Source organism: Poecile atricapillus, chromosome 1 (genome assembly GCF_030490865.1).
Source record: "Poecile atricapillus isolate bPoeAtr1 chromosome 1, bPoeAtr1.hap1, whole genome shotgun sequence".
Lineage (NCBI taxonomy): Eukaryota > Metazoa > Chordata > Aves > Passeriformes > Paridae > Poecile > Poecile atricapillus.
This window is the reverse complement of record NC_081249.1, coordinates 18,623,344-19,200,059: the sequence shown is the minus strand read 5'-3', so window position 1 is coordinate 19,200,059 and position 576,716 is coordinate 18,623,344. Positions and strand designations below refer to the sequence as shown.

The window sequence follows — 576,716 nt, the reverse complement described above, 5'->3', positions numbered from 1 at the left end:
GTAATAAGGAAGTATGGAAGAAGTTGACAATGTGCCTTCTAAATTGACGGTGATGCCATGAAAGATTGATGTCTTCTAAAAAAATTCTATTTCTCACTACTTTTTCTAGAATTAGTAGGTTGTAACTAGTTATTCCTCCAGTTTAGCACTTGTTTAATGCCTGTGTTCAAGTGCAAGGATTGGGGGTGTGTGAGAAAAATCAATCCTTTTTAATTTTTCTGCAATTTTGTATTATCACCATTTTCTATGAGCTCTGAGCAATTAATATATTTCTTATTACATTTAAAGTGCTTTATTTAGAGGATCTTGCCAGTATTCTTTGATGCTTTGGCTCTGTTTAATTCAAAGGACATGCTTAGTTCAGGCAGTGCAGCAGTGGGTGAGGATGGAGAAGGCCTGCAGTTTTTATGGCATTCACTGGAACTTTTCATTTTTTTTTAATTTGGAGTTTCTATGTCCACAGTATTGGCTATGCAAAACTGATACTTTCAGCTTCCATTAGGGAAGTCATCACCCCAGCCACTGCTTCTTGAGAGAACACAGATTCTGTAAATGACACTGTTTTCTGTTGTTTCTTTTGCTTCCTACTTTTAAAATGTGTTGCTAGCATTTTGCCATGTTTATTGATGCTGATCTTTTATATCCAGGTATTTCTGAAGGTCTGTGTTCTTTTCTGAAGTACAACTTGATTGTAATCTTGAGTTTAATAACCATTTTGCCCTTTTGCCCCATTTATACACCCGGTGTCTTTGAAATCAAAGGAAGGAGCAGAGAGCTTAAAGTAATTTTAACTGTTACTGGTGTTTGTAGCAGCACTGTTTATTTTCATTTTCAGTCCTAAACCAAAGAAACAGTTGTGTGTTAGCAGAGCAGGAAAACATAAAATACTTGGTGCTTGGCAGTTTGAATAGTATTTGAAGACCATCTTGCAGAAATATGAAATTAAGGAACTGAATTTGTGAAGGATGTGTTTTGTCGTTGAAACCCATGTTTATATCAGGTACTCCTAAAAGATGGAGACACTAAATGCACAGGCACATGAAACATGAAAAATCATAGCTTTGCTTGCCTTAAAAAATATAGATGGACTTAATGGCTCATGGCTATTTGTATAAGATACTGGCACAGTGATAACTGAAAATACTGGTTTGGATGTAAATGAAAATAGTGTGCTGAGCAGGTAATTTACAGAAGTTGCAGAAAGAGCTCAACTTTTTTTTCCTTCTGTGTTAGTTTTTTGAATTCTTTTTTGGTGTAGCTTTAACTTTTGAATTTTTGTTTGTTTGTTTGTTTTTGAGCTTGAGGAATTTTTTTTAATGCTCGTTAGATTTTAGAATGATAAGAGAAGGCTGTTTCTCACTATGTGGAACTTGTAAAAAATAGGGCAAATCCTTTGTATGCCAAATTTCAAAGAGTAATAATTCTTAATTCCCAGGCTGTGTTTTTGCTGAGCTTAAAAATTAATTTGAAAATAGCTTTTCTCTTAAATGTTTCATATTCTGTTCTTTTTCTTTTGGTGTGCTTTCTTCTCAGGTTTTTAGCAGAATACCATGATGATTTCTTCCCAGAATCTGCTTATGTAGCTGCATGTGAAGCCTACTACAGTACTAAAAATCCTCGGGCAATCTACTGAAGCTATTAATAAGGATTAAATCCTACTATACATAGCCCATGACAATGCCATTCTGCTACATGGCTACAAGATGAAAAAAGAATTAAAACAGCTTCTGGAGTTGAGGACATTGGAAAATATCTTTGTGCTGGTTGGATTACTTAGGAATGGAGAACTACTTTTCAGATGTGTGTAGACAGTAGTGTGAGTCAATCAGAGGATTGGATATAAATCTGACTCCAGATGAATGAAGAAGCCTTGTTCTGGCTTTACTGCACAGGACTACACGGAGTAATAAAAAGCAAAGGAGGCAAAAGCAGATGCATTGGCAACAGGACATTTTCATGAAGATAAATCACCATGGTGTGTTTCACTGTAGCTCAGGCTCTCTTGCCTGAGAAATAAGACTTGACTAAACAGTTATATGAAGAGAATTTGTAACTGGTATCCTATGGATTGTTTTCCTCACAAATTACATGTCATTTGTGGAACAGTCATGATAGAAAGGATTGCTTAATGTAAAGGTGGCTTTGCTATTTGGCTAGTGTGACATCTGCCTCAAAAATGACTTTGTTGCTTGAATGAAAGATGTGTTGCTGACTTTGCATTTTGCAAAGGTGTATATAGACCTTTCATGGTAAAGTTGAAAGGGTTCCAAGCAGACCATACACTGCCAGGGATTTGGCATTTGCCTGGCGATAAATGATTTCCAGAGCCGTTATGAGAGAACTGATTTTCTACAACTAAATGGGAAAGTCAGTGAAGTCATTGCAGTTTAATTGGCAAACACTTCTTTTCTTAATAAAGTTCACAGTGGCTGCTGTGTGGATGTGTGATTTTGACTGTCTAAAACATCTTGTTTGTGCTTAATTAGTATTTTTGAGGGTGCTAAGTGTGCGTATAATGAGAGGTGGGTGCACTGACAACATATGGAGAGGAGCCCTTTCTGTATCATTGGGTGTTCTTCTGCAGACTTGAAGGATGTCTCTTTAGACTGTTTTAGACACTTTGGCTCTGGAAATAGCAGTTCAGTGAGAACTGAGTTCCTACAAATGTGACAACACATTCAGTAGAAATTAATTGAAACATAATTCTTGTCATTGAAACCACATGCGGGACTTAGAACACTGGCCTTCACAATCCTTGGCTGTATCAAGATAGACACAGATTTTAAAAGCACTGAGAGAAAATAGGCCTCTGGTTTACAGACTGCATTAATCACTCTGTAATCCTTCTTGGTTCAGAAAACTTCCACCTGTAATGCAGAACTCAAGTTTCCTTACGCATTTGCAGAAACTAGTAATTTGGAGGCATCATCTTTCAAACATAAATGGCAAGCTTAGGCTAAGAGGCCAAAAGAAATGTAAAAATCTGCTGTTGATATTCATTGTCACTTTTCAGAGTTCTGTGGCGTGCTCAAGCTTTTGAACTCAAAAGACAAGGATTACCCAGGTTTGAGTAATGTAGATTCTCATTTTAGAAAAACTTCTATGAAGAGTCTGTTGAACTTAGTTGTTAAACCAGTGTTTGGCATGGATGCATGCAGATTTGCTGATTAATTCTAAAAATTGCCATTTAGCAGCACTACTGTTTTTTTAAACTGTTTCTCTTGTACAAAGGAAACCCTATATTTGTAAGCTTTCATCATTCTCAAATGAAGTTTTGACTCTAGCAGAATCCATGTACATCAAAATTTTGGCAACATGTTTCATTATAGGTTTAATTGTTGTTTTTCTAAAAGACAATTCAACAAAATACGAACAAACTGTCTTATATGAGATTAGTCTAGGAATGCTGCCTGAAACTTCAACATTCTTCCTTTCTATTGTAAGAATGCTCATAATAGGGCAGATCTGCTTTTGTTCCATTTTTTGCACGTGTGAGTATAAGACAAGTTACGAATGGAGTTTAAACCCCATTGTGTGACTATGTTTAACTGTTCAGATGAAAATTTCTGCATTAAGGGGTCAGGAGTACTGTTGGTATTGCCTTGTGGAAATGCTCAAAAGATGTGAGGGGGGAAAATTCTGATGGTTCAGTTACAGTATAGTCCTTATGTGAACAGAATTTTTCATAACATTCTCTTAAGGCTGTCTTACTCTTACAACAACCAAAAACTTTTCTTCGAAGTTGCACCTCTTTGTGCTTCTTGACACTTCTAATTGATGTAATTTTAATGTTTGAATATATATATTTGAATTTTAAAAGTTTAGGTTTATATATTCAATTACAGTAATGTGCAACTTTGACATCCCCCTTTACTGTCACTCTTCATTTGCAGCATTCAAAATTTTATACCTGATTTAAAAAAAAAAAAATTAAGATGCAATAGTGGGAGACACTTGCAAAAACTTGAAACAGGTTGCTCAAGAGGGGCAGTTCTTACTAGCCTTCAAATATATCTTGCCAGAGTGGGCCCCAAAATTCACTTGGAATGTAATGTTCAAGTGTTCTTGTGGCTAGGGGAGCTTAATAGTGTAGCCATACAGCCAGTGTGAATCTGGAGGAACTCTTCGATGTCCGTGACTGATCAGGTACTTGATGGGATCCACATCCATCTGAAGCAATGAAAGATGCACTTAACTATTTGTCATTATTTAGTTGCTCTTTGTAGAGTTTTTTTTACTGGTTTCTAACCTGACTGAGTCAAAATGGCATGGATTAGCTGGAGGAATACAAAACCCTGACTGAAGCAGGCTACAGGAGCCTTCAGAGGAGCAAGTCTGCCAGCAGACTTCACAGTCCCTGCAGCAGAGGAGCTGAGCTGAGGAGGCAGGTTAGTGGGCAGTGATAGTTTATACCAACATACCTGTTTGTACAAGTCACATGTGCTCTGTTGCCTAGGGAAGGCAGTTTTGTTTGTGTATTTCAGGAAATTATCCCAGTATAATTACAGTGCATACTTACACTGGTAAGTCTCTGTGCTGAAGATGAGTCCTGCACTTCCCTTCTAGAGTGGGGTGCTCCTACAGTGGGTGTGATGTTGGATTTTGGATATGACTGTTCTTGGGAAAAGGCAGAGGAGAACAGTTGCAGCCTACGTTTAGAAGTAGGTGATGCAGCTCATGGGTGGGAAGAGAATTGCCACCTGTGTGCCCAAGGTGCTTGAGCTGCACTCGTAGGACTCATTTCAGTACCTGCTCTGATTTTGGCACAGGAAGGTGCCTGAGGAACTTTACATGGTGCTACAGGACTATGAAACTGACCTTATGTTAAGTGCTTTACATAGACAGTAAAGTTTACCAAAGAAAAATAAACAGAATATAACTTTAATATTCTTCTGTTTTGTTCCTGATTTTTAAGCTTGATTGCGTACCTATCATCCTTCCATACTGTTCTTTCAAGGGCACTGTCCAGAATTGCCATTTTGCCTTTCATTTTGCTATTGTGTTTTTCAAGCTCCTGTTTCAAAGCTCAAGCTTTCATGGAGGATCCTTTTCTACTGAGATGACAAACGCAAATATGACCAAGTGCTAAATAATATGTTCCATGTCCTATTCTGAAAGCAAGCTTATGCACATGTTAGGGTTTCCTTTGGCACTTGGTGTGGGCTAACAGCAAATGTGTCGTCACCAATTATGTCAGGAATGTTTGATGGGAACTTGTCAAACACTAGTGTAGGATAACCTTGCTCTGGTTTATACGGAGAGAAGTGTCTGCAGTCAAGGAAGAAATAAAAAGCTGATTGGAAATAAAAAGCTGTTACTGCTTTTCATGTTTATATCATCAAAAGTGTTATCAACACATTTGGGAAGAATGCTGAGGAGATTGTTATTGGAGTTAAAATGTATATGCGTATATTAAATCCTTCATTTTGTGAAAATTATACATTTTCTCCACTGGCATCTTTAGCATGTCTTCCAAAAATATGTGTACTGGGGTGGAAATAAGCTGCTCAAGGCTGGGGGAAGGAAGGAACATTTATTATCTTTCAACAAGTCTCAAGTCAAGCCTTTATTGTGGTATTTGGCTGTAGGAGAGTGCAATGCTGTCAGCTCTTGCACTGACAAGAGACCCTTGTCTTAACTTTGGGCTGGTGCATGTCTGATGACTTAACTTCTCGACCAATAACAGAGGCAGAAAGCAGGATTGCACTTAAGGGCACACAAAGGCTAGTCTAAATTTCAAGGATAAAATGCCAAATAGCCACTGCACAAGCATGCTTTGGCTAAATGTGTTGTTTTCATCCTGTGTACTGTAGAATTGTTGTGATTGCCCTTAATCACAAGTGCACTTAACAAGTCAAGATACATGTTTCATTTTATAGCTTAATACATCTCAGTGTCTCAAGGTTCCCAAGAACAACAGTTCTAGGTGGTGTGTTACATTTGTTGTGCATTTGACCATAACATAACCTTGATGTGTTTGCATAGTCAACTTTTTCACTTATGAAGCAATGGATTTGGAGGGATTTTCTGCTTTTTGTATAGCTGCATGCTTTTTCTGTATGAAATTGGTGAATACAGGTACTACACTGCTAGCATCAGGGGTAGAAGCACTACAGTATTTCTGTCTCAATTTTTGGTGGTTTTTACTTCAATAGCAACACCCCCTCCCCTCAACTTCTAAGCCAAAGTTTGGGATATATATGGCTTCAGGAAAATGTTATCAGCAATGGCTGAGTGTGGCAGATGTAGATGCTTACTAAGATCTAACTCAGTGCATTCTCCCTATTGCATGCATTATGTATTTTCCCCATCTAACTCACATAGCAGATGACTTTTTTGCATTAAGGGTAAAGATTATAGCAAGCTGAATAAAATCAGTGAAGTGTAAACTTGTGCTCAGAGATGAAAAGAAGTCTGTCTTAAAAAAAAAAAAAAAGAGTGGGAAAATGAAGTAAATGCACATTGCTCCTGCTGTCAGTTGGGAGTGGCTGCTTAGATCATGTGAGCAGGGCAACAGCATGAAGAGAACAAACAATGCTCAGATGCAAACTGATAAATCCTACCTCTAATACAGACCTTTAAAACACATTCCATGGAATGGAGTAATTTCTCTGCCATTTTGTTTCTAGAAATCATGGGAAGATTTGATTAAAAATTACTTTCTTAACCAGTACAAGATATTGGATCTAATTCTGGGGAAATCAACCCAAGTATTAAAGCATTGAATCATACAAATATGTTCTTGGGGATATTTCGTTGTGACGCCAGAAAACAAAGTGTGTTTATATAGCAAGAAATGTAGAGATCAATGTGTTTAGTTCCTGGCAAAATGAGCAACATTTCCATTACAGCAGTAGTGTGCAGGCTGGGCTTTTAACAGATAATGTCAAGTAGATGTTCAATTTATTAAACATTTTTTAGTCTTTAATTACAAGCTATTAATAATTGCCAATCTTATAATTAAGTTGATAATCTTTAAAGTCCTTGAAACAAAAATATCTCCCAAGTATTTTCTTACTTTACTCCCTTCTTTGCTTGCTTATATTTTTTCCATTAGTCTAGAAAGTTGTGAAAAGCATGTTTATGAGGTTCATGGAGAGAAGAATGGTTCTGACTCAGACTAAGCAAGTCTGAGCACATAGATTGCTTAACCATTTACATGTTTCTGATTCATTCTGAGGTACAATCATCACATATGTACAACATACACTAGGTTTTTATTTGTAGGCTTGAAAGTAGAGCCAAAATCAAAGGTGATCTGAATGGTGTAAATATCTAATTGATGGATAATTTACATATGCCTAAAATTAGTTCCATTGCATGTATTTATATGGTGGGGGTCTTTTTGTTTTATGTATGGCTTTCTGATTCTGGTTACTTGATGCCAAGCATTATAAATGAGGATTTCTCTAAAGTGTAAAACTGATTAAATCTTAACATGAGTAATCAAAACATCAAACATATATATATATATGTACAACATTCCATGTTTTAAACAAGCATGCTGCCCTTCTTTTTGCAGAAGCTTCTTAGAAGTGGAGTATATGACAAATCTGCTTATCTGCCAGCTGGCTGGCCTGGTGAAGGTGTCACTCTCAGCAGCAGGACTGCATCTCTCCCCAAAATGCCTCCAGCCACCACAGGGTTCTTCCTCTGATGGCCTGGGGGCACTGGTAAGCACACAATGACAGAGTCCTTGGATGGAACAAACCTTCACAAGTTGTCTTTTACATTTATATTTCAGTGACAGCAGTACAGTAAATGCTTGTATAGGTGATATTTAGTAAGAGTTTTCATGGCTCACCTGTTTTGTAGGCTGCTGAGTTAAGAAATCGAAAGTAGTTTTGTTTAGGTTTCACATGCATGTTTGAGTAGGAGGTAGATTTTACTAATTGTTTTTAATCAGGTTAATTAGGTATTTATTTTCTGTTGCTGTGACTACTGCAGTGATATAACTTCTTTGGCACCAGAGATTTGAACATTATTTTTAAAAATCATTTATTATAAACAGGGTGAGTAGTAACTAATTGGATATTTCATAAAGATTTTGTTTACTGGCATATGGATAATATGACACATGTAATGTATATGCAGTATTGCCAACTGTAGGCATTAGAAATCATGAGTCAGACCCTTAAAAGTCTTGAAAGTGGTTAAGAAAATGTGACAATTAACTTCTGTTCTTTGGGCCCCTAGGGTAACATGAGTCAAGCTTGCGACAAGGCTTGCTTGAGACTTTAGGAAGGAAAACTGAGGGTTTTGACTAAGCATGTGTCTTTTAGAGTTGGAGCTTTAGAAAAAAAAACCAAACACAAAACCTTGCAAGACTGGCAATAAAAGGATGATTTGGCAATGCTCTAATAGAGCAGGATGTCATTAATCTGAAAATAATCATAGACTGAATTTGTTTGTGAACATCTGTGTGAGCATAACACAAGCCTTGGATAGTGAGGTTTTCCGGGTAGGACAGTTATATCTGCTGATCTACAAAACAGGCTGCCTTTGCCAAAGGCATAAACCTAAATTTGTAGATTCAATTTTTTAATTGTTTGGAATGACTATTAATAAAATGAGAGAGATAATTTGTTTACCATAGTAACAAAATTATGCTGTGCATGATAATGAAGTTGATGAAATGAAGTCATGCATCAGAAGAAAATAAGAAATTAGATGAGAACTCTGCTGTTTCTATGTGGTATGTGCAAACTTCATATGTTGTTTATGTTGTTAGACCCACTCACTGAATTATTTGTCTCTCTCTTGTTGTGACAAGATAACAAGTTGTTGCTGTTACCTTAGGACCAGCTCGGTCAAGAGTAGTAGGTATCTAAAGAAAAATATAGGCTGAGATCAGATCAGCTAAAGAGAGCAATCCACAAATCCTTTCTTTTTCTAAATCTAGTGCAGCAATCTGTATTGCTGTAGTTGCCTAAGTTTTCTCCAGTAAAGTTATTTAGATATTAAAGAGACAAACTGAGCTTTTAGTACCCCTGGCAGGCTGGTAACGCCATGTGGGACGTACAGATTGAGTACCAGTTTTGCACTTGCATCTGCTGGAGGACACGTGCCTCTTGGCAAATGGCAATGCAACCCATGTTACAGCAAGAGCAACTGCTCTGGCAGGAGGAGCAGGCTGGAAATGCTGTGGCAAGTCCTTCAGATGCAGTGGTTTAAAGGTGGTTAAGACAATGGGAGGTCTGAGTTTGGTGCTTACTCCACCTCAGAAGTTGAGCTGTGCACTCTACAGACCCTGTTGCATGACACTTCCTTTTAGACTTCTCCTAACAATGTGTCACTGCACAGAAAGGGCTGCGAGAACCAAGGGATGAAGAATTTTCTTGCTCATTGAGCTCGAGTGATATTTCTACTTGCATGTTCTGATCTCCCCATACAGCACTCAATTTCCTTTTTATTTTTTGCACACCTTGAGGACAGTCTTGCTACCAGCCTGCTTGGAGATATGAAAGTAATTTAGCTGAGATATACCAGGCCTCAGTTGTGAGCATTTGGAGTGGGCCAAAGTCCCACTACAAATCTGAAATTTGGGTTCTTACGGTAAAGAGCCAAAAAAAGCCCTCAACCTACCTATGCCCCCAAACTTGTTTTTTCTGTTGCTGCTCAAGCATGTAAGGTAGGGTTCAGCCCAGCAAATAGGGATGATGGATCTGAGATACCCTTGTCTGAACAACTTCTGTAGTCCTTGGAAAGAAGTAGTACTTGAGGGTGTGGCTGATCTTGTCCTGAAGTGGGTGTGGAACACAGGCTCTTGAGCCGCACCATGTGCTCTCTGCTTAGAGAATCTAGAGTTGAGAGCTCAACACAGATGCTTAGGCATACATTTACACGAGAGGGCCCCTGCTAATTATAAATTTAAACCAATTTGACTGTTCTAGAGCTTTTACTTCATGGTTTTGCTCTCCTTTATTTAGGGTACTTTTGTAAATATAAATCACTCTCGCTCCAAGCCCAGGAGAGGTTGGCTGTTATTCTATCTAGTTATTACAAGGGCATTCAGAGGTTTGTGGCATGCAAGGAAAGATAGAAACTTGGAAAAAATAAAGCACGGAACACATGAAGAATAGCTGTTAGTTGTGAAGGAGGAAGAGAGCTGACTGGCATGTGTGCACATGTTGAAAGCAGGCAAACAGCAAGCTCAGAGTAGGCAGGATCAACACGATGGTTTTACCTGCCTCTGCTGCAATGTTTAGCCCATGGCTGCTGGTGTCATGCTGGCAGGTGCCAGCAGCCAGTGAAACCTGTGCTTTTTAAGTTCCTGCAACAGAGACCCTATGCAGAACACCCCTATAGCAATTCTTGCTAAAGCATTGTGAAAGATAGTGCTGCTGAGGGAGAAATAAACCCCAGCTCAAACATCCTTCTTGTCATAGGACTGCATTCTTCAGTCCCATACCAATCACAATTTTTAATTGCTCACACCAGTCACTGCTTTTCTGCTCAGGAGCCTGTGATGCAAGACCAGTAGAGGGAGCAACCTGGGTTCAGTTTTGTCACTTTTCTTGCCTAGTCTATTGCATCAGTGTGAGAGCAGTCGTGCTTTTTGTGCTTCACAGATTGAAGCCACGTGTGGGGATTTAAGTAGTCAATGACATCTTAGGGATAGGTAGCAACACACAGACAACTGCCTTGTTGTGAGGCTGCCCTTGCCTATCTCCACCTGGCTTGGAGGGAAATTGCCTCTTGGTTAGTGGTTAGACGAGATTTACAGTAAGGCAGTGTTTAGATTTGGGAGAATAGCTGGTGAATGAGGTGGGTGTGTGGTCCATATGGTGCTGTGAAAGGGATTGAATACAGGTAAGATCTGGGTCATCATGTGGAATTAAGGACTGGATGCAGCATTGGGTTTTATGTGACTTTCCTTAGGATTAGTAGGTTGGTTTTTAAGACATTTAAGAAACTCTGATTAAAGAGACTGCAGGGCATTGAAAGGAGTTCTTTCTGAATATATTTTGTAAATACTTTTATTTCTGTCCCTAAGCTTAGGGCCACACAAATTCTAGTCACACAAACTGTTTGACACTGTTTGTCATAGGCACAGACATTTGGGTGAAGAACATAATGCTACATTTTGCAGTAGTGTTTTGATTCTCCCTGTTATGTGCTTTTTTTTAATATGTAAACAGTTTTGAAGTCAACTTATCCTTAGGCTATGTTAAAAAAAAATAAAATAAAAAGATGCAGTAACACTTTTATTTGGAATCAGTTGAACCCTAATTTAGCTGTTCAGTTGTTCAGTTACTTTAAGAAATAGACTTGTGAGTAATCATCAGAGATAAAAACATCTCAAAACCCCAAGTGTGTTTCCTTAAGCCTATATGGGTCACCTGTGTACTGAGCATAGATTAAAGGAAATGATAAGAAATTTGGTTTCCTACACTGATGAGGTTTGATGGAGACTTGCTTGTCCAGAGTAGAGCAGTTGATGCCTTGGCAAACAAGTGTTGAGGGTTTCATTGTAGGGGTGATGATGGAAGTCAGTGTTACAGGCCAAGGTAAAGAAATGCAGAGGAACTGCTCAGAAATAGGGTGAACAAGTGGAGTTTGTGCACATGTAGTACATGCTTTCCAAACTCTGATGGATGTAGGCTTCTCTCTCACTAAAGATGAAATAATGAAAAATTCATAAGGACAAGAAACTCATTTTCTGGGACAGTAGAGGTGCAATTAGATTAATATTCAGAAGACTGTAGTCCCCACCTGGGATTTGAACTCTGGATTAGAAGATTAAAACTGGATCACCATATGCTGCTCAATCTCTGTGTGTAATTTGGTAGTTGTTCCTCTAAATAATTAATTAGATAATGCTCTCTGTCAAGCAATCAGTTTGGAGTTCACTTGAGGAGAAGTAATATAAAGTCCATCAAACCAGAGAGGATTTTATTAGGACAACCATGATTAAAGTTTCAAACTCTAAATGAGGACTTCTTAATTATGCTGTTCAACTGCAGAGGGAGAAACATTTAATGTATTGAAAGATTACAGAAGTCACCTCCATTTTCTTTGGTTTCATCTCAGAGCAGAGCAAGAAGAAAATTCACATCTTCCTCTTGGAAAAGTAAGTTTGACAAGCTTTGTGGAGTTATAAGTGGTAAACCTGAAAGCACAAGAGGCAAATCAGTCAAAATATTTTTTAAAAAACCTCTCTCCTAGTTTTGATGACACCATTTCATTGAATGCAGGGTTGTGTTAGGTGTTTTTCCAGTCATCTTAAAACATTTATTGTGCTTCAGCTGAAATGATACAGAGAAAAGTGAAATCAGTACCTTTGCCTCTGATAAATAACTTGAAAATTGTAAGTACAGGTGGCTGTAAGGACAGGGAGATGCACATACTTTCCATCCCTGAATCCACTGCGATTAGCAGTGGTCATCCACTTGCCAGAGTGGAATGTTTTCTGTACTGTCATCTCCTGGTGGCACTGAACAAGGCACAAGGTAATGTGAACTGCAAGGAAGGGTCTGGTTGATTTGGCTATCAGAAATTTTCAGTGCTCTCTGCTTCATGGTGGAAACTGTCATTTTAAGAGTGTTATTCTAGAAGAGAGAGATGTATATTACCAGCATTAAACTCCTTTTATGGTTTTTAATTAATTAATGCTTAGTGTTTGGCTGGAAATATTAAAAAAAAAAATTAGTTTGCATTTTTTTCTAGAAGAACAGGAAGTTGCCCCTTATTTTTGAAATTTTATACCAAGAAAGCATTTATAAGGAAACATAAATATTGAGCTAGTTCTCTTCCCATTTCACCTGAAGGAGGAAGAAGAGATAAGGAATAGGAATTCCACATTCTCTTCTGATAGTAAAATTCCATATCTTCAAATAAGCAAGAGTAAGCAGCTGTCATTATAATGAGTGAAAAATAAACATTTATTATGTCGTGAATAAGTCCTATAAATCTAAATTTCCATGCAGTATTTATGGAAGTATGCTATGTATAGAAGTGTATATACTGCCTTTACAGTACAGCAAATACAGAACTCTTTGTTATGCAAGCAGTCATATATAACCAGATGTACTATGGGCCACATGGGTTGAAGAGAAGCCAAACAAACTTTGTTCCTTTCTTTTATTCATTTGTACTTTAGCTAGGTAAAGGAAAAAACTTTCTGCAAAAATCTGAGACTTTCAGCAAAGGAAATCCAACCTAAACAATTTCTTTAACAATTAATAATAATTAGTGATAATTGCAGTTTTAATTGAAAAATGACTGAAAAATCAGAAACACAAGCAACTGTGAGGGGTAAAATAGAAAACTGGAGCGCACTAGGGGTTAATGCTGAGCCTAATATTCACTTCTGTGTAAATGACCTAAAATAATAAGAGAACTTAAAAATCAATCAAATTCACAGATGGTATCCAGAGGCTTCAAAGAAAGCAGAGACAACAGATAAACCACCAAATAAACTAGAGAGTTTATAGAAAAAAGGAACATTCAAGGACAGGATAAAACTTTGATACATGTAAGGTTCTTTTGTGTATTAAAAGAAGGCTAAAAATGCAAATGTGTTCACAGGAGAACATGGACACTGATTTCATCAGGAGTCAGGGACAGTTTTATATAACTGCACCTCACATCCTGTAACCAGAGGCAATTAGTTTAAATTCTATTTAACAGCAGTTTTTGGTCTTACAAGCTCTGTGCCTGAAGTCTGGGGAGAAGCTGTTTTGTTTTCAGATGCTGCTGGATTAAGAGAGCAAAACTTTTGCATCTGTTGTTCCCAGTTTTTTCAGTACTTGGATTTTTAAAGGATGAGGTTTGGCTGATGTTACATTTTGACACTGGTGGGAGACTCGTCTTTTACCAAAGGCTTAAACAAAATCAATTTGCCAGTGAAACTTGTTCAATTTGCATCCATATTTGATGTGGTGGGTCTGTGTGTGGCTAAATGTATCTTTATCCACCTGTGTCTGATGTTTGCTTCCATATCTGAAACATAACCTTCTTGTTTTGATTGGCACACATAGGGCTGATTGGAAAAGGAGTTGTATTTAACACAGGGCTGTAAAACTGCATGAGTTTGTTGTCCTTGCATATAGGACAAGTAAATAATATTCTGCCACATGAGCAGGTAGCCAAGAAACAGATGACCAAACTGATTTCTGGGTAGCAAAGGACAAAAAAGTAAGTGTAAGTGTTTATAAGTACTAGTGCCGGAAAAAGGGCACTAGTTCTTATAAAAGGAAAAATATTATTTTACAAGCAGCCTTTCTTTGATTACCAGAGAAAGACAGATGTAACTTGACTGCAGGGACCAGAAGAGATGGGGCTTCAGCAAAACCCTGGAGTCTCTGTGACCACCAATCATATCAAAAACGTGATGGAAAGACCGAGGCAGTGATTCAGATGTCGCTATTTGTTAAATTTAATTTTCTGTATAACTTTGTTTCATGCACTGACTGAATAATGTGAATTTTTTGTTTTTAGACAGAAGTTGCCAAAATTTTATGTGCTTCTATTTCTGTGGACCCCTGAAAAATGAAATAAACCAGTTCAACTGTAAAGATAACTGCATGTATCAGAAACTTGGGAAGTATTTTAGTGGGAAAATGGAAGAAATCAGGCTGTGAAATGAAGCTGCTTGTGAGCTGAGATTATTGTTATCCTCCCGGGGGAAGGCTGTGGGCAGCCACTGCAGAGGCCATGTGAAGTTGGGTAGATATTTAGGAAATAAACAAATAGGGTCATTATTATTAGCAGTAGTAGTAGCAGCAGCAGCAGCAATAGTATTATTATTAGTAGTATTACTTTAATTATTTAATCTTAGTATAGTTTTTTATAGTTTGACAGACAAAGAGTCAAAGCACTGTTGCTGCAGGAATGTATACACCTTTACATTTAACATGGTTATCTGCAGGGATGGTGGCGGGGGAGGCAACTCTGGTAATCGTCTAAAGGGCCTGTGGTGCAGGTCTGCCATTATTAGCCCAAATTCATAAAAGCTTAAAATGGGACTGAGTAATTTCACATATTAAACCCTAAATTTTGATCCTTACTCACCATTCCTTAGGCTAGGTCTTTAGACATACAGATTTTCATACTTCTGTTCACCAAGTATTGAATATTTTCTTTCTGTGCGCACAAATAGCTGTTAGAGCAATGGTTAGAAACCAAGCCTCTATATTTCTGATCAAGTTTCCCAGTCATTGGTTAAAAGATTAGGCAGCTTCTCTCTAGTCCACTGATTTTTTAAATCACTTTTTATCCAGGAATATGACTCCAACAGGAAGGGAGAGGAACATCCTGAGTATAAAGCCTGCAGCAGGATAGATGAGATAGCAAGTGAGACCTGTACAGTTTAGTAATTTGGCTAAAATGGAAGCCTCTTGCTTCCCTTTCACACAGGCAATGACTTTTCTCTGTGTTACACAGGCCTGAGCACAATGCACAGCTGCAGTGCAGGAGAGGACTCCAGGCTAGAAGTTCCAACCTGATGCTAATCACAAAATCCTTGAGGTTAGAAAAGACCTTTAAGATCAAGGCAAGCTGTAAGCCTAACACTGCCAAGTCCACCATAAACCCTGTCCCTGAGTGCCATATCTACATATTTTTTCAATATCTTCAGGGCTGGTGACTCAACCACTTCCCTGGGCAGACTGTTCCAGGGCTTGACAAACCTTTTAGTGAAGCAATTTTTCCTAATACCCAACCTAGACATCCCCTGGCATGATTTTAAGCTAATTTGACTGTGACTTGTGGCCACACAAGTGGTGGGCTCTCAGGCGTGTTCCTCTCTGAGGTGTGTCTCAGCAAGCCCTGGAGCATCCTTGCTCCCAGCTCTACCTGTTACAAATCTGGTGGAGGTGGCACTCAGCACCCAGGCACCAGGAGGGCAGACACTGCAATGGCTGCTGCTGCAAAACCTGAATCCCTTAACACATCTAGCCCATGGGTCTCTGACTTACAGTGCAGATAGTAGTGTAGAAGGGATGCAAAAAAATCAGTAGGTTACTTAGGCAATGCAGTAGCAGAGAGAAGGTGAGGATAGCAGACCTCTCTACAAATGCATTTTGTTTACTTTTCATTCTTCACAACAATGGGACATCTGTACAGTGGGATGGAAATTTTCCCCATTTCCAGGGTGCCACCTTTTCCAATGCAGTTTTTGTTATTTTCCTCCTTGAAACCCTTCTCTTGTGCCATGTCTTCTGGGTGCTCTGTGGACCATGCAGATTTGCCTGTGGGATGTCCATGCTCACCTCCCTCCTGCTGGCGAGAAAGGAGCATAGGCTGCAGAGGAGCCGCAGAGGAGTGGGGCTGGTAGGATGGATGTGGCCCAACAAACCTTATTCTCTGTCAGCATCCTGCATTTTTGAAGCAGAGGTCATGAACACTGGTCTTTGGTGTGTTCTCTGGAAATGGCTGGTGTGAGACTCCCAGTTCATCACAGCGTGAGCCGGTCACAAGCGTAGACTTGGTGCACAGCATGAGCTCCTGCGCGATGAACCTCATTTCTGCAAACCCCTGTAAATGTGTGGTTATGCATTTTGAAATGTACTTAATTTTGTAATAACTATAATTCTATAACTTCATTCCATAATATGTTATAGAAGGAGTTTGACCACAGCTAGCTGTTTGAAGTACAGCTTTAATGGCTGAATTGTTGTTGAAATTATAGTTTCACCTTTAGTGATAAAGGACCTCTGAATCTGCCAGCCTGAGTGATGTCATGTGCCTTTTTGGCCTACACCTGTTAATAGATTTCAAAATCACCATTTTGATAAAATGTCTCAAGGAAGATTTTTTTTGCAGATTTGTTTTTCATGTTTTGTTTTTCTCTGGTGATTGTAGCAAATCTAACTGGTTTCAATTTAATTAAAGTATCTTAACTTGGCAGGGCAACGTAATCATAAGATATAGGAGTTTTCAAATATAAAAAAAAATGCAAATGCTTATTGTGAAAAAAAATCTTATTTATTTCAATTGAAATTACAAGCTTTTCTCATATATTTAAACTAAGTTTTAAATCAGTAAGGGCTAACTATATTGCATAATTAAGCAAATCCTAGAAGGTTCCAGTTATTTTACTGGAACTTGAAATGTATTTCATGCTTTCTAAAATGTTTTCTCAATATATTGGCTTCTTCTTCTAAAATAGCAGCTGGGAATAGAGAGCAGTGAACCCATATTAAATCTGAGTTGAACTATATTCTTCAGAGATGTACTGTATTATTTTTAACTGATGCATTCATGGCAACACTATAATCTCACCAGAACTACTGGATCGTGTTGTTCTAGGGCTTTCTGTGTTTTATGAAGTCACTGCCTCTCAGTCTAAGTGCATCACTCTTTTGATTGACCTCCATATAAAAGCTGTCCATACTTTTAGAGTTACAGCCATAAGCGCCCTGACATAGAAGCATATACTTGGCTCGTTTCAGAAAAATTACCTCCTTTTTGGAATATTTTGACAGATCCTCTTTGGAAGAGTGAACATGGAGTCAGCAGAAACTCCATCAAGTGATGATGTCTTTGCCCTCTCAATGGGTGATGTGCTTGGGAGTGAGAAGATTTTCAAAAGGTTTCATGCTATCTCAGTGTCTGAAAGTTCAGGTTCACAGAAGCATTTTTCATTGGTCTAGAAATCTCAGACAATCTCTTTGTTTTATCTGCTAGATGATCTCCAGCCCTGCTGAAACATCCTGAACATAAGGTAGTTAGATATTTCTGGTTCTGAACTCTAAAGATGAGGTCTCCAAGAAGTATCAGATAATGAAAGAGAAATAATTTCATCTTTGGAAAAGAAGAGGTTTTTTTGGGTTTCTTACAAAGTTCAAGTATTTTTCAAGCTTTGAGTATCAAGTGCTGTATTTTATATATCTCTATATATATCACACTTCTTTACTGTGCATGTGACCAAGCGCTGGCACAGATTGCCCAGAGAGGTTGTGGAATCTCCCTCACTAGAGATATTCCAGACCTGTCCAGATGCCTTCTGCACTCTGGGATGATCCTGCTTGAGCAGGGAGATTGGCCCTGATGACCCACTGTGGTACCTTCTGACCTGACCAATTCTGTGATTTGTGACTTATAATGCTTGCTCGGTGTCATAAACATATTGAGCACCTCAGCTGAACAAGGCAGAGCCTCCTCAGAAAGGTTCCTAAAATAATGACATAAAAACAATTTTATGCATTGGATATTTTGAGGGGATTGTTTGGTTAGTTTGATGTAAGACAGGTTCAAAGATTACAAAGAATAAGTGGTCAAACTTCAGCAGGAATTTAAATGTAACAGAAATCTGTCTGTGCTGCCTCAGTGACACTCCAGCTGGGACACTGCAGCTGCATGCAAATATCAAATTGCTTCTTAGAGTGAGTTATGAAAAACTGGACAGAAAAACCAGCAGACTGGCACTCGTAGGCTTGATCTTTAAATTCTTGCTTTTCAAAATACTGCTGAATCTAGATGGCCATGAGAAAGGGTCGTCATTGCTGAATTGTCATCTTTACACTAAATTTCAATTTTATTCCAGAGGATGGTGTGGAAAAAATTTTGCCATAATGACAATTACAGAGTTCTAGTTTTCAATAGTAATATTAAATGCAGAACACAAAGAGAAGCTCAAGTCATACTTGAAAGTGCTTTATCAGCACAAGACAAGAAAATATTGATTTGAAAAATGGGAATTGATTTACCTGTTCAGTAAAAAGTCTTGGAAAACACCAAAACTACAGCTCATAGAGAAAGAGAAAGCAGCTATTCAGTGCCCTCTGTGCCTTTTCTTAACAAAGGGTTTGGGGCACCCTTCCTCCCACTACAGTAGTGCTTGGTGCTATGTGGCGTTTTTGAGCTTTGTTTTGGGTTTGGTGGGGGGTTTTCAGTTGTTTATTTGGGGGTTTCTTTGGTGTTTTTTTGGTAATGTACTGCATGGAGATGCCTAAGCAATATTCCTGTCTTGAGATATCTGGGCTTATATATTTGCATGCCTGGAATATTGTCTTGGCATCCTTGCCTTTATGCAAAGTGAAGTGAAGCATTGCCTCAAATTTAACTTAGCTGCAAGAAAGGCAGTTTTATTTGTAAGTGAAATTAAATTAATATATGCACTCTGACATGTCTCAAGGCAAGTGAAATTCTTTGTTTTAGACATATTTACATAATTTTCTATGCCTTTTGCATTTTGTTGTCATTCCACCTTATATTTCTACATTTCCTGTATCTCAGAGAACACACAAATAGAAAATGAAGCTAAAAAAGCTTTGAAGAAAAGCTTTAAAAATCTTCTGTTTGGATTCTGGAAAATGGCTCATTAATTGCAGCTGGAAATATGAAATATGAAAGGCTGCCAGCAGAGTCAGCTCAGGTTTGTGACAATGATCATTTTATGACTTGCATCATGTCAGTCTCCCAGTAGATTCCCTCCTGCTCACAGAATAAGTGAATAGTGAGTAAATGACTTCTTACAGTTGCCAGGTAGCTTGGAGCACAGTGTGGTGTACTAAAATGATGTTTATTTCCATATTCTTGGATCTAGTTTTAGTTTGTCTGCCTGGCATCAAAACTGCGAGATGAATGACCCCACGTTCCTACTCCTTGTTTTGTATTTGAGGATGATGATACAGCTGAAGCAGGTTGAAATTACATCTCCCATCTATCACATGGTAAGTACCATCTTAACAAGTCTTATTTGGGCAGACTGAGGGCACACAGTTTGGAGGTTTGGAAAGGTAAAGTTCCCATAAATGCTGACAACATTCCTGCCATTCTTAATGTAGGCAGGAACCTATTAGAATGGGAGACAAACCAACCCTATTTCATGAGGAAGGTGGCCAAGTGGCAGGATCAAAATGAGAGGGTAAGACAGACCCCAAACCCCTGAAGACCACATATTCTGGGCTTAGGAAGATAGTGAGTATTGAGGGCCAAAAAAGTAGTAGAGGAAAAAATTAATGATGTTTCATCTAGCAGAAATAAATAATTGCATCAATAAAAGATAAATCTTTAAATCCAGCTTATACAGGTTGTCAATAACAACATATTCTTTCATTTTTATTGTTACTATTTAATAACTCTTAAGTAGGAGTAGCTGCAGATGAGAGCTGTTGTTCCTTCTATGGCTGCATTTTGTTATTTTGATCTTCTTCAGTTAAAAATGTGAAATGTGAGTAGATCTGACACTATAATACATTGCTACATCATGCTAGTAACTCTATCATGGCAGGGCTGGGACCTGCAGAGTGCGCAGAAGTGTAAAGTCTCGATTTAGATAAATGAAGTACTTATGTGCAACAGTGCTTGCAACAATAATGTTATCTGAGAACGATAGCTAATGCATATGGTACAATTTTTATGAAATGTATGAATCATCTGTCTTTTGGGGAACTCATTGTAGCTTCCTTCTCCTGATTCTGTGTTAATGTAGCAATATAATTTCTGTTTCTCATGCTTTTTTCTCAATGGAAGAAGAGCAGCAATCACCAGCATTTAATAATCACAGCCTTCAGAATGCAACACGAGCTACAAAAGCATACAAATAGGCTGGGAGCATGCAGAGTTATGGAGGAAAGAACAGCATGTTCCTCAAAATTTGCAAGCACCCTTTTGGAGGACTGCTGTGAAGGAGAACTGCCATGGAGGTTGGCACCAGTCCTTGTGCCAAGGCTTGCTGTGGATTATTCTGGACCAATGGCTTCCCCAGCAGTAGATGCTATTGAGATTTCTCACACAGCTTTCATGCTTCATCCTTTGGAAAATCCTTGGAACGTGTTCTGGCTATCAGGGAGTGAAATTTTTGGGTGGGCTGCTTGCCTGGTGTATAACAATCTGGGCAGAATGGATACCTTCGGATTTCTACAGTTCAACTAGCAATTGATTTTCTCTGGAGACAGAATTAGGGTTGCCAAGACAGTTTCTTGGCCCAGTTACCATTTACACTGTGGGCTCACCCTGGAAAACCATGCAGGCATATCTGGGGATGTCTTCAGTCAGCATAGGGTGGGTTGACTGTATGGTCTGACCAGGTTTTGTGTGTCTCTTTCATTTGTTTATGCCTGCAAATAGACCATATTGCCAGTTCCAGATTAAAACCTTATTGAAAAACATGATTGCTTGTTTTCCAGGAAAACTATGAAAATTGTGAATAACCCCTGTTATATTTTCTTTTTCTGAAGGATATTTATTAATGTTTTGTCCAGATTGAACAAGGAAAACCTACTCTTTTTAATTTCCTATTCCACATCTACTAAGGTAATGGCTACCAAAGTAGAACAAGAGTGGCATAACACAGGAATGTTTGGCATTGCAAAATCCCAAGATGGTTGAAATCTCAGCAACCTTTTCCCATAAGATAAACAGCTAAATTTCAAATTAAATGAAGCATATTGGAACAAAGAGTAAGTATGGGTAGAAAGAATTGATACTGCTTACGGTGGTGTAACATTTTCTAGATTGAACTGATTCGTACTTCAGAAAACTCTGAATGTAATTTGGGCATTTATATTATGAACTGCAAAGCCCGTGAAGTCAGTGCAGTCCTTCTGTTGTCCCAGTGGTCTGTGAATTAGGGACTTGCTGGAGATCTGGATTAGCCTGGCTACGTGCAGAAAACATTCTTGCATGTTCAAGTTCCATTTCACCTTTCTCATGTCTCATTCTCCCCTAAGCACCATTGCCTGTTTAAGGATCATAATAACAAGAACTGCAAATAAGCCGTGTTTTTCATGTTGTTAAATTTTTTATATATGGAAAGCATATGGATGACTGAAAGGGCAGATACTAAAGTCTTGGCCTGAAATGTAACCAAGTCTCCCTGATCTCTAGTTAGACTAATCAGAGGGACTTCTTTTTTTTTTTTTTTTTGACACTTTTTATTGCTTGACTTTAGTGATATCTCAAAACATACATTTGAGACAGTCTCTGCCATGCCACTACTTCTTGAGAGCAGATTTAATTTCACTTTAGCGAGGAGATTCAGTGTGCCTAACATTGGTGCTGAAATCTCTCATGCTGTCACAGACTGGAAAATAATCTCTTCCCTATACCTTCTGCCACATACACAGATGTAGAAACATATCCTGGGGCAAAATCCTGAGCATGCTAAATCCAGCAGTGCCATTAAGGTTGGGATGGAATAGCATAAACATGTATCCTCCAAATCTGTATCTATATCTCCAGTACAGGTAGGATTTATTGTAAGAAAAAAAACAAAGTAAAAACACAGCTGATAATTTGATGAATTTATGTTTTTTGAATGAAGGAGAACTAGTTATCACCAAAGTTATCTGGATGATAAGCTGAATGTCCTGCTTACCGCTTTGATATATTTGATTTCTTCAAACTGAATTGGTTCTAGTTTTGTCATAAATAATATCTCTTTTTTAATAAAGATTTTTTTCAAAGCTTCCAAGTGAGATGAAATTCATTAGACATATCCAAGGATGTTGATTCTCACTGGTCAGGACTTGAAATAGGTGGGTATGTTAACCCTAGAGCTGATTCCTGTCCCAGCCACTGCCCCATGGCAGAAGGTGACACGCACTTTCTACTTCTTCCAAATACCATACATGCACACAATGAATCTGTGGTGCTTTTATTTGGGATGGAGACAATATTCTTCACACAAGCAGATATGGGTTACCTTTTGGACCTGTGCTGGTGAGAGAGGTGTTGGTAACACACCAACATCTCAGTTATTGCTGAACAGCACTTAACACAGAGCCAAGGCCTTTTCTGCTCCGCACCCCACCCCACCAGTGAGGAGGCTGGGGGTGAACAAGGAGTTGGAGGGGATACAGCCAGGACAGCTGACCCCAATGGACCCAGGGGATATCCCACACATCGTATGGTGTCATGCTCAGCCTACAGGGCTGGGGGAAGAAGGGAGCAGGTGATGTTTGGGGTGATGGTGTTTGTCTCACCAAGTCACCATGTGGTGGAGTGTGACTTTGCTGGAAATGGCTGAACACCTGTCTGCCCGTGGTAAGTGGTGAATTATTTTCTTTGCTTTATCTGTTCAGCTGTCTTTATATCAACCTGTGAGGTTTGGTGCATTTACCCTTCTGATTCTTCTCCCCATGCTGCTAATGGGAGACTGAGTGAATGGCTGTGTGAGTCTGAGCTGCCTGCTGGGCTTATACCACCACAGAATCAATTTCACACACTTTTACAAGAATAGATGACATGAGGTTATTAGCTCAAGGTTGCAAAATGAGGCAGTAATGGGTGCTGCTGCCCGTTGGGATCTCAGCTAATCTATTGAGCTATCACAGTCATGATTCTTGGCCTGAGTAGTTGGCAGAACCATGCAACAGAACATGGCAGGAAAGGCTACTGTCAACTTAAAGGAAACATCAGATTCCATCAGTTGAATCTTATCACAAAGAAAAACTGGAACCCCAACTCTTGTCAGCTACTTATTAAAAATCAAGTATTCAAGGTTGTTTATTAAAATGCAATTACAAGGTATTGCCTTCTGTTCTATGCCTCCACACTACTAAGCAAGATATTTAGTAAATCAACTGCTTTCAATGAACAAGAGCCAGCTAATTAATAGAAAACCTCTTTTGCAGCACTATAAAAGATTATCCAAAACAGTGAATGCATCTAGAGAACAACAGAACATAGCTGTTTATTGTAGCATTTCATTTACACAGCTGCAGTTGGCAATTATTTAGAAATTGTTGAAGTTTTAAGAATATTTATGGTATAGTATACTGAAGATTATATATTTATTTTTTGAAGTGCATGATTAGGCCATCTTTATGATTTTCCTTTTTGTGGTATCTTGCAGAACAGACTGTGATTCATAAAACCTGCTTGGTGGAATACAGCCCAGAGAAGAAGCAAAAGGAGGTGTGCTTCTGGCCTGCATTCTTGTCATCTACCCTAAGACTGCTGTTACCTGGCAGCTTTCCTCTAGGATCAATTAAACATCAGACATCTGCTTCTGGAGATCTTAATATTGGGTATTTTCAAAAGTTACTGGTAGTCAAGCTGGGACCCTCATCCATCCAAGAGTGTAAGTAAGAAGCTTTACCCTCTTGAGAGGGAAGAGAGGCTTAGATAGGTATGCCATGTGACTGGTTAAATATAAAATAAAATTTCCCATTTGGTTGTGATAGAGGCACACTAAAGCACTTCAGACATGAAGAGTCAGGTCGTGAGCACATGTTCAGGGGTGTCAGGGGTCCAGGTCAAACTGGTCACCTGGAATAACAAGATGACTGCAGTAAAGGCAGCCCTAGCCTGCAGTGAGGTCAATAAGCTCAGGGGTGAGTGCCAGAGAGGCAGGAAACACTGTCCAGCTGCAAGACCCACAGGCTTTCACACAGTGCGACATGGATGGCAGCTCCCCACCCGTTTTACACAGAAACCTGATGCAGCAAAGGGCAAAATCTGTATGGAGGGACCTTCTGCCTGGTCAGGTTTCACCCAGTGACCTGCTGCAAGGCTGTTGTACATATGGCACAGGACTCAGGCAAAGGGCTCCCTCTGAACGCCAAGCACAAGGCTGCCTGCACCAGTGTCATGGGTTGTGTGGGAACAAGCCTTCTCTGACCAAACTCCAGGGTTTCCCAGGAACTCCTGCCTGACTTGCAATGCAATTGGATAAATACTGAAGCTTTATACACTGTGAATGTCCACCTTTAAGCTAAAGCTGCTGTGGGTGGCATTATATTATTATTATTAAAATGAATCTTTTCTCTTTTAAGACTTTTTATGGGCAGTGACTCTGTACAATGTCTGCATCTGAGTTATTCATTTGGGGCACCATTGCAGCACCAGGAGATGAAAATGTATGTTGAAATATGATTTATCTTCATCATAAATTGGTGATCCAGAGAATTGCATAGGATGCAGATGGTATTGGGCAACCAACTCAGATTCATAAATTTACAGATTTTGTAAAATCTGAAGTTAGATAAGAGGTAGGAAAGCAATTTTCCATGTGTAGTGACCCGTTTACCTCATTACTTTCTAATGTCCCATATCTATGTACATACCTGCTGCTTGTTCTCCACTTCCCATCTCTCTATGCCAATCACTTGTTTCTCTCCCATACTTTGTGTAATTCAGAGAGCAGAGAAACTGATACTCCAATTCTTGTGCTATACCAAACACACTGGGACTCAGGCCTGTAAGTGACTCCAATGCAAATTACTGTAATAAGCCTCATTAACAACATATTCCCATCAGGATGGCACTTAAACACATTTATAAAACTAAGGATGTGCTTATGTTCCATTGAAGATAATGTTACTGAGGTGTACATTTAGAATTCAATATGAGTTTTTTCACCCAGCCACAGCTTGTAATTCAGTTGTCTGAAGCTGTTGATCTAAAACTCTGCATCAGCCCCAAGGAAAGGGGAGCCTAGATTACATGCTGTAATCAGGAAAATTACTGTTTGACTGCTATTGACATTTTCTTGGCACTTCATCACCAGGCTGTGAGTGCCCACAATCATTCTTTGCCTTTCTACTGCATCTCATTCCAGTCAAGGATCTCAATACGTGATACAAATGGCACCAGATTTGGTGAGAAGCTGAATGTCGGTAATTGATTGATTAGCTGTCTTCTTAATAATATCTTTTTATAAAATCTGGGCTTCCACATTAAGGCTCGAGTTTGATTTGGCAGCAGATTTCAGATTTGTACTCTTCAAGCAGCTGACAGCAACTGTTGTTAGGTTTGGGAAACAGGGTTACATTATTTTAAATACTTATATTTAAAAAGTAACCGTTTGGAGCCCTCTGCATTATGTATGGTTCCCATTTTCACCAGCTTTGACAAAATTGAGCCAGAAAATAGCAAGTCCACCCAATGCCTGTAGGTTTATGATGCAGGACATAAAGCAGCAACGAGGCCTTTAGCACTGTAGTGGTTTAGATTGGTTTTTGTCAGCTGTTACTGGTTCTAAGTGGCTTCCATTTTAAAGCAGGGTTTTAAAATGGAAAAATGGAAGGGTGGGGCTTGTTGAGTGTGCTCTTTTGACAATGCAATGAGATCTTACTGTCCGATTAAACTCTGTTCCCAGCAGCGTCTCTGGGAATTTTTATGCAAACCATTTTGCTTACAATATGAGCACAAGCTGCGTTATTGGGTTTTTCTCAAACTGTCAAAACATTTAGCAATCCTATCCAGGCTGGAGCTGCAATCTTGCCTACTTACAGAAACAAAACATCACATGTGCAGAGGGAACAGAAGTGTGAACAGTCTGTACCAGAGGTCTCCTTCTTCTGCCCTGAGGTGATGAGTGCTGGGATGGAAGAACTACCATGTCTGGGCGAGTCTACTTTCTAAATTACATTCTTTGTATAATTTATTCAGAGTAAAATATGTTTTATATGCTTTTAATATTCCTTGCTGTGCTCCAGGAAAAACAGGTGCATAGAGGATGAGAAACAGTTTGGCAGGTTGTGGGTTAAAACATTGTACCCTTTATCTGCTGATTGTTAGCAGTATCAGAGGCAATGTGTTTTGAGGCTCTTTCAAAGCTTTAATAATAATTTGTCTGCCATTCACACATGTAGACGTTACAAAAAGAGAAAAAGATGTTCAATAATGTTCCTTACATAAAGGGTTTTTTTTTTAAAAAATGTTCTTATGAGAGAAGGTTAAAAATCATATGAATAAAGGGAAAAGTCTAATGATCATGCAACTAGTCTTTGAAAAATTCTTATTAATCTTTCTCTTATTTTAGACTACAGAGAAAGCAGAGCTTTTGATAGACTAATTAGAAGCTGAAATGTGTTTATTACCTTCTTTTTTATATCTTCTCATTTTCTGTTGATCAGACTGACTTGATCCATTCATCTCATCTTTGAGCTCATTTTATCATGAAATGCTGAAGTGCTTGAAAGAACCTGTGATGCCTGATAAAACCATTTTTCTAAAACTTTGTTTAGAACTCCAGCTCCAGATACTTCTTTTTGACTTGGAAGAGGGGAAGGCTTGGATAAGAGAGCTGTTTTCTGCATGCCAAATTTTGCCCCCAAATTCCTGCAGCTTGACTCACCCATCCCCTGAAAAATGCAAAATGTTAAATCAACAAAAGTAGCCAAATCTGTCCTCCCTCTGGATAATTTTATTATTTTCATAGTTTTTGAAAAATTTTGAAATCATTTTGAAAAAATATTTTCATAATTTTTTATGAAAGCAGTTATTCTGTTGTGTAGGAATTCATCTTCTGGTCTCTCACTTTATGTCATCTTTGTCTATGTGACAGAATTATAGTCTCAGGAGCAAAATAGAATATTGTGACAGAAGTAAGCACCTGGTAAACAGTGAAACAACCAGCTAATCACAAGGAAAGTATCACATTTATGAGGCACAAGAAGGTACATAAAATTCAGTGTATTGAAGGGTATCACCAGTCGCTGTCTCATCACTATCCAGGAAGCTCAAAGGGCTCTCTCTATCTTTCAGAGGTATAAAATAAGACAATCTAATGAGATAATGACATTGCAAGAGACCATGGGTTTACAAAATACGCAGAATCATGTTTTCTAGCAATTCTTCAGAGCTAGAATGAGTTGGGCACTTCTGAGAGGCCTGGGTTGAGGGTCACCCTCGTCCCCAGTCCCACCACAACCCATGGACAGAGTGGAGCTCTCCCAGACCAGGCACTGGGCTGGTGGGAGGGCACACATACTGTCCTGCTGCAGGGCCTGCATTTCCATTGATTCTCTTTCCATCAGCTTTACAGGGGAGTCAGAGCCACGCCACAGCATCTGTGTAGTTTTTCTCTCTTTTGGTCTTGTAAAAAGATGGGATTTCTCTGAACAGATCCTCCTCTCCCCCGGCACAGCCACATTATGGTTTCAGTGACCCCATGGAGGATAAATCTGCTTCAAAAGGAAGGGCAAAGCCGCATTTTTGGTGCTGCTCTTTCCCCCAGCCTGGAACCTGTGAGAGACAGCCCACACAGGACTTGGGAGTGGCCCAGAAGTACAGGATGGTGCTGGCTGTCCCCAGAGCTGCAAGCTTTGGCACACCAACACACACGTGCCGGGAGCGCCAAGGCTGAGTTCACTTGTGACACAGACAAGCTATACCTGATGTGCTGTTGTTCTTTTAATGACAGCTGTTGAGTTTTAATGATAAAAGTCAGCTGCATTTTCTCTTTTTTCCTCCCCTGCTAACAAGACTCAAGATAAGGGAAGGATTAAAAAGCAGTAATGAGACTTGATACAATTTTCCCCATATAGTTCAGTGAAAGAAATAAAAGCTCAGCTTCACTTCAGCTGTATGTAAAATTTGTGGGAAGCACAAGTGCAACTATGATTATAATAAAAGCGACAATACAAATGATTTACTCCTTGATTCCTGGCTTTTCTCTATTAGGTTTCTTTTTCCAGAGATAATGAGGAACCCAGAAAGTTTCAAGCTAGAGAACTGCTTGCTTTTATGGAGCTATCATTTGATGCTGGAAGTAAAATGCTATAAATGATAAAAAATTAAGGTATTAAAAGGTAAAATCCAGTTCTGTCTATAGGATATTGACTTGCTCTTTGCTATTGTGTGGCTTCAGGCAATTTGTGTCTCTTTCAGTCTTGTTTCTGTTTCCACCTCCCATCTATCTAGATTGCAGTCTTTTGTGGTTATTGACTAACTCTTACTGTTGTATAGTGCCCAGCACAGGGCAGTCTCAATTCCAGCATTGTGCTTCAAACTCTAAAAGAAAGAAAATTGAGTAAGCAGTGACCAATTTTCTGCTCTCTGACACTGACTGGATTAAAATGGTTAGGACTGTAAAGCTGTAAAAGCTCCTCTGAATCAAAATTAGGATTTGCTATTGCACTGGTGACACTTCCTGGTTAAAAACACTTGTCAGTAGTGTCCTCATCTAAAGGTGACATCCAGTGGAGCCTGTCAGTACCTTCAGGAGGCACTGTGTCCAAGAATCCCTGTAGACACAGCACCCAGGCACTTTCATCCCCTGACAGGGCCTGCATTCATCTTCCAAATTATAGGTTGTGGCTTTGCTGGTGCCCGAGTGAACACCAGAGACTGATGCTGAGCACTAGTATGTGTCATCTCCAAAATACTTTTCCCTTTAATTTCATGAGAACAAAAAAGTTATTGTGTCTTGCCTTCCTCAAAAATGTCAGACACAATACAAGTTCTTAAAGTTCCTAATGTCAATTGAAATGTATTTTTGAAGGCTACCTGTGAATGAAAAGATCATTAAGTTTACTGTGACCTTCTAGATACTGAACATCCTCTGAAAAGCCTTGCAGTAGATGAAGGTAATTTCTTTAGAAATATTCCTCATTTGATTTATGCCCTAGAAAGCAAAAGCACAAAACCAATTTGACTAATTACAAAGAGATTTCCTTTTCCTCTTTATCTGTGAGGAGAGATAAGGTTTCAAAAGAAAAAAATCTCTTGTTTTTGATCTACCTTTTCACACAGTGAAAATTAACCAAGTTATTCTGATATACCTGATACATAACAACTTTTGTTTTCTTTTTCCATTCACAAACTTCATTACTCCTCAAAAGATAACAGGAGGGCTACAGGAATGGCTTTGGTGAGAAGCTGCCAGAAGTTTCTTCCATGTATGGCAGAGCCAGGCAGCTCCAAGCAGTGATAAATCCTATCAGCTCCCTAATGGGGTTTAGGAAGGTTGGACTGGGCTACATGAAAGATGGGAATATAATTTTCTTCATTAATTCTCCTACCTGGACTACATAGGTGGGTTTGCAATCAGAGATGCTCTCTCATAGGAGTATGGTTGAGCAACAGAGACTGTACTATTAGGTATTCTCCAGGGCATTTTATTTTCCCAGGTTCTAGGAAGGGGAGAATGTATCAGGGAATGCTCAGGGCTGGTGAAGCTATTTAAAATGCCTTTGGATTGGATGCTTTTCTTTTTAAAAGGGAAAAGAAAAAATTAATTTGAATTTTCTGATGTATTTTTGTAAAGGCTTTCAACAGCCAAGCTGGCCTGTTTGTCTTTTCCATTTTCCTTCTTTTGTTTAACAATTCTTTCTTTTTTTAACTATCAGCTGAGTTTGAGATAATGAGGTTGTGTACACAATGTCTGGTGAATGGCTGTGCAGCATGGGAATCATTAACACAGAGCCTGCCTGTGTGACTGCACTGTACACCACGCTCCTGCTTGCAAACCCAGCTGCAGAAGGGATTTCCAAAGAAAGAGCACTGATCAGCAAAGATTCAGGTCTGTAAAAGTCACTGGAGTGTAGAGAAGGACAATGCCATGAAAGCTTGCATATCCTGTAACTCTGTTTATATGAGCAGTTCCGTATGTTTCCATGGAATCGCTCTTGGAAGTCAAATTAAGTATATGAAGGCATCTCCCTGAGCTGTATTTAGCTTTCTTTTATTGTTATGGCCAAGTTATGAAAATTACTCCAACACAGTCATGTACCTAAGCAAGAGGATATTTTCTCATGTCTAAGATAAAATAAGGTCAAATTTCTTCCTTTCCCTTCTGAATATCTTCTCCTAAACTGTGAAAGAGATCACTTGCTTTTCTGGGCAAGTGATAGTGAGGGTAACAGCCAACTGATATTATTGGAGTTACTGAGGGACTGTGGCTGTGCCTGAAGCGAGACAAAGCATCCCAGAAGGGGGCCTGTACAGGTAAGGTATTTCCTCTAAATGTCAGTGTAAACTGGGTTTCAGGAATAAAGGCATCATGATACTTCTGGACTGATATTTACTTTTAGAAAATAGGTTTCAAAGGAGAGAAACTGTTGTTGTGTTTTCTCCCCCACTGCTGCAGTCTTACCTGCAGTGAGGTGCTTAAAGCCATAGAGCCCCTGAGAGTGAGTGGTGACTGTGCTAACAATTCTCAGGGAGACAGGAGTCTCTTGCATTTCCTAACTTTGTAATATGTGCAGGCAAGAGCAGATATATTGTCTTAACCCTGAGATTCAAGTCATCTGATAAAGACTCCAAATACTCCTGCAGTGAGCATTTTATGGGATGAAGTGCTCCTAAATCTCCACTGACTGCTGATTTGGATACATGAAAAGTGAAGCAGTAGTAACAAGTCTGGTAGAGTATCTTAACTGGGAGTGGGGGTCCTGCACACTCAGGGCTCAGAGAAGCCATCTGGTCTCCCACTGATCACCTACAAATTCATCTGTGCCCTTGTGGGGCATGAGATATTTGCATTGGTGCCAGCCATGCCAGGATTTTCAGACTAAAATTAAACATGAAGTAAAATGCTTCTAGAGCCATCATTAAGAGAAACAGAGTTGAATATTTTCAGTAATACTTACAAAGTACCTTGCAGATAATACTATCTGCTCCAGGGAAGGTTTTCTCTCCTCCCTGGCAGGATTACCAATGCACCCTCTGCTGCAGCAATGAGTGGAGCAAACAGATCTCAGAGGGCGGGTGTGGAACTCCATGGCATGTTAGGTGTCTCAAAAATAGGCTCAAATATTTTATTCTCTTTCTGCTCCCATTTGATGCTATTTATGTTAAGACAAATCTGGATGTATAATACTGTCGTAAATAATTGAAGAGCCACGGTCCCTTAAAGTGTTTTCTGCATTGCACTCACAGCTGTTTGGAATTTCAATATGAGAATTGTCAAAATGGCTGCAGTGTCCTTATTTTAGATGTGGAAGGAAGAGAGAGCATCAAGCACAGTCCAGCTAAAGAGGGAAATAGACGTGCTGTCAGATTAAAACAATGCTGTCTGAGATCTGCATTGTCAGAATACCTTAGGCACCTCCTTAAGGTAACTTAGGAAAGGAGGCCTTGACAGAGGGAATAAGTAACTATATCATTAATTCATAGCTATTTTCTGTGGCTCAGAATAAGAACTGCTTCCAAGGTACCTTGTAGCAGTCCTGGGGTTGCTGTGTCATACAGCACTGCCATGCTCCCCAAGCCTCTGCAACACCTCTGGTGCAGGGCAGCAGTATCCCAGTCCAAACTCTTCTCGTCCTTCTAATTGCTGTTTGCACTGTGGTTTTACCTAGGAGCCTTGGCTGTGTGTCATAGACTCACAGTACCAAATGGTGGTAAAACTAAAATAGATTGTTCTATTTCCAGGCTTGCAGTTTTTATATACACCAAGAGACAGTCAGGAGGAGGTGGAGAGGCAGAAGTGGGCAATGCCCAGCTGGACTAGCACCATAATTTCTGCCACAGTTTGAGTGCAGTGGGAAGCTCTTGCTCCTGGGCATCTACTTGTGAAGGCTGTGAGAAGAAGAATGTGTGAAGATTCAGCGAGATGGTTTACCCTGAGAAGGCTGACAGTAATTTCCAGCTCAGCTTGCTGGCAATAGATGTGAAAGATATGGTTGCCTTGCAGAAGCAGCAAGCAGGGCACAGATTAACCCCTTTTCTCAGTCTTTGGTTCTCCCAAGGCTGTGGCCAAGAGGTGGATGCTCTTCCTCTCCTGGGATCTCTGCCTCCTTCCTATCCACATTTTCCCCCTCACTCTGCATTTTCTATTGAGTGTGCAATGTAGCCCTCCCTCATTAAGCAGAGTGTACATTAATTACTTGTGCCCAAGCACAAGAACTTGTTGCAGCATCAAGGATTTGTCTAGCATTTTTTTTGCCTGTGTGGTGTGGCTGGTGCACAAGGATTCTGCATATTTTCCCCGTTAGGACCAGAGCACAGCTAAGACCCATGGAGTAGTCTTCAGCTGCAGGAGGTACTGAGGCCACTGCAGATTTTTAAAAAACTTTCCTCTGACAAAAAGTCCCCTTTTTTCTTTTTTTGGTGCCAAATGTTTCCTACATTTTTTTCCAAATTTGAACTTGTTTTCTCAAAGAAAATCTCTAGCTTCTTTAAATTCAATTTGTGCTTACAAGAGAAGTGTGAAACATATTAGGCAATGAGAGAAGCTGAACCAGTGTAGGGATAGACTGTTCAAGGGAGTAAAGTTCTAACTATAAATTATTTAAAACACTGAATTTGAATATACAATATCCCTTTAAATCATCCTCTATATTCCATAATTGAAGGTAAGACTTCCAGAGATTTTCAGCCTGCTGACCTGTGCTCAGCATCTTTCTTTCTTTCCTTTTCTTGCTGGCTAAGTACCTGACAGCTCTCACTTCCTCTCTGATCATGCTGCATTTTAAGTTCCCTTTAGGTGGACTTTAAACGCTTGAAATGTGAGTTCACAATATTCTTCTGTAAGGAAAGACCCTCTTCTGGTTTTTTCCAAGCATTATATGGTTATGCCTATCTAGAAGAAGTTACACAAGGGAAGGTGTGCGCTTTACCCACAGTGTTGTGTAAGACTCTCCTGCCAGCATCCTGGCTTGATTCAATACTGAGTGGAGGACTGCTGCTGTGCTCCTCATTTTTCACTTGAAAGGGGAATGTGGATATGCAGAGAGCCATGTTCAGTGTCATCTTCCTTATCCCTGTAGTAAATTGGGCTGGCTCAGAAAAAGAGGCTATTTTTCCTTATCAAATATGTGTTAGGATGCAAGGCTCTGCTTGCTGCCTTGGAGAGGCTTTCAGTCTGCTACTGAAAGTGCTAAATCCTACACTTCTGCTAACTGGTTGGAGGAAGCACCATCCCCCAGCTGTGTGGGTTTCAAAAGTGATTTAATATATTTTTAAGTGCTTTAACACTTTCCCTTGTATGTGATGGGCAATCTCTAAGCCTGTATGTTGGACAAATTACCAATAAAAGCCACTGCTTCTGTTGGAAAGAAAACCTCATGCGGCTTCTTGTGCAGACATTGTGTTTGTAAATCACTCAGGGCACATGACCTCTCAACCATATCTTGTTTCCAACTTGCAAAATGATGTAAAGTGATTGGACTCCATGCACTCACCACCACTCTCCCCCTTCTCTCCTCTGTGATTTTCCTTCCCCCGAGTTGCTCTGACAGAGTAAGCCCAGCTTGCACCAGCCCTTCCCAGCTGAGGGGCAGCAGGTGCAGAGTGGCTTCATGCGCTCCTTGCTCCCGCCAAGGGCAGGGTCGGTGATATCTTCCTGCCTCCGTCATGGAGAGGGACTTTGGCAGTGGGAAAAAGCAAACCCTTTGCATTCCCTGGGACATCACTGAAGTCATGGATGAAGTGGAAGAGGAGCAGTTTTGCCCGTGAGTAATAACACTTAATTTGATAGCTGCTTTCCGTGCTGGCAGAGGACTGATTCATGGTGCTGAGAACTGCCGCCGCATTACGTGGGGACAGACCGACGTCCGTGTGTCCCTCAGCATGGCAGGGGTGCCTGCAGCAGCTGCCCTCCAGCCCCTCAGAGGGTGACCTGGGCAGGGGACAGCTCCAGGGTGGGTACCCCTTTTGCACTCGCTGTGTCACAGGGGGCTATGAAGTTTTTGGGAGCAACTGAAAGAGGAAAAAATTCAACCTAGATGCATTTCTGAAAGAGAAGACAACTCCAGGCTAGCTCATATGCTAATGCATGTAATTTTTTAAACAGCAGTAGGAAAATGTGTTTCTTTCTTCTCTTAAGAGGTTAAAAGTCCTGCCCAGAGTAAGAGAGCATTCTACCGAGATACTGTGTCTTTTGCCATTGAAGACCTGGATATGCAGCTGCAAAAACTGCAGCAAAGAGAATGGGTTTGGAGAGGTGAGAGAAGGGTTGGCATAAAAAATATATATGTTGACAGGATTTTGGGCTAGCATAGTGACAGTGCCAAAATTTGCTTCAGTATTAATCTTTGATAAGCTGAACAATCCTGGCTGAATTTCAATACTAATTGACAGTATCTCTTTTTGATCATCATACACACACCAGAATTCAGCACAATCCTTAGAACTACTTAACAATGTACAAAGATACTTGGATGTCCTTCACAATCAGTGATATGGACATATAAACAATCAGGTATTTTAGTTGGAAAGGATGTTTTTCTGATACAAAAGCTGTCAGGTGAAAACCTGAATCTCACAACACTTACAGACCTCCAATTCCCTTCTTCCCCCAGCCTTCCCTCATTCCTAGTGGGAGCTGGGGTACAGTAGAAAGCGGTGTTGGATCCACCTGCTCCTTGGTCCCTTAATCTTTGTAGGTTAAAAAGAATTAAATGGGGAGGAAGTTCTGGGTTTGGGAAGGGAAGAGGGAGGGGAAAGTACTTTTTTTGGAAGGCTATGTGTTAGCTGATGTGCTGCTGTACGATCAGGCACAGTGTTGGTCTTTCAGCCATGGCTGTATTAACTGTACTACAATGTTTCAGTTTCTTTCTTTCAAGGGAATGGGGAGAATTAAATCCTTTTTTCTCATCCAAGTTATTCCTCTGAGCCAAGATCATGTACTCAGGTTTGGCATATGCACTTGGACATGTGCCCCTGCCTATTTGTTTGTAAGGCATCCTATGCTTTCCTGGTTTGGGGAATGTGGAGTGTATCTTCGTTCCCCAAGAGTAAGTAATGAGCTGTAAACTATACCAGCATATTCTTAGGGGCTTATTATAAGCAGGTAGCCCAGACATTGCAAGGGCACTGGTCACAACTTTCTTTCCTATCACACAGGGTAGATATATATATAATAATATATAATATATAATATATAATATATATTATTTATATATATATACACATACATATATGAGAATGTATGCCAACTTATATCTGGGATAAATTGCTCCATTAGTCAACCCCTCTGTCGAGGCTTGTGGGGCAAAGCTGTCCCACACTCCAACTGGTGCCAGGGCTTAGGCTTTCCCATGGGCACAGGTGAGAGCTGCCATGGCTGCTGCCATCCCCCTAGTCTGAGCTTAGGGCTTTGCTGATGCACACCAAGAAAAAGCTTCATTTTTGAGAAAAAAAAAATAAAAATTACTACCGTACAGCCTGTTCTTTCATTTACCTTAGGAATCAATGGGAAAAGGAATGAGATAGCACAAACCCCATCAGCTTCTAGGAAGAATAATTACACTTCTGCTATTATAAAGAGCAAAATAAAAACCTGTAAAGAGCACCATATAAAGGAAGAAAATAAATTAGGGGAGTGTGGATACAAATCTTTATGACAGTGAACAGTGTCCATTTCTTATCTTAATAGTGTCTCTTTATTATTGTTATCAGTTTAGTCTCAACTAAAATAAATCTTGAAGTATCATTTATACTTCTATGTGTGGCACACTTCCACCCTCCCTCCATAACACAACATGCAGCATCCATTCAAATGGCTATTAATGGTTAAAAATAGTTGGTCTTAATGAGGTGCATAATAAACCATTGTACAAATGCAATTTTCTTTTGCAATGATGTGGATACCCTACCTGAGGAGATCAGCTCCACTTTGTGAAGCAAGCATGGGGAGTGAAGGTATAGGGGATTAAAATTTGAAAACTCTTTCCGTAGATTTTCTTATGAACACGTATATCATATACCGAAATAACATCAGGCAGAGTTGCTTTTGACTTCTATTCTGCAGTGCCTACATCTTTCAGGATAAAGCATATTAAGATGCTGAAGTGACTTTAATATTCCGCTTCATTCAGTTCATATTTTTTTTTGTTTTTAAGCTGGAGATAAGTATTTTCATACTAATCAGTCTAACCCTTATTGAGGTTACTGTTGATAGGATGAACTTTGGAAATGACTGGCTTGTTCTGTCAGTTCTAGGATAAGTATTATTCATTTAATATGTGAATAGGAACACAGCAGCTGGCTGACCTTCACATTAGGAGGTGTATGATTTGTTAGCGGTCTGTTCAGCCTCTGGTTCACTGGGACTCTTGCTCCACTTGCAGTGAAAGCTTCCAGCAGATGTTTTTGATGGATTTCAGGGCGGTGGAGAAGCAGTTCAGTGAGCAGTGGAACCGGTCTTATGCTTTGGTTCCCTGAAGATTTAAGTCTTGAGGCTGAGCCACCATGCATACTCTGGTTCAGCTTGGGTGGCTGTTCTTTCTCTACCTCACTTCCTCTTTCCATTAATCACTTTCAAACTAAACTCCCTTGATTCTCCTGCTACTCTGTCAAATAACCTTGAAATTGGCCAGCAGCTTCACAAGCTACTAGGAATGACAGGTAGATATATAAATAGCAATATCAGGTAAACATAGTAGAACACAGTAGGTCTGTACAGATATCTCTAAAACAGATAACTTTCAGTTTCAGCATTTTTCATTGGAGGGGAAGAATATGGTATGTCCAGGTGAAGTCCTAAGAAATGCTATGTACCTTCAATTCCTATTAAATTCAACATAAACTTTCAGGATTTGATCAGAGGTTTTTGGATCTGGCTATGACTTCCTCCAGAACTGAGGCAGGTACTCTAATAGCTTGTATTATAATAAGATAAATTACTCTGAGGGAGGAAAAAACAACAGCTTCACTTGATTAAACACCTCAGAACTGTAGTGACTCCAGCTGTATTTTAAATGCTGTGCAGACTTGCACTTGGTAATAAGAATTTCTGGAGCTTATTCAACCGTCTTCTTTCTCACTTTGGGGCAGATGCTATAAAATGCCTAAAGCAAGAAGAGCTTCACCTTGCAATATTCTGTCACAAGTATGACAGACTTGTGATCGCAGCTGCAGGATGAGCACTATTTTATTTGAGGAGGTAGAATGTGCATTCCTGACCCCTCCCAGTAATATTCCCTTACCCATCAGCAGCAATGAGCTACTGCACAGCTAGCTGAAGCAGAGTTTCTTGTGCAATTGTGTAAGGCCCTTGAGTTTGGGGTCAGGTGTCCAGCCACAGCTGATGGGCAACAGGAGGTCAGGAAAGAGGGTGGGAGAGAGGGGGGCTTGTGGTGACATGGTCTGTGCCTGCCCAAGGAAGGGGCTGTGGGGCAGTTTCTGTGCTGGCAGAAGGGGTGCCTGGGGCTCAGGAAGCAGCTTTTGGTGGAAAGAGAGACATTTTTTGGCTCAGCTGTGCCTGGGACTGGAAGGAAGAAGGCTGAGAGGCAGAAAGGAGCATTTTATGTTTTGATGTGCAGTGTGTTGCTCTTCAACTTCTGCTCATCTAGAGCTGAAGGTCACCTTAGATTCAAGCGTGCTTTGGGTTTGGGTCAATACAGGAATTGTCTCATCTTTCCGCAGAGCATTGGTGGTTACATTAACCAGCTGGGGTTTTGTCTGAGAGGCTGCATTTTGCTGCAAGCCCAGCTTGTGCTGCAGAGATATTGAGCCTGGTTTGGAAGCTGCAGGAATGAGAGTTACTCAGAACTTGAGGCATTTGGGTTCTGCTACCACAGTTAGTGTGCTGATGCCCACTTCAATCCCATGCAGTAGTATTTTCTTTTGAAAGAAGAAGAGACTGCTTGTGAGTTTGCTGAGGCAGGCAGGGCACAGTGACAAGATGGTAGAAACAGGACCTGACATCCTTTCCTATGGTCAGGTAGGTTGCTATGGTGTTTAGAACTAAAATGAAACAGAGAAGGAGGAATAGCTCTAAGACTGCAAACTTTTATTGTTTAAGATCACTCAAATAGCATAGACAGCTCTATACAAACCCTGGTATTCATGACTTACTATTTTTCACTAAGTTTGATGTTATTAGCTTTTCAGAAAATAAAGGCCTGAGGTGCTCCTGGTAGCCTCTATACCAAATGTGTACAAGCAAGAGATTATTTTACCCTTTTAGCTGGAAAAATATTCTAAATAATTTTACCTCTCAGTCAATGGCTAATTCAGAATCCACTGAGGAGCTTTTGATTAACTAAAATTTGTCCTTTTATTAAACAAATTAGAGCCATTCAAGATACACATGAGAAATTTGTAAATCCACTATTAGAAGTAACTTTCTGATGATTTTACAATAAGAAGTCAATTTGCCAGGAAGAGGAGACCATTTATGTTTCAGTGGGACCAGGCATATGCAGAGGTGTAGCATCACATCACAACGTACAGTGAAAATAAGCAGATGTACTGCTCAGGATGTTCCCAGTTATTTGTTTCCTGCATGAAAAATCTGCATCTTGTATGTTAAAACTCAGAAATGTTAAAATATGAGTTTATAAGCTGAACTGCACTTAGTCACTGCACCAGTGTTCTCAATAAGAGTTGACCTTAACTCAATTAAGCAGAAATTATTTTCAAAGTGATAGAAACTAAGTGGCACAGTAGAGGCTATTAGGTTGCAAATTATTATGTATGATGTATCGGCAATAATTTTCAGTTGTTCTTAATATATAGCAAAAAGTGAAGCCATTCAAGCCAGAGTGGTGCTAGGGCAGAGAGCACATGCAGACGCTCATGTAGGAGCTGACGTACAATAACATGTTACCTCAAAACTTGTAGTTTAAGCACTAAATTACTCTGAGACTTTTTAAAGTATAAATGAGAGCATCTGCAGGAGACTTTGATGAAGTTTACCTGCACTGCCTTAAAAATGGGCTAGGATTAACGCTGCTGACAGCTGCACATAAGCAGGCTATGGAACGGGAGCAGGATCCTGGAAACAGCCAAGGAAAGCTGAAATCTGTCCTGCAGTTGTCTTAGTGAAGTGCTGAGGTGCAAGGGATTCAGGTCTCCTTTGGGAAGGGAATTGCAGATGTGACTGAGCAGGGAATGCCCCCTGGATGAAGAAACACCATGAAGAAATGGCATAGAAAATGCCTCTACTGTTGAATGCGTTGGTGTGAGGGAGCCAGGGACTTCCAGCACTGTGCAAGCTGGCAGCTCATAATGCCTGTCAGGGTGCAGACCCCAACACCATCCAAATCAGGCTCCAAATGTCTCTGTTCTGCATCTCATTGCAGTGGAAGGTGCCACCATGTCCAGTTCCAGATCTAATCTGGCAGTGCAGCTTTAACTCATGCATTACATCGTCTGTGATCAACTCTAAGGGCCTGGAAAACTTGTCTGAGTCTCCCACTGTCTCCTTCATACACTTCCTCCTTTTCCTGTCTCATTTGGCATTTCTGTACTTTCTCATAATGAGCATTCACAGAACAACAATAAAGAGGAAATTTGGTGCAGAATAAAGGTAAATTTATTAAATCTAGCAAGTGGGGAGAAAGAGGATGTGCACTGCATCTATAATTTTGCCAATAACACTGTGACAGAAATAGTGGTTTAGGGTTTGCATTCAATTTATGCATCTGCATTTCTTCTCTGCTGCTTTGCAATCAGACTAACAGCCACTGCAGAGACCATCAGTGGCAGCGATTACATTATGACCTTTTAAAGCTTACTTTCAGAGTAAAGATTTTTATCCCATATTACCAATAATTGCTGACTGAGTTTAATACAATCCTCCCAGTGCACTGAAACTGCAGCGTTTGTGATTTCCATGATTTAATAGATCAAGTGTCACGGCTTTCGGGGAGACAAACTGTTGTAACAGGATCTCTGCCATTTGGTGATTTCAAATTTCCTACCAAGAGGCTCTGTATTTGCTGTATGACTCTGCTGCCCCAATCTTGCAAACCACATCACCCTGCTGTATAGAAATTTAAGAAGTGTAGCCAGAGATAAACTTTGAGGGTTTGTCAAAGCTTTATGATCCTGAGACTCCTGTTTAGTTTTACCTTCAACCAATCCACAGGAGCAGAAAACAAAAAGGTGGTACCCATACTTCAGCCCACCATGGCATGTCCATCCATCCCTGGCAGCTGTTTACTGCATGTGGCCCAACAGATGCTTCATGTGACACCTGTGAAAGCAAGGCACAGTGATCTGTATCTCTGTGCAAAACCACAATGCTTTTGTGCACATCTTGGTCATTTGTGTGCCTGACTTCAGTCACATGGAGTGTGTTAGCTTGGACTTGTGACACATGTGTATGCCAGACAAAATCTGTCAGGCACAAAATAAAAGCACAATCAGTTCACCAGCTCAGTATAAACCAAGCAATTCCAGCACAGCATTTTGGAACAGTATAGAGGGACTGAATTGAGATGTTACCGTGTCTTACATATTTCTTGCTCCTTATTATAAGGAGCACTATCATTAACAGGGTCCTAATAAACAATTTGTTTATAAACAATTAAAGATGCCACAGCAATTGCTAGATCATTTTCCCTGGAGAAATCCTGCTAACCTGAAAACACTTAGTAAGGTAGGCCTTATACAGCTCCTGGGACATTTTGTTGCTACTTAATCAGACCAATAGGCACTTTGGCTCCTTCAGCAATAGCCTTCCTCTAGGGCTGCAGCTTAAAGAGCCTGTCTTCCAGCATGTACGCACATACACACGTGTGTGCAGGCACACACCTGCATGGACAGGTGTGTGCACACCTACCTGTGAGCATTCCCCCTGCCCCAGCCAGTTCTCCTTTTGGGACAGAGCAAAACTGCAGTATGGTGGAGTGGTCACTCCTGGTGTATAACCCTGGGGCAGGCTCACTTTGCTTTTGCCATGTGTTGAACTCGAACAGGGTAGGAAAACCCTCTATAGCCAGGGGCAGTCCAACCCACCTGGAAAAGGTCCTCTGGTCATGCTAAAACCATCAGAAACTGGGATAAGCCAGTTTGTGTGAACTACAAAACAGACCTTCAGGGAAGACTGAGAATAATCCCAATGATTATTAAATTTAGGTCAAATTTGGAAAAGTTTGTTTTGTTAATTTAGATTTTGTGTCCCCTGAATGTGGGTCAAGATTGGTTGACTGAGAATGTCTGATTTGCAAAGTCAGTGTGAGTGGCTTTTAGTGTCTTTTCAACAAAAGCTGCTCTGAATCCTCACTTTGCTGTTTATCTTTAGGATAAAGATGTCCACGCTTACTTATGGCTGATGGCAATTTGTTTCCCCCATAAAGCAAGTAGCATATCAAACCTGTGCCAGAACTACCACTTCTAGAAGCCTCTTAGAGATGTGCTTTTACACCTACTTAATTCTTGGTATTGGTTGAGGGGACAGCTGATGCATTGCCAAACATGCCAGTGGTTTACAGAGTGAGAACATATTCACTGGGCTCTGGATGAGACTCCTGAGCTGAATCACGGGTTCACTAATAGTAACAACTCCTCTTCACTGCAATTCCTGCTTTTGGCATCAGGACAATGCCTCTGTATCGACAACCTGAAAGAGAAAGCCTTTACAGCCCATTCCTTACTGGTTTGTAAACCAAACAGATTCTACAAATGAAATTAATATCCCCTACAGTGTAATTTCCTCATTAAACAGAGAACCAAATATTTTTCCAGACCTCTGCTTTATAGAATCCTGTATAAACAAGCTGAGAAGGCTCATCTCTTAAATTTTTTAATACAAGAAACCTTTACCATTTTATGATAATGCTTTTATTAAGCAGCTCTGACATCCATCCTTTCCATGTATTGTCTAAAAGAGCATTAACTACATGCATGGGAGTTATGAAACTAGTCAGCTAACATTCGAACAAACATTTTAGCAGTACACCCCCACAGTTTTCAGAGGCTGAACTTTTGTTTCAGCTGTGATGTTATACAATCCCATTTCCATGGCAAACTTACAGATACACACTTGTCAAAATTCATGGTTTATTTAGCAAAACTGTCGAGGCACATATGTGCCATATGCATTCCCCCATTCTTTACAGACATGCTTTTTAAAACAGCATTTTCCTGCTGTGATTAAGTCAGTTGCTTGGACTCAATAGATATGTGTGGCATTGAAAGGGAACCTGGCTTGGACTCATCACTATAAAGAGCACTGGTCAAGAAACCCTGTGTGTCTTTCTACTATTCCATCTCCTGCCTATTGCAGACTTTTAAACATCCAGTTTTATTTTATTTTTATCAGTATTTATCCTGCATTTAGAAAGCACTCTTTCCTTGAATAAAACTGCACTTGCACACACCTTAATACAAGAAATTTTGGGCACTGGCTATCCATGAATCTCAAAGATCAGTGACTGTTATCTGTTGTGGCATCTTCTTCATACAACCCAGGATAAGTACACAGGCAGTCTGAGGACAAAGCTGAGGAGGTGCTCCTTCCAGCACAGATGTGTGTCAGGCAGACAGCCAGAGGCAGGATTTTGTGAGCCCTCACCTTCCCCTGCAGACAGAGGTGTCACCCCCGTGCTATATCTGGAGCAGTGGAAAACAGCAACACACAATGGAAATTGAGTGCTCAGGCCTTGACTTTCAGCTGAGTGGAATCTAAAAATCTGATCAAAATATAGAAAACTTCATGGGACACTGATTTTTTTTTTCTTAACTATATATACATGGTTTGAAAATATTTTCAGTGTGGAGAAAATTCCCCCTTCTGCCTTTGTATCCCTCCTATGTCCTTTTCCTTATTCCCACTAGCTCCTGGCTCTGTGTAGTGTCTGCACCCAGCCACGATGCATCCCTCCCCATCCCCAGTGCCCCAGTCCCTGTTCACTTTGGAACTACCTTTGCTCTCAGTTGTCTCTCTGTGCTCTCCCTCACCACCTTGTGCCTTGCCTTCTCCCATTCTGCTGCTCCAATTTCTGACTTAGTATCAGCCACCCATCCTCTCATTTTGATACCTCTACCCCTCTTTGCCCCAGGGTCTTCACACTCTTCACTATTAATTCCAATCACAGCCATTCCTGGGCTGCAGGCTCAAATGTGTCTTGCTTCCTTAGCACATGATGCCCTGAGACAAGATGATAGCTGCTAAAATAGGGTAAATATAGGCAAAGTTCCCATCCTAGTGCTTGTATCTATGACACTGGGCAGCACTGCACCACGGAGCCCCTTGCAAGTGTCCTTCACACGTACACTGGGGTTCAGCTGCCTAGAAAGACAGCAGTGAGCCAGCTCAAATGGAAACCCAGCTTCAACATGCAAAAGCACATTCTTGTAAAGGATGATGTAAGAATGCTTATTTGGAGATTATCAGACCTGTCTATAACAAGGAAACCCAAGCAGCAAACCAGGAAAAAAAAAGCAGGCAAAGAACTAAGGAGCTCCAGATATAATTTTCCTTGCACTGATCACGAAGATGACATAATGCCAGTGATTGTGTAAAATATAACGGCATGGTGACCCCTTTCTCTCTTTGCTGGTCACTCCTCCACCCCCAACAGAGATGCAGTGCAGGCTGTCAAGCCATGTGCTCAAAGCACAGCCACAAAAGAGCCAAAATAAATTTCAGTGCTTGAAGAAGAGAAGCAAAACCCCTTCCCTGTCCTTGTCCATGGTGTGGGGAGGCAGTTTTGCACAGTGGCAGAGACATTTGTATTGGCATTGGAAGGGGAGAGGGGAATGACTTGAAGAGCTCTGTGTGAGGAATCACTGGCCAGAGCTGGGGGAGGGCAGATGGGAACTTACAGGGAAGATGCACAGGTCACTTTTATTTTTTCCCTAGCACAGCTTTCCTCTTCCCCATTCTAGCTTATTCAGTTGCCTCTTACAGGTGTCAAACTGCCTTTCTTCACAAAAAGTCCTTCTCTATTCATCAAGCACCACTCAGTCCTTAAGCTTCCCAATTTTGCCATGTGAGGGACACCTGGGATGGTGTAAGAGAGGAAGAGGGGCTGGGAAGGAAACACTGGCCAACTGGACTTCCATTTTTTTCTTAAAATGAAAAAAAAAAATACTAATTAGGTGTGGTGATGGAGGGCAGAAGGCCGTGCTTGCAGGGAATGCCCAGAGGGAGCATGTGGAGCCCTATCAGATCAGTCCATATCATTCAATATAAATACCTCACTGCATGTTGTAGCCATGCTTTACCTTTAGTAGTACCTGGCTGCCAGCTCAGAGTACTGAGCTTAGACTACTGGTCTAGGAAGTGAGAGAACAGATGCTTAATTTGCTGGACTGATACACAGAAAATTGGAGAGCCCCGCCTGAGTTAGACAGATTGCAGCTTTTTGCTGTACCACAGGTAATGATCAGGGCATGATATATTTTAAAGTAGCCAGTTTTAGTGCCAGCAGTTCTCTCTGTAGTATCTTTGAACCTTCCGTATGCCATCAGCAACTATGTACATAACAACCTTCAAGCAACCTTAGTTTACTGTCCTTTTCAAGGCTTCAAGGCTTTTTTGTAGTTTGTTTTGCTTTGTTTTTGGATAGAGGAAAGAGACAAAAAGGAACCAAATGTTAGTGAGATCATGTGGAAATGAAAGAAATGTGCAGTTGTGAGGGTTGCCTGTGGCAGAAAGGCTCCTTGAAAGGGCAAGCTGTTTCAGCACTTCAGTAATTTGCCAGTTCTGTGAGGTTGTTAAATAACCAAATCCTTCAGCTGAAATTGCTCTGTCCCCACTCTTGTCTGTACCATGGCACAAACAGATATAGCTGTTGTGGCAGCAGGTAGTTGAAGTTTCTTATTTGACTCAGCTGGAGCTTGATGCACTTACTAGTAACAAAATACTCAAGGATAAGCAGAAGTGCAGCTGGATAGAAGCCAAGTGAAGTTCCTTAGTTTGTCCCAGAATAAATCAAAGGGTCTTCTGAGACAGCTGTCAGAGGCTCAGAATTAGACCTATCCTTCTAGTGAAGTGAACACAGTTGTTTCATAGATTTCCCCTTGCTTTAAAAGGAACTGCAGCAGCATTGAGGACACACAGTCAGTAACAATAGTCCCGTTATCCCATCATGGCTCTCTAGGGGAGCAGGCACATTTATTATTTTGTTTCCAGCTGCACCAGCACCCTCATACTGCATCATGCTCCCTTGTTTCTAGGAGAGCTATGTGTCACCTATGGAAGCATACAGCTCAAACAAGGTTTTATCTCTCTGATTAGCTTTCCTGTATTGTCTGACTAGTTTTAGATGTCCATAAACTTAAAGCTCCATTAACACATAACAAGGCTTAGGCAATTTGCTTGAATAATTCATACAAAATACTGTCTAATTCCTTTTTGAATTGATTTAATTTATTCCTCCCCTTGCTAAATGTAGAAAAAATACATGTTTTCTACAACCACTATTATTAAGTAGCTCAGGCTATTCCCTCTGCTTGTGATTGCCTGAATATCAGATTTTTTATTTGAGAATTAGTAATAAGTTACATGCACTTGGCCTGAGTCTTCACTGCTCTGCCCTACACAAAGGACAAAAAGCTTTATGTAGAGATCATAGCCTTATTCCCTGTTTTAAACACGTGTGATTCTAGTCCCTGGAAGCATGCTTCCAATTTGCGAGCAATCTGTTCATCCATTCTTTCAAATAGAGTACTTTTCTTCCAATGTCAAAATTTGAAATAACAGAACTGTCTCCTCTGCCTCTTACTCTTTTGTGCACATAGCCACCTATACAATTATTAATTAACAAGAACCACTTTCCAGATAACGCATTGTTCTTCCTCACCTAAAAATGAATCAGAATTTCCTTCATTCCTGTCACACGGGGAGTAATTGGAAATACCTGCATAAGTTTTAGCCTGAAACATGTACATGGGCAAGTTTTAATAGTCCTTCTTCATGTCAAATTTGTTGTGAGTGACTGGCATTCTTAACTGCAGCAACTAGCAAATTCACAAGAGCATTGTACCAGATTTTTAATTTACCAAATGAGCCCTTACAGGCCATCAAAACACCAGCAATCACTTCATCAGCCATAAAAAACTTCCCTCCTTGAAGTGCTTACCATGTACAAACCTGAGACCAGGACAGAGAACTGTGGCACAGAAACAGTCATGGAGGAAATCTGAGAGGTGAAGCCAGATTTGTTGCATGACAAAATACATACTAAATAATAACTGAATACATGCTGAAATGAAAGCAGTTATCCTGAACAAGAAATACATACTTTATTCCTTTCATTCCTTTTTCAAAACAGCCATTTATTCATGTTAAAAATGAGTTTGTAGGCAAAGTAACTAAAAGAAAATGATGGAACCATTGAAAAGACATGCTTGCATTTTTGAAATGATGTAAGTAAAAGTACCAGGATGCTGAATCAAATACAGATAACTGAGTTGATAGTTACTGACAGTTACCATGGGTATATTTTGATTTATTAATATTTAACTAGTATATATCCAACAGAAATTTACACCACTCTTAAAATAAAAGATTAAAGTAACTATTGCTATATAAGAAATATATATCTTCACCAGTACTGCTGAATGTGTAAACATACGTGGTGATCAGTTTAATATTGCCATACCCATGTACACCCACAAACAAGAAGCTTAAGATTTGTGGATGTTTATTATATTATTTCAGAAGAAATGTTTGCTTGATGGTATTTTGTTTTAATAAATAAACTGGCTTTCTTTTGTAGGGTATTTTAGGTGGGTTTTTTCCTCTACAGCTTGGAAATTTCTTTTCCCATAAAGTGTTTCAGAAAAGTGTTTTAAACAGGTTTCCTTTGGCTGCTATGGATACAAAAAATGCTTAAGTGCCTCTTAGGAATTTTTTATGTTCTCAAAGGCAAGAAAGTCAGAAGAAGGAGTTAAAAAACAGAAGTGCCATAAGCAGAAATAGATTTTACAGTCCTTCTACTGGAACACAGTATCATCCCAGTGGAAGTCATTAGACGTTTTTTCTCCATATATAATGAAGGACTGCAGTGACTCATTCCTGAGTTGTAAATGAATTTTTAAAACCTTTCAGAGCCATGGTCAGGGACATCATAAAGATGAACAGCTCAGGATATTATTCCAACCTGTACTTTCTTAGCAAGGAGATGATACATGTCAGCTGCTGACTAAACCCTGCTTATGGACATTGAACTTCAGGTCAAGTGTATTACTAGGAAGTATAAGTGCTGATGAATAAAATCAACAGCAATTAAGACCAATTATACCTGTATAAAGCTAAACATGTCTTTTTGCTTTTGCTGGTTTAAAATATTAGTAACTAGAAACCATCAGAGACGAATCAACAAAATCATTCTACAGATTTTTCATCTAAGTGCTTTCTATTTCTGCTTTTCTCTCGTGTCTGTGGAATCAAAAATGATCATGTTACTGACATGGCAACATCATGTCAGTGTTTCTCACATAATTACATTATTGCCTTGCTAGAAGTAGGAAATATTGTTTCAAGACTACTGTCAAACATTGTCCTTTCTAGCCTGTTCTCACCTAGCCTCTACTTTTCAAAGCAATTTTTTTAAATGTGATTTTTTCCCTTTTTCCATTATCTGGCCTAGTAACCTGGAGAACAGTGGGCAGAGGAACTCACATTGGTCAAAGCATGGCATCCCTTCCCCCACATCCTGTTGTAACTTCATTTTCTTTTTGTATGTCACAGGGGTGTATCTCAGGTATCTCACCAGTAGACAGAAAGGTAGGTATCACTGCTGACAGTCAAGTATCTGGTCAGGCTGGAAGTGGTGCAGAGGAATCACAGGAAAATGATATTTTCATTTTTTTCTGTGACTCTTGGAAAATTACTTCAAAGTGGTGTGCCTCAATTTGTGCATCTGTAGGAAGCACATGGTTACTCATCTCAAAGGACTGCTAAAACTTAGTTTATCAATAGCTGCAAAGCACCATGTACTCCCAGATAGAAAATACACATATTTTAGAAGCTTAAATTTAATACTTGTGGAATTCTTCAGCAGTTTTAAAAGTGCTATTTCATCCACTCAGAACATCAACTCCAGCCTACACAAAACAGTCACTAAAATACCCCCCAGTCTTTTAATGAAAACCATGGCAAGTCCAAGCACCTCTGTTTGATATTGTGTTCAGAAAGTATTCAGAGTGAAATCTTATCCCTGCCAAAATGAGTGGCTAGGGTTTTGTTTCCAATCTAGATTTAGAGTCTCCAGACTATTAAAATGCTGCTTATGTCCTCTGGAATCATATTCCAATGGCTTATTGCCCTTATGGCTAAAAGTCTTGGGAGATGGCATTTCCCAAAGGAGTCTACCCCTCCTTATATTTGATTTGAACCATGTCTCCTGCCTTTTAATTGAATATTAAATATATTCAGAAAATAATTTAATAACATCTTGTGGCTGCTGGCCTTTTCAAAAACAATAATGTAACTATTTTCTAATAATCTGAAAGCATATTGCCTTTCCAAGCATCTTGATTTATAAGAAGGAAAGAGCTCGGGCAATGGAAAAAATAGAATATTCTCACTCAAAGAACTATTAAAGTGTTTTTCAAAGGCTGATACTGAGAAAGTAAAGGCAGTGGAAAAATGAAAAAAGAGTTTATTAGGAGATATATATCCCTTCTGTACAATGTAAGTCTTGAGTAGAAGAAAGTACATAGCAAGTGTTTCATTCTTATTAAAAGAAAATGAAGTCTGGATGCACGGTTTCACATCCAATGAGATAACACTGGTATTAGGTCAGCAAGCACTATAGGAATATAATTTTTTCCCTCTCATACAATTGAATTGCAATTTCAGCTACAGGTATGTGGAGACAAGGGAAGGAAAGAAATCTGACAACACTTCAGACATTATCACTTTGATCTACTCAAATGATCCTGGATTTTAATGACACTAGGTGATTGATGTTACAGTGTTTTACATTGTTACACTGCCTGGGTTATTATGCAGTGAGAATTCCTGTCAGCCGTAGCTGCATTGTTGCTGCAAGCCGAGCTGCAGCAAATGTCACTTCCCATTAACAAGGTGAACTAGAAGAACTTATATCTCCATGCTGTAGAACTGAGGTCACAACAATAATGCGGCACTAAAATTTGCTTTAAACCATAGAAATTTTATCTCAACCAGCCTGAACACTAGATCAGATTTCAGGGGATGTTGCTTCTTTTATCTGTTACTCTGTATCTTTTATTCTGTTGCATCTGTGGTGTATGATCCACATCTCCCCACCTGTTTGGGGTTCAGATCCTCAGAGAACTGCAAAGGGACTGAAACTCATGGTGTTCACATTTTTCAGGACGGACACTGCCTGGAGTAAACTCCTTGTTAATCATGCAGCTTGCAAAAGGGACAAAAGGGACTAAAGAAATGAGACTGGCAGCTAGTGAAAAAAGGTCAAGAAGTCACGTAGCTTGCCTCCTGTCCAGAGGAACCATACACAGGATAGACAGGTCTCATGAGGAGAAGGAAGCTCATGGTTATGCAGAAAGGATGTCACTCATGCTGCCAAGAGGCGGTCTCAGCAGGAGAGCTCATCCACCTTCTCTTCTCTGCCTGCACCTCCCTGAGGTGTTCTCAGGCCAAATTCTCAGAGTCGTGTTTTATAGCTCAGTACAATTGTTCAAGTTGGTATGGCTTCATGTTTAACTAGTCATGTTTAGCAAGTCAGGAAATGTTGAATCTCTGGTTACAGTGCTGTACCCGTGTCTCTTAAGCAATGAAAGTAGCATGGACAACTGAATTCAGCAAATGCTAAAACATGCTGGATCCACATGGATCTTACTGCTGTACTTTAAATAATTCAACACAAAATGCAATTCTCCTGTCTAAATGCATGTCTCAGTTCCTTTGAATCCAGTAATAGGTCTCAAGAAAGTTTTGCTGATGCTGTGATTTCAAAGGTGAGTGTGATTCTACCTCCTGCCCCAATTATCATCCAGTTTCTTTAATAATTCAAAATCCTTGCTAAAATCCTGACCTTAGAGATTAATAAAATGATCCTTTATAGCCTTTCCAAGTTAGGCCGATTAAACACAGATTTGGCACAGACAACCTGAGAAACTTCAGTAACGTTATTCATTTAGCTAACAGAATTACCTCCCCTGCTGACGCACTCCCAATTAATGCCAAGAAAGGCATCTGATCCGGTGGAAGGGGACCGCTTGTTCCGTGCTCTCTATTACCTTGGATTTGGTCCCAATTTAATGATAACATCACTCTGTTTTTCTTGAGAATTGTAATTATTTTATGGAAGGGGGTAGGTTCTGTCCAGCTCACAAGCCTTCCCGCGAGGACAGCAGGCCCCAAGCCTGGATGGCACCAGGTGTTTTGGAGGGAAGCATTCATTATCTCCCCCAAAAGCACATGAAGAAAGGCTTGTTTGGCGTGGCAGTGGGTGATTAATTTATACCCTGCAGCACGAAGATACCCGAGCTCAAGTATTTTATAATTATAACTGACGGTCTTACTTGTATCTGTACATCAGCTTTTCCAGACCTAGGCTGTGCTGCAGCCAAGCAGAGCCAGCTTAGCTTAACTCTGCCTGGAAGCAGCTCCGCTTATACTGATGCAACTGTACACACGATGACGGATTTAAAATTAGTTTTCTGTTACACTAGTGTTTATGAATGCCAGCTGAGTCACTGCAGGCTGAATTTAAACCAGTTTACTAGAGTTCATACCCAAAATTATCAGGGTTTAGCCAAACCAGTTTAAAACTCAGCTGCAGGGGTGGGACTGGCTGAGCAAATCGTGCTGTGAGGCTGCCAGGGAGAAGAGCCATACTGAAGGACAGGGGATGCTCTGGCCACAGCCCAGATGCCCATTGCCTCTGACATATCCCCAGGGGTAGAGGTGACAAGAGTGATGTCTGTGCCCATCCCTGGGAGGAGGAGGAGAGCAGGAGGTCTGATCCCAGGAGGAGTTGAAGAAATAGAATTATAGAAACATTTTGGTTGGAGAAGACCTCTTAAGGTCACTGAGTCCAACAGCTAACCCAGCACTGCCAAGTTCGCCACTAAACCTTGTCCTTAAGTGCCACATCCACGTGTCTTTTAAATACCTTCAGGGATAGGGACTCCTACTGGAGTCCTGCCAGTCAACACCAGCTGAGAACTTGTCCCAACACAGAGCTAAGATGTTATTCCCCTTGCCCAAAGATCAGCATAAGCAGAAAAAAGGTGGATCCCTTGGACTATTTCAGACAGTTTTTCCCACCAAACCGTAATAACTCTACCTTCAGGATCCAGCCCACACTGGAGAAGGGAGAGAGATTATCTAACTATGACCAATTTTAGGGTTTCAAGAATATAAGATCATAATGAATGACCATGTAGAATGAAGCCTGGTTGTGTATGTTCTTTCAATGCTGAACCGGAGGCTTTGTGTAAGATCTCACAAGGAGAAGCTGAGGGGCTCCTCCCAAGCCCCGAGCAGAGAGGAGGGTCTAGGTGGGTGCTGTGGGGCACATGGGGTCTCCCATGGCAAGGAAGATTGGAGCTTTCCAGCTCCTGGAAAAGGCAGGGGGCTGTGCCTCCGTTCAGAGGCCTGCAAGGAGCATGAGTGCCCATGGCAGGTGGGGACAGAAAGCTGCCTGGGGAGACATCCCAGACCCATGGCAGCACCAGGAGGAGGCACTGAGGCACAGCAGAGGGAGATCCCCTTCCACAGGGATAGAGGCCCCTGTCTCCTGTCCTGGCCTGGCCTGCTGGTGGGGGCTTGGGCAGGTCCTGGGATGTGCAGACACCTCTGCCAAGACCAGAAGAGCTCCAGGTGCTTTTCTCCTGCCACTTTGGGGAAGGGGCTTTAGCTGTCTGCATAACTGTTATCAGCAAGAGATTTGGCTTTTACAACCACAAGAACTGAGGAGGGCTTTGTGGGCACCTGAGAGACACCTCACAGTACCTACAAGCAGGAGATGGAGTCAGGTTCCTCACTGCAGTGCAGTGCAGGGTGGGAGGACAAGAGGCATCAGCTGTAAGTTGAAATGAGAGTTTCAGGCTGTGGATAAACAGAAATTGCCTTCCTATGAGGGAGGCAGTGGAGCAGGTTGCCCTGAGTACCTGTGCTGTCTCCATCCTCAGAGGGTTTCAAGCCCCAGCTGGTCCAAGCCACAAACAGCCTGCTCTGGCTCCAGCACTGGCCCTGCTTTGGGCCAGGAGGTGGACTGGAGATCTCCCAAGGTGCCTCCCAGCCTGAATTACACCATCATCCTGTGATAACCAATAAATGTTTTTAAACCAAGACAACTTTGCATGTGCAGCATTGTACTTATATATTACTTATTATTACTTATATAACATTATACTTGGCCCTTAGCCTCAGTTAGGTCTTGTGGCAGCAAATTATATAAATTTTATAGATGAATCAGTTAACCATCATTTCAGTCAGAGTTATTTTCACCCTGACTTGGATTTAAGCAAGACATTTTCATTTTTGCAATCCTATGCACTTGAGGGAAACTTTCCAACACACATGCTTAAGTAAGTAACCTCTTTCTGACAGTGATGAGCTCTCATCAGCTGTCTCTTGAAGGGAAATTTTTGCCACTTGAGAACTTTGGAAAACTTGTTTCTTTGTTTACCAGCCCACATAAGACTTTTGGACCCTAATTTTTGGCACATCTTCTAAAGTGTCTCTGCTTCAGTAGCTTCTATGTGTTCTGAAAAGGTAGATTCTATCCTTACAAGAAAGGAGTGTTATTGTCACAGTCATAGAGTATGCTGAGTTGGAAGGGACCCACAAAGATCATCAAGTCCTGGCCCAGCACAGTACAATGTTGAGAGTCACATTGCCTCTTAGAGCATTGTCCAAGCTCTTTCTGAGCTCTGCCAGGCTGCTGCTGAGGCCACCTTGCTGGGGAGCCTGTTCCAGTGCCCAGCCATCATACCTGTGTTGTCACCCTCCAAGATCAGAGAGTGGCTGACCCATCAGAAGTCTCACAGTGAGTGAAAATTGATACTTTAAACATAACCACCCATCTGTTAGTCATAGATTTCATTAGCAGAGAAGCAAGATCCACCATCCTTATCCAATCAGGTGCAAGTTTTGCTAAAACATAAGGGAATTTGTATTAAATATGAGCCTTGTTATGTTTATCTAAAATATCAATTTTTATGTATGTTCTATTTTTAGTCATATCTGTAAAAGAAAAGACATTTTTTGTTTCCAACTTTTATTTATATGTCTGTTTTTTTCTCTTTTTGCAGTAAATTCGTCACTAATTTAATCATCTCTAAGATCCATATGCTCGCCCACACCATCCTTCACATGAGTACAATGAGATAAAAATTCTTATTTGCTCCACTGGGGTATAATTAAACTTTCTAAATTTCAATTATTTCAATTTCCGACCATGAGCAATCACATGGCCTCCTGCAATTAAAGGAGATACTGTTTTCATTTTAAATGTTTCAGAATTTTCTACTCTCATCTTTTATGTAGCTTCCAGTCTTTGATAACAGGGTTTACTTACATCAAATTAGTAATATACTCCACTGACATGGTTTCTTTTGTTTTGGTTTGGGGTTTTTTCCCTCCTATGGCCATATTGGCAAGTCTCACAGCTGAGCAGTATGACAAATACCATATGTTCACCTTCAGGCCACTATGTTATTTGCTGGTAACTGCAATTCCTGCTGCTGTAGCTGCTCTGTGAAATTAAGAGTGACTATGACACTTTCCTTCTATTACCTTAAGTCATCTTATGTATCTAGGCAACTTTCTAGAGTCACTGCTCCATGAAATGAATTGAAATATGTATAGATTCACATTTCACATTGGTAAAAAACAAGCAACATTTGAATTCTGAACAGAAATGGAAAACATTCCAATTGGAAAGCTGCCTGCAAAAAAATTCAATACTTTCCTGCCATTATTCATTTATTTCAGCCCATATTGCTTATGAATCCAATGAAATGCTAGGCTAGAGCTCCATTTTGGTATGAAATGACTCAAGGGAATAGCATAAGTGTCCAACTTCATGAACAATATATGACAAATCTGTAGAGCAAGTCCTTTGATTAGTTTATCTAGTGGCTTATAACTTTTCTTTTGAGTAAACAGGGGTTGTCAGACTGAGTTAGCCAGAGAGTTTGCCGAGAATATTCATGCAAACACACCTGTCTTAAGTCTTGCACAGTTTGATGGAGCTATTCCTCTGCCGTTTTTTGATTAATTGACTTTTTTAATGATGTTTTGCACATTTTTGTTTAAAGTTTCAAAGAAAGAGGGCACAGAGAAACGAGTGACCAAATTGCCATTCCCTGAAAACCAAAACATCTGTCAATAGGAACTAAGAGTTCAGAAGAAGGGCAGGACTGAACCTTGCATTTCCTAGTTTTTTTTGAGTCCTGCTTCCTACAGAAAGCCTGACTAAGTAAGAAATTGCAGGTTTCTTGCTATTTTTAATCTTTCAACAAGAGGTGCAGTCCACCCAGATCAAACTTCTTGACTCATTTCTAGGCTAGTCCTGGGCCAAAGGGTTCAATTTCTTGTTCCACTGCCTCTAGACAAACTCTTGCTAGTCCTTCTCCATGCAGGACACCAGCTCCCAATACTCCTCTGATTGCAGAAATCTTCCTTAGTGCTTTGGGCTGACTCTTCTTCCTCATGCTTATATCCTTCATCAGCTGCAGCCACTCACCTGTGGACATGAAACAAATCTCTAGTTGGCAGCTGCACTGGAAGTTTACAAAACTTTATTAGATATACAGTCTCCCAAGTTAGCAACAGTGCTAATGTAAGGTGAAGAAAGGGGGGGAAGTAGACATCAAATTCCAAGTTAGCAAAAGTGTTATTGCCTGAAAAAAATCATTGGCAGGTTTAGTGTGGGAACTTGCCAGGACTTTGCAGGAGCAAGGGGAGAGAGCTAAAGATACATAGTTGGATGTAATCTATATGCTTAAACAGTAATAAATAGTTCAGTCTGCAGTCATAAGGAGGATTTGCAAGGTGTTCTTTCACCTAGTAAGACTTTCTTTAAGGAGGTGGATCTGCTCTTTCTACAATGTGTGAGGAAAATTAGCACCATAGAACAGAACCTGTAAAGGCGAAAACAAGAGCTGTCTAGGTAGCAACAGAGACCTAAAGAGCTTTAGATCTGCTTCCCTCCAGGCAGAGTTATTTTGGGCTGACTAGAGATGCCTTCAAACCCATGAGCCCCTCCTGGAGTAAGCTCTCAGAGAAGCCAGGACAGCTTGTTCTCAAAACAACAGGCAGGTGTTCTCCTTTCATGGAAGTGTCCAAGAAAAAAGTCAGTCACTCACAAGCAGCGGCGACACCAATTCTTCCTTGTGGCTTTGTTTGCTTCCTCAGCTGCTCCAGATTCCAGTGAGAGGAATGATAATTGCAGATGGGGGGGTTTCAGTTAAAGTGGGAATTCAGATGAAGTCTAGACTCCTAAATTCACAGTTGTCCTGAAAACCTCTGGCTTAACCGTTACATAATTTTAGTAAAAAACTTGATCAAAAACTTGATCTGTTGATAGTATATCAATGTATAGTATATAGAAATTGAGAAAATCAGAAAGGCTTTGCCTACAAACAGTGTTCTTCAATGATGATAATTAAATTTTGGTAATTTTGTTGCTTGATATTGCCAAAATCCAAATACACTTTGATTTGCATATTTTGGGACCATCTAGTCTTTGGCTCAAGGGCACAGATCAGGGATTTCAATCTAGATTTCTCTTTTCCCTCTTTCCCAGGAATACCTATGTCCCTGTAAAGTTGTTAAGGAGGTAGATTAAATATATTTCACATATATATATTTATGTATGTATGTATGTATGTGTATATACGTATGTATATGTGTGTGTATATATATTCATATATATTAAAAAAATTAAATTCTTGTGTTCATTTTGAATGCAGAAAATATTGCTAATAGCTGTTTTCCAGCTAATAAAGCTGAAGCCTTGTGAGACCAAGGTGTCAAAAGAAGAAATGTTAGAACAAGCTGGTACAATTACGCAGCAACTTATTTAAAAGAGAACTTGGCTGCTGTTCCACCAAATATTCTGTGGAAACACAAGAACAAAATGGTTGTGCTGTTAACAAAATGCACAGTGTTATTTTAGAAGCAGACCTTAGGGTAGCAAATTGCAGTCTTATGTCTAACAAAGACTCTTCGGCAACTGTGGAAATGATAAATAAGTTTGTGTAGGGTCACTATTGAGTAAGAGGATGAAACAGTAGTTAAAGGAAAGTTATAAGAAGGCAATAGGAACAGGAAGAGATATAATACAAATCAACATTGATGCTGTAAAAGAAAGTGGCATTTGCAATCTACTGACACTTTATTGTAAATGCTGTATTTACAGTAAAATAATCTGAAACAATTTATTTGGACTTTTAAAAACTACTTTTGTCAAAATTCCTGAAGTGGGGCCTGTTACTGTAATTAGATATCATGAGGTGAGGAAATTATGATTAGGGAACATCAAGCCATAGAAAAGCAAGGACTATAGGTAAATACCAAGGTACCGTGCTGGTGAAAGGCCAGCCACGTGATGACTGCAGAGCTGCACTCTGAATGCTGTCAAATACATTTCAAATGGTGGTAAAGCTCACCTGAAGTGCAATAGAGTGTGAAGAACACCTAACAGTGGGACTTCACAAAGCTAGGTAAAACTGGCAGTGGAATGATAGATGGAATATGTCAACAAAAGGGTACGATGGACAATATTACTAGTTTAAAAATTAAAAAAAATCCCTAATGCTTAGGGATGGAAAGGGCCTTTAAAAAATTCACCAAAGTCCTCTTTATCTGCAGTGATGGTCCAAGTGTGACTGGATGTCTAATGAGAATATAAGCAATAATAAAATTAATCCTACATTGTAGATGCAGCATACTTTATTACACATAAGGTTTCTTAAGGCATAATGTGTGGGCACATGGGTGGGAGTGCATAAGTACATATATGCACTGACATAAAATATTCACCTATCTACAGAGCTGAATTTTTAGAAGCAATAATATTTAATATGATAATCCTATGATTCAGATGTTCTGTGCAGTCTTGTGGTGTCATACCCCTGAAGTGCTAATGCTTCAGTTATTCTGCCTGTACACATATGCTCACAGAAACATGTACATGCAAATTTCTGATATACATATAAAAATATTTTCCCCTGTTTCACTGTCTTTTGTAATATTTTTCCTGCTTATGGACTCTTTACAGAAATGATTAGAAGTATTTAAAATTTGTCATAGGGATATTAATATAGACAGGGACACCTTGTTTCACAGAAGAGTTGAAGAAGTTTATGAAAGATGCGTGAAATTAGCGTACAGAAAAAGGTGATGAGGTGGTGTGTTTAAGGAGTTGATGCACCTAAAATACAAAAAATCTGAAACATACAAAGGTACTCTCATATTTATCACTGGCAGAGTTCTACCATATGTAGAACTTGCTGCCATATAAAAACCACTGAGCCCAAGATTCTCTGGCAGGTGTATCAATGGCAAAAACCTTGAACCATCAGGTAAAAAAGAAATTAATGGAGACTCATGGAGACAACGAGGCTTAAAATTATAATCCCTGTAGCAGCCAGGCTTTCTACAGTGTTTTGGAGTGATTTGAGGCACCTGAAAATACTAGTAAGCATTGGATTGATGGGTAACTGTGATTTAGCAAAGTAATGCCACAGATACCAATTTGTTACATTCCTATAACTTAAGATGACTTCAGCAACTTTGATGACTGCACTTCCATTGCTCTTTGATAGCAACAGGACATGTTATGTCCCAAAGAGTGATCCTTCAGCCTCCAGTAAACCTCAAAACCTATTTTTCCATTAAGAATTACAGCTTTCTTTTGAAGCCTTAAAGCAGAAGATGAGCTCTATGCAAGATAGTGTCTTGCAAGACTGCTAACAGCCAGCAGTGGTGGAGTAAATTCAGGGTAAGTAGGAATCCCAAGTGCTGTTTCTGTTCCCTTAAAACTGAAAATCGTTCAATGTGATCAAAGACAAGTGAACATTCATTTTGGATTCCTGAAATAAGGGTTGAGTTATATGACTTCTTTCAATGCAGTTTTTTATTTAGCTTGTCTATAGTTTAGATCAATTTTAATACTCAAATAGAATCACAGGAAAGTGAAATGTTAAGCATAGAATTTTAGACTGAGGCACAAATCTATGAAGGCCGTTTAAGAATTTGCTATAATGCTATACCAGGAACAGAATTTTTCCCTAAAAATTCCCCCCCTAGATAAAAATAATGTCTGTACTGTGTGTCTCCATAGTCTTTTGTCATACTAGTTTTGAACACAATTGTTACTAAGTTTTCAAATGCTAAAACGTTAAAATTGGGCATTCAGAAGCAAATGCTCTCAACTTATTTATAACACTTGGGTATGAAATAAATAATGTCTCTTTAAGTGTCTAACTTGCTCAGGAACTGCAAGCAACAAAAATGGAGTAAAGTTCTCTGTCCAGACAGACCTTTGTAAGTAATTTTTTTTTCTCTCATTTTGTGTGTTAAAACTGTATCTGGACTGTCTGACTTAGGGGTGATTACCTCTGTTCAGCATGTCTGATTAAGTAACTTGGTGTTCCTCTGCCTGATAAATATGGAGACTGACAGTGCCTGCTTCCTCTTGTGTGAACAGTTCTTAGGACCAGGTAAGCCTGTCAGTGACAACTTTAATTGTGGTGAGGGAAATGCTTGGGAGAGGGCTGGTGGCCTTTGATCTAGTGGTGTATGTGGTGAGGTTGTTGGATTTTCTTCCCTCTTCCACTATTGAACTTGCTGGGCCGTTTTGTCTGTAGCTGCCTAAAGAAATGAGAGACAGAGTTTGCAAGTATCTTCATGTAACCAAAAACCTGGTGTTTCTGGGTTTATTTCAGTTTCATGAGAAAATAGGCAACCCTCTCAGGGAAAACTAAAATTGGAGCTTAAGTTTAGACACTGAAGTCAAACAGCTACACTTCACAGACACCCAAGAAAACAGCCTGCATTTGCTCACTGCTCATGGGACTTCCCTTTCCCTTTCCCTTTCCCTTTCCCTTTCCCTTTCCCTTTCCCTTTCCCTTTCCCTTTCCCTTTCCCTTTCCCTTTCCCTTTCCCTTTCCCTTTCCCTTTCCCTTTCCCTTTCCCTTTCCCTTTCCCTTTCCCTTTCCCTTTCCCTTTCCCTTTCCCTTGCCCTTTCCCTTGCCCTTGCCCTTGCCCTTGCCCTTGCCCTTGCCCTTGCCCTTGCCCTTGCCCTTGCCCTTGCCCTTGCCCTTGCCCTTGCCCTTGCCCTTTCCTTCTTCCATGGTTTGAATAAAAGAGGCTAAGAGCAGCTTTGTCTGATTCTACCCCAAATATTTCGAATAAATTGCTAAGAAAGGGAGGCAGACCTGCTTTGCTTTCTCTATGCCTTGGTGGGTTGTTTTTTTTCTCATCTGGGGTGAAATAATTGGTGTCAGGGGCATTCTCTCTACCTTGCCTCCCTCCTACTGCCCCATTCCAATTGTCCCAGCCCTATCACATGCCTCTTTTAGGCTGCTGCCAAGAAGAGAGGAGAACCAGAACCAACCAGAAGAGAGGCTATGAAGTATGTTGGGCATTATTTGTTCCTGTTCAGGAATTTTCACCTCCTGAACATCCTGTTCAGCATGTTCACCTCTTCCCTACATCTCTGCTCAGGGTCCCTTTCAATGGTAGCACTGATAGTTTTGCATCCTGACCCTGTAATACTAATGCACAAAAATCCAAAGTGATCAGATGATGAAATCATTATATGAGGCCAAGTTCTTGCATACACAAGGCTGGAGGCAGGAGGCTCCATACCCATTCCCATTCCCATTCCATTCCCATCCATTTCCTCCTGGGCACAACCAGCAGGGCTGTTCCTGAGAACAGCTCCTGATTTCAAGAACTGGAAGAGATCAGATCCTAATAACAACCATGCTGTTCATACACACAGTGCTTAGTTTTCCCCCTTAAAGTGAATCAAAGCTACTTTTGCATAGTGCAGGATTTCATTGTAAAACGTTGTTCCTGAATTGTTTCCTCATCTGTTCTGTAACAGCTTTGCTGCAATCCCTGGAGTTTGCCCCAGAGAAGGAGCAGGGTGAGCTCAGTCAGTGCAGTACGTAGAAAACAGCACACAGATTTCTCCTTTTCATCTTAGATACTCTGGGCTATAGAAATAAGATCCAAGAACTTCAAAAAGCATGCCTGTAAAACCTTTTGCCAGATAAATTAAATCAGTCACTCCATGGCTGCTCTCTACAGGTGCATGAGGGCACTGAAGTGAGAACCATGTTAATTTTCTTTGTTTGTTTGAGAACTACTTTATATTTACTAGGGGATCCTTAACATCGTGTTCCTTCATTTTTCTGCATTTGAATATATATCTTAATATTGCCTTAGAATTTTGTTTCTTATTCTGAAAGAGGGCTAATTGGTATGTTATTTGCCTATTTTCATTGTGAATCAGCAGCACATATCTATATTTACAGACTGAAAGTGAGTTTTAAGTGTCTCCATTATTGTAAAATATAGTTTTAACTTCCTTTATTTTCTTTCCTCCCAGCAGCAGTAAGCTCTTTAAAACAGCCCTTCTCTTTCACCATCAAAGTAACACACTGCGTACACTGGAGTTATTAATCACAGCCTATCATTGAAAATATTATTTGACAGGTGAGACAGGTGTTTTATATCATGTAGATATTCAGATTTCCCCCCTCTTCTAAGTAAATACTCAGTTTCATGAAAATTCTCTGAATTGTTAAGATCTGGTGTGGCAGCCTCAGAGAGGTTTTAGCAGCCTCTGAGTTGAGTAAGCTGGGTAAGCAGCAGGAGAGATTTCTCTCCTCCTTACTCTTGGATCAGAATCCATTCCTAAGAGACAGCAGCTTTCTGGCAGCCTGGCTTGTGTGTCCACGGAGAGATGTCCAGAGTGTCTGACCTTTCTTCCAGAAGTGTGCTTACAGGCAAATAAAACAAGGGTTGCCTAGAATCTTTACAGATCTGGGGACATTGATTTCTCCTTCAGTGGTTGTCAGCTCTGCTGGGGTTGATCCCTGGGGCTGCTCCCCTCTGGTGTAAGTGTGGGAAGCAGGGGTGACAGAGCGTTTGCCAAAGGGTGAAAATGCATTTTAGCTCATTTAGGGCTTGCCACTTTGCCCTGTCTTTCTATGTGTGCTAATTACTAATGTATGCTGCAGTAAATATTATTTACTCTTCTCTCAGGTCAATTTGTAATTCATAGAGGGCTGGGAACAGCTGGAAGGCAAAGCAGTGATCCTGAAATTTTCTGTGACTAAAGTCAATGATATTTTTATGGTCATCTAATTTTCCTGGGAGTATTTTGTGTTACATTAAGTGGTTGTTATGCACTGATGAGCATGCCTAATAAATGTAGCCACTTCCCTCTGATAAATTATGGGAACAAATTTGAATGCTCATTAACATGTATATATTAACCCTGTGTGAACATTGTAAGGAGTTCTGCAGGGTACAAAATTATCACTGTGGCTTACTCTACTGTCTGGATCTAGGTTTATCACTTGGCAGGAGATCAGGCTGAATGGAAATAAATAAATTACTTTTAATAAGGGAAATTTTATTAATATAAAATTAATTAAAAAGCCCATACCCGTGGGCAGTTCCTCTCCTTCAGTATTACCATTGAGAAGATATTGAGAGAAATTACTGCACAAGTCAGAATAGCAGTGAGATGAGAGGTAGGGAGGGCCCTCTGTGCCAGCAGCAAACTGAACCAAGTAGATGTGTCACCTTGCTTTATTCAAAGAAGGCTGGGGTCTTTGAGAACAGTAACCTGCTCAGGTCCTTTACAAGACCATCACTGAAGTTTGCTTCTTTAATATAATTCTATTTTTCCACAGCCACATACAGAGCTTTTTATTGTTGCCATAAGCTAAGGTACAGTCTCTTTCGGGCAAAGGAGTATTTTTCTTCCAGGAAAATTCAGCAGGTAAGAGATTTTTAATCATAATATGCAAAATAAGTCAAAAGGAGTAATTTTAAAAAGTAGCTTTTGATCCAGTATAGCTTTTCCCCACGAGCTTAGATCAGATAACTGGTTGCATTAATTGGCACCCAGTATAGTAAGAGATGCTAAATACTTCTGCCTGTCAATTCACCTAGATGTACAGAATAATCCAAAAAAGCACTAACATTAACATGCATTAACAGACAGGAACGAATTCTGAATTCTGAAAGTGCTGACAATCATGAATAATGCAGCAAGGTAAAAAAAAATATTGTGCTCGAGAGGTAGTTCAGAGGCTTCTCTACTAATACCTTCTTTAAATGTATTGTTCATAAATGGAACTTTTCCTATGAGTTTCACTAAATTAGACAGCAAATTATGAAGATAAGCTTACAAAAGAGTGGTATCACATCTGAAATGTTTGAAATATAAAAACCTGGGGCCTGGGAAGGAAGCTCTACTAAAATGACATGTTTGTAATTGTTAAACAAATATTATCTCTTTGCTGTCTGTATGTATAACAGAGACAGATTTCCACTGATAGGGATATAGACACAGTAAAAGAGATGCTCCTGCACAGACTACTTTGTTTAATGAACAACCAGCTGAGGTCCAGTAGAAAGCATCCCAGTTGCTTCAGTGGATACTCATGAGGGAATATTTTTATATTCCTTATCTTAAGCTTGTAATTTGAATACGTAGGTGATGCCAGTATTCCCCAAAGCTTCAATCAGCACATTATTCTCTCTTTGACTGTAGTTTTGGTAGAGTTACTATTTTTGTCTGCATACATTTCCTTTTCACCTTTGTCAGCTTAATACAAGACTGCAAGAATAGAGGTACTGAGCGTTGCCAAATGTTCCCCAACAATGACCACAAGCAGAAAAGTAAGAGTAGAAAATAGGAGTGTTTCAGGAAAATCGTGTTACCTTCCCAGCATGGTCTCTTAGCCTCTGACAACTCCCAGCTCTGAAACTGGGCTCAGAATTGGTGACCCTGTTTCAGATGCACTCAGATGCAGGAATCACTGCCACCCCCTATTGGAATGACCTCCACAGTTTATTGTGAAAACTGTGCTTCACTCTAATACTTTTGACCAGTTTCATGAGTGTGGTGGGGGTTGTTTGTCTGTTTGTTTGTTTGTTTGTTTGCTGGTTGGTTGGTTGGTTGGTTGGTTGGTTGGTTGGTTGGTTGGTTGGTTGATTGGTTGGATTTTTTGTTCCCCAGTCCATGTGGAGATTTATCTGGTGGTTGCTTAGTTTCCCTAAGAACTGTCAATGCCTGGAGATGGCCCAGAGCCAGTTGGAATCCTAGTGAGTGCTACTGGGGCGCTTTCTGTCTTGTTCAGGAGTTTATGAGGCAGGAATTCCTTCACAAAGTCCATGCTGACCCTTTCTTGATGCCCCAAAATTGTCCACGTGTCTCAGGTTCTTTTCTTTAGTGTGAGTAGGTAGGCAATTTCACCAGAAAAGCAGTTTAAGTTTTGCATTTATATTTCCTCTGAGTGCCTTGATGTCCAACAGAATAGTTTTGGTTTGTTTTGTTTTTAAATAGAAGGTATCTTTGCCACCCTCCAGTTCAGAGGGTCATCAAGGATACATGTTGTACTACAAGAAAATACAATAGTCATTTCCCATTATGAAGTCTCCATCGTATGGGAAAAGAAGTGCCAGACTGCAGTGTTCTGCCCACTATAGGAAGAAGATCAGTACGTAGATCAACTTTTAACGAAGAAAGGCAAGCATACAGAAAAGTGAAGCAAGCACAGCAGTGTGTACCAAGGCTCTGTGATACAGCAGCATTCATCAGGAGCTGCCCTCAGGAATGACCTGAGGTTTGGTGTTTACACAGACAGACCGTGTTTAGAATTCTTGCACTGTTTTTCAGAGCTATATCTACCCTGCCAAATAAAAGATGACATGGTTTCAAACCAAGTCCAAGTGACTGAGACAGGGTTTACGTGTATGCTGTGAGGCAGCAGCCTCTTACAGATCATGGCTGTCTTGAAGGCAGCTGTTTGGAGAAATCCATACCGGAACCAAGGGCTTAGGGAACAATTATGCTGTGTGGACAATCAATAATCAAGCTTGGCCTTGTTTTATTTAGGGGTATAGAGGCACTCAGTGTGATCCTTCTAATAGACAGGGACAGCTTGTAAAAGGATAAGAGAAACAGAGTGATTTCTGAGTAAATAATCTGATCTGGGGAATGATGTAAACTGCACTTTCATGCAGCGTGAAATCATTAATGTTATGTAAGAGCTGAAAGCATTCATGTAAGGCTGGTGCACTTGTATCAGGACATGGATCGTGCTCTTACTCATATTTAGCATCCTTTTATTCCTGGATCTGGGGTCACTTGGGAAGACCCATCTACATAAGCTCTATTTAGACTGTAATATTTTGATATTAACTGAGCTGAAAGGGCTCCTGATGAGCTCCTTCATGAAAAAAAACAGATCTGAATTTTGGAAGGAATGACTGCACATGTCTTTTAGACACAATTCATTGTCATGAAGTTGCATCTGAAATGTGACCCAAGTAAAAATGGTATCAAAATGGGTGAGAGTGTTTCTGCTTAGTCCCCTGGTGTAAAAGGAAGATGTTGGTTTCAGTGGCTGAGAGCTCTAAGTAAAAGCAGTGCTAAGGAGGCAGGTAGTATGAGTGCCTTTCAGGTCAGCCCTTCAGATGCTGAAATAAGCTGTATTTATCATTGACTGCTTTTCAGGCTGAGATTTCTTTCCACAGCTGTTTTTTTCTTGAAGGTTAATTAACAATGATGTTTTCATAATAAAGTTCCTATTTCCTGTTACAAAATCTTCACTCTTCCTGGTCTAAATGGGAAGCATAAGTTAATTAATACAAGCAAATTTTCCCATGCAGTATAGCTTTTAAAAGCATAGTAGACTTGTTAATTGAACAATTTAAGAGATGTAAAAGCATATGATTGACACATAATGAGCAGTCAAGGGAAATGGTATCCTGAGGAGCTTTCAGCAATGTGACACCAAAAGCTGCAGTGTGCAAAGTTCATGTAAAAGAACTGATGGGCTCTGCTAGAAGAATCCAGAGCGCACTGATCCATCACTGATGACAACCCAGCTCAAGGCTAGCTAGGGAAATGGTGGGTATTTTGTTTCTTTCCTTTTTGTTGTCTTTTAGGCCTGAGAGTGCAGTCTACACAACCTAAGAGTAAGATGGTTAAAAAAGCTGTGGTTTTCACAGGCCAGGACATCACAGACCCATAGAATCAGACTCATAGAACAGTTGGTGTTGGAAAGGACCTTTAAAGGTCATAAATCAAACTGGGATCTTGCCCTCCATTGCAGCCACCTAAAAGACTTTTTCTCCATGTCACAGTGCACAGTGGCACTCTCTCCCAGCAGGACACAGCTCGCTGCCCTGGAGCAGAGGATCTGGGCAGGGAACTGAGCTAGGGAAAGGTGCTGCCTATTTGATTAGAAACCAACACCCTTTTGATAGTGGTAATCAATATTATTATTTGTGTAGTTTTAAATCCCTCAGCATCTCAATAACTGTCCATGTTTTGACTCTTTCTAGAATTATTTGGGTTGGAAAAAACCTTTAAGATAATTAAGATAATTGAGAGTGTCTGGGATTTTTTTAAAGTTTTTTTTTTATTAATACAGACTTACAGTCTTTCTGAACACACCTGAGTGAAAACCATGTAAGCCAAAGGGAACACAGCCAGATAAGATACACAGAACAGTGTTCATCTCAATGTAATTTTCAATCAGTGGAGCTACACTTTCATTTCAGGAAGACTGAGAAGCTGTTATTTTGGATAACTACAAATTTAGGCAAATGGAAATTGCAAATGCTCTTCTGCAGATTTAGACATTTTCAGGAGACAGGCTAAGATTGTTTTCATGAATACCATTCCTTTTTAAATCAGTTGCAGTAGTTAGCTGCAAAGTACCTCTTGGGTAGTTTGATTTAATTTGTTTTAGAACACAAATCAGGAATATTTAGTTAATCCTCTAAAATTCAGCTGTATTCTCTTCTTTTATTAGCCTCTCTAAAATGCATTTTTTACTGTTATATTTTAAAGAGGATTAATATCCCTGGTATAAATCACAATAGTCTCTTTAGTTATGGTGCATCTTAAGGTTTACAGAGTTTAAATAATTTAAATGTTGTTTTATATTGCCTAATTTATTCTGTTAGAGCTGTTGAGAGACTAAAACTGTCATTAATGTTATTTTACTGTTTGATGCATCAGAGACAGATCTTTTTGAAGAGCTGTTTCTTTCTCAGTTATTGTCCAACATCTCAACCAGCTCTAATATTTTTCTTAAATGTTTGAGAACAACTGTAGACAGATGTAAAATACTAAAAAAAGAAGTCATTATAAAAATTTATTTGATAACAGCCACCAGCAGATGCATTCTCTGTATGCCACTGATAAACTGGAAATGTTAGCAAGCCCTCTTCTGTCTTCTAAGAACCTGAACATGAGTTGTCATGTAAGCATATCTGGAATTCTTAGATATCTTTCCTCCATGCTGTCATTCTGCTACAGATATTTTCCTATTTCTTTTTTTCTCACCTGATGTAAAATGGGACATTCTCATCTCCAGAAAAGACTATTAAGGTGACTCTGCAGAGGTTACCCTCTTTTGTAAAATGCAATTTGGGTTGATCTGTGAAACTCTCAGCAGAGGTCTCCTCTCTCCCACATGTGCCCTGTTTACTCTAAATCACAACTTCCACTCAGAGTGAGCTACAGAGGAGGAAACCACAAGGAGACCAGTGAGCTGGCATTTCCTGGGGCAAAATGAGGACATGCATGTTTTCCTTTAGATGGAGATTTTAAAGCCATTGCAAGTGGCTTACGTATAATTCCTTGGATTTATTAAAAGGGTTGGTTTTAATAGGTGAGTGGGGTTACAACAAGAATGGGGAATCTAGTCAGAGTTTAGCCACTGATCTTCTGGATGATCTCTTAATAGTCACGTGCCAGGACTTTCAGAAAGGGACTGGAATTTGGGTGTCCCAGTTTAGAGTCGCACTTCTGATTTATTTAGGAGGAACATTTAAAAATTTTGCCTGGTTAGTTTAGGTGGAAACACAAAATAATTCCTTTGAAACAAGTTGAGTGCATCTTAGCCCAGGGTTTTGGTGTAGGAAAGTACTTTTACAAATTCCCTTTCTGTTTTCTTATCCATATTATGGATCCAGCAATACTAATCATGTAAGACTTTTGCATCTCTATTAAGGATATTTAGCTCTGCTCCATCTGAAATCACTATAAAGCTGTGAAAGCCAGAAATCAGGTGTTCCTGTCTTTTGAGCCTACAGTCAAGTGTTTGTACATCAATTTGCATTTTGAACCCTTGCATGTTTCAAACTGTTTCACAGTGTGCTGAGAGTGGGGGCAGATATGAGAGTTGTCTTAAGGACAGCTTCTTAGCATGCCAACTGGATGCTCTTCCAGAGAGATTGGTCACAGGCACATTTGACTGCACTTTCCTGGCAGGAAAAGGGGAAGGAGGAACATCACAAACCCTTCATCTCAAGTGTGGGCCAGTGCTGAGCATTCAAGAATGTGACCATGAAGGAGAGAAAGGGGGATGCAATCATTACACCTGTGTCTCTTTGCCAGCCTCACATTCCTACTGTCTCTCTCTCCCAGGGAAATGATTCACTTCTGACCACTCTAGCACAGCCTGGGCAGGGCAGTGCATGTCAGCCTCACCAGGGCATGAACCTCAGAAACAGAAGAGTTCAGCTTCACTGACCTCCTGGGTGCATCCAGATCTTTGTTTGCAAGAAGCTTCAGGAGAAATTCAATCAAACAGGCAGGGACTATATTTTTATTTTAAACTGCAGTAGAGAAAAGGAGAAAACTTCATCAAGATCTTCATGTAGGATTATTTCCTGTAGTTATCTCACATGCACATTATATGTATATATATTCCTTGTAAATAATTGCAGTCTAAAGAAGCAGGGGGTTTCAGAACTCCGTGATGGGTTTGTTAACTCTCAAATTCAGAGACCCCTTAGGTCTGGGTGGGGATTGCCTTTTTGAGAGGGATGGACTTAACCCATAGGATCTGTGAAGGCAGTGCAACAGTGAAAAGTGGAAACCTAAGGCTGGGATTTGCTATTTGAAGTAAGTCTTAGAAAGTATCAAGGAATGTAGGGAATTTGGGATCCTTGCTGGAATGTGGAGGGGAACACAGGCAGCTGAGGGCAAAAGCAGGGTGTCTGAGTGACCTGGCAGATAAGTAGCTCTCCAAGACAGGCTTTTATGTTTCCTTGTACTGTCACCTGCTTCTCACCATCAGAGAGATGCTCCTGATCAGATCAACATCCTGCCTGCAAACAGCTCTGCAGACTGGGCAGGCAAATCTGCCCTGCTCTGACACCTTCCTGCAGCCCCTTCAGTAGGACTGATGTTTGATCCAGATTCCAATTTAATGCAATTTGTGTGTGAATGTGTATGCGTGAGGATATAAAATCAGACACAAATTACTGAGTACACTTGCTCTCTACCATGGAAGAAGATATTTGGAAAGGTGTGAGGAAAAAAGGAGGCGTATTTATAGTACATAATTTCAACATAATATAAAGTAATTAATTAGAACAATTGAGAGATCTTAAAATTTTTGTAAGTTTTTTCTTTTTTAAAGTCACAAGCAGAAATCAGAAAGGAGCTGATGTGAGTTAATTGAATGAAAATGAATTTTACAAAAGGCAGTAACAACCTACTTAGGGGTTACAATAACTTTATATTTAAATATATCATCCTTATCAGACAGCTTTGATTAGCTTCTAAACAAAATTAAATTTTGTTTTAATCAAAGTTATAATGTTAACTGCTTATTTCACAGTTTACTTGGGGTGTATTAGCAGTAATTTTTTATGAAACGCAAAAAAAAATAGATTAAATGCTATCTAGAAGGATGATTATTATTTTAGAATTAGTTACAGTTTTATATAAATTATATATGATGAATAATTGTATTTATTTATAATTATGAAATATTATCTATATTAATATAGATTAATTAAGTATTATGTAATTATCTCCTTTCTTGTAAACTGTAGCTTCAATGGTGCGGTTCACTAATTCAATATTTAAAATGGTTTAATGCAACTTCTGGTATAAGGTGTTTTCTTCCTCTTCTCTTGCTTCCCAGACACATATTTAGTGGAGTTTTAATACATAACTATGTATCTGATACAGCTTTGTCAATGAAGGCAAAATCAAGAATGATTTAGTTATAAAAGCAGTTTGTGGTTATCTGTGGGTGTACGTATGACACTTTGGATTCATCTTTTCTTGTCCTCTGAGAAACTTCTTGGATCTTTATCTTTGCAATGGGTAATTTCTCTAGATTTGAGGGCCAGACAAATAGGTATATTCCTCATAATATAACATTAGCAATGTTAGAGATATTTGCAATTCAAGCCTTGTCGGTAAAGACAGATATCTTGCATCCTGAGCCTTTTTTTTCCTGGGAAGTCAGCACAGAAATTGGAAGATTCGATTTTCATATCATAAGATATGATGTTCCTGGGGTAACCACATTAATTCTCCACGAATTATAAAGAATCATTCATGAAGCACAGAGTTACACAGGGGTACAGACTCAGAGCAGTACATGACAGAGAGTTGTACCAAGGGAGCTCCTAAGACAAGGGCAAAAATAGCCACCAGTAGGGAATGATGAGCATTTTCTCATTTTCCCCACCAGCAGGGAATGGTGTCCCCTACTTTAGGGGACAGAGCATTCTGCCTGCCTGCATCTTTTGACAAGTCAACAGTTACAAATTGTCTACTGGTCTGACCAGTAAGGATTATGCATGTATTTTAAGAATAACAGGATTTACACTCAGCTGAAAACAGTCTATTTTTTTCTTCCCTTGCAACATCAGTGTGTTTACTCAAATGTTGATTGTCTGTTGTCTAAACAAGAGCAAGTTAAGGATCCCCACTAAGGGCTATATGGGAAACCATCACCCCTTTTCCCTTTTCCTTGTTCACTGCATGCTCTTAAATCCATGCCATCATTTAACGGTGTCATTGAGATGTGGAATTCCACCAGGACTTACTTTGCATGCCTGCTTTGCACATGAGGAGCCTGGACCTTGGTGTCATCTCCCACCATGGATCTGTTGTCTTCCTCAGGAACTCTTAAGTAACTGCAATGCATTCCCTGTGTTCCTGTAAACTCTTTTAGTTTGTTATCTCTTCTAACTTGTCAGTCATGGCTAATGATGTAGTAGGTGCTCTGGAAAATGGGTATCAGTCCTTGGAAGACCATTATTAAGCCATTGAGTCAGTGGTGTGTCTCTCCTTTACATTCCATGCCAAATGTATATTAGAAATATAGAAATCTGCTGTAGATGGGTAAGCATGAAAAGAGCTTGTCCAGAGATTGTTATAATTGCACTCAGAATTTAAAAATAAGTTTGCCTTTTTAAGGAAAATCTTGTGGAACAATTTCAGTTTTGAGGTAAAGGGGCAGGGTGAGGGTGAACTATGAATGTGTTTGTGTGTGTGTGTGTGTGTGTGTGTGTTAACATAAATAATTTAATCCTAAACAGATTAGTAGATATAATATGATCATATTACTCTGTAAGTAACCAAAGGGCTGATGGAGTAAACTCTAGGACACCATTTTTAGAACAGTTTTTAGTTCTCAATACCCTGCCAGGGGTGAGTGAGAGGTGAAGCAGGCGTGTGTTGGCTGGATTTGGAGGAATTTGTAATAAAGCTAAGTGACATGATAGGTTAAGTACAATGAAATGACATGACACTCTCCCTTCATTTAATAAATAATCATTAATAAATTAAAAGGTAATTTAAATGTTGTTGCCATACAATAGGAGCTAAGATGGTTCAAGCTATTTGTCATAAGAAGGAAGAATTAATTTCCCATTATTTTTTACTAGTTTACATGCAACTCACATATTTCTGTGATTTCATGCAGTTAAAAGTCAAGCACTTTAAAGGAGTTCCTTTACTGAACAAAGGTTTTGATAATTTTTTTTTAAGGCACCCTTAAAATGACTATTTCAGGTTTTTTCAAAATGTCTCCACTCCACCCCCATTAAATCACTGTTAGATCCTCTATTTATTCTCACAGATTAAAAAGTAATGCTAAATTAAGGTGAAGATGGAGTTATGCTGCACTTGTAAAAATCTGCTGGACTACAATGTAAACAGACATAACAAAATGACTACTTTAGGCTTCCTCATATTTTTTTAGAGTCTTTGATAAGAAACCATAATTGGCTGAGATGATTGCATTTTTTAGCAGTCTGTAGAAAGAAACAGTGATGTTTCAGAAGTGCTGACTGAAAATAATACAGGGTTTCTCTTGTCTACTAATTTGTATCCTTGGCTTTCGTAGTTCTTCTCCATATAATTTGCACAGCATGGTGTGTTTTGAGACAATTACAACACCAACTCTAGAAGAGCTCTCTCTCTCCTTGACTTTACAAAATGCTGGAAAAAGGGTAACAGATTTTTCCGTTAACCTGAAGAAAATTAAGGTCCTTTTTATAAGAAAACAATTAAATATACACAACATATGTTTGTGATTGAGTAATAGCGACGCAGCTCAGACCTGTGAAATATTTAGGCATTTGCATGTATTCACATTTAAATAGGCAAATATTTGTGTGTTACATCAATAAAGGAGAATACATTCCCCTGGATTATCAGTATAGTCTCAACAATGTAAGGTATAGCACAGCAGTAAAACACATGAATGAAACACCTTTGAAGAAAACAGCAAACACCTGACTTTAATTAATGAGTAGGATAAAGAATGAAAGATTTTTACTCTCACTCATGACAACACTTCCCTTTTTAAAAAAAAATTAATCTTTAAAATTAGTGCTGTATTTCCAGCAAGCCCATGAAAGGCATTAATAGAAATTATACAATGAAAGCAAGTTTAACCCTACCTTTCCCCTGAAAATCCAGAGCAAATCCAAACTAATTTTCCCAAGAATAAAACCTAAGCAATAATTTGTTCCTTTTCTGGTGGGCAGTAGAAAATGAATATCTCAGTTGGGTACAACATGGACCATTTCGACAGCAGAGAGTCAGTAATCTGTCATTTTATAATGGCCAGGCAGGCCCTTTTAACATATGTTTTGATCAGCATGTTAGCATTCATAGCAGCCTTTCAGCATTTCTAGGTAGACTACAAGAAAGGTAGGGACAGACACTTCAGTGTGACCTGTTGCAATAGGACAAGGGGAAATGGTTTTAAATTAAAAGATGGTCAATTTAGTTTAGGGAAAGGGAAGAAAAGGAGAGTGGTGAAACACTGGACTAGGTTGCCCACCCTGGAAGTTCTGCATCAATTTAGATTTAAGATAGAACAGCTGCAATGGGCTCTCTTGCAGCACGTCCTTGCATACATAGCACTTAAGCTTGGCTAAAGATAAAAATTATAGTCAGTATCTATGGAGAATTGAAACTGCCATGGTAATTTTTGGCAAGAACAGACTAAGATGGGGACTTTTCATCTACATGGACATGAATGTAGATGACGAAATTGCCAGGAAGAGATTCTGTCTCTGAAATAAGATTAGAACACTTTAAAAAAGCAGTGGAATCTCCTCCTGCATATGTTTACCTCTGTTTTATCTCTACCTGTGTTTCAGAATTTGTAAAGCCCTAAATTAATTGTACTTTACTTCATTTTTTATAAAATGTTTACACATGGTTTACACTTGTTTTAGTTGAGTCAGAATAATCTCAAAATAATTTTTGAGGGCAGAGCATGCCCTACCAGTGTTCACCAAACACTGCCATCTCTTCTTGCCATCTTAATGCAAAGATTGAACTTCACCCAACCTGTCAGACCATCTTTGTTCTCTTTGCTTGGTTAGAGCCAGTACAGCTTTACTGAGTTTTAGGGAATAAAACAATCCAGACTTTCTTCTGGAAGCTGTCAGCTATGCCCAGAAAATTTGCAGGTCCTCCTGGTAAGCTGTGTATAATGCTGCAGCATTGAGGGATGCCATGTCTCAGCACTTCTTCCTCCCGGTTACATCAATATGAGAACTCTGCAAGAAAGAGGCAATCTTGTGGCCATTCTCTACTCCCACATTTCTCAAAATGATTACAAGAAGTCTGTGATACTCAATTATTCCCACATAGTGCCTTTTTTTCATCTCTTCTTTAGACCTTTTGACCTACCTCTCCTGCAGGAAATTTTACAATCAACTTCCTAATGTTCTTGAAAAATCTATTATTAAATAGACACTAATCAAATTGCAAATTACAGAAAGATGATATTATGTTCTATTAGTGGTTTCTAATGGAAATAAAAGCTACAACATAAAGCTAATAAAGGTCAGTTGATGTACGGAGTATGGCAATTAAAACCGTACTCAATCAGCAACTGCTACCATTTGCAGTTTGCAGATCCATTGCAGTGAGCTTTACTCATCTATGCAATATTGCAGATTGATTTTCCTCTTTTTCACACCAAATAGGCCAGTAGAATATTCTATAGACCCCCTGACATTTTGCAGAGCAGTTTCTGCTACCAATTCAATTATATCTTTAACAAGGCATTTGATGTTTTTTTGGAATCTGGAAGACCTGTTTGACCTGTGACATTTCAGTTCAGAGTATGTGCTTGGTTTGCAGCACAATAATCATCCACTCTGTCCTACCCTTGGCCTGAGTGCACCCTCAGTGGGTTTGCAGCTGACCCCAGCTGAATGGGGCAGCTGACATGCCTGAAGGGTGGGACACCATCCTCTGGGACCTCGGCAGGCTTAAGGAGTGCGCCCTTGGGAACTTCATAAACTTTAACAAGGTCAAGTGCAAGATCCTACAACTGAGTTGGGGAATCCATCCATACAGGCTAATGGATTAAAGAATTGATAAAAGCCCCTGGAGAAGGACCTAGGGATACTAGCGAGAGGAGAATTAGACATGAGCTGGCAATGCGTGCTTGCATCCCAGGAAGCCAACCACACCCAGCAGGCTGAGGGAGGTGGCTGTGACCTGGTGCTCTGCCCTTGTGAGACCCCACCTGGAGTGCTGTATCCAGCTCTGGGGTTCCCAGCACAGTAAAGACAGCAATCTGTTGGAGCAGATCCAGAGGAAGGCCATGAAGGTGATCCTCTGTGTAGAAATGCTGAGACAGTTGGGGTTGCCTGGAGAAGATCTGAGGAGATATTTTGTAGAATACTAATATATAAAGAGAAGTTTTAAGAATATAGGGACTTTTTACTAGGGCCTGTATTGTCAGGACAAGGGGACAAAGGTTTTAAACTGAAAAAAAACATGCCCAGAAAAACTGTGGATGTCCCATCACTGGAAGCGTTCCAGGCCAGGAGAATGCAGTCAGAGCAATCTAGCAGAAAAATGTCTGTACCCATGGAAAGAGAGTGGACTAAATGATCTTTATATGTCCTTTCCAACCCAAACTCTTCTCTGTTCACATGATTCTAGACTTTCCACATGTGTTTGTACCTACCACTAAGGAGTAGGCACCATTTTAGTATTAAGGTAGCTGAATTAAAAGCATTCTGGGACTGCTGTACAGCAATAAAAATTATCTGAAAGACATAAAACCCTCTTATTTCCATGAATATTGAATGTTAACATAGGTTAAAGTAAGCAGCACAGCTAAAGACTTTACAGTTTAAAATGTATATAAGGTAACCGTGCCATCATTATAACAAAATTAATTATTAACTAAATTATTGCTATTACTACTACTACTACTACTGCTACTAAAAAAACCTGATATTTTAAAAAGTGTTGTTATGCTAAAAGAAGAAACTTTTTTTCAGAATTTGGAAAATCTTTCTCAGCTATGCATTACTCTGTAATTTGATGCCAACTACATAATTAAGATATAGTCTCCCAGATGTAATGAGGTGGAATAAGTTTCTTTTCCTGTATGGACAGACTCAAGTATGTTTAATTTCAACGAGCTTTGACTATTTCATGCTGCTGCATAAGAGCATGGCAATCTGTTACACCTATGCTTCATAGCTTGATGGAGCTTACAAGAACCATGCACAACTCCTGTATTTTGATGATGACAGTTAAATCCTTTATCCTTTATTTTAGTATAAATTGCACCACATACCTGTTGGAACAGCACAGGGAAATTCTTAAGTAAATCACTGAGAGAGCAATTAATGGCATATGAGCAAAGGTTACACTTGAACTGGAGCTCTAAAACTAATGTAGATCGTGTCTTAAAAAACTGTACACAAAAAATAATCACTTCAACTCAATGCTTTGTTGAAACAGATACTTCTTGTGTTTTAATCAAGTGTGTATGATTCTCTGAATCACAAAGACCTTTCCCATCCTTGAGGATACCTAGAACAGTTTGATCTAAGGCAAGCAGAGAGGGTTATGTTGGTCTGCAATCTCGCTGTAAAATGAACAAAGATAAGTTACAAGGCACTAATTCCTCCTCTGCCTGATGACAGACAGGCTTACTGGAAAATGTGCTTCAATTGGGAGAAGGCACAAAAATATAACCATGGAATAAATATGTAGGTTACTGATGTTTGAGTTCTTTGTAGAGCTCTGTTAACAACTTTGAGTAGTGGCCACCCTGCACATGTGAAGCCCTTACTGTTTGTACTTGATGAACTTGGCACATCCTCCTTTTAAGCAAAACATGAAGCAGAGAGAGGATCTGTGCTGCAGCACATTGCAGCTGCAGCTCACTTCTACTTTGGAGGAAAGCACAGGAAAAAGAAAGAAAAGTAGTGATCAGTTTTCTGTTGTTGGCAGGTCTTTGTGAGAGTTTTGATGGGGAACAGAACTTGGGGCAACCATGTTATTTTGGCCTAAATTCGTCCTTGTGGTTTCAGTCAGCCAGAACTGATATTGTGTACTTTGAAATTGCTGTGTGCTGCTGTTGAAGGGCACAGCTGAGCAGCTGCTCCCTCTCAGCACAAAGGAGGCTGCACTTCAGGACGTGTTCAAGTGATTTCTGATTGTAAAGCATTTTGGGGTTCTTCAGACTAAAAGGCATTTTTAACACTTCTGCAGCTACTGGTGTAGAGGGAACAGACAAAAAGTTCTCTGGAGCTGGTACAGATGAAACTTGAATTTAAATAGAACTTCAATAGCTCTGGAAGTTTTTCATTCTTCTTTTAATCTGTGTTTAATCTATAGTCTATAATGGCCAGGGTTTATACATAATTCTCTTTCGGGCATGCTCCTAGTGTAATTAGTGACAAAACCTGACTTTAATTAATGAGTAGGATAAAGCTTCAGGGATGGCCATGCAGAAGCACTTCTCAGCCTAATGAACTGATTTCCATTGAATTGGCTATAAATATAATATCATTAATAATGAATTGGTTCATTGCAAGGATACCAGAAGACACTAGAAATGAGCAGATGTTACTTTTTTGCCTCAGAAGCAAGTTCAAAGGGTTGTTTCCCCAATATGTTCTCTAACAATGTTGGCAGAATTGATAATGGGCAATACAGCCCTGTCTTGGGCAGTAGTTTTTAGCTGTGATGCCTCCAGGAATAGTTAAAGCAAAACTGATCACTCATGCCACAGAAGAAACAGCTGAAGGATCTTAAGATATTCTTGCAGACACTGCACCTTCCTGAAAATCATCTCTGCAACAGTAGAGAGTATGTAAATGATGAAGAGATCATCAAAAGAAGCAGCATTAAAATTTTTTTGGTGACCAAAAGTATTTATTTGATGAGGTGGCTGGAGCTGGCACCAAGCAGATAATTTCAACACTCCCATTGCCCTGTAGGCTCCACTGCTCTACACTGGAAAAAGGATTCCGAAAGTGCCACACTGCCACCAGTGTGAGAGTTCCCTTTTGGGAAATCAACTTCCTTTGCCACAGCAGTCCAGTAATGCTCTCTCGGTTCCTCTTTCACTGCAAGTCTCAAAACAGATGCCCTTGGAATTGCATGTCTGTATTGCTGATAATATCATCCACATTTTCAAGCCTAAATATTGATCTCTTGTGTGGAAAGGACTACTTCTCTGAACTTCAGAAAAATACACAACCTCAGTGTATTCCACCGGATACAGTAAGTGACTAACATGAAAAGCAGAATGTCATTCAGGTGCTTTAAAAATAACCTAACTACCTAATATCTAAGCATACTTGTTCAAAAATGCTGGTCATTTAAATGTGTGTCTTTGTAGGCATTTTAGAGAAAAAAAAAAAAAAAAGTGAGTTTGATTTTTCAAATACGGTTTCCAAGTGAACCTATCTAAGCTGAGTCTGCAGTTATGTACCAGAAAGAAAATGCACAAAGGTTTAGCAAAGGTGAAAATTTATGCCTTTAAATATGGAAGTCAAATTAAATTCCCTGGGCTCCAGTTGCTTTTAGCAAATGTCCTGGGGTGACTTTATGATGCTTGAATCCCCAGTGAGAAAAATAACGAAGAAAAATAGGTTGATTTTCATGTGTTTGTTTAGATTTGGGGGAGAAAAGAGAGGCATCCATCCAAGGTTCTACATTTCTGCTATCATTAACCACACAATAAACACATTCTCACCACATTAAATAATCACTTCAACAGGAACTAAGCCGGCCAGCTACCTACAGGGAGTCCTGGGGGACAGATGAAGGAAAAATAAATACCTGTGAATATTCTGGGAAAACAGTGCATCTCCACTTTTCAGTAACACAGCACTCCTGCTTCTAGCCAACGTGAAGGGCAAAAAGCTCAGTCAGTCTTATAAACTCATTATGATACAAGATGGAATATTCCCTGCCCTGATTATTTTGCCAAGTTAAGTGGACAGTGTTATTTTGGGTGATGAAGAGAACTTTCTGCCTTGGAAGGAAAAAGAGAGCCTGGCTGATGGTGCTAACAGCCTGATCAAAGGTGGGGGATGTGTGGATTTACTGAGCTGTGGAAAAAAAAAAACCAGCATGCAGAACCAAGGGTGTTTGGTAGACATCTGCTTCAGGACCCAAGAAGAGGATGTTCACAAGGAATGGGTTGCATTTTTTACTCACTTTTTGCATATGCGGGTAGGTTTTCAGGCTTTATATTGTGTACTGAATGTATTCATAATACCATACATAACAATGCAAATTACATGTTTAGCTTACCAAAACATGTTAATGATCTAAGGGTACAATCTAATGTATCTGGAGCTAATTAGTGCTGAACACTGCAGCAGGAAGGCAGAAATGCCAGGCACAGTTAAGTATGCAGCTCTACACTGCGGGGGAAAACTCTACCTCATCACAGAGCATGATCAATACATGTCCAAGGCACCAAGACTGATAATGCTTTGTGCAGCTACAAAATATGTCCTCGCATTCTTCAATTTTTTTGCTACTGAGTTTGGCAAACTGAGATACGTAGTGTCAGGGAAATGCACCTTCAGTCTTCTGCGCAATAAAGACACAAATGTATGGATTTGTTTTTTTCTTTCTGGGCACAGTATTTTGAAACTGAAGACATTTACAAATAAACCTCTTCTTTTAGAAAGGAAATAATTACAGCTGTAGTAATTCTATGCGTTATGAAGGAATTCTTCAAACGTTTTATAGTAACAAAAGAAAAAAACTAAACAATTTCATGTATTTCCCTTTGCATTTGTAAGTTTTATGAGAAACTGATAGGGTTTCATTATGGAAAGCAATTTTTGGATGTTAATTCTCTGCTCATCTGTCTCCCCAAACCCCTCAGACATTAATTAAACTTTCATAGCCATTCAAACTAACATCTAAACATTCCAACTCAGAGCTGCTTAAGTACAGCCTCAGGCTATATCTGGCCCAAATCCACCAGAATGGCTATGTGCCCAATCCTCTGTTCCAGCTATTGACTGTTCTTGACCCCTTTTTCCTTTGCTTTTATCATCTATTATCTTAAGGGGGCTTATTCTGCCCTGGTTCTATTTTGTCCAATGGCATAACAAATTCTAATTTTTTTCCTGTGCCCCTCCTACCTGTGTCCAGCAAGTATTTTTCCCAGTAACACTTTCAGAGACTTCAAATACCTTGACAGTTTGACTTTATTGAAGTTACACAACGGGTGATGGTGGTTATTTGAGCTTGTGCTTCCAGATGGCATGAGATCAATACATGGGATGTGACTCACAGCTAACTGGATATTTGGCCTTTGAAGTGCAGTGTTGCAGCTCCTTAGTAAGTGTTCCAAGCCTTACAGTTATGAAGGGAACTGCTTGCTGATATTTGGTGAGGGAAAGTTACAAACTGTCAGAGCTGAAGAACATTTGGGCTGAGGTTTGCTGTTTGAGCCTTCAGCTCGTCTGTACCTCCCAACGCATCTTATAATTCCAGCATCTAGATGTGCCATGACTTGCACAGATGTCTCAGCTCCCATTAGCATCAGTGGAGTTTTAGAGAGAAAGACAGTGAATTTTAGGTAGGAAAAATGGTTATTCAGACACCACTGATGGCGTCTTAAGTTTTAGCTTTCATATTTTCAGAATTCCGTGCTGCCTTGGTGTGTAACTCTGAACTTCATATTAAGCATTAGTAAGTTCTCTTTACAGGGTGGGTAGACAAAACAATCCTTTTCCAGCTTGAGAACCAAGGACACCATTGCAACCTGGGGCCCAAAACGCATAAAAAGCAAATTGAAGACATCAAACAAGGAAGATGACACTTCATAACCTGAAATTGTAATTGGACAATTAACCCAAATATGTAAATGGACCAACACTTATGAAAGTGTGAAAACTCATGACTCAGAATCCTTCTTGAGTCCATTTTGGGTGCATCTTGGGCAGAGCCCCAGTCAGGCTCTTGTACTGCCCAAGGTGTATCCTTGAAAAGGCCTTTTAATAAATGGCTACTTTATCCTTTTAACTCTGTCTAGCCTCTGTTCCAGATCAGCTTCTCTAGGCACCACTGACCATGGGAACATCTCCATTGCATTTATTTGGACCTTAGGCAAGCAACACCTACCTGGGGACGCCTATGTTGCAGACAGATAAAATTGTCAGCTCTTTTGCACACAGATATGCAAATTTTCTAACACATGACAGTTTCATAAAAAATATTCTTAATTGGAAAACTGAGAATGTTTTCCAATTCACAGAGCCCTCAACTATTTGGGTAGTGTTTTCTAGACATATGGTTAGCCGTCACTTTTTTTTGCCAGTTGAACATTACAGAATTCTTCAGATTTAGTAACTCATTCACAAAGATGTATAGGAGCAAAATATTACTCTCTGGAAGAACCCAGTTTTATTAGTAAATAGTTCAGGTTTGTGAAAGAAAGCATACCACTTCATGTGAAAAGGAGACACTGTCTGGTCACCAGTGGATTCCAACAGGAATAGCAAGACAGTAATGATAGTCCTAGGAATCATTTGTCCAAGAGTCTTTCTGATTTTAGCAAGTATTAATGAAATGCTTTTTCCATTTACATGGCTTTATTTTTGACTAATTTTCTAAATCTTGTTTTGGATGTGGCAGAAATGTTCCTTGTTTAGATGTTTCTCTTACCAAAAAACCCCACTCTGTTCTCCTTTCTTATCAAAGTGTTTCTTAAACTGTAAAGCAATAGATGACTGTGTCCATGATGGTGGATTTCTGAGGAGCACATCAGCTCTTAGCAATATTTGGCAGTGGGATTTCAGTCAGCTGTGCTACGAGGTCTGGCATCCCCCAACAGCACAATGAGGCTGGGCCAGTGAGTGGGAAGCTCAAGGAAGAACAAGGCTTGTTCTTGAAGGTCCACCTGCTTTAACTCTGACAGGAAGACAAGTAAAATCTCACTCCTCATTCTTGCAACTATGTTTAGAGAAATATTTATCATTGCTATATAAATCATACAAAGCAAAGTCTTAGGTATTTAGCAGTTATAAATAATTAGGAATCCTGGCTGAAATTTTGAATCCTGATGGTTCAGTATTTCTTGGCCCTTTTAAATCAGTTCAAATGCCTGCCAGCAGTTAACAAATACCTGGTACTTGGTACCACAGGAATGAAACTCTGTTAAAGTTAACAATGGTAATTTTGATTGCTCTTCCGGTGTGTAACTATGCAATCATTACACTTCATTAATCACATTCAATAGATGTGCAGTTCTATTTACTTGTGCAGGCTGGGAAACTTTCACAGTTCCCCTCTTCAGAGATTATTCCTATCCCCAAAAGCACTATTACCCTTTTTACTCTAGGCTCTTACCAAGCAAGAAATTTCAAGTTTAATATTTTGTATTTACATTACCAGTTACTAGATGTGGCAAGCAAATGCTCCAGCATTTTTTAGTACCCAATATTGCAACCTGTTTATACACAAAGCTAATAGTTATGATGATGTTTATTGCTCATTCTGCATTCAGAAAAATTGAAAGAAATGAGAAGAGAATGCCTTTGTGAGAAACCTACTGTCCAAAGTCTGTGAAACCTATTGCCTATGGGCAGCTCTACTTAAAGGGCTTGTTACTGAATCTTTTTTTCTAATCAAGAAAAGGATATTCAATTTACAGTATAAATGTACTGGAGCATAAAGAACTGATTATTATGATCAGTCTTCTATTTAGAAGGGAAGGGGAGTCAAAAAGTCTATACCTACAAAATGCAACTTTTATGAGAGCTGAGCATTAATTCCGGATCCTGCCACTTTGCAGTTTTGATATATTAAAAAAGGTGCTAGATAAATCTAGTAGTTCTCAAAGGAAGTCAATTAAGAAAGAAAATTTTAATATTCTACTTGTTTCTGGTAAAGATGCATGAAGTTATAAAGAGAATGCTGAAAGAATTTCCCCTCCCTCCTAATCCTTATTCCTTTTTCTTAAGATTAATTATGAAAAACCTGCCAGAGACTCATTAGGTGCCAAAAGAAATGGCATATATGTTAATATCCCTCTAGGTGCCATGACTGTGACTCCAGGAAATTAATTCATAATTCATGCTAATATAGTTAAGATTCTTTGGTGTTTGTTCCTGGATGTTACAGGACAGGCTCTAAATATCAGAACTTGCAAAAACTATGCAATAAATAAGATCAAGCTGTTCCTTGCACCAGAGAACTTGTATAGAAATTGGGTTTTTTTCTCTGCTTTCTTCTGTCATCTTCATCTTGCTTAAAATACACAGTAAGAGCTCTGCCAATTGGGATGTAAAATGCCTTCTTGATTGTAGCATATAATTAAATCTTCCCTTTCAGCTTTTTCTCCACATCAGTTTATAAAGGATCTACTTGAATTTGAGGCAAAAAAAGACATCTGGCTTCATGGTTTTGTGTGGGCTGATCTAGTTATATTCTTTTTTTAAATATATATATTTGTACTGAGTCAAGCCTAAAATAATGAACTCTCCTTACCCACTGGAATATATTCCTACATACTGAGAGGTGAAATAAATTCTGCCATGATCACTGAAAATATACCAGAACCATTATTGCACATTTCTCTACTTTGGCCCATTACCAAAGAGATTTAAGTCCTACAAAAACCATCCCCCCCACCAAACCCCAAACCAAATATCAGATCTTCACAAAGAAATTCATCCACTCCAAAACCTTCTATTCCAGGTCCATTTTGTGACTTTAGTTTAAAAATTAAAATAGGTTAACACTATTGCTACAGCATGTTGTATGAGAGAGAGTTTGAAAAAAAAAAAAAAAAAAGCCTTCCTATTTTCCTAGAGAATGCCAGAACTACAAGTTTCAAAGTACGGAAAGCATTTTTTCTGGGTCAACATCATCACAGCCATGCATTTACAGAGTGTCCTTGATAAGAGTCACAAGGCTGCTTTACAATGAAGCTCATTAAAAATGATCAATATTTAAAATTTTTGAAAGAAGAGGCAAACATATTTCTTTGATTTAGTCTTACATGCTAGAAAAGACTGCAGTTTTAAAATAGTGGTGGAAAGTTTAAATCTCAAAGATATAATTAGAAAAATGCATGAGTTTTTAATGTCTAAGGAGGGCAAACAAAACAGCAAATTCTGGTGGTAAAAGAAATCCATAAAACACGGGTGGCAGAGCTGATGGGGTGGGCTGGATGGAGTGGGCTCCCTCGCTGACCTTTGAGTTGCACCACTAACAGAACAGCACTTGGGACTCAGTACTTCAGGACTCAGACTCAGACTCAGTACTTGAGAGGGATATGGCTTATTCTAAATCCATTTCCCAGAGTGAAATAAAAAGAAATGAGAAGATTTTACAGTGCATTTCAAAGATGGCTGCGCTTTACGTCTGCCAAACCTTGGTGAGCATCAGCCTGGACTGTGTGAATTTTGTTGCTTGGCAAACCCTGGATGTTTTGCCAAGTGATAAACTGGATCTTTCAACAGCCTTCTAAACTGTTGGGATTGGGCTTACAGTCTCTCCAAATATCGAGGCTGGCTCCTCTGTCTCCACTGTGCTGTACTCACAACCTCTGCCACCTCTGTGGAGCAGCATCAGTTTAATTCCATGGGGGATCTGCTAGGGCTGAGACACCTGAGAGATTCAGATTCACTGGTGAGTACCTCGTAGCTGTGAGTATAGCCTTTGAACTGCTTTGGAAAGTTATGAGGAAGAAAGGTCTGTTGGGCAGCATCATGTGTGGTTCTTGATGATAGAGAAACATGTCAAACCCCAAAATAGCTCTGAAAACAGCTTTGATGGGACCTGTTCATCACTCCAGCACATGGCAGCTGGAAGTGTTCCTGAGGCACGACACACCCGAGAGTGAGCCCAGGAGCTCCCCTGACACCCCACTGGTGCAGCAGTTTGTAGTGGGAGAGAGATTTAGGAATTGGATATAACAAACCCCATACACACTTCAATAGATCCTTTTGCCCAGGGACAGATTTTTTTTTTTTTTTGAAGGGAAAGGCTAAAATTTATGCTCCTTTACCAAGTTTTTACCCTTATGTAGTTGTTGGCACCAGGAGTGTTGCTAGCTGCTAAACAGGCACATGTAAAAGAGGCAGATTGATGGTCTCTTTTAAACTGGAGCACTTGCAACAGCTACACGTCGTTGCCAGGCAGCTGCTGGGTGTGGGGCCATTCAAGGACAGCAGCCTCTGGTGAGCCACATGGCTTCACTTCTAGCCACCCTGTGCATTTTGGTCACTGGAAATGCCAAATGGCACCCCAGCTATGGCCAGAGCTTTGCCCCCTCAGTGATGGAGCTCTCCCAGCCTGGCAACACACAGAGCTTAAGCCACATCCACAACCCCAGACTCGTGGCAACAGGAATTCCACAGTTTCTGAGTGAAACTACAGCTAAAAGAAAAAACTACTGTTTGCCATGTGGAGAGGTGAAGAATAAAGGATGAAGAGAGAGAAAAATAATTTACTCTATTGCCAAGCAGCAAGGTAAAATAAATGACAGCAGATGAATGTTACTAGAGCAGTGCCATTCAGATGGGACTGCAGCTGGACTTCCCTGCTGTGTCTCTGCCGTGCAGTGCCACTCCATGCCATGCCGTGCTATTCCTCCATCAGCCAAACAGTGAGCAGGCTGCAGCGTGAGCTTCTGGGCCACAGGGACAGATTTCCCTTGCATGGGGAGGGGATAAGGGATAGGGGATAGGGCTTGGGCAGGTTTGCACCTCTTTCTAAGATGTGGAGCCAGGAGACATCCAGGGCATTTTGTAGGAAATTCTCCCTAAATGACATGTTGATAGCAAATTAACGCAAATGAATTGCATGCACACAGCTTAAAAAAATCTGGGACTGAGGTGAAAACAAACACATCAGTTTTTATTTCAGTCTGTGCAAGGAGGAGAGCAACATAAGGCATACTGAATGATTGTAAATGTAAGTACCTCCTGAATTTTTTAAAACTCCTCTGTCTCCTATCTTGAAGGACATGTTAAGTGGAAAGCATATCTGATCTCTTTATAGATTGCCACACACAGTAAACCTTTAAATAACCAAGTGTCTTGAGCACATGGAATGACTGTATTTTGCAGAGTCTTGGACCTTTACCAAATGTATTCCTCAATCAGGTTGGGGGGCAGTTTATAAAGGCTAACACACTTTTAAGAAAGATTTGAAGTGACAGCTTTTTGCATGCCCATTATCTGAGAGGTCTGAGCCCTCTCTCGTGCAGTGAGGCTGACAGACTGCGTGCAGCAGGGAGGAGAATGGGCAGGGAAAACCCATGAGAGCTGTATTGCCAGTTTCATTCTGTCTATGCATACCTGGCTCTCCTCTGCAAAGAAGGGATGATTTCCTTTTAATCTATCACCACATATTCAAAGGGCTTCTTTTCCGCTTGAAATATGACTGTGAAAAAATGTCAAGTTTTGCGAAACAAATTCACTCCCTGTGTGGATCCAGTCACATCTGCTAACCACAGTGATGAAGCATTAGCTAGTTCTCAGCTGAAATGTTCTGGCCATTGTCCAAAGAATTTTGGTTTTTAGCCTAAAAACAATAATGTTCAGTTCTAGTGTGTAGTTTTTAAATAAAAAGAGGACACGTCCCCCATTTTTTTATTTTGGTAATGAAAGCAAATGCTTTTGGCCCTCAACTTCTGTTCAGTGACAAATGCAATTTTTGTCAGAAGGTGGTTTCTGTAGAAAATTTAACCAAGCGTATCATGCATCAGCTCTACCTACAGCCAATGAAGCAATGCAAGCTATCAAAGCTATTAAAAGAATTTTTTTTTCTGTTGTGAGCTTTGGCATTAGTTACTAGTAAGTAATCTTTAGTTGAGTAGCATGTGGGATGGGAAGGAGTCAGAAGCTGAGAAGCAGAGTTGGCCAATGTCACTATGACACTGTTCTAACAGAGGACTGCCACTTTGGACACCGGGATGATCTTGTGAGGAGGCAGCATTTGTATTGCAGATGATGTTGTATGTCTCACTACTTATCTAGAATAAATTAAAGCCTACAAGGAATGGGAAAAGTGAAGTCCAACAGCTAATTCTTGTTTGTTGTCCACATGTCTGGCTGTCTTTCAGGGTGTTACAGCCACTGATCAGTTGTCTCTGCACATTCATCCTGTCTCAGGTAGCAAGGTTTTCCTGTAGGAATGATAGGAAGCCTTGAATATTTCCTGTAGAATTCACAATTTCTCCCTTGGCATTTCAGTATGACTAATAAGATTTTTGTCATCAACTCTGATGAGCATAAGTTTCAGTGTAAGCATTTCCTGTGGACGCATCTCCACTTAATCACCACACTAGACAAGCGTGAAGCAAGCAGAAGAGTTCCTCACACAACAACAGATCTTGGCACCGATGCTGAGGGGAAGATTTATATCTCCTCACAGGACCTCTTAACAACCTGCAGATTTGAAGAAAAGGAACAGAAGTCACGATAGTATCTTTTGTAAAGAAAGAAATATCCCTCTCTGTGGAAGAATGATCTCAGGAGAAGCAGCCAACATGGCATGTTCTTCTTCCAGCCCATATCTTATCAGCTCAGCAGATTGCAGATTGCCTGCAGACATCCTGTCTGGATGCCTCAGGGAGCATGGTAATTGTCTTATTGCATTCAAGCATGCAGCTTCCTGAAGTATGTGCCTCTGACCATGCTGGAGGTCAGGCTCAGAGGCTTGCTGGCCAAACAGCTCTACAGCTGCTGGATATACATACACAGTATGGGTGCACCTGGCAGATTAGGAGATACTGCGTTCTCACACAGAATCTTGGGAGGGCTAACATGTTCGTCTGCTACTTATAAGGAAGGAGGAGAAATAAAATTCAAATACAATGACACCAAAATAAACAAAGGGTACCAGAAAAAGAAAATAGGTGTTAGTAGGAAAAAAGGAATACAGAATTACCATGTGCTGGCTTGCAGTGGGGATGGAACTATGGTTAGGCAAAGAAGATACATAGGCTGTGTACAATTTCATTTAGAGGTATCCTATGTTGGAAACTACTTTCCTGACACAGCAGATCTGCAACAAGTAGCAGATCAAGGAGGAGCATTCAAACACATTCTTTTTCAGCTGCTGCCCATGATGAGGACTCATGGCATTAACACCCTGCCTTGGGGAGAAACCTGGATTGTCAAAGTGCAGGGCAGAAACAGAGCTGGATTTGGGTGTACTTCATTTCTGAACCATCTCTGGAAAGCTAAGGAGAAGTAGGTTGGATTATCTGAAAATATTTCTAATACAGTTTAACAATTTGAAATTTTAAGATAACTGATGATGTAGACATAAAATTTTAGAAGTCGTTTTCTGTCAGTTTTTAAGCAATTCTGTGTCATTAGAATAATAGACTAGCAATTTATATAGTTTTCTCTAGCAAACAAGACTCAAGAAAAGATTCCACAGAGTCAATTGTAAAATTGTCATTAGGAAACTAGAGAACAATTTCATTCTTCCATCCAACATTTCTATCACACCACAAAAGCAGTTCATGTTCTTTTGCATACTAGAGACATCACATTGCACAAGGATACTTTTTTTAAAATATGAATAAATCTCTAACTTCTGAAGTGTTCTCAGCTCTGGGATTTCAGCTTCTGCCAAATTTCTAGCCATCTAATGGTTTTGATTCATTGTCTTTGCAAGCAAATGAGACCCCAAGTTTGCCACTGGTATCAGTAGGAGCAGAGTCAGTCAAAACTTGGATTATTATAGAATGGAATACTAATTTGTATACTGGTGCTGACTGACTTTGATTTGACTTTGGACCAGAACTCTGTAGAAAAATATATACAAAGTGAAAGAAATTAAACATTATAGCAAAGTTATTTGTTCACCAGCTGTTAAAAATAAATAGCTATAAAAATGATGTACCATAAAATAAGATTAATGTTATTCATAAGAGAGTGTCTCTTCCTTTGATGATTGCTCTTTGTTCTGTGATAAGGTGGTGAATATCCACATCCTTAGCAAAGCTTTATTATTGTTGGTGACATTTGTTAATCATGTTTTTATGCAATAAATATGCCACAAAAAATCCTTTCAGGTCTCCAGTAAAGAGTGGCTGTCGTTCTTCTTCCTGTTATACTCACAACTAGAAGAAGCAGCATGTAGTTTTATGCAGCACTCTCACCACCTCCCAGGGAAACAAAAGTTTATCACCAAGGCAGCATACAAACTCTATCCAAAGCACACAAAACTTAATGGAAAATGTGAAATATGTTGAATGACATGTAAATGAAAAGTTGCATTGTCTTGTTTTGATATGGAGAATTTAAAGTGGGATAAAAATAATGGTGCTGATCATTAACTTGATGTCTTTTGATGAAATTCCTTGTAAGAAATCTTTACATATTCTACCTGTGTGAGATACGGCAGATGAGTCTGTGATTCCATTTTGTGGAGAAACAGATTCAAATACACTAAATTTGGGAGTTAGTCACCCAGCTATGTATTGAAACACTTGTGCAGATGTGCAAGTGAATACCAAGACTCTTTGCTTTGATTCAGTAAGCAGTATTCTCCTTCAGCTTGTTTGATTTCCAATACAAAATTGTTCAGTAAAGTGACTTTAATAAAGAGCCTTCTGTTTGAATTATTTGACAGTCATCTTTGATATTTAAGCTGTGGTATGTAACTCTTCGTGATTTTTATTCGTATGCAAAATACAAAGTAGCACAGCTGAAAAAGAAATTTTAAAAATAAAAACATCCCACTTTGTAACATTCAAGTACATGCTGATTTTTCCTTATCTGACTGCAAAAACTCTTCTATATCAAGAGCTGAAGGAAGATAGAAGAGGAGGCATTCATCACTGAGCTTTATATACAGACCCAAACTTCTACTAGGCCTTTGAAAAATGTAATTTGATTGCAGGTTTCTGCCTACCTTACTCTATGGGCCAGATCCATACAAGAAGCTGTGCCATACTGAATAGAAATATTAAGTGGAGTCCCATAGATTGTTGGTCAGCCCTTGAGCCTCTGAGGCATGTAATAGATATGTGTGTTCCAAGGGAAAGTGTGAACTGTGAACTGGTTCATCCTGAGAACAACATAGAAATGAGAAAATAATGAGTTGCAGGTGAAATGTGAATGGATTTCAATCAGATGTATAACTGCTTTGACACAAGGCTACTGTCATTTCACTCTGACATATTGGAAGTAATAAAAATGTACTAGTGCAATCTGTGAGGAGTGCAAACAGAAGCAAAGTGTTGTGTGGAAAAACCTGAAAATAGTGTACATAGCATTTCTGCTTGGGGAAAAACATACAGAAACTCAGATTTCTTCTCTCTCCTGTTCAAAGCACTCGTTGCTTGTGAAGCTGAAACAGAATCTTGGCTTCACAGGCGTTTGAGCTGATGCCAGGCTGTAATGATCTATACTTGCTGTATGTACACACAGCATTAAGAGAAGGCAATGTTATTCAAATGAGCCTGTGGTTTACTAGATGAATTTAATTATTTCTGGTTTGTTTTTGCCCCTAGGGGCTAGTTTTTGATGGAATAAATTCAATATTAGTACTTACATGACTTGCAGTATACGAGCAACACTGTTGAGAGCATACCAAAAGCAGTGTTCAATTATAGCTCAGTGAAGTCAGTAAGGACAATGAGGTTACATCTGTTATTCACAACCTTCAGTGGAGAAAACTAGGTTGCACACAAACTGAATATATAGGGAGTAAAAGAACATGCTGAGATCAAGCATGGATACAATTTTGACTGGAGACCTATATTCTCAGATTAGTTTCTCCCTACAACAATTAATTATATTTTCTCCCAGTAATAGACAAAGTTTACATAATTGGCAAAGTCTGTAATTCCAAACTTGTCACATCCAAGGTGGTCACAGCCAGCCATTTCAGGGGGAATGATTTTTGGATGAAACCACTGCAAAAGCTTTTTAAAGGAGCCTTCTTTCTTGCATCCCACATCAGTGTTCCTCAAAATGCTAACTGCTTTTGAAAAATCATCTATATCAGCAGAAAACAGAGGGATATACTTTGGGGTTTAGCAGAGTGATTGGCAGTGATTCAGATAAGTCCTTGTAAAGTCATGAATCTCCAGTTAAAAAGAGCTAAAATGCTGTCATGCTTGGGGGAAGGTAAAATCAGTATTTATATAGATGAGGTCTGCAAGTGAGCTCTGCTTAGGCTAAAGAGCATTGAGGTCAGTGTTCACGTCGGTTTATAGTCATATATCTCAACTGGCATGCACAGTTGCTAGTAATTAAAAAATATTATGTTTCAGCTGCTGCTTTGCCTGAATAGCTTCCCAGGCAAATGCAGGAATGAGTGGGAGAAGGAGGTGTGCAGCAGTGGGCTTTTAATGCTGGTGGGAGATAGCAAAGCAACTGTGTGCATGCTTGTGTGGTTACCAGAAATAGTAGACAATCCAACTGAGCTAATATGAAAATTCTCTGCTGAAGGGTTAGAGCATTAGGGAGGACAAATGAGCTGAGAAAGGTCCCCTTCTTCCTCCACAGAAGGTGCTGCCACATACAGATGCATGACAGAAACTGCTGACACTGTCTCTTGGTTGCTGTGGGATGCAAAAGAGATGAAAGAGATAAAGTGAGAAATGCATTTATAATTCTCCACCATGTTTTGTTATCATGAAGCATCCTCACATTTGGAGCACCATTTGTGACTGAGGCAGTGACCAAAAGGCCATGTGGAAGAAGAAGAAGAAGAACTGACCAGTTAAAACCAGCCATTATGTGTCCTCTGCACCACATTCAGTGCCTTGATGAAGGAGTGCTTGTTTCTTTCTCAGTCACCTTGATGGCTCTGGGAATGGTCAGTGAGCCCATCACTCCTACTCAGGACCACCTTCCTCACAAAAACTGGGTGGCAATTCCAACACTGCCTTTACACTAGAAAACATATAATCTAAAAGTTAAAATTAAGGACTTGAGAAATTGGCTACTCCATTAAAAGGCATACATAGATAAGTTAAATACTTGTCTAAGATATGTTTTGCTAATTATGACTTAAATCTGACTTTGAATTATATTCTGGTTTGTAGATTGACCTGTCAAACTGGCTGCCAAGATATCCTACACAGCCCTCCAACACAGTAAATATCTCCATTAACAAATCTGTTACTGAAATTTGCCTTCCTTGGAGTGGAGACTGACTTGGAAGTGAAATTTCTCTTTCCCTTTACTCAATTTTTTGGTTGCAAGTGAATTTGCCCAAGGAACTTTTCAAAAAACCCTTACACGTAATTTAATTAATGCAATTGTTTTACTCATTACAGCCTTTCCTCTTTCTCAAGTATGGTTTTCCTTTTGTTGCTTAATATTGCTTGTGGAATCTGCCATCCTGCTGCAAGGATACCATTTGTGTGAATAACTTAATTGCTATGAGCTCCATCTTGTTTATTAAATAGAAATATGCCTTTTCCTGGAAGATAGGAGGGTAGTGCTGAGTTACATCACTCTAAACATGCATAAGTTCTGAAAATAATTTTTAATGCTATATAACTTCCACAGGAGTCAATTTAGCAACATTTAAACAAGAATGATGCATGGCTCATCAGAAATCCTTGACAGAAATTAGGTACAATAATAAATAAATAGATAAGCATGGATCCGGTGATCTTTAATTATGGCTTGTTGAAACTCCAAAGTATAATTTCTATGTGTGCCACCTTTAGCCTGATTGCATTTTGTATGAAGTGGTTATAGTTTATCTGGGTTGTTTATTAGCCATTTTCAAAAGAGGAATGTTGTTTGTCACTGCTGATGTAATGTGGCCATTCTCAGGCTCCATGCACAGCTATCAGCAAGGTGTGAGCCTATGTGACATGGATCTGGGTACGACTGATCCAGTTCAGTCACTGGAAAGAGCCAGAAACCACTGAAAAGACAGATTGTGACCAGTCCTAGCTTTATTTTGAACAGACCTGACTTGTCAGTCATTGAAAACCATCTGTGAGCTGCTTAACCTTGAGTATAATTTGTTTCTCCCAGTTTCTGAGGCAACTTTGTGCCAAAATATGTTGGGGTGGATATAAATCTTCTGATGGGACGTGACTTCTTGGGTCACAATCCCAGCTTGCTTACGATAGGGTGTCAGTTTCTGTTTGCTCAAGGCACTAAGGAATGTGTCTAAGTTAATTATTACCTGGGACTTCTGTAGATCCAAGTTTCTAAAACAGAAAAATATTGTTAAATACTTCCAGCAGCCTGAGACTTCTCTTTTTCTCTTACATATCCTGGATTGATTCCACCATGCATATTCACAATGAGTTGTATCTACTTCTGCACATGGGATTACATCATAGGATCTTATCTGGCAGGCGCAAGGTTGGAAAAATGTGATTTAAATTTTTCTCCTGATTTTATATTTCCCATTAACTAAGGAACATGTACAGCAATAGAGCTTTTTGCATCTCTGTAACACACCTGAAAATCAGCTTGCTTGTTTTACCAATCTGTTCACTGGTTTTAAGATGATAAATAATAGCATATGAAGAATTTTCCTAAGGATGTCAAATGCTTTATATAGCTTTGTTGATATAACATGAGTGCAGAAAAATTACTTGATTTATTGCAAACATCAATACATAAAAGTCAAACATAAGCTGAATGTTAAACAAACACATTGCAATTCCAAACAAATCATAGATACAAGATTAGCACTACCACTTCTCTCCTCCATCTCTGCCCACTCTTTTCAGTAAGCCTGGGACTCAAAGCTGGAGCTCAAAGCTCCAGCACCATCAGTCTGCCCCCAGTTACTCATCCCTGTCTTTTCCACACCTTGGTTCCTTTCACTAATGGCCAGCACTGGAGATGAGCTTGGAGGGAGAGGAGGAGGCCATTTTGCAAGTGAAAAACACTGTATGAAAAGTTCTGACAGGGGGATGCAATAGTGGTAAACAATGGGAAAAGCACTCTTGCTGAATACATTCAACATCATGGTCTACCTGAATTGTGCCCAAAGACAGTGTGTGGATCTTAATGTGTTGGGCTTTGGGGGGATGGAGGAGTGTGGAGCTTTTAAGAAAAGAGCCTGAACATTGCCAGAGCATGTTTTTCACATGATTGCTGGCAAGACTATACTTTCCAACATGTAAAAGGTTTTCTTCAAAAAACTTTTTTCCAAACCTCTGGAAGGCCAGATTCAGTCACACCAGCAAATATAATTTTATGGAATATCACATGAGGGGAGCAGGTTTGGATACTGGCAGCTTGGTAGACCAGTGTAACACCAAAGTCCAGTTTATATCTTGCTTTCATGTCTCTGTAATATAGAGCCTCAAGGGAGGCTCTGGGACACAGACCTTTACTTGAAGTCTTAAGTTCGGGGCTCCTCCACTAGCTCCTATTCTTCTTTGTTCTACACGAAGTAGCACCAGTCTGCGGTACCGCACACCAAACAACTCGGACAGACAGACAGCAAATGGAAAGAAACAGACACTTCTAGGCATTATTCATCTCAACTGTAAAGCAGCCAGCTGAATTAGGTCAGATGAATCACATCCTAGAAGCCGCTGTGGCAGCAAGCAGTGGGTGACCAGCAGAGACAGCCAACTGCACCATAGGCCTCTGGTGTCAGACGATGCAAGTCCTGTTTATGACGATTCTTGCCAAGACCAAATGAAGCTAGAACATGTCTAGATTAGCTGTTTTGTAGATAAAAAAGTCACCCCTTTCCTGCCCTTAAATAGGGTTCATAATATTTTGAATTTTTCCAAACTGAATTTGACTAACATGCTATTTAATAGCTGCCCTATGGTATTGCCACCATACTTGACCTACTGATTACTTAGAGACTTCTCTGTGTTGAAATGCCATCAGACCTGAGGCACTGACACGATTTGCAAAATTTTAATTTTTAATAATTCCTGTGAAGCAGTAGTTAATCTCCTGTCTAGCAGCACAGTCAAATTGGCAACTTATCAGCACTGTTCTGTGTATTCATTTATTTAGTAAAGCCTGCCTTTGGCTTTACAAAATATTATTGACACCTTAACCTTAGAAACCATGTTGCAGCCAGTGGACTGAAACTGATGTTGAGTAAAAATAGGTGCTGGCCCCACTGCAACCTAGAGCAGCCATGGGAATCTGGACGAGGCTTCACCTTGCCTCAGTTTAGTGGCTATCCTGTCTCTTATGATGGGACTCAAACACATCTCTAAATATGAGATGCACTACAGGTGCCTCATTCTTTAGTGATTTTGGAGTCTTGGGTGAGGGGATTAAAAGTCTGCACTTTGTAAGATAGGTCCCATTCTTCCACTTTGAAGGGAACAATGTTGAACATAACAGTGAGGGAAGAATTAGTTTTGTTGTGAGTTCTAGGAGCACTGTTATTGTGGGTTTAGTTGATTTTTGTCCCTTTTTTTTTTAGTAGCATGACATCTTTTCTAAGGTTATAGTCATGTTCATCTCAACAAAGTCAATCGTATTAAAAATAAATCCTGTACCGGAATTACCAGTTACATAACTTATGAAACCTTTTATTAAGGCCCAGTTGTTGTAGCTTCTAGTGTATATATATTATCATTGCTCTACTGGTTTCAATGTGCGTGCATCAAATCATGCCAGATGAGCATCTGGCCCCAAATGTTCAGTACATGATTCTCAAGATGTTATTAAGAGTGTAGTGGGAGGAAAGGATCATGTTAAAGGCTAGTTTATTTCATCACTGCTTTGTTCACAAGGGATGGTCTAAGAAAAGCAAATAAAATATGTTACTTTTCCCCTCTCTGATTCTTTCAGTGCCCCCCTTGCTGGAATTTCAGAACAAAGAAGTCCAGAAAGGGGAAAACTTCTGGTGCTGAAGGTTGGCTTCTGGGACCTATCTCATTTTGTATCGTGTCATCACTAAAATGATCTCATTAATTTCTTCTGAGTAGTGAGTTTGACCTCAGTGTCTAAGGGTACATGAATAACTTCTGCCATGTCTTTTGTAGTGTGGGGGAGATAGCAAGATTTCTCTGCAAAATGTTAGAGAATCTGAAAAATGAGGAATTAAAGATCCAGATAAATCACGTGCAACTGGGAGAAAACACAAGAGTGAAAGTAAGTGATCAGATTATCTACTCAACTGCACGTGAGGAAGTCATATGGGGTAAACTTCCTACATCATCCCTCAAACTATCCCACAAATATTGCCTGAATAATCTCTTAGATATGTACATCTTTGCTCCTCTTTTGGAGATGTGGAAACTAATACAGTCTGAGTAGCTGTGGAGCCTGTTGACTTAGTGGGACATCTCCAAAAACACTTGCAAGGCTTGAGATGAAAATTTGTGTTTTTAAAAAGTGGCTTCTGATTAATGAAGTCAAATTAGTGGTATCCTGTATCTAGATGATTTTAAAGAAGATTATCATCTGTGGCTAACCCTTCATGATGACACTCACTTTGAAAATACAGCCCCACATGTCTCAGGCTAAATACTGAATATCAGTAGCTCTGTCTCAACAAATGTTTCTACAAGTTGTCTGTTAACGATTTGCCCACTGCCAGAAATAAAATTAGTTTCAGAGCTAGGATCTGAATTCAGAAATGTTGCCTAACCCCATATTTATACCACACTGCACTTAGAGTTTTTCAGTACCCTGGAGATTTTTAACTCCTTGTTCATGTATTCAAACCACCCTTGAGGAAACAGCAATTACACTTGTTACAGGCCTGCTTAGCTGGAATCAAAGCTTACCTTAGGAAAAAATCTTGTCTGCTCTTTGCACAAGTGGAGATGTTTTCCGTACCTTGTGACCCCAAAAGAAGGGCCCAGCCACAAATTTGTTAATAGACCAAGAGTGTCCATCTGTCATATAATAGACCCTGTGGACACCAGCATTTCAACAAGGTTGGTGATGGAATGTGCTCAGCCTCTGTTCTGAAAATTAAGACTCTGGACTTTCCATTGGCATTTTTTTAATGGAAAGATACATAATGGTCTTCATTTTGTTCCTCCACTGTGTGAAAATTTGAGTGGCACAGTACAGTAAAAACCCACCAAGTTGTCAGCTTTGCTTTTGCAGGGAGGCTCTGGAGCTTTGGTGTGGATTTCCCAAGTGTGTCTCAATCCATTGCAGCCACCGCACAGGAGCGCTTCTGTTTTCCTCTTGTCTTGCTCTGCTTGGGGCCTGCAATGAAAGGTCCTTAGCCTTGGTCACTAGCCTTTAGCTGAAATGATCTTTGTAAACTGTGGTCCCCTCCAACCTTATAGTGATTCTGTAATCATTGCTGGCAGCAATGCCAGCAGTGTTTGTGATCCAGCTGCCTGTACTTCTGTTCTGGAGTTTTTCACCTCACTAGGAGAGATTGCATTTCTTTGTAATTTTGTCAGCCAAGGTGAGAGCTGTGGGGAGAGCAGGGGGGTCTGGCTTGTTAGAAATGGGGATACCATTTAACTAACTGCTTTCAGACATCCATTTCCATGGTGGCTGCCTCTGATGGTGAAGACTCACCCATCTGGTATCAGCTTAATGACTGGAGCCATCACTTTTCCCTCTTGTTTTGCTTCTCTTCATCTACTTGGACACAGCAGTTCCTGTTACTCACTGTAGTCTGGGGGTAAGGGCTGGAGGACCTTCCCACAGCTTCCCACATGCCTGTCACCCCAGCCTCACTGTACAATCTATGCTTTCTCCTTCCCTGAAAGAAGCTGTGTCCTACACTCCTGGAATGAGGGCACTGGGTATCTGAAGAGAGGAAGGAGTGCTCCCTTGGAAGTGCCCAGCTGTCACCAGACTTTTTCAGCTGAAGGATTTCTTCATGCAGGATCACTGGGGGAATAGGTGATTCCTTCAGCAACTGTCTCAGCACCACTGTGTTTAAATTGCAGTGTAGATTGGTAAGGAAATATTGCTTCTTTACATGAAGAAATTGTGTTTCTTACAGGTGTTTGTAAGATGCCTAAGTTCTGGAGGTGTAAGATCCTTTTGAAGATATTTAAAAAATTAGAAGCATCCTCCTTTGAAAATCAGAGGTCTTCAGCTGGGCAGAAGAAGACTCTCATACACTCATTGGTTTTAGTGGACTGGTCTGTACTGTTTGTCCTGCAATATTTAACTGACAAAGAGTCTTTCCCTTGCTGTCACTTCTCTTTTTTTGCATAAGCAGAAGAAAGTTTTATTTCATTACAACCCCCAAAGTTATATTCTATTCTAAGAATCCCAGCCAAGGCAAAGAAAAAAAGCACAACTGTTCCTATCCCTCCTTATACCAGCAGACACTGACACATCGTTAACATTAGGCTGGTATCACACATGATCCAGTCTGCATGAACATACTATTCTGTATTTGTTGAGTTTAATCTCTAGGCTTGTTTCAAGGTGAAGCTACTCAACTGTTTTAAAAATTGTCACTAAATCATTACAGCCCAGACCACGGGACTGCAATTTTCCCATTGATCCTCCCGTGTCAGCAGCATCGACATGGATGTGGGAGCATCACTGCCATAGAACACCCCCTCCCCGTGCCCCCCCGTTGCCTCTGGTATCTCTCAGCCAGCAGCAGTGTTTGTGGCTCCATAGCCAATCTGACAGAGCAGAGGGGCTGGCACACACAGGAGGGCTCTGCAGGTGAGGTGTGAAGGGTGCAGAAACAGAGACACAGACTCCCTGACCCAGACCGCCGTGTCCCAGGGCTCTGCCACCTGCTTCCATCGGCTTCAAACACAATGGACGTTTATGATAATCCGTTGGGAATCTTCACCGTGATTCAGTGAGTAAGCTAATACATCTGTTCTTCCCATTTTAAGCTAATGGGAATATAAATATTTAAATATATGCATACTTTGCAAGGGCAATATGGCTTTGAATACACACCTCTGTGCCCTTAATGGTAAGGCATGCTTTGAAATGACTTAGTTAAACACTGAAAATAGTTTGACCTTTGAATTAAACTAATCTAAGTAGCATTTCAACAAGCGGTAACACAGACATTCTAGATAATTTATTGAAAATGCCATGGAGCTGCAGTGAACTTCAGAAAGTGAAGAAAGGAATCAGGCATTTTCTTTCTAAAAGAATGCTGACTCTCTCAGAAGTTTTAAGAATGTTTTAGTAAGCATGTATTTGTGTCACAAATGGATTTGAAAGATCCTGAAAGCAATGAAGCAAATTCCCATTAAACTGCATGGTATGCTTGTCTTTGAATAATGAACTCATACTGTAGATAAATTATTCAAGATTTCACTGTATTGTATGTATCTTGGGTCATAGCATAGGATATGAGGTTTGTTTAAAGAGTGCCTCTCTGCATTTATTTGCTAAAAGAGGTTGTCCAATACTTAGGAGGGCTGGGAGCTGGTATGCCTGGATTCTGCTCCCAGTTCCACCAAAGGCAATTCTTCAGCTCCAACCCAGGTTGGAGGTTTTTTTGTTTGGTTGGTTTTGATTTTGGTTTTCTTATGTTGTTGTTGTTATTATTTGTTTTCTCATTTTGAATCTTTGGTATTTTATCATCTTTTTGGATGTAAAACTAGTACTTAATGAATAACTATGCCAGGAGAGTTAAGTTTTGCATAATCCAAATCTTCAAGAATCGTAAAGCTTTGGACTCATCTGGTCCCTTTCTACTTGAATAGAATTGTCTCTTCCTATTGAACTGGACTGCAGCTGAAACAACTTTCTCTGGATCTTTCAGTGATGTAGGTTTTTTGTGAATTATTTAACTTGTTTTGCCTCTATTTAATTTTCCACAAATGTGACAAAATAAAATAAGTCCAAAGACATCTGTAAATTTTCATTAACCATATGATTGTCAGATTTGTTCATCTATTCCTTCTGCATTGTTTGCTTTTTGTTACTCTTTTTTAAAGTTTAAAATCCATGCTAGAAATTTTTTGAATAGGGATCTTGTCTTTACCAATGAAAAAGCTGGAGTATATTAAAATAAATTCCAGAATTCTGAGTAGTTTCTTTATCAAAAAAACTCTGTCCTTCCTCCCCTCCATGAATCCCAAGGCAGATGGGCCACTGCTTTGGGGCCAGCTTGCTCCCTTGTTCTGGATGCAGCAGCTGAATGCAGGAACTGAGCAGGCTTCAAAAGGAAAGAACAGAGAGACAAAAAATATAGCAAATAAAGAACCACATTTACAAATATTTCCCTTTTCCAACCTTCCCTCCTCCAAAGACAAGAAAACAAACAGCAAACCTGGAATGGGAAATGCAGATGGAATACAAACTGACACAGTCTTGGGAGCAGCAGAGCTCCATGTACACAGGACCTGCTTGGGGTTACGCTGTTGCTCCTGGTCTTCCAGAGCCTCTGGATACTTTGCCTTTGAGGACTGCTGGACTTGCTATGTAAAGCAAGGCAACCACTGCCAGTTTAATGGGGCACAGCAACCCAACCCCTGCAGGATTTGCTGAATAAATTGATAGATAGGTTCATCTTTCCATATGCTCCTTCACATTTCAGGGGAGCTTCAGGAAGTGTGTTTGGAAATTCAGACTTTTCAGCAAGGGTACCCTAACCCCAAAGACTGTACAATGGGTGTTGTTTTTAAAGTTCATATGTGCTGGAGTTATGCTCAGCAGGCTTAGAACTGATCATTAATGTTGTTTTTTTTTTCCCAAGCGGAATTCTTTGAACATATTACATCAGAACAAAAGATGCTTGGAATGAGTGGGCAGAGCTTGTGCAAGCTCTACCATAGAGCCATGAGAAAGAGGCAGAACTCTCGATTATGCACATTCCCCTTATAACATGAAGAAAGCTGGCAAGTCCTGAACAAGCATAAGGAATTTGAAAGCTTAAAAAGAAAGGAAATATTCAGACACAGTCATTACAGTCTCAGTTCTTTGATTATTTGGACAAGGAGTGCCAGCGATACAGAGTGAATTAAATAAGGATTCTTGTATAGTCATCAAGCCGCTGTATTATCTGCTGCAGAATTCAGTCTGATGTAGGCTGGTTTTTTTCCAGAGAACTGAGCAATCCCCCAAAGTCAGTAATACAGCTCCCTATCTGCTTGTGGTGTACCCACAAAATTTGATCTGGCATATGCTCCTTCATATATATATATCTGAGTTTTCATCTCTGTGAAAGCCATTTATCTCTATAAACAACTGTGCTTCATTGCATTCAGAATGAAGAGAAGCAAGAAAAATCCAAACCAAACCAACAGAAAACCTCAAAGAAAGCAATATATCATCATCTTATAAGAGCTGAGCAGGGAGGGTTATGCCTTTATTGGGGTGCTCTTCTGGTTCTGTTTCTGACACACTCTTCTCTGAATGCCCATCAAGCTCACTATGAAATGAACTTGAGGGAGTTTAACCTGAGGAATCTGCTTGCTGGAATACAGTGTTTGTGGATTCAGTGTCACTGAATACAGCTTCTGTGATTTGGCAGCAACAAACATCTCCCCTATGCAGCTGCACAGTGCCGTCCCCAGAGCACCACTCCTGACTCACAAAGCATCATAACAACAGGTGTCCCACCATGGACATGCCTGGAAGATGACAACGTCTGGCAGTCGTGGCCTGGGACAAATAAATGCACTTTTGGAGCCAATTCATATCAAAACTTGACAGAGTAGGTTAATAATGTAAAGGATTCCAAAACCAGTGATTTGTACTGCTCATTGTTAAACTTTCAAACTACAAAAAAAGACAGGTATTTCCTGATTTGAATCTCTTTGTCTTTGTAACATTAAAGTCATACCTTTTTCATTAAAGAGGGAAAAATAATTTACTAGCTATCATAGTAGTTCATCAGACTTAACAGTTTTGTATTCATCTGTGTACATACAATGTGAGCAGCTAATAATGCTTATTAACTCCACAGTCAGAATCTCTTCCTACACAAAGAATTTCCCTAGACAAAGACCCCTACTAAGTGATTCCAAGATGTGTTTTTCTTAGAAGTTTAGTTCAGATCAGAAATGTATTCAGGAAGCAAATATTCTGTTCTGTTTACTGTACTTGCATTCTCAGTGTGAATGGAGCGGTGCTGGAGCACACAAACTGCATGTCCTTCTGCTGAACCAAGTAGATGGGGTCCAGAAAGGTATTTGCTACACATCACTCAGCACTCAGCATCCTGTGTAGGGCCCAAACGAGAGATAGCTCAAAGTAATATCCCTAAAATGTGTCCAGGTTGGCCCTCAGCTGCTCTGTACCCACCATGTCACCCTGGAGATCCACTCCAATTACACTGTGCTATTTGCCAATGCAGAGATGCCCTAGACTTCTAAAGGGGACAGTCAAAATCAGACTGGCACTGAGCCAGATCAGCTATTAGCTTGTTGGCCTTTGCAGCAGTTTGCATTGAGATTATGGAGAGGTGCCGAGCAGGAAATCTATGACTGCAGTGTGGGTGGTGTTTCAAGTAGGTTTTAGCTTTAGGTTAGATGAGGGTTTCTGAAAGGGTGGTCTTAGTGACTTTTTTCTTGCTTCTAGAAAAGATGTGTTGTTCCCCCTTGTTTTGTTTTTTTTTTTCAAGCTATGCTCATCATCATTATGTGAAAGGTTGTGTCAGGATAGAGAAAGTTCTAGCCAATGCCAACAAAAACTGTCACTAAAACCCACTGTCACAAGCCATCCACTTTGAAACAAAGGCAAAGTAGAGCAAATGTTACAAATACTCTGTCAAAGAGATCATCTGGGTGATATAACTGGATCTGTGACCTTCCTTAACTCACAGGGGATCTTTTCTGCTCAATAGGCCACTGAAATAGCTGACTTCTGGCTAGATTTAAATAAGCCACTTGTAAATAATTTTGTCATGTGTACTGGGAGGGAAAAAATCTGGCTACAATTGATTTTGTTCCTGTACTTTCACAGCATTTTGCCACAAGCCCTCAGTATTGACAGTCTTCCCAGACCTACAGTGAATTCACAGTGGCTGCCCTAAATATCTCATGCCTGCTATTTTCTCTTTCCCTACATGTTCATGTTGAATAAACATTGAAACCATTTCTGTCCTTCAAATATTTGCATACTGTGCTAAAGTGCCCAAAAAGGCAAATGGGTAAAATTGTTCTTTGATCAAGTATGTAAGTGATACTTTACTGGGAAGGTACAGATGGGAATGGCCAGCAGCTCACTGTTAATCTGAGTTATGCTATGTTTGAATGTACTGTAAAGCTTACATTCATTTTAAAGGATGGGATATTGGGATAATGAAATCCTTTGCTTCAGTCAGCTGTTCCAGCTTAGCTAAGAGTAGTGTAAGTGATTATGGCTATCATCTCACACTAGACCATTTTCAAGTTTTGTGGAAGGATGGGTGCCCTCAGACATGGGACACTGAGCTCTTGTTGGACAGGAAAACAGTGGTGGTCTTTGAGATGGTGACCCATGGCTCAAAGTAAATCATTGTGACAAATGGTACTCTTTTGAAAAAGGCCAGGGACTGACAGCCTTGGCAGAAGGTCACCTGGCAATGAGTTCAGTGTTGGTCCTGCTTTGAGCAGAAGGTTGGAAGAGAGACTTCCAGAAGTCCCTCCCACTCTGAATGGCTCTGTGATGATGTTAACAAGATGGTGGAGAGGAAATATGCTAGAAGTAGCTTATGAAAAATAAGTTAATGTGCCTCTCAGAGGTCCCAGACCTTAAACATAAGCAAAATACTGATGTTGATGAAATCAAGAGAGCTGCAGGCAATTACAGCACAAGCATGGAAGATTGTATTAGGGAATCAGATGCATGGTTAAATTGGCAATAACACATTTGTCTCCCTCCTCTTTGATGTCCTTCCTTCCTTCCACCTTAATACCCAAACTTGCCAGTGGCACAGTTTGTAGTGGCAACTTCAGTTTCCACAAAGTTAATAAACTGAAATGACATTTTTTATTCTGTCCTGAGACTGGCCAGCTATTTGTTGGACTTTCAAATTGGGAGACCAAACTGAAACACAGCTTTCGTCAGTCCTGACAATTTAAATGTGCTTAGCTGGTGGAGTTGCAGAAGAGCATCCCCAGGTTGTTCAGTTTCAGTTTGCAATAAAGTCTCAGTGTCAAAATAGCTCAGGCTTGCATGGGTCTGCATGTGGCAGAGCAGAGCTTAATGTGGGCTGAGACATCCTGGTCTTCATCATGACAAACTAGAGCTCTCTCAGAACTTGGGGTAACTCTCCTCTGCAATCCACCATGAAAACATGTTCTTGCACACCTCAATTTAATAGCAGGTACAATTTTTTTTTTAAATGGTTGTCTGGCACCTGCCTGCATCATGAGTCACCTTTGATAATGTGCCTCTTTGAGCACTGTTTTCAGAGGTATTTGTGTGTGTTTCTACTGAGAGTGAGTCTGGAACAGAGGGCCCTTACCTGCAGCTTTACTAATCAAGCATCAGTTTCTGGTGTTTGACAGCAGAATTGGTGGTCATTTCAGAGAATTCTTCAGTATATTTCTGTGATTTCACGATGGGTTTTACTGCAGAGCTGCTGAGAAAGGAAAATACTCATTTGCATGCTGCAAAGCATAGGCAAGGAGCCAGATCTGTGCCATTACAATATCTGATCTCTGTAAGGCAAACATCCTTTTGAAAGGAGCTAATGTTTCTGTCTATTCTATTCTGATTCACAGTTCAGCACTTTCCTCATTCAAACACCCTGGGGAAGAGTTAACTGTATTTTTCTCTTCTCCTTTTATCTTTATTCCTGGATTAAGTGAAGAAATTATTGGTTCATGTTACAGCCCTTTTTCCCATTGCAGTAAATCATGTGCAATATTTCTTGCTATTGGTATGCTTCATGTCACATATACCCTGTTCATGTCACACTGAAATAGTTATTTGCATGACAAACATTCAGGTTGTATCCTATGAGTTACCCCATAGGTACATGCTGTTAACTAATGCATACATACACATATCTTAGAATGAGCTTTCTATCAAAAGCAAAAAATTGCTATAAATCCTTTAATAACAAATGTTCTTGATTATTTTTTGCTTCTGTTTATGAAGAAAAATCATAATATTTAATATAGTCATTAGTAGAATCTCAGCACTAATTTTTTATCTGCTGTTCACTTGCTGCCTATGCTTTGCAAACACTTTCCAAGAATCAAATTATAAGAGTCACGAGCTGGAGTTTCTTCTTTCTGAGGGGATATGACTGACTATTAAAAGGACCTTTAATTCTGTGAATACAAACATTAAAATTATTTTTCTATAAATACCATGCAAAATGAAATTAATATTTATTACTTGTATTCCTGCCAGGAAATTTAATTGCTGTTCACAGAGAGCAAGTATGGAGAAAAAAAATCATTTAAATATTTAAACATTTCCTATATATGCTTTATCTGTGAAAAAACAATCCAAACAAAACAAGCCTAGACCAAACCCACAGAACTCTTATAACAGGAAGCACTGTGCCTCAGCACAAAGACTGGTCATGTCTTCCCCATCAGTCAGTCTGCTTACGCTTTCTCTAACACAGCAGCTGCCCTCTACCTACACCTGCAGTGTCCGTATGGCCCCCTTGCCTTTCCAGATGAACAGGCACAGGAGCTAATTACTCTTGAGATGATCCCCCATGTAAAGTCTGGGGAGCATTTCAGAAGCACAGCACAAGTCTCTCCCTGCTGAACCAACATTCCCAGCATGCTGAAATGCTGAATAAATACCTTCTCTCCAAAATCAGTGCATGCTGTATACTGCTCCTTCATTTAAATAACATTTTTGTATCCCAGGGCTTCGGGGTTAGAGCGCTGTAATGTGAAGGCAAGTTATCCCTGCATGGTTTCTGGCTCCAATTGTAGCCCAGGCTATTCAGGAATCTTTTTCTTCCAAATACTTCTGCTTGGTCCCACGGTGGCTCTACTGACAAATTCTGTGCTCTGTGAGTGACAGCCCACAGCAGCATTGGGTATGAACATAAGGCTTTTCCAGACAGTCCTTCCTTCCCAGGAGAGGCCCAAGGCCCTGCTGGTGCCCCAGAGCCTTCCTGCTTCAAACCCCTCCTGCAGCGGTCCCTGCTGAGGGACCACCACCTGGGGAGGATGGGGTTAAGGAGGATCTGAGCTCCTGGTCTGGGGTTGCCCCAGCAAAGGTGTCCCAGCCTGTGTGGGTTTGTCTGCTCCTACCCCACTCTCAGCCACATTTTTCAGCACTGCTGGAGGGGGCTGTACAACAGCTGTGCCTCACAAGCTCAGCTTCCCAGGGTAGGAGCTTCCAGATTAAAAGCTTCAACTGTTCTTTTATGATGCTACAGCAACAGCCTTTTGCAGGAGGTACAGCTGCTTCTAAACACCTGTGGTTCCACATACACAGGTTAGCAAAGACGTCAGAGTTTCACAGCTTGCCTGGGGTTTTACCTAAGATCCTGCCATCAGTCCCTGGGATCTGAAGTGGGGGTAACAGGCTGCATTTCATTACATGTTTGTCTTTCAAATGAGACTTAGTTTTCTTTTACCTCAAGAGTACAGCAATGTTTTGTTAACGTTGATATATTGAAGCTGGAACAGCACAGCTCAATGGATGCTAATGAGCTTTAAACAAATGGAAAAGACATATGAATGCTTGCCTAGTTCCAACCTTGGCCAGCTGTACCAGGTAGCAGGGGAGGTTGCTTGTGGGGAACAAGTAAGTAGCATCAGTCCTCTCCAGAGAAATTGCTCAACGTCCTTGCCCATGCTGACGCAGGAAAATATCTCTCCAGCTGTCAATCCTTCAGTCTCCTACAAGAGGAAAAAATTGCTGTGGTTTGTTGTGACTACTTCTCAGTTTAACTGGTTTTTATAACCAAATATTTTAGCCACACAGAAAATAAATTTCAACAGTCAAATACAACAAAGATTTGAAAAAATACTTGTGGCACTAGGAAAACTGTATCCTTTTCTATAAAATCATAAGCAAAAGCAGGGAGAAATATCTCCCACTTTTTTAATTCTGAAATTTGCTATTTACTTATTTCTAAATAGCTACAGTTGATTTGAAAGGATACCTTAAAAAGTAAGGAAGGAAAGGCATTTTTTTCCAGGACTTGCAATTTCATTCCTTGCTGGAGGTTATGAATTTTTTTTCTGTGCAACACATTAACCTAGTCAGAAAGAGAATTTAAAAAAAAGTAAGCAGTATTGAGCAGTTGGTGTATTCCTGAACATCTCTATAGGAGGAAAGGTTTCTTATAAATTAGTATTCCTCAACTCTAAGAAGCTTTCTCTCTAATTCATATGGGTCAAAACAGTTCCTCTCACGAAAACAATTTAGAAAATTCAAAGGTAATCCAATTCTAGGCTCTCTGCCATCCAGATGCTTGTATCCAGAAGGAAAAAAAAATCACCTTAATCCTTTTCTGTTTTTATAATTACTTGTTTTTCCTATTCCCAGAAGTTCTTCTGTTGAACACAAAAGTTACCATATCCAATTATACCTTTTTGTCCTTGCTTATAAAATCTTCATGTTTCCTCAGTTATATATTAACACAAGATTAATCACTTGATCAATCTCAGGGTTTTTTTCCATCTGGCAGAGTGACAGCCACCAGCCATTTGGTGGCATGTTCTTGTCGCTGCCCGAATCGGCCTCTTTTGCCTCGGCTAGCTGTGGCCGATGTCAGCGGCAGGAGTGGGGAACCAGGCAAGCACTGCGAGGCTCAACCTGGAACCTCCAGAGCTCCTCTGCGCTCTGGCGTTGTGGCTCACAGGGCGACACAGGATGCGGCGAAGGGAGAAAGAGTGCTCAAACTCCTCCGATTTCCCAGGAACAAGTTTATTCCAACAGGTGCGGGGCTGGGATCACAGGGGAGAGGTCTGAGCCGAGACCCTGGGCACCCCCATGCGCCAGGTTTTAAGGACCGTGGGCGGCTCGTATGGTGACCAATGGGACAACAGCAACGGAGGGGTTAAGGGTGGGGATTACAATATGCAGGACCAATGGTAGGGACCTGGGGGGGGGGGAAAGCAACTGTACAATCAATAGGGCGTCGAGGAAGGGATGATAGGCAGGGAAAGAACTGGAACAAAAGGTGGGGGTTCACATAGATTGACAGGGCTTAGGGGCAGGATTAGGGTGATGGATGGGGAACAATCTGGAAAAATGGGAAGGGTTTACCATGATGGGCACCTGGGGACAAGCCATTCTTTATGACCGGGGAGCAACTGGGGTAAACTACCTCTGAACTTAATAAAACCAAGCAATATGGGCGGCAACACTCAGAGTTTTTGTGCAGTCAATGTATGTGTGTGACTGTATGGAGGAAAAAAGAGGGGTAATAAGAGAGAAAGAAAGAGCAAGAACACCAGTATCCCATTTAGCATGGTAAATGCCATGGCATTTTGGAGAAACCAGCTTCCACGTGTGATCATCTAATAGCTTCTGATCCATGTTGTGTATTTCACTGTTTATGTAAGAGAGGCTGACAGGAAGGGCACTTCTTGGCAGTTAATGATCACTGTCATTGACCAAGCCAATCAGTCAGTAACTGGAAATATCTGACCTTTATGACTTCCTTCCTTTGATGATTCTCTTTAATCATATATTTTTTTAACCTTTCCTGTTGGATCTGAAACTGTGTGCTTTGATATTAATGTAATGTACCATACTAGAATGAAGACATTTTTCTTTCTCAGACTTATTCTGACAGTTACTGTAACCAAAGAGAAAGCAAGATTTGCTTCTGAAAGCTCCATCATATTTACATTGTCTTCTAATGTTTTCCTTTACCTCCCTTACCTTTACTGGAGCTGCTATCACTTTGTACTGCCCGCTGGATATTATATTCAGAGTTAATTTCAGAAAAAGCCCTGAATATATCAGTGATTGTTTGCTTAAGGTCTGCTACAATATGAGTATTTTAACCTAGGGGATTGAAAGGTTTCCAAAATTGACTTTCTCTGACAAAAATACACTGTTTGATGAAGAGTGTAGCCTTTCTTTGGGAGAAGGCTATTAACAAAATTTTAATTTTCAGATTATTTGAGGTTTATTTGGTAAGTCATTGTAAGTTCAAATGCTGTCATAAACAGAAGTCAATTTACTAGAATGTATCATATTCACAATGTTCTTAAAAGAACTTTATTTTCCAAGCCATCTTGTGAATAGTTGCATTTATTACAGTAAATACTTATATACTTCTGGCCAGGGAGAAACATTCTGATTTATTTAGGCACATGTGAATTCAAAGCAGAACCTCAGATTTACAAAGTGTGTTATCATCTAATAATTTTCTTAAAACCCATGGCTAGTCAGTAAAGTGCTGAAGGCCATGTTTGACTTGGTGGCCCCCAGTGAGCAGAGAGCTGAAATCAAGCATGGGTGCTGCTCTGACCTGCTGGAGCCTTGGAGACATGGCTTTGCTCCCCATGACTGAGGCTTGGGAACACTTTGGCTGTGCAGCCAGGTACAGCACACATGGAGCAAGTTCAGCTCAGTGGCCAAACTGATTTCCATGGTCATATTTTGTTTTGACTTCTGGTTAAGCCTATTTCATGCATAGCATAACAGACACTGCAATACACAAGAAAAAGGGACCAGTCCAAGGGCACCAAAGCAGATACCTTGCAAAGCGAAAGTAGCACAACTCCAATGATTTCAGCAGTGATTCCCATTAACATAGTGCCTCTAGCTGGAAAGATGCAAGAAGGTTAATGTTTGTTAATGAATTCCGGCCTTCTTTTGGTGAAGCTCAGAGACACTCTGTCCTGCCCAGTGTGAAATCTCTGTATTTGACTTGTGTCATGGAAAAGATTAGAGTTAATTATGAACCGTACCTTTAACCAATAGACTTTCTGTATTACAGCATTCAGGTAAGTTTGGACAATATTTCTAAAATTATATGAAAATTATTTCTTGATGTTTTTTGAATTATTGTTTGTGAAGCGTTTGTTGAAATCACTATGCTTCAGTGAATTGGTGAAAAATTACTTATCCCTGAGCACCTGAGATATTACAGTAATTTCCTACATCTAGAAAAATGTAATATTGGTATAGTACTCTATGAGCACGGTCTCCATGACAGTGAGCTCTCATTTCTGGCACAAAGCAGCCAATGCGAAAAATGAACTGATGTTCAAAATGCCAGGCCTCACCTCCAGAAATTCACAAAACAGAGACCTGTATTTTGTCACCACACTGATCCCTGCTTTGTTTTGCTTGATAACTCTATGCAACCCCTGACTTCAGTGGTGACAATTATGACATTGTGAAGTGCCCTGAGACAAGCTGCTGAAAATTGCCACCCCTGAGATGCTTCTAAATAACCCCACCAAAGCCAGCCTCCCTCCTCGTGTAAGAGAGTAATTCGTGCTGTGCCTGGGTAAGGGGACGCTGGGGATTCAGCTCTGGTTTGCAACTCAGCTAATTAAACATTAATGAAGTCCTTTCAAAAGAGGGAGCTTTGCTTCACACTTCTGAACGCCTAAATCCAATCTGTAAATGTTTGTTTTCCCCATTTTAGCTTTTTAATTTATTCCTCAATTTTGTAACCTCTGAAATGACAATAAAATACACTAGATTTGAAATAGAAGTCTCCAAACAGTATTTTGGCAATCTGTTAGGAGCTGGAATGCATATGGATTGCTCAGTAAATCTAAATTATTGGCACTCAGGAGATAGTATTTCCATTTATTTTGTTTTATTGTATAATACTTTGCAGCTATGGCTGCAGTGTTGTTATTAACTTGTGATAGTTCTAAACCCGGGTAGGTGATTAGATCATTTACTGTGTAAAATTCAGTCCTCCAAAGTAAGATGGTGCTAATCAGTTGAGCCATAGGAGTCCCAGCTGCTCACCCCCTCTAAAGATTTGACCCCTACTGTATTGGATAAGTAAGTCTCAACAGAATTTTAGTTTGTACTCAGAAACAGTTGGTAGAATATGTATTTTTATTAACTTGCTATAATAGAGATAAGATACAGAAAACATTGTCACAGTACAGGATGATTTTAATTTGTACAAAGAAGTTCATAACAAGAAAACAGTCTTTCCAGATACAAAGATGGTTTTGCATATTGCAAACATGCTTTCAACCATTTGGAAAGAAGTATTTTTCTCCATTGAAGTTAATACCATTTCATATTAGCATGAATTACTTATGTATCTTTAAAAATAAGGTAGCTCTCTATGTTAAATGACAGCTGGCCTTGGTGAAAGATAATTTCGCAACTTGGGCATTCAGGAGATATGGTATTGCCACAAAGCCACTGTTGATCCTCAGGCAAGTGATTCTATTGGATTTCTTGCCTGTAAAGTGAGATAAGTCATCCCCCATAGCTAAAGTAGGATTTTCCTTCCTTTTTTTCTTTCTCTCCACATCCTTGCACTTTAGATGGATTTGAAATTATTCACTTAGGGGAAAAAACCAAAAAAACCCCTATGCTTGCTCAAGAAGCACACAAACAGACTTAATCAAAAAATCTTGAGAATTGCAAAGTCTAGCACTAGTTTCCAGAGGGAGGAGGACAGATAGTGTCAATCCCAGATAGTCACTCACTGAAAGTGAAGATTGTTCCCTGGGCAGCTGGAACCTGGCTGAGAGATGTCTTTCACCAGAGCCTTTCTGAGCCCAGCTGCAGCCACCATTGATGCAGGTGGTACTTTGGGTTTGCACAGCTTCCCCAGCTGATTGGGGCTGGGAGTGGCTTCAGTTATGAAGGGTTATGTCATTTCAGAGTTTATTTATAGATTGCCACTGTGGCCACATACACAACAAACACCAGATTTCTTAGGTAAGTCAGTGACCAAGATGGAAGAAGACGTGCCGGTACCAAGTCCAGCATTTAACATGCAATAAAACCTCTTCCCCCAAAAACTCACAGTATTTGATTTGAAAGTATAAAAACGTATTACTCTTGCTGTATTATGTCTATTGGGGGCTTATTTAATGCACATGTACTGTCCTAGCCCAATTGGTTCAGACATAACTGAAAAATAAATGTTATCTAGAGAAGCATGTGAATGTTATGCAAAACCAGAAGAATGCCATTCAGAACTTAAGTTCTTACTAACCTACACAAAAATGCTGAAGGGATTGTTCAGCTTATTTTCTCAAGCTATCACTTATGGCTTAGGTTTCAGACCTTAAGTCAATGACAGCAGTTAATCCAAATAGCAATTAGAACAGCCATTTAGAGGTAAAGTGATTTTAACTTCTCACCATTAATACAACCTATGTTAGCAAACATGCAATGGAGGAACTTCTCTCTTCAACCAATAAGAATTTGTATTTGTTTGATATGTTTACAGACTGATATTAGTAGTTTTCTTTGTAAGAAAAATAATAAAAAGTATATATATATATATATATACATATATATATATATATAAAACAGGAATGGCAGGTGAAGAGCAAGTGGCCTTAGAAAAAAATACAGGAAGACAGCACAGGGACACTTTCACATACTTAAAGCAACAAAGAATGACTTGTCCAAGCATTCTGTCAGCTTTTCAAAATGAAATTCATGTGATCAGACATCTATGCACACGATCAGACATCCATGCATGCTGTGGTATGTGTTCTTTGCACATTTTTGTCAGTTTCATCCACTGAGCAGCTTTCTCAATAAAGACCAAAAAGAAAGAATCAATCCAAAACATAAATTTTCCTTATGCTTTTGATAAAGGTGTTACACTATCTACATTATCAAAATTTGCAGCAACATCGCACCAGTTTGAGTTCTTGTCAGAGCTCACAAAAGTAGCTGAGCCAGGTCTTACTGGCAGGGAGGTGGCAATCTTCCAGCAGCTCCCAGGTGCTGCAGAGCTCAGCAGCAATTAAAGATGTGCCACTCTCTGCCTCCCAGCCAAGACCATGATAGCTTGTAAAAACTCAGAACAAAGCTATGAATATCCTGTCAGCTTTTGGAAACACTGTAAAACTGAAGTTCTGGCTACATGTGGTCATTAAAAACCGCTTCAAGCGGTTGGAAAATATAGTGCAGTAACTCCTTTATCCTGGACAGGTGCCACTCAGGTTTACTCTCTCATCTGGCAGCTGATGCTCCCTCTGTGGCCTCCTGTGAGTGTGGTGATCTTGCTTTATGAACAAGGCTGGTGGATGGGAGCTCTGCATGGCTTTCATTCTCTGCATGCCCACTGTGACTGTGCTCTTCAGCTTTCAGCTTGCCTGAGAATTCCATCAATGAGAGCATGTGGTTAAAGTTACCATGAGGAAAATGGGTAACCTCATTACTTGAGAAGCATTGTCACATGGGAGCTTCGGGGAGTATTCTAAACATTTACGTGTAAAACTTTCCACTCAACCACTTCCTCTGAAGTGGTTCTGACTGACAACCTGTTACATTTAAGACCTCAGTGCTTTCCAGAGATCTTATAGAGTATTTGGAGTTTACCATGCTCTGAGCATGCTAACGTTCCTGTCCCCTGCAGATTGGACTGAAAGTCAAACAAAATCATCTTAGTTGGAAAAGATCAAGTCAAATGACAAACATCAAGTCCAACCCTTAATCCAGCACTGCCATGTCCACCACTAAATCATGTCCCTAAGTGCCACATCTACACATCTTTCTAATACCTCCAGGGGTGTGACCCAACCTCTTCCCTGGGCAGTCTATTCCAATGCCTGACTACCATTTCTGTGGAGAAAATTCTCCCAATACCCAACCTGAACATCCCCTACTGCAGCTTGAGACCATTCCCTCTCATCCTGTCACTTGTAATCTGGGAGAAGAGACTGACCCCTGCCTTGCTACAACCTCTTTTCAGGTAGTTGTGGAGGTCGCTCCTGAGGCTCCTTTTCTCCAGGCTAAGCTTCCTCAGCCTCACCTGATGGGACTTGTGCTCCAGACCTGTCATCAGCTCCTTTGCCCTACTTTGGACATGCTCCAGCACATCAGAGTCTTGTAGTGAGGGGCCCAAAACTGAATACTGGCTCCAAGGTGTGGCCTCACCAGTGCTGAGAGCAGCGGGATGATCACTGTCCTGCTGGCCACACTACTCCTGACACAAGCCATGATGGTAGAACATCATGCACAGTTTGCATCGACATAAATAACTACTCAGTATCCACTGTCACAGAAATGAAGTATTTTTTATCTCCTGACTGCCAAACTAGATAACTGAATATTGTAGCTCTGTAGCTACAGCATGGGAAGTGAAAGATGTGAATGGTAAATGCCCTGAGGTCTCTAAATTACCTAAAGCATTCTTTCAGTAACTGTAAGATAGTTATGGTCTCACCAACTGCATTACAACTTACACTGTGGATCCAGTTGAAAAACTGGGGTTTGGCATTTCCCAGTGCAATATAGCCCCAGTTTTGTTCCCCTCCTGGATTTTGCATAATAAACAAAGCTGTCACTGGTGTCTGAATGTATGTGTATATATATATATATATATATATATATATAGTGCCAATTCAGAGCTCAAGGTCAGTCTGTTAGAGAGAAAAGAAGAGACATTTATGGCTACACTGTTGGAGAAAAATATTTAAAAGAGCATCTCTTCAAAGCTATACAACTATTTTAAGCATGTGGTGTGATTCTTGGGGTTGCCCTGTGCAGGACCAGGAGTTAGACTTCAATGATCCTTTTGGGTCACTTCCAGCTCATGGTATTCTGAGATTCTATGATTTTAGAAGTTACAAAAAATTGAGGTCAAGCAGTCAGCAAAGTGATTCTGAAATGGTCAAGGGTAAAAAAAAATACTAAAATATATCACCATGATCTATTTGCACTTCATCATCTGGGTATCACCACTGAATTCACAGATTCAGACAGCTAGAAGTCCAGAAATAATGGGATAAGATAAAAAAGGGAACAAAGATTTGGATTGGAATACAAATTGTTTTTTTCTAAGCTATTTTGAAACTGATGTGGAACAAATTGCTATCTGCATTCTTTTCAGTCATACCTATAATAAACCCATAAATAAATACAAAACTTAAGTGAAGCAGAGCACTGCTTTCCACAGCTCCTGCCCTTGATCCCTGCAAATACCAGGAATCACTCTGGTTGTCTTCCACATGGTCTGATAAAAAGTTTTTTGAAATTCTATTTCACAGCATTAGTGTTTTGAAAATGTTGTTATCCTCAGTTCTTTTCAATAGACAGAAACAGAGGTCTCCAGAGAGCCATTCATCTCATCCTAAGAAAGGCATCTAAGACAGGTCAGAAAATGGTGTTCTGAAGATTATTCCATTAACTATAAAGGGAGAGTAGACTCAGATTTCCAACTTTTAGAAGTCCGTAATTAGACAAGATGATTTTCACTCATCAAGCTACTTTTAGACAACTTTTTTTCCTCTTAAGATATAAAATCTCAACTTTTTAAACTAGAAAAGTACACTACACGCTTACTAAATTTAAAATCCTGCATATAGTAAGATGGACTTTATTCTTCTGCACCCTAGACAAACCTTCAAGCCTTTCCTTTTTCCCCAACTTGAAATGCCAGAATACTAGAGGGACATTGCCTTCTCTGTACTTCTAGGTGTAACTCAAATCAAGTGTTTGAAAACGCATGAAAAACATTGTATTTATCACATTTTCAGCTCAGGTTCAGAGACTTCCAGTTCATGTATGATTCAAAGGATCATTTAAATATTAGGATGCCTGTCCAAAATAAAATGAAATTCCAGATGCTTGAGATTCACCTGTCATTGAAGATAATGTTGCCATGAAGAAAGCTCCAATTATTCCACTAGCGATACAATACTGAGAATAACCGTAGTAAAAATGGCACTTACTGAATTTATGGTGATGCAAAGCTATGAGCTACCAGGAAGATGAACAAGGAATGTGGGAGACATTTTCCATGATTGATACCAGGAGCTACACTGCTCCTTGCTGAGAACATACCCATCCCGTACAGTTTGCACAGAGTTAGATACTGTCCACCCCAAACAATTGAATGTGTCAGTTCAAATTGCTCATTGAACGGTGACACCTCACTCATTTCATGCTCCTCATCCTTTTCTCTGTATCATTCCTTTGTTATGACCCTTTCTGTCAGAGATGCTAAAGCCAGCATGAGATTAGCTGCATAATGCTCCCCTTGCAAGCCTGCCTTTGCTTTATCTCCATCCAGCTGAGCTGGGCACCAGGATGCACCGAGCCCCCCCGGGAACGGCCGCAGTCCCTGCAGCCTGTTTGCATAACAGCTCACTCCTCTTTCTAACATGACCACAATAAGAAGAGGGGACACATTGTTTCCAGAAATAAAACAGATTACTTTAATTCTAAACCTACTGCAGAGCCAGGATAATACTTTTTTTTTTTTTAAACCATGTATTTAACCATTTCTGAGGAGTCTAAAATAGCTAGACATTTGTGTGTATGCTATTCTTGTTTAAGAAACAATCTTCATCTGTGTTTACTAGGGGTTTAGGCTTTCTCCCACCACTTTAACAAAATATATTCAGAAAAAAAAATCAAAATCAGAAGACTGCATCGCTATTTGTTAGTCTCCTTAAAATAAACATATTTAGAATTTTCTCTCAGTCCCCACACTGTTTCTCCAGCCATTACTTAAAGATATGTTTACCTTCTTTCAAGGAACAGTTATTACTACATTCTTCTATGAAAGCCTATATCTGCTCTCTTTTCTGATATTAATCAGCTAATTGACACCTTTTATGAGGAGGGTTTTTTTTCATGTTTTTCCTCTTCATGTTTATACTCTGCAGAAGGCATTGATTTTCTTGTGTTTCTGCTATCCCAGGCAGTTCTGACTTCCTCCCTTCAAGCTACACTATAATAAAACAGGACAAATGCTGGAGTATTCTCTCCTTAAAAAATAATAAGATTTTAACATGGATGGTATTTACAAATAAAATTCACCCCTCTTAACTTTACGCTTCTATAAACTAAGTTTCTAGTAATTTAAGACATTGCAACCTGACTACTTACATTCCCTAGAGTCAACATGGACAGAAACATCCAGAGGGTAATTTATCCCCTGCTAAGATGAGTGCTCAAGGCAGCACCTGCAGGAGATACTGGCTCCTATCTCATCCATTAAATAAATACAGGACCTTGATGACCTGGCAAAAACAAGACATGTATGGCCTGGCAGGGTCAAGTTACAGGAGATGAGATTTACCTTTAGGAACTTCTAGTCTTAAAAAAAACTCAAACCAGCTGTTTTCATATAATCTGAAACAACCTTCAAGTGAAATAAGTGGTGCTGGATCACTTATCAGAGTTTAACATGAAATTTAAAGCAATCACAGAGGAATGAGTTCTGAGTGATTACAAACTCCCCCCACACCCCATTTCTGTGCCCTTTTGGAAGGATGTAATAGCTTTGATTGTGCATTACCCAATGATATCCTGCCTATATACCTAAGACAGATATATTTATTACGGTGATATGATGTTGCTAAGTACTGCTCAAGATCCATGTCTTGCTGGGGAGGAAGAAAAGGACAAGTTATTTTATCTCACTCTTAAATCTACTTCAATATATACATTTTAAATATATACTTCAATATATAAATTTTATCCTTCCTTGAATAAATTTAAATATGTCAACTTTCCCAAAGTTTGAAACTGCAAGCATTCTAAAGAAATGTTTCACATGATATACACAGAGGTATCAAAACTAATGTATCAACCCACCTACAAATAGTGTTCCGCTGAACCTATGTTGAACAAGAAAGTATCAGTAGATTTGAGAATTAAAGCTCCTAATGAATCTTGTAAGCTTATCCTAAAGTTTATTTCTACTTTTGCATAATAATATAAACTTGCCCAGATGAGAAGTATATGAGGTAGGTTGAGTGATTTTTATTTGCCATATGCATTTACTGCACTGGGTCTTTTTGATGGCGTCTTTCTTCTGCCCCTCAATGCAGACCTAAAGCAGGTGCTGCAAACCTAAAATCCTCCTGAAACACCAGGATCCCACTTATCCCATGCCTGTCTATGACATCGTCAAAGCATTTCCTAATCTCTATCCCTGTTGCCTTTTGACAAGTGTATGCAAGATTAAGCTAAGAGAAGGAACATATATTCTCAGTAATATTAGTGGGTGGAACTTTCGCACTGTTTAACTAAAGGGAACTCTTAACTTTTAGGCTGGCAAGCAAGGAATAGAGTAGTTTCAGGATGTAGAGTTTTCAAAAGTTTCATTTGCTTTTAATAATTGAATTGTAGCACAGTATGGAAATATTGAGGGAACTCTTGGTCTTTCACTGAAATAAGTTGGGGCTCTTGATGTGATCTGTATATAGATTATGGCATGAGAAAAACTATTTGGAATTAATCTGATCAGATTAATTAATCAGATGGGACTCAACAAGACAAGAGATGCCCCAGTTGTCTCTCCAAAATGGCTTCTGCATTTTTAACTAGTGGTAAGCTCTTTAATAAGTTAGTGCTTTATTCCCAGGAAAACGAAATTGCCAAGAAACCTGAATTTATGATGAGCCAATTTAAAACTCATGTAGTCTCAGCCCACTGGAACCACGTTTGTTATCCCTATGTAGCAATGCAAGCTTTCTCCTATTCAGAAATAAATGAGCATTTTTATCTGCTTGTGTGCAGAATTTATGAAGCATACAGGAAAACTCCCAGGTCACAACATTATTTACTTAGTGCTGCAAGGGGAGTTCCCTGGCAGCAAAGAAGAACTGTGATACAACATGTCCTTAATATTCCTCTCTCCCCATCCTTGTACCCTGCAATACTATGAGAGAAGCTCTCATTCCCATTCTGGGGAATAAGCACATCTGGGTGCTTCCCTAGAGTGCCTGTAGATATCCTGTACATTAATGCCCATGGCATGGGGAACATACAGGAGGAATTAGGGCTATGATCTCACTGGAATCACAGAAATGTGGTGAGATTCTTCACACAACTGGAGAATTATGATGGATGGAGACAGACTTTTTGGTAAGGGTGGCAAGAAGGGTGAATTATGCTGTTTGTGAGGGAGCAGCTGAGATGGATGGAGCTCTGCTGTGGGATAGGTAAAAAGGGCTGAGAGCCTGTGTGTCAGGACAGGGGACAAACCAACACAGGTGATGTTGTGGGTGTCTGCTACAAACTGCCTGGTCAGAAAGAAGTGGATAAGGTCCTCTTCAGACAACTGGAAAAAGCCTCATGTTCACTGGCCCTGGTCCTTATGGAAAGTGGAATCATGGTGATATCTTCTGGTATGAGTTGACTGAATAGATAATGATGGGAGCTGCTTTGCTCATGTCATACTTAGAAACAAGGAAGGGCCATTTGGGGATCTGAGGCTGTGAGCACCCTTAGCTGCAGTGATTACAATGACTGGAGTTAAGAAGATGGAGTAGAGAGAACAAGGCTAAATTAGGATTATAAACCTGGACTACAGCAGAGGAGGCTTTTGGCCTTTTTCAGAGATCTGCTTGGAAGAACGCCATGCAATATGTCCCTGGAGAAAAGAGGGGTCAGGGAGAGCTGGTTCATTATCAAGGATCACTTTCTCCATCCTCAAGGGTGGTCCAAACTAATGAGCAGGAAATCAAGCAGAAGCAGTAGGAGGCCTGCATGGATAAACAAGGAGCTCCTGACTCAACTCAGACATTAAAAGGAAATATACAGGAAGGGGAAGCAAGGATTTCAATGACATTTATAAGAAAACTCATCAAACATTAACAATCTTAGTTTCCTAAAGAAAACCTGGTAGGGGACAGGACAAGGAATTTTAGTTACAGAGAGCAGAAAAAACAATGCAGTCTATGCATTTCATATCACATTACCTATGGGTCTGAGCAGGCTTAATTCTAACTTGGGACTTATCTGACAGAGAGTAACTTTTACAAAATAAGAGACTTATCATCCACTGGGACAAAAAATGATCTGTGTTGTTGGTATTTTAGATGATGTCTCATAATTTTTTCCCAGTGCCTTTATATGGATATTGAAAGAGTGATTGATGTAGAACTGGAGGGTCTTCATATCTTTGGCAAGTAAGACAAAGCAGGCCATCAGTCCTCTGATTGCATTTTGTACAGTGGATATTTTCCAGCTCAGTGCTTAACCATTAACTTCTCAAGGTAAAATGACTACTCAGCGCAGTGAATATATGGAACACTGTAGAAAGACATAGGAACCTTTAAATGGCAAGAGTGGGTCATCCATCACTCCAGCCAATGGTGTGTCTATTCCAAATTCTATTCAGCTGGAAGGAGTCCATGAGCCAGGTGGTAAATAAGTTGGCTGTGCACAAACACAAATCAAAAGTGGTGTGAGGGCAGAGATGATGGAATAATGGTAAAGAGCATCTAAAAAAGTTTTAAAAATTTGCATTACTAAGTCTGCATTCTCAAAGTGCTCATTTTTCTCCCCACTTTTATTTTAATATAGAACTTAATGACTACTACTTCACTGATGCCTGGGGCCAAAAATCTACGGAGAGAATCTGGTACTCAAAATACAAAAACACATCTTCATTTTGCAAAGTTTCTGACCAGACACAGGGAAAAATAGCAAATACATTCAATAAAAAAATACATACACTTTAGCACTTCCTTGATCTGCAAGGAAAATTTATGGGCTTCAGTACAATTCTGATGGTGTAGAAGACTTTCTTAGACTATAAAACTTTAAAAGAGGATTTTTATATGTTTGTTGAAGACATAACCACTTCTGTTTCATATAAATATATATATTTATATATACTTATATACACACACAACAATTTATGAAGGTGATACAGTTAAGTAGCATTACAGTAAGCAGCAGTAATCAATGGTGATCAATGCACCACAAAGACAAAGTTATGTGATAATGTTTTTTTGATGTTGTTGGAAAAAAACCCAGGAGTGATAACATTAGCCAGATGATTCAAAACATGTATTAAAAATAACACTAACGAAAGGTCAAAACTTTGTGAAAGGAACATTACAAAGCTCTTGGAAGGAGTACTGGGACTCTCAAGGCCTCAGCTGACTCTTGGGGATTATCAAGAATGTTCAGTCTTACCCATCCTTGAGTATCTGAAATGGGTAAAATAGCTTTGCTGTCCACATTCACAGTATATTTTTTAAGGTCAAGTAGAATCAGAAAATGTTAGAGGACCAAAGAAACATAACCTTCAAAACAAACTTAAGAGCTTCCCATCTTCAAAATTGTTACTAGCAGCAACATTCACCATGCTGCAAATCACAATTCCATCCACTCTATTCCTTACTTTCAGACTTAGTGTGTCCAGAGCTAGTAGATAAATTCCTCTCATAGCCATAGATATTTAGACTTCCAAAAACTAATAAACTGAGGTCTGCAACGTACATCTAATGTGCTCAATGCTCTTAGGAATGTTTTTCAGCAGAAAATTCACATAAACCCTCATACCTTTCAACCACTCTGATTTATCTGACACTACCATGAAATTATTAAGTCTGTAGAGATCAACATGTGACACAAACTAATGCCAGAATTTTTCAGACTTTAAAACAATGAAGGAACTAATTGAAATTGCTGAATTTACACTAAAAATAATCCAAACCCTAGCTAAACAGCACAATCTTAGAATAATATAAAACTATTTTGTAGTGAGTATGCTCTTATCCCTGTTACAGCAGTTTTATTACAGTCTTCCTTTAGGTGGCATTTGTTTGAATTATTTGACAGTAAATATGAAGAGGGATAAGGGGCTGAAAGTATTCATAAAGGATTTTCTTGCAATATTACTCACAATATTATTCCCCTCTGATGTCTGTCTTTATCTGGTGAATTTAAATTTTCACTTTTTTTATTATTTTAATTAATTTATAGAAAAAATTTCGATACACTACAATATAACAAAAATTCTCACAATGTTACAATACTAAGCTTAATTTTAAAGGATATTGTATTTTTAGTGTTTTTCAATCACATTGGTCTAAAACAAATATGCAATGAGACATCTGTCTAATCATCTTCTTACAGTTACACAGAGAAAAATAAAAGTAATCCCAGTGACTTCAACTGCTTTTCTAACAAACCATCCTATAATTTGAAGAAAAATAATGAAACTAGACATAAAGCTGGTTTTAATGGGATTTTGGAATTTTTTTTGTTCTTATTGAGGCAATTGACTATCAAGGCCAACCCCAGAAAATGTGCATTGTTCAGTAAATTTGTATTTTATTCACAGTAGGATGGTGTGGAAAATATCAGCCATGGAAAATAACAGTCAGAGTCTACAGAGATCTTACTAGAATGTCAAAACGAAACATCTTTCATGTAAGTTATGCTAGCAACAAAATATAAATTATGACCATAGAAGTGAATGGAAAAACTCATAATCAATTAATATAGAATATAAATTTGTTTTGTATCCATTTATTCTTACTTTAATAAAGGCTATTTATAGCTTTCAATGGGCATGCAGTTACCAGTCCACTGCTTCTGGAACAAATAAACTCCAGAAGATTACCTGTGATGTTTGAAATTCAGTCTGGGTATTTCAGGAGGCAAACTGACTTGGATCCTTCACATCAAAACTCTTATATTTATTCTTGCAAGTTGCAGAACAATTCAAAGTAGTAAGGGTGATAAAAGCAGTGAAATTTCATTTTCCTGAAAGCCTTTACTGTTCTTGCAGTGTGCTAGTCTGGTGTTCTTAGTCCAGTGTGTTTTGAAGTTAAATTGTAAGCTGGAAGGTTTTCAGGCAGATGCTAAGGATGTCAGCATAGGGCCATAACAGCATATACCCTTTTTGGTGAACCTTTTAAACACCAGATATGCAATTAATGCATACAAACTCATAAAAGCTGCAGACTAAATGAATGAAGTCCCAAAATCAATTAGAGAATAATAGCATTTTTTTTTCCTTTTAAAAAACTTATGGCCTTCTGTCACCCTCTCCATTTAATTCTTATACCAACCTCCTTAGCACCTCAAAGCTATCATGACTAATAAAACAAATTTGAAAAATTTGTTTCATATTGCTTCCTCAAGCTGCTGAGTTCCTGTCCTCCTCAGTGACCCAAAATTTCTGACTGAAAGATTCCAAACCCTGCATAGTGATCACTTTTGATTTCATACGAATAACTTAGAACTAGAAACAGGTATTTTACCTCAAATAGGGTGTAAAATTCTGTAAAATGTTTGTGTCTAGTTCTGGCAACGTGTAAGATACAATGGCTATATGCCTGCAGTCCTCTGATGGAGAGACAAAATATTTTTTGTATTTTGGAGGGCTTTATACTTGTATAAATACTATTTTCCCTGTCATTCTAAGGACTGTATTTTGTAACTAGGCAACCATGATATAGAGCATTATAGTATAATTTTTTTAATTCCCTAAAAATGATTTAGTTATTTGTCAACATTGTTCTCTAAATTTTTTTATAATGCTGCACAAACAGACAAATCATAGGCTTGTATCTTTGCACTATATTGCCTTTATTGTTTATATTTACCTATATTGTGGGTGATCTTCAGAGATTATTTCTGCCTTCATTCCTTGTTAGCAATTACCAGTCACTCCTTTTTCCACTTTGTGGGAGTGGATCCAAACCAAAAATATGATCAATTGTTCCTCTGACTCAATGATTCTTTTGTGCAGGACTGTGTGGTGCTTGGCTTGGCCATTACTCCTTTTCATCTGCAAGGTCATGACTGTTTTAAGCTGTCTTGGCACCAGTGGGCACCACAAGTCTTAACTTGGTGATTTCTCATCTAAGCAAAGGGCTTTGAGTTTTCCCACAAAAAAAAGGGGGACAAAATTGAGATTTAAGTGAGAATTTCTGAACCACATTTATTGCAAAAGATAAAGATACTGTCAGCCTTCTAATAACAGAATTTGTACCTTTTCCTCTATCTTATGAATTTCATTATCAGTCAACTAAAAATTGTACAGGATTAATCAGTAGCAGAGGACAGCATGGTTTTGCAGATAACATCTTTAGTGGGAAGTGCAGAATTGGATGAACCTGGATGTATGGAATTAACATGGTATGAATGTAATATTATAGTTACCTCTGGTATTGCTGTCTCTTCCTTGTCTTGGACCAGTATGAATCCCTGAAAGCTCAAAGCCTCAAAGACCAAGAAGCCTCCACAGAGAAGTATGGCTGCCTACTTATTTTTGTAGATGGTCTTGGGATGTGTGTGACTTCAACTTTGCACTGTGCACTCTTATGCAAAAAGTCTGTCCCTAGATTAAATTAAAAGTGTTATTTTTGACATTTAAAAATCACTTAATGGGCAATCATTTAAACCCTGGTTACATGACTCTTAATTACAAGAGAATCAAGATTATACTGAATTACACTGAAATGCAAAACAGAGTTTGTGGTGGATATTTAGCTTTGTGCTTCAGAGTTCATACACATGTCTGGGCAGAGGGATGAGATTGTGTGCCACAATATAAGAAAGATAAAGAGTGTCCAGAGGAGGATGACAAGGATGGTGAAGGGCCTTGAGGAGGAGCTGTATGAGAAGCAGCTGGGGGCACTCGGTCTGTTCAGTCTGGAGAAGAGGAGACTGAGGGGAGGCCTCATCGCAGTTACAGCTTCGGTGTGAGGGGAAGAGGATGGGCACTGACCTCTTCTCTGTGGGGACCAGGGACAGTTGTCCCAAAGGAATGGCCTGAAGCCGTATCAGAGGAGGTTTAAGTTGGATATCAGGAAAGGTTCTTCACCCAGTGGGTGGCTGGGCACTGGAACAGGCTCCCCAGGGAAGTGGTCATGGCCTCAAGCCTGACAGAGTTCAAGAAGTGATTGGACAATACTGCTGGACACATGTGACTCTTGGAGATGGGCCTGCACAGGGCCAGGAGTTGGACTTGATGATCCTTGGGGGTCCTTTCCAACACAGCATATCTTTTGATTTAGTACAGCTACTTCTTTTAACACAGCTGACTGGAGCACAGACCTCTGTTCCTTCCTGTTTACTCTGGTGAATGGTGCAAGCTTACCCTCACACAGACACTACCTGAGATATCCAATTCAGGAGTACAAGCAATGGTGCAGAGATGACACCCTGCCTTTAAACTCTCCCACTCCTCCCCCTAAAAAACCAAAACACAAGCCTAACAACCAACCAGTCAGACCTCAGATGGACAGAACTGCCCTCAGAAAGTGCTTGCAGTCAGGCTCCACTGATTTCACAGGGACCTGGGAGAATTACTCAGAAGTTGTAAGGTGACTTTCAGGTAAGCAGAATTTCTTCCTCTCAGATGCAAATGTCTTAAGCAGGAAGTTGATGGGTGTAGTCATGACCCCTACAGTGTGATTCTATTCATCTCCTACTTCAATGGTTTTTGGACAGTTTGGCCGTTCATCTGGTGGAAATATAGGAGAAATGGGCCCTGGAGGACAGCCAGAATTATGGAGTTGGCCTGATGGATAAGCAGAATAATTATTCAAGTGGATGGTCTAATACAGCTAAATGTGTATTTTTAATTTTATGTGTTTCAAAACCTCTGATATCCTGACATGTTTTCAAACTGTGCTAAGCTAAAAGAGTCTTAAAGAATTGTTAAACCAGATGTTGTACATCTCTCTCTCTCAGATGTATTCCTTGAGGCAGTCTGAGAACACTGGGTTCTCAATGACTGGGGCAGACTTGACTTGCAATTTCATGGGCATCTGATTTATTTCCCCTAAATGAATGCTCTGCTCTTTTTAAGAGGGACCTCTTGGAAGAAGGGGTGCTTGCTCTTTCCCCAAGGGCACTGAGTGTGTTCAAAGAGAGAAGGTTCAGGAGACTGTAGGATGCTTATATAAAGGGGTGTGGACGTCATGCATGGTTTGTTTAGAAGACAAAAACAAAGATGACAGAGCAGGCCAGCAGGCTTTGGAGGTGAAGGAAGGAATTTCTAGATGACTAGAGAAGACAAAGCAGAATTTGCAGCCAATGAGAAATCTGTAAAGTTAGGAGCAATCATGGACTACCCCTCTAAACACACTGGACTTGAAAGGACTCTCTAGAAAATTCAATTTCTCTTTATGTCTTCTTTTGTCTTCTCTCTAAAAAGCTAAAATTTTAGGTTTCAGTTTTCATTCAGACAAAACTTTTGTTTCTCAGTAATGTAATGCAGACATGCAATAACCTAACTTTGAAAGAATCATCCAGGGGAAAAAAGTGCTTTGGCATATTGTAAACAAATAATTGTACTAATCTCAGCAGAGAAATACAAGAAGCTCTTAATAGGACATTTAGATCATCTTTAAACCACTCATCAGGTACTCACTGGACTGAATGAAATCTACAGTCACAAAAGTATTTCATGGAACATAAAGTGAGCAGCCCCTTTCCTCACCTCTTCCTTACTGCTCCACTGCAAGTAAAAGGAAAAATCTCATATAGCTCTGTGCTCCCTGCTGCATGAAACCAGCAAGCTTCTTGACAGTTTCACTGATATTATTCTGGCTGCTAAGCTCCAACATAGCTCTGAACCCCAGCCATTTTATGAGGCCAGAAGTGATTTGAAAATACCAATGCCTTACATTTACATGGAACAAGTCCTGATTTCTTGAATTTAACAAAAATTCTTTTCACCTTCAGCTACAGAAACTAAAGCGATAGGTTGGGCAGTGGGAACAATTTTCCCACCAGCTTTGTGAAAATTGTGCTATGTTTCATTTTTGCAAGAGCTAGGAATATCTGCTAAGCATGTTACTGCTCTATCATGAAATGGAATCACTTTGAATTCCTTTATTATTATTGCATTTGGATGTAAAATGCTTATCTGTAGAAGATCTTGGTGCACATTACAAAATTTAGATCAGAATTAGGCAACCATTTCTGTGACAACCCCCACATAGCACCAAAATAGCTGCTCTGAAAAGAAGTGATACGAGGCACATGATTAAATGTCAGTGAATTCTAAAGACTGTTTCTACTGGGGAGCACAAAGAAAGTGATCTTGCATTGTGCTCTAAAATGTCTCTACCCTGTAAGCTGATCTGCACAGACTGCTGGTTCTTATGCTGTGTGTTGGCTCTTTGACTCCCTTTTGACTCCAGAAGGTGTGCATGTCCATTTGTATGATCAAGGTGCATGATCTAGGCTGAAACAGCCTGCCCTGGGGAATGCTCTGCAGCCCATCTCTTTGCTTTTAACTTCAGGGTGCAGCAAAGGGAAGGGTAACACAGGTCTGAGATAATGAGCACAGAGACAAAACAGGTTATAAATTTCACCCAGACTAGAACTGGTTGCTGAAGAAGCGAGTACAGGTGTGAAGCTCTCGCTCTCGTGTCAATGTTTCTTAATGATCTGGGCAAACAGATTTCTGTTAGCAGAAAACACAGCACAAGAGCCTTTGCATGCAGGTTACTCAGGCACATCACAGGCCACTTGCTGATGGGGACTGGAAGGCTGGTTTTCTATTTCCTCCCAACTGAAAGCATTAGGCTAATGCATTGTAGTAGGTAAATAGTTTTCTAAATGTGCTGTGTTTACAGGATATCTTTCATCAGCTGCAGTACATTTCTAAAAATTGCACGTGCTTTCCTAAGAAAATTATGTGAACTTTATGGCATGTTTTTTTAGCTTTGCAGTCCTCACTGGTCTTTCCACATACCATATTCCCAAGATAGTTACTATCCAGTATTTATTGTTAGGACACATTAGAGACTCATTTTCTTTTCTAGAAGCACTACAGAGCCTGAACAAAAATCAAAATCCTTAGTGACAGTCACCAGCAGTCACTTGAATAAATGGAAGTGTCTTGAGCATCCAAAACTCCTTATCATGTTACTCGGTATGCTGAGCAAGTAACTATCTTACTGTACTTTAGACTACAGACAGATTTGCAGTCTTCTCTTCTGCCTGGAAAAAACCTTTTTAATGCAAGCCACATGAAATAGTTGCCTGTACACACCTTGCAAACACAGATTTACACTGAGAACAACCCCTGATGCACAGACTGGCTGTTCTGCTGATGCTACGGTCAGGAAGAGCAGCTGCAGTGTGCTGGAACTTACTTTAGCTAAGAGTAATTCCTCACTGCCTGAGATATATATATAATATTTATATATATATAATATTATATATAATATATATATAATTCACAGGCCTAGTTTTATTAAACCTGCAATTAAGATCAAAAGAACACATTGTAGTGGATAAAATATGGGGGGTGTGATCTTTTAAACCACAGGCTGGAAATTTTAAGACTATATGCTGAAGTTTGTTTCTTCAGATACTCAGGCAACTTTGTATAAAGTGCTTGGTTTTAAAAAGTACTTAAACTTTTAAAATCACCTCTTTTTCATTTGTGAATGTTTAGTATTACTGACAAGTAGGCCACCTATGTGCAAGTGCCTAAATATGGACTGAGAAAACTAGGTTTTGGCACCCAGATACAAATGCTGTGTCTGTGAAGTTTCTGTTCATTGTGAAAATCTCTTTTTTTTGCTTCTTTTTATTTTCTCTCTCTCTCTCTCCTCTGACTGTAAGCTATTTTGCACCTGAAATGGATTTTTCCCTCTTTGCTCCGATGCTTGCATATACTTCCCAGAAAATACACACAGAACAAAAGTTTGCAGTATTTCTTGAGTTTCACCATGATGTCTCATTCTAGTATGGAAAACAAAACAAATACTTTGTGTTCATAAACAGATGAGCTGGCAAATTTTTAATACATAACTAATATAAGAATCTGCTACTGGGAATAATGATAAGTATTTTAAACTTCAGAGTACACACAAAGGCTTCCTACCCCAATATGATTCTACCATAACAATCTTATCCTTGGTTTTGATGATACCTTAATAAAACATTGAATATGCCTCTGATTTTTAAAATTCAACACATATTTGATCATTTTAATCACAGATAATACTAGAAAACTTCAGTGGTAGTCCTACTTTTAAACGTTTTAGTAATTTAGAAATGCATACTTTGATCAGTTTCTCTGAAGTTGGCACAAAATTTTCATTCTGCAGTCAGTTTTGGTTATAGTATGAAAAAGGCCTTGATGGCAGAATCACGATTGACTTTGAGAAAGAGGGTGGATGAGGTTTTACTTTTCCACAATTTTCCTTTTATTCTAAATAAATTTTAAGCACAGGTACTTGCACATTAGCATTTCAAATTTCTTTTTTCTGATTCAGGTCTATATATTTTCTTATGATTTTTGAAGTAATATTTATTCAACCAACACTTAAACATGTGCTTAGCTTTGTGATTGCTTCAAGTTACAGTTTAGACTAAGTGAAGCCACACATAGGGCTGATTATAATAATGTCTAAGATTTTCTTGAATTGAGTCCATTTGTCAGTAAAAGAGCAACTATAGATAACAGTTCTTTCCATATTCTGATTTGACTATTTCATACATACCCATTCCAGAAAAGTGAATCCTTTTTAATAAAGATAATTTCATTTTAAAATAACTAATGCATTAGCATTGTCTTATTAATTGAAGTAGGAAGTGTTACTCTCTTCATGTTGTCTAAGGTCCTCTTCCTTATCTGATCTCTTCTGCGCATTGCAGCACTGGCAAATATTCTATTTAATGATGTTTTTTTAATGCTACAGGTTCAATATACTGCAGAAGTTTTCAGTTCATAATAGCAACCAGTAGTTTTGGTTAACTGTCTTGATAACAGCTTATGTAGGTTTGACTACATATGCGTGGCTTCAGCAGAATTGTTACATCACTTGAAATATTCTTGCTTGTATTGTTCTATGCAATTCAGTATCCTTTAGGCTTCTAGATTTGTTTCTTAATTGGCGAGAAAGAAAATCTTATCTGCTATCTAAATTTTTGATCTATGAATTAATTTTGTACTTTATGTGACATACCATGTCCACCACACTAAATTATTCAGCAAAATTTAAAACATGCAGGGCTTAACAGTCTGTATGGGTCAATTATAAAACTGAAAAAACTCCATTTGACACAGATGCTAAAAATGACATGTAGAAGCTGGTGCATAGATTCAATGTAAGCAGAGGGACTTCTTGATAATGCTGTAAATGTAGACATGGAGAAAATCTTCAATGATTACAATTCTTTTATATAGAATTGTATAGTGTTGGTGAGCACCACGATATAGAAATGGATTCTAAAAAACATGTGTTTCAAAGGCTTAAGACTGAAAGAAAAGAATGTCACAGTTTAAAATACAAGTACCCAGAGTATTACAGGGCTTACTACATGACAGAATCATAACCAACTATCTTTAGAAATAACATTCAGTAAGTAGCAGATCACAATGACAAAATAGCTTCCTTTAAAACTTTACATCACCAGCTATGTATTAACACCTCCTTTCTCAATGGATTTTATTATCACATTTCTCTACACATTGTTGCCATTTGGATATGAGTAACATCAAGCACTGCAGAAAAGTCAGAGAAACTTTAGCTCTTATCAAAAAAAATCATTCCAACTTGATGAATTTTAAACCATTTTGAAGATGAGACACAGCACTTTAAAGTATCTTTTAAAAGATTCCAAATCATTAAAAACCCTACTTGACTAGTCTTAAAAAAATTACGGTGATGAGTTTTTAATTCACTGAGAGAAAAACTTGTGAGACCTACAGAAGTATTAAAATATGACGTGTTTGGTTTAGGATTCTACCTGTCTTCATTTAAATTATCTGGGATCAAATCTGATGCATCTTTAAAATGATAAGAGATACTACTGGTCCAGCTGCAGGGCTAAGAGTCTGTGCAGTCTGGCATCCAGGAAATCCCAAAGAATCTTTTTCTGGGGATTAGAAAAAGATGCCTCAAAAGAAAAGAATAAAAACCTTAGAACTCAGGAACAAAAAAATAAGTGTTTCTTCATGTCAGTTGTAAAGATATGTACAATGCATCTTCATAGCAGATTCTCTAGGACCAAAACAACAGGGTTTTCAAAAACATTAAGTCTTTACAGTGAATGGTTTTTCAGATTACTTGGTTTTAAAATTTAGATAGTATAACATTCCTGTCTGCATTACATATGTCAGCCATTTCCTTCAGAACAGGGAGCATCATAAAATGACACAGATTCCCTTATCTAAAAATGTCTATGAAACTGCCACACTATATGAAGTAAAGGCTTTTACTGATCCACAGTCTACACAAGGATATCTATGATTACACAAAGCATTAGTATTAAGTGTCCTAATTTGATTACTCTGGCCAGGGATAATAAAAAGGCAATAGTACATGGTGACAAAGCATCCTCTGAAAGCTATATTTACTGTGCTGTTCTAAAGGAAAAAAAAAAAAAAAAAAACAAAGCAAAAAGCCAGGTAAAAATTCAGCCAGGAATTGATGTCAGATTCCTACTTTAAGATTAGGAACGTTCATGTTCAATTATTATTTGTTACTGGGATGCTGAGTACATGTTGGTTTGCTGTCTCTGGCTGTCTGTTCTCATTCAGTGCTTACATGTACCTTTGTCACATTCAAATGGGTTTTACTTCACCTGACTTTAGTCATCTGGAACACAGTCCTCTAGTCAAAGGTAGGTATCAGTGCTTCCTCTCACTGGAATTAACAAAGAAAATGAAGATATAAATAAATGAAATACATAATAAATAAATTAATTAAATAAATAAATAAAAATAAATTTATGTCACTTTTCCTAGAAAGAGATGGTTTGGAGTGATAGGTACCTGTGCACCACAGAGGTAGGGTATGACGAGCTGAGGCTGGAACCTGAACTTTTGGTAGTTATTGAGAAGAATCCCACTGTAGTAACTGAAAGGTATGAATGTATGTGCAAGAGTGCAGTCATGACACAGTCTAATTGATATTCCTGCAAATGAAGATAAAATACCAAAATATTATCTCAATGTACAGTTGATGGCTTCAAAGCCCGTCCAAACCACACACATCAACACTCACTCTTGAAACAGAACAACGCCCACCACTTTGCTTCTTTGGGTAGGCAAATTTTAATCTTTTACTATGAGACTGACAGTTTTGTATCCAGTTGCTATGACAGCAGAAGCCAAAGAATCATGAACCAAAGTTCATTCTCATACCCCAGCCTCCTTCCCCATGCATGATTATCACATTGCACACCTCCGAAAGGTTATTAGAATTTAGCACGGTAGGAAGGACACTTGCCCAGGTTCTCTTTTCATGTCTCACATCTGGGAGTAAGACCCCTGTGATACTGCTATTAATGGACCTCTAGCATGTTGACTAGTCCAAGAGTATCTCCACAGGCACTCTGGAAAATTTCCAGTGTTGCAATAGCTTCTGCCTAGGAAAACAAAAATATAAAAGTAACTATAAACACAGCAATATGACATGTATCTATTTGGAACACCAAAGAAAGAGGAGATAATTTCAGCTTCATGTCAAATTTTAATGACTTTCATAAAGGCTTATCATTTTGGCTACACACCCTGTGTTTACCATACTAATGTTTATAAACAACAACCTTTTTTATCTCTTAGTCATTGTTTTGCTAGGCAAAACTCTTTCTTTTCATAAGACTGACTCTTCATTACCTTTAACACTCCTGCACCTGCTCTCATTTTTCATAAATGTACTTTCTGAATAAGCTGAGTATGACATTTCTGATCAGATCTTACGCTTTCTGCTTTTCTATATATCTCCACTGGAAATCCTTCAGCCGGTATATCCTAGGATCACATTTGGCTTTCCTACTGAAAGACCCTGAAACCACAGAAATTCCAGTGACCCCTTAGAATTTCTTCCTTTCTCTAGAAATCACCACTATGCTTTAAGGCACCTTTATGTCAGAAGCCTGGGAGCATGAAGTGCTCAAGACAAGAACTTTGTTTGATATGGAACATATGTGCTTAATTTTATATATGGTGTATCATTTCATCAGCTGCAGTTAGCTTTGTAGGATCTTGGCCTATCTCCTCAGTCTATAAATAAATAATGACAGATTTATAAATAAATCAGTTTCTAACCAGCTGAAACTGTGTTATCTTTGTAGCTTTTACCAATCAATAGAGCAGAGTGAATGACAGGCACGGGTTCTGCAGTTTAAAAAAAATCTAGTATAACAATAAATAGAGTACACGTAAGTATCACATAAATATTTTGATGCACTAGCACAAACTATGTCATATGGGGTTTTAGAATACACTCAAGCTGTTTACATCTGGGCTGGGCCAGCAAGTGCTTTTTAGCTGGCAGTTCAATGTTCTCCCAATATAAATAGATGATCAATCATTCTTTGCTGCTATTGTTTTAAAGAATAGTTTGAAACCAAATTCACACTGAGTGTTAGTACAGCCTGTTCTTTTTGTTCCCTTATCAATACAAGTTTTAATATTAAAAAAGTGCATTGTTTTCATCTGGCTGCAGGAGTATATGTGTTGAGCTCTACTGTAATTTTCTAAGCTCTTGGTTGGTGGAAAAGCGCAAGTTGAAGCCTGCAGAAGAGACTGAAACTGTGAAGGCATGAAGTAAAGAACATATAAATCTATTCAGAGAACAAACACAGAAATGAAAACACTTAAGTAGAGAAAATCCATTTCCATTCTGAGAATTATTGTATTACAGTGCAGAGTTTGTGTGGAGATTAATTTGAATTTCACCTCCCTTCCTGTTCTGCTCACTCAGAGGAAACTTATGGAGACCTAAACTCCAGTGCCTCATTTAAAGCCTGATGCAGGACATAAGGCAATGCATCTATATTGTTCTTGTGTCAGGAGCCCTGGATTTATAATTTTTCCACAAGATGTGGCATGAAGAATGCTTGACTTTATGTTACCACAGACTGGCCTTGTCACATTCCTGTCACAACGAAGACTCCCCTCGTTCAGGTCTCTTTCCTGGCATGTACAGAGAGGTCACAGGATGGTGCCAGCAGCCCTGCGGTGGATTTCAGCACGGTGCGTGTCCTCGGTCCATTAATAAGCATTCAGTGCGAGGGCTGAAAGCCAAAAGACCCTTTCCCACCCTGGGGAGCTGCACGGGGCAGTGTGATCGTCGAAGCAAAGACGGCTCTCTGCTTTCGCAAGTTTTTGCTTTGCAAGGCCCAGGATGCTGCTCCCGCACTAGGGATGTGTCGCCTCCTACTTACCAGGGCTCCCCTTCCGCTCCCGCTCAGCGGTCCCTGCCCAGGGGAACCGCAGCCGTGCCCCTCACACCCCGATCTCTTGCCCTCCTTCCCCGGCACCGCGGCTCCCGGAGGCCCTGGAGGGAGCCCTGGGCTCGGCCCGGCGGCCGCAGCGCCGCCTCGGGCTGGAGCGGCGGATCGGCGCTCGCCCGGGCCACGGCCCGCGCCCTCCGCTCGCCCACCGGGGCGGCCACACCGCCGGCGAGAGGAGCAGGCACCCCGATACACCTGCGCTCTCCTCAGCACCCGCGCCGCCTCCCTGCTCTGGGTACTGCAGAGGGGCGGCGGAGCGCTGCCGCCTCCCCCTCCGGCTCCCGGGGCGCGGGCTGCGGGCAGCGCTCCTGCCGGGCAGCCCCGCCGCCCGCTCCGCTCCGCTCCGCTCCGGACTTACCCCGGGAGAGCGCACGGCAGGCGGGGAGCGGAGCGGGGCGGGGGGGAGCGGAGGGGGAGGGCTGCGCGCAGATGAGCGCTGGTCCTGCGAGATGCTGCACGCCCAGCTCCCCGCCGGAGGGGGGTAGCAGCCGCTGTCTCCGCCGGCTCCTGCTTTTTTGCAAGGGCTGTTGCTGCCGCTGGACGCAACCTTCTCCCGACATGGAGCTGCTGCTGCCGTCGCCGCTGCCGCTGCTTCTGCTGGAGTGAGTGAGTGTGACGGGCAGAGCTAGCCGGCCGCATGGATGGATGTGTTTAGCTTTGTGAAGATTGGGAAGCTCTCCGGGTAGGTGCTTGCCGCCACCGCTGCCGCTCCGCGAAGCGCGGGCGTCCCGCGGCTGCGGGCGCTGCCCGTGTCCTGCGGGGGCACGGAGGGATGGGGCTGCCCGGCGTGCGGAGCGCCCGCGCCGCTCCCAACTTCTCCGGCAGCGGGGCTCCGGGCTCGGGGTGGGGCGGTGGGGGCTCGCTGTCCCTGGCATCTTCCCGGCCCGCGCCGATGTCCCTGCGCGGGATGGGTCGTTCCCCTCTCCCTTGCGAAGGGACAATGAACTGCGGCCGCAGTTGGGCAAGAGCGGTGCCCTCCCCGAGACGCCGGCCAGAATGGGCGGCCAGAGTGCTTCTGAAAACGCAAAAGCGGCGACAGGAGCCGGAACCGGGTGCGGCGGCGGTGTGTGAGGGGTGTGTTGGTGTTCGGGGGGTGGTGGCCGCGGTGCGGGTATGGGTCATCCGCCGGAGCAGGGGGCGAAGTTCCGAGGAGCGAGCAGCGCCGGGCCGGGCCGCGCCGCCGGGAGGGTCTCGCCCTGCCCCTCCGCTCCGCTCCCGCGGTACCGCCGCCTCGGGCACACCGGCTCCCCCAGCAGCCCTATTTTTGGAGAAGTGGTGGAATCGTCGCCACTCGCATCGTTTGTGAGCGCTGCCCCTCCACCGTTTCGCACGGTGATGGGTGCAGGGGCGCGAGTGAATTTGGCGTCTCTTATCTCTTGCTTGTAAGGCTCGTACTTCTCGTTGTTTAATGTGTGGTTGATTTGTATTATTTTTCTCTATTTCTTTGTTTTCCGAATAAACCTTCTCTTGAATGGCCTCAGAGTTGTGGTCTCAGCCTGTGGACTGTTGCGTTCGCAGCTGGTTGCCAGGCCTGGAACTGCATAGATAGATCAAGAGGCACAACAGCCCCTATTGCAATGTTCCCACCGTTGTTAAGCGTAACTGGAGGTAGCCCTTCGCAGTTACACAGGGGATTGTGCTTTATCTCAAAGATGCAGTATGAAAGTACTCGAGTCACATTTTTTTTTTTTTTTCCAGGGTTCTGGTGTGGATAATCTTCCTAAAGGATTTAGCTTTGATCACTGTAACTAGGAGTGTTTCGAATTCTTATGATTCACTGGTTCCTACACCATAGTTACCATATCTTTTTCTGTTTATGAGGCACGTATGAGGCAGAAATTGGATGTTTTACAAAAGGGAGAAGGGCCTTGTTAAGAAAATAAAAAAGGTGGCTTGCTCCAGTGACGGTCAGGTAGGGAGCTTGTCAAAATGACTGATGGTCTTTAAAGAACAAATATTGCATGGCTGGAAGTTACAGAGTGCCACAGGTGCAGGCACTGCCTTTATCCTCCAAAATTCCCACCATTGCACCTGGCTGCGATTACAGCTCTGCTTGTGACATGCCAGCACAGAGCAGCTGCTGTCATTCAAGCACATCATTGTCTCATCCTGCTCACAGCAATTTTACACCATGTGACAGTGACAATACAAGCAGCCCCCTCGGCTTGCCTTGGGTGGTGTTACTGGCTGATACCACTAGAGCTGTAGCAGCGGGAACTACAGCGGAAACTTCGAGGAGAGGGAAAATATGCTCACATAGATAAGGAATAGGTCATGTAGTATGATATTTACTTCCAGGTAACGGAATTGCATGACCTTCTCCATTTTTTTTTGGAAATGATGTTCTAGAAAAGCTCCCAGGTGTTCACGTCACACTTGGTCTAGAATCAAAGGCGGAGAAAGGGATGTGCCATTCAAAAATTTTATTATGTCAGGTGCATGAAAGTTTTTAGATATATATATTGCAACTTGGGTCTTTATTGGTGTGTACAAAATCTGTAGCTTTCTGCATACTTGAAGACAGAGCTAAGATTTGTATTTAAGTAAAGACAGATCATAGAAATTCTTCAGAAGAACCTGAAGGTTCCTTCTGAAATGAAATTGCAAGTTTCAAAGCTTGCATCTGCCTCTGCTTCATTTAAGGATGTAAAATACTTCCGAACTGTGTTTGTTTATCTTGTGGATTGCAGTAAATTAATTCTGTACTGAGCTACACTTTTTATTTCTAATTTTCTGGTTGTTAGAGGACACAATAGTTTACACAGGACTTGACTTTACTTGCTGTTTCCTGGGTTACAGCCAGGTATCTATTCCAATTTTAAGAGGGCTTCATGAAGAAGGCAAGTTCCAATGTAAAATCCATTTTCAGTCCCTTTGTACATTTGGGATGGAAAACTAGTTTGCCCAAAAATACCAGTTGTTTGCTGTTAGAAGGAAGGCCTTTCTGAAGAAAATATTTAACTGAGAGTGTGATCTTACAGGCAGATTACCAACAGAAAATTGTTTTGAACATGGCTGGTGCTGAACTTCTTTTAAATTTTATTTTGTGTGCATTCAGGTCTCCTTATTTTAAGCTGCAAGTCTTTTATTACAGTTTTAGTCTGCAGCCTTGATTCTGCAAATAGTGGCACATCTAAGCTGTGTTATACATGACTACTGGAAGGGATGCTTCCTGAAGTCATAATATAATTTTGATGGATCTGGTAAGGATTTAAATTTTGTCTCGATCAATTAACATATAATTTTTTTTTAATCTGGAATGAGCTTAAAATGAGATTTGAAGTCCTAGAAGGTGGCTGCTGAATGCAAAATTTTACATAGCATACATAATTTTTTAAATTTTAATTATCTCTGTGAGGTTTTATGCGATACCTTTGTGTTTAGGGTCTCTCAGAGACTCTGCTTCTACAATGGTTTCAACAATTATCCATACTTGCTGGGTAAGTGGAAAATATGGGCATAATCTGGAAAAGGATCATGTGCAGAAATGAGAGAGAACGCCAAACTGGTTTTATGACAAAGAGGATCTCTGGTAATCTTGTCCTTTCCTTGACTTTATAGGTCTGTCACATTGTGTACTATGCATAAACATATAGATGCTTTGTGATAAAGTTTCTGTTGATTTTGTAAGTTTGGAGATGACAATGAAAACAAAAATGTCATGTAGAAATAGGGACCACACTTAGCCTGACATAGCCTCTCCCCCATCCCGGTTTGGAAATTCACCCCTCTGGAGTAAATGTTTTGGTATAAATCCTGTGGTGTCATTCTCTGGAGGAAAAACCACAAACAAGTACCTTTTATTGTAATGAATTTCCAAGTGTAGAGAATGATTGACAAGCCTTGTTTAATGGACCAGTGCTCTGATGTGGAACTGTACAAGGCAGGTGAATATTTTTGTAGTGTGGGCAGCATAAACATGCATGGTGTGGTAGCATCTGTAATTTGGGACGGAGGATTAATGCCATAGGTAAGGTGCTGATGGTTGAGGTTGATTCAGAAGTCTATCTTGCCTGGTATTCTCTCTCAGTTCCTTTTAACAGCTGCTTAGAGAAAGAGTAGGAGTGGTGATTCTTGGGCATGGGTATAGGCAGTGGAGGCAGGATGGTGCTGCTGTTCTGAACATGAAACTGCTTTCAGATCAAAGTAAATATGAGAAAAGGGCACAGTGTCAAGTTTCTAGTCAGTACTGGACAAATGAACTGTGAAACAATAGGTCAGAATAACAAATTGACATTATCAAGAATTTAAGCCTGTATTCAGAGAATATATATATATATTTTAATTGACAATGTTTTTGTGATGTCTTTTGAGGTCAGTTCTATTTTAGAGCTTTCATAGCAGGAAGTTTTGATATTAAAAGATACTTGTCTGGATATCACCTGAATGTGACTGAGGTAGTGACCCTCAGAGTTGGGATACAAAGATCCTGTGGCCCTGTTTGTAGCTTTGCCAGCTAACACTAGGGAGAAAATGCCATGACTGTCTGCATGAGTGGCCACCAGGTTCTAAGCTCTGGCAGTACTGCTGAGGGTAGGGTGGACGACATCTCTGTCACACAGGTACATTTGTAGGAGAAGTTCTAAGCTCAGGGAGTAATTGGTCACCAGAAGGAAAGTCTCCTAGAAATAGGCTGGCAGTATGGGGTAAGAAAATAGAAATCTAGACCTTATTGTAGCTATTAAAAGTGTAATTAAGAGAGAGTTAACCCCATATAACAAACAGGAGGATACTAGGAAGATTTGGACCTGCCCTTAACAACAATGCCCGTTTGTTGTATGGAGTAGGTAAATTTGTCTTACCTGGATCTTTACTTTTCTGCTCAAGTTTAGCATTGCTACCCATTATCCTTGAGATTAAATTTATTCCAGTGAAATGGGACATGAACAGCTGTATCCTTTCTAGACAGGCCCTTGAAATTTGCTTTAAAACAATGACAACAAAAAAAAAATCCCCTAACCCTGCAGGGAACAGTCAAATATGGTTTTCTGCTGTGATTATGTTAAACCTGAGTTTCTAACTGAGAAGGAACTTCTTACCAAGTCATTTTTCATTGTGGTGGATAAATTTTACATTCTTATTTTTTGTGTTTATTTTTCCATAGCTGGCCATCTCAATTCAGGTGAACTTGGTACCTGCACAGATGTTTGGACTTTTGGGTTCTTGCTGCTTAAAAAAGTGAAAGAAGCCTAAAGTGATGTGGATTCTTGCATTTGTTCTCTCGCTTTCCAGCCTTTGTAGCCCTGTGCTCAGTTTTTAAATCTCCAGATACTATCTTTAGATGTCCTACTAGACTGGTATGAAAGGTTCTCTCCTAGAACTGTCTAAAAGTGTAACAGACTAGAAGCTGTGCCTGTATCTTCTGAGTACTAAGCTCTGTTGTGTTTTTGTTTGTTTGTTTGCTTTGGTTTTGTTTTTTTTAGTGAATCAAGTTGCTTGACTTCATGATTTTGTTATTTTTATGTGGCCAAGCAGATGCATGCTTTTAAAGTTCTAAAATTAGCCTGTTTGTTGTTAGTGGTTTTGTTTATTGCATTTTTGTTTTGTTTTGTTTTTTTAATTAATTGAAGAAGATTTTGGGATGCTTCTCTGTCTTTATCAGAATAGCACCTTTCTTTATCTGTGATTTTCCTTGCCAAGATTTTATTTTCCTGTGAAATTTAAAAAAACTGTACCTTAATGGAGAGACAATTGAAAGTGTGATTAACTTTCTCATGCTGTTTTGCATATGATTTTTGGAACAATTTTTATGAGTACTCTTTGAAATGACAATATCGTAGCTTGTAAGTTATTTTCAGTATTTACAAAAGACTCAGTAAGAAAGCCTATGATTATCCTTTTTATGTTCAAAGGAGGTAATTTAATTCCAAAAAGGATTTTATTATACTGAATGATAATTCAAATAACCAGTAATTCATTTCAGCCTTTTTCCTTGAGGACTGCATTAGGAGTGGCACATTTGCCTAGTCACATTAATAGAGGAGCTTTACCTTATATTTTATTATTTGTCTGTTTTGTTTTGTTAGCTGACACACATAATAAAGACACATGCTTTAATGTTTGTGATGTTAGTAATGTTGTATGTCATAGTGACTTCAGCAGTTTAGAGATTTATTAAAACTACTCCTTACATTATGAACTGCTGTAAACTTGTCAAGAAGCCAGTGAATGATGATGCAACTCTGCTAAATAGGTATGTTCTCTAAACCAGAAGCAACATTGTCTCCAGAAATTTTTGAGAAAGAAAAAAAAAAGTGAATAAACCAAGTAATGCTTTCTTTTCTTCTACTACTTACTGAAGAAGATAGAGAAGATGGAATGAAAACTTGGAGAATTGATGCTTTAAGAAGAATCAAAATGTGCAGGTTCAATATAAGGCTTTTATTTCTAGGAAGATGTCTTTTCTGTTTGCTTTTGGTTTATTTTGGAGGACTTCAATCTGTAATGTAAAATTGTTGGTGACATGGCTGAATGGAGAATCTTGGGATAGTTCCTCTTGTAATTGTAGCCTGCACAAACGTTCTTGTGTGTTTAAGTCACTCTGTTAAAATTTTTATATGGTTTGATAAGTCAGAATAAGGTTTTTTTGTGGATTTTTGCCTCTATTTCAATGGCAACAGGACGAGCCTGAGGTGTTTTACAGTTTACATTTAATATTTTTTTTCATGGGGTAGAATGTTTGCTTGTTCATGGTATGATTTGGTTGATTTTTGAGAAGCCTGTTTTTCAGCCTGACAGATTCATGTGGGATATTTCAGTTAAATTTCAAAAAATTCTCACCGTAGCATTAATAAAAAAATGAGGATATGTTTCCATATTTTGCAGCATTCTAGATCGTAATGGAAGTGTATCAACCTGTTCAAAGGGAATACAAATGAGAAATAATGAGAAATAATACATGAAATAATGAGAGGATAATACATGGTCTCAGCTCCCCTCATAACGTGGTGCAGAGAGGTATTTTACTGCATTTCCAAGCAGTTTTGTCAGATCTATCACAACTTGGTATCTGACAGATGGGATAAAGGATTGACTAAAGTCATGTAGGAACCATCACCTCCTATAAAATGAACCATCATTTGGGAAGAATCTCTAACTGCTGTAGACAAATAATGCAAAAAATCAAATGTGAGGAAAGGAAAGGTAATTTTGGATTCCAGTCCTACTGTGTCATGCACAAATAGCTCTATTAAATCAGGGAAGACCATCCAGGTACATGAATTACTCATTTTCATGACTGTTTGCATATAACCTATTTGGATCCACATTATGGAAACTTTTGGTGCTGATAAAGTATCAGTGTTTAAATACTATGGGGGTATGCTTGAACAGGAATTGACTTCTGATTATACCAGACTGTATTTAAAACTGCTTTTTATAATAATGAATAAAGTGATTAGTTTTGTGACATACCTTGAAGAAATCTGTGAAGTAACAGGGCTGCACATTTAATGAAGGTACATTTAAAGACCTTTAAAATAATCAGTGAGACTCTGTTTCCAATAATTATTCCATTGTCTGGAAATGAAGCAAATAACAGTGCCAGTAGTATAAATTTCAGTAATTGCATTTCAAATCCTAGTGAAATCCACATTGCTTAAAATCTAAACCTGTGAAAGTTCATTGGACTAGAGATGTAAAGTACTCCAGGACTCAAAAGTCTCTCTGACCTAAATTAGGACCTGGTGTTGTAGAAGTTTCTACCAGTATTCCTTTAGTTCAGTGTGTACAGAAACCCCCTTTAATAGGTTGATTATTGGCTACAAACTGAGAAATTACTTTTCATTAGTTTTAATAACCAACATTTTTAATTATAATAAAGTTAATGAGTGGACTTGTCAGGTATCAGTTTTAGCTAAGGGAGTGTGGAGAGATAAGGCTGTGCAGAATAGATGGATATCTTGCAAGATTTTGAGAACTGCTGGTAAAAAAAATAATTTATACAGAGAATAGAAAGAAGGCGGTGAAGACTTAGAAGGAACATTTATATGCTAGAGTCAAATGTTGAGAATGAATCTGGCTCTTGGTAGAGTTTATTTTTGGATTTTGCTGAAATTTTTGAAACTTTAAGGGGAAGAGACTTGGGATATTCCAAGGTATGATTTTTTTATATCTATAGAGTATCAAAACAAAAAGGTGTGTATGCATGGATTGATGAAAACTGCTTAGTGTTTTACAGTAACAATAAAAAAGACTAAAGAAGTCTCCCCTCTACAGAATTTATTTCTGCATATGTCCTTTCTGTTTGTTTTTGGGGAGGGAGTGGCATCATTTTTGAAACTAATGTTGCTTAAGAAGAAAATCTAAAATCATGATTTGTAAGACTTTGCAGTACTGATTGTACTCTATTAAGAGTGAAGGTTTTCATTAAGGTTTGTGCATGATTGAGTTTTAATTGTTCAGATAAACCGTCAGCCTCTCTCATGTAAGTGCATACATATTTGTTTAAAATATGTTCCCAGCATTATGCAGCCTGTAAGGTTTTGCTTATGTTGCTTATAGATTTTGCAGTTTCACTGTTGGTTCTTAATCTTGAATTTGTGATTATATTCCTCTGGATTTAGCAGTACTCATATGTTTGGAAAGCTGATGCTCATTATTCCATGGCAGTAGATGATACCAGGAGTACTAGCAGTTGCACCAGCCATGTAAAACAAGCCAGGCATGTGTTACAAGTCTGAGCTGCCTTATTTCACTTGTGCTCTGTGTTTGACTGAAATAGAGCAGGAGAGAACTGGAGAAGAAATCTGGAAAGATTCCATATCTAAGCAGATTTGTAGAGGCAGGATACTTCATTACCTGAATGCCTGAATGATGGCACTGACTTTGACTTGCTCCAAATGAGGCTGTGACGAGCCTTTGAGGCATCTGTGACAGGAGCCTTGAGACAGCAGAGATTGCAATTGCACAGAAGAGCCAGCTCCAGCTGGGCTGAAGTTCAGACTTTGGGATTAGAACTAGATGATCTTCAGGGTGCTTTCCAACCCAAACCATTCTATGAGCCTATGATATTTTTTTTTTTGTTTGTGATATTAGACATTTATCCACTAAAAAAAAAAAAAAACCAATAAAAAATTGAAGGTTTTATATGGCAGTATCATCAAGGCCTTACCCACTCTAGAAAGGGGTGGGCTGTCTGTTTGACACTGCAGTATGTAACAGGTTGTGTAGTTTTATCATAGAAAAGATAAGTTTTGTTTTGACTGTACAATGTGGCTGATGAGTCAAAATGTAGTGCATGTGTTCAGGTAGAAATTATCAAATTTCATGGTTTTTTTTAGGGGCATTAGGTTTTGGATCCTATGAAAGTTTCTATTTAAAGGCATCTACTTTTCTTGTTTTTTATTTTTGACTTGTTGCAAACCTCAGATGATGTTAACTGAATTTTTAATTTTTATCTTTGAAGAATTTTTTCTTCCCTGTGGGGGAGGCAGATAGTTTTCTCATGAAGTTGGCTATCTGCCTAGGTCTTTGCTTTGCATAATGCATTGTGTGTTACCTGTCATGTTTAAAAGGAGGGCTTTCTCCTTTGTCAGGGCACACAGAGAAGGGGGACAGAGAAAAACTGCATGTGGGGAATGATTTGTATTCTGCTTTGAAGGCAGGGTGAGTATGGGCTACAGCATGTAATAGGGGAAGAATGGCAAAAGTGGGAGGAGAAATTGGAGAAAGGAATTTTAATGAATATTGTATTGGGTGGGGGCTAATTTGCCCTGAGTGAATTGAACTAACTGTTCAAGACTAGCTGATGTTTATGTGAAGGTGAGCTTGCATTGTTGCCTGGTTAGGAGTTTATTTGTTTCATAAGGCTAGTGGAATTAATTGGTGAGATGTACTGTAATCTGTATGACTGCTGTTTTAAAAAAAGGAAGAATTCACTCCAGCATTAGAACAGAAACAACATTTTTGTTTTCTGAGGTCTTGAGTTTCTTCTTGAAAGTCTTTATTTTTCTAAGGGATTTCTTGTGGCTAAGCTTGAACTAACTCAACGTATGAAATAACAAGGTGGTCCTTGACTCCCTGTGTATTTTCTGTCTCAGAATACCTGTAATCAGGATGGTGCCCTTTCTTGGGGTGAAGTTCAAGCTCTGCATTGGCTTTTTTTCTTTTTCTTTTTCTTTTTTTTTTTTTTTTTTTTTTTGATTGGTATTGGGAAGAATTAGGACTAAGCCCTGGTAATCTGAGACACTTTGAGGGGGCACTTCTGTAATATGATCAACCTCATATAATGTGTGCTGGCAGAAGACCTAGTGAGGCTGTGGGGTGTGATTTCCACTTTCTTTAGCTTTTCAGTTTCCTCATTTTGTCCCCTGCAGCCCTAATGTCCCACACCATGGTTGACTTCAGGAGCTAAAACCACTAGAAAACTGGCTTTGGTTTGTTTCATTTCTGCTGGTGTGGATATCTAAAGTGGCTTGGCAGAAATGATTGAAGCACACTGTCTTGGGCAGCGAGGTGGAAAGGGAGAAGGCGACCTTCTGGTGTGTGCTGAGCTCTGTTACGTTGCATCCCACTTAGTGGTGGGTGCTGCTGTGGGAGAACATGGAGATGAAACCTTTCTTCAGGTACCTTTGGGAACTGAGAGGTGGGGAGCATGCATCAGAACTGCACATATGAGCAAATCCGGGAAGAGAGGAATTTCTGCAAAAGATGGCTTGGAGTGAGGAGAAGCTGCTTCAGCACCTCTGAAATTCCTCAGATCTTTCCTAGTTCCTTCTGCTTCCCTGTCTTCTCCTGCCTTTGAGGTTTATTCTGCTGTCTTCAACTGACTTGGCTTTGCTTGGGCAAAGCTTTGCTTTGGGAACCAGGTGCAGGTTCTGTGTGCTAAATGCAGCTTTGTGTATCTTGAACATGCTTATGTATCAAGGTATTGCACCCTTGCTCCCAAGCCATGCAGTGTAAAGAAACTGCCTTCCTGCTGTCTTTAAAAGCAGATTTCTAATCATATTTTATTAGGCAGCAGAGGAATGTGGTTGTCCAAGGGATTAATTTTCCTAGATTGCTTGTAGAAGGTGAACTGTCCAGGATAAATGAGAGGTTGTTTAATTTTTTTGGTTATCTTTTAAATAATGAACATGTGTTCATTCCTAGTAGCATGTCTGCAGTTATATCCTTTCCATGGACATGTTTTCCAGGTTCTGGAAGGTGTCTGAAGAGATAAAAGGTTTCTTTCAAATACTCTATTTCTGAAATTGGAAGGAACATCTTACAGAAGCAAGTATAGTGTGTCTGTGCTACTTCTGAGACCACAGAAAAATAACTGGAGAGTATTAATGGCTTGCTTTTCAAATGCTCTTCATTTTTAAACTGGAAATGGGAGTTTTATAGGTGCATAAGTAGGCTGAATTTTTATTTGAATCATGTGGCTTTCTCATTTTTAGCAACAGCAGTAGTAAACTTTGAGGAGTTTCCATACAGCAATTTTTCTCTTCTTTCTGTGTCTTCTGTCATTCCTTTTAAATATATGGCACTTCATCAGCCCCCTTCCTTGTTGATCACTTTCATACTTTGCAATGTTTATCCATCAACTCTATTGCATCCTTGAGTATATGGTCTAAAAAAGGTGGTGGTTATGGGGATCTTGAAGGATACATCTGAAGGAGAACTCTAAAAAGCCTCACAACAAATGATTCCATAGAGAAATTTTAACTTAGAACTACTCTTTTAGCTTGAGTGTTTTATTGTAAAAAAAATTTTATATATATATACATAGTATATCAAAAGAAGTACTCTCAGGATGCACAGTTAAAGATACCATAGCTTTTAAAATTTTTTTCCTAGGTGGCTAACATCGTGCATCTGCATGACTTACAGTTAGCATGCCTTACGGAAGACCACATTATAAATAATATCCTTGGAATACAACAGTGGAATACAAGTCTGGCTTTCTTCAGCTGACACGTTCGGATAAAAAAAACTTTCAATATCTTTATTTTTTGATGCTGAATATATTGCATATTTGTTTACTGATACAAAGGTGTGTTATTTCAAAGCAAAACATTGGTTATTATTCTTCTCTTTTGATGGCTTTAATAGGCATTAAGGTCCTGTGAAGGTCTTGTTGAGACAGGGATGTTCTGAAATGTCAGTGTGGAAAGCTGGCAGATTCCTTGCCCCTGCCACTTGTTTCCATGGTTGTCCTGTTGGATTCCACTTGTCCATGGTATCTGGGTGTGCTACTTGGTGCCATGCCTATTTAATAGATTTCAATAGTAGCCTGCTGTGTAAAGGGTAAAGGATGAATTTCAGTCTTCCAGATGTCAGTGCAAGCCTCCTCCTTCATCTCAGCAAAAGTATTTTGTATTTCTTTAATGGCAGAATGTTGCTTTGCTTTTTGTTGTGTTTTCTAAGGCTTGTCCCAAACTCATAGTGTTGTTTAGCTTTGTAATGACTAGACAAATGTATATTTTTGGAAGCGTTTCCCTTTCACTAGTGTTCTTTAGCCATTGATGTGAGAGTTCATCCCATTTTGTCATGTTATATGCCGGTTCTGAAAAAGAGAAATTCTGTTTTCATATTAAATGTTTCAAATGTTTTGTTTGTAGGAGAAGGTAAAGCAGCATTTGTTTGAATTTTTATTTTTTTTTCCCCAAACAGTTCAGTGCTGCAATGAATAGCTTTCCAATTAGAGGACACAATCCCTGTTCTACTGGGTGTTATTTCAAAATGGCTGAAATTTATTTTAGCTGCATGAAATGTTACCAGTAATATTTGTATATATTTGTTTACCAGGCTATAATTATAAGAATTGACATTTAATCTGCTCAGTGTTCAAAATATTCTTTTTTTTTTTCCCTTCTACAAATGTGATGGTAAGCAGAAAGCAGTTTTTCTCTCAATTTCTGTGGTGTGGTTTGCTGTTTTAGTTCCTTTCCCCCATCCCCCTCCAGTTTCCAGCTCAAGCAGCTTTCTTTTGCTACTTCACCCCTTTCACAGTGAGTATTTAATGCTGACTCACCAGTTGTCGTGATTGCACTGCTTGGCACTGTTGGCAGGGGCAAAGGCACGTGTGTGTGGGCACCCTGACCACAATAAAGACATCTTCTTGATCCAGATCTCTTTTTTATTAATTAGTTCAGTATTCTGGCATTTAAAGGTGTTGGGAGAATAGGTGGTTTAGGCTTTCACTTATAGTTATATTCAGGGGAGAACAGTTCTGAGCATTAGAACAAACTCATGGTGATTCTGCCTTTAGTGAACAGTGACTGGAAGCTGTAAAATTTGTTTAGTGTTATATAAAACCATAAGGAAACTTTACTCTTGTTTTTGTGTAGTCTTTGCAAAAGTTGAGTAAGTAAGCAGCGTGGCTGCTTTGTTTCTCACATACATGCAGTTGTTCTATTCTGTCTTTACTTTGTCATATTTTTCTTTCTGAGCTGAGCATCACAGATCTTATAACTAAAATGCGGTGGATTTTTCTCCTTCCAGCCAGACTGTGCACACTGCATAGGCCAGATAACCCTGTTATATCATCTCTTTGCTCAGCAAATAGCAGTGCAACTTGAATTGCAGCCTAAACTTTCTTTGCAGGCTTTTGTTGCTCTAATTTCTTCTGGTAGGACGTGCCTGTGCCAGGTGCCAGCTGTGTGTGTCTGAGCAGCTCCATGTACCCGAGCAGAGTGAGGGGAGTGCCCTGGGCTCAGTGCTGTTGGCACCCCTCTGCTGCTGTCAGCTGCCTTGTGTGCCCTGGGTCTGCTTCCCAGTGCTGATGGAGTGCTTCTGGATGTGTCAGCTCCCAGCCTGGGCACTCCCTTCAGCAGGGATGTAGAATTTGTACTGCACTGAAAGATGGTATGATCTGTTCTTCAAACTGGCAAACTCACTCCAGCAACTGTTTTGGAGAATTTGCTGAAAACTTGGTGTTAATAACGACAGTGTTTGGTGATTTAGGGGTCTGTAAATTAATCATTTCTGTACAAATGCCCACTCAGCTTATTGTACAGCTTCTATAAGATATCTGTTGAGAGTCTTTGCTGTATAAATGAACAGTCATTTTGGAGGCAAAGATCATGGCTTTCCATTCTCAAGTTAGGCTTTCATAACTTAGGCCTGTTTTATTGAAAGTTGTGGTTGTTTCACAGCAGAAAAGTACTATTTAACCTCTGAGAAAAGTATTTCTGCAGTTTAGTGCCTGGTGACTTGTTTAGTATTTTTTGACATTTATCAACACTTACAAATACTTAGTGATAAGGATGGTGGTCAACTGGAAGGAAAACTTATCTGTGTAATGACCAGCCACTGGGCTCAATTTAAAGATCAAATCACAGAATTAAACTGTCACCTGGTAAAACGTGGCAGAGAATTTCAGAAAAAAGCCTAATTGTCTGGTTTGTTGTGCATTTCTTTTTATTTCATGATTGTGGGGTAGGACAAAACCCCAACAATTAAAAGACAATTTTTACTATTTATTTTTCCTCTTAGAAAGAGCTGGGAGTTTGGTATTGATAGAGAAGCTAATGAATACTAACCTTCCACATGAGTATGTAAAAAATTCAAGCTGGCTTTTGAAATTTAAGGCTGCCTTTGGCATTTCATTAAGCCGGGTAGGTACTGGACATTAAGAATTTTCTAAAGGACATGCTGTTTCCATGTGGAATTGTCCTAAAATATGCCTTTCTAGTGCATAATTAAAAGTACCCATGCTCAAATTAAAAATGCACTTTTTACATTTAGATTTTAAAACCCTCTGCTTTCCTCTGCCCCATTTTCCTATAGTGATTATGATTGATTGCAGTGGCTCTTGGTGGTGACAGAAGAGTGCATCACCTGCAGTCAAGATCACTTTCTTCTGGGTTTAGCCAGGAGTCTGCTCCCTTGGATGGGAAAAGCATTACTAGTAGGCTTTTTTCTTTTCCCTGCTTCCCTTCTCTCTTTTTTTTTTTTTTTTTTTTCCTTCGGATTTTTACTTACACTGTTCAGAAAATTGGGAGAAATGCTTTTGCTGAGAATGTTTAGTATGACATGTCTGTCAGTAGTTTGGAAGCAGCTTTTCATTCATGTTACTGGGTTATAATTTCTTATTTGCAAAATAAGCCCTTATATTTTCCTATATTACTTATAGAAAACCAATCAGCATTCAATGGTAGGCTCTAAAATCAGAGTGTTCTGTCCATCAGAAGGATGGACTTGGAAGTGTTTTTTTAAAGAATTGCTTAGTTTCCACTGTAATGGGGGATAGATTTGGAGATCTGGTGAGACAATCCACTCTCATCAGGAACATTGCACATAGCTTGGGATACTGTTTAAAAAAAAAAAATAAATGCTGGAGGATAGGAAGAACTTCCACATGCTGGTGAATATTTGGGAACTAATGAAAAAAGGAGACTTCCTTGGAGATACACAAAACTAAATTTTCAGGTGAGGTGAAGCATGGGTTTGATATTTACCCTTATTTCATAAAAAACTTCAGACCTCCAGAGCAATTAAAAAAAAAAAAAGGAAGAAAAGACGAAACAGACTTCAGAGGGAGAAGTTTTATGAAATAATGTGTGCATCCAAAATGAATGCCTGTTCAGTAGTTGTGCTCTTGCAAGCCTTAAATACTGTCAAGACTTGGAATTTTCTGGAATGTTATAGTCTGATTTAGCATAAAATGTATTAGAATCTATGATTTATTGGCATGAGATTTGACTTTTAGCTGATGAAATTAGGCAAAAAGGTTCAAAGGTCAGTTTGCTACAAATTTCAGCTGTATTTGGTCTTAATATGGAGAAGGGGCATAGCATTTTGGAAAATGTTCTATTGTATTTGTTGGCGGAACTTACTGCTACCGCAAAGAAAAGACGAGCCTTAAGCTTTCCTATGCTTCATTGGGAAAAGTGTCTTCTCATTCATCTTCCATAGGCTGCACAGCATAACACTTAATTCTTAATATAAACTTCAGTTTAGAAGGATATTCTGAATGTAGCAATCTGAATATGTTGGTAAAAACAAAATTGAATTCTGTCACCATTTTTTCAACTTGGAGAGGATAAACAGTAAATGAAGTGATGAGAAATCTAAAGACATGCTGTCGGTCAGCTGATGAGTGTTTGTTGGTAAATTAAATTATGGTGATTTATGTTTAGATTTCTTCAGGGTTTTTTCCTTCTTTTTTCCCGGTAGTTTAAAAGTTCACTTGTCTACAGGAATTGTAGAATAAATAAAAAAAAATCTGGAGGGCAAGAGATACCTACTCATGAGTGCCCCTACATTTTCTAGTTGGTACGCAAAAGTGAACTGCTGTTACCTACTTTCATGTACATTAACTTCTGTGAGAGTTTATAAGCACCATTTCTGAAGCTGTCTACAGACCATGCAGAATCATTGAACAAATCATTCCAGAAACTAAAAAGGCTGGATGCCAAATGAGATTTGATAGCTGCTGCGGCAAGTGTGTAGGTGAACTATTGAGCCCATTTGCAGTGTTGTGATATAATCTAAAATTTTGGTGACCTCTAAAAGCTACAGAAGAGTCCAAGTAATTTTGTTATCACAAAAAGAAGCATCCTTAGGTATGAAAATTTACACCACATTCCTGAGGCTATTGAGTGTTCCAGACCAGTTCATGTTGGCTAATACAGAATACCAGATGTCTCTGATGAGCAGATCTCGGAAACCATTTGGCAGTAGCTAGTAGAAAATATCATTAGGCGCAATGGTGTTGCAGGATTTCTGCCCTTCTTTGGATTTTGTGCATTTCATATCCCCTCTGAAGGCTGGAGATCTGAGCCAACATCTGTCGCTCCTGACTACCAGGCATTAAGAAATTCCAGGAAGAAAGAATTCTGCCACAAATACAAGAATGAAAATGGAGTAGTGAAGAATATAATGTCTTACTGTTAAGTAGTTGTAATTAGCTGCCGAGGAAGGGGATTCCTTCGATTTCAATCCCTTTTCCTGGGCTTATGAAGGGCTTTTATTCTCTTCTTCTAACCCAGGCATGCAGAGCAGAGACTTAGGACTCCCAACAGCCTGCAGCTTCTTCAGCTTCTCTCCATCTCATTCCATTAACCATTCCCAAGTTGTTCTTATGTATAAAGGTACCTAGACTGTGTTCCTCCCTTCCTTACTCAACTTTCCCTCTGTTTTGTCTCACTGTGTAGCATATATCCCACAAATTCCTGAGAAAACTGTAGATTAATTTTTTTATTCCATTTTCATCCAGACATAACATTTGTTCAAAAACCTTTATTGGAGGGTAGTCACAAATTTTCATTTTGTTGTAAAATAAGGCCAGATAAAGTATTCGGAATCTAGCAAGACTCAAAAGAACATGTATTTTGACAGCTTCTACCAAAATGACTTAAGAGAGCTATGCTACTGGCAACTATAGTTTTCTCAAAATAGAGCTCCACTGCAGTGCAATGTTATGCTGGAAAAGTCAGCTATGGTGCAGTTGGCTCCCCCCCCCCCCCCCCCCCCCTTCCTTTTCCTGGACTTCATTGGTGCCAAAGACAGTACAGCTAAATAACCTAATTTCTTATTTTTATTATGAAAATAAATATATAAATGATTAAAATGCATTCTAAACTTGAAAATGAAAGTCTCTTGTGCCAGACATACCTAAATATGAGCCTTTAATGTCATTGGGTTTTTTTCCATGTGGAAGGTGCTGGACTCTGTGTTCTGTTACACGTGATGGTTTTTCAAAGCTAAAATTACCATTAGGATAGGCTTAAAAAATTAGCTGGAAGCTATTTTTGCGCTGTCCTTGGAAGTTGCATACTTGCTGTTTTGTGTTGAGCAGTGAAATAATATAAATCACTCTCATGAGAACTGGTCTAGGTTATTTTGGTAACATGTTCCACCACAGCAGGTGGTAGCGTGCAGATTGTGAATGCTTTCTTTGTGGCTCTGTGTTGTTTTTTGGGGAGGAGGGACCGCAGATAGTGGTGTTGGGGTGGTCTCCATGTCACCCTACTGTGGTTGTGCTGTATGCTCCTAAAGCCAGAAGAGGGAGCACAAATGAAGACCTTGTTTCTAAGATGTGATTTAGCTCCATGAGGCAGATCCCAAGCCATGGAAATGCTGAGGTCACACGAGTTAATTCACAGTGCTTTACTCTGTTAGACTGCATGTGAATAAAAAATGGGAAATATTAGCTTGGTGTGGGCTCCAAAAGGAAGGAAAGAAATGGAAGAAGTGAAAAGACTATGAAAGACTGTGCTTGGCACAAGGACTTCTAAAGTGAAAGCAAATTGCTACTTAAAGTTAACCAGTGTATTTGGTTAAGACCAGCCATGCTTTTCATGAATAAAGAAGAATATTGCGTGTTGCTGTGCAGACCGGATATGTTGGATAGTTGAGACTTGTGCTTTTTACAGGTTTTCCAAATGTAGTTTATTATATACAGACAGCTGTTGTGTCTGATTGTGGGTCATATATAGCATGTTCCTATGGTCTTAGTTTTTTGAAGGCATGCTGATTTGGTTGGATTGCTAGTTTGCAAATATATATATACACATTTATATGTACTTTTACAAATGATGTATTTTTAATGATAATTGCAAACATTGTGTGATGAACAAAGATAGTATTGAAACTAATGACTAATAGCAACTATGTAAGGAGACTGAGGTGTTGATTAAATTTTGCAAATTGGTTTCCTTGATGGCAATAGCTATTGTGGTTGCAGGGGCTTGTTGGCTAATGTGAAACTATTTCCCATTCAAAGCAGGAGACTTTTCAAGAGTTTAGTCTTCTCCTAGTTGTTTTCTGAGACTTTGACTGCGTTAGCTTGAGGAATGTGATACATGATATTTGGAAAAGAATAATTTAAAAAAAAGCTGCAATCTTATTAGCCTCTTGCATTCTTTTTTTTTTTCTTTGTTTTTGTTTTGTTTCTCAGTTTATTGTTGGGATAGAACTCCAAATTTCACGTCTGCATCTATTTGCTTTATTACTTTAGATGTGCCATTTCCAGTGTTATGCTCGTAGACTTAACAAGCTAATCTGGGAGACTAAAGCAGAGCTGTCATTTTGAAGCTACTTAGCTGAAGTCTCTTTGAAATCAGTGTAGAAAGCTCCAAGACTATTTTTGTTCCCTTTTTAATTTTTAGAGAAGATGTATTGACGTGCTACGTTATGCTGTTAGTGGTCCCTAGAAGAGCTGTTACAGAAATGTTGCCTCTTTAAAGTCCCCTAGGGATTACATCCCAAATGGACATGATTTGTATTTAGGGACTACACTGGTCTGAAGGCAGATTTGGGATTACTCCAGGATACCCCTTTCATTGAGACAGTTTGTTTCTTAAACTGTGTAATACTGGGTTTAGTGAAACTATTTTAGTGCTTAAGTGAGGAAAGATGGCCCATTAGAACTGTAGTCCATGCCAACATTGCATGATAAAATAGAAAGGCATAATGAAATTAGGAGTGCTAGCAAAATTCCTCTCTCGATACCACTTGTTTACTGTCACTCACAGAAGCTTCCAGGACTGTGGAGTATTCATATATGCTCTGCCCTATAAAAGCTGTGTTCCCACAGTTTGGTCATCTCCTCTTCCTGTCTACTTGGATTGCTCTGTCAGAGATTGAGGAGGAAGTGACTGAAGTGATTTCTGTTTGTTTTCCCATTTCCCCTTGAAGAAGACTGAGGCTGTGAAAGATCTGTGGTGAGTTGCCACTCCTCCCTCAGGATTCCTTTACCCAAGGTCCTCATCATATAAGCTCTTTGAAGTTCACATGTCAGGAAGCATTTGATCATCCTTATGGCAAGAAAGTGCTGAACTAATGACAGCAAACGCTGGTGACACAGGTTAATTTCACATTCTTTAGCGAGCAAATTAAATGCATGATAAATCAGATTATTGTCACACTGGCTGTGCTTGTGCTATACATCACTTTTTAAAATAATTGAATTATCATAGAATTGTAGAATATGCTGATTTAGAAGAGACTTTCAGGATCATCAAGTCCAGCTTCTGGTCCTGGACAGTCACACAATGTGCCTAAGAGTGTTGTCTGAACACTTGAACTCTGTCAGGCTTTAAAAGCCTGTTTCATTGCTTAACCATACTTTGGGTGAAAATCCTTTTCCTGACATCCAACTTAAACCTTGCCCAACTCAGCTTCATGCTGTTCCATGAAAGCCTGTTGTTGGTCACTAGAATGAAGAGATTGGTACCTGCCCCTCTGCTTCCCCTCGTGAGGATGTTGATGACCACAATGAGGTCTCCCTTAAGCCTCCTCTTCTCCGGGCTGGACAGAACAAGTGACCTCAGCTGCTCCTCATACGGCTTCCCCTCAAGGTCCTTCACCATCCTTGTGTTCTTCCTTTGGACGCTCTCCAATGGCTTGATGGGTTTTTTATATTGTGATGGCCAGAACTGCCCCCAGCACTGGAGGTGAGGCTGCCCCAGGGCAGAGCAGAGCGGGACAATCCCCTCCCTTGCCCACTGGCCATGATTGGCCTGGTGCCCCCCAGGACAGGGTTGGCCCTCCTGGCTGCCTCATGTTCAGTGCTGCTCATGTTCAACTTGCCATTGGCCAGGACAACCAAGTCCCTTTCCCAGCACTGCTCTCTGGCCTCTCATTTCTTAGTCTATGCACACAACCACGGTTTCCCCATCCCAGATGTGGAATTCAGCACCTTTCCTTGTTAAACTTCATATGGTTGGTGATGGCAGATTTGTTGAGGTCTGTCTGCAGGGCCTCTCTGCCCTAGTTTAGGTTGGAAGGGACTATTAAAAGTCATCTAGGCCAACCCCCTTGAAATAAACAGGGTTGTCTTTAACTAGAACAGGTCACTCATAGTTGTGTCCAGCCTGACAATGAATGTGTCTTTGGATTTTGTCTTAGAAGATCCAGAAGACAGCTTTCAAATTTGTGCAGCATGATGGTAACTTCAAAGTATGGTCTTACACATATATTCAACTATGTAATAACATGTTTTGTGCATGAGAATTTGTAGCTGTCAAGGTTCATTGGATTAGAAGGGAAAATCGATGAGCTGCCAGTTTTAGAGTGAGCTTTGGCTCCCATCAGGTCATAATGCGGTTGCAGCTCCAAATGCTTCTTGAGGGACCTTAAAAGAAAATCCTGGTGTTTTTCAAGCCAAAAAATAAGAATGATGCATGACAGGGACAGTAGATGTTCTACACTCCTTCTCACTTTTCTTTCCAGTGTTTTCTGAGAGAAGAGAGTTGCCCATTCATCTTGGTCTTAAGGCATCCAAGCGAAGATTCTCTGAGGAGTAGTAGGTCATGTGGATGATTGTCTCTGCCTGAATACATGCTGAATTGAAAGGGTTCTGAAAGCTAACAAAACTGCTGACTAAACTATAAACTAAGAATGTACCTGAGCAGGGAAAAAGTGTGCAGTATTGTATCTGAGCACTGTGTTCATGCTCTTTCCTGTCTTGATTTACTCCATTTGTCTACCAGCAACCTTGTACCTGTTTGTTTTGAGGGCCTCTCTTGATTGCCTAATTTTTTTAAAAAATGGCAGGTTCTTGGATTCTAAAGATCAGCACGTAGGTAAGTTCAACTGTTCTAGCGTCACAGCTTTTATACTGTGCTATATGTTGATAAAATAGTTCTTTCAGGGTGACATGTTCTTGAAGCAAGTTAACAAAAAGTTTTTAAGTAGTTGCTGGATGTTGTCCTTCAGTTGCAGCTGAAGTAGGCATTGGTGCCTGTATGGCCCCGAATTGCTCAGGGTTGTTGGGCCTTTATAATCAGTGCCAGGATTAGCACTTATGTGTTCTTTTCCTTTGACCTCAAAATTATTTGGGTAATTCTATGCCATTTGAAAAATAATTATTTTCTTACTTAAATACTATAGTGAAATCAGCAGACTTGGAGGGATTGACTAGAGAATGAGGATGCAGAAAGATGTGGTAAGATTTTGTAAATCTCATGTAGGTCTCCTTTGCAGAGACAGATCTGGTAGGCTCTTGCAGGGAAGGGAGTTGGATTGTTCTCAGCTGGTTCAGCTTGAAGCAGAAGAGGAGCTTTTTTCTGTAGTCCTGCTTGTGGTATGTAAAGCAGCACTGTTATTTTATTTAAATCCTTTTATTGAGAATCTGCAGCATTATTTTCATTCTCATCTTCACAGAACAGCCAAGCTTATGTGCTCTAAATTTAAATTCTGTCTTTTCTCTAGCTCCGAGTTGAAAGTTGAATGTGTGCCTTAAGGATCTATTCTTTGCTTCTAAGTCTTATTTTTTACAATTAATAGCACATAGTTGAAAATAAATCAGAACTTGCCCGGGAAAATAGCTTGATGTTATGAAGAAGGCCAGGACTCCACTGGTGATCTTGCTGAAATAGCAACAAGGAAGGAGAACTTAGGACAATAGAAAAGGCATTAATTAAGTGCAGGCAGAAAATCATGTGGTTTATATGGATCAGTATTCAAAGCACAACTTGGAGTGTTTGGGTTTTTGTTAGGTTTTGTTTGGTTTTTTTTCTTCCTAAATATATCTGGTAGCAACATCAGCTATAAGCAGGTAGAAATTGATCTTAAGGACTGAATTAGGAGGACAGCTGAGAAGAAAATAGCAAAGCAAGTGGAAATGATGAGGAGATAGAGGAAAATGGGTAGTGAGAAGAAAAATGAAATCACTTATCCTTAGAAAGAGTTCCCCTGTTCTTGTCCCATTTGTACTTACTGGTAGCAACTTCTGAAACCAGCTGCTATAAATCACCTGAACTGCAAAGGTTATGAAAAATTGTTCCAGCTTTTACAAACCTTCCTTGTGAGATCTTGCCTTGGAAGCATTCCTAGGCAGAGTACTGGTGAGATGTGCTTGTTTGTACACATTTTTACTACCACTTTAAGAAGAAATGTTGGCAAGGCCTGAAAGAAGACTAATTACAGCTTTGCAGTGAGGTTCTTAATATGGTTGTGGATGACATTGGCTTTTGTTTTTGGAGCAAAAAATAGATGTTAGTGTGAAGCAAGAAGCAGGGACTGCATTGTTAAAATGACTCTTAAATTATTACTTCAAGAATGTCACTTGCTGGTGATTCAGGATACAGTGATGACAGGGGAGGATCCTGATGGATGCAAAAGATTAAACAGCATGCAGAAGAAATGAGAGAAATAAATGTATATTTTGGAGACAAATAGTAGGGAGTGTTTAAAGAGAATGAGAGAAAAATCAACCCGTTCCTCAGTTTTGAGGCCAAGTTGGCACCCCCTTGACTCATTAAATTGTTCTTTTGAATCTAGAAATTGCCTTTACAAAATGTCACCTCATCAAACAGCAGAAGGACCTTAAGAAAGAGGGAGGTCAGGGCCAACAAATTACAGGCAGAAACCCTAGCTATTTTAGTTCTGCTCATTCAGTGTAGCTTTAAGTTGGAGACTTAATTAATCATCTTTGTGTTTGCTGACGTTTGTATATAAGCTATATTTCCATTCTTATTTGGCATCAAGCAGCAGGATGGTCATTTAATCTTGGTGTATACAGAATCACTGAATGGTTAAGGCTGGAAGGTGCCTCTGGGTGCCATCAGGTCCAACATTCCTTCTCAGGGAATGTCTGGTTGGCTTTAGAATATCTCCAAGGGTAGATAACCTGAGGCAGTGCTCAACTACCCTCATTGTAAGAAAATATTTTCTTTAGTCAAATGAAGAATCCCGTATTTAAATTTGTGCCCATTTCTCCTTTTCCTGTCACTGGGAAAAACTGAGTAAAGACTGGCTTTGTCTTCTTTACTCTCCTACCTACTTTAGCAGGTATTTATGCATGTTGATAAGCCTTCTCCTTTCCAGGACGATCTCTTAATCATTTGGACTTGCATGTGCTGGGGAGCCAAGAGCTGGACCTAGCACTCCATGTGTACCTCACTGGGGACTTGATGCCCTCCCTCAACCTGCTGGCATCACTCTTCCCAGCATAGCTTGAATGTAGACAGTTCTGTAAGATAAAGTATTTTACGAGGCACTTGAGAGCTTTTAGCTCAGATTTGTTGTACCATCAGCCATGGGTACTGGGAGGTGCGGGTTTCCCTTGGGTTTGTTTCCCTGCTGCTGTCACGCCATGTGTTGACTCCTCAGTTGGCTGAGAGAGGGCAGCAACTTGTGGTTGCAGCTTTTTGATGTGCTCAGCTGGCTAGAGGGAAATGGCAGCACTTGGATCTTGTCCTTGGAAAAGGGTTCTGGAGGGTGTGAAGTGGAAAGAAGTCAAGGATCTGGCACCTGTGAGGCACAGGTGACAGTGCTGTAGAGGGAAGGACTTGCCTGACTTTGCCATTTTTAAGATTCTAATGGATTGTGAACTTATTAAGAACAGTTTTGGCTGTTCTGTGTGTTGAGAATATTTTTAATTGTTTCAGAGTACTTGAAGAGGATTGAATAATGCTTATTCATTTGTGATTTATGCAGTATTGAGGCTTGCATCCAAAGACTCATCCAATGAGTGTCCCTCTGGGCCAGACTGGTCCATTAACTTGTAGTATATTTGCTGTAGGCTTCTATTCTTCTTTTCTATTCATAGCTGGTATGCTTTTTCCCTCTTAACTCCCACCTTCACTGGGAGTATATTTTAGTTATTATTTTGATTTAAATTTTTGTTGTTCAGAGTTCCTGTGCTTTAAATCCAGCCCAGGAAAAAAAAAAATAAATAAAAGAAGCTCCCATAAAATAGTTGGTGGATTTACAGAAGTTACCACTCAGGTTTACTTAGGATTGGAAGTGGGGTAACAAATTTGTCCAATACATCTGGAAGAGAAAGATGCTTCTGCCTCTCCCTTTACTGAAAGATCTGTGTGTTTCATAGTTGGCAAATGCTTATATTGTGATACTGATAATTTAAATCAGGGAAAGAAATATGAGATTAATATTGGAAGCTAGAGGTGGATTCTTAAAGAAAATCTGTATAAATTCTATAGGAACTACTAAACTTGTAAAATATCAGCATGAATTCTGAATGATACCATCTTTCAAAGGATGATATTTAGGAAATCCAGTATATTTCACTGGAAATTTAAGAAATGGTTTATTGATAAATAAAATAATTTTGATAAACATAGATTTTCCTTTTCTTGTTGCAATCTGCCTTTGTGCTTTTCTTATGCTAATATGGGCAACTTAAGAAAAAAAAATAGGAAATGCAGAAGAAAGCCTGTGATATTTCAGCTTCATCCTACAAACAATTTTATTAATCTGAGTTAATCAGTTTTAACATTTGTTCTCTGGCTCACAGTTGAAATGAGTTAATAGGAATATTTTGTTTTGCTGTAGTTGAGGTTCTTGTAAATTATATCAGTCTTAATTGTAAAAGCAGTCCTAATACCTCTAAATTAGGGTGTCACCTTAATGTAAACAAATCTTGATTGAAAGCTTGTGAAAGTGATGTGAGATCTGATAGCCTCGTTGAGGATAATGCAGAAGAGTGCAGTTCTGGCTCTGGTACAGATGGACACCAATGCATTAGGAATGTGATAGGAAAACTCATTTCTGCAACATTTGTATCTAACACAAGGAACTCAAATTGATACAAAACAGAAGCTCTCTGTCTGGTACATAATGAAGACTCTTCTATCCAAACACAGGAAACATTTGGTGAAGGTTTCAAAGTCCACAGTATCAAATATCTAGTACTTCTTTTCAAAAGTTAATTTTGTCATGTTCATACATCTTCAATTTTAGACCCCATATATTTAAAATATTATTTTTAAAAAACTTTAAGAACCCTTTTTTCCAATAGAAAAGAATAATCTTGGTAGGGATACTTGGAAGTGCTGTATGATAAGGATGTCAATTTTGTCATGTTCATACATCTTCAATTTTAGACCCCATATATTTAAAATATTATTTTTTAAAAAACTTTAAGAACCCTTTTTTCCAACAGAAAAGAATAATCTTGGTAGGGATACTTGGAAGTGCTGTATGATAAGGATGTCAATTTTTTTTCCTATTAAAACATTTTCTGCAGTGCTTCATGAAAGCTAGAATTGATTTGAATGAGGACTGAGCAATTTCTGCATATGTTATGTCAAAACTGGCAAATAGACATGTAGGGCAAAATGCTGACAGAGTAATTTTGTCTTACCTGAGAAGTTGTTTTTTTTTGTTTTTTTTCTTCATGTCATGCCTATATTTCTGTGTGTGAGGTGGGATAGTGCTCTAACATAAATTAGCTGCTTAATATTTCTCTTTGGCCATGTCTCCTCTGTTTCAGAGTCCCTGTGTCCGTATTCTACAGCATGTGCAGAACTGCTCGTTTCCCAAGCTGCTCTGGCTTACTTATCGTTGTATCTGCGTACTCAAAACTATACTGAATTCATTTTGCACTGCTGCTGTAAGATTCAGCAGCCTTTTAATATCTGTTTACAGAAGAGGGATTGAGATATGAAGTGATTAAGGCTGAACAAATGTCTAGGTCTTCACTTGTGATATGGGACACATAGAACTGATTTTTCATGTGGCTGTTCATTTTTTTAGCCGTCTCTGAACAATGGGGAACTTGTGGGGTCAGGCTGGTTTTGGTATGGGTAGTTTTGTTTTTAATTTTAATTTTTTCCTCAATTCTGATCTGAAATTTATTTAAAAATATTTTAAAAACATATTAATTTAAATAAATACTTGTTTTCCATTTTTGTGAATGTCAGAATCCTTCTTCCTGCCATAAATTACTCTGTTAGTGTGGACCTCTTTTGTGCTTAGTACTTGTGCAAGAGCAAGGCTAAATTCAGCCTCTGCTAAGGAGAAGCCCTACAGCTGTAGTTTGTAGACACTGCCTTAAGTGATTTGGAAGACCCTGCATATTCTGTAGATCTAGAAATTTTTCTTTTTTAAATCTGTCCATCTGGGAAAAGCCAGCATTTTGTACTCCTTGTGTCTGTACAGTTACTGTGTGTGTTTATATATAGATACATATATATAGTTTATATATATTTCTTTTATCTAGATGTTTGGTTTGTTTGCATTATTAAAGACATCATCCAGTATAACAGTGATCTTTTCAAATGTCATATATTGAACCTTAATATCCAGAATTTCAGCAGTTGGCTGGTACATTCTGTATGTGTGACTGAGATTGAAAATGTAGGAGTCTAGTGGACCTCACAGCTATTCCCAATTGCATCTTCTGACTCCAGGCTTCTCCCAGCTTTATTTTATTTCCGGCTTCTACCACTACTAGAGTTCTTCTGTCCTGTCCTTGCCCCTCAGCATGTTTCTGTTTCCCTGGCACTTCCATGCTCCTTTTTTCCTACCCCCTTGTGTTGGCTGCTGTCTCAGCTCATCTGTGTGCCAGCGAGCCGCTGTTGCAGCGCTGCGGGCTCACTTGCGCCGTTCCCTGGAACAGCTCCTGGCCCAGGGCATGCACAACCATAAGTGAAATCTGTCTCAGCTGCTTCAGCTTGCAGGTGGAACACCTCCCATGGCCCTCTGGGACCAGTGCAGGCTTCCTTCCATGAATGCAGGGCCAGCACATGAAGAAGGGTATGAGAACTCCCTCCATTTGCTGTCAGGAGAAAGTGCTTCAGGCCTCCCCAAAAGGATGTCTGTCAGTAAGATTTTTCCCTACTAAATATTTGTTTGTTTTAAAAATGCTGCTTACTTGGCTACATTTTCAGGAGACCAGCAGGCACACTGGTTCAGATCAAGAAGAGTGGTTAGACTACTTAACAAAGCTTTATTTAGTTTAGATAGAATTAACAGTATGTATACTAAGCTGTGTGCAGTAAAAGGCTGTAGTACTCACTGGGAACTGGGAGGAGTATGGAAAAGCATGAAAATATTCCTAGCTTTCAAAAATCAACCCTGTAAGCAGAGATAAAGTAAGGATGGTAAGGAGCCCGTTGTGTTTTGATGTATATATGATGGAAATATGCAGTTAAATACAGACTCTGTTAAACATTAAAAATAAAAAGTAGCATGGACCCTCTCTGCTTGTCCTCCCCCTTTTTTTCCCCCCTGTCCTTTCTGAAAAGCAAATATTTGGATATTGATAGGTTATGGCAGTAACTGGCCCAACCGTAATGATATGATTTACAAAAGAAATAAGGTGATTCTGTGGCACTTTGAGTCCATCTCTTGTTTTCTGTTTCCATGAATATCTTGGATTCAGTAAGAGAGGTAATGTAGAATTAGTGTTTTCCCATCAGTGAATAACTATAACAGAAATTTCCAGTTGATTTTGACAGCTGATTCTTTCTTTTTAAGGAATCTGTGTTTGTAGCTTTAGAATACTGAGTTATTAAGATTGCAGAAGGCCCCTAAGATCACTAAATGCAGCCTTTGTCTGAATACCACATTGCCAACTAGACCATATACTACTAAGTGCCGTGTCCACTTGTTCCTTAAACACAGTGTTTAAGAAACACCACTTCCTTGGGCAGTCCATTTCAATGCTTTCTTCATCCTTTCAGTGAAGAAATCCTTCTTGAGAATTTATTTTAATACCACAGTACTAGAAATAGGACTGTGGTGATTTATTATCTCTGATGTTTTTACAGTATAAAGAAATATGATTTAAAGGCACACTTCTGAATTATTTGGGAATATGAATTGAATGCAAAAATCAGCAGTAGTATCATTTATAAAACAAAACTTAGTGAAGGCATTTGGCTTTGAGTTAGGTGGCCATGGTACTTAATTGTAGCCATCACTGTATTTCCTCTCACTAGATTAGAAAGCTGTACTTGTTACTAGAAAAAAATATTGTAACACATACAGTGATTGTTTTTTCATACATGTTTAAAAGTGTTTTGAAACTGAATACTGCAATCACTCAGTTTTATTCACAGAAGCAGGTATTATCTTTTATTGCATAAGTACCCACAGATTCCAGTGTATGTGCTGTGACCTTTCGGGGTTATTTATCTTCTTTCTTGTATGCACTAGAGCTTGTGTGCTTTAATCTGTGTTTGCTGAGAAGCAGCCAAATTGCCCCTTCTGTAGCAATCTATCTTTTGTGTGCGAGTGTGTTTGTGTAATCCGTGTTCCGATTGATGTATTAAAGGTTTTGTAGAAAAAATATGAGGCATATGTATCAGCATTTGCTTATGAATCACATTTTATGAGATATTTATTAAGTATATGTTAAGACCTTGTAGACAATCAGATGCTATATATAAGAATATATACTTAATTGTTTAAAAGCGCTTTAGCCTGTTAGGACTGGGTGACATGTGGTGCCTTCTTCATGTATATGTTCCTTCTGTTTGTTAATCTGAGGCTTTCAAATCCAACTATATAAAGCACTGACAAATTGATAGAGATTAAATAAATCTGATTTATTCAATTTTCTTGTGTGTTTAAGTCAGTCTGAAGGACTGAGGAATGAAAAGCAAGTTGCTTGGGGTAGATGAAAAGTCTTTTCAAGTGCTGGAATAAATAGCTGTTTCTGATATGAGATCTAATTATAGACCAGAGAATTTAATGACAAAAACCCCATTGACGTCAGCATCACTAGGGCTCGCACTTATGAAGTCAAGGCAAATGACAAAAAAAGTGGGTCCCAGTTGTGCTTTCAGATCTTTGGTAGTGGTGTAAAATCTGAAGTTCACAGTTAAAAAATTCTGTGTGAGACAGATTTCTTTCCATGATTACGTTATTTGCTGTTTTAAAACTGTGTTGTGCTTAAGGTTGCACATTGCTGTCTCTCCCTGTAACATGAGTGGCAAAAAAGCTGATGATTTTGTCCTGAGTTTGTGAAACATTTTCCCAGGCATTTTTGAAGCCAGTATTGCTGGTATATAGCTGTCTAGGTCAGGAAGGAAAGATAGCAAGATAGATCAGGTAGAAAACATCACATAGAACAATGATAAATTAGTTTATGCTGAATTATTTCTAAGTGTAGTCCAAAGTTTAGTTAAAGTTTTGCATCAAACTTTTCTAAGAGGCAAAATGTTTTATTTGTTAAAATGTAATAAAAATGTGTAGTGTAAGAACTATTGAAATTAGGCAAACTATTTACTGTGCAGTTATGCATATGTATATGATTTCCTCTCCTTCCCCTTATTTATAGTGGATTTATAGAGTTTTTCTCATTGGTAGAATTTGTTATCCTAGAAACTTTAGGTAGAATCCACAGCCCTTTTTTATCATGCTGCACAAATAAACTCATTTATAATGAGGTCAAAGTGAGTTTAGTAGACTAAAATACTGATGCAAAAACCTAAAGTTGGGAACAACATTACTTTTTGCCTAGAATCTTTTTGTCTCTGGTCCCTCATAGCATGTTCCTTTTTTTCCCCATGGCTTGCTCAACCTCTGTTTTTGTGTGAGGATGTACTTGAGCTAAGTGCAGGCTGTGAGAACAGTATAGAGTTTTGGGCCCGTGCACTGATGTGAGCAAAGATGTTAGTTTAAGGGAAAGAAAGCAATAATAGGATGTCTAAGAAAAGTGACCTTTTGAGAAGTCTGTACGAATCACACTTTATTTACTGATGGTAGAAACAAATTTTCATGTAAGTAAAAGACTGATGCCAGGGGAGAAACAGCAATGTGCCTTCTGTTCATAAGGGATAGGGCAAGAAATTCAACAAACAGTTAAAATAATATGGGTTAGATACTGAAAAAAAAAAAAAAAAAGACAAACAAAAGACAGAAAGAATGGGCAGAATACTTTTGAGCAGCAAGAATCGTGAGCTCTGGAATAGATTACTTAGAGACTCTGAGAAGCAGATTGGAAAAGTCTCTGTCTGGATTATGTTGGAATGGGACCTGGGCTATCTGACCGCTCCAGGTCCTCTTCTGTGCCCTGTTTTTCCCTCTTGGGGGTGTTTGTTGTTTTTAGGTAAGGATTTGCTTTCCTTAAGGATCCATACCCTATAATATGAATATATGGTAGTCTGAAGTTCCCGTTTTAATTTACAATAATGTTTTGCAGGCCAGTAAGCCCTACTGTCCAATGGATGTGTGTATTTTGGTATTTATGATCTGCAAATTAAGGTAATTTTTGTACAGTTCCTGCTTCTGTAGGCTGGAGGAGTAGCTGAATGCCTAATGAAATGGTTTCCTACAAAGCAATCAAGAAACAATTTTGTTTCAGAGGCCAGTTCTGCTTCTTCGCTTAATCTCTTTTCAGATGCACCCTTAGAGTACAGGTGGTGTTAAGAAAGAGATGAGTATCTGGAAAATGGCAATTTAGGGGCATGAGATGCATTTACATTCAGTCTGGGAATATACTTGCCGCCTGTGAGTCAGCAGTGTCAAGCAACTATGTGGCAGAAAAGAAAATGATAAAAAGGACAGAAGTGACAAAATGAGTGCAAATTATGTAATCAATGTTTCTCTTTTTATCAAAATAGTTATTTCAAACCTAAATGAGCTTTGCCAACTAGTGGTAACATTTTGAAGTATTAGAGTAATAAACATTCATTGGATTTTGTTAGTATTGATATAATTTTCAGTAATGCTGTCTTAATATCTAGGTGACATTTATCCCAGCTGTTAAGTAATAGAAAAAGGTTGATTTTTTTTTTTAAGATATCTGTGAAATGATAAGCCTTTTTATTGTGTAAAACATTTTATTTTATTGTGTAAACATTACATTTTATTGTGTAAAATGAGATCATATGGGGGAAATGTGTTGTTCTTACAAGATGGTGATGCCTTATTTCCATGTAGAAGGGTTAGGTGACTTTAAAAAAATGAGGAATCTCTTTCTAATGTTGCTGTGTGATCCTGTATGGTTTACTACTACTAATTTACTTACTTTTGCACTGATTTATATGTCCTAGTAATTTTAAGGTCATGCAGGACCATTACATCATATGGGTTAAACTCTGTATAGTACAGGCTTTTTCTGGACCTCTGCAGCCACCTTTCTAATAGGCTGGTATTTATCATGAAGTGCAGCTTCTAGAAGTGTTTGGTCTTCATTTACAGATGTGGAAGATGCATTGCACTCTTAACTTCATTAGTAGTTAATGGTCGTCATTTGTGAAAAATGTAATCCACCTATATTTCCAATATGAATTTGTCTGGGTTCAGTTTCCAGGCATTGCCTCTGGTTTCTTCTTCAGAGCACCAATGCTTTATTCTTAGTGAGATGTTTACACTCTCTAATGAAGTAACCTTTCAGTACTCTTGTTCTAAACTAATCAGACATCCCTTTAACCCTTGCTGTAAGGCATTTTCTCTAGTCCTTTGTTGTTACTGTATCTATATGAATTGTTTTGGTTGTATTTTATTAAAAGCTGTAAAAGAGAACTGCACATGCACTGTTAACATCTGCCTGGCCAGTGCAATACAACATACTAAAATACAGCATACTAAAATAAATACTCTTTGTTGTTTTCCTGTTCATTTATCATAAGATTTCTCTGTACTTCTTAATTTCTGTACCATCATCCCAGGAGATCAAATTCACCTACTAGATCACTAGAAATTTTTTGTAGATGTTACTCTTCAACACATGTATAGAGTCCTACAGAACAGGCTAGAATATTTTTGCCCAGCTATAAACTTTTAATTATTTCCCTGGTGCCTCTGCCAATGGTAGCTTTTATTAAGAGCAACCCTTTGTCTTCTGGATCATTAGTGAACTGTTAAATAAGAAAAGTCCAAAAACTGTTCTTGGTGGGTCCTACTTTGTTGCAAATTTATGTTAAATAATGACTTTTTAAAAATTAATTTTTATTATGTTTGCAAATTACTTCATTTTTAAATCAAAATAATGAATGGATAATTTGTCTTTGAAAATGCCAGATATATGCTGTTAGCACTCCTTGCACGTTTATTATTACATTCACCATGTTTTAGCTATCAGCCTTTTTAGCTGTGGACTATAATAGATGTGGAAAATAATAGATCTCTGCTGGCCAACTAATTGTGTCTTAAGAAATATTTTGCCCTGTGAAGTATTTGAATGTGATATCTGAAATGGGAAAACATTGGAAAAATGTTTGACTTTCCTTTCTGTGCTGAAAGCTACCTTGTCAGTCCTCCTGTGGTGAGAGAACAAATTCATGGTGGTGTGAGCAAGAGCAAACTGGGCTGTGTTAGCAAGGGCCAATAGAAGGGCATTCTCAGTGGGGTCTGGAACTTATTGTCAGTGTAGTTGGGTGCTACAGTCCATAAAAAGTGGCACTTGACAGGTTGATTCCAGGCAAAAGTGCCTGTACTGGCACTAGGGTTCAGTTCTTGCAAAGGGCAGTCTGGTGTTCCCAGTGGAGCTTTTGGGAGGAGGGATGACACCAGGGATGCTGCCCGCCCTTCATGGGAGGTGAAGGAAGTGTAGCAGGAGTCGCTTCTGTGCTTCTCTTCTTCCTCTTCTTGGATTGATGCTGACTACTGCTGTGAGCTCCTTGTACAGAAAGTAGATATTTAAGTCATGCCACTCTCCCTTACATGCCTTTGCCTGCAGAAAACAGGCAGAATAGGAAAAAAAACCAAACCAAACCTCATTTCTTCCTTTGGTGTTGCAGTTTCAGCCCTGCTTGTCCTTGGGATGACACCGGTTCCATTTGCACCCACAGCTCAGCTTGCACACTATGTATTTTGTGCTTTCCCTAACATTTGGACATAAGTAGTGTGCTAGTAGCATAAAGCAGCACATGAGTATTAAGGATTTGGAAACACAAGTATAAAATGAATAAAATCAGGGTAAAATGAAAGCCACCAGGAACGTTCGGCTTACAATTTTTTGTGTTATTTGTCTTCTTTCATTGGCCCAACTATTAAGTGTATTGAAATGTGTTACCTAGTTTAGCACTTGATTTACATGAAAGACAGCCTCAGGATTCAGCTGCAGCTCACTGAATGCCTGGATCATTCTTAATGTATACTGGAAAAGGCCAGGGAATGAGAAACCTTCCCTTATTGTCTCAGAGTAACTTTTACTCTGTGTTTCTCCTCCCAGCCTATGAGAAGTTACCCTGGATTGATTTGTTCTGATATGGGCTTCTTTTTGGACTTTTTCGTTGTGGGGTTTTTTTGTTTTGTTTTGGGTTTTTTAAAATTATTTATCCTTTAAAAATTTTGTGACATCATTATCTGTAATATCTTGAGCATGAAAAAAAAAATACCCTTTTCCAGCTGAGAGTAAAAAGTCTGATTCATGCAATGAGATGCCATTCATAAACTTTCACAGAAAGTTCTGTTAGCCAGTTGTTTGTAAACCCAGTCATTAGAATTGTTCTTGAATCTTATTTCTCAGGTAATTATGATGCCAAACATACTTCCAAAGCTCAGACTTTTTCTGCGTAGTATGCACAAAATACCAGAGCATAATATTTATTATATTTGTAGGCCCAGAGGGGGAAGAAAGGTGCCAAGTAAATGTAGTGAAGGCTGTCTAAATTATTTCAGCGGTTGAAGGATGAAGGAACATTTTAATCTTAGAGCCTGTGGGAGTTTGGGAGGAGTGTTTCTGGGAGGAGAGTAAGTATAGACTGAGATTTGTAGTGATTCAGAGTTTGTTAGTAAAAGCTGTACGGAGAAATTGCTAATTTTGGGCTGATAGGTCATCTCTGGCAGTTCTTTACATTCTGACAATCTTGTTTCCTGCTAATTGTACATGCTCCAGTTATGTTTGAAGGAGATTTAATTGGCGTAATTTTAGAAATCACATCCGGTAAAGAAGAATTAGGGAATACAGAGGTTTAAAATTGATATGTAGCAGCAAAAGATAAATCTTTTTAGGGAATGTGACTCTAGTGCAGTTTTAAGTGGTATGCCAAGGTAGGTAGTCTGGTCACAGGTGTGGTGACCTCTCTCCAGGCTCTGGTAGACTCCATATATCTGAAATCCTGTGTGTCTTTTCTGGGCATTAGGAGACATGGGTGTATTTTTAAATTTTATTTTTTTTTTTTTTTCCAATTTGCTAATTCCTCTGGTGTTCAGCTGACTAAATCGGTTACCACAGTGCCAGGAAGGCTTGGAGGCTTGTACAGGTCCTGGCTGTGTTTGAGAAATGATACAGAAGAAAACCCAAGCTGACTTTTGGATGACTTATTTGTGGGAGAAGATTTTTAGAGAAACAAAACATTATTTGCAGCAGATATCTTTGTAAATCTTCTAACCATGGTTTGTCAGAAGAGCTGTATCTCATATGGTGTTAGCAGTCTGGGTGCTAAGGTGATCTGTCCTGTTTAGAAAGGAAAACGCAAACCAGCTTGGTAGAGGTCTGAGAGAGGTGCAGGATACCAATTCTGAGTAGGAGAGTAGAGCGCTGAGTAGGAGTTGATTTACTTTTATGAATGTAAAGGAAAGCATCTTTAAATGCACTGCTTGAATTCTTTGTCTCGGTTTTTGATTTTTATAAGATTGGTTAAAAATTGATGACAGTAGATTATTTAAACTCCCTTGGGTTCATGCTCTTTTTCAGCTGTTACTACCCATTAACCAGAAGGCATAGGAGTGTGTCTTTGCTTACCTACCCTGCTACAGTGCTGTGCTGGTTTGGGCAGGGTAGTGTTAATTTTCTTTACGGTGCTGGTAGGAGGCTGTGTTTTGGATTTGTGCTGAACACAGGGTTGATAATATGGAGGTGTTGGTATTGCTGAGCAGTGCTTATACAGAGCCAAGGCCTTTTCTGACCTTTTAGAAATTACAGGGGGATATTCTATACCATTTGACCTCATGCTCAGTCTATAAAGTGAGGGCAAGGAGGAGGCAGAAGTTGTTTGGAGTGATGGTGTTTGTTTTCCCAAGTCACCATTACATGCGGTGGGGCCCTGCTCTCCTGGAGGTGCCTGATCATGGGAGGCAGTGAATTACTTCTTGGTTTTGCTATCCTGTCTGCATGGCTTTTGCTTTCCCTATTAATCTTTCTTTATCTCAACCCACAAGTTCTCTTCTACCCTTCCAACTCTGTCCCTGACTCTGCTGGTGGGGTAGTGAGTGAATGCTGCCTTGGGGCTTGGCTGCTGGCTGGGGCTAAACCACAGCAAATGCTGAAGGTGAGTTCACTTAAATCAGAGGTGAACAACCCAAGTGCTTTGATAAACTGGATAGCAGGAGTCTGTGTGCCCCTAGAGGATGGTGACTTCAGTCTGGGCAGACTTGCCTCTTGGAGAAGATAAATGTCACCAGCTGGCCCATCTGTACTCTTCCCAAACTATAGGAAGTTGGTAGCAGGTTCATCTCAAGCTGTGGTTCACAGTTCCTTCCTCTGAATGGCACATGTGAGGATGGGGAACAGTCTATCACAATATGCTCTTTGGAATATGGTTTGAAATTACTGAGCCATCATTTAAATCTCCCTGAAGCCAAGTGTAGAGCTTCATAGTTACGCATTTTTCTCTTTATTTAAGTTCTTTGCTTTCTCATTTCCCCTTCCTCCTTGTAAACAAAATAGAGGATGATGAACACAATTGAAAGAAATGTGCTTTGGGAAATGGAAAGTTGGAGAGAAGTAGACAGAAATCTATTTTAAACCCATCAGTATTATAACTGAAACAATGGAGTAAAATGTTAACTTGTTTTTGCAAAACATTGTCTTAGGCTGCTTACCCAAGAGCTGAGTAAGGAACTACCCTTTCTAGACAATAAGTCATCTAATAAGACAGACTTATATGACATACTACTGATTTTAGCTGATAAATTGGATAAGCAGTTATACTTTATTTCAGGATTTAAATAGGATTTATATATATATTTATATTTATATAAAGGAGATTTATATTTATATTAAGGAGACATTTGTTTTGATGCTGTGTAATGCAGTGATTTGCATGGTATGCTTCCTTCATTGCTAGTTCTTTTACCTGTTCTTTGCTGAGATACAAACCATCAAGTTTTACTTCTATTCATTTAAAAACATAAGACTTATTTAAAAAAAGTACATGTGCATACACCACAGCTAAGAGTGAAAGCTCATAGGCTTATATTCCTTATACTCTTTTAGTCATATGTTTTAAAGGAGTAAGCAAGAGACAAAGAGATCAAAATGAAAATCAAGAAGCAATTAGCTAAAATTCTTTTAATGAGAAAATTAAAATTCATGAATATACTGTGTAACTGAATTTTATTTAATACAAATCTCTTAAGTGTAGTTTAAATATTAAGAATAGGTAAATAAATGTGAGACTAAAAGGAAACATGTTTTGTAAATGTGGATGAGAATATGGTGAATGTATTAAGTGTGCAGAAAGATAAACCTGGCCACAGGGCCAGGCTGAATGGGGCTTTGAGCAACCTGATTTAATTAAATGGTATCCTCACCTTTGGCACGGGGATTGGAACTAGATGACATTTGAGGTCCCACCCAACTCAAACCAATCTGTGATTCTAGGATAAATGGAAAAAAAAGGAATATAATTTTTGTTGTACATTGGAACTCCTAAGGAAATGTTTGAGGCAAAGAATAAAAGTGCTGGAAGGTAAGAGCACTAGTGTACCTGAGGGAAGGCAAGACAGGAGGGGCTAAAGAAATGAGGAGTAACTACACTAACATTAATTCAGTTATTTCTACTGCTGGGAGTGCTCCAAAGGAAAGGTAACTCTGGAGAGTTGTATGCTAGAGGAAGTCTTTACTACTTAAGGCAGTTGCGGAGGAGAGCTTGAACAAGGACTTTAAAGATGAGCTAGAGAATGTTCAGATTTAACCAGGCACATCTCATCTCAATGTAAGGATAAAACAGAGGAAGATGCCTTTGCCTCTTTGCTGATGGGATTAATCTTCAGCTCAAACTGCTGTTACAAGACTGGCAGGATTTTAAAATTATTATAAATTTTCTTTTGTCTTTAGTCAGATCAAAAACTTCCTACCTCTGTTATTAATTTGAACATTTTACTGCAAGTAGGATGTTTTAACTGTTTACTACTTTCCATTCTAATACCCTAAATTTTGTGGACATTTTAGCTTTACCTACTTCAATTGAATTATATGATAAGTTATATATTTGAGATCTTTCAAAGCTTGGCTTTAGCAAATTAGGTCTCCTCTTTGTCAAGTCTAGGAATGCCATACCTCTATGTGGTTGTGTTATATGTTTCTTGTAGATGCATCTGTGTTAATTTGTGAATTGTTTGACCTCAGCAATGTTTCCCTGCCAAGTGGCTGCCTGTTAAATTATGAAATGCCATGTGGCAAATTTCTCTGAGGAGTTGCATGGCCTCACTTCCAACTGTATTTATTCTTTTTTATGAGAAGAACATCAGAAACTTTGATAATAAATAACCTGTGTAATTTGCTCATTGCTGCACCTCTAGACAGATAGCATTGCTCTTCTTTTGACCAGTATATTATAGGAACTATAAGACCTAGTGATTAATTATTATCAGAAGGAATTTAGTCTAGCTATTTGTAGATGAATCCTGAAATGTTTGGTTTCTGAATGTGGACTTTATACTGTGGTGTGGCAGTGGAGGATCCTTATTTTTGTACCTGAGGGGCTTTCTGTCTTGACTCCCATTTCATTATAGATATGTACTTTATTTGTATTTAGCTATTCAAACTGATGCCAAGACACTGAATATTTATATCTGATACTTCTGAGTGGTATTTTTTCTGTAGTGATGGGAACATAATTTAAAACTTTCTCATATACTGAGCCTTGTGTGTATGCTTGTTTGCTGCCATGTTTCTAAATGAAGACTGAACTTAACAGACTTGACAAAAAAAATGCTTCTACAATTCTGGGGAAAAAGAAAGCCAGTATAAATTTAGTCAACACTGATTATTTCAAGATGACAGTTCACCTTTGGTTTTGTTTTTTCTGAGTATAAATTAAAAGTTACATATTTTAATTGTGTAAGGGTATTGTAGAAATAATTATTCCTTATGTTAGCCAAACTCCCGACAAGCACCAGTGCCTATTAGGACCAGAAAAATGCTAATCAATGCAGGGCCTAACTCCATTCCCAGAGCTAAATTTCTATGGCGTGGTTTTTTTCTTGAAAGTTAAGAGAAATGAGTATGAATTATTCTCTTCCATGACATGTATGCATGAAATAAGTAAAACCCCACACTTTTTCATGTTAAGTGTTATGTTCCAAGATGGAAGAATAAGACGATGAGATCTCCCCTACAGAGAGGAAGAGTGCATTCACAGCAAGACATGAGCTATATAAATGGCAGGTCACAGATGTTTTTATTGAAAGTAACACAGGGCTCTCACGTGACCGTTTTTGCATTGTTTACATCATACATCTTCTTAAACAGAGAAGTGAAGTATGATTTTGTTTTCCTCCTATAAACTTGAGTAAGATACAGAAAAAGAAAACATTTTCAGATAAGTTACTGCATTTACTTCTATCGAGTTAATATTCAGTATTCAGTATTTGTGTGTCTTCAGTATTTGTGGAATTTTGAATGTATAGCAGGAAGAGGGCAGTAAACATTATATATAAATATATGCACATTTTCATAGAAATCAAAGTACAAAAAATTTGATGAGCTGAGATAATGTTTCAGTTATTTTTAATAATACAACTCTTGTGTTATTACTAGTGTTTTACAAAACTGAATATAATTTAGTTATTGTCAGAAAATGAACAGATCATAACATTTCCAGATTGCATACAGAATTAGAACAAAATAAAACTTCTGTACCTGCAGAGCACTCCAACTGTCTTGACATACAGATGCAATTATCTTTAGGAGAGACTTGAATTAACTTGAACAGCATTACTGGACTTGAAGGGAGGTTATGTTGGGTAAAACTCAGCACCTTGTTTTATTTCAGGTTACAAGATAATTCTGCTTCTGTTTGGCTTTTTGTTTTTTTCCTACCAATTCACATCTAATGCAATCTTCCTCCTTATTTTCTGAAAATTGAGTTTGTTCAAAGAGCTATGAGTTCTCAGAATTACTTTTTTAAAAGTCTGTTTCCCTTGAACATTGAAGTATAAAGAACTCAAAACACCTCCATACCAAGATTTAGTAATTCCAAATAAATTAATTTCCTAAAAGGACAAATGAGATATTTTAACCGTGTGTTCAGGAGTTAGTTAATGGTGAAGGTAAATGTGAACATGGTCATTATACAGAAAGTAGCGGGTGGTGTTTGGTGTGTGAACATTTGCTTGCTTGTGCTCTGGGTGTGAATGTAGAGGGACAATGCCCTCTGCTCTCTGGTCTGAATTGCTGGAAAGAGCAGAACCACCTTGTTGTGTCACCCTGGTGCTCAGCATAGCACCTGCTGTGTGAGAACACACCACACATCATTTGGTTTGTCTAAACCTGTGTGCGCTTCCTGATTCCAGAAGATGGTACTGAGTGAGCCTCTTGCTAGACCCATTAGGTGGGAACCATAGAGTTACAGCCTCTTGCTAGAAATGTAAGAAACAGACTGGGACAGTATTTTAGGGATATTGATGTAGGGACTCCTACACTATTTCAGAAGTTTCCTGGAAACTTCTAAGTTTTCATAAGTCTTAGGTCTTAGAGAAATCCTGATTCTTTCCTTTCCCACTTAAGGGCTCTTGCAAGCCCTGGAGAGTAAGAGATCATTGATAGTCCTTCAGTGGAAAAGCTGCACAGATTTTTGGTCAAGGATAATGATGTCTGCTTAGCCGAACACTGAACTGTGGGTGCAGGCCAGCCATACAGACTGGTCTCCCTCCATCCATGCCTTTGGTGGCAGGTTCAAACAGATGCTGGGGTCACCAGGAACAGGCTGGCTTGGGGAGAGTGCTGTGTTGTCAGATCATACCCTGCTTGGCGGCAGGAGGTGCTCAGCTGTTTGCCCAGTGCTCTGTGTGAAGGTGGTCCTGTTGGCCCTGCCCCAGATTTCCTGCCCTCACCATCCTATGGCAGGAGGTCCAACACATGCAGCCAGCTCCAGCTGGGTCTGGAGACTTGGGGAAGAAAGCATGGATAAAAGGCATAGCTCCTGTTTTGGAATCTAACATCAGCAGTCCAGGAACGTGTCTGCCTCTGCCTCCTCTGCAGCTCTGTGTACCCATGTCATGCCTTATCACCACACAGACCAAACGAGCTCCATCACGACATAAAAAAAGCGTGCATGAGTTGCCTGGGATTGACTTTACCTGGCATGAAGCGAAACCTTATGGAAATGATTATTCCCTTTCACCGTTAGATGGAGCAATCAGCTGTTCTCCCCCTCTATGCCTCAGAGCCAGGAAGTCTTTGCTTAAGCTCTTCTGAGGAGTGAAAGAAACCTCATGATTTCCAAGGGCTATGTGTTTGCTTCAGTTCAGAAAAATAAAGTGCCTGGTGCAGAATCCCAGTGTGTTTTCCCGTCTCTTTCAATTTGAAAAACTAAGTGTGTGTAAATTAAATATTGTCTGCAGTGAAGCAGCTTTTATGCACAAGCTCAATCTTTCATGCATGATTTTTTCTTCAACTGTCTTCACTTGCCTGGAAAGTTAAGCCAAAACAGTCAAAGGGATGTATAATCAAATCATTCAGTTTATTAAGTGACTTTCTTCCAACAGGAGGTGAGTATAACTTGTGCTGAAAACTTGAGTTATTAACCTGCTGCATTGAGAAATGTAGTTCTTGTGATTTGCAAATAATTTTCCATTGATGCATCTTTACATGCTGTGAAGCTATACTTGATACCTTATTTTCTGTGATAGATTCTTTAAAGAATTGTTCATTTTTTTCCATTTTGTTTAGGTGTTTGTTAGGAGGGAGGGAATGACCATGGAAAGGAGCAGGATGAACGCCTGCTTGTGCTTAGGTGTGGTTGAAGTTGTATGTGTTTTTCTGTAGGTCCATGCATGTCCCATTTTATTGTGCTTATTTTGAAAGAACAATTGCTTGATCAAAATGGTGTTTCTTTGTGGCTGTTCCCCTCTGAAGGTCAGTTGCATCTGGTAAGCCCAGAGTTGTTTATGCTTTCAGTTTGGGACTGAGAGCAGGTTTGATACCTGGCTCCTGGCTAAGTTTTTCCACTCTCCATTACTTACAATGTGTAGTTAGTTCCTTCCACTGCTTGTTCTTTCCTGTTTGTGTGTTTATTAGGTTTTCCTATGCTGAGCAGGTATTTAATGATTTGATTCTGCAGATAGTTATTATTTTGCTAAGCCACTGGAGTCTCATACTAATAGCACATCCTGGAAAAGGACTGATATAAAACTGACTTGGGGAATTCAGAAATAAATAATGGTCAAAATTAAATCCTGCTGCACGCAGCTTGTCATATTGTGTTTACAAGTGCATAGTCACACTGTATTATAATAATTTGTTAGCATATTTTTCTATTCATATTATGCAACATTTATTGAGATGATGTTACATCAGATGTTCTACTTTTTTTTTTATGTAAAAGAGTTATGCCTTTTTGCAACTCCTTGGACACAATTTTAAGATTATCTGCCTTATTTTAAAAGTCACTATTCCTGGCTATCTAGGTAATTCAGTAAGAAAGGATATGATTACTTACATGGATTTTTTTGAGTATAGAGATGAGTTTTCTGCTCTTTGCAGTTTTAGTGGTGGTTGAACCTTTTTATGTTTGTCAGACATCTGTCACAAGGTGGGATCTGGTTCCTGGGAGGGTACAAAGCTGTTTGGTAAGCTTGCTGCTAATGCATGAAGCTCTGTAAATTTGTATAAAGCAATGTCAGGAGAGGGTTTTTGGAGAATGAGACAAAGATATTATGATGGGATTTTGTACATCTTTATGCTTGGACATAATCTAGTTCATTATAGCATTGGCTGTAACTACTGTAGAGAGATCACTGCCAGCTTACCAAAAGTAATGGGATCTATGGATAGCTCTTTTTAAATAGAAGCTTCCTTTGCAAACTTGGATTTTAAGTGACTTATCATTCTGCAAAGATTATTAGAGCCTTAACTCCTCCAGTTTTTTACAAAACCAAACATTTAAAGAACTTTCAGGTTATTTGCTTATTCATAGGGAAGAGTCAGTTGCCTATGATTCATTGCAGTGAATATTCAATTTAGTCTTTCTCTCCCTCTCTTTGTCTTCTCTTGTAGTCTGATATGTGTTGTATTTCACTTCAAAATCTTCATGGATCACCTCTACATCTGTAGCTGGTCTCTTATAAGTAGCAGTAATACCTGTGTGGTGATACAAGCAGAATATTGCAATATTGTTATGTGAAGCAGTCCATAAAAATTATTGAATGTGTTTTTGATCTGGTATTTTTATAAATAAAATGTATTATTCACTACTGAAAACTGAAGAAAATAAAACGTTGAACTAGATTAGCATGCACCGCTGTTTTAGTCAGTTTTTTTTTTTTGGGTTTTTTTTTTTTTTTTGTAGTAAGAACTGTGCAAGAGTTCTTTTACTAAGTGAACTAAAAAAATCTGATTTTCTACAGTTTATAGCTAGATATTTTTTTTCTTCTATCTGTGAATATTGTATATGTTTCATGCTGTGGAAACAACAGCCTTGCTCCATGCGCAGTATGCTGCAATGGCCAGTTCATTAATGAACTCCAAATTCACATTTGTTCCATAACATATTCTAAAGTAGAAATATGATAAACAGTTATCAAGTGGGTTTTTAGGGGAGAGTGGGGTGGATTTGTTTTTCTTTGATTTGGTTTTGAATCACATTTTGGCAAAAGGTGTGAATATTAGGATAAAAATATTTAGACAACTTGATCTGGATTCTCATTAAAGTTTTTAGAGTTACCGAAAGTACATATTTCCTTCAAAATATTTGTCAAATATTTAAATGACCTTTCTGTCATTAAAAATAACTGTATTGCCAAGGTAGCTGATAACTCTTTACCCTGTGGGAATATGATGGAGAATACCAAAATTACTTGGCATGTTACCTCTTCTTTATATACAAGCAATCATTTTAACACCTGTGTATTTTACTTTCCATTCATATTTTTGTTTATACATAGTTATTTATGGAATGAATACACTACTACCTCAGAAGCTGCCTATGCTATGCATGCATGCCGCGCACCTACAGAACTGAAAGAAATTTTAAAGACTTACATGTTTACAGTAATGCAGAGGTTCTTATGAAAAGGATAACCTGTTATGAAACACCATCAGAGGACTGGTTATAAGTAGCAGTGATCTGGGGAGCTGTGCTGAAGTAAGAGCTTCTGGCATGGTGTTTGCTTGCTGAAGGCTCCCAGCAGCCATGGGCCTTGCGCGGTCTGCGGCATGAGAATTTCCACTGGGTGTGGGCATGGGAGGAAGCGCTGTTCACAGTGAAGCCAAATAAGCCTTGTTTTATCCATAGGAGGAGGTGTTCAGATGGCAGAGAACAATTTTTTTGAGCAGTCAGAGGACGGACAGTGGATATAGTGTTTATTTTGATTTAGAGTTTAGGTAAAAGCTAGTCACATTACTGCTTGTGACTGAACAGTAAAAAATGATGGTGAAATGTTCAGGTGTTCAATGGGCATTTTCTAGCTGCATCCAAAACCTCCATTTATTTTTAGATTGTGCATTTCCCTGTCTGTTTCCGGTATTAAAAATTGGGGAAAAAAGTTGTTAACCCTCTCACTTCCTCATTAGTTCTGTAGAAACATTCCCCCTGCCCTCACCCTGTAAGGATCTCCACAGGGTCAAAGACCTTTATCCACACTTGGAGAATTTTCAGGCGCTTACGTTTTGGGTTCTGGTGGCCCTATGAGCCATTGCTAATGGGTTGACCTCAGGGTGGACCTCAACATGAAGAAGCTGACCATGCCCTTTCTGCTTTAGAATTTGGTGTCACTGAGAGGAAACACGAGCTATTCTTTTGTGCTGCTGTTGGAATGAATTAAAAAAACCCAAACCAACCTGCAAAACCAGGATTTTTTTGCTTGTTTTCCAAGAAGCAAAAGGGAGGGGTTCTATGGTTTCATTGGTTTCTTTGTGGGTTTTTTTTTGTTTTGCTTTAAGTTATAGTGCAGAGAGGACAAGAAACCTTCCAAGGAGCTGAAATTACTAGTGCATGCCCCTTTCCAACTTGGCTCATTTATGTGCTAGGGAAGGACTGAGCATTTAGGTGGGGGGAGAGGGAATGTCTTGACATTAAAATTGGAAAAGCTGTTCATGTACTGATAGAAGTGACCTGCAATGTACTTGTTTCACAATAGCTTCTGTACCTAAGGCATGAGGTCAGTAGAAGATGCAATAGATTTTTAACATGAATGGGCATAGCCATCCACTACAGATCTAAAAACCTGTAGGAGGTTTTTATTGCTGGCCCCAAGAATAAGTCCTGGAATACTACTGCAAATTGCTCTAGAGGTGCCTAATCAATGAAATCCTTCTGAACCACAAAGTGCTTGTAGACATTGGGAGGTTTTTTGACTGTTGTTGTTTTCTTTCCAAGCACTTTAAATGTGGTTTTAACTTTGCAAAACCACCATAAGCACCTTCCAGACCTGAAACAGTTGTGCTCTTCAGGGCGAGATAATCTCAGACACTGAAAAAGCGAGAGGGCCTCTCATGAGAGGAAGGATTTGAGTGGCTGAGCCAGAGCTGGCATGTGGCCCTGGACCTGGCAGGGCTGGCGCAGCCCGGTGCCCTGTGCTGGGGTGTTCGTCACACGGTCAGGGAGCAAGAGCTGGAGTGCTGCCAGCCATGGTTCTTTGGAGGGAACAACAGCCTTGTGAAAAAGCAGGAGTGCCACAGAGGAGGTTTTTTTATTTTTCTTTTACCTTGTTGAACCTTGTTGAACCTTTACCTCTGTTGAACTTTCTCTGTGTCTGGCCCAGCTGCTGAGATGCAAACTGTTGGCAGCATGCTGGTCTTAAAGGAAAAGCACAGCTGGCAATGGGGCTGGTTATATTCTGCATGTTACATTAATTTGTTTAGAATATTCCCTTCTAAAGGCCAGGGCAGATGTACAAGGCTGCATTAACGAAGTGTGAACAAAATGTGCATGGATTATGTAGCATTCCTTCCTTCACTTGCAGCAAAAGCAGTCTGAAGAGAACGAGACAGTGAGGAAATGATGAGGGAGCTCAGGGTGAGAGCAGAGAAGCTGTTGGTGAGGTCAGTTGGTGCCCATGCTTTGTGTTTAAAATGGATATGTATTTTGGGATGGTTTTGCTTGGCTCTACTGGGCACATATGTTGTGTTTTTCACACAGAAGCAGGTGTTGTAGCTTTTGGATCTTTTTTTGTGATGGTACATAAGACGAGATGAACTTTAGGGGTTCCCCTGAGGTTTCTAAATGCTCCCTTAGGAATTTGTATTGAAGATTTCTGTTCAAGCTGTCCTACTTTTTTATGATGTGAGGTTCACCGTCTTTAAGTTTGTTTCTATTAAATGTAGTGCTTTATTTTCTACCTGAAACTTGCTATGGTGGTTCCTTTTAAGGGAGACGGTGTGTCGGTGTTCCTTTTAAGGACATTTTCAGGTCTGTAACTCTGAAAGTGCAAATTATTTTGAGAATATTAGAATTTCTTAAGAAAACAATCAAGTAAGCCTTGGCTTACAAAGTTATTCTTATTGTCAAACCCTCATATTGTCTTCTTTATCCCATGTTCTGTATAGCCAGCTTTCTTATTTCTTGTTTCTTAGCTTGGCGAGGTCTAGCTCCATTATTTATGCAGCTCAGGACTGGCAGTCTTCCACTGCCATTAAGAGGGTGATTTGCAGATCTGCAAGAACAAAGCTTTTTGCTTTGAGGGCAGCCTTGCGTTTGGTTTATAGTTGGTTACTGGTAAGACAAGGAAGATCTTGATCCTGTGACATTGGAAGGTGAAAATCAGTGATGCTGGTGTGTGTGCCAGAACTGTAGTTCATGAGCCTGGTGTAGCTACAGTAGAGGAGCTGAACTGGGGAACCAACACTAGCTCTGTGTGATGAGCTGTCAGGGTAGCTCTGACAAGAGTAATTCTCTTTTCTGTAATAGTTTGGTTTTGTCTTGGTTTTTGTTTGTTGCATTCTTTTTGTTTATTTGTTTGTTTTTTCTGGGGCATTCCTGTTCAATAAACATCAGTGATCTCCCCTCCTTTCCATTTTTCATAGTCTTCATGTGATGAATCACAAGAAATGTACGTCACTGAAAATACAGAAACTCTCTGAATTTTTAGTTGTGAAATCTGGCAGCCAAGTTGTCAGTTGAGATTTGTCTGCAAATCACGATATCATGACTCAAATTGTCTTTCATAAATGTAATGAAACTGGCTGAAATCTATCTTAAACTATTAGCCAGGTGGCAGAGCTTGTTATGTACAAGTATGTATGTATGGAGAAAAATCTTGCAGTATTTCCTACAATTTCCCAATCTCCATTTGACATCATCTCAAGAAATTGAAGACCTCCATTTTTTAATAGCAGAGTTACTTTTGGATAGGAAAACAAAAGTTTTGTCATATGAGCTGCATGACCAGGTGTGATTCCCATATATTTCAGAAATGGGAAATATGTCTTTTTATGAATTTGCTCCCATCTCAGATATGAAATAAATGTAGTACTTCTTCCTGGTTAAAATACTTGGGAAATAAAAAGAAAAAAAAATATAAGTGGCCATGATAATCCCTTTTTTGTAATCCAGGATCTTAAGCTTGAAAGGTAAATGCCAAATTATCAGCAGATCTATAATAATGCTGCAATAACTCTGAACTGAAAATACTTCTGATTATTAATTTCTGCTGTTCTTTCCACCATGGTTTTATTACTTTTCAAAATTAATGACTCCTATTTTCTTCTTTTCATTTGGTGCATCCCTGTAGTATTCATTTGGTTCATTAGTAAATCAGCTCAACTGCTGAATCATTTCCTAGAATCAGGAAAATCACCTAAGCTATGGTTAAAAAACATACACTGTCTCTTAAGTGAAAAAACCCTAACCCCCAAAAAACAACCTAAAGCCACATTTCACTTTTACTCCTTTGTGGAAAGCTTGCCAGATGTCCTGCACGCCTTAGTTAAGCATGCTAAGAATAAAATGCCTAGTAATATACCTAGGGTACTAAATAATTGCTTCATGTTGTTAAGGCTGTTAATTTAATCAATATTTTTGTCTCTCAGATTTTCTTGATATTATTTTGATGGATGCTTATTATTTTCCCCAGAAGAATGGATGAGCTGGAAATCTTTTTGGTAAGAGGAAAAAAAAAAAAAAAGAATCAAATAATTGACTCCAGCCAGTGCCAAGTGGCTTCATCAGAGACTTACTCAAAATGCCAAATCTAGTTTTGTGCCACCGTTGTGAGATATTCCTACTGTATAGCAGATTTCACACTAACTGGTCCAATATAAAGTCACTGGTCATCGCTGCTAAAATACAAATGACTGTTGTGATCTTGACTATTTATCTTATTCAGTTTTTTGTTTGAGGGGTAGCTGGGTAGGTATAATGGATTCACAGAATTATTAAACAATTGTTTTTTCCTGGATCCTTCTTCTAAGCCGTCTTTTACACACCTCCCCTCTGCACCCATCTGCCCTATTAAAAAAAAAAAAAAAAAAAATTTAAGCAGGTATGTTAGAAAAATTTCTCTGAGTTGCTCCTTACAATCAACAGTCTTCCCGTATGAATGTAGGTTGTATAGCAAATAATCCTCTACAGGAATGCATTTTAATCTACTGTTAATGAATACTCTTATATAGAAACATAGGAATAGAAATTTGTTAGTTCCTTCCTTTGGTAATTATGGAGATTGAGCCTTCTAATCTAGTTTCCTGTTACATTAATATAATACCTGTTTCCTTTGGAAATTTACCCTTTAGATGACTGTTTTAAAGTCAGTGCAGTCTTTTATTTCACGTTATTATACACATCCTCTTGAGAATGTCACTCATTCTTTGTTCACGTTGAGACCATTACTGTATGTAACGGTAGGTTACACAGTAAAGTTCTTCCTCATATTCATGTGGAATTTCCTGTGTTCCAGTTTCTCTCCATTGCCTCTTGTCCTCTATTGCTTGGCACCATCAAGAAGAGCCTGGCTCTATCCTCCTGGCATGCCCTCTTCAGATACTTATATTCATAAAAACTTGTTCCTTTGTCATATTTAATGTGCTGGATTACATGTTTTACTGTATTTTGATGTTGCACGAAGGATTGTTTTTTGAAACAAAAAGATTGTTTTTGAAAACACAAAAAAGGAAAATTGTTTTCACAGGGTAATGATTTTAAACCTGTAAATTTATTTTATAAAGCCTGAGAAGTATGGAAGATTTTCAAGAGAAGTGCATGTGATGAAAGGCATCTAATCAAAAGTTGAGGGATTTCAAAGAAAGCTTCTTAAATTGTGTGAGACTGTGGAAAAAAATCCCAGTATAAAAGCATTTAAAAAAAGGAGTAAATTTCAGAGGCATTCAGAGAAAAAAACATTGATTAGAAATTACTTAAAGGAAATGGAAGCCCTCAAGTAAAGCAATAATTTATTAAAACATTAAATATGCATACCAAATCAGTTGCTATTAGAACATTTATCTGAGTTGGGGTCTTGTGGGATATGAAATGTTAGGTTCAAGTTTTGCTGTCTTCTGAAACATAGCAAATCTTAAGTGATGGGACAGCAGTCAGTTGTGGTAGAAGGGCAGAGCAGAAGGCTGCTGCCATTTTGGAATGCAAGTGTATTATCCAAATAATGTTCCCATGACATGAGCATGCTTGCCTTCTTTTGGAGGTCCCAAGAATTTTTCTTAACCAAGAATGTCAAGCAAAGAAGAAATGTTCCTTTTTTACTGTTGAAAGTATTTGGAAGCTTTATTTTTCAGTCTTCCTTTCTAGTTACTTGCCTAGATTAATCATCTTGATTACCTATCTGTTCCTCTCACAGTCTGCAAGTAAATACAAATAATGTAGTTAACTTCAGTGCTTCCCAGGTAGTGAGTTAATTTTCTGTTGTTGGTCCTTGGTTTTTAATTTTTATTTCCAGTGTTACTATCTAGCCTGTGTTTATAAATTTGGTCCTCTTCCCCATCCTCCTATGCTGTAAATTGGGCTCTTTTCTTCTTCTGACTGCCACTCATGCCATTATCATCTTGTTCATTTGTACCTTGTTTATTATCAGTTTACATCGACAGAGGAAGGACAAGGGGCATTCCATAACACAGTGATAAATTAGAATATTATTTATGCTTAGTAGAAGCAAACATCCTGGGACCAGGGACATGTATCAAAATGATTGTTTTTATAGATTTTTGTAGCACCACTTTGATTTATGCCTTCATCCTTAGCAGTACTCAGCATAGTTCTGGAAAAGCTGGCAGCCCATGGCTTGGACAGGTGCACATTTGTTGAGTTAAGAACTGGCTGGATGGCTGGCCTCAGAGTTGTGGTGAATGGTGCTGCATCCAGTTGGCATCCGGTCACTTGTGGTGTCCCCTAGGGATCCGTGTTGGGCCCGTTCCTGCTTAAGGTCTTTCCTGATAATCTGGATGAGAGGATTGAGTCTGCCATTAGCAAATTCATGGGCGACACCAAATCAGGTTGGAGTGTCAGTCTGCTGGAGGGTAGGAAGACTCTGCAGGGGAAGCTGGACAAGCTGGATAAGTAGGCCAAGAACAACAGTGTGAGGTTCAACAAGACCAAGTGCTGGGTCCTACCCTTTGGCTAGAACAACCCCCTGGAGTGCTGTGGGCTGGATCAGAGTGGTTGGAAAGTGGACCAGCAGAGAGGGACATGAGTGTGCTGGTCAACAGCTGCTGAACATGAGCCAGCAGAGTGCCCAGGTGGCCAAGAAGGCCAAAGGCATCCAGGCCAGTATCTGTGTGGCCAGCATGACTAGGAAAGTGATTCTTTGCCTGTGCCACACCCCAAGTCCTGTGCCAGTTCTGTGCTCCTCAGTTCAGGGAGGACACTGAGGTGCCAGAGAGGTTCCAGAGAAAGGCAGTGAAGCTGGGGAAGGAGCACAAGTCCTGTGAGGACCAGCTGAGGGAGCTGGGGTTGTTCAGCCTAGAGAAGAGGAGGCTCAGGGGAGAACTTACACTCCAACCACCTGAAAGAAGGCTATCACCAGCTGGGCATTGGCCTCTTCTCCCAGGCAACCAGTGACAGGACAAGAGGACATTGTCATAAGCTATGCTAGGGAAGGTTTAAGGTTTAGGTTAAAGGAGGTTTTTGAAGAATTTCTTCACAGAAAGGGTGATTGGATGCTGGAATGGACTTCCCAGTGCTGGAATCACTGTCTGTGGAGGTACTTAAGGAAAGACTGGGCTCAGCACTCAGTGCCACGATCTAGTCGACAGGATGGTGTTGGGTCAGAGATCAGACTTGATGAACTCAGAGGTCTTTTCCAACCTTATTGATGCTATGAGTCTGTGGAAAAAAATAAATTAATGTAACAGCAGAAGAAATCCTAAGAGATTTGCAGCTCTCCCTCTTGCATAGTATGTTACTCCTCAGTATTTGTGAGAAATAAAACTGTTAAATATATTCAATGAAGTGTTCGTGTATAAATATTTGATCATATGTGGTAACAGCCTTTGGTCTAAAACATTTGAATGGTTTGGGAGCTGCCAAGCTACAAGTGAGCAGTCAGGGCTCTGCAAAAATAGGAGGGATTGTAATTAGATAATAAAATGAAGATTATAATTTAATAATAGCAGGCTAAGCTTATCTACAGTTTTGTTTGGTAAACTATTTTCAGCATGGGTGGTAGTGCTTAATAAAAGACAAGAACAGGAATTAAAAAGACCTGTTGTGGTGAGAATGCCTGTTTTACACTGTGTTACTGCAGGGGTTTACATGAGGAGACTGAAGCTGGGGTGAGTAATATAATAGGATATATATAATATATATTATACTATATCTATTATATAATATTTATACATCATATTTATATTATATATATATAAAAATATAATTGAATAGGAATATATTTACACTGTGTTTAAGACTGTAGCATAACTTCTTCAGGTTATTGGAATGATTTATATCCACTATGAAATATTTTAATTCTAGCTATGTTTTCCACAAAGTGAGTGTACACTTTATAAAGTATAAGGTGAAGCATCAAGAGATCTGAATTCATGTTAAGTACCAATTCCCTTTGTGATTTCTGAGATGTGCAACCATTTGAGTGTACTCTCCCTTTCTATAAAAGAGAAAATAGCTCATGATACTTGATAGTTTCATAGTAAAATGAAAAAATGTCAGAGAGAAAAAAATGCGTGTCTTAATGGGAACATTTTGAACATATTGGTAACATACTGCAGAAAACCTTGGCAGTTTTCTTAGTGTCAGCTAGTTATTATCTTTCATGTGTGCACTTTCAGCAAAAACACCCACATTTTAACAGTGAAGAATCAACCTTTTGCTTTCCTTGACTTGCTTTGTTAAGCAAAACTCTTGGGATATCCAAAAGAAAGCAAATATGTTAATGTGATGAGAACAGCATTTGGATAGTATACATTTACATGATCCTTCTGCAAATACCTGATGTTTTATTCTTAGAAAAATACATTAGTTTGTCATATATTTAAAAATAACAAAAATGTTTATATTATATACTTATACATCTATATTGAGGCTGTCCTCAATATAAAGACACCAGTGAAGAGTTAAAGCAGTGTTTAAAACCTAGTCAGTGGTACTTCCTTTTCTGCCAGAGATCAGGCTTGCTGCTCAGACTTTGAATCCTCTTGGAAGTAAATCTGGAGTTCCCTGGAGGTCTTATATGCCAGTTCAGGGTGAAAAGGGTTTGAGATCCTTTCTTTTGAATTCTGCTTTGTTTTTTGTGCAGCATTGGAGTCTTACTGATGGCTTGGCAGTTTCTTTTTTTTATTTTATTTTTTCTCTTGGGTATTTTTTTTTGTTGGCTTGGTTGTTTTTTTGTTTTTGTTTTTTTTTAAGTTATGGGACAGCCGCAGTGTGTAATTTCCCTATGCTCTGAAGAAACCACGAGTGTGAAAAAGTATCAGTGTAACTTATCTCTTATCTTCCTTTGTAGAGGAAGAAGCAAATAGCATTCACCTGCTCTAGAAAGAGAGGTGCCCAGTGTCTTCCTCTTCTTCCTATATAGCTGCAAGTAACAGCAACTAAGACAGGAAGCTTTTCCTTCAACTTCTAAAAAGAAGATCTAGGAAGGGAGGAGCAACATCAAGGTGAGGTTCTTACTAGAAATGATGAATTTATATTTCAGTGTAATTTTTTAGGTTGAAGGAACCAGCCAGTTTTAACCACTAACAACAAATCGTTCTTGGAGCTCTGAATGCTGTTATGAAACTTGAGATCATAAGCTTCTGGGACCAAGGCTAAGCCAACTTTTTGGGAGCCTGGTGCAGCTGGTGCCGTAACCTTTGTTTTTAAGCCTGTTTTGTTACGAAAGCAGAGGGGCCTCCAAAGAATGTGATATAATGGGATGCTGTTGCCTTGTTCAACTCCATCACTGAGTTTGTTTCCTGCAAGTTGTCATGGTTTTGAACCAGTAATTAACAAACAAGGGGGAAAAAGAATTATTTATTTCTTGCTGTGAGATATGGATTAAAATAAGAGCAAACCAGGCATAAAACTTAAAAGGAATAAAGAAAAGTTTATTGACAAACTACAAGAATAAGAACACCAGAATAAACTTTTAGAAAAACCTTTTCATTTCTCACTGCTCACTATTTTTTTGTTCACATGACAACACAGACAAAAACTTTATAATTTTGATGGTTTAAACAGTTCTCATTTTTTCTATAGTCTTTTCCTCAATTTCTGTAGAGAAACAAGTTCCTTTCTGTTAATTTATGGAGTTTCTCACAAGAAAGCTATTTTGTTATAGTTTTCTGTCTCCTTGATATTAGCTGCTCAGAGCTGCTGCTATCAAAGCTCACTCCTCCCATTCCACATCACTCTGAAATGTGGTATGGGTCATAAGTTTGGGGATAGCATTTTTAAGGATAAGTTAGTCAAAGGCAAACAGTATTTTTTATCTGTTTCTATGCGCTTCACTAGAAAACAGTTTTCTCATTGCCTCTCAAGGCTTCAAATCTTCCAGCACTTCACTATACCACACTTACTCTGCTTTTTACTCAAATTCACACTTTGAACACTCTATTCCTCCCCATACTCTATTATGAATTAAAGGAGTTCCTTTCAGGACTTCATTGTCCATCTCCATAGTTTTAACAGAAAGATATTTCAGCTTAATTAAAGCATCTTCTTAATTCTCTACCTTTCTTGAAGTCTCTTTTCTTTCTTGTCACTAGTAGTTTATAAAGTCTCTTTTCATGTTGATCACTCTCCTTTTCTCTCTCTGGATGAAAAGATTAATCCGCAAGTCTCATCTGGATAAGAAAGAGTTAAAATCTTGCCCAAGCTTTTGTAGATGGTTCGGTGATCTCTGCTGAACAGGAGCTGGAGCTGTCTGCGATGGAAAGTTCCTCATAGCTGCTTTAGAGCGTGGTCTCCGTCTCTGCTTGCAGCAGGCTCAGAGCTCCTCTCCTTCTTCACTCGGCAGTTTTCTAGTGAATGTAGTTACAGCAAAACTCTGCAGCCGAGCCAGAGATCGGGCCGGGCCCGGCCCAGCCTGACCTGGCTCGGGGCAAGCCCCATCTCCCGGCCGGGAGACGAGAGACGTGGCGGGCCCGGCCCGGCCCCTGCCCGGCCGCATGGCCTGGGCAGGGAACCGGAGGCCAGCCGGAGCTCCGCCACGCTTCACAGTCAGGAAAACAAAGAGAACCACAGACTTTTGGTTGTACACTTTAAGGTAGGGTTCACAAGTTGATTCTACTTTTCAGTGGCTAAAACTGCTGTCAATTCTCAGCAATGACCGATAATTGGTCAGGAGAAAAGACTCCCAGGAGTCCCTAGCAACTTTAACTTTCTTAAAGGTAAACTAACCCCATGACACAAGTTTTTGCCCTTTTCTGTATTTTGTGTTGAGTCAGTTCCCAAGCTGTGTTTGGTCCTTGTAAAATAAATAGGTTTTAAAGTTAAAATGTATGTATGAGTGTAGGAAAAACCTAAGAATAAGGTGACGCTTTCTGTTGTTTCAGGGATTGATCTTTACCTTTGTTGTCTGGGGTATTTGAAACTCTGTCCAGATTTATCTCTGTTTCATTGCCCTTACTCAAAACTGGTCTCAGAAATAAGGAATTCAGTGAACATAATGACTATCTAGTCAAGTGTTCAACTTCATAAATGCAGGCTCTGGTGCCTAGATGACATAGTATTGCCACATCTCCTGTTGAGGAAAGCTGAATTAGCTCTCCCTCCTTCGTTTTCTGAATGCAGACTTTTTGTTGTTCCTTTTTTTTGTTAGTGACAAACTTCATCCTCAGAATTCAATGCTGTTTTTTTTGCTTCTCCCAATAAGAAGAAGTATTAATAGATAATGTAATGATTCAGGTATAATCAATCTTTCTTTGTATATAAAAATATAATCTTCATCCAACATGGTGCCATCACTTGCTAAGAAGCTCAGGAGCTGGGACTCCTGCAAAGGACTATGTCTGTCCCAGGATCTCCTGTAGCTGGTCAGCTGGGAAGGAGCAGACTTCCCAAGGACATCCCGTGTTGTATCCCTTGCAGCTGTTCTTCTGTGCTCCCTGATGCAGGAAACCCCAGTTGCATCTATGTTTGCCACCCGTGCTGCAGGTTTGGGGCAGCTTTCAGCAGCTCATGATCACCTCTAAGTGGTGGTTGTTCACCATATTTTGCATTTCAAAAAGTGAGTATGTGTGGTAGAGCTTGGCACTCTCCAGTTATGTCTCCGTACTAAGACAGCTGAAAACACCCTTGAAATGTCTGTCTTACAGGTTTGGATTCTGCAGCAAAATCATATTGCTTGGCTGTTATTTATGCAGCACACTAATGCAACAGAATTAAACCTGAGCAAAATAGTGGAATCTGATATATTAAGAGAAAAATGATTTTCAAGGGCGCTGCAATGCAGATGACAGTTTCCCTTGGAAGAGGAGTACAGAGGCTGTCGTGGTGATAATTGTGTGTTATCTACCTTACTATCCAGTCACCTGTTATTTATAGTTTGAGGTTTTTTTCCCTAGGATTTTGCATTTGTTGCTTCTCTTCATACTTTTATTGACTTTTATGTGTGATTTTTTAAGGCATTTAGCAGCTTCAGCAAGCCATAGTGTAATTTGAAGAGATTTGTTGAGGTGCCTATGTTGTTAGTCTGAATTTAATACAACATCAAAGAGAGTAACCATAAGAGTTGTAAATAGTCAAGAGAGATTATGTTGAAAAAGAGATTGTGTTTTTTTACCTACATGTAAAAAGTGTTTGCTGGGAAGCATTTTGTGAGGTTATTCAGGTAACTATTTTTCAGGTAGTAAGTTAGAAGAGAACCAAATCTTTAGTTACAACTTTTTTTTTCTGCTTATGTAAGCAAGTTCAAGTTTTGCCTAATATATTTTTTTATACTTTTGAAAGCTATCTGTTGAAAAGTGCAAGGATTAAATTAAAAAATTCAAAGAAAACTTCTCTGCAGAAGCATGACTGTCACTTCATATGACAGACTAAAACCACTAAAATGTATCAAGTTTGAAGTAATACCAAATTATGTATGATGCTGATGAAAGACAGTTACTACTGTGGTAAATTCCACCAATGCACAGGAAAACCTGGCCAGTAACTCTAGAATTGAGAAACATTTTCCTTTTATGCAGTCTCTTTTTCTTGGAGGGAGGAGAATGGGGGAATAAAAAGAAAAGCCTGGGGACTGCAAAGTCCATTCAAAGCAAATGACTTTTTTTTCTTTCTAAAAGCATCATTCAGACAGTGGAAGTAAGAGGTATATAAAGCCTTTGTACCTGGCAGCCATTTGATGGGCAGGTTATCATTATTTCTGTTAAACTCTTGCAAGTCTTCTGCTGGATTCTGAATGTGTAATTTTGAGCCTTTGGCAGGAGAGGATGGCAGTACCCCTTTTGCTATTAAATTCAAACAATGAACGTGGGCATTCAGGAAGTTTCACTGTATTATATAAGCCCTTTTGTTAGGCCTTCCATACAGACTCCCCATCATTACAAATTAGTTGAAAATACCCTGGCATTGCCTATTCCAAATGAAGTCAAACCAGGGGAAAAAAAAAGCAAGAACAAAAAACCAAACCAAACCAAAAAATCCCTGTAAAAACACCAGAAAAACCCAAACATAAAACCTCTCAGAAACTGGAACAAACTTTGATAGCTTTAAGTGATGAGCTATGGAATGTGTGTTTTTTCTTTTGTGTTGGTGTTTTCTGTATTCCTGTTTAGAGTCATGCATAAAGAATGCCATCAACCTGTGTACACCAATCAGGTTTGAGTGTTTACCTCCTTGCTTAGCAGAAACTCTTGGTGTAGACATGACTGAAGATACCTGTTGTCTAAGGATGACTTTTTAGTGTTTTGGTGTGTGGACTTTTAGTTTTTTGTTTTCTCTTTGAGACAGGCATGCTTGTATGGGGTGATACTCTCGTATTCTTTTTTTCTTAACACCTCTGTATATCTGTGCATCTCTGGTATTTTTTTTTCTGTACTTCACATTCTGAACCCAAGAAGTGGAGTATCATCAGTAGAAAACTCTGGCATTTAAACTTTCATTGCAGGTTGAGCAGACAGACTGTTTCCATGTGGGGCAGGTACAGTGATTTCTGTAACTCAAGTAATTGTGTGTAAGATACAAATATGGAGGCCCCCTTCTCTTTCAGTGTGATGTCTGCTGGGTAATACCTCCCCATTCCCTACAATCAGGTAGTTGATTGTGTAGTGACTCCTAGTCACTAGTGACTGTTTAAGGTTACAAAAAGAGATTCTCTAACGTGGGAATTTAGTGTTACAAAAAAACCAGTGGTTTAAATACTTGCACCCTTAGGATGTATCTTTGTGATCCAATTTTTCTAAAAGGCACTCTTGTGTGACTGAAAATGTTCTCATTTCTGGAGTTAGTGGTTCTGTGGGTTTTCCCAACTGTCTTCAGTAGTTGCTGTCTACATACAGCCTGGCCTTGTGGACTGAGAGAAAATATGTCATATTTGATGGTAGGATTGTATGCTGAATGTTTGCCTCTTTCTTCTCAGTGGGAGTGCGCCCAACTGGCTTAGTTCTCTAGCTAGCTTCCCTCAAGCTCTAACAATGCACACCTGAAATTTGCATTAACAGTGACAAAGTTGCCTTGATGCTGACGTTTTTCTCTGTGTCAGCACTGAGATCTCTGTTGTATTCTAATGTTGTAAGAGAGAGACATTTTTTTAATATTTTCTTTAGACATCCTGTATGATCATTCATTTGTAGCTGAGTGTTTCTCATAATTTGTTTGCAGTAATTTAAAAAAAGCTTTAAGAAGCCTTTATTTTTTCCCCATCCACTATGAATATTGCTGTAGGATGTTGAATTCCTGTAATTTCCTAAGGTTCTTGTTACCTTAGTAAATATGTTTTGGAGAGGTTTTGATCAGTCACAGCTTTCTGCTTGTCTTCCAGCTGCTCACTGTTTTGCAGATCTCTCTCTTCTGTGCTTGTTTATATAAACTAGAAACAAATACCACTGAAATTCCATTAGCAGTGTCCTATTTTGCTCTCCATTTCCCTCTTGATGTGTTTCCTTCTTCTGAGGATGACTGGAAAAAGTAGTTTTGTAACATTTAACTCTTGCATTACTACTGCCCATCATACAACTCCTTTCCAGTGCACGTGCTCTCCTCCTGCTGTGCTGCCAGGCGGCGCTGGGCTCCAGCCTTACGGGAGCCACATCCTCTTGGTGCCTGCAGGATGTGTCATTCTCTTCCTTCCTTTTTATTCTTCCTTCTGGGTAGTACTTAGAGCTCTATTTTATTTCCAGACTGATATTCAGAAAAGCATGCATAATTGAACGGTGCAGCCTTAAAGGTTAGAAGTGCAAAAGTTATTTTTAAGCATCTGTTTTCTGGTTCAGACTTAATGATATCTGAAGCATGTTTTTCAGGACGGCTCTGTTAGGATGGTTTGTTGTGTGGAAAGGCTGATCAAAATCTATTGAAAGTGATGATTCCTTTCACATAACGTTTTCTATTCAGCAGTGTAGTGAATTATGTAAAAGTTTATATAACAGTGTATTAAAAAACTGCTAGTTTGTTATTTTTGCAGTTTTCTTCACCTCTTAAGATTTCAGGAAGGGTTCTTCCTTGGCTGGATTAGAGACACTCAGGCAACCACTGCTTGGAGACCATTGTTTAATGGGTACTGTAGAAATGAAAAAGAGAGATGCTCCCTTGTTTTCAAACAAAACCAAACCAAGAACCCCACCAAACTGGTAAGAGATTTCTTGTCAGATATAAGAAATGTGTCTGACTTGGTTGACTTATTAATTTCAAGAAAATACAAATAAAAGGTGAATTTTAGTTTGCAAATTTGCATTTTCATAATTAACTTCTAGACTTTTGTTGAAGCTCCCCTAAATTTTGTTTCCACAGGTAAAAAACTAGGAAAAAAAGGAATTCATGAAGGTTGTAAATCTTCATATTTCAGAATGAAAGACAAGCTATACATTTTAAAAATAAAAATCATGTGTATATAAATGAAAACCCAGACCAGTTTTGCTAATGTATTTAATTGCTTTTTTTTTGTTCTTTATACATCATATTTTGTTTTTATTATAAAATATCTAAGACTTTTAAATGCTTTGTCCAGAGGTATTGCAGGATGTCTATAACAAAATGTGCATTTTAAGAAGAATCTGTTTTTAATAAAGGTTACAGATCTGTAATTTAATTAATATCATAGTATATTTCCATAGCTGAGTTTACATTAAAGCTGTATGATGGTGATTTTCTCCAATTTTAAACCTCATTTACAGAGTAATACAAGGATGTTGTGACTGTGACAAAATTTCTACAAAAAAAAAAGTATCTATTTATAAGGAGTACGTCTTGAGAAATTACGATTTAAATTAAGATTTATATTTTTGAATATGCCTTTTGTATCTAAGATTCAAGGAGAATCTTACCTTCACTGAATAAGATGGGTATGTAAAATTTGTGTAGATAACTGCAGAGTTTAAGACTATTTTCCCTATGGGTAGGCTTCTTGGGGTTTTTGCAGTTTAAAGTCCAGAAGAACCAACATATGAATGGTATGAATAGTATGTAAAGGCAATATATAATGGATTCATGGAATCATTAAGATTGGGAAGAGTCTCTAAGATCATTGAGTCCAAACATATCCCTGAGTACCACATGCACACTCAGGATTGTGAGTGTCCTCACACTTTTCAGTGCTTCCAAGGATACTCTGGTTTCTCATGAAATTGTTTAGATCTTTTGCCCCTTAGTAAAGATTTTCATGGAGAGGACAAGGCACGAGTTTTGAAAGAGGAACTTAGTAATGTCATTGTATAAAATAGGAATTAAATTTTCCTAGACTTCTGTACAGATAAGCAGAATGCCTCATCATTTTTTTCCTCAAAATGTAAGTTTCATGTAAATTGTAAATGTAGGTGCCTTTTTCTTGAAGGCAAAAACCTTTTACAGTTTGAGCTTTGCCATAGATTGACAGAAGACAGCCCTAGGTTTTTCCTGACCTCAGAGCTTTACTCACATGAGCACTTGGAGAAAGCTGATCTGGTAGAGGTTAGGTGTTGCTGTTACTCTGTTTAGCCTTAGTGGGGTGCAGGAAAGGTGATGTTTTCTTGTGCTTTGCACAGACTGTGTTGGCAGTGTCTCCCTGTCTGTCCCTCTGCCACCCTGGGGCTCACACAGCCATCGATGCCCATCAGTGTGGCAGAGGAGGAGGAGCATACGAGTGGTGGATGTAGTGAGCTGTGAGCTGGTCCATGTGGTCCCTTTTTTTGGGGACTGCTGATAAGCAGTGTGGAAAGAGTCCAGGCTGGAGTTCCAGTGCCAGGCAACACCTACATTGGGGTAGGAAAACCCGCTTTTAAATTTTATTTTTTTTGAATGGCCAGGCTGCTTGGTGAAGTTTGGCAAATGAGGCAATGAAGACTGTGCTGGTTACCTGAGGCATGCTGGCTGTTCTTAGATTTCTTCTGCTTCAGGGATCAAAGATAATGCACATATCATTTGGCCAGCCTTCTTTTGTTAATACCTTTTTATTAAGACTATGTTGTTTGCCATGCTAGGTGTATGTCTAATTCACTAGATGAAGCACTTATATAAGCTATGTGTACTAATGCATCATCTCGGAGCAATGTGAACGGCTTTCACAGAGAAGTAGTTCTGCATTTTGTTTGTTATTCTTCTAGAACGGGAATGCTTGTGAGGAATAACATGTTATTTACTTAATTCACGTGGATGTAAATTGCTTTGGAAGAAGGAGGATAGCAACAAGCTGCAATTGCTAGAGAAAAATGAAAAAAATGTGAAAGAAAAATATGTTTAACAAGAGCCAAGGGTTTTAATACGTTTCTCTAAAAATAGCCTAGATAAAGTATGTCATTCTGCTCTATTTCAGTCACATTGGTTTGTTTCATAGATTTGTTTTTAGTCTCAGTTCCTTCAGGCAGAGAAATTTAAGAAACATGAGATCATTGCATCTCTGAAGGTAGATTACCACGAGGCTTGCAGAGCCTTGGAAACTCGGTTTCCATAACGCCTGTGTCCCCCATGGGAAAACTTTTGGGTTGTTGAACAAAAATGGCCTGGGATGTGGAATGTTGTTTTTGACTCTTTAAAGAAGTAAAATGAAGGTGGAAGGAGGTGGTAGCATGTAACAATAGTCTAAACCTTAAACCAAAGCTGAAGAAAGAACAGCCCCACTGATTTCAGCATTCTTTTTGCGGGAAAAAGCATTCAAAAAATCAAGAGTAGCTACAAAAAATTTTGTATTTGTTTCATAAATGATGGGACCTTGAAAGATGATCTGGTCCAAACTTTCTTGGGAATGGGAACTGAGATGAAATCATCTACCTTCCTCTCTAATCTCAGTTTAAAAACCTCCAGTGATGGGATCTCTACGACATCCCTGGAGAGAGGCTGTTGCAGGGATTGATCATCCTCACTGTAAAAAAAGTGTATCTTATGCTGAGGATAAACCACTCTCAATGTAGCTTGTACCCTTTCCCCCTTGTCTTATCTATGTGGCTTCTTTGAAGAGACATCCTCCATCCTCTTTGTAGTTACCCATTACATGGTGGAATAGTGTTGTGAGGTCCTTCCTGAGCTATCTTTTCTCCAGGGAGAAAAGGTTTAATTCCTTGTCTTTCATCAAAAGGCTTGTTCTATAACACTTTGGTCATTTTTATGGCCTTTCTTTGGACCCTCTCTTGAATTGTGGGGATGAGAAGCTGGGTATGGTACTGCAGACGTGGCCTGAGAAATGCTGAGCAGAATGGGATGATCACATCCCTACCAGTAATGCTCTACACATCCCTCTCCTAGTAATGCCCCTGAGGATTCAGCCCAGGATTCAGTCCCTTGCTGCTGAATCATGGTCAGCTTGTAGTCCACCAAGACCCTCAGGTCCCTTTGAGCACACTGCCCCCCAGCCATATAATCCTGTCCTGTGTTGGGCTCTTGGGTTATATTGTCCAAAGTGCAAGACCTTGCACCTGTCTGTTAAATGTCATACTGGTCTTGCTATTCCACTCTTCCAGTCTCTCCAGCTCTCTGTAGAATGGATCTCCCTTCTGATGTGTCATGAGCAAATCTGGTGAGGGCATTTTCAATCCTGTCATCCCAGTGATTTATGAAGGTGTTGAACAGCATTTATCCCTGAGGGATGACTTGGGACAGGATGCCAGCCTGACTAAAAACCCACCCTCTGAGTTTGACCTGTGAGTCTGTTTCCAACTCATCTTGAAGACAGCTCACCCCATCTCTATCTAGCCAGTTTGTCCAGGAGAAAGCTGTGGAAAACAGCACTGAATGCCTTGCTGAAGTCCAGGTGAACAGCGTGCTATTCTTCTCCCTATATCAACAGAAGAGATTATTTTGTTGTAGAGGTTGATCAGGTTAGTTGGTGTCCTTGCCCCCGGTAAATCATGGTAGCTTTTCCCAATCATCTGCTTCATTAGGTTCATTACATCTACTTGTTTTTTGACCAAGATGAAAGGCCTCAGGTTTCATGATGTTTATTATAAAGGGGATTGGGAAAAGTTAGCTGGGAAGTTAAGCTGTGAAACTTAAAATGATTCAGGGTTGGAAAGGCTCTTTAACCTTCCCTACAGTTCATTTTTTTCTTTTTTAAAGCTCCTTTATAAAAATAAAATAAGCTTTCCAGGGAGTACTTGATACATGAAATAGACTGGCTAACCATGAAGTAATGCTGTGTGGCACCTACTGAGCAGAAAATAATGATGTTTCAATATAGCATAGGAAAAAATACCTAGATGTTAAAAGCAGAATATATAAAATGTGTTCAGTAAAAAAAAGGACTCAATGATGATATTTAAAAAAAAATCAAAGTAATCACAAAAAAATTTTCATATTTATTATAAAAAGCATTTGTCTGGCACACAAGGTAATTTGGTATTCAAATCAGAGTACTTTTAGGAGAAGCACCTGCATAAGAAATATCAGATTTTGAGAAAAATCTTTTAAGGCAAAGAGAAGCTACTTAAGAGATGAAAGAGTGGACCAAAATAACTGTCCATGGTGGCTAGAAGACCTTCTTATGTGTTTTCATCTTGCACAAATGAAATCCTTTTAACAGTTACTGTGCTTTAGTATGAGTACAGGGACATATATTAGTTCATTAGTCATTGCATCTCTTGGTTTTGTTCTATATTCTGTCCCTTGGTGGTAGCAAGAATACTTTTTATTGGCTAAATGAGGGACTAAATGAACTCAAATTATTGTTCTCTTTTTTTGAGCAAGCTTGTTTTCTTGGCAGACTCGACTAGATTCCATATGGTAGTGAAACAAACCTCATTGTTTTCCATTCAATTGAGATTTAATTCTTGTAGGATAATCAGTAGCTTTTGAATAAAAGTTCTGTGCTTTTCAGAGAAGTGTGCTTTTCCGCCAAAGGAAAACTGCAAAGCCCTTTTCCAAATATCAGATGTGCCCAAGAAGTTGAGTAGTTTTCTGTAACTTCCAGAGTGAACCAGCGGTACGTGTCTGAGGTACACGGTTCTGAATTTTATGCAACTGTGTTTGTTGAAAATTGGTCTGGTGTCATGGTGGTTTTCTGTGTTTTCTGGGGAGTCAGTGAATTCTGTCTGCAGCCATTTTCCACTTGGTTTTATCTTCCACTGGAAATTTTTGTTTATTTTCATTAGGGTGTTGATAGAGATACCACTGATAACAAATATGAATGTGTAGTTGAAAATATGGCACTAATAGCATTTTGGATTTTGTTACGCCCATTCAGAATGTCCTTTACAAATTTTTCTCAACCTTGTCCTTATTTCATTTAGGAGAGCTAGAGAAATTCTTTTCTTTTATAAACATTGGGAAATTGAATGGACAAAATATTCAGTATTCTTCTGCTCCTCTTCTCAGAGACTTTCTGTAGTGAGAACCTAGACTATTAAGTGAAGCAACTGGGACTTCAAAAGAAGTCCCAGAAGGGGTTAATTTGAATCCTGCGTTCTACTTCCTGAGATGTAATGATTTTAGAAATCTGCTGAAGAATTGTTCCTGAAAAAAATTAAAAAAGACAGTATGTTCTCAGTCTCTGAGCTGTGAAAGGCATCTAGGAGAGGAGATAGTGGTGCTGCTTCACTGTAAACCTCCAACAAAAAGAATAACTAATCTTCTAATGATTTTCGGGAGGTTTTTGTAGCTACCTCTTTTCCTGGGAGTGAGGAGTAATATCTCCAGGGCAGAGCAAGTGTCTTGAAAGATTACATTGAAAATCTTCTTGGTACGATTAAGAAAAATCTATTTACTTCATGTATTGCTTCATTTCCAGTTGTAATGCTTTATATTGTATGACTAATATTGTAGTTATAAAAACAGGAAGAAAATAAACTTGTCAGAAATTGTGTATTTTCTAGAGTTTAAAATGAGTGATCCTTGTTTTCCCTCCAAAATTCTGAGCAGGTGAACAATGACTCTTTCTGGAACAGAATTAATAATAGTTGCAACTTAATCAATAAGGTCCTGCAACTTCAATGAAAATGCAAAATAATGTGAACTAAGATGATACATAGGATCACATTTTAATTCTTCTCCTTGCTTTGTTCCAAAAAGCAGATATTTAGTTCATATATTTCTTTGGTATGGTTAGTGATACAAGACTTGCAAAGCTTGATGTTCTGATGATGCTGTTGGTGAGAACTTGCTGGTTCCTTGAAAATGTGAGGTGTGTGAAACCAAAGCCTTTTGTATTCTACAGAGATAATGATTCTGTTCTTTGCAATGATGAGGAACTCTGTTAGTTCAGTCTTACTGTGATTTTTATTGAGCTTTGTTTGATGGATTTGCCCCTGCTTGAACATGAAAAGTGATTTTGCATTTACATTGAATTTTGTTTTACATAGTCCTTGTTCTGGCAGCTTCTCTTTTGATGCTATACATCACATAGATTATAATGGATCACTACTTATTGCACAGTATTTTGCTGTATGCCAAAGTCCTGAAGCACTGAGTTTACATTTTGAGAAAATACCTGATACTACTGTAAGATTACTACTTGTGATTGTGGAGTGCTTTGGCTTTTTAATGGTACTCCTGTATTTACTCTCCTAAATCGTTCTTGTTCTCTCATCATATGCATGTGCTCTTCCAAATTAACTCAAGGGTACTTGTGAGAACTTAATTATGAGATGAATAAACTCTGAAACTAGCTACTACTCTTGTCTAGTACCTGACAGCACTGCAACAGGTGCCCAGGAGTGGCAGAGTGGCACTTCCTTGTGAGCACTTCACATGCAGGAGTGCCTTGTGACTGGACCAAGGTTCTGAATTTCCTTGGCTTTGGGTGAGCTCCAGTTCTTCTGTTTCCTACACCTCTTGGTCTCCGTTGCCCATCTGCAGGCACAAGGACCTTACAAGGCAGGCAGTCAAGAAGGTTTTTCTCCCTCATGCCCAGCTGTTGAGGCTTTTCTTGTGCCAGAGCACGTCTTAACCTGGAGCTCAGGTGTTCTAGCACCTAGTCTGAGGTAGTTTGTCTAGTTTAGCATAGTGATGGCTTGAATGAGCTGTTAACAAAGGATGATTTTTTTTTAATTTTCTGTGGCTGTTACCCATGCCTGTCTGTCCCTTTAATGTAAACTGGAGTTACAGGAAGTTAGGATGAGCAAAGTGAATCCTAGCCCCTTTGCTCATGTTTCTGTACTCCTTTAGGCATGGATGTTACTTTTCAAGGCAGTCAATCCTTACCTTCAGTGGTGTCAGAGAAACACAGATGCAGACAGAGCCATAAAATAGAAATGGTTGTAGGACAAGGGCCATGCAAGGTCCTTTCAGTGATTTGCAAAAAAAAATGTTTCTTGTCTCAAAGAAGCATGATACAACTCTTAATTAAATTGATTGGGTTCACCAATTCTGTGTGGGTTCATTCTTTACTGACTGTACTGACAAAATAGTTCCTGTATGCTATTTTTTATGTGGGTGTTTTTAAGACTGAAATTGGACCATGTAGCTGGGGCTGTAGTTTTTGTTATCGCTTGTTGTTTCTACATCTTTTGTTTATAATAAGCTCTTTAATAATCTGAAAGATGGCAACTATCTATGTGTTGGATCTGGGTGTGAAGGGAAAACAGAAGCAATATTATTTTTAGCTCGGGATTTTCTGGTGACCCAGGGACATAAAGTATGAAAGAAAATCAGATTTATATAAAAAGGGGGAGCAATGTGAGGAATATGCAAGGGGAGGAGAGCTGATACCTGGTGAAGTAGCATGGACCTCAAGAAAACAATTATAGGTGTCTGCTGTTGAGGTTTTTGCTGCCTATAGCCATGGGAACTGGCAGAGCAGCTGTTTGGCAGTCGGGGGGCATGGGGATGGGTGGCAGCTCTGTACAGAAATAGAAAGGTGTAGTTGATGCTTTTCACTTTGGCGACATGCTCTCTGAAACTGCTCTCCAGCAGAAGTTCTAAAAGAGGATAAATACATCATGTGTCACTGGAAGTGGCAGTATGCTTTTAGCATGAGCTGTAGAAGTTGTTTTCTGAGGAAGGGAAGCTTGCTGACCTATCTGGGCCTTCTGCAGTCAGTTTATATATCAAACAGTATGTGCTGTTCTCATGTCAGCCCAGGCTGGTGTTGTCTGAAATGAGCTGTCACAGGGTCATTGAGGGTGGAGAGGGTGCCCAGAAGGACTCTAGTTCAACCTCTTTCTAAAAGCAAGATTGGTACTGAATTTGAGATGCTCTAGAGCCTGCTCCAATTTAGGTCTTCGAGAAACTTGTTCCAGTGCTTCACCACCCTTAATGATTTTGGTTTTTTGGGGTTTTTTTTGGGTGTGTGTGGCTGTAGCAAACAGTGCTGTGGCACAGTGGCACACAGTTGTTGGCAGTAGCAGGCAGTCCACAGTGATAGCAGAAGAGCATATGCAACTCCTATAGCTCCGACTATGTAGAGCTAGGAGGCAGTTGACACTGTAAATTGCAAGATCATTGCTGACACAATGTTACAGAGAAGTCTCACAAAATAAATGTCGATGTCTGTACAACTCTGAAGTAAAAAGTTTGTCTTTGTAAACACAGACTTCATGTGCATAAAGATTTTGAGGTATCAGTGTCCTAGAATAAGCTCCCAAAATGTGTACGGCTGATGTAGGCACCTGGCTCAGGTTGTGGGCTGTGGTTTGCTGCTGCCTGGCAAGGAGCAGAGTGAGCCAGGGCACCTTCAGTGTAGAGACTTGATTTGGGACAGAAACCTACATCTGGAAAAGTAATAACATCTGCTGTGTTTTGTTTCTCTAAATATAATTTGCAGAGGGGGGAAGAAAAGAATTCATTTAAATATGCATCTCAAAGGCTTGTGTAGAGAATCACAGCTGGCCTAGTGCCTTCAGGAAAAAACTGTCTTGCCATTGGTTTCTGTACATTCATCTTTTAGCTGATTTCTTTTTTTAAAAAAAGGCCTTAGTATGCAACCAGTTGTGTAAGTACTGTTCAAATGTTGCTGTCATCAGTATATTTGCATATCATCTTTATTTATACCATGTGGTTGCTGACAGCTTCAGTTTTTCTTTTGATAACTCCTTTGGGTTAACTAAGGCATCTTCTAACAAAGCTTTTCTTCTCTTTGATTGAGCTCTCACCCTCATTTTTTTGGTCAGATATAGATAGCACAGGGCATGCAGGGCAAGCAGAGAGAGAAATCTCTCTTAGTGCTCTTTCCATTGCTTTTGCTGTTTCATTTTCTCTTGCAAAACAACACTGCCTTTTAACTTCTTTGGTTTTCCTCTGAGTAATTCCAAAGTGTAGAAGTTTCATGGAGTTTTTTTTCCCCCCCTTCATGATACGTTTACCTTTCCTAGTCTGAGACATCATGGGTACAACTCTTGATTTAGAGAACTCTTTATTTTCAGTTTGTATTAACTCTCCTCAGCCATTTTTTCTAATAAGCTAATGAGGTTATGTTGTGGTATGCTCATTGGAAAACATACTTCGCAGTTGCTTCAGTCATTCTTCTCATGTTCTTCTGAACCCTTTTCAATAAGTGGGCACCCAAATTGGATATTACTCTCTGATACTGTTTCAGGGAAGCTGCCACAACAACAGATGTCATACAGATGCTTTATTATTTCAGATTCTATGAGAGTCTAAGTTTACAGATTCAAATTTAATTTTATTCATTTTTCTGAATGTTTTCCTAGAAAATTTGTTTTATTTACTGGCTCTTAATGATCCCTAAGCCGTGTTCATAGTTCTTTTAGATTGAAATTCATAATAAAATGCAGCCTTCCTAATTTTTGTTACTTAAATCTCTGGTTCTTGAGCCTTGTTTTTTTATGGAAGTCAAATTACTGTCTTCAGTGAACTGTGCCACTGATTTTCTTGGCTTAATTATTTATTACCTGATTTTGCATCATCAAATAATTCAATTTTTTTCAAGTAATTTATTGAAAATACTGTGGATTATAGCAGGCTGTCAATATAGTCAGTCAAAGGTGTAGTGTTGGTAGTCACTGCTGGAAACCTATTATGAACCAAATTTCTAATCTTGCAAAAAATTATTTGAGATTGGCTTGACATAAAGTTTCACCTTGAATCCATACTGTTTTAGCTCTATTCTCCTTGGGAAGCTTAAACTCCTTGATACTAGTTGCTTTATCGACTCATTTTATTATATTAATGCTATGTTTTCAAAGTGTAAAAAAAAGGCACCTAAATGTAGAAAAGTACTACTTTTACATTTGTATTTTCTGTGTTGATGCTGTTTGGGTTTTGTCTTTTTTTCTTTTATGTATTCTCTGTATTCTTCACACATATATTTGTAACTCTGTCACCTATTGTATTAGTAGCAAGTTTTCCCAGTACTTTTCCATGGCCTTTCCCTGAGCAGAAAGACAAAACAAATTCCAGAGTTCCATGCCCTGGGGGGTACAAGGCTCAGTGCTGTCTTGGTTCTTCCAGGCTACCAAGGCTGAGAACAGCCCTTTGAGATACATTTCATGGACAAAGCACAACTAGTGCTGAAGGGAGGGCTCCAGAGAAGGGGCTTGACCTGGAGGGGAATTGCATCACCACTTGTCCTCCTCACTGGTGCTTTTTGTAAATGATGATAATTTCCTAAAACCTATAAAAATGTCCTCACCTGGGGGAAGTAGGCTTTTGTAAACATCTTTCCATAACTGCTCCTGAAAACCTTCAAATAAAGATCTCCTTTTATCTTACTTCCTTCCTAAAATTATCTTGTCTCATTTCTGTTGAGCAAAGGGCAACAGTGTTACTATTATAGCTCCATCGCTTATTAGTGAATCTGCATACCAGTGTTTTTTGTAAAAGCCAATTGCCCCACCATGTTGGTATCCTTCCTAGCAGTAGATTTCTTTTTTGGCCTCTTGAATACAATGTAACTTGAAATTTTGTTTGTAACAGAAGGGCATGTTGATGAAGAATCTGTTTATAGATGTCATGCTTGACTGAGCACATAATTTTTAAGTTTAGTAAAATTGGTTGTTTTTAAGGGATGGAGAAAACCTTTTATTTTCCATGTTCAACTCTAGTACAAATCTCTTTTAATACCTTTTGCTTTTTTTTTTTTTTTTTTGGTGCTATAGTTTATAAATAAACTTTTTATTTTTTTTTTAATTTTGCTCTTTAAAAATAGCCTTTAGGGGTTTTAGAATGTAAGTGATTTTACTTAAGTCCTCCTACTTTCACTATCCAGAGGTGTCATAACCTTTAAGAAGGGTAATGATTAAACTGCCCTGTTGTTCTGTGTAGTTTTGTTTGCAATAACCACGAGATACATTGAATTTCTACTTTGTAAGCAGTGTGGGTAATTTGTTTCAGACATGTTAATTACTGTGGAAAAACCAGAGATAATTTGACAGTTTCCTTTGTCTTGTACACAGCTGATCCTTTGTAATTAGGCTTTCCCCATTGACTTCACATGAACCTCCATTTCAGAATTTGTACTAGAAGGTACATAATTCCAGTCCTGCTTTTTATGGAGCCCTTGAGTAGTCCTATGTATGCCTTTAATGTTACTATCCCCTTTTGCTGAGCATAATTGTGCTCCATGTTGGGAGAATGCAGTTGGGTAAGATTTTCCTTGCAGTAGCCTATACTTTTTACCTTCCTCCATTTGCATACTCTATGAAATGCATCTTGAAGAACATAAAATGTATTTCATAGTAATGCAGTCCATGCAGCAGTGTTCTGAAGTTGCTGTGCAACAGGTGGTGGAGCTGTGCACTTAGAATCCAGAAAATGGACACTGAGAGGTGGAGTCACCTTGATCATTCTTGGATTTTAGGTGGGTTAAAAAAAATGGCCCCAGGGAGGAATCAAATTTCAGAGATGGAAGACTTTGGGGTGATGCTTTGGTTAGCACATTTTCAGCTCTCCTGCTGGAGTTGGGGTCTGGCTTACTTGGTGAGGCATTACTTGCCTTTGTGTCTTGAGGGCGTCTGCTGCCTCTTTCTCCCTGTGGGTCAGTCAGCTGAAGAACACTGACGTCTTCTTAAGAGAGCCTAAAGGATTCTGTGTTTTGTGGAGACAACTGATTCTATCCACTGGCATTAACCTTTTCTTAATGTAAATAGTGTCACTTGTTATCTAGTTTACAGGAAAGGGAGTAGAATAAAAAATGTCTATTGAATGTTCTTTAGGTTAATGTTTTCCTTTTGATGTCCTGACCTTTTGGCTTTAATTTAATTTTGCATTAATGATGTTCGGGGAGAATGTACTGAATGTATGGAATGGCTGAAGTTGGTTGCCATTCCTATGACATTTTACCACATTAAAAATCCATTTTCATTCTCTTAATCATCAGGTATTGTATGTGTCTTTTGGAAATTACAGTAACAAATAAATACTTTCTGAATCCTCAGAGAGTAAATTTCTGTCTCTCTGAGGTAGGTGTGAGTTTTATATTGAGCGTGTCACCTCTGAGCAGTGTGCATCATCATGGTAGCTTAGCCATATATAGCACATGAAGTCAGCACGTATGTTACCTCTGTTCCACTGCAACTCAAGCAGGAGGTGGTTTGCTGAAGGTCACTCTGCAAGCTGTTGGGCAGGAGAGAAAACAGCCCACAGGTTTTCTGTTCAGCCACATTGTCTAATTTGGTGGAGAACTGTTTCATAGCAAGTGCCATGTAGGCTATTTGACAAGAGGTAAATAAATCTCCTGTGTTGTTAGATATTGAGTACTAGGGTGTCAGTTATTAGTCATGGTTAGTTCAGCTAAACCTGAATATTTAACCAAGCGGTGTGAATCCAGCAACACCAAAAAGCTGTACAAAGTGTCCTTGAACGTGAAGTTCTAAAAATACCACCAAATCACTGAATATTCTGAATTAAAAGGGACCTGCAAGGATCATCGAGTCCAACTCCTGGCCCTGCACAAGCCCATCTCCAAGAGTCACACCATGTGCTTGAGAGCATTGTCCAAGTGCTTCTTGAACTGTGTTAGGTTTGGTGTTGTGACCACTTCCCTGGGCAGTCTCTTCCAGTGCCCAGCCACCCTCTGAGTGAAAAACATTTTCCTGATATCCAACCTAAACCTCCCCTGAAACAACTTCAGACGGTTCCCTTGGGACAGCTGTCACTGGTGACCACAGAGAAGACATCAGTGTCTGCCCCTCCTCTTCCCCTCACAAGGAAGCTGTAACTGCAGTGAGGTGTCTCTTCAGTCTCCTCCTCTCCAGGCTGAACAGACCAAGTGACTTCAGCCACTCCTTATAAGGCTTCCCCTCAAGGCCTTTCACCATCTTTGTTGCTCTCCTTTGGACACTCTCTAATAGTTTAATATCTTCCTTATATTGTGGTGACCCCAGCACTGGAGGTGAGGCTGCCCCAGCTCAGAGCAGAGCAGGACAATCCCCTCCCTTGCCCAATGGCCTTGCTGTGCCTGATGCCCCCCAGGACAGGGTTGGCCCTCCTGGCTGCCAGGGCACTGCTGGCTCATGTTCAACTTGCCATTGACCAAGATCTCCAGGTCCCTTTCCTGGCACTGCTTTCCAGCCTCTCATTCCCCGCTCTGTCTGTGCAGAGTGCCATCCATGTGCAGAATCCAGCACTTATCTTTGTTAAACTTCAAACAGCTGGTGATTGTTCAGCCCTCTGATTTATCCAGGTCTCTCTGCAGGGCCTCCCTGCCCTTGAGCGAGTCAACAGCTCCTCCTACTTTTTGATAATCTGAGAACTTGTGTAGTGTCTCTTCCAGTCCTGTGTCCATGTCATTTATGAATGAAGCTGTTGAAGAGCACAGGGCCAAAGATGGAGGCCTGCAGAACCTCACTAGAGACAGCTCACCAGTCTGATGTTGCTCCATTCGCTACAACCTTTTATGCCCAATGCATGAGCCAGCTGCTCACCCATCACATGTGTTTATCCAGCTGTGAACTGGACATTTTGTCCAGAAGGATCTTGAGAGAAGACAGTTTTGAAAGCTTTACTGAAATCCAAAAGGTTAAATCGGCTGACTTCCCTTGATCGCCTAGCTGGATTACCTTGTCATAGAAAGAAATGAGTTTGACAATCAGGACTTTCCTCTCAGGAAGCCATACTGGCTGTGACCAATGACTGCATTGTCTTACAGGTGCTTTTCAGTACCTCCCAGAATTGTCTTTTCCATGGTTTTACCAGACACTGAAGCAAGACTTACAGGCCTGTTGTTTCTGGGGCCCTACTTCTTGCCCTTCTTGAAAATCAGGACAATGTTCACCAGCTTCCAGTCAGCTGGGACATCCCTGGATTCCCAAGATGGCTCAAAAATCATCAAGAGAGGCTTTGTGATGACATCAGCCATCTCTTTGAGGGTTCTTGGATGAATCCCATCAGGCCCTGTAGATTTGTAGGGCTCCAGCTGGAGCAGCAGATTGTGCACAATTTCAGGGTCAACTAGGATTTGATTATTGCAGTCGTGGTCCTCCAGCTCAGGGTAGTGAGACCCCCTTGATCCATTGTCCATGTTGAAGACAGAGGTAAAGAATGTCACACCTCTGCCGAGTCTCTGTCCCTGTTTGTGAGGTGACCATCCTCATCATGAAATGGGTTGATGTTATAGAAATGCTGTGATATTGACACAAGCTCAGTAATTAATGCCAAGATGGTATTTTTTAGACATCCTCTTCATTCAAATTGTCTACAACCATCTTGGCATTAACCTGAAACTACAATAGATCCGGCTAGATTTAGTCATGATCCTTTTGCACTCAAAAATAGATCTGCAACTTGATCCAGAAAAACTTCTAATTAAAAATAAAAAATACAAATTCCAGATTTGCTTTTTTGAAGAATCTTTTAAGTAGGGGCAAGCACAGTCATGAGGAAATGATGCTGGTGACCGTTACAGCTTAATTTAAAGTCTGTTTTGAAGAATTGAATGGTGTGATTGACACTACAGGTAATATACTCAGCTATAATTTACTTTGTTGTATTTAAATAATGATTTCTGCTGTTTAAAATGAGATACTCGCTTCATTAATCTACATGGATTGACAGTGATGTCATGGATGTGAATGTAAGTTATGTATCACATTTATTATTAGGAGCTTTGTCACTTTTATTGTGACAATAAAAATGAGGAAGAAGACTGAAGAGGCCAGGATAGAAAAAATAATGAAGTCCTGAGACTGCTTGTGCATTGTTTGGGAATGCTGTTCAGCCAAACACCCCCTTGGCCATATAATATTTATTATGACTTTTTTTTCTCCTATCAAATTTCATTCTCTCTGAACTGTTGGGAAAAATTGCCTGCTGTGATGATTATAAGGTCTTAGAATATTAACTGTGTCTTAAATGATTTATGAAGTTTTGGAATAAACCAAACACTTTTTTTTAAAATATAGGTGGGAATGGGTCTTTGCGATTTCAATAAAAAATATGAAGTCAGCATCAAAGACCCCAAACTAAGTGGAATATCTAATTAGTACTCTGCATTACTGTATCTGGGACCAGGTGTAACATGAAGCTAATGTCACAGAAAAGTCACACTGTGTGACTGCAGTGTAACCTCTTTGTGTCACTCTTTCGGAGCTGGTTAGGAGGAGAAAGTGGGAAGGGACTTGGGGTTCTGTGAGTATTCAATGTAGCTGGTCAGGGAAAAAGGTAAGTATGGAAGTCAGGCACTTGTAAGGATGCAATGTAACTACAAAGTGTAGACACATGGTAAGCTGAGCTTTATGTATGACATGAAAACTATTTTGTTCCGTTCAGCTTTGGTAAGATACTGTTGAAAAAATGTGGACCGATTTCTGTCTAGAAGGAAACAATCAAGCTGGAATCTGAGAAATGTTGTCTTATATTGGAAGTCATATTAGGAGTTTAGTGTTATTAACCCTTGAGAGGTGAAGGCCAAGGAGCAACTTTAATTCTCCACCATATTAAAAAGGCATTCCGTGATGAATGCATTTAGTATTTAGTGTTTTAAGTGTTTCTTGTGAACATCCAATTCTATATGGCTAGCATAAAAAAAGTGTTCAGCAACTCTGTATTTCAAAGATACTTGAAATCTACTGAAATCACTTTCTTGCTGGATGTAGATAAGAGTTTTGTTAGAGGAAACTCACTTCAGTGTTCTGAAGTTCTGTCTGGTTTTGCTAGTTATGAAGTGAAATTGTCTTTTGATATCAATAGTAAGTTATTAAGGTCTAATACCTATTTTCCTCTGCAGGCTACAAATCCTTTTCTACGTTTTAAAATTACTGGTTGACTGCTTTGCACAAGGCACCCAGAGTAAGAAAAAAGTCTCTTCTTGAGCTTAAAAAGTCCATAACACTCTTCTGATATCCATTTAAGCAATAAGTTTACTCTTTCCTGAAGTGATTTAGGTTCTGGGGATTTTTATTTGGTTGGGTTTTTTTGTTTGATTTGAGAGGAAAAAAGGTCAACACAAAATACTGCCAACACAATACTGTCAAAGTCATACTGGATTGTCTCTTTATGCCCACTGCATTGACTGATTGCACTTTACAGGCTGCCTATACCACAGAACAAGAAACACCCGAAGGGTACAGTTTGTGGGAGTTCAACAAGCAGTTGCTCAGTGCAGAGAAGAGGCAAAGTGAAGGCAGTGTCCGAGGTCTTTTGTATGCTTTCCTTTCTGGTGATGTGTGAAAAGTTTCTCATTCAGTTCAGAAGCTACTTGTGATGAAACAGTCTCATCCTCCTGTGATGATAACACTGCTGTCCTTTCTCCTGGTTGGTCTCTTCAAGAGTTGCTCTGCAGTTCAGCAGACTTTTCTTATGGCTGAGTGAAAGATTAAAAAGGACAGGCAGTGAAAATTGCATATTATAGTAGATAACTTACCTTAAATAAAAATTTATCTGACCTTTTGGAAATGGGTGTAAAAAGACATGTATAACTTTTTTCTTTTTCCCCCATGTAACCTGAAAAAAAAAAATCCATCTATTCCTAGTGTAAATTTTATTGTAATATCTGGAGAACATCTTCCTGGACAGGTATGATTCCTTAAAGATTTCATATGACCCTATTTATCTCTTACTTAAATCAGTACAGGAGCTCTGTATTTGTGTGTGAATGTTTTAAATGACTGACATTGTTGTTTTCCTGGAGTTTGTTGCCATTTGGGATTGAAAGCATTCCATTCCACTTTGTTTTGAGTCTGTAAGACATTTTGATTAATGTTCCCCTCCCGTGTCTTATTTTTCTGTAACTGGATTGTGTACTGAAGTATACAGACAAGGTGTATAAAACTAAAAGAACCATCCTTAAAATAATTACCAATTAATTGAGATGTTCACAGTCATAGAATCACAGGATCATATAGTTTGGAAAAGACCACTAGAATCATTGAGTAGCATTAACCCAGCATTGCCAAGTCCACCACTAAACCATGTACCCAAGTGGCCTATCTGCCTGTATTTTAAATACCCCCACGGGTGGTTACTGAACCTTGCTGGGCAGCCTGTTACAGTGCTTGACAGACCTTTGGGGGAAGAAATTTTTCCTAATATCCAATCTAAACCTCCCCTGGTGCATCTTGAGGCTGTTTTCCTTGTGGAATCCTCTGGCTTTCTCAGATGAACCGACACTACTGTTAACTTGTTTTGAAAGTTTACTCCACCACATGGGCGATTCTGCAGGTGCAATGGACAGAGTATCGTGTGTATTCTTTGATTCTCTCTCTGTGCTCTCAGTCTCCAGTGTGCTGACTGCTGTCAGCTGTTAATGATTCTTTTAACAATACAAATGCAGGACACTGCTGTCTACTACAAGTAACTTGGGGGTTGTAGTTTGCTTTTAAGGAAAACTGAAAAGTAACTTTATATGAAATGCAATCTCTTTTTGTATTTCAGTGTTTTTTCCCTGGGTGCACATAGAGCTGTTCTAAACACTGGAGAAGTAGTAGCACTTAGGGAAATACAAATAACTTACTAATAAAGTGTGTAATTGGAAAAGTTCAAACTCATTTACGAAAAATGATGGACCCAATAATAAAGAATTAAGTGGAGAGTGTTGACTGACAACTAGCATGCATCTGCTTCCAAATTTCAGGCTTACTCTTGTAACAGACAATGCGTAAAATGACTATAATAGCACAAAATTGGATGAAGATAATGCTTTGGTCTTTGTTCGTTTGTATTCTGCTTTTGCAGCACTTTGGATATAGCCATCCTGTCCTTTTACACTCAGCCAATTTGTCTGTTATTGTTTGTGTGAGTTCAGTTTTTTCTTGTAGAAAAGCAGGACATAATGTTTTTGGAGGAAAGAGGGAATGTATATTGTTTTTTGAAACCACCATTAGTCATCAGGGGATTTAAGGTGTTTGATACCTTGAAGTTTTTTTTTAAATGCTACCTTTCAAAGTTGAAAGGTTTAGCAGGCAGACCATGATGGTCCATAGCATCTATTTACTGGAATTCAGAACAAGTGAAAAGTATAATGTGGCAATTTAGCAGTCAGTTCTGTGGATCTACTAAATATTGCACAGCTGAAATCCCTTCTGACCTTGTACAGACAAGTTCATGAATGTGGAAAAGCTGCAGGACAGAAGTCTGTGGGTGGCATGAACTGGATCGGTCTCATCAGCTGAAGCAGTTCAGATAAACTGACTTGGATTTTATCTTTAGAAACAGCCATTTTTGTGAGCAAAGGGGATTGAAACCTGCATAAGAATGGAATGGAGTTTGTTAAAATATGTATTTACAGTAATAAATGTTGCTATTTTTCATATATTAGGGAAGAAAGAGATATCTTCTAAGTGATAAAACTGTAAGTTAGTGTTCAAAATAATAAATTAATAAGGCCTCTTTTTGGATATTCTGATCATCTGCAGTATATGAGGTGTGTACGTTGGTTTGATTCACTTTTACAGATTCAACATCTGTATTCTGCATCTAATTTTGGGTGTGTTAATACCCTTTTAATCCACACTTAGGTGTTTGTGTGAGAAGAACAATTGCAGAATCACAGAATGGTGGGGGTTGGACAGGATGTCTGGAGATACCTAATCCAGCCTCCCTGCTACAGCAGGTTCACTTCCAGCAGGTTCTGCAGAACAGTGTCCAGGCAGGTTTTGATAATCTTGAGAGACTCCACAGCCTCTCTGGGCAGCCCAATTGCTTAATATTTCCATCTGCTAGAAGACTTTCCTAGACTGTCAGCAGTGCTCACGCATCAGGGAATGTTGAAATATTAAACTGCTGGAACAGATTTGGCAGAAATCAAAGCCTTTTTTCTGGTAAGATTTTTTTTAACTTCAGATTAAGTAAAATAGAACAGAATATAACTAGAAAAGTTTGAGAACTGCCTCTTAAATATGAGTAAATCTTTAGTATAAAATATGTATGGTTTTCTAGCAATATAAGTTGTTATGGTAGTACACATTTTTCCTGAAATTTTACTTGCATATTCATCAAGGAACTGACTGATGAAGCACTTAAGAATAAGCTTAATTATGAACTCCTGAATAGTCACACTGTCAGTTTTATTTTAAGATTGTGAATTTGTCGTATTCAATAGATATGTTGATTTTTGAGGCATGGAATACACTTTGCTATTGTACTTAATTGTTTTTTCTGGTGTCGAAAAAAGTTTGTGGAAATTTATCTTTTTGGGTAGTGATTTTGTGTGGATTCTACTAATTTCCTAATTTTTTTTTTGAAAGTGGTGTCGCTGAGCTGGTGAGGAGTGCAGAGGGGACAGGTGCCATGCTCCTGAGCAAATAGAGCATTTTAAAAAGCTGAATGTGCTGATTTGATACCTTACTTTTAGCATCTGAGGCAATTCAGGAAGATCTTGTAAACAATTCTGTTGTAGGGTAGATTTTTAATTACAAACACTTTGCCTCTAAAAATCTCAACACATTTTTTGGTGTGGTTTTGTGCTTGCTTTTTTATTTCAATATTTTTTTAATGAGTTCATGTCAGTCCCCTGAAATGAATCTGGTCAGAATATGGGGCAATATTTCCAGTGTTTCACAGAGCAAGAGTAGAACCAGATAGTCTGAAGCCAGTTCATATCGCCGCTATTTTTAGCAAAAAATGTTTGGTAAAGTGACTCTGTCTTCAGGTTGATATAAGATTTTAGTTCTGAATTAATCTTTGCTACAGAGAGACTTGGCTTTTTGATCTTCCTAAGGAACCTCTTTAGAAATAAGAGAGCTCAGAATTCTGACAGGTGACTGACAGTGAAGAGGAGGCCCAATGAACCTTCTGTTCCAGAGAAATCTAGTCATCTGAAAGGTCAGTTGAATTGAGGGTGGGAATAAACATTTTCCTGCTAATGCATTTTTAAAGCATAAGTGATGTCAGCAAATAGTTCTGGAGAAATGTATTATAGATGTCTTGAGGTGACTCATGAGTCATTATCTGATGGCTCTTTCGAAGATAAAAAGGCAGGAAAAAGAAAAGATGATAGTTGCCATGTTCTAAAATTCAGAACATTAGATGATGCCAGGGAAATGGCATAAACGCTGATTGAAAAAAAATAGATTTTTTGCATCTCTTTCTTTTAGATAACTGGAAATGCTGCTTCAGAAGTTTGGGCACATTTATTGTCAGGAAAGTCATTGAGATGATGAGTTTACAGGTGCTTCATGACAGGATAGTAGAGGGTGAACCCCAGCACCTAGACTGGATCATTAGAGATGGAAAGCTCCATGTGGCATCCAGGACAGTGATTCTTATCTCCCTGCTTACTATCTGTGAATTTTTTAGGAATTCAGATAATCCAGCATATCATATGCTGGCATGATGGTTTTAAGTCACTTCTGTATCTAAACTGATTCAAGCATACACTTACAATAAAATAAATGTTCTGTTATCATGAGTTTTAATTGTAAAACTTTGACAGGAAATATTTTTCGAGTACTATAAACCTTGCCCAGTGTAAAATCTACCTAGGCATGAGAGCAAATACTGACTGGTTTTCCACTTGGAGCACTCTGATTCAAGAGATTAAGCAAGTTGGCCAGTGCAATGGTGTTGTAAGAGAGGAAATTAAAATGAGGAGAGAAAAGAATGGATCTAAAATTCCTTGTTGATATCTAAATCAGAACAGGATTTCTTCTGCAGATAAGAGGTTTTAACCTGTATTCCTTCTGTATTTCCCCCATTGATATATTCTTGGTTATGTTGTTTAAGCTTTGTATTACAGCTTCGGCTGAAGAAATATACTTTCCTTCTCTTATCTGTGCTCTCAAATTTGGCATCAGTCTGTTGGGGCAGTTATGCTCAGGTAACTTTGATTGTTGTGCAGCTTCTTGTTTTGGCTATTTTTAAAGCCCAATACCTTGTTCTTTTTGCAGGCTTCATGACTACCCAGCTTTACACAAAAGAGACTGTTTCTTTGTGATGCTGCCGCTGATCCCTGACAGATTGTGTATGTGTTTGTGTCCAAGTTTAGCTGAGTAAAAACCTGGCCTACTTTCTAAAGATTTTTTTCAGGTTGTAATAAATGTGCCAAATTTGGAAGCGGGGAGGATTATGCAGGATGTCTAATTTGCATGCCAGTACTTCGAGTGCATTTGCAGATCATTAGGGCTTCTAAGCAGTGCTGGATTATCTGGGTGGCTTTGCTGCTGTACCTTCTTCAATGTCACCTGCTGCTTCGGGAGTGTCAGTTTCATAAAGGAACTAGGAAGACTTTCCACATAACTCTTGGTACTTTTGAAACTGAGGAAAACTGTTTTTTACCATAGAATCATTATGATTGGGGAAGACCTCCAAGATCATCATCTGACCAAATACCAACCATGCCCATTAAACCGTATCACAGAGTGATACCTGCTTATTTTTCTAACATGTCCCTAGCTGCCTTTTCCAATGGTTAACCACTCTTTCAGTGGCTAAGCTCAGTCATACTCACTTGTAGGGGAAAAAAGTATGCTCTATATGCTTTTGTTCATTTTTTTTAAATTTAATTTTTAAAAATACTTGATCTGCTTCAAAAAACAAAAGTAATATTTATTTGTCTTAAAGAAGTCAGGAAGCACTTCTGCTTCAGATCAGATGCCTAATAGACTAGAAATGGGTCATAGGCCAGATCCCTAGTTCATGTAGGTAATCATTGTTTGAATGAAGTAAATTGACTGGAAATAGATTAGACTGATTCTATACTCTGTGCAGATTTTCTTTTAACTATACGAAATCCAAAAATTCTGTTTATCCCAGGTCATTTCCAACATGGGGAGATGAATTAAATCTTTTGAACTCCTCAAGGATTCGTCTGGTGTTGAAAGTTCTCTATAGTTTCATCTGTGATGGATAGTCTTATCTGAAATACCTTTTCCTGTAATGGCTAATCACACATTAGAATACTAACTCTTCTGTCCTGCTCTTTTAAGGAAATAGGACAGTCCTGCTTTTTGTTCTTAAATGGTACTGAAAGGCTTCTAAAAGTTCTTCACAAGTTTTTAGGAGAACTTCAGAATTCTCAGGTACAGCCCATTCTAACCTTTTGCTAAAAAAAAAAGTGTTTTTGTCTTTGTTGTGTGTATCTAATGCACCTTGAAAGGAAGTTGTGATGTATCCAGAAACAGCATACAGCTTTCATAAACTTTGCATTATGGATTTCATGTTGATTGTTAATATGATTCTCAACTGCGTTGGAGCTTTTTTTTTTTCAGTGTTGAATATTTTACTGTATTAATCCTTAAATTGGGATTTTTCCTCTGTAATAGTTTATTTTTCTGCTTGATTTCAAGATTTTTTTCAGGTACATGAGATGAATTGTGTCAAATCAGTCATTAAAATAGCTCAACATGACAAAAAGTAACCTACTTGAAATTTGATAGAAATATGTATGATGATTAAAATTTGACCTCAGCTCATTTTAGAGGTAAGTGTAGATGGACAGATTGTATTGGCAATATTATAAATAAGTGTCTGTACTTGTCAGCATGTAAAATATGCTAGAGGGGATAGATGGCTCTGTCCTTAGTTTATGGTTGCCATCTGGTACCTATTCTCCTTTGTTGTTTCTCCCTACAGCTTCATCCTGTGCCCTTCAGCATCTAACAGCAGATCCAGCTCTTTGGGACATGCTTTCCTTCTACAATACGAATTCTAAAAAACATGTAATTTGGCCTCAAAATTATTTTGTATTTAATTAAAGAAATAAGTGCTCTAACATTCACACTTGACAATGATGCTGACTATTTCAGCGGGCAAGGGAAGGGCTACACATGGCATTTATCTGGACTGCTGTAAAGCCTCTGACACAGTCCCCCACAACATTCTTCTCAAAGTTGGAGAGAGATGGATTTGATGAGTGGACTGTTAGGTGGGTAAGCTGTTGGACACTTCCATCCAGAGGGCTGTGGTCAGTGGCTCAGACTTTTGTTGGATGTCAGTGACAAGTGGTGCCCTCAGAGGTCCTTTAGGACCAGTGTCATTTAATACCTTCGTTAATAGCAAAGACAAGAGAATTGAGAGCACCTTTGGCAAATTTACCAGGCTGAGTGGTGTGGTTGGTGCTCTTGAAGGATGGGATCTATCCAGAGGGACCTGGATAGGCTTGAAAAATGGGCGCATAGGAAACTTAGAAACCTTAATAAGACCAAGTGCAAGTGCTGCAGCTGGTCTGGGGCAAACCCCTGTATCAGTGTGGACTGGGAGATGAACAGATGAAGAGCAGCACTGCTGAGAAGGACTTGGGGGTGCTGGTGGGTGAGAGGCTGGACATGACCTGGCCATGTGGTCTTGCAGCCCAGAAAGCCAAACATGTCCTGTGCTACATCAGAAGCAGTGTGGCCAGGGTTTGTTCAGCCCAGAAAAGAGAAGGCTTTGAGGTGGCCAAGTTTCAGCCTTCTAGAACCTGAGGGGAGCATGCTGGAAAGCTGAAGAGAGAGAATGTAGTGACAGGACAAGGGACAATGGCTTCACACTGAAAGAGGATATGTTTTGCAGGATACTAGGAGGAAGTTCTTTGCTGTGAAGGTGGTGAGGCACTGGAACAGGTTGTCCAGAGAAGCTGTGGAGGCCATGTCCCTGGTAGTCTTGAAGGCCAGGCTGGATGAAGCTCTGAGGAACCTGGTCTAGTGGAAGGTTTCCCTGCCCATAGCAGGGCCATTGGAACCTAGAACATCTTGAAGTTCCCTTTCAACCCAACCCATTCTACAGTTCTTTGCTCAGGCGTAAGAATTAGTGCATATTAGAAATTGTTTTCTCGTGCTTTCAAGGTCTTGTATGGAACCTTGCTTTATCCAGGTCCATATCTTAGTATAACTTCTGGTTCTATTACAGTACATCCCAAAAAGATGAAATGTACCAATAAGGTCCACCTGCAAGCATTTTGGCTCAAGATTTGTCTGAAGGTTGGAGTAGGAGATGGGGAAGTTTTCCTGTTTGTCATTGCTGTGCTGACAAAGTGTACTGAGTGTGGTAGGAAGGGGATTGACCTTCAAAGAGTGTGAGCTCTTGGAACAGTGTCTGACAGATGTACAGAAGATGCTGATTGTTATGGAGAACAATGCACCAGGCTGGTGCTTAACTGGGAGCTGTCAGAACACTTTGTGAGCACAGAAAGTGTTGTGCAACACACAGTGTCAGTCTACTTTAACAAAGAAAATACGTTTTTATAGTCTGTGTAAATAATAAGAGTACATATACATATGTTTATAAAGATACCTGAAAAATATGCCTCATTTACTAGTGGTTGAGAAAACATAAAACATAAAAACATACTTTCAAATGGAAAAAAAATACAAACCCAACCAAAAACCAAACAACAAAAAACACCAGAATTTTTTTTTTTTTTATATAGCAGTCATCAGACCATTGTTTTTGGTTTGCTTTACCTTGAAGTGTGAAAAATTGCTTTTTAAGAGGGGTTTTGGTAGTAGGGCGTTTTAGTTTGTTTTGTTTTGGGCTGGTTTTTGTTGTTGTTTTGGGGGTTATTTTTAGAAAGATTGGAGAACCTTTTAGTAAACTTTTCACTACTTAGCCATGTTTCTCATAGGTCCAATCTTACTGTTATGTTCTTAATTTATGGAAGTGTTCGTATATCTGGTTTTAATTTGTGGGTCAGCTGACAAAAACAAGTTGTCATAAAATATTTACATTGCCAAGTCTTCTTTTTCCTCCTCATTTTTACCATTTGTGGATGACTTTCTGCTGTTCTTGGTGTACATGGTGTTCACTTTTGTGTAATGCCTGATATTTGGTGTCTTTGTTAATAACAGGACTCTTTGGGTGTTTATCTTGTGAGTTTTAATATTTGGAATTCTTTTATTAAGTTGCTGTTTCAGAGCAGCCCAGAACTCTGGCTTTTTTTCAGCTTGTTACTTCTTTCAGAAGGGAGAAATGAGAAGGCTCTAGTGTACTGTTGACTTGAGCTCTTTACAAAAATTCAGCTTTGAAGCAATAACTGCCTTGAATAGACTGCCTACTTAGCAGTATGGGATAGACCTATCCTTTAATGCTATTAAATTTCTTGAAGCATCGCTTAGTTTAGAAAGTAGAACACAAACTGTAGTCCCCTTCTCAAAACTCAAAGTGATGATTACTCTTTTTTTTTTTTTTTTTTTTTTTGTGAGCCCAGCAGTGTGCAGCTACTTGAATTGTAAATGTTAAAAAACTACTTGCTGAAATCAGTCCTGGAAACCATATAGCCTTTTGAAAACACTGTCCTCGCAGGCTGTGTGCAGATTTGTGCAAGATTTCGCAAGCAATCACAGGGTTTGCAGAAATCAACTTGAGCTGGGAAACTGTTGCTCCTACACAGGAAGTCCTTTGTATGGCAGAACTCTGTGTTTTCAACTGCAGTTCCAGTAAGAAGGTATAGTGCTCTTACTTCATATAATACAAATTCTCAGTATAAACCTTTTTTTTTCTTGAATATTCTTAGACTGAGATACATCTCAGTTGTAATTTGAGGTGGACACAATGGCTTATTGTCACTTTAACCTCTGTTAGCACAGTTTTGAAGCATCATGTTAAACTATGTCTGGAAGTGCCACCAAATGAGTGTGTACTAAAATAAAATTCATAGTAAAGTATAACCATTTTACCTGAACTAATGGTGAGACTTACATAGCTTGAAAGTGTGTGAAATATCATATGATGATGTGACTTCATTCTCTGATGAAAAATTTATTTTTAATTTTTTTTCCTCTATACAATAGTACAAAATACAATAAAATACGACATTACTGTAATAATTTTGCAGTATCTCTTGAGAGTGGTAGGGAAAAGTCAAATGCTGCTTGCATTGATCCTGAGAAGTCTTTAGTCTCAGGTCCAGGTAATTACAGTTTCTGTCTTGTTGTAGGATAGATTATTCATTATCTTATATATGATCATTGCCAGTTTTCCTAATTAGTATTGGTCTGTTCTAGAGTGCAGTGACTTAATTTAGAAAGCAAGCTGAAATTCTTCTGTGAAGGCAAATAATGACCTGTATTTGGAGAAGAAAAGGCATTGTCAGTGTTATTTAAACAAGCAAACAAACCCAACCTTATTTTTGTCAAATTCCATTCTGTTTTTCTTATATGTGCCTGTTACTGAAATTAGGATCTCTGTGGCTTATACATTTACCTGGATACGGTGCTTTTAATTTATTTTTTTTTCCTCAAGGTACTGGATTAAAATTTAAGAAAACTGTTTCAGTGTTTTAGGATTGCTTTTTCTTTTTTATTGCAGTAAGCTCTGGTGGCCAACACTGGCATGAGAATGCCCTTAGGGTGTTTACCAGGTTTCTCTGGGTATAGTGGTATTTTTATTACAACTGTAAGTCTCAGGAGTTATAGTGGTGCACTTCAGTGCGAGAGCCGGGCAGAGAGAAAGATACTTCAGAAAGAAAATTTACTTTGTGTCTGGAAATGCACAGGGGTGTTTTTGATCCCAGAATATGTGAAGAAGAAACATCTGGTAATCATGACAATGGAGTATAATCTCTTGGGGAAGAAATTCTGCAGGCATTACAGTGTGTGTCTGTCTACGGACTTCTGTGAAAAACATTTCAGAGTAGTTGGATTTTTTGTTATTTCAGGTAATTCTAGAATATTTATTATAGATGCTTCATGAGTACATATGAATTCTAAACATCACTTTATTTCCTACTGAAGCTCTTTCTGTAGTCTCCAGCAGTGGAAATGAAGGACTACTTTCTGCTGTATTTCAGAAATACAAGGTTTTCTTCTCTCAGGCAATTTTTCATCAAATTGTACTTAATATTTGCTAATGTGTTGGATATCTCTGAATTACTTTTTAGCTATAATAAACAAATAAATAATATAGGCTGAGAAGTACATTTCTGTTTTGAATGACCCAAAGCTGGAGCAGTGATCACTGAAAATTAAAGAAGAAAAGAGTGGGAAAACTGCATCTTAAGTTCTTGCTGCACTAAGCCTGAAGAAATCCCCCAAATAAAGAATTTAAAGCTCAAAGTTCAATACTTTTGCCAGCATGCAAATAAAAATGCTACACTTGGTGCGTTTTCATTGGAAAAACAAGGCAAGGTGCTGGTTCTGGGTCTTTTCAGGAATCTTCTGAATAGCAATTCATTTTTCTTCTCCAAACATTAAGCTGTAAAAGCACTGCAAATGGTACAGTCTTTCAGTGGACTTCAGAACACAAAGATGAGCAGTTGTATATGCTGACTAAAACCTCTTTTTTAAGGTATCTGTAGGAGATGGGGATATTGGTTTTTCTTATTCACTTGGAGCAGACAATGGAATATTACAGCTATTGGGAAATGCTGTGTAACAAAGCTTATGATTACGTACTGTCTGCGGTATTTTTTGGTAATGTGGACAGAATTGCTTCACAAAGACCTTCACAAAGACAAATGCATTGCATTAGTACCATGATGCCTGGGCCCTCTTCTCCCAAAACCTTCAAATACTCCAGTGGGTGTTAAGTAAAATAGAGTACTCTGTGGAAGTGAAGAAGTCATTACTGCTTCTGGCAGTATCCTGGCTTCCTTTTAAAGCTTATTAAAATGCATAAAATTAAAAACCCATCAGAAAGTGGTAGAAGCACAGCTTTTGTATGCAGGAAAACAGGAAGTAGAATGGATGTGAGAAATGGTGCACTGCATATGAAATGCCTCAGTAATGGACTGTTTTGGCATGTGTGACAAAGGAAGGTACTGAAGTATATAACAGCATAGATCATAAAAGGAATCAAAGGAGTTTACAGAAAATGACACAAAGTCAGTCAGCTCTTTTGTGGAGAATATCATCTCGGGAAGTATTTTCCAGGTCACTTCATTCTTGCCTTAACAGCTGTAGGTAACTTCAAATAACAAATTGTATGCAGTGGCTGACAGCTGAGACAGAAGTTCTTGTGATGGTGCATGTGTGGTGGATGCCTGTGTAGGAGAAGGATTTACTTTGGGGGGTAATACAGCTTTTTTGAAATTTCTCATTTTACTAAGACCAAGAAGATTGGTAAAGGCCAAGAAAATAGTGCAAAGGAATAAATATCATTCTGCTTCTCCCCTTCCTGTTCTTTTTGGTTTGGTTTGGTTTTTGCTTTCACCCTTTCAGGGGAAATGCAAGCTGAAGACTTTCTTTGACAAAAACACTGGTGGAAAATTGTTACGCTCTTTGAAGATTCGTGGAAGAAAACAGTTTGATAAAGAACAAATGATACTAAACCAAGTCAGTCTATCACTGTATTTCAGAAGAAAATTAGATGCGGTAGATGTTTCCCTCTCTTAAATCCCAGTATGACTCTTGCTATGATGCAATGAACATGGCAGGGAAACCTGGGTTAGGTGACACAAAGCAGAGTGCAGCTAGAAAACTTCCCTCCAGTTGTCACCGATTTTCTTGTGAATTTTTTAAGATTTGCAGTTCTGATAGGTCTGATTCCTGTGAGCAAGCTAAGTGATGGAGTACATGTATTCTGTTACATTTCCAGGTGACATTTCCTCCTTAAGAACATGTCAGACAATTGTCAGAATGATACAGGCAGAGCTGATCCTGTCTTGAGGAAATAGATGCATGCAGAACTTTTTGCACTTACATCTCATTTCACCATTGCTGCCTGGCAACTGCCAGCTCTTTGTGGGGCAGCTAAGGAGGAGGATAAAGGCTTTATTTGTTTTATTTATTTATTTGTTTTTAAAATATTTCCAACATTCCAACATTTTTTTAATATTGTAAACATTTCCAGGGAATAGGAAATATCTGTTTCCTGTATTTTTGCTTTTAAGCAGAAGGCAGCATTGGTACACTAGTCTGGGTCCCTTGTAGCTTCATTAAAAATGACTTAGTTTGGTCCTCCTCTTCTATCCAAAGTGCAGCATTGATTTTGAAAAGCCTCCTCTCTGGCCTGTGCATTCTGATGCTGAGGACAGCTGCAATAGTTTTATATATCCTGATGTAGTATTGGTTTGCTCTGCTAGAGCACTGTGTTCTATACACCTGCTCCATAAAAAAGTACATGGCTAGGGTCTGGGCTAGAGGGTACTAGAGAAATATAATTAAACACTGGAGTTTTTTTGTGTTATTTGAGCATGTTAGGCTTGCATAGGACTATTTTCTAGCACTACTTGAAGAAGAAACACCCTGATTCAACTGTTAGTCTGTCCCCTCCAGCAGAATCAACTCTGGCTTTTCAAAGGGTCATAAAAATCCCCATTTAGCTCATGAACATTGTCTTTTGAAATGCCTGAAAAATGATCTGTATATCTTTCTTCAATTCTATAGACATTTTGGTCATCATTGCGTGAGAAGAACAATGGCAGCTCTTTAAATTGAGTTTGGTCTACAAGGTTCCATTCCTTAACTAAATGTTTACCCCAAAATACATGCAAGCATACAACTGTTACTCTTCACAAGGTGCATGGTTGAGTTTTACTGATTCCATTGGCTCATTTCAGCCTGGGTTACAAAGAAGATGACCTTTCTCCAATTCTAAATAATTAGATTAGTGGTTTCCTACCAGCTTGGAACTCTTCTTCCAAATGTGCTGTTCTGGTCCAAGCCACATGTGGGCTTACATCTTTAGTTAATGTTATACTGAAAGTGCAGGAACAATTCAAGTTAATTTACATTTCTTTTTCTGAGTGATGGTGAAGTATTGCTATCAAATAAAAAAACAAATGAAAACATACCTTGAAATACTAGCAAAAGATTGCTTATTCCTAAGTACAGTTTTCCCATCTGGCTTCACTGAAAGGCCCCAATGTATAAATAGGCATAAATTTTATACTCAGGCTAACAACAATCTTCTTAGCATCCCAGTATATTTCTTCCTCAAAACCATGTCATGTTATGAAAAAAGCATAGTATGAGGACTCTAGTATTTTTAGAAGGAAAATTTCTTCTGAGAAAATTGGTACAAATTATTTTTTTTCCACTATGCCATTGCTTTATATATATACACATATGTGTGTATATATATGCCAGAACATCTCTGTTAATTTTCTCACTTAGAAGTGAGAAAAAGTGAGAAAATCAAGAAAAACAATGGAAAAAACAAGGTTTCAGCATTACTCAGCAGAAGTTCAATGATTGATACTATGATGAAGGGCTTTTTTAAAAAAGGTTGTAATTTACTGAGTGTAGTAAATAATTATAGTTGTGTTACAGCTGTCAGCATAAATGAAGAAAATACACTTGGCAGTTAAGAATCCGTTTATGCTTTTTGTTCTGGAACTTGTTCACCCTAATTTAATCATTCAGTGTTGGTCTTACTAGTGTGATCTGAATTAATGAAGGTCCATTCTACTGTATTTCTTAATCAAAAGCTGACAGAAGGTGTGCCTATTTCTGTCCTCCTGCACTCTGACATCCACAATAATACTTTTTAAGTAGGGTGAAATACAGCTGAACATGGAAGACACAGTGAAAAATCCCCATTTTAACTAAAATGAAAAATTACTCAGTTACATGCTGAACTGAAAGTGGCCACTGCTTTAATTAGTCATCCTCTAAGATACAGAATGTCTCTTCTGGCTGGGTGTATGAGGCCTCATCTTACCCATCCAGGAGAGTCGCCAGTGAGCTGACAGCCGAGCTGGAGTTGGGACCTGCTGTCTTCCCTCTCAGCCCCTGGGGAACTGTGTGGCTTCAGAGCCCAGCTGTCCTCTGTAGCCAGCTCCTCATGCTCACAAACAGCCTCCTGCTCCTCTGGGGGCATGGGGGTGTCCCTGTGCTCCTTCCTGGCCCTGGTGAGCAGAAGCTAAAAGAGGCAGAGGACAAGAGAAAGAGGAGTGGAAAATAGTGAAAGGAACTTCAGGGGTGCAGAGCCCCCAAAAGAAAGGAGGTGGCTCTTGATGAGAAGAAACTGAAGGGTAATTTGTTAACAAAAGAAGGTAGGAAATGAATATGGAGATGTAAGAATTTCTTGAAGGGCAGCCATGAAACTTCTTACAGGTTATCTGAAAGGTGGACTATGATTCAATAGCAAATTTTTTTTAATGCAACCAATAAATAATAATATAAAGGTTTGAAAGCTTCTTTAGCCTTTCCCCTCCTCCTTTGAGTGCCAGTTTCACAGATGATCTTAGCTCTGATTCTTAGTGAAAAATAATTGGTTTTGTCTGTCACATAATGCTGCAGAGGTGAGGAAACCCAGTACAAACATATAACATAAAAATGTTCCTGTACCATTGTTCCTGTTCCTTTTTCTTTGTCCTTTGGAGAGCAATGGAACATGCTGGGGTGGAACAATCATCCTCTGGAGGAAAATATCTGAAAAATGACTTTGTATTTACAGATGTTTTGCCTCATTTTTGTGTTTTTTATTTCTAAAAGCCATGTTAACATACATCATGTGTATTTGTATAAGAAAAGCTAAGTAATTATTATTTACAGAAAAATCTAGTGCAGGTGTCAAAGATTTTCTCTAAAATAGGCAGTCTGTGGTGGTGTACTTCTGAGGGCCTTAGGATTTCCATTTGGGCCTGATGGCAACTTCTAAAGGGTTTCAGGCAAGAGATATTCTTTCTCTGAACAAAGCAAGAATAAGAGAGAGCTCTTCCTGTTTGCTAGAGCCTTTCCAAAAACCTGACCTATTTAATTTAAAAAAAACCAACCAAAAAATCAGTTGTAGGAGAGTATCTACAGTATGTAGGAGAATATGTAGGAGATAAAGGTGGTCAGTGCAAGGACAGTTTCTATTAAGATGGCATTTTGTGGGCTTAGATTTAGGTTGAAGTTTAGGTTGCTTATGATCCTTGTGCCAGAGCAAAGGTATGTATAAATATTGGTGAAATACTGTATTTTGTAAGCATAGTCTGAGAGGGCAGGGTCTCCACTGTCATACAGGATAGTGCCCTTCAGCTGTGCCCAGAAGCATAAGGATTTGACAGATGAATCCAACTGAGAGAACAAAATGTAAAAAAAACTGAAGCCCAGATTAGGAAAGGACATTTCAGCCTGGTTACTGGGAAAGAAATTCTTGATGCTCATGTTAGCTGATCACAAAATATTGTTTGTTTGGGGGTTTTTTTGTTTGTTTTGTTGTTGTTTTGGTTTGGTTTGGTTTTTTTTGTGTGTGTGGGTTTTTTGTTGATTGGTTTTCTTTGGGTTTTTTTGAGGGAACTTGAGTGTGTGTCAATACTTTCAGAAGGTGAAGTACTATGAGACATTTTTGTGGTGGAAGATGTGAAGATGCTTAAAGAAACAAGCAGATGATGTTTGGCATAGATACTTTAGGGTAAAATCTGGTTAATTCTGAGGTACACACATACTGACTGGACATAGATACACATACACCTGCATTGCTTAGCAAATTGATTTTTTCTGGTCTTTGACAGCATCATGCTAAAATAAAGTAGGTGTCTAAAAAGCATTGCTGTATTTGGATATGATGGATTATATCATGCATAAGTAGCTTTCTGGGACATAGGTGAAGGTATCTGCCATCTCTGTTTTACTACTGCTGTGAGAAACATAATGCAGTATCTACTTCTTTTAGTCAGAATTTTAATTAAATTTTCTGCTTTCAAAGTTTATTACATGGCTGTGTAACTTGGATGAGCTGCTGCATTTCCAAGTAACATACATTCTGAAATGATAGCATCCTCTCTCACTTTACAGTCTTATATCTGAGGGTGACAATTACTTAATAATTTCATAATTTATTTTGATTGCTGCATAGTACTAACTTCTCATTTGTGCAGTGACTGGATTCTGGGCAAGGAGCCTCATTTTAGTAGCCTCTGCACAATGCACCAAAAAAAAAAGTGCTTGTTAAGCTAAGCCTTTAAGGAGCTGATTTGTGTTCAATTGATCACGTTCACATTATTTGTTAACGTAACACATACCTGTAAAGCTACAAAAAGTGCTAAGTTATGTATACATATATATATAGACTGTGCTGCTTCACTTGAAAGATTTGTGTATTACTAAGAGACTGTATGAAACTTACTTAATAAAACTGATAATCCCTGCAAAAAATTCTGAAGTTCAGTTCTAAAAGCCACCTGTCCTCAGTAAACCTGAAACAGAAATACTTACTGATTACATAAGTACTGTTATTTTTGTAGATTCACTAGCTTTCTTTCAGAGACCTGAATACAGATGACAAGGATAAAATATTGTGCTTTTCTCCTAATCCACAGTGCGATTTTGCTATTAGCATGCTTCATAATGGGTTATCTGTCATCATTGTTGAATTGAATGGGGTTAGCTGAATCATAAGTCACTGAGTGCTTGTGATGTTTGAATTTCTAGCTCAAACCGTGCTGTTATTTCTATGAGCACAATACTAACATGTTTCCTTAATAATGAAGTTAGTGTCACTAAATGGTTTGGTTTCTGAAGTTATTCCTCCCTGTTTCCTTCAGGCAGAAACCTTGTTTCACTCCTAACCCTTTTTTTAAGTCTCCTAAGCAAGCATTTATTTTCATCCTTTCATTTCCCCTTAATTAGTCTTTAAAAGAATTGTGGCTTTGTTTTATGGAAATACTAACAAGGTCAAAGTTTCAGTTGTATTATTTTCTTACCATCCAGATCCTCTTTTCATATACCAAACCATTTACTTTGCAATTCTGAGATAAAAATGGCTTTCAGCCATATAGCTGAGCTAAGAGGAAGACATGATGGGCAGACTTTTTCTGACTCAAATCACAGACTGGTTTGGGGTGGAAAGAACCCTAAAGATCATCCAGTTCCAACCATTCCCTGCCAGGGGCAGGGACACCTCCCACTAGACCAGGTTGCTCAGAAGTTGAGTCTCTGTCTGTTTGCATTTTTGTGCATATTTATATCTGGAGGGTGGTTTGCCATCCTTAATGCAAAGGCAGAACAGAATGGGATCAGCCAGGTGTCTCCCACCTGCTGGCCTGTGCAGGGAGGGTGGGAGTCCTGCAGAGGAGGATTCATCATCCTCTCTGGTGCTGGGGCTGGGCCAGGGAGATAAGCAGAGCTCATTCCTTTTTCTTTAGAGATTTGGGTACGGTTGTTTATTTAATATGTTGATGTTTGAGGAAAGTTACAAAGGAATCTACCCTTGGGGATTAGTACTTAGTTCCTGCCTGTATGTAATTGTGATTCTTTCAAAGAAGTGGAAGGGTATCAGTATCTAGACAGCTGATTTCTATAATGTGTTCCAAATCCTGAGCCTTGCTAATGAATCTCTCATCTTCTGGGGCAGGGATTCTTCTCTGATGTGTGAGATTCCATTTAATGTGTTTAATCCTCATTTTCCTTTTCAAAGAGCAGCAATTGCAATACATAGCTGTTACACTTCTTCAGTGCTGTAATCCTACGTGTGAGTTAGGGTTTATCACATTATTTTGTATAAGGAGTAGGTTTCAAAAAGTGATTAGAAGACAAACAATGGTTTATTGAGGAGAGAATTGAGTAATTTGAAACTGTCAAAATGTTTTCAATGTAGAAACATGTATCCATCACAATTTTATTGTTCCACAGAAAGTTGTACTAAGGATGTTAAATTCAGAACTCAAAGAGAATGACTTAATGAATAATTTTTCACTATAAAATAACAATAACATTTTAATTAGAAATACTGTCATAAATATCAATGCTTCATAATATATTTTCACGGATTATTTCTAGAGATGGGATTTTTATGAAATATCTTTGTGGTAGTCTTTTACAATGGCTATGTCACCTAACACTGAGTGTTTTTAGAGATGTATTTCCATAGATTTGTTTAGTGACTTGTTCTGTGTTAAAGACTGTATCACAAAGGGAGTTCAAAAATTATCTTCCTAAAAATAATACTTAAAAATAGCTTTTATTTTTTTTGTTGAGTATTTTCTGAGGTCACAGTGAATGCCAGTGAAGGATGAGTGGTGATCTGTCATTGTGTGAGCTGCATTAAAACTGTAGCAGTTTTCGGAGCTCTTCCGTCTTATATTTTAAAATCGTTTTCAGACATGACCTATCAGTAAAGCAGAGCCAGTTTCACTGGTGCTGGGTGAAAGTGTGTGATCTGTACATGTTGGTGTTTGGTGTTCCATAGTAACCCACATGCTGATGTGAAGAAGCAGCTGAAAAATGTAAACGTAGTCTCATCTCTACAGGAAATGAAGAGTAATTTTGTCTGCTGAAATAACTGATCCAAAAGACAATTTTTAACTCATAAAGCAGTGTTTTGGATTTTTTTGCTGTAATAGCAAGTAGTTTTTCTTAGGGATGGGGAATTCCTTTAAAACCAAATTTAAAATCAAAATACAGCATTTAATTTGTAATTGCGGTGTACTTTTTTGCATAAGTGGGACAGATTTAATTTTTTTTGGCAGGGGAAAGGGGCTATGGACTGCTAAAGCTCTAAGGGCTTTTACATATGGATTTTTCCAAATCTAATTATATCTTGATTATTATTCAATCAGTCTTGTATATCATTCAGTAACCTTTCAAGGGACAGGAGCATGAAACTGACAGTAACAAAGATGCTCTTAGATGCATTTAAATTTAAGACCTCTGGGACCAGGATGCTGTGCTGGAGGATGGGCTAGCATGGCGTTTTTAGAACGCAAATGCTCAGGCCACTGCAGTTCCAGTGGGATTTGTCTGTTCCTTAGAGGCTGGGTGGTGATGGTGGTACCTTTCTGTACACCTGTTTTCTCCCCAGTCTTTCATCTCTGCAGGAAGTACGTTTTTTTCCCCAGTAAAATGAGATGGAAACTACAGACAAGTTAAATATGTTCAGTGATGTAGAAATTCTGCAAAGGTTTGGGGACAGATGTCAAACCAGGAACCAATCTTTTCTTGCAGTGAAAAGAAGTCGTTCTCGTGCATGTAGAAGACTTGTTCCCTCTAGCTGTTTGTGCTCTTCCCTTTTCTCTCAGCTGGGGATGGAATCTTGTTTAACAAGATGGAAGTGCTTGGTGACTTCCTGTGGAATTCTCATGACCTAAGTAAATCGCTTGCTAATTAAAGTATGTTATGAAAATAAAATCTAATGTAAAAGAAGACAAAATCATAGTCCTGTCAGATACAGAACTTTTATTTATCCCACATAATACTTGATATAGAAATAAAATATATGCTAAAGTAATAAAATACTGCTTAGCTATATAATTATAGTAAAAAAATGGGCATTGACAAGCAAGCTTTCTGGAGGACTATTCTGCTCTTCTCTAAAAGTAAGATGCTTAAATCATTGCAAGGAAGATAGCGAAATCAGAAATTACTGTGGAATGGAAAACAGAAATAAGTGTCTTGAGGTGACGTGGATACCATGCTGGGGTTCTGTAAGAGGAATGTAGGAAGTGCATGAGGGACTGACAATACATTATAAACATATGCAAGAATTGCCCAGTGCAGGATTTTTAAATAAGCCTGAGAAATAAAGATTAGATATGCAAGCATTTTCTACTGATCTTTTATTTAAAGCAAAACCATTTGGAATTTACAATTCTGTAGGTTTCTGTGTGAGCTGTAACTTTAGATTTGGTAGCTGTAGTGACAGATTTGAGTTTGACAAAGCTTTAGGATGAAGCAAAATGGTGAAAAAGTCCACCTCAAGAAATATCTCTGCCTGTGTTATTCTGATATGAAAATATTGTACCTTTGTGGCTTGACTGTGACTGACTTGATGTGCTTTACTTAAAAAAGAAGATAAGGTATACTCAAAGATAAAGCATTGGTCCAGTTGGATAATTTATTCTTTATTTATTCCAGGCAGTTTTGTGCAATAAATTCCTTCAGTGTTTCAGTTCTGTTCCTGGAAGCTTCCTGGTGGCTTAGCTTTTATATGAAAGAAGCTATAGTTCTGTGGCTCATCTGAGCTACTAAGGGCAAGGGGACAAGTTTGTATTTCAACATTTTGCTCAACCTTGTATGTAGTAAACTTCAGTCAAAGTCCCCTATTTCTGTGTCTCAGACAGCTGAGGGTTGTAATGCCCATGTTGCTGATGGACATTGGAACTGGTGTGTTCATGAGAGTGATTTAATGCTAAGTGTTCTATCTGAACCTTTCCCACAAGACTGCAGTGATTGATTGTTGTCCTTTCTTTGTGAAAATTTCATCCTGTGAGGATATTGTCGAAATGCTGGAGAGGCAGATTATGCTGCCTTCCCTGGTCCTGTATCTGTTGGGGGGAAGTAGAAGGGGGGACTTCCTGAATGAAGTATGGTGGATTAATGCTTGGGTGGGTTTTTTAATTTGCTCTGGTTTTGTTTTGATTTGGGTTTTTTGGGTGGTTTGGTTTTTTTTAATTTTTTTTTGTTGTTTTTTTTTTTTTGTGTGGAGGTAGTTTCTAGTTTTTTTTTAATTTATTTTCTGTATCCTTAATCTTTGTGGCTGTTTTTAGATGATGGTAACCTATAAAATCAATCATCAGAATCTGAAGCAGGGATTGTGATGGATTCTGTCCTTGCAGAGCTCCAATATGTGCTGTTTTGAATTCAGCATTATATGAACAGATGGTTGTTACAACTTAGCTTTCTGGTACTCTTAACAGTGCAAAATTATTGGAGTATTAGGAAAAAAAAAAAAAAGGCTATAGCATTTTCCTTGTTTCCATTCCTGAGCTGGATGAGAAGGAAGAAGTGGCAAGCAGAGGTGATTTTCTCTGCACAGCAGACTGCAGACTGGGGAGGCATGGGGGCAACGTGGTGCCCATGTGCACAATTCCTCTTGACGTTAATGGCCCTTATGAATATAAAGTGAGGCTAGCATGCAGTGATTACACATGAAGAGCCAAATTATTATTGGTAATGATGATGTGTATATGTTTCACTGAAGGCTGGATTGCTTGTAATGGGTTTTGTTTTCAATTCCCTTGTTTAATGGGAGGTACTTCTGGCTCCTGAGTTCTTGTTTAAAATAGGATTCCCATCTTCTGTTGTCTGTGAAACTTGATTCCTGGTTTTTCTCCATTGATATATGCACTTTTATTCTTGCTGGCTTTTTGGGTTTTTTTTTGAGGGGGTATATGTTGGTGTTTTTGGTTGCCAGGTTTTTTTTGTTTATTTATTCTTGAACTGTCAAAATAAGCAGCATATTTTCACGGGTATAACTTGCACCTTATATAACTGTTGTGATAAGAATATGAAATCTGGCAGAAAATAACCCCCCTTGTGTTCCAACTTGTCCTCAGACATCAGAGGGGTGGGGTGCAGCTGGCCTTAATTTCTGATTTATAACCAATTCAATACTCTAGGTCTGGTTACATTCAATCAGAACTTTCACCATCACAGATTCACAAAGTGCATTTTCTTGAAGCAACAGGTTTTAGATTATTGTTTGATTGCTGGTGATAAATTCGCTCAGCCTATAAATATGAGCATGTAGTGCTCTGTACAAGTGTCCTTGTGTGTGCTTTGATGCAGTGAGAGGTACAAATCTTACCCAAGAGGCATCCCTGCTTTGGAGGGCAGAGCAAGGAGCAAGCCTGTCAGTTTTTCTGTGAAGTTTGTTTGTATTCTGATCCTCCCTAATGGAGGATTTCAAGTATCAATTTTTTTTATTTTTTTTAGAAAAATGGAAGTGTGACTGTAGTAAAAAATAATTGCTTACTTGTTGCTGCCATCAGAGGTGGTGGGGGAAAGATATTTTCTTGTTTTCATATTTTTTGATGTGTTTTTTTAAATATATAAATTAAATGAATAGTGAAAGTTTTTTGTTAACTTCAGTCAAACTGAGTTTTGTAGCTTATGGTTGAAACCAAGACAGAACCATAACACCTCGGTATAACAATAACACCTCCTCCCCCTTGCTGAAGTGGCAATGAAGGTCCTCTGACATCTGGTACTTTACAGAACTTTCCTGGTATTGTTAATCTCCTTGAAGGACCAGATTTATTACAATGTTTGTTATGAGTGGATGAGGGAGAGTGAGAGTGGTGCCTGGCACAGAGACACACAGGTGCTCTCCTGTGCTTCACTGAGACAACATCAGGCCTTCAGTTCACCCCAGACCTCATCCAGCTCAAGCCCAGGTGCAAGATGAGCAAATGGAAACTCATGTTTTTTGCTAATTTCACCAACATCTCTGTATCTTTACAAGACAAACCTATCAATCTCCCAGAATAACCCATGTAAACTATGGGGGAAGGAAATACACAGAGGCAGCTGGTGGCCAGTAATGGTGGAGTGGAAGCAAGGCAACTGGGATTTTAGAGGAGGCAGGGAATAGGAGAAAAGGCATTCCTGCAGCTGGGGCTGACTGTGCCAAGGCAGTTGGGAAGGTGTGACCACCACGAAGGGGCTGTGCTGGAGGCAGGACAACTGTGAGGAAGGAATCAGAGCTCTCATTCAGGTAATCATCTCCTAGATGGCATGCATACTTGTACTGGATTCACAAGGTGCAGCAATGGAAGATCTCGGGACACTCCTGAAAACTGAAGCAAGTCTGATTCACTATTAGATGACAGGCCTTATTTAGTCTCTTTTTACTTTTCTCTTCCCTCTGAGTTTCTGTATTCGGCAGTCCAGTCTCAGATACTGTCTGGGATGCTTCCCACCCTGCCTTGTGATGATGCGGATGGTGAAACCGCATGACAGGTGATGGCTGGATGCTGGCTTGCTCACGGCAAAGACAGGACCATGAGCAGCCAAGCTTAAAGCCAAGCTTGGTGAATCTTAGGGATGTATATGATTGAAATTGTGAAATGGAGCTTTCAGAGAAGAAAAAAGCCAGAAAAGCCATTACCTTTAGAAGGGAAAAAATAGTGTGAAATTAATTTTTTGTCCTAGGAGACCTTTATAAGGGACACCCTTTGTCTCTTTTTAAGTAAGAAGAACAGGAGGTGGTCATTTTGAACAGAAAAAACATTTTAATACTTTGTGTTCCTTGATCAACTTCAGTGCATGTCTTCTGAAAAACCAAGGGAGGTGCCATGTTGTGAGTTAAACCGAAAACCTCATCTCAAGATCTGGAAGATAAGTAAACCCACATGGATTTGCTCCCCAAGACATATCAAAGCAACTCTATTGAGTTCATGTCATTTATTTTCACTTTTTCAAAGTGCTTCATTTAAAATTAAGTGAGATTTATCTCAGGCAGCTCTAGTTTTGTGTAGTCATTACTAGTTTATCAAGCGTGGCTATTACTTTCCAGAATATTTTTATTACAGTTTTAATAAATAATTCAAGATATGTCATAATTTTCTCAAGTCTGAGCATTTCTAGTGGCCTTCAGGCAATTGCTTAATTTATCCAGTGTACATTATGGTACTGGAAAAGTGGTCTCCATCTCTGGGAAAGGAGTTACATATTCAAGGCTAGGAATAGCTGGCATAGCTGTTAGTTTATACTGGGATTTTATTTTGGCAATCACCAGATTTCTAACATACATTTAGTGTTTGCTGCTGTCCCTCTTAGGACATTGGCTTATATGCCTGCAAGTAAAGATTTCCTTTCTTTAATTACAGTAGAATGAGACAAATGTTACATTGCATTTATTTATTTTTTCAGTTAATTCATGCTTCTGTTAAAAGATGTACACACGGGAGTGAAGGAGAGAAGGGTATTGGAAACAGAAGTGGGTGGGAAAGAATAGAACCAGCACAGCTTGGGAAAGAGCACCCAGATTTGGCCCATGGGGCAGAGGGAGATGATTATGGGAGGAAGAGAGAGGTGTGAGACAGTGAAATAATGTTGGATTGGGAGCTCCTTTGGGGTTAGGAGAAGCAGAAGGTTGAATGCATCTGCTCATGATGCACAGAGTTTGGCTTTTATGCATATATCTTAAAGGTCCTTTTTGACAGAGAATTGGATTCACTTTCAAAATACTAACCTGAAAAACAACCTACCTTTTTTTTCCTTCTGAAAAGTGGTTTGGAACTCTGAGTTTCTTCTAGGTGCGCTGTTGGCAAAATGTGAATCCTGAACCTTTAAATCTGCAGTGCAGACCTATTACAGTGGAGAAAAAGAATCAATTTTGATCATCTTGGGGACCCAAATGAAAGAAGCTTTTTATACTGCTTCTTTGTATTAAAACTGTTTGGTTGGCAATGGCACAATAATAGAGACCAAAAGCTGAGTTTGAGCTTCAGGTGTGAGAGGGGAGTGCTGTCTGTCGATTCCAGATAAAACAATCAAAAAATAATTACCTTGCATGATCAGGCCAAGAGTTAATTTATTGGCTTGGCAACAGTTGCATAGAGCTGCTACATGGGTGGGATAAAATTGCTTCAGTTTATAGGGAAGCGTAGGAAATCTTGTAAGTAAAAGCCATATGGGAACCTAGGAACATGGTTAAAACTCTCTTAAAAGGAGGCAGAATCATAGATTTTCTGCCTGGCTTCTGAAAGAAAGATGAAGTGTGATCTAGTTGGAGTAATGACATTTAATTAAAATTGAGCATTCATGAGAAGCAAAAGTATGATTTTATTGGCTTTTTTTTTTCCTATGGATTTTCAGGTGAGAGCATATGTACAGTCATTGAAGCATTTTTATGAAGCTTTCTGGTATTTGGATTCAAATTGGTGCTGGAAATGCCACTCAAAATTAAGGGAAAAGATATAGGATACTCTCACATAGTTATGCCACAAAGGTAGTATGTGTCTTTTTGTCTTTTTGTTTGTTTGTTTTTTGTTTTCCTAGTTTCTTTATTAATGTATTCAGTGCATATTGAACTCAGGACCAGTAAACAAAATATTGGCAACTACAGAGCTTAATCCAACTCCTGAATCAGTCACTCTCAGAAATGAGTACTTGTTGCATTCTTGTACACCAAATTAATGTCCCATGCCTGGTGTCATTGTAAGAATGCCTTAAGGAAATGGCACTATCCCTTTCCTAAGGAATAACAGAACTTGTGTACAATATATAAATAAGATACTCCTAAGTCCCCCATGTTCATGGTGTTAAAACACCAAGCCAGGTCTGAACTTCATACTTCCTTTCCTTTCAATTATTTGTTTTTTAAAAAAAATATTAATTGTATAGTTACGGTATTGTAGTGCTAGTAGAGTTAGTGATGAACATTTAATGGGGAAAAGCCCAAACTTATTTCAGAAATCATGCTTGATTACTCTAAATCCAGTGTTAATAAGCAGGCAGGAGGTACATGTTGGTCCATTCATCTCACATGTTCTGAGATTGTAATGAGTCAAAGGATACTTCCTTCACACACCCCAAGCCACCCTGTCCCAAATCCTCCAGCTGCACCATATCTTAAAAATCAGTGAATTATTCGATTGCTTTTTTCAAGACAAAGATCAGATTAAAAGCTGCCTTCCTGAAGAAGGCACCAAGAAGTCATATTTTTGCCCAAAGTTTGGTCTGTCATGAAGCTGGCTTCAGACAGGATGCTCCACGTAGAAGTAGATGGGTCTGTCACCCTGAACACTCAGCTTCTGAGCTTGCTAACATAGTTTTCTAAAGATTTTCCCAGGACAGTAGCTATAAACATAGATATCTGTACATTCTTTCTGTTACACGTCCTGTGATGGACATCTCTTATGGCCAGAGCAGTGAGATAGTGTTATCCTGACCATCCAATCCCTGGCCGTGGTCAGAAGCCTATAAATCCTGGGAGGAAAAATAAATTCTCTCTTCTCTTCACCACACCTCGACCTGTGTCCGTGTGATCTATTCATCTTCAGTGGCAACATGGGTCCTTCTTCCAATGTCTTTGACATAAGGGACTCTTACCCATTTCTCCAGTTAGTATTCTGTGGGGATAACTCTTGAAATCAGGCTAGGAAAGGTTTCATACCTTGTTTTGTACAGGGCCAAGTCATACAAAGTTTCCTCTGATGACATGGATTCCAGGTCCTGATCACTTTATTATGTGTGTTTTTGCTTGAATGATAACATCAAGATTGAAACTTTCTGTTGCTACTAAGCAAAAGTGTAATTAATGTAGGGCTAATGGTTTGATGGGGAAAAAAAATCTCCAAACCAGATGCTGGTATTATTTGGACACTGAACTGCTTGAAATCATTCATTAGCCTGTAGGTACAGTGTTCCCAATCAGCTGCAGTTTCACTTCAGGCAGAAAGTGATAAGATAATCTTATTTTAATTAAGGTGATATTATAAATTAACCTGTCAATAAATGGCATTAACTTTTTCAGCAGTGCAATTACAAGTGGATGTATTCATAGCACTGTTCTTTTGCCAAAAGACAAATATTGTATCCAGTGCCAAGTTGTTAAATACTAATGAATAATTTATTTAACGAATTTTGTCTTTCTCTGTTCACAATGTGACTGACTGAGCACCAGCCCTCTCCAAGTGTTCTGTTCTTCATAATTACTCTGAATTTTGGGCCTTACTGCTTCAACTTTGCTACCCAGCCTGCTAACTCCTTTGCTCTGTTTTAGAAAAGATAAGTCAATTATCTGTTAACTTCTCTGATTCAGATGAGAACTATTTTATATTAAAGGTTTTGGTGGGAAAGCATTTTTAAATTCAGTTTCTGCAGAAGGCTAGCATGTGTGTTCTCTGTAAACCTAATTGTGTAAATGATCATGAAAGTGAATCCACAGTGGCTCAAGACATCAAAGTGAATTAAAAATGTGGTGAACTGCAGAAATACTTTATGCTTTATCTGGTCAGATCCAGGTCATTATTCTCTTTTGAAAGATTATGAGGGCTTTTGGAAGATCTGTCTCCAAAAACATTACTTGAAGAAAATCGGCTTACTATGGGCATCTAGTGTAAAGTAACATATAATAAAACTATTTCCAAGATTCGTAAATGCTTATAGGTCCAGCTATTTTTAACTGAACTGTTGGTGCTGAAGCAGCTCTCTTTAGAAGATGGTCTACTTGTTTAGTATCTTTTGACACAATTTAAAACCAAAAAGCATGGCATGCTCTGGTTTAGTATGCTGAAGTAAAAAGGATACCCAGGGTCCCTGGAAGCGGGACTGTGTTAGGATGAGATTTATGCTGGAAGTATTGCAGAGATCTGAAGGGGTAATCCTGGGGTGTATATGGAGTAGGTGAACATCACTGCTGCTCCTCTTCATAAGCAGCTGCTGCATTTTAGGCTCATGTGCTACTGCTGCTGGTTTGCCCTACGCCATGTATAATCTGGTTTGCATGAAGGCACTTGACATTTGAAGTTTTTTTTTTTTTTTTGGTCATCTTCTGACATCTGCATGCTATTTAAAATAGAACTACTATTCACTACTACCCCATCTGCTTCTTGCAGGCTACAAAATGTGCTTCTGTTGGAAAAGATGTTGTGTCTTTTTCTTCCTGCCCTCTTAGCAGACACACTGGGGGCTGTTACTGAGCCCTGGGGAGATCTTTCTCCCTTTCTGAGTGTGAAAGAGGGAGGCACATGTAGGAGCTGATGTGCAGTCTCAAATAGAGGTTGGAGAAATAGGGCTTCAGTATTCATTACTGGAGCACTGCTGGGAGCACTTGTGGGATGGAGGTCAGAATATTTCAACTGCAAATTCAGTTTATTTAGTCCCTGAGCAGAGATCGTTTGCCTTACCTGGTCTGTCACAGGCAATAGCTTTTAACCAGTCTTTAAAATCAATTGGTGTGATTATGTTTATGGCACAGTGGCTTTTGCTGAAAGTCTCTGTCCTGTAGGAAACCAGGACCCAGGTCCTAAGCATAACTGCTTTGAGCAGTAGTCAATTATTTGATAGCTGGCTTTCTTCCTGCTATTTCCATGACGTTATGTGTGGTGTTACCCTAAGGCATATTGGGATGCTGTAGTGGAACTTTTTTAATTACTATTTTTGGTTGATTTGGGATGGCATGCAGAAGAGGGGAGGTATGAGGGTCCACTAGCTAAACTTTAAAAAAAAGCAGTAACAGAAAAAAACCCCAAAAACCAAAGCAACAAAAAACCTCAAGCCACAATGCACTGAACAGTGTGATTCAGTTACATTTATTCTGCCTTTGCAGAACATAATAATTACTTTTTAATTCTTATTTCCTGTCTGAATTAATTGCATTTTGTACTGTAATATGTTCTTCTGAATTATTCTCTTCTTAAGTGACTTCCTGCTTAATTGCATTTTTAATTGCGTGCCCTTCATAGTAACATAAATGTTTGTATTTATCTCCCGTTCCCTAGATTTTGATATATTCCCCCCACAGTCCATACATTTCAATATTGCTTTGAGCTCCCACTTTGTTTCACCTGACTTTACTGTAGGTACCAAAGGCTGTTGATTTTCTGTGAGTTGGTAGTTTCACCTATTTTCAGGAAGACTAGGTAAATTCTGTGTTACTATACAATACTGTAGCAGTAGGGGCAGGAGAACTGATATCGCTCAGAGACTTCCAAAGAATCCATAGCCTCGAGAAAAATGTGGAAAAAATATAGATTAAATAATTTTTTTTTACATCTCTAGCAGTGCTGTGACTCACCAGGAGGCAAGAAAAGAAATTGATTTTCCTTCATCTGCTTGCAGAGACTATGTACACACTTTTCTTAGGTTGTTGAATGATAAGGAGAAAATTAATGGATGGCCATTGGGGGGGATTTCATCCTAAATGGAGGAAGCTCTTCTCAGCTCAAACAGTCAGAGAGCAAGCTGTCTTCTCAGGGAGGTATGGGGGAAATGTTGCACTAGGTCTTGTGCTTAGAAAGGGGCAAACCTAGCTGCCCACTATTGGATTAGTATGAACCATGGAGCATTTCAGAATATACCCCATCTGAGAAAGCACTCTTCATTTACTCTCTGGAGAGAAGGTATTTTTGCTAATTTAAATTAATAGCATTTTGTCATCAGAAAAGGAGTTCATCCTTAGTTGTTGCACCTGCACATATGAGGGCAGAACTCTTTCCTTAGCAGCAGGGGTGGTTTTACATGCTGCATGGAAAGCCACTGTGTGCTGGTCTGCCATCAGCTCCTTTCTCATGGGCCTGTTGCTAATTACAGGCCAACTGTAGGAGTCTCCATTTCTTCTGATTTTAATTTTCTGATGTTCAGTTTCTCTACAAATCTTAATCTTTAAACCCCCAAATCTTTTTAGCAGGAGAGCTGGAGTGTACTTTGAATTCAAGTCTAAGCTTGAATGAAGGTCTGTGGCTCTGGTGGACGGATGCTTTCTGGCTATTCATGATTGCTTTAGCTGCCAGCCTGGAGCTATTAAATGAATGGAAATTCTATAATAGGGTGACAGTGCCAACAGACAAGTGCCTATTCTGGGCTTGCTCATTATACCAGACAACAAAAATGTTGTGAAGCTGCATAACACTTGCATTGTGATTAGATGCATCACTTATTCATGTTCTGCAAAATAAACACATTTAGATGGCTGACCATGATAAGCATTTGAAGAAGTAATGGTCTTTAGGCATCAGCAAAGACATAATTAAGCTGAATATTGAAAAGAGTTTCACAGCTGTGAGTACAGTTAATCAATGAAATGGGCTCTCAAAAAAGCCTATAACATTCACATCAGTCCTACATTTTTGGGTCCAAGAATAACGTCATTAATACCCTGCTAAAGGTGATGGAGACCAGCCTTCTATACCTCAAGGTGAACAGTAACCATCCATTGACCTCCTCTTGGGGAGCTGCTGCACTGTAACCCTGCTGGGCATGGGGCTGGAGTGAGTTGATTCACAAGAAGAAATATTTGCATTGCATGTCAATTATCGGAAGAAGGATTGCTAATAGGAAGTTGGTGTGTTCAGCATTGACAAAGTGCACAGTGCCATGGAAGTCACAGTACAAATCCTTAGGCTCTTCCTTAATAAGAGGAAATTTAATTTTCTGCAAGAAGAAATTTTATGCTACTGTGTTTCACCTATTAATGTCTTGGTGATCAGAACATTCACTGTGAGCCTAGAATTAAAAAATCACAGGATATGCTGAGTTGGAAGAGACCCATCAGGATCATCAAGTCCAGCTCCTAGTCCTGCACAGGACACCGCAAGAATCATACCATGTGCCTGAGAGCATTGCCCAAAGTATTAAGTATTCCTGCAAGGAACACGGGAGTTGGACTCAATCATTATGGGTGCCTTTCAAATTGAGATAGTCTACAAATCTGATTCTTACAAACAGTATGGAATGAGAAAAAAGTCAAGTTGGCAAAGTGAAGTATAAGGAAACCACAAAGTGAGATGGAAAAGAAGAAATCACATACCAAAAGGAGAGGTTGGAAAGCCTAGCAAAAGTGGTGGAGAAAGTTGTTAAATAATGAAGAAAATTAAGGGTAAAGAGAAATGGTGCAAATAAGTAAATATCAGAGAAACAGATTGAAAGAGGAGGAAGAAGGCAATGATTTAACAGTCACTCACTTTATTAAAAAATACAGATAAAATAGCAGTGATAAGAATGTCTGTCTATAACAGCTGTGCAAACATGCAAACCCCACCATTGATTAGAATTCTAGTAAGTATATTGGCAGATGGATTTACTTGTAGTGCTTTATGTGAGCATAGGCTCAGTTGTGTCTTACTGACCTTTCCTTTTCAAAGATAGGAGGGGACAGTGGTCTATCAAGGACTTGGAAATCCTCTCTCTCATTCTACATTACTGCTAATGTGCAGGTAAGCTGGTGGTCTAGGCTGGTAATGAACCTCTAACATTAGATGGATGTTAAAAAAAATATCTGTGCATTTTTAGTGTCTTCACACCCCCAACACTCCTAAGTAGGACTTCCCCCAAACTTCTGTTTATGACAGTTTGGCTGTTATTTTGTTTTCTCAGACTTCAAAATCTGAAATTTTTAGTTGTTTTTTTTTTTTTCCCAAAGAGATGGAAGACCAGAAAAACTTGAGTTAGGAATAAAAAAAGATTACATCTTGCTATGTAAATCATGTATGCAATTTAACAAAATCAAATCAAACTAAACAAACCAAAAAAACCCCAAAAACCAACAAAAAAAAAATAAAATCCAAAAGGTAAAAAGAAAATCCATCCAGAACACAACCTTCTCCCCCCCCTCAACAACTGGCCACAGGAAGAAGAGAGACAAGTTTCAGGATACTCAATGTCAAAGTGGAAAATCTTGGGGTATGTGAATTATTGTAGCTCCACTGCTGGCAGCTTTATGAATCAGGACTACAGGAAACAAGGCTGTCATATCTCTTGCTTTTCAGTTGATTTATAACTGCTTAACACACAGCTTCTCATCTTTATTGGACTCTTACCTTGGGTAAAGTGAAATAATAGAGTTATTGTCTTGTGGAATGACAGTGCTTCCAAAGACTTGTGTGATTTGGATAGATGGACAGTGGTAGAGCGACTTTCTGAATAGTTCTATTTATTGATGGGAAAAAATGTGTGGAAGTTAAAGTCTGTGGTGTTTCAGAGGAAGATGTCTTGGTCCTGTTGAAATCCAGTGGTATTTTAGTGACTGAGTTAGCTTTTTGTATTTCTCGTCCTTAAACTCACAAACTGAACTGTAAATGTACCCTTGCAATTCTTCATTTTGCATTGGCTGTACTGTCACCCTGTCTCTTCTTCATGTTTTCAAGCAATCACCCCATCCTAAAATCAGAGCTGAAAAGCTCTATACCCCAGACAGAGAACTTCTATTGTCTGTATTAGAATTAACCAGATTAATTTAGATTAACAATATTGTGAAATTAGTTTTCTCTACTACTTTATCCTTTGTAGAAAATGTTTTCCAAGATCACCTCTGTGAAGAACCGTTTACATGTGACAGAGCACTCACTCAGTTAAGCAGTGATTTGGTGATCTTCTAATTACAAATCTCTGTGTAAAACTGATATTTTAGGGATTACTCTGCAGCATGAAAAGTGTTTGAACTTTCCTCCCCTTCCCCTGATAGCTATATATGTTGTCAAGCTTTCTTATCAATCATCAGTACATTCATACTTTGAGTTTGTTTCTTGTTAACTGGATGGTGACTCTTGGCTGTCAGCATGATCTTATGAGTATCTGCAGAAACTGCTGTGTTGGCTGGAATGATTGATTGGTACAAATAATAACATAAAGTTTATTCACTTACTTGTTGGTGCATATGTTGGTATGTTGCCTGAAATGAAAGTGGGACATGGCTGGGGCCATCAGCAAAGAACTAGCACAGCTGGTCTGACAGAGCCTGAGAGTCCTGATGTGGTTTAGTCCCTGTTTTGCTTACAATTGAGAGCTAGTAGCAGAAAGTAGGACTGTGGGATTTAAATTGGTTGAAATGGGGTAAATGGAGCTTGGCATAAGAGAACAACTCTTGGATTGTGCACATGGATGGTGCTTCCAGTTCCCTATCTCTGAATATTGCTTCCCTATTGCACATCTGTGTTGTGTTGACTAAAGGTAAAGCAGTTGAAATGACAAGTTTCCTCAGCAGGCAAAATAGAAAGTATTGGTCTGAATACAAAACACCTATTCCTTCTCCTGGAATTATTCAGTGAAGGACATATTAGAAAGAGGGTCAATTCTTAGCTGAGAATAAAAATGAACTAATCAAATATTGAACTACCAGGGAGTTGACATTCTTTCAGCTCTTAGATTTTCTCCCTCTTACACATGTTACATCTATAATGTTAATTAAGTTGTATTGCAGTCAGTAGGTTTCAACATATCTAACTGCCATCAGGTGGAATGTAAGTTCCTTAGTCTGCCTGCCTTCTATTTCAGATAGGAAAGAAGAGGATATTTTTATTCTGAGTTGTTTTTGAGGTTTTGTTTGTTTGTTTTTTTGTTTTGGGTTGCTTTTTTGTTTTTTCGGTTTTTTTTTTGATGTGTGTGCTTTTTTTTTTGTGGAAGGTGGGTTGGTTTGTTTTTTTTTTTCCTTCTCCTGTTGATTTGGAGGGACAGGATGTTTGATAAATGGATGCCTTAAGCTTTCACCCAACCTCTGTAACAAAACCCTTACAATTTTCCCCATATTTGGGGGATATGAAGAGGTCATAATTACCTTGCAACACTCCATTTTGAATAGGAACAAAACGTGGAACTGGCTGATACTGGAGATCGCTAATAAGTGATTAAATACTGAATGAGCAAAAATTGGAATTTCTCTGCTGCCTTGAAATCCTTCAATGCTCTGTTTGCCCAGCAAGTGAGCATTTCCTTGAGTATGAATCTACAGTGCACATGGAATCAGCAGCTCTGCCTATACAGAAGGAAAATATTTTCATTCTTCATTGGAAGTCTACAACTGCAGTCAGTAACAAAGGGGAGGAAAAAAAGATACCAATGAAAGTGCTGGACTGGTTCAGCAAATGCTTATGCATATGACTATTTTAGGTATAACTAATTAACCTAATAATAACCTAATAGCCTTTGCCAACATTAGCATGTATTGCTTAAAAACTCAGGATGAAGCCAGAAGGTAGAAAAATTAAATCTTGGTTAATGGAAGAATAGCTGATAGGTTATTACTCTGTCTCTCAATTTGGAAATTTAATATTTGTCTGTAACTTACAATTAATACAATTCTCTAGAGAGCATTAATTTGCCATAGTTTAAGTATTCAAAATTATGTTCTCAAATTTGTTATTTTTCTGTAATGCAGTTCCTATATCTTTGTCTTCCTCTGCACATTGCATTGAACATTAACCAGAAAGATACGAATTTCCTTGTCTTTATTCCAAAAAAGGTAGATTGCTGTTTTTTTCCATGATGTCATCTTTTTTATCCACTAAAAGGATAAGTAGATAATGGCATGGCTTCAACAATAGAGTAGGAAGACTCTAAAAAACATTCCATAATATTTTCTTTTTATCATCTTACTCTGCTGCAGAATGCTTTCTAAAACAGATTTGGTTGGACATGTGTGCCTTTCCACTCATCTGAAATTACCAACAGTCTTGCTTGATAAAACTTAAGGATTGTCAAGAATTTAAACAGAATAATTTTATCACACTGGGGGTACTGTCAGTTGAGCCCATAAAGCCCCTGATGACTTTTGTGATAACTCACCACAACATGCCCTGCTGTATTGCAGCTATTAAGAAAATCTGATTCCAGCAGTGCAAGAGCTTCCTGAAGCTCCCGCCCTTCTTTGCGGGGCTGAGCGATGGGGGCGGTCAGTGCAGGGCAGCGAGTGGGGATATGTGGTGAAAATCCCCTCTCCCCCCACCCCTAAGCAAACAGTCTAGAAAATTCCAGGGATCAATCCTGCAGCATAAGCACTATAAGAGAGACAGTATTTTAGTACAGGCATAGTGACAGAATGAGAAATACGGTGTTAATAGGAGGGCATATTAACTATCTAGTGAAACGAATAAAGAGAAGCAGAGAAATGGGAAAAGCAAGGAAGATACAGGACCCATCAAGATGAGTTATATTTTTAAGACTTCATTTTATTGAGTTTTTATTATTTTATCAAAGACAATAGTGAAAAGTACTGGCATAGATAGCACTTTCCTCGAACTTAATATTTCAAAGAAATTTTCACTTAGAATGGCAGCTTCTCTGTCCAATTACTTGTAACATGCATTTTTATTATGACTAGGAACTGAATTTTTAAAATAATAACTTTTTACTTCCTTGCTGTCTTGGAATGAATGATCTTTGCAACAGAGACTTCTTTCCTACTGGTGTAGAAGGAGATTAACTTGTGGAGAATGGTCCTGAAATATAAATAATGTATCATCAGGAACTGTAGAACGATGTAGGTGGAGGACTAGAAAAACTGAGTGTTTGCCAGGCTCGTCTATTATTTATCAAAGCTGGTTAAATCTAGTTGTCACAGCCCAAGATATTCAGAGATCTTGGTAAAAGCCATTCTTCTCATAAGTCCTATTTCTTTAACCAAAAATAGCAGTTACACTAGTAATGTTCTTTAAAGAGTTGTAAGGTCTAGGAAGTTTGTTGTGATGTAGTAGTTTTCTGTTTGTTTTTCTCCTTGTTGTTTATTTTTTTTTAATACAGATTTTTTACTCATAATACTTTGTTGACAAGTTGAGACATTATAAATTTTTGCCATATTGGTCTCTGATACAAAAGAAAAAGTAACTATTTTTAATTAAGAACTTGTTTGTACTTTGATTGAACTGCCAGGTTTTTCTCTGAAGACCACAGACTTAGTTTATAAAACAAGTTTACCTTTAGGCAGATTTGAAAATTCAACCCCTTAATGTTTTTGGAAGCCAAAAGAGTTTAAATCTGGTTCCTAAGAGTCAGAAAGTTAGCTGTATGGATTATTAGCAGAATCTGTTTTTTATGCCATTGCTTCCTATTATCACCTGGATAGGTTTGATAATTTTTTGAGTAGGTCCTGTGGGGTCATAAAGCACGTGTGATAGAGGAGCTGTGTGTGTGTGTATACCCAACGTAAACACAAGTGCACAGATAGTGTCTGGCCATGAAAGAAATAGAATGCTTGCAGGCATGCTGACACACGCCAGGGTAGAAGAAAGAGAGCCCTGTAATAAAATCTCATTGAGGATGCAGAGAGAATGTTTCAGCATTAGGCATTCTCCTCATGTTTCACATAAATGCGTCCTCCTCTCATGAGGGGATGAACAGTGCATTTGCACCGGCTCATTCAAATTGAACGTTGGTAAAAGAAGAGTCTTGAGCAAACACTGAAGAGTCTGGCATTTTTTAAAGACAGGAGAAAGGTTAAGCTGACTGCTGTTTAAACTGCTGTTTATTGGATATTTATTTGCTGACCGTGTTTATTGAAGGTGGTGTTGAAAAGATCATTGGCAAGATTTTGGATGGCTGCATAGCACAGGTCAGAATTCTATTAAACTAATGCAGTTTTTACAATGAAGTTTACATCTTCATAGGTAACTTAGTAAGTTTTTTTTATATCTGAGGATGGTTAGATTGTATTTTTCTGGAAGATATAAAAGGGTAGGATGTGCCTTCTCTGTATCATTTCCCTTTCTCTCTCTGACAGCACAAAAGCTTTAACTTTGCTTAGAGCTGTAGTAAATGAGAAACTTCCCTAGAATCCAGCATTTACAAGCCAGAACATTCATTAAGAATAATTAGATTTCAATATGAATGTTTTATTATTTTTGTTTGCTGTTTCAAGAATAGCAGAGGTCACTGAACTTGATAATTTTCTCCTTAATGCACTGAAGGGCTGCATGGGGGAGAGTCACAGTCACTCTTTGGGTGAAGCAGAGGGTCATCTTTGCAATGCCTTAGGCATATTTAAAAGCATCACTTGTTAATTTTAGAAACAAAAGGTAAGGCTGTATGTGCACACTAGATCTGGTCTTGCACTGTTCTTACAGTGAAGAGATCTTAAGAACCAAGGAATTTTTGAGGTATTCTAGTTTTCCACTGGTTTAACTCTCCAACCTTGCCATATACACACACAGAATCACCACCTCTCTATGTAGCTAAATGTCAGAAATAAGTTCCTTCATTATTTCGGCAGGACTCCTCTTTAGTGGTGTCTGAAACATTAGGGGAAGTCTTGTGTTACAAATGCATTTGATGAGTTGCTTGCTTCTCTTTCTCTGCATGCACATGCTCTCTGTTTTTAATTTTTTTTTTATTTTGAAGGTACTCTTTCCAGGACTTTTGTGGTGGTTTATTATTTTTATTTAATTTATTTACTTTTCCCCTGTCTTTCTCAGAGATAGGATAAAAAGTCTTGTAAATTAACTGCTGCAATGAGAGTTTGTGTTCCTGGTTGTGAAGTCTTGTTTACATAGTGAAAGTAGTCTGCAATATTTCCTCAGGAGAACTGCTCTGGGAAAATACTCAAAATACTAGTGTTTTTCTTTAAAGATGTGTGCATGTATGTATGTCATTTTTGTATATCAATACATGCTATATGTGTCTAGAGCTGGTATTGAATTGTCTATGCAAAAGAAGCATGTACGGTGTTTGTGTTAGTGGCACTGCCTTCAGATTGCTTAGACATTCTTCCATGGACATTCCGGATTGGAGGTTCCTAAAGGAGTAACATGAACTCACATGCAGCTAATCTTGGGGTGACTGGCTCTGTTTGGATGATTTAGAGTAGAGAAGCTGCAAGCAGTGACATGTTCTGTAGGTGCTTCCTTGGAGAATTTGATTGCTTTAGTGGTCTCAGGTGAATGGCAGAAACCAGGTGGCCCTGCTGTCATTACTGGGAGCAAACACAGCATTGGTCAGTAAGTTTATGAAGTCTCTATAGCATTTTAGTACTGGAATGTGGCTTTCTTTTGGTTTGTTTGATTGTTTGTTTGGGTGTTTGTTTGTTGTTGTTTTTTGTACTAGGGAAACTAATCTTGCATTGAGCTCTGTGTGTGTGTGTGTACTGCAGTGACACTTGAAATCAGAGTGAATCTGGAATCCTAAGACTGTAAGGTGTGCTCCAGAGCTAGGTGCTCCAATGCTTCCTGTGAGTTTCCCTTGTATCTGTTAATGGGTTTCCAGATTACATGATTTGATTTTATATTTGAATGAAAGTATTATGTGAGCAGAACATAGCTTACTCAGTTCCACAAAGATTTATTTGAATACTGACCTCTACCATCTCTTTTACAGCAGCAAATTTTGGAAACTCTGGATGTGATCAGTTTTGAGTGAAAGGGACTGTGATGGAAAAAGGCATGACATGAAGCCTAGAGAATTACTGTGGTCCATGGCATTGCTTTGTTGCCCCTATGGTTGTCAGATGCTCTGATTTGACTGTAATTGTTGCTTGGTACAGTGTGAAATGACAGGCAGCTCTGCCATGTGCCAGTGTTGGAGAGGGGAAAAAAAGTGATGCATGTTGAGACTTGCACTACTTTCAATACTGGTTAAAAGGCTGAAAGACACTAATCCTTCCTGGGTGGGACAGCTGTATTAATTTTGAATGGCTGGGTCTTGGTAGCAGGGTGGCTTCTGTGAGAAGCTGCCAGAAGCTTCCTCATGTCAGGCAGAGCCAATCCCTGGGGGCTCCAAGATGGACACACTGCTGGCCAAGGCTGAGCCAGTCAGAAGGGATAGCAATGCCTCTGTGTTAACGTACGTAAAAAGGAAAAAAACAAAGTTATTGCATGAATGTAATTATGGCCAGAGAAGAGCAGAGTGAGAAAATGTGAGAGGAACAACTATGGCCAGTGGAGGAGGAGTAGGAGCTGCTCCAGGCACCAAAATTGAAATTGCCCTGCAGCCCATGGTAAAGCCCATGGTGAAACAACTGTGCCCTGGCAGCCCATGGAGGACCATGGGGATGCAGAGATCCACCTGCAGCCTGTGGAGGACCCACCCTGGAGCAGGTGGATGCCTGAGAGTGACCCTGAAGGAGGCCCATGGAGAGAGGAGCCCACACAGGAGCAGGTTTCCTGGTAGGACTTTTGAGTCCATGCTGGACTCAGCCCATGCTGGAGCAGGTTGTGTCTGAAGGACTGCACGGTATGGAAGTGTTACCCATGTTGGAGTGGATAATGGAGAACTGTCTCCAGTGGGAGGAACCTCATGCTGGAGAAGGGGAAGAACTCTTTTCCCTGAGCAGCACTGGAAACAACTTGTGATGAACTGACCATAACCCCATTCCACTTCTCCCTGCACCACTTTGGGGGTAAAGGTAGAGCTGGGAAGGAGGGAAGGGTGGGTCAAAAGTGTTTTTTTAACATTTATTTTACTTCTCACTATCCTGCTCTGATTTTGTTAGTAAGAAATTCAGTTATTTCCAATTTGAGTCTATTTTGCCTGTGATGCTCTTTGGTGAGTGATGTCTCTCTGCCCTTATCTCAACCCATGAACCCTTTGCTCTGTTTTGTTTCCCCTCTCCAGCTGTGGAGAGGAGTGATAGAGCAGCTTTGGTGGATGTCTGGCACCTAGCCAGGGTTAACCCACTATAACAGCCTCTTCCTATCCCATACACATGGGAGGTTTTGATTGCACTGAATTTTATGCTGTTTCGTCAGTGTTCAGGAGTTGTGTGTTGGAATTTTTAAAAAATTATTTTACTTTTAAATTAACTAATTTTGAACTCTTTTTTGAAAACTAGGAGTCAAATCGCAATGTTATCTTAAATGTTAATTAACTTTCAGTAACAGAACATAGTTTCTTGCTTTTCTGAAATCTGATGATTAATGCTTTTGTTTACTTCTAAGTGATACATTGTCATGTCACCACTGAAGCCCTGCTCCTTTTCTGAAATTGTTGTACTTGGCTTTGCATAGGCAAATGCTTCATTTTTGCTTGCAGAACTGCTTTACTTCTTGTCCAGAATCCAAATAGTGAATGGAATTTAAAATTTTAATTAACCTTACAGCAATATTTTGCAATTAAGTCTTAACATCAAGTTTTATGGAATCATATAATGGTTTGGGTTGGAAGAGGTCTTAAAGATCATCTATTTCCAACCCCCCTGCCATGGGCAGAGAAAACTTCCTCTAGAGCAGGTTAGTCACAGCTCCATCCTGCCTGGCCTTGGGCACCTCCGGCAATGGTGAGTCCATAATTGCTCTGGGCAGTAAATTAGAGTTAATGTTTTTTTCTGACTACCTACAAGAAAGATGAAGGTGATGACAGCCCATTTTCCTATGTGTAAACAGGATGCTTTCAATACCATTACATAGTTGATTCTGCTGATAAGCTCAGAGGGCTCTAGTTTTACAAAACTTACCAGTCATTTGGCAGCTCTACAAGTCTTTCTCTCACTTCTAAAAATTTTAAACATTTGTTTCCAAGAGAGCTGTCAGGCAGTTCTCAATCAATATTTATAGTATTTGTATTTCTCAGAGAATGTAAAGAATCTCTCTGGGTGTGTTATAATCCACATCACACCTGTGAGTGACTGCAGCCCTTCACTCAATGGCAGAGAAATGTCAAAGGGCTGTGTGGTTATCCCTGTGTTGTTTCAGGATGGCAGTAGAAGAATTTGCCCTTTATTGGAGGATATGTTGGAGCTGTCCCAGGGAATATGTAAACTGCTTCATTAGAAGAGATGGAAAGAAAATCAGAGTTAACATTCTTTGGGAAAGTGTAACTTCCCTGCTGGTGCCCATGAAATTCTCCATTTTGTAATATTGTGCTTTCTTCTGAAGTGACAATGTTGATGATTGTTTACATTGTAAATACAAATATCACGTCTGCTTCTGATGGATGTCCACTGAAAGATGCAAAGGCAGACTTTGAGGTAAAAAGTACTTTTCTGCTAAATTTATTTGGTTGCTTACTCATTTTACAATTGGGGAAAAGATCTTTTACTGGGATGGTGAGGATACCTAGCAACTCAGAGGTTTTCAGAAGCTCTAGTTCAGGAAAAATCCAAATATCACTGGAAAATAAAACAAAATGATAACTTATAGAATATTCCTAATGTACACTTTTTTCCTAGTTAAAATTTAGTTCAAGAGGGTAGCTAGTACAAATTGAAATTTTGTATTTGTAATTACTTTTTAAGTTCAAGCTGTAGTATTCAGGAAGGTTTTGGCCATTTTCACACCCATCTTAGAGCTACAGAGAGGGAAAAGACTCAAAGTTGTGCTCATGCTCTAGGAAGGACCGAGCTCAGCCCTTCCTGGTGAGTGGTCAGCTTGGAAGTGGACATGAACTACCTTTTTGCACAGCTCTTCTCATAGATGCAGTCACTCTCCAGGACTTTTTAGGGAAAGAGAGGTAGCCTAATGTCTGAGGACAGCTAATTCTGTGCAAAAATTTTGATGTTTGGTGAAAAATTCTTCCTTTCAGATCCTGAAGAACAATTTTGAATTGTAAATCCTTTGAATTTAGAGTGCTGCTATTGATCTGTGAAGAAAGTGTAAGGTCCTTGAATGGATGTAGTTGTACTAAACTACTGGATTTTGTATTTGGTTGAGTTTATGCAATAAACATCAGTCAGATTTCATTGAAGGGGATGCTGCAGCTGTTGGGGAAAATGCTGTGAGTGAAATCAAAGGGTAATTATGACTCAGTATTTTTTGCATAGAGTTTCTAAGAAACTGAATAATCATTTGCCAATGAAAACAGTTCATTGAAGTTAATGCTTTATGGATATGAAAAGGGATGATGACGCTATAGGCGCTGCAGAAAGTAGCAACAGGGCAAGAAAGTCCTTGCTGTAGATCAGGTGGTCTTGTCAAATTTTTCTTAGTCTTTGAAAATCCCCTTATAGTCATGTTTTTGTGTGAGGGTTTTTGCTAGCCTTTTGCCCACTCAAAATTTAAGATGCAGAAAATGTAAATGTCACTTCCATATTAAGGATTAGTTTTGGGCTTGGAGGAAAAGGCACAAAGTTAATTGGAAGGTCATAAATAAATCAGTGCATTTCTCATGTGTGTTTATGCATATACTTTTAAAAATCTCTTTGTAGAAAAATAAAGCTTTGGTTTGTAAAGAAGATCTGGATAAACTTCTGTTTGTTGACTATCTTAGCTGCAGTCTGTAGGATTCTCTAGTTCTCAGCTGAGAAAACTATTTCTGAATTTCAGGAGCTGGCTGTATTGTTTCAGAAACAAAAAATAAATGCCATGTACCCTAATAGAAAGAAATAATTTTAGCACCTGATACCAAATACTTGATGAAAAAGAAAAAAATTCTTTATTGTAAGAGAAACAGCATTTAATGAAAAATTTGTGTGTGTTTAGGTGCCAGACAAGTTTGATTTCTCAGTTTTAGTGAAACTATAGAATGAAAAATGTCTGTAGTCACCATCTCTGGACGTATTTCAAAGACCTGTAGATGTGGTGCTTAAGAATGTTGTTTAGTGGTGGACTCAGCAGTACTGGATTTATTATTCTGTGATTCTATAATATAATGATGCAGGTTACTATAATAATATAATCTTCGGCACATGATAATTAATACACATCTTCCATTTTAGAAAGCAGATTTCCAAGAGTTTTTAGCTATTAATTAAAATAAAAACTTCTTCAAGTACCTATTTCAGTTAAATTGCTTCAGGAATGCTGAACAAATGATCTTGGGGCTGTGAACGGCACAAGAACACTGTGATCTCTGGCTCTGTGGCACTGGCAGACAGCAATGGTGTGTCCACCCTTCTGCTTCAAAAGGCAATGGCCAGCAGCTGGCCAGAAGCAGAGAACTCCCTTCTGGCTGGGCAGTGGGGACATCCATGCAGATCGTGGGAGCTGCTGGATCTTCCACCAAGGTGGGGTGCAGAGAGGGTCCAGCCATGGTGGAGCATCAGTGACATAGTCTTGTATCACCTCCTTCAGCCCTTGTGATCTGAGCTGTAATATTTACAGCTCTGTGTGGTCACTGGAGCACCTCACTGGACTTCAGTTTTACTTGGTGTACCATTTAGAGATGGTATTTCCAACTTCATAAAGGTGCCGGCAATAGAGAGGTGATGGGCGGGGCACTCAACTGATGTGACAGTGCTTTGTCAAACAGAATTACTCTATGTGGGTGGCCAATCCTTTATGTTTTGCAAAGTGTTTTGTATATGATACACTCTAGATTAGCTATATTTTAAATGTATAATGTGAGGCTAAGGAGTGAAAATTGCATGTCTTAGTTATCAGACTTCTCATGTTTTTTCAGAGCCTTTTTGTATGCTGTTTCCTGGTGGGGTCTCTTTCTGTGGTTTCATGGTTTGATAGTACTACGTGCAAATTCAATAACTGGGGGGAAAACGTGTATCTATGTATGTATATATATATATAAATATAATTATAGTCTAAGGATGACATAGTGGTGGGCTTGTTTGTTTGTTTTGGGTTTTTTTTTCCCTTCGTCTCGGTAACTGGGAAATTAATTCTGAGTGGATTCTGTGCTCAGAAAACAAATGCTGTACATAATTCTATTTTGAATTAAAGTGGCACCATAGTAGTGTGTATATCATTACTGATATTCTCCTGTGCCCTGTAGAGTAAATATATCAATGTTTTTGACTGAAACCTCTTTAATGGGATACTAGAAATCAATAATAGGCAATATATGAAAATGATGAAGTGGAAACTGGCATTTCTTAGCCATGTAGCCATTGCTGTTCTAAGTAGGTAGCTATTGCACCAAGGACATGACTGCTCTGCAAAGCTGAACTTGTGAAATCTTCAAGGTGTTTTCTTTTTTCCTGAAAAATCTATTCAAACCACTTATTTGAGGTTTGCAGAGGAAGTCTGCAAAACTGTTAGTTTGTACAAGGTTACGGATTTCCAGCTGATTTCTGAATTACCCTTGTCATAAGCTTTTTTTTTTATCTGGGCAGCTGCTGTAACAAGGTGAGTTTGGTGCTTATTGCCTCCTTCAAGGGATGGACTAAAGCCATGGTGCTGGCTTTGAGGTAGAAACAACTGCCAGCAGTTCTGCTCTGATTTTCCAGGCACTTCGTGTGAAATAAAAACTGCGTACGAGGAGGATAATGGATTCAAGGATAAGGAGTTAGGGAACTTCCTAATATATTTAAAGCAGAGAGATGCAAAGACAGAAAATGCTGAATGAAAAAGAAAATAATGAATCCAAAGAAGGGTTTCTCTGCAAAGGTTAGTGGCATTACCAGGGGAAGGCAATATGTGTTTGTGACTGAAACTTGTGTATTGTTTGTAAGCTGTGTTTTGTCTGACTTCTGGTGCATTTCCACTTCAGATGAAGAAAAAAGGTTCTAACTTTCACATGGATTCTTGGGAGCAAAACCCAGGTTCTTCAGAGATGAATAAGTATCTCAGGATTACTTTTATATATTTATGTGCATATACACAAACATAGGTGTGTCTTGTTGTTCGGTCTGGGAATTATTTTTGGCCCTCAATTTTTAAATACTTAATCTATGAACCAAAGTCTTCTCTAGAGCCAAATAGTTAGTTATGTTTTGTGGGATTTTTTGAGGTTTTTTTTGTTTGTTTGTTTCTGGTTTTTGGTTTTTTTGGTGGTTTTTTGTGTGTTTTTTGTTTGGCTTGGTTTGGTTTGGGTTTTTTTTGCATTGGTAAGCTATAGCTCATGACTGTCTGGCAGAGCTAAAGTGCAGTAGTTTGCTGTGCTTGTATTTCATTTCTGATCTGAGCCAAAGTGCTGAACCATAACAAATCTACAATGCAAAACTTTTCTTTATAAAGATTGAGCACAGCAATTTTACAAACTGGAATATAATTCATTTAACAAAGTGCTGGCGGAAAAAAAAATCATCAGCTTTATTCCTATCCCACTGCTGGATGGTTTCCAGACTTCACAGAGTGGGGCTCCAGCTCTTGAATTCAGGAACATGAACCTTTCCTAGAAAAAAGGCTGAGTGTATTAGAGCTTCAACAGGCTTTTGCTGTGCTCTGCAATGACCATTAACAACTACAGTTTTCCTTCTGTGAACCTGATGCATTGTGCAGAGTTTTAAAAGCTGCATTGACAAACATGTAGTTGAGATAATTAGCCTCTGGAGGCTTCACTGAGACATGAGAAAAGCAGCTGTCCAGTGTTGTAAGGAAGCAGGGTCCTTTGCAGCAGCAGTGATGTAGGGCTGAAGGTCAATTCCTTTGACATGACATGAGATGCGTAATTGCATTTTTTTGTCTTTTATAAACTACTTACTAGTGGAAATGTGAATTTTTGATAGACTCTGCAGAATGTGATGGAGGATGGAGTTTGCCAGTAGTGGGAACAGCGATATTTGCTGATGCATCATCTTTTGTTAGCTCTGGGCCATTAATAATGGTGAGTGGTCCTTGAAAACACAAGAAAAAAGATCTTTTTAGGTGGGGACAGTTTGATGGGAGTGAGAGAAAGAAAAAAGCATTTTTCTGTGTGCTGTGTTATCTTCTGAAGGAGGACAGGATCCATCTGTGATGTGAAAATAAGGCCACAGTGTGTAACATGGCAAAACATTGCTTCCAGCTTTTTTAACTAGAGTGTTTTTCAGTGTACAGAGTCTGACATGGCCTGTTCTTGTCCATCCATGCACATGAATGTCTTTTTAGAAAACAATAAAAATTGCCTGTCAGCAGCTGGAGTGTCCCAGGGGTCCCATTTCAGCAGTGCCACCAAAAAAACCTTGATGAAATATGGGAAGGAAGCTTGCTCATCTATAGCTTTGCCTGTGGGTAGGACAACAGCTTTCCATTATGAATTTTTTTCATTATTTTTGATTGAAAATTTAGAACTGTGGTGATGTTTCTGCTAGTTATAACTTTCTGTAAACATTTTGAATCTATTCTTAGGTATTTGGTACTGAAACATGAAAACTGAAAGGGAGAACTTGCAGAAATCATAGATGGCTGAACCAGAGTTTGAGTAGTCAGCTTGCTTGAAACACTCAAAAAATGTATAGGAAGACACTAAAGCTGGTTTTACAACTTTCCAGCTTGGTTTCAGTTTATGCTAGTTTTGTTTTTAAACTTTGGCAGAATTCTTACTGTTTGTTCTAATTATTGTTTAAGAATAAATATTCTTAAAATGTTTTTAATTCTTAAAATGTTACTGGATGCAAGAGGAGGAAAAAGGAAAAGTTCCACAGCAATTTCCAGAACTTTAATTTGAATAACAATTTTAATAGTGTATCCTAGAACTTATTCTTAAATGACACTACACAGAAGTGCTTTGGAAGTCAAATAATAGCTCTTCACGAGTTTCAGTTTAGACTCATGCCTGTTTTACATTTTCAAAGTGCAGACCATGGTATTATGACAAGAATTTGGGTGCAGAAGTGCAGGAGAGCAAGCACCCTGTCTGTTGTTTGGAAGGAGCAGTTGTCTTCTATAATGTGCAGGTTTTTAAATTGGTGATTGAAATCTGAGCATTGAATTCTTTACTGAGCTTTCTGATTTCCAAAAAAGTGTTTTGGTTTTCTCTTCTGGTGTTTTTGTGCTTACAAAAACAAAAAGAGCTGCCTGCCTGCCTGTGAGAAGTAGATGAGAAACAATTTTTTTTCTATTTTTTATTTTTGGTGGTGAATGAAATTCTGTCAAAAGTCAACTAAGAATATGGAAAACAGAAGAATTTCTCTCTCATCTTTTTTGATTTGTTTTATTTGTTTTATTTTATTGTTTTTCATATTTCCAAAAATTCTATAGGGGTTTTTCCCTGTACTTGGCTGTTTTAATCTAAAATATGTCTGTCTGCACAGTGACTGTAAAAACCCCCATTTCTAGTGTGTTACATGTGCTTGCCCAGGCTCTACAGCCCTTGCTTGTAAATACAAACTTGCAATTGTAGATCATAATATGTATATATGTATTCATGTATACTTTCTTTCAATACAGAAACTAAACTCTGCCCTCTCATGCCTTGATTGCTGGCAGCCCCCTGGCTAAGCAGGGTAAGATTGGGATGGTGGCAGGGGGTGAGGAGAGCCTAGACTAGCATTACTTCAGGGTAGAGTAATAAATAACTATGATTTGTTCCTGGAAATTTTATGATTGTAGACAAATTATAGGGTTTTATTTGTTTGGTTTTTCTTTGGTTTGGTTTTATTTTTTAAACTTGGTACTATTATTTTCTTTCAGTAGGTGCCTGGAAAAAATACTACCTGAAGACAAGAGTCTTGAATATTATTTTATATCTCACAAGTAGAAACAGCAGTATCTTCCCCAAACCTCATTGCTTCTCTAGTCAAGCTAAGTTGGAGCACATGGCACTGGGCAGCTGAGCCACATGGTGCAGGAAGCTTGCCAGTGTGGTGGTTGCTACCCCTGCAGGTGTTCATACTTGCCTTCTGGAAGCATGAACATCCAGCCTTTGCAAGGACTAAAATCACAACTTTTATGCTCTTGTTACTTTTGTGATTGACCTGTGCTGCCCTTCTTCATTAGCAGCCCCCTATCCTATTCCCTTCTTGCACAAGTGAAATTCTGCCCTGGTATGGTGTGTAAGTAACAGCTGCAGCTGAGCTCCTTGGACATGAGGCTCAGGTCTGCTCATGCCATGTGTTTACAAAGAAAAAGTAAAGCAAAAATCATGTCACAGACTGTAGTGTTTTCTGTTGGCTAAAGAGGACCTTGACAATGAAGGAACCATCCTGGTTAGGGGTGAGTAGTTCTCCCACACAAGGCAGGTCCAGATGTGTGTTTTCATTAGCTCAGCGTCTGGAATCTGCCAGTTTTTTCTATACCTACTGTTGCAAGACCAGGGATGTTCAGTGACTGCAACCTCTTTTATTTAGAGACCTTATAAACCAGAACAGAACCTCAACCTTGTTAACTCCAACTCCTGAAGTTATTGATTGCAGTAAAGCTCAAATATCATTCTCTCTAACAATTTTTCCAGTTTCTGTTTGGGAGCAGTGGGATATCTCTCTGTCTCGTTACTTAGCCATGAACTATACAGCTATAAAATGGCTATGAAGGTATTGGTGACACCCCCAATACTGTGCCTGGTGTGGGGTCAAGACCATAGCTGAGAGAAGTGCAAATATTTTCTTTTCTGAGCCAAGTGTATTATTTTAGTTATTCTGGTAGGTTTTGTGAGACAGATACATGGAGTCGTGTGCTGGTTTAACAAAGGTAGGGATGCCTTTAACAAAGTCTTGCACAAAGTCAGTCTAAATATCTCCTTAGCCAACTTCCTGGGCTCAGCCTCTCTTTTCTCCAGAGGTTCACCTCTGCCAAGTACTGTGTTCTTTTTATTGTAATGATGTAAAGGGGTGATAGGAGTAGAGAGGGACTGTGTTGTGCTGGGTTCTGGCAGCAGAGTAACAGCCAGATTGTGGTAGTCTTCTTGCTGCTTAAAGATCAGCAGTTCCTTTATATATCCTTTCCAGTTTAAATTTTTAAGCCTATCTGTGGCATTTATAGTATATTTTGGTAGTCTGTGTGAAGTTTTCAAAAACTCACTCCAAGCTGGAGAGTTCTTTTACTCTTCCCTCTATTTAGGGAGAATTAAAGGCAATTTCTGTGTGAGTTGTTTTTGATTCTTCTAGCAGAAAGAAACTGGATGGACCTTTTTTTTTAATTGTGCTATTAAAAAATGTAGAAAATAGGGCTAGAAGTGTGGCATTATGGAAAGTGAAGGCAAGAACTTGCTATTGTGAGTTGGAAAGTGAAATTTTTTGTTAAAAACCATGGTGTAATCTGGTTTTACTCAGGGTGGAGAGGAGTTCTCATGGGAAGGTTGTCACTGGAGAGGCAGGAGAGAGGATCTACAAACTTCTTAGAATATTTCAGAAGAAAGATTAAAATAAATGATGCATTTTGTTATTTGTCTCAAAGCACTCAGCAAACTTCCACCTTACACTCTCTTCAGCAATGAAATTTCACCTTTACATCAAGGGGAGTAAAGGAACTTTCTTCTGAGTGGTGTGTGAGAAGGGCAGTGTCAGAGCATGCAGGTCTGCCTGCTTATAGCAGGGTTTGTCATCATTTTCAAAGTGTATAATATGGCTAAATGAAGAAACTTCTAAACAGTACTTGTTTCTCAGGTCTGTGTGCTGTATTCTTACTGCTCTCAGTCCTTGTGGTGCTGTCATGTAAATCAGTGGCTGACTGGTCTTTCTCGTTTGTGATACTTGCAGCAATTCATTAGCTCTGTCTTGTTTAAAGGACTTTTATTTTTAGCTTTACAGTCCTTTAATGTGCTTCTTTCTGGCACTGACACATGACTGTGAGAGAACTCTGAGATCCAGCTTGAAAATATGTTATCCTACAGGGAATGAATATAGTGGGAATTTGTCCAGCTTGTCCAGGGGCTTTTGCCTGATACTTGCTGCCAGGTTCTATGAACCTGGAGTTTTGGAGTAATTTCTGTAGTGAAATTCTGCACTATGGGAATGGGTGCTAATGACTTAACAGACAGAATAGACTGATAGTAGAGTTAGACATACATTCTCTTACAGGCTAGTGAATTCATGATATAATTTTAAAAGCACACTCTGACACTCTGCAGCATGGGCATCTTGCTTACAAGAGCTGCTAAGCTTTAGTGAAGAGTCTCCATTTAAGTTGCTCGGTGACAGATTCTGTCACAAACTAATCTTAGTTATATTTATGTTTACCTATCTCCTCTGTAACTTTACTGCATTATGAAAAGGTTCCTTATTTTTATGTTAGTAGCAAGCTATCCAGTAATAGCAGACTTGCACGTGGCACTGATGAGTAAGTATCATTTAGGTAAACTAAATATATTTAGAAACACCTTTCATAGTTGTTAGCATGCTATATTTAGAGAGCAACAGCTGAGTGATGGATTTAGGTAGGGAGGTGTAGGAGAATATGGCTAGAAATTTAAGTGAGAAGTCATCTGAAGTGCTAGCTAAGAAGGGTCTTCAGTGATTGTAGTGCACGCAAAATCCTCCAGAGAACATTCTCCCTGCTCTTCTTGTGGTCAGGGGAGAGAAAATGGCTCTTCCAAAAGGGAATTCACTGCCCAAGAGAGATACCAGCTTCTGCATCCCACTCCTTGGAAGAGTCACTTTTTCTGTGTCAGCAATAGATCAAGCTAAAGGGGACAAGCATTGCTAAAGCAAAGATTGCTTTTCTGAATACCTCCCACAGGCTTTCTGAGGGCAGTGTTCAAGTGAAATATGTAAGCATTTAGGATTTCTAAGAGCTGTCTGCTCTCTCTGGGTTTGCTTGGACTTCAGAAGAGAGAGGAAACAGTGCAATGGAAATGTGCAGATATGAGATCAAGCGGGGGAAAAATGGTGTAAAAAAATTAATTCCTTTTTTCTGAGGCTGTCTGTCTTGTCTGTGACATCCTTCTACATATTTCCCATGTGTCTGAGAGTGTTTGACATCGAGTGTTTCAATGTTGACAGCATCGAAAACCTGGGTTATTTAAAAAACAATCCTTAAGGAATTTAAAATTCATTGTTTAAAAAGCACAAGCATAGGGAAGGAAGGGGAGAGGGGAGTGGTGGATGTATGTGGATGCTGGAAGCAGGACTTCAGAAAGGGCATCTCTGTGTCAGGCTTCTGGAGAGAAACCTCGGCTGAGGTGAGTCGTGGTTGGTTTAGAGGGTGTTTGCTGAGAGAAATGGTATAACAAGAAGTGGTGCTACATTAAACTGAGCTGGATCGTGGCTTCAGGATAACTTTGTTCCCTCTATTTTCATGTAAACTTTTAGTACTCCTTAACTTTGCTTGTGATCATTGGTTGCCTCTCCAGTAAATGGACTGCATCTTTGTGGTCCTCTTAGCTCAGATAAATAGGTTTCCATAGTCTTCTGTCTGAGACCAGATCACACTTATATGTGTTCACATTTCCCAATGTGAAGTTGGAGTCAGCAGCAGCAATTGTAATTGGGTAATATTTTTGTATAAATTGATTTGGTTTTCAGTTTTAAAGACATACCAAAACAATGAAGCCCTTCAGAACCACATGGGATTTCGTAAGAGTATAATATCTCTGCAATCTGTTCTTTAGTGATAATTCATATTTTGTGAAACATTTCTATGATGCAGCTATTTTTTTATAATATAATTTTGTTTTAAATGTACAGTTTTTTCTTCAGTTACAGAACACTAAGCATATTCTTGAAACTGCCCTGTGCCTTACCAGTGTGTCCTGCATGATGATACCTCAGAATCAGAGATGCATATGGTTTCTGTCCAGTGCCTGCTTTTTCCCCAAAGGTGGGAACAGCTGCTTGAGCAGTGAACCTCCCAGCCAAAAGACAAATGTCAACCCCTTAAACACTGTTTGACAGGGATTTGGCAACTATAACCATCAGTGGGACCTGCAGAGTAAGTAGAGGGCATGGAAGGTTGCCCCCTGGTCCCCAGGGACATGAAGAGCCAGGTGTAGGCAAAGATGAGACTCCTGGTTCCTGAGGGGAGAATGGACTGTGGGGACGATGCTGCACACTGGGATGTCCTTCCTGTGCTGCTAGAACTGTCAGCATCCAGATTTGAAGGGGGAAAAGAAAAAAATCCCAAATGCTGTTAAAAGGAAAAAGTAGGTGCACTGTCACACAGTACATATTTCTGTACTTCTTGATCTTTCAGCATAGCTTGAGATTTTTTTCCCTGCCTCATGCACCGTTCCTGGGGCTCATGGCCATGTGTTGTTGAAATTAAGATTTCTGTGAAATGGCTCTTGCTACCACAGTGGTGCTGCCACTAAGCAGTTTCTCCATCTGACATCTGGCCTGTCCTTTTAATTCCCAGTTTGCTCACAAGCCTCTGCCAGCTGGTGGCCTGACAGGGGAGGTATTCAGAGGTGAAGCTAATGTGCAGGGTGTGACCTGAACAGGTATATTACTGGACAAAAAAATAGATGGAGATGGTCTTTGATGCAAACAGTTGTGCTGCTTTGCAGCTGAGGCAATTGGGTGGCCACGGTGCCTCTGGTGGTGAGGACAGATGAGGTAATCTACTTACTTAATAATTTCTCACCAGAAATTTGGAAACTGGAAAGCAGCAACTAGCAGATCTCATGGATGCTTAGGACAAAGAAATATAGTCTATGGGTCCAAATATACTGATGAACCAAATGGCCTTCTCTCTGTAAAAAGCAAAGAAAAGAGAAAACAAAGAAAAAGGTGAAATCAAATTTTGGTATTGCTGATAGATAATGCATCTCTGTCACTACAAGGTATGGGGAAAATATACTTAGAAGAATTTATGCTCTTCATCATTCCAGTCCAAGAAGCTGTTAGTTTTCTGCAGTCTTTATAGCAGCAGTAGTATTTCAGTGTTTCAGATGTATTTTTTTGTCCATCACATGCTATCCAGTGCCAAATTTACAGCCTGTGCCAATGCAAGTAGCTAGGTACTTCTCACTTCCTCCCAAAATGTATATCCTAAATTTGCCTTCTGAAAAACCTTGGTGCTACAACTAAATACGTTGAAACAATAGATATGAAATAGATTGTGGCGGGACTACTTAGCTCACCTTCTTATTTGGGATTATGCTCTGTAGTGTTTCCCAGCTGAAGCAGGCACATAGTGTGTTCCACATTCAGGTGTGCAAAATATTCCTCCAGGAAGAGGAGGAAACCAGGTTTGGTATAATCTGGTTTACCTGGTAGATTTAGTTGGGTTGTATTTTTTCTCTTTGTCAAAAAACACATGAACTTAAACAAGAGGCATCTGGGGATTGGTGTTCTCCATAGTAAATTGTAGTGTTTCATAGGTTGAATAAAGCTGTTATCTGAGAGATACAGACACAGAGGTTTCTCCTTAGCAAATCAGCATTATGCATGCAAGCATTTCCTTCAAAGATCAGTTTTTCCATTACCATCAATTTCAAAACAGATCATAAGGACACAATTCATCAGGGTGATTCTTTGTTATATGGACAAACAAAAAAAACAAATTGCCTTATTTTACTTTGTGAGATGTTCTGTGGTCAGAGATGAGAGTAGGAGCCAGCAGTCTGTTCAGGAGCTGTGAGCTCAGGCATTTGTTCAGTGGGAAAAGATACTCAAGGATATTTAACCTTCAGGCATCCCTGCACTCCATTTGTTACTTCTCTATTAATGAATTTGCCATGATTAGAAAATTTCAACTTGCCAGAAGGAAAAAAAAATGGGCTCCAATTTCTAGGAAGCTATTGTGTTATACTGGTGTCTTTCACTACAATGAAAAGCCCTGCATCAGGCTGCAGGGTTGTCAGAGGTCTTTCGAGACTAGATGTGCCAACAAGGAAAATATATAATGAGAGATGAAATTACTGGAGTAGTTTCTTGAAGGAACACCATTTCCTTTCCTGAAGAGAAATTTTCTTCAGGATTTGAAATAATATTGCAGCATAGCTATTTGGCAGCTTGGCTTGTTCTCATGTTATGAGAATGATGCTAATAATTCCTATTGACTGCTGTGACCTCTGCTGGAGGGAAAAGAGTCCATTTCCTTGTAGCCCTTCCTCTCACAGCCTGATAACATATTCTTAATTTATTTATTTACTACCTGTTTGTTCCCTGCAGCAAATTTCCCTGCCTGCCAGGTGGCTGAAGTAATTTACATACTTTGTCATTTATCTCATGTTGTAAATGTAGTTCAGAAACAAGTATCTGATGAAAATCTTAACCTAATAGGCCTCCAGTTCTATGGGTGTATACTTTGTATTCTTTGTGGGGCTTAATTTAATTTTGCCTATGAATGTCTGTCTTAACGTTTACATCCAGAGCAGCATTTCTGTATTTGTACAACACATCTTGCTCCGAGCGTTGAGAGATGTCAACGTGTAAGTCTGGACTGAATCACCTTTCTGAGTGCATACACTGAATCTGCAGTCACATCTACTTAGTTTGAAGGCTGCTGTTGCAGTTCCACCTCTGTTTAGTTGAAAACTACTGACAGTGAAGCCATTTCAGAATAGCAAAGCTTTGGCTTCAGACTGTGAGAATAGCCACTAATTATGTATTTCTCATTCTTCAGTGCTGCACACATTGGCTTATATTTTGACTTTATGTTCCAGTTCACTAATTAGATTCCTCTTTAAGAAGATGTATGTTCAGTATCATTGTTTTGGAAACATTAATAGATTTGGGTTTTTTTGTTGGGTAGGGTGTTTTTTGAGGAGTTTGATTTGTTTTGGGTTTTGTTGTTGTTTTGCTTGTTTGTTTTTATTTTTTTCACATGGAGGACTTTTTGCTGTATCTACAGCAGGCCTGTCATTGGCTTCAGATCAAGCCGTGCCCTTTGCTGTGCTGGCTGTGCCCTAGAAGGGCTGTAGTGCAGAGCAGCAGCGAGCACACCCGTGCCTGGTTTCTGCAGGGTCTCCAAGCAGTACATCGTAGCCCTGTTGTGTCAAACAGCCGAAACTTTTTGAGCTCTGACCCAAAAAGCATGACTCAGATCTGCTTGCTAGCCTCTCAGCAGCCTAGGAGGAGCTTACTAGAGACACACGTAGGCCCACGTGGTGTTTGTTCTCTGCACATTTGTGGGCAGTGTTGTTGTGTTTCGGTTGTAAAAGCAGCCCCCTCAGATGGGGAAACAGGTCAGCAGAGTGCCAGGTTTTGGCTGCGAGTGGGAGGCTTTCAGGGGGGAGTGTGAGATGGAGTTTCTTGCAGCCTTGGAGTCTCTGCGTGCTCCTTTCTTCTGGTGAAATGGCGTCTTTCTGTGCCAGCGTGGCTGCCTGTGCTGAGACACGCACACGAACCAGGTGTGGGAGCCACAGCTGTGACACTGGCAGAAGAGAAAAATAGCTGGGAGGGACAAGCCACAGGATTCATGTGATGCCTTAGGTTTTTGTGTGTGGGAGGGAGGGAGCTCAGGGTTTGCTGTTTCTGTCATGTCTCTGGGGGCTGGAGAGGCACCAAAAGTTGATGCAGAATGAAGCTTGAGTAGAAGAATCATAAAGAGGAAAGTTCTGGGAAAAGGGAAGGCATCTGCAGGGCATAAAGGACATTGGGAGGAATAACAGATGAAAAAGTCTAGATAAGCATAGTTGTTTTCCCTTCAGTTTAGCCTGTGTTCTAGCAAACCGCACAGAGGAATCAAAACCCTCAATATTTCAGGAGGTCAAAATCTAAACTGTAATGGGCAAAACCAAAATGTTTCCGTAAGTGGTGTTGAAAGTCTGATTGCCTTTTGCAGGTTGGATTATTTAAAGCTGGATATCCTCATCCTTTAGTATTTTAATATACCTTTACTGTTCAGAGGGGCTGTGTTGGCATCTCCATTTTCTCTTGCTCCTTGCCAGCCAGATTTTACCAGGCTTGCTTCTTCGTGCCTAAAGCTTTGAAGCTCAGTGAGGGAAAGCAGCTTAAACTCTTGGAGACTATCATGACCATGATGTTGGACTTGGAGAGGAATTTACAAACCTGGAGTCTGCGGCTCTCATCTGAATTACTTATAAAAGAACTTTTATGCTATTGAAATTAAAGTTATAAAAGCAAACTCCAGAAGTGGAAAAAAATATAACAGTTAAAAAAATTATAAATTTTGAAAAATAGATAAGTATTAGAAATCCAAACTTTAGAATAAGTTCTGGGTTGTTTTTCTTTTTTACTTTTTCTATAAAACCTGTATTCTTATTCAAGGGAACAGTGGAAGTTGAACACAGTGATACTTACATAGTAAAGTGGTAGTTATTTCCTTTAACAGTAAGATTGATTTAATTAATATTTCTATTATCTGGGGAAAAAAAAAGTCTACATGCCTGACATCTCCTCATCTCCTGTAAAAAGCATCTGAAGACCTTGTGACAAAAGGCAGTCTTAAGAATCCTAGCAACCACTTATGGATTATAAAATTCATTCTACCATGAACTTCAGTAGAATAGAAGAAATACAATGGTTGGTGAAATAAGAATGGTGATACTTAAAATGCATCACCTCCACTGCTTTTTCGGGGGAGTGGCACTCTTCCTGTAAGCCAGTCTCCAACATTCATACTGAGACAGCACTCTTTGTGTAAAGTACTAAAGTTGCTCCTTTGTATTCACATGAGTACTTCCCCTTACGTGGAAATCTGAAATGCCTCTGAGCAGAGGAGTCCTTACAGCATCCATAGGAACAGACTGTGATCGCATTTCTACTGCTGGTGAAAACCTGACATACTGGTGGATGCAGAGGAGTTAAATCACTTGTTATTAGTGTGATACTAAAATATCTAGATGGCAGCCATTGTGTGTTTAGTGCACCAGCAATGCAACTTTAAAGTGCCTTTAAGGAGCAAAGGGTTTGTTGTTTTTTTTATTTTTTTTTTATTTTTTTTATTTTTTCAGTATTTTCTGCTGGTGTGTTGTGATGTTACAGACCCAAGTATGTAATCACTAAGACTCCAGTCCTGCCTGCTTTTCTCCAAATTACACCTCTGTGGGAGTAGTCTGAGAAAGACAGAAGGACTTCTTGATGGGGAGGACTGAGTTTCTGCATAATCACTATAATGTCCCTTAGTTTGAGTTGTAGTGTGAAGAAATACTTCCTCAGGCCCCATCTCACAACAAGCAGTCCTGGTTATCTTGACTTCCAAAACTGCTTGTGTACTTCCAGAATGAAGGGATAATATTTCTTATGTTTAGCTGTAGAGTTCGCATCTGTTGATTTGTGTGGGGTTTTATTTGGTGGTTTGTTTGTTTCGTTGTTTGCGGTTTTTTTGTTATTTTTTTTTTTGTTGTTGTTGTTTTTTTTTTGGAGGGGGGGGTTATTTGGTTTTTTTTTGTTTTGGTCTTTTTTTAATTTTTTTTTTTCCCCCCTGTGTTTTAGGATAGAGTTGGAAAGAATATAGCCTAATTTACTTTGAGTCACCTGCCAAAAATGTTCCAGTTGGAAGCTTTCTTCCCTAGAGGGTAGGGGGAATGTTAGTGATAAAGCTTGATTATTTAGTAATTTTCTGCCTATTAATCTGTAGAAGTCAATTCCCTTTTAAAGAAGACAGAAATAATTTATTTCATTATTTTTACAGTAGATTCAATTTAAGCTAACCTCACTTGCCACTCCACACCATTAAAGTGGGCCTGAAAGATGGATTTTTCCACCCCTTTTTTAAGCATCTGTCTTCTGCAATCTGGACAATTAAGTTTAACGCTTACATCTCAAGTGTTACTATGGTTTGAATGAACTGGTATTAGACTTGCACCTTCAAGTTAGTTACCATTACTTTAGGACATGCAATTTGACATCTTCCGAAACTGAATGTTGAGCTGCATTTTGACAGTTGGACTTGTCAAGGATAACATGTTTTATGTCCAGTTGTCAGGAAATGACAGGTTGGTTTATGTTCTCCCCCCTCAACCTATAGTGCAGTAAATAAAGTTGTACTATTGCCTTCCATTCCTCATAAGATTATTTTCTGGCTTCAGCAACAGAAAGGCCTTTTGTGGTGTCTTTTAAAGAAGTATTTGATTGAAGTTAGTTAGCTTTGTGGCATCTATTAAAACTAAGTTTCAGTCATCGACTCGCAATAACCAAATGTCAGAAATTATGACCCTGAACCTTCAGCTGTTAGCTAGGACTTCAGCAAACACGGCATGTGATAATGAGTACTGAAGGAAAAAGTAATTAGTGGTTCTTAAATTTTATTTATGAGAAGGATTGCATGGGGCAACCTGATTTGAACCTGCAGGCTTTAATTTTTGTTTCTATTAATGTTGTTTGATATTTTCTTTACATTATCTGAATCATAGTTGATGAGGAGGGGAAATCAATATCATTTGCTTGTATTGCATCAGATGCCTAGATCCCACTAATGTCTGTATTAGATTTGTTCCTGTTACAATATAGCTAAAATGTAAATCAGTAGATTTGACTATAGCTTTTTTCTTTTTAATCTTTGTTCTTCATTTTACTTTAAGTTATATCTTGGATTTAATCCACTTTAACAAATGTGGAAGATGTTAATTTTCCAAACAATGGGCTGTCAAACCATTTAGGCTTGGTGGTGGATAATATTAAATGGATTTTTGTAATATTGTGGGGAAAATACGCTACAGTCTGCAAGGCTACATTTTTAACTTTATGGCAGCAAATCTGCAATAATGCTGTTTTTAAGCAAATCTGCTTTTTAATGCTGTTCAGCAGTTTATATCATCTCTTGATGGAACCCAGTAATAGGTAAAACTGTCCCAACAGGAAGGTTAAGATTTTTAGCACCTGCTTCATCTTCTGTGTTTAGGCATAAAACAAATTCTGATTCTTTCTATGGCAGCATATTGGATGAAGGGGGTCAGAGCAAACGATGTGTTGTGATGACATCCGGTACCTTTCCTCCATCATGGGGAAACAGAAAGAGCATGTTTTGACTCTGTGGTCTCAATAGTGCCAAGCAGGAATGGAGAAGGAATTCAGTATGATATTCACTCTGGGGAATTAAATAAATGCAAGGACTGGAAACTGAGATTTGGTTAAACCAGTTTGCTGATGTGGAGGATGTATGCATATGTAGGGGTGACTTCTTAGCCTGGCTTCCAAAGGGAAAGAAAAAAGCTTATATAATTTTGCTTCCTGTTTCTGTGCCTGTCACACATTTTAGCTCATTGTCGAATGTCTTTCAAGCTGGCCAGATGGGTGGTGATCTCAGTGGTCCTGAAATAGTCTGCTACAGCCTTTAGCCAAGAGGACCTATGATCCCTTCCCCAGCACTTGTCTCTGACCCACTCGGGAATCGGACGGGCAGTAGGCACTTGCCTGTGGCCCCAGGCAGCTGCCATGTGGCTGAGCAGCCGGTGCCCATGCGGGGCTGGATTAGCCCCAGGTTGCAGTGCTCACACTCTCTCTCTCTCTCTCCCCCAGTTATCAGATCAAATTAACCTTGGTAGGTGACCCCTGCCAGTTTTTAAGTATTGGACTGGGGGGAAGCTGGCAGATGCACACACAGAAGGCTCCAGCGCTGTTTGTGGCTGTTTGCCTGGGCTTCATCGGCAGAGGAGTGTGGATGATCTCTTCTGGGGGGGCATGGCAGCCTGGACACCTCTCCTCACTGATTCAGACCCATCCATCCTATGAAGATGCCATGACAAGTGCCAGTGACTTCACCTGCTGTGGGACAGGACATGGTGTTTGCCAGCCAGATCAGTCATCTGGGGAGGGCTGCTGCTTGCCTGGAGCCTGGATCCCTGGTGCTGCAGAGGCTGCTACTGCTTACCTGGCTTTCTGACTGCTTCCTTGGCAACTCATCTAGACAGGCATCAGTGAAGTGGCCAGGAAAAGCTTTCAGCAGATTGAAGGTGACTGCAGGGCTCTGGGGGCAGAGGTACAAAGGACAGGTGTCTGAGTGGCAGGCTCCTCAGTGCTTCCATGTGAGATGTGAAAACTCACTGAGAGCTCAGGAAAAAATAATCCTATTTTGGAGGAAGGTTAGGGACTTTTAAATAAGACCCCGTTGACAAGGAACTGCTTTGAGAACTAAAATTCAGAAAGGCATAATGCAAAAAGGGGATCCAAAACCAGCTAAAGAAGCAAGGAGGGATTCTTAAAGGTGATTGATAGCAAAGGGAAGTTTGGCAAAGGTGTAAATTTACTGACTATAAGAAACCACCTAGTATATAATAGTATAGAAGCACTAAATGTTTTATTGGCCTCAGGGAAAAGCCTGTTCCCATGCCTATGTATTTGCCAGCAATTATTTAAGCAGCCAATATCTGGAGAGCAGTGAGTCAGTGGGCACTTAAAGGAGCTGGATATATCCAGAAAAGTGGGATCAGATGGGAGCTGCTGAGGGTACTGAAAGAGCTGGAAGATGTGAGACCACTACAAAAAGCCTGTAGCTGGGGGAGGTCCTCAGTAAAAGAGAAAAACCTGATGCGTTATCCCTCTCTAGGAAAGACAAGGAGCATCTAGGTAACTGTAGGTTGCGTACCTTCATCTCATGGCCTGGAAAGATCATGGAGTATACTCTTATTTCCAAACACATAAAGAACAAAAAGACAACCAGAAATAGTCTGCATGGATTTAGCAAAGGCAAATTGTGCTTGGCTTGCTGGTTGCTGCTTTGGCTTAAAGGACTTGCAAGGGTGAGGGCAAGAAGTAGATCTCTTGAATTCAGCAGTGCTTTTGTCATTGTCTTCCACAGAGGTTTCATTTGAAAGCTGAAGTGGTATGGTCTAGGGAAGTGGAATTTTAGATGGGTTGAAGACTAGCTGCTGAAAGGTTAATGGTGCTTTACGATTGGTCCTTAACAAGCAGGGTACTCTTGGGAATACTGCTGAGGCTGATACTTTTGGGTTTTCATCAACATCCTGGGTCATGAAGCAAGAGCCACTTTGTGCATATTTTCAGATTGATTAAATCACATTGGTAAATCTTAAATCCAGACAGAGCACTTGGTGCAAATTAACCCCATGTGTTTTATTGAACTGAGCAAGAGCCTTAAATGTGTTGTCATCACAAACAGGGTAAGTAAGGCACTGGGATGTGCTAGAAGCAGTACCTCAAAGACTGTTTTGATATAATCCTGTATTTAGTGTCTGTAAGGCTGTCTGGAACACTCCATTCAGTTTTGGAGGCACTGCACTTCAACAGGTAGACAGGAAAAGTTGAAGGACCATTTGGAGGTCTAGCAAATGGTGAGAGGTTGTGGGTGTGAGGGAGAGGCTGACAGAGCTGACCTTGCATAGTCTAGGAAAGAGGAATCTGAAGAACAGTCCACTAGCATCCTAAAGCTTCTTGAAGGGCACTTACAAAGATCTTGAAGCTGATTTCTGTTTGCTAGTGACAGATGGCAAAAAGACAGATGTAATGGCATAAATTGTAACTTGGGTTTGAACAGTAGGGAAAAAGTTTTATCTGCAGGGACAAAACAGCCCTGGAAGAGGTTGCACATGGAAGTGGTTTAATCTCTGTTCTCAGAGAAATTTGTAACTCCTTTGGACAATACTGTGACTGACTTCATCTGCTGTTAGCAATGGTTTCTGCCTGGCCAGATGACATCCCAGCCAGCACTTTTTGATTCTGTGAAGTCTCAGAGACACAGAGGATGTGGGGACAGTTTGGTTCAAGTATGGTGCAAAAAGATGTAAGAAACCAATTTCTTTCATCAGAATGCTTTGATGGACCACTTGGTGGGTTTTTTTGGGTATTTTGTATGGTGTCATCATCCCAGATTCCACAGGTTACTGGAAAAAAAACTTGTTCACTCTGGGTCTCTTAAAATGCTGTAAGATTATGTACAAAAGGATAGTGACTCCAGCACCAATATGCACCCCATATGGAGTGTATCTCTAGTCACTGTTACCATGTAAGCTGAAATAAAACAGCACAGTATTTTTACATCTGAGCTTTAATTAAAAAAGTTTACGTTCACTTTTTAATTGGAGACATGGATACTTTTAGCACAGGTAGTTTGAAAAACTGAGTGTTGCCCATGTATTCTGAGTTCATATTTTCTGTCAATGTAGATTAGGTAAGGGTCTAATGTCCCTGAAAGAGTGCCCTGTTTGGTAAGGACTCTTTGGATTCAGGGAATTAATGAATACATGGAAGTATATGTAATTCCAAGGTTGACTGCCTCTCATTGTGCAACTTTTTTGTCTCATGGTCTGCTGCAAAGAGAGCTTTTTGGGTTCAATTGAATGATGATCAATACTAGTATTTCTGTGTACTTTATATTTGGGAGACTGAGGAGGTACTCTGAAAGTAAATGTATTGCTGTCTTTTTTTGTCCTCGTTCATGTTTTGGATCAGTCTGCGCAGAGTGCTGTCTCTGTGGGGTTGCATGCTTGTAATCAAATTTTTACTGCCCTGCTTATTTTTCTTTCTAACTCCCCATACTTTCACAAAAAGCACTCTTTGTGCACAAGAAATGATTGGGTGTATGCCAGTACAACGTGAGCCAAATAAATAGAGGTTTTCCCTTTAAAAGATTAAACAAACTGCAGAACTTCCTATCAGTTTATCAGACTTCTTGTTTAATCTGATCGTGATGCATGAAGTCTATTTACTGCAGTAGCTTTTATTAGAGGTTATGCAAATTTCGTGTTAAATCCCAGCAGTAATAATCAAGACTTTCTTTGCTAGGAAGTTATATTGCTTGGATTTTCTGATGCCATTTTTCAGTAGCTGGAGAGTATCTGAAATATTCATTCTGAGGTGCCTAAACTGTAGTTGCACCTTTTAAACTACCATTGAACTAGTTAGGCTGGTTGACAGTAATAATGCAGTTGGTTCAAAAATCATATTCTGCTACCATTCCTGTGGTTATTATTACAGGAATGGCATTCCTGTAGAGGCTCAAGGAATACTCAAGTGATGTAGCAAGAAGCTGAATGTGCAGGCATGTGGTGTGCAGGTTTTATGAGCTCTGCACATGTAGTTTATGGCCCTGGACTGGGTGGTGTGATGTGTATGCACTGACCAGATTCACTGTGTATCTCCATAATGAACCTGGGGACCTGGGGAAAGTTTGATCTCTTGGTCTTTGCTTCTAGAGTGCTGAAGGGAAATGTGAAATACAGGCATAGCCCATTCACAGGTGGTTTTGCTGTACCATTCATCCTCACACCGTGAGACCAAAGCTGTGCCTGTCTGGGAAGTGTTTCTATCTTGGATGTATCTGCATAAAGCATAATTACCCCTCTGAAAGCAGGATTGATAGTCCTAAAATAGATTCAGGATCTGACCTGAAATTTAACTGGAAACTATAAATGTATGTGTTCAGATGTATTATTAGTGCATGATGTCTGAAGTCCCAAACAGCTGCAAAATTTGATGTTTAAAATTATCTCTGTTTATTTTTTGAGCTGTATGCCTAATGGGAGAATTTGTAATGCTGACATGGCAGCTCAGACTGTGTGTTGCTAATATTCTTAATTACTCTGCTTCTGCAACCAAGAAGGATGACAGCTCATACCTATTTCAGTAGTGATTTGTTTAATTTTGGTGTAATGTCTTTATGAATCAACTTATTTTGCAAAGCTCAAAATTAACAGTGGTTCTGATTTGCAGTGGTTTTATTTTTAATTGTTGTGCTTGTTTGTGCAGGAAGCTGGAGGAGAGCATTGTCAAGATTGAAAATTAGGGTTATCAGTCTTCTGTAGAAGCCCTTTCTGAAAAGATGGGGTTTTTTTTTCAGTTGCTCATATTTTAGATGTAAATCAAAACTAAAATATTATGTGTTCTAGTACCAAACCAACATTGATTATCTTAGCAATTATCTGTTGAATACTGTTGCATGAACTATTAGTGAAATTGGTCCACACATAGCAGTGGTTGCTACGACAACTTGCAAGGAAGTTGCAAGGCACAGTATGCTTGATGACTGTCTATATTGAGGAAAGAAAGATGTAATTTGTTTTTAAGCTTAGGTTTTCATGTATAAATGCTTCTGAAAGATAGGTTGGTTTTCTTCTTTTTATTTTCAATTTAACCATCCTATTGCAAATCATAAATAAGTCTCAGTAATGTTATGAATGTCTAAATCACTAAGGATCTTAAGTGTTAGAAAGAAATTCAATGTGTGATCTTCTGCTTCATTAAGGTGTTTGTCTGTTGGAGTATAATTATTTTAGTTGTGTAACCAAATTGTGTTATTTCTATGAACTTGGGTTCAGTGCTTTAGCTTCAGATATATGTGTCTGGTTTCAGTATTCAGAAATTAAAATCATGGAATTATTCTGAGTTTGAAGTTAAGGATTTCAAACATCCAGATTTGCATCTGAATAATCTGGTATGATGTAGCCCATCTTGGTTTCATGTTCTGGATTGTATTTTGTATTTTTGAAGTGATGCACCAATTTCAGCACTTTTCTTGGGTAGTTATTTGATATTGTCTTATGAACATGGATTAAAGCTACATATTGCTAATAATTAAACTTTACTTGGCAAGATCTTTATGCATAACATCGGCTTTTACAGTTCTCATGGTTTATGATCCTCATGTTTTGTTGCAAGTCTCAGGAAGTTCAGAGGATTGGCAGCACTGTACAGCTGGAGTGCAGAGTATCATTTTGTTTTCACTTATGCTTGTTATCTGCCTGGCATTGTACCTAAGTGCCTGCCAAGGAAAATTAACTCCAGTGAAGTCCATAGAAGCAACTGAATTTGAACCTCCTACGACTCCCACAATGGCTTTTTTTTAAATTTTGATTAATATTTTTATAATTTTAAAATTGGAAATAGGAGATCTATATAGAAGATGGTCACTGCACACAATAAAATTTGTGAAGTCATGCTTTTCTATCCTAAACACTGGAGTAGAACTGCTTGTTGTCTACAAAAGGTATAATGAATTTCAGCAAATAGAGAATTGCTTTCTGATTTTATTCCTGCCCGCAGCAAGACTTTGAAATAAAAAGTTCTTTAACTTTTTCCAACCCAAACCATTTTATGATTCTGTGATTTTCCTCCGTTCGTATCCTTTTTCATATCTGTTCCTGTGTTTGAAACTGGACTTTGCCTTACTTTACTGGGTAGAGGTCAATTGTTATCCTGGAGTAGTTACTTGGGTTTCTTGTAGCTTTATTTTCCCAATTTTTACTGAATGAAGAGCAGAGCGGTAAGAAGCAACAGTCTTTGAAAACATTATAGCTCTGGAGGGTGAGAACGCAGAGATGAAAACAATGGGTTTGAAGCAGACAAGAGGAGCTGGGTTGCTGCATGATGACTTCTACAAGACAGCAATACAAGTCCTTGTCTCTTCCTGCGGTTACACACATTATTGCCTGAGTTAGCAGTTGTTACTAGTGCCAGATAATATATTTTACAGACATAATACTGAGTGCATGTATGCAGAAATTCATCTGTTGATGTAGCTTGTAAGTCTGTAGTAATACTAAAGCATATTTTAAACCGTTTATAAAACGGGCTTTTTTTCATGCTACAAAAGCGATAAAAAGACTTCTTTCTTTTGTCTTGGCCAGTCTGATTTAGATATTTTACCTTTCCTTCCTTCATTAATCCTTATGAGTATGGAAAAAAATTAATTATTTCAGTGAGCTAATTCTGACTAAATCCTGCGATGCAGAACAGCATGTGAGACTGCTTGTGCCCTTCTATTACTCAGGCCTGCAAGAGAAAAGGAAAAAAAAGAGCATATGTATCATGGATTATATTTTGCTTCAGGCTTTTTCTGACCTACTGTATTATGATTTGGCAGTTACATAAAAAAATTAAAAGCTATTTGGGTTCTTACCAAATACATTTTATATAAATGGAAAACACCAGTAATTCAGAATGTAGAATAGCTTTAGATGGATGATTATTCTGAAGATTTTAATAGTCCAATAAGAACCTAATCTAATTGCATGTTGAAATGAAATTAAATGTTTTCCAAATAGATTACAGAAAGGGAATTGCATTTGTCATTGTGGTACAGCACCCTTCCTTCTCAGTGAGCACACACATTTAGAACCTATATAATTTTGACTAAACAAATGTTTCCCAAAGGAAATAGATAGAACCAGATAATGATGATGTATTTTGCCCACTTAATGAGAGGATCACTGGCCACAACGCAAAGTCTTGTCAGAGCAGCTGTAAGAGCCAAAGAGGAAACTCTTTGTTTCCCAGTTACAGCTTCTGCAAGACATTTAATGGGTTCAAGGCAAGTCCTGATTGGATTGAAAGATGTCCTATCACAAGTAGGGCTACATTTGTGACAGTTGTAGGAACATCAGCTAGTCCCTCTGAGCTCTCAGTGTAAGGCTGGAATCAGTAAGGACAGTGATTCTAGAGTCCCTATTGCTGGCTGATGGAACCTCCAAAGCAATTTGGTGCCTTGAAGCAGACCTTGAAGGACAAAAAGCTGCAAGAGCTGTCAGGGATTGGTCCCATCATCCTCTTGGACCCTGAAGAAACCTGGAAGTAGCCATTCAGATGAGAGTTTCTTGGTTATATGGTACGTCTAGATACAGCATCTGACTTTCAGATGGGTGTGATCTCCTTGATCCTGTAATTTGTTTGAAAATTTTAGGTCAATACCTGAAGCCCATGCTTCTGGGGCTGTGGAAGGAGATGACCATACTTGCTGGCTATTCAGCCTGTGTCTATTTAAATCTATTATTTAAATGTGTTATTTATATAAGTAATTCTACAGCTAGAAGCGGACTAAATGAGATACTCAAATGTAGATGCTTTACAGCCATCAAGTATATTGCTCCCTCCACATCTCTCCAAGTGTAATCATAAAATAAACATTCACATCTATCAAGAACTGAGTTTTGCAATATTTTATTTTGAATAGGGGAAAAAAAAGCCTAAGCTTTCCTCCCATCCCAGTATGAAGTACAAGCTAGGAAAAGGCTGGGGAAGAAACTAGAGCAAAAATGAGTGCAGCCTTCCCCCTGCATTTGTATAACACTCTCCTGATCCTTTGCTTCTGCTTTAATTTTGTGTTATTACACTTTGGATAGCATGTTATAGTTTACACAGTGGGAATAAAAACTTGTTTTGTTCTGTGTCTGAAATGGCCTAAGGGTGTGCTTTGACAAGACACTGAGAGTTGCTGATCCACGTTCAGCAGGTGCAGGTGGAGCTGCTTTGGAGCTTTCATGCTCAGTGCTGGCTCAGCTCCCTAAGTGCCATCAACACGATAGGACTTTTGATGAATGAATTGATGAACTTCTCTGATATCCACGTTCTGAAGGTGTTGTGAGAAGAACTGCTGAAATTGAGTGTGTGCATTTCAGGCAGGGAGATGTGAGGGCAGGAAGTGAGATAGCAAAAGTTCTCTTCAGGTGCCTGTAGATTTGCATTAAAACAATGGTAATTTAAAAAATCTGCAACCCTGATGGATTGATTAAATGTACTGTATTACCATGCTTTTTAAATACAAAGGTAAGGAATAGTTTTTTATTTATGCTTAATGAGTAATTTTTCAAAATACTGCTTGGAGAGAAACATTTTTCTGGAAATTCTCCTTTTGCTGTTATTTATGTTCCCTCTATCCTGAAAACAAAATGGCAATGGGAACACAATTAACTTTCTTTTCATTTTTTTCTTTTTCCATTTTACCAATGTTCTAAGTTTTTTGCCATTAAAATTATATCTGTGGCCCAAAACCCTAGAGAAAAAAGGAGGAAAATTGTGAAGCTGAGAAAGGGGGGGGAAACCTTTCTTTGGTTTATGTGACCAAAGGAAAAATACAGCTTTCTACTCTTCAGTGGTTAACTAGAAGTTTTCCTGAAAGCTACGTGTGTAGGGTCTGCCTTTTTCTTCAAAATTCCAAAAATTTAGGATGACAGAATGAGATAGAAGATTCAAAGAGAATCTTGCAGCCTGTGATTTTGTGCCTTTGTCTAAATTTTTAGTTATGTGTTTGTAGGCTTTATATTACTAAGAAGTTTAACTGTTTCAGTTATGTCCCTTTCAAAAAAACTCCAGAGAACAGATGAAGTTTTCTGATTTAGTAATATTTTGGGAGGATAACTTTCTGTATGCAAGTCTGATATACAAAAATTAAGAAATCTGTTATCTTCACTGTACTTGACTATTTGAGAAGCCTACTGTATTGCTCCTATTCAGCATGCAACCAAAGTATGGCAATGGGTGTATTAATATAGCAAAATAATCTTATTAATACTAATTTAAAGAAAGTTTTCATATTAGCTGTCAATGAGTGTCATTAATCTTATAACATCTAAATACTCGAGTGTTTGTATGACTTATTAATCTGTTCTCATGCTTTGATTTACCTATGTGGAAGAATCAGTAATTTGGCCAAATACCTTTATTAAGGAATAAGGAGACAGAGTATGTCAGTGTAGAAAAAAGCTGAATGGAGTAGTGGAATGATCAAAAAATACTGGCATCTCTTTTTTTTTTTTTATTTAGCCATACTTTTTGTTCTACAAATTTTGTCATTTCAATATTTTTAAAGAAATGAGGTGTTGCCGCTGAAGATGAATAGATCACACGGACACAGGTCGAGGTGTGGTGAAAAGAAGAGCAGAGTTTATTTTTCCTCCCAGGATTTATAGGCTCCTGACCACAACCAGGGATTGGATGGTCAGGATAACACTTTCCCACTGCACTGGCCATGAGAGATGTCCATCACAAGACGTGTAACAGAAAGAATGTACACATATCTATGTTTACAGTTACTGTCCTGGGAAAGTCCTTAGAAAACCATGTCAGCAAGCTCAGAAGCTGAGTTTTCAGGGAGACAATGAGGTACCACAGTTAACCTACTGTCACCTAAATTGTGTGCCATCAAAGGTGTGTTTATTCTTTTCCATGCCTTCATTAGAATTAACTCATTTTGAGTGGTTAACAGTTGAGATTGATGAGATATTTCTGGTTTTTTCATGGCATGTATCACCTTTGACATTCCTCCTCTGTAAGAAGTTCACTGCCTCCCCACTGCTGCAGGTAGCTCAGGAGCTGCTTTAGAGGGCAGCAAGTGTGCAGGTGGGAAACCTTGTACATCCACTGCTCAATGGTGCAGTTTCTGCTTCACCAGTCAGCTGCTAGTCCCTTGCTCACTCCATTTTATTGCAGAATTCAGAAGGACCCATGTATGTCCATTTTTAGCAGGGCTCTCAGTGGTGACCAAGATGTCTGTTTTGCTGCAGAAGAGATGCCTGAGGAGGTTGGTTCCTTTTGTTGAAGGAATGACTTTGGACATCCAAAACTGTCAGCAAAGTGGCTGAACAATGTCCTTTCTCTCCAGTGTAAGCTTCAGCTTCTTGGGGAAGGGTTTCAAGAACATATTTTCTTTGAAGAGGGAGAAAGTGGTGAAAAAGTGCCCATGAGATTTAGGTTTGAATTCTTTCACGGTCTCTTCTGACAAATGTTCCTGCTGTCACCCACAGCCAAGTATTCAGCAGAATTGCTGACTGCAGACCCAAGAAACATCTTAAGAAACACCCACTGAGATATTTTTAAATTCTCTGGGGCTGGGGAATAAAACAAGAGAAGTTCACAGATGCAGATAAAAGATTCTATTTATTCTAATCTGAATTCATCATGAATGGATTCAGATTGGAATAAAGTAGTATGTAAAGAAAGCAAATACGTTCATATTCATGTGGAACTGGAAATAATGTAAGATGGGCAAGTTTTTTATTTTCCATGCAGTTTATCCTCTGTTTTTACATTTCATAGGAAAATGTTCCCCAGCCCCTAACTGAGGGCCAAAAAGGACTTCAGATATTCTGTTAATCACAGAATCACAGAATTTGCTGAGTTGGAAGAGACCCCTCAGGATCATTAAGTCCAGCTTCTGGCCCTGTACAGGACACCCCAAGAACCCCCACCATGTGCCTGAGAACATTGTCCAAAAGCTTCTTGAACTCTGTCGGAATTGGAGCTGTGACCTCTTTCCTAGGGAGCCTGTTCCAGTGCCCAACCACCCTCTGGGTGAAAAACCTTTTCCTGATATCGAACCTAAACCTCTCCTGTCTCAGCTTCATGCCATTTCCTCAAGTCCCATCACTGGTCACAAGAGTGAAGGGATCGGTACCTGCCCCTCCACTTCCTTGTGAGGATGTTGAAGACCACAGTGGGGGCACCCCTTGGTACTAAAAGTCTGTAAGTTCACATGATCACACCATAGAATCATAGAATCATTTAGTGCAACAACAAAGCCAGCACTACCAAGTCCATCACTAAACCAAGTCCCAGAGGAGTTCATCATTAACTTACATGTTAGTGCAGACACCCCATGTGCAGATGTGTATTGTATACCCATAGTAGTACAGGCATGGGCTGTAGATTCCCACATCCTACTGAATATGTATTCATCAAAAATACTGAGATTTAGTTTTAAATGAAAGCTGTGAAACAACCTGTTATTACTAAACTACATGCAAAGTAAAACCACATTTTCTTTCATCAACAGACTGCAGTTTTAAGAGTGTTCCATTTGCAATTAGTACTTTTCAATGTCATTCTTCAGAACTGATTAATTGAAGAAGAAATGCTGGACATTGCAAGATACAGACTATCTCATGAACTCTGGCACTTCCTGCTTAAAAGTTGCTGCTGTATGGTGTAACAAGGAAAAGTTAATACATTTAGACATGCTTGATTGCTGTTTTCGTTTAGTGTTCAATATACATGCGAGTATAAAAAACAATATTAAAAACCTTGTATTTATGAATAATAGCTTAAAGGTTTTCCTACTTTCAAAACTTCCTGTTAAAAGCTTTTGGTATTACAAACAGATACCAGACAAAATTCTCCTGTATTATTGGAAAACCAGCTTTTTGTACTCTTAAAAAGAAGATAAATAAGTAAACAAGAAGAAAGTCCTAAGTAGAAACCTAACAAAATGCAAGACCCCCTATATAGAATAAATGCATAGTTCTTTGCTGATAAGTTGAATTTTTTAATAGGTTTAGGTTAAAGAAGGTTAAGTTATATGCAAGAAAAATAATAAAGAACCCCAAAATGACCTGTTGGCTCAGTTGCTGGGGAACAGTGATAATTCTAAAATTATGTGCCTCGAATCTTGCTTTTTGACATTTAAATTGTCCTTCCTTTTGGGGCGTGAAAATTCATTGTTTTCCTTTAACTTCTCTGTGAGAAAGTGGAGAGGAGTGGCATTGAGTGCTGGCACACTTGAGAGAGCTGGGGAGCAGTTGTGGAGCAGTAATCAGTCTTGCATATTGCAATATCTAAGTGGGTAATGATGATTAATGTTCAGCAGGATGCTGTGTGCTACAGAAATGATGCCTCTTCTGTTCAATCTGTATGCAGACAGAGTCCTTCCTGCAAAAACTGTAAGAAAGTAAGGACTATTTGCTTTGGCACAGCCTTGTTAGCACCAGGATTTCTTACATGCAGGTTGTGTGCTGTTTGCAGTTGGAGTTTGGTTTTTTTTAATTAATTTTGGTTGTTTGAACTCTGGATTTGCTCTTATTTTTGCTAGAAAGTGACTGATGCTTTGAAGAGTCATTTTGGGTTTTTTTTGTTTGTTTGGGATTGAAGGGAAGTGTGGTGTTGGGGGGTTAAATATGGAGTAGAGAGAGCTGGGAAATGGCTGCAGCAGTGTGGGTTAATCCCCAGTCTAGCTGTAACTCAGTCACATTCAAACATGACTCATTTGAAAAGAGGGAAGGCTAGACTGTGTGAATGCTCTGTTGTTTTGGTTTTTTTAAGTGCACCTGTATGCGTCTGATTCTCGCTGGTATGAAGGGTCACAGCTGCAAGTACGTGTGTAGTCTGTCTAAAGTGCTTTAATGCAAACATGTATGTGGAGAGATTAGTTGAAAGGGACGTGACTGCAAAATGAAATTTATAGGAGAAAATCTTTGCCCCTCAAAAAGCAGATTTTATGATGTTTTATTGTGTTGAACATAGGAACCTCTTTCTGCAGAGTTAAGAAGCTGGAGCCAGCTGTAGAAGGAGCCAGGGAGTCCATGAGTGAGGAACTCAACATGAGGCAGGAGCCTAGCCTAGGTGGGAAGATTCTGTGAAGTTACTGCATGATGTCCTGATCCCTGTGGCAATATACAGTGTTTGGCTTTGAATTTACTCTGGTGGGGAGCATCAGTGGGACTGGAACTTTGAAATGTTGCTATATTATGCCATTGCTCCAGATTGCAGCAACTCAGCAAAGACAGTTTAGCAGTCTGTACTGCTGCGAGCTAATGCATGAGTTACCTGATGGTGAAATATGATCACTTTTAGGAAATTAAAATGTTTTAAGTGAAAGTCATTTTTCTCTTGATGTCTCTAAACTGTGGAAGAAAAGTACAGCTGCTGCATGAAAATAGCACCATGTTAATCTGTGATAGCTATGGCAGGAATAACAGCCTGATGGGACGTGCTGCTTGCAATAAATATTCAAAGTTATATAATAACAAATGGCCTGAGGACGAGGTATTCAGGTATTTGATTATTTGAGAAAATTGTTCCATATTTTCAGTAAGATAATAGCACTATTGCAGTGCATGGATTACAGATTGGTTGTTTTAAAATCACTTAAGTAATACAATGATAAAATAGTCAATTCTTTTTAAATTTGACTGGGGAAATTTTGAGTCCGTTTAGGCTGCTCTATAAAACCTGATTATTAATGGTGGGAATACAAAAAACTTACCATTTTTGTATATTTTTCCTTTCTGCACCTTAAAAATAATTGTATTGGTAAGTACTAAACTGACTCACTTTATTAAATTCTTTCTGTGAAACCTTTGCTTTGAACTACCACTGTAGGAAATAATTCCATTAACTGTGGAACACAATGAACTGAAAACTGGCTAAATAGTAATTTTCAAAATAATAATAACAAGAAAACAGTGTTGGAGAGGGGCAGGTGGTGTGTCCCAAGAAATACACTGCTGGGTAGGCTTGGCTGAGGGACCTTGCTAGTGCTGGTGTGGCAGAACAGGAGTCCCAGATGTGACAAGCCGTCCTCGTGCCGTCTCTGCAGTCTGTTGTACCTGGGCAGGCCTGGTGCCCCAGCACTCCCATTGCAGCGAGATGTGCCTCTGCACAGCAGGCACAATTACCCCCATTTTGGAATGAAGCATGTTGAGAACTCTTAGTTCATCCCCTGAAGCCTGTATTTCATCTTAGAAGCCCAAAGGGACCTCTAGAACTTATATCTGTGGAACTTTTATCTGCTTGCTGTGGGCTGTTTTAATAGGCTGTTCACTGAGACCTGCCTGTTTCAGGAGCTTATTTGTTCTTTGCATTCTTGAGAGATGCCATGGCTCTTGTACTGCTTTTACTCTTGTATTATGGATGAATGTGAACACCTTCTCTCCATCTTTTGTATGAATTTGTCTGACTTTGGTGTCAACTTTTGTCTGTCGTTGTTCTCTTGCACTGTGAGATTGAAGTGCCTTTCCCAGACCTGGTGTTACTTTGCATTTGAGTCACGTGCATCTGCTGTTTGTTTGTGAATCCAGTCACAGTGTCCAAGTCTCACAGACAGCTGCTTCTCCCTTTTCTCTGGACACAGTTTATGGCTCTCTGCTGCATCTCTTGGAATATGGAGACTCAAGCTAGACCCCACATTTCAGCACTGATCTCAGCTCTTCCCTCTCTAACTGTGGGTCACTCTTCCCTATCAGTACACCTGCGCCTTGCAGTCATGCTCATGAGCTTGTTTTATGGCAAGTTCATGTGGAACTCCTGAGCTTCTGCTGCCCACAGAAGGCCTTTTCCCAGTGCTGTCCTTTATGTCAGGCTTTGATTCACCAGCCCTAGATGCATTAGCTTGTGTACATAATTTAGGATTTCATTCCACTGTTTAAAAACTGTAGCCAGCAGGTTGAGGGAAGTGGTTCTGCCCCTCTAGTCAGCTCTCCTGAGACCTCACCTGGAGCTCTGTGTCCAGCTCTGGCATCCTCAGCACAGGAAAGACGTGGATCTGTTGGAGAAAGTCTGGAGGAGGACCACAAAGATGATAAGAGGGCTGTTCATACAAGAACAGTTTGAGAGGGTTGGGGATTGTCCAGCCTGGGAAAGAGAAGGCACGAGGCTGACAGCAGCCTTCCAGTGCCTGAAGGGAGCTATGAGAGAACTGGAGAGGGACTTTTTACAAGTGCATGTAGTGACAGGACAAGGGGGAATGGCTTTGAGCTGAAGGTAGATAAATTTAGAGTAGATAAAAGGAATTCTTTACAGTGAGTGTGCTGAGGCTCTGAACAGGTTGCTTAGAGAACCTGGGGACAACCTACCTCCAAAAGTGTTCAAGGCCGGGTTGGATGGGGCTTTGAACAATCTGGTCTAGTGAAAGGTGTCCCTGCCCATGGCAGGGGGGTTGGAACTAGGTGATCTTTAGGTTCCCTTCCAACCCAGACCATTCTGTTATTCTATGATTGTATGAAAAGCTTGGTTTAAATTGCCAAAATAGCTGAATTTCTTCCACCATGACCTTTTCTTTTTAACTATTTCATCCATTGCTCTCTCATCCAAAATTTACATCAGAGCTTTGTACCCTCAGACCTGCAAGGTACCTGTGCTTGAAACACATTGTGATATAAACCAGGAACTGGAACTCTTTTTTTATTATAGTTTCCATTGAACCCAGTCAATGCTAAGGGAGTGAGACAACAGTTCAGTAATTAATTTGGCTTTATTTTTTATAGTGAATTCCTAAGTGAAATCAATCTGGAGATCACCACCTTTTGGTAAAGAATTCATTATTATTCTCCAAAAAATTAATTTTCTTCTTGTGTGCATATACCTACACATGCACAATTAAAGTTTTGTGCAGATTCCAATGGTAATTTTTAGACAGAATTTTCCAAGTACTGACATTTTAATTTTTTGGTAAACAAAAAAACCTTGTTATCATACAAATGAGGGTTTTCCAAAGTAACTGAACATTTTGCCTGGAAGGCTTGGGAAAATGAAAACTATTTCCAGACTTATGTAATGGGAACAATACAATTAAAAATAGATGAGACTATTCTTTTTTTTATTGATTTAACAGGGTATATTTTTAGTTTTTCTATATTTTTTTTAAATACTTCCATGTTTCTCTCTGTAGAAAATGTCAACAACACTCTAATTAATTGTTCTATTGTGTAAAGAGGAATAGGCTTTTTATATATGAGCAGCACCAAACTGCTACTATATATTTACAGAAAATCAATGAGAAAAATCTAGCTAGAATATTGTCACTTTCCAAAGGAAGTAAAATTTAATTTTCACCAATCAAAATGTCAGCTTGATAAATATATGTATGACTACATATACCAAATTGCAGAGTTCATTATACTAATATAAATTACAGAGTTATCATTATGTTAATTACATAATGCCTAATAAAATAAATTTGACAGGCCTTAGTAATTTGGCTTTATTTGAAAAAAGTGATTATTTCCAGTAGCCCCTGGGTATTAAAATCATACTTACCTGTTCAATGTTCTCTAAAGTGCACTTCAGGGGTTCAGCTCAAGCATTTGTCTATTCTGTGTCTTCATTTTCTTTCACGCATATGAAAATTTTAATTCCTTCAAGTATTCCTCTGTAAAATACACTTATATTTTTAATCTTACTGCTTTGTCCTTTTCTGGCTTAAAATACTTGTTAATAAGTCTTTATTTTGATCTTGTTTTTTCCCTTCCGTAACTTGCAGAGTATATAGAAAATAGACATTTTCTCACTTAAAGCCTTTCAGTTTGCTGTTCAGTACTTTCTCTTGGCATCCGACACATGAGAAGTTTTCTCCTCATACCTTTGGGTGCCCTCCCAAAGCCGGGAGAGAGGCAGGAGCGTGCTGCTGCTGACATACCATTTGTGTTGCCCTGTCCAAGCAGCCACACTTTGGCCATCACAGCTTCTTAATTTCTCTCATCTCCCTTGTGGTCCTCTCTGATGGAATGAGATGTGGGCCTATCTTCTCCCAAAGCAGCATTGAATCTGGACCAGGCTTCTCAGGGCTTGGACCAGTTGGAAGTTGAAAAATCCAGGAACAGAGATTGCACAACATCTTGGGGTTACTCGCTCATCTGCCTTGCTATCATCACCTGGAATGTGGAATGGCTGGAACGTGGTCTGATGTGTGCTGTGCTGGGGGGGACATTCCCTTATCCTGAGCTCTGAGCTGTGCCCCTGTTTGTATGCCCCAGGAGCTGCAGGATGCCTTTGCTACCGAGGCACCGTGCCCACCATTGGGTCCTCCAGGTCATTGCTAAAGTTGTTACAGGTCTCAGCACAGATCCCTGCAGTTCTCCCTCTGTTTGGTGCTGCTGTCTGGGTGGGCTACAGCTCACTCAGCCTGAGCGCCCAACCCATGTCTTACCTGTCTGGTTTAGTTGAGCTCCAGTCTTTTCTCTTGGCCATGTCTCTGAATATTGTGCGAATTCTTAATGGCAATTATAGTTGTGCTGCTTTTCCTCCCTCACACCCCTTTTCTCTTTTCCCAAAAAGAGACACTGTACATTGCAAGACAGAGAGAAGAGGAGTGACGCAGTAACCTAAGATTTACTCAAAGGGTTTTCTATACTGTGGCTCCCATGCTTGTCTTCCTCAAAACATGAGCCATTAGTTGCCATAGAGTAAGCAGGATAATTAGGTTCTTTCTGTGAGGACAGGTCACTAAGATCCTGCATTGCACAGTTGAACTGCTGGAGCTGTAATGGAGTTTAACAGCTTTTATCTCCACAGTGTGTTCTTTCAAGCATATATCACAGAGGCTTTACTGAATTGGTACTTGGTTTTCCTTTTCTTTGGTTATCTGCTCTTGGATTCCTGTCTTTTGTGTTGAGGACATGGAGGAAGCTCTGAAAGATGTCATCTAAGCTGACATGAACTTACCCATCAGCCTGAAAGAAATGCTGTAATTTTGCAGTACAGACTGCAGTATGATTTCCATGCTACTGACACTGCCTTTGAATAGGTGAGGAAAGGATGGATTTGGTCCTGTTTATCTCTTTAATGCCTGTTATGCTTGTTGCATTGAAATTAAAAAAAATATAAATGGTCGTGCTCTCATTTCATGATTTTCCTCATTTCTTTGAGGAAATGACTGAAAATAAAAATGCTCTGGTTCCATTCCAAGTGGTAATGGCAATAATTTGCTTGACTGTAGAAGTTAGAAAACCAAGAGAAGGAAAGCCTAAATTTTGTACAGTGGTAAATGTTGGATAAAGGTTAGATTTACACAAGGTATAGTATTTTGTCAACACATTAGCTATAAGGATAGATGTACTGCTCAGTTCAGGAGGACCAACCAGCAGCCTACCAGCAGGCTTTTTCTAAAATCATGAAAAAGGCAGAACTGAACCTTTTACAGAGGCATTTACCTGAAGAATGACAGATTACAGTAATAAATTGAAGAGGGAGGGGGGTTCAGACTGAATATGAAGAAAGCAAGCTTTATCATAAGGATAATTAAGCAGTGAAGCAGGTTGTCCAGAGGCTGTGCAGTTTCCATCCTTTGATGTGTTCAATATTAAATGCAATAAAGACCTGAGGGGAAACCTGGTTTGACCTTACCTTGGCCAGCAGGTTGAACTAGAGATGTCCATAAATATCCCTTAAAACCTGGATTACTCTCTGGGATAAGAGTCTTCTTTATGCAAGATTCATAGGAACCTGCCTTTAAACTGCATGGGCATTTGGTCTGGGTGAGTTCTGCAGTTTATGCCCTTTGAAAAGACCAGTGGCTCCACAGCCTTTTGTCTTTTTCATGTTTAAAACATGAAAAACATGTTTAAAAGGTGCCATTTTTTACCAGCCTGGATGTGCCTGGGTTCTGATTTTTAACTTCAGGGTCAGAATTTGATTGTGCCTCTCCAAAAGGCTGGTTCAGCTCAAACCCATTTGCTGCCAGAGATTAAAACTCTGGTTGCTGGATTTACCAGTCACAAATTTACCAAAGAAGTCAGATTTATGTGGGACTACTGGGCAGTGAAATGAAGCAATGGCTGGGTAGCCAGAGGATGACAGCAGTTTCATGTTGGGCCTCTTCTGAAGATGTTGCAAGAAAAGCTCAGGACTTGGGGACTTTGGTGTGTTTGAGAAATTCCTCCCTCCCTGCGTTAAAAAAAAAAAAAAAATTGTTTTTACTCAAAAATATATAGCATCTCTAGGTATCAGGGTTCAAGCCTCAAAGATAGGAGGCTCTGCAACATTCAGTAGATTCAAGCAGTATGTTCAAACAAGCAGTACAGCTAACTACATGAGAAATTAATTGAACTGAGTGAATTTGTAGAAGTGAATTATGCTCAAACCTGTGGCTGCTAAATATTTACACTGATATACTTTGATAGAATTTAAACTGTTACATAATGGTTAGCCTCAGCATATGATATATAGCAAAACCATCAGTCATTATTACAAGGGATAATCTGTTGAATGCAATTAGTTTGATTCTCAGGTGGTATCAGTTGTTGTAGATATAGAATTTATTCTGTATGCTTTTGTTTCATTGGTTTTACACAGAGTGCATCTCTTTCTCCATATTAACCATGTCACAGGCCACATTTCCCAGGCTTCCTTCATTGTTAATTTTAAGTACATCTTTGTGCACACTTGCTCCTGCCAGTCTTTCTGCATAATAATTCCCCTTTTATTATATTTCCCAGTGTCTAGAGATGTGATAGTAGCAAGTTATTTAGGTACATTTGTCATCATTCAGAACAAAGAATTTGTTGACAAGAGAAAACAAACCCCAGATGCCATCATTGTCTGTGAAATTTGTAATTCTCAGGATTTTTATTGTAAAGTTATCATGGATCTTTTGTTATTATTACTATCGTTAATAATATATTCTTCCACTACCATGAGACAGGCTTTCTCAGCTTTTTTTGTATCAATTTTCATGCTGCTTTCTATGTTGCAGGAGCTACTTCTTTATAACTGTTTTGATACTTGTTTTGGTACATATTTTAAAAGGAAATATTCTTTTGCCTCAGTGATACCTTAAAATTTTATCTCAAAATTATGTGCCTCTAAAATACGAAACATAACTTACCCACTTAGTTCACATGCTTAGTGAATTATGGCACTTCTATTTTGATTTGAGGGAAGGATCCTGTACTTTAATATTTTTAAAATTTGTATCCTTGAAATAATTGTGTTTTATCTTGCAGAGCTGGAGGTTTGTATATAGAAAGAGTCAGGGTGGTGAGAAAAGTAGGAATTTTGGGAATTTCATAATTAAGACCCCGAGTTAACCCTGCTTTAGTGAGGACAGTTTACTGAAAGCCTTGGACAGAATTAGGGTTTCACTGTTTACACTGCCATCAGTCTGTGTCCTCATTCTGACTCTTTCCAGGCAATGTTTGTGCCCTGCTGAATTTTAAATATCCCTGAACTAAAACCGTGTGGGGATCTGACCCATGATGACACTGAAATTTTCTAAGGCAAGAGGGGCAGGACAGGCTGTGTGGTTTGGCAGGTCACAGCTGACCAGAACATTTTTTGGCAGGGGGCTGAATGTGCCAGCAGTTACTAGTGAAATACATAGGTTTGCATATGTATGTGCTTTCACAAAACCCTCTACTTTAAACTGACATTTAACCTGAGAAATTTTATCTTTCCCATAACATGAAGAATTTTTAAATGTAGAATCAGATCTTTGCAATCTGGTTAAGGTCATGGTGCCATCTTCATGCTATAGTTTTGATTTTACTAGGATGTAGAGTTTTGTTTGGCTTATGCTTGGACACATTTCCTTTGAACTGTATAAAAGCTTACACTGTGTTTTTTAGTTAAAAGAATGCCAGCAGCCAGTTCACATTTTAATTTTTTTTTCTCTTTGGTAGCTATGTGAATTGTGAATTGCTCTGAGGAACATACAAATGAGTTTTGAATAAATTAGATCTATCATTCTGGCTTAAGGAGATATAGAAACATAGCCTATAATTGTAAAGCATTTGCAGGTCACAGAAGAGCTTGTTCCTGATCATCAAGTGTTCTTTCACAATATAGATGCAAATGGCTCATTATTCCCTAAGTAATAAGGAACTTCATTTTAAAAACATTTCAAGAGTGAGAATTACAGTTCATCTGATTGTTGATATAGTCCAACTCTACATCTTACAACTTCATTTTTTTTCTGAAAATATGCTAATTTCTTTTCCAGAAATTATTATTTTGTGGCAAAGGTTTTTATGTTATAACAGCTGTCTTGCCTAGTGGCTTGATGATGCTGCATCTTCCACCAGTTTCTTCTTGCCTGTCTGCCCTCCCATGTTCAAACGCAATCAGTCTGCCTGCTTTTGTTATTCATTTTGAGCTCTTCTATTTTTCCTCATGGGATATGGTATAGCATTACAAAAAAAAGCTTCTAAATTGCCACTCATAAGAAGGAAGACTACTGAGAAGGAACTACTTTGTGGCCTTCCTGTAGGTGCTTCAAAATGCATTCAGGTACAGTTGGCATTGGCATAGACTTTCTGGTCAAACTAAAGCAGATGCCATGATTGCAGTTCTCATGGAAATAGGCATGGTTGTATTGCTCTATTTAGCCTGTGTAAATGTAATTATATATACTTCTGACTATGAAGGTGAATCACAATTCAGAGTGCCGGAACAAAATAATTACATAATTTGATCCTTGTTTTTTGTTATTTCTTCATATTTTGTGCTTGTGATGTTGGGATTTGCCACATTAATTGTTCTTGCTGTAGTAAGCATGGCTTTAATTGATGTTCTCAAAGTGTATCCAAATATTTTGAAAAGTGCCAAGCATTCTTTCTTTTCTACTGTGTTTTATTTTTGAACTAACTAAAACTTAGAGGAAGTTTACTAAATATCTTATGCCTTTTTTTTTTTTTTAATTTTTCTTTTTCAAGACCTCAGGTTAAATTTTCAGTCTTCTGCAACAGGTTTGTAATTAAGAAGAAAGGTTATTTTCCCCCTCTTCCAGAAAGTAAATGCTTAATTTGGTTTTTGAATGCTTAATTCAGAGGTCTAATGAGATGAATTTGTAGTAATAGATCTCATTTGATGAAGCTTTCTGAGAACTATTTTATACATGGGTAAGGGTAATGACATGATGCTCCTAGGTTTGAGTCCTAGCTCATTAAATGGATGCCTTGGAATCCTAGCTGGGCTATTAATTTTTCATGTATTTATACAGTATAAATGATTAATGTGTGCTCCTGCACTAGAGTCTAAGATTTTGAAATGGGTTATAATAGATGACACAGCATACTTTCAGCTGTGAAAATGTTTCCCAGGGGAGCACTGAAACCTGAAAAAAGAGTGAGAAGACCAAATGAAGATTTAAATTAAAGAAAATACTTTAGGTTCTTGTCATTTGAAAACAGATAAATATTGTAACTTCCCATGAACATTATATTTTTACCTACAGATGTAGGAAAACCTATGTATTTAATCTCATGTCAGATAAGGTGCTTCAAATAGTATCTTAAATAAAGTGGAGGTGGGGTTATTTAGTAAGTTGTCTTTGGATTCAGATGAATTTCAATGAGAATTTACGCAGTTGTAGCAGAGGAGTCGCTTTACCAGTAGTTAGTTCCCTGCTGGGAGTTATTTTAGAAGGAAGGCTGCTCCCATAGCCTTTGAGGAGATGCTGCTATGTCTCTGCCAGTTGAGGTGGGCCAGGGAAGCAGCAGGAAGAGCTGTCCCTGATAGAAGTTTGCTCCACTCTCAGGCTTCTGAGGCATGGACCATGAAATACACACACATACAGGGCCAGAGGCCAAAGACTGAAAATAAAAGAGATAGCAAGGGCTAGGATGTGCTAAGGGATGGTTTGTGGCCTTGTGCCATTCATCTTCCACTGCTGATGGCAGTTCAAAGTCCTGCATTTCAGAGGTATGTGAAGTGTATAACTAATGGGAAGGGCACAAATTTGTTTCACAAAGCCATTACAGTAAAGTTCCTTTCACTTGCTCAGTCCTTCACTGTTGTTTCAGATGTTTATGTTTTCACAAAATCACAGCATGAATTTTTACAAGTTGTGTGGCCCCTCTCAACTATACCTCTTATGAAGAGCTTATTAGATGATACATGCTGAATGACATTAGATAATACCAGGCCTGAAAACAATTCTTGCACTTTATTTGGAAACTGCATCAACTCCTGGTTTAAGAAAGGCTTTCTGCTAGCACCAATTTACTTGGCTGCATTGGTTCTGTGGGAGATGTGTGCTCTGCTGTTACCATGTTTACTTGTAGGATATTTTCACTCTTTCAACTTTTTTTTGGTTCTAATGTGACAAAATACAGACACTTGTTTAAAAAACTAGAAATTCCCATGCACTTAGAAAATACTGTCACTGGTCTCCTGACTTTCTTATTAGAGGTTCTCTTGAGATGCTTCTCAACATTGGTTAAACTAAGGTGCTTCCTTAGCCACATGCTTCTGGAGTGCCGCCTTCGACAGTGAAGCTGTTGGAGCTAAGTGGCAAACTCAGTAGTGTGTTACCTCCAAAAACTGAATTATACTGATAGTGTAAGAGGTTTGCAACCTTACTTTCTCTCATGAAGGCTTCCTTCCTTTTGAGGAGCTCTCAGGAAATGCTTCTTCCCTCTTGTCCTGTTTGGTAGTAATTCCTCTTCTGCTTCTGTCTTCAGTGCACTTTCTGGGAGGCCTTGAATTGCAACTGTAGCATAGAGTAGTTTCATACACACACAAGCACAAATTTGTCTTATACTACTTTTGTACCAAATATTTCTACTCTAAATATGTACCAAATACCTCTCTCTTATTTATATTTAATAGAACTGAACTTCAGAATCATGGGAATGATTGAGGCTGGAAGGGTCCTCTGGAGGCCACCTTGTCTAATACTTTTCTCAGGCAGGACCACCTAGAATTGGTGGCTCAGGACTATGTCCAGCTGGGTTTTGAATATCTCCAGTGATGCAGACTCCATCATATCTCCATGTGAATGAAATGTAATTTGCCCTTTTAGGGTATTTCAGTACTAATGAAGTATTTGGGATGCATCTAGATCAGTAAATGTTCTCTTTGCTATTTGCAGTAAATCCCAAATTTGGTCTGTTGTAAGGCTGCCATGATATGTTAAACATAGAAGACATGGGGACTTACTGAGTATAAGCTGCTGAACTGTGTTTTGTGGCTGTGTCAGGGGGTTTGTTGGATGGGAAAGGTGACATGATGACAGACTGTGAGGGATGATGTGAGGGAGGTGAATAAGCTGTGTAAAGGACATGCAGCTCTAGCCCCATTTCTGGGACATGTAAAGGACATGCAGTTCTGGCCCCATTTCTGGGACTACATTATTCTACGCCCGTCCCCAGGACCCCTCTCTCAGGAGGTGTCCTGTCTTCCAGTGTCCATCCCCTGACCTATCTAGATGTGGCCCATGGATGCCATTCCAGGAGCTAGGCATGGGTTTGGGACAGCCCTTGAGTAGCTTTACTCTTACCCACAGGATACCACACCACTGGTAGCTCTGCATTGTGTGGAGTGCTGAGAGTAGAGCCCACAGACTTGAAAAAGTTCCAAAGAAAATTTTATCCTCCTTTTCCTTTCTGTCCTGATCCTTGCCAGATTTGTGGTCTTAGGCCATAGGGAGAAGTTGGAGAATTACTTGGGTTTTGCTTAGCTTAAGACCCTCATAGGAAAAATGCAGATAAGGATGCCTTGGTGTGGTATGCGGGGTTTTTTGTCTTCTAGAAATGGAGAGGTGGGGAGCTGTCACAAGTTGCTGCTCCTGGCTGGAACAGAAAACTTTTGGGACATCTTGCCACCTAATTTTTCCATGCTGCAATCTTCCTACTTATGGAGCAGATCTAGACAAATTTGCATTAGTGTTTTGTGAGGTTTAATATTTTAAGGTTGCCCAGCTGTTTTGTGATCCTCAAAGTGAAATTACAGTATAAAGAGCAAATAAATAATTATAATTTGGCCACTTCATTTTTCAAGACAGCTTACTTCTAAGCTAAGGAAACTGCAAAGCTGACATGCCATCAGGAAATAAAAGATGACTGAAAGCTAAAGAGGTTATGAAACCAAACTGTGATTCACTGAATTCGTATGAAGTAAATATTGCCACATTTGTAATTACTTCTTTAAAAACATAAACATTTACAAAATTGATGTTAAAAGTAGGATTCTTTCTACCAAAGAATCTCTTTGCATGATTTACATTCCTTGACAGGAAAATAACTAGTGCTCCAGAATGTGGTGAAAATGTATTATTGTCAATGCCTAAAATGCAAGATGACACTGAGTAAAAATTCTGGTCTGTGTGTTTTATTCTCCCATATTCATATAAAATAATGTTTGTATTTTATATTATATATAATAATAACATAACATATATATAGTTATATTAAATAGAATAAAAATACAATTTACTAGTCAGTAATTAAAATTATTTCTCCTATGATAAGTCTGGCTTTTTTTTTGAGGGTCCTTTGAGATGTAGGCACCAAATTATTAATCATATGTTGCCTCAGTGATATTCAGGTATGTATTGACTGAATGTTTTGCTGGGACTGGCTACAGTGGAAAATGAAAATACACTGAGTAAATTAATAAAGAAAGTGCAAAGAATAAAATTATTGCCATTTTTACAAAGTTAATTTTTTTGCAAAATTATTCCAGTAGAAGCTAAAGAGCCATCTTTCCCTGGCAATACGAAATTTCCCACTGAGCTTTTGAGTATCAATATATAAGATTAACGTGATTGAGACAGGTGATTATGTCTCCAGTTTAATTTCAGATGGGGAAGAAAAAGAGGCTGTGCAGCAGGGCCTGAGGAACTGTACTCTGGTGCTCTGTGCATGGTCATTGTTTTTTAAATCAGCTTTAAAGCTGCAGTGTGTGCCCTGCTTCATTTTCAGTGTGCTGGAGGAAAGCTGGTTGTGCTGAATGTGGAAGCTTTCAGCTGGGGGTTCATTAACAGGTTCGGTTTTTTTAAGTTGCAACATGAGTAAATACAAATTTCTGGTACAAGTTACTAGTAAGGATAGCAGTCAGACGCAGGCTACTGTATATATTCTTTTCTGTCTGTGCAAGAATGAGAAGCAAGGTGTTGATATCAGCATGCCAATATTCATGGGGCAAAAGTGTGTAGAACCTGCAAGGACTGGCTGCTGTGCACAGAATCTCTGTCTGATGATATTACTGGAGATGTCATTTTATTGTAGTGCTTAACAGGAGTTTTCATATAGATGGCTATATATGCAAAAGAGAAGGAAAATTCTAAGAGTCCGTGAGGTTTCACTGATTGCTTGCTGTGCAGAGGTAGTATTGAATGCTATATGATTGTCCAATTTAAAGACTAAATGGATAGTTCCAAGTAGAAATTAGGTGTTGCACATGTCAAGAAAATAAATGTTAGTCTCTCACTGTAGATGAGCTTTAAACAGCCTCTGCTCTTCTGAATATTTCCACATTATATCTTAGTGCTAGACAAATGCGTTTGCTGTTTCTCCATTATTATCACTATTATGTGATTTTACAAAAAGCTGTCTGGATTTTGTAGTATCTGACTGCTGCCAGCTCTCTTTGAATTAGTTTATATGTTACTTGAGCAGAGGTTTCTCAAGTATTGTAGCTTCTCACAGCTATTGCTTGTTGCCCTCTCTCAGTATCCCCTGCAGATGATAGAGATGCTGTACCTGTAGAGTTTTAGGATTATTTTTTTCCTCTGACAGAGCTTTTGCTGTAATAATGCTATTTATACTTCACGGTGATCACAGTCAGAACATCAGTGTTAGTTTTGTGTCTCAACCTCTGTGGAGAGGGCCCATCTCTGTGTTGCAGATTAATTCCCAGAGCTAATTAAACCTCATGAAACATTTTTTTCAAGCCCAGTAAAGTTACTACAATTGAAGACAGAATTGTTTTGGCTGAGTGGCATAGCTGAAACTTGTGAAGCATCCAGCATCTGTGAGCACTCTGTCTTTTGTGGTTTGGGAGCACATTCATTCCTGTTTTTCAAGAAAGGGGCTGTAAGAAAGCAGTATGCATTTGGTGAATTATATGTATTCCCCGAGGTGCTGGGGTGGCAGTGGTTGACAAGAAAGACTATTCAAGTGTGGATCAGAGTCAATGCCTGAAATCTTCCAGAGGCTTGAAAAATCTCTGTGTCAAAAGGTTCTTGTCCCATTCATCTCCTACAGCTTTCCTTTTCAAAACATGTCAGTTCGAGTGTAAATGTTAAGGCTTTCATTCTCATGATGACATCCTTTTGAAGCGTAAACGAGATTTGTATAACCCCTGCTAACATTAATTTTCCAGAGTACACAGGTATCTATCAGCATATAGGGAGTTGATAATGCTTGCAGACTAATTGCTTAAATATGGATGGATTCATATTATCCATGAAAAACACTAATAATTCAGTTAGCTGAAAGCTCAATGCACGTGATCCTTCAAAACTGTCTAATGACTCAAGACCTTCTTTGAATTTTAACTGCTTTTTTCTTAACCAGATAAGGATCTTAGATAATGCTTGCATAATTGCTTTATTGCAAGAAAAGTATTCCTGGAGGATGTTCTTTTCTTTTGTTACTTCAGCTTTCAGTGTAATCCTATTTCTGCCTCTATATCGAAAATAGTATAGAGGACTGTTTTCTTATGACATTGACAAGACATGACTTTATTTGGCCTAGAGAAAAAGCCTTCTTTACTCATTCTGAGAAGGTAATACTAATTGCAGTATACTAATTGATGTATTCTTCCCTCCTACATTCTTGTATTCAGTCAAAACTGAACATATTTTCAGATGAGACCTGCAGAATCTGCTGCTCTTTAATTTCAGACCACAAAAAACAGTGCTTTACAGCCTCAATTCATCTAACTGGTGAGCTTCTCTTCATGAATATACTTTATTCTGCTCTCTGAGCAGGAAGGTTTAAGAGCACTTTGTCTTTGAAAACTCTCAGCAATGGTTTTGATTCCTGTTTGCTTTGGTATGAGGTAGCACTAACTTTCATACTTGAACTACAAGGTTCATGAATTGTTGATGTGAAACAAAACAAAGTCCTACATACTCGTGATAAATTTTAACCCTGGGAGTTTGGTTTTTGTAGAATCCCTCTATGAGTGGAGAGGATGTGGTAGCTCCTCTAGGAAAACCAAAAAAATGTGTTCCAACTTCCTCTGCTGGCTTGCTCCTGGAAGAAACTTCAATGTCCATTGAGAGTAGAAGAAACCTCACGAGATTACAGTTTTAAGGCTACTTCTTTTTAAGGCTAGTTTCCCAAAGAATTTCTTAATAGTTAAAACAGATATAAAAGAATACTTTTAATAGCTCAGTGCGAAATCAGTAAGGCTGAATGTGTACGTGTATGCTGATTGTTGTATTGTAAATGCAACATGCTTCATCCAAAAGAAATTGCTTGTGTTAAACAACCACATTACTTCAGCTTAGAAAAACATAACACATGAACAGCCAGCCTACCTTTTCTTACACAGGCTTCAAATAAGATTAATCTAAATTTATCACTGTAGAATAGGTTTCATCAAAAGCAAAAAAAAAGCAGTAATATTTTTTTGGTACAACCAGTTGTCATCTGAGGAATTTATAGTCAAAATTAGTATATTACCAGAAGAATGTGGGACTCTTACCAGAATACTGTAAAAAATTCTGATTCTGATGCTTTTTTGCTCTTTTTAACAAAAACAAAGAAACAAACCAAACCCCCAAAAAATCAGTATGGTATTTTAAGATGTGTTGAATTATTCATGTAGTCATATTAAACAGTGAAGACCATCGGCTTTTCATCATAAAATTTTGATAATTACTGTTGGTTTATTTTTTATTAAAAAAGCAGTGTCTTTGCAGCCTAGAGCTGTATTTTCTATATTATTATTTTTTCCTTTAGTTGCTGTCCTATTTAAAATCCTGTATCATTGCCAGTGTATTCCAGGTTCTGCACCTCAAGGAAAGAAGCAGCTGAGATTCTTCTGTATTACAAGGGGGTTTTATATAGCATTTCCTTAATAAGGAAAGAGTGTATAATAACACACTGCCTTAATTTGGCATAATTGCATTCCTCAGTGGTGAAGCACCTGGAGATCACCTAGAACACCCATTAAAGAAATTTCATAACTGTAAAAATTAGGAAGTTGCCTTTGCTAGAACTTACATTAGAACAAGAAAAAAACTTAAGCTGTCCTAAAATAAATTAGATCTTTTTGATACAAGACAACAATATCAGATGACAACAAACAGGTATGTGAAGTGAAAGCTTCCAAGGGAAAAATACTTCCATTCATATTCTTTTAAATGTAGATATTTGAAAGGCCTCAACTTCTTAAAGTAGTCTTGCCATGATGAGTTATAGAAATGGTATAGAAATGTAATCAAAATCCTTATTGAACAGTTTGACAGCACTGGTTTTTTTTAATATTTTATCATGAAAATAGTGGTGTATATAGTAGAGAAGTTTATTAACTTGCATAAGTTTCTTCTTACTGGATTGTGAATGCATTGTGCCATTGATGGAGAGACATGAATTTGCACTGTATAGATCAGTTTGTTTTGGGCTGATATTTTTCCCTTGTCTCACTGTAATCCCATTATCTCAATTTTTATCTCCTAAGGACAATGGAAAACTGAGTACAGTGTTGTAAAAAAGTGTTCTTTGTAAGAACTTGATTGTAATGCAGTTTTTGTAAGATGGTGGACAGAAGCTGAGAAAGTATTTTATTTTTTCTCTTTCCACAAAATCTAATGTGTTGCAATTTAGTCCCCAATTGAAGTAACAGCCTAAATCGTGGGTGCTATGCAGTATATACCTGATCTCTCTCCTCTCTGCTTCTCTGAACTGGATAATGGACAAGTTATTCTTCATCCCCGTAATTACCAAACATGCTGGGAATTAATGTCTAGCAATAAGTACCTATATTTCATTCAATGCTCATGTGCCAATTTTCATATTCAGAGATACCACATGTCTTGATGTTTGGGAGTCTTGCTGTTGTTTTTTTTTTTCTGGTGTCAGAGTTAAAGGTGAAAATGAAGTATGGTGGGTTTGTCTGTGCTGCTCTTGATCAGTGCAACGGTTCATTCAACAGACAGTCTCCAGACATGAGACCGTTCTTTTGTTTGGGCTTTGCCCATTTTTCTTGTGCTTAGAATATAAAACACATAAAAAGTGACTGGAAATCCACGTTTATATGTGTTTCTGTGTAGTGAGTAGTGTTTGTGTATTGACATCAAGGGCTTTGTTATGCTATATAATAAAATTCAAAGTCACTTGGCTTCCAACTGGTTTGCTTTATACAAGGTAAAGTTTAATCCTCTATTTTGTCTGATTTCTAGGCAGAAAGTAATTTAGAAAAATTTGGGCTTGCATGGCAGATCTGAAGAGTTTGGAAGGAGTCTGACATGAATGTTTGGATGATCATTTTCTGGTGGCATGAGAAGGGCATGGGCAAGGTCTATTCTGTCTTTCAAAAGAAGCAAACTATTGGTAGCCCTTAAATGAAGTTTGGCAATATGGGAACAAACAATCCTGGGATTCTTCAGTGTACCATCTAAAATTTTATTACAGATTTTATGGAGAGAAAAATCAATAGTCCATGAGTATGGTGTTCATATTTGAAGCCATTCTATAATTCTGTGCCTAGAAGGAGGAAGAATCTGTACAGAAACGTTGTAGCAATGCTTATGAAGATTCATGATATATAAATAGTTTGAGATTTGAAATCTCACTGAATGAGGATTTTCTTCCTCTTCCACCATCCTACCCTCTCTATATGTTCTATATGACTAAGGGTTTTGCTTAGCAAAGGTTACTCAAGCCTATTTCTTTTTGGCAGCATAGTGGAACTTCAATTTGTCTTCCATTTTTCTCCTTTATTCCCTTTTGACTGGTCCATATTCTAATTGGGAAATAATAATTCTTCCTTCTATTCAGTGTTTTTTTCATGCTTCCCCTGGAGCCAACTACTGTCTGGGAGCCGCACAATTTTTCAGATATGCAGTTGTAAAATTTTAACTCAGATTAGATCTAAAGCAAAGATTGGCCTATTTTCCATAGATCCATGCTGACCTACCTTAAGAATGTCTTAAATCATTTTACTTTCTTTTTGTTTAAGCTGTCATGAATCACCTGGTAAAGTTTGTGAACTACTTCGATCTTTTGACTTCTTATCCAGTTAAAAAAATTGCACTTATTGATTTCTTCACTGAGCCTGTATTTTCTGTTCTTCCTATAAATATTTTTTAATGACCTCCAGGTTTGATTTTATGTCTTTGATTGATTCCCTAATTATCTGTTTTATAATGATAAAATGTGTTCCTCATTTTAAATTTTAATTCATCTAATGATCCCATACAGCCATTGACCCTTATTGCACTGTGTTCTCCATAGGTAGAGATCTGACATGTTTCTTCAGGAATGCATTTTTACTTTAAATTAAAAAAGAAGCGGTGAGGGGGAAGCTATGGGCCCTGCTGCTTCTTTATCCCTGTTTAAATCTGTCTACCTTTGGTTTTCATTTTAAACATAAGAAGGTATCTGGTAGGATGCAAAATAATTAGATGCTTTAGAACTTTTGAAGTTCTTGTAAGTGATTATTTCATTATCATTTATTTATTTTTTCTGAGATGCATCTATCTGCTTAAGGTCACAACACCTGCCACCCTAAACTCCTATCGAGGGTGTTGGGGATGCATTTTAAGTCAAATCATGTTATAATGTGGAGAGGGTGTAATTTCCACTGTCTTCCACTGTCTACTTCTCATTTCTATCATTGATGCCACTATAACAAGTTTAGGCCCAGCTAAACCAAATAAATCCTGCTGTCTGATAAAAAGTGAAATGAGGAATGTGGTGCCAGAAGGAATATTTCAGCTTGTCATTCCTTTCCAAGGAAAAATGTCTCCTTGCTTTACTACTACTCCGAGGAAAGAGAAGATTACAGAATGCACAAGATTAATATCTCTTCTGGTGTATCATTCAACCATTTCCCTTAACTTGGGAATGAAAAATTTGTTGATGGTATTTCATGCTTGCACTGCTTTTTTTTTTTTTTTTTTTCCATGCAGCTCAGGGCAGCAGCTATATATAGGGTATATAGGGCTGCAGGCTGGTGGCAGGGGGGACTGATGCATTTTGGGTTTGCTTTAGGTATAATTTTCAGATGAAAGAAGAGTTTTGGAAGATAAGGTTTTAAAAATCTCAATTAGAAAAATGTGTATCTGTTTACAGAAAAATGGAGATCCTTCAAAGTGATTTTATATTAAAGCAGCTGCCTTTTGTAAGTAATCAAAAGACAATTGACTCAAGGGTTTCAATCATGTTCCTTTTTGGAAAGTAATACAGTGATGTTACTCTATTTGATATGGTGAGGTACTGTTGAAAGTGGGCTTCTGATCTTCTACCCAGCAAACTGAAGGATGAAAGCATCAAAAGACATATCTGGAAGGATAAACGTTTCATCCAATATGAGACAAATAATCCTTATCTTAAGGTGGACTATCTGAGAGAAAATTACAAACGCAACACTGTACTTCAGTGCCCTTGTATTTGTGGAAACATCTCTGTGGGCAGTCAGGGAAGAATATGTCTGTGCTCCATGGGAAGTGTTTTTGTGGTTTTGTTCTATTTGTATGTGTGCATTCCTTTGTTTTAATGCAGCATCAAAACCTTTACATCCAGTTATTTACCTTTGGCCCCTAGACAGGCCATGCCCCATCCCTGTTGTGATGCCTACACCTCTCATGGCTTGCCAGAGACCACCATGTGACCACCAGGAAGGGAGGTCACTGTTGATGCCACTCTGCTTTCACTAAGCCTTTCTTGCTAGATGAGATGGTTGCTGAGTTCAAGAAGCATTTGGACAACACTCTCAGGCACATCGTGTGAATCTGGGTGTCCCACAGAGGGTCAGCAGTTGGACTCGATGATCTTGATGCATCCTTTATTGCCAAGCAGATTAAAAACTGATTAATTAATTGTTCTAATAGAGTACACAAGTTCAGGGTATGAAGAATATTAACCCTGAAAGAATGACACTCAGTAACAATGGAAATAAATTTCAAAATAATCTTTCCTGATACTTTTAAAATCAGTAGTTTTGGGCTTTTTCTTGAGCCTTCTGTGACCCAAGCAATGACTCTTGATCCCATGCCATGGGATCTGCTTGCATCCGTGCTGCAGGGATGGTCAGTGGTACCTCTTGTCAGGGGATTGCTTCACTGGTCAGGTTCTCACCTGACAGCTCTTCACCTGGTCAATCAGCCCTTGCTCCCAGGATTTTGTTTGGGAGTGAAATTATAACCCTTACAATAATGTAATGAAGAATGAACCTTGGTGTCTCACAGTCATGAGGACACAAGTTACTAACACGCATTTTCATTACAGGGACTCTTACTGAGCTTGGGTTTTCCAGATTCTGGAATAGCTCCATTGGATTTTGCTTTACATCCCTTCCTGTATAAATTGAGGAATATGTGGTACACCTGTGTATTCCCTCACCTCTCTCCTTCTCTCTAATTAACTTTGGTCCAATGATTTTAAACTAATTAGATCATCCAAGTTGGTGCTAGGAAGCAGGGAGATGTTTCTAATGTGTTGGATTCAGTGAAGGTACAAATTAGATATTTTTCTGGCAGAAGCTGTTTTCCTGCTTTTTTGTGTGCTGAAAGAGGATTTAGTTTCTCTACTCTGCTCAGTGCTTCTAGGTAAATGAGTTAAAAACCTTTTAACTGGGTTAGCCTTGGTAGGAGCAATGTGTGCTCTACCAGGTATCTCAATAGCTGGTAATATTAAATTTCTTTCTTACGTGGGGTGAAATGTGACCCAGTGATACAACCAATGGCATACTTAGGATGAGCATTGGGATTTCACTCTACTGACCTTTTTGGGACTCAAGCTAGTTGTTATGTTCCCAAAGCAGTGTATTTCCATTCCTCACACTTTTTTTTTTTGCTTATGCATCTCGTATGTTTACTTACAAGGTAAAGAAAAGCTACCGACTCACTATGTTATAATAATAAGGGAGGACAATTACCCTTGTTATCAGCTTGCCTTGCAGCCATTTGTGCTCTGTTTTGCTTGTTTCTCAACTACAGATTAAACTGGTGTCCTATTTGGGCTTCCTAGACAAGCATTGAGACTAAACAAGCAATAGCCTTTTCCAGCTGAATGTAACCTAAGAGGTGGGAGGAGTGTGGTGGAGTGGTGGAGAAGGATGACAAAAGGTGTCCATAGGATACTCCCCAAGGAAGCAGAGCGTTATGAAATGAATGCATTCCTGGTTCCTGCTATATGAGAATGGTTACAGCTGTGTGAGGAGTCAGTAGGAGAGATTGAGTCAAATATGATTAGCGTGGCAAAAGGGGAGAAATTGGTTTTGATAAAACCAACTGAGGACATTATGAAAGAAGCCAAGATTGCGGTAGGGAAAAAAAGCTTCATAAAGCACATAAACAGAGCAAGACTGCGCCTCCAGGCATGTGCTTGTATTTAGTGGAATTATTTAGTTCCAGTGCCTTGGGCAGTGCTAGGGGAAGAGTTGTGCCTTGGAACTAATCTGCTTTTTCCCTGCTCATCACCCTTTGCATCTCGAGGGAAGGGGCTGCACTTCCCACAGAGAGAGGAATGGTACAGACTTTGCTCCCTGGCTCGATGCTTCTGCTCACCTCTTCCCAGCTCCCAAAGCTAGCTCTAGTGACAAGGGAAGGAGCCCTGAGCTTGTGGCTCTTCAGAGCTCGTGGTAGTCAACCACAGGGTGAAGAAGGGAGAGGAAAGGTGGGTGCAAGAGCCAAAAAATATATTCAAGGATCAACGTGTTATGCATCTGTGCAGCTGCAAATTGTTTTGTGCACCAAGCGAGTAACGAAATACGTAGAGGGGTGGCAAGGGAAATTTGGTGTCAGACTAAGTTTGCATTGTTTGAATGGAAAAAATGTTTTATGTTTTATGACTCCGTGTGCAGCAAGGCACGTGAAGTAAATATGCCAGTAAACTGAGGAGCACTTTCCTCCTTAAAAGAGAGTAAATATTAATGAAGATACAGGTAGTGTGCACACACATGCACACAAAGAAGAAAATACAAGTGGAAGTAGAGCACTTATAAATAGCAAACTCTGGAAGAGTTTGATGGCTGCCTTCTCAGAGGTTTTTGGTGGGGGGATGGTGGAGGAAAATGCAACAGCAGCAACAAAAGAAAATCATAACAGGGTTTTATAAATTCCTGAGGAACTGGGAGATGAGACTGAAGGGAACTGAGCAGCATCCTCTTCTTAACAGATAAAAGGGAATGTGCTGTAAAAAGCAATATTAAAGTTTGATCTCTTTGCTGGTGACATCTTTGTGATTGATTTAGGGCAGTCCCCATGCACAAGCTGTAACACACCGTGCTAGGTCTAACTACAGTGTCTTGCCTCAGCTCTAGAGAAGCTCTAGAGAAGCAGGCCCCATGGACTGGCAGCAAGAGAACAGTTTTTGCCATGGTAAGGACGGCTCAAAACGTAGTAATGTCAAGGGCAGAAAATACTTCATGCTTATAGCCAAATGCCTAATACACAAGCCTTTAACAGAGGATGGTACCACAGAGACCAGAGCTGTGTGGGAGACAATTTAATTTAAACACAATGCTGCCAAACAGAAACTCATATGTGGCTTTTGTGTGGAAGAAAGTTCTCGACATTGTTGTGAAGCTCCTTCAGAGCAAGGCTGAAGTTTCCCACTGTGCCTCACTCCACTTCTTCCCACCCTCAGACAGGGCTCAGCCCATGCCTCACATAGCTCTTGTCACCTTGTAGGTGAGCCTTTGCTCCTCCTGTTGAAGGAGGAGGGAGAGGTTTGAAGGACTGTCCTGATGTGCTCTCCCTGGAGGAGGCTGTTGGGAGCCTCAGAAGGATGCAGTCGAAGAAAGGCTGTCTCCAGCTGTGCCGTGTTGTGTGGCAGGCACTGGCCAGGCACAGAGAAATTATAGCAGAGAAATGATGCAGCTTGGCAGCCATTCCAAAACATCAGCAAAAAGTGTCTTCTGAGGACTAGAACTTCTTTGAGATGTGATTGCAAAGGCTGCCTCTTGCAGAAGGGTGGTGCTTTTTGTCTCCTTCACCCTTTGAATCAGCATCTCCTCTTGATGTGACAGTGGGGTTCAGGAGCAACACAAATAAACAGAGCCCAACTACAAAATTATATTGTTTCTACTCAAAGTCCTTAACAAAGGATTCTTATGTTACTTACATTTTAGCTATTTGCTTGTATGCTCATTACAAAATACATCTTTTGGAAATCCTTTGACATTACCAGTGAGATTGACTTGCATAAGGTATAAAAAAATTATGTCTGGAGCTGAGGGAGAAATTAATCTAAATGTCAGGTTTTGAGATCTAGGTTTTAGACAGAGGGAGGATCACAGAAAGCTGCCACTCTCCCATACTGCAAGAGCTGATCTGATTTGCTCCTTGGATCCCATTGTCTCCAGTTCATCCAGACAGGAGAAACTTAAAACTGTCCACCTTGGTACCTGGAAAGAAATCAAAGTGTTGTTTTGGGTAGGAACCAAAGGGAGCAACTATAAGATGTTTGCTACAGGGGAATGAAGCAGTGGCCATGGAGATTTACCAAAGAAACAGACACAAGTAAGTTTCTTTAAAAAGCTAACACTTTAAAGGGCAAGATACAGAAATAAACACCCCACATTTCAGAAGGGCAGGGATTTTGCTTATACTTCAAGGTAGCTTGTGTTTGCCACCATGTTGTAGAGAAGGCTGGTCTGTAACACAAGTAAGGACTCGGGCAGCAAGGGACTCACACACTACCTTTGTGTGTGTATTGGAAAAACAGGGGTCTTGAGCAACGTAATGCTAAAAAGGAGTGTGCAGACTTAAGTTGAATTATTCCTCCTTCAATTTTATTCCATCTTTATATTTTTCAGTTGCTGTGTAAGTGATGCAGTATTTGGGCACTCTGATGCCTTCCTATTGTATACTTAAAATTGTATGTCTTCTGTAAAATTTATTCTCAACCTCTTACAGCTTTTAGAAAAAGAAGCAGCATGTTTTATTTGCTGTCTACCTATAAACAAAATGTAGAAGGACTTTTTTTAAAAAACGTTTGTGAATTGGGGCAGAAGAAGTCGATTTTTAAAAAATGTGTTTAAGAATAAATATGGAAGAACAATTAAATATCTGTCAGATCTCTCAGGAATAGGTGTCTAAGAGGAAGATTAACTGTTTCACAGACAAAACCAGGACATCAGGACTTGTATAAAAGTTTTTATGCAATTCCTCTTCTGCTTCAACATTTCATAGATAAAAATTTTCCTTCTCTACTTTGAGTCCAGAAAATTTCTTTTAATATCTGAATGGAAGTTACCATAAAATAGCAGGATTCCAGGAAGTTTAGTTCGAAGACAAAATAATGAAACTTGTAATAAAATCAGAGTTCCTAGCTCTAAAACAGAAAAAATGAAGCTTGGTGGGACAGCAAATTACTTTGTATGATGTGTATTTTTAATACTTCATGCATACATTGCGTGTGTGTGTATATATGTATATTTTCATACCTCCTTTTTCTCTGTTTTACTTGCAGCTAGATATGCTGTTCTCAGTTGATCATAAAATGGCTAAAGAATTTAAACTGATTTTGCAAATATAGCATTTGGTAGAAAAAGAGGTAAATAAATCATGTTTACATATTTTGTCAGGAATATAATCTCACAGCATCTGTAAACTTGTAGCCATCAAGATGTTCGTATTAATGACACAGTAGATCACAAAGACCAGTATAAAAAACATTGTTTGCTGCCTACTTGGAGTTCAAATATGCCTACATGTCTGCCTACTCTGACAGAGCTGGTAAAAGGAAAAAATTGCCATGTTGTGACTTAAGAAAACAAGTTTATTTTCTGAACTCTCTCCTAAATATCTACTTCTAGGGAACAGTTTGGGGGGGGGGGTAAAAAAGTGTATCCTCACGGATACATTTGTTCAGGGCTCCGAATCAACTGTGTTTAACCCAGCAGCAGAGTTAAGGCTGTTGCAATCTAAGCTGACAGTCAGTAAATATTTACCATCCAAACGACCCTGTATTGTTTCTCTGTGCTGTCAGTTCCGTGGAGCTAATTTTGAGTTGGTGAGATGCTAATGCAGACAGGAACGTTTCTGGGCATGTGCTGCTCTCCAGTGCCTGCCATCTGAGCACACACCTGTCGAGAGCTGCAGGAACCTGCCTGCTGGGGAAAACAGGACGACCAGTCGTGCCATGGAGCTCAGCACCCCAGAGTTAGAGAGTGGTGTTTGCTGCTGATCACACTGCAGAGATGGAAACCTGACCCTACTGAGGTTAGTAGTAAGAGTTCTGGCACCTTAAATAGGACTAGAATTTCTGTTTATCTTCAGTAATAGTGTTGTGAAGCCATAGTCCTCATGTGTAAGTACTGTCCTCCAAAGTGAATTTTTAAACCCAGCATACTGTCATTTGGGAACAAAGGATAATCCTCTTACTTAAATTAAAAATCAGAATAACAACTTTAATGTCAAAAACCTAGGCGTATCTAAACTTATTCTTTTGTTTGTATTGCTGATAAATGCAAGATTAAAATGTGTTAAGGTATAACCTTTAAAATAAAATTAACTAATTAATTCATAAAACTGTATTTGTTGAGATACTAATTTATTTTAATAATGCTTAGGACAGTCTCAAGTTAATGGAAACTTGATAACATGTTTATAAAACCTGAACCTAGGTTGTTTTGAACTTAGATTTACCATTGTAAATAATTGCAGTCAGGTTTTTAAGGATATTGAAGCATCTAAAGATTCAGGTGGGCTTCAGTAGAATCACAGAAAATGTCACAGTAGATAGTCCTTGTTACTGGGCACTATTTTTTGCCAGTTTTATAAATAAGTAGGCCCTTATGAACACATGTAGCATTTCCGAATGTCTTGAAAGCTGTCAAGTTCTGTCTCTGTGCTTCAGAAAAATGGGTGGGAGAGTTAATACATCGAGGAAATAAAAATAGTTCTGTGAAGTAAAATGGAGTGGTGGGTGATAAAATCAGCCTGCTGACCTGTTGCTTGGGGTAAAGCTTGCTAGCAAAGGCAGTGAAACAGAAGCACTTAGTACTCATTCCAAATAGGCTCTGGCATCCTCCTGGACTGTTTCTTGGGGTGTGAAACTCTGCAAGTGGCTGGATGAGTGGAAACCTGGAGGCTGGCTACTGTGCCAGTAGTGCTTCCCTGTGGCTAAAGCAGCACAGAACTCAGTCCCTGTACATTAATCTTACCACCAGCCAAGACTTTAGGCTAGCAGAATTGATTTACTTTATCCTGTCAAATAAATGATCTGTTTATAAACGAATTTGCAATGCTGGAGGAGGGAGTGCAAAAGGGTAAAAAGTTAATTGTGACTCTCAAACCAAACTTGGTAAGAGTTTCCTTCTTTCAGTTGCATCTGTCTGCAGTCACTGTCTCAAGTAAGATATGTTTGTAAAAGACAAAAATGCACAAGAATGATCAAGATAAAATTACAAGAATGATCTCTTATCTAATGGCTTTTGTAAAAGAAGAGGTTAAGTAATTTAATAATCACAGCTGGGTGAAAAATTAGTTTAAAATGCAAGTTACTTCTCTGAATTTTGCTGCTTCCCGCTGTAAGGGACATGACAGAGAAGCTGGGCTCAAACCATTTTGGGTCTGATCGTAAGTGTCTATTCTTAATACTGTTTTTCTACCTTGTCTGGATAAAATGGACTCCAGCAACCTCTCATGAGTACCCATTTGCTGCACATTGCTATTTCTTAAAGTGAAGGGGAGTGCACAAATTACCCTTTTTCTTCTTTTTTTGTCTTCTTTTTCTTTTTGCAACCCAGGAAGATGACACGTTGTTTTATTGTGAAAATCACATTTACTCATTGAATAATTTTTAAACCTTTAGCTCGCTAGTTCGAGTATCTTGTGCTGAGACTGTCTCATGATAGCCTGACATGATACAGCTGCTGCTTATGTTGGGGCAATTTCCCTTTCATTCCTTCTTGGTATGAGGGGACCCAGTTTATGGACTGTGTTGTGAAGTTGTTGGGAAACAGTACAATAGTAGGTGAAACAATGCTTGTATCACTTCTTAAATGGATTAAACCCACATGTGTGGCTAGGTGACTCCAAGCTTTGCAATAGCAGTTTCTGCACTGAAAACACTGAAGTTTATTTCAGAATTGCATTGACTGTTAAACTCTAGTGTTTCTGTATGCTCTTACTCAGATTTTCCTGTATTAATACTGTGCCTAATTTCATTCCTTTTAGCAATGCTTTTAATAGCAAGCTCTGAGAACTGCAAATTTAGAGAATGCAAAATATCAAAGAGCTGGACTCCATCTAAATGTGTGTGCACTCCTTGATCTGAACATGCAGTTACAATCTGCAAACACATTCATTTATATTACTGTATGAAAACAGCCAGAAGCACTACAGCCTTGTGTCAGAGAACAGTATTAAACCTGTGTAAGTCCCAAAATCCCTCTAGTTTTCTGACTGCAGGGAAAGTTTCATTTTCTGCTGGAAGATCTTTAAGGAAGCTGCTTGCCAGTGGCTGTAAGTAGGTTAGCCCAGCCGGCTGTACCTCTGTCTGTATCATTTTCCTTAGCTATCACTTGCAGAGAGCTAAGAGAGATTTTTTGAGAATTTCTAGTAGCTGTCACAGTAGCAATGCAGTTGTAGCTTGCCAGCATATACACAAGCATATGTACCCAAACTCCTACCACGGCATGTAACCAAGGGCTGATGAAAATTGGAGGAGGAAAGATTTAGGTTATGGAGGTTTTTTCCTCTGTGTATGTGTCATTTCATTTCTAAAAGCCTGTTATTAGAAGAAATGTATAAGTCTGTTTAACTAGATGTGTAACTAGATGGCTTAATATCATAAGATATTAGGGATTTAGATAGCTGAAGCCTTGGTATTTCAGGAGGTTTTAGGCAGAAATATTTCACACTTTTATTTTCTCTTCTAGTTTTATAAGTAATGTCTGCCTCCAGAATGTTTTTCAGGTCATAAATCAAATTTAAAAAATCCCACGCATTTTGTGTTCAGAAATCACTGGGATAAGAAACACTGATGGGGAAAGAATAGGATATAGACCAAAAACCTGGAAAGAATAGAATCAGCAAATTTCACTTTTTCTGTCTTTTGCTTAATGATTAATGGGATAGGCATATAGAGTTTAAGTATATAGCTCCAGGCAACTTGGTTTTTGGTGTAATACCTATTTTTCATATTTTTTTATGCTGAATTTTTTTTGAGTGGGAAATTGGAAAAGCTGGCCTTGTAAGATCCTTCCCAAATGGAGTTGTCGTCCTGTGATTCTGTGGAACATGTAACTTGGTAGCCTGCTACTGGAGTGTGAACACTGCTGCCTCAGAGCTCAGCAAGAGCTTTTGCTGGTCATTGTGTAACATGAAAATGGCAGAAGGCTGGGAGGTCTGGGGCAGCTGGAACTAGAAACATCATTCAAGGTAAACTCTAAAGCCTTGCTGCTAATCTTAAAGGCAAGCAAAAGGAAATGGTGCAGTCACGTGACTTCACCAAGTGTATTGTAAACCAAATAAACTGAATAATGGGTAAAAAGTGATTCTAAGTTGACAGACAAGATTAATGTTACTGGTGCTCCTTGTTGTGGTTTTCTGGGATTGAGGGGGCTCTTGTCAAAGATTTAAGTTTGCCTTGGTTCTGGTTTTCTTTTTTTCCATTTGCAACAGAGGAGTTTCTTCCTTTGTCTTCTGTCCTTCTTTAGCAACTTTACACATTTGTAGCTTCTTGTGTGGAAATCAGGCATTTCCTTGGAATTTCAGGAAGACATGCATGTTAACCAGTAGAGAATGCAGGAAAAATTATTTTGAAAATAATTCCAGAGCATATGTCTAGATCAATTGTCATGGGAATCTGTCACTTGTGGATGGATGTTTTGCCTACCTTGTTTTAAGCTCCCCTGTGGTTTGGCTGGGGATGTGTTGAAGGAACGAATGTTTTGTACTGCATCTGCACAGCTTCTGTTCAGATTTTCACTAAGTTACATTGGTTAGTTTTCAATGCACCTCCACCCTTAAGTATGTAAGTTCTAAAATAAATTTGAAACATGAGACTTCGGTTCCACTTTACTGGCTCACACTTCATGAAGTCACTAAGGCTAAGGAAAAAGTTTTAACACCCCACTTTTAAATGATTCTTTCTCATTTGTTAAGGTTTTACACATGCCTTGGTTTGTGACATAATTCTGCAACAGAATGCAGCCAAGTGTTGGTAATTTCCTAAGAATGAAACTGCTTCAGATTTTTATGTGTTTATGTTCAGAGTGCTTTAAATAACCTCCTGTCTGGATGCAGGCTTACCACTGATGAAAATGTCTGACTACTACACAAAATGTCCTTTACTTACATTATTTCTCAGTATGTTGTCATATAAACCATAATTTTCTCTATGAAAAAACACAAAGGAACTCAAATAAAAGAAGAAAATAATTGCAACATTGTAGCATGATAGCAGTAGAAACACAGGCTTTTCTGCATATGTTTTGAGAATGTAAACAGATTGCTCAGGTCCTTTTCTGAAGTTCTTTGTAACTTTTGCCTGGGAGTGAAGTATAGAAAAGTATGTAGTGTTGTTACCCTTTTAATAGCAGCATGGTTATTTTATCATATATTCCCAGTTCTGAGAATTTTGGTTTAAAGGCAAGTGGAATACTGAGCTTTTGGGGTATTTTAAATCTAGAAAGTAGACCAAAATACCTTGAACTACCATCATGTGCTTATATATAGTATTTGAAGTAGATGTAAGCCTAGCAGAGTGATTACTTTGGTAATTAAGATTTTTGAATGGGAAATGCTGCCTATGGAAAGCAAACTCAGCCAGTGGTTAGTGGCTGCATCTCATTTCAAGGTCATCAGATGTGTTTTGTAAGGGAAGGACCCTTTAGCTCTTGGAACTTCTTCTGTAATCACTGAGCAGTGATGCTTCTTATTGCTGGATTTCTGTGCAGTGAAAATATTGAAAATATATTTTTCTTTCACCTCCAAAATTAAGATGATAGTATTTGGTTTAATTTAATTTACAAAATGTCTTTAAGATAGGCTACCTTTATTTAATTTATTGATAATTTCATTTTATTTCCCATGAAATTGAAAGTGGGGAGATTAAGTCATAGTAGAAATCTGAAGAACTAGTAAATATGAGGGTGTTTTCACTTTTTTCTCTGCAGTACTCTTCCCTTAATTAAGATCCAGCCAGATCTTTTGTTTCAATATTTTGCTGATGGACCTCATCTTGAGATGTAGAAAGAATTCCTACCAAAACCAAGCAGTAGGATGTTAGGCTTCAGTCCAGTTTTAGAAAAGCAGTTTTGTTTCTTTTTTGGCAATTCACTTCATCCTAGTAATGCAAGGTCACACTCCTACAGACCAAAATGTCACCTTCCAGCAAGAGTATGCCGTGAAGAATTTCCAGTTGACCACAGGACTGAAACATGGGTGACATCTTTACAAAGATAGAAATTATCTACCAAGAAGTGCTTAAAATTTTTCTGCTGCTTTTTCTAGTGTATGATTCTCCATTTGGCTCACATTAGGCAGGTTGAATTCTTATAAATTTATCGAAAAAATTCAAAATTTACTATGCATAAAAATGGGATTCCCTTTTGCAATGCAGTATGCATAATTGAATTTTAATAGCTATATACACCTCAAATTTTTATGGCATAAAATGGGCAGTTGTGTAAGAGGTGGTGCTGTTACTTTTATTTAAAATATGATGCCACTTTACTGCATTTTGTTTCCATTGTTCTACTCTCTACTATCATAAACTCTCCTTGTTAGCAACAATGCAGTCAATGAGCTAGACTGCATTTCTGTCAGAGGCTTTATGGGACATTTTTAGAGGCTTTATGTCCCATGAAATTTTTTTCATAAGGCAGAAAAGGCAAAGTTCCTGAACTTCTACCTGAAACGTAGCAGTGAGCCATGGCTGCACGTTACTGCAAAACTGGTAAAAGGACAAATATTCATTGAGAGCAGAAGTAACAGCACTTTAAAGCAAGAAAAAAAATACATAAAAATCATATGTTGGGTAAAATTCAGCATCTGATAATAGCTGTAATTTTGTCAGGAATCTCATTTTAGGAAAAATTAATTTGGTGCCTGGTCTAAGGGTATGCTGCATATCATATGGTAAGATTTCCCAGCATGTACTACTTTGAGAGAGGAAAAAATAATTAAAAAGGTTTTTCAGAAGATTTAGAAATATCAATACTCCATTTACTAGATGAAAAAGAGAGAAATATTGTTCATATACTTTCATTAGTTTATTTTGTTGAATTTTTTTTTTTATTTTTGCTCCTGAAATACTGAGTTGGCCTGAGAAAGCCTAAGGTCAAAATCCCTGTTAAAAATGAGAAAAACATCTCTCAGACATCAGCTTTTAGAGACTTTCACTTTCTAGTGCACATCAGCATGAAGCTAAAGCATCCTGTGGAACGGAATGTCAAAGAGCCTTTCACAGGCATCCAAGTCACAACCATTACTTGCTGCTTTGGGTAATTTCTGGCTTTAACAATACAAAATTCTGGAGGTGAAAGCAATTCCTTCAGGACTTGGATCTCTAATGGGGTCAGAAATATCCTGGCAGTCTAAAAGAAGATATGATGGAGACTTTTGTTTTCTATGAAGTGGGCGCACATCTTTAATAATAATGGATGTAAAACATAGAGGGAGACAAGACAGGAAAATAAAACATGTGACCCCTATCAGATATTTTAAAAATCCCGCAAAACCAACCAACCGAAAAAAGCCCAGAACAAAACAAATAACAGACGTGAAAGTGCATTAACTGGACAGCAAAGACTGTAGAGAATCAGAATACATGCACATTTTTTGCTAAAAGGAAAAACTCAGCTTACAAAGAGCAGAGGAGGGCAGGAAATTTGCTTTATCAGTGATAAAGAGTTGATAACTTCGTAGAATCAGAGACAAGAAAGGAAGCATTCTGGGCCAGCCAAGGTACCGCAAAGAATGACAAGATCTTTACCTTTTCCCTTTTCCAATTCATGTGTAGGTTGCTAGTGCCTGGAACAGAGCAGCATTGCCTCACTAGGTTTGTTTCGTACCTTGTCCCAGCATCCTGCCTGTACCTTTGATAGTTTTGGGTCCAAAGAGGACAACAGTGGTTCCTTGAGGAGCCACCACTCAATTCTGAGGAGCTTGCTTTCTAACTGAAGGCAAAAACATATTTTTTACTGTGTTGTTTGGTTACTTGTGTCTTTGCACACATCTGTGAGAGAAGAGACGGGAAAGCAAAAATGAAATTTTGGAAGATACTTGGTGAAAAATAGTGTATACACAGATCCTTAGAACAAAGCTTGTTTGGAGGTAGCACCATGTTTTTGTAGTTTCAGACTGAGAGGAACCATTCCTCGTATAGCGAGGCGTGTAATGAGTACAGTGCACATTTTGTAAAGCCTGTGGTTTTGTTCTTCATTGTTCTGTCCTGCCTGTGATACAGGCAGGAGTCTGGAATTGATGCTGAATGTTTGGAGCCTGTGAGTGGCTCACAAAGTCCATGAATAGGCTTTTCTTTTTTCCCTGATGAAGCAGTGGGTAGCACCTGCTGCTGTATTTCCTGCTTGTGTGTCAGGAGAGCTGTCACGGAGTGTTCCCCATGGCAGCCATGGAATCCCTGGTTAAAGGGATCCTTTACCTTTCAGATCAGCTAGACAGCAGGGACCCTTGTGTCATGACTGACAGCAGGAGCAGTGACTTCTGGAGGAGGAATTCAAAATTCATTGGAGTGTCTTCTGTTCTGAATCTAGGCATAGGCTGCCGTTTAGAAGAAATCTGTTTTAGGCACTGAGGAGATGGAAGCTAATGAAATCTATGACAAAAACAGTCTGAGAGGGTTTTCTAGAAATGTAGCTCTTCTACAGTTTTGAATTGCAGTAGAGAAGTTCAGTATGAATTTTTGATTTTACTTGAGGTTTTCTCTGGTCCCCCAAAGGATTTAAAGGTCGAGTGCAGCCTTTAGCATCATTGTCTGTTTGGAGTAAGAAGAGTGGTACTTGGTGAGATTGTGAATAATTCAGAGCATCTATGGTGGAAGGTGGGGGCAGGAGAAAAACAGTTTGAAACTTTTGTGCTTCAGACAGAGTTTGAGGAGCAGTTAAGGCCTAAGAAAGACAAACTTCCAGCTGGAGACAAGTTCTGAACAACTGGTGCAAGGCAGCCTGGCTTTATTCATAGACCTTACTAGGAAAATAGAAAAAAACTACTGCAAGGTGCAAAAAAGGTGAGTGCCTTTATTTTCTGAATAAAATTTGCATTTTCCTGATGATGCATGACGCAGCAGGAAAATTTCAGACAAGCCTGAATAATACAGTAACCTTATTCTACCTTTGACCAGAGCATGGCTGTATTGCAAAATTACTGAGAATGACAGGTGTCAAAGGGCAAAAATATTTTTCTACCATTTTTTTCTTATGATTAAATAAGGAAAACAGTCTTGGACAGTGATTCTACCTTTAGTGATTGGTCAATTACAAGCTTGAAACTCTAAACTCATTTGTGGGAAGATACTCAGCAAATTTCTTTTAACTGACACACAAGTTCAAAAATGGCACACATTTAGATGAGGACTAAAACCCTTTTTCTTTCTTACCCATCAAAAGATTTAAAAGCATGTGGGTTGTAGAAGATGAAAGATATCTGAAGTCATTAGGGTTCCCTTCTGTACTTACATGATTTAGTAATAAAAGACCTAGTATGAATCAAGTTTTTTACTACAGCAGAGGGTGTCTGGGGCAGTTAATTTTCTTCTTTCATCTTTCTGGTAGGACTGCTTCTCTGGGGGTTTATAGAACTCATCTCTACATAGACAAGAAGTCTTTCAGTGCCCTTGATCTTGCATCCAGAAACTATTGTCCATCATATCTGTGTGCCCCTCAGGAGAGTTTCAATAGCAGGGTATGATGATTGATTTTGATAGTATCTCTACAGATTCTTGAAAACTTTCATTTCTTATTTTTTCAAGTTAAAGTTGTAGGATGGAGGTAAAAGTATTGTGTTAGTCTTCTGGGACAGGAGAGGGCGAGAACTGGATTGAGAAGGAAGGGTTTCATTCCCAAGGCAGTGGAAGATTAAATATCATAGAGAGACGGTTACTGAACTCCACTTGTGTCACAGTAATGTTTCCTATTTGCAGATAGACATGCCCTGCAGATACTTCAGGTGTGGTGTTCTTGCTTTTAAAAACTAATAATACAAAATGTTTTATCTCTAGTGCTCCTTTCGGTACCTCCTTGGGATTGTTGTGGCTGGAATTGCTTCTGAGCTGTGGAGCTGTGTGTCCTTCATAAGCAGCTCTGGGAGTGCAGTGTCGCTTCTGTTCAGGATGTCTTTCTTCTATGACGGGTGGGAGAGGGACTGACTTATGTATTGGCATGTGGGAAGCAGAGAACTGGCTTTTGTACCAATGGAGAGTTGAAATGAAGCCAGGCTACATGGCAAGACTCAAAATTTAGAATTTTTTTCTCCATATGGTAACGTAAAGGAAGCCAGTGTATCGACACCGTTATTCCATTTGCAGTGCTGAGCTCCTTGTGTTACATGGCCAGCCTTGTGTGGGTCACTGATGCCCCGGCAGACTGAGCTTTCAGGAAAAAATAATTCTTGTATATGAGGAAGTACTATGAGAAACATCAAGATGTTGAACAAGATGATTCCAGAACATTGGATATCCAAATAAACACATAAACATGCCATTATAATCTGAAACCCCGCAATAAACATTCTGTAACTTCAGCCATCCACCAGAGTTGCAGCAGTTCAAGGGATTGCTATAAAAGAAGATTAGAACATAATCCTTCCACTACTTTAATTCAGCTGAGGAAATCCAAGGTAGATGCTTAAAAAGTTACTAATACCTGCAGAGAAAGTATGTGTAGTGTATTAATATTTCAAATTACTTGTATTTAGGAAGATCATAGGGCTTCATATTGTTCTGCAGAGATTTTAAACAATTATGAAAATTTTTGTCAGAAAACGTATGGATAGTTTCAGTTTCTGATAGTCTGTGAGCTATAAGATATTAACTAAAAGCAACACTGCAAAAAAATAATGCAGTGAAAAAAAAAAGCCAAGGTTTGTTTGTTTTGTTTTGTTTTGAATTGTTTTTCGTAGTTTTATTGAAGGAGGAGGTTTCAAAGGGAGCTGCTTTGATGGGAACATTTTGGAAGACATGCCCCAACTGTGTGCTGAGTGTTGTGCCCCATTAGACATTAAATATTCTAAATGCAACTGAGACATTAAGTGAGTGCTTTCTGTCTTGTCTCTGCCTAAGGATGATCTGAAGAATGCAGTTTTTGTTTTACCATTCATTTTTGCTGCCATGTGACCATCTGTGAGGCCATGAAGTAAGCAGAGATTAATCTGGATGGAAAAAAAATAGCAGCTGATTTTAAGGTGAACCATTTTACTTTCATTGGCACAGGAGCAACTGTGATGTGAAGCAGAAGATGCTAGAAGAATGGGAATACTGCTTTTGTGTCAGTGTCTGTTTATGCTGTTTTAAAATTACAGGCTGAGAGCTTAATTTCCACTAGTTTAGAGAAGTGCTACATTTAAAACAAAATTAACAGGCTTGGGCTCTAGAGGTGGCACAGTTAAAACGTCTGTCAAGATTTCTATAGCAAAGACCTATTGAGAGGAATCTCCAATTGCTAGTTAAAAAAAAAACCAACATGTTTTGGGCAATATTACATACTTAGTGGCTGACTCTGTAGATACTATTTTTTTTAATTGAATTTTTCAACCTATTTAAACTTTTTTTTTCACACTTGAAAGAAGAAATGGTGTTACTTTCTGTGTTCATCATTAGTACTCTGAACTGTTCTGGACATTAGGCTTTAATAGTATGCTTTAAAAATTCAAACTGTTCTAGTTTTGATCTTTAAAAAAGAAGTGGATAATACTACAGATTTGCACTTCTTGTTGAGGCATGGTTTATGCTGAGTATGTTCTGCATATCACATGAAGAGCATATCACTGATACAAGTGAAACTGCAGGAGATTTTCCTTTATGATCTCATGCTTCAGGTCATTCCTCAAGCACAGGGCAGAAAAAAGGCTGACCTGAAGATATTCGCTGTGGCAGAGCCATGGCATTATCAATCAGAACGTTCCTCCACAGGCTGCATTGATTCCTTACACACCACTTCAGTACTCACCACTTCGGTGATTTAATGAACTGATTGTTTAATGTGAAGCAATTTGGAGAGATCAGGTTTTTACATTTCCGCAGCAGGAATTTCAGGAGCAGGTTGAGGGGATATTTTAGCTAATCTGCCTTGTTTTCAGACTCTGCTGGCATGATGCTGGCCTAGCTTGCCCAGTGAAGATAGACACCTGGGATCTGTGCTCCAAAAGGCTCTCCAGCAGCCAGTCCCATTGCTGTGAGCAGGCAGGGAGGTGATGGACAGCAGGCAGTGGGCAACAGCAGTGCCAGTGCTGCCTCTGCTGCCAGGCTTGCTGAAACTGAAGGTGCACTCTTCTTTGTCCTTTTGGTCTTTGTAAGTGTACAAATATTCCATAAATCTAGGCGGTCTTGGTGTGCTCCTCCTTTGCTTGTGCAGAATGGAAGTGGCAAATGGTGATCAATGAGCTGAGGGATTTATCCAAGATCACCAGCATGGAGGCAGGATTTGCACTGGGATCTCCCAGGGCCTGATGATCTTCCTCAACACTAAGGTATCCTCTTGACTTAAAGATTACCAAGATGACTTTGTTCTTCCCCCAAGTGAAATGCCCGACTTGCTTATAATTTCTGGCATTTATCTCCTCTTTGCCATCTTTTGCCCTTCATAGTGGCCACTGAACAGAATTCTTGCTGACAAGCAGAATTTATATTCAACAAGTGAAGGGAGGTGTAGAAAAAAGTGCAGTTTACTTGCTCCTTTTCTCAGACTGTACAGGCATCTGGGAATCCTAGTCACCTCTGAGTGTAAAGACCTTGCTTTATTGCTTTGACTTGAGTGTTTATTATTGAATTGCACAATAGCTATAGGAAAAATTATGTCTTTTTTCCCCTGTGGAGCCACTGTGAATTTGCACACATCTAATGTAGGTGCATACAGTGTCTCAAATGCTAATTTGTATCCCACTGATTATAAGAAAGTCTGGAGGAGTAGATCACATGTAGACATATTTATAGTTAAGTAGGACAGTTATTACCCATCATGTATGATATGGTTGTGACACCATTACTGTTTTAAGGGCTCAAAGAAAGCTTTCAAGGGAGTGAGGTTTACCTTAACATCCACTAATGCTATAATCCATACAAAGATGAGCCCTTAATTTGAGTGCTGAGAGTTATAATATTGATCACCATCACTGTCCTGTGCTCCTACAAATTATGTGATAGTTTGATGTACTTTACTTGGGAATTTAAATGTCACTGTATCCATTTAACAGATGGTGAAACTATAGCACAGGGTTTGTGAAACACATCTAATTAAAACGAAAACTGTTAAATGGATGGCTATTCATTTATATAGTCTTGATAAAAAAGGTTTTGTTCCAGTGTATTTAGTTAACAGCAGTGGTTAGGATACCAAATACTCTGAAGTGTTATTTGAAGTCTGTAGATGTAGTTAAGCTGACATTCTCACGTTGTAGAGTGGCTCCTGTCTAAAAGAAGGGACCCTTTCTTTGTCTCTCAAGCATATGGAGAAAAAGGAATGTTTATGCTCAGTTTAACAAGAAACTGGATGAGAGAGTGTTGAAAGTATATTGGATTTGTTCCTTGTATGACTGTTTTCTAATCAGTTCCTTGGAACAGAAATGGACTAATTGCATTTATCTGGGGTACTGTAGCATATCTGACATTTATGTCTTTGATTAGCCTTGAAGAACTGTAATTGTTTTAAGAGTTCTAGCATTTTCAATATTAGACTTAAGCCATGCCCTATGGCAAATAAAAAGTGTTTGAATATGCTAACAGAAATGTTTTTCTACTCCTTGAAGATAGAGTACTTAACGTAATTGATAAACCAAATGATACCTAGCATTCCATTGTAATGCTCTACTTTACATGTAAATTATATTTTGAAGCACTATATTTTTTCTCAATTGTGATTAATCCTTGAAATGAAGGGGGAGGGTGAAGCAGCTAGTTTGTTTTTAATGATGCATTCTCCCTTTGGGAAAGATTAACTATGCACAACTTCATTGAATTTTGCAATTTACAATCAATTTTTGAGTTGTCCATGGAGACCAATTCCGTTCCTTCAGGAGAGTTTGTCAGGTTACATTGTGCTCTGTTTCTCTAAAGCAAAGAAGTTCTTATGTCTCTGTCTGTGATAAGAGATAGTAAATTCCTTGCTACAATTTGAACTTTAATAAATCTAGCACATAAAACTAAGCTGTAATATATTTGATGAGTGGAGAAAAGACAGAAACAGGGAAGACAACTAATTCAAAATATACTCTTATTTTATGTGTTTTTGGTTTTGATGTCAAAATTTCGGATTGTATTCAGTGTTGGGTGCTCATTCCTATTTGCCTGTCACATACTCTTAGCTGGCCTTGTTGGTTGCCCTGCCTCCTCTTCTGCTCTTTCCCTTTTTCAGATTGTACATAGATATTAATGGCTTGACTAGTTTTGTTAAAACACTGGTTTGTTGTCTTCTGAACCTCTTAAGTCTCACAGGGGAAAGTGGGGATGTGCAGAGATATCTAGCTTAATCCCTGCGAGTGAGGGGAAAAGCATGTGTGCAAATGTTGAGGATTCCTGTGGGAAACTATGGTGGATCCTTGCTAGCTGAATCTTTTTTATATGGAGTCAGTAGAAAGTACCTCACAAAATATTTCAGATAACTGGGGACACACTGTCACTTGGGAGTGCTGCTGGGCCCTTCTTTGGGAGTGGGAATATTAGGAGAGTGTGCTGGAGCAGTGGGATATAACAGTGTGTGGGCTCAGAGATGCTGCAGCCTTTTAAAGGTTATTTGGTGGGACGGCTTAATGGATAATGATCAAGTGCAACAAAATATATATTCAGTCGGTTTAGTGTGTTATGCAGCAGTGTCATGGCCTTCCTTCATTCCAGCACAAGAAATAAAAAATGATTTCCTAACAGACAGAAGGTTGATGCTCCTTCTCATGCCAGGTGTTGCACTGTGTGTGTGATCTCCAGTGATGTCGTGGGTAGTTTGGTTTGATGGATAATTTTTTTCCCTAAAACTGTGCTGAGAGCTGGAATTTGAACACAGAATGGTGATGAATGAAAATTCTTCCCGTTCCTTTTATTAAAAACTACTGAAAATTAGCACTGTGTATGTGGGACTGATGGAGAATGACAAATACACCAACCAAAGGTTTGAACTCGGACTGTTAGAAATGACAGCATATCTTTCTACTGACTGAAAGAATATCATAAATGTAAATAGATCTGCTAATCTCTGTTCCTTTGCCTGGGTTTTGGCTCTGTATTTCACAACTATGAAAGTACTTGGATGTCAAGTGAATCATGTGAAGTACAAGAGAGAAGTAACTTTTTTTTTCTCCTGTCTTTTCCCCTCTGCATTTTTCAAAATTGCAGCCACAGGAATAAGTCTTCAGGCTGGCCTCACCCTTCAGGGACCTGGAGCTTGAACCAGGGGACACCTTATGGATGGGAGATGACGGCAAACAGAGATGGAAGAGACTACTTCATCAGGTAAGTAGGCAGCATGAGCTGTGCAGTGTGGGGCCCAGCGCTGCAGCCTGCTCTCAACTGTGTCGCCTTGGAATCCTAATTCCTGCTTCAGCCCTACACAGCTAGTGTTCACTGCTTTGATTTATGGCACAGGGATAGCTCAGACTCTGCTTTCTGCACTTCGCTTTGGTACTTGCTTACTTCATTTGGTCAAGAGAATGTTGATAATAGAAGGACCTGTAATTCTTAAGAGAATTACAAGGAAGGTCATTAACAAAAGATAAATAAAAAATAAAAATGCCATGTTTAAAGAATGCTGCAGAAGGTCAGTTCTGACTGAGACTTCTAACTCTCCTCTGTCTCTGCCATGTTGATGCCTTGGGATTTAGCTTTTTACATTTTTCAGATCCTGTACTGCTCTAGTGTATAACTCTAAAACTCCACAGCCTGTCAGCTACTGTTCTTCCATTTTATTCAGACAAAACAATTTCTCTGTAGGCCTGAAATTGAGGGACACCTTATTGTCTCAGGCCTTGAAAGATGTAAACAGTGAAGTGGGGGGGGAAACTTGGAATAAATTACTTCATTAGCTGAAACTGTAATTGGAAGATTAACCCCTGGTATGTAAATGGACCAAACTTTTAATTGTATGAAAAACTCGTGACCATTGTCCACCCTGGGTGAAACCCCTTGGAGGCTTCTGACTGCCCAAGGTGTATCTATTGAAGGCCTTCAATAAATACCTGCATTTATTCTCTTAATTTTGTCTAGCCTCTGTTTCAGGTCACCAGTCCAAGGCATCAGTGTGAGGTCTTTTGGTTTGTCTAATACATTCATTATACTGGTAATAAGATGCTTGGATCCTGTATAGTAAATATAGTAATTCTTAGCCTTCTCAGAGTTTTTAGCTCTGGTTTAAAAAATAAATGTCAATGACTATGATATAATGTAAACTGACTATATCATATATGACTATGATATAATTGTAAACATTATTGGCTTTTCTTTTCCCATTGTAAACTGTGCATAATTATTTTTTTTAAATCACTGAGGTGACTTGGATAAAATACATTTTGGTGTTCTAGCAAATGTACTCTTTGATGCCTTTGGAACTTCACTAAATAGGGTGATGGTAGTGGGTTCACAGAACCATTGACTGCTTGGCATTCATTGCTTTAGCTTACGTTTCATTCAGCATTTTGATTCTGTTCTTGTGAAGTTTTGGGGTTTTTAAATTATTTGATTTTTGTCTTTATCAGCCTATTTAGAAACTTGCAGGTACTTGAAAAAGTAATGGGTGAGAATTAGAATTCTTTTAACACAGAGTTGAAGGATCAAACATATTTCTAATTGACTGTTAAAAGTCTTTAATTCTCTCAAGATCCTTCAACTGTAAAAAAAGAAGAATTCTAAAGCATAAAACTGAAGATCCTTATTACTGTGCTTCCCTTCCCTAGCCCTTTTGCCCACGGGCTCTGCCTTGGCTTCCTAGGAGGCATTTGCTTTTGGAGCCAAAGCAAGATTTGTAGCAGCCTGGTGACCTGAAGGCTTTCAAGATTTAGAGCAATTTCAGACCTGTCCAAATTGGAACAAATTTTCTGGGTTAATGAGGTCTCAGAAGCTGACTTTGAAATGTTTTCTTGCTTCAACAAGTATTTATCACGCTTTAGATGTCTGAAAGATGGACAATGTGAAGCTGAATGCCAGGCACAATAAAACTGTATTAGTATGGGTTTTCTGCCTGAGTTAATTTGGCTTGTCAAGAAGCATAGGTGAGCCCCGAAGTACTGTGCAGATGTGAGACTGTTGTTCCTGTTACTCAGGTTAATGAAGATACCTGCACATCTCATTCTTGTTTTCTGCAGACTGTTGGTATGTTCTCATCTGTGTGAATGAGATTCATTTGGAGGATTGATCTCCTGATTCTGAGGACAGACACTACATTTGATTGCTCCTCTTTTCTCACTGGTCACGTAATGGGGTGCTGCACTTGTTGTGTAGCTGTCAACAGCTGTAGCTTACAGCTACACTACAAAACGAAGTGCCTTAGTACTCATGAATTTTGCAATTTGGGAATGTTTACTAAACATCTGTAGATAATGATTATTTTGTTTATTTTTTTGGAGAGGTTTTTAGTACCTTAAAGTGCTGCATCCTTCTCTTAAATTGAGAAAACTGCATCTTGGAAAAATAAAAACCGTAACAGGGAGTGCCAAATTATGCCTTAAGTAATATTAGCCTGTGGTGGTTTTGTTGTTGGGGTGGTTGTTTTGGGTTATTTTTCTTATGCTCTTACAAGGTACTTGTTTTTCATTCTGTTTTGGGCTCTGGTCTCTCTTTCATTTTTCTCTGTGTGTGGATAGCAGGCTATATGGAGAAACATAGTCAGAGAGGTGAAGAGCATGAGGCTTCTGTAGAAGCTGATCTGTAGAAGCCTTTGATGTTTTGTGCCAGACTTTACAACACACTGGAACCTCTGAGCAGTTTCAAGTGCAAGCTGAACACTGCTACATACCTACACATTGCATGGTTTATAGTACACATTCCTGTAGTACATATTCATGTAGTATCAAATGTTTTAAAGCAACAGCATAGGCTGTAGCATGTGCACAGATGTGCTTCCAGAGTAGTAATGCATCTTACATGAAATGATGTTCCTCGGGAGTGCAATAAAAGGCAGTGCTTTTGGAATGCAATCAGGAAACCCTTTGGAACCATGTACTGCTGCACCAAGTCACCAGCCATCCACCTTTATAGGGAACATCAGCCCAGGTGGATACTACAATGTCACTGGGTAGTTCCATTGCATATATCTTGGTTTTAGGAGAGTGATCAAAGCCTAAATACAACTAATAGAAAATGACTTTCCAGCAATTCCTCTGTGGAGTTATACATGGTATCTGTCCTTACAGCAACTGTTATTTGGCAGAGAAACTCTCTCTGGCTTTCAAAACAACTGTTTTTGCAAATACTACATAGAACTATATAAATACAAAGAGAATTTAATTTTCTTTCCTTCATTTTCATATCTAGATTTTAGGAATGATATAGTGAGATGATTTTTGACAATTATGCCAATAAAGAAAGGAGATAGATCAGTGAGATAGCATTTTTTATTGTGTCTGAGACTTTTTATAGACATGCAGATTAACAAATTGCATCACACTGAAGGAGAAAAAGCAATTCAAATATTTGCTTGGTTTTGATTAAAGATGTATAAGCCAGGTATTATCATAATAAAATGTATGCATGAGTTCTGTACAAAGAAGTAGCATAACTCATAGCAACATTAACTGCTTTTTAATTAAATAATTTACTTTGGGCCATATGTACATATCCATTCAACTGCAAGCAGACTTATTGTAATTTTGAAATTGTGGAAGGAATAGAGAATCCACGAGAATCTTCTGGTGAAATGAAATGTAATTATATAGTGTTGGTGCAAATGCTTTTAAGGTATGAATGGGAAGAGATGTTTATTCCTTCTGCTGAAGCAAATTTGATTTCTTTCAAATCTCTGGAAGTCCTTATGATATGAGCTAATCAGGGGCAGCTTCCATTGCCAGGCAGTGCTTTTGTAAAAGTGTGAGAAGAATCTCTTATCAAAATATTTTCAGATGTTGCTATCAATTCATTATCTCTTCTGCACAGATGGCACAACCAGGGTCATTTTGCAAACCTCTAAAATATTTTTTCTTAAGTTTAGGGCACAGTAAATTGAAGTTTCAGAACTTCACCCATTCCCTTTTAACTTGCCCCTTTTACTTGAAATAGCGTTATGTGATAAGTAATACATTTCAGTATTAGCATTCAGTAATATATTTCAGGATGGCAATTATCTAGTATTCTTCCAGCATGTTTCTGTACTCCACAAACTGTATCAAGCTGGACTTTTAATATGAAATAATTTGAATATGGTATATTTAACCACTTTCAAGTCCTAAATATTTTATTTGCATTATTTATATATGCTGTTTAGTGTATGATTATGAGAAATTCTGTAACATTAATTTAAATAAAAGCATGACACTTACTAAAAATGGTTTTGTGTGACTATAGTATTCCAGAGTGATAGTATGTGGAGCAGAAGAGCAGAAGGTTTTGGCTGATTTTGTATACAAAAGGTTTAGCCTCATGGCAGTTTTAGGTCCCTATTTGTGCCACTGCTGTGATCTTGTTGATTTTTGGACCTGTACATTTTTGTCCTTTCCCTTGTGGAAATCTCACTGCTTGTCAGATCTGGTGGGAAGTTGATAGAAGGAAATAAATAGCTAATAAAAAGTCAGTCTTATGGAGAAAGCAATAAATTTTATGTTGGTTTTGCTCTAAGCCAGTCCTTTGCATGGTCTGATGAAGTTGCAGTATAGTTTAGCATGGAAGAATCCTCTGAAGGTCAGCCTTTGCAGCCTCCTGCCCAGACCATGGCTAATACCAGGTGATGAGCAGCATTACTGCCACACTGAAATATCTGACTGGTTTGAGAACAGGATTGGAACAGAGTTGTATTGTCTTAAGCTGCCCTGCAACTGCATTTTAAGGTGCAAGTTGAAACAGCATTCACTGCCTTTAGAAGTCGTGCCTTTTTGATTCCTATTGTTGTTTAATTCCTAAGGAACAAGGCACTTTGGTATTTTCATGGATCTGACTTCTGTCATTCAAATAAAGACCAAAGAATGTGAAATAAACTTAGCTGAAAGGAAGTGTAGCCCTTCTCATGTGAACTTGGAGTAACACTGGTTCCACCAAGGTGTTGTTAGTTACTAGATTCTCGATACAGAGGGGTCTGTTAGGTCAGTTTATTGCCATAACCTTGTTTGCAAGAGGTGCTGTTGGTTGTGTTTACTTTATTTTGCTTTATTATTTTTATTGGTTGTGTTTACTTATTCCTTCTATTGCCTGGGAGAGGCTGATGGGGTCTGTCTGTGTTTCCACTTCTGTTTGCTCCCTGTTTGACTCCAAGGACCCTGACCATCTGTACTTTGTGCATATTAGCTTGCTTCTGTGCTCCAGTCTGGAACAAACTGAGCAAACAGTTGGGATCCCAGGCAAGAAATTAAAGGAAGCACACCCAGAGATGAAAGCCTGCAGCATTGTTACTGCTTGGCTTGAAACCACGGGTCAGTCTCCAGAGGGCACAGCAGAACTGGGAGAGTACTACTTGTCAAAAGTCTTTCTGAATTTTACTTATGTTAATATGATGTGGTTGCTAGAGCAGTTGAAATGACTAAGTGACCCACCTAGTGGATGAGGGAAACTCTGAGGATGTAGACTACTTGGACTTCAGCAAAGTCTTTGATATTGTCTCGCGTGGCATTCTCTTGGAAAAGCTGGCAGCCCACATCTTGGACAGGTGCTCTCTTGATTGGATTAAAACTGACTTGGTGGCTGAGCCCAGAGAATAATAGTAAGTGGTATCACATCCAGATGGAGGCCAGGCACTAGTGGGGTTCCTCAGAGCTCAGTCCTGGAGCCAGTCCTGTTTAATATCTTTGCTGATGATTGGGTTGAGGGGATCAAGGGCACCCTCAGTAAGTGTATGGATGACACTAAGTGGGGTGGGTGTGAGTGTTGATCTGCTGGAGGGTTGGAAGACTCTGCAGAGGGATCTGGACAGGCTGGATGAATGGGGTGAGGCCAGTGGTGTGAGGCTGTGTTGAGGAATACACTCAGGGCAGGTAGCTCGGTGTGCAGCAGCAGTGTGAACTGCAGGTTGAACTGTGGGGTGGGAGCTGGCACTACAGGCAAGAGGCCATGAACTGCCAACCCTTTGCATAACAAAGGGCACAGGGACCTGTGGCCCAGCCAGTGACTGGACACTCGGAGACACAGCAGGAGCCAAGGATCTAAGCACAGACTTGCCTGTGCTTAGACTGTAAGGGTATGAAAGCCCAGGTTTCCTTTTTCCAGAGCCTCTCCTCAGAGGCATCCAGCTCAAGCTGTTATTTTGTTATTGCACCATGATTAAATGATTCTGAGCATCAGAACCCATGAGACTCTGCTATGGAAAACTTGGGGTCGAGCTGGTGAGGAAACCTGGTCTGACTATGAGTGTGGGATGTGTAGCTGTGAAGGAACCTTGGTCCCAGCTTAGGTGGTGTGAATGTTACAGGGTCACTCCTGGATAGTCAGAACAAGTCCAAGTTGCTGGCTCCTGCACTACAGTCAAAACACTCCCTGCAGCACAATAGGATTAGGGAGAGTGGTTGGAAAGCAGGCCAGTGGAAAAGGACCTGAGGGTGTTGGTTTATAGTAGGCTGAACATGAGGTGATGAGTGCCCAGGTGGCCAAGAAGGCCAGCAGCCTCCTGGATTGCATCAAAAATAGTGTGACCAGCAGGACCAGGGAGGTAACTGTCCCCCTGTACTGGCACTGGTGAGGCCACACCTCGAATCCCGTGTTCAGTTCTGGGCTCCTCACTTCAACAAAGACATTGAGGTGCTGGAACCTGTGCAGAGAAAGGCAGCAGAGCTGGTGAAGGGTCTAGAGAGTTGAATCATATGAGGAGATGCTGAGGGAGCTGGGGTGTTTGGCCTGGAGAAAAGGAGACTGCAGGAAGAGATTACTGCTCTTCTCAACTACCTGTAAAAAAGTTATAGCAAGATGGGGGTTCTCCTCTTCTCCCAAGCAACTAGTGACAGACTGAGAGGACATAGCCTCAGTGTGCACTAGGGGGAGGTTCAGATTCTACATCAGGAAGAATTTTTTCATGGAAAGAGTCATTAAAACATTGGAATACACTGCCCAGGTGGAGTCACCATCACTAGAGGCATTCAAGAAATGACTCCATGTGGCAATTACTGCTATGGTCTAGTTGACAAAGTGGTTATCGGTCAAAAGTTGGACTTGGAGGTCTTTTCCAGACTAAATGATTCTGTGTCATATCATATTTTGGTATCCTGAACACCTTGTTGTTTACTGGTGCTTTTGTATTTAGTATCAAAAAATAATTCGACTTCTTCCAGATGTATCTTAATTCTTTAATTCTTAAAAAGCTTAATTCTTTTCTGTAAGGTATGTTATCCATATATCATCTCCATGATTTTTGGCTTGTGAAATCATTACATTTAGGTTGTCCTTGTTTGGCTTAGTAGCTGTGCTATTCCTGAAAAATAAAATCCTTAAATGTCAGCTTTTGCCCTGTACAGAAAGTAGAGGTAATGTGTTTGTGTTCTTTGATAACTAGTGTAGCTCACAACATCCTAAATTCTCAAAGCATACACGGTACAATATTTATTTGCAATAAAACAATGTTATGATATTCTTCTATATTCAAATACCTATTATTTTTTTAGTAGTCTTCATCTTACTCTTTTCATGCCTGCTGTGCTTAGAAGAGGAACTCAGTTGTATTTTCTGAAAGTTCACCTCTGCACCTGTTTCATGCATCCTGTCTGGCCTGTGTGCTCCTGCCTGTACACCCAGTTCTCATAGCTGGGCAGCAGTGTGGAATGACACAACACAATCATTCATGATATTAATGGCCTATCAATCAAGCATCCTGCTTATTAAGGACCACTAATCTATACCAGATGCAAAACTGAGCCTCACAGCCTGCTAATCAGTTTACTTCAAAATAAATAAGCACAGAAGATGATCAGACCATTCAGCAATCCTTTTTAATTATTATTTTCTTTTGTTATATCTAGCCTACCCCAACCTTCTTGTACGTGTTCTGTAGGTGTTAGCTCTGTTTGAAGGTTCTGAAAACCATCAATGGATATAAGTAAAATATAGTGAAAGATTTGATTGTTGTTACTGTGTTGTTCATCTTTCTAGGTTTTGAAAAGGCTATTGTTATTTTACCTTAAAACTACCATAGTACATAAGGCCATAATGAAAGTTTGAAGTCACAGGAGCCACCTTCTGCCCTGTAGGTATGATATTATATAGCACTTTATTGAGTACATTGCATTCTTTCATCTCTAAGTACAGAAACAATGTTGACTGGGTTCACAGGGGATTTATGTGATATTCACAAAAATATGAGCAGCACAGCTGCTGCTGCTTCGTTCATGAGGGCACTCATCACTCGTGCAGGGCACCTTTCCTTCAGGTGAGGGCTGTGTGTGGAGGCAGCCCGTGCGCTGGTTCAGCGCCTCGAGCCAAAGGCTGGCTGCCGTGCACCTCTTCTGGCATCTCCGCTCCCAGGTGAGGTGCCAAGGGGAGAAAAGGCAGTGGAATCACACTCTCTGGCCCACTTATTCCCACGTCCCTAAAAGGGACATCCAATGAGATTGAATGGCAGGCAGTTTAACATTGATAAAAATAGTACAACCTATATAATTAGCAAATAGAACTCTCAGCTACAGGTTACAGTAAAGCCTAAAATGCTTCATAGGATTCAAATGTACATTTGCAAAGTACATTTGTAATAAGACTTTCACTATTAAATTACATGGGATTAAAAAAATTAGAGCAGATATAAAATCCTATGTTTCAGACAAGCGAGTGAGTCAGCTGCTGACTGCCTAGGGCTAGGACGAAACTTCCTGTATTAATCAGGTTATTCTATAATTACAAGGTTTCTTGCACCTTCCTCTGAAGCGGGTACTGAGTGCTGTCAGAGAAAGAATACTGGACCAGGCGGACAACAGGTCTGATTTTTGATTTTTTCTATCTCTTTTATGTTTGTTTTTTTTTTTTTAATTCCCTTGTCACTAATACGAATGGTTGATATGAATAGTGTGATAGATATGAATAGTCTGTTAGAGAAAGAGTGCTACTCTGCTTCTTTCAGACTGCATAGAAATTTGCTTTCTGTTGCTAAGGGTTTGACCTACTCAAGGACAGGATCATATGGTGGAAGGGGGAGTGGGTCTAGAAGAGATGAGCAGCAGCAGGGATACACAAATGCATGTGACTGTTTAAAGCAAACCTGAATATTTAGAAAGCAGAAGAAGGAAAATTATATAGCAACCTGTTTATCAGTGGTTTGCCTAGACACTACTTGGGTATGGTGAAAAAGAAAGTATTGCTAAATCAGCTCAACCTCCTGAAAAGAGAGGATGATTTAACAATTGTCCTTCCTTCACAAAGAGATGTTGCTCTAGCCATAAATATGGCAGTCATAAATATGACAGACGAAGTGATGTTAATACTGGCTGGGATAAATTGTTGTTATAATGGAGGGTATGATAGAAGGAGATGACAGTTTGTGGGGTTGTTTTATTTTAACTAGAGCATAGAAAAATGGAGAGTCCATTGCATTGCAAGGCAGCTGTACCTAACCTGGTTAGAGTGCTGTAACTCGGGAGCTAGTCCCAGCAGCGTGGCTCCCTCCCTCTCTTCTGGCTTGCAGTTTTTGAGTCCCCTCTGTACATAGAACCCTGACTGGCTGAACCAAGAGTATGTCACGCTAGAAAGGTGAGGGGGGTTATGCAAGAAGGTGTGAATGTGGGTGAGACTTCTCAGAAAAGAAGCAGCTTTTGCTCAGTTATTTGCCTTAGGTTGCCTGGATATAATTATTCCTAAGTGGAGTACAGGGAATCATACTGTGGGCCTCTGCTACAGCAAATTTAGTGTTTCTGAGCTAGTCCTCTGTGTTTTCTCCAAACACAAACTGGAGGGGGACACAATGAAATTCAGAGAAGTGTTGCATCCGGAACGCCATTACTGTTGTGTATTTGAAGGTGGATTAGGAAGGAATAACACTTGTAGAGCAGAACCTGTATAGGAAAAAAAAATCAAAACACCCTGACCCAGGATCACAGAGTACATTAACACAGAGGTGCAAACATTAAATCCTCAGATTTAATGTGTTGGAGTACACAGTGTTCTAGGTAGGTGTTTCATATGGAATGACAGAAACTCATCTGTGAATTGCAGCATGTAAATGCTTTTGTAGAAGCATTGCTTTGGTACACCAAACTATCCTTCCTGGGAGGGTAAAACAAATTAATTCTTGCAAACAGTTTGTGTGAGAATGATAGTCCCCACTGGAGTCTGTTTTTACAAACATCTCTCTTGTAAAACAGTGTGGTCCCTGCAGAGCTGAGATTAAAAGTGCCAAGTTCTAGCTCTGCAAAGCCATGCAAGTGGTTGGAAGAGTCATAGGGGTTTGTGAGAAGCTAAGTTGTATCGTGGGTCACATGCTGGTATCCCAGTTGATGCAAATACAGAGACTCTGAATATGAAATAAAACTAGGCTATATAAAAATAAAGGGGGGAATACAGCCCTAGAAACAGCTAAAAGGTGTTTTCTGCAGCATGTACATGGGGCCTTAGTGGCCATGAGCTTGAAAAATTAAATAAGGCAAAGCTTTTGATACTTGGTGATGGAATTGAGACCTTTCACAGAAAAGGCTAGGTGAAAACTTCCCCTAGAGCTGCAGTTACGACATTGAGAGAAAAATGTGCTGGAGCTGGGTTATAGAGCCGAAAAACCACAAAAACTGTATGAGAATTAGCACACTATATTGCTGCTGTTTAAATAGCACAGTTGAAGTTTACCAGTTCATCATGGTGTATGTACAGAATTTAAAATTAGTTACCTAATGTCTTATGCCATGCCAGGAAATAACCCTATTCCCAGCAGACATTAATATACTAAAGAACTGCATGCTGATGTATATGAAAGCCAGCACTTAAGAAGCCTAATTCATCCTGTTGGATTAATTTCTCTCATATTAATATATTTACAGTTTTCTGTAAAGAAAATCAAGTATAAGCCTCCTGTGAAAGGTCCTTTCTGGATACTGTAGAACAGTAAGATAATTTATTTTAGAAAGACAAGATGATACTACCAAAAGTTTACTGAATTTTAATTCTCATTTAGTTTCTAATTTCCCTTCTTACAACAAAATACTGCCTAATTATATTCAAAATTCTTACCTCCCAAATATAATTCTAAGAATCCTCATATTTCGTATGTTGTCATATATGTATAAGATTTAGGTAAAGAAATAGTTCAACTGAACTCAAATTAATCTAGTCACTGACAACATTATGACTCACTGCAATATTTTGAAAGCCGTTTATCTCAAGTTCACTGGAATCCTGGACTGTTCCACAGAAGAACTTCAATTTAAAATAAACCAATCAAACTGTGTCGCTGCGCAATTAAATATCTCCATGGTAACAGGGATTAAGCACATAAGGTAAAGACCTGCTGACAGTGCAGAGATTATTTCAAATTTCTGGCTCTTCCAGCAATAGACAAATGAATTTATATTTTCTGTATTGAACATTGGGAGACATAAAAAATGAAAGCGATTGAGCTACTTCTGTGGCAGCTTGGGACTTCAGACAGTATTTTCTTGACGGGGGAAGTAATTAGCTGGAATTACAAGTAGGAATTTAGCAGACAGATACAAATAAGCATTTGCTTATGGGATTTATTTAGCATTTCATAATTAAAACCTGGATAGGCATATTATGTAGGATACAAAAAGCATGGAAAAATCTTGCCGTATTTTAAAAAATTAACAGCATAATAACACCATTTTTCTTTAAATTTTTAAGTGATCTTTGGTTCACTTAGGAGAGGTTATTTGAAGCTCTGCTATCAAGTTATATTTTTAATGAGCAATGTACTTCTAAAGTTATAGTGCAGATGGCCACATTGGTACTCAGTGAAGACAGAGGATGATGCTTTAATCAATCCTAACATCTTTCTGATTCTCTCTGACTTTTTTCCTAGCTTTTTCTACTTATTTAAACTACTGGAAATGCATGTCTGCTGGCATGTGTAGTTTTCAGATATCAGTTATGTGGCTTAGGGTTGGTTTGTTTTTCATTCTCAGATTGGCTTTTGATTTGGTTCCTAGGGACATAGAATGACTTGGAAGGGACCTTAAAGATTACTCAGTTCCAACCCACCTGCCATGCACAGAGACACCTTTCACTAGACCATGTTGCTCAGTGCTGCATCCAGCCTGGCCATGAAAACTTCCAGCAATGGGTCATCCAAAACATCCTTGGGCAATCTGTGTCTTCCAATTCCTCACCACCCTCAGAGTAAAGAATTTCTTCTAATATCTAATTTAAATCTAAATCTAAATCTAGCTTCTTTCAGATTGAAACCATTGTTCCTTGTTCTGTCATTGAAAGCTCTTGTCCAATGTCTTTCTCTAGCTCTCCTGTAGGGCACCTTAAGGTAGTGGAAAGATGCTCTAATGTCTCCCTGGAGCCTTCTCTTCTCCAGACTGAACAATCCCATGTCTCTGAGCCTGTCTTGATAGGAGAGTTGCTTTTCTGTCAAACTGGGAAGTGGAAGTGAGCTGCGCCCAGTGTGCAAACAATTCATCCTGTAGCTTTTCATCCTGTGTTAGGCAGCTGTAAATGCTGCAGTGCTTCTGCATTCCGAATATTCTTTCAGTATTTTGAGCTCACAATATGTTGACATGAAAGGCGTATGCTGCCCACCACTAGTGCTTACTAGTTTGGGGTTGGTCTTGAAATAATGCTGTTCTTATTTATTGTGGCAGGATGGACTTCCCACCCTTGCACAGCAGATAAGACACTTGGAAAACATTTCATGAGACTAGGTTGTAGATGGATCTACAACTGTACCTCTTCAATTGGAATTAGAATCTACCTACCTTGTCAGGGTACATTTTGTTGACTGCTTTTGATTATGGGAGTCTGTGCAGTCTTGGATGTCTTTGGTTCCCTGCACATTTTGAGCATAAGCTTAGGTCTGTGTGTGTAAAGAGACAGGATTTTTATCTGTGCTCTTATGAAGAGACACTGCTTCAATTGTCCTAGTTGTCAGACTCTCAGCTTTATGTTAGAATGTCCTTCCTTACATGTTGAGATGCAATTTTTTTCTTTGCATCTTGGGATGAAAATAATTTGTTAAAAATCAATAATAAGTATGGCAGATATACCTAAAAGTCATTGTAACTGGTATGTTCCTAAAGAGATGAGTACCAAGCACATTTGGTAGGAATGAGTGTAGAGTGTCTGTTTATGGCTGCACTCTTCAACCATTAAAAAAAACCAGATGCCCATGTTAAGTTAGTTTCTGGTATAAACATCCAGCAAATGTAGAAGGAAGAAATACTGAAACATTGATGAAACTTAAGGTAAACCAGAAAGTCAGGGGTATATGGAGGAGGTGCCTTAAGAAACAACTTCAAAGATAAAGAGACGGTTTCCCAGGAGTGCTCTTTTAGATAATGCAGTTCCTGGGCTTGACCAGGTTCCCACCAAAATTCCACAACAATTTTACCTGGGGTTCATATTTCTGTTCCTGCTTATAATCCCTTTTGTGCAGTGTTTTCCTCTTTCTGCCATTTTTATTGGTTTTGTTTATTCCAGTCAGTGCCTTGAGCTGGACAGAAGAGACTTAGTAAAAAGCTATACTGATAAAAGACATTTTGGGTTGGACCACAAGAGGCTGATTCTAGCAGCTCATAGTAATGACATTTAGTGGTTTTGTTGCATGATTCCTATTGCCAGCATCCAATGAAGATGCAGTTCCACCCTTTTAACAGTGTCCTATGGAGGTATGTGCTAATGATTTATCTCTGAGAAGGAAACCATAAGAGCATAGCATAGCATTGGTGTTACAGACTGACAAGTTGCAACTTTCCAATCAGGATTCTTTTTAGTTAAAATATACATATAGAAAGTAGGGGTTTCAGTGCCTTCAAACCCAGGCCAAAATTGTGGCTATGTCTTGAGAAAGATTTGGTTCCCCAGAATGTCACACTATGACTAACCAGAAGCTTCCAAAAGGCTTTGAACAGTGCCTGGTAAGAGAAATCCAGACATCAATATACTCAAGCTCCATTTGAGACAGTCCTGCTAGTTTCCCTGACTAGAATTAATTAACGCAAGTGCAAGCTAATGGGCAGATCATAGAAACAGCTGCTTTCATGGCATGAGCCTTCGGGAGCACTGTTCCTGAAGGAGGAACCTTATCACCTGAACATAATGTGTAATAGATGCACAGCTGGTTGCTCAGCCTTGCCTCTGTGACTTGCATAGGCAATTGAGCCCTGTGCTGAAAGCCTGGGCGCCGTCTGGGAGAGCGACAGGACAGAGCTTCATGTAGAGCTGCCTGGAGGGGAAAGTTTGGTTGGATGGCTTGATTTTTTCCATAAGCTTCCAGCAAGATATACTCAGAGTCAGCTGGCATATCCCAGACAGCCTTAGAAAGAAAGGTTGTAATGACTGCCCATGCTCAAGATTTGGCATTGTGAGTAACCCAGGTAGCAGTTAGCTTAATGGTGCTGTTGTTTGACTTTGAGCTCAAATTTAAAGAATTGATCAGCTGAACCTCCAGAGAAACTTTCTCAATTTTGGTTTTTGGTCACTGGAGTTGGTTTTTTTTTGTTATTGTTTGGTGGTTTTTGTTTTGGTTTGTTTTTTGTTTGTTTGTGGTTTTGTTGGTTTTGGTTTGGGGCTTTTTATTTGGCTGGTTTGGTTTGGTTTTGGTTGGGGTTTTTTGTTTATACTTCAGGAGCACAGGAAGTCTACCACATAAAATTGGGATCCTCTTGTACTAGGGGGTTATATTTTCATTAGCAGATGCTAGAAAGACATTGACTTTCTCATCAAAATGTTCAAATGACATTCTCATTATGCGTTGCAAAGCTAAAGCATGAAAAGATTTAGTGAATTTTTTAAGGAGGGATTTACTGTCACCCTCTCCTCTGCAAATCTCTGTTAAAGCTTAAGAACTGAATGTTAATTTTTCATAACCACCATTCAGTGACAAATTAAAAAGCTAAATGATCCACACGTTGCCAGACTAAGTATTGTGCCATATTTGAAAGTCATAATGATGTTTTAATGTAAATATTAATGATAGAAAAGTGATTTTCTGTTGAGTATTTGGCAAAATTTTCATAGAATATGGCACAAATGCTAAATACTTCTGCTATATGGAATAGTAAAACTTAAGAGTTTGCACTGACCAATCAGTGTCTTACTCCCTAATGAGCTTTTAAATTCCTTGGATTGTTTCCATTCCTAGGCTATCATAAAGGTTAGCATGGACCATCTAAAAAAAATATTTGGCTTCTGTAGCAGGTTTTACAACTCAGACTGATCTTTCTGCTACAATAGCTAAGCTCCTACTGGCACCTGACTTTGCTACTGTAAAATTATTTTGGGATAGCTTTGCAAAAAAGCACTTGCAAGTGATCTGTTGGCTGGATTATAGAAAGGCTACTGCTTTCAATAAATCTGAAAAGCATTGTTTTTACTGGAGAGCTAAATGTGGGTATATATGAGACTAAGGGGGATTCTCGGGGAAAAAACTTACAGGGAGAGGAGAGAGAGACACAGCAGAAGCTAGGAGTGGTTTATTCCAGTCCCAGTTTCAAGATTCAGCATGATTGCATAGAGTACTGTGCGACTATGAGAGACATGTATTTGTGTATATACACACATATATACACCTCCTGCACTTGTACTGTACAATACACTTGCTGATGCTAAGAATTAAAAAAAGTGTGTTGCATATTTAAAGACATTTTTAATCATCTGAATTTATAGTCCACAGTGAATCTATAGTCTACAGTGGCTCCTTATCCATAGAAAAGAGAAATGGGGGGCCTCTGAATTTTACTGTGTATGTCTGTGCTCTTTACACAAAGACATGATTAACGATGAATAACAAAATCTTCCCAATGATCTAAAAGTAATTGTTCAAATGACTGAGGAGAGGAATCTTGATTTATTAGCTGATTTGCTGAGAGAAATCCAAGTTTCATCATTTGGGTATGTTGCTGGAAAGTGCTGTTGTAGCAATAGGGAAGTATTTATTGCAGCTAGACATATTTGAGAGGGAGGATTCAAACTGTAAAAAATGCAGAATGGTTTTGGTGCAGGAAAAAAATTAGGAGAGACAAGAACACATAGATTTGTCTGATACAGCAAAAGTAAGATCAAGAGAGAACAAACACCAGGAAGAGTCAAGAAATGTTTAAAATAAAAAGTAATTTGTTGCAAAACACCTAAAGGCACTATGCATTCAAATTTCAAGAGAAAAGACCCTTAAAGATTAGAGGAATGGAGTTAATATCCAGGTTTACAGCCAGAGTACTGCATTGAGTAATCCAAAATGTATTTACACTGATTATTGGTAAATATTTAAAGGAGGATATAGGACACAGTTTATATGATAGATTGTAAAACAGAAGGGATTGAAGATGGTGGCAAACCAGATCATTCCCATTCCTGTCTTCCTGCAAGTCAAGTGACACCTTACTTATTTCTTTAGTATGTGGAACATGAAATCTAAGCAACACATTTGCAAAACAGACTTAATCCACTATATGCCCTTAGAACCTTTTGCAAATATTAATGAAACATATCTAATTATCTCTGTTAGACAGATTACTCAAAGCAATTTAGATTGCCGTATAAAAGTGGAATAAAAAATCAGTGGTTTTAGTTATCATATTGGTAATAAAAATACTTAAATGGGATGATATTCAGGGGGATGGTATCATTTGACCAGGCTTTTGGAAAACTGGATAAATGTGCTTTTCTAAATGCTGTCATAGAATGATGAATAAGGCTATTTTAAAAAATGCTTTCGTTGAAAGATAGGAGAGGAAATATTTTTTTCTTCAAGTGTTTATACGAAGTATCAGCAAAATGTTTTTCTTTCTCTGGAAAACAGGCATTATCATCAATCTTATTAAAGGATAAAACATGGAAGTAGTCTGCAAATTTAAGGACAATTTAAAGGACTGTTTCTTTCTGGAAGTTTTGAGTTTTATACTGTTTTCTGATAACATCAACCAGGATCCGTTATTAATTTCATCACGGTATCTAAAAAAGCAGTTGTTAGTATCTGATGTAGTTTTTTTGAAACAACATTTAGGGAATCCTTTTGCTCATGTGAACTGCATAATTGTGGTAATATGTGTGGTATTCTTGAGTGAGCAGACTTTTGCTGCCAATAATATAAATGGTAGTGCTTCAGAAGTGTGCTAGTTAGACAGCTCTTCAGAGAAACAAAACCCAACAATTTGAATTCATTTGGCATGCATATGGTACAAGTTGCCAAAGTCTCCATAATACAGGCAACCTGTACTAATCAACTTCCTTAGTCTAATGCTACAAGTTACCTTCACACAGGTTGTTAGTTCTGGGGTTTGATGGTTTTATTAGTTTGTTTTAAAGATTATCTTTTGTTTTTGCTGTTCAGTATCATTAGCACAATTTTCCTGGCATGAAGAGACAACAGTTTCCTTGAACAGTCTATCAACAATTTGCAATGTTGCAGCACAGACCCTACAGTACCTACCACAACTACCCAATACAAGGAAGCACAGATATAAAATAGTGTCAAACAAGTGCTGGCACTGGAGCAAGGCAACTGGCTACATATGTCCAGAATGTTCTGGTGGATATTTTACATGCTTCATCAGACCTCCTTTCTGACTGGTCCAATGTATCTTTCGCTTCTTACCCTTCTGATCCTAATGTATAGAATGGTAATTCTCCTTATGAGTTCTCAAACATATATATGTTATTGTTTCGGTTAAAGTAGAACAACTAAAGTAATGCTAGTCAGATGTAGAAAATGTTTTAAGAGAGGGCAGATTGGTGACCATCTAGATCAAAGGGGATTCCTCCCATCCCGGTCTGATAGCACCAGGCTGCTGCTGTCCCCTGGTCCAGCTCCCCATGAGGCTGAGCATGCAGTCCTCATGACTGGCATGGATGACCACCAGGATCATGCCTACAGGTGAGCAGTGCCTCTGCAGGCACCACATCAGCACAAGCAGCCCACCCATGAACAAGACCAGTACAAACTGCCTGATCCTGTTCTTAGCCATCAGCAATTGGTTCTTGCATATCAGGTGCTTGCTTTTGGGTCATGTATACCCCTGCACACACAGCCTCCCCATATTTGTACAGAAGTGGGTGTCACCAGTAGCTGATCCACACCTATGGTCTTCCCCACAGCAGACTGTTGTCTCTCGTCTATCCAGTGCCACACTCCAGATTACTTTTCCTCATTGGTTTCACTTCCATAACATCTGCACCTAAATTTGGTGTTTGTGAACCACCACCTAGATGCCATTAGCCTTACATAGTAAGACCAATACAGTCCCCTTGGCACTGTTGGCCTTTCAAGTTCAGTTCCCCATGGATGGGCTGTGGTCCTGTCAAATGTGGTGATCTTCCACATGGTTCCCCCTCACCTGTCCATGACACCCGGCCAACCTTCCCTGTGCTCTCTGTCACTTTTGGCACTTCTCATTCTGCTCTGTGTTACAGCCAGCTGTTTCTCTTGATGTGCTTTCTAGTTTTTCTTGGTTGATTAGCTGCACCTTAATCTTTGTACGCATTAAAAAAATCCATTATGAAAACAGGATAATGTGTGTGTTTACTGCATAGTCCCAAGAACTGTCAATTCCAAATTCTGTCAATCAATCTCTGGAAAGGAAAAGGGGGCACAATATATCACAAGTTAGAACAATGGTTTTGCTCTCCATTTTGAGTGATGTTTGGGTTCTAATTAAGCATTACAACTCTTGTATTTTAATTCCTTCTAACAGTACTTCAGGAACTTTAATATTTCTATTCATATGTGCTTTTTCTGCAGTAAATGAGGATTGTTGTCTAAGTCAGATATTGTAGATTTGTAAAAAGCTATATTGCTCTATTTATGTTACAGAATCTTGGAAAAACTTGAATGAAATTATCAAGTACTTCATAATTTCATTCTTTATACAAGGTCTGCAGAATACCTTTCATTAGCAGGCCCGTTTTGTAATCTTATATGCTTTCCTTGACTGACATGAAAAGTTTTGTTCCCATCTCTTTTCTGAGACCTAATTGCTATTTTGAAAAATATCTTCCCTTTCCTGGAGAAACAGAAATTGTTTTGCCATTGCGAAGCTTGGTTCCCAGTGTTTGAAATATTGAGGTATTTGAAACATGGCCCACGCATCCCCTTGCCAAAACGGGTCTAATTTCTGTTGTTGCTATGAAACTCTCGCATCTTAAGAGCCTTCTGAAAATTTTGGTAACTGCCAGAAACTCAGAAGGAGCCCATGCAATGTGTCCAAAAATCACATGGCTAAAAAGAAGTATGCTGATAGTGACTGCTGGGCATCAGAATGGAGAGCTGAGGAGGAAGCTAGGTAAAAATATGGACAACAGAATTCGAGGAGGAACTAGTGTGAGTGGCAGGACTTGGTTTAACCGAATGTAGTGGTTTAGATTTGCTAATTTCATTTTCCCGGCCAATGCACCAAATAAATGTTGTGGTTTTAAAGCAGTAACTAAAAAATTACTTATTTCTTGCTGTGAGATATGGATTAGAACAAGAGCAAAACAGGCTTAAAACTTAAAAGGAAATAAAGAAAGTTTATTAACAAAACTACAAGAATAAGAACACCAGAATAAACTTCCAGAAAACCCTTTTATCCCCCACTACCCACCATTCCTTTGTTCACATGACAACATAGAGACAAAAAAAACTTTGGAACTTCGGTGCTTAAAACAGTCCCAATTCCTGCCAGAGTCTTTTCATCAGCCTTTGTAGAGAAACAGAAGTCTTCTTCTGCTAATCTATGGAGTTTCTCACGAGAAAACTATTTCTGTTATAGCTTTCTATTTCTCTGATGCCAGGTGCCCAGAAATCTGTCATCAGTTCACTCCTCCCATTTCACATCACTCTGAGGTGTGTATGGGCCATGAGTCTAGGGATGTTATTTTTAAGGATGAGTTCTTCAAAGGCAAAAGTCCTCTTCATCTGTCTCTGTGAGCTTTGCTGGAAAACAGTTTTCTCTTTGCCCTCAAGGCCTCAAATCTTCGCTTCACTCTGTTCCAGCACCTCACTGTATCACAATTACTCTACCTTTTGCTCAAAATCCACACTTTGAACACTCCATTCCTCCCAATATAGTCTGTCATGAATTAAAGGAGTCTTTTCAAAACACTATTGACCATCTCCATAGCTTTAACAGAAAAATATTTTAGCTTATAAAGCATCTCCTTATTCTCTCTTCCCCATCTAAAACTTAACTCTTTTCCTCACTGTCTTTGGTGGTTTTATGATGTCTTCTTCATGTTGATTGTCTCTCTCTCTGTCTCTCTGGGAAAAAGGAGTAATCTGTACATTTTATCCAGGTAGTAAAAGAATTAAAGTCTTGGAAAAGCTGCAGATGTTCATGGTGTCAGGTTTCAGTCCAGCAGCAGAAACTACAAACCAAGCCAGGCCGGCTCTGTTTCTCCCCCCCACCCTCTGCAGCCTTGTCCAGCCTGGAGGGGGGGGAGGAGGCCGAGACAGAGCCTTGTTACCTTTTCAGAAGCTGGAAACACAAGGAGAACAAGAGAGCTCTGGCTTTAACATCTTAAGGAGGTGTTCACAAGTTGATCTCACTTTTCAGTGGTCAAAACTGCTGTCAGTTCTCAGAAATGACCGATAATTGGTCAGGAGAAAAGACTCCCATCAGCCACCAGCAGCTTCAACTTCCTTAGCTCCCAAAGCCACCTTAAAGGTAAAGTCACCCCATGACACCGAGTTTAACAGGATAGTCATTGGGAACCATGAGAGGAGAAAGGTTAGGTGGAGAAGAATTGGTCTCGCAAGGAGATGAGAGCAGGAAAGATTGAGGATAGGGGAGCTAGCAAATCTGTAACTTTTTTGCAACACAGTGGCACTTACTCATGATCTGGTTATGACTTGTAAAAAGCTTTGATATTGTTCTGCCTGTTTTATTATAATTTTTTTTGTATGTGGATTTTCTGTATTTATGCCTGTCAAATGGATAGGAGCATTTGAATGCAACATGAATGCTAATGTTTTATTTTGTCAAATGCCCAAAACACTTAGTCATGTGTTATATGCATATGTATTGTTTACAGCATTAAACTTTAAAGCATATTTAAAGTTCAGGAGTGACATGAGTTAAGTATTAAAACATTTTAGAGTTTAGGAATGAGGTGAATTAAGTATTGCAGTCTTGCTAACTGAATCAAAATTTGTCTTACAAAATTATAATATTTAGTTGTCCTGAAATGTGACTGCTAGTAGTTCTGAAGTATTCATTTCCTGCTGTGTTGCTGCCTTTCACAGAGGTGTTATTAGTATTTTAATTATGTGTATCATTGCCACTGTCAATATGAGACCATAAGATGAATACAATACGGCTCTCCTGCACAGACTACATTTGTGTTCTCTGTTATTGTAGACCTTTAATTATATATTTCTACAAAATCTGCTGTTGAATTTAGACACTAGTTGTCATCATAGGAAATAAAGAGACAGATTCTCTGCCATAAGTCAAGTTGGCTTCATTAATGTCAGCAGAGCCCCACTGATTTACACCAACAGAAATGACACAAAAGCACTTTTTATATTTTACTGCTTCTCCCATGAGTTGCTCTATTGCAATGTTTCATGAGTCCTAGAACAACAGTTCTTTTTCTCTTTTTTCCTGTATTTTCCTTTCTGTGCTTTTGTTGTTTTGTCAATCACTTGAACTCAAAAATATCCTTACCTAGTTTGAGGAAGCGTAGAAAAAAGGTTTGATGTTGTGGTGTTTGTCCATAGCTGTCATGGAGGCATTTCAATTTTTACTTTTTCATTAGAGATATTAGTCAAGGTGTGCTCTGGGCTTTTGTGAACGGGAAGCTGTCTGCTTGTAGCTTTTCTGGCTTTGTTCTGAAGTCATCATCTACACATAAATGTTTATGGATGTGAATGGATGTCCTGTCAGCCCCATAGTGGAACCCAAATTGCAAATAATTGAGCTTAATTAGGCCTGCTGAGTTCATTATGGGGACATTGATGCATTTCTCTTAAATAAGTGCATTATGGGGTCATTTTTCTGGATCAGGGCCTCAGTTGTGACTCAGGAAGAAAAAAGGCCGAGTCAAAAACTAGCAGTCTGCAGTCACAGTGATAGTAGCTGTGAATCCTGTGATCAGTGCACCCCAATCAGCCTTAACTGGTACCAGTAGAGATCTTGCTATGGCAGCCTCGAGTTTTGGCTGGTGTCAAGTGGAGCAGGTTCAGCCTGTGCTGTGCTCTGCAGTGCAGCAGCTGCACTTCCCATGGCACCCAAGCACACTGGCTGAAAGCTCTGTAGATTCCAGGCTTCTCACAGCTCACTACTCGAGTCGTCACTTTTATAGATAGTTGTCCTAAGTGATGGACTCAGATTTTCAGCCTGACCTATCTTCTACTGGAAATGCTTTCTAGGGATGTAGTAGTCTTTTCTGCACGGGAGAATCTCTTATATTTTGTTAGCAAGTCTCCATCTTGTACCCCTGGCTTGTATCAGCAGTAGCATGGCCAGCAGGACTAGGGCAGTGGTCATCCCACTGCACTCGGCACTGGTGAGGCCACATCTCGAATCTTGTGTTCGGTTTTGGGTTCCTCCCTAGAGGAAAGACTTTGAGGTGCTGGGGCAAGTCCAGAGAAGGGCAGTGGAGCTGGTGAAAGGCTTGGGGAACACAAGACTCATAAAGAGCAGCTGACGGGTTGTTTAGCCTGGGAAAAAGGAAGCTGAGGTGGGACCTTATCGCTCTCTACAGCCATCTGAAAGGATGTTGTACCCAGGTGGGGATCAGTCTGTTCTGCCAGGTGACAGGGTGGGAGGAAGTGGCCTCAAAGTTGTGCTAGGGGAAGCTTAGATTGGATGTTAGGAAAACTTCCTTCATGGAAAGCTTTGTCAAGCTCTAAAACAGACTGCCCAGGGAAGTGATTTTGTAACCAACCCTGTAAGGATTCAAAAGACATGTAGATGTGGCACTTAGGGACATGGTTCAATGTTGGACTTGGCAGTGCCTGGTTAATAATTTGGCTCAGTGATTTTAAAGGCCTTTTCCAACTTAAATGATTTTGTGATTCTATAAGAACTTTCAGCTTTATTCTGTGAATAATTGTTTTTTTCAGCTTGGTTGCTATTTCAGATAAAATCAAATGTAATGTGTGTGACTGTTTCTCCTCCTCATGGTTGTTCCCTGACTAGAACAAAAAGTACTCCACTTCTTCAGTAATTCACATTTTTTTACACAAAACGGCCCATTCAAGGCTAGATTCACAAAATTGCCTGAATATTAGAAACTGCATTTGCTTTTCAAAGCGATCCATGCCTTTGTGTTGATCAGTTTTGCCATCTACCTGGTGAGATAAGATCATGATTCCTATTCCCTGCACAAGATTATCCAGCAGTCGGCATTCCTGGCCCCAGTGGTACAGCTTCATGTTGCATAAATGTGAATTAAATGCTCACTGAAGCAGAGCAGAGACGAAGTATGACACTTGTCAGATGACTCATTTGGCCTTGCTTCAGCTTGCCTGTGGGTAATGTTTTGATGAGATTTAACTGATGGACTTTACAATGCAGCCTTATGCTGGGCGGGTGACAGTCATTCTCCAGTGCCATGGGAGCTTGCTGGATGCCCAGACCCTGGGAAGCTCAGGAAGAAAGCTGGGTTTTTTTCCAGTCCCAGAGACTGCTTCTTCTGGGAAGGAGCAAGCCCAGTTCGAGTTCCAGATACTTCACTCTGATGATTTTGAGTTTTTTACTTCAGCCAGTAAAAAGCCTGTACCAAACCCTACAGCAGTTAAAGCAGAACTGGCTCACTGCTTTTCAGGACTTGGGCTTTATGGGGAGCTGAGGGATTGCATCCCAATTGTCCTTTCTTTTATACTCTCATACTGGGAATATTAGAAGGCAGAGAACAGCTGTGCTGCTTTCTTTATGGATACTAACGAATCAGGAAAAATTGCTGCTGTGCAAATGTAGCTAATGTGTTCTGTTCTAACCTCTAGAGAAACCTGCTCTGGTACAAAATAACCACTTGATCTTCAACATATTTCTTTGAAAGCTGTCTTTGGAGATTAAAGTAATTATTTTTGCATTCAGTGGAGTGGAACAACCCTCCACCTTGTAGACTGAAGGAAAGAAAGGAGTCTGAAATAGCTATAAAAGTTATAAAAATTAACTGTCTTGCAACTGATCCTGCTTTATTTTAATAAACCTTCAACTAAGTTGCATTAAAAGATCACATTTTTAATTTCTTTTGCAAAATAACTTAGAATTTGATGATTTATTCTACATATATCCTCAAAACATTTTTTTCAAAATTAATGTCATAGAGTTCTCTTTTACCCCACTCTATTATTTCTTTCTTTTCCAAATTTGATGAAGTATTTTTTTTAAAGTAGACACTAATTTTGTATGTGTGTTATAAGCCTTAAAAAGAGTGGTTCAGAGGTTATGAAAATATGAAGTGTTTAGTATTTATCCTTAGAAAAGAAGCACTCATTCCTAGACTGAAATATCTTATTCTATGGTCAAGCATAGCTTAGACTGTGAACATGAATAATAGTAATAATTGTTGGGTTTTTGTTTGTTTTGGGTTTTGGTTTTTTGGAGTTTTTTGGGGGTCCAGTTAAATAGCTAATGGCTAACACACAGCATTACTTTTTGTTGTCATTATCATGTCTTTCCTTAGGGGATGTTTGGGAAATAAATTGTATATCCTCCATGTTATTTATGTCCATATACATACATGTATATATACACAAAACATAGTCTTTCTCGGAGGTAGTTAGCTATAAAACTAATTTTCTACAATTCCTTGTTTGGTTTATAACAAGCAGTAGTGCTTTGCTCATACACTGCTATGTATTTTACCTGTACTGTGTGATTTGTTCCATTCAGTTTGGTTTATTTTCTAAAAGTACTTTAGCCTGTGTTATTTGTTGTATACAGAGTAATGGAAGTAATTTGAAAAATGTTAATCTAAGATTAGAGATGAAAATGTTATTAGATACTATAATGTTTTACATTTGCAGTAAGGTAGTACTCAGAAATTGAGGATTACCAGCTCTTTGGGAAGGCAAGAAAGAGGCATCATCTTTTATGTGAAACAGCAGCTGGGAAGCAAAGAGCTCTGCTGTGGAATGGCAGATGACCAGATGAGTGTGTGTAGGTCAGGACTGGCAGATAAACCAGCATGGGTGATGCTGTAGGAAGTCTGCTTTAGGCCACTGTCAGCAGCCAAGCCCCAGGCAACTGCTTGCTCATTGCCCCACCAGCAGGATCAGGGAGAGAATTGGAAGGGTAAAAGATAGAAGACTTGTGAGTTGAGATAAACATAGTTTAATAGGGAAAACAAAAGCAACACACACAAGCAAAGTAAAACAAGGAATTAATTCAGCGCTTCCCATGGGCAGGCAGGTGTTCAGCCATCTCCAGGAGATGTGTACCTACCATGTGTAACAGTGACTTGGGAAGAGAAACACCACCACTCCAAAGAGAAACTCCTTTTTCTTTCTTCTCCCATTTTATATCCTGAGCATGATGTCAAATGGTCTGGAATATCCCTTTGGTCAGTTGGGGTCACCTGTCCTGATTGTCTCTTCCCAGTCTCCCATACACCCACAACTTCCTCACCAGTGTGGCAGTAGGAAATGCAGAAAAGGCCTTGGCTCTGTGTAAGCCCTGCTCAGCAATAACAAAAACATTTCTATATTATCAACTCTGTGCTCAGCATAAATCCAAAACATAGCACCATACCAGCTACTGTGAAGGAAATTATCTCTACCCTAGCTGAAACCAGCACAGCCACCTGATCAGGAAGAAGTAGGTGAGACCTTAGGACAATGGGAAGTAGCCTCACAGTTAGTCACAGAGGTCCTCAGGGGAGTGTGAACCAGCCTCCTAAACTGCTGGTGTGCAACACAAATCAACAGCTTTGTGGTGATCGAGGGGCCAGTGAGAGGAGATGCTTTGCTGGATGTCATACCAAAAAACAAAGTCCAGCTGGGGAGGTGAAGGCTAGGAGGAATCTTGGCTGCAATGGCCATGATATGATGGAGTTCAGGAGCATGAGAGGAGGGAGCAGGGCAAAAAACAGGATCACAGACTTCAGGAAAGCAGGCTTTGGCCTGTTTCAGTATCTGCTTGGAAGAATCACAGGGTATCTTATGGTGTCCCATGGCCCTGGAAAGAAGATCAGTTCAAGATTGATCTTCAAGAAGCATCTTGGTTGATGAAGTTCACCTGCTCTACTCTGCGCTGGTGCACCCTCATGTCAAGTCCTGTGTAGAGTTTTGGGCACCACAGTAAGATACAAAGCTATTAGAGTGTCTAAAGGCTACAAAGATGATGAAGGATCTAGAGGGCAAGCCATGGGAGGACTGGATGGGATCACTAGGTTATTCGGCCTGGAGAAGAGGAGACTGAGGGAAGACCTCATAGTAGTCTTCAGCTTCCTCATGAGAGGGTGCAAAGAATTTGCTGTCTTCTTTCTGGTGACCAGGGACAGAAACCAAGGGAATGACAGAAGCTGTGTTGGGGAGAATAAGGTTAGATGGCAGGAAAAGGTTCTTCACCCAAAGGATGGCTGGGCACTGGAACAGGCTCCCCTGGGAAGTGGTCACAGCATCAAGCCTGACAGAGTTCAAGAGGTGTTTGGGCAATGCTATCATGCATATAATGTGAGTCTTGGCTGTCCTGTACAGGGCCAGGAATTGAACTTCGGTGATCCTTGTGAGTCCCTTTGACCTCAGGCTATTCTATGATTCTGTGATCCTCTCAAGAAGAAGTCAGCCTGGAAGCAGGGACAGGTAACCCAGGAGGAATAGACATACTGTCCAGTTGTGCAGAGGTGGTATCAGGAAAGGCAAAGTTCATGTGGCTTTAATCTGGCAAGGGATGTGAAGGGCAACAAGAAAGGATTTTAGAGGTATATCAGCAGAGAAGAAAAGAGAAAATATGAGCCCACTGCTGAATGGTTCTGGGATACTGCTGTTAATAGAGAAAATGTTGAGGTACTCAATGCCTTCTTTGCTTCAGTCTTTCCTTGCCTTTATGAATCCCAGACACCTAAAACCAGAGGGAAGTCTGGAGTAATGACTTGTCCTTGTTAGGGCGTGGTTGAGTTAAGGAACACTTAAAATGGATGTAAACAACCCCATAAAGCCTGGTAGATTGCATATATGAGTGTTGAGGGAACTGGCTGATTTCACTGTGGGGCAATTCAGCTATCTTTGGAAGGTTCCTGACAGCAGGAAAAAAGCCCAAATACCATATCACTCTTCCAGAAGGGCAAGGAGTGGGATTTGGGAAATTTCAGTCTGGTCAGCCTCACATTGATCCTTGGGAAGGGTGATGGAGCAACTTATCCCAGAAAGGATTTCTGTACACAGGAAGGACAAGAAGGGGATCCAGAATAGTCATCATGGGTTTACAAAGAGTAAATCATGCTTACACAATCTGACAGCCTTCTAAAATGATGTGACTGATTTGAAGGGAAAGGAGTAGATGTTGATAGCTTTGACTTTAGTGAGCTTTTAAACGGTCTTTCATAAGATCTTCAAAGACAAGCAGATGAAATAAGAGTGAAACAAGTGAGGTGGATGGAAAAGTGGCTAAATGGCTGAGTCAAGAGTATTGTGATCAGTGGTACAAGGTCCACTTGGGAGTCAGTCACTAACATGGACCCCAGAGGTTGATACTGAGCTCAGTACTGAGTAACATCTGCTTTATTGACCTGAAGTATGATGTAGCATGCACTCTCAGCAAGGTTGCAGGTGGTAAAAAAACCTGGGAGGAACGTTGATACACATTGATTGGGTGTGATGCCATTTAGAAAGACCCTAACAGGCTGGAGAAATGGGCAGGCAGGAACCTTGAACCTTCAGTTCAAGAGGGGGAGATGCAAGGTCCTGTATTGGCAGAGGAACAACACCATGCATGAATATAGGCTTGGGCCTGACCAGCTGGAAAGCTGCTTAGCAGGAGAAGATCGTTTCTGCTGTACTCCAAGCTGACCATAAACTAGGAATGCACTCTTGGGACAGTGGCAGCCAACAGCATCCTGGGCTACATTAGGAAGTCCATTGCTAGCAGGCCAAGGAAGGTGATTTTCTACCCTGCTGAGCACTGGTGTGGCTGCATCTGGAATCCATTTACCCAGAGAGGTTGTGGAGCTTTCATTGTCAGAGTGCTCAGAATCCATCTGGACACATTTCTGGACAGCCTAAGTGGCCCTGCTTGAGAAGGTCTGAACTAGACAATATTAAGAGGTCACTTCCAGATTCAATTGCTCTGTGACTCCATAGCTTCCCTGATACACCTTCTTATCTTCTAGCAATCTGTTAGTAGATTCTTTGTGCTTCCTGTGCAGAAACTGTGCTTAAAGAATGTTTGCTTTTTGACCAGAAGCTGGTTGATGGTTGTTAAGTGTATTTAAAGGGCCATATTTATGAATCTTTCTATACATGATACTTCTATTAATGTGTGTCGAATGAGGCCCAAGACGATGATACAATTAACACCCCAAAACTTCTGGCATCACAATTTTTATTGCTGTTATTATTTAATTTGCACTAAAGCTGCTAGAGACTTTCTCAAAAAGATCCTGTTGTTTTAGACACCATTGAGATAGAATCCTTTGTAAATTAAGCAGTACTGTATGATATTTTTCGGGGTTAAGAATTTGATGGGGCCATCACCTGAATTATTAGAATGGTCCTTGACATGCTCATACATACACCACTTAACACTTTCCAAATAAACTGTGATGATAGATTGGGATTTAGCATAGGCTGTAAGGGTTTTGTAATCCCCACAAGACTTTTTGGACATCATGCCTTCCATTGTTGAGTTTAAGAGAATAACCGTAATGAGAAGTACAGTGCAGTAATAATGTTGGCAGAGGCTGCTCTGTGCCATTTGCTCTCAGAGTCAGTGAACAGCCTCTGGCATAATTAATTTATTGGTATTGCTATAGAGACAGAAATGTTCTAGGCCAATAGTGCTTGCTTATTACTGGGAAATACATAATAGGGAGGTTAGGGGTACTGGGAATCTTCTAGTCCATTTGCAGAACAAAATCAGTTATCTGTTGAGAAGTACCTGGGAAATGATAAATTAGGAAGTGCTTAGAGAACACTTCTATCTTAGTAAAGCTCCATTTTTATTTTTCACTCTTCATGAATATCCATTTTTGTCAGTTATCCAGCTGGCAGAAGTTATTTTTTGCCAAGGGAGTATTTCTTTTTCCTAGAGAACCCATGGTAAAGGAATTATTTCTCTTTGAGGCTTGGTAAAGGGTACTTTAAAGACATGCTGTGTAAACTTGAAAAACTTCACTATGTTGTCACTGAACCTTACGAAATGTATGAAGTGTTACATTATTACCAATCTGCTTTAAGCTTTGCGCCAGTTAAAAATTTCGTGGTAGCCCACAGCCACTGTGGCCAGTCAGTGGCAGGCTCTGGCAGATAAGAGCTGCAGTGCTGACAGGAGCAGGTATGCTGTAAGGAGAGATTTGTCATCTGAATGCCAGAGAGAGTCAGTGGATGGGTTGGTTCCCAAGCTTGATATATATGCCACTGTATCTTGTTTGGCACCTTATTGTTATAATGAATTATTCCTTTATGGAAGGTCTTAGAAATTCCTTTGAGATATGCAAACACATGTTGACTCTGTATTGAGCCTCATTATTAGTTAGTTATACTACATCTTTGATAAACAAGCAAAACAGCAGGACTTTTCCATGGAAGTTAGTCCTTGTCATTGAGACAGAAAATGCCTTCTGGTTATCTCTCAGTTTTTTTTAAGAAGGAGGTCCAAAATGTGTCTGTCTGGTTTTGGTTGTTGTGAGGAAGGCTGTGGCATTTTAAACTTCTCATATGTGAAAAAAGCATTGGTAGCACCCCAGGCTGCAAAGCAAAAAAGTGCAGAAACTTCACCTGTCCAGAAGCTTCAGAGGGGTGCATAGGAAATTCCATCTACTTTCCATGGGTGTTTTATCATGATCTGTGGATGCCTTACTGAACAAAGCAACTAAACAGTATTTTCAAACTGATATTTTCTGATATACATTATTGAATTTAATCTGATCTAAGATAAGGTAGGGTAAATAAGCCTATACCCAGTATATTATCCACTGTGCATTACATTATAAACAGAGTCAGAAAAACCCTCCCCGAGAACAGTGAATAAATTTGTGCTGGTAGTGTTTTTGTAACTGTGATAGATCTAGAAATAGAACTGAGGCAGTGCTTGTTAGCAGAGATAGTACCTTCTACTGGGATGACAAAGATAGTTTAGGAAAAAAAAAACAAACCAAAAAAAACTCAAACCCATGCTTTTGGGCAACAAGATCTTCTGGTAAAAAGCTTACTTGTTTTCTCAGCTACATAAGCTGCTCTAATAACTTGCTGTTAGGCAAACTGGGATTGAAAGTAATTTTTTTATTCCTATAAGATTTCCTTTACTGCCATTCTTACAAAAATAAAATTGCTGCCTAAATAAATAGGCATTTCCCATCCAGCCCTGCTGGAAAGTATGCCTTCCAGTGTGTATGAACTTGTTATGTCATGCTTTATACAGCATCTATTAAGATCATAAGGATTTAAGGCCTCCCCAGAAGAGCTCCCCAGGGAGTTGCTGTTGGACCTGGGGTCTGGTTTCCTGAGTAGCTGCTCAGAGGTCAGGCACATGCTGGGGAGTGTGTTTCTGGTGTTAAACTGATGCTGAAGTGAGCTTTGCTTCTGGAGCTGGCTGGACTAGGAACCTGATTTGCTGGACTATATCCATGTAGACACAAAAATAGTTTTAGAAGTTTCCAGTAGTAGAAGACATGGGCCAATCAGAAGTGCTTGACTTACAGTGTCTCCCTAGTGTATGTGCTTCCCCACGACTTGAGGACCTAGCTCCCAGTCAATAAGATCTGACCCCTAATTTGAAAAGACTCTGAGAGCTTGCTTCTAGAGCCAAGGCCACCAAATCCCTGGCATACCAGACTTGCTGCTCAGGCTTGGAAAACATCATGCAATGTGAGTTGAGACTTGAGTCTGAATGCAATGTGTGCCTTACCAGGCCTTCAAATTGGTAAAGGCAGCTGTCTGCCTCATCATCCCCTGCACAGCTGAATTCAAACATTGGAATGGTGCTCCAAGCTCATCAGCATGAGTTCATTCCTTCCTGCAGCACCACTGTCCCCCCAGTCACGGCACAATGGAGGGGCATGGAAGTTTGTTTGGAGCAGGTGATGATGAGAGCAGCATGTTGGATCTTCATTTGCTGTTTATGTCCTTTGTTGATACCATGAAGTAAGTCTTCTCTATAAATAATTTGGGATGGAGGTAATTTTCTTTCCTGAAATCAGGTCATTTGTCCATGATTTCACTTTATTGGCACAGAAGCATGTACTGCACTGCTTAGCATACTCACACCAAAGCTATGCTTTCAGAAGCTAGTCCAAAATTACGAAGGACAAAGTACTGCATCCAACCTTGTTGCCTTCTGATCCAAGCACATAATGTTCGTACAAAAGATTATTAGCATGCAAAATCCCCCAAATACTACTTTTTTGAAAGTACGGACTTCTATTGAATGTAGGACATCACTTTACCATATTTAGTAAACACTGTCCATGTTGCTCTGTGCCAGCAGCATCATTCATAGGATACAATTATACAAGATAAGCTTTATTAACAAATTCAGATTTATATGATGGATCTCCTTGCTTTGTAGACTCGTCTGCTTTGAAGTTTCTTCTGATAAATCATTAGCATATATATACCTACTGAAGAATTCTCTTTTTTATCTTTTAGAGGACATGTCTTTCTGGCTAAAAACACAGCCATTTCATTTCTCTAGTTTCAGTTTTTATAGTAAAGTCTGCCATCCAATTTAATATTTATCAGTAGTAATAACTGACTGCCAGGGTATTTTCAACATTAATTCCGGGTGTCTGTGCACTGGAAAGTCCTGCATTCAGAATTACTAAGCAGACTATGCAGGCAGACACTTTGGCTGTAACTTGTTTGCTCATTTATATACAGAAGAATGGAGATGAATAACTAATTTTGCTGCAGAGAGTTGTCTGCTTTGAATCCCAAACGCTCCATATTTTATAACTCCAGGAGCCTGGTCAAACTATTGTAGCAGTCTCCCAACTGGTAGAAGGGATTAATTACTCCAAGCTGCCTTTTTTTTTTTTTTTTCCCTCTCCCTGCCCCTGCAATTTTGACTAAAAGAGAATCTGAATCATTATTTAGAAAGCAAATTAAATACTTCCAGTATGACTGATTTAAATTTCTCCTAAGGATTACAAGTGTAGTGTGGACTGAAGATCCATAAAGAAAAGCACATACAAAGGCAAAGGAAGACACACTGCAGCAGAGGATCTGGGTATGATTTTCCCAGCCAGATTGTGCCATATTGTTTCAGTCTAAGGGATTGATTTGACCCTAACAGCACATAAATGCAGGTTTATTCCCAGCTGTTTGATATGGAAGCTGCATTGCAGCCTCAGTTTTAAAAGAGCTATGCAAAACTTGAATGAAAATCCAGTCTTCTGTTTGCCCTTAGTTACAGCTACGAGGAGATCTAAGAGGAAGAGACAGGTTTTGTTCTTGTAGAAAACATTCAGTTCATGCTCATGTTTGATTTCATCTGGCAATATGTAGGGTTGGATTAGTGATGGCTTTTCCTCCAAGGATCTAAGCTCTACTACAGAAGATTTTTCCAAGCAGTATAGTCACTGTAACTGAGAGAAAAGATGATGCTGGTGGCCATACACATGTGATCCCTACAAAATGGCTTTAACTGGGCTTGTGTGTGCTGGAGTAATTACATCTCTTAAAATAAAACTTGCTTTAGTCTTGTGACTGTGAATTAACAGTGCCTCACCTAGATTTTACAGGGAAATGTCCTTTCAGTGTGGCCAGAAGAACAGGGAATGCAGGTAGATGGAGTAGACTGAGGATGGCAGTGCAGTGTTTGATAGATGGTGAGATGATAATGTTGCCAAGGCTTCCCAATGTTTTTCTACTTTCCATGCTTTTGTATTGCTTGGGCTGAGTTTTACCTAGATGTTACTATAAGTCAGGCTGCTTGTGGATTCAGGAAGGAATGAAATGATGATCAATGTTTGAGCTAATCTGTAAGAAAGCATCCTGGTAGGAAAAAAACAAGTTGGTTTGTTGGGAGAAGCCCTGGGAGGAGGCTGGAAGTAAATTATGGAAATTATGGAGGCTTCTAGAAAGTTTTCCTTGTAATTTTTCCTGCACTGATAATGTCACAGGTATAACATGTACTGTTCCCAGCAGTTCAGAAGTTTGACTGTGAATTTTGTCTTGGCAGTAGTGACTCTTTTCCCACACTATATACAACTAAGAGAATAGAGGAGCTGCTGATGAGTGGCTTCTCCTCTGATGTCATCTCTACCAACTCTACTTCCCATTTCTCCTGTTCCATAGTTTGACTATGAAAAAAAGTCGCCCTGGACTTGGTGTGCTCCTTGGGCTTTTTTTCCTCTCCCATCTTTACCCTTTAAAGAATGTATATGTGGCCTGGCATTTAAATGGATTTTGGTTGCTGTTTTTTTCCCCCAAGATCATGCTAGTGAAGATGGGATTCTTCTTTCATACTTGGGTATTCTGAATTGTTGCCATGCATCTAGCCATTTTTTAAAGAAAAAAGACTTCAGGTTTATTTAAAAAGTGGTTTAATTTTCCTATCCTGTCTTTGGAGAACAGAAGAGGAGAAATTTCATTGAAGAAGTATAACAGAAAGATTTATTGCAAAACATTTTCTGCAAATTGCAGCTGCAATTTTTTTCTGGTTTGTTTTGGGGTGTGTTTTTGTAAAAAGCTTTATGTATTTGCATCAGGCCATAAGTGGGAGGTAGAAATACAAGACCCACAACTGGAAAAGAGTAATCTGCGTAACTCTACGGAATGTGGATGCAGAAGCTTAAATGAGACTCCTAAAACACATTATTTTGTTCCTACTATTTCATTTATAGCAAAATTATAATGGACAGACATGAGATCCACTGAATTGCTGATGCTTTGATTGATCTCCTTCTTTACACAAAAAAGAATAAGTAACTCTGTTCTACAAGGATATGAATTTTACTTAAAATGTTAAAACTTTTCCAAATCTATTCCTTACGTTTATGAACATAAGTAGTAGAGTATTTGAGTTTGACAGAACAGTGAGTAGGTTAATTATCCATTGTTGAAGAAGACTTGTTGTTTTCTCTTGCCAGATGTTTCAATTAATTTTAGAAAATAGTAGAGCTTTGCTTTGTTTTTATTCCAGTTGTTTTAAATCAATTGCGAGAATGTATGACTCATGTTTCAAAACAGAATTCAGAGAGTAATTTAATTTCCTGATCTGACAGATTTTTTTCTGTCCTAGCCCTAAATCTGAATTGTGTAGTCTTTGAAGTTAAACTACTTGTCAGAAATGAATAAATCTTCTCTAAATAATCTTTCTTAGTTCCTTATTTGGGGAATAACAATTTGATTTGCATATTTTGTTAAATAAAAGTGCTATATGATTAAATTATGAAAATGTGTTTCACTTATAGACTAGACTCTCTGTGATCTGAAAATATAAAGGTTGGTTTGTTGAGTAATTAGTGATATAAAGGGCTGTTCTGCTTTTGAAGAATTTATGCTTCCTAAATAGACTGACTTCTTATTCTATTAAAAATTGGTCTACTAAATGTCCAGAAATTTATTTCCTAGTTTCCCTTGTAGGCTGTGACGTGACCAAAATGTGCATAATTCCTGGATCTGTCAGCAAAGATAGTGTATGTAAAAGAGAATCATAGAATCATTAAGTTTGTAAAAGACCTCTAAGATCATCAAGTCCAACCATTAACCCAGCACTGCCAAGTTCACCACTAAACCGTGTCTCCAGTTTTACACATCATTTAAATACCTCCAGGGTTGGTTCCCTGGACAGCCTGTTCCAATCCTTGACAAACCTTTTGTTTAAGAAATTTTTCAAATATCCAATCTAAACCTCCTCTGACACAACTTGATGCCATTTCCTCTTGTTCTATTGCTTGTTGCTTGGAAGAAGAGACCAATCTCCAAGTTACTACAACCTCCTTTCAGGTGGTTGCAGAGGGTCTGCTATGATTCTTCTCCAGACAAACATTCCCAGCTCCCTCAGCCACTCCTCATAAGACTCGTATTCCAGAATTTATGAGCTCCACTAACCTTGTATGAAGTCAGTTTGGTTTGGCTTGGGTTCTCATTCCTTGGTGGAAATGCTCTTTACTTTTACAGCAGACATTTAAACGTAAAGTTCAATATGCTTTGTATGGACAGTAAAATGAGGCCACAGTGTATTTTCTAAAGAATTGAGGTTTTACTGGTATAATTAGGCAGATGTTTCCCTCCCACCCCCCCCCCCCATGTGCTCTGCCATGCAGCTTAAATTCTACACTGTGTTTTAAAGGCCACTATGGTTCAGTGATGCTCTGTGAAAACTAAGGGGCTTTGGCCCAGGAACTGCTATCTAACTAGAAAAACACTGTTTTATAGAATGCCCTATGTAATGGAAGTAATTTACATAGTAAATTGGGAACTTCACTGCTGGAGTATTTCATACAAAATCGATTGATCCTCATGGTATGGACTGCAGCTTAATGGGGGATAGTATTGGTCTAAATTTAGCTAGAGCTAGATAATCAGATCATGTCAAGAATGATCTTTTGATAAGTGTGTAGTTCAGCACTTATTTTGGTTTTGTGGTGGTTTTACTAAAAAAAAAACACAACAAAACAACCAAAAACCTTGGTTTTGTATGGCTACCAAATATCACTCTTTCCATGTAGTCCTGAACCCCAGATCTGCCTGATCCTAAGCAGACCTACACTTACAGGATCATTTACATTTACTGCCAATGGCTCAGATCCATCCTTGTTTTTAAGTTTCAGAAGATAAGTAAAAAAATAATATATTTCAGCATGTTAGTTACAGCTCATTTTCTTCAAGTTTGGCCTGTTCTGTCAGTCTGACCTGTCTATGTACAAAAAGATACATGACTGTTTCCAGGCTGAAAATGTATACAAATGTGCAGTATCAGTGACCAAGATTTTATTGTATTTGTTGATTTTTTTTTAAAGTCTGAGTCATTAAAGTCTTTGTTTCAGCAATGTATTTAATGTCAGAATTGCACTAGTGTTGTTTTTCCTTAAAAAAAAAAAAATCATCAACATTCCAAAATGCTTTATGTACTTTCTCAGGAAACTTTGAAGGCTTTTAATTATGTTTTTCATGAGATGGGGCTTTACAGAGTTTATCAGCTTTAGATTTCAGAAGAGAGTGACATGTCTGTGGCTTAAATAAAAAGCAAACCATCTGTAGAATTGTTCTGAACTCCAAAGTGAGGATTGTCATAGTTTGGAATTAACTGCTTGCCTTACTAAGAGCTTTCACTGTTTACAGAGAATTGGGACTTCTTGAGATAAACAGGGAGATTTGATGTGCTGCAACTGCACATCATAATTTATTCTTTTGTGTTGAGCTTACTGTACATGACACTTTTGTTTGGCCTTTTTCTTCACCTGTAAGTAAGGGATTTGTGTCTGAATAGGCTTCCCTAGAGCAGCTGTCACTCCAGTTTAACTCCAATGCATTTGCTTTGAAATGTTGTATATTACCTTTTTTCTCCTTCACCTCTTGAGGAAGCTTGCTGGCAGTTACAAATTGAAGGAGGTAATGATTCTTGTACATCATTACCACACATAGTGTCTTTAATAATATTTATATAGATACTATCAAACATAATGGATTGGCAGTTGGGCAGCTTCTCACATGTAGGTAAATAGAAGTTACCCGCAGGCTTTAGCAAAAGCTTCTTTCATATCATGAAGCTGCAATATGATCTGCAGCAACCCCATTTCTAAGGTATATAAAATATCCTGTTGTTACTAGAAGTGCTCTCACTTAGAAAGATTATCTGCTTACTTGAAATGAAAAAGTAAGCTCAGAAAAATAATTCAGCCATTGGTACTGAAGTATAGAGAATAATGTACCAGGAAAAAAACAAAGATCAAACACACCTGATTTTTTTCTCCTTTCAATATCCTATGCTTAATTTTTGCTCTATGACAGCTCTATCTGGCAGCCTCACATCCCATCAGTGCAATCTGTCATTCTAGGTTATTTCAATTAAGTTCTTATTCTCATTTTGCATTTGCTGAAGAGTCATAATGGCATGCTCCCAAATCAGCAGTCAAGAAGAGTATTCCTCTCTATTTTTATTTTTTAAAGAAAGGAGAAAGGAAGAGATGGTTTCTTTCTTTCTTCTCTGTCCTGAAGGCCTTCTCCAGAATTATAGAACTAGAAGATTTGCTTTGAAGACTAACTGAAGACTTTGTTACAGATCATGAAGGCTTGATTTTGGGACTTTTGTGGGTTATTATGAAAATCTTTTAAATTCATTCTATTCCCCTTGGTTGCTGGCAGATCCCTTTCTGTCTGATAGCTTGAGAATTAAAGGTATTCCTTGCAGTCATTGTATCAGTGTGGGAGTTGGACATCTTTAGAAAAGCAACTCTCTAATCTTTCCGTGCCCAAATGTTCAGTGAATTCATACCCAGCATGGGAAACTGGAGACAGCTTGTTGTACTGATGTACAGACTGCTCCTCTGAACTCCTAAACTCGGACAGACCCAATGTTTCTAACTGGGTTGCTGTGTTGCCCTTTCCTGAAGTGGACATACAGAAACAGGTACAGCCTTCTTCTGAGTGCAGAGAGCTGAACTGACCAGAGTGATACAAACTCAGGGGTTACATCCCTGAGTATTTAAATACTTGGCTGTCAATAAACTAAGCAGCTGTAGTATTGAGCACCCACTGTTTATGAATGAACCCATATGCTGGTATTTCACCTGTTTTAACACTGCCAGCTGATGTTCAGTTTCCCCTGGGAAGGGCTGGACTTTGCCCAAGAGGCAGTAGGTAGGTGGGTTGCTGGGTTGACATGGTACCATGAGAAGGGCTAGTTTTGGTCCAGGAGCCCTCCACTGTAACTGGAAAGGAAGGAAATGAATAAATTATTTAGAGCCCTTTCTGTGACCTGCTCATCTATTCAGTTGCTAAAGGAATGAGGAAGATTAAGTTCAAAGGATTAACAAATGGGTTTTGCTTCTGCTGTAATTGCTTATCTCCATATGCTCATAACAGTGCTGAGTTCCCAAAAACTAGGCAGGTACAGAACTGTTACAGCAGGGGCTTCATGTTTCAGCTGTTTGTTCATGCCAAACCCAGCTGTACCAGGGGGTTACAGTGGGCACATTAAACCTGCATTCTGTCTTCTTACCATGACATCAGGTTACCCACACTCAGTGTTTACAGAGACTGACATGTGATTGTTGGAACAAGCTTCCAGCATTGTACCAGACGAGATTTTTTTAGTTAGTAGTTTTCCTAATCTAATCAGCACCTTAAAACCAATTTCCATGCTGCTTCTTCTCCTTTGTTCTTTTTATCACATTTCAGTTGGAGGAATTGTCCATATTGAGTTGGAGATGGCAGCTCCTTTTACTCACTAGATGGGAAATGCTGGCAGCCCTTAGTACAGGTCTCTGCTGTGGCAAACTTGGGCCAGGCAGGGCTGACAGACTGCTCTTGATGGGGTGAGTGTGAAATCTCTAAAGCAGGATGAATAGGAATTGTTTGTTCTGTTTTTCAGAGGACGCTTTCCTCCCAAATGGATTTACTGTGTATTTGCAGGTTGTTTTGGGTTTTTTTTCCCCTTTTCTGTGTGTGTAGTTGCAACAGGGTTAATTGATGCATGTGCAGGGGATAATGAAAAGCTGCATTTCACATCATCTTTAAGGGCCTTAAAGTGACTACTTTACAGTGAACTCACTCTCCTAAACAGAGTAGCTCAGATCACTTTAAAAAAAAATGCTTTTTGTCAGGATAAAACCTAGGTGTACTTCAAATGCTAACTTTATAAGAAATTCCTCCTGTGGAGGAAAGCCAGTATATCTGATTTCTGGCAGAATCATCTTGCACAGTTTCCTTCTTGAAGGAGCAGGGCCATGCAGGTGGCCAAACACTGTGCCTCCCTGTGCTATACTACCAGCCCATGCTGCATATGCTAGAGTTGACCTGTGAAAATGCTCTCTTCAGGGAGGAAATACCAGTGACTTTGTAGCATCATAAATCTTCCCCAGGAGAAGGCAAGAACCAATTGGTCAAACCAGCCAATGTTAGCCATTTGCCATTTCTGCTATCTTGCTATCTAACATTTTGGATTGCCCAGTGTCTGCACTGCTCCAGCCCAGGGCTTGCCCTAGAATTTCTTGTGGGAGGCAGTTCATCCATAGTTTCATCCATGCATTCTTGTACATAGGAGAATTTTGTGAGCTTCCTTTGGCTATGAAAACCTGCTCAAGAATGGGGCCCTGAATCTCTGTTCACTTACAGGCTTTGAAACCAAGAGTATTTCTGTGGAACCTGGTGTCACCCAGGTGAGAAAAGTTTGCTGGGACAGAAACTGAGTGTAGAAATGCCATTCAGCAGTGTGTGGGAGAATAATTGTGTGTTAGGGGGGTGGGCTGTCCATGTGCACCATGTGCTGCACGTGCATGGCTGCAGTTCAGACTTACTCATCACTGGCACACCCATGCTGGCTGTACATTCTGGGCAGTGAGTCAGACAGAGGCTGGCATCACGCTCAGCTTCCAGGGGAGGTAATTCTAGCATTCAGGTGGCCCTTTCTCCACCAGTTTTCACTGAGATGTTGCTGTGCAATTTCTGCTATTTGGCTTGTGCCTCTCAGTCCTGTCCCAATACAAAAGGAGGGAAATCAAATGTTTGTCATGAGCAGAGCTTTTAAAATGTTTGTGGCTATCCTGAGAGAAGAATAATTTTAAAAGAGAATTTCTCTAGCAATCTGTAGATATAATACTCAAAACAAACAACTGCTAGTTGGCAGTTGGGGCTTGAGGCTTATTTCCATGTCTTTGTGCAATTCAACTATTGAAGTGGTTTTTTTTCCTTCTCCATATATAGTATTCATATATAGAATAAGGCAGAATGCAGAAGCATTCACATTTTACACGTGTAATAATATGAGTCCTAATTGTCATTATGAATTACATTTTCAGTATGTTTTCCCCAGTGCCTGAATAAAGTTGAGCATAAATCTCTTTAGCCCTCTAAATTTGTATTCATGCCAGTTTTATTCAGTGCAATTTTGGTTCACTTTGCCTTGCTTTAGATTGCAGATCATGCCCAACAGTGGAAGACTGGATTTTGAAATTTTTTTACATGTCAGATTTCCCTTATCCAATTTTATCAAAAAAGCTGTCACCAGCTTCTTCTGAAACCAGCAAACCTTATTCTTTCTAATTACATTTTTACCATATGTTCACCCAGATGGCATATGCCAAACATTTTCTAGGGTGTTATAAAATGACCTGACTTTGGAGGATTTAACTGTTGAAAAAGCTTAAAAAAAAAAAAAAAAAAAAAAAAAGACACAGACTGGGGCAAAAAAAGTAGTCCAAGAAAGAAAGAAAGAAAGAAAGAAAGAAAGAAAGAAAGAAAGAAGTCTGATAAATATCCCCAGTTGCATTTTGTGGCTGTGATACTGAATTCTCAGTATATACACCTGCACAAAAACAGTGAAAATGTAGAGAATGTTTTCTTGAAGTGTTAAAAATTGACTCCTTTTTTAAACAGTGAAAATAAAATTTTTGTCTGTTGAGTATGTCTAAAAAAATTCTAGAGCTTTGAGCGGCTCTAGTTTCCTGCAAAATGGAGCAAAAAAGAATTTGTCAAGGCACCAGATTCTCTGTAGGAGCAGGAGTTTTACTGAGCAATGTAATAACTACTTGTGCAGTTTTTTCTTGAAATACCATTTTCAAGTAAAAGCCAGTTGATGCATGATTTTGACACTTGTGTCCTACTTCTTAATAATTCTTGGGGGATTTCTTAGAGAAAATAAATTAACTTGGGATATACTGAGAGGTTCCAGGAAGGAAGGAAATTATTTTTCATATTTAGCTACTAGTTAAGCTAAATTAACAAAGATCAGTTTTTCATTTTCTGGAGGGTTTGCATATTTCTTCATCTCTATGAGAGTTCTCTTTTAACTGCCATTGTTGTTTTGGTAGTCTTTCCAGGTTATCAAGCAGGGAAATATAGAACACCCTCATGTTGTTATAAGTTTCTATAAAACTGCCTCAAATCTCAAGCCATTTTACTTATGCTAATTCTTGAAAAATAGTGATTGAATGGGAATTAAAGTTACTTCCTTTTGTTGCTACAATAGTTTTTCCCACTCTCAGGAAATTTTGAGTGCAGAGCCTAAACAGCCTCTGAACAGAGGATGAAGAGGTTTTGGGGCAGGATGGGCAGAGACTCATGGAAGGGACTCAAATGGAGGATTGTAAATGAAGGTTTGTTCAGTGTCCTTAACTTGCACAGATCTTGTTGAAAATCACAACTGCAATCAAAAAGCAGATCTTCCACCTCCTCCAAATTAATGAGACAGGATTTTAGCAGTTCTCAACAAGTTGAAGTGGTTTTGTTATTTCTGAATTAAACCTTTGGTAAAAAGTCTTTATTTCCCTCCTCCTTGCCCACTTCCACTCATCAGTCTGTGAGTGGTTTGACATTTCCACAGACTCTTCTCTGTCATTGACTAAGTTTATACCTGCTGTGTCTCAAATGAAAAAGTGTCTATTTTGTAGGTAAATCAATCTGTATAGCAGGGATACTGTACCGTTTGAAAGGTAAGGATTAAACACCCCAAAATTGCAAGCTGGTGTTAACTTGTGAAGTAATTGAAACAAACTGTAATAGGGGAATATAAAACGAGACACCCAAAAGCAGCATGTCTCCACCCTGTCAAAGTATGATGCAACAACCAATTGATTATGGTTGTTTTAGAGTTTGTGGGTGTGCAGCTGTATTCAACTCAGTTTGGGGTACCAGTTTTTCTGCTTTCTTTCTGGAAGTCTTTGCAAAAAGGAGCTGAAGTTTTTCAGGTGCCTTTGTTACTTATTTCTAAAATAATGTTTATCATAACCAGGATCACAGGGTTCATGCCATAGTTTTCAGTTTCTTAGAAGAGTTAGAGCTCTAAGCATTTTGCTGTGAAAATGCAAATTCCATATTTTGTCAAAAAACCTTGACATATCAGTGAATGACATGTCAAAATGCAAAGGCTAAAAAAGCATTTTATTCAGATACTTTGCTTTTAATTACTAGTTAGCATTATTAAAACAAGCTCTCGACTGCAGTCTTTGTTTACATATTCTTTAGATTGTTCAGCTGCAAATTTAAATAAGGACAATGCTAGGAAGGTTTCCATGGAAAATATGACCAAGTTAATGATTTTGAAGCTAATTATGTGAAGATTCAAAGTGTCAGACTTAAACCATACCTCTGACTAAGCCAAGCATGAATTTGGCACATGTAAAATTATGCACATGTAAAGTTAGGCTCCTCATAATGTCCTGGGCTTCTGAATTGTGTTTGCAGGTGCTAGCTATGATGCAGCTGATCAGTGCTTCCCAGGGTGTTTTTCTTTCCTAATTTTCTTTCTCCTTTTCTCACTGTAGGCCTTTTTGTGGGTAAGTGTGCACATGAATTTTATGCCACCCTGCAACATCTCTGCTCTGCTCTGAGTGTTGGTGCATGCACACTCAGATGCCTTCTATCTCATTTCCCGTTACCTTCTCTTTTGACTAGTGCAGTTGCCACAGAGAGTTCAAGAGAGTAAGTGCTTATGATTGCACTTCTGCTGTGATTTTCCATAGCTGGTAGTTTATCTCTCAGAAGAGTCTGGTATATAAAATCCCTGCTCAAGAAATTCTCTAAGAATTACTCTCATTCATATGGCAGCAGTCTCACTGCTGTCAACATGAGTGCATCAGAAAAGATGGCCTTTTGTAAAGGACTAAGCAAGGACTTAAGCTCAGCTGATGAAAATGAAGGGAAATAAGCATCTCTCTTTGAAAAGGCAATCTAAGGACAGCTTGAGCTTGTGTACATGGAAAGAACAGTTCATATTTAAAATCTCGGGTTTTTCCTTGAGAAAAGTAAATCTTTAGGTATGATGTAAGAACTGTATCTAAATACATTTTTTTAGGGTGTTTGAAGCAAATAGCAAGTCTGTAGTGCTGCAGTTATTCTTCTAAGATCTTTCACAGCATAAAGGATATTCTGGGTAGGGTTCCCCTAAGTGGCTTTTTTGAGTCCAAACTTATTAGATTCTGGTTTAGAACACATAGCATAGTTATTCTGCAGAAGTCAATATTTTCCATAGCTGAGATGGAGATCAAATACCTCCAATTAATGCAAAATTCAAATTAGTCTTGAACTGTGGTACCTCAGCTGGCATCTCAATAATGAACTAACCACAGGAGGAAGCGGGTTTGTCAATGTTCCATCACAAAAAGCTTTGAGCATTCATCTCATCTCTTCTGGGATCATATTTATACATCTTGCTGCTCTCTTGAAATACACACCCAACGTACTGAATGGCACAAGAATATCCGATGTAGCAAGCTGTGGAAGTGTGAGCTGCAGAGTCTTTTTAGTTGATGTATTTCAAGGTGGATAACCTTAAAAATCAATAGTGTCTGCTGCACCACTCAGAATCATGATGGACTGCTCCTTGCTGATCCTCTTGCTTAGGCTTTGAATAACTGATGCTGTGCTGCTGCAGATCCTCAGCACCAACCAGCCAAGGCAAGCTCTGGAGCATCCAGTAGCCGGGCTGCTCTGTTAAACAAATCTCTGTCTGCTCTTAGAATTTTTTATGTGAACTGCAGCTGTTGGTTGGGGGCTCTGGGGGTTGTTTTGGGGCTTTTCCTGTTTAAAACAGGCTACACAAGTGCTAGAAGACAGAGTAAGTACAGTGACAGGAAAGTCATCTTTAAAGGCTCGAGCAGTATTTTCATATTGCCTGTAAATATGGCATTTTCTCTTTGGAGAGAGAAGGTACTTTCTGTTTGGGCTTGTAGTGCCCCAGTTACAAAAATGGAAACAGCTCTTAGGAAAAAGTTATTAAATAGATTATCTTAACTTTGTGGAAAGTTAGCTTTGTGGGGCTGTCATCTAAGAGAGGTGAAAAACGCAGAGTTTTGTCTCCTAGCAAAACAAAGTTTGCAAGTTGAAATAGATACTTTTTTAGATACCAGTGACACCTCAGAAATTGTCTCATTAGAAAGACAAAATACATGAATATCTAGAAGCACAAACCATAAACAGGAATTTATGGAGAGGAGCTGCCTGGGAGGTCTTGAAGATAGATTTCTTAAAGGGTTTGCATATAATTCTCTGGATTTTCTAAAAGTTCATTGGAAAAACAAAACAAAGTTATCTAAAATAAACTGACAAAAGCTGGAGGAACAGGAGGAGGAGGAGAAAGAGAATGAAGTATCAGATGTGATGCTCTAGCTAGTAAAAAACAAGTACTTTCTCTGCTGACCTCACCTTATGCATGTATTAAGAGAGCAGAGATATTCTCTTGCTCTCTTATTTTTGTAAGGAAGTAGCTTCTGCTGCCTCTGATCATATGCATAAAAAGACAGCATGTTACTCTTAGGCAGACTGAATCTAGTGATAGGGATAGAAAGCTTCTTTGAAGAAAAGCCCTAGAAAAATCCAGTAACAGAAATAGACTTCCACTGAGAGTTTACTGAGATTTTGCTGCTCTTCTGTGTATCAGTAATGAAGCAGACCAACGAGAGAAAGTAAATTCATGTCATGCCTAAGGTGTATGTGTTGGGCAAAGATCAGAGAAGTTTTTGCATGCCACTGATGCGGAAAACAGATCTCTGAATGATACCTTTCTCCTTACGGACTGACAGTTTGGAGTTCTTCAGGGAGTTGTATTTGCAGATGGAAGAGGGACAGGTAGTGAGAGCAACAATGCTGGTTGCATGGTACATCCCTTAACTCTCATGTTATAACATGGTATATGTAAAATTATCGAAGATATGTGGAAATTACTTGACTCTCATATTGTTAATTAATTATGATTCACCAACAGATAATACTGCCCAGTGCTGTAGGGGTATCTGCCTCTCTGATGTGCATTTCAGAGTTCTTAGGCTGGGCACCTGGTTGTGACCTTTCTCAGAGCCTGTGCTCTCTCTGCAGATGGGGTTGGGACTTGGTTCCCTCCATTTGTCTACTGCATTTATCTACCATGTGTTGGAGTCTGAGACAGAGTGTGTGCCCTTGTTTTTGATACTTAACTCTAAGATCCAGAAAAATGTTGAATTTCATACAATATGAAATTCATGAGCATGTTTTCATGGTGATACATGAAAACAACTGTTAAAGTTAGAAAAAGCTAAAAGTGTGAATGTGTAGATTAGAGAATTTCTTAAGTCACTAGGTGAAAAAGTTAGTTTAGAGTTTAAGTTAGTTTAGAAAGCAGAAGACAGGATGGAGGATTTAAACTGTTGTTTCTTTTCCTTCTTTCTTTTTCATGTTCTTCTTCTAGAGGTTTTTGGGTAATAGTAGGTGATTGGACAGAAAATGCTGCAGTGCAGCACACAGGTATTGGGTCATTGGGTCATTAAGAAAAATAATATACATGTCTATTGTTAATTGAATAAGAATGAGTATAAAGGAACTGCATGGTTCAGGGTCATTTTGGGTTTTCAAAGCCAAAGTGAGACACAAAGTGAGCCAGAAGGTCATTCTGTACCATCAGAGCAAAATGAGCCAGATTGCGGTGAATTGAGCTTGTGCAGATAGTCTGGAGAGACCTGCCAAGTGTTTTGATAACATCCTAATAAACACGAGAAACAAGTTTCTAACGAGCTTGGGAGTTTTCCTCAAACCCAGAGAACTGTGATAAGTGGGACTCCCCACAAGGGAGGATCCCAAAGGAGCTCAGCCCAAAGGGGACTGAGAAATCCAGGAGTGGAAAAAAAGTACAGAGGAAGTGCAGCAAAATCAAGAAAGAGAAAAAAAGAAACAAAAAATATTTTTTTTGAAAAGTTACACCATGAGCTACAGTCAGTTCAGCGCTTGCAGACTTACAGTCTCTTGAAAGTAAAAAAAGACTTAACTCTTGGTCAGGCAACTTAGAACAAATATTATCTGAGGTCTGTCAGGACTGCAATAAGTTGATACCATGAGCTGAAATCTGTCAGTACTGTGCTGACCAGATATTGCTTGTTGCTTTCAGTGGTAGTTTGGTTTCCTGAAGCACATGAGTTCACCATGAGTTCAGCAGTGGATGGTGTTTGGGGTTAGACACTGGAGTGGTCTGTTTGTCTGTCTGATTGGCACTGGGAATTGGTAGCTGTGAGTCAGTGGGGAATCCAAGCATTGGGTGGAAAATGCAAAGTATTTTGCATCCAGTTTTGGTTCTTACTGTGTACAGGATCAGCCACGTTTCAGTGGTTATTAACATTAATTTAGAATCTTTATGCTTTTAAACTGTTTTCTCTCTCATGGATATGTGATGTTGGATAGCTTTCATCCTTTCTATTTTCTGCTTGAAAACTCAAGATCTTTCCCTCCAGCCATGAGAATTTTTTCTTCTAGATACAATAAATAGAGTTTGTCATAACAATGTAGAAGAAAGTCAAGTATTTTAGTAATTCCACATAAATACATTTTTTTTATATCTTTTTTGTTTGTTTGTGCCCTGGAACATTTTGAAGTGATTTCAGATAGTTTATACGTGTAGCAAATACAGAGCTGTTATGGGTGCCTTAGGAAGGGAGAGGATTCAGCTCAGAAAGCTGCTTAACATGTTAGATCCCCAAATTAAAATGTGTGTCTTCTTTTTAAAAAGGCTAACAGACTCTAACTGTTGTGTTTTATGTTATGAGTAGGTCCCTACTATTATTATTCCCTTCCAAAAGTTGAAGGATGAAAAATTGAACCACAGATGACAAAGGCTTTATTGTCGGGTTATTTTTCTTTCATGTTTCAGATATGATTAAATGTGTGCTGTAAAAAAGAGGCCTCTTTAAAGCCTGATAATATCGATTACTATTAAAGACCTGCCAGCAGCATTATTAGTTAATGCATAAGAACATCCAATAGAAAATTACTAAGTTGATGTTTTAGTTCCTCTAGTGAGAACGTTTCAGATACTCATCTCATATCGTTGCACAAATTGTTTGGCTCAAGTAGATACCACAAAATCATGTTTTAATGATTTTTTTCCTTTTTCCATCTTTTATTTTTTTTTTCACAGTCACATGACACAATCAGCCACATTTGAAGACCCTCGAATAGAGAGCTGCCAAATAACCCCTCCAGCCCCTCGGAAAGTGGAAATGAGGAGGGATCCTGTGCTAGGATTTGGGTTTGTGGCTGGTAGTGAAAAGCCAGTTGTTGTACGCTCAGTAACACCAGGTATGTTCTTCTCACCTGACCCCAGAAGAAAACTTTGATTTAGCCTACTAAGATGAAATACAGCTACAAGGTTGAGAACTGTTGAAATATTCAGGCAGGAAAAGTAATCACAAATACTAGATATGATTTTAAGCCTTGTCTTACCCAGTGGTTTCCTTCCTCCCACTCATTTTTGAACATTACATAAATGTGTTGGCAAAAGGCCAGTTTGGAATTATTGCTCTGAGACATTACTATTGTTTGCCTGAAAAAAGTTAACCCGTTTCATTCAAGGAAAGAAGGTCTTCTCCCTGGTATCTTTATATTGGTTTGCTGTCACCTTCATTACCATTGAATCAGCGTTTTCAAGAGGTATGTTGCGTTCTGAGATTAAAACTTGCATATTTTTCATTCTTACCATCACCTTCCCAAGGAAAGCTAGGTTTGTAAAAGCAATATATCTTTCTGGAAAAGAGAATGCTATTGCTGGCTTTTTTTTCTTTAATGAATGCATCTGGATAACTATATAGTTAAAAGCCAGGTCAAAAGATATCCCTAAACATCTTTCCTGCCTTGAAAATTAGTGAGGTCTGTGATCATTTTGAAGTCCTGAGAGACCAGACCTGGGATAATCCATCTCCCAGATAGCAGGCTCCTGCTCTCTATGCTTAAAAGTTCAGTTGTTATGTAAAATTGCAGCCAAGGGCAGGGATTTGACTTTGCTCTTGTTCGGTATGTTCAGAACCCCCACAGAGAGCAGAGGAGAGGCAAAATTGATTTTGTGAAGTTCTGATGTCATTTACCCACATGTGTGCATTGATTACATTTGTATTGCTTTCACATGAAGTGAGCAGCGTAACTAATATTTGAACCAAATCCAGACAGCTCATTTCTCTCAACTTGGCTTTATTAATTTAGTTTTATGTTAAAATTTTGAGAATGTGTTTACTATGTTCTGTTCCAAGTGAATAGGAGGAAATATGAGCTCAGGACAACATTCTCCTACATGGATTTGTATCCATTTATGAGGGATATGGAAGTGGAGTAAAATTTTCAAAGCAAATAGAGGAAAGGATCAACATCAGCTTAGTTGTTGAATTAATTGGTTTTGATGCTGAAACATTTTCTTTTAAGACTTTATCTTCATAGTGGTAATATTATTCAGTTTTTTATGTATCATCATTGCAGTGTGTAAATGCAAAGACTAGAGAGGATATATCTTTACACTAGGAAATCTGATGTCACATCATCTTCTGGGCATCTAATTGTGCTGAGAAAGTAAAATACAATGCACTCAATGTGCATTTCAGCAATGCCAGAATCCAAACCACATGGGCATATACATGACTGATTGTCTATTCAGACTAATGCTAAATATTCATTTCTAACTGAAAGTGGCAATGCTTTTGGATGCACCCGTGTTCATTGAGTGGTAGGAATCCAGCAGAAAAGAGATTCAAGCAGCTGGAGGTGTAAAAACTTACTGTCTCCAATTGAAGAAAACAGGTTTGTTTTGCCTAGAAAAGAAAAGTCATAGGAGACACTGGGAATGACATTCAAATATGTAAGTGATGTTTCACTGGAAAAGAATAAGATGTTTCTTTGCCTGGGACAGGAAACCATATGCTGCAACCAGGAAAATCTGGTATACTTACCATGGAAAAAGACCTCCTGATCTTAACAGTAGGTAAACAGGATCATTTGTTCACAGGAAAAGAAATCCTCCTCAGAGTGGTCTTACAAAATATCAGACAAACACTGATCAAGGTGATTAAAATATGGTTGATTGCACCTTAAAGTGTACATTAGTCCACAGCTTATGGGTCCTTTTGGCCCTTCAGAAAACTGAACCCCTGGTTTAGCTGGTTAGATACAGGTTTAGAACTTGAGCAACTTCAGTAGAAGCTCCTGAACCACTAGCTTGCAAGATTTTCCTGGTGAGGGAGTACTGGTAATGTCAGAAATAGTGTTAGTGTAAAAATGTCATTAGTTGAAGAAAAAACACACTTGCAGTATGTGAACAACAGCGTGTCTGTGAGTTTACAATGGTCTGCTAACCTGTGCTCTTTTTTTTTTCTCTTCATTTGTCTGCAGGCGGCCCCTCTGAAGGAAAGCTAATACCAGGGGATCAGATCATAATGATTAATGATGAGCCAGTCAGCACTGCTCCAAGGGAGAGAGTCATCGACCTTGTCAGGTACTTGATGTCCTGTCACTTAAACTACGAACCCAGTGACTTATTGCCTTGTGCAGTCGTTCAGTAGCACAGCAAGTCTTGCTTTCCATGGCTGAGACAAGAGAAAATAATGTTGCTTTAGTTATAATGAAGAATGATGAATTATTTTAGTATTGAAATGAAGTGTCCTCTTAAAATATCATCTGGGTAGCTGAAAAAGTATAAAAACATCCAGAAGTAGCTCCAAAGTACTTGGGTATCAAAAGAGGAATAGTATTCTCCTGGTATTTATTTTTGGTATGGATTGTTGAAAAGATGATTCCTGGAGCATGGAAGTTCCACTCACTGTTGCATTGCGGTTCATTTTTCACATGAGGAAAGTTAAGTTTGTCTTATGTGAAGAATAAAGAAAACTTGGTAGGGTGGTTTTTGAGAATGAATGAATGCATGTAAATACGTAGAGAAGCTCAAAAAGTGTTTAGGTGGAATGCAGGTAGGTGAGTTTGTGTGAAAGAGGCAGGCAGGAAAGAGAAGAAGGAAGAAAACTAGACAAAAAAGGTGTCTGGGATAGTACAGGAAAGAAATGTCAGTATTTATAACATAAATGTAGATTGTAAATGGGATGTAGAAGGAAAGGAATAACAGTGACTGACAAATACTAAGGATGTAGAAAAAGATGTATTGCAATTCATTTAATAAGCTTTGCTTTTGGAGTAACAAGAAATGTTACATATGCATTGCACAGAAAAATGGCAAGTAACTAAATAAATAAACTTAAAAATTAGTCATTTAAATTCCAGTAGCTTCATTGCTGTACACCAGATTTGTTTCTGTATTCTCCTTACCATCAGTGTAAACTCTGAATCGGTGAGTCTTACTGATTCCTGAGAGATGCTCAGGTTTTAATTGTCCAGGTACTTCTCCTCAAAACTTACAGGTATCAGTGTTTTCAGTGTTACCCATGTAATTTTGAAAAGTCACTTTTGTTTACAAAAATTTGGGCAGGAAGTGCCACAGCAGTTTCCTCCTGCAAACGGGTGTTCATTTGCTGGGGGTTAGAAGAAAACTTCCAAAGATGATGCAGAAATGGTATGAAAACACCAGCAATGCTGATGGCCTTCATCTGTGTTAGGTGGGATTAAACAAAATAATTTTTCAGACTTTTTTCAAAAGAAGTGTTAACCTGCAAGTCAACTAATAAACAAAACTTGCTAAGAGCTTCTTGTGATGAGCAGACTCCATAAACTGTCTTGCTTCTAATAAAGTTCTGTGTTGTGCTCTGTGTTGACCACTGGTATAAGCCTCAAAAATTGGTCTTATGCTCATTTTTTATGTCTTTGCTTCTCAATAAAGCAATAATATTGTCTTCTTCATTCTTTCCCTGATTCTTTGACATTAAGCAAAGTTAGGTTCTCTATCTCGTTTTCTGCTTCTAGCAATATGTAGTAATAACAGCAAGGAAAATAGACTGATTAGACCTGAGACAGACTGAATTTATTTTATAGTTAATGCTCTGTCTGCCTTCAAATGAGAAACTCAATAAGAATGTCACCCTTCCCAATTACATTGACTACATAGGTAGTGTCAAATTAAGTGCTGTTTCGTTTCAGGGAAAGATTTAGGTGATGCTTTTCTTACACTGTAATTCTACCTCTGCTCTCAAAATCTGTCTGCTGTTGGGATTTTGACAGAGACTCATTCTTTGATGAAATTTGGAGTGAAATATATTGGGGTTGTATGTTACAGCATTTGAAAGTAAGAGCTTTCTTTTCATGCCAGTGGGGATGCCTGGAATGATTAGACACTGTCAATTGCAGTCCTGACACCACAGCAGAAGCAATTCTTTACATCAATGAAACAGTGAACCTCTTCTGTATAATTGAAGATTTTCATATTAGATACATCTGCAACTTTTGAATGTATCTTCATTTTTCAGTGTGTGAGGGAGACATTTTGAAATCTTGTTTTCCTGCAGGTATCAGCATCTCAGTGGTCAGCAGTAAGGGTGTTTTAAATGCATAGGTTATACAGTGGGCATAATCACAAAATCATGGAAGAACTGAGAGGAGATTTCTGGAGGTCATCCACTCTAACCTCTTGCTCTAGTCCAAGTGTCAAAGTTAGATGTGGCTGCTCAGCACTTGCCAAATCAAGTCTTTAATATCTCCAAATATGGTGATTTCATAACCACACTGGGTAAGTGTTTCAGTTCTTAACCAGCAGCCTTTCAGAAAGACATGAGCCAACTTCTTTATCAGCCTTAGATGCATCCCATCTAGGCCTGTGGACTTGTGAATGTCACTCTTACCTAAGCAACTCCTAATTCAGCCTTTGTCTGCCTCTGTTCCCTAAATTCTGTCACTGAGCTCAGGGACCAGGGTGGCAGACCTTGCCACTAAAAGCCAAAGCCAAGAAAGCATCGAGCATCTGAGCTTGTTCGATATCCTTCATCGGGTTACCCACTCCATTTAGCAGTAAATTTGTATTTCCCGTGGCTTTCACTGCTATTGTAGTTGTAGAGACCCTTCTTGTTATTCTTCATCCATCCTGGATAAGTTTCAATGCAAACTGAGCTTTGCAAAGCCCATATCTGCCTGGCCAGGTACAGCTTCTCTGTTTCTCCTGGGTAACCTTCTCCATTTCCATCTCTGATCTCTTTCCATTTTGCACTGGGTCTTGTTCAGGCTTTCCCTGTGGAGAAAGCCCTGTGGTGTCCTGGTTTGCCTGCCTGCTTCCCTGCGGACTGGAATAGACCATCCTGGCACCTGGAGGAGGCTCTTTGTGAAGATCACCCAGCTCACCTGGGCTCTGGCCTTTCAGAGCTGTGTCCCAAAAAACCCTGCTTGCCAGTGCCCTGAACAAGCTGCAGAGTGGGTTCTTCTTCCTCTTTTTCTTAATCTGGAAGGATCTTAATCTGTTCTATCTTGTGGTCACTGCAGCACATTAATGAGAAATTGATATCCCAACACTATTTTTTTCTGTGATTACATGGTCTCTTGCTGATTAGGTATAACAAGGTATATTTTTCATTGATGTAAAATTCAGTGGCTATTTTTATGCAGCTTTCCCTCAAAGCTTTTTGTAAAGTCAACAAATAATTTGTCATTATAATTGCAGAGAGTGAGGAAAAAATTAATCTACTTTCAAAATACTGATATAAAGATCATGTCAAATAGAAAAAAACCAAATCACTTAAGAAAAGAAAAAGGCAGATTTCACAACCAGGTGAGCACCAAACTTCACCAGGAATAGTAAAGCCCAAAACTTCCAAGCAAAATATAAATAAATGTTAGATGTTAAGTCGATGTTGAATATTAAACCGAGTTTTTAATGAAACACAGTATTTCATTGTTTTCCAAGAAAACATTGTCAGAACATTAACTTATTAAAATAGTTATGCGTTTGAAGGAAAAGAAAATGGAAAAGGCAATTTCTGCTTTTAAAAAAAAAAGTCTATTAATTTAAAAAAAAACTTAAAAATGTCCACCAAAAAGGGCAACTAAAAAATGTCAATTAAATATTTTTCTGTTAGGAAAAAGCATGTCACTCATCAATAAATTAGCTTTATTCCTTAATTTCCCACAAAATCAATCAGAGTAATTTTCTTTAGATAATTTTTTTTTCTTATGCCCTTTTCCTATCAGCTCCAAATTCACTGTCTAACTGTTACTCTTACAGGAATTGAAATAGATAAACTGGTCTTTCAAGAAAGTCCATTTTGTACAATGGTTTTGCTGCAGGAAAATGCAAGAAGTTAAATGCAATGCATAACAGAGAAATTTTCCCATTGCCTTTTTATTGCATTGTAATATTTTAATTATGTGTGGGCTTTTTAAACATTCATTACTGAAAATAATCTTCCTTGGTAGAAAACTGTTATACCCACTTCTGCTGACTCCTGGGGGTACTGAGCAGGAACCTGGTGAGAGATTTTGATTTGTTTTTTAAGAACTGAGGGACACTCTTGTATCCTAGGAAGTCTCAGGTCTGGAGATTATCAGGCATGTTCATTATAAATATCCGCTGTAGGTCGTTCTGATCCATTGAATTCTTTTGGCTCTGCTTTACTGGCAACATTTAATTAGTGTTCAAGTTGTCCTTTGAAAGCCAGAGTTGCAGAAATATGAATCCAGTATGGTTTGCAGACAAAATCCATTTGGACTCATTATTTCTGGGTGCTGTTCAATGGTTTTTGCACCATATTATGTTCTCTTGAGCTATTTCCAGCACAAACTCAGAAGTCATGTTTATGGTTTCCCTTACAAAGAGAGGTCAGTTTTATGAATGTCACTTGTGGCTGTGGTCAAGATGAATTCCATTCAAGACAGACAGTTACAGAACTTCAAAAAAGAGGAAGAAACAAGATCACTTTTCTAAATGTAAGCTTCAAGTTGAGGCAAGTAGCAAGTGAACAGAATACAAAGGATGTATCTGAAGTGCAGTCAAATCAGAATTTATCAGGAGCTATTTATGCTGGTTTTATTTTGCTCCTGATACAGATTCTGTGAGTTAAAGCTTTTCACACATACTTAACAGTAAGTACTTTGAGACAACATTAAAGTCATGGTGCAATGAAGCAATTTTTTCCTTATATGAAGGTGAGCAACAATGCAACACTGACCTATTAGAAGGTATGGTATCAATTAATTGATTGCTTGGAGGTGCATATATCTATTTGCCTTATTAGCTGTTTATAGGCAATTCCTATAACGTGAATGACTTGTTTATCTTAGAGTGCACCAAGTAGGTATTAGTCTACAAGGATCTGAACTCATGTAAACTGTCTCTTTATTTAGCAAGGTATTTTACTAAAATTTTAAGTGAAACACAAGTGTACTGCTTACTCCATAAACCAAACAGTGAGTATAGCATGGTAGTGGTAATTTGTTCACACTTTAATTGAAATAGTTATCCAAGCAGCCATCCAGGAGAAACTGGCGCCTGAAGAGGGTGATCCATCTGAGATACTTGTTTTGGAAAAAAGACCCCGTTGCAGAAAGCTTTATTATATATTGACTAAAGAAGAAGAAAAGAAAATAATTTTAGCATAGAAGCCTGACTTCTAGGTTGCTAAATTAGGCTACAATGGTCCATTCCTTGAAACTCTAACAGCAGTAAATCAGTATTTGATATCCTGTGGAATTCCACTAAAAGATTTAAATTGCAAAGGGAGAAATTAAAAAGGTAAAATTCATTAAGGGCTTTTATTTTTTGGCTCTATTTTGTATTTAAGAGAAATTACTCAAAAACCTCTCTGAAATAACTATTTCTTTGGTGAGTTAATGTCACAGCAAGTTTTTATCAAGAGGATCTAGAGGATTCTTTCAATTCCTCAGTAGAATTTATGGTTTAATTGTGTATTGCCATAAGACTGGAGTGAAGGAACCTTCCAGGATTTTAGGCTGCATGTTGCATTTAAGTGCTAACATGAATTTAATCAATGCTGACCATCCTTACCAACATTGTGAAATGGATGAGGATTCTGTCGCTCCCATTTGACTCTGTGTATGTCAGGGAACCACTTTTCCTACTCTGTATCCCCAGAGCTAAATGCAAGTGTAAAGGGGAGCTCAGTGACAGTGCCTGTCATCATCTTCGTCTCACAGCAGCTGAAAATGCCGCTTTTCAAATGTTTCTGGATCTGGTTTAGACAGTTTCTTACACTGGATAAAGTAATTTTGGTGGACTTACTATTAAAGATATTGTTTCTTCATCATCTTCATAGAGAAAAAAATAGCATATTAAAGCTATTATCTATGATACTGCTTAGCAACCATGAACCTTGAAAACTGCTTTTTCTGAATAACCAGTCATGCAGATATTTTAATTTGAAGGTACTCCATTATACTCCCAGTTCAATATATAAATCTGGAGGCTGTACCCACTTTGTGTCAGGCCCTGATTGATGAATTGCTAGTGTTCTAGGTTTTAAACACATAATGGTGAACAAAGGGACAAAATGTTGGACCAAGTGATCTGTAAGAATTTTACAAGTGCCATCAATGGAGATAAGCTTTCTGCCAGGGTGTTTAATTAACTGCATGTGACCAGCTAGCCCATGCAAGGAGCTCAGAGTCAGGATATTAGAAGTCAGTTCCTCTCTGTCTTGAGGGGTGTTGTTAGATATGTATCTTCTACATTTTGAGGTGTTTCTGCAACATAATACAGAGATAACGGCATCATACTTCATTTAGCTCTGAATCTGTGAGAATCTGAATCTGTAATTTTATATTACCGCATTTATCTTCTCTTCTTGGGTGTTGTGCTGCTTTTTCTTCTTGAGCTAATATATTGAAGGCTAGTTCAGGTTTCCCCAGATTTTAATTACTAATCTGCAGTAAGATTTTAGAAATGCCCGACCACCTTTTCAAATGCCTGTAAGAGCTGAAAGCTGTATAGAGATATTACTTGTTATTGTTAAAATCAATACTAACTGTGGATATTGTTCTCTTTAAATCCATTTTATCTCTGAAAGCATGCAGTGTCATATCCTTGCTTATTCCTCGCAGATAGCTGACTGACATGGTTTAGAAAAGTTTGGCCTTCATAATTCAGATGTTCTGAATGCTGAGATCTTAATTTATTTTGTAAACTTAATTTTCTTTTTGTGTTAACCATACTGAATGGCCCCCAGAGTTAGCAAGTGTAGGCCCTTTTCTGAAATTTCAAGGCTTGATGTGTCATCTGTTTGAAATGTTGTGGCATCATCCCACTCTGTTCTCCAGAAAAAGGAGTCGGCCGTGATGAATTTCAGGTCAGCTGTTCCTTAACAAGTTGTTTTATGGAATGCAAGGGTATGAATGGAGATGTGGAACAGCTGTGCCCAAAACACAAGTAACTGTACTGATTGGTTCTTCAGATGTGAACCAGCAAATGTTGCTCTCATTAGCTTGTTCTGACAAGCTTATTGATTCTCATCCAACTGAACAAAAGTGTTGCCTTGTCCAAATGGAAGATTTGCTTTAAAGCCAGCTGCACTGATGTGAATGTTTCAGAGTAGCTGTTCCCATGTAAAGTCATTCAGATGAACACCCAGCTTTGAGCTTATTATGAATTAATGCTTCCATGTGATGAATTACCTTTATATTGCATTCTCTGCAGTAGATTTTTATCCTGCTTTGTGCTGTTTATGCAAGTCCCACACATCAAAGGATTACATCTGATTGGAATATGTAGCAAGAGATACCTAAAAACTTATGTCCTGCATTCAGAGTAGGGAGGGTTAGAGAATAGGTGTCAGACTACTGAAACTGCATTATTTCTCTTTCCCAACTGCATTTTATGTCTCTTTTGAAATGACATTTCCAAGTCCTCAAAGACAATGTTGGGCAATCCAGCCCTTTACACTGTGCTGTTTGTAGTTGAATGTCCTGTGGATGCCTTGAAGACATTACAACAGGACAGCTACACTTACACAGGTGTATTCACTCTGAAATTTAATCAGCAGAAAGCAGAAGCCAGGGAGAAACACAAGCCAGAGACAGTTTCAGGAGCTGTTTGGGAAACACCAGTCTGTGCAGAACAGTTTCTGGGACTGGGTGTCGTGGTTTTGAACCAGTAATTAACAAAAAGGGGAAAAAAAGAATTATTTATTTCTTGCTGTGAGATATGGATTAAAATAAGAGCAAACCAGGCATAAAACTTAAAAGGAATAAAGAAAGTTTATTGACAAACTACAAGAATAAGAACACCAGAATAAACTTTTAGAAAAACCTTTTCATTTCTCACTGCTCACCATTCTTTTGTTCACATGACAACAGAGACAAAAACTTTATAATTTTGATGGTTTAAACAATCTCAATTCTTTCTACAGTCTTTTCCTCAGTTTCTGTAGAGAAACAGAAGTTCCTTTCTGTTAATTTATGGAATTTTTCACAAGAAAACTATTTTTTGTTATAGTTTCTTGTTTTTCTGATATCAGCTGCTCAGAGCTGCTGTTATCAAAGCTCACTCCTCCTATTCCACATCACTCTGAAATGTGTTATAGGTCATTAGTTTGGGGATAGCATTTTAAGGATAAGTTATTCAAAGGCAAAAAGTATTCTTCGTCTGTTTTTGTGAGCTTCACTAGAAAACAGTTTTCTCATTGCCTCTCAAGGCTTCAAATCTCTCAGCACTTCACTATACCATAATTACTCTACTTTTTCTCAAATTTACACTTTGAACACTCTATTCCTCCCCATACTCTATTATGAATTAAAGGAGTTCTTTTCAGGACTTCATTGTCCATCCTCATAGTTTTAACAGAAAGATATTTCAGCTTAATTAAAGCATCTTCTTAATTCTCTACCTTTCTTGAAGTCTCTTTTCTTTCTTGCCACTAGTAGTTTATAAAGTCTCTTTTCATGTTGATCACTCTCCTCTTTCTGGACAAAAAGATTAATCCGCAAGTCTTATCTGGATAAGAAAAAGTTAAAATCTTGCCCAAGCTTTTGTAGATGGTTCGGTGATCTCTGCTGAACAGGAGCTGGAGCCGTCTGCGATGGAAAGTTCCTCATAGCTGCTTTAGAGCGTGGTCTCCGTCTCTGCTTGCAGCAGGCCCAGAGCTCCTCTCCTTCTTCACTTGGCAGTGTTCTAGTGAATGTAGTTACAGCAAAACCTGCAGCCGAGCCAGAGATCGGGCCGGGCCCGGCCCAGCCCAACCTGGCCCGGGGCAAGCCCCCGCAAGCCCCATCTCCCGGCCGGGAGACACGGCGGGCCCGGCCCGGCCCCTGCCCGGCCACACGTGGCTGGGCAGAGCGAGAAGCTGAAGCTCTGCTCACCTTTCACAGCCAGAAAACAAAGAGCACTACAGACTTCTGGTTGTACACTTTAAGGTGGAGTTCACAAGTTGATTCTACTTTTCAATGGCTAAAACTGCTGTCAATTCTCAGCAATGACCGATAATTGGTCAGGAGAAAAGACTCCCAGGAGTCCCCAGCAACTTTAACTTTCTTAAAGGTAAAGTAACCCCATGACACTGGGAAAGCAGTATAGGCTGACAGGAAAGGACTGTGCCATGCACCTGGGGCTGCCAGCATGGAGAGGCTGTGAAGTAGAAAGATGACAGAGATGCCTTCACCACTGCATGCACAGAACTCTCCTTCCAGAAGCATCTGTATGCCCTCACTGGGAATTTTACAATTCCCTTATCCTGCCAGTCAGTTGCTGACTTACTCAGCACCTACACATCAGCTAGTGAAGCTATTGCAATGGCTGGCATAGCCATTTCTGAGAAGACGTGGTGGTTGTGGGCCTGTGATGCTTTGGGAAGGCCTTCACAATGTGGCTTTTCCCAGTGGTGGCATCAGCATTCCCTTTTATCCTGAGCCAGTGCTGGCCAGATGAATCACAGAAATTAACTGTTGTTTATCTGCTGCCTAAATAGCTTCAGGATGACAGAGAAGTAGTTCTTTAAAATACTGAAATGTAGCTTGCACTGTCACTAAAGCAGCTTGTAGTTGCTCTGAATTATACCAAAATGCTGTATTTTGATAGAAAGATGGCAAAGGTGATGTCAAGAGCTGAGAGGCAAACATGATATTTTTATGGTTTTGTAAGTTGACCCTTGGAGACTTCTGTCAGCTATAGGTACCTTGTATGAGGGAAAGGCATTTAAATTGCCTCCTTTTAAGGAATGCTGTTTTGAAGGTGGCAGTTTTACATGCACCAGTGTTCATAAGAGGTAAAAGGTAATTTAAACTGTTGAGAGAGAAGGGTGAAAAGACTGCAACCAATTTGCAGTGTCTAGTATATTTCCATTCATTTGAAGTATCTTTAGTTTTCGGGTTTTTTTCCCCTGTCAAGGTGGAAGCAGCACTCTCTGGGGTGGGAAGGACATAAGGAGGGTGACTGTAAATGAGTAAAACCCTACTCAGAGAAAAATGTCATGGAGAGGTCTTGGTACTCCATGGTCCATTGCTATAACAGTGTAATTTTAATGAACTGCATAATGGGAAGCTGACTCAGGAGTCCCTGAAGATGACAAGATCTTTCTCTAGCTCTGTGGCATGCTGATGCTGTGTCTCCCTGATTCTCAGAGTTACTTTTTACTTTCACAATTCTATTTACTGTCCAGATGACATTTAGTCTATAAAGTAAAATAAAATGAAGAATGGCGCTTCCTGAAGCTGTGTGTGTCCATAAGGTGGCTGTCCCTCAGAACATTAGGGTCCACTTTCAGTGGCTACCTCTACACTTCCATTTCATATTCCTGCTCACATGGCAATGTTGCCTTTCAATCAGTCAAAAACATGTTAGAGATGTCAGTGCTTGAAACCTGAAACCTGGAGTTTGTCTAAGGAGTTGGAAAAGCCCAAAAAATAGTAGAAATGAGAGAGTACCTAAGTGAATATTTAATAGTTAAATGAGATTGGAAGAGGCAAAGAGACTAAAATAGGCTTGATGTTGTGCCAGGGGAGGTTGAAATTCAAGATAAGAATAAAGTTCCTCACCCAAAGAGTCACTGGGCACAGGAACAGGCTCCCCAGGGAAGTGGCCAGAGCACTGACCCTGACAGAGTTCAATAAACGTTTGGACAACATTTTCAGGCATTCTTGGGGTGGTCCTGTGCAGGGCCAGGAGTTGGACTTCAGTGGTCCTTGTGGATCACTTCCAACTCAGGCAATTCTATGTTTTTATGATTCTCTGAATCCTGGTGTGATAAAACTGTGACTTCTTTTTGATTGAGAGATGTCTAGATCTAATTGTTTTGTAAAATAATTGGATCTGGCTCTCAGTGCAATTGACTGATTTTTTTTTCTGACTTTTTTGTGTGTGTTTGCAAGGCCTAATTTTTGGGGTTTTTTTAAAGCTTTTTAAAAAGATCTGATCAAAAGGTTTAAGACTGTCACTAGCAAGTCCTTTCTCTGTTTCCCTCCAATAAGAATAATTTTTTTGATTCACAGTGTCTCTTAGCAGTTGATAGATTAATGTAGTTGGAATAGAAATATTGTGGGGACTTCTGTGTTGCTTAATGGACTAGAAAACTTTGAACATAGGATTGTATCATATTTTTAATTTAGCAGTAGTGCAGCCAACAAGGACTCCCCAAACTGCCAAGAGATTGGGTATCTACTTCTAATTCACCCAGATATGCCCACTAGAAGAAGGTTAGTTAAAAGGGGAACAGTTTTACATATTCTGACTCATTAGTCCCCAAAATGATATTGTGATATTCTTCAGTTAAATATTACCACTGATTGGGATGATTTTGGGTCACAGTGGAACGTCAGAGGAGAAAAACAGTTTCTCATTAATCTGGGACAAAAACTATTAGAAACTAGTAGAAAATAAAAATAACTAAAAATAAATTCATTTTAAAAACATTGAGTGCTTCAAAAGGCAGCTTAATGTGGTAGACTTCTCTATCTGGGATTTATTAGTCAGCTTTTCCTTGATTTCTAATGTGACAATTGATCATCTGTAATTTATTACAGGCAACAAATGACAAGTAGTGTAAGAGAAGTATTTTAGCTACTGCTTTAGCTTTTTACAGCTTTTTTTCCCATAGACATAATTTTCTGTTTGACTTTTTGCTTGACTTTTAACAACCAAGTCTTCACAAACCTGAAAGCAGCAACAGGAAGAGGGGAAAGACAAATGGTGAATTTCAAAGCAGGTGACTTCCAAATGATGTTGGTCTTAGTTTTGCTTTGGCTTTGTTTGAGAAACAAAGAAGCTGGTTCTGAGAAACCAAGAAATTAGAATATCAAACTGGAGCCTGCAAATACCAAAGGAGAGACTGCAGAGATAAAACCAGATTGCCATCAGCCTACGTTTCCCCAAGGCATATTTCTTACATATTATGTGCAGAAATGTTAATTGTTCTTTTAGCTCCTGTTCCTCCTCATGCAGACTAAAACTTCATATATTTTACTTACTGCACAAGGGAAAATCCCTGCAGTCCACTGTCTATATTGTTAAATAAAGTAATTCAGTTTGATTGCAGGTTTAGTTATAACCACATTTGTTCAGCTTATGAATCAAACAAGACTCCAGGAGAGGCAAAGGTCTTGTCATCTTGTATCATGGAACTCACCCATTTTATGATTACTTCAGCTTTTCAGCAGGTCTGTTACTCAGAAAGCACTGTGTGAAAAAGGCAGTTCTTTTGTTGAAGAAATTGGTTGCTACAGCAGTTTGAAATCCTTTAGGTCATCTGTATTTAATAAAAACTAGGAATCATGAGGTTTAGTCATTGCACTGAAATCTTCATTCCATACTTTGTCTTTTCTGCTCAATGTTATATTCTCTGTGTCATTACAGTGTGCCAGAGACTTAAAAGGAAAATATCATCTGCCTGAGTTTATCAAGAGAAATAGCAAAAACTCTCCATATTAGAAGACAGCAAAAAATTAAAACAATTATTGAGTTTGCAGTCCAGTTTCTTTTTAATTTTTTATCTCGTGTCATTCTCCTTTCTGCTCAGTTTTACATGGAAATTATACTTTTGTGACCAGAAATACCCTTTTGTTCTGCATTTCATCTGAAATTCTATTTGTATTCAAAGTCTTTAATTAAATATTAGGACAACTGCATTAGTAAAGATACTGCTCCCTTTTCCCCTTAAAAAGTATTGAAACAATTTCTTAGTGTTCTACACCGATTACAGTCATGTTGCAGTGTCCAGCAGATGCCTTGAGATCATTAATAATTCATTCAAAGTGCCATGGGTTTAAGGAAGGATCTGTACCACATATTGACATATGAGACAGGAAGAAAATTCAGCACACACTTTTGCAACCATGTTTTTTTGGAGAAAGAGTAAATTCCATAATTTATGCTCCCAGATATATAGACTGAGGACACTGTTTGCTAATGTAAGTCTTAGGGCTTTTTATTGGACAAGTAACATGTCATAAGCATGCAGTATATACTCTACATAAATGTAGGCATTTGCACATGTTTGTATGTATGTGTGGAAAGAGAGAGGAATATGATTCATAAAGCTCTATTATAATGGATTTGGGATTTGTGCGTTACTTAGAAACAAGATCCTGAGTTTCTGCAGCTCGTGTTACCCAAAATCTTGTCTTGACATTTTACATGGTTTGTCATGACCATTTTACATAGTTTGTACAGCCAACCTGTTATAAGGAGAGTTGCTTAGACAGTTTCAAAATATTTGTTAGAAACATTTTCTTCATCTCTACCTAAAAGTGATAAATAGAAGGTGTGAATTCTACCATGTCATTGTGATTCTCTCCAGTAGAAAAAAAAACAAGTTTCATTTCCGTTTTACAAGAAAAATACACATTAAAATGGGGAAAGATGTGGGCAGAGGGGATTTTTATAACACCTATCATTTTATGAGTGTTATTAGTTTTATGGGGTTCATAGGATATACAGGTTACCTGTGGTGGGGGGTGGGGAGAGATAACTGCATACATTTTGCCAAAGATACACAATGCACTTAATTTAATCCCTTTGGAGAACAAATTTAATTAATTAATTAAATTAAACCTACAGATGAGGCTTTTGTAAGTAAGGCAGCAACAGCTGGAACTCCATTTCCTGTGAGATGCTGAAGAGTTCAGGAGGGCAGAGCTGGAGGTCATGGCAAAGCTGGTACTTAAGGATGACAAAATAAGCACGTCATAGAGCAGTTTGTAGTGGAAGGGACTTTTTGCATTATCTAGTTTCAACCTCCCTGCAATGAGCAGGGACATCTTCCACTAGATCAGGTTGCTTAGAGCCCCTTCCAATCTGAGCTCTAACACTGCCAGGGATGGAACATCCATAGCTTCTTCAGACAACTTGTTCTAGTGCCTCACCACCCTGGCAGTATAGAATTTCTTCCTTGTATTTTAAACATACCTTGTCTTAGTTTAAAAGCTCTTGTCCTATTGCAGCAGGCCCAGCTAAAAAGCTGGTTCCCATCTTTCTTAGAGGCCTTCTTTAATTTACTGGAAGGTGCAATAAGGTCTTCCTGTTGCCTTCTCTTTTCCAGGTTGAACAATCCAAATTCTCTCATTTTGTCTTCATAGCAGAGGTGTTCCAGCACTCTGATCATTTTTGTGACTCTCTTTGGACCTGGGTCTCCACACCTCTACCTAATGGAACCACTGCCATTTGGCAATAGCTGGTGAAATTCCAGAAGTTCAGAAATTTAGGGAAAGGAGCTTTGAAAGTCATGTGCTGGCATTACAAGGGAGGTGCTGTTTCCCAGAGTAGTGTGTTGAATATGGCCTCTGGTAGTAAAAACTTTGTTTCAGAAGAAGGCTGGCCAAGATAAAGTGCAGGGTGACTGTGCCTGTTGCTGAGAGCAAGTGGATTAAACTGATATTGAGACCATTCCTCTCTAGATCCCCTTGGTTCACATAACAAAGCTCAACCTAGGGTGAAACTACCAGAGATTGTTAAGATGCAGCAGTTCGGGCCTCAGCTTGCCATGGCATTAAATAATTCATTGAATCTGACCTTTCAGAGCAGTACATTGTAGCTAATAGAATGAATATAAAATGAATATAAAAAGGATAAGAATATCAAGTGGGAGTAGGGAGGCAATATAAATTTTATGTGTAACCATAGAAGGTCTGCAGTGCTGTCCATTCCTGGAAGCGTGCTGGTAATTGGACGTAGTTTGGGAAGAGCAGAAAAAATTAACCACAAGTTTCCCCTTTTATGAGATTCATAAGAAACTCAGCCTAGTTAGGTTGCTGCAGGACAGATCAAGACAGGTTTATCTGAACAAGGACAAACTGGGATAGCAGGTATCTTTTCAATTTCATAAAAAAGTGCAGTCTAAGTCCTAAGAAACCACAGGTAATAACACCGTGAGAGGTAAGAGACAGAGTGAGCTGTGGTCATTCCTTATCATTTCAAGTCATTAAATTATAAACTTCTATCTGTTTGAAAAGATGTATTATAGCTCAAGCATAACATAAGGCCTTCCCAAAACACCTACCAACAATGCTTGGCTGGGAAGTTTGTGTTTGGACAAAGTCAGATACAAGCTATTTGGTGGTCTTGGATCTGTGAGTGCATCACAGGAGTAAGATTGCTCTATCTCATACCAGAATTTGAATTTTGAGGAGTTAAATAAGCTGTACTTATTCCTTTGGGAGTTCTTTCAGTCCTTTTTGGGAAAATGTGAGTTTTCCAGGAAGGAAGAAAAATGAGTAGCTCTCTCTTACAGCAGTAAATTTCTGCTCTTGTTCACTGTCATCCATGCCTGTGTTCTGTCTACCTGCACTTAGTGCTGCACAGAGCCTTTCAAAGGCTTGTCCACAGTTTGATGTCTTCTGACTTGCAGCCTCACTGCATACTGATGCTATGCAGGACATGATTTTTTTTAAATTATTTTTTACTTTCTTTCTTTTATATGATTGGTGTTTTGTATGGTTTTTGGTTTTTTGAGGTGTGTGCTATTTCACATGGGCTCATGACCTGGTTTTTCAGTGAAAGTCAAATACAGGATGATACAGAGTTACTTTTTTGCTACACAATGCTGAACATACACAGTTTACATTGTATTTCAGTACTGGGTTGGTTTTTTTTATGCATTGAAATCCTGTTTTGGCAATTATAACTCTGAACGTCAGAAACAGTAGGAAGAAGTAATTGACAGAGGACACATAACTGACACCAGGAATGGTTTCAAGCATCAGCACTTTATTATTCCCCAGTACAACCTTTTATAGTCTGTTTGTCACATGCATAGCACCTGTGTGCCCTTTTATTCTTTTGTGATTGGCCAATACACCTCAGCATTCTGTGCTTCTTTTCCTTCTAAGCTGTTCACAGCTGCACACCATTAGGGATGAGGCTTGGCCACAGCCCCATTCCTAATGCCCCATAATCTATTCTCCTACAAGTAATAATTTGTTTTGGTTGTACTGTGGTCAAGATTATGCAATGACTGCCTTAATCTGATAGGATTTACTGATCTAAAACGTATTTTTTATTTAAGCAACGTTTTATTTACTTAAATATTTACTTATTTATTTACTTAGGGATTTCTTACTCCTAATCCCTTGATTAAAAAGATGATGTTTTATCAAAGGGCAATGTGCAGTAACTTCTTTGACTAGTTACTGTACTGTACATTTAAAAAATATTTTCATATCCTACTCTTCAATATATTCCACAGAAATTATGTTCTATTGACTAAACACTAAACTTTAGGAAAATATTCTAATATGTGCTTGTATAAGTATTTGATAGATGCTTTTGAACAGTTAAATTGTTTCAAGAAAAGAATATTTGGATTTTTAATTGTCTGCTGTCTGCACAGTACTCTCCTCATGACAGATTACCAATATCTCCATGAGAATTTTTCCTTCAGCTGCTGCTTTAGAATAATTATAGTACTTTTGTGTGTATGTCATGAACAATGAGGAGAAAAAACCTGCTCTTATCAAGGCTGTTCATTTAGATATCTAACGCATGAGGCAGGATACCGTGAATTTCCCAGTAGGTGCTCGTAGTGCACCACCAATGGTCTATTTTGTTATTTCAAAGAAAGAAATACCATTATAAACATGAACTTTCATTAATAGCTTAATTTATAATGATAAACATCAGTGGCTCTTCCATCAAAATACATTTGTTAAGATAATTGTTTAGCAATACTTTTATTACTGTAAATGGAGTGATAAAATACAGCATTTTACGATTATGAAGCATAATACAGAGATAGTGATAATGTTGTTTCACCCTATCCTACGAGTGCCAGATCTATTAAAACTCCAGGGTGTTAAAGAGTCAAGTGCAAATAAAGCAGTTCTGCAGCTTTGTAAATTAACTATTTTTTGTTTACCAAAGATACATGGTCGACTTGTTTTTCCAGGCACAGAGAATAATCCCTGGGCTTTTTGTTTGGGGATAGCTCTAAACATGATTAATATTTTGCATGTTGGACCTATAAATTATGTGTCCATAAATATACATGCTAAAATACATACTGCCTACTTCTAGAAATACTTATATTTTGTTTTCTGGTAAGAAGTCCCTACTTCCTTAAGGCTTTGTTAATGGAAAATTTGACAAAGGTGTTTTAAAAGTGGCAGGAAAGGTGTTGCTTTGCTGCCTTTCATGCTTTTGTGTTTAATTTTCCTGGGATGAAACTATGGAGCAATGTTCATCCTCCAGCAACATGACTCTGATCCAAAGACTGTTGAAAATGATGGTAGTCTTCTGGTGGATTTCAGTGGGGTTTGAATCAGACTGTTAAATGATTACCCCATGGATTGCTTATAGTGGTTCTATATGTAGCCTCCTAATTTTAAGACATAGCTGAAAAATGGTGGAATAGCATGCTTTAATAGAATATTTCCCTATTTGATCTAGGGTAGTTCAAGGGGTGGTTTTGTGACATGCCATTCCCAGTAACAACCCATGCCAGCCTCTGCAGGTGCCTTTCCCATCACTCCTCCTAATTCTCTCCTTTCACTTTCCCATCACCCTCCCTTCTCTGAAATTCTGTGCCCCGTAAGGAACTCTGTTTTCTTCAGAAAACACAACATGAAAATTAAATATTTCAAGCAGACCAGACCCATTGTTAAGGAAATGCTCTATGTTGCAAAACAAAACCATAGAGGAGACAGACACTGGAAGAGTTTTTAGAGCATGAGGTTTTATGACAGTAGAAATTACAACAAATGACAGTTGTAAATAAATGTCACAGAATGGCTTGGGTTGGAAGGGAACTCAAAGATCATCCAGTTCCAACCTCCCTGCCATGGACAGGCACACCTTTCCATTAGACAAGGTTGCTCAGAGCTCCATCCAACCTGGCCTTGAACACTTCCATAGGGCATCTACAGGTTTCCTGTGCAACCCGTTCCAGTGCCTCACCACCCTCAGAGTAAAGAATTTCTTCTAGTCTAAACCTACTTTCTTTGAGTCTGAAGCCACTGCCCCTTGTCCTGTCACTACATTCCTCTCTCCATCTTTCTTGTAGGCTCCCTTCAGGTCTTGGAAGGCTGGAATTAGGTCACCCAAAGCCTTCTCCAGGCTGAACAATCCCAAATCTCTCAGCCTTTCCCTGCAGGAGAGGTGCTCCATCCCTCTGATCATCTTGGTGGCCTCTTCTGGACTTGCTCTGACAGGTTGATGTCCTTTCTGTGCTGGGGATCCCAGAGCTGGATGCAGCTGCCCGTGAGAACAGAGGGGCAGAATCCCCTCCCTCATCCTGCTGGCTGTGCTGCTTTTGATGCAGCCCAGGACACGTTTGGCTTTCTGGGCTAAAAGTCCACATTGCTGGGTCATGTCTGGCCTCTCATCCACAGCTCCCCAAGTCCTTCTCAGCAGGGATGCCCTTGATCTGTTCATTCCACAGCCTGTAAATGAAAACATATAGAGATTTTAAATGTTTGTGTTTGTTCTGTGCCTCAGTACAATGGTCTGTGTACTGACTTTCCTACTGTTTTGTCACTGCATCATTTTATGTTTGAAGTAATTTCACATCAGCATCTCTGGGGCAGGATGCAGAGGCTCATGGGCTGCAGCAGAGAGCTATCATAGTTTGCAGTAACACCCTTGCAGTAACATCACTTGCAGTAACATCACTTGCTAGCTACAACAGAAAAAAAAGAGTGGATTTTTTAATTTAGGACCTGAAAGAAAAGCAGACATTTTGAAGTCCTTTCTCTGTTTCTTTCATGAGTCCAAATTAAACTGTTAGGGACTTTGTTATGAGTTATGGTATTCAGGTGAATGGATGAAAGTCCCAGTATTGTTTCAGTGGAAGAGCATGGTTCTCTTGACTGCAGTAAGCATGAAATCATGAGCTCAGAAAGACCAATAATGCAAGAACAGAAGATAGAAGTTTATCATAGTTGGCGTCATGGCTTTGAAGTCACGGTAGGCTTTGATACACCATTATTTGATGCATGAGTTAGACAGCACTGAGATAAAGTTTGTGATAAAAATCAGTGCATCTTCTTTTCCCTGAGGCTGTTTTACTATTAAAAGATGTTAGAGGGGGAGAAAAGGGTGATTGTGCCTTCACCACGTCCCTCTTACTTTTGTCTTCATCCTCTTCCACACAAGTGTTATGTGCAGTTTGACCATTTATCTGATGAATTGTAATAACTACCTTTATCTGAATTATCACTACCATCTTCTCTGTAATAATGGGAAAGTTTGAAATCAAATTTCATTGCTTTTTCATGTTTCTGCTTTTCCTTTTCTTAAGTTAGATGATTTAATTTTCCAGATGTCAGTACAGTGTTAGACATGAAAATACAAAGAAGGCTGAATCAGAAATGCCTCCCTGTTTAAAATTCTGACCTATTAAATTAAAACTTCAATAAGTAAAACAAAATATGTGGTTAACACCCTTTTTTACAGCACATATTGTAATGTGGTTTGCAGTGAACTCATTTTTTTCCTGAACTAAGCATTTTGTGTGGAGATTCTATTCAGAACTTACAGCTACGTTCCATACAACAAATACATTGCTGGTGACTGCTGAAGATCAGAACTTTGATGAGTAGCAAATGTCAACAAAAAATGTCAATACTGTCTGTACTGGGTAACTTCTGAATGTGAGCATTATCACAAGATTTTATGAAAAAGTTAATCACTTGGAAGGGGAAAACAACCATTTAGGAGCCACCAAGCCAAAACAGATCCCAAGTCCTTTATTGCTCTATGTTGTATTTGATATACCTGGCTCCAGTTGTTTCAGAGAAATGTCAGAGAGACCACATAATGACTTGTGTACAGGATATTCTTTCTTGGGGAAGATCTGTTTCTACAAGCCTTTTAATTAGAAAAAGCATGAGCACGGTTTTTTCCTTCCTTCATTCTTACTGCACTTTCCAGTCCTGAATTTTCCTTTAAAAGCAGCACAATAAGAACCTAGAGGTTCTGTAGCTCTTCCCTTCAATCACCACTGGCTGCACACAGACTCAAAGACCTCCTTAATAAATATATATATAATATGGATTTTTTAAGTGGAAACTATAGAGTGATCATTGTCTTTCCATTTCCCTTGGAACGGGAATGACTGTGTGGGGATCTCACCCTTATTCTGCAGAGGGAAAGGACTCTTATGTTTCCACAGTAGTATAATTTTCCAAATTACTTCTTAATTATGGGTAGATGGACAGGCAGTAAGTGGCATCTGAAGCAGCTGGAGTATTTTGCAGCCTAGGACACAGGAAGAAAAGATTGCAGCTTGGAGAGGAGTCATCCCTTCTGTCCGTGCGCCCCATAGTGAATGGAGGGAGGGTGATTGCCAGCAGCAGCATGCAGAACAGCAAAGCAAAAATTAAATATTTGGTCTCAATGAATGGATGAATCAAAGGAATGTGAGAGTGGATTGTTTATAACTGCCTTTAAAAATATAAGTAGTTTGTCATTCAAATGGTTAATTTACAGATTTTGAAGAGCAAAGATCCCCTTCACAGGTGACCTTCCTGAAAGTTTCCTTTTGGAGTTTAGATCTTTAGAAGAGCCATGGGGAAGGTGTGAACTTAGAAAAATTCTTGGGAAGCTGCAGCTGGGGAGAGGGTAGAGAGAGGAAAATAAAATAAATCCTCTCAAACCTCTCTGATCTCCCTCCTCCGCTTTTTGTTTTAATGATTAGCTTTGAGAGTCTGATTCTATAAACATGCCTCTCCCCTGCCTCTTTTCCTTATATGCTTTTGTGGCTATTGATCCTCTGTAGATTAAGAACTTTTGCCTGGAGGTTATCTTTTAGTTAGGATAGGACAAAATTAGGGAATAAAAAGTATATTGAAAATAAAAAATAAAAAACCAACCAAACAAAGAAAAAGTTTTAAAAAGGATTCTCAAGGTTTAAACTATTTTTAGTAGTTGGATTATTTTCTGTAGAATCACAGATTAGTAAATTTGAACTAATTTTCATTATTTTTATTCTTGTCTTGCCATGTGTGACATAAGGAATTAGTGACATGCATGTGGGCAGTTTGGTGTCTAATTAGGACTGCTGGTGATAAAAATGCATCATCAGTGTCCTATGACCTCTCTATTTAGATCTGGCTCTTGCTCTCATCCTCTTTTTGCTGACTTAAAGGCCAAAATTATGCCTGAGGATGGACACATCACTGTTTTCCTCATTTACATGTATGCAAAAAACTACTGACTTGTACATGAAAAAAATCCACCAAGCAATACTCATAATCTGGCACTCTGCATTAGCTGTAAATGTAATTTTATAATAATGATTTAATTTGCTTTTTTTAAAATGACATTTGCAGTCTAATTAGACTCAAAAGAATTACTTTGTGACTACATAATGAAGAGTATTATGTCCATTGGAACACAGAGATACAGTTACAGTGATTTCTGTCAGACTCAATTTTGACAAGCCTATTTTTAATCTTGAGGTTTGACATCTAGCCCTTAAAGCATGCATATATCCTTGCATGCTAAATCTGCTGCTATGTCCCCTTTGAGAACTGAATTTTCATGCACATCCTTGGAACAAGGAATTTATTCTTGTGCAGATAGATTGTTGTCAATGTGTGCAAGTGAAGCAGATTTCTGAAGCGCTTTTTTTTTTTCTTGGTGCTTATCTCATGATTGCAGCTGAAGTGAGGGATATTTGTGATTCCTGAAGTTCATGAATTAGCTTTAAATTAAAGATTTCAACATACTATGGATGAAACGGAAGTACAAGCTATTTAAGAGGAGAATGGGATAGTCATCCAAGAGAAGAAATCTGCAGACCCCAAAGGTTGTTCTTTATAGGAGTTATTCTGTAGGAAGGACACCTTCATATTGTATACTTCTCTAACTTGGTGAAGTTGTTTACATGGCTAATACAGGATACATTTTAATGCAGCATACCATGAGTTGGCTCAGATTACAAGAGCAAGCCCTGCAGTATCCAAAGCCCAGTAGCTGAGTCGAGGTGCCTAAAACCCTGTGTATGTAGCCTCCGGAGCCTGTTCTGTTTGTGTGTTTGACGGGCCAGGGCAATTTCAGAACAATAAAACTTAGACTCTCACACACGACTGAAAATGCACCCCTGTGAGCTCCAACTGTTTAAAACCGGCCCTTCAGCCCAAACTAGCTGCCTATTGCCGTGCTGAGGATGGGAGAAGGTATTTGCAGCGGTCCCTGTGATTTCAGAAAGCATGCAGAGAAGTGCTTTGAGCTGTGGTACCTCAGGCTCCAGTCAGCTCGAGGTGAATCTCCTGCTGGATGGGTGCGGGGGTGGCTGGCCGTGCTGGCTGGACCAACAGAGCCCCTCGCTTGCCATCTCTGCCCTCGGCTCCTCATTTGCAGCTCCTTTGCAGTGAGCTCTGCGTGCTCCATGGCAGGAGCTGCGGCGGCGACTGCAGCCCACACCGCCAGTGCCGGCCTGTGCCCCGGGGGGATGGCTACTGCCAGGCTGGTGCCAGCAGCGGTCATGCGCTCTCGCCCCTTCGCCACCGTGGCTTGTGTTAGAGAGGGTTTGCGTAAGACGACTGACTTCAGTGTTTTGTGTCTAATAATGTGTCGATTGGGCGGAGCAGCGATGCCGGGAGCAGAGGCTGCGGCGCTCCGGGGCAGGGGCTGTGCCGGGCAGGCTCGGGCCTAAGCGCCGCCGGGCTGGGCCCCGCTGCAGGGCGGCGCGGGCACTCCTGCGGGCTGAGCAAACACAAGCACACCAAACAAACGAAATACCCGTGAAATCAATTTAACAAGTCACATCGAGTCGGTCCCTTCTATTTTTTTCCCCCTATACCAGTAAGCATCTTCCCTCCTACCACCTTCTGGCTGCAGCTATGTGGTGAGTTATATATTCACCTCCCCCGTGAACAGCTTCCCTCCTCCCCCTTACTGTTTTCCTGAAGAGCAGAGAGTTGTTTTCCTGCCCTTCCCTTCAGTCCTGCCTGTTACCCGCAGCTCTTCAGGAGCGGGAGAGGACAGCGATGAACTGGTTAATTTTCACCTTTTCCCATTTTTGTGCTACGGCGCAGATCGCAAAGGCGAGGCTGCGAAGGCGGTGGGCTGGGGCCGGCCGGGACTCGGCACCTGCGAGCATCGTGTCCCCAAGCGAACCCGAATGTGCCTGCTGCCGATAGCGGAACATCGGCTTGGCTCGGCAAGCGTGGGCGCTCTTAGAGCTGATCCTGAAGGGACTGGCATCGTGTTTTTACTGCTGCTGTTACCCATCTAGACTAGAGCTCACGTCTCTCTGTCCGACTGCACTGCAATTATGTCTTCATTTTCTGGGTGGATAGAAGAATGCAAGCATTCAGCGTGTTATGCTTGGTTTGAGTCTGCAGGGCAATTTTCTTCTCCCCTTTTCAGACATTCGTATCCCCTTTATAATTTACAATTTATTTGCATTTATCAGGGAAGAATTTCTGCTTAAGTGTAATTTAAGTTTTATCTTAAAGACCACGTTTATGAACAGCATACATTTGCTTTGTAACTTTTCAGAGAGACTCATACTAGTGATTCTTTGTACCAAGAAAAATGTAAATAAATATATATATATTGTTCTAGTGATACAGAAAAAGGGAAAAAATAAAGGGTATAGCACCATACATGCATTTTTAAGTTAACCAGCATAACTATTAAGATTTATTAAATGACAGTTAATAATATGACTTTGAAAGATTGCACAGAGCTTTAAAGAGAATAGATATTTTAAAGTCACATCTTATTGATTTTAGCACAGTAAATAATTTTTTCCTTTAAATAATTTTTTTAAAAAGGGGATGAACCTTTGCATTTGAAACATTCCAGATATATGGTATATAAACATGGCAGGACTTTTTAGTAACTAATGTAATTTAACAGAAACAGGTGGTTAATTGTCTGGCAGAAGTTCTGTCTCAATTTCTTCTCCTGTCAGTCTACTTCATAAAAAAATTAAATAATGTCTGAAGATATAAATAAAACCAAAGAGTTTGCACTTTGGGCCAGCTGTCTGAATTACTGTGCTGTGTGCATGGTAGCTTGAGAAGAGTAGCCCCTTTGGCTGCTCACTGAAATAATTATAAAATTCCTTATACTGTTCCAGTGGCACATGGATATGTCTTTGGCATCTGACCAATCAATTTTCTATTCCAGATGCAGTAAGCAAAAATCATTCTGCATTAGTCTCTGCAGCTCAGTATCCATCAATTGTCTAACCTTGCAGATATAATGATAATTACAGTAATACTAATGCTAAAACCCACAATACCCAAGACACTGCTGAAACTTTTCGTAATGAGAAATTGAATGGATCTTGTTTTGTTCGAACATTTACTTCTCAAAACCATTTCCAGCAATCTGTAATTATTTAAAGCATTATTCTAGCATTGTGTTCCATAACAAAGGGTTGAGATGCTCTTAGATTGGATCAGATAGTTCGGTCCCAAAAAAGCAGATAAGACTGAAAAGCAAAAGTAATAGTGTTCAGACACCTGAAAGAAATTTAAGAAACAATGATAAAGCAAATAATATTGAACTGAGAACGGTATATAATATAGTGCTTGAAAATACAGTATCCTTCAGAATTCAAGAGCTTTATCTCATTTCCAATTGCATCCTCCTCTTCTTATTTTCTTTTTCTTTATTGGCTGAATTACTTTGAGCTAAGATAATGCTGTGAAGGATTTCTGACACAAAATAGCCTTAAGTGAATGTTATGCATTATTAATAAAAACTCAGATAACTCTCTAAAACAAGATGATCCTAAAGCATTTAACATTTAATCAGCAAAATTTATCTCATGTTCTGCTTTTTGAAAAGCATTAAGGGAAAGAAAAAATTTAATAGCTGCAGGAATGAAGGATGTGTGTGAATGCCTGACCTTTCATTACTATGTACACAATACCCAAATGTGAAAATGAAAATGCCAGTGCCGTACAGATTATGAATAGCAGCTGTAATGGTTTCTAATGCTTCAGTACAAATGAAAATGAAGCTCTGATCATAAAAGATTATGGTTAATTTGTCACATAGTAAAACTATCTGTAAGATTTTCTCATCTTTAGTGTTCTTTCATCCTCTTTTACATGTAACTCCCATAAATTTCTTTTGCAATTGTACAGATACTGGCATTGCTCTTCTACAATTTCTGACATCTTCAACTATCTTTTCTTTTAGTTTGAAATATAATTCTATAATTATTTGAAGTATAATTCTAGAGTATGTGATTTCTTTGTTTCTCAGCATGGAACAACAAGTCATACTACTGCTTAGTTTAATTCGCTGATGTATTTATTCAAGGCATTAGATAATGCATTTTATTGAATAATTGTTTTTATTGATCTCTTAACTGCTAGAATATACTATACAATACTATACAAAATTCTGCATCAGCATGTATGGTAGATCTTCTCTATCCAGAGTATGTCAAAACTCAGAGCAGGGAGAAACTATTCAGAGAATGTAAGTGCTAATGAAGAAATATTTGCATTGTACTAGTATCAGTACATCAATTGCCTAAGTTTTGTCAAGACTAGGCAGGCAAAGGAGAGCTCTGCTAGAGGCAGTGTTCATTGTGGATGACAGCAATGTTGCTTTTCCTGCTCCAGAAGATGCTGTGACCATCCCAGCAAGGGGACTTTCCTTCAAATCCGTAAGCAGTCACTCTAGTCCAGCTTTGGATTGATGGTTTGTGACAGCAGAGCTGCACGTTGCTTGTTCAATCATCAGTGTGGTTTTAACCTGGGCACAGAGTTACATTTCTGCAAAAATAGCCATTAGCTATGCCATAAAGTTTTTGTTTTGACTCCTGGGCTAAGTTTAAGCTGCTCTGCCTCTTAGAATGAAGAGAAGTAGCCCAGCAAAATTAACTCAAAACTTTCCCTTCTCATGGGACATGAGATATCTGCAGCATCCAGACTAGAGAAAAAAATTATTGGGTAAAGTGGTGATTGCTGCCATCTAACATAGTGTCAGCAAAAGCAGACATAAAAATAAGCCATCAGAAGGCAGAATTTCTTTTCTAAATGAAAATTTACATGGCATCTCTTTGAAAGAAAGAAGTGGAAACCGACAGGGCTTCATTATGTGAATGTTAGAATTACGTTTACTCCCTGAAACATCCTTTTCAATTGCTAGATCATATTGTTAATCTCTGTGTTACACTGAGATAAGTGAATAGAATAACACCAATTTTCAGGGTTTGGAAAGTAGTCTCATGATACTCTTCAGTTTTAACCTTCATTATTTATCTGTTTCCACTATTGAAATAAAATTTAAATAAAAATTCAAGACTATGAGAATGCATCAAGGCGTCTAAACAAGTGCTGGAGATTCAGGAGAGCATAAGAAAATTTCTTTTATTCTAATTCAGATAATGTGCAGGAACATAAGAGAACTGTACAGAGAAGTACTCAAAATGCTGTATTTCATTTCTTTCTCTCTCAAGTAAGTGAACTCTGAACTCAGTTTGACCATTGATATATATGTACAAAAATTTAGAAATTATTTCAGAAAACAGAAGGATGTTATTACATTTAGCATTTTTAAATTAAACTTTATATGAGCATGTATGCTACTGTAGCAAAATCGTGATAGTTCTGTTTTTGAAAGCTGAACATAGGAAATGACAAAGTGGTTGGAATGTATTTCATAACCATTGCTAGGTCTCTGATGGCTGCCTCAGAGAAATGGTTCATGTCACTGTTTCAAAGCATAGTCTGTCATATCAGGATTGGGTCAGATTTTTTGAAATAGCTGGAATTTACCACGTTGTGCATTTTGTTCTGCAACTTTGGTGTTTTGTTACAGCCGTGGACATCCTCAATAAGAATGGCAGTGCAAAAGATGAGTGAACCCAAACTGACTGCTTGGGTTTAACGTCCCTGAGCACTGTGAGCAGTGGGCAGGTGTTGTGTGTCTGCTGGATCTGTGTGTGGACAGCTGCTGAATGGGAGGACAGAATTGCTCTTAGCTCACTTAGAAACTGTCTGAAAGGGCTTGCACAAAATGGCTCACAGAAATGCCATTTAAAAGTAACTGCAATCTGATGGAAACAGCAAGAGTCTGACAAATAAAGATGAGAAATTTTCAGGAGAATACAACTGACCTTTCCATGGTGAGACCAACCTCTTCTGTAAATATTTTACTTTGCTATATTGCATTAAAGCTCCATAGAGCTATTTTTCAACGTACGTCATCAATAGACATCTTGGGGCTGTCTCCTATTCATTTTCTTCATTACACTTTGAAAATTAACATTTCCTCAGAGCTTTTGAGACTTCAGCAGTTAATGATAGGAAAACTAGCACTGGAATATTGGCCTGGATGAGTGACCTGAGAGACCAATATTATCTCATTTTGTCTGCCTTTGATCCTTTAAAACTAATGTGTAGAAAGTCTAATTAGAAGGACAGCTGAACAATTAATTAATAGGGGAATAAGAACTACATTTTTCTCCTTGGCTGTATGGCGTCTTCATGCAGCATGAAGTAATTGACATGGTGATGGTGTTGGCAGTGGTATGACAGCAGTTGGACTTGGTGATAGTCTCAGTCCATCAGATACACACACTTACTCATCTGGCTCCTGGTGGTTTTTTGATACAGTGACCAAAATAAGCAAATACTGCTTCTTTTGGATCAGAGAACTCCAGTGTCGTTACTTATAATATGTTCTCGGTTCCATCTTGAAATTTAATCCCAAGTGCTCTCAGAGGCTGAGGGAGGCTCTCATCAATATGCGCAAGGAGGAAAATGATGTCTAAGGAGGGCACCTCAGTCAAAGCCAAGCACTCAAAAATTGGTTGAAGGCCAGTGTAGTAAGAATCATTTAACATTGCTCAGGAGTTAGACAGCAGTGTAACGCTGCTGGTGGTGTTCAAGCAGCCTTGCAAAAGCACTCTTCTACAGCATACACAGGTATTTACCATTTGACCAACAGTTTGGTAACTCAGTTACAAAGTTTTAACAGCCTTAAAGTTGAAAATATGAGCAACTGGAAACTTTGAGTATTTGTGAGAGGAGGGTTTATTTTGACAAGCGGTAAATATAGTCGTCATACAGCACTGAAATTCAAGAACAACAACTTTATAGGTCTCATCTTGCCACAGTGTTAATACAGAAGGAAACGGTGTGAATTTGGTACATGTGAAAGCTTGACAGATGAACAGCCTTAAAGAAGAGGAAGCTTTTTTATTCTCAAAGCCTTTATTGCAGAGGTATCTGAGATGGCATCTGCTGTATGAAGGCCCACCAGCGTGCCACAGCCCTGATCTGAAGGGACCACTTCTGTCGGAGGAAGCGAGCGTAATTCAGCCTGCAGACACATTCACTCCTTGACCCCTTACAGAGATTGCCAACAAGGGTTCCAATTAGTGCCAGCAGCAGACTGCGACAATTTTAAAGATTGACTTTCCCACCATGCCAGGCCTTTAAAATAAAGAACATTAATGCAAGACACAATTTGCTTTGACAGTAATTTTCAGTAAGCTATTATTGAAGTTATTTATGTTTGAATCAGAGCATCTTTTCACTCAGCTGTGTTTCTGCTGCTGTTTGATCCTTCAGTGTTGTAATAATCCCATCCTTATGTGTTTTATACTTTATGTGGCAGTGGTTGTTTCAAGCATCCATTACTTACACAGTTTTTAGGACTCAGACATTCAATCAGGATTCTTGCAAAATTCCCAGGTTCTTGTGCAGATTGCTTCTGCTGTTGCAAACCCTCACATATTTGATGGCAGACTTAAATTTTAATGACTTTGTGAAGCAGAAGGCTATGCAAATTAAACTGTAGGGTTCAGGAGTTCACAAGTTGAAGTTGCTTGGGTGTCAAGAGTATTTCACTGCATTGACAGCACAGCTAAGGACAGGTAATATCATTAACATCAGTAGACAGGGCAGGCACAGCTTTCTAAATGTGATTGTGATGTCTCTGCCTTCTGATACCAGAGATTAGAATGCACCATTCTGATATCCAAAAATAAGACGTGAGCACTATGATCTTTGTGTTTTGTGCTCTGTCACAGTATCCAATCTGACAATTGATGCTTGTCCCTTAATTTGTTCTTCATGTGTCTGAACCCAAAGCTTGGCACCTTGGCCTCATATCGGCATCATCTGTATCTTTATTTCATGCACTGTTACCTGTCCTCCCGAAATTGAAACCGCAGACCTCATCTGTGTGGTGATGTACCTTATTTTATGAGCTTCCTGCTATGCTTCTTGCCTGCTGTGTTCCTGCAACTGTCTTCTGAGATGGAGTTGGGGATGTAATGCCATGTATGGTGTACCCTGCCTTACCTGCATAGTGTGATGGCAGGAATGGCCATTTCTCACTGTGTACAGGATCTTCAGAGAGAGTTCCCAGAGTTCAGCCGAACAGGTAGAGACTGAAATCCCATTACAGCTCTTCCAGCAGTTGGTTCTGCCAGATATTGGAAACCTCTAGAAAAAGTGTAATTTTCTGTGTTCCCCTAAAAATTTTCTGGATAATTTCTTCCTAGGCTCGGAGAGGTCTGATGCTTCAGCTGCTGCTAACACAGTGATAATCAATGGGTAGATGTAATTAAAAGACCAAAAGGGATCTGCTCACAGTAGCATGGCTTCCAGCTTTGTGTAATCTGTTGGTCTGGTCAATTAGAGTCGTGGAACTATTGCCTGTAGTTTGTGTTCTACAGGGTTACCTTTGGAAATGGAAAGGGAAGAGCCCTACATGTCATGGCTCTTGCTGGAGGATTGTCTGATGCAGAGGGCTTTTAGCTTGGGTGTTGCTTGCACAGTGCAGCTTCTCCTGTGACAAAAACAGCCCTGGGGAAGGCACACCCTTCTTAAAACCTTTCTCCCTGGATCCCTCCACATCATTTCACAGGTGTCCATGAATACTGAGTTTGTCTGATAGTTTATCAATGTTCCTCAGGTCAACTCAGGCAGGCTGGCATCTTCACACGACCTCAAGGCTCACTGTGTGTGTGTTTGCTGTGTAATAACAACTCAGAATGAGAAAACTGCCTTAAATTGGGGCTACTGTGTCCCACCAAGGTCCTTCCAGAAGACATCTTCATCCCTGGAAATAAATATACCTGGATCTCTGGGGAAAACTCCTCCACAGGAACTGTTGCTCGTGATAAAAGCCTGGGGAAATGAAATTTTTAGTTTCCCTAGGTGAATATAATACTGTGAAACAGGTTTTATGTAAAAATGTATAGACAGCTCAAATAAAAATGATCCTTAGTTGGAACTAAATTATTTTAAAGTCCCTTCCAACCCAAACCTTTCTCTGATTCTGTGACTCATTATATGAAATAATTAAAAATGTACTACAATGGAGTGACTTTGCGAACTCTTTGCTCATTAATACTATGTTAATATTCATAATATTGAAAGACATCCAACCATTGAATGATTTTTTTCTCTAGCCCAGATGCTAGACTTTGGAGATAATTTCCACTTTCCTTAGCTTTGAATAGGGCATTTGAGGTAACTTGTTACATTTTGTAGTTAGCTTTTGACCCATTGATTTCCATTTCCTCACTTCAAAAGTGTAGTGCAAACGTACTGCAGATCATGGCATCAAACTCCATAATTGTGGAGTTCAGGCCTTTCTCATCAACAGTGAGACCCAAATTGAAACAGATGATTTTAAAATAGCAGAGAAGAAAGTGTTTCAAAACAAGAGTTTCAGAATTTAATGTTCATTGTGAATGAAACAGCTAAGTTCTGGTTCGAAGATTTTTCTGAATTGTATTCCCTGAAAATTGTATTATTTATTATAGCTTTAATTAATTCTTTATTTGCTCATCTTCAGTGGGAAAGAAACCAAGTATTCCTCTAGTATGTAGAATTGCTAAAAGCTTTAAAATTAGCATAAACAATTTTTCATTCTTCCTCCTTAAGAGCAATATACATACTTTTTCTATTTATATGCTATATTTGCTGTAGGATGCATATGAATAACAGACCCACTTATTCTGTTTGGCTCAGATACTGGGATTCCCCCATGTCCCTCATCTGCCTTTGCCCTTCCTCTCTTCCAGCTAGCAAGAAACAGAAGAGAGGCAGCAATTTCCAGCCCCAAGTTCACAGAGGCTGGCATTGTAGCTGAATGTTAATGCCTCATGTCGCTCGAGATGCCTGATACTTAGTAATGCAACTTTAACCTTTATAATAGACATAATTTGATTCTCAAACCATCTAAATTCTCTCCTTGTTGCAGCCTAAGTAGCTGTGAGGAGTAGTGAGAACAGACAAATATAATCACCAAGCAGGACACGGAGAAGGACAGAGAGATGAATCAAATTCCCATCAGAGTTTTCAGATTTTATCCTTGTTATCACTATTTGATTCTAAAGTCAGGAAATGAAAGAAACATGAAGATATTTTGTTGTGATGTTGGTGTTAGCCAGTCAAATGGCGGAGCACTCAAAAAGTCAGCATCTTGTTTTGTAAGCTGGTATTGCAGATGTTTGGTCTTGAGCGCTCTAAAAGAGCACAGAAATAATTAGGTAGCTGTTAAGTGAGTATGAAAGGTAATAAAATAACTGATATATGCTTTTCCTTTTTTTTTTTTTTTTAATTTTTTAATTTTAAATGAGGAAGGACATTTCAGGATGAAAATAAGACTGCAATTGCATTTTTTTTAGCCTTTGCTACTGTGTTTCAGGTGTTGTTTAAAAGACATAGCTCACATTTCAGTGTGATGATGTACTTTGTTTCTGTAAACTTGTATGTTTCTGCTGTTGCACAGGGACATAAGTTTGTCCACGTACATTTAAGCTACAAAACGCTGAGATCACACAACTAGCGATTCCATTGTCTCTCCATTCTTGTGACATATACATGGTACAACTGGCAATCTCCAGTGCTGTGCAAGGTTTAGGATATAGGATATAGGATATAGGATATAGGATATAGGATATAGGATATAGGATATAGGATATAGGATATAGGATATAGGATATGCTAGCCATACCAGAAGTAAAAAAGATGAGCTGTCCTGCAGAGTTTTGTCATTAGTCAAGAAAGTTTTCAAACGAGCAGTGGAGTCATGACTGAGTACTGCAGATCAAAACAGCTGATGATTAAATACTTCTTTTGTAACTGTGCTGTGTTTTGTATGTAGCACGAGTTTTATAGGAAATGTTCACTATTATTTATATTTATATATTATTTATATATAAAAATATTTACATTCACTCTTATGATGAGGGATTTGTGTGTAGTGCTTGACACCAACATTTTGAATGTGTAACATGATTATGTCCAGATACTCCAAAGGGTCTTACTATACCCTCAAATGTTGAATGTATGGTGCAGAGTCTAGCATCTTCCCAATGCAAGAAATCCTTATCCTGCAACAAAGTGTTATCCACAAGATACATCTTTTGATGTTTTGGTTTAAAAAAAAGAGTGCTTGCTAATTTAGGATGAATCTTGCCTAACCTGACACCGGGACAGGTTTAATCCAAGAATAAGGAAGAGCTGAAAAACATTTTCAGGAGAAGCTGATTTTCATTTTTAAAGACAACTCTCTAATGTAGCTGTAGGAGGTAGTGGTGGTGGTAATCATACACAGCATGAGAAACATAAAGTAGTGAGTTCAAAGTAGTTGAAAAGATGAGTTGGTCATGGTGTGGTTATCCCAGGGCTGCAGTTTATCCCAAACTAGCAACTGTGAGCCTTTGTGTCTACTCACCTGCCTAGGTTAATATAACAATCATAATTGAATAGATGTGGATAGCACAGAGATGGTGAGATTCTTGAAATACCTTTCTTAACATGCATTTGTAGATCCCAAAAAATGTTGGAATGTTACAAATATCTAATAAAAGAAGTAAAAATATAAGCTCTTGCTACTTTTTCTTTAGTTACATGATACTAGATAAGACTTTGCCCTTTACATGACTGATGGCTTTGACAAAAGTAGAATTTCTAATTCCTGTTGGCATTCATTAATGTGTTTGCTTCATCAAGTATAGACTGGCTTTCCAGACCAGTTTTTTGACTATGTCTTCAGTCTCTCCTCCATTTCTTTTGCCTTTTGGCTTTTTAAGTTGCATATCAGAGGTGTCATTTTGCCTATAAGATGACCCTACATAAGACAAATACAGTATGACTTTTTTAGCTAGTTCTGCTCAGCAGATCAGGCATGCAAAATCAATTCCATGTCAATTTAGCCAGGTAGTAACTCACTAAATAAAAAAAAATCTGTGTTTAAAAGCAGTAAAACAAAGAGAAATTTAATTCTGTCTCAACAAAATGGCAACTGACCTTTTCCTAGCTAGTATCACCAACTGCAACCATCTGATCAAAAGATGATGCAAGAGATATCTACTGTGATTGTCTTTTCTTCCTTCTTCTTCCACTTTTCCACAGTTATCCACCACCCCCAGCTACACACCGAGAGTTAAAATATATGTTTTATTTGTCTAGACCACTTGGTCAGATCAAGATTCATAATAATTCCTTCTTTATCCTATGTTGTGGATTTTTAGAGCTTTTCATATGTTTTCCATTTACTAGGTTTGTCGTAAAGAAGAACTGTTTAAATTAAAAGAAAAACCTTTCCTTAGGAATCCTGTAAAAATTTTAAAATTCTAATGGGAGAATTCACCAAATATTAGTCTTTTCCTACCCATTAAAGAAGATGAGCTAGAGAAGAAATGGGGGCTAAATTTTGTCCTCGTTGTTTTGAGAAAAAACACTGCTGTCTTCAGCGAGATTGGGCTTGAAGTGCACACAGGCTAGATGGTGTAAAAGTGACTTGCATTTGCAAAGTAGGTAAACAAAATTCATAGACTTCAGATGCTGAGCTAATACCATTAATCAAAGGTTATTTCATTCTTGCTCAAGACAACCATTATTGCAGCATGCAGGGTTCTCTGATGAAGCAAAAAGTTTGTAGCATAAACTGCAAAGTTAGGCCAATTCAATTTGTTACATTGGAAAAAAACACATATCTTAATATCTATTGTTATTTCAGTATATTATTAATCTCTGGACTGCTATGTCATTGTAATAAACATTCTTCCATATTACTGCCATTTTCTCCATTAAAAGCTGATTATTAGTAGTGAATAAAAGTATGACTCTACTTGATTTTTCTTTTTTTTTTCTTTTTATAGAAGCTGCAAAGAATCGATCCTCCTTACTGTTGTTCAACCTTACCCTGTAAGTATTGTCAATGTTTTCTGAATTAGTTTCCTAGCAACATAGCAGCTTCTTTTTCTGCCCATATTCTGTTTGTGTCCCTACATTATCCATGCAATAAAAAGAAGTAAGTGCAGTAAGGACTGTGTCTATTAAAGATGATGTTTAAGATGTGTTTAGACACAGGCATTACTGTGTCCTATCCTCAAAGGCTACATTAGTAAATTAAAAAATAACAGAGTCTTTAAACTCATAGTGATAGAGCAGAATTCTGAGTTCTGCTTCAATTTCTTGTTTGTTGCAGCTCCTGGGTTTTTCTTGGTTCTGTCTTGGTGCCACAAAGTTACGCTGCTGCAGTGAACCAGCTGTACCTTATCTAAGGGAGGGCTCTGTGTGTATCTCCAAGTGGTGGAGGTGAGGGGAGAGCAGAGACAGACAGGCAACCATGTGAGGTTGCCTTGAATGGACTGGGAGAAACTGCAGCCCATTCAGAGCTGGTTGATGAGACATGGTTTGTAGGAGTGGGTCCATGACCTGTCAGCTCAAACCTATGAAAAAGGGGAGAAGCCAAGCCAGAGGAGGAAACTCACCTGTCCATGCACAGCCATGCATACATTGTGGGCTGCTGAGGGGCCTCAGCGATTCATGAGGAGTAATTCAGATTCAGCAGGTCCATTTGGCTCCCTGTTGTCTAGCCTGATACATAGCAGTTTCCATTAACAAGGGATAATTGCATCCTTTTCATGCAAGAGTAAGAAATGAGGTGGATTTGACACAAGGACTTGAAAACAAGTTTATCTGGTGAAACTGCCAAAAATTACATCTTGCAAATGCAACTTGGCCCATGCTGTGTGTCTTTCTACTAGTCATTATCCTTTCTGGTCTAAGTTTTGAGGTGGCCTTGCATCTTGTCCTGTAGCCTTTCTAGAAGCCAGTCTGCGCTGCACCTACTTTGTGGGGGAAAAGCATGCATTCCACAGTAAAAACAGGCAAGGGCTGCCACCCTGCAGTAAGAACTCTGTCAGGAAGGTGATCTGGGATCAGGTCAATATCAGTCAATATTTAAATGAAAATGAAGCCTTGTCTGACTGAAAAAAACCCAAAATCTATCTGCCTTTAAAGCTTGCTGTTTTACAGCCAGTGGTTTAGGTCACAGTGTATATATATATATATAATATGGGGGAAAAGAAATCTCCACACAGTTTTCTTTTTTATGCAGGTTTCATCCACTGACAGACTTAATTCTTGTCTGTAAATGTCAGGTGAATAAAGGGCATGTGCTTTAGTGCACCTATGTGTAGTCTTTAAAAGCGGGGAGCAAAGTGTAGTACTATGTCTGTGAGGTGCTGTGACCTGTTGTCATTATGCTGCTGGTCTGAGAGCAAGCCTGCATGTACTGAATGTGAGGGAAGCTGAAACCCAAATAAATTGTGCCCTCCATGTTCAATGGAAGACCTTACAGCAAGGTGCAGTCCTTCTCCAGCCTTCAACCTGGAAAAGAAGGAAAGTCATGACCTGGTATCTTTATCACAGGCGAGTCCTGCCTGACCAAGGTGGTGGCTTTCTGTGATGGAGTGACTGCATCAGTGGACAAGGGAAGGGCTACAGATATCTTTTATCAGGGCTTCTGTAAAGCCTTTGATACAGTCCTCCACAATATCATTCTCTCTTAATTGGAAAGAGATGGATTTGTTAGAGGCACTGTTAGGTAGATGAAGAATTTGTTGAATGCTCACGTCCAGAGGGTTGTGGTGAACATCTCAGAGTCCCCATCATCAGTTGGACATCTGTGACAAAGGGTGTCCCTCAGGGGTCTGCAATGGGACAAGTGTTATTTATTATCTTCAGTGACATAGACAAAGGGATCAGGTGCATCCTCAGGAGATTTGTAAGTGACACCAAGCCAAGTGGGATGGTTGACACACCTGAAGTACCAGTGGGACTTGGACAGGCTCAAGAAATGAGCCCATGGGAATCTCCTGAGGTTTAACATGACCAAGTGTGAGGTGTTGCACATGGATCAAGGCAATCTTTGGTATCAATACAGGCTGGGGGATGAACAGAACAAGAGCAGCTCTGCCCAGAAGTATCTGCTGGTGGGTGAGAGACTGGACATGAGCCAGTGCACTGGCAACCCAGAAAGCCAAACAAGTCCTGGGCTGCATCAATAGCAGTGTGACCAACAGGATATGGGGGGTGATTCTGCCCTTTTGTTCCACTCTCATGTGACCCCACTTGTAACACTGCATCCAGCTCTGGGATCCCCAGCACAGAAAGGACATCAACCTGTCAGAGCAAGTCCAGAGGAGGCCATCAAGATGACCAGAGGGATGGAGCACCTCTGCTGTGGGGAAAGGCTGAAAGATTTGGGATTGTTCAGCCTGGAGAAGAGAAGGCTTTGGGTGACCTGATAGTGGCCTTTCAGGACCTGAAGGGAGCCTAGAAGAAAGCCGGAGACAGACTACTTGCAAGGCGTGTAGTGACAGGACAAGGGGCAATGGCTTTGAACTGAAAGAGGGTAGGTGTAGGCTAGATATTAGGAAGAAATTCTTTACTCTGAGGGTGGTGAAGCACTGGAATAAGGTGCCCAGAGAAGTTGCAGATGTCCTATTCCTGGAAGTGTTAAAGGCCAGGTTGCTCTGAGCAACCTTGTCTATTAAATGGTGCCCCTGTCCATGTCAGGGTGCTTGGAACTGGATGATCTTTGAGGTCCCTTCCATTCTTTAATTGTGTCAATCTGTGATTCACAGCTATTTGTTCAAACTCTTTGTGAGGCCTGACAAGGCAGGATCTGCTCTCTCATTAAATAGCAGCAAAATCTAATCAATAGCTGAACTACCTCTAGCTGTCACCATTTTTCTGTCAGCCATTTGGACTGATGTGCCCATTTGGTACATGAATTTGCATTTCCCCACTTGGGTATGTCTGTCAGAGACCCCCAGCTCTACCTCAGCAGATAAAACACTTGTGTTTTGGGGGGAAGTGGACATTTAAGCTCATGTAGGCATGAAGATTGTCTCCTCAAGAATGTGCACAGAGTAGTTAGAAGATGAGATTAATGTCTGCATGCTGGTGCTAGCTTTGATTGACTCATTTTTACCCCAGAGTTGGGATGCTTAGTGAAATGAACTGGTTGGGAGGCCCTTGCCTGCAGGACTGTTGCACCCAGCAGATCTCATCTGTGCAGTATTATTGTACCTTCCTGCCTGCCCAGACCAGGGTCTTACTGATTTATAGCATCCTCCCTTACTGCTTTCAACTTCAAGGTTTTCTGCAGCAGAAGCAAGGGTGTCTGTAGGGATGTGGAGCAGTTGGGATGATGCCAGTGTGTGCAGCCAAGTTGTGGCCCTGAAGCAGTGCAAGACCCCTCAGTTTATGCAAACCTTGGGCTGCAAGGTCGCCTGGGTACTTCAGAGTCACTTTGAACATCTGGTCCATGCTAGCTCTCATACTGCCACACCACTGCTGTCACCAGTGCCTGAGCCTGTTGGCATCTCTTTCAGCCTTGCAACCCCTGGGTGTTGCTGCACGCCAGCTGTGTACCTGTCCTGGTCTTCTGTGCAGGAGATCCTCTGACAAATATGATTTGCCTTCCAATTTGGAAATAATATTTATGCCTTCAGAAATTATCATGTACATGTATTTTCCCCATTTGTTTAATCTTGCTTCCTTCATGTTTCCTTTTACTCTTTTGTCAATAAAACTGGGATGATGAAGTAGAAACCAGACAAAGGAAAATAAGAGCTTTTAAATAAACACTGAATTTCTTCCCCATTCTTGGCAGAAATACATCTCTACAGGCATTTAATCGATCTCTCTTGATGGTGATTTTCCATCTACCATTGCATGCCAAATTGCCAAGATGGATTACAGAAGTGCTATTTCTTCATTGGTTTTATTTGTGCTATTTAGAGTGTGTTTTGATTTTGCATTTGAGTAACCATCCTTTATGATTGCAGGTGAAAGTAGACATAATCTAGATTTATTGTACTCTGTACTTAGTACTCTTTGAAAGCTTTTGCGGATCATTTTTGCTTAAATGCATTTAGTTTTGTTTAATGCTTAAACACATTAAAACACATTAAAATTTCATTTTAATCATGACCATGCCAAAGCATTAGGCTATCCTTTTCTTTCCATCAATCTACAAATCTCTGCTAGGTTCTTTATCACCAGTGCTCCTAAGGAGGTCACCGAGCAGCTCAAGCAGTTAAAGCAGTTTTGAAAGCAGTTCACAGTTTTGATTTCTGGAAGCATTTGATTATAATTTCTGACTGTTTTATTCTGTAAATGACTATCATTCTGATTGTTGCCTTATTAAGTTTTAAGCATTACCTAAATCAAACAACTTGCCTGTTTGATATCCTTTCAGATTTTATGTGCAGAGATCATTTGATTGGTTGCTTTCATGATTAATCCCTTAAGCTCTTTGGATGAAGTCCAGGCCCATCTGAGATCTGTGGCAATTTTGCTATGCAATAAGTTTTGCAATGTGAAGAAGATAGTATCTCGTGTTTTGAAAGAGATGCTTCGTGTTTTAACATGGTTATACTTTTGAGACACAACAGTTGCAGAAAAACTACAATAAATAACATTTATGGATCATAATGATTGTGGCAACAATCCTACTAAGAGTTTGTGGGACTAATGATCAGACTGTGACTACCATCTAAAAATGGTAAAATATAAGTAATGCAAATAGTTAAATACAATTGCCTATGATAGATTGCCAACTTTTTAAGAGAGAACACAAATCTTACCACAATTCCAGCTATTAAATGTGTGCCAAGATTTTAACAAAGAAATACTTCTGATGATGATCAGGACCATGTGGTTATCACAAATTACTGTGTGGTAAAACTTCTCCACATTATTTCTTCCATGTCCCTGTTTGCTCTTCTACAATGCTCCTGTGAGCCACTGTAGTCTTTTCAGCCTTGTTCGCAGCTATGAATTACCATATTTAGTTTGCCTTTGGGCATTATGTCCTGTTCCACTTAATAAATGTAATTCTTCCTCTTACTCACCTTTTATTTGCTTGTTAAATACTGGTGGTTGTAATTGCTGTTAGTGGTGAACCAAAAAGTCAACACATTTTTTCCACTTATGCAATTTTTTCCTTATTTTCTAGCAAACTTAATATTTTATATTAAACTAATGACTATTTTTAAGTAACAACCTTAAAATTTATTGCATATATACACTCTGTGACTATCTAAAACCTATAGTTTTTCTATAGTTTTAACTATAGTATTTCTAATTTTAATGCCTACTGCCACAGAGCAGATTTTCTTTTCAGCTTGTGAGTGTCCTATACTGCTGTCTTTCTATTTCTTTATGATATCTCAGTACTACACTGTGCTCTTCTAGCTATTAAATCCTCCTTTTTCTTGTGCAGGAGTAAAGGTTTTGCTGTTGCAGCACCTCTACTGACAAGAGCACTCAAAAAGGCTTTTTCAGCCAATAAAAACCAATTCCTTTGCAATCTCCCCCAAATTATAGTTTACCTGCAAAAGTGCACAAAGCACTAGACATTTTTATTTTCATTAAAAAATTTCACTCATAATGTAGGATATTGTTTCTAAAATCTATCAATAAATGACCCTCTCTAATGCTGCTGACAAATATAGAATCTGCTTTTGACAAGTCCAGAAAATGAGAAAGTAACATTTTCCTGAAAGTCTGCTCTGCAATCTTTTGTGTTTTGACCCTGCTTATGGGAAGCCCACTGATTGCAGTCACTATAAGCAAGGTTCAAAGTAGTGTCCATGTCTTTACTATTATTTCCTCCAAGTATATCTCTGTGCAATGCTTCATTTTTCTTGTTAGTAGTTTCTCTAGATAGTGTTGAAACGATCAGCTGATTTTTTCTTTTGAATTCTGTGCAAACAAGTAAAAAATGTTTAAAATCCTGATAAATTTGAGCTTTTAATAGGAAACAGGGCTTATGTCACGAGGAGTAAAGTTTGGAGAGTTTTGAGTTATTTTGACTCCTTGTTGAAATGTGTGCCCTCATTTTGCAAAAGTCACTCTAATTAAGCTGTTTTTATCTGTGACGATGCAAATACTTTACTTGCAGTGATAGATGTCCTGCATTAGTGTAAACACCTCCTGCTTAAGGTCATTAACTGAGAATTATGGCGTCCATTTGGCTATAAAACAGAGCATCAGAAATAAATGAACCTGTCGCTATGAGAATCATTAAGTGATAGCATTCTTCTACAAACCTAAAGACGTGAAAATACAATAGAGCTGCACATCATCTTGCTGAAGCTTTGTTAGACAAGCGAGTTCCGACAGTCAAACCCAAATGTTTTCCTAAGTATTTGCACATCCTTTGGAAAGACTTCTCTTCCCAAAGAGAAAATGTCAAGTGTCAAGTTGATTCAGAGGTAGAAACAATGACATTGTGCAATTAAATGCAAGAGCTGTGCTATTACTCAAACCTTTAACCAGCAGAGCGTGTTCTCCTAAGTACCCGGTGCATTTTCCTGCACCCTTGGTTTATAGTTTGGAGCTTTTTGGAAAACAGTCTGCTCCAGGCTCACCCAGAGTGCCTGGAGAAGGGCCAGAGTCCTTCCCATGTCACCACAGCAAAAGTGAAAGGAAGCAGCATGTTTTATGGTAAAACGTGGTGTGCTTCCCTGGCTGTGCAATGGGTACATTGAACCCCACATCCCAGAGGAGTTCTTGGGAACCCACATATGTTCAAATCTTTAGTTGTCCTGAACTCTCCCGTTGCATTTTGCAATAACATAATTTAAGTGTTTATGCCTCCCGCAAGTGACTTTTGAGATTGTAGAGAGAAAAAGAAAGAGGTTGTAGAGAGCAATAGGGACACATAGTGGTTTGCCAGATTTGCTGTATGGGAACAACCTTGCCAGAATCCAGAGAAAATTTGGCAGTCTGCCTGTTAAGAGAGGCCAGACTGGTGACTCATTTGTAATAAGAGCAAGCAACAGTACAAAGATTCGTTCAGCAAGAATAGTAAGTGAAAGCCACTCTTTTCCCCATGCTCTCGCAAGGGAAAGCCAGTAGCCTAATCCTGTTGCTGTGCTGCTGCCCTGTGGCAGTGGCATCAAGTCTGTAGTCTGTTACTTGGGTGCCAAACAGACTATCCCCCTTACACATTGCAGAGGGGGACTACATGGAGAGGAAGGAAATTAGAGAAGGCTTCTCTAGAGTTGTTATATTAATCATGGTACTATTTTATACTGTATCTTTCTAGGAATTCATCTCCAGAGGACAGTATTTAAACTGCTTCAGTATTTCCATGTTGGCCCCTTTTGTTGAAAAAGTCAACAGGGTACCCCACCCTGAGACATGATTCTACTTTTTTTACACTTTTTTTTTTTTCTTTTTTTTTTTCTTTTTTTGGTTATTGTTTCAAAATTTCTGAGGACCTCATTCATGGAGTTGAATTTTCTGTTATTTACATTTATTGATTATTGTATGATCATATATGCTAGAGAGGTAAGAAAGAATGAACTGTGAAAGCAAAGAAGCATTTCTCTTTATTTCTTGATTCTATTTTGTGCCTCAGGAATTACTGGATGTCTCTGATATTTCCCAGGAGAATGTGGCAGTGTTCATTCCTTGTTCACTGGTTGATACTGAGCCTATGATAATAGTTACCATGTTTTCAATGTGATGATAGATTAGAGGCATACAGAAATGAGACAGACTTCTTCTCACTAGTTACTAGAAACAAAGCTTCTGCATCACAACAAAATAACTTTTTAAGCAGTTTCAGCAGAGATCAGAGAGAAACAGAGGACCACATAGCCTTGGACTACTCCATTACTCCTGCAGATTGTTAGTTGGGTCAGAATTCTAGTGACAGTAACAAGACTTTCCATGTTTACAAGGACAGCTCTCATACCACATTGATCATCACCACACATGCCTCTGCTTATTTCTCACAGGCAAACCAACATGACTTAAGTCTTCATTCAAAACTAGTAAGGCCACTTCCCAGGACTTAGAGTAAGATTCTGAAATTCTTAATTCATATTTTCATGAAACAGATGGATCAAAACCCATCCCAAAAGAGCCCAGTGACTTTCAGCCAGAGCAAGAAAGTCTTCCATGGCCCGTTATCATGGTTATGAAGTGAGGCAATGCCAGAAGCTGTGTTTGTAACTGACTTGAGAATAAACCAACCTCACTTCTGCTGCTGAAAGTGGAAAGCCCATTGACTATGAATATTTAATTTGTTACTAAAAAGAAGTTGTTAGTCAAATTTCTCAAGTGAGGGGATTTTTTTTCCAGGGGCTGAGAACAAGTGAACCCATTGCATAATGTAGTTGGTAAAAGTCAAGTAGGTCCCAGAAGAAAATTTGAAATGCTTCTACACACTTCTAATCCATGAAGCTCTACGACATGTCAATATTGAAGGCATGCCTTGCACAGGGTATGTTTAGGGGATACCTTCAGGGGAAGCTTGATGGCCTGCAGGTGCCTCTTGGTGATTTTCACCTGTGTTTTAAAGTGGACAAATACAATGAGATGCCACTGTATTTAGAGACCTCCCAGACACTTTTTTGGCAAAAGTCGTGTGCATGTCTATCCAATAGATCACAGATTATGCAAAGATTTTCCATTCATTCTGTGAAGAAAGGGTCACTGGTAGGTCACTGGTCAGTGTCCCTTCATGCAGATAAGGCTGGGTGACAGCAGTGACTGTGGGAGCACTGCAGGAATTTGTGTGTGCACTGAGAGCCCTTCTGATTGCTCCAGTCTAACTGTGGGATAATTTTCAGTGTGTTCAGTATGCACTGGTGTTTCTTTATGTGTATGTACATATAGATTTCCTCAGGATGCATTATGGTTTGATTGTATTTCCATTCTTCTGTATGCAAAATGTTTGCATGGAGTTCCCAGCATATAAGAAATAGGGGGAATAACTGAAAAAGAAAAGAAAGGTTTTAATTTGATGTTATGTGATAGATCTTGTCATCATCTTTTCTTCCAGTCTCCTAAATCGGCTTTTATTAGTGCTGCAAAAAAGGCAAGATTGAAGTCAAATCCTGTCAAAGTGCGCTTCTCTGAAGAAGTAATTATCAATGGCCAGGTGTCGGTGAGTATTCAGCCATTTAACCTCAGAAAGGATTGATCATTTCATCCAAAGGTACAGCTCAGGCCTGGAAAGGGAGGTAATTACGTGGCAGGAAAAATGGTGACAGGCTTGCAAAGAGAAGGGTTTTTCTATTTCTGAAGTTTTCCAAAGATCTTTTTTTAAAGTTCATTAGGCCCATAATTTTATGAAAAATTTGTTTCTTAAAATAAAATTAAGATGCTAGTGAATGTATTTTGTGGTGATGGCACATATGTGAGCGGCTTGGCAAGCAGGCCAGGGAAGATGAGGGGCAGCTCATGATCCCAGCTACTGTCCTGCTCTCTAATTATTACTGTTTTCAAATCCCTTTCAGTAGTCACAGCTCAATTTATGTGCTAACTGGCCCTTTTAATAATCAAAAGCCAGAGACTGCAAAAGTCTGTGTGTGTGTGTAGTCTTGATAGTGTTTGTCTGTCGGTTTTTTCAGATCAACTTTGTTTTCATAAAACCCATAAGCTCAAGAGAGCTACCATGTCAGAAAAACTGATTAAGATTTCCTCACAGACCCCTTTAAAATTTGTTTTATCTCCTTGAACTTATTGTTTCCAGACCTCAGGCAACATCTGCCTCCCTTTGAGAGGCACTGAACTCCTCCTTAGACATGAACTCACAGCTCATTTTCATAATTTGCCAGAGCATCATTCCACTCTGATGTCCTTAGCCAACTCCCTTCCAAACCTAAATTGATACTGCATTTTTTCTAAAGCAATTTCTGCTCTTTAAAATAAAAAGAAGCAAACAAAACCTCTCAAGATTTATTTCCCTTCCTTTTTCCTCTTTATTTTGCTATACTAGTTATGAATTGTCAAATTGGGTGGCAATGTTATATGTTGCTCTTCTTAAATGATGAAAGATATCAGCATTTAATATCCACCTATAAAGAAAATGTTAAATGACTTGATTGTAATCCTTACTAATAAACTGTAGTTTCCATTTTTTAGATTGAAGACACTAAACAACTCACTATGTTCAGAGAAACAGTAATCCATTTTTCTATTTTAGTGAAAATGTTTCAACTTCAGAGGCAATATTTATTGTCAGAGAGAAAGTATGTAGGGAAAGAGTTCTCCAAGACAGACAAAATATGTGTGAGCAGTCACATTTTACAGGACAGAAACCTAAAGAGGGCAGCTGCAATGAGCATGGCTAGACCCTTGCAGGGCACTCATATTTCTGCTTTCAGTTTGGGCCAACACTGAAAACTTCTCAGTGTTTGCTTTTCCATCAGAATGGTGTGCTTCTTGATGGAACAACATTTATATTTCTCTTGTTGCATGTTGTAATCTGATTCACTAATTTGCTTGACAGGAAACAGTTAAGGACAACTCACTTCTTTTCATGCCAAATGTTCTAAAGGTGTATCTTGAAAATGGACAAACCAAATCTTTCCGTTTTGACTGCAGCACTTCAATAAAGGTAAGCTAGATATACCTTGGTATGAGACCTTGAGTAATTATCATTTACTTGGAATGCTTTAAGAACAAAATTACTGGTGTGTTCAGTTTGGGCTCTTAGTTTAGAAATAATGAGGATTTGGTCCATTTTTCTGCTCCTAAAATCATATTTTATTGTCAGTGAAGAAGAAGTGATGATTTTAATGTGCTTGGAGAACAATCAAAACTGTGTGCTTGTATTGTTTTGATATGCTGCCAAACACTGGCATGATTTGTCAGCAAAAGTCAGGAGCTAAGAAGATTAAGATGTTGGTTGCTGATTGAATATCATCTATCTTATCATTCAGTGAATTTAGGACGGGATATTGTAGGGTTATGTCGGTGATAAATTACTCGCCTCAGTGCAGTGCCCTTTACACTTTTCCATAGCACATTTCACATGCAGAAATAAAAAGGTAAAGCCCTGGCACAAAACTGAGTCTGCCAGGGAATGTCTGTGACACTGTTCCTAAATCAGAGGCATCACAGTGTCTGTGAGAGCCTTGGAGTAGTGTGGTAAGGAGCAGGGTTAGCATCACTGTTTGGGGAAGCTGGTTTCAATGTGGATTGGTTACCAAATCTAGCTCACTGCATGGTTGTGAGCACACCTGGGACACCAAGATATGAGAGGGGCATGGGTGGGAATGATCAGTGAAGGCTGGGGATGCCGGCTTTTGCTACTTTTAAGGGATTGTAAAACCAGGCATATTTGAAGAAAGGCTGCCTTTGTGCTTACTGTGATACAGCAGCATGCTCAATCAGTTAGAGCAGCAAAGAGAATTATTTACTAAGGCAGATAAGAAATTTACTCCAGTCTGATGGTAAAACAGATGTTAGTCACACTTAAAAATGGGATGCAACCTTTGTTGATAAATGTAGCATATATGCCTTAGGCATAAGTTGAATGCAGGTATGGGTACAAGCATTCCATCCATGTGATACATCTATGGGATTCTGAATTCCTTGAGTCCATTTGAAAGCTTGGCTGATGAAAAAATAGGGGTCATTACTCATCTAGCTAGTGAGATCTCCATACCCTTCTACGGGGCACTAGCCCACTTTCTAGGATTTTCTGTTACGAGCATATAAACAGCCAGGATGTTTTGCCCCTGGTGACCAGTCTTTTGCCATCACATTACATTAGTTTTCAGTAGTTCTGTCATGGATATGTCATTATCAGACCAAATGTCAAATCTGAAGTGATTGGCACAGATACCCATATGGTCTCAGTTACCTAACTGTATTGATGTTGTAAACCTGCTTTGAACTTAGTAATTTTGACTGTTAGTAGGAATAATTTCCTTGGCATCTAATTCAGACAATTATATATTCTGAGGCCTGCACAGCTATAAATGACATATTTTTGCATGTGTGTGCATATTCCTCAGTGTGGATGGATGGGTGTGGATTGCTGCTTCTTTGCTTAACTGGGGTGACATGCTCCAGGTGAGTCAAGCTAAATGCAGGATTTTTCACCTCTAGCAATCCAGTAGTTCACCACTTAAAAAGGAGGGTGCAAGCAGCACCTAACCTGCAGTCCTCACTTCCATATTGTTGAGTCATAGCACCTGGGTTGACTCTTAAATTATCAGATGAGAGGATATCTAGCAGAAACTTTGGCACAGTAATTCAGAAGCTGTGTGCTCCTTAGCCTCATATTTTAAAAGGTCCAGAGGAGCTAGTGGTACAGAGCAGTGCCATTACTACCCTCTCTTAAAAGCTTATATTTAGTGTTATGCTGCTTCATGTTACTGTTATGCCCATAGTCATTTAGCATAGTTTAGAAGTAAAAATAGAGTAGATTTAATGTGTAAGTAATAAACTCCCCATTGGTCAGAATAGTATAATATTAGCCTCTGTTATTTAGTGATAGCTTGGAATTCATCAGATATCTTATATTCTCTACATTGTACAGAGCTGTCCCCATCCTCCCACGTACATTTTTTCATCCTTCCACCAGTTTGGTCTTGATTTTCCATAAACACACTGTAATTGATCAATTAATCTTCCTAAATTATGTTAAAACACTTGGATTACAATTCGTCATGATCTCCTTAGTAAGCCTCATCCATCTGGATACTTACGTATATCTGAAAATCTTTCAGTTGGAAGGAAATGTTTTAATCTTGTCACCAACATACTGTGAAACTACTTCTAAATGATGGGTTATTATGTATTTCTTTTTCCTACAGCATTCACTAAAGTAAAAGATACCTTGACAAATGATATTGAAAATCTGCATACATTTACAAAGTGTTATGTGAAAGTAAGGTAGGGATTAGTTGAATGGTTTTTTGAAGAGGTTTGTTTAGCTGTTATTTTAGATACTGTCATTCTCAAATTAATTATCCTTAGTCATAATTCAGTGTGAAAAAAGCTGATCAGGAGTCTCTAAAAATTGATATGGTCCATCAGTTTAGAGCTATTGTTCTGCACAGGTATTGCCATCATTGACTTTTCTGTTAGCATTTAAAACTCAAGAAGTGAACTTTTAAAAAAAACCCTTTGCCATAAGAACAAATAAAGGCCATTCATCAATTTTTTTTTTTTCCTTGAATTTATAAATTTGGTTTGTCTGCTTGATGGCGTGGCCCTGACAAAGGGAAAAGAGTAGTGATAAGACCATCTCTCCTTTGCTGATGGCTTTTATTTCCAGGGAGACAGATATAAGGGCCACACCAATATCATTTTCATGTTAAACCACAACAGATTGTTGTCTATTCCCAGCAATTCCATTTATGTATTTCTCACGTTCATGTCTGTTACCATCTTGGGGATGTTTGAGGAATGGTTGAGATGTCCTGGAAACTTGTGCAAAACAGGCACAAAGCCTGGGCTTCTGCCCTGTGCTCGGTACATTCAGGCTGTGTGGAAGCGAAGAACTGGGTCCCAAGCCTTTCATGAATTTAAGCACTTCTTATAAATCCTTTGTTAATTAGGATGTCATCCTAACACTCCAAGAAAAGCTTTCCATCAAATGTATTGAACACTTCTCCCTAATGCTGGAGCAGAGAGTTGAAGGATCTGGAACGAAACTCCTTTTGCTACATGAACAAGAGACTCTAACTCAGGTTTGTGTAATGGTATATGAAAACATATTAATGAGATGGGTTAATCAGTAAATTATCCATCTTTTTCATTATTCAAGGGAGTTAGCTGCAAGCTTTATAGTTTGATACAGTCTATCAAATAGCTAGGATATTTAGATGTGATTGTAGGAATAAGGTTCTCACAGGAATTTTCTATTACAAAAACATATTTCATTGCTTTATTGTGTCGTTCAAAATATTAAGAATTAAAAAATCAGACCAAAATCTGAAAAATGCTTATCTAACTTTTTCATATCATATGAGGCCCAGCTAGTGAACCTATTCAACAGCTAGCAAATCCATGGTAACAGTTCTTAGAACCACAGTTTTCCCAAATTTCTTTAAAAGCCTTATTTTGATATTTTGCTCCAAATTGATTATACAGATCTGTATCTGTGTGACAGGGAATAGTCCTCTTTCTGATGAAGTCAAGTTTGGCTTATTTACACAGAGGTATGTTATGTCATCAGTGATGATGAATTGTGACACAGAAAATGTTGGTGTGACTTTCTTCCTTAGAACACTTCCAGGAAGTGTGACTTCACAGTTACCAGCAGAGTACCCTAATGTTATCTGCTAATCATTTTGCCAAATTGCTTAGCCTGAAATTTTCTATTATTTTTTTTTTTAGGAGAACATTAGTATTTTTTAAATTTCAGTTAAATTGGAAAAAGAAGGAAAAAAGGAGAAATGGATTCTTAGATGTAGAAAAATACTTAATTTAAATGACAGAATCCCTGTAATTATAACTAGAGTCTGTGTAATGGTGTGAAGGAGCTTAGTTTACCAGATAATAGTCTTTCTAGCATTTTCTAGTCTTTAAGCACCTGCTATTGCCATGTTAACATTATTTTCTTGTGGCTATAAACCACCCAGTGATTGCACAATATCCAGAAATACTCAATACTTGTTCTCCTATCCTAGCCATCTCCTTGAAGTTATTGGTAAAATTCTCACTGATGTCAGAAAAATCAGAATAAACCAAATTAGTGAGCTTTTCAGAAATCCCATCTGGAGCTTTTATTAATAGGTACAGTATTATACTGTACATGTTATTAATATGTAATATGTATGTCTATATAATTAGGAAAGATGTGACAATGTGAGAAAGAAGAGACAATGTGAAATAAATAGACCTTTTGAAAATTGTTTGACCAAGACAGGGACTTCATTGGAGATTTTTTAAAGTATAGTTTTGTCAGGTAAAGATGTTGATTATAAAGTACCCTAACTCTCTAACTACATTAGCCTAATTGAAAAAGTTATGTAAAATACATTAATACTGAGCATTTCTGCTTTGAAGTTCCTGTAAAATCAGCAATGTTTTAATTTCCCATTATAATGTTGCTGCTGACCATGACTTAAAATTGTGAGTTTGGATTGTTACCCGTTTATCCAATTATTCCTTTGCTAGGCAGTGATCTCCTGTGAGTATACCCAGATTACAGAGTTAGATGCTTTAAAAAGTTTCACTGACCAACACACTAAGCAGCCTTTTTAATTTCTTAATGTATTAGCTCTCAATCAGAAGTTACAGAGTAGATCTCTTAATCCAGAACAACCCAGGAAAATAATCTAATTTATCTCAATTTGCCTAATGGATTATAACAAGCAAGAGAAAGTGAGAGTAATAGCTGCCAAGTTGGGTCTCACCTGTGTTCTCAGGCAGTCTAAGAAATAAAATGTGACCTCTCCCCAAACACATATCACTTCTCGTTTATGAGTAATTTAGTCCTGCTGAAGCTCAACTCAATTTGCATTTCACTTGGCTGGTTTGTTAAGATCTGTTTTCTCTGTTTTTTCACCCTGGTTTTGAGTGAATTCTGTTGCTTTGAGGATGAGTTGTATCAGGCAGTTATGCCTCTATGAATCTAAAAGTCCTTCCACAAGATTATATAGATGATGTTCTTAGATGAAGAACTTAATAAGTAGCCCAAAGCTCTTTTATGGGCAGAATTATTTTTCTTGCTACCACAGGGCTCTGGAGCAGGGTAACATTGCCCAAGACTATAGACCCTGTTTTCAACCAGAGGTGCCAAGCTCTAATATTATTATTATTGCACTGTCCTAGGTGACCCAAAGGCCAAGCTCGCATAAGATGAGATGTCTTTTCAGGATTAGCTTTGTCCCAAAGGATCCCATTGATCTTTTAAGAAGAGATCCGGTTGCTTTTGAATATCTCTATGTACAGGTAGGTGAAAGCACAGCCATTGCTACTGCAAAGGAGAATAAAAAAATACACTTACTAAATATATAAATTTACTTCTTCACATAAAAAAGCATGATTGCAGTGAATCCTAGCTTTTATTACTGCTGCATAAAGCCAATGAATACACTTGGGGAATGTGCAGATCTCTATCATCTGCAAAGTCCTCTTTCTTCATAAGTCTCTCCAAGCAGTAACACTTTGATATCGTTCCAAAATATATTTGGCTTTGGATAAGAGTGAAGCTGAATTAATTGTTAATACTTATTTATGGTACTGTAATATCAGACAGAAATTATGTCTGAAAAGGAGCTTCGAGTAAAGTGGATGGGAAAACTGATGTACAAGGAATGTGGTTCTCCTGAGTATCTCACCAATTAGAATCCAGTTATCCTGGATATACTGATACCCTCCAAGCACTCTTTGTGATGAAGGATTACTCTTCTCTCCAGGAAGGCTGAAGAGAGCTTAGGTCAAAATAAACATGCCTTTTGTTCTTTGCCAGAAGTACTGGTATTCCTCATTAGTCCCCATATCATGACTATCTGACACAATATATGAAAGCAAAAACACAGTTCTGCTTCTGAGTTAGCGGTTACTTTTCATGAAGTGTTAATTAAAAATCAAAGTAACAAAAAAACTCAAAAACCAAACCAACCAAACAAAACAAGCAAACAAATAAAAGATGAAAAGAAATAAAATAAAAGAACAGTAATTTATTATTAGTGCAGTATTTTTTAACGTGATGCTCCCTCTACTGGTTCTTTGGCAGAGCTGTAACGATGTGGTCCAGGAAAGATTTGGACCAGAGCTGAAATACGACATTGCCCTGCGGTTGGCTGCATTACAAATGTATATTGCAACTGTGACCACCAAGCAAACTCAGAAAATCTCCCTCAAATACATAGAGTAAGTTGAGAATGCCGTGTGTTCTCTAAAAGTGAAACATTAGGAGTAACTTGTAGATTCTTTAAAGTTGTTTCTTTAGTATGTCTGTATGCATGCACCAATTTAGGTTTATTCTTTGTCGCTAAAATAAATTCAGGTGTGTTAAGAGTGGTACATTTTGTCCTTTTGGTCTGTTTACCTTTTGATCATCTGTTTGGGCATGTGAAATAGACTATAAATGTAAATAGCTCATTTGCTTTCAGTGCTTTAAGATCTATCCTAAGTGCTTTAAGTCTGTATCCTAAGGTTTTAGTAAAGATTATTATAGTAAGATTCAGATTGTTGTTCAGTTCAGAAGACAGTAGGTCACAGATTGGAGTTTGTAATATTTCTTAAATCCAGAAGTACTCCAGTAGGCACCTGTCTTTTTTTAGACATTATAAATATATATATATATAACTACAATGAAGAAAAAAATTGGAAAGTGCAAATGTGTGTATTAAAAAAAAAAAGGCAACAAAACTCCCCAGCAAAATAAAAGCCCAAGCCCTAAAACTTTTGTTGCTGTTGCTTAGTTTGCTTCCAGAATGGAAATTGCTACACACTCAGTCTTGTAGAGTTTATCCATCATATTGAAGACAATTTTATATTCTATCCTACTAATGAATCTGCAAAAAATAATGACTTACAAGTAAAGAGTCAATCTTCTGTCAAAAGGGGTGGTTCAAGCAGAAAAAAAAAATTTGGTAAATGGAGGCAAACTGGTTGCATTTTTGAGGAGGACCCAACCCCCCCACCCCCGGCCCAATCCCCCCACCCCCGGCCCAATCCCAAACATAAAGTAACAAGAAAATGGCTCTGATTTCCATGTTCTAAAAGAAACCAATAAAATAAAATTAAATCTGACATTACATTGTTAAATTATCTGCTATTTTAATTCTGTGATCATACTTGTCAATGCAATTAAGTGTTGTTTACATAGACTTTAAATATCAGACTTTAACATTTTTTTCTGAATGAATATTTTTTGGCATGACTGAAGAGATGGAAGGGGTAGAAGAGAGATTATTTATAATTTTAAAATACCTTTTTCTTAAGAAATAAATTGTTTAAATTTAAGAAATAACATGTTATTGCAAAACTCTGGACTTGATCAACTCTCCTTCTGTTTTCAGGTAATCATTCACTTGGCATCGTAGTCATCAGTCTTTAGATAAATACTCATCACAGGAATGTGAAATTAAATATATGCCTTTTATTGCAGAAAAGAATGGGGATTAGAGACTTTTCTTCCATCTGCTGTGCTGCAAAGCATGAAAGAAAAGAACATAAAGAAAGCACTTTCCCACCTTGTCAAAGCAAATCAAAACCTAGTTCCTCCAGGCAAAAAGGTATTACATTTGCATCTTAATGGAAAATATGTTTTAAAGAACAAAAGTGTGGCATGCATGGGACACAGTTAAAGCTAATCCTTTGGAGAAACACCTAGCCACTATATTTTCAGAGATCTAACTTTGGGTGCTGGCGCAACATAGCCAAGAACTATTAAAAATAATTAATTATGCCCCAACTAAATTATCTTCCTATCTTGGGAATGACAGAGAACTGGTCAATAATACCTCCTGTATGATAACCATATATTTTTAAATTAACTTAGTGCTTTCTATGAATGGCAGATTTGCTAGGAAAGCTTTTGTTCTCTCTCTGATGCTCTCATCTGACATAAATGCTGTTTTTCAGATTGTGTTCTGTTGCACTGTAGAGAAAGACTTTTCGCTGGCCAAGATGTAACTGGATAGATGATGGTCCTTGCAGTAAATGACCCTCCTTGCTGTTGTAAAATGCTTTTCTTAGCACTAAGCTTTCACTTCAGCTGGAAAAAGCACAGATAAGACAATGTCTCTGAGAAATGCCTTTGTTACATACATGCAGCTGAGACTGCTCTTAGGCACCATAATGTGGTTTCTTAGTGCAGGTCATCTTCTGATTTGTAATCAGTGGAGAGAAACAGGCACTTCCAGGGAGCGAGTCATCCCATCCCACATTTGGGACCAGAAATAGGTCAGATTGCTTGTGTCCTAGAAATGCTTATGTCTCCTCATGGACTATAAAAAGAACCTAAGAGTGACTAGTTGAGACATGAAATGAGCTGAACCCTGCTTCATGACACTTTGTTTCTGAACCAAAAAAACTCAAAACAGCTGCTGCCTGAGCTAAGGCTCATTGTGATCAGCAGAAATCCTGCTTAGAGGTTTCAGAACACATTGTGACTGTGAACACAGCTGAGCTGTGTTTGACCTCAGGAAGAGAGGCTGAAGCACTGTGTGTTTCCTGAGCTAAATTATGCCAATTGCTTATTTGTTATCTTGGTAGTATAAATTTGGGTTTATTTAAGAAGCCATCACTACTGCAGGCCTTCCATGTCTAAGATATGCCTTACAGTGGCATACCAGTATCAGTTCTTGCTTAGAAAAGATATCCCAACAGTCCCTTCCTGCAGCAAACAGACTTTGTTTGGTTTGCTTCATTCTTTTTTATTTGAACTTTGGAAATATGTTGTTTGCCAACCTGCTTTCTTAGCAGGTAGGTCTGAGAAAGAAAGCATGTGAGCTCTTCATCACCTCCTGTCTCACTTGTAGGTACTGACACAGGAACTAATTGATTTCTTTCTGGGCTCTTCTCTTCCTTCACGTGAAGTGAAGCTTGTCATTCTCAGGATTTTTCTGTTTTTATACAACCCTTGTGTATTTCTGCACCAAGTGAGCACCTGGTGAAGCAAAGGACAAAGCATTAACATTAGTTGCTCTGCTTTGGATCCATTTCCTCCTTGTTGTCTAGGAAAAATTTAGGATAAGGGCCCTTAAAATGCTCTCTGAGATTAAATGAGTTTTAGAATTAGAAATCCCGTGACAGGAATGAAACTAGCAAATTATATAAGGCTGTTTTATATTATCTTCTTAAAGTCCAGATATAAGGATTTACACAAGGGACGTGTAAGGTTTGGATTCAGACTGGTGAAATTAAATGTTTCTTGTTTCCCTTCTGTCTCATGAAGTATTTCTAAGCTTTCTTTTTTAAGTAGATAGTTTAAGCTCAGAGAAAAAAAGAGGAGAAAATTTCTGACATGTATTACATGACATGATCATATGTATTGATCATATTGCTGTATTTAGCTTTCTGATTTGTTATCTACCAAATATAGTGGAAGAGTGATATTTTAGAAAGTAGGAAATGCAGTAACAAGTTGGAATAATACACCAAACACCACAAGTACCTAGCAAAATGTAAAATACATAGCTGACAAATGCAAATTTTTTTGTTCCCTTTCTCTGTATAGGTACATAAACATTTAAGAGCTGATGGAGTTTATGAATGGAAAGCTGCTGTCTTAGCCTTGAAATCCCTCAGTGAACAGATGTTTAATCTGAGTACTTGAACATTTTCCTTTCATTAAAGCAGTCAGGATGTTCTTGAAGTGCTCTGATCTGCCCATTCCCAAGTCCTCAGTGCATTTTAACTAAACAAGCAAGAAATTAATTTTAAGAATGAAACTGTTTCTCTTCATCTGAAGCTCAAGCATCTCAAGATTTACTATCAGGCTCCAAAGAGCTGTTATTGCATACTATTCTCTTTATATTACACAAATACATTTTCTTGTGGAATTTTAGAATGTGATGATTTCCACAACTACCTCTTACCCCTGTTTCTCCTTTCTCAGCTCTCTGCTCTGCAAGCCAAGGTGCATTATCTAAAGTTCCTCAGTGATCTCCGATTATATGGAGGGCGTGTCTTCAAGGCAACACTAGTGGTAACATTTCTCTTTAAAGAGTCTCTTCTCTTGTTATTTTTTACCTAATTCCTTTTTTTTTTTTTGAGCTGGATCATATAATTTTTTTTAGAAGTTTATGTTCTGTTCATATGCTTAAAAATAATTTTTAATTGAACCAAATCACTTTTTATTTCTTTTCATCTTGAAAATAACAAATCTGTCATAATATAAATTTTACTGTGAATTTGGAGATAGATAGCACTTTCTTATCAAATAACACCATCCAATTATCTATTGAATGCTAAAATTGTTAGTCTGGAAAAATCTTAATGACAAAGTTTTTCTTTTAACAGAAGCAGAGTCCACTCATCGTCTGTCCATCTAACTATCCACCTAAAATCTAGAGTGCAATCAACATCCAGCAAGAAATTCCTTTACTTTTTTTAAAATTATGAATCAAGTATGCTCTTGTGTATCGTATCTATCTAGTAAAAACATAGTAATCTTTAATGTAAAAATGCCATGCAAATGTAACTCTGTGTATCTGAAAGAAGGGAGTGGTGATTTCCGTCACTGTGCAGTGCCTGTCGTGTTTTTCACTTGTGTTTTCTTTCTTTTTCTGCTAAAGCAGGGAGAAAAGCGTTCGGAAGTGACTCTGTTAGTAGGGCCGCGGTACGGAATCAGCCATGTGATAAACACCAAAACAAATCTTGTGGCTCTCCTGGCAGACTTCAGCCACGTGAACAGAATTGAGATGTTTACAGAAGATGAAAGCACTGTTAGAGTTGAACTGCATGTCTTAGATGTAAAAGTAAGTTTGTTATTGATTTGTGTTGATATAACATCTTTTAATAATGTTTTTGTCTTTGAGTATTAGATTGAGCTATGCTGTTCTGAACATTTTCACACCAAGAGTACTATGAGCATACATTTTCTTTTTTTTTTTTGATCACAGTACATTTATGCTACAGGTTGGGCCTACAATGCACCAGGCTGGTGTTTTCCAGAACCTGCATTCTAGCTTGATTCTAATTTGATTTTTCTCTCAGCTGCTCTCCCTAGCAACTTGCTTTCTTACTGTCTTTGTGGATTTCCATGGTAAGAGGTGATGATGAAATCTGCCTTCTTTTGAAGTTCCTTCTAGTGTAAAATACAGTGTTATTACCAGTAAAGAATTTCCAACTGCATTGGAACAGTGTCCCCTGTAATCCAGTGTTATATCCACAAAGTTTACTGCAAGTAACCACATAACAGTTGCTAATAAAATAAACTGTAAGAATGCACCTTGATAATTCCAATTTTTTATTCACATATGCTCATCATTTACCTATAGTCATTTAATTTCTTTTCAACCTCACTTAACACTTTGCATCTGTGTAGCATCTAGTGGCAAAATGAGTGGGGTTTTGAGTGTTATACTGTCCTGGTTGTTTTTACTGTATTTAGCTTTGAAGTGAATGGCTTCATAGACTTTCTAGGGCATTAATCTGAATAATCAGAGATTGAAGGAAGAGGTCTCATTATATTTGAAACTTACATTTTTGGTTAAAATAAATAGAACCTAACAGTTCTTTTGCTTACCCAGCTATACACAAAAAGCACACATGAGGAGTATTTTACTAGGCTTTTGCTTTGAATGCTTTGAGTGTATTGACCTGAAACTGTTCCTCTGTATTTAAGGTAATGAAAACAATATGGTTGTAAAGTAATCTAGATGCTCTTTGACAGCAACTTAAGAGAAATTTACTGGTTGGTGAACACAGCATCTCTTTCACCTTACTTAGCATTGGTAACATCTGAGGATCTCAGGCTGCTTTGCCTGCCTTACTGTGCTAAATTCGTGGCCTTCTTGTAAGAAAGCTATTATCACCTTTTTGCAGATGGAGAAAGTAAAATAGAAATTAAATCCTTCCCATCTGCCCATATGTAATATGCAGCACCGTATGCCATAGTATTATGTATTACCATGCTATTTTGTTATTATATATAATACTGTTGCTGTCTTACTGCAAGTTGTGCATATCCCCATCTCCTTGCACTTCAACACATGTGATCTTCAACCCAGAAAGAGTGACTAAAAATTAAAATCTAGGCATTTCTGGGTGGAATTTGACAAAATGTTCCCTCTCTGTGGGGCACAAGTTGTGACTGTGTCCTGTGAAGGAGATGCAGGCACACACAGGTGGGTATTCTCAATGATGTTTTCATCCTTTCACTAAGCCTCAGTTAGCAGGTTCATATATCCAGTTTCTGAATGTATCAGTATATGTTATATATGATATTATTTTCTCAGCGAACAGACAGTTTAGATTTTTATTTTTGTTTCTTTGAATATGTTCTCAGCATGTTTCACTTAGAAAGTGAAGCAGGCAATAAAAGTTTAGCTGTCAGAGGACTTTTTCAGCAGATTAACAGTACTTCACAGCACTGTTTTCAATCTGAGAGTTCTGTGGAGTTCATCAATTCATGCCAATCACTGCAGAAAAATTTGAGATGAATGTAACATTTCAAATGTCAGTTTTTAGTACTTGAAGAAAGAACAGAGATTAATTAATCCACTTTGTAAGTTTAATAATTTATAGTAACTATAATACCTATAGTTTAATACCTTGAAAAAAAAATGTATGGAATAGAAGCTCAACCTTTAGCAAAAATAGGTTAGAGAAAAAAATAAACAAACCAAAACCGTCAATATTTTTCCAAGTTGCTGAAAATAGTTCCTACAACATTCAAGGCACCTGGAACATTGTGGCCTAAGATGCTGTAGCACAGGCTTTTAAAGACTCTTTGGACCTATTGTGGGTATGGTAGTAAGCTGTGATCATCAGTTACGTTTTGGCCACAGCTTCCATCAGAATCTGTTGTCTTTTTACTAGTAAAGGGTTGAGTAGGTCGGAGAGCCATCCTTGTTGCGTGTGACATTCCTTTTGGAATGAAAGACAGATTGCATCTGTCTTGTGACAGTGGGCTCTACATGCTGTATTATGATAAAGTGTCACTAATGTCCACATACTATGAGTTGCTACAAATGATGAGTGATAAGATGGGTTGTCTATGGTGTAATTTCTATCTATGCATCATGGTAAGAGCTTCATTTTTATTTCCTGTCTAGGAGCTGTAGAGGCTAGCCACCTTAATAAATTACATTGGAGGAGAACAGCTTTTGGTATTAAAAGCTATAGAGACATGAACACATCTTTTAGGCAAGAAAACGTATACATAATGACAAAAGAAAAATTAATTAAAGTGTTTTACATGGATGTCTCGGGTTCAAAGCTTGCTATCCTGGCAGCCACAGTTTTTCAAAGCTCTGAGGTTTCACTTTTTGTTAGGACTGTCTTTTTTTACAGTGTTTTGTGTTTGTTTTCTTTGCTGGTCACCTTTCTGGTGATCTTTCTCCAATCTCTTTGTTTATCTGCTTCTTTTTTTCACCACTTGTCTTTTCAGTAACACCAAGACACAAACACTGAAAGTTTTTAACCTGCCCCTGTCTTGCAGTGATAGCTTTAACCTGACTGCTGTATTTTATGAACCTCAACTTTCCCTGACAGTTTTCTTATCATGCTTCTTTGTGTATGCTTAGTGCACCACATTTTCTGGGAAGCAGCAGATTCCCATACAACTGCACCTAATGTACCGGGTTCTTCATCTGTGGCAGATTCAGACTAACATTAAATAGTGCTTTTGCCAGAGTAAGATATCTATGCAAGAAAAAGATGGAGCAAGAGTCTTAAAATAGTTTTCTTCATTCAGAAAAAGAGCAATCAGTTGTTAAGATGCGTAGTTGGAGCTCTGCCTTACAACTCCAATCTTGACTAAACTTTTTATACTGTTTGATATTGGTAGTGAGGAAAATAAATTCTCACATGTATTTTTCAATGTCGTGTTTGTAATGTAATTACTTTTGCTTCGATGTAATAGAATTGTCAACAGGCAAACAAATTGAGGAGGAACAGCCTTAACTTTATTGTATTCTTCCTAGCCTATTACTCTTCTGATGGAGTCATCAGATGCAATGAATCTTGCTTGCCTAACAGCTGGATACTACAGGCTGCTGGTTGACTCAAGGCGTTCAATATTTAACATGGCCAACAAGAAAAATGCAGGGAGCCGAGAAACAGGTATTTATCTCAGAGTATGTTAACAATGGCCCACTGTATAAAGCAGAAGTCACCTTAAGCCAGGGCACCTCCAGATAAATAGAAAGCTGTGTCAAATGAAATCTGATTGCTGGCTCAGACCTAGCACCACAGTATTCAATTCAGCTTTATAATGTTCTAATACCCAGCCTATGATAGCATCTTCATGGTAAAATAAACCATGTGTCGAGTTTCTTTCATACTCTAGTAGATGCACACTCCCTGTGAATGTTATTATTTTATATGGATATATCTTTTGTCAGAATACCTATGGTGTTGGAGAAACCAGCTGCTTTCGTGTTACTATGCCTGCAATAGCATTTGTACCTAGCAGAGGTTTAGATTTGTTTTAGGGTACAGAAGTCCCAGTTAAACTTTAGGTCATTAAGTCAAAAGGTATTTAACTTAGAACAGAGGTGAATTTGAAAGCATTTTTCTGAAGTATTTGATGGCTCAGCTATCCTATTCAGAGTGTTCAATATTCAGCATCAACAAATGATTATTTACAAATTACATGACTTTGTTCTTTGATTTCACAATGTTGGTTTTATTTCACCATGCTATAGGACCTGAAAATAGAGGGAAGCATAATATCCTTGCTTCTGAGTGGAACTGTATACCAAAAACTACCACTTTCCTGGCTGAAGGAGATCAGGAGGCTCAAATGTCCTTTGCTGATCCAAAGCAGAAGACTATAGATGTTTCTGAAAGTCTGTTATGTCAGAAAGAACACAGACATCTGTACATAGAAAATACTTACAATTCAGGTGGATTTGATCAGCATCTCACCAAGCAAAGTGACCCTGCTGAAACAGAAGAAAGCAGAAATTTTAACCAGCCTTCACTGCTGTCACTCTCAGGTTTGGAATCTAGCAAGAAAGCACAGGATTCTCCCAGGGGAGCAAAAGTTTCCTTTATATTTGGAGATCCCAACTTGGATAGTATCAGTCCCCAGACTCTTGGCTATGAAAGGCTTTTGGATGAGAGTCCAGAAATACTAGAAAAACAAAGAGCCATTTATCTTAGTAATGCCAATGATATTAAAGGCCTGGAGTTGTCACCAGATGCTGAAAGTATTCAGTTTGCTACAAATTCTGTTTACGCAACTATAAGTGATGGTAAAATATTTGGAGCTGCAGAAGGGATAGAAGAGCCTTTGCTGCATGATATCTGTTATGCAGAAAACACAGATGATGCTGAAGATGAAGATGAAGTAAGCTGTGAAGAAGATATTATGGTAGGAGAAATCAATAGGCCTGCTCTTCTCAGCCTTTCTGGTTCTAGTGATGACATTATTGATTTGACTTCACTTCCACCTCCAGAAGGTGATGACAATGAAGATGATTTCCTTTTGCATACCTTAAACATGGCCATTGCTGCTCCTCCACCTGGCTTCAGGGACAGTTCTGATGAGGAAGACTCTCAGAATCAAGCGACACAGCCTAGAGACAACAAGGAGCAAGACAGTAATCTAGGCAATGACGACATTCCAGTGTCGCTTATCGATGCTGTCCCTACTAACACAGAGGGGAAGTGTGAGAAGGGGCTAGATGATGCTGTAGTCTCTACACTTCAAGCACTAGAAGCTTTGGCTGCTTCAGAGGAACAGCAGACGAATGACAATTCAGGTTCTTTCACCATAGTTACATTTATTCATTGAAAATCATTCCATCTCATCCATTTAGCTTTGGAAGTACTCCATTTCATGAGGGTTGGTTTGGTTTTTTTTTAGTTTTTCTTTTATTTTTTTGCCATCATTTTGCATACATCGTATTTCATATTTAATGGAGCCACCATTGTTATTAAACTACCTGTCTCGGGAACTGTGCAATAAAGTCAGAGTATTCTTGCAAAGAATATTTTTGTCTCTAATACACCCCCTTTTGCTTGTCGCTTATCCAGGTGCCTCAGCTGCTGTCATTTAATTGACTCTTATTTTCTGTGGCTTGCAGGTGTAGCTATCCTGCGAGCATATAGCCCTGAGTCATCTTCAGATTCTGGCAATGAAACAAATTCCTCTGAAATGACTGAAAGCTCTGAACTAGCCACAGCACAGAAACAGTCGGAAAACACTGCACGTATGTTTTTGACCACAAGTGAAGGCTACCAACCGCTTGTGGAAGAGCAGACTGAATTTCCCATTGCTAAGAATCAGGCTGGAGGGCCAGGCATGAAGCCCTCACAGCCTTTGGCTGGTGGTCAGGCTGCAGAGCTACAGTCAAAAGTTGTGCCTTCAAAGCAGATTCTTCATTCCGATAACATGGAAATGGAGCCAGAGACCATGGAAACAAAATCTGTCACTGATTATTTTAGCAAATTGCACATGGGATCCTTGGTATATTCTTGCACTAGTAAAAGGAAAAATAAGATGACAGATAGCGAAGTAAAAGCATCCTCTGATGGCAATGCTACTATGAAAAAGCAACAGGGAAATAAAAAAGCAGAGTCTGATGAAGATCTAAAAGCTAAATTTGGAACTCTTTCAGCAAGAGACAGCCAGCGCCTAAGCACTTTTAATGTGGAGAGAACTGCCTTTCGCCAAAGATGGTATGCTGCCGATGATGGGGCAGCAGATAAGCCAAGCCCAGAAACGGTTAATGGGAAGACTTTTCCAAGAGTTCCTGTCCTTGGTAAAACAGAAACTGACTGTAAGGATGAAGTGGATCCTGAGGTGGATCAGGATGATACCTCAGGGCTTAGCCAAGGTGAAAACTTCCTGTCAGATATGACTCCTGTGTCTTCAGCCAAAGACCTAAACGATGCAGAAGATACTGATTTATCTGCAGATGACCATCCTTCAAAGCTTCCAGAATCTGAGCAGAGTGTGGCTAGGCTTTGTGAGTATCACTTGGCTAAGCGCATGTCATCTCTGCAAAGCGAAGGCCATTTCTCGCTGCAGAGTTCTCAGTGCTCTTCAGTGGATGCAGGATGCAGCACAGGCAGTAGCACATGTGCTACCCCCGTTGAATCCCCTCTTTGTACCTCTGATGGTAAGCACATCATCTCTGATCCATCAATGAAGGGCATTGCCTATGTTCCAGCAGATGAAAGAGCTGCCGTTCTTCCAAACCATGGGACGGCATACAAGGACCTGCACCAGCAGCCCGAAGCCGTGTGTCACAGGATGACGGTGCCTGTCGTGCATTCAGCAATTAATGCTGAACCACTTTTCGGCACTTTGAGGGAAGGATGCCATCGGATCCCCAAGATAAAAGAAACTACAGGTACAGCAGTAATAGAGTGTTTCTTGTGTTTATTCTTAAAGCTACAAGTTCATGTTGAGGTCTAGATAAGACATATCTATTATCGTTATCTGGAACTGTATCATCAAGCTGTAGCAGACAGTGACATTAGACCTTCAGTTTATCTGTTCATTTTACTTGTTGAGATATTCTGATGAGCTGCATACAAGGATCAACATTTTAAAAAACCTCTCATTAACAGTTAAAATATTTAGAGGGACTCTGATGGAGAGGCCTCTCTTCTACTCTTTGGAAGCCTCTCCAAAATCCATAGTCACTTGAGTCTAAGACACTTATTAGATTGTAAAATGGCTTCAGAAGTTATGTTAATGTCAGGGAGCAAAACCTTTGATTCATTTCTTAGGTGTCTTATATGCTATTTTAGCAGGTTGTCAAAACCATGCCAATATGAATAAAAAGCTCCAGATGTTAAGAATAAGAAAATGTCATTATCTTATTAAGCATGAATTTACTTCACAATCTGACAGTAGGCATTTCTTTAAAGTTATAAAAAATGCACAGCTTTCAGACAGCATTGAAATTCTTTCAGTTGGATTTTAAATGTTTCCCTCTTCTTGGATTGTAACCCACATGTAGCAGTAGTGTGTGAATGCATGAAAATCCAGAAGTAGAACAGACTAGGATTCAGAATGAGAAATAATCTTTCTCTGCCTTTCTCTTTGGTTTTCTCAAACCAAAATTACCATGAACACCTCTCCATGCTCTTTCAGATGTAGTTAAAGGAGGTATTTTAATCTGAAATTATTCATCTAATTAATTAATGGAAAACATACCGTCCATGTATTATGGGAGATTTAGGATGTTTTGTACATAATTTGCTATTCCTTTTCTTGAGCAAGTCTGCTGTAGCGAAATGAACAATTACTTATTCATAAATTATAATTTAACGGGTTGTAAAAGGCATTTTAGTGAAATACAAATACTGGTAATGAATTTTTGATGGAATATTTTGAGGAATGGAGACTATTGGGAAATACCCGGAAACCATTTGTACTGACTGTTACAAGATATTTAAAAGTTCAACCTATGAAATATATCAGGGTGATGCTTAATTATTCTGTCTGCTCTTCTACTACCCCTAGTGTAGCTTTCACAGAGCCTGAAAAGGGAAGACGAGGAGGCATGCCTACAGCTTTTCCTAGACAGCCTCTAGCTGACTCCATCATGCTATCATCCATGCTATCAGAATCAAAGGTGCCAAGTCAAAATGAAGACTCTTGTGACATTCCCAAAGTAAATCAGGCTTGTGGGGCAACAGTTAGTTTATGGCCATATGACATGATAGGAGGAAGCCTCAGGATGCCGCAGAACAAGAAAATGCTGAGACGCAGCAGCAGCAGCAGCAGCATTGGAGGATCTGCAGGCACTGAGATGCTGTTTGAGAAGAAGGCAGCCACGGCCAGCTTGAAATGCCTGGACACCACCCGAAAGGAGGAATCCAAATCGGAGAGAAGGGTGGAATTTTCCCTGGGCAAAAAGCTGTCAAAAAGTTACTCTCAGAGTTGTGTGTACATCAGCACTGATAGGAAGGACAGTAAGAGGTGTTCGGGCACCAGTCAGAAGGACTCCAAGCAGTGTCGAACACTGCCCTTGCGAAAGCTGACCAGCAGCACCTGGAGGTGTCGGGGCCCCTTTAGCTATTGTTTCCTGAGCAGAGGAAATGATGACAACGAGGAGGAAGATGACCGAGACAGCCATCAGCCCTCACATCTCTTTGAACCACAGACCCCGTGTGAGCTCGCAGAACCAGTTGCTCAGTCATCCAGTGACAATGAGCAGAAAGTCTTGGAGTCCCCGAAAGCTGCTGAGCCCCCACATGATGCAGTCAATGAGCATGAGAAGAGCAGTGCTGACACCCAAGGTGGCCAAATTGATGTGAATCTCAACGATGTAGCCTTCGATGCACGAATCACACGAATAAATGTGATGAAAGAGAAGACTTATGCAATGCCTGATGGATTTATTGCAGCACAAAAGGATGCCAATGAGCTACTCTCACTGGTCCGAGCAAGTATGGGCAAGAGAGAAGATTTACATCCAGAAACATATGACCTTAAACTTTCTAAGTACAAACAACTGTTATCTTTGGAATCGAGACAGTTGGGAAGTGCCTGCAGGAAAATGGCCATGGCTGATAAAAGCCCTGAGGAAATGCTTTTAGCTATGACTTCCAGCTTTCAAGTACTCTGTTGCTTAACAGAAGCCTGCATGCGTTTAGTTAAAGTCATGAACTCTGAAACACAGCAGCAGGAAATTATAGCTAAGATAGACGAGGTTGTAATAAACTACATTTGTCTTCTGAGGGCTGCAGAAGCAGTGTCAGGCAAGACCTCTGGTGATCCTAGCATTAAACTCTTGGCTCGACATCCGAATACCATGGCCGCTATTGTAAGCACACTAACACGTTCTCTTAAAATGCTTTTAAACAAATAAATACAAAAGTCACTTCATAATCTACCTTTGCAAAGCCATACATTAAAAAATTTTATTTACTGTATGTGTATGAACTAATGTAACAAACTCAGCTTTCTCTGTATATTTTGTTATTTTATATAAAATAGGTATGAGATTAAAAAAAGTTAAAATACTGAACACTGAGAAAAGTAATGACTAGATCCATCCTTCAGTTTATACGAAAACAACAGCCAAAAAACCCTTTCCTGAAGATCAGAAAAACAAACAGAAAAAAGTCCCATATAGGAGCAAATTGATGTTTGGCTATTTTTCATATAGTCAAATTTATGGTTGTATGAAGTGAACTTCTAAAGCCTGTTATGTCAATGAAATTGTTTTCTGTTTTGTCCAAGTTTTTACTTGGAAAATGCTCCATGTTTAGAATGATTAATTAAATCATAATGTATATAACACAATATTTAATGTTTTAAAATTATAATTTTTAAGCTTTGAAAATAGCAAAAAGACATTTAAAATCCAAGAGACTATTATAACTTACTAGAGAATATATATATAATAAATGACTCTTTTGTTCATATGGACTGAATTACCTGATTCTTCTTTTCTAGGAAATTCTGTATTTAAAAAAAAAAAATAATTATTGAATATATGAATATACTAACTTCAGAGGGGATCTGATGTATTGAACTTTAGTGTTGGCATTTCAGACAGTGAAGCTAACTGTGGAGGACTGAGGACACAGAAACCAGAGCGGTGGTGGTGTTCTCTCTGAAATGAAAGATTGATGCCATAATGGTCAGACCAGAATGTATGAGGCAGGTCTACACACCCTTTTTCCTGGTAAATGACAGAGAGGACCATCAGAAAATTCCTATGCTGTTTACTGTTTCATCATATATTTATGGTGCACCTGAACAACATGGACTGCATCTATTTTGTTAAATATTTTATACTTCATATTTTATGATTTTGAATGTTTAACTGTAAATAAGTTAGAAATAAAATGAAATTTTCAGAATACAATAAATATCTCTGAAATATTTCCAGCTAGAGACAGTTCTTCTCTTGAGTGATGACAAAGGCGATTTGTGAATAATCTCTTCCATCTGAACCTTTCTGGAAAACATTTTGTAGCCTTGTGTTTGAGAGGCAGCCAAAGCAACAGCTCTGAGTTCTGGCTGGCAAATAGGCTTTCACAAGAGCGTCTGGTGAACTTCTCAGTGACCGAGGAGCAGCAGCCTCCGTTCTCCAAACTGATGTAGGTAATTTTCACCTGTTTCTCGTAACACCATGTGCCAAGGGTATTACTGCTCTTGTTTTGAACTTTGGGTTCAACCCTTTCAGTTGAAGCACACGTGAAACTTTCTGTGCTGAACTGGAATGACTAAAACAACAAAATCAAGGAAATACTTTCTTGCACTTCATTAAACAAAGACATGCCTTTCCCTCTGACTGCAGAGAAATATCTTCAGAAATACAGTACCAGAAGCTTAATCTGTGGTCTGTAGCAGAAGAGTGTGATTTCTGAGACCAATTCACTTAGTACTTGGACCCACTTTGGAGGGCAGCTCAGAGATAGGCTGCAGGCTGACTGACACTGTTGGTGGGTGACAACAGCTTGTCCTGTATGCTGTTCACACTCGGTGCTCTGGTTCTGGCAGCCCAGACAGTGGGGCTGTGAATGCTGCTCTTGCGCTGGAAATACTATGGGATTTGAGTATTTCATACCGGGGGGGAAAAAAAACAAGCTGAGCTGTTACATTTGTATCTATTCCTTGATGGTTTCTGAGTTTTAAAAATGTCAACAGTGATTTAGAAATACTAAGTTTCAAAAACAAATTTAGATTGTCACAGCTAAGCACTGACGTAGATAGGAATGTGTCACTTTAAGCATTTTTAGTCCAGTTATTTTATCCCAGTTCTTTTCAATGGATTTAATTTTATTTCAAAGGTAAGTAGATTTTTGTTCTTCTTACTGTTCTAGAACTTTTCTGATGGTAAACATGTTAATTTTGCTCCTTAAAGTTAACTATGGTCTCTGCTCTCTCTCTCTCTCTCTCGTTTTTGATTTTTTTTTTAACAAGTGTGGGGGTGTGTCTATCTGTCCTTTTTTCATATCATAGAATAATTTGGATTGTAAATCTAAATGGTCCTTTGTAGTTCGCCTACTTCAACCCCTGCTCAGGTCTAGTCAGATCAGGTTGCTCAGAGCTGATAGGAATATCCAATTGTGGGACACCTGTCCTTGGATAGGTGTCCCACAATTTCTCTGGGCACCAGTTCCAATATTTGACAGTATTTATGGCTAAAAAAATGCAAAATTCTTTAGGTCTAATCGGAATTTTTCATGTTCCAACAATATCCATTTATGTGCATCCTTTAGAAGAGTCAGGTTCTGTCCTCTCTCTACCCTTTCATCAGGCAGCTGTAGGCTGAAATAAAGTCTCCCCTAGGCCTTTTCTCCTCCAGACTGAGAAAAACCAGTTTCTTCAGTCTCTCCTCATACATCATGTGCTGCAGCCCCTGACCAGCATGGTCACCCTTGACTGGATTCCACAGTGTGATTTCATAAAGCACCACCATGCTCTTGTGTCAGTTTTGATAAATGGGATCATCTAGCCAAGCTCTCTGAGGCATCTCTTAGAAGGCAGTTTCTCCTTCCCCCAGGACTTTAGATATCCCCATGTGGTACCATGTGAATCTCTTTTTCATAATGTTTCCACACCGATTTATATGCAGGCTTTTAAATGCTGCCTTATGAGAGCTTTGTACAATGGCACAGCTACTGGAAATGATTTGTCTGCAGTCTCCTAGAATCACATGTATTCACAGGCATGTTAGGTTAGTGTCTCACAATCATCCTTTGTCAGAAAGTACTCTCATCTTTCTACTGGGCTTTTAAGAGACCTTATTGCAGCCTTTCAATACTTAAATAAAGCCTTATAAGAAGGATGAGGACAAGCCTTTTAGCAGGGTCTGTTGCAGTATGAAAAGAGGTAATGGGTTTGAACTACAGATACAAGGAAGAAATTTTTTTATAATGAGGCTGGTGAGGCATGGAACAGATTTCCCAGAGTGGTTGTAGGTGTCCTGGAAACATTCAAGGCCAGGCTGGATGGGGCTCTGAGCAACCTCATCTAGTTGAAGATGTCCCTGCCCATCACAGGGGGTTGGACAGGATGTCTTTTAAAGGTCCCTTCCAACCCAAGCTGTTCTGTGATTCTAAGATCCTATAATTCAACTTGTCTTGTCCAGCTAAGGAGAATATTGGATGATATAGACATAAGTGTTATTAATTCTGGAGCATATCACCTTGCACATGAATTGCTGCTGAATTATAGCCCATTTCTATTAATCTTGAGCATTAAGGTAACCTTATCCTCCTGTGTGGCATCCTAATTGATTCCTGCATTAATTGCACTGTTTAACTTCATGACATGAGGGAATGCCATCAGTATGTACCTACTTGCACTAAGGCAGTAAAGAAATGCTAAATGATAGAATGTCATCTATATACAATATAATACAATATGTTTACAAACTTTTGTTTATACACTATATGTTAGTGATTTTTAACTTGACAAAATGTCAGGCATTCATGTTTGAGCCCTTAAGTTCAGGCTTTTTTAAAAAATAATTGGGCAAAGTTTGCCATTTTGACATTAAGAAACAAAGCTGCATACCTATAATTTTTTCCTTCTATTTCATTAATACTCTATTGATTCATGATCACTGAATCATGATCCAGAATGCTTCATGATGTCCCCACTGCTCACTAGACATGTGAAATAATCACACTAGCACGTTATTGGAAGCTGAGAAATTAATTCCTGAATAACTGTCACACAATTTATATCAAAGAGAGACCTGATTACTGCACTGAAATCCAGTTAAATTTAGTAGTATTTTATCAGGGATTAATTTGGCTCACTAGGGTATAACTGTAGCATTGTAGCAGCAGATGTTAAAAGCCAGAGCCTCATTGCACTAAGCACTAAACTGTTACAAATTGAAAACTTGGTTCATGTCATGAATAGCTTAGTGATGAACATGTGGCACTAACATTAACCAGTATTTATAATTTGCCACTCAAAATTCAGTAGTAGCTGTTCTGCACAAAAAGAAGGTGATCACAATCTTCCACTGCACTATCTGTGAAACAGCCCTAATATGTTTTCAGACCTAGGTTTGGCCAAAGCCACATAGAGGTTGAGGAACTCATCATTAAGATCTAAACTAAACTAAACTGAACTAAACTAAAATAAAATGTAAATACATTTTCCGATAGGTGTTCACAAGGTAAAATCTGAAATTTTCTGTCAGTACTGATGGAATTTGGAAGATGCTGATGGTTGGAAATTCATGAGATTCAATCCAAACTCTTCCATTAAGGCCTGTAAAGCAGAGGATTCTGGGGAGAGACCTTTGGTAGGAAATCTTTGATTTCCTAAGAGTGGAAGGGAAGGCAAACTAGCCTAACACCCTGTTGTACTATAGCAAATGTAAATATTTCAGTTTTGATTTTAAGGTGCATTTCTTTTACGAAGAGAGACTGTGGCACAGTTTCATGCAATAGGAAATACTTAATTGCATTTTAAAGCTCTTTTTGCCATTCTGAAAAAAACTATTATTTACTCTGAGCCTACAAAGCTAAAGAAGAGTAAAAGGAATGTGCTATGTCTCCTGCTCCACTAGGAAAATACTCTAAATTCCCTTTTTTAAGTGGTTGTCCTGTTGCACTGGGTTTATGTGGACCTTATTGCTCAGGTTTCCAGGGTGTTAATTCCTTACGGAACCTGCACTTGCAACAGTCTTCTCTTATTCTCAAAACATTTAACAGATGGTACCTAGAGCTACTTCAGTTTTTCTCAATGGCCAACTAAGTTATCATTTGTTCTTCAACCATGCCTTCTTTTAGGATTACCCTTTTTCCTTTTTGATCAGGGAGATTTGACTTACATCTTGCCACCTGCCTAAGAGGTACCTCTACTGCCTCAAAATAAGGCACCTATGTGATCCTTCTACCATACTTTTAAAAGTGGAATGAGAGGGCATCTGGGTGTTTATCTAGTAGTCTAAGAAGCCTCTTCTCATCCGTGAGGCCAAAACTGCAGAACACAAATACTGGCCAAGCTGAAATGCTTGTCACCTTCTCAAGCTGAAGGGAAATGCCTTCATTTTGACACAGCCAGAAATGGTTGTCCTAAGACTTATCCTCCAGGTGATCCATCCCCCTTTCCATGATGCTAAAATGAAGCAGGATTTTTCAAAGAGACAGAGATTACAGCATAGACAAAGTCCCAACATCAGCACTGCTATTCCTTGAAGTGTGAGAACTTTCTCTTGTGGTGGCAGCATCAAGTTTCTACTGGGGGATGACCCTTACATTTTTCCACTTTTATAGGAAGTGGCATTAGATGTGTTCCCTCTGGTTTGACTGTCCATTTGGGCAACTGGATTAAACAGGGACTGGCCAAAGGACTGGAAACTTCACATCTGTATCGTGGAGTTCCACGTTATCTGAATTGCAGGAATGGCTTTCTATCGTATCTAAAATTGTTCATTCAAATAAGGACTTCACCTCTAAACTACCAGTTTTTGAACTTGATAACCTGGAAAGAGTGTGTGTAGGTTTCCTTTATCTCTTCCAGTATTTAATTAGCCCTTGGCAGAATGTCATAGAGAACTATATTCATTTATTAGTATTTTATCTATCAGGTCCTCCCAAAAAAAAGTCTGTCTGAGCCCTACCAGTGGATTTATTACAACCAGATTTATGTATCACTTTGTATCCCACAGTGCTAATTTTCCTCTATCTTGAACACTCATTCATTTCTCTTCAACACTTTCATGAGATTAGTTGAACAGACTGCCTGTTGGACAGTCCCCTGATAGTGTAGAGGAAACTTATCCTCCAGGCCCTGTGGCCCCAATTTCAGTGAAAGTAAAGTGGGATGAAGGATGCAGAATTTTAATATCAACACTCTCCATTTCTCAGAGACTTCTGCTGCTACTTGTCTACCTTTACTATGGAATGTGGGCTGTTTGGCTCTTCTGAGTCTAGAAATGCTCTTTTCCATGCTGCAGATGGAGGAAGACTTACTCTTCCAGCACTCCTATTTCTCTTGTGCCTTATGAGTAATGGAATGGAATGTAAATTATTAACTAGATTAGATCTTTGATTGATGTTTTTGTTGGCCTTCTCATCAGTTCAGTATGTTCCAAGTTACCCACTCAAACTGCAGCAGTCTGGTCTTTCATTGCATGTTTCTTACCCTTAATGAAGTCTGTTTACCATCCGTCACAGCCTTGAGCTGAGCTTATCAAAGTTCCCTCTGCCAGGCAAGTGACTTGCAGGGATTTTAATTTGATGTTTCATGTTCTCATGGATTCTCCTTCTCCAAAAAAAAAAAAAGTGGCATACTTTGTTGTTATCTTCTTTGACCTTACTCTTCAAAGATAGGCCAGCTCTTAAGAGGCAGCCATCATTTTTGCTGAAGGTATTGTCTTTAACATCACTTATTTGTTTATGCTTTCCTTCACCTTCCCTTGGGCTTCTAATAACATGCTTTATTTTGTACCTTTAATAGCAAAAGAGCTCCCTTTGTATTTGTAGTCCAAGCTATCTCAGAATATACAGACTGTGTATATCTCTGACAGATCCAGCAGTTATCTAGATGGATTGTAGGTGTCTCAGTACTTGCTATAAAACTTAGGAATTGATACTTCCAACTGAGTGCACAGCTTATATGAGACTGTTGAGTTACTGACCCGCAGTATATCCACCACTCTTTCCCCAGGCACTGTGCCATCTCTGGTGAGCTTTCTCCAGAGCTGCCACAGCACTTGGTAAAGTCAAGAGCCTCTGGTATATAATTTGTGACAGTTAATTTTATGAAGTCGCACAGTGTGAGCAAATGTGGATATCAATTTGAAAGTTAAAAAGAAAAGAAGCTCTATTAGCTCTATGAGCTTTATTAGCAGGGCTTGCTTCAATGTTTTAGACCATGTCTGTGTGGCTGATCATTTAAACAATTCTTGGATGATATGGGGAGTTTTATGCTCTTGTGTCAAAGGTGATGACAAAAGTGTGAATACATCATCTATTGTTACTGCAAAGGAAAAAGCTCTGCAGTCTGGAGGGAAAAGGTGTAGGTGTACCCTCAGAACAGCTTTATTTATAGTCTGTGCATCCTAAAGAAGACTAATTACTGGTAAGTTAAGTTTCCTTCTTGAAGACCAATCTCTATTCTCCATTCTAACTGTGAATTGCCATAAAGGATAATGGGACAGCAGTCTGTATCAACAAAGATAGAATTACGCTTACAATAATAAAACAGATTACTATTGTTTCATACTATAAACAGAGGATCAAAAGAGGATAGTTGCCTCTAACTAGTGCAGAAAACTAGTAAAACTCCCATTTTTATGTAATAATTTGATAATGAGCAACATGAAGATGTTACACAGTGGTAGTTGTTTTTTACAGTGTTTTTTTGAGAAGCTCTTCAGAGAGAAGATAAGTCTTTTAAATCCTTTTTGGCAGTGCATTGCAAAATTCTCCCATGTTGCTCATGCCTTTCAAATTTCAGCATGGAGTGATAGTAAATGTCATCAACAGCTTTATCCTTGTAAATCTTCTTTTTCATGTGCTAAACTCGAAGTTTGTATATAGGACAGGTTTGAAAATGGTGTATCTAAGTATTATTGGTAACAACCTGAAGGCTTTAGCCTGTATTCCTGGGTTTGGTATGAGTAGAAGTGCTGAGTTCCTTAATATAAATATGTCTTTCAGTATCCATGGAAGGAGGTGATCTCGGCATTTCATGGGAATCTCATAATGGTCAGGACTGTTGTTTTTTTTTTCTTGAAAGAGATGCCAAAGGATCCAGTTTTACTTTAAACTTTCATATGCCAATGACCAATTTATTTCAGTTGGTCATTGAAATGACCACAGATGCAGCTGAGGATCTAGTTTGTCCCTGGGTTGTCAATGCATGGATGCCTGAAGAATTTCCTGATCTGTCATTTTGCTGAAATGGAGCATCCTGTCATCCTTGCAACAATTTCTGATATGAAATCTTCATGAATGGCTCTAAAAACTGGCAGCCTTGAGAAAACAGAGCCACAAGATCAAAATTCTCCGAGTGCATAAACCCAAGCTTACTTCTTCAGCTTATCTTTAACTGCTTTCTGTAGTAAGAGAAAACTCCTTGTGCTCCCTCTCTTAGTTCTAGTCCAAAGTCAGCAGGTTTTGTAGGAAAGTTTTAATGTTTTCCAGCCTCACTGGAAAGCCCTTGTTTAGGGCTTCTTCTACAGGTCACTTCTATGAGCAAATTATCAGCACAAATGCAGTACAGCTAATTGTACAGAGTTTCTCCTGCCTAAAGCAGCCAGATGTCCCTTATAACTTAGCCAAGTTTCAACAAGTGTAATGCTTCTGAAACATTACTACATATGCAGGACACTACTTGGATTAGATACTTCAAGCTATTTATCATACTGAATTCTGGCTTTTTGTAATCGTGATCTCAGTTTTCTTTCATACATTTCAGATACTTATATTTTGCACTTGAAAACCATGTCTTAAAAAGCAGTGCATTAAGTATGTTTCTTCTCATTAAGGATGCTTTCTTCTCATTAGGGGTTTTACTTTTAAAAGCAGTTCCTACTTTCTAAAAAGTGTTTGCTACAGCATCTCCTCTTTAAATCAACTAAACAGAATATTAAAAACCATCTTCTTTAAATATATGGAAGAACTACAAGAGCAAGGCAGCAGTACATTCCCTGAGGAGTCAGGAAGGGTAAGTATTCACTGAAACAAGAGAGGATGTGTCTTTCAACTGCTTCATTTGTACACTGATAGGACTTCAGGTAAAATACAGTGACCAGGAAAAAAAAAATACAGACAACCTTTGCCTTGGAGATGCTTCTATGGAGCTTCCTGCCAGCATGTCCTCCATAAAAAGAAAAAGTTGCATCCAGCAGAAAGGTTCAGGAAGCTGCACCAAAACTTGAAGAACGTAGTGAAGAGCCTTGGACAACTCTTGTGTCTCTGTGGAGGCAGGCTGTTCAGCCCATATGGCTCTGCTTATGGCATGAAGGTAAGGTTGCAATTTAAATTCTTTTTCACATTTTATAAAGTCAATTTCAAAGCTGCTGTTCTTTTTTCTGACTGAATTTCCCTTTCCAGTCTTACTGATTTAAAAAAAAATAGTTTTCAATGTTTATTTTTCTCTTCTCTTGCTGTATGAAAGACCACATAAATGAGTAAATTAACCACTAGGTTACAAAAAAACCCTGATTCTACCAAGAGGCTTGTCTTGCATGTAAAACAATGTACCAGTACAGTCAGTATAGATTTGATGTCTTCTATAACAATTGCAGTATTATCAGTAAAATTTTTTAAAGAATTTCAATTTTTTTGTAACTGAGTTACCCACTGACAACTTATTTAAATGACATTTGAAGATACTGTAGTGTAGATTTTTTTATTTGCTTCTTTTTAAGCTTCATTTTTCCTTCCCTGCTTATTCAAAAATTCAGGAAAATGCAGTTTTCTTTGCAAAGGTTGAAAAGGAATCTAATTTAAAATTGCATTAGTCTTCCTGAATGTCCTTATTTGTACTTCACAAGTTACACATTAATAGATTGGAAGTCTTTTTCCTTGCAGAAAAATTTGCACTGTTTATATCTCTTATGTCAATAGGACCTTTGCATTGAAAGGTATCTTCTTCTAGCTGAGTCTGTTTGTGTTTTCTCAGTGCAGACAGGCAGGCTTAAGATCCATCTTAAAAGCACTCAGGATTTTGATGGTCTTCCTTTGTAGACAGCTGTTCCAGGACATCACTGCTTTTAATTTCTTACCAAAGCCTCCAATAAAAAGCTAGTTCTAATACATTTTTTACTTAAATAGTTCTCCTCTGTTACTGGTGGTTGTACATCAAATCCCAGATGAGATCTGACCCATTTTTATATAGGGGTAATATTTCTTCTCTGTCTGTGGATAATTTCTTGTCTGGCTTACCACAGGATGCCTTTTACCCTTCATGCCTGAAGCACACTGGTGCCTTAGAGTCATTCTGTGAATTACTGATATTCTCAGTTCTTTCTCTTTAATCAATTAAAACTGATGAACTCCTAAGTTCCCATGGTCTTTTTTTTTCTTTCCCCAGGGCAGAATTCATCTTGCTTGACTCTAGTTGTCTAAATGCTGGGTATCGGGTATAAATCACAGAAGCAGTCTCTGCAGTTAATGCAGGGAGAGGAAGAGACATCTCCAGAGGCACATTCAAAGATGTCTGGGATAAATAACCTCCTGGATGTGTTTTTTTATTCTCTTTCTGTTGACAATGTAGAGAAGCTAGACAGCCAGCTTGTCTTAGTGTTGAATATAGGGAGATGAAGATTTCTGGCCCCCTCTACCCCCCTTTTTCTCTTCACAGTTTTAAATTTTAACACATATCAATTAGCATTTGTCAAGGTCATCTACTCCTCCCTCTTTCCAGTGACATCTGATCATCACTGAATTGGTGATGTTTCCTATCTTTGAGTCAACAAAGTGCTTTGAAAGGTACAAAGCACTCCACAAAAAATGCATTTAAATCAAGGGATGTGCAGCTTTTTCCAGTATGTTTGAGGATGTTGTTTATCCAGTTAGAACACCTCTTCCAGCTTTTCAGACTTTTTTCCTTGTTTGCTTTATTCATATTTGCATTTTTAAGTTTTGCTTACAAAGTTTTAATGCACGGTGAAAATTTAGGGGAAAGTTTCTCCAAGCTACTGGAGACATTTATGTGATAACTTATCATATTTTTTATGCTGTTAATATTAAATTGGTTTCTTTTGTTTGATCATCCTGCTGATTTAAAGCTGAAAAGAGTATTAATTCTACCAAAGGTGCTTAAAAGTGGAGCTACAGCTGACTTTAGCAGTGAACAGTAAGAAACAGTTCCAAAACTACTAATATTAAAGGTTTTCTTTGAGTTGCTAGGGCTGAATTCTGGTGCTTAAATTTGCTTGAGGTTCCTGAATCAAAATTTCTTTTACTGGATCATTAGCAGAATCTGGTTATTGAAAGAGGCAAAGATAGGATTAATTTAAACAACTGGAGATGTTTTTATCAGAGGTCTTCAAATGCGAGCTCCCATTGACTGGAGATAAATAGGCACTACTAGATGCTACTCATATCATTGGAAAGTAAAAATGAAAAATAGATGAGTCCACATCTAGGAAATGCTCATTTCTCTCTGATAAATTATTAAGGAAGTCTAAGCTGACCAGCTCAGATGTTCATATTTACCTTGTAGATGCTTCAAGTTGTTTGTTTTTAAAGCCAATAAATGAAAAATCCCAGCTGAGATATTATAAGGGTATTTAATTTCATCAGTGCAGAACATCTATGAAGCTTTCTACATTTTCTTTTTTCTGTTGTTTTTTTGTTATTGGTTTGGTTTGGTTTTTTTGTTTGTTTGTTTAGATTTACCATCATAGTGTTTTTTCCTACTTCTTTTATGTCGTGATACTCCTTTTGAAAAGCATATTTCAGCCAGTAGAGGAAAACATGGAAGAATAACTCAGATAATACTCCACAACCTGGTGTTGATTTTGGCACCATCATGTCTGTACTCATTTGGTTTGGGATGAACCAGCCTTCCCAGTCTCTCTGAATACTCAGGGACCAGCACTGTCTGCCACAGCTCCTTGCACACATGCACTGGCCTCCCTAAGCCCTTTGTACCACCTGTGCTGGAGATAAATCAGTGAGCTTTGATAGCCTGAAAAGGACTGTCTAGGCTCTATATAAATCTCAATAGTTTGTTTTGCATCAGACTTTAATAGGAGTGATTAACAGCACTTCATAATTGTTCACAGTTTAACAACAAATCTTACTGAATTTGTATAGAAATTACATAAATTCTATTTTTCAAGATTTAGAGTGGGCAGAATTCCCAACTGTACTTTTCTCATATTTCAAAATCCCATTTCAAGTAAATTGCAGGTCAGTGTAATAAGTAGCAGATAAAAGGCAGATGGAAAATGTGGAACATAATTTCAGGAATAATGCCATAGTTATAAATGAAACGTCAAAAGACTTTCTCTTTTCTTAGGCAAATGCCATGTTTTTACTTTAAGCATATGTTGTTATTTCCTCAGAGGTGCACAAAATCCTTGTGTAGTTCTTATATTCCAATTCAAAAGGCCAAGGTCTTCTACAAATGAATTTCACAATCTCAGATGGGCCACTTTAGGGGATTGTAAAAGCTGTTTGTTTACATTTATTGTTTAGGATGCACATCCATTTCCATGAGACTACTCACATTGCATATTCGCAGCTTACATTATATCTCTTTTTCAGTTCAAATCAGCCAAGTATGGTCTCTGTCTGAAGGTTAAATTGGTTTAAAAGCAGTGAGTTTGTTGACAGAGTAAAGTACATTTTGGTGGATTTAAAATATTCTGCCAACCCTTCAGAAAAGAACTACATCAAAAGCAATCCAGCCCTCTTCACTCTTTGCTTTGAATGTGCATCACTGGTGATGTCAGTGGAACTTTAGTAAAACAGTTGTTAATTAACTTATGTCCCTTCTCATGGTGCTGCAGAATAAAAGCACAAAGTGTTGTAGGTGCAACCTGAAGAGCAAACATTAGTTTGTTTGTTTCTTTATTAATAATTTATCATGAAATGTTGTTAAATTCTCCCAGCCTATGATGACATTCCTAGGACTGGACCCCATCAATCTTGCCCCATCCTGATCATTACGATACATGAGTTACTGGAAGACTTGCTCCTGCAAACACTTCTCGGCCCAGCATGAGCTCAGATTTGGTTGGCAACTTAAGAGTATCACTGTCCTGTTGAATATACCTTTGCAAACAGAAAAAAAGAGAGGCTGCAAACCTAAAATGAATTTAATTTAAATTAAATTGAATCAAAGTTGTTTTATGAGCTGTCCTGCAAATAAACAGAGCATAATAGTGGTTCCTGTTTCATATACCACTGACATCCTAGTGCCTGTCCTTTGAGTGGGAGTGCTGTAGAAATCATGCATATGGAAAACAGCAAAATTAATTTTGCAGAGACAGGAAGGTTTAATTTTGAAATGTCACAACTTTTGAGTGTTCAACTTATGACCTTCCCTGATATTTTTAAGCAATTTTCTAGAGTTAGAAACCCCAAATAAATCTCTTTGCATGCTACACTGATATTCACACAGGTTTTGTACCTGTTCCTCCTGGATAGAGCAACCTCACTCCTTGCAGAGCTAGAAACCTCTTTTTTATTTCCAGGTGAAGACAGCATTAACCTTTGTTGCAACTGGGGCCTTTTAAATGGTTCTTTTTCAATCTATAATAGCATCTTTCCACTTCACATAGAGTCACATTCCCTCTGGTTTTCTTTAGCTAATCAGCAAACTCTTTTACCATTTTTATCCAGGAGATTCTTTAGAATCTGCTTAATCAGGCCTTTGATACTCATCTGTCTCTACTGACAGTATCTCATATGTACATAGTATCATCACATTTATATTTTTCAGTACATCAGTAGCTATTAGTCATTCTGGCACTGATTACTGCCAGTGGTTAAGGTTGTTACCTTTACCTATTGACACTACACATTTATCCCATTTCTATCACTTCTAGTCCTGGAGGGTATCTGATTCTTCCTAAATGTTATCCTCACCAAACCAAACCAAACAATGCAACATAAAGAACACTGACAGAAAAACTGTGCTATAAAAAATGTTGTGAAATGAGGAGTGCACTTGATGTAAAGAAGTGAAGAGTGAAAATTTCATTTAATGAAAAGTTTAGAAGAGTTGTAATTTAGATCCATGTTATAACTGAGTTAGATTTTAGTTATACTTGAGACCCAGCAACAGGAATGCCAAACACCTGTGCTAGGCCAAGTGAGAAAGCCACTTAGCCATAGATGAAACTTGTTGTGAGAATAATATTGATTGTGCTTTTAAGCTGGGGCATTTATGTTTCGCAAATGGCAAAGAAACAGAACAATTAAGCCCATAAACCAAAAACCCATCAGACACATGAATAGCTTTCAATCTGTTTCAATCTTTCAAAGGAAAACAAGGATACAGAGTTTAAGCGCTTCTCAAAGAATTGGACTTACTCTACAATGTGTCAAAGCCCAGCCAAGAAAGCAGAGGTGGGGAGGAATGGGGACATAGATTAGAAGTACCTGAAAAAGAGAGGAAACAGAAAAAGAACACAAGCATCATACTAGCAAGGAAAGTTGTTGTCACTTCTTGTCCTTAAAAACAGCACAGTCTAGGAGTCTTGCCAGTCCCAGCAAAACAAAAGTATTGAACACAAAGTTGGGGTTTTTTTCAAGCAGTTGAAACACTAGCAAACCTTGGAGGTGGGAAAAGCAGACAAAACTAAAATGTGGGATGAGAACTTCAGACATGGGGTGTGGGAAGTCAGTACTGTTGGAATCTCTGCATCACTGAGTTATGTGGCCCATCCAAGTAGAATATCCACATTTTTCCAGCAGGATTGGAAAGACAGTGACTAGAAATGGTTCCAGTGTTACATAAAACCATGTGCCTTTTTTCATTAAAAAGTGTGAACTAAGACTAGAGCTTAGGTTGAGGCAAGGACAGCTGTTGTGTTCAGATAGAGAGGTATAGGGTACTTCAACATCTCTGCTGTATCACAGAAGTGTTACCAGAGAGCATGGGCTACTGGATGGTGACTCTCAATTAAAAAAACAAAAAAAACCAAAAAAAACCCACCCCAAAACCTTTGAAGAGAGGCATTTTTATTTATTTTTTTTTTCCATTAAAAGGTCACCAGGAGATAACATGGTATTTTACAGAAATATTGAGAGTTTTATTTGATTCTCCTAGCCAAACTCTTGGGTTTAGTTCCCTTTTACATAGATAGCCTGCAAGAAGAATTGGAAAGAAACTGTGTGGACAATTCTTCACAAGAAAAATAAAATTATTATAACAGTCATGCATTTAACCAAGATATGTTGAAGCATTATATGAAAAATACGGGGGTTTTTTCTGTCTTCTAGATCAGGTAATATTAAAGCCAGATACCTTCTTATTACAGTTAATCTACTATCTTTAGATTTCAATTGGGGGGAGAAAAAAGAAAGAGTGTAGCTGTTTAGAAATATTTCTAATATCACTTCAGGTCTTCCAGCAATCAAAATAAAATAAAATATTTGAGTACAGACATTTTTCTGTGCTTTTATTTAGAGCATGAGAAGAAATTAAATGGAAATAGAAACAAAGAACAAAAGATAATACAAAGTATAAAATTACTAATGGGAAAAAAACCAGTAAGAAAAAGATGTCTTGTATCCACCTTGAAATATTCTATGCTCTCTGTTGTAAAAGTGAATAGATATTTCTGTAGATTTCCAAAGTGCATGTTTGTGCCTCTAGTTGCAAATAAGTTTTTCCAAGGCATTGATTTCAAAGGTGTGCTATTCTACAGTCTCATCAATTGTGTAGGTCCATAAGGTCCATTAACCACTTCAATTGGGAAGTAAAAATAAAAGTTGATTCTTTACTTAAATATTTGTTTCACTGCTGCCATCTTAAATTTGATCTACCAGGTTCACAACAAGGGAAAACACTTAAGCTCTGTTATTATTTTCTGTGTATACAGCTCACACTAATGGATTGCTGCAATATCACTCACCTCAAAAGATAAAACTCTATCAAAGGACTTAATAGGTCATAGTGCATGACAAAGAAATAGTTACAGTTAAAAAAATCTGCAAATTTAGTTTTGTCAAGACCTTTTTTTAAAGGAAAAATTCACTCAAACTGGCAAATGCATCTTATCCCAGACATACTCAGATTTGATACTTAAATCATGACATGACTTTTAACAAAAAGCACACAGGAAGTAAGAAAAGTAAATTTTTAAAATTCTTTTGGGTATAATTATGTAAAAAAAATAAATCTCCAGTGACAGAAGATTAGAAAATAGAGATTAGGTTTTTTAGAAGACATGAAAATCCGAAGTTGTGGTAAATTGTGGTGCCACTTTCAATTATCTTTTCTCATTCCACATTATCTAAAGCTACCCAGGAAAAATAGATGCTGCTCCTGTTTAAACAGGTTATCATGTCTTGTTGAATGTATTTGGTGGCTTTATTGACATCTCCTGAGTATATACAAAGTGTGAGGGGAGAACAATTAAGCATTCTGGAATCTACTGTAATTAATTTTAAAATTAATATTCTCTTCTGTTTTCTTCTGTGCAAGCACTCAATCAGAATTGGATAGCCTGGTATTTTTAGTGGGTTGTTTACATTGGAGTAATCTTGTCCCAGTCTGTCACTTTAAGCTTTTCAATTATTTTCAGAATCTCAGATAAGCTTGACTGAAAGACCTAATCTTTTAGTTCATGTCTTCATTAAAGATGGCATCAAAATCAATCCTTCATTAACATCTGTTGAACAAGGCCAATGCTGCTAGAGAAATGCTGCCATCATCCCCAGCCAGTGTGAATCAAATCATTAATGAGACGATCTTCTGATTGCTGATGTCTCCTTATGAGCAGATGAATGAAAGAAAAATTAATCTTAGTACCTTATCAAGTTAAACAAGCAAATCAAAAGGGGCATATTTATTTTTGTTCCAAGAGCAAGAACAATCAAGAGGAAAAACACATACATCATTTAAGGAAAATCCCAGAAATAATACTGTGCATGGGAGTGATAGGAAGATTGAATCAGAGAGAGAAATTAAGAATCCTATTTAACATGTGGAAGATAAACACCTTTGCTAATACTGACTAGTATTGCAAAAGGAGAGACATAGGTGTTCATAAAAACTGTCTCTAAATTATTTTCTGGGTCAAGAGCAGCATCCTAAATTATGTTTGCAAACTACCAGTTAGCCAAGGAAAACAGAGGCACCCTGGTGTCACCTAATGCCCCCTAATTAGGAGAACCCCACAGTTTGCTTCAGCTCTCTTGACCCATGATTTTGAGGGCTACCTGGAATGAGAAAAGTCTAAAGACTGTTTGTACACAGAGCTGTTGAAACCCTTGGCTAGCAGAGGCAATTATCCTGGCTGCTTTTGCTCCCATCTGTATTTCGTAAGCACAGAAGGTCACCAAGTGGGAACTGCATTAACAAGAAAAAAACCCAAATCCACAAACAAATAACCCTGCTGAAAGGTAGATCTTATTCTTCTCATATCCTCTGGTTTCTAGCCTGGGTAGACAAGACAGGTCTATCTTAGTTTTTTCCTATCCCAATAGAAGAGACCATGTACAGGAAGTCATTGGAAGAAGCGAAGTTTAGAGCAGGGATCATTAGCACCAGGCCCTGGCCTTCTCTTTTCTCTCATAAGGTCTTTGATCTGGAGTAAGAAATTACTGTCATCTGGAAACATTCTGCAAGAAAAGATTTGACCCCCACTCTGTCTCTTCACTGCAGCTACAAGGAAGTTACTGCCACCTCATCAATGTTAATTTTACAACATCAACAGAAGTAGAAATCAGTGCCCAGGACCTTTCAAAACTGTTATTGCTTGCAGAACTGCAGGACTTCATCTCTAACCTCTCTCTGCTTTTAAGTAATGAGTGTGCTATGTCATAGCCAAGGTTCGAAAAGCTGCAGAGGATCTGGGTATGTTGTTTTCATAGACTCATTTGAAATTCAAATATCAATTGAGTAACTGGTTTAGAAAAAAAATGTTATTCTGTAGTGCATTGTGTGGCAAATAATTATATGACAAATTTCAAGTTACAAAATGTAAACATCTTTGCTTGAGAACTCTGAGGAAATTATATTATTTCGTTATAGTCAAAGTGTTTCTTTTACCACCACCTTGTGACCTGAAAGCAGTTAATGGAATTTTTTCAAAATATTCTCCATAAAAAATTAGATCAGAGCAGATACCAAACTCTAAAAGTGCATCTCTTACAACCTAGAGGTGATTTTGAAACAGGTTTTTTAACAATGTGATGTCCAGCTTTCTCCAAACAGGTAAAATACTAATTATTTTAAGGCTGTGCAATGGGATGCAAGGAATGAGAGCAAGTGTGTGCACATGGCAGGAGATTTTTAACTGGAATACTACAACAGGAGGCCAAACCCTTGAGTACTATTGGTGTCCAGTCCTGATTTTTCCACTGACAGACTGTATGATCTTGAATAACTGATGTAAACAAATCAGAAGGCTTTTCAGGATTTAAGGATTTTAAGGATTGATAGGTAAATGCTTTAAATAATCCTTTGAGGGAAATTCTCAGTATGCACATCCAAACAGAAGTCTCAGCAGGGATTTAGCAATGCTAGATGAGACACATGTGAAGGAAAGCAACTAATCCACATTCAGTTCTACTGGATGATTTCCTCATTCTAGAAAGTTAACTTCTTATTATAGAAGTACAACCTATATGAGTTAATTTTACTTTCTGAAAATTCTCTTCAAATTCCAAGAAAGAAAAACTATTTGTGTAGTGAAGAATGGATATGGGGAAAATACTTTATTCTGGAGAGACATATCCCCATGACATACTTTAAGCAACAGAAAATAAATAGGGAACAATTGTTTTCTTCCCTAATTGCATTTAATTTCCCACAGAATACTTTGTAGACAAATGATGGGTGCCATAACCTTAATTGTTCAAAACTGTTATGCAAATTAATCTGCGAATTTATTTAGAAGTACACCAGGTTCTCTCTTACAGTACTGGGCTTTGAAAGTTCACAATAGGTTTCACATGAGAAGCATGAGACTGATGCTGGCAGTCAGTTTATTTGCTTAGGTTGGGACAGGAGCAAGAAGAGAAACACTGCAAATGTTTACTCTGCATAAAATAATTTAATCACATCCATTAAGCTTGCAAGACTGAGTCAAATCACAAAAGCCTGTAGCATTGGTAGATTGCTAGTTATTCTCTGCAGAATTATGGGAAAAAAATAATGACTAACATTTTATTAATGCTGTTAATGTAATAATTTTTTATTTAAATAGAGGTCAATAAGAATTACTGCCTGTAACACTTAGAGGAAAATTAGTTTGAAATTGCTTCGTGTGATTCATGTTTTTTTCCTGAAAGTTTTCAATCTACTGTAAAATCTATACAGGTATAAAAGCAGTGTATGATCATTTAATATGTCAGCAGAGCATCTCAGATAGGGAATTATGCTGTAAAACCATCTTAGCATGCATTCCCTGAGAGACTGTGCTGTGCTCTTAGTCTGAGAAGTGCAGACAATTCAGCAACTGGCCCCACACCTGGCCAAGGAATGAGCCTTAGGGGCATATCCATGTTATTCCCTGGTTCCTCTTTTAGAGATGTCAGTTCCTTATGCCAAATTTTTCTGCTACTAAACTGTCACTCTTAAAAATACTATTTTGTGGAAATTGTTTAATTCTGACCTTTGAAAGTACACATCCTCTCCTTTCCAAGATTCTGGTCCTTTTTGGTTTTTTCCCTTTGCTGTATTTAAGGCCAGAATTACATTAAGGATAAAAAAAAAAAAACAAAACCAAAACCAACCAACCAACCAGACAAAAACCCCCATGAAGAATCAAACAAACAAACAAACAACCCCCCAACCAAACCACAGCACACAAAGAACAAAACAGACACATCTTCCCCCCCACCCATCCCCACACCCGGATACACTTCTTATTAGAGGATATCACAATTACATTTCTCAAGGGAGATGTGAAGGTTTGTCTCCTTATTTTGAAACTCAAATAAGTGTACATTGCCTTTTTTTTTTTCTCTCACAGCAAAAACAAGCAAAAACATGCATCAGTATGTATAACACAAGGTATTTGCAAAAAATCATAAATTGCCAGCACCATCTTAAAACAACTTGTGAATAAGGGTCAAATTCTCTAAATAATTTTATTAAGAAAACTGCTTAGGTTTAGCAACAACCAAGCATCACTGACTGTGAAGTAAGCAGATTTTCCTTTGTAGTTTGTAATTTGGCAGGCAGAGACATCATGAAGTAGGATTCAGATTCATTGTTTCTTGTGGTTTTGATGATTTTAAACCTACTTTGGGTACAACCACAATATGTGTCCCACCAGCAGTCATGTCACAGCAATGTTATTTAACACTGATACTTATTTAACACTGGCTATCACTAGGACAGAGGATGAGCTATTATATCACCTTCAACCACATGTAATAATTTCATTTACAAAATAAATTTGTTCTGTTTGGACTCTGGAATATCCGTGTTATCCCTTTACTAGGGTTCATACAGCTCATTTGGTCATCCTAAAACATTTTGGCTGTAGATAAGGGCACAAACAAGGGCTTTAGAGGCAGAATTGCAGAGCTGGGGATAACCTGACATTGTTTTCAGAGCTTAGTTGCAATTTGCTGGATCTGAAATTAATAACCATGTGGAAACCTATGAGAGAATCAAGCTAGACTTTTATCAGTATATTGTTACCTCCAAGGAGGGACCTGGGTCCCACAGCAGAGCACTGGGCATTCTTCATTTGTGTCTCCCTGAATCCATTAGAAAAATTAGGGATGATAGGTAAAATTTGAATTCCTTTTTTCCTGCTTATCTTGCAGTTTGAGCACCGAAGTAACTAATTTTTAATTCACTACAATAAATAAGCTTACTGACTAATTTTGCTTTTAAAAATCCCTTTAAGCTCTCAGAAGCCTTCAGGTTCTCAGTGACTAGAGAAGGTAAATGATACAGGAGAGTTTGAAAGGCTTATTTATGGAGTCATTCTGCCATATTGTGATCCATGAAAGTGGTATGCAAGTAATTTCTGAGAGTTATAGACAACCTTTTTTTCTTGATACATAGGCATGGAGGTTTTAGCAGCATTTCTCTTTCCATTTTTGCTTTCCTTTTTCTCTTCATATATTTTAATAATGTCTTCTCCTTTCCTTTTTTTTTCATTCCTTTCTCAGACTCTGCACCAGGTTTCATGGGTAACAGATTTACTTCAATATTTCTTTTATTTTGTTAAATGTGATGTGAACTGAGTACTACTTGAACTGAGTACTACTTGAAATGACCTTTGAGGAATAATGAGTCAGTAGGTTTGAAATGGACCTAAAAGGATTTTCTTGGTGATGATCCAGACTTTCATCACCTGAATCCTAAATACTGCATATTTTATAGTATCACAAACTACAGTGCCAGAACATCCTAGAATGACAATGGGATGAAAAGTAATTGGGCCATTCCAATCTGGCTGCAATATAATTATATAAATGAAACTATTAGCATAGTCTAAGATATAGGTAAAACAATACACTGCCTTTGGAAAACCACTGAGGAACTTCTCCATGTTCACAACAAATCAGATTAAGCTACTTCCTGCAATAAAATTGGATTGCCTTTTTTTTTACCTTAATCTTCCAGGTACAAGCATAAGGCCTACCTGCAAAATAATAATAAAAAAAAAAATCAATTATAATTTTCTTTTATGTATTTCAGAGGCTTTTGAATGCCTAATTCATTTAATAATACTAGAAAGTTCATGGCAAAGGGTAAAAGTAGAAATAAAAGTTATCTTCCTTTTTTCAAAGATCCTCTCCCACATTTCACAGTTCTCTGTATGCTTCATTTCTATAGAAGTAAGACAAGTGGCAATATCTCTATATACTTTTTTCCCACTGCCCTTTTGCTGAGTGGGTCTGGGGACTGAAGGCAAAGTTACCAGGTTGTACAGAAGCAGGGAGGGAAGGGATGCATCGTCTTCTCCTTTTAAGGAGACTGAGAAAAATAATGTATTTTATTCTGCTTCAGTACCCTAAGGATCATTCTGCATTTCAAGGAAATAAAATAGAGTAAAAGCAAGCAGATGTATAAAACTGCATAATAGTAGTCATCCCCCACTCCTGGATGGACAAAAAGCTGGGACCAATTCCCCCTGTTGAAAGGCAAGGCACATACCAACCTCAGATGCAACACTCTAAGAAAATAGGCATGCTTTCTCCTCCTGAGAACACCGTGGCCTCTCCCTAATGAGATCTTCTGGCCATGTCCATTTGTAGAAGTATTCCATGTAATTTTCCTTCCAGAAGAATGGGTGCTAAGAGAAACTTAGCTACATAACCTTTTGTATGAGATCCCATACCTACTCTAGAAGAAAATAATGGCATTTAGGTCATGATATCTGTGTCTTATACGGTGTCCATAATATACAACTTTTGTTTTATAAATAAGGGGGAAACAGTAGCCTTTCCCCATAGGTCCTGCAGTCAAGAATTTAGCTCTGAAACTGTGAAAAACAGGCATGTTACCAGTGCATTACATCAGATGGTAGTTTTATTAACAAAAAAAAAATCACACATTGCCTTGCTTGTCTGCCTGTCTTATGGAGTGCTACAGGAATGGGAAATGCATGTGGTTGAGATCAGATATAGAGGAGAATACAGAGAATCAGGCTACCTGAAGGGGAAATAAGAAAAATGGAGGAAAAGACACATGTAGTATGAAAGTGAAATACATTTGGGAATATAAGGACATATAAGATCATTAGAGCAACATTAGAATGTCCCCACCTTCCCAAGGTAATGAGAGCCTGAGTCTGCTGTTGCTCAGTTGTGCCCATTTCCAACCTACCCAGAAGTGTTCTTCATGGAATAACAATATGTTTTCTCTTAAATCCCATGTAGAGGTCAGGTTCTCTCCTTTACAGGAATGCTTGAGCCAAACAATTAGAGTACCAGGGCTGAAAAGCATAAAGTCACCTTACATTGAAGAAAACTACATACAGTTTCATTTTTGTTCTGATCATTAAGAACAGGACAAAGAATGACAGCTTAGAAATAGGTTTGTGTGAGACCTGATAGCAGAAATTGAAATTCTGTTGCACACAAGTACTTATACTGAGATCTAGCCAGAGAAACATCAGTCTTTTAATTTATAGTTTTACTGTGAGATTGTGAGCACTGGGTGAAATTCAAATTTTTTTTACCTACAGAAAACAGAGCCACCCTAGCAGTACTTTTGTTCTGCCTTTACTAATGTAATTCTGAAGCACCAGTCTAAGCACCAGTGACTAAGTATTTATATGCAGAACATTAATTCTTTAAGTAGAAAATCTAAATTAATGGTCCAATTCTAAGTCCTCAGCACAGATACCCTTCCATATTGTATAGGTGATTGGAACTATTGGAAACGGGTAAAGGATTTCTAATGAAGCGTAAAACAGAGGCAAAAAGGTTTCTGTCTTAAGCAGAGAAACTCCTCTGGATGTTTTTAGACTAAGATTTATTTCAAGTGGTGACAGTGAAGACCTCTAATTTTCAGGCTGTTAGAAAAGGTTATTTTGCCTCCTTGGACATGTTAGGCTTTTCATGGCTTCACTCGTTTCCATTATGTTTTGACAGGTATGGAGGAGTCGGGACAGGAATATCGAGGTTTTACCACCTTGAAGCACCTATTTTTGTGTTATGATTTGATGTGACATCTACTTCAAACTTGGGGAAAAAATACAGGTTTCTACTGCACGCAAGTTATTAGTTGTGTGAGGAAACATTTTCTGAGAAAGGAAAGGGGTGGCTCCTCTCAGATATGTAGCATGCCTTCAAAATCAATCAGCACTTTTGTGTAATTATGGGATCATACACATTTTAAGGGACATTTAAAGTCCAGTTTAAGGGATTATTAAAGACTTTACAAGGTAGATCATATTAGACTGAGTTGCTCAGGGTTTTGTTGAGTTTTGAATGTCTCCAAGGACGACTATTTCAGAGCCTGTCTGGGCAACCTGTTTCAGTGTCAGACCACCCCCTGGATAAACAGGATTTCCTGTTTCTAATCAGAATTGCCTTGTACCTGCCTGCATCCATTGCTTCTTCTTCTGCTACTGTGTCCCTTTGAAATGGGTCTGGTTCCACTATATCTATAACCCCTGAGAGGTGTTTGGAGACATCAGCAAGACTTTTCTTCAGGCTGAACCAGCCCAGTTCTCCTGCCCTCTCCTCTTCCTTCATGGTGCTGTCTCTCTGGCCATGCTGGTGGCTGACTCATAGAGGGACTCCAGCCTACCAGTGACTTTCTTGTGCTGGGGCACTCAGAGCTCTGTGTGGCACCAGAAGGAGTGAGGAGAGCAAAAGGGAAACACTTGCCTTAGCTTGCTGGTCACACCCTTCCTGGAGCAGCCCAGGTTGCCACAGACACATTCTTGGTTTTTGCTCAATGTGTTGTTCACCAGGAACCCCAGGTCCTTTTCTGTAAAGCTGTGTTCTAGCTGGTCTGTCCCCAGCAAGTACAGGTTCCTGTGCCTTTTGCTCTCCCAGTTCAGGCCATTAAACTTTGTTGAGGTTTTCATGAGGCTCCTGATGGCCTATTTATACAGCCTGTTGGAGTTTGTCTGAATAGCACCCCTGTCCTCCAGCCTACCAACCACTCTCTCCAGTTTGAACTTCCTGAGTGTGCACCTCTGCCCCATTGCTCAGGTTGTTAATAAATAAAATGAACAGTATTAGCTCCAGTATCGATCCCTCAGGCATGCAGCAGGTCACCAGCTGCCAGCTGGACTTTGTACAGTTGACCACAACCCTTTGAGCCTGATGAGCAAGCCAATATTTCACCCACCTTATCATCCACCTCTGTAGCACATTTTGGTTATAGGACACTGTAGAAAACTGTCAAAAGAATTTCACTTTCTAGGAATGTTTACATTTTTCTATTTGAATTTCCTACTCTACACTCGAGTCTACTCTTTCTCTGTAGAATAGGTTTTAACCATTAAAATGAACTATCAGTCCTGATATTAACAGATAGAACTTTTTGCCTTTGGTTTCCTTGAGTGTTGGTGGATATAGGCATTTCCAGGGGTAAATCAGTTTGCCAAGAGCAGAATTAACTCCAAGAGTTTTCTTTTTCTGGTAACAAAATAATTTTTTTTAATTATTTCATTTAAGTCCCTGTTATGTCCCTCAACTCTTTTATTTTTATCTCCTTGTTAATCCCAAGTATTGTTTTCTTCATACACATGGAGAGATGTCCTTGTTCCTTGCCTAATTTTTCCTTAATTCTCATATTGTTTTAAAACCCTTGTTACAGCCACAGTAATTTCTTATCTTTGCTTTCTGTCTAACATCAGAGATGTTTGCTGTTCTCTCCATTTATAAAGCCCTTCAGTTAATGGTACCTTTCTGGCAGTCTTCTGTCATTTGAATTAAGTTTCCAGAAGACTCAATCTGCCAGGTCCTTGAGTGTGTTACAGTCTGGTTTATATTTCTTCTGATCCTTTGACTTCTTCCTCTCCTTACAATAATGAATTCTTCTCATGCAATTTCACCAGGCTTGCTTCCCACCTCTATGTTTTCAGACATTTTCTAGTGCCAATCAAATGGAGAATAGCCCCTTCACCAGTAGCTTCTAATTTGCATGGTTGGGAAAACAGAGGGTTAGAAGGGGGACAGGGCAAGGGAGAAATCATTAGCAGAAAAATTTCCTGGAATAACTGTGCCTGTACTAGGAGATTTCAGCATGTCTGAGGGTACTGCTGACCTTTAGAGCATGATCCTTTATGCCAGCAAACTGTTAAACTGTGCCCTCACTGGTGTGAGCTTGGCCCTTCCTAGCTAGTGCTTTCCCCAAATACTTCTTGGGGGCAGTTCGGCTCATCATCATTCTGGGGTCAGTACCAATAGGTAGTTTGCTCACAGACATTGATTTGGAGCTAAGAGATTTTATCTAACTACAAACTACTTTGCCTAAGTGCAAAAGAAAATTCTTAGATGTGTTTTATTCACTGGTATATAAGATTGCTGTACTGTGTACATTCAGTTTTCCAACAAATTTGATGACTCCGTCTATCGTTAGTTTCTGTCTTTTGTAAGCTTCAGCTCTCAATTTGAAAAAAACACTCCTCCTCCTGGTTAATGCTTCACAGATTTTTGTGGTTAAACAAGCCTGGATCTCATCTCTTGAGCTTCACAAAGACTATATACCTTCTTGGCATGAACCTTAACATTAATTCTACTGACTTGCATTTTTGCTGCTTAGTCAACAGGATGCATCTATGCCTTTCCCAGGCAAAAGGATCCTTTAGCCATAACCATTACTGGAGAGCTGACTTCCAGTGGCTTTCACAGCAAGTGAGATTTTTTTGTTACGGTGACTGTCTCAAAGGCAAGAAATGTCTTGAGGTTTTTTATTTTTTTCTTTTTAAAAACATATGCACCTTATTTTCCTTTTCCTTTGTAAGATAGTTCAATAAAAATGAGCAGGAAGCAGGAAGAAGCTTAGAAGGAAAAAAATTAGAATATGTCAAGATTTTTAAAGGATTTAAATATTTCAAAGAAGATTTTTAAATGCAGAGTCCTGTTTTGATATAAATAATACAAGGATCCTGGAGAATGATTTGATGAAAATGGTTCTTGAACTCAAGGCAACAAGTATACACACATACAAAGATGTCTTCATCCAAATAATGAATTTCCTCAATGAATGCATCATTATGTATTTTATTTATTAATAATTTAGTCACTGATATGCTTCACAGAATATTAGGGCAGAACATCTTGAGTAATTTAAAGTCAGGGTACAAGACAAGACCAGAAACCAAACCCATTTAGTATTTTTAGGATCTCTTATTATTAGACCATTATGTTGAAACAAAATTACTGAGGACTTAATACTATTTTAAAATTATTTCAGGAGGATGTAGTCACTGTCTTATTATATTTCTTCAATATTTATTCTTCTCTGCTTAGTTTCATATTAGAAGTGAAAATTAATATCTGGGTAGTTTGAAGCAGGTTTGTGCACACTTACTTTTTTTTACCCATATGTAACTCTCATTTTCTTTTTTTTCTGGTAAAGTCTGCAGATTTTCTAATATGCTAAATTATCTAAAATCTTTGCATGACTTTGATGATTGAGAATTGTTTTTGACTGTGAGGCATTTGATCTGATTTCTATACGAAGGCAGGAAATATTAAGAAGTATTTTGAAGATTGAATGATGTATGATGAATTAGAGGTACCGAGTTTTGTTACATTTAATCAAATTTTTATTTCTTAGTACTTGTTATGCTGGTGTTAGTGAAACTTGATTTGCATGCCTATCACTTCTAGTGAAGAAAAAATTTCTCACACCAGATTTGAATAAAACACAAAACTTATAGAGATGTCTCATATAATAACACTACAGTGGAGTTGATTAAACCTTCTTCAGAATATTTATGGGAAAATATTTTTCCACTCTTTGCCAAATCCTTAGTTCAATTCAATAATAATTCCAAATACTTATCAATTAGAAAAAATATATAGATAGGCAAAAAGTATTTTCTGGGGTATTTTTTCACCAAAAATAATTTTAAAAGCTTTAAAGAATCTTCAACAGAGGGCTTTTTTTAAATATCGAAGAAAATTGCTTATTTTGAGGTTTTTGTATCTATATCTTTGTGTTGGTAGCAATGTTGTAAGGATACCTATTTCAGATTCAGGTAATTAAGTTTTACTTTGTTAATATTCTTATATTTTTGTCTATTGTTATATGAGGGTTCTATGCCAATTTTTAAAGTAACCAGCAGCATTTAGTTGGAATTATAGTCTGGGAACATGAAGGGGAAGGGAAGTTTTGACTCAGTAATATATGGGCTCTTTTTCAGTCCTATTTTATTTCTATAGTTGTACTTCAGATCTCTTCCTTTCAGTGTGCTTGGTTTTCTAAATAACTGTATATTGTTTATATATAAATAAACTTGCATATCTTATCTTGACATGGGATATTCACTCAGATGTGGAAGCAAGCACGTCTTAAGTCTCACTGCACAACCACAGTGAAAGAAACCACAAGACAATTTCTACAAACTTCCCAAGGTAAGTTTTACTCAAAGCTAGAGAATGAGCATCACAAAAGTCTACCCTGTGACTTGCAAAAGGGCTGTCTGCTTTCATGGAGATTTTTCTTTAGTTTAACTTAGCACTTTATGCTGTCAGAACACAGGTATAAAACATCAGAAAGGCCACACCAGGTCAGAACATATCTGAGAGAGATACCTGACATTCCACCTCTGACTGGAGTCAAAAACAGGTGCCTGTGGTTGTGCAAGAATGATTTGAAAGATTGCAGTCTCAGGTTGTGATCTCCTTCCTTCTCCTGTTGGCTTCTCTTTCCTTATCTTTTTTCCAGTCAAAAATGTCCATGCCCTTCCTTTGGAAAATGTGATTTGACAGAACTGAGACACAGCATGGTGATGTGTTCATTTAGTAGAAGATTAAAGAGTAAGCATACAGGCTTGCAAGCTAAGCTGGAGTCCTATGGCTGTCTAGACTTAGAATCAAGATGCATAAAAGACAAGCTGAAATTTTCTAAATTAGCCGGAAGCAGAATGAACAAGATTCAGCCTTACAAAAGAAATGGAAATCTTTGATCTTTTATCTTTATTTTATCAAGGCTATTTTTAAAGGGGTAGAAAACAGTATTCTGAAGAGTCTTGGTCTTTTGTCTCTGATACCTGAATGGATGATATATAACAATTTGCTCTGTCCTTCCACCTTTCCTCAGTACTGATATGATCCTTTCTCCAGTAATGTTTCCCTAGAGCTTCTGTTCTGAAAATCAACTGCCATCTATTTACATATAGACTTAAAAAGAAATATTTAATTCCAAGATCAGTCTGCTGTCTTGCCTTTATTTACTCAGGCGGATAGTAACAAAAATGTTGAAGACTGGTGGTTGACTAACTGGGGGAAACAGAGGTAAAAGCCTTGGTACTAGGTTAGAGATGCATCATTCAAGGATGAAGATTATGAGCTACTTTGTAGTTCAAGCAGGTGAAATCATGGAAGAAAAGGGGGAAAAAAAACCCAAACCAGTAAAAAGGGATCTATGAAAGAGGTATTTCAGAAACTGGAAATAAACTATTGGGAAAAACACCCAGCATATGATTGTTTTCATAGAAAAAGTTGAGAAATTATCTAGTAGTAGGAACTAAATCTGTGAAAAATTTACAATGTTTCATGATTCACCAGGAAACCTTAATGGAAGGATCCTGGTCTAATTTGCTAGGACAATACAATAACAATACACACAGCATACAAAAATATTTTCAGTTGACCATTTTGGTTATGGTTATGTGGCAAAGAAGTCATGCTCAGGACAAACTACAGATTTTAGAAGTACCTTTTTAGATACAAGAAACCTGAAAGATACTATGTAAGCTGTCTGGGAAAACCAGCATTATGAGGTAACATACCTAAGTTTTGTAACTTGTCCTAGCTAAAAGAATAATAAATGAATGCTTACTGCAGTTGAAACACATCCACCAAAGATCAGACTGGAAAATAAGGATGGGTTTTCTGGGTTTCTCAACACCAGACAACAATTATCTGTTACTCAAGTAAAGGCAGTTTAAGAGAAAATCTGTTAGAGAAGCAGAAAACATCCCTGTGTAGATAGGTAGGGGGCTAAGAACAGTCTAGACTATTGATGTGAAAATGTCCAGAGAGCAAAGCATGCAGTGAACAGTTAAATTTATGTAGCCTGCTGTTTGAAAATTCTTTTTTTTTCCTCCATGTGATCATGATGCACTCCTTTGTACAAGATGCACTTGTTAGATGATGATTAGAGTCAAGAAAGGTGCACATTAGGAGAAATTTATGAAAAGAGTTTGGCTTAGCAGCTTCCTTCAGAACAAATGTAAGAAGGGCAATGAGCTGTTTTACAGAATAAAGTTGGTGAGGCAGTATGAGTCGTATGCTGACAAAGAAAAGTGGAGCTAAGTGATCAAAGAGATTTCAATAGCAGCTGAATAGGACATCACAGAGCTGTGGATCTGAAATAGAAGCAGCAATTGAAATATTCAGTATTCAGAAAATATCCAGAGGTAACCTTAGAAATTATCATGGGAAGCCATAGAGCAAAGCCAGGAAGCACTGGGGATTTGGAAGCTGGGAGGAAGATTACTGGAGCTATGTGGAAGTTGGGAACATTGAGGGGAATTTGGAAGCTGTGGGTGGCCAAGATCATGAAAAAAATGCTAAGTTATGGAGTGACAGGAACAACTCTAAGGGTTTTATGACAAAACTTTATGCCTTCTCAATAGGATTATTCATTTAACGACTTTTTATGTTTTTATACTTGCAGGATAGAACAAGCTTTAGAAGAACCAGATCAGCATTTTAAAACAATAGAATCATAGGTCTCAAAATGGGGAGATAATAGGTTTGGACAGATGTGACTGTAATGTTGTCAGCTGCTGCTATTCCATATCAAGGCCTCTAATATTTGCTGTTTATCCTTCAAGCCAAAGCCTGTGAAGATCAGTGATTAGAAGCAAATATTAGCTGATTTTTTTGGTTTGTAATGGAGATTCTGACAAAATCTTGAAGTCATGACAAAAAGGTACACTAACAGTTAAAAATACACACAACAAAAATAGCCAGCAACTGTTTATTTTAAATCTCAGGTTTTTTAGGACCAACTGTTTCAAGACCAGAGCCATGGTTTGCTAACATGTGATAACTAAATGATGTAACTGAGGGCAGAAATTGGTCAATGGACTCTTGTAAATTATGACAGTAAATGGAAGGAATTAAGTAGCTTGAAATTCAGATTGTATTTCCAGAGATCCAACAGGGATTTTGTCAGTTCTTTTAAGTCTGGGGTTTTTTTCCCCAACAGATATTTTCCCATAAACGTATTTTGTAATTGGAAGGGAAAAAACTAAACAAACAAAAAACCCTCACCAAACAGTCAGAAGGCATTGTGATACAAAAACTACTAAAGCCATGAGTTACTTTGACTTTTTTCAGGATGTAACAATTTGTAGTATGAGAACTCTAAGGAAAATCATAGAACAAGCTGTACGCTAAGATTTGCAAAAGTGCAGTGCAAAGGAATCAAGATGGGCAAAGATTTTTCAGTTTTATGTAAATCAGAGTCTTTCTGATTTCTGCTTCTGATATTTAGAAGTCTCTTATTTTTCCTTGTCTCTCACAACTTTGCTGGAAGTGTTTCCTGTTGCAGGAGCTGATTCACATATGTTTTCTTAGGTCCAGGTGACAAGTAGCTGTTTCAATCTTTGTCCTGGTTAAACTGACCAATACTTGGTGACAGCTAGTTACCAGAAAAGAGCATTTTCTTGTCCTTTGTTGATTATTACAGCCTATACATCAGGCAATATTGTTTTTGATTGCAATGAGATGATAAAAGGAAGAAAGCAATTTCCAGCTGAGAGTTTTAATTTCTGTTGTTTGGCAGGTTCCTCCCTTATTTTTCTCATTTATAGAATGAGTGGTTTTTTTATTTTCTTTAGAAAAGTACAAAGCTTCAAGTGAGGATGGCACTAATTTTTGAATTCTGGTCTGCTATTTTAGGCTATGACAACCAAGGGAAAGACAATCACACTTAGCATGTCGATCACCATTATTTCTTTTGCACGATACCCTCCATGACTAGTTTTAATGACTGCAGTTTCTATATTGTAGCTACTCGATAAACACTAATTAGCTGTTGGGCATAAAAGTCTTAATGGCCTGAAAAGAAATATCTGGGTATCCTGCTAAGCCAGTAAATAAAGGAATATATAACAATTATGGTGACAGGAGTTTTAACTAGATGCATTAGGGGAAAAAAGAGTGAATCAAGACAATCAGCAATTTCATTGTAAAGTTCAGTACTGGAAAATATATATTAAAAAACTGTGGTCAGTCCAAGTTGGTTTTTTCTTGCAGTCCAAGTTGGTTTTTTCTTTTTTCTGGTCCTGCAGACCATATCAAAACTTCTGGTGTTACTGAGTGGACAGTGAATTACAGTTTTCCTTTATTATGTTCTTTTAAAGTAAAATTGCCCTTTTCTGTCTAGCAGTGCTTTTAGTTCTGATAAACTTGAGATCACATTGGCAAATGTTCACAGATTTGAAACCTGCAGCCTTAATGGCAGCTGTGATGTCTTCTCACAGAGTTCAAGGATTTTAGTCTAAACAGTTCTAAAAATCACAACAAAATCAGGACAGTGGGCAAAATTTGGAATTGCAGGAAACCCAGAATAAAATGTAACCTACAAAATTAGTCTTTGAAGATGTATGAACTGGAAGAATCACAAGTTTGACTTTGAGGTGTTTTATGAGCCTATGGTGCTGATAGGTAAACGAAATTCTTGTCCATTGTATAAAAAAAAAAAAATACAAAGAGGACAAGTGGGTGAGTGGGCCAAAAGACAGTCTTTGTATGCTGAGGTATTGGCAATGTATCAAATACTGGAATAGATTCTAGAATTATGCTGTGATAAGTCAAAATACTTACTTTTTTCATTCTTTTCCATAAGATGAATCCCTTATTTATATTCCCTCTACAACGATGAGATACTTAGCAAGAAGTGTCTATAATTTGTGCAAGAATCTGGACCACTGAAGAACGGGAATGATAGCAACCCAACCTATTAACCTCCAACTCCCCAACCCAGAACACTTATTTTCCGGTTGTTGACTAAGATATTCAGTTTGGTTTGTGGGCTTTTGTTTTAGTTTTTTTGTTGAGGAAGTTCCTTACTGGAATTCAGGTTAAGTTGAAATATTTACTATGTAACAATGGAGTTTATTCAGTCATTAATTATCCTACGAGCAGAACATAAATAACCATGTGTTCAAGACCCTGATCTTTGAATAAAACACTTAAGGCAGGAAAACTGAGGTGGTTCTGAAGTCCCTTATCCAATGCAACTATTTATTTGTACACATACGAGTTAAAACAGCTCTACCTGAAAGCTAAGACGTTTTTGCCTTTGTCAGTTTTCAGATAGCACTTTTCTCGTGAGCCTATTTCTAAGCAACAATGGACAAAACCACGGTAAATGGAAAATGCGCAGTGTTTATATAGAATAGGTCGTGGCTTACTTAAGGACAGTAAGAGTAGTTAGAAACCTATCTAACTCCACATATACCTAGCTACAGCGGTATTCGGCACTTGCTTTTTTTAGGTGCCGGTGTCACCTGAACCACATATTCCATGGGCAGCCGAGCCACCGTGAGGATCCTCCACCGTCCGAGCCTCCCTCCGCGCTCCGAGCTGTGCCCGCCTGCGGAGCGGCGCTGCCGATCGCCGCTGCAGGGCAGGACGGGGGCACGCAGCGCTCCGGGCTCGCCACGGGGAGCAGCGGCAGGAGGTGGAGGCGGTGGAAGCCGTCCCCCCGCAGCCCCCCGGTGGCCACACCTGTGTCCCACGGCAGCCCCGGCTCGCCCCGCCCCGGCCCCTCCCGCTGCTGGCGGCGGGGCGGGCCCGCAGCGCCGCTATTTGAGCCCGCTCCGCGCTCGCCGCGCTCCTCTGCCGCTCTCCGCCGCAGCCCCGAGCTCGCCCCCGCCATGCCCAACATCGTGCTCTTCAGCGGCAGCTCCCACCACGACCTGTCCCAGCGGGTGGCGGACCGGCTCGGCCTGGAGCTGGGCAAGGTGGTCACCAAGAAGTTCAGCAACCAGGAGACCAGGTGAGCGCCTGTGCCCCGGCCCCGCCGCCTCGCCCACGCCCCGCGGGCGGCACGGGCGCTCCCCGGACACACCCCCGTGCCCGTGCTCCCGCCCCGCTGTCACCCCGGGCTGCCGGCGGCTCCTCTCCGGTATCATCTGCTCCGGTGTCCCCCCGGGTCACCCGGCGGGTCCTGCCAGGGTGGCTGAGCCGGTGCGGGACCCGCGTTGGGATGGCTCGGTGCAAGTGCAGCCGCGGGAGCACGGCGTGCTCCGGTGTGTCCTGCCCGGCCGTCGTTCCCGGTTGTCCCCCCTCCCTTCCTCCCGCCTGCGGAGCTCGAGCACCGCACCGGGGCCGTCCCGGCTGGCTTGTGCCGGCCCCGCTCGGCAGCGCTCCCGCCGGGAGCTCCTTGGCCGGAGGAGGGCTGGCACGGCCCCGGCCGGGTGAAGAGCATCCTTCCTCCAGTGCGGTGGGAATGCAGCTTCCACAGGCAGCCTGTCTGTGACATCAGGTGCATCCTACTGCTTGCAGATAATTAACTTATGATAAGGTAATTAAGTTGATCGGCTTTATCTACCTAAAGATAAAAAAACTACCTTTTGTCATATAAACTACAGTCTGCCATGCAGTTTTGTAAGTAGGTCTGCATACAGGCAAGTATGAGAATAGAATGGTGATGATGGATTAAATTTTTTGAAAAGGGTCTAGGTTAAATTACATTTGCAGAATTTGTTGCAACTGTTCTTTGTTTTGCATTAGCAGCCAGCTGTGTGTGTGTACCTGCTGCAGCTCCTGTAGGGCTCCAGTCCCTAGTCCAAGACTGATGGTCGTGCACGAGAGTGATACAAGTTGTTGTGATGGCCTTGGCTTGCTCCTAAAAGTGCAGTCATACCAGGTTCTTGGCCAGACAAACACAGAAAGTGACTTTGGTAACAGTGCAAAAAGTCCTGTGTGAAACCATGAGGACAGCTTGCTCACGTGGAGTTCGAGAGTGTGCTTGCCAATGCCTTTTCTATCGGTATTGCTTCTCTTTATTAGTGAGTGTATCATCTTAGCTTTCTGACCTACCTATTTAATTTGCTGAATTTTGACCAAGAATTTTAAATTGAGGTGTCAGTGGTATGTTCACCCTGTGAGCTGGTAAGACTGCAAGTACATCTCTGTAGGTATGTGAGTCTAGGCTGACAGCTGACTCTAAAACACAAGTTCCTGCTGTAAATAGCTGGCTAGTCTCTGAGGTTCTTGTATGTTTATTTTTATCTGTTCTTGTTCTGAATCTCCTGAAAAAGCGTGTTTTCATTGCTTCCTTTGAAAGATTAACATGATGTGTTCTAAAATTGCTCTCACAAAGCTTGTCCTTCTTTTCTGTCTACATTTTTGCATTCTCAGTGCAGTTGCTCTTGTTCTAGTTATGTTCACTGGCATTACTATAAACCCTCTTCCATTGGTGTTTATGCAGTCTAATGTTTGCACACTCTAACTCTTCTATTCATTCCTGATTAAATGAAAGCTTAAATCTTCTCTCAGTTCTTTCCAGCCCCATACTCACTTTATTGCTCTTTGATCTCCTTTCTGCATGATAAAACTTAACTTGTGTATTTGGGTTGCATGACTTTCTTGCTAACTTGTCTAATTTTTTCTAATGTTTGTTCTCCAGAGACACTTATCTTAATCTGTGCTTGAAACATAGCAAACAGCAGAACTAAATTGATTTAAATTTCAGCCAAGGTAGAAATTTATCTCCACAATTTGCATATTTATTTTCTAAGATAAGTTAATTAAATTTTGGGCTTCAGGATGCACCTATTTTTCCAGGTATGGAATATTCTCTCTACAATTAAAAAGGAAGGTAGTGGTGACTGTGGCACATCAGTGGTTTGGCTAATCTAGTAGCGTCAGTTTATTTTTTTAGGCAAATAGTGATGTAGTGTGGTACAGATACGAGGAGTGTATTTATTAGGAACATCATTTCTGATTGTTTCTGTTGCAACATGGCAAGGCTGACATTGTCTTTATTTCTTTTATTCCCTGAACTAAAATGCCTTAATATTTTAAACCTTTAAGTGTTTGGGTTTTGGTTTTTGTTTGATTTTACAACTTCCTTCTTTGGAGAGTCTAATCTGAATTTCCTGTTTCCCCACCAGCAAATAAAGTTGTATCCTCTATATAATATAATATTTCAAGTATTTTTTTCAATATTCTTAGCATCTTGCTTCAGGATATTGACTTTCCAGTTTCCTAGACTAATGTTCTTAATTAAAAAAACCCAGGAATGGTACTAAGAGAATTCCTCAACAATGTATATGAAATTAATCTACAGGTAAAGTTGATACTTGGGCAGAGGGGTTCTTTCCTGAAGCATCTGGATTTTCAGTCTGTCTATACTGTTAACGTGTGTGTGTATGCAAGCAAAAAAAAGTATTTTTCCTATATATTCCTATCTTTTTCTTTGGTTTTGTTCCATTTTTAAATTTTTAAGCAAGTGTATTGGCATTATGAAATACACTTGCAGTATTGCAGAATACTATAACCTGATAGTTAAAAAGCTCAAAGAACCTGAAACCTTCCAGTGGCACTCCAGCATGCAAACAGATAAGCCTGGGCCTGAGGGTCAAACTCTTGCTTTGTCAGATCTGTTGTTAGCAAGTTGCAGAGAAGATTTACCTTGCGTTCAAAATTCTGTTTTGCTGTTTGTGGCATTCTCTTAAATATAAATGATGTGTAAATTGATAACTGTGTGCAGCCCCAGGCTTGAATCCTTGCAAAGGTCCTAGCTGGAAGCCTTTTACTTGAGAGTTGTAATTAGTCTGGCTTACAGAATAGAGTGAAGGGAAGAGTTATTAAATATTTTGCATTATATTTCAAGTCAGACAGGCTTTAGGTTTCTCAGCAGCTGTAAGTGGGTTTGAGAAGCTGAGTTTAGCCAGGAATAGGACCAACATCTGACAAGTACTGTGGCTAAATAGCCAGTGCCTTTATGTTTACAGCTCCAGAACATTTAAAATGGGAAAGGCTTCTCATTTTTATCTGTATGGAGACTGGTGTATCTACCAGTTAATATCACAGTCCCCTTCTGATTTAGGCAATCAATATTCTTTCAGGTTCTGTAGCTGGTAAATGTAATGTACTGTACTGAGAAAGTTGGGGAGATTGCTGGCAGACTCAATCACGACCCCATTTTTTTCCCCCTTCCCTTTAAACTGTATGGAAATGCTTTCCTTCAGCTGGCTACTAAAGTCAAGCAACCCTACTGAATGCAGCACCAGGGCTCCTCAATGAACTCTGGTTGTGGATGATAAGTCTGTTATTATTCATAGCTTGTGTGTCAGTTAAGTGCCAGCCACAGTATCATGGTAGGAGCTTGGGTGACACCACCTTATTTATCTGGCAAAATGATAAGGGCTGCAGTGGGGGGCTTAGTCAGTTTATCTTCTTAAAACCCCACAAACCAACTGTCATCAGCAGTTTTGAGGCTGGAGGAAGAAGAAGGGAATGGAAGTTCTTAAACAGGGATGACTGTTGTAGCCTGAGCATCATGGAAGTGTTTGACTGACATGTAACAGGTGCATACAGATATTAAACACTCTGAAGCTTTTTGCAAAATTGTCTTGAAATACACTGAGGTGGCATTTAATTAGAGTTGCTGTACAATTAAACCCCAGTGCAGGTATTTTTGGTGATTCAATTGAAAAAATATGATTAAATTTATCACTTTGTAAATAATTTTATTTTCTTACAAGATAGTCTTTAGAAAGTAAATCTTGTAAGAAAAAGTTATTTATTTTAACTCTGCCCTTGAAATACTTGTTATTTTCAAAATGGTGAAATTACTCATAGATGGCATTTTTTTGCACACATTTTTCCTGGTGAAAGATGTTCGTGCTGCCACCTATTCCTATGAGGTTCCTGGTTTCTTGCTGTCAGATTCACTGGCTGAAGTGAGTCTTGCAGATTTTCTTGATCAAGGAGGAAGGGAATTGAAATCCTGCCTGGCACATGTGAATTTGTGAAGGTTTCTTACCCACAGCCTTATTCAGCAGCTGAAGTTGGACTGTTTCAGAAACATCAAATTAAAGTGAATTTCATTTAGCGTTTACAGAAGGAAATACGGAGTAACTACAAAGGGACATTGTCTGCTGTATGGGAAAAGCTGTGCTGTTAATATGAGAGCCCTTTTCTTGTGAGTAAATTAAACTGGATGTCATGGGCTGATATTTGATCTTGGAAGTTAGGAGAAAGTAGCTAATGTTTCCTTGGAGAATTCATTCCAGGATGGGTTTGAGTCTGTATTTCACACAAAGTGGGGAAACAAAACCAGTTTGCTCCATGAAGAAAATAACTGGAAAAAAAATAAGGAGCAAACCTGGAAACTTACATCTTGGGGATTTACAATTCGTTACCTGGCTTTAAGACTTCCTCCTTACCTCCCCATCAGCATCCTTGTACTGCACTTGTCTCAGATGAGACATGACCTCACTGCATCTCGTGTAACCTGGTTCCTTTGGGTTCAGCTGGTGTGGAGCCATGAGCTTTATCACCCTCACTGCATAGATGGTTATGGTGTTTGCAGATCCCTAATCATGGAATGAGCAAGCTCAGGTCACAGACTCTGGAGTTAGAGCAGCTGAAGACAGTAGGGATTAGGGACACACAGGGGGTGAGGTGTTTCTTCATACTGCCCAGCTGCTGAGCAAGTAATTCCCAGCTGGGCTGGTTGTGCTCTGCCCCTCTCAGTGGGGGCAGCTGTTTGCCTCTCTCCCAGCTTGCTTGCACTGTCATGAGCAAGGGGAGGCTGGAGAAACAGATTTTACCAGCTTGGTTAAAGAAGGTAAAAATTGTTTCTGGACTGCACACTGTATGTGTTAAAACCACAACAGTGTGTTTGTATAGGGAATTGAAGATTCAGTAAATATGACCATTTATTACATTGTTCATTTCTCTGAATTGGGAAAGGCCCCAAATCCTTTAAAGCTTTTGGTTTGAGACTTCCACTTTTTTGACCTTGCCACATACTGTGCATTTTTATCTTTGTATGGATACTAAATACTTGAAATTAAAAAAATACCCTCTGCCTCAAAGAACTTAAACAAAACCAAAAAAAACACACCACCACCTATGTCGCCTCCCTCTCCCCCCAAGAAAGAAAGCCAAACAAAAATAAAGCCCCAATATGTGTGAATAATAGTGGCTAACAATCCCAGGTGTCCTTAGGTGCATAGTTTGGTACTCAGCCTTTGAAGAGTTTTTGTATATGTTCAGGCTTGTTAGACATTTGTTTCCAAATTTTTGAGGGTAGTTTTTGGATTGCATGTTGTTAAACCCAGAACTTGCTCAAGAAAACGTGTTTTCCTCTTGCAATGGCAGGCTGTGTACCACAGTAGAGGGTAACAAGATATTTCCTCTCTTCTGGTGTTTACCATACCAGTTGTCTGCATCAGAACTGGGCAGTTGTTAATGGAGATACAGCAGGGGGTTTGTCTTGGAACTGTTAATCCAAGTGGAAGAGCCCAGAGTTGAGGGGACACCATGGGTGCCAGGAGATACAGGATCCCTATAGACTTGAAACCAACTCTGGTGTTTTTATTGTGTCTTTGTTTTTTTGGGCTTTGCTGGTACCCACTTTGTTATGCAACATCACGTCAGTGGAAATATTTGCCTGGTAAGTGGAAGCTCTTGCTTTGCAAGACTTTACTCTGGGAAATGTGTTCCCAAAGGTAAGAGGTCAAACACACCCTGCTGCTCAGGGCTTGCCATTGGCTGGGTTTCATGCAAACTCAGCATGTGGATTTATTTGATCACTTTTGAGATATTGATTCATTTGCACACTGTATGAGGACTCTAGACCTTCATTTTTGGCCTCTTCCCTGGGTGCTGGAAGGGCCTGAAGTACATATCTACTTTACTAGCATCAAATTTGCTTGAGAAATCTTACTTTTTGTAACCATGGCTCGAAACTTAATCTGCTGTAATTATTTAAGAAACAAACATAGAGCTCCTGTAAGTGTATGATTTGAACATCCTAGTTATGTATTTACATTATTTATCATTGTAGTCTGGCTTTACATACTCAATCTCCAGTTTCCCCACAGGTGTTTGGTTTTTAGCTAGGATGTACAAATTTGTAATTCCCATCACTAAGTTCAGTTGGGACTGCACTATAAGTCTAGCCCAAAAGGATCTCAGTCTTGTATTACTCCTTATTCAGGTTTTTGCTTAATGGATGCTTCAGCCATTGAAATATGTTTGTAACCTAAGTGGGTTTTATGCCGTATCCTTAATTCATGATTATTGGTCTGCCCAAGTTTCTACTTATTAAATTAAGCTCTCAAATCAGCCTTTGCAAGTTGCAGGCAGATACCAGTGCTTAAACTTGGTATTCATCATGTCCAGTCTTACATGGATCTTTCCCAGCTAGAGCCTTTTGCTTCTGGATGCCAAGCAACTGGCTCGGAGTTAATTACTTTTGTAGGCTATCGATTTTTGTAAATTTCCCTTTTAAACACAATTGTGTGGTGTCAGGGCTTTCAATGCACAGGTTCTGTTGACTCTTCTTGAACAGAAATTTATTTAAACTGTTACCAAATAGCTGAATTTGATTAAATTGCATAAAACAAACAGAGCTTGTAATCTTGAGGCAAGAGCATGTTCTTTTGTCCTTCCTCTGTGTCCTGACTATGTGAAATTGTTTAAATAACCTCACAGACAGTTAATGAGGTCATTATATAGATGAAGAATGTAGTAGAAATGTTAGTAAGATAAGTGTCACAGAGTTTGACTGCAGTTAGCTTAGTGTCATCTAATAGATGCTGGAATACAACATTCAAATACCTGATTCTATAGTTTGTCTTTTATTGGTTGCCTGAATATTAAAAAAAAAAAAAAAAGGGATAGGGACGAAAAAACCCAAACCAAACCCAAACTGCTAATTCCCCACTCTCCCTCCAGTAAGAAAAAAACCAAACAAACACCACCCAAACCTTCACCAGTGTGGTTAGTACAGGCTGTATCTGATGGAGCATTTGCAACACAATGACTGGTTATCTTTTACTCTCAGAAGGTGAAATAGGTGGCTCTGTGTGTATCTGTTGGTTGAGTCTACACAATACCTCTCAATACCAATCTTTGAGAGGATAGATAATAAGAGATACTGATCTGTTGCACAGCTCTCTTGAGTTGACTGGGAAATGTGACATTTCTGTGTGACAAGTATGTCATTCTAGCCTTAAAAACATAGCTACCCTTCTTTTTCCAATGCACTGAGAGGAAGAAGTAGCATTTCTAAGTTGTTTACAAGATGACATTTATTGGTAGCCCAAGATCATAAGAAAAAAATACAATTAATGACAATGGAAAAATCATCACTTCAGTTCCACGGTATTAACCAGACCTATATTTGTCTGAAAGTATATTCCTTGACCTTCTGAAAACTGTTATTTTTTAGTGATGTGCATAGAATTGACAGTTTTTTAAAAGAGTAAAGCAACTCCAAGTATTCTTTTAGTATATAGTGAACATTAAAACTATATACTTTTATCACTCAGCCGGTTTTTTTCCTAGTGTGTGATGCTAGACTGTTAAATTATCTGTTCCTTTTTTTCCTAAGTAATAAAATAATTTTTTATTTGGGCTTATTCCAAAGGTGTGGTTTGAACAACACTCATTGTAAAGTAGGTCTGTGTAATTGCTGAGTCAGGGTGCAATTAGAATTTTTTAAAGCCCCACGATAACCTCAAAGCTTATAATAATGATTGAGGCCACATCTATAAACCAGTGAGTAGATTCTTCACCTGGAGCTGGATTTGTGTTCAGGAGGGCTCCTACTTAAGCCTGGCTAGTTTTTTGAATCATTTATCACAGTTATTATCTTAATGAAAAAATGTTATGTTGACCAAAACTTTTCCAGCTCCAAAAAGGGAAACAAACTAAGAAAATATTTTGGTCAAAACAGTATTCTCTGAATGGTCTCATTCTGTTGATCAAAAACTTCGAGAGGGAAGTAACAATTTTGTTACTAAAAAATTGTGGTTTTGTGGATTGATGGAAGCCTCCAAAAGGTTTCCTGGCGTATCTGCAGATGATGCTGTCCCTGACCACCTCTGTCCTTCCAGACACTTGATGTTTGATGATTTGCTTTCTTTTGACCTTAAGAAATCCTGCTAGTAGCATTCTTAGGCAAAAAAAAAAAAAAAATGTCTTCAGTTAAGGAGAAGAGACAAGATCTTGATATAGCTTGTTAGGGACTGCAGAAAACTCAAGTAAGGGAGCTGAGAGCACATACTCAACTATCTTGGTGGTGATAAATCAAACGTATGCTTATCATTAAGATGTTTAAAAGCAGTAAATTCCTTTCTATGGAAAGCTCATGAGTCTTACACAGCACCCTGAGACCTGATAAACAAAACTTCTTAGGACTGTGTTTGACTAGAGCAAGCCTCAGCACTGAAGGGCCCATTAGAGAAATTATTCTACCCACATCTGGGCCATTTGGATGATTTCCAGTCAGAAACTTCTGCTTAGTTGTGTCTTGGGTAAAGAGACAACATTTTAAATAAGGGTTCAATATATTCTATCATTTAATAACTGAGATTAATATAGTAGAGCATGGATTTGCAAGGTCTAATCACTTACTTATTTAGGAAGTCTGCATGTTTTGTGTACGTTGAACATGGATTTAGGGAAAAATCAAAGTTTTTCTGTTATATGCAAGTTTTGGAGTAAAAAGTTTGAAAAGGTAATGTGGTTCAGCAGTAGATATCTTTTGCTTGGATCTAGAATTGAGAAAAAAATACACATTCAACAGTTTTATTTTTCCTGTTTGTTTTTAAACTCAATTTAATTTTTAATCCTGCGGTGTGAGCAGTGATTGATCCCAGAATTTGTCTTGAAATCTGTGGGAGAACAAAAAAACTTAGATCTTCACATAAGGAACCAAAGAACAAAAGAGTTTTTTGTCAGAGCAAATCTAACTGACACAACATGGGAGTTGAGCCCTGGTAAGCTGTTGATTAGCAGCCTTCTTAGCTTTTCTGTACTGCTTTTTTTCTTTAAAAACACTTTACTTAAACCTCACAGTGTAGGTTTGATAGCTGGCCTGGAGCTGACCTGATGAAGACCATACTGGCAAATATTGAAACAGAGTTTGTGTCAAGGAGGCTGTTGTTGAAATCACTGTAAAAATAATCCTACTCTAAATGGGAAGTTTACTGAAAACCTGTGGTAGTTTGTTAAAACACAACTGGATTTTTTGGTCATGCTTTTCCAGTAATTTAAGTGTTGAAATGATCATCTCCTGCTCTTTCAGTGTAGAGATTGGTGAAAGTGTGAGAGGGGAAGATGTGTATATTATCCAGAGTGGCTGTGGAGAAATAAATGACAACTTAATGGAACTACTCATCATGATCAATGCTTGCAAGATTGCATCATCCTCCAGAGTGACTGCTGTAATTCCATGTTTTCCATATGCCAGGCAAGATAAGAAGGACAAGGTAGGTAAGAATTGTGTCGTTTTGGAAGGCTTCTGTTCAGCTTGCTCGCTCGAAATTTTTGGAGATTAATAAATTTCATAAACGTTTAAGTGATTCAAAAGATTTTTTTCCCCCCCACCTTTTCTCTTGGTAAAATGCTTAATTATTTTATCCACAAGTGAATGAAGTGAAACAATAAATTATTTTTTTGCTTGTGTTTTGATAACTGACATGGCTTCAGTTTGCAAAAGTAGGTATACTTTGTGTATAGTCTATTGCAGAGTACTTTGCTAGCAAACCACATTTTATAGGATTGTTTAATCTGCTTTTTTTCAAAGTTTTTTTGGTTTTTAAATCCCAATTAATATAGAGAGTACACCTTTTAAAGCATTTTAATTGCATGGAATTAAATACTAAATTCAAAATGCTGTAACTATTATATAAGTAGGTTTTATCCTATATGGTTAAACAGAGCATAATAGAAGGAACTGATAAAATCTACAATACATAATAGAAATTAATAAAAATATTGTTTTCTGCTGCCAAACATATTAAAACATTTTTTTTATATCTATAATAATTATTTTCATTTATGAAGACAAGAAATTGTATGGAAACCCCATAAATGCTCTACTGATTTTATTGCCCTTTTCCTGAATTTGATTTGTCATAACTGATGAATATATCAGTTCAGCCAAGTTTGTAGCACAGAAACAAGCCCTCTGTGGGAAGTGAGACTGATTTCAAAAAATAGAGCACTAGATTTTCTATCTCTATTATATACTAAAAAAAACCCAAACCTTTGATAGGTTATATGAATGGTACTTTTACCTAAGCTCATTCAAAAAGTAGTAGTAAGAAATGTGAATTTGGCTTTAAAGATTGGATTGCAATGGTTGTGTTTTTAAAAAATTGTGTCTGTCCTTTACTTCCTGTAAATGGACTGCCCCCTCTCTTTCTCTTTGGGCATCAGACAAGCCACTCTGCGATCCTTCTGTTGGTCTTTATATTCTTTTAGATAAAAAGCATAGCAGGGATGAAGTAATGGAGAAGCTAAAAATAATAGCACTCATTTCAAAATATGTAATAGCCTGTAATATCCAAGAACAAAACTAAAAAACCTCATTTTCTGTTATATTAATTCTTTAAGTGCAGGCTCTGTAATACCATACTACTACTATGAAGGTGTACTTATTATACTTCCAAATATGAAATTCAGGAATTAAAAAGTAAGACCTTTTTCTTTGTCTGCATCTCTTGGTACTTCATTTTTGCTGTTTTGTAGTGGATGATGCTTTCCCTTGATCAGAATGGGTGACATACTTCTTATCAAAAGACCTTGAAAGGGAATCAATAAGCATTTTATTGAAAAGAGGGGAAAGCATCCACTATGTTTTGATTTTCCACTTCATATTGAGAAGTTGTGCTGTACCATCCTTGAAGTTCTTGGTGTGGGAAAAGGATGAGTATATTCCAAAATTTCCATGCATCTAAATTGTCTTGTCAAGGGTACCCAAATTCCCTGTGGCAGACTTCCAGAGAGATTTTAACCCCTAGCGTGGTGGCACAGCACATGCCGTCCAGGAGCATTTTGTATTTCAGAACTGCCATCTGACAATTAATAGTGTAGGAAAGCAATTTTGACTAATAGAGACCTTGAGATTTTTTTTTCCAGACTATTCTCTCTGTGTCACTGAGTTCCACAATTGTAGGCAAAAATTTTTTGTGGCTGTTGTGTGTGGGGCTTTTTTCCTGCTCAGTTTCGCAACTGAGAAAATGTTTGCTGTCTTTGGAAATTAACCTTGGTAGTTGACCTCCATGTTGCAAAATAAGCTATAATACAGCTGTCAACATTGGGCAGCTTATTGACAGGGACATCTTCCCTCCTGCTTGCATCAGATCATTTGGTCTTTGACCCATCATGAGTGCACAAGCTCTGTGTGATGCCTGAAGTGCCAGTAAAGTGCCAGCCATTTTCTTCCTGTGATTGTACACAGATTGTCTTCCGTGCTGAAAGATGTTGCCATAGTATGCTTGACTATGAACTGAAGCAGTATAATACTCAGTAGATGGATGTTGTTTTCTGGTTTGAATTTAAGTTACTGACTTTAGTTAATTACAAACTAAGTAGACGGAGTCCTTGCTACTTAAAATAACCATGTATTTGTCATACCTCTGATGCAGTTATGATTCCTGACAACAATTAAAATGTTCTTCCTTTATTTATGGAAGGAAAGGGCCTTGCAGTAAAAATCTTAGTCTGAGCAATCTAATCTACTCTGAAAATTTTGGCACTAAACCTGGACAATCTTTAAATGAGAAACAGATTTACAAAAAAAAAAAAAAGGCTTGTGAGAATGATAAAAAAGTCAGTAAGTTAATTTAGATTCAGTCAAATGCTGCCCTTAACAAGAATATTTCTGATGCACAAGCTAGCTAAACTTAAAAATAGCTCATATGTTTCCGTGCTTTGACTATAACTGCACTTATGCATCCTCTAATTATGCTAACCTTCCAAGCTGTGGGCAGGACACATTTTATGTAGGATGCTGCAGAGATGCCTTTGGGATAAGTTAGAAGTACAGTGACAGGTGAGTTTGGTGTTCTACAGCTCATGTAACTTTGTTTTTTTGATTTGTAGAAGGGGTCCGTGGAGCGTTGGGTAGGTATCTTTTTTTTTTTTTTTTTTAATCTAACACTACGCATTTCCATTAATATGGCCTTAAAGGGTGAAACTTACTGGGTTACATTATGTATAACTAGGAACATTTCCAGTTTCACTTCTTGATTTCAGTTGTGTTTCACCTAGGCCATGGCAGTAATTCTGTGAAATAATTTGCTACAAGAAAACCCCTAGATTCTAGTTAAAAAATTATTTGGACATTCAAGATAATGGCTGTCAATTTCTGAGGCTTCAAAGCATATCTCATTTTTGAAATTACAAATTTGAGTAATGCATTAGTGAACATTCGGTATCCATACACTTCACAACTGGCTTTCTTGGAAGTGAAAGTTCCAGTTATAAATCTTTGGGCTTTCTTTGATTTCCTTTTTTTTTTTTCCTGTTCAGTGTGCATGTGATAAATATTGAGCAAGACAATGTACTAAGATGCTTAAAGGCAACAGAGCTTTGATCTTGATGGAGAACTTTTACTTTCAGCTATGTGTCCTTTGCACAGTTACTCTTGTGAGGCTGTTTATATTAGCTTTGTGGATTCCCCCTGCCACTAGTAATTCAAGTGATTTTTTAACAATTTACATGTACATAATCTGATGCTGCATTTCACGCTAATAACTCTGAAAATAATCTAAAATTACATCAAAGAATTGAACTATGAATGCTGTGAATCTGTGTTCTTACCTCTCTCATCAGAAGCAAACGTTACAAACTACTTTATAAGGAAAATCCGTAAGGAAAATGAGAGTTCTCATCCACCTTTGTCATCCAGGTTTCTGAATAATGAGGCCAGGTTATCTGAGGTTCCCATGAATGTATTTTCTTTGGTTTTAAAATAGTCTTCAATTTGCATCATATTGTAGCACAAAACTTAATTTCTATGCAAGGAAGCAAATCTTAAATGTGTCATGTGGGTTTTCTTTTAATGCACAATTTTGTGTGAAGGAAACCTTCAGCTGCAAGCCTCTTTTGTCCTAATCTCCTATTAGCCCATTCTTAAGAAACAGGTACTGGTGTCTGGCTATCTTTCCTTCCAAGACCCTCTGCCCACCAACATGTAGGCAATCTGTGATGTGTGGATATCTGCTAAAACAAGTTACCTAGTGGTAAAACTTCAAGTTCTTCCTTCTGGGAAGGCAGCCTGCAAGGCCAGCAGCTGAAAGAAATACCAACTGGTAATGTATGCATTAGTGTGGGATGCAGGAGAGTATTTTATTTGTTGGCTTTTTTTGATGGTGATACTCATGATATTGATACATGAGACAAACTGAATGGTATCCACATTGAACAGAAGTGAAAAAATTGGACAAAATTTGGTGTGCTGAATGGAGTGGAAATGCCAAAACCACAGTCTGAAAAGAATGTAATTTGCCTTTATCAAACCTCTAATTTCAGATTTAGCTGTTAGTCCAGCTTAGTGGAGGCATTAAACTAAATTTCTGCAAAGAGCTGGTAAGAGAACACTGCAATAGAATGAAAAGAGTAGATACTAAGTATTTCTTTTGTTAGATGTTGACAGAGGTTTGATAGAGCTGAAGTGATCAGGAATTCAGATAGCATGAACAAAAATTTGCTACTAAGAATAGAAATATCCAGAAAGCTTTGGACAACTTACAGAACTGAACTTTTAAATGAAGAGTAGCGTTGTCCTCAATAAGTGAAAAATCAACAGTGCTGAAGCACTAATGATCATAAATGTTTCTGGAAGCCATATGCATCTGAATTACAGAGGTCTAGGGGAGTGCTGCCTGTTGCATCTCCTTTCTGTGTATCTTAGACAAAATGGTGGTGATGTTCTATGAAACACAAGACCAAAAGGAAGTTTTCAAAAGGAAGAATTTAAGTAATGATTGTGATAAACTTGATCTGGCCATAAAATGAAACTGCAGTATCTCAGTTTCTGTTCTGGAAGTATGTTGTCAAACTGCAGGTTGAAAACAGAGAAATTCCCAGTGTCCACCTAAACTAGGAACAGTTGTGATGAAAATATTGGCTTCTTGATAGGACACAAATCAAACAGCATCCTGGTTCAATTGTCAGTGATTCAACTCCTTGTCACTTATGCCCTTGGGTATCAATGGAAGGAAAGCAGAGGTACTCTGTAATTGTGTGTATGGGCTGGAAAGAGAGGAAGTTCCTGGGAGGTGGAATGAGGCTCTGTAATAAAGAGATGTATCAGGAGAGAACACTGTGCCAGCAGAAAACAGTCTGATACTGACTTGGAAACTCTGACTTGCAGTTCTACCTTCATGCTAATACTATAGCCAGCCTTATTTAAAGATTAGCAAAAGAAAGCAGGAGGTTTTGTTTAGTGCTTGTTTAGAGTTTTTGTTTAGTGTAGAGAAAACTGTCTAGGGAAACAGGTTTTTACAGACCTTAAAAAAATGAAAGAACTTTGGAGTAACTAAAAAAAGAGTGATGTATCCTCCAGTCATAGTTTCCTTTTTGTACTTGTTTGTTTCTTTAATGTCCTTGATGCTTTTAAAAATCTCTTGACATTGTCATTAACTTTGCTAATAAGATATTTCTTCTTCTTTAATTCTTTCTGCTTAGGATTTATTCATCCTCCCCTGTCCCTTTTGGGAGTTCTAATTGCATCCAGGAATTAATCATAAATTTAAAAAGAAAAAAAATAGGATAAAAGACCTCTGCCAGCAAGGATCTGCTACAAGCTTTACAGTGTTATGGAGAAATGCTTGATACTAACATTGTTTTAAAGCAGTGTTCTCAAAAGTTTGGTTCATTTTGCCTTCAATCTTTGGGTTTTGCAATGCTTCTTAGAACAACAAGATAGAATTGTTTATATAGAGTAGAGGCTTAGAGAAATTGTCTTTCTGCTATGAAAAAGTTAGCTGAAACTTTTAAGTAGAAGAATTAGAAGACTATATTTCAAATTTTATCTCTTTAATACAAAGCATTATTAGGCAGACTGTTCAAACTGATTTAGATATTCCTAATTGCTTTACTGAGTTTCAGAACCCTAGTAGCAAGATTGATAAGCTGGTTTGGCTAAAATTCTGAAGCTTTTCATACCTAGATTCCAAATATTGTAAAGGAAAAAAACAAGAAAATTAACTAATCTTCTGATTACTTGCATCTAGTCAAAATATTTTTTAAATGTAAACAATTGTGCTTTATTCTTCAGAGCCGTGCACCAATCTCTGCCAAACTTGTTGCCAACATGCTGTCAGTTGCAGGGGCTGACCACATCATCACCATGGACCTGCACGCTTCTCAGATCCAGGTAACTGTTGGTTCTTACCTCTTGTGCCTAGAAGCTCTACTGAATTAATGTGATAAGCTAATCGTAATTCTCTGGGGTTTTGGTCATTATTTTGAGAGGCTATGTACAGAACTATGTGAGGGTTCAGAGAAAGACTTGCTACCTGTTTCCAATTAAATTCTCTTTTAGATAGAGACCAGTCTCCATTTTATGGGGTGATTTTGTAGTCATTTCAAATATTTCTGCTTTAAAGTCTTTGGTAGGATTTTCCAAGTCTAATGTAAGGGTTTACAGAACATAAAATATACTGGCTTGGGGCAAGTTCTCTTAATCTTAGCCTTGTCAGAGATTATAATGTTGCCCTAGGTAGAGTTTTGTTGTTACTGCCAAGGGTATAATATTTTCTTAAAAGGAATGGAAATGGAGCCTGGCAACCCTTACCTGGCTTACTGCTGAATCCAGCAAATCACAAAACCTTTGCCTCAGACACACAGCAGACGTAATTTGTCATTCTCATGTGTACCTTGTTTTAGGAACTTATTTTTTATAGAAAACACCATATCTTTCAGTGCTGGCATTCCATTTAATCAGAGTTTATTATGCCCAATAGCTGTCACATAAATAAAAAGGTCTAAACCAGATTTCTTGTTTTTACAACTTGTACAAATATTCCATTTTATTTTGAGTCTTACCCATGTTGAAATACTGCTGTTAACGTCAAGCAGTTGAAATTTATGGAAGTTGAGTATTATTCACTGGATTTTTTGAGAGCTTTTCACTAGCACAAATTTACTTGAGTGCCTGAAGGTGATCATATTTTATGATTTTTATATCAATTGAGAACATTCTTTTTCACTACTCTTGGGTGATATTTTTAGAGACCTTAATATTTATTTGACTTCAGCAGCATTTGACAGTAGTATCAAAAGCAGAATTAAATCAGTGTAAAATACTAATGAAGTTCTACCATTCATGAAAGACAAAGGCTTGATTCTTTCCCTTTGTCTCTGTTGCAGGTAAGATAAAACACATATTCATGAAACTCTTTCTCTTTTGGACTAGGGTTTCTTTGACATCCCAGTAGATAACCTGTATGCAGAGCCTGCAGTCCTGCAGTGGATTAAAGAGAACATTCCCGAGTGGAGAAACTGTATCATAGTCTCACCTGATGCAGGTGGTGCAAAAAGGTACTTTACAAGCCTAAAACAATTAGATTTCCATATAGTTAGTGGGTAATGATCTAGTTTGTCTAGTCTTCTGTATTCCTCTGTGAATTGTGCAAGGTATAGGGTACATCACTGATGAATCCAACTGCTTTGTGAAAACAGAACAACTAGTTCTACCAATGTTTTTCATGCTTGAAAACATTCAGAAGCTTTCTATACTCTAAAGAAGATATTTTTCTCTCTCCCTGGATATGGCCTCATTAGCTGAATCCCTCCACCAGAGGGAAGAGATTTTTCCTGCTGCTTGCTTCTTTAGTCAAGTTGCTGCACCTCTTCCTGCTTCGCTCTGGAATTGCCTAAGCTTCCCTTCTCTGTCAAAGCATATGGCCTATTCCCACTGTACCTGCTGGCATTTAGGTAAGAGCTTGCTTGACTCATATTTCTTTTTTCTTTACACTATTGCATTCCAGATGTAAACCTGCTTGACCCCAAGCTTTGTGCTATAAATGTTAGAAAAATGGAATGGAAGTTAGAGTGGTGAAGGGTAAAAACAGTAAACTTGGTTCATTGCAGGCTTTCTTCATTCACAGCATGTGTTAGTCATTTAGCAAACTGTTTTATTTGGTATTGATTGAGCATAAACCAATGCCAGAGCTCAGAAGCAGGCTGGCTGGTGAGGTCATAAAGGATGCCATTGAGGCAAAATGCTTATTCTCAGGTTTCATTGCTCATGCTGCTGCTGCAGAGAGAACAAAGACAAATGAAGTGAGACTCCTGTATACCCATAGCAATTTAAGTGTGTGGAATGTAGTATGGGGAAAAGTGTCAAAGACTGTCATAATTTGATTTTAATTTAAGTCTTTGGGTCTGTTGTGAGCATTGAAATTGTAATGTTTTTTAGGGAAATAAGACTGAGTACAACTTCTAGTTGTTTCTTTTTAGATTAATCAAGTTAAGGATGTGAAGAACATAGAAAGCATTCTAAAGGATCACTTGGTTAAATTTCTTCATTTGTTCCTATAAGGATAGTGTTATTTTTGCATTTGATTTTTATGTTGGTTTTGTTTTTTGAACAAAATACAGTCTTTGCTTAGAATTCAAGTCAGAAGACAGCATTTTTTTCCCTTACCAAATATTTTTGCATTATCAAATTAATCATAAAAGTTGATTTTTCGAAGATCGCTCTCATTGTACTTAATATAGATAGTACAGTCTATCTTTAGTATCTTTCTGTTGTAATGCAACTAACCAGTTTCTGGTGAAATAAGGGTAGATGTTGCTCTCAATAAATTCATAGATTCTCCTTCACCTCCAGTAATAAAATGAGAATTGTTTGACCTTTCCATTTAAAATATGTAGAACTTCAAAATAAAACTGAATAAAAATTTCATAGAAGGTGAAAATTGAACATGAATTATTGTAAAATTTCTATCTGTAAGTATTAATTTAAAATAAATCAATTTTCTTGCACTTATTTAAAATACTTGAATTTTCTTTTGCTTCTTACCACTTGCTTGGTTTTTCTCCACCTTATTAGATGTTGCAGCTGAAATAAGGCATGGAAATTCTATAGATATCTTAATGCCTCTGAGGTATTGAGATATGCTGTGAAATTACACTATTCATGAAAAAATTTGCCAGAATTTTTGGATTTTTTGTTTATCATCCATTTGTTGAAATACAGTAACTAAAACTTCCATATTTAAGTGATAGAGAAACAAAACTGTATTCTCTATTAACCATGCATGTTAATAACCTTGTAAACAGCATTCTAGACATAGTCTAAAAAGGCAGGCTACAAGGTTACATCAGCATTTAGAAAAAATGTGGAATTTTTTATTCCTGTCTCTTTATTCCTAAGAGCTCTATTATTTTAAACAAACTGGAAAAAGGCAATCAGAGGTCTGTTACAAGTGAAGTTTATTATTGCAAGTTTGTTTGGCCACCAGAGGTCACCCTGAAGAGTTTTAAAAGATCTTTGTCAAGCAGATGTATGCCAAGGGAATTATTAATGAAATAAGCTACTTGATTACTAGTCAAGTACTGTGAAAAGAATTATTAATCACTATTAACCTGTTTGTTTTTTCCTCTTTGGCTTGGTTTCAAGTCCTGCAATGGTATTTTTCAGTTAAAATGTTAAAGTGCACATTCCCGTAGGCTTAGAATTTACTTCCCCCTGCTTTAAATTACCTAGTGTGACTAGTATTGCAGCAGCTTAATAAAAGCTTGTGAATAGGTGAAATGTTTTCAAAGCCAGGCACTTAATGACAGAAAACTAAAGTCAACTCAATTTAAAAAATCCATTTTTGGGGTATTCCTTGCAAAAGTTTTTGCTGTGGTAATTTGAAAGCCAGAAAACAAAGCTGTTTTGTGATAAATATATCTGTATGACTGTTTTTTCTCTTAAAATGGTTCTCTAAATGTGGTGTATTTCTTCCTGTAACTTAGGGTTACTTCAATTGCTGACAGACTGAATGTGGAATTTGCTCTAATTCATAAGGAAAGAAAGAAGGCAAATGAAGTGGACAGAATGGTCTTGGTTGGTGATGTGAAAGACAGAGTAGCAATTCTTGTCGATGATATGGCTGACACGTGTGGCACCATATGTCATGCAGCAGACAAGTAAGTATTATTCTGACCTGTCTCACTGTAGTGTTCTCACTCACTGCACAGCTGATGAATACACTTGTCCTCAAAGCCCATAACCCAACCTGACCTCCATAGTATGAAGCCTGACCCTTGAGTCAGTAGTCACTGGTCTGTGATTCAGCTGTGTCCTTCTTTAGAACATGAAATTGAGAAAATATTTGCAGAAATATATGATCTGTACGTAGGAAGAACACAGAATAAATAAGATGTCATATAACTTGAAAAGGACTTGGGCCATCTAGTGCACTTTACAGTTCCAAGGCAGAAACAACAGCTCAAAAATCATTTCCCCCTTGAATCTCATCATGGAGACTTTCCACTGTCCTTAGGCAAACTTTCACAAAGCTTTACTGGATTTAACACTGTAAAGTATTTTTGCCATAGTGTCCAATGCAAATATGATATTTATCTTCACTGTACATCTTGAGTATAAATCCACTTGCCCTTTTCATCTGTGGAGGTGAGCATAAGATATCCTGTCTTCTGTCTGAAAGTTGGTTGAAGAATTCTCATTTCCCTTTAGACTGGAGTAACTTGAGTTTGTTCAGTCTTTCCACAAGGTTTGTAGACTTCTGCTCAATTGTGATCCCATCTGGATTCCTTCCAGCTGTTCTACTTCTTGAAGTGGAGCTTGTGACTGTAGACCCACTATCCTAACTAAGGCTCTAGCAGTGCTAGGTAGAAAGGATTATTTATGTTTTTCCAGGTGCCTTTATGCTTGTCTTTTCAGGTTAGTACTAGGGCTGGCTCATCTTCTTCTGGTTCTCACCCAGCACCCCCAGGTCCTTTTCCACCAGGCAGCTTTTCAGCCTCTCTTCCCTGAGTATGTAGCACTGCATGGGATTGTTGTGACCCCAGTGCAGGACCTAGCAGTTGGCCTTACTGAACCTCATCCAGCTGGCCTCAGCCCACTGATGCAGCCTGTCCACATCCCTCTGCAGAGCCTTCAGGCCCTCAGGCAGCTCAGCACTCCCACCCAACCTGGTGTTACCTGCAACCTTAACTGAGGGTGCCCTCAGTCCGCTCCTCCAGATCCCAAATAAAGATGTCAAATGGGTTTGGGCCTAGGGGAGCCCCACTAGTGAGTGGCTGCCAGCTGGATGTAACTCCGTTCAGTACTGCTTTCTGGGCCCAGCCATCCAACCAGTTTTTCACCCAGTGAAAAGTACACCTGTCCAAGCTACGAGATGCAGGTTTCCACAGGGGAATGTGGTGGGAAATGGTGTGAAAGCAATGACATTGTTCTTGGTGGTTTGAAGTAAGGTTAATCCCATGAGTTTGCAGTCTTTAGTTGCAGACTTGCTGTTTACACATATATAAAGGATGTAAAAAACTCAAGGAAGAAGGATTCATGTGGTCTTGTGTTTCTTACCATTTTCATGGAAATTTGATAAAATTTTGCAGAAATGTGTAGTTGTTTGCTATCTTCATTCTAATCTACATCATACCTCAAAATATTCTTCTAGGCTGTACCCTTTGCAGATCAAAATCATAAATTGCTTGGCCAACATATTTGTTATATTCTTGTGCATAGAGGAAGTTAATTACTGCCAAAAACTTTATTTCTTTCCTGTTTTGAAAGAAGCAGTCTGTATTTATTTATAGTACATTCCTAGAGACCAAATTCTAAAACTGTCAATCACCTTCAATGCATCTGTAGTGTTTACTAAGAAAGATGCTTTTGCTTGAGTGATGCTGCCTTTTATCGTGTTCTTGGCATGAACTAATGCTTTTCATTAATGTAAAATCCAGGTGGGATGTACTTTGTGTATAATAAGACTCATGCACCAAAATACTCCCTGGAACTCTTTCTGTCTCAGCAACCTAGATGCATATCAAGCAGGTGAATTAAGAAATACATTTTCAGATACAACAGATCAACTTGCTTAAGTACAAACTCAAATACACACACTTGGTACACACTTAGCCTGTTGTAATGGATACTCCTTGTAGGCTGCAGGTACTAAATGTAGTGCTGAAAATGACCAGAAAACTTTAATTTTTTTTTTAGTCATTCAAAATGAGATGATGTTTGTGTGGTTTTGTCTGTTTTTTCCTCTCTTATGCTTCTTCCTGTGCCTTTGTGATGACCTGATAAAATGCCATTCCTCAGGCCCTCTAAGGCTAGAGAAGCAGGTAGGATATAGCTGAGCATCTGGAGGCATTGAGGCCATTAGAAACTAAAGTAGGATATTTTGACTCATTCACAAGGTGTTCTAGTTCTTTGATTTATACTTTTTTTTTCCTCATGCATCACTTCACTGTGTGCTTGGATCAGCAGCTTGTCTTCCCACAGCAGTAAGCTGGGCTTTTAATCATTAACATTTCTTCTTCGTCAGAAACTCCTTCCAAGCAGAACTGTTTGAATTGCAAATGAAAATAAAGGTGGACAATAATGGAGGCACAACAGAGTTGTGAATACTGCCATCCAACCTATTTAATTTTTTGCCTGGTTAAGATGGAAATCTTGTACTGGAGTTTATTTTTATGTTCTGTTGTTAAGTGCAGCATTGTAGATTAGTATCACTGCTACAAATAAGAACTTTTAAATTTAATTATAATTTTTGTTGGGGATTTTTCTGAGACAATTCAGACTTTTTCAGCTTATAAAAATACCTGAATTATTTTGTAGCTATTTTATATGCATGACTTCATAAGTTAAGATGTATTTTAGAGATTTGCATCCAGCTTCATCTGGAGCCATGTACATAAACATGCATCACAGCATGCTATTTTTGTGTGTTCTACAGGTTAATGTCTGCTGGAGCTACTAAAGTTTATGCCATTCTGACTCATGGCATCTTTTCTGGTCCTGCCCTCTCTCGGATTAATAATGCATCGTTTGAGGCTGTTGTGGTAACTAACACAATCCCCCAAGAGGAGAAAATGAAACATTGCCCAAAAATACAGGTATAGTGGTGCTTTTTTGTCATTTCTTTAGACTCAGTATTTGTATTTTACAGCTCACTGGTGCTAGAATTTGTGCCTTGAGACAAAATTAATATTCTTAAATACATTGTTTGCAAAACATTTTGCTGAAACATGCTAAAGTACTGTTTTAAGGGCATTCAGGTAATATAATAGATCACTTCAAAATTTTTGGTATTTGCCTCACATTGAGAATGCTTGATTGTGAAAGAATGACAAATGTAAAATTGACTGGATTTTTTTCCTTTTTCTATTTTTTTTTAATAAATATGAATCATACCATATTTACACGTAGGAAATAGTTATTCTGTTGAGGAGGCCACAGAAATCTTAGACAAGTTTATTTTTTCTTGTAAAACACAAATGGAATTGTTCTGGAAAGTCATGTGTCCCATTTGGAAGTTTTCTTCAGTACAGAGTGGAGAAAAGTATAAAAGACTGAGGTTTTAAATGCATTATTGGATTTTTTAAAAGCTTAACATTAGGTATTTATTTAAACAAGGCAAGCACTTAAAGAGGTCTACTTCCTTTAATGTGTAATTATGTCAAGCAGACACTGCCATCTGATGGCAAGAATAGTGGGGCTTTTTGACAACATGCCCTTTGTCAGAACTACTCAACAATTTGACTGTTCAGTGATCCTGGTCAATGTTTTCCTACTCAATTTTTGAGTTCTTACTTGGTATTATTGCAGCTCTTACGTATGTTCAATGCCTAAGCTTTAATGTTATATTGCTCTCTATAAATAAAAGTTACAAAGGTAAATGGAATATTTGTTTGTATGCTTATAAGCTGCATAGTTTATTGCTTTTGGCATGCCATCAAATTTTTCTTCTCAAATTTTCTTTCAGTTCATTGACATTTCCATGATCCTGGCAGAGGCAATTCGAAGAACACACAATGGTGAATCTGTGTCTTACCTGTTCAGTCACGTCCCCTTGTAACTGCAGGGGATTACACTGCATCTTTGCAAAGGTCTCTTAAGCTAGCACTGTTTTTAACGATGCACATCAACCATGAGAAATTACTATCTTTGTACAATTCGAGAGCTTTTGTGTTTAATTATATTTGTCTTGTAATTACCATTTGTTCTTTGTAAATGGGCAATAAATCTCAGTCGTACAGAAACCTTATGAATTCTCTCGAGAGTCTGGAAGTCTTGTGTGTTGTGTAAATTCTTCTGTGTGCCTGGTCCCACATTTGGCTCACTGCTGCGTCAGATCCTTTTTCCTGTATAGAACTGCAAACTCTTCACAGATCTGAACAGGATGTACACGTGTAAGATCATTCTCTATGTTAAAAGCTACAGAGCTGAGCTCCTTGTATCTGTTAATCTCTTGGGCAAACAGCTGGGGGTTTTTGTTCATGTTTAAGTACCATGAACAGTATTTTGTAAGCCCTAACAATCTGTGAAGGTCATTTTAATTTTGAGGAACTGTTGACATATACATAGTGTGACCTGTTTGATAAACTTAATGTTCACTTTTTTCCCCACAAGATATTTGGGGCTGCTGTTTTCTTTTGTTAAGCTCTCATCACATGAAATTCTTTGCTTAACATCTATTCTGTGAAGTTGCTATCTTCAGTTGTAAAATGGATATTTCAGTATTCCCAGTATTATTAATATCACTCATCTAAATAATGATGACCAAGCTTTAATCATGAGCAGTTTGGTGTAAATTTCATTTTTTTCTGTCATTTTTGACATTTCCTGCTTGTGATGATAGGAAGAATTTTATAAAAAGCTTTCCTGTTAATATTGTAAAGGTTTATTGTGACAAGTCCAAACAGAATATTAAACACACTTACACAGAGTGGTCTGTACCATGGTTGAGAAGTATCTGAAAATACATGGTTTTTCAAATTGCACAGTAAATGTGCACAATTCTTCAAATTTCTGTTTGAAAAACACCACAATACTTGTCTGTGCAGGGAGTGAACTAGGGTACAGCAGCTAATCTTGAATGCTTTAACATTAGAAAATTAAAATCATTATGAAAACAATTTTTCCTGTTGCATGTTAGGGCAGCTTATGGTTAAATATGGCTAATGTAGTCAGTAATAGATTTGGATGGGGGGGTTGGTACTCAAAATTGTAATTAGGTCTTTGAATCCTATTATGAATTGCTTTCAGTCTTTCTATTAGAAGAGTAATGTGTATTAAAATACTATCCTTGCACCTAGGTCACAGGAACTCAAGTTTCCTACCTGAAATTGCTTATAAAAGCATTGCCATACTTGAGAGATGTTTCCTTGCTATAGTGTTACATAAAAAATAGCCTTATTTCTTCCAAAGTTGCTTGTTTGGGGATATATTTATAATAATACAATGATGTGTTATTAAGGGAATTTTTCCATTCCAGTTAAGATAGATTTATTCTCAGAGAAACAAAAAAAAACCCAAAAAAACTTTCTTAAAACTATTTGGTCTTCATTTTTTTCCCAGTAATTTTCTATTGCTTCCGTGAAATTCTTTCTTTTTCTGCATGAAAATAAGTAAAACAGAATTTCACCTGTACTGCTTCCAGTGATGAATACAGTAACAGAGTATACAAACTCTTGTAATGAGAATTCAGTTCAGCTGCTTATTCTCGGAGAAGTTCCTCATTAGAGCTGAATTTTCATAACTATAACAGTGGAAATGAATTTATAATATTGTTTTATTTGGTAAAGAAATGTCTTAACTGTAATATCATATAATCTCATTTTTTTGCTATTAGGTCAGTAGACCCCTAGTCTGGGGCCACATAATTAATACCAAGTTTACACCTGAATACTACACAAAAGGCATACAATACATTTAATGCACTGTATCAATTCAGTTCCTTTATGCATCAGATTGTTGGAAGCAAACCCACTCAACTGCATGTAACAGGATGAGATGGGGGAAGAGCAGAAGGGAAACTGCAGAACTAATCTTACTCTATGTGCTGCATTTTGTGCACCCAAAATGCTTATGAGGAGTTACAGGTGACTTCCAACAGCTCTGTGAAAACTGCATCCATTCTGAGAGAATTTAAAGCCGTGGGAACAGACAATGGTGAGGTGTTTGGTGTGTTTAATTCTCTATGCTCCCTGGTGCATGCCTGGATTCTGCTCTGAAGGTCTGACAGTTCAGCCTGGTGGGAAACATTCCTCTCTCAGCAGCGTTCTTTTGAGATAACCAAAAAAATACCATAGTGCATTGCAGAAGTTGAAGGATTTAGCTCATATTTGTACATAAACTTTATATTGACTTATTCCACTGCCCTAGTGCAAGTACACATTTCTGGCTTTCTTGGTAAGAGTATCTGATGGTTGTAGCCTTGCTGGCAGCTCTTGTCATAGGCTCCCTAGGGGTTTTAAATGTCAAATGCACAGACTCTGGTGTTGAGGCAGTGGACTGTGGGGAGTGAAGCCTCAGTATCTTTCTTGTACTGAAGGGCACAAAACTGAACTCTGATAAAGACTCTTCTTAGCCCTTCTTTGATTGTTAATGCATTATAGGAACACTTTATTCTCTTTTTCTGCAGTAGCCAGGTTCATTTCTATTTGGTCTTTAGACGTCATTTTCTTCATGTTCACCTGAGCCCTGAGTGCTTCCTCTGCCCTTGTAGGCCAGTCTCCTCCAGTGCTGTCTTCTGTTTGTTTTGGTTCATTTTAGTGCCTGCAAATACATTTCTGCCATGGTTATCAGCAAGGATCTTACATTACATACACAGATTGTACATACAGGAGCTTTAAGGCATCTGCAAGTGATTTTGTTATCATTTCCCCAATTTTGCTCTCCATTTCTCTTTTTGGTTCCTTTGTACATCTGTCTACATCAGTTTGAAGAGTCAAATTGTGTTTCAAAAACTGAGCAAGATATCTGTTTTTCTTGAATAATTTCCTGTGTAAATTATGCAATATTACACTGAATGTTGTATTAACTATGAGTAGGTGGGATTGTATCCTCATTCTTGAAATGAGGGTGCCAGCACTTCAGAAAGAAGACATTGCTGCAAGATGTTAGGACTATAAATAAACTACCCAGATTTAAGATCACAGTGGAATCCTGATTTTCATAAATAGGTTAAAGCATCTTGCTGTAAGTTTTCTTTTAGAAGACAAAGGGGGGAAAAAAAGAAACGTGAATTCACCAATCTGATTACAGGCCAACTGATGACCAAATTCATAGATGAAGGACTAAAGCAGTTAAGTGTTCCTGCTTTATTTTAAATTACATTCTTCACTCACAGCAGCAGCAATATCGATGTGCTCTTATCAGTGGGTCCTCCCCTAAAACATGATGTAGTAGGAAGTACGTTTTTATAGGTTTAAGGGGGAAAAAAGCAGCAAAAGCACGCTCTGTGTTTCTATTAGTGTTTAGCTAAACCTGCAGTTTCGCTTGGTGCAGAATCGAAACTCCTCTGCTCTTAAATGGGTGACAGCAAGTTTCTAATATAAAGAAGAATCAGCCTTATTCCAAAATAGAATGCTGAGTGTCTGTCTAGATATATAGATATCATATATATATATCATATATATATCATATATAGATATCATATATAGATATAGATATCTAGATATATAGATATCTAGATAGCTGAAGTTTGTAGGTTTAGACTGCAAGGAAGATCTCCAAGGACACTGTGCACTTGAAAAAAAATCACAGGTTTGGGTGACACTGATTTAGAAAACCCACTTGCAACCAATACGAGTAGACATTAAAGCACCTCGGGTTCTGGTGTTACATATCAGGGACATGGCTGGGTACTTGAAGAAATCAACATACACAGTCCAGCTTGTGTCAAATTCTCTTCTTTCATAATTAGTTAAGCACCTTATCTTTGCTATAGAGTCAATAATTATAAATGAAAGGAAGCTAACTTCCCTTTGTTCTGACATACAGAGTGAAATATCCAGAGCAGAATAGCTTGTGTAGCATGTTTGCTAGTGTAGAGTGGAGGTTTTCCTCCTACGAGAAATTTCTTGAATGGCCTTTCAATACACAGCAGGATTTTAGTGAGATTTCTGCATTAGTTATGGTGTAGCACCCAATGAAAATATGTGTATTTTGAAAATCAAAATCCAGTTATCAGTAAAGAGCAGAAGAATCATCCTCCATTGCAGTACTTCTAGTATTCAGACACAAAGGTGAGAAATATAGTCCTGAATTAAACCATTTGGGAATTAATAAGCCCTTTTCTAGGCCTTGATTGAAACGGCAATGATGCTGTACACCTTCCCTGTTTATACCTCTATGACTCAGACACTAAACACGGGCAATTTGAAAGCATGATTACAAATTCTTTCCCTGCTCATTCTTCAGGTTTCTTTCACCTGAAATAAATTTCTCAGCTTCAGCATAAGCAGAGAAATTATAAATCACAATTTCAAATGTGAAGAAAAATATGTGAAGGAAGGCATGGAAGACCCCCACAAACGCCACCTAATAAACATTCTAAAAATTGAACCAGCTTGTTCTGGTGAGCATGGAGGCTTCTAAGTATTAAAACGTCTGAAAGACACCATTTTCTGTGAAATGCTGGATTGTCATCAGCTTAAGTCTATCCATGTAATTTTAAGCTTTGGTCCTTCTACACTGTCCCACACAGTTTTGACCTTGCTGTATGCCATTTCCTGTGCCCTTGCCACTATCTTTTTTCATTATCATTGGGTTTGTTTCCCTTCCCCAAAGTCCTATTCACTTAATAGACTATTCCATAGAGTATTCGACTTTGAACTGCCCCAGTTTTTGAAGCCATTTGCTTCAGGAGTGAATGCCAAATAATAATAATTATAAGAACAACTAAACTTCCAAAACAGAACTATTGTTAGCATCAATAACCAACTTCTGTCTCTCTTTTCATGCAGCTTACACTAAAAAGAGGGGGTGGGGCAGGTAAGGAGGAACTTGAGCTTCTGCAAATCTTAGTTTAGTCTGAAGTGACTGACTTACACTTATGTAACACATTTTTCTCCTTGCTGATTAATCTTAAAGTTTGTGGCCAAATATTTCACAGTTGTCCTTAGAAATTCCCCATGGCTTGGATACTAACCTTTTTTGAGTAGATATTACGGTTTTTTATGGCACTGTGTCTAGGTAAAACACACTTTGTAATGAAAACTGTGTTCAAAAGTAGCACAGAAGAGAGCAAATTGCAGCATACGAGAATATCAGCACATGGATGTATGAGCAACATAAGAACTTGTTTAAAAGGGGCAAAAATAAGAGTACTCTGTTATTTCTGTGGGGGTGGAGCAGCAGATGAGGTGCTTTTGTTTTAAGCACAGATATTTGAGGAAGCTTGCAGCAGTTGTTTCACATTCATTTCTTTCTCAAGTTGCAATTGAGGTGAAAAGTAGTGATAGTGATTTCTGCTGTTGTCGTGAGTTATGTCATACTCTCCTCTGCACCTCAGCTGAACCACTGGGCACAAAGGCTTTGATGCTGTTTTCTTCTGCTCTGTTTTACAGTCTCTTCCAGCATCAAATCTGCCAGACCCGGAAGCACACAGAAAATGGTATGTTAAACTTTAATTTAAAAATTGCTCTTAGATATCTTTGTCTGGAACTGTTTTGGAAGACTTTCAAGAACATATTCTGCTTTTCTGTTTTCTAATGGGCCAGTTTAATGTTATGGTTAGAAACTGAAGTGCATCATGACTAGGAAGGAAAGTATTAATTTGCATTAATACTTATTGTACAGCAGTGCTACAGAACAAGTAATGAATGTCTTATCTAAATGCTCTAAGTTCTTAGGTGTTTATTTTTCCTTTCCTCCTGTCACAACCTAAAATACATGTGGAACCTCTACAGAAAACCTTCCTTCAGAAACATATAGCTGTACTGCTGCTGAATATTTGAAGAACATCCTAAATCATTGGGGGTTGGTGCATGTGCCAGTTGAACTCTGAAGTTTAGTTCTTTTTGAACTTCTTATGAAGCCAAGCATAGACCACAGAGAAAAAAACAGCTCACATACTCCAGCTGTACTTTTTAAGCAAGCCTCCATTTGCAAGGACATTGCACAAGACAGCATTGCTTTTTGGTCTTATTTAGAAGTCTTTTTGTTTGTTCTGGTACTGTAATGGATGCAAGGTTTTACACATGCAAACAGCCAGATACAGCACCAGAATGTAAGTCTTTACAGTTCAAATAGCTAATGCATTTAAAAGATTATCAGGAAAAGGAAGAGCATACAAAGAAACGAAGCACAAAGATAGTAGTAGCTAGGCTGGCTCTGCAACAAACACTTAGGTTCCTAAAAATACTGAAATATGTGATGGTTCAAAACCTGAGCATTGTAAAAGACTCAAGAGTCTTTTCTTAAGAAACCTACAAACATATTCATGAAGACTTTCAAAACCCAGATTCACGGCACCTAGTTTCAGTCACCTAAATGTGCAGCATTAATCTCTGCTTGGTGTGTACTCAGGCAGATCTCCCTCAATCTTTGAACTGAGGAGCTCCTGCCAAGAGGACCCTCTCTCTCTCTGTCTCTCTCTGTCTCTGTCTCTGTCCCTCCTGTGTCCCACTCTATCTTGAATTTCAGTGCTGCTGAGGTTGATGACAGTAAATTGAGGAACTTGGTTAAGCACCTTAAATTAAGGGCCTACATGCAGTGATTGAGTATGAGTTCATGTAGAAAGTTGGTGTCTTCAGTCTTGACTGCAATCACACCTTGCCCATGCTCTGGTCTAGTGCTTCAGCAGTGTTTTAATTTGGTTTATCAAATTTTTAAAGCTTGAAAACCTAATTAACTTTCCTTCATTTAAAGGTAGAAAGGCTGCTAGACTTTGATGTGCATCAGTTGTCAGTATTTGCTTCAGTGACTGCAGATTCCATGTCCCCAGCTGGTGACAGCCAGCACGTCATTGTTTGCTACGGTGTGTGTCAACAAATAAAGGTAAAATGCGCCCATGTGATGGTGGAGTGACATGTCTTGTGGTGCAGGGAGTCTCTATGGTTTCCCTACCAAGTCTCTGCTGTGCTCCGTGGGCACTTGCCTTGGGCAACCAGACTAGCCCTGGGGTCCATCAGTCTGCTAATGCAAGAAATGAGGCAGGCAGCAGCTGGGACATCACAGGCCATTTGGTAGCACAGGTGCTCTTTGGTTTTCCATTAGTCCCCTAACGTCCTTTACATGTATAATATGCTGTGTCACCTGGGAAAGAATGAAGGAAGGTAAAATTTTTTCAAGACTATATCCAGAGTTTTCTTTGGCACTGTCTTTTGTCACTCTATCAAAGACCTTCAATTTTCCATGTAATTTAATATCAATGGCAGAGCCCTTCTTTCTCCTTCCCACATCCCTGACCACATTACTGGAGAAGAAAGGGTTCTACTGAAATGCTTGGGTGCTAGGACAAAATTAATGCCTTTTGTATTTTCAAATTCATTCCCCACTTACTCTGATCATTAATAATTTTTATCAAAGTGCTTTTCTACATCAGGAAATCAGAAAACTTAAATGCTGTAAAGTGTACAGCATTTGTACTGAACTGAAAATGCTGGTGAACTCTCTTACCCAGTGATCTGTCTGGGTGACTTTCCAAAGTGGATTCCAATAAGCCAAATGATGGTTAATTTGATACCTAGCAAATGAAAACACAGAAGTTGGAGATAATGAAATACGAATACACAGGCATGGCCTGGTTAGTCCATATGAGCCTTCCCTGAATAACTGCATGAATGACAGCCATGGCAACCAGCTGTGGTATTTAGCTACCTTGCCTTCTCCCAGAGGATCTGCGGAAAAGAAGCACCCTAGCACTTCCAGGGAATGGGCAAGGAAGTTGTGGTAGCACTGTAGCATTGTGTCACTGTATCAGGTTGCACTGAATTCAAGGTCTGCAGTGGACTTTTACATATTTCCTTCTATACTGAGGCTCTGTAATTCCAAAGATGACTGAAGGAATTACCAAAGTGATGCCATTTGGATGTGAAGATAGCAGAAGTGCAGTCCTGTGAGACCTGATCCGTCTTCCCTTACATTTGCTGCCCTGCAGGTCACTAGAGCACTCTTCCAGATACACAGATGCAGAGGTTAAATTCAGTGTAGTTCTGTATGGTAAACCAGAAACACAAAGTTGTACAAGGGACACAGTGCTCAAAGTAAACAAGACATGCAACAGAAAGCCTCACTTCACCTCCAAGTCTGTGTCACCCACAAGGCACAGCTTTGACAGCACTCCACAGGGTTCACACAGACTGTTGGCAGGTCTCTGTATGTTCCTGTGTACCAGCTAAAGAGATAAAAACATTTCCATGTATCTTGAACATTTTACCTAATTATCTGATTTTCACCTGCTTAACTGGGTTTTGACATTAAATCAATATTATGCCACACATAACCAATCCTCATTGTTTAAGAGCCCTCTATGTGCCATGCAAGCCTCCACCACTGAATTTTCAAGGGAGAAATGAGACTTGGTTTTTGTGGGGTGTCTTGTCCTTAAAACTCTTTGCCAGCACCAGACACAAGCAGTTACAATGCTAGGCAAGGCAGCAAGATGGTCAGGGCCCCTCTGCCTGTGCCACAAAAGCCAAGGCTGGAAGCCTGCCAAGCAGGGTTTCCTTGGCACTGACTGCTGCTGAGGAAGTAACTAGTAAGTTGTGAAAGATTAAAAACTCTTCCCATAATACACACAAATCTATGAAGTTGGAAAGACCACAAAGACTTGACAGACAGGGAGAGTGTTTTGGAAGCTTCTCAACATGCCTGTGGGATTTTGGCTTTGGTTATGTAGTCTCATTATTAATCTTTTATGGAACATGCCCAATTTTAAACCTGTCTTTGATTTTCATGTTCCCACCTCACACTGATACATGGTTTTCTTGTCCCTCTTCCCTTATTGGGCAGTGAAAATGCAAACTGGTAATTAACTTTATGGAAATAAAAACATTGACTGGTTTAGGTCAACTGTATATCCATTCTGACAATTACTGGAGGAAGAATACTTATGATAATGTTAAATTTTAATTAGGAACTCAGTCACCTGTTAGTGAAGTTTTGAAAGTTTACAGAAGCTTTTAAACAAATATAGATTTTATCCATCCTGCATACACTTTGAAAAAGTAACTGTGCTCATCTACGCTATTATGCAATGGCAATCTGCAGGATGTTTAATAGCTCTTCTTTTCCCGTAAAAAAAGAACGTTCACAGAGAAACAGACTTTCATCTCCCCTGGTCACTTTTTCAGGACATATTATTAATTCATTTTTTAGAAAGTGGTATTTAAAATACCACTAGAATTCTTGGTGATAATAAAAATAAAAAAGTATTCAAGGGAAAAAAAGTATATATGCATTCCTGAAACTTATAATCCTACTTGAACATATATTCCTGCTCAGTGTGAGACAAGAACCAGAATTTAGCTGTATAGTTGTCCTTTATACCAGTGTACAGATGAAATACTTTCATTGCATTAAACTAATACATCCACATTTCCTTGATTTTAGGTACCTTGTGCAAAGATGTCAAATGCATTGCCATTTATCTTGCTCTTCATATTCCCAATGCTGCTGTCTGGGGCTTGGTTTCCCAAAACTTTACCCTGTGATGTTAAATCTTCAGAAGGTGCTGTGACAGTGGACTGCACTGACCGGCGCCTTACAGAAGTCCCCAGAGGGATCCCTGGAAATGCTACCAACCTCACTCTGAGTATTAATCATATTCCTCGTATCTACCCAACATCCTTCAATCATCTTGAAAACCTCGAGGAGATTGACTTCAGATGCAACTGTGTGCCTGTCAAACTGGGGCCCAAAAATCATGTGTGCACCAGCCCATTGAAAATTGAGAATGGTAGTTTTGCTGCCTTGACAAGATTGAAAGCATTGTATCTGGATGCAAACCAGCTGGCAGAAGTACCCCGAGGTCTTCCTGCTGCTTTAAGCCTGCTGAGTCTGGAAGCAAACAGTATCTTTTCTATCCAAAAAGCCAGCTTCTCGGAGCTAGGGAACATAGAGGTGTTGTATCTTGGACAGAATTGTTACTACCGTAATCCATGCAATGTTTCATTTGAAATTGAGAAAACAGCCTTTCTGGGGCTGAAAAAGTTAACAGTACTATCCCTGAAGTCCAACAACTTAACACAAATTCCTCCCAATTTGTCATCTACTTTAAAGGAATTGTATATTTACAACAACATGATTCAAGAGATTCAAGAGAAGGATTTAAGTGGTCTTCCCAACCTAGAAATTCTCGACCTAAGTGGCAATTGTCCACGTTGCTATAATGCCCCATATCCCTGCATTCCCTGTCCCAAGAGCTCAATTCAGATACATTCAAATGCTTTTGATTCTTTGGAAAAATTAAGAATTTTGCGGCTTCACAGTAACTCTCTACAGAGCATACCCAGCAGCTGGTTTAAAAACTTCAGGAATCTCAAAGAACTTGACCTCTCCCGAAATTTCCTCATGAGGGAGATTGGAGATGCTCAGTTTTTGACATTTATCCCCAGCCTTGTGCAGCTTGATCTGTCCTTTAATTTTGAACTGAAGATGTATTCTCCCTTCTTGGAACTTTCTGAGACATTTTCTACCCTCTCTAACCTGGAAATCCTGAGGCTCAAGGGTTATGTCTTTAGAGAGCTGAGGGCACAAGATCTATATCCACTGCTCAGTCTTAGGAATCTAACCATGTTGGATCTTGGGACTAATTTTATAAAAATTGCAAACCTAACTGTGTTTGATGAATTCCCAGCTCTTAAGTTCATTGATCTCTCAGTGAATAAAATTTCTCCTTCTTCAGGGGAAAGCAACCTCTATGGATTTTGCTCTAATCCTGCCATTTCAGTCGACCAATACAACAGACAAGTACAACAAGAGATGCATTATTTTAGATATGATGTGTATGGGCGAAGTTGCCGTTCCAAAGACAAAGAGGATTCTTCTTACCAGTCTTTAGTTAAGGAAGATTGCCTTAACTATGGAAAAACATTGGATTTAAGCAGAAACAATGTATTTTTTGTTAACCCCTCAGACTTTCAGGGGCTTAGCTCCCTGAAATGTCTTAACTTGTCAGGTAATGCAATAAGTCAAACTTTGAATGGAAGTGAATTCTTTTACTTGTCTGGATTGAAATATCTGGATTTTTCTAACAACAGAGTTGATTTGTTATACCAAACTGCTTTCAAAGAACTAAAATATTTAGAAATTCTAGATCTGAGCAATAACAACTATTACTTTCTGGCAGAAGGTGTTACTCACGTGCTAAGTTTTATGAAAAACCTACCCCATTTGAGGAAGCTGATGATGAATGGCAATGATATTTCCACCACTATTGATACAGGAATGGAAAGTCAATCTCTTCGAATTTTAGAATTCAGAGGAAATCACTTAGATGTTCTTTGGAAGGATGGCAATGATAGATACTTGTCATTCTTCAAGAATCTGACCAGCCTGGAAGAACTGGATATTTCCTTCAACTCACTCAGTTTTTTGCCTCATAGTGTTTTTGAAAAAATGCCTCCTAGTCTCAAGGTCCTCAACTTAACGAATAATCAGCTGAAGAGTTTCATTTGGGGAAACCTCCCCTCTCTGAAGAACCTCGTAACTCTGGACCTGAGCAATAACCTTCTGACTAATGTTCCTCGAGAACTGTCCAATTGCACTTCATCGCTGCAGGAACTGATCCTGCGAAACAATCGCATTCACGTGATAACCAAACATTTTCTCCGGGGTGCTTTTCAACTGAGATACTTGGACCTCAGCTCAAACAAGATTGAAATAATTAAGAGATCTAGCTTCCCTGAAAATGTCATTAACAACCTGAAGATGCTGCTTTTGCACGGCAACCCTTTTAAGTGTAACTGTGAGGCTGTGTGGTTTGTGTGGTGGATCAACCGGACGCAGGTGACCATTCCTCTTCTGGCCACAGACGTCACCTGTGCTGGCCCAGGGGCACATAAGGGAAGGAGCGTGGTTTTCCTGGACCTGTACACCTGTGAGCTGGACACGTCCTATTTGATCCTGTACGCTCTGTCAGCTTCAGCCGTCCTGGGCTTGGCGGTGTTCACTGTGATGAGCCATCTCTACTTCTGGGATGTGTGGTACAGCTACCATTACTGCGCTGCCAAGCTGAAGGGCTATCAGCGCTTGTCGTCACCAGCCGCTTGCTACGATGCCTTTATTGCCTATGACAGTGAAGATCCAGCTGTGAACGAGTGGGTGCTGCAAGAACTGATTGAAAGGCTGGAAAACCAAAAAGCCAGGCAGTTCAATTTATGCCTGGAAGGAAGGGACTGGCTCCCAGGACAGCCGGTCTTTGACAACCTTTCCCAGAGCATTCAGCTGAGCAAAAAGACCATATTTGTGCTGACCAACAGGTATATTAAAAGTGGCCGCTTCAAGACAACATTTTATATGGCTCATCAGCGCCTTCTAGATGAAAAAATGGATGTCATTATCTTGATATTTCTTGAGAAGGTTTTGCAGAAGTCCCGCTATGTCCGTCTGAGGAAGAGGCTGTGCAGAAGTTCAGTCCTGGAATGGCCAACTAATCCTCAGTCTCAGCCCTACTTCTGGCAGTGCCTGAAAAATGCCATAGCTACGAGCAATTCTCTGGCTTACAACAAGCTTCTTCAAGAAACTGTTTAGTTCTACTCTTTCCCTTAAATATTGTCATGATGCACATGCACCTTGCTTGACACTTTTTAGTGCACAGCAAGAAACAATGCACTACCCCCTGGAAGTCATTGTTGCAGAAAATCACCACTTCCAGCTTTTAGTTCACTATATGCCTCCAGCATCTCCTGTGGTTGGGGCAAGTGTGGATTAGACACTTGGTCAACGTGCTCAAGTATACAGAGTGAAGGAGTGGTTGCACCATGCCCAAAGTTGCACTTCAGACACTGCTGGAATAAATGGGATTTTAGTTAAAATGTATAGTTTCTCTATTTGCTGTATTTATGAAAATCAAGAAAAGAAATCGCTTGCACATTTGTGTCTGGAAATAGCTTTATAAAAGCTCATTCTTTGATCTTAGGAGTTGGGAAAATCAAAGATTTTTTTATCTTAGGCTTACAGCTTCTGAGTCTTCCACTTTTGTCTGCGTGGGGAAACTGGGGAGAGCAAATTCTGTGACTGGTGTCAGGGGCTTGGGTCTGGTACAGGAACTCTCCCTTTGTTGCACAGTCAAAAAGCTCACAAATCTGAAGAGACTTGGAAGAATTTGTGTGGACTGAAATAGGAAGGTGAGATGTGAATTCAGAAAAGCTTGTAGGCTGTAGGTGGAAAAGAGTTATAAGATAAAGAATAACTCCTTGTGCATGGACTGCTGCATGGGTGCAAGGAGAGGGAGCAGGACAGCAGATGGGCAGAGGGAGGGGCACAAGGCAGATGGAGAAAATCTGTTAAAAGATACAAAGAACTAGCTAGCTTCCAGATCCTTCCAATTCAAACCATTCTATGATTATGTGATCTCAGCTGCCTCTGGTAGTTCCTTGCCTACCTTTTCTGTCTGGTTCTTTCTTTAAATAGTCCCCTTTTTGATTTAGTTTAGTAGGCATGCAGACAGACAAGAACACAAACAGGAAAACTAATGTTCATATAATATTATAGACAAGAAGGATTTTTTATCCTCCAAATTATCATAGTGGTGTTATTGATTTACAACAGAAGCAGGAGAAATATTCTCCTGTATAGAAGAGTGGATGTTTTATGATTTTATTTTAACATTGGAAGGAGGATCTGGGGAACTAAAGGCGTGTCAGCCTGACATCAGTGCCAATGAAGGTCATGGAGCCAATCATCTTGAATGCCATCATGCAAGAAGTACAGGACAACCAGGGTATAAGGTCTAGCTGGCATGGGTTTATGAAAAGGAGATCTTCCTTGACCAGCCTGGTCTCCTTCTGTGACAAAATGACCTGCTTATTGGATGAGGGAAAGGCTGCGGATGTTGTCTATCAGAGTTTAGTAAAGCCTTTTACGTAATTCTCCACAGCACTGTTTAGCCAGGAGAAAAGGTGGCTCAGGGAGACCTTATCACTCTACCACCACCTGAAAGGAGGCTATACTCAGTGGGAGTCAGTCTTTTCTCCCATGTAGAAAGTGACAGGATGAAAGGAAATGGACTGGAGTTGCACCAGAGGAGATTTACATTAGATATTAGGGAAAAAAATTTCATTTAAAGAGTTGTCAAGCATTGTAACAGACTGCCCAGGGAAGTGGTGAAGTCACCATCCCTGGAACTGTTAAAAAAACATGTGGATATGGCACCTGAGGATATGTTTTAATGGTAAACATGATCATGGTGTTAGGTTGATAATTAGGCTTGATGATCTTAAAGTCTTTTCAACCTTAATTATTATATGATGCTATGGTTTCTTATGGTATTCTTAACCAATGATTTGAAGTTCAACTACTTTGTGCGCATTGTGACTGAGATAGTCACCAATCACCACTTTGCCCATGAATCCCTCTCTGTTTCCAAACAACAAATCTAGGTGGACATGTTTCCTAGTCAGTTCCCTTAATATCCCCACCAACAAATCATCTCCAACATGCTTTGGGACTGCTTGTGTCCATTGTATGGTGTTGCTAATTGAGGTCTAGGAAGTTAAGATCACCCATAAGGACAAAGACAGCTGACCTAGAGATATTCCTTATTTTTTTATGGAAGAATTCCTTAGTGTCATGGTCCCAGATGGGTGGTTGATAGTATACTCCCACAACATCTTTATCCTTCTCAGAGACTCTTAACCATGTCATCATCAACCCCTCCCTCATATAAAGAGCCACCCCCTGACTTGCCTGTCCTACCTATCCTTTCGGAAGAGTCTATAACTGTGTTATAACACAAGAACAAAATGAATCAACAGTATTGTTTGGTAAAGAAAATTTCTTAAATGTAAGATCATTTAACCCACATTACTTTGTACTTAAGTTGTTAATAACCCTGAGGTCTGGGGCCACATAATTATACCACAGTCTGCACCTCAGCACTACACAAAAGGCATACAATACATTTCATGCACTGTATCAGTTCAGTTGCTTTATATATCAGACCTTTGATTCAAAGTGCTGAATTATTTGTCTTCCTTGTGCACAAGTACTGTAAATAAAGCTTCAAAATTACTTGTGCCAAGAGGTTGCTTATGCTTCTATTCTTTTGAAACTCTTTTTTTGTAGACTGTGGCCTGCATCAGTCAAATAGAGAAGAATGTAGGCACTGACTCTCATGCAAACCTTGTTCTTATATCATCCTCCAGCTTTCCTGAATATAAGGATGAACTGTTAATCACATCAGACTGTTAAACATCATAATAAGATCATCTTTCTCTTTTTTATTATGGTCTGACAGAAGGGACACAACATTAAACTTCCTTGGGAGTCTGAGCTGCATCTCATGAGAAGTTGAAGTTTGTATTTCTCAGATTGTTGGAAGCAAACCCACTCAACTGCATGTAACAGGATGAGATGGGGGAAGAGCAGAAGGGAAACTGCAGAACTAATCTTACTCTATGTGCTGCATTTTGTGCACCCAAAATGCTTATGAGGAGTTACAGGTGACTTCCAACAGCTCTGTGAAAACTGCATCCATTCTGAGAGAATTTAAAGCCATGGGAACAGACAATGGTGAGGTGTTTGGTGTGTTTAATTCTCTATGCTCCCTGGTGCATGCCTGGATTCTGCTCTGAAGGTCTGACAGTTCAGCCTGGTGGGAAACATTCCTCTCTCAGCAGCATTCTTTTAGCTGATATTTGTCTGTAAACCTTCTTTTTTAAGCATTCCAATGCCCTAGTGCAAGTACACATTTCTGGCTTTCTTGGTAAGAGTATTTGATGTTTGCAGCTTTGCTGGCAGCTCTTGTCATAGACTCCTAGAGGTTTTAAAAGTCAAACACTCAGAGCCTTTTTCTGAGGCAGTGGACTGTGGGGAGTGAAACCTGAGTGTTTTCACTGTACAAGTCCCTCTCTCAGTTTGTCAGGCTCTGTTGTCAGTGCTGGTCTCTCCTGTGCTGAGTGGCGGCTGCCCCTGTCTGGCAGCCAAGGCTGCACCCATCGGGGCTGGGTGGAGGATTGGGAGAGCAGCTTCCGAGCTCTTGGGTAGAGGTGAAGCTCTTGGGTAAAGAAAAGCCAGGCTAATAAGTTAAGAAAAAGAGAAAAAGGCAAATTGATGAGAAAGTGATCACTCACCACCTCCTGGCAGCAGACCAGTGCACAGCTAGCCTCTGAGAGATGGCTGCTTTAGCTAAATCCACCTCCTTCCACCTCTCCTCCCCAGTTTTATTGCTGGGCATGGAACCTTAATGGCATGAGTTATGCCTTTAGTCATCTGGGCTCCGTCATTGTGGCTGTGCCCCCTCCCAGACTCTGGCTCACTCACAGCCTGCTCACCAGTGTGAGAAGGCCTTGAGGCTCTGCAAGTTCCCCAACAGGCATAATGCTGGTGTGCATTTCACATTGCTTTGTCACCAGTCTATTCCAGGGTACTACAGGGCTGCTGTGGAGAAAACAGGCCCCATCCCAGCCAGACCCAATATGGTTGTTGTGAGTGATGAATGGCGTGTGATTGTGGATACTCATGTTTGTCTTTTCCAGGCCTGTGTAGAGCTATACTTGTAAGAAAATGTAAAAGAAGGCAACAAATAAAAGAAATTGTACAGAATAGGCAAATCATAGAGACTTGCTGAATTCCCTGCTTAGATTAGGTGTTGTGCCCCCGTGCCTGCACATAGATATCTGCTCTAATTAGCAGGATCCATAGTGGATGGCTTTCATCTGATACTAAAGGAAGAGCTCATTTTTGGCAGAATTATGATGGTGCTATATTGTAGTTACAATCAAAACATTTTTGATAGGCTATTATGATTAGTCTAGCACATAACTGATTATTATTAAAATGCCAGAGGATTTCTACAAAACAAATTAACATAGTACAAGCTGTAAGTAGCGTAATACAGAATTTATAATAAATTTTAACTTATCATTTCCAATCACTAAATCCTAACTTAATTTTTGATGCCTAGTGACTTGAACCCTGTGCAGATCAAGTCAAATCTTAGTCCATGCTTTGCTCTGTCAATAACAATTATAATTAGACTCTCAAAACATATAGAAGAGTCACTCCATCCTCAGAGGATGAGAACAATGGTGGAGGCATCCCTGCTCGCTGGAGGTTGATGGGTTTCACTGTCCAGCAGCAGCTCTGGTTCAAGTCCCCTCTTATGCCTCATAACTGGTTGGATCTCTAGACAGGGGGCTGCTGCAATTCACCTCCCCCTTCCATGGGGGCCTGGTAGGCCAGAAGGGTAGGGACAGTAAAGAGAGGAGCAGTCACCTGGTGCCCAAGGACCTCGAGGATGGGAGGGAGGAGAAAAAAATTCTTTGTCTGGGTTTTCTTCTAGGTTCACAGAACCTTCAGGGCCTGAAAATGAGGTGAAGGGTAATGAAGATGTGATCCACTCGGTGACAGGTGATGGCCGCTTGCCTCATGAATTGGCATTAAATAACTCCATGAGCAGGGGTTGAAGCAGGATGTACCATTGGCAGTGACACGTATCAACACTTCACTTCTAGAGTGACTTTTCAAGGAAGGCAAGAATGAGGCATTTGCCACTGCCCCTCAGCTCTGAAGAGACCCCCTGTCCCACTGAGGCTTGCAGGGGTACAGTTCAGAGAATAGTGGTGTGAAAGCAAAGGGAAAATCTGGCTCCGGCTCCTGCCAGGGAGGAAGGTCACAGGGCTGGGAAGGAAAGCTTGCACCACTGTAAATGGCAGGGCTTTGGACTTGGTTAAACCAGTAAAAAGACTTAGAACATTGTGCTATGATGTATCTGCAACTATATCTAGATACATGTAATATATACACTATTAAAAATACATTCCTGTTGCATATAAGTGTTTCCATGTGTAAACATACATACATAGAGGGGGACAAGAAATCAATCCATTGCAAGTGCAGTTCATGACATTAGAATCAAAATAATCTCTATTGAATAGTAGCCCTCACAGATAGAAATGTTATTCAGTTTTCAAAAACGCAGTATCAAGGCCTAAAATAAATGAGAAAATTATGTCTCATGGTCTTTAGAACTCCATAAATTGATGGGCATGCATGTTTAATGTGAGCTGTGTTACAGTAGCTTGCCTGCCATAATCTTAAGCCTTTATTCAATATGGAGCTACTCTCCTGCTATGTGATTTGTTTGGGTCCACCAGCATCTGAGTCCATGCTGCCCTGCAGGGGCTCCTCCAGTGCTCCCTCAGTGCTCTTGCCTGAAGATGACTTCATAAACCATGGCAGGATTACCTAAATGAACCATGAAAAAAGGCTAGCAATGTCATCACTAAGAAACAGGATCTAAGGATATCCCACTTACTTCCTCTGAACCTGCCAGTTTTATGATTTGCCCCCAGTTTCACCATCACTTCCAGCATTACTGTCTTGGCACTTCTCCTCATCATCATCACTCAGAGAAAAGAAGGAATTATGTTTGTGGCTACTCTGTCCTTCTTGCCCCTGAGGAAGGGGCAAGCAGAAGGGACACAGTTGCAGTGCTGACCCTGGAGAACTTGGAAAATAGCTCCATCTTATTTCAGCTATTTCTGGATGGCTTCTGGCTCCCTTGAACGTAACTAATTTTGAAAAACAAGAGTGCTGGGCACATTTGCTTTGAACAACGATTTTTACCTGTTATAAACCAAACCGTCAGTCCTGGTACTGAGGTAGTCTAGGGCAGCTTGAGCTTTCAGAAAAGGCAGTGTCTGTTTCTGTGGTATTAGTGGCTCCCTTGGCCACATCTCAGCACCCTGGGTAAACTCTTAGCACAGATCTGTCAGCGTGTCCTCCCTCACCACGCCCTGAGTGCTTCCTCTGCCCTTGTTAAAGGCAAATCTCCTCCAGTGCTGTCTTCTGTTTATTGTTTTGGTTATTTTTAGTTCCCACAAACACATTTCTGCAATGACTATCAGCAACATCATTTTGAAAATTCAACTTACATATTTCAAAAGCTGAGCAAGCTAACTGGCTTTCTTGAATCATTTTGTGGGAAAATTATGCCATGTTTCACTGAATGCTGCATTAGCCATGAATAGATGGAGTTGTACCCTTATTCTTGAAATGAGGGTCAGCACTTCAGAGAAAACACATTGCAGCAAGACTTTAAGACTGTAAATAAGCTACCAAGATTTAAAATAAACACATTGGAATATTGATTTTGACAAATGAGATAAAGCAACCTCCTGTAGACAAAGGAAAGAAAAAAAGGAAATGCGAATTCACCAATCTGCTTACAAGCCAACTTTCAACCAAACTTGTAGATGAAGAATTAAGACAATTAAGCACTTCTGCTTTATTTTAAACTATTTTCCTCACTCACAGTAGCCATAATATACATTTGCTCTTACCAGTAGGTCCTCCCCTAACAAATAATGAAGCAGGAAGTACTTTTCTGCTTTCAGTTACTTCGTGTTTCAGGAGAGGCATAAGAGATTTTGTGCAATTTCTGAGGGAAACTGAACTTTTAAGATCAGTAAACCTGATTTTAAACCTAAACTCCCTGTGCCTCTAAAAAATCAAGTTATAGTTCAGAAGTCCTGGGCTTCTGAAAACTCCCCTCTATTTACCCTGCCCTCATCACTTCAAGGGAATTATTGCTATATTTTGCTTACCACATTTCATAGATTAAAAAAATTAAGGAGGGCTCTGCATTTTACTAGCACTCAGCTAAAGCTGCAGTTTCACTTTACATAGAATTGAAACTCCTTGAGCTCTTAGCTGGTTAAGTTCCTAATGATAAAACAAAAAAATATCAACCTGAGAGCAAAAGAAACTGCTAAGTGTCAGTACAGCTATTAAAATTTCCAGTTTGTAGTCATAGAATATGAGGGAGCACCTGTCATAAATTACAGGGCTAGGTGACTGGATGTTGTGTTTTTGAAAATCTTCATGCAAGCAAAGTGGACACCAAGCATGTCATGTTCCAGTGACATGTACCAGGGACATGGGTGGTCACTTGAAGAAATCATTCACAATCCAGCTTGTGCACACTCTTCCACATAGTTTTCACTTCTTTATGTTCAGTTTCATGTGCCCTTACCATTATCCTATTTGTCTTGGTGTTGGTTCCCTTCCCCAAGTTCCTTTCACTTAACAGACATTTTTCCCAGACTCTACATAAAGTATTCAGCTTAAGAGATCTGTCTACTCATATTAGCACATAAAGGGATTCTTAGAAAGATCTGAATCCTTGAAGCTATTAACTGGAGAAATAAACCCCAAATAATAATTATAAAAATTACTAAACTTCCATGTCAATTAACAGTTTTTGTCTCCCTTCATGCAGCTTACAGTAAAAGAGAAAAAAGAAAAAAAAAAAAGGAACTTGAGCTTCTGCAATCTCTGTGGATCACATGAATATTACCCTTGTATAATGCTTTTGTCTCCTAGCTGATTAATCTCATACTCTGTCATTAAGGATTTTGAAGCTGCCTTCCTTTGGTGTTCAGATGAAGAGAAAGAAGATACGGTGTAGATTACTGTTGTCTTGAGTGGGTTATGTCATGTTACATTCTCCTCTACACCTCAGCTGAACCACTGGAAACAACTTTGATGCTGTTCTCTTCTGCTCCCGTTTATGGTCTCTTCCAGAATCTAATCTGTCAGACCTGGAAGCACAAAGAATATGGTATGTAAAACTTTTTGGATTTGCTCTTAGACATTTTTGACTGGGACTGTTGTGAAAGATTTTCAAGAACATATTCTGCTTTTCTGTTTTCTAAATGGTCCAGTTTACTGCTATGGTTAGAAGCTGCAGAGCATTATAAAAGGAAAGGATTTATTTGTATTCCTATACTTCAGAATTAGCATAAAATGTTTTCTACTTGTTGTAACTTCTCAGGTGTTTCTCAAACCTTTCCTCCACGAACAAATATATGGAACTCCAGCAGAAAACCTTCCTTCAGAAACATATAGCTGTACTGCTGCTGAATATTTGAAGAACACCCTAAATTATTAAGGGTTTATGCACATGCCAGTTAAGATCAGTATATTAGTTCTTTTTGAACTTCTTATGAAGCCAAGCATAGATCACAGAGAAAAGAACAGCTCACATACTCCAGCTGTACTTTTTAAGCAAGCCTCTCTTTGCAAGGACATTGCACAAGACAGCATTGCTTTTTGGTCTTATTTAGAAGTCTTTTTGTTTGTTTCTGGTTCTATAATGGATGCAAGGTTTTACACATGCAAACAGCCAGATACAGCACCAGAATGTAAGTCTTTACAGTTCAAATAGCTAATGCATTTAAAAGATTATCAGGAAAGTGAAGAATATACAAAGAAATGAAGCACAAAGAGGTAGGTTGGCTCTGCAACAAACACTTAGGTCCCTGAAAAAATTGAAATATGTGAGAAACTTGCAAACATATTCATGAAGACTTTCAAAACCCAGATTCTTTACACCTAATTCCAGGCACCTAAATACGCAATATTAATCTCTGTTTAGTATGTAGTAAGCCAGAGCTTTCTACATCTTCAGAGCCAAGCAGGAGCTGGAGAGGGATCTCTCAGTCTATCTCTCTCTTCCTTCCCCCCTTCCTCTCTTCAATGTCAGTGCAGCCTAGGTTAATGACAATAAAATGAGAAAATTGGACTACCACCTAGAATTAAGGGTCTGAGTGCAATGGCTGTGTACAAGTTCATGTAAAAAGTTTGTGTCTTCAATCTTGACTGCAGTCATACCTTGCCCATGGCATGCTCTAATGCTTGGACAGTGTTTATTTTGGTTTATCACATCTTTAAATGTTGAATCTAATTAGCTTTTCTTCCTGTTGCATTAAGTGTGTAGCAATTTGGCATAAAATAACCTCCCTTGCTTTCCAGATGGTCCTCAGATATCAGAGGGGCTGGGTGTGTATGGACTCAATTTCTGATTTGAGCCAATTTAGTACTACTAAGTCTAGTCAGGTTCCAGATACTGTTTCAGATGCAACAATAATCTGATTTACACTATAATCCTCATCTCATTCATGAACAGATTCACTGGTTGTGAGTATTACTGATTCATCACTGTAAGTCTGGTTTAGTTCAATAAGAACTTCCATGAACACAGATTCCCCAATAGTGTAATTTACTGGATAATTGATGAGTACACTAGACTTGCAACATACAAATGTACAGTGCTATGTAAGTGGTCCCAGTGCAAATCTTACCAAAGAAGCACCCCTAGTTTTGTGAAGTGAGAGAAATAACTCCATTGACTCATCTGTAAAATGGTTGTATTCTTGTTTTCTGCCAATGAAGATGTCAAATGCCAATTTATACTTTTGGGAGAAGTGGAAGCGAGACTGTGGTCAAATATTCTGTTACTGTTGTTATTAATGGGGGACAGAAAGCAGCAGCATATATGTAAATGAGGGACATCAAGAGAAACAAAGAGATTACAAATCTTTGGGTCTTGCACAAGGAAAGTACAGAATTGTGACACTTTAGCATTACTTCCTCTTCAACCTGGCTGGCTGAGGGTAAAAGGGTTACCCATTTCTGCCTGATGTTGTATCACGCTTCAGCAAACCATCACGCCCAGTGTAATCCCTTAGCCACAGATCTCTTGGAAACCCCTTTACCACATATATAACACCATATCTCATGGCTGTAGGCCTCATTCCTACAACTTCCTTGTTTTAAAGGGAGAAAAACTGCTGGACTTTGATGTGCACTGGCTGCCAGTATTGCCCTCTGTGACTGCAGGTTCTGTGTCCATGGCTGGTGATAGCCAGCATTCACGATCTGCTCTGCTGTGCATCATCAGATGCACATTAAAGGGTACCCATATAATATTGAAACATGTCTCGCAGTGCAGAGAGACTTTATGGTTTCATTAGCAATGCTCTGCTATGCTCCATGGGCACATCCCTTGGCTAATGTTCCTGGACCAAAGTTCCATTGCTCTGCAATAAAAGATGGAGATAGGCTGTTGCTGGGACATTGTGGGCCATTTGGTTTGGCTAGAAACTCTGTTTTTTCATTAGTCTCACAACATTTTTTATATGCATAAAATGCTGTGTCCGCTGGGAAAAAAAGGAAAGGAAAAACCAACATATGCTTCCTGAAACTTATAATCCTACCTGCAAATCAATTTGTGGTCAGTGTGAAACAAGGACCCAAATTCAGCTGTTGTTGTTTATACCAGTGTCCTTTATACCAGTGTACAGATGAAATACTTTCATTGCATTAAACTAATACGTCCATATTTCCTTGATTTTAGGTACCTTGTGCAAAGATGTCAAATGCATTGCCATTTATCTTGCTCTTCATATTCCCAATGCTGCTGTCTGGGGCTTGGTTTCCCAAAACTTTACCCTGTGATGTTAAATCTTCAGAAGGTGCTGTGACAGTGGACTGCACTGACCGGCGCCTTACAGAAGTCCCCAGAGGGATCCCTGGAAATGCTACCAACCTCACTCTGAGTATTAATAACATTCCCCATATCAACCCAACATCCTTAAATCATCTTGAAAACCTCGAGGAGATTGACTTCAGATGCAACTGTGTGCCTGTCAAACTGGGGCCCAAAAATCATGTGTGCACCAGCCCACTGAAAATTGAGAATGGTAGTTTTGCTGCCTTGACAAGATTGAAAGCATTGTATCTGGATGCAAACCAGCTGGCAGAAGTACCCCGAGGTCTTCCTGCTGCTTTAAGCCTGCTGAGTCTGGAAGCAAACAGTATCTTTTCTATCCAAAAAGCCAGCTTCTCGGAGCTAGGGAACATAGAGGTGTTGTATCTTGGACAGAACTGTTACTACCGTAATCCATGCAATGTTTCATTTGAAATTGAGAAAACAGCCTTTCTGGGGCTGAAAAAGTTAACAGTACTATCCCTGAAGTCCAACAACTTAACACAAATTCCTCCCAGTTTGTCATCTACTTTAAAGGAATTGTATATTTACAACAACATGATTCAAGAGATTCAAGAGAAGGATTTAAGTGGTCTCCCCAACCTAGAAATTCTCGACCTAAGTGGCAATTGCCCACGTTGCTATAATGCCCCATATCCCTGCATTCCCTGTCCCAAGAGCTCAATTCAGATACATTCAAATGCTTTTGATTCTTTGGAAAAATTAAGAATTTTGCGGCTTCACAGTAACTCTCTACAGAGCATACCCAGCAGCTGGTTTAAAAACTTCAGGAATCTCAAAGAACTTGACCTCTCCCAAAATTTCCTCATAAGGGAGATTGGAGATGCTCAGTTTTTGACATTTATCCCCAGCCTTGTGCAGCTTGATCTGTCCTTTAATTTTGAACTGAAGGTGTATTCTCCCTTCTTGAATCTTTCTGAGACATTTTCTACCCTCTCTAACCTGGAAATCCTGAGGCTCAAGGGTTATGTCTTTAGAGAGCTGAGGGCACAAGATCTATATCCACTGCTCAGTCTTAGGAATCTAACCATGTTGGATCTCGGGACTAATTTTATTAAAATTGCAAACCTAACTGTGTTTGATGAATTCCCAGCTCTTAAGTTCATTGATCTCTCAGTGAATAAAATTTCTCCTTCTTCAGGGGAAAGCAACCTCTATGGATTTTGCTCTAATCCTGCCATTTCAGTCGACCAATACAACAGACAAGTACAACAAGAGATGCATTATTTTAGATATGATGTGTATGAGCGAAGTTGCCGTTCCAAAGACAAAGAGGATTCTTCTTACCAGTCTTTAGTTAAGGAAGATTGCCTTAACTATGGAAAAACATTGGATTTAAGCAGAAACAATGTATTTTTTGTTAACCCCTTAGACTTTCAGGGGCTTAGCTCCCTGAAATGTCTTAACTTGTCAGACAATGCAATAAGTCAAACTTTGAATGGAAGTGAATTCTTTTACATGTCTGGATTGAAATATCTGGATTTTTCTAACAACAGAGTTGATTTGTTATACCAAACTGCTTTCAAAGAACTAAAATATTTAGAAATTCTAGATCTGAGCAATAACAACTATTACTTTCTGGCAGAAGGTGTTACTCACGTGCTAAGTTTTATGAAAAACCTACCCCATTTGAGGAAGCTGATGATGAATGGCAATGATATTTCCACCACTATTGATACAGGAATGGAAAGTCAATCTCTTCGAATTTTAGAATTCAGAGGAAATCACTTAGATGTTCTTTGGAAGGATGGCAATGATAGATACTTGTCATTCTTCAAGAATCTGACCAGCCTGGAAGAATTGGATATTTCCTTCAACTCACTCAGTTTTTTGCCTCATAGTGTTTTTGAAAAAATGCCTCCTAGTCTCAAGGTCCTCAACTTAACGAATAATCAGCTGAAGAGTTTCATTTGGGGAAACCTCCCCTCTCTGAAGAACCTCGTAACTCTGGACCTGAGCAATAACCTTCTGACTAATGTTCCTCGAGAACTGTCCAATTGCACTTCATCGCTGCAGGAACTGATCCTGCGAAACAATCGCATTCACGTGCTAACCAAACATTTTCTCCGGGGTGCTTTTCAACTGAGATACTTGGACCTCAGCTCAAACAAGATTGAAATAATTAAGAGATCTAGCTTCCCTGAAAATGTCATTAACAACCTGAAGATGCTGCTTTTGCACGGCAACCCCTTTAAGTGTAACTGTGAGGCTGTGTGGTTTGTGTGGTGGATCAACCGGACGCAGGTGACCATTCCTCTTCTGGCCACAGACGTCACCTGTGCTGGCCCAGGGGCACATAAGGGAAGGAGCGTGGTTTTCCTGGACCTGTACACCTGTGAGCTGGACACGTCCTATTTGATCCTGTACGCTCTGTCAGCTTCAGCCGTCCTGGGCTTGGCGGTGTTCACTGTGATGAGCCATCTCTACTTCTGGGATGTGTGGTACAGCTACCATTACTGCGCTGCCAAGCTGAAGGGCTATCAGCGCTTGTCGTCACCAGCCGCTTGCTACGATGCCTTTATTGCCTATGACAGTGAAGATCCAGCTGTGAACGAGTGGGTGCTGCAAGAACTGATTGAAAGGCTGGAAAACCAAAAAGCCAGGCAGTTCAATTTATGCCTGGAAGGAAGGGACTGGCTCCCAGGACAGCCGGTCTTTGACAACCTTTCCCAGAGCATTCAGCTGAGCAAAAAGACCATATTTGTGCTGACCAACAGGTATATTAAAAGTGGCCGCTTCAAGACAACATTTTATATGGCTCATCAGCGCCTTCTAGACGAAAAAATGGATGTCATTATCTTGATATTTCTTGAGAAGGTTTTGCAGAAGTCCCGCTATGTCCGTCTGAGGAAGAGGCTGTGCAGAAATTCAGTCCTGGAATGGCCAACTAATCCTCAGTCTCAGCCCTACTTCTGGCAGTGCCTGAAAAATGCCATAGCTACGAGCAATTCTCTGGCTTACAACAAGCTTCTTCAAGAAACTGTTTAGTTCTACTCTTTCCCTTAAATATTGTCATGATGCACATGCACCTTGCTTGACACTTTTTAGTGCACAGCAAGAAACAATGCACTACCCCCTGGAAGTCATTGTTGCAGAAAATCACCACTTCCAGCTTTTAGTTCACTATATGCCTCCAGCATCTTCTGTGGTTGGGGCAAGTGTGGATTAGACACTTGGTCAACGTGCTCAAGTATACAGAGTGAAGGAGTGGTTGCACCATGCCCAAAGTTGCACTTCAGACACTGCTGGAATAAATGGGATTTTAGTTAAAATGTATAGTTTCTCTATTTGCTGTATTTATGAAAATCAAGAAAAGAAATCGCTTGCACATTTGTGTCTGGAAATAGCTTTATAAAAGCTCATTCTTTGATCTTAGGAGTTGGGAAAATCAAAGATTTTTTTATCTTAGGCTTACAGCTTCTGAGTCTTCCACTTTTGTCTGCGTGGGGAAACTGGGGAGAGCAAATTCTGTGACTGGTGTCAGGGGCTTGGGTCTGGTACAGGAACTCTCCCTTTGTTGCACAGTCAAAAAGCTCACAAATCTGAAGAGACTTGGAAGAATTTGTGTGGACTGAAATAGGAAGGTGAGATGTGAATTCAGAAAAGCTTGTAGGCTGTAGGTGGAAAAGAGTTATAAGATAAAGAATAACTCCTTGTGCATGGACTGCTGCATGGGTGCAAGGAGAGGGAGCAGGACAGCAGATGGGCAGAGGGAGGGGCACAAGGCAGATGGAGAAAATCTGTTAAAAGATACAAAGAACTAGCTAGCTTCCAGATCCTTCCAATTCAAACCATTCTATGATTATGTGATCTCAGCTGCCTCTGGTAGTTCCTTGCCTACCTTTTCTGTCTGGTTCTTTCTTTAAATAGTCCCCTTTTTGATTTAGTTTAGTAGGCATGCAGACAGACAAGAACACAAACAGGAAAACTAATGTTCATATAATATTATAGACAAGAAGGATTTTTTATCCTCCAAATTATCATAGTGGTGTTATTGATTTACAACAGAAGCAGGAGAAATATTCTCCTGTATAGAAGAGTGGATGTTTTATGATTTTATTTTAACATTGGAAGGAGGATCTGGGGAACTAAAGGCGTGTCAGCCTGACATCAGTGCCAATGAAGGTCATGGAGCCAATCATCTTGAATGCCATCATGCAAGAAGTACAGGACAACCAGGGTATAAGGTCTAGCTGGCATGGGTTTATGAAAAGGAGATCTTCCTTGACCAGCCTGGTCTCCTTCTGTGACAAAATGACCTGCTTATTGGATGAGGGAAAGGCTGCGGATGTTGTCTATCAGAGTTTAGTAAAGCCTTTTACGTAATTCTCCACAGCACTGTTTAGCCAGGAGAAAAGGTGGCTCAGGGAGACCTTATCACTCTACCACCACCTGAAAGGAGGCTATACTCAGTGGGAGTCAGTCTTTTCTCCCATGTAGAAAGTGACAGGATGAAAGGAAATGGACTGGAGTTGCACCAGAGGAGGTTTACATTAGATATTAGGGAAAAAAATTTCATTGAAAGAGTTGTCAAGCATTGTAACAGACTGCCCAGGGAAGTGGTGAAGTCACCATCCCTGGAACTGTTAAAAAAACATGTGGATATGGCACTTGAGAATATGTTTTAATGGTAAACATGATCATGGTGTTAGGTTGATAATTAGGCTTGATGATCTTAAAGTCTTTTCAACCTTAATTATTATATGATGCTACGGTTTCTTATGGTATTCTTAACCAATGATTTGAAGTTCAACTACTTTGTGCGCATTGTGACTGAGATAGTCACCAATCACCACTTTGCCCATGAATCCCTCTCTGTTTCCAAACAACAAATCTAGGTGGACATGTTTCCTAGTCAGTTCCCTTAATATCCCCACCAAGAAATCATCTCCAACATGCTTTGGGACTGCTTGTGTCCATTGTATGGTGTTGCTAATTGAGGTCTAGGAAGTTAAGATCACCCATAAGGACAAAGACAGCTGACCTAGAGATATTCCTTATTTTTTTATGGAATAATTCCTTAGTGTCATGGTCCCAGATGGGTGGTTGATAGTATACTCCCACAACATCTTTATCCTTCTCAGAGACTCTTAACCATGTCATCATCAACCCCTCCCTCATATAAAGAGCCACCCCCTGATTTGCCTGTCCTACCTATCCTTTCGGAAGAGTCTATAACTGTGTTATAACACAAGAACAAAATGAATCAACAGTATTGTTTGGTAAAGAAAATTTCTTAAATGTAAGATCATTTAACCCACATTACTTTGTACTTAAGTTGTTAATAACCCTGAGGTCTGGGGCCACATAATTATACCACAGTCTGCACCTCAGCACTACACAAAAGGCATACAATACATTTCATGCACTGTATCAGTTCAGTTGCTTTATATATCAGACCTTTGATTCAAAGTGCTGAATTATTTGTCTTCCTTGTGCACAAGTACTGTAAATAAAGCTTCAAAATTACTTGTGCCAAGAGGTTGCTTATGCTTCTATTCTTTTGAAACTCTTTTTTTGTAGACTGTGGCCTGCATCAGTCAAATAGAGAAGAATGTAGGCACTGACTCTCATGCAAACCTTGTTCTTATATCATCCTCCAGCTTTCCTGAATATAAGGATGAACTGTTAATCACATCAGACTGTTAAACATCATAATAAGATCATCTTTCTCTTTTTTATTATGGTCTGACAGAAGGGACACAACATTAAACTTCCTTGGGAGTCTGAGCAGCATCTCATGAGAAGTTGAAGTTTGTATTTCTTAGATTGTTGGAAGCAAACCCACTCAACTGCATGTAACAGGATGAGATGGGGGAAGAGCAGAAGGGAAACTGCAGAACTAATCTTACTCTATGTGCTGCATTTTGTGCACCCAAAATGCTTATGAGGAGTTACAGGTGACTTCCAACAGCTCTGTGAAAACTGCATCCATTCTGAGAGAATTTAAAGCCATGGGAACAGACAATGGTGAGGTGTTTGGTGTGTTTAATTCTCTATGCTCCCTGGTGCATGCCTGGATTCTGCTCTGAAGGTCTGACAGTTCAGCCTGGTGGGAAACATTCCTCTCTCAGCAGCATTCTTTTAGCTGATATTTGTCTGTAAACCTTCTTTTTTAAGCATTCCAATGCCCTAGTGCAAGTACACATTTCTGGCTTTCTTGGTAAGAGTATTTGATGTTTGCAGCTTTGCTGGCAGCTCTTGTCATAGACTCCTAGAGGTTTTAAAAGTCAAACACTCAGAGCCTTTTTCTGAGGCAGTGGACTGTGGGGAGTGAAACCTGAGTGTTTTCACTGTACAAGTCCCTCTCTCAGTTTGTCAGGCTCTGTTGTCAGTGCTGGTCTCTCCTGTGCTGAGTGGCGGCTGCCCCTGTCTGGCAGCCAAGGCTGCACCCATCGGGGCTGGGTGGAGGATTGGGAGAGCAGCTTCCGAGCTCTTGGGTAGAGGTGAAGCTCTTGGGTAAAGAAAAGCCAGGCTAATAAGTTAAGAAAAAGAGAAAAAGGCAAATTGATGAGAAAGTGATCACTCACCACCTCCTGGCAGCAGACCAGTGCCCAGCTAGCCTCTGAGAGATGGCTGCTTTAGCTAAATCCACCTCCTTCCACCTCTCCTCCCCAGTTTTATTGCTGGGCATGGAACCTTAATGGCATGAGTTATGCCTTTAGTCATCTGGGCTCCGTCATTGTGGCTGTGCCCCCTCCCAGACTCTGGCTCACCCACAGCCTGCTCACCAGTGTGAGAAGGCCTTGAGGCTCTGCAAGTTCCCCAACAGGCATAATGCTGGTGTGCATTTCACACTGCTTTGTCACCAGTCTATTCCAGGGTACTACAGGGCTGCTGTGGAGAAAACAGGCCCCATCCCAGCCAGACCCAATATGGTTGTTGTGAGTGATGAATGGCGTGTGATTGTGGATACTCATGTTTGTCTTTTCCAGGCCTGTGTAGAGCTATACTTGTAAGAAAATGTAAAAGAAGGCAACAAATAAAAGAAATTGTACAGAATAGGCAAATCATAGAGACTTGCTGAATTCCCTGCTTAGATTAGGTGTTGTGCCCCCGTGCCTGCACATAGATATCTGCTCTAATTAGCAGGATCCATAGTGGATGGCTTTCATCTGATACTAAAGGAAGAGCTCATTTTTGGCAGAATTATGATGGTGCTATATTGTAGTTACAATCAAAACATTTTTGATAGGCTATTATGATTAGTCTAGCACATAACTGATTATTATTAAAATGCCAGAGGATTTCTACAAAACAAATTAACATAGTACAAGCTGTAAGTAGCGTAATACAGAATTTATAATAAATTTTAACTTATCATTTCCAATCACTAAATCCTAACTTAATTTTTGATGCCTAGTGACTTGAACCCTGTGCAGATCAAGTCAAATCTTAGTCCATGCTTTGCTCTGTCAATAACAATTATAATTAGACTCTCAAAACATATAGAAGAGTCACTCCATCCTCAGAGGATGAGAACAATGGTGGAGGCATCCCTGCTCCCTGGAGGTTGATGGGTTTCACTGTCCAGCAGCAGCTCTGGTTCAAGTCCCCTCTTATGCCTCATAACTGGTTGGATCTCTAGACAGGGGGCTGCTGCAATTCACCTCCCCCTTCCATGGGGGCCTGGTAGGCCAGAAGGGTAGGGACAGTAAAGAGAGGAGCAGTCACCTGGTGCCCAAGGACCTCGAGGATGGGAGGGAGGAGAAAAAAATTCTTTGTCTGGGTTTTCTTCTAGGTTCACAGAACCTTCAGGGCCTGAAAATGAGGTGAAGGGTAATGAAGATGTGATCCACTCGGTGACAGGTGATGGCCGCTTGCCTCATGAATTGGCATTAAATAACTCCATGAGCAGGGGTTGAAGCAGGATGTACCATTGGCAGTGACACGTATCAACACTTCACTTCTAGAGTGACTTCTCAAGGAAGGCAAGAATGAGGCATTTGCCACTGCCCCTCAGCTCTGAAGAGACCCCCTGTCCCACTGAGGCTTGCAGGGGTACAGTTCAGAGAATAGTGGTGTGAAAGCAAAGGGAAAATCTGGCTCCGGCTCCTGCCAGGGAGGAAGGTCACAGGGCTGGGAAGGAAAGCTTGCACCACTGTAAATGGCAGGGCTTTGGACTTGGTTAAACCAGTAAAAAGACTTAGAACATTGTGCTATGATGTATCTGCAACTATATCTAGATACATGTAATATATACACTATTAAAAATACATTCCTGTTGCATATAAGTGTTTCCATGTGTAAACATACATACATAGAGGGGGAAGTTCAGTTCATGACATTAGAATCAAAATAATCTCTATTGAATAGTAGCCCTCACAGATAGAAATGTTATTCAGTTTTCAGAAAGGCAGTATCAAGGCCTAAAATAAATGAGAAAATTATGTCTCATGGTCTTTAGAACTCCATAAATTGATGGGCATGCATGTTTAATGTGAGCTGTGTTACAGTAGCTTGCCTTTATTCAATATGGAGCTACTCTCCTGCTATGTGATTTGTTTGGGTCCACCAGCGTCTGAGTCCATGCTGCCCTGCAGGGGCTCCTCCAGTGCTCCCTCAGTGCTCTTGCCTGAAGATGACTTCATAAACCATGGCAGGATTACCTAAATGAACCATGAAAAAAGGCTAGCAATGTCATCACTAAGAAACAGGATCTAAGGATATCCCACTTACAATTGCCAAACTTCCTCTGAACCTGCCAGTTTTATGATTTGCCCCCAGTTTCACCATCACTTCCAGCATTACTGTCTTGGCACTTCTCCTCATCATCATCACTCAGAGAAAAGAAGGAATGATGTTTGTGGCTACTCTGTCCTTCCTGCCCCTGAGGAAGGGGCAAGCAGAAGGGACACAGTTGCAGTGCTGACCCTGGAGAACTTGGAAAATAGCTCCATCTTATTTCAGCTATTTCTGGATGGCTTCTGGCTCCCTTGAACGTAACTCATTTTGAAAAACAAGAGTGCTGGGCACATTTGCTTTGAACAACGATTTTTACCCGTTATAAACCAAACTGTCAGTCCTGGTACTGAGGTAGTCTAGGGCAGCTTGAGCTTTCAGAAAAGGCAGTGTCTGTTTCTGTGGTATTAGTGGCTCCCTTGGCCACATCTCAGCACCCTGGGTAAACTCTTAGCACAGATCTGTCAGCGTGTCCTCCCTCACCACGCCCTGAGTGCTTCCTCTGCCCTTGTTAAAGGCAAATCTCCTCCAGTGCTGTCTTCTGTTTATTGTTTTGGTTATTTTTAGTTCCCACAAACACATTTCTGCAATGACTATCAGCAACATCATTTTGAAAATTCAACTTACATATTTCAAAAGCTGAGCAAGCTAACTGGCTTTCTTGAATCATTTTGTGGGAAAATTATGCCATGTTTCACTGAATGCTGCATTAGCCATGAATAGATGGAGTTGTATCCTTATTCTTGAAATGAGGGTCAGCACTTCAAAGAAAACACATTGCAGCAAGATTTTAAGACTGTAAATAAGCTACCAAGATTTAAAATAAACACATTGGAATATTGATTTTGACAAATGAGATAAAGCAACCTCCTGTAGACAAAGGAAAGAAAAAAAGGAAATGCGAATTCACCAATCTGCTTACAAGCCAACTTTCAACCAAACTTGTAGATGAAGAATTAAGACAATTAAGCACTTCTGCTTTATTTTAAACTATTTTCCTCACTCACAGTAGCCATAATATACATTTGCTCTTACCAGTAGGTCCTCCCCTAACAAATAATGAAGCAGGAAGTACTTTTCTGCTTTCAGTTACTTCGTGTTTCAGGAGAGGCATAAGAGATTTTGTGCAATTTCTGAGGGAAACTGAACTTTTAAGATCAGTAAACCTGATTTTAAACCTAAACTTCCTGTGCCTCTAAAAAATCAAGTTATAGTTCAGAAGTCCTGGGCTTCTGAAAACTCCCCTCTATTTACCCTGCCCTCATCACTTCAAGGGAATTATTGCTATATTTTGCTTACCACATTTCATAGATTAAAAAAATTAAGGAGGGCTCTGCATTTTACTAGCACTCAGCTAAAGCTGCAGTTTCACATTACATAGAATTGAAACTCCTTGAGCTCTTAGCTGGTTAAGTTCCTAATGATAAAACAAAAAAATATCAACCTGAGAGCAAAAGAAACTGCTAAGTGTCAGTACAGCTATTAAAATTTCCAGTTTGTAGTCATAGAATATGAGGGAGCACCTGTCAAAAATTACAGGGCTAGGTGACTGGATGTTGTGTTTTTGAAAATCTTCATGCAAGCAAAGTGGACACCAAGCATGTCATGTTCCAGTGACATGTACCAGGGACATGCGTGGTCACTTGAAGAAATCATTCACAATCCAGCTTGTGCACACTCTTCCACATAGTTTTCACTTCTTTATGTTCAGTTTCATGTGCCCTTACCATTATCCTATTTGTCTTGGTGTTGGTTCCCTTCCCCAAGTTCCTTTCACTTAACAGACATTTTTCCCAGACTTCTACATAAAGTATTCAGCTTAAGAGATCTGTCTACTCATATTAGCACATAAAGGGATTCTTAGAAAGATCTGAATCCTTGAAGCTATTAACTGGAGAAATAAACCCCAAATAATAATTATAAAAATTACTAAACTTCCATGTCAATTAACAGTTTTTGTCTCCCTTCATGCAGCTTACAGTAAAAGAGAAAAAAGAAAAAAAAAAAAAGGAACTTGAGCTTCTGCAATCTCTGTGGATCACATGAATATTACCCTTGTATAATGCTTTTGTCTCCTAGCTGATTAATCTCATACTCTGTCATTAAGGATTTTGAAGCTGCCTTCCTTTGGTGTTCAGATGAAGAGAAAGAAGATACGGTGTAGATTACTGTTGTCTTGAGTGGGTTATGTCATGTTACATTCTCCTCTACACCTCAGCTGAACCACTGGAAACAACTTTGATGCTGTTCTCTTCTGCTCCCGTTTATGGTCTCTTCCAGAATCTAATCTGTCAGACCTGGAAGCACAAAGAATATGGTATGTAAAACTTTTTGGATTTGCTCTTAGACATTTTTGACTGGGACTGTTGTGAAAGATTTTCAAGAACATATTCTGCTTTTCTGTTTTCTAAATGGTCCAGTTTACTGCTATGGTTAGAAGCTGCAGAGCATTATAAAAGGAAAGGATTTATTTGTATTCCTATACTTCAGAATTAGCATAAAATGTTTTCTATTTGTTGTAACTTCTCAGGTGTTTCTCAAACCTTTCCTCCATGAACAAATATATGGAACTCCAGCAGAAAACCTTCCTTCAGAAACATATAGCTGTACTGCTGCTGAATATTTGAAGAACACCCTAAATCATTAAGGGTTTATGCACATGCCAGTTAAGATCAGTATATTAGTTCTTTTTGAACTTCTTATGAAGCCAAGCATAGATCACAGAGAAAAGAACAGCTCACATACTCCAGCTGTACTTTTTAAGCAAGCCTCTCTTTGCAAGGACATTGCACAAGACAGCATTGCTTTTTGGTCTTATTTAGAAGTCTTTTTGTTTGTTTCTGGTTCTATAATGGATGCAAGGTTTTACACATGCAAACAGCCAGATACAGCACCAGAATGTAAGTCTTTACAGTTCAAATAGCTAATGCATTTAAAAGATTATCAGGAAAGTGAAGAATATACAAAGAAATGAAGCACAAAGAGGTAGGCTGGCTCTGCAACAAACACTTAGGTCCCTGAAAAAATTGAAATATGTGAGAAACTTGCAAACATATTCATGAAGACTTTCAAAACCCAGATTCTTTACACCTAATTCCAGGCACCTAAATATGCAATATTAATCTCTGTTTAGTATGTAGTAAGCCAGAGCTTTCTACATCTTCAGAGCCAAGCAGGAGCTGGAGAGGGATCTCTCAGTCTATCTCTCTCTTCCTTCCCCCCTTCCTCTCTTCAATGTCAGTGCAGCCTAGGTTAATGACAATAAAATGATAAAATTGGACTAGCACCTAGAATTAAGGGTCTGAGTGCAATGGCTGTGTACAAGTTCATGTAAAAAGTTTGTGTCTTCAATCTTGACTGCAGTCATACCTTGCCCATGGCATGCTCTAATGCTTGGACAGTGTTTATTTTGGTTTATCACATCTTTAAATGTTGAATCTAATTAGCTTTTCTTCCTGTTGCATTAAGTGTGTAGCAATTTGGCATAAAATAACCTCCCTTGCTTTCCAGATGGTCCTCAGATATCAGAGGGGCTGGGTGTGTATGGACTCAATTTCTGATTTGAGCCAATTTAGTACTACTAAGTCTAGTCAGGTTCCAGATACTGTTTCAGATGCAACAATAATCTGATTTACACTACAATCCTCATCTCATTCATGAACAGATTCACTGGTTGTGAGTATTACTGATTCATCACTGTAAGTCTGGTTTAGTTCAATAAGAACTTCCATGAACACAGATTCCCCAATAGTGTAATTTACTGGATAATTGATGAGTACACTAGACTTGCAACATACAAATGTACAGTGCTATGTAAGTGGTCCCAGTGCAAATCTTACCAAAGAAGCACCCCTAGTTTTGTGAAGTGAGAGAAATAACTCCATTGACTCATCTGTAAAATGGTTGTATTCTTGTTTTCTGCCAATGAAGATGTCAAATGCCAATTTATACTTTTGGGAGAAGTGGAAGCGAGACTGTGGTCAAATATTCTGTTACTGTTGTTATTAATGGGGGACAGAAAGCAGCAGCATATATGTAAATGAGGGACATCAAGAGAAACAAAGAGATTACAAATCTTTGGGTCTTGCACAAGGAAAGTACAGAATTGTGACACTTTAGCATTACTTCCTCTTCAACCTGGCTGGCTGAGGGTAAAAGGGTTACCCATTTCTGCCTGATGTTGTATCACGCTTCAGCAAACCATCACGCCCAGTGTAATCCCTTAGCCACAGATCTCTTGAAAACCCCTTTACCACATATATAACACCATATCTCATGGCTGTTGGCCTCATTCCTACAACTTCCTTGTTTTAAAGGGAGAAAAACTGCTGGACTTTGATGTGCACTGGCTGCCAGTATTGCCCTCTGTGACTGCAGGTTCTGTGTCCATGGCTGGTGATAGCCAGCATTCATGATCTGCTCTGCCGTGCATCATCAGATGCACATTAAAGGGTACCCATATAATATTGAAACATGTCTCGCAGTGCAGAGAGACTGTATGGTTTCATTAGCAATGCTCTGCTATGCTCCATGGGCACATCCCTTGGCTAATGTTCCTGGACCAAAGTTCCATTGCTCTGCAATAAAAGATGGAGATAGGCTGTTGCTGGGACATTGTGGGCCATTTGGTTTGGCTAGAAACTCTGTTTTTTCATTAGTCTCACAACATTTTTTATGTGCATAAAATGCTGTGTCCGCTGGGAAAAAAAGGAAAGGAAAAACCAACATATGCTTCCTGAAACTTATAATCCTACCTGCAAATCAATTTGTGGTCAGTGTGAAACAAGGACCCAAATTCAGCTGTTGTTGTTTATACCAGTGTCCTTTATACCAGTGTACAGATGAAATACTTTCATTGCATTAAACTAATACGTCCATATTTCCTTGATTTTAGGTACCTTGTGCAAAGATGTCCAATGCATTGCCATTTATCTTGCTCTTCATATTCCCAATGCTGCTGTCTGGGGCTTGGTTTCCCAAAACTTTACCCTGTGATGTTAAATCTTCAGAAGGTGCTGTGACAGTGGACTGCACTGACCGGCGCCTTACAGAAGTCCCCAGAGGGATCCCTGGAAATGCTACCAACCTCACTCTGAGTATTAATAACATTCCCCATATCAACCCAACATCCTTAAATCATCTTGAAAACCTCGAGGAGATTGACTTCAGATGCAACTGTGTGCCTGTCAAACTGGGGCCCAAAAATCATGTGTGCACCAGCCCACTGAAAATTGAGAATGGTAGTTTTGCTGCCTTGACAAGATTGAAAGCATTGTATCTGGATGCAAACCAGCTGGCAGAAGTACCCCGAGGTCTTCCTGCTGCTTTAAGTCTGCTGAGTCTGGAAGCAAACAGTATCTTTTCTATCCAAAAAGCCAGCTTCTCGGAGCTAGGGAACATAGAGGTGTTGTATCTTGGACAGAACTGTTACTACCGTAATCCATGCAATGTTTCATTTGAAATTGAGAAAACAGCCTTTCTGGGGCTGAAAAAATTAACAGTACTATCCCTGAAGTCCAACAACTTAACACAAATTCCTCCCAATTTGTCATCTACTTTAAAGGAATTGTATATTTACAACAACATGATTCAAGAGATTCAAGAGAAGGATTTAAGTGGTCTCCCCAACCTAGAAATTCTCGACCTAAGTGGCAATTGCCCACGTTGCTATAATGCCCCATATCCCTGCATTCCCTGTCCCAAGAGCTCAATTCAGATACATTCAAATGCTTTTGATTCTTTGGAAAAATTAAGAATTTTGCGGCTTCACAGTAACTCTCTACAGAGCATACCCAGCAGCTGGTTTAAAAACTTCAGGAATCTCAAAGAACTTGACCTCTCCCAAAATTTCCTCATAAGGGAGATTGGAGATGCTCAGTTTTTGACATTTATCCCCAGCCTTGTGCAGCTTGATCTGTCCTTTAATTTTGAACTGAAGATGTATTCTCCCTTCTTGAATCTTTCTGAGACATTTTCTACCCTCTCTAACCTGGAAATCCTGAGGCTCAAGGGTTATGTCTTTAGAGAGCTGAGGGCACAAGATCTATATCCACTGCAAAGTCTTAGGAATCTAACCATGTTGGATCTCGGGACTAATTTTATTAAAATTGCAAACCTAACTGTGTTTGATGAATTCCCAGCTCTTAAGTTCATTGATCTCTCAGTGAATAAAATTTCTCCTTCTTCAGGGGAAGGCAACCTCTATGGATTTTGCTCTAATCCTGCCATTTCAGTCGACCAATACAACAGACAAGTACAACAAGAGATGCATTATTTTAGATATGATGTGTATGAGCGAAGTTGCCGTTCCAAAGACAAAGAGGATTCTTCTTACCAGTCTTTAGTTAAGGAAGATTGCCTTAACTATGGAAAAACATTGGATTTAAGCAGAAACAATGTATTTTTTGTTAACCCCTTAGACTTTCAGGGGCTTAGCTCCCTGAAATGTCTTAACTTGTCAGACAATGCAATAAGTCAAACTTTGAATGGAAGTGAATTCTTTTACTTGTCTGGATTGAAATATCTGGATTTTTCTAACAACAGAGTTGATTTGTTATACCAAACTGCTTTCAAAGAACTAAAATATTTAGAAATTCTAGATCTGAGCAATAACAACTATTACTTTCTGGCAGAAGGTGTTACTCACGTGCTAAGTTTTATGAAAAACCTACCCCATTTGAGGAAGCTGATGATGAATGGCAATGATATTTCCACCACTATTGATACAGGAATGGAAAGTCAATCTCTTCGAATTTTAGAATTCAGAGGAAATCACTTAGATGTTCTCTGGAAGGATGGCAATGATAGATACTTGTCATTCTTCAAGAATCTGACCAGCCTGGAAGAACTGGATATTTCCTTCAACTCACTCAGTTTTTTGCCTCATAGTGTTTTTGAAAAAATGCCTCCTAGTCTTAAGGTCCTCAACTTAACGAATAATCAGCTGAAGAGTTTCATTTGGGGAAACCTCCCCTCTCTGAAGAACCTCGTAACTCTGGACCTGAGCAATAACCTTCTGACTAATGTTCCTCGAGAACTGTCCAATTGCACTTCATCGCTGCAGGAACTGATCCTGCGAAACAATCGCATTCACGTGCTAACCAAACATTTTCTCCGGGGTGCTTTTCAACTGAGATACTTGGACCTCAGCTCAAACAAGATTGAAATAATTAAGAGATCTAGCTTCCCTGAAAATGTCATTAACAACCTGAAGATGCTGCTTTTGCACGGCAACCCTTTTAAGTGTAACTGTGAGGCTGTGTGGTTTGTGTGGTGGATCAACCGGACGCAGGTGACCATTCCTCTTCTGGCCACAGACGTCACCTGTGCTGGCCCAGGGGCACATAAGGGAAGGAGCGTGGTTTTCCTGGACCTGTACACCTGTGAGCTGGACACGTCCTATTTGATCCTGTACGCTCTGTCAGCTTCAGCCGTCCTGGGCTTGGCGGTGTTCACTGTGATGAGCCATCTCTACTTCTGGGATGTGTGGTACAGCTACCATTACTGCGCTGCCAAGCTGAAGGGCTATCAGCGCTTGTCGTTACCAGCCGCTTGCTACGATGCCTTTATTGCCTATGACAGTGAAGATCCAGCTGTGAACGAGTGGGTGCTGCAAGAACTGATTGAAAGGCTGGAAAACCAAAAAGCCAGGCAGTTCAATTTATGCCTGGAAGGAAGGGACTGGCTCCCAGGACAGCCGGTCTTTGACAACCTTTCCCAGAGCATTCAGCTGAGCAAAAAGACCGTATTTGTGCTGACCAACAGGTATATTAAAAGTGGCCGCTTCAAGACAACATTTTATATGGCTCATCAGCGCCTTCTAGACGAAAAAATGGATGTCATTATCTTGATATTTCTTGAGAAGGTTTTGCAGAAGTCCCGCTATGTCCGTCTGAGGAAGAGGCTGTGCAGAAATTCAGTCCTGGAATGGCCAACTAATCCTCAGTCTCAGCCCTACTTCTGGCAGTGCCTGAAAAATGCCATAGCTACGAGCAATTCTCTGGCTTACAACAAGCTTCTTCAAGAAACTGTTTAGTTCTACTCTTTCCCTTAAATATTGTTATGATGCACAAGATCAAAATATCCTGAACAAAAGATACGGTACTGCATTTGCAGAAACTGTGTAAGCATGGAAGATATACCTCTTTGATTTTCTTCCCCAAAATGATAGGCACAATTACTTTGAAATGAAATGATTTGAACAGAAACTGTTTCCAGAACAGGTCTTCTGTTGACATGGACCTTGCTTTGCACTGATCACTGTACAGCAAGCAAAGATGCTGAAATTGGATGGTACATGAGATCAGGTTCTGTAGGGCTTGCAGGCTGCTTTGTGAAAGCAAGGCAGGGGAGCAGGACAGCAGAGAAGTAGAGGAACAGGTACAAGGCAGGTGGAGAAAATCAAGTAAACCAAGGAGGAAATGAGAATAGACAAAGAAAGGAAGATAAAAATACAAAAAGAGAAAGTGGAAATGGTGGTAAGAAAGGAGGAACATGCAGCTATACTAGAGCATGGCGGAAGTTCAGAAGCAGTTACTGCTGATTTCAAAATAAAATTTTCACTTTACGTTTCATCTGCCTCCTAGTCTGTTTGCTGAGCTGGTTCCTCCTTGAAGACTTTAGGGCTCCTCTCTAATGTTATGCTATCAGTTTGAGGACCTTCTCCACCCAAGCCCTGAGTGACGACCCTTTCTGTATCAGCTGTCTGTTAGCAGCCAGGGCTATGGCCTGAGGACATACCATTTTCCCCAGAAGAAAATTTAGACAGAATTTGGAAGTGCAATGCATGCAGGATCAGGTCACACAAGGAAAGCACTTTTCCCACTGTTTCTTTAGTCCTCCTTCATTTCCTTGTTCCCCAGGCAGGTGCCTCTCCCACAGCAGCTGAAGGGCACTACTAAACTCTTGAGATAGGAATGGGTCTAACTAGGGAAATCCTGAAAAAGTGAAGAAACTCAACCTGTGTCTGTTCCCCACTCTGTTTCACAGTACAGACTCATTGAACACATGAGAGTATTCCAAGTGAAACCTTTTGTAATGGCAGCCTAAACCTCTGGGCATGACATAGGTAGGTTCTCTGCCTGATGAGATGATATCTGATTTGGGAGAAGCAGCACATTTTCACCTTGCTGGGTGCCTCTGTCTGCAGCAGTCTGGGCAGCTTCTCCCCTCTTGTGCAAAGCTCTTTTTTTTTCTGGCAACCAGTCTTGGTGTCATCTCTGGCTGATGTTGTCAATGTTAATTGCTTTAAACTTGTTTATTTCAGATGCCACCTGCATTTCCTCACATAAGTGTTCTGACTGGTCCTTTCTTTCAGCAACAAGAGAAAAAAACACAAGAAAAGAAACTTCATATAATAATATTACAGATAAGAAGGGCTTTTCCCCCTCAATTTTTCAGGACATTTTTATTGATTGGATACAGAAGTAGGAAAAAGATGAGGACCTGGTTAAAAACTGGGAGTTTTACAGTTGTATTTTAATAATGTGTATTTCTGGTGGTTTTGTTTGTAAACCTAAACAATCTGTATCTTCAAATATGATAACATGAGCTGTAATGTGACTCTCTCCATAAGGTGATACTTGAAACAGGAACCTCTATCCCACAGTTACTTGCACACCATCTCCGTCTGCCTCCCTACAAAATGTCTATTTGGAGCAGATCCTCTTTCTCAGCCTCACTGACAAGGGCAGGAACACCAGGTCACTTAGCCTTTCTGTGGTTGAGAGGAGAGGTATTTTATCCTCTTTCATTAAGAAGCATGCACAGGATGAGTATGATGAGTAGCAATGAGTACAAATTGATACAGGTACTAAGGGAGGTGACCAGGAAACGTATCCTCCTTGATCATTTACATGCTAAAAAAAAAGAAGGTCTCATGAATGAATTGGTGATTGGTGGACATTTTGGCCCATGAAGTATTGAATTTAAAATACCTTGTGACAGGAGGAAAATAGCCAGCAAAATTCTGAATGTGAGAAGAACAGACTTGAGGCTGCTCAGGGAAGTAGTTAGTAAGGCCCCTTGGGAAAATGGTTTTGAAGATGCTGGGATCTACCAGTGTGGTCAAAATTTAAACACCACTTCCTCAGCGCATGGGAGCATGTAATTCCAAAATACTGGAAGTCAAACTGGTGAGGCAGAAGGCTGGCTTGGCTGACCAGGGATCTTGCTCTGAAGCTAAGGCGGACAAAAGAAAGTGTATGGCCAGTGAAAGCAAGGTTGAGCGACTTGGGATGATGCTGTGGTTTAAGCCCAACTGCAGCTAAGCACCACATAATCACTCACTTCTCCATACCCTGGTGGGATGGGGAGGAGAATCAGAAAAGAAACATAACACTTGCAGGTTGAGATAAGAACAATTTAGTAGTTGAAATGAAGTAAAATATAATATTGCAACAACAACAAAAACAGTAAGAAAAAAGGAGGAGAGAGAGACCATGAGTGACAAGTGATGCGTAATGAATAGCTCACCACCTGCTTACTGATGCACAACCCATCTCCAAACCACAATCAAATCCTTTTCTGTGTTATTCCACCAGTTTACATACTGACATGTATGCATGACATTCTCTGGCACAAGATATCCCTTTGGCCAGTTCAGGTCAGCTGTCACGGCCATGCCCTCTCACAGCTCCTTGTGCACTTTCCTCTGGCAGAGCTTGGAGCTTGCTTGCCTGGTTGGTGTAGCTGTGTCCAAACTACAAAGCACTGAAGAGTCCTCAGATTCCTGTACATCAGGGTGTTGTGACGGTGTAGCTTGTGATTTGGTGTGAGGTCAGTTAGGAGGAGGATTTTTGGCGAATTTAAAAATGGACTTCTGCAGCTGCATTTACAAGTCTATGTGTCATTGTCCTTCAGAGGTGAGATCATAGACATTTTATTAATATCTCATTCTAATGTAGGAGTTTAAGAGGGATGCAAGATTCAATTATTTTAATTGCAACCCAAAAGTAGGATTTTTCTCCATTAGCTCCGTAGTATTTGCATTGACAACACTTGCAGTAAGGCAAGGTAGCTGCTGCTCGAGGCTAACATGTGCAGCAAGTTAGTCTTGAATAACCACGTCACGTGGACATCAAAATATCTGAAGTACTATAAACACTCACTGTTATGACCAAAGATGTTCTGCATCCATTGCTACTTCCTTAGAAAAATTGTAACAGACTGTGGCTAGACCTGGTATTTAGCCTATGTGGCCTGGAAGACCACACATGGAATGGAAGAAACAGAAAGAGGATAAGGGAAGAAGAATATAGGTGAATTAATTGAATTTTTACCATTCTTGTGGAATTGGCAAAAAAAAAAAAAAAAAAGGTGCTGTTTACATTATTGTCATTAGTGTGGCACAAAAATAGTAATCACTGAAAGTTGGTAAGAAGCATCTATACTTGCAGCACAGATTTATATGACTGCAAAAATCCATTCTGATCTCTTTGATCTCTCTGTTTTTAAGAACTGACATATGAGGAACTTGTAGGTGCCTCCCCTGTGAGAAAAAATTACATTTGAAGGGACTTCTGAAATCAAAGCAGGTCTGATTTCAACATAGCTTGTTTAGTCTCTTGTTCTGCAATAAAATTGGAGTGCTATGTAGCAAACATGATATCCCATAAACTTTATAACAGCATCTTTAAAAATACACTGTGTAGTAGATCATACTGGGGGGGTCAAATAAGCCCTCTAAAACAGAGAACCTGTTTTTTGTCTTCTGAATAACCCTGTCTTTTCATTTCCTCAATCTTGTTATGAAAGTATTTGCCTGTAGAAATTAACCCTATGATAAGTTATTAATTTGAAAAAAAATTTGCCACAGGCCAAATTTCTCCATATACTACAAAGAAGATAATTTTGGTTATAATTACTCAACTTCACTGAAAGTCTGTGGAAGTCAATTTCCTAATTTGGGAAGACAGACTGTGTGTCCAAAGACAAAAGACATACATGTTAATCCATCATTATCTCTACAAGTATATAAGTGACAAAAATAAAGCACAGAGAAGTCAAATAATTTCTACTAAATCCATATGCTGCTGCTGAAATGAAATGAAAAAGGGAATCTGGATATCTGTTGTGGTGCACTGTTGTTCATTATGTTTGATTCAATTACTTTCTGTATGGATAAGTTGTACCCCACCATGTTAATACTTTAGTCCCACTTGTGCCCTCCTACCCCAGTTGCCAATCCACCCTGATACCTGCCCTTTGTTCCCAATGTTCCCTGTTCCCCCTCCCATTAAGTTGTCAATCCTCCCTTGTGCCAACCCCCTGCCTGGACCGCCCCCTTTGGAATTTCCTTATTCCTCCGAGCCCCATTGGACCATGTGTCCCACTCTCCTCCCCTTGTGTTTATGTATTGTGTAACACCGCCTTATGCTCCTCCCCTAAGTCTTCCCCATTGGTTTATTATTTGTACACTCCCCTTGCTCCTCCCCCGTGTATAAATTGCTGTACCCCTGTATCTTTTGTCTTTTGTCCCTGGAACCTTCCAGGGAGTAGATCTCTTTTGGAAGCCACATGGAAGGCCTCTCCCTAGTCCTTGTTCCTGCCCTTTATGCTGGACAGCCTGTGCTATAGAGCATAAGCCCTAAGCTGCCCTGCTTTCCAGGAGCAGCCCATGCTTGGCCTGGTGCTGGGAGCTGGCTGGGGAAAAGTCCAGCACCGTGTCAGATATCCAAATTTGAAAAGCAACCTGCATGCTTTTCTTAGTTAATGAGCTCTTAGAGGTTATTATACATGGGATTATTTAATTAAAAAATAGCCAAAATGGAGAACCAAGTGTGTACTTGGTGAGAAGTTTTTAATTTGGGTGTGTAAAGTATGAGACAGTAGGAAGCCCTACTAAGTTCTGAAAACTAAGGTGGTTAGGGTGGGTTTCTTTGGTGGGACAGTATCTTTGTTCAAGATATTCAGTCCTGAACTAAAGAAGTGTACCAGAATAACCACTGATCAAAATCCATGGCCTTATCTCTCTTTGTTTTCTTTCTTTTATTGCTTCTGCATACTGCTAAGGGCAATATTTTGAGCAAAAGCATCTCTAGGTAACTGGAGCTTTTTTTAAAGGGAAAAACACATAAAATCAAACCCGTCCTTGCAGTTGAGAATTCAGAAACATATAAGGAAATAAAGTTTCCATCTTTTTCTAGCAATGACGTTATTGTAAGAGTGATAATAGATTTATGTAATTCTGGAAAAGCTGGCAAGCTGTAAAATGGAAGGTTTCCCCTTTTGGTTTCTAAATATTTTTATGAGTATTTTCTTTCATTTTACAAGCTAAGTTCTAGTCGCAGTGTCTTGGCTATGTTGTTTATCTATGTCACATTCCCCACAGTAATATCTGCAACTCTGGTATCATATATCTTATCAGTATTTTATTAAGATTCCACAAGAGTGAGAAGGTCTGGAAGTATGTGTTGCTTAAAAACACACATGCCCAGTCTTGTATTTTCCTGCAGACAGAGTAGTTTTCAAATAAAAATTAAGCTGTAAATAAGTCCTTTGTGAATATGCCTTCTTTTCTTGACATAATTTTTTTATCCTTTTGCTTTGTTAACTGAATAAATAATTGAAATCTAATTTCCAACTGGTCTCCCACAGTGACAAATTGCTTTTAATGTAGAACAAAGGAAAATTTCCTGAAACATAGAACAAGAGAAGTTTAAGCTTATATTCTTATTAGCTGGTTTGCAGATGATTCTTTGCCATAATTTACCCAGAATATTTGAAGTCCATATGTCCATATGGAAGGATGATACTCATACACAATTATGGTCTTAAACATTGCAGCCGGATCCTGCATTCTATTCATAATAAAATTTCTTAATCTAATTACCTTGGTCTAAGACTTACTTTTAGTTCTACTATTAACTCAGGAAAAACAATCACTAAGCCATGTTCTTGCTTGTCTATCCTGAACTTCTATTCATGATGCAAAACAAAGAACCTCCAAAGTAAGAATTTTATTGACCCTTGCTCCATTGGGAAAAGAAATGTCAGTCTTTCCATACTTCCCTGTAGTTTCTCACCCTGCACGTTCCTCTCAGAAGTTCCACGGCACCACTGTGACAGAGTGTGCTTTAGTGTCCTAAATCCCACCTCAGGCAGCAGTGGCATCAGCTCATCAAAATCCCAGAGCTTGACTATTTGTCTTTGAAAATCAACCAGAAATTTGGGCTGCTGCAAGAAGCAGAAAAGACGTATAGTCTGTACTTACACACCAGTGTAAAATCTTACTTTGACACCAGTGTGTCAAAGAGGTGATGAAAAAGGGAGCAAAAGCTCATGGCTTTAGCTTCCACCCCTGTAATATCAACAAAACCACTTTTCTGTTGTTTTACCCTGGATATCTTTCGCAATTCCACACAAGACCCATTCTAACATCTGGCATGAGAAAAGAAGAAGCCCCTTGTGTGGATGACCATCTTGGGTTTTTGGTTTTGATGTGCACCTCAACTGGATCTGAAAAGAGAGAGGGAAGAGTGAGGGTGCTGGCATGGATTGTAGGTTGGCATGTTGACTCACAGCGAACTCTGGGAGAGGGACACACTGAACTTTGAAGGATAACTTGAAGTTTTCCAAAGATTGGACAAACATGGCCTTGAATAAGGAATAAATTATGACATTACTTCAGTTGCGTAATACTTATCTTCCACCCCACATATCCTATTTTCTCACTTGCTCCAAATAAGAAAAGGAATCATGTTACAAGCATGGGCAATGTTTCCTAAACACATTTTTAATGGGCAGGATCAATGTGTATAAGATACTCCTCAGACACAGTTGCCTCATGCATTTAAAGAGTAAATCAAAGACGGCAGGTTCCCTCTCAGTGCTGCTTCCTCCCAGATGCTCTTCGGCTTCTGATGGATGACTGTGAATGAAACCCTGCTTTCATGCAAGATCCAGTCCCAGAAACTGCCTGGCAGAAATGTCAATTTTCTGGGTAACAAACGTATGTGGGTTTGAATTGTCTTGAGACTGAGATGGTTGTGTGTATATGTGTGGGCTCTGAGGTGTGATATGCATCCTCTCTGGCTCTATCCCTGGTCCCAGAAACGCTGCTGTCAGGGGGGCAGCTCTGTAGGGAAAGAGGAGCAACCAGTTCTGCAAAGAGGAGGCCAAGCTAAAACCTTCTGATGCTCTCCCCTTTGATCAGAGACTCTAATCCCAGAGTTGTTACATGTATTCATATTGTATACATGTCTGTGTATATATGCATATATATATATAGATGCATCCAAAAAATCTTCCACTTTAAAAAAAACAAGCAAAACGAAACAAGAATAATTTTAATGTCATGGACCACAGCAGGTTTCTACAAACAAACCTGGTTTCAAATTTTTGAATACAGGATACAAAACTAATTAATAAATCTCACAGAAAGACTATGGTTTATATATTGAAAGGAAATAAAAAAAACAAAACCTCAAGAAATAGCACTTCTGAAGCAAGCTAAATAGATAACTAGCTCCAAAGAAAGAGGAATCTAAGAACACAAAAGACACACATTTTCTCAAAGCCATTTCTGTTGTTAAGAAGAAGAAAGATTAATTGACAATTCCAGTCTGGCACTGTTCTTAAAAATTTTCATGTATTAGTAATTTTACATACAGTGAATGATTACTAATGTATAATAAAAAAATATTTCATTCTCTTGGATAGGTCAGTTCTTCTTTTCAAAAACAAAACTAAAAGCTCTCCTTTTCTAGTGTCTCATGGAAGGGCACGTCAAGCTAGCGTGGGTGATAGCAGGACTGGAGGAGCAACAAGGGAGAAGAGCAGATGCTCCATTTGCCCACTGTATGGGCAGCTGATCTGCAAGCCAAAATTTAGAAAGAGAAGCTCAGAGTGCCAAAACCCAGATCCTGCCACAAGTAGCTCCCTCTTAACCAGGAGGAGCCAGGCTGTCCCCAGGGAGTTCCAGGTGAGATACCCCTCCTTCAGTATGATCCTGCACTGAGGGCTGGGGGAATGGTGCTAGAAAAGGATAGTGTCAATGCCTCCATCTCATCCAGCTCTCCAGTTTAGACTGTCCTTTCATGAGACAACTTGCTGCAGACTCACAAATGCTCTCTAATGTTGTTTACTTGGGAAAAATAAAGTTCACAACTTAAGCGCAAAGATTGTCACCAGGAGAGGTCTTCAGACTGTGTATAGATTAAATTCAATTTTCTCAAGCTTAAAAACGTTGAAGGAGTTACATGTTAATGGCAATGATAAATAGAGACAGTACCTAGAGGCCTTCCACCTGCTTTACCCAGTTAGGGCTCATGCCCATCAGTATCTTTTCCATTACAACACCTTCTTAGTCTTGAAGGAAATTGGTGAGGAATTGGGACTTTAGTGAACGCTATGGAAAATATCTTCCTGAAGAATTTAGGGCTGTCCTGCTCTCACCAACCTGACCATATTGTCACTGTCCCCCAGTAACCTGACCCGGGTGTGAGCGTCCTTATCTCTATAGTACCTTGATCGGAGTCAGAAAGCCTCAATTGCACTTCTCCACTTGAACTTTGCTCTGGAAAAATCTCATATTCAAGTACATCCTTCAAAAATAAGACTTAATTCAGACTCCACAAAATATCTGCTGCATGCTTTCAAAAACTGCCAGAGCTGTGAGTGAATCCCTCCTGCATCTGATTTCCTCAGGCAGGTCATAGCCTCTGGAGAGGTTGTACAGAGTTCATCTGCTCTGGAAGAGCAGGATTTATCTTTTAATTACCAGAGGCAAATGGTATTGAAACCATTCTCAACACTTACAATCCCTAAAATCTTTGTATATAGAGGAAGTTACCATTTTTGTAATAAGATATGCTCTATGTCGTATGTCAAAGAGCAAACCAAAGAATGTACAAACTTCTATTCACTCTTAAAATGCTAAATGTTCTTGATAACATGTCCAAACTTTAGAAAAGCTGACATGTCTGTTTTCGAGTAATTTAATAACCTTGTAGATGTATCATTGAAAGAAAATTAGATGTTTGCACAAAGGAAACTGTATTTTTTCTTAAATATTTGAGGAAAAGGCAATTTGACAGATTACCTTTCCAGCTGAAAGTGGAAAACCAAGTATCATGCATCACTAACATGTTCTGATCAGAGTTTCTGCAGTCAGTTCTCTTCTGTTAGTAGAAATGGCCCTGGAAATAGGTCTTCAATCACATTAGTGGCACTGTGGGTAAGAGCTCATAGCAATGAGCTTGGGGAACACATTAGGTCTGATCCAGAGCACTTCTGTACACAGTGTTCCTCTTTAACCATCACAGGTTTAAGCTTTTTTAATCCAAATTATGTCTTCTTTGCAAGCCAATCGTGCACCACTACACTTGCTTTCAATTTATCATCCTTCTCCTCTCTACAACACTACAAAATTGTACAATAGCTGGCTTCTGTTTCTTAGTTTTTGATACCATTTTCCTTTTAATATTTTTTATGCCTAATTCAGAGATTTTCCAGTCACATACCCTTAAAAAAAAAAACAAAAAAAAAAAATCAAAAAATAAGCAAACAAAAAAATTACAAAACAAAACCAAAAGCCAACCCAACACAAAACTTGTCCCCTTATTTATTCTGCAGGTGGCTTGATACAGTTACATTTTAATTAATATATTTGGTTTAGTGCCTAGGACAGATAGAAAAGGAGATTTTGACATTAACTCCTTGTCATCAGGAATTTTGATAGATGGGAAAATATTTACTGAAGACAGGTTTTATATATTCAACATGATGAAGAAATCAAATACTTGCATATGATGTCCATGGACATGATGTTTGCTGCAGGAACATGGGATAGTTTTTCAGTCACCTTACTCCAGTTACTGAGCCTTCAAGTAAGTGGCATACATGTTTATTCCTTTTCCAGCAAGTTGGAATATTTCACTATTGGTTTAGTTATTTTTTAAAAGATGCAACAGCATTTAAAAGATATGAACAGAAAAAATCTATTAAAGTTTTAAAACAATATTATTCTTTTTGTATTAAACAGATACTGTCAAAACCAGAAGGACAAGTATTCAGCTTCTCACACATTCCAGCTAACATTTCCATCCTTTTTTTGAAATGCCTTGAGGGAACAATTCAAATCCCAGGAACAGAGACAGGAAAGGGTAGCAAAGAAGTGTGACAACATTAATCTCAACTGAATCCTAATAAAGTCAGTAGTAATTTCTCTTTAGAGAAATGGCTTTGAATCAGGTCCTCAGGGGTATCTTTGTAAAGTAACGCAGGTGCCAGCAGTCCCCCCTGCTACCTATCTGCATGTTTACATAGATGAATAGTAGTGAAATTCTGCACTGTCAGATATTCTTATGTCTCAGACAAGGTCAGATGTATGTATTATTGCAGTGTGTGTCACAACTTTCTGAAGCTGTTGGGCACTGCCTCTTTATATAAAGTGGTTATGAGAAGTCATTAAATCCTTCCTGAAAGTCAGAAGGCAAATAGTATTATCTAACCACCCATCACTATTTTTTCATGAAAGACAGAGGCAACTCAGGAATTTCAAAGCACTTGGAAATAGAAATTTTGCTCAGCATGGTCCTACACAGGCAGGTGTCTGTGCATGTGTGAGTGGGAAATGGTGGAGGGAGGGAGAGCTGGGTGGTGTGAGAAAGCTTGTAAGGGAAGTCTACAAAAGTAGCAAGGGCAGCATTGTGGGATGGGAAAACAGTCAGCAAGAGTCTTGCACTTCTTGGCCAAGAGAACCCATGTACTGAGAAATTAAAAATATTTTCTCTGGCTGAGACAATCTCTGTTGTGGACAAGAAAATAATAACTGCTTGGATTAAGAATTGCATTCATTGTGCCAACGTAGTGTCTATTTGTCCCATCCGTTCATTATCTAGAAGCTGCTGTGTTTTTATCTGTGATACACAGATAAAGTACACTTCACTTTTTTTGTGAGTCACTTGGGAGATCAGCTAATGCTATTTCCTTTTAGTCTTGGTCTTCCTTGTACAGTTAATCTGTCCAATTCCCAGATATTTACTGAAACATTTGCTTTCAAGGCCATTTAGACACTTGCTTCTGCCATCAATGTGTTTCCAACATCTGCATTTGAACAGAGGACATGGAGGCATGTTCTGAGAGCCACACTTACGTTTGTAGTATGGTCCTCTCTCCATGGCAACTCCAAGGCCATATCCTGAATGCTTTAAGAGTGGTCAAGATTTGGGTGCACACTTCGTCTGCACACCACTGAGTTCCCACTGTGAGGATCTCTGGAAGTGCAGACAGGGACTGTTGGTGCCCTCCAGCAGGTCCCCAGACCTGGAAGAGAAAAGTACATGATACATTATAAAGCACACCTTTTCCTGGCTGTGGGGACAACCTGGGACACATATGGTCTAGATTATCAGTGGTGAAAATTTACTGAAGATGCTGAAGGCCAGGTACTGCTTTGGAACTTGATGACATTCTTTGCTTCAGGTGTCTGCCTTTGCTTGGCATTCTCCTGTGAGTTAGAGGTGCCATAGGATGTCATTGTCTCCTGCTGTGACACAGTGGGAGTTGTTGCTCAATAGGTACATTTTTGGAGGATATTATATTGGCGGTATCTTTCTCATTTTTTTTGTAGAGAGGGACAGTCCTCAAAGCTTTTGTCTGGTAATTTAGAAGGCTAGAGCTGACAGTATCCTTTTAGTATTCTCGTATAGTGTTTTCTTGTTTTCTATACGTGCTTCATATAATTTTAATTATTTTTTTTATTGTAATAAAGTGAATGTCTGACAGTGGGTGTATGTGTGAGTGTATGGTTGACAGGACAGTTTCATTAGCCCATTTATGCAAGTTCCCATTTGCTTTAACTGTTCAAGCAGAACCTTGGCATAAAACTTGGATGGGGTTCATGATTTTTGCTGGCATGCAATAGACCTTCAAGAGGTTCCAAAGTGAACTGCACTGGCATCTGTCAAATGCTTCCATAAGCCCAGATAAATTTAAGGCTCTAAATACTGTTTGAAACCTGCCTCTAATTGAACTAAGCTTCACAATTTCTGGATTTTAAATCTGCTGTCAGTTTTTTTCTTGATTTAAAACCTGCCATATTTAAGGGCATATGATGACTGCACTGTTTGGACTATAATTTCTAGCTTCATCCCATAGCTCATGTCCATGAAACCCAGGATCACCTATAAATTGCAGATGTATGGGTCACATGAGGCATTTTCTGCCTTAGCCTGGCATATACTTTTCCCAATCCAAATTATGAGTACCTATCAAAATAAGGAAGACAAGCTCAGAAATATTATTTAATGATTTCTTATTTTGTAGCAGAATTTGCAATACTAACCCCAAACCCAGATGCAGAAAAATGCAGAAGTTAGCTCAAGATAAAAATCTCCTACATTCCTTTTTCTTTTCTGTTTCTTTTCTGTCTGGGCTAAAACACTGCTGCTGAGACACTCCTGTTGCCATAAATGTGTCCCTCACATAAAGCAATCCTTAAAACCATTTTCATCTGACTGTAGCTCATGTTCAAACCTGTCTGATTACAACAGCAATACACAATATTTTTTAATAGTATGAAAATACTATCCTGTGCCTGTGGAAAGCAAATAAGTGCTAAGACTCCTCTCTCAGAATGCAAATACAGTGGAACTGCTTTGAGATTCTGTTTCAGTGTGACTTCCCTAATGTTTTCTGAACTGAAAATGTATGGGAGTGAGCCTGGTTACTATTACAGCTGAGTATTTGGTTAAGTATTCAGAATTTTTAACTGCACATCAGGTTTATGAACCTTGTTCAGTAAGCTAGAAGATGCTGAAGATAAAAATTTGAATGAGTGAAAACATTTTGTTGTGACAATTTTGAAATCAAGCATTTTAATTTTTCATCTTGAAAATATCTGTACTGAGTGGGAAAGTAAAGAACTTCTACTGCTGTACTGATCCAGTAAATACGTCTTATTAGATCACTCAGTACAAAAGGAAGAAAAAGGAGCTGCTCGGGAAAAAATCAGAATATTCTGTACCCTTCACTTCTGAGAACTGAGTGTTGTCATATCCATATGCAGGGGAGGGAACTACATTCCTGTCCCCACAATTCGACTATCTCATCATCTCTGTTACTGACTTCAAATGCTGAGCCCAGACTGAAATTAGGGGAAGCGGACCTTTTCCTATCTTTGCCAAGTTGCAAGTTTGAATCAGCCAGAACTACCTTTTTGGTGAAAAAAAAACAACTGCTCAGATAGTTAAGTCTGCCCTTCTACACAACATTTGAATAACTTCATGTACATTAATTATTTCTTTTAGGCAACTGTCATTCTTCTTTTAGGGAAAATAAAAGTGTAGCATCCCACAAAGAGCAGCACAACTCACTCTTCGCCAGCCACACGGAGCTTGAGTCACGGAGTGCAACAAACCACCCCAGGAGGGATTTGCACAGAACAACACTTCCTCCTTAAGGCAGCTCTGCAACTGTCAGGTGGGAAGGATGCTGTAGCCAGAAAAAAAAAAACAAAACCAAAAAAAACCTCAAAAAAAAACCTACCACCGCATTACTTTCCTAAAATGCAGTCAAAGTGCACCAAGTGCATAGAAGCAAAGAGACAAAAACATGACACTGCAGAGATTCTTGCTCCCTGATAGCCTCAGAGAGGAGTTCATCACAGAGATGGTCTGTCAGCTGAAGAAATGTCTGTCCCTGCACAAGATTCCTTTCATTCAAAATCTGAGATGCCAGAGGTGCATTTGAGAGCGGGGAGAGATTATTTTGGATCTCTTTTCTCTGAATTTGGTACTATCATTACATCTGCAGTTTAAATGCCTACTCATTATGCTGCTCCCTTTGAAAAGTAAATTTACATACCTTGAAAATACTTCCAATCAGTCAGTATAAGCATGTTAAATACTGCCCTCAAAACCAGCCCAAGATAATATTTGTTCCTTTAATGCCATTCCTTTAACCTTGGGAGAGAAAAACTTATTAAACCCATAAACAATCCATGATCCATGATATTTATAAAGTAGCTAACAGTTTTTCTTGTGACCTTTTCATAAATGCACGCTTTGTATAAATAAAAATTATCTAGAATGTGATTATTAGCCCTATAGGACAAAATTATCATATTATAAGTTTTATTAATGGGCCGTTCATGCAGCTGTTCTCTATTGAGAAAATCTGTTTTTCCCTTGAAATAAAATGTTCACATCCAAGACTATCTGTTCTGCTTGTTCTTCATGATCCTCATGGACCAGAAATTTTTATTACCCCAGAAAACTACCACGTACTTTAGAAGCAGAAATCACCAGTTTCTTCATAGTCTTTCACTGAAGCTTGAAGGTTTTAACAATAAGTGGAAATAAATGATAATGCAGTCACTTTGATATTTGCCTATATTCATACCAAAGCAGTTTCTGATGACCTCTTTCAGAAGTTCAAAAATCCTGAAGAATAACCTTAATCATAATGTGTCAGGTCATTCCTATCTCATTATTTCTTTTTTTTCTTCAATTTAAGGATTAGGGAAATTATATCCCAGTAACAAACTCCACAAAATATCAGGAGTTTTCATCTTTCATTGCAACACTAGAACTAAATGGTAACACAGTGCTGATCCCACTACCAGGAGTTGGCTGTGACAATTCTATTTACATAACATTTATACTATATTTATTGCTCCTACAGAACTGTATGAGCAAGAACTGCTACTAAAGCAATCCTTATGGAAAAAAAAAAATTGATTCAGGAGATGAGACTTTTGCAGGTCACACTGATTGAACCATTCTTTCTTCTTCAGCAGCTTTACCAGAGCATCTCTCCATCTGCTCTCCTCAGGAACTGAATGTTACCTTGCTTAACTGTATGAAGACCAGTCATAGATGGGATTTAAATATACTTTTTAATATGGAATCTCTTCAGAAGACATTATCTGAAGTGGTATAATGCTCATTTTGTATGTGAGCCCTGTATGGGTAACACCTTCATCCAAACACTTGCTGGATTTGCAAAACCTTTAACAAATTAAACACTTGAATTGTTACCAGCCCTTCCCCAGCTGTTGTTTCTGCCATCTGGATTCATAGTTTGCCCCAGTGAACTGTTGTTCAACTTATATTCAATTATTTCAGGAAAGAAATGGCTTTTGAAAAATTCTTGCAGAGTTTGACCTTTCTGGATAAAGTTATCTTTAAATTTTGAGAAAAATCATTAGGCTGATGGTATCTAAACCTCACAGAGACTTTTTCTTCTCTAGTATTTCAAAACGACTAAATCTTCCATGGTATGTTTGAGGACCTATCTGAACATCTCTCAAAAACTGCTTCCCTAAAGTAGTCAGCTTTTTTATTTCTGGCATAAACTTCATAAAACAACCTTAACTTCATTATTTTTCAAAATTTTAATAATCTCACAAATTAATTTTCAAGGTGTCACCTTGAGGACAAGATAAGACTGGTTAGACTGCCTTGGATATTTGACGCTTTCAGGTACTTGCTAGGACAAAAGCATGGACTATTTCTTTTAATTGCTCTCAGACCCTGACCTAGAGAAACACTGGATCTGGGCTTCAAAAACCTCACATTCATTAACTCAGATCAATTAATAAGCTTTGGGGAAAATACCTGATTAAATTTCTCTATGAATTACAACAGTCAGGCTGTGAATGGCAACAAGTTCAATCTGTGTGATTTCAAATATTTAAATCTGCCTATCAAACAGTATATTGGGTTTTACCTTTAGTTTTGCAGTACAAAAAAATTAAAAATCTAGAACTACTTGATTGAGCCCCAATAGGCAGGACTCACATCTCAGCTGCCATTTACTGAAAATCTTCCCTCCCTGAGAGTTTTTAGCTTGTGTTGGAATGCATTTTCTACATGTAGAGACAACCATCTAATCAGTAATCCTCCTGAGGTATCAGTATTCTAAGGAAACTATTTTAAAGTTTTATGGGTCAACAGATAGATATGGGAAAGACACACATTTTTAAAGAATATCCACAACCTAACACATCTTGGTATAATCCACATGAAGCAGGTAACAATCCCCACTGGAGCATACTTACTGTGCTAGGTGTGAGCACCAACAAAGTGAAAGCATTTGCTTTAACACCCTTCAGTGCACTTACCCTTGTGAAGCTGAATGAGCAGAATTTTGGCTTTATTGTGGCTGCTGATGCTTCTGGAGATTCTTAGCTTACTTCAATGATAAGGCTTGACAGGATTTCAGAAACTGATGCAGGATGTGCTGTTGAAATAGGAAGTCCTTTGTACCTCAAGCTGAGTTTTGGCATGCTAAGAGAGCCGGTCAACTTGCAGGGCTTGAAAAAACATGTAGTGAAAAGACAAATGAACAAAATTATGACTTCATCAGATGTACACAGCCTGCTACCCCCTTTATACCACAGGCAACAACAACCACCTGAACAACAGCCTGGGGGTCCTACACAGCAGGCTATTGCACTTGGAGGAGATAAGGATCCATGCACAGCTGGCTGGAGCAGTGCAAGCCTGTGCTGAGCCCTGCTGTTCTACACGTGACTTGGCTTTGGGGACTGTGCCTCATGCCTTACCATACAATAAATGCAACCAGCTTGTCAAACCAAAGAGCCCATAGGCAGAACCTGTTTGTCACCAGCCATGATGTCAAAAGAATGTTCCTGACTTTATCTTGAAGTGAAGCAGCATGTTTTCCTACAAATACTATTCTTTTTTTTTTTTTTTTTTCCACAGTGAATATGACAGAGTTGCTTTGGTTCTAAGAAGATCCTAAAATAATTCTGAAGATGACTGCTGTTGGACCTCACCACAGAGAGAAAGTCTGAGCAGTGTGCCATGGCATGGCCAGAGGCCTATCTTATATTGTATCACTGTGGGTTCCCAGCATCAGAGGGAGCATGATACAATAAATTGCTATCTCTTTTGTGGGGTATTAATAACATGGTTAATTTTCCTGATAGTGCTTTTGCCTTTTGACAGAAATCAGAAACTATCTTCTGGGATGCCCTCTATACCTACTGCTCCTGCCCAGCAAAGGGCCTGGTTGTGTGTCTATGGCCACAGAAAATTCTGCTGATGACACAGGTTTGTGTAGGACACCAAGAGGCAGCGCTGAGTGACCAGAAGGCACCAAGCTTCACCCATCTGCAATCTGGCCAGGAGGGAAGGGAAAGAAGTGGGACCTGCTGTACCCAGAGGGAAGGTCCTGGGGCCCAGATGCAGCTGGGTACATCAATGTCCAGGCAAAAGAAAAGCAATACTTACCTACATGTTTGTGACAACACAGACAGATGCTGCTTACAAGGTATGCAGAGAAAGGCATCTCCTTAAACTTCAAAGAAATGTCTGCTTTTAAGAGTGTTTACTGCTTATGTGTAGGACAGTTTTTGGCTCATTCTAAGTGACCCAGGAGTACTTGTGAGGTCTCTCTACCCTTTGCCTTAATCATTTGTGCAATGTAGATAATGAGAATTGCTTTGCAAATCATTTTGCATCTGTAGAATGCTTTGAGATAACAAGATGAAAGACACAGGGAGTCTCATCTTGCCAAGAGGAGATCTGTTGGAATCTCCCAAAACAGTGCCCAGTTAATATTCAAGCAAGTGAGATATTGCTATTGAACATTTCAGGTGATTATGGCTTTCTCACAGTGGCTGCAAGCAATTATTGGGACCATTTTCCCAGATTTTCTCTCCCTCCAGGCTTTGGTATTCAGCCAGATCAGTTTTTGTCTGTCTCTCTTCCCTTAGTGAAACTATCATAGATGCTGGCTTACTGATACCCAGGGACAAAAACAGTTAATTACTTCCAGCCCACCTGAGGGGAATCTTCCAAGGCACCTGGGTATTTAAGCTCCAAAATACAATGATCTCTAAGGCTATGACCTTGTTTTGTAAATTTATACATTTACATAAATATCTGCCTATGGGAGATAATTCACAGTCTTCATCCATGTTTCTCTTACTGGGCATAGGACAGAGAAAAGCAACTTGAGGTGGAGTTCAACTCAGGCAGCACACTGAGAGAAGGCATCCTAATACCAAGCAGTAGGAGATGTGCCTCGTGAGACATGCTGCGATCCTGTCCACCTCTTGCCATTTATGCATCTAACCACCAATTGAGCAGATGTTGGTGTGTTTGTGTGGCAAAAAAACAATTAAAATTTTCTTTTACTTCTTTTCTGATTAGAGGGTTGGGTTATGGTTACTGAATTGAAGCTAATCACTTCAGAGTGATTTTTTTTTCATATTTAGTTCTTGGTCTCTCTTCTCTACTCAGAACCTGTTGCAAATCCTATGACTTGTGGATTTGTCCTTAAGTTAACAGTTGTGTCTAGCAGAGTGAAAGAGACACCCAGAGGTTTTACTCAAATTCATGCTGAAATCTGAGTGCAGCTTGCCTCACAGAGGAACAAATTATTGCTCTCATTATCAGAGAGGGAAGAAAACGAATATGCACAGCAGAAAACCCTGCTGTCAGGGTGGTTCCAGTGTGTTTCACACAGTTTTTAGATGTGAGTTATTTAAGCATCTGGAGGCTCAGACAGTTGTATCTCTGTACCTTTTCTAAGGCTTTTACAAACATCAGAGTGAGATGCATCCTTGCTGATGGACTCACTAATGATACAGCCATTCTCAGAGTGAGTGCTATGAAAATAACTTCGTAACATCTAACATAATCATAAGCCACATAATTTCCCAAATGCCACCAGAATTGAAACTGGAACAAGTTTCAGCCATCTAAGCATCTGAGCACTTTATTTCTCTAAATGGCTTGTCCAGGGGAAGAAAAAGAAAAGGAGCTGGTAAGCCTCTCTGAAGCTAGAGGGAATAAATTACACACCTACTGCTGTTATTATATAATATATAATTATATAATTATTAACAAAGCTACAGGAATTGTACATAAATAAAATGTATGTATACTTTTGCTTATAATATTTATTATGGACATTTCAAAGTCACGCTTATCTTATTATCTTATTGTCAGCATTGCCCTGGAGAATAATACTTTAATCAGTGAAGTTTCTGGACATGTCCATTGTGAACTCTATTTTTAAGACCTATGAGATCAATAGACATAAAGGTTCCCATATGTGATAAAAACTTGGGACTGGAGTTTATTATGCCATATATATGTACACAAATGTTTAAGCTACTAGGCAGAAAGCATGGAGCTGTGTGGTCACCATGCTCTGATAATTTCCTTTTCTTTGTACTTTTCCTCCTGAATAGCTCAGCAGCTTTGTGATCTATTTTGGCATAACAACTCATTGTGTGTCCCTCTAGGTCATCTTTTGTCATTAGAACTTATATTCCTACACCAGATAAATATAGAAATTACTCTCTTAAAGTCATTGTGACTTCTAGTTAGTCCAGAGAAGATGCTAGAAAAACACAGATCACTTCTGTTTACACAATGGTCCCTCTGTGTCAGTTTATCAGTAGATGACGGCTTTCAGTTTTGCCATTACCGTACACAGATTATTTTTTATGTCAGAGAAATAAAGAGAATGAGTATTTTCATTTTTTTAAAACACAAAAATGCTGCCAAGAATTTGTGAAATCAGAGGCTGAGTTTGCTCTTCTTTAACACAGACTACTCTATTCAGGATAGCTTTGTGTCTGTGTCATTGGAATCAATCTCACAAGTCCTGACTGTAAAATCATTATTCTTCTAGAAAAAATGTTTTATAAAAACATGTGCTTTTTAATATTATACAAGCTGTGATTTCCTTATGAAATCTCCAGGTAATCCTGTAGTGATGAAAAATAAGAACTTTCCAATACTTCTCAAAAGTATATTTGTTTGGACCACTAATGCATTCTAATAAAATACTCAGGGCTGCCAGAAACCCTGTTTTATGATTATTTTTCAGCTTTTTTATTATAATGTTAACATATAAATATACATCATTAATACATTAATATATTAATATTTTAATAAATATATTTATGTGTTTGGTTGTGCTTGGTATTCAAATAACCCAAATTTATTGCATTTTAATTGTAGAGAATAATGTTTTCTGTGGTCAGACCAGTTAATCTGCTATCATATTAGCACTTAATCAGCATTTTAATATCTGCCTTTTGATTATAGTTCTTTCATCTCTTTCCTCTACATTCTTCCCTTTTTCTAATCTTCTTTGTATGTTTACCTAGCTGAATATTGTCTACAACGTAATAATAGGTTCTTTCTAATCATATGCTTATATTATTTTACAAAATAATACCCTTATTTTTTTGTTTTGTCTTTCCTTGTATTTTTTCCTTATAAATATTATTGTGCTTCAAAATATTATTGTAGCTTTGAGACTGGTACATCTTTCTTTGTATGATACTTAAGCTTCCCTCCAAATAAAAAAAAGAAAGGAACAAAGCTGACAGAAGAAATAAAGATGCCTGAGTGTTGGTGCTACATGTTTGATCTCCCACATTCAGTGTGAGCCTTCTTCCTGTCTTCCCCTGTCTTTGGAGTAAATCCCATATGCAAATATACTAAACAAAAGTCTGATCAGCCTTTCAGAGAGATTTCTAGCATTTTCATCTACCATAAACAGTACACCTGTTTTCTGCTGTCCCTCTTGACTATGCTGTTGGTATTTATTTAGAGAGGCACCTAATTTCTCTAAAAAAGCAATGAATATCCAGATGAATTTCACAATCCTTGCTGTGCATAGTCCCTCCATGAATTCAAATTCAATTGCTAGCCTCTCTTTTAAAATGTTTTTCTTTTTTAATAGCAAAACCAAGGTATATTAATGTCATAGGAAAAAAAACAGTCCGTGAATGTGTGTATTTATGTTATGAATTTTTAAGCTGGTTCTAAGTACCTTTTAACAGAAAAAGAAAAGTCACTTTTTTTTAGAAGGAAATCTCAATGCCTCAGTCACAAGTCTGTTATTAATTGTACATTGATATTTCAAAAATTCTGTGTGAATCCAAGTATCCAAATGCTGCCATTTACCATTGCAATGGGCAGTTCCTCTGTCATTCTTGGCTGTAGTATACATCACCTGAAAGGAAAATACAAAGAGATGTAATTGAACTACAACTCTCAGACAGCTGCTAGAAAAAAAACTCTCAAAAGATTCTTTTTAGGACCTGAACAAGCTGATGAAAATGAATCTACGCAGGAACCACTAACCAAAGGCAATTGAAATATCTATGATTTATGCAAGAAAATAGTGAAAACTGAAGATGAATCTTTTGCTAGATTTACAAATCCTAGGGAATTGCTGGCTGATGAAAACCAATTATGTAAAGTGCCAGCTGGGTTTCTATTTCCTTCAACTACTCTGTATTTGAGAAATAATTGCACATTTTCCATCAGCAACGTTTCTTTCAGCACTTTCACAGTGGCAGAAGCATTTGAAGGAGAATCAGCTTTACAATAATCCCCGAACAAAAGGAACCAAAAACCTCAATGTCCCCTAAACCAAACAAAATCCTTTAAAATCCCAACTCCTTCCTCATGGATCATTACTCCTTCCACACCTTACAACCACAGGACCAGCCATCCCCTGGGCAGTGCAGGGTCTGTTGTGGAGGTCGGGGTGAGGGTGCTGCTGTCCAAACCCTGCCCTTCTCTTGCTGATACCCAGGACATAACCAATATGGAAACCTTACTCCAACCAAACCTACCAGCTGGATTTATGTCTAAAACTTGAATTCAGCTACTCAACAAAAGATTATGGCCTGCGGTGAGCTTTTATTCCATGTTATTTATAGCTTCTTGACTCATCTTTTAATCACAGAAGAAAAATGTACACTCAGGAGCACAAGCACGTAAAACTCCTCCTGCAACCTGCTTCCTTCCAGTAACTGTAGTGAGAAGGTTTGATGTTCAAGGACTTTATGATGAACATCTTAAGCCTTTCAGAAATCTGAAAAATCTCCCTCACTGCAATTTTGGAGTCTTATTTATCACACAAGTTAATCTCAGTCTTTCACTAAGTTAAGCAAAATTTCTTTTTCTGGCAGCAGAATATCACCTTTATTACAGGGTAGTGACAACAGTGCTACTAGCAGGGGATCATTCAAAACCTGATACAGGCCTGCAGTAAATAATATGTCCTTGCCAGAAGATAAGTTCAGCAATGATATATATTTTCTAAAAATTCGCTGCAATATCTTTGATAAACCCTTCAAAGTTCAAACAGTGCTTTTTTTTTTTTTTTTTAACTGACAAACAGAGATTTGAAGGTGTTTAGAGGATACTGTGTTTCAATTTATCTTTTAATAGCATTAACCAGGCTCTGAATGGTATCAGTTTTATCTTCCAACCTAATCTGAGCTATTTCTACATAGAGTGGATTTAGTTTCATTATGCTTTTCATGAATCACCCACTTAGGGGCATTGGACCTTACTGAAAAGAAGCAGGACTTTATTGTGGCAGGGATACATAAGCTGAGTTTTCTGTGTCTCTCTTTATTGAAGACCTTGAAAAAAACAAAACAGGATTTAAGATTTAGGAAGGTCTATCTCAGCTGTATGCACATGAATAAGGATATCCGAAGGACAAAATTATAGTGGAAGCTTTTTCACATTCTTCTTGGAAATCAAGAGTGGATGTGTCTCTGAAGTGCTATGCAGTAATGTGCCTGCACTTACAAAAAAGGAAGAACTGGTCAAGGATGTGAAGGTCAGGGGCAGCCTGGGTTGCCATGACCATGAGATGGTGAAGATCAGGATCCTGAGGGGAGTATCCTGCAAAAAGCCAGGCTGCAATCCTTGTCTTCAAAAGAAAAATCCAAGGGTGAAATGGTTTACCCAGAGAGATTGCAGTGTCTGCATCCTTGGAGATATTCAAAACCTAACTGGACACAATCCTGAGCAACCTGCCTTAGTTGATTCTGTTTTGAGCAAAGGGGATTTACTGCACGACCTCAGTGGTTCCTTTCAGCCTCAGCTGTGAGTATTTTACACTCACAGAGACGATTATAGTCAACAGCTCTCTACAAAAGCTAGCGTTTGGTGGAAACCACCTCAGCTACTTCTGGAAAGATGGAGATAAAATTTATGTAGATCAACTAAGAGATCTTTGTAGTTTGGTGTATTTTGACATATGCCACAAAGAACTTCATCAAATTCCTCACCAGAAATTTCTTGATTGTCCACAGCATTTATCCAAACTATTTATAAACAATAAACTACTGTGCTTTTTGATTGTAAAACACAGACTTAAACCCTCAAATAAAACATCTAAGTTGAAAAGCAAAATTTTAAGCACAGTAAAAAACAAATGTCATATAATGATAGTATACCTAATAATTTATATTAATAAAATATATGTGTAATCATCTTGACAACAGCATTTCTGTCTTTCAGGTATTTTTACTTCAATTTAAGAAGTTATCCCAGCTTTCTGATAGACTCCTTTTGTGAGGCATGACTAACTTCTGTTTTTACAACCACTTTCATCACATAAAGCAAACAACCTTCCTGTCCAATAGGTAAAATAGTTTAATGCAACTGGGCTATAAAGGGAGTCCTTGTGACTCTGCAATTTCTGATTTCTCTATAGGGATGCATGAAAATGTAAATGCAAACATCCCATGACTGGAACATCTGTGCAATACCAGAACATCAGGCAGCTTAGAGCACACTGAACACAGACCTGTGTTCCCAAATAGGGTTTCAGCTGAGTTGCTTCTTCTCTTTTTTTATTATTTTGACTGCTACAATAGCCCTGCCTGACAAATTCCCCACCTCTGCATCCATGGCCACAAAATACATTCCCTACAACACACAGATTGTGTAGGACACCCGGGAGCCAGGAGTGACTAACAAGGAAAGGACTAAGCTTCAATTTGGCCTGGAGGAACGTGGGTCCAGCCATGCCTGGAAGAAAGGGCCTGGAAAGTGGGAAAGGCTAAAGATCTTTCCTGGCAGTCTAGAAACAGCAAGGTACACAGAAAACCAAAGCTAGCAGAGCAGATTTTATACAGACTTCACTGAATGATGGGACAGAAAAATCAACCTTTGCCTTAGAAACTGTTTTATCAGTGTGGAGAAATCACCTGAATAGTGAAGGAGGCTGTAATTTCACTGGAAAATTGTTTTGCAGAGACTATGGAAGTTTGAAAGAGTCAGAATTTATAAAGCTCTGGTGATTTTATGAGAAAGCTGATTTTATGAGAAGTGTGATAGTATTATATAACTTGGAGTTTCCATTCAAAAATGTTACACTGATGATTTTTTGGGAAAAAATGTTATGGATTTAAACAGCTTAAATAGTTATGATCTCACTTGCCAGGGGAATCAATAAGTGGTTTTTGTCTTGCATTTACTAGCTTCAATTAATTTATTCTTACTATTTCACTGTTAATTTTGAAATAATTTTTTACAGTTCAAATCATTCATTGTCCCCCAAAGCACTCAACCACCTGCTCATCTTTCAGTACATATTCCTGTCTTATGGGATTTATACATTCTCTTATTCAATTCCCCAAAGGCACAAAAGCAGTGGTTGGAAGTCCACAGTATTCATGGCTCATATTTCCAGCTAAATATAATGTTTTTTAAGTGATTGAAATAGAGCTATTTAATAATAGAAAAGAAGCACAGAGGAAGCACACAAGGAAGCACTTAGGGGCTTCCTCAATAGATGTGGTTTTGCCCCCTAAAATATTAATTGTGTTAGAAGAATACAAATTTTCTCTTAAGGAAGATATTCTGTCTCCCCCGAAGATATTAGTATTCATAAAAATAATCTTCCTCCTTTTTTTTCCATTTCTTGATGAGAGTCTTATGGACTTTAAGGTTAATTTAAGAAAAAGAAAAACTTTTCTATATGAAATCAGGGTTTTTTTGTGCTTTTCTTCCTCAAACCTAGTGGAAAATCTGCCTGCAATTGCAATTGCAGAAGTAGGTTAGCTGGGATCCATTTATGGGAATGAGCTTTTGGAGACTTCCAGGGGGGCTTTAGTTTTTTGCTAATTAGAATAATTATCTCATCAATTAGCTCTTTTTCAGAAGCAGAAATTCTCTAGTGGCATTGTAAATGCTTATGTTGGCTATGTTGGCTCCTCTAGTCAGAGACAAGTTTCTAAAAGCTCCAGACCCTTTGTTTGGGAGGAAAGATTCCTGCTGCCACCTCACTGCCTCCTTCAGATCCTTGAATTATCTGAGGTGATGTCCTTTCATCCCCATCATTTGTGGTTCATTCCCAAGCTAGGCATAAAGAAAGAGATCTTCAGTTTCCTACTTTCAGAAGGCTTCCTCAAAAAATGTAAACCAGGCTACACAGAGAAAACTAAATTAAGATGGGAAAAGAATTTTGAATGATTTCCGAGTGATGAAATAAGCCACTAAATCCACTTGTTCAGTACTTTTCATTTACGTGGGAAGCAATTGGAACTGAAGAATTTACTGAATTTACTGAAGTATTTACTGAAGAATAAAACACTTAAAAAAATTTTTAAAGAATAATAAAGTGCTTTCCCAGCTATTTTGTTCCTTATAGTTTAAGCAGTGCAGAATCAGCCTTCTACCTTAAAAAACAAACAAAAAATAAACAAAACCCCTAAAATATTGAATAATTATCCCCCCCCCACAATGGAGAATTTGTAAAAGCCTGAATCCAGTATAAAAAAGTAATGAATTTATAATTTAACTTAAATCCAGTTTTTACAAACTTTCTAGTAAAAAAATCAATGAATGATTTTAAAATAAAATTTCTGTTTGATACCAGAATGTGAAATAGTGTAGTTTTGAAAATTTCAGATGTATCACATGTACATCAAGGATTTTTTCTAAATATTGCCAGTAAAAGGACGTATCAAAACTGCAGCATTTTCACTATCTATTTGCATAATCCATTTAAATTTTAACAAAAAGCCCATTTCAACAAAGAAATTAAATCTTCCAGAATTGGGGAGTTTCCACAAGTAGTTTCATATTATATTTTCATTTCCTTGCTAGTAAAAAGATGGTGAAAATAGGCCAAGTATTACTATTTACATACTCTTTCTATATTTAGTGCTGGTGACACTCAATGAAAGCTTGAGAAATCAGAAACTTTCTGACCAGTGTTTGCTGGGAGGTGTCACTACTGTCAGCTGGGAGAAAGAAAATTCCCCAGCAGCTCCCCAGGGTGCATGTGCAATCTGCAAGGAAATCTCATGTTCAGTTCTTTTCAGTGTTGATGTTTAGAGTAAAATTAATTAAAACTAATGTGATTATGTATCTTTGTTTAATTATTGACCAAAATGGACCTTAGATTGGGGGTGCTTGAACAGGATTTGCTCCATGATGTCATTAAGCTAAGCATCAGAAATATGTTTCTCTCAAAGTATTTTGTCCCCTTTCCAGTGGGGATGTTGTCCTTCTGACAGATTTTCTGGAGCAAGACATTTCACAAAATCCACGCTCCTGTGATTGGCAGAAAGTTCTTCTCGTGATTGATTCTTTTCATCTCTTATTTTTAATTATGGTTATAGGGCAGTTCAATAATGCATGTTACCTAATGTCATCTCGTGACACTAAAAAATGGAAAATCTATTTCTGTAACCATTGCTGATAGTAACCAAGTAATGAAACAGGTAATAGAAAAATCTAGGCAGATAAAGCCATTTTCTGGACACACTTGTACTGTCATGTTAGCCTCAAAAACCAGAACTGTGCTGCGTATTCTGCTGGTACTATGCCATAACTTGCAGTTTTCTTATAACCTTTTATGCTAAAAAGCCAAACAGACTTTTTCATTTGCTTTTTAACAGCCTTTTTATGAACAGCAGCTTGGGAAAAGTTAAGCTTTGAAGCCTGCAGAAGGTGTTTTCATGTACAAAACTGTATTTGTGATTTCTGATCCTCGGTGATAATATATTTCTATTTCCAGGTAAAGGCCCTCTTCCTATGTTGCATTTACTGTCTTACTTTTTAATAATATTTATTATTTAAAATAAATATTTTTATTTTTAATAACAATATATGTATTATTAAATAATAAATATTATTGTATTTACTTATTATTATATATTATAAATATTATTAAATAATTAATTTTTTAGTACTTTTAAAGACAGTGAGACTTACAAGGACATAATTTTTGGTCCAGACAACTTATAATTTTCATATGTAAGAAAACCCCAGAATACCAATTAGCAAATATAACTACTTCTGACTTGCCTTCCTTGAGTGTAACTTGCCCCAGAAGCAGAGTTTGAAAGATTATTTCAATAATCTATCTGTCTGCTTTGTGAATTCCCCACCACTCCCTCAGCCAGTCAGAAGAACAATAAGGTGTTATATTAAGGGCATCAAGGACCAGAAATACTCCACAACTGCATAGACTTCCAGGCTTTAAGAGTTTATGTTTTCAACATAAACCCTTTATCAGTGGAAAAAGTGTGTAAAACAAATCAAAACCTTATAAAAATATTTTCCCTTAAATATATTAGCAACTGATAACATTACTTTTACTTACGTTTTAATGTGACAAGCACCCATCAGACCAAATCATGAAGTCAGTCAGGGGAAATTCCCCCTAAAAATGGCGTAACAGTTGATTTTCCTCACAGCATGGGCCTAGAAGCACACAGCTAGAAATAGTATAAGGGAACCAAATTAGAAGGTTGAGGTTAAGCCTTCAAGATTTTGAAAATGCCAGAATTAGAAATGGCTTTACAGTTTCAGCTTTGCTTGTTGTCAGCTCGTTGTCATCAGAGCACAGCTTTGCTTTGACGGCAGCCTCTCTTCTGAGCCACAGGGTGATGTTTCTCTTCCTCACCTCCCAGGCTCAACCAGCCACTGTCACCAAACTCCAGCACATCCCCCAGGTGCAGGGTCCTTTCCCACCTCCAGCCTCACCTCACCTGCATATCTCGCCCTTTTGGTGAGCTGGCCACACTCTGCAGCTCTGGCCTTTTTTTGTGAGAAGGAGAAAAGGCACGTATTGGAGAGGCAGGTAACCACAAATGCCTCAGCATGGACCCAGAAGCTGCTGAAATCCTGCAGATCTGATCTGAGGTACTGATCCAGGTACTGATCCAGGTACTGATCTGAGCAGGATGTTTGTGGGCTCGTGCAGCTGACCAGGTGTGTGGGCACACCTTGGGGAGACGCTGGTGGACACCTCAGGCAGAAGGAACCTCTGTGGCCTCATGGCAGCTCTGCAGCCAGGGACGGGGCAGAAAAGGCTGTGGCTAAAGACAAACCAGTCTCTGCCGGAACAGGACACTTCTTTAGGGGCTATAATATGGAGAAAATCAGCAACTGGCCTCAGGGTGATTCATCTGACAAGCTTCAAATCCCTGCCAAAAAGGACAGTGGTGACAGAGATTCTCAACTTAAAGACTTTGCATCATATATCCTCTTTAACCCAAATCTTGGCTATAACTAGATTTACCTGTGACTTTTAAAGTTCACAGCCACAAAGCTGGATCCACTATCTCTAAAATGCCAGCCAGAGTCCTGCCACTTGGAGCAATTGTGGGAAACTGGAAAGAAAACTTAGTGCAGAGGAGAGCTCCTGGTAGTGTTAATGGAATGCTGCTGCTTCCAGCCTGAGGGCACATTTCTTGTGCCAAGACAACGCTATCCCTCTGAACACAATTCCTTTCTTCCCTGTAAGCCACTGCCAGGCTTAATAACCAGACCCCGCGAAACCACTGCTGCTTTATATGAGAAAGGCAGAGGGGGACAAGAAAAGGTTCTCTTAGGAGCGAGGGCACACGAGCAGTTTGGCCACCACAGGACATGAACGTGGGAAGCAGATCATAGTCACGATTGCCATCTAATGGCCAGGAGTCAGAAAATAGAGATGAGGAAGAGGTGGTACAAGTAGTGAAGAACAGGGGTGAAGAGGGAAGGGACTCAATTTAGGAGTGCCGGTTTGGGGCTGAGCCCTACTGACTGCTCCTGTTTCTAACCAGAAATTCAATTTGTGGGATTCACATCAGGCAATGGCAAAAGGTGCCTAGATCTGACACTGAAGTTTCTATTGAGCCCTGCAAATAGTGTGGACAGCCAAGCTGTGCTTATCATACAGTCACATGTTCTTTATTGCAGGAAATGTTGCGGAATATCTACGTATTTTTGGCTATTCTTCAGAGAATAAGAAGTAGAGAGGGGAAAAATAGACCTATTCCCATTTGTCCGTTTATAAGGATGCTGCAGACAATGCACGTCCTTGCTTAAAAAGTATTATTCGCTCAGCAGAATCTTTCTTTTCCAAGACCTTTCCAGAGCGCCACGAGAGAAGGAAGAGTTTTCACCAGCAGAGTGCGGTGTTTCCCTAAAAATATGGCAGCATGAATCATCATTGACATCGTAGAAGATGCTCTCCCACTCTGTGTAAAAGCTGGTTTTTAACTGAAGACAACCTGAAAAAAAAAAAATTGCATTTTCTGAAAGAAGGTGCCCTTAATAATGATCATGCTAATCATGGAAATTATGCTGTAAGGTTCAAATATGCACAGCTTTAACAATCTAATTACAGTGACACTTCCTGGCAGCAAATCTATGTTTAATGAAGTACGTAAGTATTACATTTAGCATGTGAATAGACAGTGAGACTAACCATGTGCTTAAAGTCAAGCAAATTACTAAGTTCTTTTGTAGATCACATCATACTTAATATGCAGATTACTGCCAGGATGACTTCCCTTTAAATAAATAAATTTATTTATTTATTTATTTATTTATTTATTTATTTATTTATTTATTCTATTTTGAAACATGCACCTACTTCCCTGGAGGAGTTTCCTTTCCCTTGTTTACTCAGAACATCATCATATTGCCACTCTAGCTTTCCCAGACAAATTGTGTCAAGATTAATCTTTTTCCTTTTTTTTTAAGAAACGTTGGAGGAAGGAAAATAGCTAAAGATTTTCTTTTGAAAACAAATGTTACTCATTAATTATGGTATCTGTTCAACAAACATAGTATATAGTTCAAATATGCATCCATAAACCTCTGCAGCAATCCTTCAGGCAAATGGAATGAGTAAATACAGTCAAGGAAATGGAAGAAAACCACAGCTGTCTTCAACTACGGCAATGCATTCCACATCCACTTAACTTGTCATGCTGTAATTTAGTAAGAATACTGCTTGGACCAAATGTCTACTTTTGCACCTTGGTAAAGCACAGATAGCCACCTCACTTGAGATGGTAAGACACGAATAACATCAGCTGCACTCACCAAAAGATCAGCTATCTTATTTCTACCAGCCCTTCACCCATTTCAGAGCAGTGTATTGAGTGGGGGGTGCACTTCCCTTAATTTTAATGAGTAAATTTGGCTCAGGTTAAAGTCAACAATGAGAAACAGATACTTCCACAGAGGATTTATCTGAGTGCTGTAGACACTTACCTTAGTCTTTGGCCTTTGGAGGTGCACATTTCCCTCTGTGGCTGCACAGAGGGAGCCTGGAGTGACTAACTTTGGATGACTAACTATTTAAACAGCTGGCTTAAAAAAAATAAACCCCAACCATATCTTTAAGAGCACTTCTCCCCCCACCCCACCCCCCAGGAACTACGTGGCTTAGTATGCATGACATTCCTAAAAGGGGAAGGGGGCAGGCAAGGAAGGGGGGGCCAAGGCGAGAAGACAAAGAAAGAAAAAACCCTTATTTTGCACTCTTGTACATCCCTTTCAGTTTCTTTCTCAAAACGGATGTGGGGAGCCATTAAATGTCAGCTCAGCCAGCATGGCTCGAAGCTCAGTGTGACAAGGTCATGCAGAGGTGGCAAATGAATGTACAATGAATTCAGAAGAGTACTGCTGGCTGCTGCAATTCTGAAGGGGTCATGCAAGCAGGGAAAATAAAGAGAATCAAGAATTTTTGCATAGAAATGGAAAGAAATAAAAGTATATGTGCTTTGTACATCATACCTTGGTATTTTTTAGTTTATCATTATTTTTAAGCATTCCTGTACTTTCAAATCTGATCTACTATTATTGTTAGAAAAGCAAGCAAGAAGAGTTGTGCTGGCAACTATATAAACAGTGACAGACATGCTAGAAATTTTTCTGTGGGCAGAGGAAGAATCTGGCAGGTATGCAAAGAAAAAGAAAATGGGACAGTTAGGAATGTGTGAGAAGGCTTGGAGAAGAACAGGAATCAAGCAAAGAGTAGCATCCATGATTTGGATTTTTTGATCCAAAAAATTTTGCTTTGTTTTGCGTCATTTTATTTTGTGCTAAAACACACAAGTATGTGCACATGAATGTGCACAAATACACTCATAAAACTTCATGGTATGATAATGGTGTATTATATTGAAACTTTTGAATTTTCATTACTTTTGTGACTGCTATAGTAAACTAGGATTCGCTTTTCTTTTTTCCTCATGGAACTGCAAGATATAAAAAACTCCTGTCAATAGAAGTAAATATCCATTTATCCTGCAATATTTATAGAAAATGTTAAAGAACACAAAAATATGCTTTAAAAAAAATGTATAGAAATTCTAAAGTTCACAGCACCTTACAAAGCATCATCCTATATTCAAACTGGTGTGAGTGGACTGCATCAAAATGATGCACTCCATATCCTGCCCCAGGAATCACTTTCTGTCTTCACAAGACAAAATTAAAATTTAACTACTCTTTACCAATCTATTAATCTATTTTTTTTCCTGGAACAGGATCTGCCTGGATGACACATGAAGCAGGTGTGCTAATTTTAAATGCAACTTCCCTCAGGATGTGGAGCCTTTCAAGGATCTCAGCAGCAGCAGGAGGTCTGCCTGAGAGAGCAATTTCCCCTTACAGCTGGATTGAAAAAATACGGGAATATGTTTAGACATTTGCCTTCATATTCTATCAGGACATAGATATAAGTATTTTGTAATGGAACAACTCATTTCCTCATTGTTTCAAACACTGCTGCCAAATACACAGGAGAAAGTGTATTGTCTTATGAGAGGCTGTGAGTAAGCTTTAAAATATGGATTAGAGACTAAAACATGTAAGCATCTGCCTTTATTAATTATTGGCAACTGTTAATAAGATGTGAGTTTCTGCTTGTTCTTTTAACTGTAAGAAAATTATATGATAATTTTATTATAAAGCAAACAGGTTTACATACTGGACTACTTTGGGCCAGGACAGACACCACAGAAAGCTTTTCCTCAAGGAAAGAGGAATGGAACTTGGTTTGACCTTAGGACCTCAGCCATGTGATGTCACTCCTGGTCTCAAAGATCCTCACACATGCTGCAATTTCAATCTCCATCCAAACAGAGAGAAAAAGCCAGTACTTTAACCCAATTCAGAAAGCTGATTGTGCCTAAAATCATGGTCATTGCACCAACACTGACTTGTCCTCTATCTTCACTGAAGATCTTGGTGCTGTGAGGGTGATGGTGCAGTGGGACACAAGCACCTTGAGGAAACCAGCTGCCATGAGTGGAGTGAAAAGTGACGGGGGGCTGTGGTCACAGAGCTATAAGGGTTCACAGAGTGGGGGTGGGTATGGTTGTGCACTGGTCTCAGATATGCTGCCAACCAGCAGGAATCAGAGAGTCAAAGATTCACATTGGAAAAGACCTCTAGGATCATCCAGTCCAACCATTAACCCAGTAAAGCCGAATCCACAACTAAACTGTGCTCCTTAAGTGCCACATCTGCTCATCCTTTCTATATCTCCAGGAATGATGGCTCACCCACTTCCCTGGGCAGCGCATTACAGTGCTTGATTACCCATTTGGTGAGGAATTTTTTCTTATTATCCAATCTAAACCTCCCATGGCGTGACTTGTTGTTTGTGACTTGGGAGAAGAAACCAACCTCCACCCAGCTGCAGCCTCCTTTCAGGTGGTTGTAGAGAGTGATAACCTTCTCAGCCCTCTCAGCCTTAACGCTCTCCCAACCTTCTTTTTCTCCAGGCTAAAGAAGCCCAGCTCCCTCAGCTGCTCTGTGTAAGACCTGTGCTCCAAACCCTTCACCAGCTCTGTTGCCTTTCTCTGGACATGCTCTGGTACCTCAATGTCTTTGTGGTAGTGAAGGGCCAAAAGCCTTGATTTATTCCAGGCTTAGCCACCCAGACACTCCACTTCTGTGACTGCTGTGGGTTTAGGCTTGGTTGGGCTCAGGGATGTGATGGATTTTTATTTTATGTTTTTTTACAAAAATAGAAAACCTTTAAAAATGGAACATAGCATTGAAAGGCTGAGTGGAAAATCCTATAGGGTAGCAGAGGTGTCTCTCCTGGCTCTCAATGCATATGCAATGCATTCTGCTGTTCATCCACTTTTTCTTATGCCAAAAGGAGAATCATCCTTATAACTCTCCAACAGCAGAATTGTAAGTATTTTGGAAGGCACTGTCCCTCCAGAATGTCTGCAAAGGGCCAAGTATATAGAGAAACATTTCCATCCAAGGTTTCTTTTCATTAAGATACAATTTTTAGGTCTTTGTTTCACAAGAAAGGCTTCTATTAACATCATTGTGACCAGTGTAGGAAGAGGATACTCAGGCAGGGATCAGCATTAGTCCCATTGATTTATTTGTGCAAATTGCAATCCCTTCCCCTCACTAATATGGCATGGAGTGTGGCCCAGGCTTACACCCTAAGTTTAGGAGTCCTTAAAGAGCCCATTGATTTCCCTGGAAAATGCAAGAACAGGCAAGGGTCCTAAGATCCCCATAAAACCTATTTCTTGTGGGAACCTCCTCACTCAGTCAACAGATCCCAGGTTAAGTTATCAGATCTATTTAATGTTGACTTTAAAAGGAATTAAGTACTCAAATATCTCTGAGAGTCTGGGTAGCTCACTGCTTACTACTCAAGGACTAAAGGTCTCACCTAATATTGGCTGTCGAAAAGTGACCATTGAGAGGTAGCCCTTCTACACCACTAGGGTCAATGGGATGGCAGTGAGAGGAAACTGGAGAGTGATTCATTTCCTCAGCCTCTATCCTTGGATTGGCTGAATCACCTTAGACTATTGCACTGATTGTGGGAAGAGTCTGGGCTACAGCTGCAGACTGACTTTAGGTAGAATGACTCGCATCCTCTGCGATGCTTTCAGCAGCACTTGGGGTAATCAGGGAGTGTTCATTTTTTTCTGTGAGTGAGACTAAGTTTTTCAAGTCACTTCCATTTTTTTGAAAAAGACTGTGTCTGTCAGACTGCTAATAAAAATCTCCCTCTCAAAACACCTCTCACCTTGATAGAGGACTGATTGCTGATTCTTAATTTTAATGGACACGTTTTGTAGGGGTTTCCCATCCTGGCTGTATTTTCTGAGTTTGGTTACAAGAACAGGAGCAGTCTCACAGGCCCTAAGGGAATCAGGAGGTTTTACACTTACTGCTTTCCCATTATCCAAAGAAAGAAGTTGGATTGGCTTGATTCTTGTTGGCAGTCCTTTATTGTGATGTTATCTTCTGGGTATTTAATTATTATTTTTTTTCTGAGGCTTGAAGTTAGGCTGTTAAACATATTATGATGCTGTGTTTCTGTATTCCACTGTCTAAAAATGAGTGTAGACTTTGACCTTTACAGCTTTTCAGAGATCTCTCTTATTTCTTCCACATTCCTTGAAGAACCCCCTAAGTTATTACTTTTATTTTCTCCGTAAATATCTTGTCAAATTTCACCAGAATGATTCAGCTTGAATACATTTATCTCAACCTCACTGCGTAACTCAATCTTCCCTCAGCTTGAATGCCACTCCTGTCTTCATCTGTCTAAAGTAGTGTGATTAAGTCCTCACAGAGTTTACCTTTTGGCATCCAAAGGCATAATGTATTTTCTCATTTTCCTTAATATTTCATAGGGAGGCTTAAGTTTTAGCTACTCATTTGCTCAGAAATTTTTATTTCATGTTTGTGGATATTTAGTATGTCTCACCCCATATTAAGGCAGAAGGATGTCACAAACTAGATGAGGGAGTGGTAGGGAGTAAGATCTTTTGAGACAAATCCCAGGAGTTACAGCAATTGTCTGGGGAATGGGCGATCCTGTGATTTCACACCATAACCCTTCTTGCCCCTTGTCCCATGTCAAGTGGTTTCAAGCCATGCCCCTTGCACTCATGCTTGTGCAATGTTTTCAGCCCACCATGGTCTGAATGAGAGATGAGGTTCAAGATGCTCTCCTAGTATGTTAAAATTTTAAGCCCATAGGGTCTGAGTAGCTGCATCTACCTGGAGGCTGCCCCATCTTTGATGCCAGAGTGCAAAGAGCAGGCACGTGCTGCACCTCTGCTCTGCAAAGGGCCAGGTGACATCACAAGTGGAGGACAGAGGGGTTCAGCATCCCCCTGAGCACTCATGGAAGGCACCACCAGTGGGAGATGCCTCTGGTCCCTCCCTAGTCTAATCCAGGAAACACAATTACTAGCAGACTGCATCTTCCCCTGCAGCTTCCTGAGCTACCCATTGTAGGCTTCAGGACAAGTATGGTAGCTACAGTAAGGCAAATTTGGCTCTTTGCCCTGCTCTCCAGGCTGCATACTGAAATGTTCAGTGAAGCATTGCCTATGTTGGGCATCTGGATTACAGCAGGCTGGATTTCATCCCTCTGATGCTGATGATGTACTTGTAAAATCTCAGAGGAATACTGATATTATGCAACCACATGAGTACTTTTATACATCATTTGAAAAGTGGCAGATTTATATAAAATATTTAACATGCTGAAAGAAAAATTATCCCAAATACCCATTTATATATACGAAGTCATTTTATAGTGTCTCTTGAAATCTTGCCCCAAAAAAAGCTTGGGTCAAAACTTTGTGTCAGAAAAGAATTAATCAGTTCCCTGAGGTAGATTGATCCGTCTCACTCTTTACTTCATCCTTTCTCCATTACCAAATCCCTCCTTAATCTTTCATTCCTTTCCTTTGCCCATTAATTGAAAACAGTAGCTTTCTCTCCCCAAGACAGTTTTGAGTAGAAATAGCAAAAGTAAGTCATGTCCCCATCTCAGCTGATATCACACACCCTCAGCCTTCCTTATAATCTGGATATAGTAGGGGGTGCCCACCAAATTGATCTATTTTGGCACCAAACCACAGGACAAAGACAAATGCTAATGGAATACTAATCTAGATAATATGCACAGCATATTTTAGTTGGTGCAAAAGAAATAATGGACTCTTTGAAGGTTTTAAATTCAAGGCAAGTTACTATGGATGCTGGGGGCAGATGGGCAACTACCCAGATTAATAAGCATTAATAACTTTTTATGCCATCTGACTTTCTGTGTTATCTTCTCTGAATCAAAAGTGACTTCATATATTTGAAAAATTCAATGGTTGACATAAAAAGAGAAATCCCATATGTGACTTCTTTGTCTGTGTCTAGTTTCAGTTATTAAAGGCAAAGGATTATCAAACTGCTGAGCTCCAAAAAATTGCCCAAAGCATAATGACATAGGATAGCCCATATGGAGCAATCCATTCATAAGTGCATTAATACACCTCATGCACAGCTCCACTTGGCCTTACCTCAGCAAAACAGTATCCCCTGCAAACACCAGCTCTCTGTTTCTTGGTGTTATTTATTTTCTCCCTAATTGTGTTTTGTTTCCTAGGCATTACTATTAAAAGCATGATGGTAGAGCTGGTGAAAAAGCAAATGTAGATGCCCGTAAGGAAGGAGGACTAGTCTGAATTGCAATAAAGACCATTCACTGCCATTTTCCATCTCATTCAGAAGCTCTACTCTCTTTGAGTCTAAAAAGTGAAACAATACACAGGAGCCAATGAGTAATACAAAAGTAAACAGTGAGTCTGAAAACTTCATCAAGCCATTAAATGAATGACTAGTTTGCTGTCATCTGGGGCAACTGCCTAAGCATTCAGTAGCAATAATATCACTCTGGCTAGACAAGCAAGGTGGCACATGGGTGTGACTGAACCGTGGTCACCATGCTTGGCTCTGTTCTCTGCCTAGAAAACAGAGAGGCAGTCTCAAAAGCCATGGCAACTATTCATCTCAAGGGAACCTGGTTGGGCTGCACTGGTTACTTTCAAAAGAAGACAATAAAAAGCATCCTGATGAAGATTTAATAAATGTAATTAATGACACAGAGAGGAAAAAGAGTAACTGGAGATATCTGTTTATCATTTGCCCTCATAGCAAAAGCAGATCTCCAGTGAGACTGGAACACCATGCATCTACTGTTGTTAAAAAAGTTTCTCATACAACAAAAAATTAACTATGTGAATTCCTACTAGGTATCAAAAAGAAAAGTTTGGTAAAGCTAATGAAAAGTCCTAAGAAACAAATTCCTGGTTACAGTCTGTTCTTCGGAAGGAGTACAAAGCCTCATGCCTCACTCCAATGCACAGTGGGCTTCTCACATCAATAATGGGTGTAGAAGCATCTATATCGCAGTCTTTGCATGGATCCTTGCAACTCTGCCATATTGATCACTTACTGTACTCAGACCTGAATATTTACCTCCAGCCTGTATATCCTGCTGTTTCTAATCTATGGCACTATTTTCCTCACTATCTGAGTTCAGAGTCCTCATAAAATATGTTTCCCATAAGGTTGTTTGTTTTTTTTTTAAATAAAGCAGTTACTTATTCTTGTTTCATCTCTGTTCTATTAGGCCTTGCATTCTAATGACTCAGGAAGCATCATCTTCGTATTTTCCAGAAGCACTATTACCACGTCACAGAATATTTTGCGAGCATATGTTAAAACCCCAATTACAGTTCAGCTAATGAAGCCATACGAATGTTCAATTAAATAAAACATATGCAGTGCAGTCTACCCACCAAAGTACTTGCCCAGCAGTTGCCTGTAATGAGATTATGTGGATTCCTATCAGCTCTGCTTCTTCAAAGCTTTTGGGGTGACTTACTGACTTAGAATATTGAAACTTAAATTGAAAACAAGTAAGTGCTCATCTCTCTGACTGCAGGTTGTTCATCACTCATTCTTAGCAAGAACAGGAAACTGAAAAGCCTCAGCATTTCCTCTTGACTAACTCCCTTCATCTTGCTTGTCCCCTCTTCCCTTAGGAAGGAAAAACACCATAAATTTTAGGGTTTCCTCTTTGCCTCTGTTGATTTTAAATTTTAAAAATGGACAAAACTAGTCTTTAAAATCTTTGTTTCATCTTCAAAATAAATTGTCTTATTTTCCAAATACAGTATAAACAGCAGCTATTGGCAAAGTCAGCAAATCCAACACAAGTTTTTTGTGGAGCACATAACCATGGAGTTGGAAGCCCATATGCTGTAGATGGATGTGGATGATGAAGCAATTGTGCACAGTGGCTCAAGAAAGATGTTTGAACAAACACCAACACAATATTTTATTTCTTGTTGAAGTATTCTATGGGTTAATTGAGACAGACAGCTAAGTACCATCCTTCTGATATCAACAGAGTTGCATTCCTATTTTTCCAATAACCTCATATTACTCTGGGAGAGAAGATGTAATTTTAGATTCCTCATATTAATGAATTTTAGAAAAAAAGCATACTACCTAATTATTAGTATTCCCTTAATGGTCAGAACCTTCTTCATAGCAGCGTGTTGGAGCTGCAAACACAGAACAAAAATATGGGTTTAGACTCACTGCAGGAACTGGAACAGTCATTTTTCTCACCAGCAAATGATAAATGAAGTTTTTGCTGTAACTCTGCCCCAGGATCAGCAGGAGAGAGTCTCTTTAGACCACTGTAATTCATTACTCACTCAACAATGAAATCAGCCCACATTTACAGAGTCCTAGTTCCACTCTTTTGAAGATTTTGAAGCAAATTTGAGATTTTTCAACTTCACAGCAAAGATGGTGATAATTGTAAGCTGCATGTGAACAACAATTTTGTGCATGAACCCACTGCAGGGCTATGTTTCAATTCAGTATCATCTTTTAATGGGTGAGAATGTGTGGCTAGATGGATGCTCCGAGGATCCAGATGGGAGAGTTGAACAAATTGTGCTGTTCAGTACATACTGCTACCCTCAGTGCTAAGGAATGGTGGGTGCTCCAGGATGATCAAGCTTTTCAGGAAATCCATTTTGGCTGAGGAGCCGGAATTTTTTCCACTTAAATAATTTTGCCCATGTCATTAACATACCCAAACAAGAAAAATTCTCCATTGCCTTGCTGCTTTGCTTTCATTTTAGTGGTGTGTGAACTGGATGTGCAACCCTTACTGTCTGGGTAGGGTTTTTTCCAGCAAGGTAAAAAATGTTAATGTGAATGACCCTCAGGCTAAGAAATATAACTAAATCCATTGAATCAATACAGCATAATGTAATATAATAATATGGGTATACTACATTATCATATTGCATTAAGAGTGTACTATGTACTATGCTGCATTTTTATGTTGTATATGTATTACATATTCCATATTCTGTGTTCTGTATATATATATATATACAGTATATATATATATATAAAATATGTATGATGTATTGTATTTTGTATTATACATATTATATATTATACATAGATATATACACACATTCATATACATACACACATACATACACACATGCACATGCACATAGATATAGATATAGATATAGATATAGATATATAGATATATAGATATAGATATAGATATATAGATAGATATAGATATAGATATAGATATAGATATAGATATAGATATAGATATAGATATAGATATAGATATAGATATAGATATAGATATAGATATAGATATAGATATAGATATAGATATAGATAGATATAGATATACATTTGCATTTACATTTACATTTACATTTACATTTACATTTACATTTACATTTACATATACATACATGTCTCTGGCCACATTCTCACAGAAATGGTAGAAACAAACATATTTTTGAGGAGTCAGGGTTCTGGTGTGTGTTAGTCGTGGTCTGATCAAACATTAAGGAATTCTGAAGTGATGTAGTTTCTAGATCTTCAATAAACTTAGTCAAGAGCAAAGCACTGGGTGCTCAAAGTAGCTTATGTGCCTGTTTCAGGACACATACAGATCTTTTCTGCTGTAGCTGACCTTCAGTGTCTAAAGCCTGTGTTTTCTTGAATACTGATGTTCAATCTGTGCAAACCCACGACAATCCCCAGTAAGATTTGAACCCTACAGTTTATGTAAATACAATTGCATTCCCTCCAAATAACCAATGTTGGGACTAAGCAATGGCAGGACTAACACTAGCAGATGCAGTGTAAAGTTTATTGTGGGAAAATGATCCCTTATGGAACTTGAGGGTGTGTCTAAATGAACAGAATTAACATCTATGCTGAGTGTGTATTGCTGAGATAGAAATGAAACTTTCCATTTAGTACACGTCTTCCTCCAGCTGTCCTGTTCAGACATGGCTTGATTTCAGACCCGGATTCTTGGAATGTTTTGGCTATTATGACAAGCACTGCGGACGTGTAGCATTGAAAGTGTGTGTCGATACAAACCACAGCCCACTGGTGGCAGCAGTTCGTTAAGAGTGGACAAAGGCTGCTCGAGCACAGGGGGTCTGCACACAAACACGTCATTTGTGGGCAGAGACAGCCAACTATCACATCTGGTTTAATATACAGGGCAGCTCCTCTTTCTTATCCCAGAAAGCAGATTTCACGAAGACCACTGCTGTGAAATAAAACTTAAAAGTATAGGAGACAACCATCGAATACCACAAGGCTATGAGTTGAGATGTGCTCCCCTTGGAACGTTTGGTACCATCCCCAATTTCACATTGATTCTGTATAAGGCACAATAAGTAACTGTAATAAAGGGAACTTGGACCCTTATTAATATCAACAGCAAACAACCATGGACTCAAAAAAAAAATGGAACCTACATAATTTTTACCCTTTCTCCTGTGATAGCTTGCATTGAGGTTCAAAAGTAGCTGTACACCTTTCTGCATAAATGAGTTCTGCCTGCCTGCCTGCCTGCCCGCCTGCCTGCCTGCAGTGACATATTTTGGCAATAATCCACTATGTCAATATGTATTAGTGTTACTGTTGTTTTTCCTGAGCGTGTGTGCAGTAACTTCCTACCAACCTTAAAACATGCCAGGGAATGTTTTTGTTTTTGTTAGACATAAACAAACTTGTATCTACGATAATGAGCATGAGGTGAAACTTGAGATGCCACAGACCCTGTTATCACCAGAAGCTGTGAGTAAAGATGAGGGTTCCTCTTCTTGCAAGGGAAAATGGACACTGCTCCATCTGTTCCCACTACTACCTTTCCATCAACAATGTCTGTGGGTGTATGCATCTAAGCCTGATATTTTAAAAACAAAAATCACAAGCTTTATCAATTTTTAATCTCTAGCCCATACTTTTCTGTGTGGAATAACCTGAATACTCCTATGGGCAAAGTGGTGCATTCCTGGGCCCCCTGCCAGTCAGTCTTAATGGCCTCAAGAGCAAAACTAGTCCAGGTGAGATTGTTTGAAAAAGTGTGACAGCGATATAGATTGAGAAAATTCTGAATACCTACCAAGCACAGGGTCCTTTTCAACCCCCACAACCTGCATGTGTGACTTTGCTACAACAGATGTCCCTGCCAGTCTGCACCTCTGTTTACACTTAGTCACTGTAATTCCCCTCCGACTTAAAAATCTGAGAGAAAAAGACTCGAAAGTTTCAGGAACTGTGTGGGTGCTAAGGACACACGTTTGTCAGGTGATAGGAGAGCTGTGAGATGCAAGATGCTGTGAGAGTTGTGCCTTTCACCCTCAAGAAGGTTAACCTGCAACACACATACATCCCTAGTCTGTGACACCTGTGGAATACAGCAGAGACTACTGAAATCCAGGATTATGGCAGCTACAAGAAGCACTTTCTCTTCCTTGCTTTTTACAAACTGGTGCTATAAAGAAAGCATCACATCAAGAAAGTTTAAATGACTGGATGCGCTTTACCTCAAGAGCTTCATCCCTCTCTCCTTATCCTGATGTAAGATTGAATGTCAAAGATGTGAGACAGGTTTTGAGCAGACCTACTAGCTATTTTATATATTTTTGGGTGGCAAACTTAGTTTCTTCTATTTTCTTTTATTTTCCTTTCTTTTCTCCTAAAATTAAATTAAGAAGGGATTAGTGTTGGAAAATAAATAGATAGATTAGATAGATAAATCCACATGTAAACTTCAAAAAACCTCACCTGCCTAAAACCTTACAAGAGACAAAAGATTGTTGCAGTTGTATGGGTTTGGGAAGCCAAAACCAGAAAGTTTGATAGCTGAATATGCTTAAGATGGCTTTAAAGCAAATGCCTCAGATATGGCTAGCAGCATTCAGCACAAGCAGTAAAATCCGCCCAAGAAAATCAACATAAAGCAATAAACCTGAGGGGAGTTCCAAGTTGCCAATTGTTTAAAGCCAGCTCAGAGATAACTGTACACAGAGCACATAGCACAGGTGTGGCCTCAAGGGCAGTGCCATTTTCCAAGCTAAATAAATAAGTCCTTCTGTATGCTCAGGCATAGTGACTTACACTGCTCTTCTGTGTCATGCCAACTTGTAAGAATGTTGGCTGTGGAGGGAGGGAGCTCCACTTTGGAATGACATAATTTACCTAATTAATGATGCTGAGTACATTTTGTCACTCTGAAACTCATCCATGAGTACAGTATGCAATGTGGCTATCCTGGGGATGGTCTCTGACAGGTATTTCCTTATTTCTGTGCTGTTTCTTAAGAGCAAGTGGACTGGCAATCCTCAAGGGGACTGCCAAAGCCATACAATAGCCCCGGCAGTTTGACGCTATTAGTCATTGTTTCATTCTGAGTGTTTACTCCGCTCATTCCTTTTTCAATGGAAAGCTGATAAGAATAGCTGCCTTGTCTTTTGTACACATGGATGTCTTTGTATGTTGAATGGACACCACAGTATTTTGAATGCCTATCTAGCTTTACCTTTGCATTGAAAGAAACTCATATTCAATGATGGCATAAAAATCCAGTCTTTTCATTTGCCTGAGATTTCTGTTTGTAATCTCTATTAACACCCATACACATGCCAAAAAATTAGCATTTTTGCTTAGGAGAAACCTAGCATTGCAGGAATAAGGGGTTGCTGAGTTGCACTAGGAAAAATGATTCATCATGCTTTTGTGATGCATAATGCTGATATTGTCACACACTTTCAAAATTATTATTTTTACTCATATAAATGAGAGGAAAGTTGCTGCAAAATTCAGAAAGTGATGGCAAGCATTTGTGAAACTTTGGCACAGATATGCTTTTCTTCAGGCAGGAGATATGTTAAGGTATTGTTTTCAATTCTCTCAGGTACTTGGCAACTCAATCACTGTTTCTAGAGATAGCTTTCAAACATAGTGTTTACATATAAAATCATCGAATAATTGAAGTAGGAAAAGACCTGTATGATCATGAAATCCAATCATTAACCCAGCACTGCCAATTCCACTGCTAAACCATGTACCCATCTTGCCCTGTGTGAAAAACACAATACAAGTAACTGGAAGTTTTGTGGTTCCCTGCAAACTTACAAATATCCTTATGAGACTTCTGAGACATACATCTCTTGCGTCTTCTGCATTTAATAGAAATTTCAGATGATGACAATAAATTCTTAGCATCCCTGAAAAGCCAGAAATGACAGCTGAAGGCCGCCTCATCTTGTTTGCTTTGTTATTGGTGGTATGCAGGCAGCCTTCCACTTGCAGTATTTGGATAGCTTGGCTTCCAAACAGTTGCGTTGCCACAACTTTCCCTGCGCATTAAATAAAGGCTCAGCACTCTTCATTTATTGTTTATGGATATAGGCAAGGCAGGGAAAACAGTCAGGCAGATTGGTGTGGGAGAGGAGCATCTGCTATTGGAGGGTACTTAACTTCCTGTGCAGCAATCTCAGCCTCCCAGCCTGGCTTCTCTTCTCACACTGCTTTCTGAAAGTCAGGACCTGTTGCAAAGTTCCCTTTTGTCAAGCACAGTAAAAAAGGAAATGCTGCTTCTTGTAAAGCCAATTAGCACCAGAACCTGTCCAGCTAGGACAAGCATTTTGCAATCCCTCTTCTGAAACCACGTGGGGTGGGGGGGGAGGGGAATGGGTTCTCCTTTTAAAAATGTTGCTACATAAATCAATTACCCTTTTTTAATTTTAATTACCGGTAGCAATTTGTGGAATGTGGCACACCACAAATATTGTGCTCTGGTGTTTGAACAACTGAACACTCAAGCCCTGATGTCACTGTCAACACCCTGCTGCTGTTGGCAGGGAGGCAGTGCAGAAAGGGACTGCCCAAAGGGATTGTCTCTTCACTTACACTCTCGGGCTCACTGCCAGCTCCTGTTTCCTCTAGCAGTATATGGAGTGAGAGAAAGCATCCTCTCTCAGAGAGTCAAGCATGTGAAAAGAAGATTTCACATGTGAAACTGAGACCTGGAAAACAATCACTTGGCTTCCCTTTCTTTAATTTACTTCCCATATGATGGAGAAATTTGCATAGAGAGATTATTTTTAGCTTACTAGCTAGTGTGCCTAGAATCCCACTTTGAATAAGATGAGATGGGAATTAACCTTGGGAGTTTTATCACATAGATATTGCACAGTCCTTTACTTTTTTTCTTTTCTAAAAGAATGCGTTAACTCTATGCAGAATAAGCATAAGGTTAGAAGATTTGTGCGCCTGATCATATTTCAAAACATTCTTCAATTGGAGTTCAAGGAAAAGTCCACTGAAATGAGTTTGAGATGCAGACACTTCCACTGACAGCTGGTAACATCTGATTAAACCCCTGTTGCATGGCCTTGAGCAAGTCTCATATCACATTTAAGCAAAGAGAATCAGTATATACTTACCTGAAGAAATGTTCATGTTTTTTATAAGGCTTCAAACTTGAACATACAAATGAGATGCAAGAACTATGGTTTACCAATTACTACCTTTCCTACAACTTGAATTTCATAGAAGGCAAGAAAGAACTTGCTGCCTTGCTCTAGTTCAACCCTTGAAGGTGTTAGCTGAAAGCTGTTAGGAAGGGTCCAATTTCCTTCTTGCAAATAGAATCAGCAATGTGCTGAAAACTGCTTTCTTTTAACATGCAAATCACTGATAGAGTGCATGTCTAGCAGGTTACTATACTACAACACCTAATAGTAGTTGACTTTTTCAACTGATTTGTTGAATTTTTGGGTTTTTTTCGTGTTTGTTTTTTTTTTTTTTTTTTTTTTTAATAATCACAGGAAGAAACTGCTGACACAAGAAAAAGCACAAAAAAAAAAAAAAATAGATCAGCCCATTAATACCCAAACTAAGAATTCCTAAGCTAGCTATCCTTTACAACTCATGGCCTCAGCCATTTATTGAGGATGACAGCTCTTTCACATCTACGTGTGCTTTGCTGTCCTCAGAAGTTTTGCATGAACATGTATCTTCTTTGCATTCTCCAAATAATAACAAACATAAGCAAATATAAAAGGACAAGGAGATGTGCACTTTCTCTACCTATACCACTAAAGCAAACTGTTATGGAGAGGATTTAATTCTACAGAAAACTTCTTGCCACCAAAATGCAACAACACTCATTTTGCTTCACCAGAACAATCCTTCCTTTGTATGGAAAGTACATGTAACATTACTAAGGTACTGTGACGCCCTCAGCACCGCTCCACCAGAAAGAAGGTATAGGAAGGCAGAGAAACAGCAACCATGTAAATCTTTTGTCACTGTATCTCAGAACTGTAATTGAATCAAAGCTCAACCGTGGAGTCTGGTTTGTAGATAGCAGCAAAGCTCCACCTAAGGCTGTGGCTTACATGGATTCCAGGGATCCACGGCTCTGTCCCAAGATGAGCAGAAGAAAAGAAAGCAATGCTGCCACTGGAGAAGCAGTTTCTGAAAAAAAAAGCCAGACCCCAGTCATACAAACATTTGCTGTTCTTTAATTTCAGGAGCACATTTCCTGCACTGAAGTCAGGGGAATACTGACTTACACAAATCTGTGAGAAGTTAGAGAATCCCTAGAGAACAATTCTGAAGAATATATTACATTTATTCTCACTCAAAAATCAGAAAAATCTTTGGCAAAACTGAAATTCTGGGGTTGTAACATCATTGGGGATGCTCATGAACTGATCATTAGGGAAATTTCACAATTCCTTGTCGCAACGTTCAATGCCCTAAAGCATCAAAGCAGAAAACGCCTGTAAACTTGTTTTACAGAACTTGCTCTAAAGCAGAGTTAGCTGGTATCCAACCCACAAGATCCCTTGGGAACATATTTAATGCCATTATTATGAAAATATATCAATATCCCCAAATTATAGGATATACTCCTGGTCCTTACTTTCTTGAGAGGTTCCTCTGGCCTTCAGTCTTGCACACTTCCTGGCTCACAGCATGTTCATCTCAGTTCTGGAGGTGCTCATGAACTGCAGGAGGAAACTAGACTTTATATACCACGTCTCCAAATGCAAAGGAACTCGACTTTAGGAAGACTGTGGGCTGATTGGAAATCCTGGTTCACTATAGAAAGTATTGTTGGGATTGCCATGGGGACAAGATTTTACCTCCTCGAAAATACAGCTCTGGAAATGCTATAAGTAGCCAGCCAGGGGGGAGAGGACAACCATGAAACAGAGAAAGCAGCGTCCCGAGGGAATTTATTGAAATGTATTTACAGTTCTCCTTGCATGTATTAATACTGTTTGTGACTCAGGGCTCTTAATTCACCAGCAATCACACTCGCATCGCATATCCTGCTGGAGGGCAAGGAGCAGGGAGCAATATGCTCCATGGTTTCCGTTCAGGTACACCAGAAGGAGCAGAAATTAAGTGAATTCCCACACGCCTGCTCCTGTGCCCCCTCAGACCTCGAAAGCGAGCGTGCCTTTGCTCCCGTGCAGGGCTGCTGCCAGACAAAGGCGCAGAGATTTCCCCATCTCCCTGTCAGTCAGCCACATGCACACACACTCCCCCCGGCGTCTCTCGGCTCTTTCATGTGAATAATTCAGCTATTTCCCAGTGCCGTATTTGCAGAAACAGGAATCACGCGTCCCATATACTCCTTGCTTCTGCCCCCTCCCCTACAGCAGCTGCCCACCAAGCCGGATGATGCTGCGGTTGGGAGCGATTGCTGCTCGGGGCTGCCCATTTGAATCCCCCGAGCCGAGGGAGCTGCTGAGCACAGCTGGAACACCGCAGCGGGGGCAGGCAGCAGCCCTGACGCAGCCGAGAGCCCCCACAGCTCCATCCTCGGCCCTAGCCCTGCTCCCGTCCTCCCTTTCCCTGCGGGCACAGGCAGGCAGGGCCGGGCGGGCGGTGCCGGGCCGGGGCTCCCGCTGCTCGGGAGCGGCTGAGAGGCAGGCCCGGCGGCATCTGGCCAGAGCCATTGTCTGCTGGCCCGGCACCAAAGCCTGGCCTGGGGGCGTTGTGGGGTGGTTCCCTTCTTCCACTGCAGCAGGGTTGCAGCGACAATAGCAATGGGATTTTGCTGTCTCCGCATCGGGATGCAAAGGCAGCGGGGGACTGGGGAGGGGGCTGGGGGGGCGTGCCGGCGGCAGCTCCCGGACCTCTGAAGGGACGAGGGTCTCGGCTTCTCCTTCTAAATGCCGACATTTGAGTAACGTTATCAGGGAGACGATATTGCTCAAGCAGGAGAGAGTCACGCAGGGATGTAGAGCACAGCCACCGCCCGGCTCCAGCCAAGCACAGCCCTCCGCCACCGCGGGAGGTGGCCGGCGGCTGCCCTGCCCTGGCCCTGGCCCCGGTCCCCGCCTCTGTCCTGGTCTCAGGCCCCGGCCCGGCCCGGCCCGGCCACGCAGCAGCCCCGGGACACGGGCCCGGGAGCCAGAGGGCCAGTGGCCGCCCCCCACCCCGGTCCGTCCTGCGGCTGCCTCCCGTCGGCCGGGACCGGGGCAGGGACCGAGGAGACTGGGACGATGCTCAGCTACGAGCCGGGCTGAAAGCTGTGCTTGTGTCTCCGCGTGTGTCTGTGTGCGTGTCCGTGTCCGTGTGTGTGTAGCTTTGTGTGCGTGTACGCGTGTGCGCGGGGACGAGGAGGGCCGGGCGATGGAGGGAGGGGAAGGAAGCAAGGCGGGGGGAGAAAGAAGAGAGAGAGAAAAACGCGGAAAGCGGCAAAATGGTTAGTGGTGACATCACCGTCATTTGCATAGGCGCGGGGATAAAACCGCCCCGCCAGCGAGAGCCCTTTATACTGGCGTGCGGAGCGGCGGCAGCAGCGAGCGGCGGGACTGAGCATCACCGCGCGGCGACACCGGTGGGTCCCGCCGCACCCCCCAGGCACCCCCCGGCTCCCTCGGCACAGGCACCGTCAACCCGGCACCCCTGC

At 39.0% G+C, this 576,716-nt stretch overlaps 7 protein-coding genes and 2 long non-coding RNA genes across 13 annotated transcripts in view; 7 read left to right on the top strand and 2 right to left on the bottom strand.

Annotated features, from left to right (window-relative positions):
* The window catches only part of MSL3 (MSL complex subunit 3), a 20,261-nt gene extending 17,826 nt beyond the window's left edge, over positions 1–2,435 (top strand). For both annotated transcript variants that reach the window (XM_058857449.1, XM_058857440.1), the window contains exon 13: positions 1,534–2,435. In XM_058857449.1, the coding sequence (XP_058713432.1) occupies positions 1,534–1,633 (100 nt within the window). In that variant the 3' untranslated portion in view covers positions 1,634–2,435. The remainder of the gene's footprint in view (positions 1–1,533) is intronic.
* A 95,501-nt stretch (positions 2,436–97,936) lies between these two features.
* LOC131591047 (uncharacterized) lies at positions 97,937–106,251 on the bottom strand. 2 transcript variants are annotated; one of them, XR_009280241.1, is made up of 4 exons: positions 106,197–106,251; positions 105,449–105,591; positions 103,236–103,352; positions 97,937–98,999 (listed from the first exon to the last, which is right to left on the bottom strand). It is a non-coding gene; the product is annotated as an uncharacterized LOC131591047 (long non-coding RNA). The 2 variants fall into 2 exon arrangements; XR_009280240.1 differs by having other exon boundaries at positions 103,236–103,349.
* A 27,108-nt stretch (positions 106,252–133,359) lies between these two features.
* FRMPD4 (FERM and PDZ domain containing 4) lies at positions 133,360–433,115 on the top strand. Its single transcript, XM_058828019.1, has 17 exons — positions 133,360–133,487; positions 318,501–318,617; positions 365,501–365,661; positions 367,735–367,837; positions 401,748–401,793; positions 410,747–410,851; positions 412,199–412,306; positions 415,263–415,394; positions 417,484–417,603; positions 418,391–418,527; positions 419,771–419,897; positions 422,225–422,314; positions 422,904–423,086; positions 426,258–426,396; positions 426,981–428,042; positions 428,367–429,638; positions 430,765–433,115. The coding sequence occupies exons 1-17, from the start codon at positions 133,447–133,449 to the stop codon at positions 432,108–432,110; spliced, it is 5,289 nt and encodes a 1,762-aa protein (XP_058684002.1). The 5' UTR covers positions 133,360–133,446; the 3' UTR covers positions 432,111–433,115.
* A 32,185-nt stretch (positions 433,116–465,300) lies between these two features.
* PRPS2 (phosphoribosyl pyrophosphate synthetase 2) lies at positions 465,301–488,699 on the top strand. 2 transcript variants are annotated; one of them, XM_058841310.1, is made up of 8 exons: positions 465,301–465,481; positions 474,761–474,944; positions 477,565–477,585; positions 480,746–480,844; positions 481,886–482,010; positions 484,438–484,611; positions 487,389–487,548; positions 488,418–488,699. In XM_058841310.1, exons 1-8 carry the CDS (start codon positions 465,360–465,362, stop codon positions 488,508–488,510), a joined length of 978 nt encoding a protein of 325 aa, XP_058697293.1. In that variant the 5' UTR covers positions 465,301–465,359; the 3' UTR covers positions 488,511–488,699. The 2 variants fall into 2 exon arrangements, with proteins under 2 accessions (XP_058697293.1, XP_058697303.1); XM_058841320.1 differs by lacking the exon at positions 477,565–477,585.
* Positions 488,700–493,026: 4,327 nt separating this feature from the next.
* On the top strand, positions 493,027–502,615 carry TLR7 (toll like receptor 7). Of its 2 annotated transcripts, XM_058848994.1 has the most exons (4): positions 493,027–493,432; positions 494,008–494,054; positions 495,311–495,439; positions 497,996–502,615. In XM_058848994.1, exons 1-4 carry the CDS (start codon positions 493,399–493,401, stop codon positions 501,134–501,136), a joined length of 3,351 nt encoding a protein of 1,116 aa, XP_058704977.1. In that variant the 5' UTR covers positions 493,027–493,398; the 3' UTR covers positions 501,137–502,615. The 2 variants fall into 2 exon arrangements, with proteins under 2 accessions (XP_058704977.1, XP_058704986.1); XM_058849003.1 differs by lacking the exons at positions 493,027–493,432; positions 495,311–495,439 and having other exon boundaries at positions 494,009–494,054.
* Positions 502,616–508,925: 6,310 nt separating this feature from the next.
* Positions 508,926–517,618, top strand: LOC131584178 (toll-like receptor 7). The gene is made up of 2 exons (XM_058849017.1): positions 508,926–509,171; positions 511,749–517,618. The coding sequence occupies exons 1-2, from the start codon at positions 509,169–509,171 to the stop codon at positions 514,887–514,889; spliced, it is 3,144 nt and encodes a 1,047-aa protein (XP_058705000.1). The 5' UTR covers positions 508,926–509,168; the 3' UTR covers positions 514,890–517,618.
* A 5,036-nt stretch (positions 517,619–522,654) lies between these two features.
* LOC131584179 (toll-like receptor 7) lies at positions 522,655–534,392 on the top strand. Its single transcript, XM_058849031.1, has 2 exons — positions 522,655–522,899; positions 525,478–534,392. Exons 1-2 carry the CDS (start codon positions 522,771–522,773, stop codon positions 528,616–528,618), a joined length of 3,270 nt encoding a protein of 1,089 aa, XP_058705014.1. The 5' UTR covers positions 522,655–522,770; the 3' UTR covers positions 528,619–534,392.
* Positions 534,393–544,656: 10,264 nt separating this feature from the next.
* LOC131586862 (uncharacterized) lies at positions 544,657–556,067 on the bottom strand. The gene is made up of 3 exons (XR_009279257.1): positions 555,951–556,067; positions 549,488–549,536; positions 544,657–544,842 (listed from the first exon to the last, which is right to left on the bottom strand). It is a non-coding gene; the product is annotated as an uncharacterized LOC131586862 (long non-coding RNA).
* A 20,454-nt stretch (positions 556,068–576,521) lies between these two features.
* Positions 576,522–576,716, top strand: part of TMSB4X (thymosin beta 4 X-linked) — a 1,678-nt gene continuing 1,483 nt past the window's right edge. Inside the window, exon 1 of the mRNA XM_058829054.1 lies at positions 576,522–576,644. The gene's annotated coding sequence lies outside the window, so the exon portion shown is untranslated. The remainder of the gene's footprint in view (positions 576,645–576,716) is intronic.

Excerpts from the sequence above, each read along its gene's own strand:
- FRMPD4 (XM_058828019.1), top strand. The coding sequence starts at position 133,447 with ATGGATGTGTTTAGCTTTGTGAAGATTGGGAAGCTCTCCGG. Across the intron at positions 367,838-401,747 it reads AGAGTCATCGACCTTGTCAG|AAGCTGCAAAGAATCGATCC; the intron begins GTACTTGATGTC and ends TTCTTTTTATAG. Across the intron at positions 417,604-418,390 it reads TTGAATATCTCTATGTACAG|AGCTGTAACGATGTGGTCCA; the intron begins GTAGGTGAAAGC and ends GTTCTTTGGCAG.
- PRPS2 (XM_058841310.1), top strand. The coding sequence starts at position 465,360 with ATGCCCAACATCGTGCTCTTCAGCGGCAGCTCCCACCACGACCTGTCC. Across the intron at positions 474,945-477,564 it reads GGCAAGATAAGAAGGACAAG|AAGGGGTCCGTGGAGCGTTG; the intron begins GTAGGTAAGAAT and ends TTTGATTTGTAG. Across the intron at positions 484,612-487,388 it reads ATATGTCATGCAGCAGACAA|GTTAATGTCTGCTGGAGCTA; the intron begins GTAAGTATTATT and ends TGTGTTCTACAG.
- TLR7 (XM_058848994.1), top strand. The coding sequence starts at position 493,399 with ATGCAGCTTACACTAAAAAGAGGGGGTGGGGCAG. Across the intron at positions 493,433-494,007 it reads AAAAAGAGGGGGTGGGGCAG|TCTCTTCCAGCATCAAATCT; the intron begins GTAAGGAGGAAC and ends TCTGTTTTACAG. Across the intron at positions 495,440-497,995 it reads GTGTGTGTCAACAAATAAAG|GTACCTTGTGCAAAGATGTC; the intron begins GTAAAATGCGCC and ends CCTTGATTTTAG.
- LOC131584179 (XM_058849031.1), top strand. The coding sequence starts at position 522,771 with ATGTCATGTTACATTCTCCTCTACACCTCAGCTGAACCACTGGAAACA. Across the intron at positions 522,900-525,477 it reads CCTGGAAGCACAAAGAATAT|GTACCTTGTGCAAAGATGTC; the intron begins GGTATGTAAAAC and ends CCTTGATTTTAG.